The sequence below is a fragment of the Homo sapiens genome, chromosome 6, assembly GCF_000001405.40.
Source record: "Homo sapiens chromosome 6, GRCh38.p14 Primary Assembly".
NCBI lineage: Eukaryota > Metazoa > Chordata > Mammalia > Primates > Hominidae > Homo > Homo sapiens.
In genome coordinates this window covers 60,230,409-60,807,124 of record NC_000006.12, presented here as the reverse complement: position 1 = coordinate 60,807,124, position 576,716 = coordinate 60,230,409, and the positions used below count along the sequence as shown (strand labels likewise).

The 576,716-nt window shown below is 37.4% G+C and overlaps 2 pseudogenes, besides 13 other annotated features; one reads left to right on the top strand and one right to left on the bottom strand.

Moving 5' to 3' along the window:
• Positions 86,854-87,987, top strand: GAPDHP41 (glyceraldehyde 3 phosphate dehydrogenase pseudogene 41; annotated as a pseudogene).
• Positions 135,201-136,049: an enhancer, noted in NCBI's record as "OCT4-NANOG hESC enhancer chr6:57638823-57639671 (GRCh37/hg19 assembly coordinates)". NCBI's record gives its function as "activates a minimal SCP1, AML or CMV promoter by ChIP-STARR-seq in primed H9 embryonic stem cells {active_cell/tissue: H9 hESC(primed)}" and the evidence as "EXISTENCE:reporter gene assay evidence [ECO:0000049][PMID:30033119]".
• Positions 194,596-195,097: an enhancer, noted in NCBI's record as "NANOG hESC enhancer chr6:57579775-57580276 (GRCh37/hg19 assembly coordinates)". NCBI's record gives its function as "activates a minimal SCP1, AML or CMV promoter by ChIP-STARR-seq in primed H9 embryonic stem cells {active_cell/tissue: H9 hESC(primed)}" and the evidence as "EXISTENCE:reporter gene assay evidence [ECO:0000049][PMID:30033119]".
• Positions 236,093-236,594: an enhancer, noted in NCBI's record as "NANOG hESC enhancer chr6:57538278-57538779 (GRCh37/hg19 assembly coordinates)". NCBI's record gives its function as "activates a minimal SCP1, AML or CMV promoter by ChIP-STARR-seq in naive H9 embryonic stem cells {active_cell/tissue: H9 hESC(naive)}" and the evidence as "EXISTENCE:reporter gene assay evidence [ECO:0000049][PMID:30033119]".
• Positions 248,483-249,682: an enhancer, noted in NCBI's record as "BRD4-independent group 4 enhancer chr6:57525190-57526389 (GRCh37/hg19 assembly coordinates)". NCBI's record gives its function as "activates an origin of replication core promoter dependent on BRD2, P300/CBP, MED14 and CDK7 cofactors, and independent of BRD4, by STARR-seq in HCT116 cells {active_cell/tissue: HCT116}" and the evidence as "EXISTENCE:reporter gene assay evidence [ECO:0000049][PMID:35650434]".
• Positions 257,790-258,989: an enhancer, noted in NCBI's record as "CDK7 strongly-dependent group 2 enhancer chr6:57515883-57517082 (GRCh37/hg19 assembly coordinates)". NCBI's record gives its function as "activates an origin of replication core promoter dependent on BRD2, BRD4, P300/CBP, MED14 and CDK7 cofactors, with strong dependence on CDK7, by STARR-seq in HCT116 cells {active_cell/tissue: HCT116}" and the evidence as "EXISTENCE:reporter gene assay evidence [ECO:0000049][PMID:35650434]".
• PRIM2BP (primase 2B, pseudogene) lies at positions 261,496-525,687 on the bottom strand (annotated as a pseudogene).
• Positions 377,867-378,161: a silencer, noted in NCBI's record as "tiled region #9523; HepG2 Repressive DNase unmatched - State 12:CtcfO, and K562 Repressive DNase unmatched - State 13:Ctcf". NCBI's record gives its function as "represses a minimal TATA promoter and a strong SV40 promoter by Sharpr-MPRA in HepG2 and K562 cells {active_cell/tissue: HepG2 | K562}" and the evidence as "EXISTENCE:reporter gene assay evidence [ECO:0000049][PMID:27701403]".
• Positions 394,415-395,328: an enhancer, noted in NCBI's record as "OCT4-NANOG-H3K27ac hESC enhancer chr6:57383839-57384752 (GRCh37/hg19 assembly coordinates)". NCBI's record gives its function as "activates a minimal SCP1, AML or CMV promoter by ChIP-STARR-seq in primed H9 embryonic stem cells {active_cell/tissue: H9 hESC(primed)}" and the evidence as "EXISTENCE:reporter gene assay evidence [ECO:0000049][PMID:30033119]".
• Positions 398,153-398,711: an enhancer, noted in NCBI's record as "H3K27ac-H3K4me1 hESC enhancer chr6:57380456-57381014 (GRCh37/hg19 assembly coordinates)". NCBI's record gives its function as "activates a minimal SCP1, AML or CMV promoter by ChIP-STARR-seq in naive H9 embryonic stem cells {active_cell/tissue: H9 hESC(naive)}" and the evidence as "EXISTENCE:reporter gene assay evidence [ECO:0000049][PMID:30033119]".
• Positions 421,745-422,352: an enhancer, noted in NCBI's record as "H3K27ac-H3K4me1 hESC enhancer chr6:57356812-57357419 (GRCh37/hg19 assembly coordinates)". NCBI's record gives its function as "activates a minimal SCP1, AML or CMV promoter by ChIP-STARR-seq in naive and primed H9 embryonic stem cells {active_cell/tissue: H9 hESC(naive and primed)}" and the evidence as "EXISTENCE:reporter gene assay evidence [ECO:0000049][PMID:30033119]".
• Positions 422,353-422,961: an enhancer, noted in NCBI's record as "H3K27ac-H3K4me1 hESC enhancer chr6:57356203-57356811 (GRCh37/hg19 assembly coordinates)". NCBI's record gives its function as "activates a minimal SCP1, AML or CMV promoter by ChIP-STARR-seq in naive H9 embryonic stem cells {active_cell/tissue: H9 hESC(naive)}" and the evidence as "EXISTENCE:reporter gene assay evidence [ECO:0000049][PMID:30033119]".
• Positions 423,434-424,165: an enhancer, noted in NCBI's record as "OCT4-NANOG-H3K27ac hESC enhancer chr6:57354999-57355730 (GRCh37/hg19 assembly coordinates)". NCBI's record gives its function as "activates a minimal SCP1, AML or CMV promoter by ChIP-STARR-seq in naive H9 embryonic stem cells {active_cell/tissue: H9 hESC(naive)}" and the evidence as "EXISTENCE:reporter gene assay evidence [ECO:0000049][PMID:30033119]".
• Positions 439,340-439,841: an enhancer, noted in NCBI's record as "NANOG hESC enhancer chr6:57339131-57339632 (GRCh37/hg19 assembly coordinates)". NCBI's record gives its function as "activates a minimal SCP1, AML or CMV promoter by ChIP-STARR-seq in naive H9 embryonic stem cells {active_cell/tissue: H9 hESC(naive)}" and the evidence as "EXISTENCE:reporter gene assay evidence [ECO:0000049][PMID:30033119]".
• Positions 440,824-441,325: an enhancer, noted in NCBI's record as "NANOG hESC enhancer chr6:57337645-57338146 (GRCh37/hg19 assembly coordinates)". NCBI's record gives its function as "activates a minimal SCP1, AML or CMV promoter by ChIP-STARR-seq in naive H9 embryonic stem cells {active_cell/tissue: H9 hESC(naive)}" and the evidence as "EXISTENCE:reporter gene assay evidence [ECO:0000049][PMID:30033119]".

Below are 576,716 nucleotides of genomic sequence, written 5' to 3'. Positions count from 1 at the left end.
GCCTCCACCTCTTACCCTATACAAAAATCAACTCAAAATAGATTAAAGACCTAAATGTAAGATGGAAACTATAAAACTACAAGAAGAAAACACAGGAGAAACTCTTCAGTACATAGGTGTGGGGAAAGATTTTATGAATAAGACCCAAACACATAAGCAAAAGAAAAACCAAAAGTAAACAAATGGGATTATATCAAACCAAAAACTTTCTGCACTGCAAAGAAATCAACAGAGTGGAAAGATAACCTACAGAATGAGAAAATATTTGGAAACTATTCACTTTACAGGAGATTAATATCCAGAATATAAAGGAACTCAAACATCTCAACAGCCAAAAAACTACATGGAAACTGAACAACCCGCTCCTGAATGACTACTGGGTACATAACGAAATGAAGGCAGAAATAAAGATGTTCTTTGAAACCAATGAGAACAAAGACACAACATACCAGAATCTCTGGGACACATTCAAAGCAGGGTGTAGAGGGAAATTTATAACACTAAATGCCCACAAGAGAAAGCAGGAAAGATCCAAAATTGACACCCTAACATCACAATTAAAAGAACTAGAAAAGCAAGAGCAAACACATTCAAAAGCCAGCAGAAGGCAAGAAATAACTAAAATCAGAGCAGAACTGAGGGAAATAGAGACACAAAAAACCCTTCAAAAAATTAATGAATCCAGGAGCTGGTTTTTTGAAAGGATTAACAAAATTGATAGACTTCCAGCAAGACTAATAAAGAAAAAAAGAGAGAAGAATCAAATAGACGCAATAAAAAATGATAAAGGGGATATCACCACCGATCCCACAGAAATACAAACTACCATCAGAGATTACTACAAACACCTCTACACAAATAAACTAGAAAATCTAGAAGAAATGGATAAATTCCTGGACACATACACTCTCCCAAAACTAAACCAGGAAGAAGTTGAATCTCTGAATAGACCAATAACAGGAGCTGAAATTGTGGCAATAATCAATACCTTACCAACCAAAAAGAGTCCAGGACCAGATGGATTCACAGCCGAATTCTACCAGAGGTACAAGGAGGAGCTGGTAGCATTCCTTCTGAAACTATTCCAATCAATAGAAAAAGAAGGAATCCTCCCTAACTCATTTTATGAGGCCAGCATCATCCTGATACCAAAGCCGGGCAGAGACACAACCAAAAAAGAGAATTTTAGACCAATATCCTTAATGAACATTGATGCAAAAATCCTCAGTAAAATACTGGCAAAACGAATCCAGCAGCACATCAAAAAGCTTATCCACCATGATCAAGTGGGCTTCATCCCTGGGATGCAAGGCTGGTTCAATATATGAAAATCAATAAATGTAATCCAGCATAGAAACAGAACCAAAGACAAAAACCACATGATTATCTCAATAGATGCAGAAAAGGCCTTTGACAAAATTCAACAACCCTGCATGCTAAAAACTCTCAATAAATTAGGTATTGATGGGATGTATCTCAAAATAATAAGAGCTATCTATGACAAACCCACGGCCAATATCATATTGAATGGGCAAAAACTGGAAGCATTCCCTTTGAAAACTGGCACAAGACAGGGATGCCCTCTCTCACCACTCCTAGTCAACATAGTGTTGGAAGTTCTGGCCAGGGCAATTAGGCAGGAGAAGGAAATAAAGGGCATTCAATTAGGAAAAGAGGAAGTCAAATTGTCCCTGTTTGCAGACGACATGATTGTATATCTAGAAAACCCCACTGTCTCAGCCCAAAATCTCCTTAAGCTGATAAGCAACTTCAGCAAAGTCTCAGGATACAAAATCAATGTACAAAAATCACAAGCATTCTTATACACCAACAACAGACAGAGAGCCAAATCATGAGTGAACTCCCATTCACAATTGTTTCAAAGAGAATAAAATACCTAGGGATCCACCTTACAAGGGACGTTAAGGACCTCTTCAAGCAGAACTACAAACCACTGCTCAAGGAAATAAAAGAGGATACAAACAAATGGAAGAGCATTCCATGCTCATGGGTAGGAAGAATCAATATCGTGAAAATGGCAATAGTGCCCAAGGTAATTTATAGATTCAATGCCATCCCCATCAAGCTACCAATGCCTTTCTTCACAGAATTGGAAAAAACTACTTTAAAGTTCATATGGAACCAAAAAAGAGCCCACATCGCCAAGTCAATCCTAAGCCAAAAGAACAAAGCTGGAGGCATCACGTTACCTGAATTCAAACTATACTACAAGGCTACAGTAACCAAAACAGCATGGTACTGGTACCAAAACAGAGATATAGATCAATGGAACAGAACAGAGCCCTCAGAAATAACGCCGCATATCTACAACTATCTGATCTTTGACAAATCTGACAAAAACAAGCAATGGGGAAAGGATTCCCTATTTCATAAATGGTGCTGGGAAAACTGGCTAGCCATATGTAAAAAGCTGAAACTGGATCCCTTCCTTACACCTTATACAAAAATCAATTTAAGATGGATTAAAGACTTAAATGTTAGACCTAAAACCATAAAAACCCTAGAAGAAAACCTAGGCATTACCATTCAGGACATAGGCACGGGCAAGGACTTCATGTCTAAAACATCAAAAGCAATGACAACAAAAGCCAAAATTGACAAATGGGATCTAATTAAACTAAAGAGCTTCTGCACAGCAAAAGAAACTACCATCAGAGTGAACAGGCAAACCAAAAATGGGAGAAAATTTTTGCAACCTACTCATCTGACAAAGGGCTAATGTCAAGAATCTACAATGAACTCAAACAAATTTACAAAAAAAAAACAAACAACCCCATCAAAAAGTGGGTGAAGGACATGAACAGACACTTCTCAAAAGAAGACATTTATGCAGCCAAAAAACACATGAAAAAATGCTCACCATCACTGGCCATCAGAGAAATGCAAATCAAAACCACAATGAGATATCATCTCACACCAGTTAGAATGGCAATCATTAAAAAGTCAGGAAACAACAGGTGCTGGAGAGGATGTGGAGAAATAGGAACACTTTTACACTGTTGGTGGGACTGTAAACTAGTTCAACCATTGTGGAAGTCAGTGTGGCGATTCCTCAGGGATCTAGAACTAGAAATACCATTTGACCCAGCCATCCCATTACTGGGTATATACCCAAAGGACTATAAATCATGCTGCTATAAAGACACATGCACATGTATGTTTATTGCGGCACTATTTACAATAGCAAAGACTTGGAACCAACCCAAATGTCCAACAGTGATAGACTGGATTAAGAAAATGTGGCACATATACACCATGGAATACTATGCAGCCATAAGAATGATGAGTTCTTGTCCTTTGTAGGGACATGGATGAAATTGGAAATCATCATTCTCAGTAAACTATCGCAAGAACAAAAAACCAAACACCACATATTCTCACTCATAGGTGGGAATTGAACAATGAGAACACATGGACACAGGCAGGGGAACATCACACTCTGGGGACTGTTGTGGGGTTGGGGGAGGGGAGAGGGGTAGCATTGGGAGATATACCTAATGCTAAGTGACGAGTTAGTGGGTGCAGCGCACCAGCATGGCACATGTATACATATGTAACTAACCTGCACATTGTGCACATGTACCCTAAAACTTAAAGTATAATAATAAAAAAAAGAAGAAAAAAAAGAAAAACATGGGCAAATGATCTGAACAAACATTTTTCAAAAGAAGACATACAAATAGCCAACATGTATATGAGAAAACATTTAACATCACTAATCATCAGGGAAATGCAAATCAAAACCACAATGAGATATCATCTCACCTCAGAATGACTATTATCAAAAAGACAAAAAATAACAAATGCTGGGAAGGATGTGGAGAAAAGAAAATGCTTGTACACTGTTGGTGGGAATGTAAACAAATACAGAGAACAGTATGGAGGTTCCTCAGAAAACTACAATCCCATTACTGGGTACTAATCCAAAGGAAAGGAAATTAGTATTTCAAAGAGACATCTACATCCCCATGTTTATTGCAGCACTATTCACAATAGCCAAGATAGGAATCAACCCAAGTGTCCAACAACAGATGAACAGGTAAAGAATATGTGAGGCCAGGCACATTGGCTCATACTTGTAATCTCAGCACTTCTGGAAGCCAAGGTGGGCAGATCACTTGAGGTCAGGAGTTTGAGACCAGCCTGACTAACATGGTAAAACCCTGTCTCTACCAAAAAATACAAAAATTAGCGGGACATAGTGGTGTGTGCCTGTAGTCCTTGCTACTCAGGAGAGGCTGAGGTGGGAGAATTGCAACCTGGGAGGCAGAGGTTGCAGTGAGCCAAGATTGCACCACTGCACTCCAGGCTGGGTGATAGAGTGAGACTTTGTCTCAAAAAAAATAAAAAAAAAAAAGAAAATGTGGCATATATACCCAGTGGAATATTATGCAGCCATCAAAAAGAATAAAACTCTGTCATTGGCAGTAACACGGATGGAACTAGAAAACATTATATTAAGTAAAATAAGTCAAGCAAAGAAAGACAAATATTGCATTGTTCTAACTCACATGCGGAAATTTAAAAAGTGAATCTCATGAAGATAGTGAAAGATTGGTGGTTATCGAAGGCCAGGAGGGGTAGGGACAGGAAACTATTTAAAAAGGTTGATTAAGGAGTACAAATATATAGTTAGATAGAAGAAATAATGCCTAGTGTTCAGTGGAACAGTAGAGTGAATATAGTTAAGAATAATCTATGGAATATTTCAAAATAGAAGAGAATAATTTGAATGTTCCTAGCATAAAGCAAAGATAAATATTTCATTTAAATATCAAAAAATTGGATATCCCAGTCTCCATGATTTGATCTTTACAAATTATATGAATGTATAAAATTATCACATGTACTCAGAAAATATGTACATCTATTATATATCAATAAAAAACATATAAAACATTAAAAAAGTTGAAGTCATAGAAGTAAAAGTAGAATAGAGCATACTAGAGGCTGAGAAGGGTGTGGGGAATAGGGAGAGACTTTTTAAAGATACAAAAGTACAGCTAGAAAGGAGGAATAAGTTCTAGTGTTCTATAGCACTGTAGGATGACTATAGTTAATAATTTATACTTTCAAACAGCTAGAAGAAAGATACTGAATATTTCCAACACAAAAAAGTGGAAAACGTTCGAGAGGATGGATATGCTAATTATTCCGATATGATTACTATACATTGTATGTATTGAAACATCACTATGTACCCCATAAATATGTATAATTATTATGTGTCAATTACAAACCATTTTTAAAGGAAAAAATAAAATATGAATTTACATTTACTATGGTTAACAATTACCTTTGTCTTAAGTGTTTGTCATGCCATAAGCTATTAACAAATGATATTATCAAGATATTTGAAACAAGGCCAGGTGCACTGGCTCATGCCTGTAATCCCAGTGCTTTGAGGCCAAAGCAGGAGGATCACTTGAGGCCTGGAGTTCAAGGCTGTAGTGAGCTATGATTGTGCCACTGCACTCCAGCTTGGGTAACAGAGGTAGACTCCATCCCTTAAAAAAAAAATACACACACACACATATACATGGGCAAGATATTTAAAATACATTTTTAAGCTTATTTTTAAATTATTGTACATATTTTAATGTACATATATTAGCATAATGGTAAGTATATTTAATGTATAAATACATATATATATAAAAAGATATTTGGGGAGTGCATGCTCAAAGTATTTTACCAACACATGAGTGAATACAATAGTTTACAGATCATTAACCTAACAAGTGGCAGAAAGAAGAGATATGGTAGAAAACATCAAGTAACCCACAAATAAAGTATATATACCATTGGGATGTGTTTTCTTGTTTTCATAATTATTCTGAATACAAGGGTGGTTTATGCTTTGGGAGTATACACAAAGCAAAAATTAATAACAAAATCCCATATTGAAGATTTGATTTAGAGAAAACTTAAAAGTTCTCAAATACCCTTTTTATCTTTCCTTCTTTAACACATTTCTTCATTGTTCAGTTCAGACTGAATTAGGAATTGCTCCTGAGAGCTAGAAAAAAACAGCAATTTGAGTTGTAATACAATGAAGTTCTTCTATCTGTTTCTGGTTTAAGGGAAGCCAGGGCTATTTATTCCAAATTAAAATATGCCCTGAGAAACCAGGGACATAACGGAAGGAAAATATCTCGGCACTAATTTTACTAGCCATGCTTGAAATCACAGCTCTGCCCACAGTGCCTGGGGTGAGGTGAAAGAGTTTTCACTAACATTAGCACCTCAAAGGAAGATTCAACTGATAGTTGCCACCACCTGTGAGCAGAAAAGAGCGAACTTTCCTCATAAGTTAAAGATGTAACTAAAAGACCAAACACTGTAACTCTACTGTGAACAAAAACTCCTTGAGATTATCATGAAATTCAAAACCAAGACACCTGTGAGCCACCAACCACCTGATTGAATATCTCATTCTTTTACAGAAGTTTAAATATTCTGTGAGCTGACATTTTCACTTTCTTATGAGTTTTCCCTAAGGGTAAATCTTTAGTGGAAATAATCTGATGGAAGATTCCTACTTCAAGAGTGGCAAAAAGCTTCAGAGAACTTCCCTAGCATGTGAAAGCTATCTTTTCTTGTCTTCTATAATTTTAGAAGGTATTTTAAAAATGTTCCTGGGATCAGACTTTATGTGCAACATGTCATGAGAGAGTGAATATTGATGATCAAACTCCTCTTCTAAAATGTATCATAAAATCAGGTTTATAGTAAATGTTCTTCAGACCATTAGCTACCATAATTCTCCAGTCCTTTTCTTAGCTGTTTTATTAATAGTGTACAATCTTCATTACTACTAACTGTTACTTGTTAAAAACAGACTCATCTACCATAAGCCACATCTTCTCCCACTCCCTGTTTTACAAGACACCCATAAATACCCTTAAAACCCATCTGTTCTGTCTGGGATGCTCAAGGGTCCTCCCTCCCACAACGAAAAAAAAGGAGCTCAATGGCCTCTTCTGGACTTTTCCATTACTAGAGCTTAGTATGCCTTAAGACATAGCCTGGAATTATAATTAATTTGGTTAAATTTTTAAAATTAATCCCCTGGTAATTTGCTGTGCAGAAGGAAATTCACATTCACAAAGAACAGAGAAAGCGGAAGAAAACTCCAGAAAAAAGGAAGTCTTTTCCCTCCTTCATGATTACTTTTGAAGTCAATGTCATCTCATAAAATCCACTTAGTAAAACTGACAGAAATAAGTATGTTTTGCCTTGAGGCTCTGTCTTGTGCTATCAGGAGTAAATGGGGGTACTTTCTAAAGGTCTCTGACAATCTCATAGGAAATTTTTCTGCTTCCTCTCTGAAGCCCAGTGGGAAAGGCTCATGGAAGTTCAGCTGAACCATATTGCTTATATGATGAGGATGGACAGCAGGAGGAGAGTGAAGCCATTCTGCAGAGTGGATGTCAAATAATCAAAGAGAAGACAGCAGGAACTCTAAGGACGCAGGGGACACCATCTAAGGCAAAGTGACATTGATATCAACATCTAGGAAATGATAGAGGCAGATAAATAGCTCAGGCAAGAAAAAAGAGATGGGATGACCCAGTTTAAGCAAAAAGTAATTTGCTAATCACAAAGCAAAGAAATAATACAGTAGGCTCCTCTCTCCACTCACACACAGCAGGTATAGCCATTATCCAGATAGAGCAGTAGACAGAAAAGGAGATCAACTGCAATATGACTGGTACTCAAACCACAGACGGCTGCTTCCGAACAAGAGCTCACCCCAAAGAAAAATTGGCAGGCAGTGCCACCTGCAGAGGAAAGATATATCTTCTGCAGGCACTAGCTCTCCAAAGCTGACAGGCTGAAATATTCTGCTGAATAAATCGAAAAACTTTCAAGTGGTCTAAAAAAGGTAGTCTGAAGTAGACTGCACTGCAGGGATCCAATCAAGTTAAGAATGTCAGGAGCCTGTGGCAACATCCACACCAGGAAAAAAGACTCATAACCTCTCGAGTTAAGTGCAAATGAGAAAATAGCATGGTGGGTTTCGTATCTTTGCGTATGGTGTGTGTGTGTGTGTTTGTGTGTGTGTGTGTGTGTGTGTGTGTGTATGTGCACACGCCCGCGCGCGTGTGTGTGGCTGTATGTTGTGATTTTTGAAAGGACACAAAACTGCAAAACTGTTCTTTCCATATAAGGAATAAATCAGGCATGAGAAGTATTTTTTCCTGGAACAGAAAACAAGTGTGTTATTTTCTCCTAGAATTTTTAGGCTTTTTGACTCCCCATGGAACTGACTTTCCCTTCCCCCAGGCTCTGCTCAAGCCCTGCCTCCTCCACAAATCTTTTCCAATGGATACAGCCCTAATTGTTCATAGCTCTCTCTCTACTAGTAACTTACTTGTTGCTTGAACCATTCAATGTGGAACTTAATTGCATACTATCTTACTTTCTTCTAATTGCTTAATATGTGTAAATTTAACCTCCCAAACAAGACTACAAGATCCCTGAGAGCAAGGATTATGTCCAACATGTATATCCTGTTCCCCTCAGCTAGGCTGAGTATATATATATATATATAATTTATTTCTTGTCATCTTATCTGAGGAGGGTGGGAAAGGCCTCCTGGTGCACAAAGGTCCCTCTACCCTGTGTTTATTTTCTTTAAACCAAAGAATTCACTCATTTAGATTAAGAAATTAGCCCAATTATAGTACTAACAATCCCTGGGATGATTTCTCCACTTAGCTATTCTGTAGTGATATGCAAAATAATAGTTTGGGACTTCAAGGCCTGGATTTGATTCTCAACTCCATCACTTCCTAATGACATGATCTTGACAAGTTATTAACATCTCCATAAAATTTGCTTATCTATAAAATGAGGAAATAACATTCTACTCATGGTTATGTGACAACTGAAAAAAAAATGCCTGTAAAATTTAGCCCATAGTAAGCACTTAGTAAATGCTAGCTTTTTAAAACAATAATAATAAATAGTAACAATAAGTACTGAGATATACACTGAAAAGTGTGAGATTCAACCCTACTTGCAAGCTGACAAGGGAGCCTGTCACAGTTTCAGGGATGCTGGGAAAAGTCACTAGACTATTAAGTCAGACAATGGGCTTTGTTAGAGAAGAGCCAGTAGCATGAACACAGTTCCATTCATCCCCCAAAGTCCCACAAGGGTTGGGTCACAGTTAAGGCACTCTGAGCCTAGGACACTCAAATCTTATATAATGGGCTGCAAGCAAACTTGCCCAACATTTGTTCTGAAGGTGAACATTATCCTTATTATACTAGTTAGTAATCATGCATGCTCTCTGCTTCAGAGGAAGACACTATAACTTCTAGGGCTATTTACTATATAAACATCCTTAAAAAAAATAGTCCAGAACAAAGACTATCAGTCTCTGTTCTCAATATGTGCAGGAAACAAGCAATCCAGAGAATTGCCTTCCAACAAAACTTAGCTCCTGCTAGCAAGGACCTTACAATCTGCAGGAAAAGATAGACAAGTAAATTTTAAAACTGAGAGATAGGGAAATAGTGCTATTTTAAAAATCATTAATATAATAAATGCAAAAATCTTAAAATACCATATAACTATAAGATAGTGAAGCCATATATTTACTAACATGAAAATTGTTTATGATATATTGTTTGTTGCAGAAAGTGGTCTAAAAAGTAAGTATAGTATACTCCCATTCATATGTACAGGTAAATCAGATAAATCATTGACATGGGATATTGCAAGTAATCAATAGATAATTTCATTTATATAAAATATTAAACTTATAATATGTAATATTTATAAATACTGTCCTGGAATGATATAAAGTCCAACAGGCTGTGCACTTAAGAACTGCGCACAAAAAGTTATCTTAAAAAGACAGGGAATCCAGGCAGGCTTCTTAGAGAAAGCAGTTATTAAGTGAAATTTCAATGAATTGTAAAAAGTGGGAAGAGAATTTAAAGCAGAAGACAGTTGTGAACACACTGAACTTGGAATAGCATGATGGATTCATAAAATAGTATAAAACTATCCATAAAACTGCATGTTGTCTGGAGTAACCAGGATAAAAGATAAATACAAAAAAATAGTAGAAAGTAGGGCTAAAGAGGTAGACACGGGTTAGATAAAAGTAGCAGCCAATAATGTATTCTAAAAGGTGAGGAGGTGGTAGAAGGCATCTACCTCAGAGTACATCTACAGCAGGCTCCACTCTAAGAGCCAAATTCATTGCTGTGTACATGCAGCTGCTTGATGAAAAGGGATTGGACTTAGAGCCTCTCCCGCACCCTCCATCCCTGAACTACATTCATCCAATAGGTACAGGATGCCTCCACTAGGATTACCCCTGGCACAACAGACTTGTCATGTCCAAAATGATATACATTACCTCCTCCGTCACCCAAATCAAAACCCAAAAGGGTCTTTCTAGAGTTCTTCCTAGAACTCCACTACTAGCTCTTCCTATCAGTGGAAGAATTTTTCTCACCACTTATCCCCTCCCCACCCCTCACCCCACACACAGGCCAGTCAGACACATTTTCTTTCCTCCATATCCAGCACCACTGCCTTAGCTCAGTCTCTCACCATGACTCTCTGGATGCTTGCAGTAGCCTCCCCCCAGGTCTCTTAGCCTCCCTTCCCAAGCCCTCTAGTCTATATTCCACACTGCCACCGGAGTGGAAGTGTTAATTTGCTTGTTTCTCTCTTAAAAATCCTGTAATGGTTCACCAATATCTACAGGGTAAAGTCTGTATTCTTTATCATGTCACACAAGCTTATTCATAATCTGGCCCTTCCTACCTTTCTAGCCTTGCCCTGACTGCCACCCTTAAGCACTCCACAGTCATGACATTTGAAACTATAGAGGTTCCTCAGAATACACCATGTTCTTCTGATCCTTTTTATCTTCTCACAGGCACAGCCTCTGTCCAGAAAGTCCTCTTTCCTTATGATACCCCCAGTTCTTTCCTTGGCCATCTAAGAAACGATTCACTTTTCAAGGCCTAGTTGAAGCATCAACCCTTTAGGGATCCTCTCCTGATCAGTTAAGTGCTTCTTCCTGTGCAAGCATCTAGTGTCATAAGCAGCTAATAACTGATACATTACAAATATAGCAACTGAAACACTGCTTTAATTATATTTATATGTCTCTTTGATATAAATCTTTATTAGATTGTGAAACCCTTAAAGGTAGGGTAAGATCTTATTCTTTGCATTTTTATTGCTCACCACATAATGAAGACTTTATAAATGTTGGATAAATAATTGGCTAGATATATGGATGAATGGATGGTTTCTAGTTATTTGTCTATATTAACACAACTCAAGTTGCTAAAAGAAATTTTACAATAGAAGAGGCTTTCAAAATGGAAATATACTTTCTTAGTTCTAGCGCCTCAGTGGCTTAATCTCTTATTTTTAAATACATACACACATGCACACACACACACACACAGAGTAAGTTGTCTTAAAGGGAAGGTCTTGTTAGACAATATGCTTAGCATTCACCAAAGACACTAATCCTAATAAAGATTTAAAGAATATTTAGCTAACAACAATTCCATTTATCAAGTGCTTACAATGAGCCTTATGTATCTGATCTTATACATAACAGCACCCTGTGAATTTGATACTACTCCCATTTTACAGATGAGGGAACTGCCTCTTAGAGCATATGAACGACACATAGCTAAGGAAAGGACAAACTGGAATCTAAAACCATGAATCCCTGAAACAAAGTCAATGCCTTGATCCACTGATAGAATTAAATTATCAAAATTTCCATTGTGCCAAACAGATAAGATGTGACCTTCTCTTTAATAATTATGTAAACAGTTTCAGTATTTTCTTGGATGTGTTAAAGATAGGATTTAACCAAGAGCTCTGCTATGAATACAGCAGGAAGCAATAGCCAAAGTGGTCAATATTAAAATTCATTTTCATACCACACACAGTTTATACTGCCCCATTTATAGTTTTTTTTAAAAAAGATGAGTTTGCCAACAATAATCTGTAATATTTCTGCAGTGAATATGAATAAGACAGCAATGTTTCTATTGTAGGCCATGTTTTCTTAAGTGTTTTCAAACAATCCAAAAACATTTCTACTAGGTTAGAGAACAGAATTGTCAGTTAATATTGTCATAACAGTTTTTCACTTTTAAGAAATGATTTTTTTTCTGTTTCCCTATCATAAGAAGGAAGCATACAAAAAAGTGGAGCTTAGCTACACTGTGGAGAATCTTTTATACAGAATTTGGTTTGCTCAGTTTTGTCTCACATAACTGCTTAGAATATTGAAAATTATTCAAAACTCAAACTAAGAAGAAACATCTACACTTTACCTTTAAGGACGCTGTGATAGGCAGTCCCAGGAGGGCCCCCAGTGCTCCTTGCCTCCTGGTATGTATAATTCCTTCCCAATCCTCAGGGTTGATCTGTGTGACCAAAGTAATACAGAAGTTATAATATGCAACTTCAAAGGCTAGGTCATAAAACACATTTTGGTTCCTTTCTCTTTTTCCTTCTCTTAACTCACTCACTCTGGGAGAAGCTAGCTGCCATGGCATGAGGCTAGCTGCCTCTCAAGCAGCCCTACGGAGAGAGCAACATTTAAGGGACTGAGGCTTCCTCCCAACAGCCAGTGAGGCACTAAGACCTCCAGCCAACAGCCATGCAAGCGAGCCACCATGTAATTGATCCTCTAGCCCAGTCAACATCTCAATAACTACAGCCCTTCTGGATACCTTGACTGCAATCACACAAGACGCTAAACCAAAGTCACCCAGCTTAGATACTCCCAAAACCTGACTCTTGAAAACTGTGTAAGAAAATAAAGATATTTTTTGTTTTAAGCTGCCACATTTGGTGAAAGTTTGTCCAACAGCAATACATGCATAATAAAGACACTATTCAGAAGTCCCATACAACACTTCTGCTTGAATCCTACTGCTCAAAGATGTAGCATCCCAGCCATAATTTGATAAATGTTATTAATAGAATAGGAAAAGTAGTCTTTATTCTAGGTGGCCATGCATCCTGTTAAAAATAAGGACTTTTATTACCAAGGAAAACGGGAAGAGGACAAGAGATATTAAGAGAGAAGTAGCAGCCTGTGGGAGATACAGTGATAGCCCCCAACTAACCACACCTCCCAATATTCACACCCAGTTAAAATTCCCTCCCATGTGGGCTTGGCCATATATTTGCCTTGATCAATGGAATATTTGCAAACATGATACAAGCAGAGGCTTATACATCAGCTCACTCCCTCTTAAGAGGCTTACTGCCAACTGCAAGGAGGTACTAGCTATCCTGCTAAAGAAAGAGGCCATGTGACAAACCAAGGTGTCCCAACCAAGCTCTCAGATGAATACGGCTGCATTCATCATAAAGGGCATTTTGATTCTGTCAGACAATAGGGTATCTGATATCCTTGATTTCAATCAGATAAAGCTATTGACATCTAATTGAATCATACAATTAATGATTCTTACAATAAAAAGACTGAATTTTACAGATTATGGAAATTATCATTCTTACACCATGGCTAACTAATGCTTGGACTTCCTCTAAAACATCATTTCTTAAACTGTAGTTTGAGGTCCATTGATTGATTTCAGGGGCCACATGAAAAAGACGCCTAACTATTTTGTCTTTAATTTTTTCTGAATAGTTTAAAACATAACTTTGTAATAAGTATTTCATTTACAAGACATTAAGTTAAAGTATTGTTAACTCTAGATAACTTAGAATATCAGTACACTATTTGTACTATACATGGTCAGTTCATACACAATCCATCACTGTTTCCATGCTAAGATAGCTAGACTAATTTTTATTTTAAAATAACTAAAGAGGGCCGGGCACGGTGGCTCACGCCTGTAATCCCAGCACTTTGGGATGCCGAGGTGGGCAGATCACGAGGTCAGAAGATCGAGACCATCCTGGCTAACACGGTGAAACCCCGTCTCTACTAAAAAAATACAAAAAATTAGGCGTGGTGGCAGGTGCCTGTAGTCCCAGCTTCTCAGGAGGCTGAGGCAGGAGAATGGCGTGAACCCGGGAGGTGGAGTTTGCAGTGAGCCGAGATGCGTCACTGCACTCCAGCCTGGGCGACAAAGCGAGACTCTGTCTCAAATAAACAAATAAATAAATAAATAAATAAATAAATAAATAGAACCTAAACTATCACTATATTTATGGACAGATGATTTTTACAAATTTATGTTACAGACCCTAGCTGTAAATTGCTGGAAAAATAAAGTATAAAATTTCCATACTCTTAGATTTTACTTACCTAGTTCAACATAAATTGAAAGAAAGTCTCAGTTGTTTTGGTGTTAAGAGCCTTTTTTTCTAATAAAAATATGGGGCCAACAAAATTCAAAGGAGCACCTAATGTATGTCCGTAATACATTAAAAAATGTGAATCTTTGTGAAAAGAAGGCTGGATTTTACTAAATCTTGGATTCGCCCCAGTGCAAAAATCTTGTCTTGAAGTATTTGAAAAGAAGCCCACATGACTGAAAAGCTCTCTTTGAAATCATGTATTCTGTTTTGTTCTGTGGAGCAGAAAAATGTAAATGAAACAGTGTCCTTGTCAAATAATGTCCCTGACTCCATGAAGCAGGTCATGAATTATAGGCAGCTATGCTGTTTGCCTACACCTGAATGAAACCATCCAGAGCTTTTAGTGCAGAAAAATCCTTGGTTCCTTACATAATACACACTGATTTGATAAGATTCTTTTGGATATTGTAAAGGCTATATTCAAAACAGCAAAATAGTTTTTTGCCAAGAAAATATCTGACTGGAAAAAAATCATGATAATCTTTCAGAGGCTGAGCCATAATTCTAATTTTCCTCCTTTGTTAAAGAAAGCAGCTTCACACATTACTGGGGTTTGTTTCTTCCAATAGCATCACACCCTAGTATCAAAGACTGCTAATATCCCTAAAAAAATCCTCATATCGATCTCACTGAAAATCTTTAATATGAACAAATACAAGGCTTCTACTACACAGAAGTTCATTGATATTTAAGAGGATATAGTGTAAAGAGGCAACAGAACTGGATTTCTATCCCAAATTGCTCATTTACTAGTTGGGCAATCTTGAACAACTTCTGTAACTCCTCTGAGTCTAGAGTTTTCCCATCTGTAAAGTGATAATTGCATCTACCTAAAAATGCATGTTAACAATCAAATATGATAATATACAAATGGATCTAGCAATGTCTGGTATTCAGTAAATGTTGGGTTGCTTTAAACTGAATAAGCATCTCAAAACCTTTCTTATTCATTCTTCTAAGGCTCCAACTCTAAATTTTCCCAGTGGGCAAAGAGCTTTTTTCCTGAGGCCTCATTTCTAGTATCTATGGTGCTTCCAAGACTAGCAAAACAAAGTTTCTCCTAGAACCGCCTGACAAGACGACCACTTTTCTCAAGATCAGCCTATGGCTTCCGGGGAAAAACTACCAGTTACCTCTCTCCCTACCCAGAACAGAGCACTATTTCCACTCACAGCCCAGTCTATGCTCTTAACTGCTCCCTCACAGTATTTAAGAAAGCCTATTCACTTAACAAGGCAAAGTTTTTCTCTGAGTTATGAACAGTTCTCCTCTAATGAGCAGAGCTACTCCAACTCTACATCTGTCATTCTAATTTTTATTCAGTTAGCATCTGACATCTACTAATCTAATCATCCTTTATGCATATGGATATTGGGTTATTATTACATGTAAGAAATGCAATACTCATTTGAATGCTTACTTTAATAAGTGATTAAGGTAATTCATTACACCATCTGCAGATTTTACAACACACTATTTGACTATTGAGTAATTCTGTTGTTTTTAACTAGCATTCATTGAGTGTTTTATACTTTACCAAACACTTTCTAATATTGATTTGATCTTCACAAAAATCCTATGTGGTAGGTAAGCCAGATATTATTAGTCTCACTTTTTTTAGATGAGGGACAGAAAGTTTAAGTCAACTGGCTAAAGCCATGTGGCAATTCCACTGACAAACTAAATCCTACGTCTTTTGGCTTAAAACCTGTAACTTTTCCACTGTAATATGCTGTCTTCCAGTGTCACTGAGTACTATCTTTTATCTAATTGGCAATAAAAATAGTCACAACAAAAGGAAGCCTCTGAAGTCAGCATCACGGTAAGTGTATCAAACCAAATGATTCAGCCAGGTGTGGCAGCTCACATCTGTAATCCCAGCACTTTGGGAAGCCAAGGTGGGAGGATTGCTTGAGACCAGGAGTTTGAGATCAACCTGGGCAACACAGTGAGACCCTGTCTCTACAAAACATAAAAATGAAGAAAATAGCTGGGTGTGGTGGTGCACACCTGTGATCCCAGCTACTCCAAAGACAGAAGTGGGAGGATAGCTTGAGCCTGGAAGGTCAAGGTTGCAGTGAGCTATGATTGTGTCACTGCATTTAGCCTGGGAATCAGAGTGAGACTGTTTCAAAAAAAAAAAAAGTGATTAAAGAAAGCAAACCTGTACCAAGAAATACTTTCTTTCATTTGTATTTAAAATGGTACATCCTTTATAAAAGTAAAAATGTAAAAAAAATGTTTTTTAGGTTATAAAAACTATACATGGTAATTATAGGAAATATAAATAAGAAAACAAAAATCACCTAGATGTTATTTTGAGTATATTGGATACTTATTGACTATCTTGAATATGCAAAAGATGTGAGGTGATTTATCTTTTTAAACCACCCGGGTGGCTGCTCTGTGGAGAATGGTGAAGAGTCTGAGAGGCAGAGAGAACCAGTTAGGGGGCTACTGCAGATCCAGGAGAGACATGAGGGAGGCTTGGACCAGATAGGAGCACTGTGGGTGCTAAAATATGACATATCTAGAACTGGAGCATTGTTTGAAGGTACAGCTGATGAAGCATCTATGGAATGTGAGCAAAAGAAAGAAGCCAAGAATAATTTAGGATTTTGACCTGAGAAAAGGTTGGACAATGGGTATCATTTGGCCCAACAGAAAAGAGAGAGTAGCAGATTTTTCAGAAAGAAGTTGAGAATTGTTTTGAATGTGTTAAGGTGGTGTATTAGTCTATTTTCACGTTGCCGATAAAGACATACCCGAGACTGGGCAATTTACAAAAGAAAAACGTTTACTTGGACTTACAGTTCTACGTGGCTGGGGAAGCCTCACAATCATGGAGGAGGGTAAGGAAAAGCAAATCCCAACTTACGTGGATGGCAGCTGGCAAAGAGAGAATGAGGAAGACGGAAAAGCGGAAACCACTGATAAAACCATCAGATCTCGCGAGATTTATTTACTACCACGAGAACAGTATAGTGGAATCCGCTCCCATGATTCAGTTATCTCCCACCAGGTTTCTCCCTCAACACGTGAGAATTAAGGAAGTACAATTCCAGATGCGATCTGCGTGGGGACACACAGCCAAACCATATCAGGTAGCTATTCATGTGGACTGTCCAGTGGCCAGTTAGATGGATAAGCCAAGAAGGCAGAGGAGGGTTGGGGCACAAGATAGAAATGTAGACGTATCATTATTATATCACTCTGTCTCACTGCACTGATGCAGCTTGAAATTTGTCTCAAACAGTGCATGTGTGATCCAAATAGCTGAACAATCAACATAGTTATTCAGTCACTTAGAAGGTCAGTTTAAATCAACTCAACTAATGTAGCCTGTGTGGCTGAAAGTATCAAATTGATAATGCTACACTTGACCAAGCTTGGCAAAACTCATATGAATCCATTTGCCTCCCTAATAACAATTTTTCCATTGATTATTGTAGGAAATCTTTCTTGACATTACTTGCTCCCACATGCTTTTTTGGGTTTTGTTTTGTTCTCTTTTGTTTTTGATAATTGAGTACATCCCCATATCTTTGTATTTATGAGGCAGAGATAGTTGTTTAGACACATAAAACAATTATGTTCTATTTTTATTTTTAAATTATTCATTTGAAATAGCAATTGCATAATCATTAGCTGTCTGGTTTGATAAATTAAAATAATTTCTGAAGAACTAAGTACTTTTATCCTCTTAAGTCTGCAGCAGTGATGGCTAAATCAAACAACCTGGAGAAAGGGTGTCCTCTTACGTTGACTGGTAGATCGCCAAGACACCTTTTTTTTTCTTTTTTTTTTTTTTCTTTTGAGACGGAGTCTCACTCTGTCGCCAGGGTCACCAGGCTGGAGTGCAGGGATGCAATATCGGCTCACTGCAACCTCCGCCTCCCAGGTTCCAGCGATTCTCCTGCCTCAGCCTCCCAAGCAGCTGGGACTACAGGCACGCCCGCCACCACGCCCAGCTAATATTTTGTATTTTTTTTTTTTTTTTTTTTGAGATGGAGTCTCGCTCTGTTGCCCAGGCTGGAGTGGAGCGGCGCTATCTCGACTCACTGCAAGCTCCGCCTCCGGGTTCCGCCATTCTCCTGGCTCAGCCTTCAGAGTAGCTGGGATTACAGGCGCCTGCCACCATGCCCGGCTAATTTTTTTTGTATTTTTAGTAGAGACGGGGTTTAGTAGAGACCATCCTGTTAGCCAGGATGGTCTCAATCTCCTGACCTCGTGATCCGCCCACCTCTGCCTCCCAAAGTGCTGGGGTTACAGGCATGAGCTACTGTGCCCGGCCCAGGACACCTTCTGATTGTAATTTAGCTTCCTATCTCATGCCTCAAAAGAATACACTGGCCTGCAGGAGAGTTATAATCGTCACTGAAAATTATTACACTGATCTTCTGAAATATAATAAATAAATAAATAACCAGACTTTTCACATGAGAAGCCAACATGCAAAAGAGATATAATAAGATTTGGAAGAAACATAATGAAAAGAAAAAACTGAGAGAAGATAGACTCAAATGTGTAGCTTCCACATCACCAATTAGAAATAAGGACACAGATTCAACAACAGATAGTGATAGTGGAGAAGAACAGCAAGGGTGCCTAACAGAAGATGAAGAGAAAATCAAATCACTTTTAAGTCTAAATGGACACCTTCCCCCACAGACACCTGCACTAAGGTAATGTCTTTGAAGAAGCGATGCACTGCCATTGTGGGTTAATAGCTACCTCCCTATGCCTTGTTGGGTTTTGACAGTATCAGGGTATCAGAAAAAGGGAAAAACAAATGTCATAGTAAAGTAGTAAAAGAGGCTCAGAGAGAAGTTGCTATACACAACACAGATTAGTGACAAGCTAGGCTATTAACGATCCAATATTGGACCCATGACAATTTTTTGTGATATGTAGTATATGGTAGGTACTTTACGGTAGGTAGCTAAGTGCTTTACAAACATTTCCTCATTCCTCCTCAGTCTTATGAGATAAGTACCACCACCCTTTTAGGTTAATATTCTAAATGGTGTAGAAAAAGAGCACACAACAGAGCTACTTTTAGGTACTAATCATAGGCAAAACCAACTTGAACAAACATGAAGGGAAAAGAAAGTACATTTGATTCATACAAGGAACCTGTGTTCACACAGGGTGATGGTGCAGCTGTTTCAGGGCAACTGGAAATAGGACTGGGAAGTTGGAGAACTCTGCCACTTCTCTCTGCTCTTCTCACTACGTGGGCTCCGCTCCCTCTTTCTTCAAAGTGGCTTTCTCCTCATGGTGGGAAACAGAGCTGCCAGCAGCTGCTAGCTCACGTGTCCCAACTTCACCACCTGAGAGAGATACTCTCTTCCTAAACATGGACCACTTCACTGGCCAGGGTATGCTGCCCTGATTGGCTCGACCCTTTAGATGTCTCTAACCTCTGTATCCATCATGGCCTGAAGGGCAAGAGAGACGCACACACAGGCCCCCTGGGTGATCTTGGTGCTCTAGACCACCACAGATGGTGTGCAATACACCATCCTAAGAAATGAAATCTCCTTCCAGGCAAAGCAAAAGGGAAGAAGCAGAACATTCAAGGGAAAAAAATAGAACCTCACCGCCTAAATGCATAAGTTTAGTTCCAGAACATCCATAAGAGATTAATCTGTTCTATGTGATACCAGAACCCAGAAAATAAAACAGTTCAGATTTTGATTTATCTTCACCTGTGAAGCAGTGCCTCCATGCATAAAACAATCCTTTTCCCCAAATATTAGGAAATATAAGGTAGAGGTTTTAACCTTTGGGGTCCCAGTTCTCTTTAAGAATTTGAGTGGGCCACTGGGCCAGTGATTGAACTGTTATCTCTGAACTTTAAAACCCCTAGCTTTGTGATGTTGCAAATCACACTTCTGCTTCACTAGCTGTCACCTGTTAGAGTTCATCAAGAGGTGGCGCTTTGGGGTAATGGCAAGACTGGAGGAGGAAGAAGGGTCCTGTTTCTTCCTGTAGGCGAACTGTCTGCTGTGGCTCCTGTACTTCCATCCTCAAAATGCCAGTCTGTTTTGGAGGCTTCAGTTGAGTCCAGTGTGAAGAGATTCCGGCACTCAGAACAAGCACCATCACGTCCCCTCAGAGACCCTCGCACCAGCTGCCTGGCGTTCTTTCTTAGAGGTCCCAGCACCACATGAGCAGGGGTTCCTTAGAGAGCTGAGTTTCAGGTCTACGGGGCCCCCTCCCCACATTTTTAAATTGTAATGACTCCAGACCCCCTTTTTTTGTTTCTTCAACTCTAGGAGTAGCAGTAGCTTCCTGCAAATGCTACCTCTGTGGCCACTTAGAAGTCACACCAGCTATTTTTCCAGAAATAATTTAATATAAAGAATTGTTAACCAAGGTCAATTGTTAACAAGGTAACTGAACAAGCAAAAAGAGAGTTCTATCTCCTAAATAGATGTTATGGACATACCCCCAGAAATATGCACCTATTTCATACATACACTCCACATAAAAATTGTAATGTATTCATTGGTACACCAAAATTCACCTATAGCCAACTATAAACTCCATGAATCCAAAACTAAGAATCTTAGTTTGATCTCTTGCCCTTCAGACCATGATTGATGCAGAGGTTAGAGTCACCTACAGGGTTGAGCCAGTCAGGGCAGCACACCCTGGCCAGCGAAGTGGACCAGGTTTAGGAAGAGGGTCTCTCTCTCAGGTGGTGAAGTTGGGACACATGAGCTGGCAGCTGCTGGCAGCCCTGTTTCCCACCATGAGGAGGAAGACACTGCAGGAAGAGGGAGTGGAGCCCACATAGTGAGAAAAGCAGAGAGAAGTGGCAGAGTTCTCCAACTTCCCAGTCCTATTTCCAGTTGCCCTGAAACAGCTGCCCCTTCACCCTTTGTGAACACAGGTTGCTGGTATGAATCAAACATACTTTCTTTTCCCCTCACGCTTGTTCAAGTTGGTTTTGCCTATGATTGGTATCTAAAAGCAGCTCTGTTATGTGCTGTTTTTCTATACCATTTAGAAAATTAACCTAAAAGGGTGGTGGCACTTCTCTCTTAAGATTGAGGAGGAATGAGGAAATGTGTGTAAAGCACTTAGCATGGTACCTACCATGCTGGGTCCAATGCAGAGCACTTCAATAATGGTTCTTAGAAAACAATTTGAGAGTGCCCTGAGTTCTAGGTACTGGTCACTTAATAGTCTGGTTTCAAAAGTAAATGCATTTACCTGGATTCCATGCTGTTTCCCAAAAGGTAGCCTTGGCATTTCAAGTGAGATAGCACATTAAAAGACTGTACATTCACCAGTGAAAAAAAATGAAATGGTTAATAAATTATGATCCTTCATAATAAATTATGAAGGAGACTTATAATCTTGAAGAGCTTATTTTCTATCATAGTCTATTTTCTGAATAGCTTTGAGAACTAATTTTTTTAAGTCTATTCTTGCAATGTTTTTCAACCTTTATTTTGGCAGGTCCAAATGAAGCAAGTTCCCTTGGGTTTAAGTAGGCTCAAGATAAAGGCTGATATTAAGATCTTCTAGAAAATTGTGGGCCAGTGTCATGTGACAAGCGTCATCTTTTTCCTCCAACAGGGAGAACTCCAAGATGAAATGCAGATTGCCCAAAAAGTAGGCAAGATGGTCTCCTGGGGCACAGAAAGAACTTTTAGAACTTCTATTTACATTCACATTTCATCTCATGCTTTTTAAATTTATATTTTTGAGCATGTTTTATAATGTACATAATTTATTAGTTTGATACAAACATGTAATGTCTTATAAATAAAATAAACATTTTGGTATCTAGGCTGTGAGTACATTCTTGAAGCTTTTTTAAGAGGGATACACTTTTAAAAAATTTTGGAGACCACTGCTGTAGTGATAAAGAACCATATGCTTTGGAACAAGAGTCAGTGAACTTCGCCTACAGGCCAAATCTGACCTATCTATGTATGGCCCTTCAAGCTGCAAATGAAAAAAAAAAAAAGAAAGAAAAAAAAAGGATATATAACAGAGACTGTATGTGGTCCAGAAAGACTAAAATACTGACTGTCTTCGCTTTACAGAAAATGTTCGCTGAGTTCTGCTTTGGAATAAGCCCACACAAAATACATTCAAAATTCTTTGAAAAGGTGAGGGAGAATCCCCTTCTACTTTGTTAATGAAATTTGTATAGATGAGAAGGGAAAGTGGGTGTAAGTTCATAGGTTGGTACTTGTGATCCAACTATGGATGTTACAGATACCAAAAATAATTATTTAAATGGGGGTGAGACGTCAAGGACAAGAGCAACAGTGAATGCATTGAAAACTTCTTTAAGAATGATGATGACTCTTGAGGGTGGCCTATTACACTGGCCCAAAGGGTCTCACAAATCAGCTTCATTTTATGAAAAAGAAGCAAATAAACAAAGAATGAGTTGACTCTAGGAGTTTTATGTCAATAGCTATGGCTATAAAATTTCATAATAACTGATGCTTAACAGGTGATTCTGAATCACCAAAATTAGGAAAGATTGTTTTCAGTTTTCTCCTGTTAAGGAATGAGAAATACATTTTAGTAGCATTTATGCCACAGAAAGGGACTGAAATAAATATTCCTAAACTTACAGGTTAATTCACAACCAAGAAACTAGGCTCCATAGAATGACTTGATACCCAACTGAACAATTCTTGATAATATAAAGATGGAAACAGAAGCTTAAAGCCAAAATACTGAGAGCCAATTCATTGAAAATGCCCCCCATAGTACCTGTTAATGAAGAAGAAGAAATTAAAATATGTGATAATTAGGCTACCTATGTTAGGGCTGATAAGGCTTTCCAGTAGGCCTAATAACTACAACATGTTAATTCTGTTCTACGTTAGAGTTCACTAAATATGCTATTCACATTGTCTGAAATCTGGAAGCTGAGAATGTATCTGTCCTTTGACCACTGGATCAAGTAGAATTAACCTTTTTAAGTTTAAATATAAATGTCTAATAAAAAGTGAACACCAGCTAGAGTCTCTTACTGGCAGGACAGAAAGTTTTTATTGCTCATGGAAGTACCGTATTAGAACATGAACAGCCTGAACACGTATAATGTATGTGGCAGACACTGCCAGTCAACTAGCCAGGGCTATTCCACCTTCTTCCTTTTTAGCAGAATTTTGATTTTGTTTGGGGAAACTGTGTACCTAACTAAAAATGTCCAATCTCCCAGCTAAAAGTAGCTACGTAACCCAGAATTTGCCAGTTAGTATGTGAATGAAGTCCCTGAGAAGGGCTTTCACTCCAAAATAGAAATACAAAGTTTGCAAGTAGAAGGCTTTTGGGTCCTTCCACTCTCTTCCTTCCTGGAAAGTAGATTTAGGCCTAGAGGAACAGCAACCATTTGCAACTATAATGACAAGAGCCACATGTTAAGGAAGGCAGAGCAAGCCTATCTCTGGCAGCATTAATAAGCAACCAAACCGGCTCTTGGGTATCTACTTCTGGCCTTGTACTTACGCAAGGGGGAAAAAAAGTCTTCTTTTAAGCTACTGATAGCCAAGTTTTCCGGCACTCTCAGCCTAACGCCATCCTAACTTTTACAATGTGATTATTTCTGTTTAGTGCCAGGTGCTTGAAGTACACTATGTAACTTATTTCAATAGCTCTTTGAAGAGGAAAATATTATTCTCCACTTTACAGGGAATAATAGTTAAATAACTCACCCAAGATGACCCAATTAGTATGCAGCAAAACTCAGATTCAAATTCAGATCTGATGGTCTCTATCATTTCTTCCTCAGTGTTAAACCCAGTGCATTATACATCAATGATTGCTCAATAACAATTTTGTTCAAGGATATTTGCATAACAGACAGCTATAGAAGCTAGAGAGAATGTCACTCTCCTGGTCAGAGAGCAGATTTATTTAGTCACTTCAGGATAATAAAGTCTCCCTGCCTTCTTCATGGGGGATTTGCTTACATTCCAAGGTAATAAAGATAATGTTTTCCTAGAGAGGAAAGATTGGACAGGTTTACCAGCAGCCCCTTACCAGCTTGAGGGTTTTTAAACTCAGGGTTTCTCAGCAGTGACACATATCCTATGTGTACAATATTTTCCTGGGCCCATGTGTGCACCAACCCTATGTGACTTACAGAACAAGGGAAACTGATGCAAACATTAAGCCCCTGCATAAACTGTCTAAAGACATTTGGACTAATTGTTTCTTTTCCAAAGACATGCATGGAAGTGTTGGAAGTCATACCAGAAGATCTCATTGTCCTTGCTGCTTAAAATCTCCTTGACCACTGGACAATAGGCAGGAGGCAATCCAGCTGAAATAACTCTTTTTGGCCCAAAAAGATGCTGTTGAAAGAATCAACTTCCTAATATTCAAGTGCCTCAAACTATTTTTTAAAAGATATAATTATTCCAAAACAGTAATTCTTAACTTTTCAGTATTTGTCACACTTTTTTGAATTCTAGAATTTTGACGGTGTACTTGAAAGAGACTAAATACCAAAATCATCATCAAAGTCATTAACAATAACATGAAAATCATGTGACATCTCACAATTTCCATTAAAGCTTCCCTAGTTATGGCTTCATGCATTCCCTTGCAGCCTTTCTGCACTGTGTGGCTGTTTCAGTAGAGCTGTCTCCTGCCCTGATCTTAGCTGTCTATACCCTCCTGGTACAAATGTTCTCACATGCTCTTTCTTTAATGATAGTTTTATATTAACTAAACTGCATCACACAATCCATTTAATCTATGTCATATTTTACAGAGTTCTGAGTGACAGTATTCAGTTGGTGCAAAGAAAAAAACTGTTACATATTGATAAAAGTTTTGTATCATATGACTTGGTGAAGGGATATGGTTATACCTCTGTACCCCAGTAAGCCGATTATGAACCATATCCTGGGACCCTGTACAGAACGTCAATATTGACTAAACACTCGCTGTGTGCACAGAGTGATATTCGTGATATTCTGGCACAGTGGAGAATTATGACAGATATTTTTAAATGGTCCCTACTATCAAAGATATATTTTGAAAAATGGGACATACATATGTGAAACATCCAAAACACATCTATAAACAATAACTACAAAAGCCAATTAACGCAGTGGGTATAAATCTTAGTCTACAATCCAGGTACACAAAAAACATTGAATTTTTTTATCACCTTTAAACAAACCTAAATTCAACTCCAAGTACCCAGCCTACTAAGTTTTTCTTCCCTTAAGAATGCACAGAGATTGTGTGTGTTACAGCACTAAAGGTAGAGAAGAACAGACTCATCACACCCTACCCCCAATCCAGATACATGGGTCTTCACTAATCACCGTTGAGATTATCATAGTCATGACTGAGATTAGTCCTCATGTCCGCGGCTCTGCAGATCCCAGGGATGTGGGAATCTTTGGCAAGGCTGAAAAGACCCCGTGCCCAAAGGGAAGCCTTCCTCCATGAACCATGCCGTCTTCTTCAAGAAAACTCTCCACCCACTTAGAAAGTTAGTTTCCAAAAAAGAATGCCAAGAATGCCAAGAAACACGCCAGCTATCACCACTAACTCCTTTCCCCTTCCTTGTCAGGAAGAAGATCGTCTGTCTGTCTGTCTCTCTCTCTCTCTCTCTCTCTCCTCTCTCTTACATTCTCTTTATTCATCTTTTTTCTTGTACAATTAGCATCATCTCAGTCATAACTACAACACCTAATGTAGTGTTTCTTTTGTATCTGGCACTGTTCTAGTGCTTTATTGTATTTATTATTTTAATCCTTATGCAACTCTAGAAGATATCACTATTATTATTCCCATATCACGGTTGAGAAAACTAAGGCATGGAAAGGTGATTTTGTTCAAGGTCACATAACTGGCAAAACTAGCTGATTGCTAGTAAAAACAAGAGGAGACACTGACCTCAAGAAGCTTCTTTTTTCAGTATCCCTTGTTAGCACAATGCTGTGGAAACTATTTCACAGAATGTGAACCATATACAAAGGTAGGGCATGAATATGTTCCGGCTTTCCTCCTTTTTTAAGCCATAAATTAGGTTCAGCCAAATTTTAAATATCATTCTAAAAACCTTAAGAAGTTGAAGTTTTCTTACAATGGTTTTTAAACTTAGAACTGGTTTAGGTTTTGAATAACAGTGTCAGACATAAAAGGTTTAACTTGATTCTTCAAAAACAAAGAACATTCAACTTTGTGAATTTATTACTCAGTTTTATCTGGATTTGATGCAGCTGGATAGTAATCCTGTGGTGATGAGTTCTACCAATATTAATTTGTGTTTTTTAGGAGGTAGGATCAAGAAGCCTTAGATCACAAATCCTTCATCCTGACCCTAAGATTTCAGATCCACAGTCCACAGGAAATTTCAAATACCATTCAAGTGAGAAGCAATCTCCTGGATTCTCACAAAGTGCTTCTTAGAGGGTTCCTGCCCTCCTGGGACAGTGAAAAGCTGGAAATAATAAAGTCTCACTCTTTCTTCGTCTTTGTCTTTCTCTTTCTTTCTTTCCTTCTTTCTTTCTCTGTCTCTCCCTTTCTTTCTTTTTCTTCTTGCTCTCTCTCTCTCTCTCTGTCTATCTTTCTAAGGAATTTTAAAAGCCAAGGCCAAATCAGTATACTCCTAATGCTATATTTCTATAAAATGAGATTTCTGAGAAATCTAGAATTTGTTCCCACCTAGATGAACATTGTGAAAAATCAAGGCTTAGTTTTCTTCTGACCAGTTACCGAATATAATCAAATGTGGAAATGATATAATTTTCTCTGACTTATTTTTCTTTTTCCTGATAGTGACATGAAACAGCCTTCATTTTTAAAGGGGAATCACAAAGTCTGATGGGTATTTCAAAAAGAAAAACAATAACAATTGATTCACTCTCTCAAAGCCTGTCATGAAACAGCTGAGTCCTGTCACCACCACCAACAAATAACAAATGTGCCAAAGACAGCAAGATGCATTTGGGAGATAAAGCACGGCTTCCTTCATGCCAAAGCACCCACTTGAACAGATGAAGAGAGGGCATGAATACTGCTGGAAGAAGACGATGCTGAGAAGGAGTAGTGATGTGCTAGCACTGGGCAGTAATTGAGAATGTTGGTTTCGTTCCAGGCCCTCTGAGACAGGGCAGCTGCAATGTATCTTTTGACATTGCCACTTGGAGCCAAGTCATCTTTCTCATTAGGCTCTTTAAATGCCACCTGGCCATGCTGAGAAATCTTCTGCAACACAAAGAAGTATTTTAGTGTTCCCTGAAGAAATGCGTACAAAAAGCTAAACAAAGACAACCTTCATTAACACATTGCAAAACTCTAAACTGCCACTGGTACATTATCCTTCAGTGTTATCACAAATTATGGTAGCTATATCTTAAAATCTAATTGCAAATCACAGAATACTTTGGCAATTTTTCTCTTACATCAATGCTTGGAAAATTATTCATGGGCTGAGCCTAACTATGCCTGAAACTGTGTCCTGAATGGCATCTTTTAACTCAAATCAAGAATTTGGTAGCAGGCTTCTCAGTACCCAGATGTGGAGCAGCCAGAATGTTTCAATCCATCTCCAATCTATTACCATAAGTCATTCAGAAAGCTTCTAAGAAAAGATATCCAGAGCAGTGGTATGAGCTTCTTAGACCATGAAAGGTTACTTACCACAGAGTCCCTGACTCCATCTCTACCTCCTTGGCCACCTTATTTCACTATTCTAGATAAGAGAGAAGAGAACAGAAGAGGAAAAAAAAACATTAAGACCAGAGATAACAAAGTTTGAAGTGATTGCTGTTAATATATCCACTGACAGTGAAAAGCAGAGAAATGCTAATTATTTAACAATTAGCAATGCTGTCTCCTTAATTAGAAGTATACCACATTAAGGAGAAACTTGGCACAGTGGCTCATGTCTACAATCCCAGAACTCTGGGAGGCCAAGGCAGGTGGATTGCTTGAGCCCAGGAGTTTGAGACCAGCCTAGGCAACATAGTGAGACCCTATTTCTACAAAAAAACTTTAAAATATGCTGGGCGTGGTGACACACTTCTGTTACCCCAGCTACTCAGGAAGCTAAGATGGGAGGATTGCTTGAGCCCAGAGGTTGAGGCTGCAGTGAGCTGTGACTGTGCCACTACACTCCAGCTTGGATAACAGAGAGAGATCCTGTCTTAAAAAAAAGAAAAGAAATTTGACCAAATAATTTCCACCTTGATTGCAATGATTATCAATCCTAAAAGCAAGGACCACTTGGGCACAACCTAATATTGAATACCAGGGAGATCTGTAAACACATTCTGAACCTTTGTTATAAGGCTTCTGTGATTTTATATCACTTAGGACAGCAGTGCTCACACTGTGGTCTACAGAACTGCATGGATTCCTTGAGATCCTTTCAGGACAATCATTTGGTCAAAACTAATTTCATGCTAAGAAGCTACTTGCCTTCTTCACTAAGGTGATATTACACTATTGCAAAAGCAATAATGAGGACACCTGCTGGCACCTAAACCTGAATCAGTCATTGCATTCATTACCCTGTACCACACACTAGCAGTGGCTGGGGCAAAGGATGAGGGGGAGCAAGTGTTAGTTAAGGGTGTTCTTGATGAATCACTTAAAAGTATTAATTTTATTAAATCTCAACCCTTGAATTCATTCCTTTTTAAAATATTTTATGTAATATACATAAAGCCCTTCTGCTTCTTACCAAAGTACAACAGTCAACCCAAGGAAAAGCATGTATGTGAGTGCTTGAGTTGTGAAGTGAACTAGCTGACTGGACATTTTAGTCAACACAGAATGCAGTAGTCTTGGGAAGATAGTAGGCTATTCACTCATTCAATTAGTATTTCTTGAACTTAATGTTCTTCTTAATCTATATTAGACATCAGCTGTCTTTCAAAGTTGAATGATACATTGGCTGGTTTTCAATCATTCTTTTTTAATAACAGCTTTATTGACATACAACACATATACTGTACAATATACAAATTGTGCACCATTTAATAGTTTTTAATATATTCACAAAATTGTGCAACCATTATAATAATCAGCTTTATAACATTGTCATTACCTCAGAATGGAACCCCCGTACTCAGCAGTCACTCCCCATTTCTTTCCAACTTCCTCAGCTCTGGAAAATCACTAATGTATGTTTTCATTTCTCTTGAATACATACATGGAGGTGAAATTGCTAGGTCATAGAGTAACTCTATGTTTGACCATTTGAGGAACTACCAGGCTGTTTTCCAAAGCTGCCATACGATCACTCTTAACAGCCTTAGGTAGTAATCCATTCACTAATTTAGGAAATATTTATTGAAAACCTAGTATGCCCAATTTCATGTGCTAGCTATTAGTGAAATAAAAGAAAACAAAGCAGAGACTCTACCATAGTGGAGAGTATCATCTAATAGAGAGATACACAAAATCATAACTTTGTGGATGAGTGGAATGATAGGGAAAGTTCAGGTACCAAGGAGTAGGTAGTAAAGGGACCTAATCTATTTAGAAGCCTGGTGAGATCTCCCTGAGAAAGAAAAGTTTATGCTGAGACCCAAGTAAAGGGATAAGCAGAATTAACTTGGCAAAGAAAGGGGAAAGTGTTTAGTACAAAGGAACAAACTCACGTAAGACCTGAGGGAAACTGTCTGTTTGAGAAACCAAGAGAAATTCAATGTGACTGGAAACTGTATATGTGCAAGGCAAGAGGGTAAAAATTGAGCCTGGAGAAGTACAGAGACGATTGAAGGGTTATTAATAGGGCAATAACACTATTTGATTTGTGTTCTAAAAGAACACACTTGTTTCTGCCTGGAGGAAGGATTGGAGGGAAGCAGAACTAGAGCTTGAAACCAGCCCAGGGTTTATAGACAAAGATAGTCAAGAAGTTATGGTGGCCTGAACTACAGTGGTAGTATAGTTGTGAATCCAAAGGAAATAAAAAAAATGCTTAGAGAGTAGAATCAGTGGGACTTCGTGATTGATTGAATATGAAGGACAGAAAAAAGGAAAGGACCAAAGTAGATTTTTCTATTCAGGTACTAGGTGGATGTTAATGACATTTCCTAAGCCCAGGCCACAGGAGAATATGCCAAATCATGGTCCACAGGAAAACTTCCCATGCACGCACTAAATGCAAGACACTGGGCAAGAGTTGTGAGTATACAAAAAAATAAGGACGTTGTAGGCAGAATAATGTCTCCCCTTAAAACATGTCTGCACCCTAGAAAACTGAAACTGGACCCCTTCCTTACACCTTATAAAAAAATCAATTCAAGATGATCAAAGACTTAAACATAAGACCTAGGACCATTAAAATCCTAAAAGAAAACCTGGACAATACCATTCAGGACATAGGCATGGGCAAAGACTTCATGTCTAAAACATCAAAAGCAATGGAAACAAAAGCCAAAATTGACAAATGGGATCTAATTAAACTAAAGAGCTTCTGAAAAGCAAAAGAAACTATCATCAGAGTGAACAGACAACCTACAGAATGGGAGAAGATTTGTGCAATGTATCCATCTGACAAAGGGCTAATATCCAGAATCTACAAGGAACTTAAATTTACAAGAATAAAGCAAACAACCTCATCAAAAAATGGGCAAGGGATATGAACAGACACTTCTCAAAAGAAGACATTTATGCAACCAACAGACATATGAAAATATGCTCATCATCACTGCTTATTAGAGAAATGCAAATCAAAACCGCAATGAGATACCATCTTATGCCAGTTAGAATGGCGATCATTAAAAAGTCAGGAAACAACAGATCCTGCAGAGATTGTGGAAAAATAGGAATGCTTTTACACTTTTGGTGGGAGTGTAAATTAGTTCAACAATTGTGGAAGACAGTGTGGTGATTCCTCAAGGATCTAGAACCAGAAATACCATTTGACCCAGCCATCCCTTTACTGGGCATATACCCACAGGATTATAAATCATTCTACAATAAAGACACATGCACACATATGTTTATCACGGCACTGTTCACAATAGCAAAGTCTTGGAACCAACCCAAATGTCCATCAATGATAGACTGGATTAAGAAAATGTGGCCCATATATACCATGGAATACTATGCAGCCATAAAAAAGGATGAGTTCATGTCCTTTGCAGGGACATGGATGACGCTGGAAACCATCATTCTCAGCAAACTATCACAAGATCAGAAAATGAAACACCGCATGTTCTCACTCATAAGTGGGAGTTGAACAATGAGAACACATGGACACAGGGAGGGGATCATCACACACTGGGGCCTGTGTGGGGTTGGGGGCTAGGGGAGGGATAGCATTAGGAGAAATACCTAATGTAGGTGACGGGTTGATGGGTGCAGCAAACCACAATGACATGTACATACCTGTGTAACAAAACTGCACGTTCTGCACATGTAACCCAGAACATAAAGTATAATAATAAAAAAACAAAATGTCTGCACCCTAATCCCTGAAACCTGCAAATAAATTACCTTATATGGTATGAAGAAACGAGTTAAAACAGCAGTTTTAAATTGCTATTCTTGAAAAGGCCTACCTCTAGGATTGGCCCTTAGATAGTATCTGGGAATTTAGACTTTAGAGGGTTCCCACTGTTAACTGATAAGGGTTGCTCACTGTGCTTAAAATGTTTTGGCAAACAATATAGTTTATGCTGAATGCCTCCTTTGCTTTTGGGAGTCTGGAATTTTAGAACGTGATAGGTAGAAGTTGCCTATATGACCAGCCCCAGAAAAAACTGTAGACACTAAGTCTCTAATGACTTGCTTCAGTTAATAATATTTTACATGTGTTGTCACAACCCATTGCTGGGAGAATTAAGCACATCCTTGGTGACTCCATCGAGAGAGGACCCTGGAAACTTTGTGCACAATTTCTTCAACTTTGCCCAAGGGCCTTTCTCTTGACTGGCTTTGATTTGTTTTGGGTGTTTTCTGCCATAATAAATCATAGCTGTGAGTATGACTATATGCTGAAACCTGTGAGTCCTCCTAGCAAAGAATTAAACTTGGGAGTGTTCCTTTTACACTGTTGGTGGGACTGTAAACTAGTTCAACAATTGTGGAAGACAGTGTGGCAATTCCTCAAGGATCTAGAACTAGAAATACCATTTGACCCAGCCATCCCATTACTGGGTATATACCCAAAGGATTATAAATCATGCTGCTATAAAGACACATGCACACGTGAGTTTATTGTGGCACTATTCACAATAGCAAAGACTTGGAACCAACCCAAATGTCCATCAATGATAGACTGGATTAAGAAAATGTGGCACATATACACCATAGAATACTATGCAGCCATAAAAAAGGATGAGTTCATGTCCTTTGTAGGGACATGGATGAAGCTGGAAACAATTTCTGAGCAAACTATCGCAAGGACAGAAAACCAAACACTGCATGTTCTCACTCATAGGTGGGAATTGAACAATGAGAACACTTGGACACAGGGTGGGGAACACCACACACTGGCACCTGCCGTGGGGTGGGGGGATGGGGGAGGGATAGCATTAGGAGATATACCTAATGTAAATGACGAGTTAATGGGTGCAGCACACCAACATGGCACATGTATACATATGTAACAAACCTGCACGTTGTGTACATGTACCCTAGAACTTAAAGTATAATTAAAAAAGAAAAAAAGAATTAAACTTGGGAGTGTTCTTGGGGATCCCTAACACACAGAGCAAAAGGGATTTTGCTGACATGATTAAATGCCTTGAGATGGAGAGATTATCTTGGATTATGTGGGCAGCCCAATGTAATCAAAGTAAAGGTCAGAGTGATGTGGTTGCTGATTTTGAAGATGGAGGACTATGTCATGAGCCAAGGGTTGCAGGTGGCCTCTAGAAGCTGGAAAAGCTAAGAAGACAGATTCTTTGCTCAAGCCTCCAGAATGAATCCTGCTGACACTATGATTATAGCTTAGTGAAACCCATTTTGGACTGAGGTAAACTAGTAAATTTGTGGTATTTTAAGACACTAAGTTTGTGGTAATTTCTTTCTTTTTTATTTTTCTTAGCAACAGGATTTGTTCTATCACTCAGGCTGGAGTGCAGCAGTGCAATAATAGCTCACTGCAACCTCCAACTCCTGGGCTCAAGCGATCCTCCCGCCTGAACCTCCTGAGTAGTTAGGATTACAGGTGCGTGCCACCACACTCCACTAATTTTTAAATTTTTTGTGGAGATGAGATCTCACTATGTAACCCAAGCTGGTCACAAACTCCTGGGTTCAAGTGATCCTCCTGCACTGGCCTCCCAAAGTGCTGGGACTATGGGCATGAGCCACCGCTCCTGGACTGTGGTAATTTCTTATAGTAGCAATAGGAAAGTAATATAGGTGACCTCATGAACCATTAATTTTGGGGATGAGACAAATACATAAACATGCAATACTTTCCAAAGATTTCAGTGACAAACTTTGACTATTGTGTATTTTTCTTTTCTTTCTTTTTTTTTTTTTTTGAGATGGAGTTTTGTTCTGTCACCCAGGCTGGCTTGCAGTGGTGCAATCTCAGCTCACTGCAACCACCACCTCCTGGGTTCAAGCAATTCTCCTGCCTCAGCCTCCCAAGTAGCTGGAATTACAGGCACCCACCACCATGCCTGACTAATTTTTTGTATTTTTAGTAGAGACAGGGTTTCACCATGTTGGTCAGGCTGGTCTTGAACTCCTGACCTCAGGTGATCCACCCGCCTTGGCCTTCCAAAGTGCTGGAATTACAGGTGTGAACCACCATGCCTGGCCTATTGTGCACTTTTCATTTTTCCTTTTCCAAGAACAGTGACAATACTTATGAATAATCAGAAAGTAAATTTCAAGGGGCAGCTTGTTATAAATTGACAGAAGCAGAGTAAAACTGGCTTACTGGACATTTTCCACCTCTTCTTATCCATGACAACTCTGTGTAATATGTAATGACAAACTGGATTGCCAAATCATGAGCCAGAAAACATAATATACCTCATTCATGACACCTTTAAACATTTTGGGGGAGTGGGAAAAACTCTAGCTGGCAGTTTATCAGCAGTTTAACAGATTAGAAAACTCTGGTAGGTTTTCCTGATATAAACTAAAAGGTAACATGATGTTAATTATTGTGAGACGGTTAATTAATGGACTGGTCAATAATGCATATAAAACAAGATTTCCACTACCAAGAAAACAGGTGTCTGCTTGACGGAAAGGCAAAGTTAAATGATTCAACCACCTTTAATTTCACAGTCTGTTAAAGATCAATTATGTCCTATCAATGTTAAATCCAAGCCAGACTAAGTGATTTATGTACAAATACCCTCACACATGGAATAATTGTTTATTAACTTATCTTTATTAAATATGAACTCAAGAGATTATATTGGGAAGCAATTTACACTTACAATTTTTCCCTTTCTGTTTTAAAAATATATCCCTTAAAAAACTAGAGGACAAAGATATTGCTTTTATTTTAGACTAAATTAAACACAGTAATTTAATGCAGTGATTCAGATGTGTCCACAAAATGTAGGTGATAATATGTTTAATTCAGCTTTCCAAATAAGAGTTTTCAATAGTGCTTCACAGCAATGAAAATTCTAGTTTCTGAGAGTTGGCTTCATGTATTCACTCTACAGACACTTGTACAGTATTTACTACTAGACTGAAAACATAGAGTGAAGTATTGGTGAATAAAGAACAACCCCTAATTTCAAGGACCTCATAGTCTAATAGTAGAAACCAACATGTGAAAGGTAATTGTAAAAATGGGATGGAAAAATACAGTGATAGACTTATGTAAAATAGAGGCACCTATCCCAGCCTGAGAGTAACAAGAAAATATCCTGCAATCAGTGTCACCTGCTATGAGCCTTAAGGACTGAGCAGAAGTTATGTATACTCCAGCAGATGGGACTAAATCAGTAAAGACAAAACAGGAATAAAAACACCTAGTATGTGCAAGGAACCACAGACAGTTGCAAGCTGCTGGAGTGTGGATCATTTATCCAATGGCTATAGATCTGTTTAATTTGCCTCACAAATTATGCAGTAATTAATGAGTAATAGCTGAAGTGTCATAACAGCACACACTTAATTGGGGGAATGAGTATTTAAAATTCATTTTTATTTTAATTGTACCATTTTGGATAGTTCCCTCTACAGCTTGGAACCACTCAATCCACTATAAACAGTTAATGTTTGGGGTCAGTTTAACACTTTTCCCAATTTTTATTTCCATTCTATACTGTATCCCGAGTGCTTTTATATTTAAATGTTTAGTCAAGGAGAATCTTGTCTATTCTTTCTATGCTTCTTAACAATCTTAGATGAAACTCACTGAAAAGAAAAATCCCTCAGAAATAACACTAAATCCAAGACAAATCTGGAAAAATACAAATATCCATATGCAGCCAAATACACCAATAACATTACTAAATCTTTATTATCCCCCTGCTCTCATGCTGTCCTGAACTGTAAATGAGTTGAAGTGTATCTGCAAAATCTACCCTGTGGAGACAATCAGATTAGTAGGAATGTATTCCTGGAGCACACTGCAACAATAATAAACTGACTCACATATCAGGTTACAATACCTGGAATTGAAAGGAAAACCCAAAGATTCACATAATAACTGGACTCAATAATCCTACCATGGAAAATGGTGATAATAGGTACATGACCCATTTATGAATGAATAAATAGAATAAATGGAATTAACTATATGCCTTCCTATCATTTATATCCCTACTAACCCATGAAGGAAGAAAAAGAAGTCATATTATTATTCAATACTTTACACTTCATTAAAGTGTAAAGTACAATATTAAGAACAATATAGGCATAGAATCGAAAGCAATTATGCTTTGCAAAATCTCAGAATGTTTTTGGTTCCTTCAAACTACCTGCCGAAAATATGTTAGGCAAAGTGGACTATCTTAATTTTTCAGGTGCAACTCCTCTATCGGAATATATTTTAAGAAAGGAAAGTTAGAGATATAAAAAAAAGAATTCTATTTTTGTACTAAGATGTAATTCTCAGCTAAATGTAAACCCAGCAAGTCAAAACTCACATCTCACAATGGCACTTAATTAATTAAATATTAAAAATTAAATACATCTACTGTTCAACAACTCAGTCTTTTACTAAGGCTAAAATAAGTTGTGAAGGATTACATAGATACAGAACCTTAGATATAAAAGTATGACAAATTTTATTTTGCTCATCCAACAGCCATCAAAAAAAGAAAGACAAAGAAAAAGAATTGATCATCTGTTCCAGATATGAAACAAGATCCGGAGAATACAAACTACTGCGTGAAAAGTGTTATAAGAGAAATATAACCAAATAACTGGAAGATGTGGAAACAGCTACCTGGGAAATATGGAGACAGGTTCACCGAAGAAGGACCTGAACTAGCCCTTGACCATTGAAGTTTATCAAGCAAAGATGGGGAGAAAGGGCATCCAGGCCCATGGGTCATCAGAGGCACTGAGGCATGGAAAGACATGGGATTGTGCAGGGAATTCTGCGTAGTTCAGTGCTGCCTGGGCACAAGAGCACAAGTGAAAGTGATGGAGGATGAAAGAATAGTTAGGACCACGTCAGGAAGGGTTATGTGCTACACTGAAAGTAAGCAAAAAACAACATGCAGAAAAGTGTGTGAGTAGAAAGACAATTCTGGGGCCATGTGATAACCTGGAAGCATAAACACAATTAGGAGGCTGCTGTCCCTGTGCCAGCAAGAGCTGACAGGGGCCTATGCTAAGACAGCGGCAATGGAGAAAAGGATATGTACTTGAGAGGCATATCACAGGCAAAATAAAACAGAATTAGTGGCTGAGTAGCTACACAGAGGAGGACAAGCTTACTAATATGGGAGCTTGGGATAATGTTATTTAATAGAGAAAAGGAACACACACAAAAAAAGGAGTAGGTTTACAGGGAAAAATAGTGACTTTGGTATTTTTCTGCATTGGGGATGCACTGCCAAGAGGACTTCCAAAAAGAGGGGTTTTGTTTGCAATTTGAGGTTGGAACTGCAGAGGAGGGGAACTGAATACAAATTATTAATCTCATCAAATTTGTGAGAGGCAAAGTCTGAGCTTTTGAGGCCAGGGTCTTTCTTTGACCTTCAAGTCCCTGCCTGCCCCTAGTGCCTTGTACACTGTTTGGCACAGAGTAGGCACTCAATACACATTTGTTATTTAATTACTTTTCTGTAGGAATTAGCAAAATAAATAAATAAATAAACCACTGAGAATAGGACCTTATAAATATAATTGGGCACGACTATATTTAAGGGACAGGAATGAGGTTCTAAAAAAAAAGGAGAATGAGAGAACATTAAAGGAGAGGGAGAGACCGAGGAATGAAAATAATCTTAGAAGCGTAGAGAGCACAGTAATATGTAGGGAAGAAAATAAAAGAGACCTAGTGTTTGTGCTCAAAGCAAATTACAAAGACGAAAGCTTATACCAAAATGCAAATTAATTCATTTTTAGAACATATAACCTAAGTGGGCATATCATGTGCTATAAACTAACTTTAGAGACTACAAAATTTTAGGCTGGTAATTAATTTAACATTTACATTTGCAAATTTCTCAGAAATACTCTTTATATTTAGCACTATAATCATGCAGATGTAGTTTTATTTAATTCTAACTAGCTAATAAGATAATGGGACCTAGAGAGACATGTGACATGCCAGAGTTCCCGCAAAATAGAAATTCCACAAAATTGAAAACACCATCGTTCAATCATTTGTTACACATCTTTTCATTACATTATTTTTCAATGACAAGAGTCTTTTGTCCTAAGGTCTTTATAAAGCCTATTAGAGGACCTACCCCACCCATCTCCCTGTTAGTATAAGTGCCCTTTAACCTGAGGGTTTCCTGATGCCTCCTCATCTGGGAATGCACTTGGAATGTTTTCTCTTCAACTTAACAGGGGCCGTAGCATTTGTTTGAAATACTTCTCCAAAATGTACTATCTTTGGCCAGAAACTAAACTTAAGCAAATAAGAATCCAGATAAAGTGAAAGACATCTGCAAGAAACTATAACTTCAATACTCATAGAAGCAACAGTTTCAAAATTCTTAAAAATCATCTACTCACAAAGGTCCCAACATTCAGTGTTCATTAGAATCACCTGGAGAGGTATTTAAATATATGTCAGTGCTTCCCAACATTTTCCTACTCCACCTACATCAGACCCTAAAGAAGCCCAGAAGAGGCTGCTCATGGCTAAGATGCCAGGCCTGGCATCACTGGCCTACTGAGAACGGACGGGATCAATATCTCCAGCCACAACTGTATCTATGTGTACACTGAAGGGTTAATTCAGCAGGCTATGATTACTCAAACACTGCATTTTCAAAAAAAAAAAAAAAGGACTGGCCCTTGACAGACTCCTGGGTGGTAACCTTTGAGCCCTCAAAATATCCTGTCTGATAAGAGTGGTTGTTTTGTATGCCCAAAGCTGTGGACCATGCTATGTACTCCGTATGATCTCTGGAGTGCTAGAGATTGAATAACTAAGATCAGTCACTCAGGTGCTGATTGCCTAAGTGACTGACCCCCAGTGAAAACCCTAGACACCAAGGCTTGAGTGAGTTTATCTGGTTGGCAATACTTTGCACGTGTTGTCACACATTGTTGCTGGAAGAATTAAATTCATTCCCATGCAACTTCAACTGAGAGGGGACACCTGGAAGCTTGCACCTGATGTCCTTTTACCTTTGTTGACATTAATTTGTATCCTTTCACAATAAACCACAATCATAAGTCTAAGAGCTTTCCTGAGTCCTGTGGGTCCTTCTAGTGAATCATAGAGCCCAAGGGTGCTCTTGAGGACACCTGTAGAGGAGAAAAAGTAATGCTCTTTCCCTCACTCATTATTAGGTTCATGGTGGAAGCACATATAATAAAAGTCAGATTAGCAAGAGAAAATCATATACATTTATTTAGTATAAATTTTACATGACACGAGAGCCTTCAGAATTGAAGACCCAAAGGTAGTTCCATGAAACAGATAAAACTATGTATTTTTATGCTTAGGTTTGATGGCAAGTAGACAGTTATGTAGAAGTATGATTGAACAAAAGGAGGTATGATCTAATGGTAATAAACTGGGAGGAATTTAGCAAAGCCCATCTGTTCAGATTCTTCTTGGCATCTCTGTGTCTTTGTTCCTTTCCTCCAGGTATAGGGCAGGGTACATTTTCATGAGGGTCTTCGGAGAGAAGGGAAGAAGGCCAGTGAATGACCTTTTGGGGTTTTATGGCCTGCTTCAGAGAGGAATGGCCGGAGGTCAGAGAGACTTTCCTGTTTTCACTGTTTTCTCAAATGCCAAGGCATCACATTTTGGGGTAGAGTATCCTGAACTCCATCACCCTCAACACAGGCCCATCCATGGCATATTATACCTGTTGGGAAACTCTGATCCACATTATGGGGCTCTCCCAAATCTCACTGGATCATAACCTCTATCCAGTAATCTTTATATTTTATACATTCCCTGGATTAATCTAACAGTCAATGAGGCCACTAGTTTTAGAAGAGGCTTTTAGGAGCTTCTGATCTAGCCACCAGCAATCTGATGCTTAAACTAACCTTAAAAAAAAATGTGATTTGGTTGATACATTTCTAAGCAAGGAAAATTCACAGTCTCCCAAGACAACCCTTTTCAATATTTAATTGGTTCACATCGTTGGAAAAATTTTCCTCCTACGTAAGTAAAATATCTCCACATAACTTCTAGTCTTTGCCCTTAGTTACATGAAATGAGGCCACAGAGTAAATCTTATCTGCCTTCCACGTAACAGTCCAAACACTGTAGTTTTCTTGTTTCTCCCGAGCCTTCTCTTGTCTTATTATAAGTGTTTCTTTAACAGTTCTCAATGAGGCTGATGAGAAAGGAGCTTTCCAACAGTCATCTATATTAAGACCTTCAAGACAATCACCACAATGAAATATAAGGATGTAACATATTTCTTAGAGAAAGAGGTCACAACTTTTACATCATACAATCTTTATTCTAAAGCTTTATTTTATAGTTACAATGCTATATCAAACACAGAAAAACTAGTTTAATGAGAAGAAAACACTAGATAGACATTCAATATATATACACATTGTCATCACAAAAACACAGATTTAAAGAAAGATAAATAATGGTGACAGTGTTTATTTGTTCATTTGGTTTCTTGCACAGATTTCAATTTACAGAGTCAATTAACAATAGCATAAACTCCAGGCAATGATAGCAGGTAGGCAGATGAGAAGAGGATGTATTTCCAGGGAGGAGAAATAGCTTTTCTGATTGGTGAGCTTTGAAGAAAGTGCTAAGCCAGCATGAAGTAATCTAATGTCCACCGGACTTTCTATGTTCACTTTCCTAGATGCCTGCCTACAGACAGAGTGCATTTGTTCTGCTCTTTGCCATGCAGTAAGGCCCTGTCTTTGTGGAATGGCCTGTGGTTGTCCAGCTCTTCCAGTGATTAGATAGATAATTCTGTCTAAGTTAGCAGTAAAGTATCAAAAAATGCATGCAGCCATCCATCACTCATGCTGTCTTGACCCCTCTAAAGAGAAGAATCTTCCTGTCTTATTTGTTTAGAGCCTTCAACTTACCTCTGCAAAATTTTATTTTCTTTCATGTAGATGTGGGTATATTGTAAGTTCTTTGGCGGAAAGGACCTAGGTTTTATACTTCTTTTTGTCCCTCAGCTGCTTTCACGGTGCTGTACACAGAGGAAGCAATCAATAATTGTGGATGGCTGAGCAGTTCTTCCAAGCAGTTTGGACATCCACGATTGAAATCGCTTGTGAGTCACATTAATCTCACAGTCCACAAATAACTAGAATTTCCCCTTTTCCAATTTGATCCATGGCAGGATACAAGGCTTATTGCTGTGAATTCCTGCCTCTCAACAGAGCTGCTTTGCTACTTTAAGTTAGGTGCCAGTGTGCCCTTGAAGCATTTCTTCTGTCCATTTCACATACAATTACATTCCTTCAATTCACCTCACACCAAGGGCCCTGGTATCCTGGTGTCATCCATTCTCATTGCATTATTGACCAAGCATCATGGAACTGTGATAAGCTTGGCATGAATGCCTATGGAAAATTTCTGTTTCCAAACCTCTTAACTAAAGACCATTTAATGTGAAATAAAGCAAGCAGGTGTGGTGATGAGCTCTTTCCTAAAGCCAATAGAATGTTGGATGCTAAGAGGTCCAAATGTCACACCCATACCATAAACAGAGCAAATTTTGCTTTGTTGACCTTTGCATTGTTTAAAAGCCAAGCTCTCTTCTCTGCAATAAAATCTCTGTTAGAAAATTGCCTCTTGGAGACAACTATAAAAATCAAATGTTTCTGTTTCTGTGCAGTGTGGAGCCTAGGAGGGAAGTGTTAAATAATCCCAACTCTTTTATTTCTCCTAATATATTCCTAATGTTCTCCTTACTTTGATCAGGAAGGGCAATTGGGCATAGAATCTTCCAACTGAGCAGCGAAGGTATCAGGATGCAGTGTATAATTTAAGACATCAAATAAAGCTGACAAGCAAAGACAATAATGGAGACTTGGGGTTAAATTAGCTGACTGGAGTCAGAAACACTGGGATCTGCATACAAAGTAAACATTAAACATTGGGATGCAGTCCAGGCATGGTGGCTCAACCCTGTAATCCCAGCACTTTGGAAGGCCGAGGTGGGTGGATCATTTGACGTCAGGAGTTCAAGACCAGCCTGGCCAACATGGTGAAACCCCATCTCTACTAAAAATACAAAAATTAGCCAGGTGTGGTGGCAGGTGCCTGTAGTCCCAGGTACTTGGGATGCTGAGGCAGGAGAATCGTTTGAACCTGGGAGTGGAGGTTGAAGTGAGCCAAGGTTGTACCACTGTACTCCAGCCTGGGTGACAGAGTGTACTCCAGCCTGGGTGACAGAGTGAGACTCTGTCTCAAAAAAAAAAAAAAAAAAGATTGGGATGCAGGTTGAGGATGATACAGAAGGCAGGTTCACAAGCATACGGTCCACTCTTTGCCATGATGTAAGGATAATCAGAGACCAGTGTCAGAGAGGAAAAAGTCTCTCCTTTGAGCTCAGAGGCTGGAAAGAAAATGCAAATCAGCAGGGGTGCCTCTCTCACCCTGACAACATAAGCTAGTTAAAGCCAATCTGAAATAGCAACACCAACATTTACATAGCAATGCTTCTCTGATGTTTAATGTCAATAGAAATTTTGCTGAAATACAGACTCTGATGCAGTCAGTCTGGGACAGGGCCTGGAGATCTGCATTTTTAATAAGCTCCTGGATGATGCAGATGCTGCTGATCTACAGATTACACTTTGAATAGCACCTACTGTGTGCCAGATACTGCTTTATATTCTTTGCATAAATTTACTCACTTAATCCTCACTATAGTTATCATCATCTTTCTCATCTCAGAGGGCACAGAGAGGTTACAAATGTGGTCAAATTTTCATCACTCGTAAATGGCAGAGCAGGCTTTGAGCCTAGGCAGCCTGATCCCAGAAGCTGTGCTGGTCTAACTACCACGCTGTACTGCTTTTCCTAGGTTATGTGGTTGGTATTGCTTCCCAGATTTGTGTAATAACTAGTGCTAAGACAAATCTGGATGACCCAGCAGAGTTAAATCACTATTAACTATCAGTGATTTAGTGTCCAACCTAATCCAACACTTTCACTCACCATTTATTTATTGTATCATTTCCTACCTGAATATGTCCTTGAGACATGAAAATATACAGCAGATTAGCACAATGAACAATATACATACATTTGCTCTCATTTTTTCCCATGAGAGAATCTGGCTCAACTTTCTCCTTAAGATTTTGTATCTTACTAGCATCTGTTTGTACAGTTTTGCTTGTCTTTGGGAGGCAGAGAAATGCTGGCATCTCCCGTGGATTAAAATAACTGTAAAAACCCTGATTTGAAAGGGCCTCTGGGCTTGCTGCCTGGCTGCTCTAGGCAGCTAAAGATTTGAGTTCTATTGAATTACACTGTACTGTGGTCAGAGGCAGTGGTGGCCAGGGAGGGAGCGCCAGGCTGGCCACCTGATAGTGCAGCTGCCGTGAGCCTTTGCACAAGGTCCCAGCAGCTCTCCAGACTTTAGCTGCAACTACAGCAAGCAGTCAGGCAAGAGCTTCGTCTCAGAAATGGCAACCCTCATCAGGGAGGCTTAGCTCACTTCATGCATTCCCAAATGCCCAGAGAGGCTCATCTAAGTCAAACATATGCATGGAGACAGAGGGACAGAGTGGGGCTGCAAGAAACAGTTGAGTGACTCTGTTTGCATGCTACCCCGGAGAGAGAGTAAGAAATGAATAAAATATTCCCTTATAAACAAGTGGAAACAAAAAGTGCTCCCCACCTCTGCCATGAGAATGCTTCCTCTCTTTAATATGCATTGAATTTATTTATGATAAATTTCCATCTTTGGCACAAAGTAATAACATGTAGAATAGGCAGGAAGCTTATGGGTAGAAAATGGCTTGCGATTTCAGTCAATATTAATGACAGGCAAATGTGTAGTGATTTGCCTTTTTCTGTGATGCTATCAATTGCACAAGAAGAAAAATAACTTTCCTGTAACAATGTATATTTTTAAAAGACATTTGTATATTTAAAGGAAACTACTGTAGTTACATAAAGTCAGCCTATGAAGTATATTATTGTTTTAAAAATTTTTTGAGTTATACTATTATAAAGTTTAGAATATATCCAATTTTCCTCTCTGCCAAATGTTAAGAGAAAGTGCTTTTACTTATCATACTTGATTCTTTCAGGATAAGTGGATGTAAGTATATGTGCTTAGATAATACAAATATTTTCCAATTAGCTGAGAGTTTGAAATGCAATAAAAATTTTACCTGATTTTCTTTTTAAATTTTCTTTTAATTTTAATTCATTAACCAGTGTAGCAGGATAGCAAATATTTAACTCACAAATCAGTTCAGATGTGGTGAGCAAATGTAACTTCTTGATTTATCCAATCAGCCTTTCTCCTGAAATGGTTAGTAAGAAAATTACCTAAATGTCCAATATGTTTACTTGAGGTCTGACTCTGCGGTTTAATAGTACCTTTAGGTATTACTCAATTTCTCTTAGATAAAAGTGTTTCCCTCTGTTTCTATCCTTTACTTTGTTTCTAGGTGTCTGAGAGTAAGGGGAAGATGGGTGAAAGAGAACATGAATTTGAAGCTAAATGTGGTCCTTGGATCCACACTGAGTGTAGGTATCACATCATTATCTTGGTATCACATCACATCACACCCGAAGTCAATGACAGGTTTAGGTTGTAGTTTGTTTTCTCTTGACTAGGTCAGAGCCTGGTAGTATTCCCTGGGTGATTCAGCCTCATGTCAGTTGGCACTGGTGGTGTAGACAACTTTAAGTTCCAAAATGGACCTCCCATGTGGACTCTGTTCAGATTATCCCCTCTATAACTTTTAAAATAGTGTCGTCTTGGATCTCAAGACCTACTGAAAAATCCCATTTTGCATGTTAAAAGTTGACCATTACCTTATTCTTTCTCTTTTCATTCTGTCTGTAACAAACACTGCACTTCTCATACAGACTGTATTAGTCTGTCCTTACACTGCTATGAAGAAATACCTGAGACTGAGTAATTTATAAAGGAAAGAGGTTTAATTGACTCACAGTTCCATATGGCTGGGGAGGCCTCAGGATCATAGTGGAAGGAGAAGCAAACATGTCCTTCCTCACATGATGGTAGGAGAGAGCAGTGCTGAGCAAAAGCGGGGAAAGCCCCTTATAAAACCATAAATCTTGTGAGAACTCACTCACTATCAGGAGAACAGCATGAGGTTAACTGTTCTCATAATTGAATTACCTCCCACTGGGTTCCTCCCACAACACACGGGGAATATAGGAACTACAATTCAAGATGAGATTTGGGTAGGGACACAGCCAAACTGTATTGGACAACTTGGTTTTGGGCTAACCTGGGGAAAGGTCTAGTCCTCAGAAAGGTAAAAGAGCACATTATCAAAACATCCCATTAATGGCTCAAGACAAACTTAGATTGCATTTGAAAATCATTGGGCTTATATTCTAACTGTCTTACTTGATTATTAGCTTTTTAAGTTCAAAATGCATCTATTACTAGTCAGTTGGTGGAGAATGATGTAGCTAAAAGAAAAATCAGAAGAAGAGAAAATTCTTTTCAGAGAAATAAAATGTATTCTTTAGCAGCTTATTTATTATATGGAATAAAACTAATATAAACAGTGATCTTCCATCCCTCTCCAAAAGTTACAGGAAAGAAGACTGCTGAGGACTAACCACTTTCCTGTAGGCTTTCTTAGGTTGAGTCTCTGCTAAAAGCTACAACTATGGAAGGTCTCCTACTCCACCTTCAGCCAGGGAGAATTGAGGCAGCACCCATTTACTTCTATTTAACTACAGGCAACTTTCCTCCAGTTCTCTGAAGCATCAGTACCAAAATCAGAAAAGCAGTGAAATTTTCAATGTACCTTGTAAAATAACTTTTTTGGAGCTTTGTCATAGTGGTGGTTTTTTAGACAAAAACCACAGTAGGAAATAGTATCACTTGAAGTGATCTAACATCCTAACCACAAAGCTGCAGTATTAGAAACTTCTGGTTTGCCAGGGACAGTCAATTCACATTAAGCTGTTGAAAAGTATAGAAAAGATCCCTGGGGCCCACGATACCTTTACTCTTCTTCTAGACACCCCACTAAACTACATATCTGGCTCTCTTGCAGTTAGGCTAAAACTGAATCATTGATTTCTGGCCAACAGAATGAGTGGAAGTAATATATGCTATTTCTATATCTGAATTATAAATATATCCCAGACAAAATTAGTCCAGGCATCAGAAAACTATAGCTGACAGCTAACTCTAGCTTACTGTATGCTTTTGTAAATAAAGTTTTAATAGAACAAAACTACAGCTATAACTGCTCTTCCATGACAATGGCAGATTTGAGTAACTGCAACAAAACCACATGGCTCACAAAATTAAAGAAATATTTACCACCTAGCACTTTATGGAAAAATTTTGTCAACCCTTCCTTATTACAGCAATAAGCAATATCCATTTGCAACAACCTTTGAAGCCATATTTAAAGATGATGTCCTATATGAAAGAAGCTTGAATTCTTAAATGACAGTGTGGAACAAACTTCTCCTACCCTCACTTTATGTGAGTAAAAAATGATATTTTGTCATGTAATGCCATAGAGATTTTAGAATTGTCTGTTACAGCAGCAAGTATCACTTTCCCCAGAAGATTCCAAGGCTATATGAATATGCCTATGTGCTCTTGACTAATCGTTCTGATTGTTAATTGGCCTGCAAACTGGAAATATGTCTCCTTATAATGGAGTCATTCTGAAAACATCTTCCTTATCAATGCCCATGAAAGTATACATACTCCCATAATCTTTAACTACACAGGACCCAAACTAGCAAGTGACTCGAAAAGATACAGTCACATCTGTATTCTCTGCCCCTGCAAAGGCCAAAAATTCTACTGGCTTAAGACAGGACTAAGAGAGCAAATGACTATCAAACTCTCTAATTGTCAGTGTGGACTCATAGTTTCTGTACATTGAACAAAACTGTGGAAGTGAATAGCTTCAAACAGGAACATTTGACACCACATTTCCCAGAACAACTGTTGACCTGGAAAGGCCACAGAGGAAAGATGTTGATGGCTGTAACGAGGCCATAACCCGTTACTGCCTGCATAAAGCTCAGATGTGATAGGTAAGGACAGGACCTTTGCTACTGTGCATATGGATTTCCCTATTCAAAAGAACACCTGTTCCCCTTCTACAAGGCAAGAATTCCAAGATTGTTAGACCCATTGGCTGTTGTACACTTTAAAACTGTAATGCGGATCCTAAGGGTAGAGAAGAGAACATTTTAATCCAGAGCCAGAGATTTCTTGACTTGGGGAATATGGAAGGGTAAAACACCTAAAATGACTTTTAAGACTTTCACTACCTCACTTCTGTGCAGCAACTGTAGCAGGAAAAAAGCACAAGATCACTTTCAATGGAGCCAAGTAACTCTTCTGACAGTGGGGCCCCAATGAGAGGTTATCCCTGAGAATGAGTTCTCAACAGGACAAGTGTGTCTTGATGATGAGAACAAACTCCCTTCTGTAATCTGGTGCCAGGAAGTTGGAAGGTGAACCAAAGCAGTCAGGAGGATAAACACACTTTAGATTTTAAGTTGTCCCTTACTGGGTGGTTTTGGCAAACAAAACAAGACAGAAAAATGGGAAATATGGCAAAACAAACCTGAAATTGTGCAATCCAAAAAAGAAGGAAGCAATTCCAGATGCTCCACAGCCTGTACTATTGAATACTGTTAAATTATTTACAAACTCTCTCCAAGCCTGGTTTTCAGCAGGCATGGTATATGTTATGTACACATCGTTATCTCTGAATTGCAGTATAAATGCTAATCCAAGTATATCGGTTTTTAACTAGAATTGTACTTGTTAAAGGACATATGAATTTTTTTTCTGTGTACAAGTGTCCTTATAGGAAATCTCTTTAAAATGTATTTTTTGTAGAGAGCATACATAGAGAAAAGTAATATTTTATCTTGATATGGTTTTGTGGTGATTCATGTAAGAAATCATTTACAATCTTTTAATCTTACTAGGAGACTGGTCATAAAATCATGGCAACGCAGAAAACACACACATAAACTAGCACTTTATATCAAAGTACGCCCCCATCATCGCCCTCCCCTTGCAAAGATCACTTCCCACTGCTGTACAGGGAAAGAAGAGGTGGGGTTTCTGTGAGTTCTTCCTATACTGCCTGCTCCACGGTCTCTGCTTACCAGCGGGGCTCCCCCTGACGGTTAGAGCACCACAGAGGACTGACACCCCTCAGGCTCTTGAGACTGAAGTAGCTCCTTTGTTGTCTCCGGAGAGCGGATGGGGGCCAAGTCACATTCTTCTTTACTCTCACTTTATTCTTCCTTTTTTTTTTTTTTTTTTTTTTTAAGACGGAGTCTCGCTCTTTCGCCCAGGCTGGAGTGCAGTGGCGCTACCTCGGCCCACTGCAAGCTCTGCCTCCCGGGTTCACGCCATTCTCCTGCCTCAGCCTCCCGAGTAGCTGGGACTACAGGCGCCGCCACCATGCCCGGCTAATTTTTGTATTTTTAGTAGAGACGGGGTTTCACCGTGTTAGCCAAGATGGTCTCGATCTCCTGACCTCGTACTCTCACTTTATTCTTAACAACACTATCACGCATGGCTGTGCAGGAGAATTCAACATTACCCAAGGGTCGGAGAAATGAAAAGGAATTATGCGTACAGGAAAACTGAAAGTGTGTAGTAAACAACTTTTCCCATAATCCAAAGGAAAGACATCTGAAGAAGTAAACCTTCCCAGGACTCCTCACACAATCACATCTCACTTGTGACCTTTCTCTGCTGCCCTGACATCTGCACCTTACCACCTCCTTCTTCCCATTCCACTCCCAAACCCACACGTGGCTGGAGACCTATCTGATGGGAAGGTACTTCACTGTATGCCCACAGCCATTGTTTTCAAACCAGATGCACCTATTTCTCCCAAACAGTGTATTAATTCAAATCAGATTAATTTGGTCTAGAATAAAGTCTTCGAGGGCCTCAGCTGTATAGTAGGTGGTGGTATCTGGCATTCTACATCTGAAGAAAAGGTTTGAGGAATGAAGGACTTGATACAAAGAGGACACTGCAATTCTTATGCCCTTCAAAATTTCCCCAGCAAATGAGTTTCAACTACCTCTTTTTTATTTTTCCACCTATTTAAGCACTTGTTCACCTACACACACAAACACATACACAATCACAAACATACACAGACCTCTTTATAAAACAATCATTCACTCTCTGAGAAAGTACATACTAAACAGTAGAGTCATTTTTTTCTTTCCTTTTTAAAAAATATTTCCCCTTGATGTCAAATTGTGTCTGCTCAGACCTGCTGAGAATATAAAACAGCCATTGCTCTACTGTCCTTCTCTTAATAGCTGCTTCCTTAATAGTACAAAGACTGGCCCTGGATCAATTTTGAAGTTTGACAGCAAAAAGCAGACTGGGCCTGATCCACCTTCATCTGCCTTCCAATCAAAAGACCCATGAAAACAGAAAAAGATGTGAAGTCATGACAGAATTTAAATAAAGGATATCAATGAAGGAATTTCCCAGTTTTGGAAAGAGTTTATATCTAAATATAAAGCAGATGAATAGACCTGAGAAATGATTAGCACCTAAGTCACATCTACGGCACTTTCACATCTAGAGATAAGAGGTGGGAAAATGCTTCTAGACATCCCTAATTTGTATAGTTGAAATTGCAATTATATTCCACACAGCCTGAGAATCACTGCCACTCCCCACCTCCACTTTATTCTACAAAGAAGCTCTTTGCCCAAAGGAGCTTTTATATCCAATCAGGAAACCACAGCCCTCAGTAATACAATACAGGGCAGTGTGCAGCATACCTCAGATATGATGCCAAGAGTACAGCTTTGGTGGTCAAGAACTGTCATTCCATCAGTTGACAATTATAATAAAGGCAGTATGACTTAGCAGTTAAGATTATGAACACTAAAGTCAGAAAGATGAGAGTCCTAGTCTTAACTCTTCTACTTAGTAGTTGCATGATGTTGGGGAGATTATCTAAACTTCCAGAGGCCCTAAATTTTTATTTGCAATATGTAGATAATACCTCATATGACTGTTTTGCAGATAAAACTATTTAAGAATTTATCACAGTGTCAGCAAATGGTAAACAATAAATAGTAGTCAAGAGCAAGTAGAATAATGAAATAGAGCACAGAATAAAAGTAGAATAATGAAATAATGAGCACAGAGTCAGGAGCCTGAGCTACCCTTCCAGTGAAGTGTGACTAGGTTTTGGCCAATAGGATGTGAGCAGAAATAATGTGAACATTTGGATCATGTACTCAAAGGAAGGCCCACCTCTTTCCTTTTTCCCTTTCTGCTGGACATGGTAGTGAACCATTTTGGATCATTCAGATTAGGATAACACACTACAAATAGTAAATCAACAAGATCTCTATCATTCTACTCCAACTTGATTGCTTTTTAGACCTAATCCTCAGTTGTCATTCTGAGACCACCTGCATTTCTCTCCTTAGTTGATTCCTTTAATTCCTAGATCTCAAGTTCTTTTCTTTAGTTCATGCCCTCATTTTACTTCATTAAAAAAGGGTACAGGGAAGGTAGCCCTTCTGTGACCTTGTATGTCTAAAAATGTATTTTTTTCTTTGTGTCAAATGATAGTTTGGCTAGGTATAAAACTCGAGGTTGAAATTCATTTTTTGTCAAATTTTTGAACATTATACTTCACTGCTTTCCAGCATTTGATATTTCCATTGAAAAGTCTGATACATTCATTTAATTTAGCAGTTAATAGTCCTCTTCCATTAGAAGAGCAATGCCATTGTTTAGCTGTGAGAAACTACATGATTTTACTCCTCTTTTTTTTTCTTTTTTTCTTTTTTTTTTTTTTGTGATGGAGCCTCACTCTGTCGCCCAGGCCGGAGTGCAGTGGCATGATCTCCACTCACTGAAACCTCCAGCTCCCAGCTTTAGCAATTCTCCTGCCTCAGCCTCCTGAGCAGCGGGGATTACAGGTGCCCGTCACCACGCTGGGCTAATTTTATACTTTTAGTAGAGATGGGGTTTCACTATGTTGGCCAGGCTGGTCTTGAATTCCTGACCTCAGGTGATCCACCCACCTCAACCTCCCAAAGTGCTGAGATTACAGGCATGAGCCACCACACCTGGCCGCTTTTACTCCTTTTCTAATGTCCTCTGTTGAGTTTTTCTGTTCTCTCTTTCTGAAAGCCTATTATCATAGGAGTTCCAGAAAGTATTGTCTATAAGTCTGGCCTTTATTATAGCTCATATTTTCCCATTATTGTCTTTTTAGTTTGTTTCACATTGTGATATTTTTTGAACTTTACCTTTTAATTCTTCTTGAAATTTTATATTGATAACATAACTTTGTTTCTCAACCATTCTTTATTGTTTATAAGCATTGTTTTTCATTGCATGTGGTTCATATTTATGGATTCAGTATCTTCTTAAATTATCAAGTTGTGCCAAACTCTTTATAAGGATTATCATATTATTTCCCGCAATCACTCTCTGAGGAATGAAAGATAATTTCATTATTTTACAAATAAAAAATAAGTTTAGCAAGATTATGTTAATTTCTTAAGATCAAAGAAGCAGAAGTGGTAGAATTGGAATTCCCCCTTAGGTAGTCTGACTTCAGAGCTAGCAACTTCATCTTTAACCATAACATTATAATGCCTCCATTTTCTTCATATATCCTGTAGCAGGTTGAATAATGAGCTCCAAAAGGTTTTTATTTCCTGATCCCTGGAAACCGTGAATATGTCACCTTACACAGCAAAAGGGATTTTACAGGTGTGATTAAGTTAAGGACTTTGAGATAGGGGGATTCTCCTGGATTATCTGGGTAAGCTCAATGTCATCATAATCCTGAAAAAATGAAAGAGGGAGGTAGAAATATCTGAGAAGAAGCAGAGTCTGAAATAATGTGATTGCTGGCTTTGAAGGTAGAGGAAAGGACCATGAGTCAAAGAATGCAGTCACCCTCTACAGGCTGGAAGAGGCAATGAGACATATTTTTCCCTAGAGCCTCCAAAAAGAATGCAGACTTGTGAACCTATTTGGGACTTCTGACCTCCACAGCTGTAAGCTAATAAATTTATGTTGCTTTAAGACATCAGTTTGTGCCAATTTCTTTCAGTGGCAATAGGAAACTAATACATAGATCTTGCACATTTTTTGTTAGATTTATTGCTAGATGTCCTAAGCTTTTTGGCTATTTTTTAAAAAAGTGCCCTTTCATCAATTACATTTCTAAATTCCACCTCTAAATGATAATGTTTGAAATAATTTGAGTTTTGTATGTTGATTGAATGGCAAGTGTCATAGTCCACTTGGGCTGCTACAACAGAATACCATAGACAAGGTAGCTTATAAACAACTGAAATTTATTTCTCACAGTTCTGGAGGCTGGGAAATACAAGATCAAGGTGCCAGTGATTCTGTATCTGGGGAGAGACTACTTCCTGATGCATAAATGGCTGTCTTCTCATTACATCCTCACAAGGCAGAAGGGCAAGGGGGCTCTCTGGGGTCTCTTTTATAAGGGCACTCATCCTATTAACAAGTGCACTAATCCCATTTCACCAATATAACCTAATCACTTCCCAAAGGACCACTTCCAAATACTATCACATTGGGGTTAGAATCCTAATATATAAATTTTAGAAGGACATAAATATTCAGTGTATAGCAACAGACCACCTTCCTTAATTCTTTTAGAAGCCCAAATGATTTTTGGTTGAAATTTTGTTATTAAAAATTAGGTCTAAAATTACTCATAAATTTTTATCTTTCTAATACTCATACTTTTTTTGTTCCTTTGTGTCTTTGATCTAGTTATTGATTACTTCTTGTTCTAGTCTTTGGTTAGGATCACCTGTCTAATGTTAATAGTGATAACTTCTGATTTTAATAACAATGCTCATGATATTTCAACTTTAAGTATATTTGATGGACTTGGTTTGCTTATATATTATTTAAGCTATTTGTGCTTATGTTCAGAAATAAAATGAGTCTTTCTTTTTTTAAGTTATTCTCAATCAGTTCTGTTATTATTGATATTCAAATCTTACTGAATGTAAAAGCTTTCTATCTCTTTCTATGCCCTAAAAGAATTCATTAATATAAATTACCTGTTTTCCTATTTTAGGAAAAACTTATCTTAAATACTTTTGACCAGGTTCTTTTTATATGAATAAATTTCTGACTACCTTATCAATATTAATATTATCAAATATTAATTTGTTTTATGTGGTTTCAGTATGACACTGGTTATTCCCTTATATTGTTCTTGGGTTCTTGGAGGTGGGTAAACCAACTAAAAATCTATGGACACAGGAAAAAGCTAGGCATCCTTCATCACCACTGCACTGAGAATTCAGTATTTATATAATATGAATCTAAGTGTCTTTAGGTAAAACTGATCATACCAGATTCTATTCTCAACATGTCCAGCTGAAGACATCTGCTTCCTAATTTTTTTCACCAGTTCCAAAGTTTTGTACATAGGCAAACCCAATCAGCTGTTGTTCTTTTTTAGATCAACTGTCAATTCTATCTCTGGCATCTCTGGCTCCTTCCTTCCATCTCCACTTTTTAAATTGCAACACTCCCATCACCTGCAAAGAATTTTGCAAGCTCCAACTTGATCTCCCTAATTGCAATCAATCCACTCTTTACATACAGCCTAAGTGAGTTTTCTAAAAAATTAACTCTCATAATACTTTCCTGCTTAAAACTCATGGTGGCCCTCCCATGCCAAGATTGGGGTAAGAGAAACCGCTAGCCTTGTCATTTGAGGACTAAATTTCCAAGCTCATCTCCTGCCTTCTTCCTGCCACAAATCCACTTAACCTTCCTTATAGGCAGATTCTCAGCTTTCTAAACGCTACAAATATTTTCCTACCTGTTTGCCTTGGTTCAGGCAGTTTCCTCTGCTTGGAAGGCTCCTCTTGCCAAATCCCATTTGGGAGACTTCCATTTATTATTCAAGGTCCAAGTTCAATGCTTATCTTCCCTGTGAAGCCCTATTAAATCCTCCCTCTGACCCCTCCTGAGTGAATCTGTCCTTTTGCCACTACAAAATATCATACATTATTATTTATTAAGTGCCTCACTCTACCCCTCTCCTACAACACCTTGGAATGGAAGCTCTTCAAGTACAGAGCAGACCTTACTCCTGTTTGTGCTTTGAGGCCTAGCACAATGCTTAGTATATAAAGGCAGGTCAATAAATATCTGTACTGAATATTGTTAATACTTATTTTTCAGGTGTAATGGGGTAGGAGAAAGAGAATAACTCAAAGTTATCATTAGAACAAAACAACCATCTTCTCCGAAATATCTGGGGGTAGATTACCTCTGATTTTTTTAGGCACTCTCTTCCCCAAGGCGGTTTAATATTAAGATGGTAGCTCACTGGCACAGCCAGGCAGGGGGAATGGGGAGTCAGGAGGAGAGGAGTGAGTCTTGGAGCCAGACTAACACAGAGGAAGGAAGCAGAAGGCCTGGGGAGGACTCAGACCTCCCGCCACACAACAATAAAAGCTCCTGGAACAAATTACTCCTGTCCTCCCTACCCACAACCTTCCCAGCAATAATTAAGTACTATTTAATCTCTGAGTATCACTGGGGAAGTAAGACTCCCAAATTATTACTAAACTTCGCTTCAGTTCCAAATGTTTACTTCTAAACATTTGTCAGAGTTGCTGATGTATGAAATGACAAGTTGTTCTTCATCTTCTGAACCTCTGTTTATTAAAAAATAAAAATAAAAAACCTGTCTCAGTAAAAAGAAGGAGACCTAAGATAAGATAAATAGCAGGCATTGATTGGGAGAGACCAGGGTTTACAATTTACTGCTTTTTGAGTTGTAACTCATTATATGATGGGAGATCAAGATGGGTCAACCTCAATATACAAACAGCTATAACATAAGAGAGACTGTAAAGGTGTAATATAAAAACCACTGCACTAGATTCTCCCCTTGCCACGCCAAATGGAACACACACACTCTCACAGAGCTCCCGTGTTAGTCTTCTTGGGCTGCTATAACATAAAGCCAGACTAGGTTGCTTAAACAACAGAAATTTATTTCTGTCAGTTTTGGAGACTGGGAAGTCCAAGATCAAGGTGTCACGAAGGTAGTTTCATTCTGAGGCCCCTTCTCATGGATTGTAGGTGGCTGCCATCTCACCGTGGGCTCACATGAGCTCTTCGTTGTGCATGTGGCAGGGAGAGAAAGAGAGCAAGCTCCCTGGTGTTTCTTCTTACAAGGGCACTAATCCTATCCCAAGGGCCCCACTCTCATGACCTTGTCGAACCTTAATTACCTCCCAAAGTTTCCTTTTCCTAATGTCACCACATTGGGGTTTAGAATTTCAACATATTGATGTGAGGGGGACAAAAACAGTCCATAATAGTCCTTAATCTGCAAATAGCACCTACCATCTTACCTGACTTGAGCACTGTGGATGACACATTCTTCCTTAAAGTACTTCCATTAGTTGCATTACTTCCTTGATTTATGAGTATATAATAAGAGATTAAAGAATTATCTATAGTTCTTTTTCTACCATATATTGTCTTCGCTCCATTTGAACTGTTTGCTAGGCCTGTCACACTACTACTAGCACAGAAGTTTCTTTCAAATTAAACAATACCACTTCTGATTCCTAGAGACCAGTATACTCTACCTACTCTGTTTATTCACAATTATCAGCATGCTGGTTGAACTGGTTCAAATGATACAACAGTGGCTATTTCTACCCTGAAAAAGAGAAGCCAAATATTTGCAAACACTCTACATGTAGATATATAAAAAGTCTACCTGTGGTAGAATGCACCATCTTCCTAAGTATCACAGAAATACATAGTATTCTTGGCCATTAAAAAGCAACATGTCAAAATATTCTTATGGAAAACAAAAATGGATTGTTAGAGATTCTACAGGAATCATATTTTTATTAGTATTTACATGAAAGTTTTAAATTTCCTAAAGCTGAAAGGTAATTTATGTTTGGCTTATTTTTGGAAAGGAAAAAATATTCTTAGCTCTTGTAATGAGCCGAGAAGAGACAAGATGGAAGGGAAATTGGTGAAAACAGGGATGAACAGAAGTGCAGCCCTTTGAACAAAGCAGAGAAACAAATCCTACAGTACTGCAACATAAAAAGAGAAATCCATCATTGACAAAAGAGACTGTCCGAAGACACTGGTCTCCTTTGAAAGTCTAGAGGAGCGGTTTAGAATAACAATCATGGCCATTGCAATGACTACAATTTGTGCATTATAAATGCTGTTTTTAATAAGTTCTTACATTGATATATCTCTTTGTTAGAAAGATCCCATTTCTCCCCAGGTAATTTTTCATGTTCTTCTCCCTGAACATAGCTCCTTTTTCTAACAAAACAGCCATACCCATATTAATGGTACAAAATGGATCAGAGTAAAAAAACAAATTGTATAACATAGCTATAATAGTTCTGTCCCTGTCAACTGAACTACAATCGACCTTGGAGGGAAAAGGGGAGGTGTTACATCCCTAAGGACGATCATTCAAGCTGGAAAATATCGATGGTAGAGGTAACAACACACTGAGGGAGACAGAAGGAATAACAGCTGCTTGTTCTACCAATATAGATACCGGATAATTCATGGTTCAAACAGTAATGTCAACCTCCCAAGACAGCCATGAGACTTGGAAAGCCATCCTCTTGCAGAATGAGAGTAAACTATCTTTATTTCCAAAAGCTTTGTAACTAGAAGTCACTGTGACTGGTTCTTTAACAAACCCACAACTTATCTACCCAAACGTGTGTTGCTTTTCAGAGGAGTCCATTGGGAGCTTTATATGTCTACTGTATTAGAGACACCATTATTCAAATAACTTTGGGATAAAATGGGCGAGACATTTCAAGTGGAAGGGAGAGCAAGTGCAACATAAGTAGTGCTTAAAGAACGCCAAGGCCAATACAAGCAGGTGAGTGGGGGGAAATTGGTAAAAGAAGAAGGCACAGTAGCAGCAGTAGCACACCTTTGTGGCCTGTTAGGTTATGAAATAGAGTGGGAACCCACAAAAAATGTTTAACTAGGGAAGTGATAAGACACATTTAAAAATCACTCTGGCTGCTGAGTAGAGAATAGATGGTAGGGGGCAAGAGTGGCAGCAGGGAGATCATTTGTTGCAGTGCAGGTGAAGTCATGGTAGCTTCAAGAAGGGCAGCAGTGATGGAGGTGGTGGAGGGTGTTAGATTGAGTTACACTGAGAAGAAAAGGAACAGTAGATATGAAGAAAGGAAAGTGTGTAAAATAATAAATTCATCATTATTCTTTCAAACATTGAAGATATGAGGTTAGAAGACTCTGAATCTTGCCTTTTTTAAAACAAATATTTGCCTCTACCCCACTTATAGTAATAAAGTCATAATTTTAAAAATACTGTTTTACATTCAAAGTTAGTATGCTTTGCTCCAATTCTCTTAAAATTCAGGGTATCCCTTAATTCATTTCTTCTACAATTACTGGCCACTTACTATATGTATGATGCTGTGCTGAATAGTAGAAATTAAAAGATGGATAAGATACAGTACAGTTCCACAGCAGTGTCAAAACCACACAATTGTTATACCGCTCAAAAGTTTAAACATACATAAACTCACAAAGATTTCTTCATGTCAAATTTTATCCCTCCAAACATATATATTTTCCATGTAACAAATCTATATACGTTGCAGTAAGGAAGATAATCATGTGAACTATTGGTTCAGGTTCAGTGTGATCCCATAGTCTTATGAGAAAGGAACAATTAGGGGCACCAGAGCAGGTATGATCAGCTCCACATGAGTGGCTGGCAGAGGTATATCTTTGAAGAATCCATTATGTTTCTCCCAAGACTTCAGCGTTCTCATCTTTAAAACTGAGATAATACCTGCCTGACTACCTCAGGAGGTTGTTATATGGTGCATGTCTTCTTTTCTACTTCTGTATGATCATCCAATAGTATTCCAATTGTGGAAATTCACCTAATTTATCTCCTCTCATAACTCTCAATAATTATTCCTTTCATTATTACTTTGTAGCTTGACTCCCCATTTAAAGAAAAGTTGAAAAGGGAAGATTAAAGTTTCAACCTAGTGCATTTCCACATTAGCTATCCCTGTTCACTTATATTTTAATTCTATATTTGAGTTCCAATATTAAATATTATATACATGTATGTAATGCCATTAGATTTCAAGTTCCTCGAGGTAGGAATTTGATTAATTACCATACAGCAATGGAGTCCATATCTAGAAGGCTTAGCAAATATTAAATAATAAAAATTTCAATATCAGAACAAATTAAAAAGGGAAGCCCAAACTATTAACTCTGTACCTTGGAATAAATTTTTTATATAAACAGAAATGTTGCATTCACTTTTCTCCTCATTTACATCTTTAAAATATTACTTATTCCTCTCTTAAAAAAAAAAAGAATATAAATGTTTGGAAAATTAGTCTTTGGAGACCTCCATTTCTGGCCAAGATGAAGTAATGCTTGCCTGAAACAACCCCCACAAAAAATCCTAGATTAAATAAATGAAACAAGATTTTAAAAACACTGGACAGGAAGGAAAAAAGGACAGTGATCCCCGAGAGACAGGAAATAAATGAAGCCCTGCAATTGCCTCCAGTTTACTGACTGAAAGAGTTTTCAGGCCTCAGTAGAGGGAGGGGGAACCTAGCTTGAACCTGATGTACTCTGTCTGAGTTGAAGAGACATAGTTGAGAGTCCAGGGAGACCAAAGAGGCAAGAGTTCATAGGACAGAATATCAGAAAGGAGAGAACTATATGGAAAGAGAAATGCAGACATCCACAGAGGGTGTCCTCGAGTATTCAACTAAGTATTGATCAGCACTTGTGTTTGAGAAGACTACCCAAGGCTGGGGAAAGAACCATTTGAAATGATTTGAAGGAATATGCCAGGTGCTAACATAGGACTGGGAATAGTGCCTGTTCACAACAGCCAGATCCCAAAAAACTCACAGTTCATGGAGCATTAGGTAGAATATTCAGAAGGGCCTTGATTCAGTGGTGGGAAATAGCCCTAGGTTGAACATTAATCCAGATCCATTTAACAAATCATAAAAATAAGACTTGAAAAGATCAAATTGTTTCTAAGTAAATTAACTGCATCTCAGAACAAAGTTCAAAAAGAGTTATAAAATATATATATATATATATCCCACATCTAAAAAGATAAAATTTACAATGTCTGGCATCTAATTCAAGATTACCATGCAAAGAAGCAAGGAACTACATAACAATGAGAATCAATTGGCCAGAATTGACACAGATGTTAGAATTACTAGACAAGAACACTAAAATAATTATTGTAACTATACCCTCTATGCTCCAAAAGTTAAATAGAGACATTGAAAATATTATAAAATCAAATCCAAATCAACCTTTTTCCACAGATGAAAACTATAATGCTAAAGTTGAAAAATACAGTAGAAGGGATTAAAAGAAAATTCAATATTGCAAAACAAAGGATCAGTGAACATGAAGATATGGCAATAGAAACTTTAGAAAGTAAAATATATAGAAAAAATATTTTTAAAAAGTAAATGAGTGAACTTGGGACAAATTCAAGTAGCTTAATATATATGTAATCAGAGTCATGAAAGAACATAATAGTGAAGGGAAAACAGGAAATTTCTTTAAAGAAATAATGTTTGAAATTTTTCCCAATTTTATGAAAATCATAAACCCACAGATTCGGGATCTTAACAAGCTTCAAGAACAAGAAACATAAAGAAGACTACAGCCACATTATAATAAAATTGCTCAAACCCAAGAATAAATAGGAAATCTTAAAAGCAGCTAAAAGAAAAATACACATTACTTATAGGGGAACAAAAATAAGGATAACAGCAGATTTCTCTTCTCATAGTCACAAGAGCATGAAAATTCAAACTACAAACCAGGAGAAGTTATTTGCAAAGCAGCTCTCTGACAAAGAACTTGTATCCACTATATATATAAAATATTCAAATCCAAAAAATATTTTTTTAACTCTTGAAACTCAATAATAAGGAAGCAAACTCAACCTGAACATGGCAGAAGATTTTTGCATTCACTTCACCAAAAAAGATATATGGATGGCAAATAAGCAAATGCAAAGATGCCCAACATCATTAGTCATAGGAAAATGCAAATTAACCACAATTGGAGACCACAACCCACTTATTAGAATGTCTAACAATTAAAAAGACTTCTCATACCAAGTGTTGGCAAACATTTAGAGGAACTGGAATTCTCTATTACCACACTATTGGTGGTAACGTATAATGGTACCACCATTTTGGAAACAGCTTGGCACTTTATTAAAAATACATGTACCATATAGTCCAGCCATTTTACTCCTAGGTATTTTTTCAAGAGAAAAGAGAGCATATGTCCATACAAAGATTTATACACAAATGTTCATAGCAGCTTCATTTGTAATAGCCATAACAATCCAGACAACCCAAATGTCTATCGACAGGTAAATGGGTAAACAAACTGTGGTATATCTATACAACGAAATACTACTCAGCAATAGAAGAGAAATAAACTATTGTGAATGCAACATGGATGACTTTCAAAATAATTTTGCTAAGTGAAAGAAGGTAAAAGGATTACATACTGTATGATTCCATTTATATAAGCTCTAGAAAATGCCAACTTAACTACAGTAACAACAGAATAGCAGTTGTCTGGAGAATGAAATAGGGTGGGGCAGGAAAAGGGATTTCAAAGGGGTATAAAAAAGCTTTGGAAAATAATGAAAATGTTCACTATTTTGATTGTGCTGATACTTCCATGAGTGCACACATATGTGAAAATGTACCAAAATGTTTACTATAAATATGTGCAGCTTATTATGTGTCAGTTGTACCTCAAAAAAGCTGTTGTTTAATATAAAAGTAAACATAAATGAAAGAATGAGTTTTTTATTTAACTTATTTTAATAATTTAATTTTATGTGTATCTGATGTGATGATGATTCTAAAATAACATTTTAATCTTTTTGATTAACTCAACTCTTTTGGAAAATAAGTAAATGATTTTATGTATATATATATGTATACTTGAGACACCTATCTTTGAATAATATATGCTTAAATATATTATGTATAAAACTTTATATGCAAGAGCTCAGGAGTTTGTGTTTCTTTTTAAGAATTTTGTCGTTGCTTAGTTGATCTCCTGCATGCTTTAGGATTTTTGACTCGTGTTAAAATTATTCTTGATATGAAAAGGTTTCATACTGAGACTCCCTGGTGGACATAATAATGAAGTTTGTTTAGTTGATATGTTTATTTTTTTCCAACTTTACCACCGCACTGACCCCCAAATATTAAATCTCAGCATGAAGATGATTCTAAGTTACATTTATACAACACAGTCATCCATAACACTTCAGGGATTTTATATTATAGTGTCAAGGTTATTTTCTCTTAGCCACTGTAGTTTTTCATAATCACTGAGCCCTAACATTATGGTTGCTGCTTATAAAAATTTTCTCATCAAGGTTATATGCAACATGAATATTATTAGTGCAAATATTTCTTGTAACAATCCTGTTACCTTATCTTTCCTTGACCAGTGAAAATCTATACATGATCTGTTTCTAGCTCATAAAATTTCCAAATACAACATTTACAGATTTAAAAACTTTAGTGAGAAATTTTACAAAAAAATATTTATCTGAACTTTCAGTTGTATATTAATCAATATATTACTAACCTCATTTAAAAATTAGATCTTAATAGTATTACTTATGTTTGTTAAAAAATGGCACTTCATAATGCCTCACCTAATTAAAAAAAGGAATGAAGGTATTATTTAACAAGCATCATATAACAAATTATAAGGATAAGCCACATTAAAATTCAGAGGATCCTAGACAAACACTCACAAGTAGAAAATCACATGCTATAATGCTTTATATTTCTTGTTAGAAATCAGACAACACAAGTTTTCAGGAGTCCTGAAAATTGATGTCTTTGCCTCAGTGTTCTTATAATAGTTCCATTTTTTAAAGTTTTGGTAGAGTTTGTAAAAGGTAAATGGTCCATGTCTTTTTGTCAGTGGCGGGCGAGGGTATATAAAAGTATTGGTATGATTAGAGTTGCAGTGGCAAGAGGTTCTAGTGTTGAAGATCATCTTTGTAACATTATTTTATTCTTGCTATGAGGATTTTGAATTTTGTGCATTTAGATTTCATCTAATAATTCAAATAATTAATTCTAACAGGAAATATCTATTTTACTTTCCAGCAAAACCATGATAGTTCAAACACATGAGTTTAATATATGTAAACATTTTAAAAGGGGGAGTTAAAAGATCTCCTGAAATACGATTAACTAGGAAACATCACAACGGATTGATATTACTTTTTTTTTTCTTATGGCAGAGACTCACTCTGTCACCCAGGCTGGAGTGCTGTGGTGCAATCTCAGCTCACTGCAATCTCCACCTCCCGGGTTCAAGAACTTCTCCTCCCTCAGTCTCCTGAGCAGCTGGGACTACCGGCATGCGCCACCACGCCCAGCTAATTTTTGTAATTTTAGAGATGGGGGTTCCACCATATTGGCCAGGCTGGTCTCGAACACCTGATCTTAAGGGATCCGCCCACCTCAGTCTCCCAGAGTGCTGGGATTATAGGCATGAGCCACCGTGCCTGGCCAATATCACTTTTTAAATTAGACCCCATTATATATCAAAGCCTTGGTATTTTTAACTTCATTATGGTAAGATGTACTACTTGATGTTGATATTCCAGGTGGCACAGACTGAGGTCCCAAATATAACCTGGGAGTAGGAGAATATTAAATTCATAAGGTAAAAGGAAAATTAGATAGATTTCATTGCATAAGAGATCTAGAAGTCAAAAGCAACTACAAAAATCCCTGATTTGGCCGGACGCGGTGGCTCACGCCTGTAATCCCCGCACTTTGGGAAGCCGAGGCTGGCGGATCACGAGGTCAGGAGCTCGAGACCATCCTGGCTAACACAATGAAACGCCGTCCCTACTAAAAATACGAAAAAAATTAGCCGGTCGTGGTGGCCGGCGCCTGTAGTCCCAGCTATTCGGGAGGCTGAGGCAGGAGAATGGCGCGAATCCGGGAGGCGGAGCTTGCAGTGAGCTAAGATAGCGCCACTGCAGTCCGGCCTGGACCACAAAGCGAGACTCCATCTGAAAAAAAAAAAAAAAAAATTCCCTGATTTTATCAATGTTCAACACAGATAAATTATGACTCCTACAGAGTCAAGCAGGGCAGATATTAGGCAACTTCTGGTATAAGAGCATGAGTGTCAGGAAGATCTTTTGGTCTTTGAAAAAGATTCAGTGAAAATACTTCATATATGTTTAGTCATCATAAACAGCTAAAGAGTTTCGGTAGTGTATGCACATCACTCATAATAGAGAAATACAAATTATACCTAAAATGAGATACCGTAGGTTATATCAACTGATAGCAAGTTTGATGCTGGTGAAAGTGTGGGTACACTGCTGATAAAAATATAAATTTCTACAACTTCTAGGGAAAGCTATTTGGCAACATGTGTCAAAATTAAAAATGCCCACATCCTTTAACACAGCAATTCCACTTCTAGAAATTTTTCCTACAAATCTACTGACAAATGTGTAAAATGAACTATTCATTTAATAAATACTTAGTGAACACCAACGGCACACCCGCTCTTGTTCTACACACTGGGGATAGAGAAGCAAACACAGTAGAGAGACTCACGAAGCTTACATGTGTTGGGGAAAGAGCCTTTAAACAAATAAATACATAATATGTCAACTGACAGCAAGTGCTATGAAGAAAAATAGAATAAGAGGAGTAGGGAGTAATGAGGAAGGGATTCTGCTTTACGTAAGGTAGCAAGGAGGTGACATTTAAACTGAAACCTGAAGTAAATAAGGAAAGAAGCTCCACAGACATCTATGAGAAGAGGTATTCTAAATACACCATCATCACAGCATTGTAGGTAAAAGATTGAAAACAATCTAAAATTATCAATAGATACTTGATTAAATAAATTATATATTATATACATCACATGTACATATAGGGATATAATATATAATATGATATATGCATTTTGTATATTTATGTATAAACATAGAGAATAAAATGATAAAATGGTGATGGAGATGCACTGACTGGGTAGCTGGGGGCCCTGAGTAAAGGTTTACTTTTCACTGAATCCTCTTTGTACCTTTCAAATTTTGTATGTCATGCACACTCTCAGTTTCATATACAAAACACCATCTGGCATGGTTCATGTTAAATAAATGCCTAATATGATTGAGGTAAAGACATCTATCCTGCTTAAAATATTTCTAGGAGTTGTGGAAATACCAAATGATAATATTCTACAACCAAAAAATGCCCAGGGAAATTTATATACAAATACATGTCACATGTATTACACTAAAAATGTATCTGGACTTTCTGATAAAGACAGACCCTCTGATAAAGACAGACCCTTAACAAGAAAAAAAATGGTACACTTGGGAAGAGCAATTCAAATAACACATCATCATCCATGTCACTAAAAGGGACTGAATCTCACAAATCCATTGTATTTTGTCAAGTTTGTATGAATTCATATTACCACTCTCCCACAAGAAAAGAAATTTTATGTATTTCCTTTTTCTACATTTTAATGTAAAATGCTTATAAAACAAAGGCCTAAAACTGAAAACAAATTCAGTTTGTTTTGTTTCACCATGTGTACTTACATCTGCACAGAAAACAAAAAGACCCAGCTCTGCAACAGCTTCCAAATGCTGAAACATTTTGTGAGACTCCATAGAAACCACGTTCTTACAATCCAGCTAGATCTGTTTTTCGTGCTGTCATTTCCAGGAGCAACAAGCAAGACCAGGGACCTCCTTGCCCTGGCTCCCTCATGTTCAGATCTGCTAACTGCGGTGCAAGCAGGGAAGGAATTTTGAGGATGAAAATTTTGGATATAATGTTGATTTCATCATTGAAACTGTCAGGATAACAGAGGGATGCTTTCAGAAAGCCAAAAAAATAGCACAACAAAACAAAACAAAACAAAGACACCGACACTGAAATCAGGGTCCTCATGAAAACCAATGCTAAAATAAACTCAAAACATTCAGCCTGTTAAATTTAGCCTAAAGCTACCTCCTTACATATTTTATCTTTGGCCTAAAGTTTTTCCATATATAGTGCACTGTAACCTATTGGATGTATAAACAGACTGTAACCTACTCCTGTACCAATCACCAAGTTTCCGACAACCAAAGGCAACCAACTGTTCAAACCATGTTCAAATATGACAATGCCAAGTTGTAACCAATCCAGCTATTTCTATACTTCACTTTTGTCATTTTCCTTTTTCTGTTCATAATTTTCTTAGACCATGAGACAACACCTGAGTCATTCTGAGCCTCTTCTGGTTTGTGGGGGTTGCCTGATTAATCAATCTTATTCTTTGTTCAATTAAACTCTGTTGAACTTAATTTGTGTAAGGTTTTCCTTTTAACAAATTTCTCTGCCTTTTTCTTGATCTTTTGTAGAAATATGAATTTATAGGGAAATCATGGATTTGCTATAGACAGATAAACAACATAACAGAATATAGCTTTAGTTATAGGACAAATTTTCAATATTTAACTGATAGAGCTTGCTCCGCTGACTTCTTAATGAGTGGACACACCACATCCTGATGGCTGTGATCAAGAGGGCAACATGACCAGAGGCCCATGTTGGGGAAAATGACAGCATTCTCAAGAAATGCACCCTAGTGGTGGCTACAAACCAATGGACTTGGATGCCACTACACTCCCCAGTACACTTTACCAGTGTCTGACTCATAGGTCCCCCTCCACTGCCAATAAATCCAGCCTAAAGAGACTCCTCTACTCTGAACATCTGTAGTAAACAGAATTTCTGATATTCGATTCATCTTAATTATTTTCATGTCTCATGTAAAGAACTGTAAAATGTATGAAGGATACCATGGCTGGGGTGGTGGTAAAGGGATGATTTTGCCAAGGTATGCTATTGCAGTTTGGAGCAGCATTATCCCCAAAGTTATTCCTTGTAATGCTTAAGGGTGATATTAAATTTAGACTCATGAGACAAGCATTTGGAGGCAGCCTCAGAATTTTCTGCCTTTACCACTTTTATGCTGTTGTTATGTGTATGTTCATCTTTCCTAGTGTTTTAGCAAACAAAACATGCCTACAGAGTCTTCAAATCAGTATAATGAGACACATACATCTTAAAACATGTTCATCTTCCTTCAGTTACTGCAAGCCACATGAAAATAAACCACCAAAATCAGTCTGATATTTAAAAAGTAGTGTCCCTTCCATCTGTTTTTCAGAGAACAAAGCATAGTCGTGTGATACAATTTTCTATAGCCTGGAAACCAGAGAATATAGTCACATGAGTAATATGTTCTAGTCCAGATCTAACCCCAAGTCCTTTGCAGATATCAGAAAAGTCAGTGAATTGTGAATGGCATATATCACGGCCAACTTTTACAGATAATGAACATTACTTTATAATAGTATTAGCCAAAACTGCTATAATATTTTTATTTCATTGAATCATTACATAAATACAAAGTTATATGGGATTTGTATGTGAAGGGAGTGAGGGGACAGAGAAACTGACAGGAATGAAGGGATGCTTTGCCTAGGAACAAATAGCTGAAGATTTAAAAGGCTTTATGAAAGTATTCCTCTGTTATCCTGGCAGTTTCAATGATGAAATCAACATTATATTCAAAATTTTCATCCTCAAAATTCCTTCAACAGCTTGCACTGCAGTTAGCAGATCTGAACATGATGCAGCAAGGACTAGGAGACCCCTGGTCTTGCTTGTTGCTCCTGGAAATGACCACACGAAAAACAGATCTAGCTGGATTGCAAGATCATCATTGCTTTTATGGAGTCTCACAAAATGTTTCAGAATTTGGAAGCTGAGGCTGTGCTGAGTCTTTTTGTTTCCTGTGCAGATGTAGGTACACAAGGTGAATAGTAATAATCCCCATGCTGTAAAACTAAAGTTGTAGCTTTTTCCAGACTGTACTCTGTACAATTTGTTTCCAAGACAAGTGGAGTTTTATACCTTAAAAGCCAAGAAGATATAGTGGAATTTTTACGGATGATGATTCGTCTTGGTTGCAAACTTTGAGATCCTACGAAGCAATTGTAGGATACTTATTAATAAAAGATCACGATAAGCTGGTTGGATAAAATTGGAATATATTCGTATTAAGATCTAAGCATGCTTACATCCTTATTTTCAATTAGAAACTACCTGGAGGTGGGCAGAATGGTCAAGCCTGTTTTAAAGCTGCTAAATACAATGTCAGTTTTTACTTAATGTCCAAATACTCAGATTTTAGGGTAAATTTGTTGAGAGGATGTGGAGAAGAGAAAGGTGGCCTCATCTCTTTATTTGAGAATATGAATAGTTTTTTAAAAAGCATTAAGATGTAATGACTAAATGTAACAATAATAAGGGCTATCATTTAAAATTACTATGTGACAGGCATTAAAAGAAACTTTATATACTTGATCTCATTGAATTATGCAAGATGTATATTATTAACCTTGTGTTACATGTGAAAAAAAATGCCTTTTAAATGTTAACTAGCCCAAATCCATGTAATTTCTAAATGACAGAGGTAGATTTAAACAAGGTCTTCTCTTTAAGCACTCTGTAGGTGTCGCTCGGTACAATTATTAGAAGGCATGGCATTTGGTAAACAAATCCAGGCACTATTTTGGCTATTTAAAGAATAAGTCTTACATCTTGGAGGAAATAAGCCACTTATTAGGTATTATCTGTATCAGTCCTATTTCTTCATCTCCAAAATAAACAAGAACAACTTCCTGTATGCATATTAATGTTAATTAAGGAGATTCTCTATCTCTATGAATGATATCATCTGGAAGTCATACTGACCTCACCCTGTGTTTAATGAGGCCATCAAGTTCAGTTATTTTCCCATGCAAATGTTCTCATAATCATCTTTTTATTCCTATCTCACTGATAATCATCAGTTCAAATTCTTATCATTCCTCATCTAAATTATTCTTACCATTCTTTCATCCATTCTTTTCACTGCTGTAAGAAAGTCTTTCTGAAAGCCTAATTTGATTGGTTACTTTTTAAAACTTCTACAATCAAGCATACACATAATCTAGCAACTCCACTCATAGAGGTATGCATACATATGTTCATCAAGTGGCATTTACTAAAATGTGAGTAACAACTCTCTTCATATTAGCTAAACATTACAGACTGTGTAAATGCCCAACCCTAGAATGGATGAAAAAAATGGGATATTATATAGCAATGAAAACAAACATACTAAACTATATACAAGCAAAATGTTTGTACATACAAACATTTAAATAAAGTTCAGAAACATGCAAAGCTAAGCTAGGCTCCTAGAAATCAAAACTGTGGTTATCTATGGTAATTGGGGATAGAATCTGAAAGTGGTGCTGGCAATACTGCATTTTCCTATCTGGGTCCGGGTTATTTGAACTTTTACATATAGTATTCACACTTATAGTACATTCATTTTTCTTTATGCATGCCATAGGTAAATAAATAGTAAACAATAAAATTTTAAAAATTATTTTTTAAAAAGATCTAAGCTTGCTCTCTTGGTATCAAAAAGTTTACAATGGTGATACAGGAAAGGACAATTGACAACAAAAAGGATGTGAAACTTATGACAAAGAACAGTGGCTACCGGTGAGAGATCATCAGCTGGGTAACTATGGGCACTGCCGTAAATGTGGCTACTGTGGATTAAAAAGCCAGACACAATAGAGACAGTGGCTCTTATCAACAATTAACTGTTAAGTGTCTGCAAGGAATGCAATGAAAAATCACTGTGTTGTGTTCAAACAGAACACAGTAAATTCTGACCTTATATAAAACAGCCTACTTTTACAAAGCAGAAATAACATGTGGCCATGAGCAGAGAAGAAAAGTACAAGGATCTGTCAGAACCCAGATTACACAATGCCCATCATAAATTCAAAACCTGTTTATTGTTCTGTGAAAAAATCTCTTCAGAATTGTTTAAATACTCAGGATCCAACTCAAACAATGGTGCTTAGGGATGTGAGTTATAAAACCAGGCAATTCTCACTTTGTTAGTAAATCATTACAGAAAAAGTATCAGTCTGTTCTTCTAGGTTATGATATCTGTTTTGTGCCAGACAAACACAAAAATATTTTAAAAGCAATCAAAACAGTTAATGCCAAGTATTTCACCTTTCACCTTCTCAGAGAACAATTTTGACTTCAAAATAAGATTTACCTGCTGTTACTATATCGCCAAAGGCCATTACTACTTCAAGATTTTTCTGAACAGAGCAGCAAAAGAAAAGCATCCACAGAGCAAGATGTGCCTTATTGCTCTCCCAACACATTCTCTGGGCTTCTCACTTTCTCGTCCGTGAGAAGTTTTCATTGATTTGTCATTGAGTGCTCCCTGGACTCCCATGAAAGCATGGAAAATGTGACCATATGTTTCAGCCGTGCCCTTGTTCGGGGAGCTGCTGACACCTTCATTGTCCAGCCTTCAAGATTCTTTAGTACATTTTGTATCTTAGAGACAGAAGTTATTTTAAAGTGATTGACTGAAGCAGAGCTTCTGGGACTAGAACAGGTGTGATTTGCGTACACATCTGCTTGGTCATAAAATATTGGCAAGTGAGTGGGATATCCAGGTTCGAAGCTGCTTCCCAAAAGCTCTACACTGCATTTAGTATCCTTCTAAGACAGCAAGATCAGGGAATGAAATATTCTCCCATTGTAGACAACAAAAATTAAATCATCCATGTTCTGCTTACAATTTATCCTATATCCTGAATTTTTAATAAGATTAAGTCATCTAAATTCTTCGATTCTAATTTATTCATTTCTTTAAACACGCTCATTCTGTTTTCTTCTGGAACCCATAGGCAGGGATGCAAATATTTAAAAAATTAACAATTCAAACCACACATAAATGTTCCCATTTGCTTTCATCATTCCCTTAGAATAAGCCTCTGAGGAATAAGTATAACATTTCTTCTTAAGGAGGAAGAGTATCTCCAGAGAAAGCACACACATGCACACACTTGGAAACAATGAGAAGTCCATTCTATTGATACTTGTTTCTCTTCTTTGCCCTTCAGCCTAAATATATGTTTTAATAAGTATTGACCAGTTTTGAGGTGGGGGGTCTAGGAATACTTTAGTATTGTATTCAGACAACCAGATCTTTGCATTTCAATAGTATTATATTAACAAGTACTCAGAGAAAATACATTTTAGCTCCATTTCTATAATTTTCCTTATATATTTATATGCAAATATTTTCTCAGGCCAGGAAACAAATTACCAAAAGAAAAATCACCATGACTTTTACACTGAGACATAAGTTCTCCTCAGTTTCTCTCTCAACAAGGACAATATTTCCATTGAGATAGGTTGTTTATGGAAAGACTTCCTATTCATTAGAAAATCACTCCTTGGAGCTTATCTTCATATTTGGCACCTCCAAGAAAAGTCCACACATAAACCATTTTATTTTAAGTAGTTTAAGGCAAAGAAAATGACCTAGCTATCACCAAATTCCTCAAATATTATTCTTTCCCTAGACCCACTGTAAATGTTTGTTCCCCAACTGTCAGCCAAATCCCCAGTGGGCTTCAAGATTCTAATTGAAATTACAAGGTGTTTCACATTGTAATTCCCTAGCAGTTTTGAAATGTATATAAAGCACCGAGCACAGTAACACATGTAAGTTAAGCCAAGAAAACGTTGTGGACCAATGCCCAAACAGAACTGTTGAAAGATAAGGCCCTCCCCTGCCCTCTCCCAAGGGCAACGTAGTACTGTCACCCAAGAGAAAAGGATGCCTTAAAGGATCACAGGTAAGAAGGTAGGAATATGAAGGCTAGGGAGAAGCTGTTATGCTCAGATCTCCATCTCAGACTTCAAATGGTGTAAGGATCAAGAAGCCGCTGAAGACTAAGAGTATCTTCTTTGGCACTTCCCCAGAGGTCCAGTGAGTATTCTGACCAGGACTGTGTTAAGATTCACTGTCCAGGCTGTCACAAGTATACTAACTGCGTCAGGTTGGCTACCAAATCAGGTGGCAATCATATCCCTCTTTCCCCAGACAACTGAGAAGAGTCGCCCTTCCCTTTATGTCCCCATTTCCATGTGCCCCTGTGGGTGATCATTTGCTTTTGACTAAGCCACTGATCCATGCCTGTTCACAGCTGCAATAAACTTGGTGAACCAGCCTCGCTCAGTCTTCACCTGGATCCAAGAATGTGCAGCCCTAAACTTGGATTTCAGGACATTACATTTAATGCATAGTTGGCCTTCAAAAAGTCAAGCTCCTTTATAATCCACTCCCTCTCCTATACTAACTTTGATATAATCAAAGTTTACCCACAAAAGCTCACATGACTCTCCACCAAACCTTCTGCTTTCACTATTTTCCCCCATTGACTTCCTAATTAATCCACCTGTCACAAATAAAGAGCTTCTGTGGTCTTTCCATTTGAATCTAGAATATTCTTTATGATCATAAGTTCCCATAATATTCATTCCAAACGTTAAAAATAGCATGTTGCAAGGACATTGAACATGAACCCCTTTAAGTTACTTAGGCAGCACATTTAATGCCTTATCAAATGTTTTCCAATCTAGAGTCATTAGGCAAAACAGATGATGCTATGATCCTTCACAAAACTATGTCTGGCATTTGGGCCCACTGAAATGGTTATATCAGACAGCTTAACCTCTGAATAATAACTCAGGCTCTATCTGCAGCCCTGAATTCCCGTGTGTGTGTTCTACTATTCTGGTAAATGCAACATGTCCAGCATCATCTTCCTTGGGAAAACTAAATGCAGAGCATATTTTTATCATTTTTCTCTGCTCCCAGCTTCTTTTGCTCCATCCTTTTAATTATACCAACACATTTTAAATTTCCATAAAATATTATTTCATCAAGTTATCCCACTGCTGAATATCCTCTAAAGCTTTCTGTTTCCTCCGGGGCAAAATACATGATTTCTCTAGCTAAGATGCTCTGCAATATCTCTCTCCACTACCTATCTCTGATTTCTCCAAAAACCTTTCCTACACTCTAGATTGCTTATTATTTCATTATTTTGACAACATGTTGAGCTAACTCTCCATTTTTTTTTTTTTTTTTTTTTTTGAGACGGAGTCTTGCTTTGTCGCCCAGGCTGGAGTGCAGTGCAGTGGCGCGATCTCGGCTCACTACAAGCTCTGCCTCCCAGGTTCATGCCATTCTCCTGCTTCAGCCTCCCCAGTAGCTGGGACTACAGGCACCCGCCACCACGCCCAGCTAATTTTTGTTGTATTTTTAGTAGAGACAGGGTTTCACCATGTTAGCCAGGATGGTCTTGATCTCCTGACCTCGTGATCCGCCAGCCTCGGCCTCCCAAAGTGCTGGGATTACAGGCGTGAGCCACCAGCCCGGCTTAAGTCTCCATTTTAAGTCTTTGATCATGCAGTTCCCCTCACATAGAAATACTTCTCCCTTCTTTTCCAGATAATTATTGCTCATTCTTTAAAAAGTAACTCATTTAACACAAGCCCAAGGGGGTCTCTTCCTGACCATTTCTGGCTCTTTTGACCTTCACCCACCTACACCACTCATTTTGGCCATTTATATATTATCATCCATTCTTATATACATGTTTATGTGTATAATTTATATTTCTAATTATATCGGTTGTTCCTAGAGAAGAGGTACTGTTCCTTACATTTTTCCCCTTAACACTGAACATAGCAGCCACTTGACAAATACTTAGAGAAGAATGAGCAAATTAGCCAACGGCAGTTTGATTTTATATGAAGTAAAGAAATGGGAAGAAGTCAGATTAATAGTGATTCTTGTTGAACCCTAAATCTTCATTGCTGAATGTCCATGTTTAACTCCAAATCCTTAAACATATTGTAAAAGCCAATCAAGTATGAAATTACTCCACAGAAAAAAATGTGAGAATAAAAGCATTACTAGCACCAGTTTCCATATAAAAGTCTGAAAAAAATCCCTAACTTTGGCTTATATATCACAGTAATATTTCCTATATATTTTATACAGAAATTAGATTCAAGTAAATATAGAAAGTATATAATAATTTGTATATTAAATTAGTGTGAACAAAATAGACAAAATGGCATTGGAACAACCGGATAATTTTGGAAAGAGTCCATATTCATAGCATGCATTATAATAAACTCCAAATGGATCATCTATTTCAATGAACTCATGACTTTAATAGATTCTATCTATATATAAGAAGAAACATATATTAAACAATTGCACATGACCAAAATAAAAATTCTGGAAGCATGGCAGACAGAAATTATTTTGTTAAATGTATTTTCATGTCAAAAATATAGTTTCAGCAGGGCGCAGTGGCTCATGCCTATAATCCCAGCACTTTGGGAGGCCGAGGTGGGCAGATTGCCTGAGGTCAGGAGTTCAAGACCAGTCTGGCCAACAAGACCCGTCTCTACTAAAAATACAAAAAAATTAGCCGGGCGCAGTGGCGGGCTCCTGTAATCCCAGCTACTTGGGAGGCTGAGGCAGGGAAATTGCTTGAACCAGGGCTTTAGCCGAGATCATGCCACGGCACTCCAGCCTGGGTGACAGAGTGAGACTCCACCTCTAAATAAATAAATTAATTAAATTAAAAGTTTCTAGTTTTTATGGGCGACAATTTCTAGTTAAGTCATCATAATATGTAAATGTGAAAATAGAAAGGTCAGAGAGATCTGTAAAACAGAAACCATTTAAATTTTTTCTAGTCTTTTGAGAAATATCTAATTAATAATATAGAGCTTAATAAAAAAAAACTACATGTTTACTATATACAAGGCCCTGTGCTATGACCATTCTCATTTAATCTTCTCAACAAATCTATCAATTAGATACTGTTATTTCCATTCAGTTTCCCTGGAAGAAACTGAGACTAGAGAGGCTAAGTAACTTGCTCCAAGTCACGCTGCCAGTAAGAAGCAGAGCAAGAAATGGAGCCAGCACTCCAACTGCACTGCTGGAACAATCAGTGGTGTCACACAGTTTCCTTGTCCAGGCAGGTGGTAGTGATAATGATGTATGACATCATGATCCGTGACGATCCATGGTTGGAAAGTGAATCCTTGCTTAACTCAGAGGAACAGAGGACCATGTACATTTTCAGAATATTAAGTTTTGACTAGAATCTATTTTAACATCCTGGCTTTATTGTTCGTTTCAGCATCTCTATTACTTTATTCCACAGATCTAATGGACTTCCAACCACCTATGAAGAAATGGGTTAAGAACCACTCTATAAAGAATTGGGTTGAGAAACAGAAAGCATCCCTACTGATATTTCAATCCCTACTGAAATGTGAGATAAAAATAGCAGCTACAAAAAGAAAAACAAAATCCTCAAAAGGTCTGTTCTCTTTGATAAGGTGTAACACAATGTGCTTCTTCAAACCAACAAACTGGAAAGAAAATTTCAAGTATTCAAAGGACCATATTTGATGTTCAGTTGCCATATAAAGCTCCCAGAAATGGAATCTTACACATATTAGAGGGTGACCTTAGGGGAGATCATTTATTCATGGATCTGTGTCTTCATCTACCAAGTAAGGAGACAGATGGTTTCTACTTACATCATTTATTCCTTTATATACTCGTACATTTATTTCTTACATTTGCCTTAATTTATAAAGAATTTGACATAATAGCATGATCTATGAATATTATTTACATATAAATGGTAATTTAATTATTTAATATTATTTATTTTTATTCTCTACTTTTTATTTTGAAGAATTGCAAAGCTATAGGAAATTGAAAGAACAGGTCAATGAACAGCATATATCCTCACTTAGATGCACCAGTTGTTAACATTTTCTCACATTGCTTTATCTCTTGGTATCCTATCCCTCTCTTTGACAGACATGTACACTTCATGAAAAAACCACTTGAAAATAAGTTAAAGATATTGTAACACCTCATCACTACTTACATCTCATGAAAATCTCAAGAACATTCTTTTAAATAAACGCAATGCCATTATCATACCCAAGAAATTTAACATTGATACAATATTTTCTAATACACAGTCCATACTCAGATTTTCCTGATTATCTACAAAGATATCCTTTATAACTGTGTTTTGTAATCTAAGATCCAATCAAGGTTCACACATGCCGTTTAGTTTTTATGTCTCTTTATTCCTCTTTAACTTAAACAGTGTCCTGCCTTTTTGTTCATTTCAGTGTTTCATGACATTGACATTTTTTGAAGAGTTCAGATCAATTGTCTTAGGAAATGTCCTACAATCTGGATTAGTCTGAGGGTCCTTGTCATTATTTTCTGGATATTCAATGTTCTATAATCTATCATTGTCTTTTTTTTATTTTCACATTGTCTCAAATTTAGCCAGTCAGGTGGTCATTCCTATGTTCTTTTGACATCTTCCCATCACTCTTTCAGCAATTCCTTGCTTTCTGGCACAAGATGTTTCATGTTTACCTAATGCAAGACCTGGAATCATGTATTACTCCAGGGAGTCCTGCCCTTTTGGTGGGAATAGTATTTGGAAACTAATATAACCTTGTTTGCAACGTGTCACTGCATCTTGGCCCTTTCAGTGGACAGAGATAGGAAAGAGAATCTATTAAAGTCATGAGTTCATTAAAACTGATGATCTATTTGGAGTTTATTTAAATGTATACTATGAATATGGACTCTATTTTTTCCAAAATTATCCAGTTTTTCCAAAACCGTTTTATCTGTCCTGTTCACAGTAATTTAATGTACAAATTTATATTTACTTTCTATAGTTAATTTATGTATATACTGTTTTCTGTATATACTGTCTCTGTTTCTGAAGTTACTATCTTTTTTTTTTTTTGAGACAGAGTCTTGCTCTGTCGCCAGGCTGGAGTGCAGTGGCACAATCTCAGCTCACTGCACTCCAAGCGGCTCCCTGGTTCAAGCGATTCTCCTGCCTCAGCCTCCCTGGTAGCTGGGATTACAGGCACACACCACCACGCCCAGCTAATTTTTGTATTTTTAGTAGAGACGAGGTTTCACCATGTTGGCCAGGATGGTCTCAATCTCTTGACCTCATGATCTGCCGCCTCGGCCTCCCAAAGTTCTGGGATTACAGGTGTGAGCCACCATGCCCAGCCCTGAACTTTCTATTACTTACAGTGGTCTATCTATTCATGTGCCAGTATGTTCCGTTTTTCAATTTAAGTAAACTTACTCAAAAAATATAAAATTACTAATAATTTATACTGTACTTTTGCTACCAACTTTCAATCTGACATTAAGACTGAACTTGTGAAAACTCGAATTTGTGAATTTGTGAAAACCAGCTATTACAGAAGGAAATATGTATGGTCTAAGTAGTTCAGTGATTCTCAGGATGTGAGCCTAGGATTGTCATTATCAAGAGTACCTGGGACTCTATGAGAACTGTAGAATCTTCTGTCCCACCCCAGGACTCCTGCATCAGAAACTGCAAGGAGCTGGGGCCAAACAATCTGTGCTTCAACAAACCCTCTGCGTGATTCCAATGCACATTCAAGTTTGAGACCCCTTAGTCTAGTTTCTCTGGACTTTTCTCTTCATTCAATTCTATGCCATCTTTCTGTCCAAGCCTTGGTGTCCCTTTGTGGACACCTTTATAAGAATAGTCATTTCCTGAGTCAGGAATTAGATGGCCATCTATATTCTTGATTGACCAGCAAATTTAAACATCTCCTCAATATCTTGGTAGTTTTGTATATTGTATGTCCCACCCTCCCAAGGTAGATTTATAAATTCTAAATTTCTTACACTTTCTTCTCCCTAGTAAGTGGGCAATGTGGCCCAGGTTATGCCAACTAGATGCATTCGAATGAGAACTGCATGTGGAAAGGGCAGCCTGAAGCAATGACCACTTGGGAAAGCACAGTGGTGGGGATATCCAGGACTTAGGGAGCTGTGGCAGAGCTTCTGTAGCCTTGTTAATGCCAAGTGATTTTTAGCCATTTTTTAGATTCACGTAAGAATAAAAAAAAAATCCAAAGACTGTAAGTATTAATGTGATAACTCAGTCAAAATCTGAATAAACTGTCATTCAGAACTTTTACAGCTCAGAGCCACTAAAATATGTGAAATATGTGAAAGGTCTGAAGCAACTAACTTGAACCACCTTGAGACCAGTAGTCTCACCAAATGGTTGGGTATAGCTCCTGATTCCATTGTTCCCAACTGAGTAGCAAGCATCAAGTCTAGTTATTTGCCTCCAGTATCATATTCTTTTGATGACAGAAGCTTTAAAATATGTTTTAATATACATTTCAATAATTCTCACTGCTCTTATTTTTTAGAATCTTTACTCTGTATTTACTTTTTACACATGAATATTTTAGCATTTCATTTTTAAATTTCAAATTGATATAAAAGTTGCTTAAATAATACAATCTGCCATATATACTTTATCCATAACAAAAATTACAGGTGCTTCAGTTAGCTCCTTCAGACCTTTTGCATATTTTAGTGGCTCTGAGCTGTAAAAGTTCTGAATGATAGATTATTTTGATTTTGATTGAGTTATCAGATTAATAGTTACAGTGTTTGGAAGTCTTTTTATCGGATTCTTAAGGAAATCTAAAAAAAGATTAAGAGTTGAAAATATGATATATCAAAATTAAAGATAATTTTTATTAATCAGACTACTCTAACAGAATTATTTCCATTTTTGCTCGATACCTTTCAACCTTCATCTCCATGCGCCTGCATTTTTTAATGTAGCGTAATATACATATCTCTAGTTTGTATTGTTTTCATTAATTGCATCAAAATTTTTCTCCAGGTTGATGTGTAATCTACATAATTGTCATTTGGAAAGATTGAAAATATTCTGAAATGTGTCAACATTTATTACATTCTTACCTATCACCAGTCACTAAATTTTGTTCCACTTTGTGTATCCCACAACAACCTGACCTTCCCATGGCCCCACCCAAGACAATAATTTTTATAAATGCATCTATCAAACCCATCCATTTCTACTTTTTCCTACAAATAGAAATGTATATACTTCTGAGCTGAATTCAGTATTATTTTGCATGTTTTTAAACTTTATCCCTATCCAGTACCAAAGTGTATGTATTTCTCTACAACTTAAATTTTTCACTCAAAATTATTTTGTAAGGATAATCTGGGTCCTCTAGTTTCCTAATTTTCACTGCAATATGTCATCTACTATTTGATTTATCATAATTTATACATTATTTTCTTGTTGAATACTTTGGTTGTTTATAATTTTTTGCTATTACAAATGCTATTATTATTCTTGTAAATTCATCATTGTGTGCTTGTATAGGAGTTTCTCTAAGGTATGAATGTAGAAATAGATTGATGATTCATAGGATATTGTATCTTTAATTTTCTAGTTATTGCCATATTATTGTGCAAGGTAGTTGTTCCATTGTATTCTCCCACCATAAGTTCTGATACTCTAATAATAGGTATCCTCTGACCTGTAATGGTTTGCCAATCTGATGGATATTTCATTTTGATTTTACATTGCAATTTCCTAATCACTAGGGGATTTAAGCCTCTTCTGTATACTTATTGGCTATTCATGTTTCCTCTTCTGAAAATTGCGTGTATTTTTTCCCATTTATCTGTTGGACTATATCAGGGTTTTCTGATTAATGTGAAGAAGTTTACATATATTTAATTTTCCCCCTCAGGGCCAGTCTGAGACAAACAAGTGTCTTTTTCATCTTCCTTAACTATCAGTTGCAGATGTTTAGCACATTCTTTCACAGAAGATCTACCACAATGAATCATTTTATCCTGAAGCCTCAGTTCCAGCTCCCCATCCCACACAGGCCCAAGAATTTGTCACCTATTCACTATCTCCAAATTCCACTCTAAACAAATGTCTTCAGAACATTCTGGGCTTGCTTAACATTCTGGTTTTCTAATTCATCTTTTTGGCCCCTGTGAAAATTTCCTACTTTCTTCCAAGTTCAATTATGCCTTTCAGTGGATAGTTATATTTTACCTAGCAAAGGGTCTCATGATATCTGATTTTCATTTTGCTGTAATTTCAAGTCCTGCCTTTTACATGTGTATCCCATAATGTAGATGTACCATAATATAATTAACTATTTTCCTGTTAATGCACACTTAGATTGTTTTTAATTTTTTAGTATTAATAGAAATGCCTCAAGAATTCCTGTGAATATATTATTGTGCCTACATAAAAATCCTTCTATTGCATATATTTCTAGAAGTGGACTGTATGTTTCAAAGCATATGTGCACTTTAAGTTTTCTCATCAAAAAGCTGGATAAATTTACATTTCCAGGAACACTGAATGATAGTGACAGGGTTTTCATAACCTTAACAGTGCTAAATCTTACCAATCTTTATCTGGCATTTCTATTAATATTATTATTATTTCTTCCTCTTCTTCCTCTTCCTCTTCCTTTTCTTCTGCATTGGCTATTGATATGCTTTACTTGTATTTTTATTGTATTGTATGTATTTTGTTGCTTTGATAAGGTAGTTTTATTATCCAGGTATTAATCCTTTTCCATAATCTGGTTGAAATATTTTCTTCCAGTCTATTTTGTCTTTCAACTTTATCCATAATAAACACCTTTTTCATACAGAAATTTCAAATTTCTGTCACTTCAAATCTAACATTTTTACCTTTATTTCCTTTTATTCCCCAATATAATAGAAATATTACATTATATTTTCTTTTGATTTTTTTAAGCTTTAAAAACCAATCCAGAAGTTGATTTTGTGTGATATAAGACAAATATCAAAGTTGTTTTCAAATCAATAATTAATTGCCCCAATATCACTTAACGCTCTGTATTTCCCTCACTAGCTTGAAATAATATTCATATATATATATATACACACATACACACACACATATACACACACTTATATATACTCATATATATCGATATATCTATATAGACATAGATATAGATATCTATATCTATATATCTATATCTATATCGATATATATGAGTATGTGCGTATGTGTGTGTGCCTGCATGTTGTTACTGGCGGTTCTTTGTCCTTAGAGCTCGCAAGATGGTGGCGGGCCACTCCCAAGATAGTGGCAAGCCTTTTGTTCTCTGACCTGGGGTTCTTGGCCTCACGGATTCCGAGGAATGGAACCTTGGGCCATGCGGTGAGTGTTATAGCCCTATTAGAAGCCATGGGTCATGGAAGAGAACAGTGGAACCCAGCGACTAGTGTTCAGCTCAATTAGGACAAACCTGGGCACTTAGCCGTGCAGGAACAATGGCAAGCCTTTAGCCTGATCTGGAGTGGCAATGGGCACCTCACTGGATCAGGAGCTCAGCGGACATCCTGCTGGATCCGGATGGGAGGAAGTCACCGGCGGGTGTGCGACAGCGGCAAACAGCAGTGGTGGACAGTGAGCAAAAGCTCAGCTCGAGCCATAACAAACACAGACCAGAAGAGTCTGCAGTTGCAAGATTTAATAGAGTGAAAACAGAACTCCCATACAATGGGGGTTGCCCCTCCCTGCTAGAATGCCTGGGTTTATATCCTAATCATTGCCCCTCCCCCTGTGCTCTCAGGCGATATATGATTTGACTATTTCTTTACCTCCTGCTTTTAGCCTAATTAGTATTTTAGTGAGCCCTCTTTCCTACCTGATTGGTGGAGTGCGAGCTGAGTTACAAGCCCTGTGTTTAAAGGTAGGTGTGGTGCGGTCACCTTCCCCAGCTAGGCTTAAGAATTCTTAGTCAGCCTAGGAAATCCAGCTAGTTCTGTCTCTCAATGTGATATAGAATTTTTTACTCTGGTCATTTAATTGATTTACATTTTCCTAAGCCAATACCATGCTGTTGTGATTTTTGTGACTTTATAACATATTTTGATTTCTTGTGACTGTTTTGATTGTGGTAAGACTCACATCAAAAGAGGTGTCTCCTTTCAAAATTCTCTTGACTATTGTTTAGCAGGTCCAGATAGATTTTAGAATCTATCTGGTCAAGATCCTCTCAAAAGGATTTCATTTTCTTATTTTCTAAACAGACACACAATTTCCTTAACCAAATTGGATGCTTGAAGGATCCTTTATGATTCAATTAGAAGTTCTGAAAACTGAGTCCTCAGGAAGAAATAAAAAGTAATAACAGCAAAACACCCACCATGATCGCTTTTCTTTCAAAGGCTTAATAAACATTACATAATTTCTTCCTTTAAACAACCCTGCTAGGGATGTTTTAATAAACTCATTTTAAGAGTGAAGAAACTGAACTTGGGGGACCTTTATCAGCTGAGAGACTACCCAGCTAGAAAGGTAGTGAAGCAGGGATTACAACTGACCCTCAAGCTAAAACACTTAACCTCTAGTTTCTCTTCTCTCTAGAGCAGCATTTCCCAAAGTGCTGTGCCTGGACCAGCAGCAGCAGAATCACCTGAGAATATGTTAGAAATGCAAATTCCCTGGCCCACCTGGACCTAACAATTAATAAACTCTGGGAATGAGATCCAGCAATCTGTGTTGTACAAGCCCTTCAGGTGTTCTGATGCAGGCAGTTTGAGAACCACTGATCTAGAATCCAAAGGCTGAGGAGTAATAAGAGGGTGCAAGAAATGCTGCATGGAAAAAAAATAAAAAATAAACACAGAAAAGAACAGCACTCACTGAAATGAATGAGAAGAAATGCTACAGACATTCAGGGTTTATTAAATGACTGCTGTGTTGCCAATAACAGCCACTACATGGCATTATAAGAAATAAAACAGAAAGTGCTTAGCTAAAAGGTGTCCTTTATTCTTTTCAGATCAGAAAAGCTGAGAAACCATTGAACCAGAGTGTATAAAAATCTAAGATCTTTCATCCCATTTCTCTGAGACTTATAATCAAGAAATGCATTAGCAACTCTTGGCTAATACACAAATGCTTGTCCATATGAATTTTGATCTCCTTCAGAAGCCAGACCATAAAAAGGTCTGAGCACCTGAGTGTGGAAGAAGCTTGAAAAACCCCTGAGAAGAAGAAACATCCTGAGACATCACAGAAAATAAGAGGAGATTGTGGAGAAAGAGCAGCCTACAATAGCAGTGCAGCTGGAAGGCTGAGGAGACAGGGTGAGGGCCAAGGGAATGAGGAAAGACTGCCAGGGTGGACGCTGGGAAGGCTGGGCCAGTAGCACCATCTGGGGTGGTGAGGTGAGCCATATGCCCTGTGCATTTGGGGCCTACCACAGCTGCCTCTGTGATTAAAAAGGGAACAAAAAAATAACTTTTTTATTACTATTTTTGAATTGGATACATTTACCATTATTGGCAGTAACATACAATTTGTCCAAATTTTCATTTAGTGAAATTAGTGCATCAAACCAGCTGGATTTGCCCATGCAAAGAGGACTTGGTGGGTTCAGGTGTTGGGCTCTTTGTAAGAATTATCTATTAATTAAGTGATTAAAAATAATTAGCCTTTCGGTTGGGTATCCTGTCAGGATTAGGGATAAATTCTTGGAGAAAACTGATTGTGGAAGGCACAGGCTTGGATTGAATGCATTCAAAATAGTCCCTGGGTCTTTCACTGGATAGTGAGATGCCTGCTTGGCTTGGAAAAATTCAGCCCAGGAGATTTTCAAAATCACTCTATGAACAGGAAGACTGTTACTGACGCAGATCTTCGCCATCCTCTTGGAATTTAAAGCAGCATTTTCAAGGTTTATTATTCATATTGGTTTTAATAGGATTCTTTTATGACCCTTTTTAATGAGGAGTATTAAATTATTGCTTCCTGAAAACATTGCTATGATATCAGATTCCATGCTGTGAGGCCTCATTTGGTTAACGTGTACGTGATCTGAATGGAAAATAAAAGAACTGTTAAATTGCCATTTCTTTCCTTTACTGTATCAAGCTTTCTTTCTGCTGATGTTGGTGGTTGGTGGATGTATGCAAACACTCCATCTTTCTAGTTTGGGAAAGCCACCGGATTTAAAAAGAAAATGTACTTAAATGTAAAAATCCGTATAATGTGATGTCTATCAGATAAGGCCTTTTTCAGACTAAAACCTTCTCTCTTTCTTTTAACAAATCAGAAAGGATTGGGCAGAAGTTTTCTAAGCCTGCGGGATGATTAATTAGAGAGGGTGCCACTGGCAAAGCTCAAAAATGTGAAAACAAATGTGCACGTTTAATATGTAAAGCTCAATCTGGAGTTTAAAACTGGATGCAGCAACTTGAAGTATGTGCCTCAAGGCATGGCTCAAATACTCCGCTGAAGAATCCAACTCATAACCCTGAAGAAAAAAGTCGAATTGTTAATCCACTTTTAATCACCAATCAGGAGAACCTTTGCGAATAGTTGATAAAACAGACCAGCATGTGACTTGAGTTGAAAGTGTTACGTGCCTTTTATGCATCTTTAATTACAGCTATGAAAGCTCTCATGAGCTCATGTACTAGTATATAATATTTCATTTTTAGGAATGATGACTAGGAATGTTCAAAACAGAATTAGGAGGTTCTAGAATAAGGCCATCCTTGGCATAATGGTTGGAGCAGGGAGAACACATTTATCCTGACAAAATCAAAACTAGTCATCCACCCTGATATGCAATGCATAATAATCAAACTTTGAACTTTTATGTAGATGGAAGCATATTAATCCCTTATCACCCAAATATGTGCTACTTGCTACCAAACAACTTCCTATATAATATAAAGTGCACTCACAGAAGTTCATTAACTTCCACGGAGGCCTTTGGTGTTTCAGTCTTATATATGCTAGCACCATCCTGTGAGAGAATGACATAACAAAAATTAAAGAACAAATAATACTTTCTTTGAACAAAGACTATACAGGAATTATATCTGCAGTAGGTATATTGATGTGAATAAACTATTTCAAGTTCTGAAATGGCAAAGCACCATGCATCAGCCATAAAGAAGTAGTTTCTGGGGAGTGAGAAGAGGGTTCAGGTGTTAAATTTCTTGTAGGAATTAATTAATTAAGTGACCAAAGATAATTAGTTGGGTATCCTGTCAACATTAGGGATAAGTTCTTAGAGAAAACTGACTGTCAAAGGCACAGGCTTGGATTATATGCATTTTAAATCATCACTGGGTCTTTCATTTGGTAGTGAGGTGCCTGCTTGGCTTAGAAAAGTTCAGCTCACAAGATTGAGGTAGCCGGATATGTGCCACCCCCATCCCTATTCCTCACCTCCACTCATCTGCCCCATCCCCATTCTTTTCTTTTCTTTCTTTTTTTTTTTTTTTTGAGATGGAGTTTCACTCTTGCTGCCCAGGCTGAAGTGCAATGGCATGGTCTTGGCTCACTGCACCCTCCGTCTCTCGGGTTCAAGTGATTCTCTTGCCTCAGCCTCCCAAGTAGCTGTACAGGTGCCCGCAAACATGCCCAGCTAACTTTATATGTTTAGTAGAGACGGGGTTTCACCATGTTGGCCAGGCTGGTCTCAAACTCCTGACCTCAGGTGATCCGCCATCTTGGTCTCCCAAAGTGCTGGGATTACAGGTGTGAGCCACTGCACCCAGCCCATCCCCATTCTTTGATCCTAACAGTTGTCATCTTCTCAATCGAAGGTAAAGTGCTATACCAATTCAACCACAAGGTGTCTCCTAGCCTCGCTCCGTCCTTCCAACTAGGGTGCCACCCTCCTTCTGTATAGAATTTCTGGCTCTAACGTAATATAAATGGCAAGTACTATTGGGTTTTTTGCTATTATTATTGTTATTATGGTTATTATTGTAATTGTTCCCTGATGGGGTTGAAGAATCTCAATACTTCCCATTGTAGTTCTCTCCCTCCTACTGAGCTGGAGATTACAACCTCATTATACCAACTTTTTCTTAATCACCAAAGGGATTCTTTGGTATGGGGATATTTTTATTAAAATATATTTTATAACAGCCTGATGATTTGGTTAATATGATTATCCTACTTAAATTGAAGGAGAGGGATCTGAGGCCAAGAGATGCCATGTGCTCTCCTACTGTTAAAACCAAGTTAGAATTTATATACCCTGAGTTTCTTGCTAGTAGTCAAGACAGCTATAAAATAAAAAAACACTGCCAGCCAAAAAATACTTATTCTGGAGTAAGGCAAACTTATATCAATAAACTTTCCTTATTAGTTTGCCAGAACATTGCACCTCAGCACTCATTCTTCAGCTACTAGGCAATTCTATTGCCATTGAAAAGCCTCAACAGGAAGGGAAATGCTCCATCATCAAGAATGTGGCCCAGTTTAACCAGCCTTTATTAAACACACAACAGTAAAAAGGTACCAAGCCCATGGATGTGCAATTTTTTCAAAGATGAGCAAAGCTTATCTCTGCTCTTAAAAACTTTCCAAGATGGCCTCATGTTTTCATTTTTCCCAGTATTGGAGCAAGTCCCTCAAATTACTCACCCAGTCTGTTAACACCTGGTACAAGCACCCTTTCAGGTAAATAGGCTAAGGGATTCCTATGATCCACCCATCAGCCTCTGGGACACTGATCTTTATCATATTCAAATCCCTGAGCTCATCCTTTATTTTTCCCACTTTGTCTAGTGACAATAGGAGCAACCAGTCAATCTCATTATACTCATTAGTTTGCCAAAAATGTTAGAAAGTCTCACATAAACAGTCATTCAGATCTTTACTTCCTACAAGTGGTTCAGAGTATCAAATGGTGCTATTTTGTATATCGCTATCACCAGAGCACAACATGTACTATCAATGCTCTCTTTACTACTGGAAATAGAGTTATGAGAATCTCTAAATCCAATTACATTACAGAGCCAATTCCAAAACCCCAGAACCAATTCAGAAAGCTCATTCTTAAGATTCTGTTCCTCTAGACTCCATACCAAAATGTGTATTAGGGTTCTCCAGAGAACGGAACCACTAGTGTGTGTGTGTGTGTGTGTGTGTGTGTGTGTGTTTGTGTGTGTGTGTGTGTGTGTATGCACACGCATGTGTGTGAGGAGAGAGAGAGATTTATTATAAAGAATTGGCTCATGCAATATGAGGGCTGACAAGTCCTAAGATCTGCAAGCTAGGAAAGTCAGCAGGCTCAAAGAGAGCTGAGAGCTGATGGTATAGCTCCAGTCCAAGTCTGAAGGCCCAAGAAGCAAGAGAGCTGATGGTGTAAGTTTCAGTCTCAGTCCAAGTCCAAAGGCAGGAGGAGACTGATGTCCCAGCTCAAAGGGAGTCAAGCAGAGAGAGTGAATTCTTCCTTACTCAGCCTTCTGTTTTTATTCAATCTTCAACTGATCGGATGAGGCCTGGGGACATTGTGCAGGCCAATCGGCTATACTCAGTTTACTAATTCAAATGTTAATCTTATCCAGAAATACTCTCACAAACACACACAGAAAAAATGTTTAACCAAATATCTGGGCACCCTGTGACACAAAATCAACCATTACAAAAGATTCATCCACACTAGTTTACAGTTTACCAATTCTACCATCTCTGTGTTCTATTCTCTGAAGAGCAGCTGAGCATAAATTCCCCCAAATGTTAATATTACAAAAAAAAAAAGTTTTAGATTGAAACGAAATCAAATCAAGCAATAGTTTTGGATGCCAAATATGCAAGATGCATACTAGGCACCAACAGTTCTTCCGTGCTGATGTGATTATATAAAAATCATAAATATAGGCTTTCTGCTCCTCCCATTCCATAGACAGTCACATCTTGTGCAGTGCCAGCCATGTCCCTGAGACACGAAGGTTGAAGTGAAGGCCAGAGTAAACGGATTTGGCCTTACTGGGTGCCTGATCACTAGGACAGTTTTAACTGTAGCAAAGTGGTTATTGTCACCATCAGTGACCTCTTCATTGACCTCAATTACATGGTCCACATGTTCCAGTATGATTCCACCCATGGCAAGTTCCACGCACCATCAAGGCTGAGAATGGGAAGCTTGTCATCAATGGCAATCCCATTACCATCTTCCAGGAGCAAGATCCCATCCAAATCAAACAAGGGGATGCCAGTGCTGATTATCTTGTGGAATCCACCAGCATCATCACTACCTTGGAAAAGACTAGGGCTCACTTAAAGGGGACATGATTTCTCCCCCTTCTGCTGATGCCCCCATGTTTGTGATGGGTGTGAATCATGAGAAAAACAAAAACAACTTCACAATCATCAACAATGCTTTCTGTTCCACCAACTGCTTAGCACCCCCAGCCAAGGTCATCCATGACAACTTTGGCATCATGGAGGGATTCATGACCACAGTCCATGCCATCACTGCCACCCAGAAGACGAAGACAACCCCTCTCGGAAACTGGGATGACAGCTATGGAGCTCCACAGACATCACCCCTGCAATTAACTAGTGTTGCCAAGGCAAAGTCATCCCCACACTGAATGAGAACCTCACTGGCATGGCCTTCTGTGTCCCCACTGCCAACATGTTGGTTGTGGACCTGACCTGCCATCTAAAGAAACCTGCCAAATATGGTAACACCAAGAAGGTAATGAAGGAGGCACGGAAGGGCCCCTCAAGAGCATCGTGGTGCTACACTGAGCACCAAGTTGTCTCCTCCAACTATAACAGTGACATCGACCTTCCACTTTCGACGTTGGGGCTGGCATTGTCCTCAGCGATAACTCTGTCAAGCTCATATTCTGATATGACAATGAATTTGGCTACAGCAACAGGGTGGTAGACTTTATGGTACACATGGCCTCCAAGGAGTAAGAGCCCCCTAGACCATCAGCCCCAGTGAGAACACAACAAGAAAACAGAGGCCCTCAGCTGCAGCAAGTCCCTGCCACACTGTCCTAGACTATCAGCCCCAGTGAGAAAACAATAGGAAAAGAGGTCCTCAGGGGCTAGCAAGTCGCTGCCACATTCTGTCCCTGACATGCTGAGACTCTCCCTTCAACACAGTTTCCACACCAGACCCCCTGAAAAATGGGAGAAGCCTAGGGAGCCCCACCTTGTCATGTACCATCAATAAAGTCCCCTGCACTCAACAAAAGAAAAAAAACATAAACATAATGGCATTTTACCTTCAGCCTGATGTTTTACATCCTTTCTGTTTAACTACATATCTACTCAAATAACACACTGAGGTAGCATAAATATATGCCCATTCCAGGAAGTCTGTACATCCAGTTTTACTCCAGATGCATTTTCTTATGACTGGATTCTCTTTCTCACTGTTCTATAAACTCTTTGAGTTCCTCACTCAATTTTAATCACTTTTAGATAGGTATTCAATATGCTAAACAGAGATGGGCAAACACCAAATGCAAAATTAAATAAATAAGTAGTTTTATGACTTTTATGTATATTAAGTGTGTAGAGACATTAGTTTTTTACTTCTAGCATGAAACATCTATCTCATTGCTTTACAGACATGCTTTATTTGTACACTGCCTTAAAATTGGCTCTCCAGTTATTTTTATGGATTTCTTATCTCCAAACAGATAGTAAATTCCTCAAATGTCAGGGATCATAACCTTCTCTTCTTTTGAATGGTGTTTATGAGCAAAAATGTAACTGCTCAATAAATGTTAGGTGAATCATACACCTTTGTATTCTTGGTTGAACAAATGAAAGAATAAATGACTGCCAAATCCTCTGCTGTCTCTGTCGTATCTGATCTTCTAAGGGAAGAGATGGGATAGGGCATCTCATATCTAGCAATAAAGAAGTTGCTCCACATACAGAAGCTGAAACAAAAATTGATTCTGAAAAATTTACATTTCAAAACAGTGTAAATAACGGTGTTCTCGGAAATGGTGTTCTTTAAAATGCTACGTTATTCAAATCAACTCTCAGTTATTCAGGAGCTAATTATTCAAGGGTTGTAACCCAAGAATTCAATACTTATCCAAGTGGCCTCTTACTGAAGGTGATCAAATATGAGGTCTCTAGAAAGATGCCACCTTTGTAACCCTCTTGAAAAAAAATTTGAAGACAAAAAGAAGAAGAGATATAATTAACAACTCAGGAACAGAAAAGTCAGCATAAAAGAATAGGCAGTGAACATGGAGATCAATTAAAATCAGATATCCAAATAATTGCAAATCTAGTTATAAAACTAGAGGTAAATGTCAAAAAGAAAGGTTTCTTAATGAAACAAAGTCTTAGTTATAAAATAGATCTAAATCCCAAGATTTGATTAACCAAAGACAAGTAATAAGGGAAGAATAGAAGCACTCTTGAATAAAGAGGTTTCAAAATAAACTAGTTCACTCTTAATTTTGGTAATTACAGAAAATATTAATGAATGGTTTAGGAAAGTTTACAAATAACACATATAAAATAAAATCAGGATGTATAACTTCTAAAAGATTTAAGAAAATTAAAGGAAGTAGTTGATTTGTGTTTGTTTATCAAATACGTTTTGAGCAGCCTCTGTTTATCGGCACTGCTCCAGTTTGTGTATATACAGCAGTGATTTGCAACCTAGAGACCCAAAGGGTTGATAATGTCTCTTAAAGTGAGTCTAAAAACAACTCAGAAAAAAATATGTTGTTTATAAGAAATAGTCATAAAACAAACAAAGCCAAAAGACTAAAAAGTTAAAAGTTTATGGCAAAGACCCATGAGACCTTGAAGGAGGGGCCTGCAACTCTTTGACCAGCCTGCTGGGTTGTAGACTTTCTGGATGACCCAGCCCTGCCCATTCTCCAGCCTTGCCTTGAGTATCTCTTCCAATTAGTCATAAGGCTTAATTAACTCCAATGACTCTTAAGGATGTAGCACATTCCCTGGGAAGTACATTTTTACTTATCAGAGTGACTGGAGGTCCCTATTAACATTTAATGGGTTGAGCTAGCATGGTGAAGAAACTTCCTTCATTCCACACAACTTTAGAATATCCCACTAAATATTCATGTAAGTTAAAACATTTCTTTGAAACTTATTACCCAAACCTGATTTTTTTTTTATATTTAACAAATAACTTTTGCGAGGTTTTAATATAAATGACTTCTGTGTTAATCAAGGGAAGTGGTATTTCATTTTATTCAGAAATTTACCAAATATTGTTCCTCATGTAGGAATATCAAGTCATCAATAGCAACCTAACTCATGAAATGTGAGTTACCAACCAACATAACTATGCTGTGTTTCATTCATAGTGATTTGATGTTTGGATTACAAACATCTGACAACTTCATTATACCTTCTAGAATATCTGTGGTCAACAATTCACACCTAAAATTCTTATTAACTTGCAATATATTTATTGACTTTTGTTTCTTTATTGTATCCCAGTTAAGGCATTTTATTGATTTTTTTTTGAAATGAAGTATGTAAGTACATGTGAATTTCATTTCAGGATAGTAAAAGGGGTACTGTAAAATATTTGTTATAAATGGATTTCACATTGGCTTCCCTTAAAATATTCCAAAATGCCAAACTTTTTCCCAGCCCAGGGTTTCCATATAGGTAAAGTTCACTGCCCTCCACCCTTACTTCAAATCCTAAAGATCTCAAAACCCTCACTTCCCTGTCTGTAGGCTGACTTCTTTGGCTTTTTACCTCAGCTGTCCCATCATGGACAAAATGTCACCTCTGCTGAGAAGGGTTCCCTGCCTCCTCTAGCAATTGTGTTTCCTCTGTAGCCTTCCATATTTTCACTTTGTTTCTTTCAGAGCTTTTATCACCAATGCTAATTATTATGCTCATTTATATACTTAATATCTATTTCCCCCAATAAAAGGAAAACCAAGTCTTTTTCATTGTTATTGTTCACCACCATATAGCCAGGGTCTAGTACATGGCCTAAAACATGATGAGCGATCAATAATAATTGGTCGAATGAAGGAAAGCTGATAGAAATTCAAGGAAAAAACGGAAGAAGGAAAAAATTTCTTAATTATATAGGATGAATTTAAACACAGCTCCCAATCTTGGAGGAAACCAGTAGGTGATAAATAAGTGCAAAATCTCAATATGATTAATAAGATTGCTTTCAGAGACAAACACTAAATTTTTTAAAAAATACATGTATTTATTTATTTAATAACTTCAACTTATTTTACATGCATGGGGTACATGTGCAGGTTTATTACCTGGGTATTTTGCATGATGCTGAGGTTTGGGATACAACTGATACCATCACCCAGGTACTGAGCATAGTACCCAATAGTTAGTTTTTCAACACGTATATCCCTTCCTCCCTCCTCCTTCTAGTAGTCCCAGTGTATATTGTTGCTGTCTTTATGTCCATGAGTGTTTAGCTTCCACTTATAAGTGAGAACATGTGGTGTTTGGTTTTCCCTTCCTGTATCAATTCACTTAGGATAATGGCCTCCAGCTTCATCCATGTTGCAGCAAAGGGCATGATTTCATTCTTTTTTATAGCTGTATAGTATTCCATGGTATATATGTACCCTGTTTTCTTTATCCAGTCTGTTTATGGGCACTTAGGTTGTTTGCATGTCTTTGCTACCATGAATAGTGCTGTGATTAACATACAAGTGCATGTGACATTTGGTAGAACAATTTATTTTTCTTTAGATATATACCCAGTAATGGGATTACTGGGTTGATTGGTAACTCTGTTTTAAGTTATTTGAGAAATCTCCAAAGTACTTTCCACAGTCATTGAACTAATTTGCATCCCACCAATAATGTATAAGCATTCCCTTGCTCCACAGCTTTGCCAGCATCTGTTGTTTTTTTGACTTTTTAATAATTGCAAACCACCATGGTACATGTTTACCTATGTAACAATCCTCCATATCCTGCACATGTATCCTGGAATTTACAATTAAATTATATTTCAAAAAATTAAAATTAAAATTAAATTAAATTAAAAAGCCACATTATAAATTGCAACAGAAGCAACTAAGAAGTCTAGAGAGGAAGGTGTGGTGTCTACATTAATTTTTAACATCAGCAGAACTTCATCATTTGAGGAAAACCTGGAGGATTTGAAGAAAGCCTGGAGGATTTGAATCTTGGTCTTTATGACTCCTGTGGTGATAACAGGAGAAGACATAGTATAGAGGACCCCTAGCTCCAGTGATGGACATAAATATTGGCTGATGATGTATTCTTAAAGTCTGTTTTCCTGCAATGATACATAATAAGTGAGTGTGCTCTACTTCAAGACAAAGGTACAAACAACCATGGAAATGTGGGGATATAAACAGTATGTTCTTTGAGATTACTGAGTTGGCATTACAAGTACCCTTCTAAGTGATCAGTCACTAGCAGTGGAAGTCGAAGAGTGTGTTGAGCTGTCGAAATTTACTTTTGCAATTGGGTGAATATTCCACTAACTTTTGTTTTTTGGTTGCAAATAATAAAACCCACTTAATTCAAAAAGGACAAAGGACAAGTAAAAGGGACAAAATGTTATGATGACCTTGAGGTATGCCATGGAATCAAAGGCCTATCAATGGCATTAGCAAAGTCTAGGAACATCAGAGGAAACCCATCCAAAACCAAGACAACGGCTCTTCTGGTCTCCCTTTCTCACTCTTGCTCTCATTCTGTCCATCTATGTGGTCTCCTCACTTTATCTATCAGCATGTGTTTTTATATATAGTAGAATGATTTCTATTCTTTTGGGTATATACCCAGCATGTTGGCTTCCTATTTCTCTTTTTTTTTTTGAAACCAATGTGACTCAAAATGACCAACACAATAGAAAATTCCTTCCTCTCTTCAGAAATTTGTGTTACTCAGCTAAGACAACTGAATAAATCAGCTAGAATTTCTGAATCTCAACTCCAAATTCCTGGAAACAAGACTAAATTGACCCCCCATATTTAGAAGTTTACCTCTAGTCTGATCTGCTATGGCCCAAGAGGAAGAGTTGTGTGCACTGTTGTTAGGCCTGCCCATGGGGGTGGGTAGTGATAGTGCAGCTCTAAGGGAAAGAGGGTTGTGGCTGGGCATATGCCCTAAAGATGCATCTACTAGGCTGGAGTTTTTTTAAGTAAAAGACTATAAAGTTAGAGAATAGAACAAACTTGTGTTCATTTTTATGAAGAAAGCCTGGGTGTAAAGGAAAAGCTCCCAAACCATTCCCAGAAAGCTCCAAATATTCCAAAAAGAAAAAAAAAAAAGAAAAAGAATTCTACATCTCCTTTTCTATTATTTGACTTTTTTACAAGTAGTCAGCTGAGTTCACCTAGAAAATCTTTTGCATTACTCAATGCCTGAAAATAGCAGCAGAGAAGAACTTTTCAAAATAAGAGACTTCTCCAGTCTCTGAAAGATATTTCTCAGTGAATTTGTTCTCAGTTTCTGCTTCTGATGAGCAGTTGGACTGTTACCTTGACACTGATTCTGGGAAGTTGTGCCATTTAGAATTCTTTCATATCTTTATATCTACTGTCTACATATTTTAGTTGAGAATTAATCAGACAAGCTCTTGGAATTAAAATATGGTCCATAGCATGAGAAAAGATTATTTCCTCATTATCTGTCGATGATATCTCTCCCTCAATAAGTTAGTAGGTTTTCTGAAATGATATATAGCTTCCAACTTTTGCCTACATTTCTGAAAGCTAGAAAAACATGTTAGTAGCTAAATCCATATGTTATCTGTAGAGGTGAGACCAGGAAATTGTGTGGAATAATGTGGCAATTGATATCAGCTTCAGCCAAAAGTAACTTGCAAAATAAGGTGAGTGGGGAAGAAAAGAACTAATAAGCACTGACAATAAAAAAAATTATATAGCATATTTTTTAGTCCTAATTTTGTAGCTATCAGAACTTTTATAATTAAGTCAAACAACATTCTTCTATTGAAAAACTTTTTTTGAACAACTCTTGTGGTTACAAATGTTTTCTTAGAAATAAGCCTGCAACTTCCACTCCTAGGTTCTAACACAAGCATCTGTGCAATCATTGCATTGAACAAGACTCCAAAAGTGCAACAGAAAATAAATTTATTTTTACTGCCACTGCCATTAAAGCTTGCTCTGAGGAGCTGGTTCTTTTGTTTTCATGCCCTTATAAACACTTGGAAAGTCCCCGTGACTTTTTTCTTTATATTCATATGATATATATATCTCTTTCCCCACCTGGCACTTTTCCTCCCAGTCACTCACTAGGCTACCTCTGCCGCCTCCAGGTTGAGGATGGAGAGAGAGAGGAGGCAAAGATCAAGAAAGATCTCATTTTCATTGGTACTTTATGGCAGTATAAGTTTGATGCTGTTTGATCTTAGCAGACATTTAAAGTTGGGCTTTCTTTCAAGCCCCTTGACATCCCACCATCGTTGGATTTCTTGCTAGTACTTCCCTTGACATTTCAGTGTCCTTCTTATGTGACACTCTGGGGCAAGATCCAAGACAACTCCTCTTGTGTGACCTTATCCAGCCCAGAGGAGATAACCATGCATCCTTAGCTAGACTAACTCTAAAGGAGCAAGTAGCAATGGTCTGGTCAAATGGCATTAAGATCCCAATTTCTGAGCAGGTTAGTGCCACTGTATCTACCTCTTTTCTCACCACCGTCACAGCCAGATAACCATAGTCTTCAGCCATGTAGATATATTTTTTGAATAAGCCAGACAGCAACTTTAAGAAAAGCATGTCTAGCTCTCAACAGTGGTTCAGTCCACTAAAACCTCTTTCCCTGAACTTAGAAAGAGAAAAAAGACCTTCTTTATTCCTACCACACATGACTGGGGAGAGTGAAAACACCCTAAGGGCCCTCTCCACAAATATCATCTTCAGGACTCCAGGTGAACCCATCTATTCCTTGAAGGAAGAAGAGTTGCTAATGGTTGCCTGACTGGATTTTGAATACCCCCTTGGAAGTCTTTCATGATGTTTTAATGCATCACTCTCAAATGCAGAGCAGCTGGCTGCCCACACTTGGGGTGTACAGTGGAAAGTTAAGCTGATTTAGTTTTATTTTAAATTGTGCTACCTGTGGGAGCACAGACAACATGGATAATGCTTCTTCCACGGGAAGTCTTTTCCACAGGAAAGCCTTTCAAAGCCCTTCAAAATGATGCTCAAGGCTCTTTAGAGTTTTCAGGTACTTCACATCCATTATAGTATTTGAAACTCCTCTGTAAGGTAGGAAGGATGAGTACTAAATGAGGCCCACAAAGAAGTAGAACTTACTTGTTCAGAGGTCTATACTATAAAGTTCTGACCAAGAATCCAGTGCCAAACCATGAGTGAAAAAATTGTAAAGCAAGCAGAATTGTTTGATAAAATAGAATTAAAAGCCCAATTATTGAAGAAGATACCATCAGACTGTGAAGAGCCCCTGGAAAACAACCACCACTTCTCTAGTGATTCCTACTGGGAATCCAGATATGTGTATTTTGAATAAGCTTTCCAGGTGATTTTTTTTTCTGATATGTATGCTTCCTTTCCCTTTCCTTCCATTTCCTTCATCTATACCATTCCCATTCTGCTACCTCCCCAAGAATAACTGCCCTAATAGGTCTGAGAAAATAGTGGTAGTGAATTAAGACAATTAACCAAAAACCAGTTGACACAAAACAATATTTGCAACCCAGAAACAACTAGTTGTTTGTATGCACAGCCCACACTCACCTGCCAACCTCTCAGCTTTGCCAATCTATTAGGTTGAAGATGTGTAGAGAATTCAAAAATGGAGAAGCAAAAACAGGAAAAAAGGGCCAGAGTCCATGCTATGGCCATGTATCATGATACACTTAACTACCAAGCACTTCTTAAATTATGTCCTAAACTCCTAAACTAAACTACTCCAAAGATAAAGAGGTAGCTGCCTATGACCTTTCTCCTGTCCTTATATTTAATTTCCTTCTGTTTTTCTCTTTCCAATATTTTTCCTGCCAAGTTGCAGCATTAAAAGAGATTGAGGAAATCAATCCTAGGAAATAATTGAGGTGTAAACAATTATATTTGACTTAGGGATTCCTTGACACACAAATCTTAACTCTGTCAGAATATTCAGAACACATAGTCATTGCAGCAAAATACCTAGAGAAAGAATAAGAAACAGTTATTTAATTTAGTGTGTGAGCAATAGGCAGAATATATCAAGTTACAGGAGAGGATAGGTAAAAGAGAATGATGTCAGTAATTATGCAATACATATATAAGAATTTGGTACCTGGAAATGGAATAATGCCCAAACAAAAAATCTAAACTATGAGCCATTGGTTCTGGGACTGAAACTCTGTCTTTACTAAAAATACAAAAAATTAGCCAGGCTTGGTGGCGGGCGCCTGTAGTCCCAGCTACTCGGGAGGCTGAGGCAGGAGAATGGCGTGAACCCGGGAGGTGGACATTGCAGTGAGCCGAGATCACGCCACTGCACTCCAGCCTGGGCAACAGAGCAAGACTCCATCTCAAAAAAAAAAAAAAAAAGAAGAAGAAGAAGCTCAAAGGGCCTAGGGAGTCTGTTGGTGGGAGTGAAAAAAAATGGTCGTGGGAAGTTTGGCAACACTGACACCTGTGGTCATGTGGAAAATAGAAAGGATGCCTAATGAATCTGGGAATCGGTTCTGGGGAGATTGCCCCACAGAAGGTAGAAGGTGCCAGCTTGCTTCTAGATGCCTATGACCACAGACTAGAAAAGACTGACAGGCTTAAAAAGGAACTATTAAGCATTCCAGAAGATTTTAGAGAAAATATGAAGAATCTAGGACTTGCTTAGTTTGAAAGTAAAAATTATTCCTTATTCCCAGTCTCTCCCAGCAAAATATTCTCAGTGAAATAGCTTCAAAGCAAAGCTGAAATCCAGAGTGCCATCAGTAAAGCATGACTTCAAGTTAAAGATTTCAAGGCATGGCTGTAAGACCATTCCGAAATATTTAAGTCCTAGTAGGAAAGAATCTCTGGGGTATGCTTCACAGACCTTCTCAGTTAAGCAGCTGGACTTTTCAGAATCATCAGGGTATTATCCCATAACAGGTTCACGGTTGCCAAAGGTAGAGAAGGGGGTATCTAAGAAAGAAATATTGGTGTGGCTTTTGTCTAAAGAAGTTTATTATAAAATGATGCCGAACAAACTCATAAAGTTTATAAAACAATTTTTTTCACTTTAACTAAAAGAGACAGAAACAGTTTAGAATGAAAACACATTGCTGGATCCCAACCTTCTATGGGCAAGAAGCAGGCTGAGAAAACTACTCAGCTCTAAACACAGGTCACATAGAAAAGGAAGGATAATTTTGGCAGAACCAAAAGCCCGGAGGATTGAGCCACGAGCCATGGAAAAGTCTCCCCAAGGAGTAGGGCAGGGCCATAATCAAGGAACTGGCAAAATATGCTTGATTAGACTTTAGAACTGCTAAGGACTAGTGACTGCTATGTGCCTACCATTTCGTTCTGAAATGGAATGTCCATTGGGGTTCCCCTATCTCTGAGCTACCATTGTGTATTGTGGAGGTTAGTCTCTTGAGTTCATAGTTCTTCAGATAGAAAGTAACTGTACTCGATGAACTGTGCTTAAGGATCCTTATCTCTATCTTGCCTTAATTTAAAAGATGAGATCCTGGACTTTGAGCTGATAGCAGGAGGTGGCCAGATAGTAAATATTTTAGACTTGCAGGCCATAAGGCCTCTGTCACAATTATTCGACTCTACTATTACAGCATGAAAGCAGCACTAGACAACATATAAATTAAAAGGCATGTCTATGTTCCTGTAAAACGTTATGAAAATAAGTGGAAGCCCATAGTTTGCCAATCCCTGATGTAACGGGATGAGGTTTTAGTGATCTAGAACAAGTATATTTTGCATATGAGAGAAGTATAAATCATTCGTGACCAAAGGGTAAATTATAGAAAATTAAAGACGGCCACAAATCCTCTGACACTCCTCTCTGAGAAACTGGACAGACTCTGGAACTCCTTTGACCAATTAAATACAGCAGAAGTGGCATCATGTTAGTTTCCTCACCCCTAAGACACTGGCAGCTTCCTCTTCCTATCTCTCAAAACTTACTCTTGGAGCCCTGAGGCCTGAGTGTAAAGATTCCAACTACCAGCTGAAGAGACCTTATGGAGAGACCTTCAGCTCATCTGGCGAGGGAAAAGGGCCCAGCAGAGTCATTGTGGTCAAGATACCCGGCAGGTGAGTAACGCTGCCTTGAAATCTCTAGACCCTGGTAAGCTACCAGTTAAAAACTACCAAGTGACCTCATTCAACACAACATGGAGTAGAAGAATCACCCAGCCAAGATCTGTTCAAATTACTAAGCCACAAAGTCTTAAGAGATGTGAAAGCTGTTGTATTTTAAGTCACTAAGTTTTGGAGTTTTTTATTGCAAGAAATAAGTCAAACACATGTATACACATACATATACATCCACCCCAATATTAGGAACAGTTTAGGGATTGTGGGGAACTTAAGTTTGGAGTTTTCTCTTGTTTTGTTTTTCATGACTTACTATGTTCTTCAACTTTTAAAAAAACAAGCTTGAAAGTTTTCTTCCTGACCAAAACAAAGAAAAAAGTAATTGAGAGGAAATCTGGACTCAAATAAAGAGATATAACATGGTCAAAATGACCCTTAAGAGAGAGCAATTATTTTTTCAGCTCCAGCAGAAGGGCCAGGCAAGGAGGCTGACAAAGAAACTTTATCAGAGCCCAGAGGAAAGTTGATTAGGATCTGGCTGTGAAAATGGCGGGAAAGAGGTAGTTTTTTTTTTTAATGTTATCCAAGAGTAGATGAAACTTACTCCTCTCACCTTCTTCATTTCATCATAGAGATGTGAAAAGGTCACAAGAATTATACCCAATAGCAGCAAGACTGTATCTCCATTTTTCTGTCTCCATCCTAAATCTGAGCAAGGAATAAGTGAATATAAGCAAGGCACATTTTTGCATCTCATCAGACTCATAGAAACAATATTTGTGTTTTGTTTTTTTCAAAATTGATTTCTTTATTTTAATAGTCTTTAAACATTGGAGTGTCCCAAAAAGTAGGTCACCTGCTCTTGATCTAAAGAAGGCCCCACCTCCTGACCCCAGTTTACCATTGTTTCAAAACACAAATGCCAAACTGGAATTTCTTAGCAGACATTAAGTATTTCTGCTGTACATTATCAAAGTTCACAGGCTGCCTCCTAATACGTATTCTAGGGATATACTGACCATATCCAAAGTGACTTTTTTGGCAAGAGAGGCAAGTTGTTCTCTTCAGCAAAATGTCCAGGCAATCTGTACCCCACGTACTGTATTCTAATAAACCATCTAGGGCACTTGTCAAATAAGTAATTTGCATTCTAAGAGATTAAATTTTAAAGGCAAATATTTGACCCAATTTGCAACACCCCAATTTTTTCAAACGTTGCATCTCTTTTTTTTTTTCCATCTGCACTTGCACAACAACAATATGAAGAATCTGTACAACAGGTGGCTTATTGATATGCCCTGGAAGTTCAAATTTCTGCTTTAATTCTCCAGAAAGAGAGAGAGCAGACATCTTAATGAAGGACAGCAGAACACATAAGAAACTAATGAAAAGAACACGATGATGCCCCAGAGGTGTCTAATACATTGTGTATTTCATTTTAAATAAAATCTGATCATTTTTAGTTTCTTGTCAGATGTATATTCTAAGCTTGTCTTTCATTCCTGCTGCAGGAAATTCTTTACTGACACTGAATTGGAGAAATGATTATTTTTCCCCAACTCATGGCTTTGTGTTTCTGGAAAGATGATTTTCAGCATGCAAGTTGGATGCATCCAAAATCATACTGATGCAAGACCAGAGCTTCACAACTCTTTTTATAATTTCAGAATGAGTTTGCTGCCCAAAGGAAAACATAAAACACACCAAAGCTAGAGAAAGACGGTAACATCTCTAAATAGCTTAGAAATTTCTCCCTGCCTGATGAGTTGCTTTTATTAAAGAGTTTACTGTTTCTCCTCAAATTTGAATGGATGTTTCTAAAAATGGAATAAATGGTGAAAAGACAAGAGGAAAGAAGCTGACAAACTGTAACCACAATAGCATTCAGCCTCAACCAAAGGAATAGAACAATAAACCTGGAAAGATGTTATTTATATAATAATGATAGTAATAATTTATATAATTTATATAATGATATAATGATAGTAATAATTATATGATAGCCTACTACATGCCAGACACTACTGTAAACCCATAGTGTATAGTGACCCATTTAATCTTCACAACAGGAGTAACTTTTATTTCCATTCTGTAGGTAAGGAAATTGAGTCACAAAAAGGTTAAGCAAATTGCCCAAAGTGTGGAGCCAGGATTTAAACACAGGCAGCTCTGGCTCTAGATTCTAGGCCCTAACCACAGTACAATAGTGCCTAAAACATCCAGTTTAGGACAACTAAGAATATCCTGTGGATCTGGAAGAAATTGCTAGGACTGTTTCTTGGAAGAGTGAGGCCAGAGAGAGAGACAGAGAGAATAGATACTCCTTCCTTTCTTATCTCTTCAAAAGTCTTCACAGTTTCTTAAGGGCAGTGAAAAAAAAATGTTTCTCAGGGTAGGTTGGTGTCAGGGGAATGATAAAAACAGCAACACTACCCAAAGCTCCATAAATTACTGCTGGGAATTCCACAACAAAGCATGACAGTCTGGTTTCAACCATCTCTCCTGCTACTTTAATAGACCAAGATGTTTAGATGTATTTCTTTCAAGTTTTTATAGAAAAACTAGGGTTACAAACAATGTGTTTGCAGAAAAAAAAAAAAACAACGAAGAACATTCCTGCGTTTTGATGGTAAATGTATTTTTGGTTGATACAGGAATTTTTGTCATTGAGAGTCAATAAGGAACTCACGAAAGTTATTCAATGTCCAACAGATCCATTGAGTTATCATATAAAAGCTGTAACTCATCAAGACAAACTAAATGTGCCAAATTGTATACTCTACATGGGATTTTTGTCAACATGATGAACTTAGGAAGATGTCTGCCTGAATAGATATTGTTTTCATAGTTAAATAGAAATCACAAGTTACTTCAAAAGGAAAGCTGCTCACATCTGTCTTTTCACACGGCAAATGTTTTTTTTCCCAGGATTTCATTTGCTTCATTTATTATTTTTCTGGGAAGGAGAAATATGAAATCTGATAATGCATTGTTAGAAATAACATTTAATTCATTTTATTTAAAAGCTTTCAGTTACTTATTTCTCTGCCTGAACTCAACTTTATTAAAGAATTTTAAAGCCTGATGATATTTTATATACATATTATTCATTCACCCAGAACATGTTGACTAAGCATTTACTATGTGTCAGGAACAGTTCTAGGGAATGGAGTCCAAACTTATCTTAGAGATGCATAAAAGAGAGCCAGAGAAGGAAATTGCCAGCTACAGGTGAGGCCCAAAACTAGCAGAGATGCTTAACTTTAAAGGCAAGTTTTCTCCCTCTCCTGATACTGCCTCACAGGGGTGAGACTGTACTAGGTGCTGTGTGAGACATAGAGCATAAAATAAGAAAGTCTCAGGATACAAAATCAATGTACAAAAATCACAAGCATTCTTATACACCAACAACAGACAGAGAGCCAAATCATGAGTGAACTCCCATTCACAATTGCTTCAAAGAGAATAAAATACCTAGGAATCCGACGTACAAGGGATGTGAAGGACCTCTTCAAGGAGAACTACAAACCGCTGCTCAAGGAAATAAAAGAGGATACAAACAAATGGAAGAACATTCCATGCTCATGGGTAGGAAGAATCAATATCGTGAAAATGGCCATACTGCCCAAGGTAATTTACAGATTCAATGCCATCCCCATCAAGCTACCAATGCCTTTCTTCACAGAATTGGAAAAAACTACTTTAAAGTTCATGTGGAACCAAAAAAGAGCCCACATGCCAAGTCAATCCTAAGCCAAAAGAACAAAGCTGGAGGCATCACACTACCTGACTTCAAACTATACTACAAGGCTACAGTAACCAAAACAGCATGGTACTGGTACCAAAACAAAGATATAGATCAATGGAACAGAACAGAGCCCTCAGAAATAACACCGCATATCTACAACTATCTGATCTTTGACAAACCTGAGAAAAACAAGCAATGGGGAAAGGATTCCCTATTTAATAAATGGTGCTGGGAAAACTGGCTAGCCATATGTAAAAAGCTGAAACTGGATCCCTTCCTTACACCTTATACAAAAATCAATTCAAGATGGATTAAAGACTTAAACGTTAGACCTAAAACCATAAAAACCCTAGAAGAAAACCTAGGCATTACCATTCAGGACATAGGCATGGGCAAGGACTTCATGTCTAAAACACCAAAAGCAATGGCAACAAAAGACAAAATTGACAAATGTGATCTAATTAAACTAAAGAGCTTCTGCACAGCAAAATAAACTACCATCAGAGTGAACAGACAACCTACAAAATGGGAGAAAATTTTCGCAACCTACTCATCTGACAAAGGGCTAATATCCAGAATCTACAATGAACTCCAACAAATTTACAAGAAAAAAACAAACAACCCCATCAAAAAGTGGGCGAAGGACATGAACAGACACTTCTCAAAAGAAGACATTTATGCAGCCAAAAAACACATGAAAAAATGCTCATCATCACTGGCCATCAGAGAAATGCAAATCAAAACCACAATGAGATACCATCTCACACCAGTTAGAATGGCAATCATTAAAAAGTCAGGAAACAACAGGTGCTGGAGAGGATGTGGAGAAATAGGAACACTTTTACACTGTTGGTGGGACTGTAAACTAGTTCAACCATTGTGGAAGTCAGTGGGGCGATTCCTCAGGGATCTAGAACTAGAAATACCATTTGACCCAGCCATCCCATTCCTGGGTATATACCCAAAGGACTATAAATCATGCTGCTATAAAGAAACATGCACACGTATGTTTATTGCGGCATTATTCACAATAGCAAAGACTTGGAACCAACCCAAATGTCCAACAATGATAGACTGGATTAAGAAAATGTGGCACATATACACCATGGAATACTATGCAGCCATAAAAAATGATGAGTTCATGTCCTTTGTAGGGACATGGATGAAATTGGAAATCATCATTCTCAGTAAACTATCGCAAGAACAAAAAACCAAACACCGCATATTCTCACTCATAGGTGGGAATTGAACAATGAGAACACATGGACACAGGAAGGGGAACATCACACTCTGGGGACTGTTGTGGGGTGGGGGGAGGGGGGAGGGATAGCACTGGGAGATATACCTAATGCTAGATGACGAGTTAGTGGGTGCAGCGCACCAGCATGGCACATGTATACATATGTAACTAACCTGCACAGTGTGCACATGTACCCTAAAACTTAAAGTATAATAATAAAAGAAAAAAAAAACTTAAAAAAAAAAGACCAAGAAAAAAAAAAAGAATCTTCCTTCCAAAAATGTTTTAATGTAATTGTAGAAACAGAGGCCTATTAAACGTAAGACAACACCACCAGTGGTAAGTGCCATACAAGGCAATAATATACAGATAAATGGTTGTCTCACAGAGGTTGATCTCACTCATTCTACTTACTCCTCCTAGATCCTTAGAGAAGAAGAGAGCACCTGCTTGGGGCCAGGCACCATGCTAGACATATCACTTATGAGATAATTTTGCTTTCACAAGGATACTGAGAGGAAAATATTATTCTCAGTTTATGTTCAGGAAAATGAGACTCACAAGTAATGATACTATCTAACGTTGTATAGGTGGTGTCAGAACTGGAATTCGGCCCATGATTCTCTTACAGCCTAGCCCAAGATCTTTGCATTGCAGGCCCCACATCCCATTACAACACATACATGCCAACTGGCAGTTTCCTTTCCTGGTCATAGCAGACAGAAGTGGAGGTTGCAAAGCATGCTGGCAAGTGGTAGCTGCAGTGCACAGCATCTTTGGCTTCCTCTAGAAGCCACAGCAGTCTGGGAAATGGCATTAGGTGCCATGGAATACTGTAGCTGTCACTCTTCTTCTGCATGCTACAATGCACAAGGAAAAAGTAAGTTTTTTGTATTTGTGGTAATTTAAATTATTGTTCAGAAATTTTTGGTCTCCTCCCCCAGCTTCCATAGGAAGAGTATCTTCATTTCATTTAGCTTGGGCTTGGCCATGTGACTCACTTTGGCCAATTCTCATTGCAGAGTTGATGTTAGCAGATTTGACACAGAGATTTGAAATGTGTTCCTGTGGTTGGGCTTGTTCTTTTTGGCTTCCACCATCACCATGAGAAGAACATGATTCAGTTAGGGGAGGAGAGACACATAGACACCTGTCACCGGCCCCCCTTCCCACATCAACATGTAGCCAAGATCAAAAGTAAACAATGTTATTTTGAACCACTGAGATTTGGGGTGGTTTTTAAGCCACAAAAACTGATTGATTCCCTAATTTAGGCCAATAGTCTAACTCATTGAGATTTGCCTCTCAATAACTTCTTTCACTTCAGCCATTTTATGAAACTTTGACATTGTATCATAATTTGATAGTCTAAGCCAGGGATCCCCAGGACCAGTACCAGTCAGTGGGCTGCACAGCAGGAGGTAAGCAGAGGGTGAGTGAGCATTACCACTGAGCTCCACTGTCAGATAAGCAGCCACGTTAGAATCTCATAGGTGCCTGAACCCTATTGTGAACTGTGCATGCGAGGGTGCACTCCTTAGGAGAGTCTAACTGACGCCTCATGATCTGAGATGGAACAGTTTCATCCTGAAACCATCCCCCAACCCCCAGCACTTTGGGAGGCCAAGGCAGGAGGACTGCTTGAGCCAAAGAGTTCTGTGGAAAAATAGTCTTCCACGAAATCCATCCCTGGTGCCAAAAAGGTTGGGGAGTGCTGGTTTAAGGTACCTTAGGTTCTGGGACACTCTTCCCAGATACTAACCTCACCACAAAGGTTGTTTCAAAGTAAATAAAAGAGAGAAACACAGAGACAGAGACAGAGACAGAGAATAATCAAACTGAAGGTGAGGTCAGTGGTGGGTTTTGTGTATATGCTTATGCATAGTTTTAACAAAAAACTACAGCATCTATACAAATAATGTCGGCCTCATTTTTGTGATTATGCCCTTTTACCATTTTAGGAACCACATTTGCTGATATCTAACCTATTTATTATGTTCCTGTGTTGGAAACATTCAACTGATGTAGAGCTTTCTTTGTCTTAAGGAGCTCTTACATTCCTTGCATTTATAAAATCCAATTCTACCAGAGAACTCACTATTTAATTTTCCCTTGGTCCTTGGATGGATTTTAAAATAGAAAGAAAGTCACTTACTAGTCAATGCATGATGTAGGGATATCCAGGAAACATCTGGGACAATTATTTTCCTGCTTTGCCTCATTTTATTGTTCTTTTCCAATCTGATGTTATTTCTCCAAAATAGCTACAGAAAATTCCATTTTCCTCACAAAATGGTAAATAAGCTGAACCACGAAATGTACTTATTTTAATTTTTGCTACAATTTTGTTAGATTTGTCTATGTTTTCACTCCATATTATAATTTTTTAAATCAATGTACATAGAATAATTCATTAAGTGACACCTCTCCCTCCCTCTTTTGGATGGAGAACTACTTAAGTGCAGTCTTTATGTGACTTTCATGGTTAGAGCTCATGCTTGTAACTATGAAGATTTAAAAAATCACTTGGGAACCATCTTTTCCAATTATATCTTTGGTAATTATCTGATGAGCAAATATTACAAGACAGCAGAAGAACAAGAAAAACACGAAAACAAAAATTTGATGAAGATGTTAATGATGTGGGCCCTCTTCGCAGCCAGCCACCAGTTTCTCCTCATCTAACAGTGCACTATTTCCTTTTGTCAGCTATTCCTTGCCATTAATCCTTCTATGATTGCCAATATTTCACTCCAATCTTTCAACCTTGCCAGGCAACAATTGTAAGTGCTTTAATGCTTATATTGTACACAGGCAGTTCAACAGACCAATATCAGACTGATTTTTAGACAGATAGAACTCCATAGGAGTTATGCTATAGCAACTCTATATTTTCTTAAAAACTATGGGTGTTAAACTATAGGGAAGAAAAAGATAAAAATTTCCAGAATGCTCCCTCCTTATTCTTTACTTTTTCTTCATACCAAGCAGTACTTATCCTTTCTAAACTACAATATCTGGCTCATCATCAAAACAATTTCTAAACCCTAAAAAATTATAAAATTTGTATAAGATTCTTCAAAAAATTAAAACGTATTTAAAAAAAAAAAAAAAAAAACCCAGGCCAGGCACAGTAGCTCATGCCTATAATCCCAGCACTTTGAGAGGCCAAGGCAGGAGGATCACTTGAGCCAAGGAGTTCAAGACCAGCCTAGGCAACAAAGGAAGAAACCATGTCTACAAAAAATTGAAAAAATAAGCTGGGTGTGGTGGCATGTACCTATAGTCCCAGCTACATGGGAGGCTGGGGTAGGAAGGTCCGTTGAGCCCAGGGGTTTGAAGTTGCAGTGACCTATGATTGCACCACTGCACTCCAACGTGAGTGACAGAGTGAGACCCCATCTGCGAAAAAAATTTAAAAAAAAGCTCTTTTAAGAAGCACAAGGATTAAATGTTAAGAATACTTGCTTATCTATTCTGTTATATTGGGCTATTAAAAAATAAATATATACACACACACACATATATACACATACATATGTATATACGTATATGTGTGTGTGTATAGGTATGTATGTATGTATGTGTGTGTATATATATGTATGTATATATGTGTGTGTATATATGTATGTGTATATATGTGTGTGTATATATGTATGTATATGTGTGTGTATATATGTATCTATATATGTGTGTATATATGTATGTATATATGTATGTATATATATGTATATGTGTGTGTATATATGTATATACGTATGTATATATGTATGTATATATATACACACATACATATATACATACGTATATACATATATACACACACATATACATATATATATACACACATATATGTATATGTATATACATGTGTGTGTGTGTGTATGTGTGTGTGTGTGTGTGTTTGTTTTGAAGTCAAAAGACCTTGGCTGGCATCATGGATCTACTCAAAGTTTTAATCTTGGGCGAGGCACTTACCTTTTCTAAACATTAGTTTTCTCATTTATAATAAAAAGATAACATCAGTCATGACAAAATCAGAGAATTGCTGGGAATATGAAATTATAGAATGTCAGGATTAATGTAATTGATGTTTAAATGGTATCAGAAATTGTTAAAATCAGTTTAAAATAACAGTAAAAAATAAAAAGGAATAATGATTAACTTAAATTTAGTGATACTCAATGCTGAGATACCCCATTATTTTGACTATTTAATCCCAGCTTTGGGGATAGTTTAATAAGTGTACTGAGTCTCACTATAGGGTCTTAGAGTTCCTTCTCTGAAATATCTTTATAGGATACTGTGGTAGGCTGAGAAATGACCCTCAAAAAGATATCCATGTCCTAATCCCTGGAAGCTGTGACTGTTACCTTTATGACCAAAATTGGTCTTTGCAGATATGATTAAGTTAAATATATTGAGATAAGGAGATTATCCTGAATTATCTGGGTGGGTCCTACATGTAATCACAAGTATCCTTATAAGGAGGAGGCAAAGGGAGATTTTACACACACGGCAGAGGAACAGGCAATGTGACCATGGAGACAGAGCTGGGACTGATGCCTCCAAAAGCCAAGGAATGTTGACAGTCACCAGAAGCTAGAAGAGGCAAGAAATGAATTCTCCTCTAGAGTACCCAAATGGAGTGTGGCCCTGTTGACACCTTGATTTCAGCCCTGCGAAACTGATTGCAGACTTCTGACATCCAGTTCTATAAGAGAATAAATATCTGTTCTTTTAAGCCGCTAAATTTGTGGTAATTTTTTATAGGAGGCTTAGGAAACTAACACAGGCACTTTAGCCTACAGTTACTAGATATCCTTGGATAAGAAGCAAGACAGATATGCTTTATATAACACTTTACTTCATAATAAATAAGTTATGTGAAGCAACAGGCATAGAATAGCTGCTTATAAAATAGGCATCTTTGTTCTTACTTCCTGTTGCAAAGTACAAGCACACAGTACTGTCAAATGGCAACCTTTCTTTCAGAATGTACCGTATGCCAAATAACATTTAGATGTCTATTTTTGTACATCAACTTTATTTCACCTTCACAATAACCCTCTAATCACATTTTTCAGATGAGGATACCAAGAAACTGTAGGTTATATAACCTGCCCAGGTCGCACAGTAATTGCCAGAGCCAGGACTTCTCCTGCAGGCAGTCGGATCCAGAGTCCATTTTTTATCCATTAAACAACACTGTGTCTCAGTGTAACAGAACAAGACACAAACGTGATTTTCAAAGAAGTTACATTCAAGAAGCATCAAGACAAGAATGTAGATACACTATCAACTTATATATTATATAATATGCTCAGTTTTCTGCCAAAAAAAAATATATATATATACATACATACATACATATAGGCACGCTTCTTTTAGAAACTCATTCTGTCCAGAGCAATGTAACAGTGCAGTGACAGCTTCCAGCCACAAGACATGCTATGTGTCTGCCCTGCCTCTCCCAGGAAGTGCAAAGGCAGAGATAGTGGATCTGTCCAGAACTCCGCATGACATATTTTACAGCCCTGATTAATGTGGCCTGAAGCCTGTCCCTTGTCAGTGTGGTCAACTATGTCTTTCACTCATCCCATCAACAAATAGTTATTGAGTGTCAACCACATGAAGAGGACAGTCTTAGCGTTGCTGCCAGTGGTGCAAAGGTAAACGATACATACCTCTGGCCCTGAAGGAATTCACAGTGTAGCAAGAGATCCAGGCTGCCATTTTGTGTTTCCAAAGCACTTCATGACCCAGTACTGTTCCACTAGGGTCTCACTGCTTACCATAAACCACAGTGAGATACATTTTATTTGGTGCTGTTTGAATTATTATTTGTACGCATTGCTGAAGGTTTTATTTCCATCGTAAACAGAGTTTTTCCTTGGAATATTTAGCATGATATTTTAAGGATAGCTGTTCTAGGGCATTCTGTATTCTATAGTCTTATTTTGTATTCTGCCCTGTAGGTACTGAGCTATAAAAGTGACCCTGTGAAAATCAAAAATGCATGTCAGCCTATTCACATACCAGTCAAGAACTGAGTTCAGAATTCTGTTCCTCCTGAAAAACTTGGGGACATTAGAAGCATCCAAAACAGAATTTTCTCCTGCACTGTCTGTGAGTATTCAGATCCTGAGACAATAACAGAAACTTGCTGATTTTTTCCATGTAAAAGAGAGAAGACTGACATCTCAATTTTTTTCCCAGACATTCTGATTCCTTTTTCTCTCAGAGCAATGTCAGAAAACCTTGACCTGTTTTTTGAAACAGAATGCATCAGTCAAGATCTCGTTTCGCTTAATATGTAGAAACAGCCCATCCTGAGCCTGGAGAGAAGAAAAATGAATGTCACCTCTGTGGGTCATCTTTTACTCCAACTTTAGAAACATTACCTAAAAAGCTCTAAAATATTAAGAGAAATTAAGAAAATTATTGCATATAATTTTCATGAAATTTAAGAATTTGTTCTCTGAACTACGGTTCTAATTTTCAAAATATTAAAGCATATCAATTTGTGAATGCCAACACAAATGTTTTCACCTCACAAATACTGCACACACAAAAATAAACTTTTTAATTGGGAATTTTGTCATCTATACTGCACTGTAGACAAGTTCTAGAAGCAGCAGCCTTTCTTGGTGGACCACTGTGAATTTCTCATATTTAAGGACCAGTATTCACAGTTCCCTATTGTATGCCATGTGTGGATATACACCACAAATGAATAAAATGCAATTTGTGTATCTGTCCACAAAAACAATTACAGAACACTATATGAAAGGCACAGCGCTCAGTGACTTCCATATATAATAGTTCATTTATAAGATGACAGATATAGGCCTTTATTCAAATGCCTACAATGTGTCACACATCATTGTACGTGCTTTAAACATATTATTTTCAACTCCCCCAAATTATAGAGGTAGATATTATGATCCCCAGTTTACAGATGGAATTCTGGAAGGTTACATTGTAAGTATGTTGTAGGATTAGAACTTCATTCTATGATTCCAAAGCTCTTGCTTTCTCTCAGTATAAAACCATAGGGAAGATGTGACAAGCAGTGAATGGATCCTACAATATCTATCTAGAAGTCTCTTCAAAATTCACCAAAGTCCTACAAACCCAAATGAAACTCGTCGAGTGGAAGGGAAGGCAGTGGATAGACCAAAAGTTATGTATACTCAGGCAACACTAACTTTTTCTAAAACTACTTGGGACTGGTTGAGAGATATTGTGGTCAATGGGCCAGGATGCTACAAAACCCAAGTCAATTCAAAGCCTCATATACATAGCCACACAGGCCCATACACAGTCTGTACATTGGCACATATACACAAATATATTTATGGCCCATCCTTTTCAAAACTAGACTAGGAATAACCAGCAATAGAGATGACAGGAAATACATAAAATAAACCATAATTTCTTTCTCCACCCTAGGGCCCATAGCTATTTATCCTGGCAGAATCCCTTGAAACCTTGAACACAGAGGTACAGAAATCCTAATCTCCTAGTTTACCACAAACTACCACAGAAATGACTGGTGTTTTTCAGGGCCAGTAAGAGAAATACATGGTAACTCTTCTCATGTGAATTGTATGAAAATGAGTTCATTCACAACTTCTATGATGTATTCATACAACCTTTTTCCACTTCATCTATAAATAAAATTATCTATGTAAGAATATAGATATAAACATTCACTGAGGTACTAATGTATGCAAGAGTAACAGGCCCAGTATCTTGTCCATGATAGATGTTTAATAAATTAAAATAAAGATACAGTACCTGCAAGTACTTTACAATTCTTCAGTGATTCTCAGAATTTGCCTAAATTTCAAAGGCCTAATCAGCCTTATAAGAAAGAAGCAGTATATCAAAATATGATTTTGGAGGTGGTAGAAATGTTATGGGATCTCTGAGGTGTCGCTTTTTCTGGCCAGAAAACTCTGTGGCCACAGGGCCTTTGCCCAAGTTCTTGTCCTGTGTCCAGGAAGAATGAAGTACACAGACAAGTGAAGGGTGAAGAAGAGTTTTATTTAGTGTTAGAACAGCTCAGAGGAGTGAGTAGCTTCTGTCTGTAGGCAAGTTGTCCAGTTGAGTGTTTGGCTTTTAGCAGAGAGGCGGCCCTGGAAAGAGTGGCTTCTCTCCACAGGCAAGTCATTCCCACATCTCAGCAGGTCCCTGAAGCTATCAGCAGAGAGGGTATCCCCTCTCTTCCTGGCAGGTCCTCTTTGCAGCTCTTAGCAGAGAGTGTACTCTTCTCTGCAGCTGGTCATGGCATTGTCTCCAACTCTCAGCAGAGAGGGTACTCCTTTCTGCAGCTGGTCATCAGGTCCCATGTCTCCCTTTGTCCTCTGGCCGTCCTTTGCCCTGCTCTGACTGAGCCCAGGGCTTTTACGGACCTCAGAGGGGAGGAAGTACATGCTAATTGGTCCATGGGCTGCCATGGGTGTGCCCAGAACAGGCACCACGAGTCCCCATTCTGGTCCACGGGACTGGCAGCCTGTCCCCCAGCCTTCAGGGCCTCCCTGGCCCAAAGGTGGGGCCTTACTGAGGACCCACATGCCTGTGGTCCCAGTTACTTGGGAGGCTGAGAGAGGATCACTTGAGCTCAGGAGGTCAAGGGTGCATTGAGCCATGATTGCCACCACTGCACTCCAGCCTGGGTGGCAAAGCAAGACCCCGTCTCAAAAAATAAAAATTAAAAATTAAAAAATTACCTACTCTCACCAGGCATTTTACCCACATGCTCTCAAATTCTAACAGAAACCCTGTATGCTGATATTATTATGTCCATATTATAGCTGTTTAAATTAAGGCTAGAAAAATATATGTCCAGGTCACATGAACTGCTAAGAAACAAAGCCTGAATCTGATGACAGATCCAAGTGTATTTCAACACACTACATTGCCTCTCTACAAAAGGAGAGCTCACATTCTAATTATTTTGTAATACTGATCAACTTTACTATTATCATCCGACAAGAATTGAGGGCCTACTGGTCATCAACAAAACAGAGCACAGAGAAGCAGCTCCTTAAAAACACATAGACTAGTTGAACAGCATAAAGAGATGATTAATACTTCAAGACAACATATATTACTGCTTAAGAAGTAATACAAACAAGGGTTACTGGAGTTTTTGAGGACTATCATGATCAGAATAAAGGACATTAGAAAGACAATCTTATTAGCACCCATTCAAATGATGTTGTAGAACAGTTTCTTAACCTTGACAATATTGATATTTGGGGCTGATTAATTCTTTGTTGTAGGGGATGTACTGTGTATTGTAGGCTTAGCAGTATTCCTAGCCTCTACCTACTAAATTCCTGCGGCACTGCTCATTAATGACTATCAAAACTGTCCCCCAGATATTGCCAATGGTCCCATGGGAGAGCAAAATCATCCTAATTGAAAATGTGTTGTAGAAAAATATTTAAAGATATGCAAGTTTTTTTATAATATTATTTTAAATAAATATTACTTTAAGTAAAACATAGTTATAAAATGTACTATCTGGTCCAATTTCATTTTTTGAAAAAATATATACATTTATAAAGAATAGAACTTTAAGAATATCAAATGTTAAAGTGATCATCAGCCTAGTGGTGGGATCATCAGTAAGTTTTCTTCCTTCATGGTGTATTTTCTAGTTTTTTCCCATTTACTACAATAAATATAAATTTCTTTTGTAGTATATTATGACAGTTTAGGAGTTTTAGAAATTTATTTATTTTAAAAATCTGCATAGGAAAGCATCTAATTCTAGAAGATCAAAAATAAATAAAAAAAGAAAGAAAAATATTCCCTCATAAATTTAAACTCCAGGTTTGTGAGCCACACATATTTTCAATCTTAATTTCTTCTACCTTTGTGGTCTGGGGAATTCTAAGCTGAGAAATTATTATTATAATTAGAAAGAAAAAATTCATCCTGGATCAGTGGTGTCTCTGGATCATATAGCAAAAGAAAATGCCAAACTGCCGTGGAGGAATTCTTCCACATTCCAGGCTTTAAGGAAGGGGCATTTTCTACCAAAGGAAAAAAAAAAAGGCAACGTATCTTCAAAAATGAGTCACAATAACTTGGGGATAAATCCACCCTGAGAAAGAGTCAATAGACACAAACAGGAATGTGAAATAACTGAAAGAGAATATAAATGCAATATGTTTAAAGCAATAAGAGGACTTAATTGCACTACCCCAAAAGGTAAGACATTATGAAAATAGGTAATCAGTAACTATCTGAAAATCAATGGAGTTTGAGAAATGAAAACTATAGCTGAAAAGAAAATTAGAGAACTGAAAAATAAATCTGAGAATATTACTCTAGCCCAGAGACAGAAATCATAAAAAAAAGTTAAAAATCATGGAAAACCAACTAAGAGTCCAATATTTTTTAAATAAGAGTTTCCAAAAGGTAATTGAAAGAATAAGGAGAGACAATTTAAAAAGATAATAGTGAAAAATTCTCAGAATTGATTACATCCAAGAATTCTCAGCCTTAAGAAACCTAAGGTAAATAGGTTAAAAATCCACAGCCTCACATACAGCAGTGAATTGAAAAACTATGAAATAGACAACTAGATTGATACCTGATTTCACAAAAGCATGGTGAAGATTGGAAGTCAATGGGGAAATAACTTCAAAATGTTATGGAAAATAACTGACAATCAAGTATTTTATTCTCAGATATATATTATTCAACAGGGAGCACACATTTTTAAATATTGATACAAAGAGAATTCACAAGGAGTCACAATTAATTACTTTTCCTTAAAGAACTACTAAAAATGTAGTTTAGGAAGAAGGGAACTAAGCTAAAATGAATGCAAAATGCAAAGATGAGCAACAAAATGGGTAAATGTGCAGCTAAATCTAAACAGATACCACGGATATCTAAATCTAACAGATACTAAATCTAAACAGATATTAGTGTAGAACAATAATAAAAATAAATAGGGCCGGGCGCGGTGGCTCACGCCTGTAATCCCAGCACTTTGGGAGGCCGAGGCGGGCGGATCACGAGGTCAGGAGATCGACACCATCCCGGCTAAAAAACGGTGAAACCCCGTCTCTACTAAAAATACAAAAAATTAGCCGGGCGTAGTGGCGGGCGCCTGTAGTCCCAGCTACTTGGGAGGCTGAGGCAGGAGAATGGCGTGAACCCGGGAGGCGGAGCTTGCAGTGAGCCGAGATCCCGCCACTGCACTCCAGCCTGGGCGACAGAGCGAGACTCCGTCTCAAAAAAAAAAATAAATAAATAAATAAATAAATAATTTGAAGGCATACAAACAAGAGGGAATTAAAACAGTGGCTCATTTCTCTCTTAGAAAACAGATACAATTATTTATACCTAAAATGTCTGGAATTTGTTTTTAAATAAAGAAGAAATTACTTTATTTAAAATAAAGAATACGTGGAAGGGATGGGGGGGATGAAGAGGTATAGATGAAACAGGATGGGACTTTACAAGTAGTTATTGAAGCCAAGTGAAGGGTACATAATGTTTATTGTATGTTTCTCTATGCTTTTGTGAATAGATGTGAAATTCCATTAGGAAAAGTTTAAAATAAAATACTGAAAGCAATAATATATAAAATAGAAAGGAGAATTCAAGTTCAAGAATTTTCTGTCTGGATATGTTTTGGGAGGAGTAGAGAAGTACTGATTTCCTTTAGACTTTGTTAAATCAAGAATGGTATGTTACATATTTAAGGGTAATTACTAAGTAAATAAATATAAAATAGATAATTTTCAAAACAATAAAGGGGAAAAAAGAGAATAAAGAAGAGTAATCACTACAGTAGAAGGTAGGGATGCAGGGGATAGAAAAAAAAAACAAAAGAAAGATATAGAAAGTACAAAACAAGATGATAGAGATAAATAACACTAATAATTATAAATGCAAATAGATTAACCCAGTAAAATTTATAAGATTTGAGTATGGATTTTAAAAAGAAAATTCAGCTATAAGCCAGAGAGGCCATAGAAAGGTTGAAAACAAAAGGCAAATACTTAGCAGCATTAATATAATTTAGAATAGATTTTAAGGCAAAAACAAATTATTAGAGATACAATAGGACATAACACAGTGAGCAAAAAAGTTGTTTGAACCAAAAATTTAAATTATTCTTGATGTTTTGTTCTTTGACATTATAAATCCAAACCATCAGCAAATTATTCAGGCTCTGTCTTCAAAAGAAATTCCCAGAGCCAGAGCACTTTTCACTACCTCCATCTCTATCTATCATTTTGGTCCAAGTGATTATCTTTCCCCTCTGTTATGACAATAGCCCCCTAATGGTCTCCTACTACCACCCTTGTTCTCCTTCAGGCTGTTCCTAACACAGCAGCCAGAGTGATCCTGTTAAAACAAAAGCTATATCCTATCACTCCTCTGCTCAAAACCTCCCAATGGATTCTCATTTCACTCAAAATAAGAATCCAAAGGCATTCAGATAGCTCTCAAGGCCCTACTCAGTATATTTGTCCCATTACCTCTATGACTTGTCTCTTACTGCTTTCTGTCTCACTTATTCAAATCTAACCACACTGGCTCCTTGCTTTTCTTAGAACATGTCGTCCAGGGCATATGCGCTTGTGGTGCCTTCTACCTAGAATCTTCTTCCTCCAGGTATCTGCAGGACTAGCACTCTTACCTGCTTCAAGCCTTTGCTGAAATGTCTCCTTTCAAGTGTGAGGTCTTCACTGTTCTCCCTATTTAAAATTGCAAGTATCTCCTTCTAATATACTCTGTCACCATTCCCAGCAATTTTTCTACATTGTACACTTAACCCCATCTAAACAATACATATATATATAAGTAAACATATATGTACATGCATGTGTTTGTATGTATACAAACATATATGTACTTACATATGCACATGCATATGTATATATATATGCATATGTATATATATGCATATGTATATACACACATACATATATTTTATGTTGTTTGTTATCTTTCTTCCATCAGTAGAATGTAGGGCCCATGTAAACAGCTTTTTCTTTCTTTTGCTCATTGCTATATCCCTAGTCCCTTAAAAAAAAATGTGTGATACTCAATAGAATTTGTTAAGTGAATGAGGGAATTTGTTCACCTAGAAAATATAATTCTTTTGAGCTTATATGCACGTAACAACAAAGTCATTAAATATTCAGGGTAAAATTAAAAAGAATTACAAAGAGGAAATATTTGGAAATTTTAAAACATAGCTCAAAGAAAGACATCATAATGAGTGGTAGAAAAAATTAGAGCCAGGTAAGAGTGAAATATATTAACATTGGTAACAAACACATAGTCATCTGATTTATAACAAAGGTACCAATTCAACTCAGTTAGAAAGGGTGGTATTTCCAATAAATGGTGCTGAAGCAGTAAGCTATAATTATAAATATTATAATCATAGACAAAAATTAAATTGGAAATAGTTATACACCTAAAAGCCAAAACGATCACATTTCTAAGAGAAACATAAAAGTATATACTCTTGATTTGGAGACAGATAAAAATTTCTTAAGACATAAAATGTACTAATCATAAAAGAAAAAATTGATACATTTGACTTCATTAAATAAAGAACATCTGTTCACCAAAAGATATCATTAAGAAGGTAAAAAAAGACTAACTGCATACTGGGGAGAATACTTCCATCAAACAAAGAAGTTGTATCCTACAAATCAATTATATTTTTACCCATAATGATATTTTCAATTATCTAAAATGCAGAAAATACAATTTTAAAACAGGGGAAAAATTTCAGTAAACACTCTACAGGAAAGAATATCAATACACTATTTAGCCAATAAACATATGAAATGGTACTCAAATGCCATTAGTAATCAAAGAAATGCAAATGAAAATGACAAGGTGATTTCACATACCCACCAAAATGTCTAAATTTTAAAAGACTGACATCACCCAGTGTTGGCAAGGATGAAAAACAGCTGTAACATTCTTTGATTGTGGGATGAAATGTAAATTGGTATAAGTACTTTGAAAAACAGTTTGGCAGTATCTCTTAACTAAAACTAAACATTTATGTATTCTCTCCCTCCAGCAATTCTGCTTTTGAGTATATGCCCAAGGGAAACAAATAAAACAGTGTGGTTGCCTATATAGAAATATCTCTGAAAATCTATTGACAAATTAGCAGAATTAATAATAGAGTATGGCGTATTTTATGGATTCAAGATCATAATCAAAAAGCAAATATATTTCTATCATGAACAAATGCTTTAAAAAGTACTTAAAAGCTACCATTTACAATAAAACATATCTAAAATATTAGTTTTTATGTATCCAATATAAACATTATTAAGTAACTATAAATAAATCTGAACATGTGAGGAAAGTATAAAAACTTCATTACTGAAGAAGGTAAATAAGACCTAAATTAATTGAAAAATATGCCATATCAAAAATGACACTTAAATATGGCCAGTCTCTGCCAACCAATCTATAGATTCAAAGCTACAAATTCAAAAGACATGGAATACTATGCAGCCATAAAAAATGATGAGTTCATGTCCTTTGTAGGGACATGGATGAAATTGGAAATCATCATTCTCAGTAAACTATCGCAAGAACAAAAAACCAAACACCGCATATTCTCACTCACAGGTGGGAATTGAACAATGAGATCGCATGGACACAGGAAGGGGAATATCACACTCTGGGGACTGTGGTGGGGAGGGGGGAGGGGGGAGGGATAGCATTGGGAGATATACCTAATGCTAGATGACGAGTTAGTGGGTGCAGCGCACCAGCATAGCACATGTATACATATGTAACTAACCTGCACAATGTGCACATGTACCCTAAAACTTAAAGTATAATTAAAAAAAAAAAAAAAAAGACTCTTTCCCAAAGTTTGGTTACCTATGGCTAAAATTCATCAGAGGAAAAGGTCAAGACTAGTAGGCAAGACAATTTTGAAGAGAAGTAATTAAAAGGCCATCACCCACAACATAATAAAGTGTTCCATAATGCTACATACAGTAAGTTAAACAGTATAGCATCAGCACAGTAATAACTTCCAATATACTCATAGATCTGGTTTCAAGCTGTCTTTTATAAACATATTAAATAAGATTCATTCATAGCTAAGTAATATCTCAATAAACACACAACTTCATCAGTAATCAGTAAAATACAAATGAAGGAGGAACTATTTTAAACCCATTTGGTTGGGGAAAATTTGTTAATTCAATAACCCAAATCAGTACCAGAGATGTTAGGAAATGTTTTCATTTATACACAAATGCTGAGGTGCAAAAATTAATACAATTTGCTTTATAAAGCAATTTGACAATAGCTATAAAAGTTGAATGCGGGCATATCCTATGAATCAACAATTCCACTCTTGCACATACCCACAAGATGAGGAAAACACAGATGTTCATTGGAAGACTATTGGCAAAATGTGGAAACAATCTAACTGTCCCTCAGCAGAAAAACATTTGAATAAACTGGCATGTCTATATAATGAATATTATGCAGTAATTTAAATGAATGCAGTATCTACATGGATAAATCTTTAAAAATAATGTTAAGAGTGAATAAAAGAACACTGCAAAAAAGATCTACACTGTTTATGTCAATTTTTTAAACCTGTAAAATAAAGCAAATATTGCTTTGAGATGCGTAAATATATACAATAAATACTAAATAACATTCATAGGAATGCTATACATCAAATTCAGGAGAGAGGCTAACCTGAGAAGACAAGGTCAAGAAGGCATGGAATGGCTGGGCTTTAGTCATATGATGTATTTTTTTATCTAAAAAAAGAGAAATATTAAGCAAATTTGGCAAAAAAAGTATGTAATCTTCATAATGAATACATGGATTGCTATGTAACTTTCTATAGGTCTCCATTATGTTTGAAATATCTTATAATTTAAATATTTTGAGTAGTAGCTAGAATCATCTTTGGCTTAAAAAAATGTGTTTCTCATCAGTAGCTATTCCACTGACAATTATATAGTGCTTTATCAAAATTTCAAAGGGAAACAGTTTATTCTCTTGTCTGTCAAACTAACGCTTGTGTATTTGAATCCTATTTTGGATCCCAGGAATCTGCACCCTCTCTCTGCCTGACCACTCAATCTTCCCCTCTTGTATCAGATTTCTGTGTTTCATTCATTGATGTGAGAACATGACAAGAGCAGCCAGATCTTAAATTCGCTTCTTAACAACAAAGCAAAATGTGTTACCTTGTTGTTACACAAAACACATTGTTGCTTTGTTTTCTTAAATAAAGCACTGAATCCATTTAGGAAATTAAAGCATGATGAGTCATATATTCACAATCACGCTAAGTATTCCTATACAAGACTTCTACTCCAAGTATCCTCCTAAACTCCAATCTTTTCACCAGCTGCTGTTAAAGATAATCTTTGCTTCCTTTTTAACAGGAAATAAAAGGTTAAAAAAAAAATAACACCCAGGTGCTCACTGCTGTCTTCACATAGCATCACCTAGATGCTAATTCTGTTTTAGCTTAGAAACCAATCTTTCTAAACTGAGAGTTTTCTAAGATTGTGACAGTCATTGAGTTAAATATTTAACCTGTTTGGCACTAAGGAATTACTACTAACTACAAAAAAAGGAAAATTTACTATTTGTCAAATGAGGCAATAAAGGGTCCAAATTCCTAACAACAGATTTGGATTAGGAAAATACCGAATAATAGATCTGAACCTGATCAGCCATAAGTGACCTACTCAAGAGAAACAAATGTGTATTTAAAATTTCATCATATTTCTATATTTAACAGAAAATCAGCTTAGCAGTTAATATTATCAATGGGGGATATGTGAGTAAAGAAAAGAAATAAAACAGATACATTGAACTGGGTTTCTTATTACATCAACTTAAAGCATTTATTTAAATTTTGTCTACCCAGTATAACCAAATTGATTATTTTAATTAAACAACTTATCAAAAAATTAAAAGTCGGCAAAATGCTTGAATTAACTTATTGTTTGTGTGGAATTGCTTAAGTTTTTTTTCCCTTTTTCTTTTAAACACTAAACACTGAATAGAACAAATTGACAGCACTGTAGATGAACAAAACATTTGCCTTTCCTTGTAGCAGGCTGATATAGTATGATACAGTATGACGTATGTTTGCTTATGTTCTCTATTAGCTTTCTAAATCAGCTCAGGATGTGCATTTTTGGATGAGTGTCCCATATTAAAATCTCTCTTTTTGTACTACATAACTTCCAAAGGGCTTGCACAACCCATCAAATACCAACACCTTTCATAAAAATTCAATTTCATAAAAACAAACAAAAAAACAACAAAGCCTTCAGCACTTGCCCCTTAGACCTTTGCTGAATAAAAATATGGCCTTAAAAATCTGTTATACCTGTTTACTACCTAAACCTGACTAATCCACAAATTATACAATTCAGTTTTTAGATTTTTAAAAGTAATTATCCAACTGGTAAATTGGGTAAAAAGCAAGAATTATTATAGCAAGGCCAGAAGCTGCTTTAAAAATAAAGCTTTCTAAGCTAAGTGAAATGCTGACTGTATAATATGTATGGAAAAGAATTGTCAGAGAATAATTATATTTTCTAATAGTTTTGATTTGGATTTACATTTATAAATCAATAATAGCTACTGGATATGTTCCAACATTGTGCTGGTGTGGTTTTGTTGTACCCTTCATAATTGCTAGAGGAACTTATACCTGGCAATCCACCTTCATTGCTCTGTATTATTATGCAAAAATCAATACACTTTCTCCAAAATGTTTTTCTTTTACTTAAATTCCCCAGCTAATACAAACATAACTTTACCCGATAAAGGAGATGTTAATGAATTTGTTTTTTCTGGTTTTGCAATCCACTGAAATCCCTGCATTTCATTTCATTGTCTAAAACTGTTCACTGCTATGATTCCTGTAAATAGAAAGCAAAGAACACATTTTAAAAATGTGCTTAACCTTGAATGAAATACTGAAAGCATATCCTTCATTTTTGGTATTAAGAGAAATTAGGAGGGGAGAGAGAAAGGAAAGAAACACAGTTGTAATTACTTGAATACCTATATTCTAAACAAATTAAAATAAGGCATTTACCTGAAGTTCACTCATAGGAACTTAATATACTTACTACCTCTATTCCTTTATCTCTTTTTTATTTCCTCTGATTTAGAATTGACTTAATTTATAAGAAGATCAGCAAGCATTTGGCCAAGAAATTAGGCTGCAGGAAAATTTTCTTAGGTCTATAAAAGATTCTCTACAAGTTGAGGCAGTGGACAGACACACATAACAAGACAACTAGAAAAATAAGACAATTTAGGAAAGAAATCAAATAATGAGAGGCACGATGTATAATGAGGATTAAAATAAATCTTGCATGTAAAACATTCAACCTTTGTTATATAGTTAAGTGCTCAATAAATAGCTTAATGGAATGCAAATCAGAGATCAGGTCTAAAAAGGTCAATTTGGGACTTAAATTTAAAAATTTGAACATCTCCTAAATTCTCAACAGAGAGTCTAGAGAGATTAACATCAGAGGGCTGGGAAGTAATCAAGTTTAAACTGTATCAAAGAAAAAAAGCAAGAAGTCAAGCCAGTGAAGAAAATAGAAGAATAGAAAAAAATAATTCTTGCCTTTCATGTCCTTGAATAAAATGGATGTGATGGGATAATGATAGACTTTTTAATTTTATTTCTGGGAATTAAAATGCAATGTGGTGAGAGACTGATGGGTCGGCAATGGAGTTTTAATTGGAAAATACCAAAAGCCACTCAGAATGGATGCGGAAATTTGAAGTCCTCAAACGTCTACTCATGGGTGAAACTATGTTAAAAATCAAATGGGATAGCCAAGAATACCAAGAACCATGTAAATTTTGGTGGGAAAATTTGGAACAAAGATTAAGAGGAGGAACCAATTACAGTGAAGATGTATTATCTTGAGCTGAAATACAGGAAGATATCTGACTTTCCTAGCTAGCCACATAAAATTGAAAAAAAAAAAAACAACACAGACTGGCTTAGGTCCATTTAGCCTGTTGAAGCAGGAAGTAGAGATTGCATAGGTTTGTGACTACTCAATTAAAACATGGCACACCGATTATCTAGTCAATTAAATTAGCAATTATTCCTTCCTATAGAATAGTTGGAAAATTGTGGAAAGAGGCAAGCCTGGTGTGGGGAAAAGGACAGACGACATCAGGATTACTGTCTCACACTTGTCCCGTCAGCCAACTATTATCTAGGATGATTTAAGTGTTCAAGAAGAAGAACCATAGCCTCACAACTACTTAACCTTCTCAACTTTCAACTCCAACCATCTTAACTTACTTCCATATCAGCGACCCTTTTGCCAGTGTCACATGTTTAAGAAGTCATCAACAGGAATATTCCACCTTTGAAATTCCTAACACCAATCATTTTCTCTGTGAACCTCCTGCCCTTGCTCTCAGCTTGTGCACTCCGTCATGCTTACACTAGCTCTCAATCTCTCCCTCCCTCCCTCCTTCTCTCTTCTCTTCTCTCTCTCTGTGTCTCTTTCTTCCCATCCCAAGATAACTATTCTTCAACTGTATTCACCTCTTCCAGATCCTTAACCATTTCATTTAATCTATAAACTGGCACTAGACAAAGTGATAGAGAACAGAGGTAGTGATGAGGAACAAGGATCTAAATAGCCAACACTGTCCCATAGGTACCACAAAGTCAATATGTATAAAATCAAAGTCATTATTTTCTCCCTTAACTTGCTTCTCATCCTGGTTTTTCTATCAGTGCTATGTTCTACCATCAATTTCATAGTCTATGGCAGAAACCTTAATGAAGAGCTTCTCAGCCTTGGCACCATTGACAGTTTGGGCTGGATAATTTTTACTGTAGGGATTGAACTTGTCTCCAGCACACTAGCTGCCAGTAACACTACCCCATCCTCTAGTTGTGACAACCAAGATGTCTCCATTCATTGCCAAATATCCACTGAGGTTGTGGGATAGGAATCATCATCAGCTAAGAACCATTGTCTTAAAACCATCCTTTTTTCTTCTGCCTTGTATATGCGCTATTGCCATCAATGAGCCCCAATTTGTATTTTCTCTAATAATAATAGAAACCATTTATTGAATAAATCCTACATGTTGGGCACCGTGTCGGGTCTTTTAAATAGAGTATCTCATAAATTTCTACATTCTAAGAATGTTGGAGTGTTTATCGTGCCCATTTTAAATATGAGGAAACAGCTTTGGAGGGGTTCAGTCACTCGCTCAAGGCCACACAGTTAATTTTTAACAAAGAAAGAATTTGAACTCAGGTCTGTTCCACTTGGGAGCCTGGGCAATTTCCCTCCATACTGCACTGACTCCTTTTTATCTCCCACTCTCTTCCTTTCTCTTCTCACAGCCTTGGTTCATGATTTTATTCTTTCTTGCCCAACCAGTATCCACAGAATATTAACCTGGCTCCCTATTTCTAGGCACAAAATTGCACAGCAATCTTTATAACCTGCAGGTCAGACCATGCCCTTCACTCTCTGGCCCATCTCTCTCACCTCATCTCTTCCACTTTCACCTGTGCCCTTTACTGCAGACATGTAGGTCTTTCTTTTCCTAACAAGTTAGGCTTCTTCTTGCTTCCATGTCTACCCATACTGTTCAAAAAAGCCTTCCCCCACAAAGCCTCCTCCCATTGTCCTAACCCATCTGTCTCTCGAATCTCAATTGCCTTGTAAATTAGCAACCAAGTATTTATTATACTAGTGGTTCACAGTCTTATCAGAATCCTCCCTGAGAGACAATCAAGAACACAGGCTCACTGAAGTAGGGGAAGTCCTGGATTTTTGTATTTTTACCAGTTCTCCAGGTGTTTCTGATACTGACCAAATTTTGAGAACCACTGTACTGTATTATTTTAAATTGTTCACAAGTGGTTTCATATAAGCACATATTTTCTCCAACATTATTTGAAATTCTTAAGGAGGAAAAGGATTTATCCTTTGTTATCTCTCTTCCTATGCCACTATACATTTCTGTCATCAATATTATTCATCAATGATGAAAACTGGAATTCTCTTGTATCAGCTCTCTGCAATACCCTGATTCTGGATAAATTAGGTTGAGGGAGGATACAAATTGCGGAGGGGTAAGAGAAGTAACTTACAGTGAGTGATCAGTTATATATCACCTTGTTATTAATTCTATGGTATACTTGCATATATTATGCTGTTTTCTGTTTGATACTTTTAAGAGTTTGCTCTTTGGACATTTTGCCTCTGTGTCAATTACAATGCTAACATATAGATATGCATTAATATTTTCACATGTCACAGATACTTTATTATACATCTAAAAACACATTTTACTCAATACTATAAAGTCAATTTTTAATGTAAAATAAATGTTACTGTCAAATAAAATCACAAAATTTCATAGAGGTTTTACCTTTCACTCAGCCAGTTAATATCACAGTGAACTCTTAACAAAAAATGTTACAATATTGGAAATCTATTGATTTGAAATTAGTCAACAACCTGGTAGAATGCTGTGTACTGTGTGGGCACATAAATGTTTATGGAACACTTCCCACAGTAGTTTGTAATCTAATCACAGAACTACAGGGAGAGTGATAAAATGTCAGAGGTCATTTAGTTAACCCAACCTCCAGAGAAAGGTGCATCTAAAACATTTCTGTCAGACTGTCATATAGCTAATGCATAAATTCTCCAAGGAAGAAGAATCAACAAGTCCCTTGATAACCTGTCCCAGTTCCTTACAACACAGCTTTTGGTATATTTCTCCTCTCAGAATCTAGGGCCTTGGCTACTCAAAGTGTAGTCCTTGACTTGGGAGCCTGCCACAAATGAAGACACTCAAGCCCCACCCCAGAGCTACTACATCAGAAACTAAATTTTAATAAAACCTCCAGGCAGTTTATGTGCACTTTAAAGTTCAAGATTCTCTGCTCTAATGCACTGGGCTAAGAATCTAAATAGGAAACAAGTGTTTAAAAGCCATGAACTAGACTTAGTAAGCATTGAACCAAAGTGCAGAACATAATTTAACTGTTCTGACTATATTAGAGGTTTCAGGAATAATCAATCAATCCATAAGGATTTGTTGCTGTTTATACTATACTACTCAAGCACAGGCATTAAATTCTGCCTAACACTCCCCAAGACCAGAGGAAAGGTTGTCCATGGCAGATGAGGTCATGGAGAGGGTATTTCCTGACTTGTTTGCAAAAGGATAAGAAATTAGCTTTTTCAATGTTTGGACATAAACTAAAGCAGATGTTACAACACATGAAATTATTTACGACAGGAACACCTTACAGTAGCAAATAAAATATTCTCGAGAAAATGTCAAGTTCCTATTAACTCAATACCAATTCTTAAATCTTAAAAAAATCACTTCAAAGATTGTTACTGAAAGTAACAATGACTTTTCAGTGATCAAAAGCTATAGTATTTTCCCAACACTATAGATTTAAATTTCTTTTCCAAAATATTTTATCTCTCAGAGTTATTGAAAAATCTATAAACAAGAATATATCCAAGAGCAAGATGATTGACTACAGGTGCCTGGTACCCATGCCAACACAGAAAAATAAAGAAACAATGAATAAGCAACTAAAATTCAAATAGAGTTTCTGAAGGAGAGCACTAGAGTTCAGCAAGGCTGTGGAGAAATCCCCACAGAGCACAGAAACCCAGTATGGCAGCACAGAGAAAAGAATAAAACATCCTGCCTCTACCACCTTGTCTCCTCCACTGGGATCAGCTCAGAGCCAAGAAGGACATTCCCTTGCAGAGAAAAGGTAAGCAGGAGGTCCCCAGCAGCCCCTGTTTCCACTGAAGACACCTGCAGTTCTTGCTGCAAGAGAATCCCACTAGTCCTTACAGGCCCTGAGCCCAGTTTGGGAAGATGTCTGGAATTCACATGGCTACATTGCTGCAAAACAAGAGCACATGTTGTGTACCCTCTGTCTCCGTGACTCAAGCTGCTACAGCACAGTGCCATCTTGAAAGCAGAGCCACTGCTAGACTATGCCCTACTCTGGGCACCACCAGCCACTACATCTCTCTATCCTCAAGGGTCCTCCATCATACTACCATGCTCACACAAATGGGTGCAGCACCATGATCGCAGCTACTCAGACTCAGTCTGTCCATTTGTTCAAGCAATCATTTGTTTTAAAAATATCATTTTAAGCACTTTTATCCCATGAAGTTTGCTGGCCTCTGGGGATACAAATGGTGAGAAAAAAACCCACAGAGCTTAAAGACTGGTGGGGAACCCATGGAGCATAAGTCATTAATCAACTAATTCCAATAATAATTCTGATGACTACCACAAAAACATTTTTATTGTACCATGGATGCATAGAATTTAATAATGTGACCTCAATCTGTTGAATCTGCCATTTTGGGCCACGAAGTGACCATGACAATGAAGGCTATGCAAGGCAGAGCTACAAGGTCGAGCCTGGATTCCCAAGGCCTTCTTAGGTTAGAAACCTGCTCTGTGGGGCAGAGTCAGCACACAACTCTGGACTCTTTCCCTCCCAGTGTTGACATCAGAGAGAAACAAACTTCTGTCTCGTTCAAGCCACTGTCATGAGAAGTTTTAGTCACAGCCCAAACTAATCTTAGCCAATACAGATTTTTACTAAGACATGAAAGGAACATGAGCCTCCTTGCCTTCCTCCCAATTCCTGTTAGGTAATGATTCTGACATCTGTTTTGTTTTTTTTCTCTGAGACTCATGAGCACAATGCACTGATCAGCATTAAGTCATTAATCAACTAATTCCAATAATAATTCTGATGACTACAACACAAAAAAATTTTATTGTACCATGGATGCATAGAATTTAATAATGTGACCTCAGTCTGTTGAATCTGGATGGCTTCTTGAGGAAGAGACATTTGACTGGTATCTGAGAGTTGATGAGAAGTGGCAAAGGCTAAAAGCATTCTAGTCCAAATGTACAGCACATGCAAAGGTCCTGAGGTGGCAGAGCAAGTGGCATAATTAAAGAACAGAAACAAGGTCAGGGTGGTTAGAGTGACATGAATGCTAACAAAAGGCGAGGCTATAGGGATAGAGAGAGACCTGATTATGAAGGACATTGGAAAGATGTTAACCTAAGAACAGCTAGAAATCTATCAAATGGTTTTAACATAAAATGGCAGGAAGGTGGGCAGGGGAGGAGCCCAATACCATTTGTTTTACATTTTCATGAGGGAAGAAGTTTGTCTCATTCCCCACTGTATCCCTTGCTCATAACAGGCACTAAACATATTTGTGAGGTTAATTAATACATGAACAGATAACTTTATGAGTATTATTTTGGCTATAGTGTGGAGAATACTGATAAGAGAGGAGAGCAAGGGGGTACAAGGGAGGCCATTTAAGAGAACTAATTAGAAGGACTTGGTGATGGATTAAATATAGCCAGGGAGAGCAGATGATATCTGGATAGCTCCTAGGTTTCTGGCGTAAGCCACTGGGCAGATGACAGCCCCATTCATTGAGAATGGGAAAAGAGCCAAGTGTGAGAAGGAAGGTCACATTATGTCACCAAAAGTAGTTTCCATTTATATAACCACAATCTGTGAATTCTGTCCACAAAGGTAGTAGGAAATAATGAAAATACATCCAAACAAGCCCAAAGTGTAAATCTGGAATGAGAAGTAGCCATAGGTCTCCTGACGACCCTGTTCAGTTCCTTCAGTTTTGAGAGTCATGACTAGAAGTTAAAATAAAATCTCCCTGTGGACACTTATTCTCAGCATTTGTGCAAAGGTGATACAGGGCTCAAATAAATCTGAAAAGTCAGTCTGTGTTGATTGGATATATATGGGAAGTAAAGTTATTCAAAGTAATTTGGCTTGGTAACAGTAGAGGTGATGAGGGCTGAAGGTATATGAAAGAGTCTCAGGCTTTTTAAAAAAATAAATCACCAACTAGTAGACTTATCACCTGAGTGAGCTGGTGGCCTTTTTGAGAAACTGCTGAATTACCAGCAGGGTTATGGTTCATTATACCCCTTTCCACCACCCCTCATTCCTCCCACAACAACTACCAAAATCAGAGAACTGACAGAGTGCCCAAACAATGGGGTTGAACAATTTATTTATTTTGTATTTTTTAAAGACAATATGAATCATTTTATTTTGAACTAATGTAGATTCACAGGAAATTTCAAAAAAAAGTGTACAAGGAGATCCTGTGTACCTTTTATTCAGTTTCCCCCAAACACATCAATTTTCATTACTGTAGAACACCATTAAAACCAGGAAATGGGTATCAGTATAGTCCTTACCTTTCATTTTTCAACATTGGCTTACTTGTGTAACTTCCACAGTACATTATATTCATCTCTAGGGAACAGATCATTTTTCTTTGCCCTTGTTTTTTTTTAACTTTTAATTCAGATTTAGGGAGTACATGTGCTGGGTTTTTTACCTGGGTATATTGCATGATGCTGAGGTTTGGGGTATGAATGATCCTATCACTCAGGTACTCAGCAAGGGCAAGTTTTTCAGCCCTTGCCCACTCTTCTCCTTCCTTCCTCTAGTAGTCCCCAGTTTCTATTGTTCCCATCTTTATGTCCACATGTACCCAAAGTTTAGCTCCCACACATAAGTGAGAATATGTGGTATTTTGTTTTCTTGAATGATTTATTATATCTCTTCAGTTTCATTTGGTCTGAGACACCATGACTCTTAGACTTGATAATATAGTTTACACCAAGGAGAAAAACTTATGACCTAGTAATCCAGTAGACATAAAATGAATTACTTCTATAGGCTTGGAGATTATTTATGTGCTTTAAAATTATAAGTCCACAATCCATATATCTAGGAATTCATCTAAAGTAAGAGATGATGTTCAAACATCTTTACCACTGGCATCCTGTTTTATCCTTCTATAGGACAGCAATTTTCCAAAACTAAAATCTCATGGTTTCCCTGAGGTAACAATGATTGACAACATTTTACACTACAGATGGCTGAGCAGATGTGCACATAGGTATGGTACCTCACTGCAGACAACCCAGCCAATCAGAGAAGAGCTGAGAATTACACTCTGAAGCAATTATGAATTCTATCCAGGGAGATCAGAGATCCAACTGGTATGGAATGGTCCCATTTTCAGCTACCTTTGAATTCAGAATTAAACGAGTTTTAAGCCTGATCATGTATTATCCATATCCACAACTAATATTCCCACCATGAATTATACAGGCAACTTCAAAAAATTCTTTGCTTAAACTAAGGAGTTAAGAGCACAGTCCTTGGAGATAAACAGACCTTTGTTGAATCTCTGCTCTACCTGTGAAAATGTAGGCAAATTGCTTATCCTCTCTAAGGTTCAGGTGCCTGACCTAGAATAGGATGTAATATTGCCTACTTTGTTGGAATACTGTAAGTATATATGAGGCAAAGTGCTAAGCAAAGTGTTTGGCATATACCAACTACCAAAGGAGAATTAGTAATTTTTAGAATTGCATACATCAATGGCCTGCAAATTATGGCACAAAAAGCCTTCATTGTTTCCCTGGATCAGAAGTAATAAGGCACAACATAATGAATCTTGAAAATTCCTACCAAAACAGAGGATGTAATTTGATAATTTAAGAGGTATAGTCTAAAACATGTAGCCGTAAGAATGATATTTCTCTGAATTCTGTTTTATCTTTTTAAAAAATGACAGATTGTCATATTCCACAATGTATCATGCATATTTTGAGATTTAAATTAACTCCCTGTCCTCTAGAAATATATAATATAGTAATTCCTATACTTCTTGGTGAAATGCTGTGCCTGCTTCTAAGAAGCATAGTGAAGAAGGAAGAACATGTTATGGCTTGGAGGCTTGAGGTTTGGTTCTGCCTCTTACATGGATAAGTAACTTACCTCTCTAGGCCTTAGTTTTCCCATACGTAGAGTTGGAAGGGAAATATATCCCTCACAGGGTTTGCTTCCACTTCCCTCTCCCACCCTCCCCACCCCCACCCCATTCTACTACTTTCAGTCTTATCACATCCCTAAAGGTGTAATAAGATACTGTTGGCCAGGCACGGTGGCTCACACCTGTAATCCCAGTATTTTGAGAGGCTGAGGCGGGTGGATCACCTGAGGTCAGGAGTTCGAAACCAGCCTGGCCAACATGGTAAAACTCAGTCTCTACTAAAAACACAAAAATTAGCCAGGCGTGACGGCCAGTGCCTGTAATTCCAGCTACTCGGGAGGCTGAGGCAGGAGAATTGCTTGAACCTGGGGGGCAGACGTTGCAGTGGGCCAAGATCGTGCCACTTCACTCCAGCCTGGGTGAAAGAGCCAAACTCTGTCTCAAAAAAAAAAAAAAAAAAGCTACTGTTTAAAAGTATTTATAGAGTCTAGTGCTAGGCACCATGGTAGAGGCTGAGTTAATAAAATATAATTTCATGTCAAAATTTTAAAAGAAAATGTTCATGATGAGATCTGACCTTTTCTGACCTATTAAAACCAAGTTACTAAGGTCAACCCAGATTCAAAGGAAGGAGACATAAACCCTACCACTTAGTGGAAGGAGTGTCAAAAATATGTACACATGTTTTCAAACATGTATGTAGGCAAACTACTCTTAAAGGGTTCTAAATAAATAAATAAGGAAAAGAAAGATGTGCAAGACCTCTATACAGAAAATATAAAACATTATCAAGATTCATGGGTTGAAGAACTTATTTCTGTAAAGATATTAATCTTTATTTTTTAAAAGATTTAATAAGATCCTGATCAAAATTCCAACAAATGAAAACCAATGTAATTCACCATATTAACAAACTGAAAACAAAAAACTACATGATTATCTTGATAGATAGAGCAAAAGAATTTAACAAAACCCAGTATCTATTGCTGATTTTTACAAAAACCCTCAGAAAATTAGGAATAGGAGAGACTCTTCTCTAGGCTTTCAGGGCATCTACAAAAAGTATTTTTACCTGTAAGTATACAGGTAACATTACACTTAATAGTGAAAAGTTAATGCTTTCCTCCTAACACCATGAACAAAGAAACAATGCTCACTTTCATCACTTCTATTCAAAACTGCACTAGAGAATCTAGGCAGTGCAATAAGGCAAGAAAAAAAAATATAAGACATCTAGATTGTAAAGGAAGAAGTAAAACTCTTTATATTCATGGACAATATGATTATCTATGCAGAAAATCCCAGGGCATCCTCAGAAAACCTATTACAACTAATACGTACTTAAATAATGTTGCAGGATAAAAGATCAATATAAAAATCAATAATTTTTTCATATAGTAGCAATAAGCACATTGAAATTATGAATAAAACAATACCATTTATAATAACATCAAATATATAAAATATTTAGGGATAAATCTGTCAAAAGTGTGTAAGACTTGTATAATAAAAATTATGAAATACTGCTGAAATACTTTAGAGGATACATAAATAAATGGAGAGATATACCATGTTTATGGATCAGAAGATTCAATTTTGTTCAAATGTCAATTCTCCCTACATTGATCTATAAAATCAATGTAATCACAGTCAAAATTCCAGCATGCTTTTGTCCTAGAAATTAATAAGCTTACTCTAAAATCAATACAGGAATGCAAATGGCTTAAAATAGCCAAAATGACATTGAAAATAAGAGAACAAAGTTGAGGACTAACATTACATGATCTCAGGACTTACTTAAGAGCTACAGTAATTAAAAGAGTCTCGCATTGGTGTCAAGACAGACAAGTTGGATAACCATTTGTAGAAAAAAGTTAACTTGTTCCATACCTCACGTTATCTACAAATATTATTTCAAATGGATCATAGGCCTAAATGTAAAACTGAAAACTATAAAACTTCTAGAAGAAAATGTAGAAAAAAACTTGGTGACTTTGGATTGGGCAAATTTTTTTTAGATACAAAACCAAAAGCATAATCGATAATAGAAAAAAATGATAAATTGGATTCCACCAAAATTAAAAACTTGTGTCCTTCAAAAGGCATTCTTATCCCAGCTACTAGGGAAGCTGAGGTTGGAGGAACCCTTGAGCCCAGGAGGTCGAGGCTGCAGTGAGCTGTGATCCTGCCATTGCATTCCAGCCTGAGTGACAGAGTAAATCACTTTCTCAAACAAACAAACAAAGATTTTCTTAAGAAAACAAAGTCACAAACAGGGAGGAAATAATTGCAAAGCATGCATCTGATAATACATGCTTGTATCCGCAATATATAATGAACTCTCGAAACTCAACAGTAAGAAAATTAACAACCCAGTAAACTCTGGAAAAAACACTGGATAAACACTTTACCCAAAAATATATACAGATGGCAGGTAAGCACATGAAAAGATGCTTAACATCATTAGTCACTAGGAAAATGCAAATTAAAATCACTTCACATCTATTAGAATGTCTAAAATTAAAAATACTGACCATACCATGTTCCAGTTGAAAATGCTGAGCAGTTGGAATTCTCACACACCATTGGTGAGATGTAATGTTGGGAATGGTAGTCTCATGCACATAGCCTTTTGACTCGCACTTGGCCACACGAGATACCAAGACGTAAAGAGCTCACAAGGCCTGTGCTACTCTTATTCCCTTCTGTAGGAATGCCTTTCACTTTTGCAAGCTCAGTGTGTGATCCTTTGCTATGCTTAAGCATGTATGTCACATGGCATCCGGCCAATCCCATTGCTATATCTGTCTTCCTTGTGGGAGGAGACAGGGTCCTTCTACTGTGGCACAAGAGGGATTCATATGAGAAAATTGCCCTGCATCTGCTGCTGGGAGATACCCACTGGCCATGGGAAATTAACACATAATATTAAAGCTGATCTTGCTCTGTTTCTTCTCAATGTAAGTCAAGTGTTGTTCTATTCAGTGCTTGACCGTGTTCTGTTTTCCTTGCCAACTCTGATGCCAAGATACAATGAGTAGATGTTTTTAGAGTCCTCCACTGGGATTAATAACTAATACCAGCATTCTGCTTAACATGTAAAATGGCCAACCAGTTTGGAAAACAGCTGGGCACCTTCCTAAATAGTTAAACATGTATCTGCTAATGGCCTAACATTTCCACTCTGAGTATTTTACTCAAGAGAAATAAAAGCATAAGTCCATAAAAGACTTGCACATGAACATACTTAGCAGTTTTATTTATAATAGCCAAAAACAAGCCAACCAACATGTTCATCAACAGGTAAATAAACAAATGTATACAATGAAATGCTATTCCACAATAAAAAAAGAATGAACTATTGATAAAAAACAGAATGAATGAAACTTAAATAAGTATGCTGAGTGAAAGAAGTCAGACCAAGAAAAATGTAAATACTGTATGATTCCATTTATATAAAATTATATAAAATGCAAACAAATTATGTAAACCATAATAGCAGCAGTTTTCTGCCAATAGGGCACTGGGAAGAATAGGATGGAGGAATTATCAAGGGGCACAAGGAAAGTGCTGGGTGATGGATATATTCATTATCGTGATTCTGGTGATTGCTTCACAGATTATTACACATGTCAGCACTTATAAAATTACCCTTTAAATAAGTACACTTCATTATATGTGGATTATATCTCACTAGGGCTGCTACAAAATTCCAAAAAGATTTTTTTTGTGGAAAATTAAAGGCTTTTTCCAAAATTTATACGAAAAAGGCAAAGTGCCAACTATAGATCAGACAATTTTGAAGAACAAAATTAGAGGACATACACTACAAGATATCAAGACTTACTATACAGCTCAGTAATTAAGAAAGTGTGATAATGTCATAAGGTTGGAGAAATAAACCAACAGCATGGATAAGAGAGTTGAGAAACATCCAGTCACTTGATTTATTTTTTAAAATTACACTACAGAACAGTGGGTGAAAAATGATCTTTTCAACAAATGGTGCTGGCTGAATCAGATATTCATGGAGAATAAAATAAATTTTGATTCCTAGCTTATACCATACTCTGAAATTAACTCCAGGTGGATTGTGGATCTCAATGTAAAAAATAAAACAAGAAAATCTCTATTAATAAAAGATAACAGAAAATGTCTTTGTTCACCTTGAGGGTAGGCAAAGATTTCTTAAATGTGGCAAAAATAGCACTATTCACAAAGGAAAAGATAGATAAATTGGGTTACATTAAAATTTAAAACTTCTGTTCATTAATAAATACCATTAAAACAGTAAAAACAGCAACAAAAAGAATAGAGAATTTATGCAACACCCAGCAGGATTTGTATCCTACAAATCAATAAGAATAAGACAGCCTGATTTGTTTCTAAAATGGGCAAAAAATTTAAACAGAAACTTTACAAGGAAAGGTGTCCAACTGCCCAGTGAACACTTGGAAAGGTGGTTAACCACTTAAGTCAATAGGAAACTGCAGATTAAAATAAAAGAGAGATACCACAACATACCCACAATAGTGGCCAAAATTTTAGCAAGTGACAATACCAAATATTGGCAAGATTGTAGAACAACTGAAACCCTCACATACTGATGGTGGGAGTGTAAACTGGTGCAACGACTTGGGAATATGGTTTAGCTCATCCATAAATTCAAATAAATATATGTATAACCTAGGACCCTACAATCCTCCTCCTGGTAATAAATTCAACAGAAATTATTATTAATGGGGAATATAATTGGTACAGACTCAAAGAGAACAATTTGTCAGTATCAAGTGAATTCTTGCAATTCTACTCTTAAGAATCTATCTCACAGAAATATTTACCTAAGTAACAAAAAAATTTTTGTATGTAGATATGTGTTCTAGTATTATATGTAGTGGGAAAAAATAGAAATAACCTGAATGTTTATCAATTGGTGCATGGTTAATTAAATTATAGATGCATGAAAATTACCTAAGAATTAAAAAGAATGAAGCAGATCTATATGTATTGGTTGGAAAGTTATCCTACATACATTGTTAAATAAAAAATTTACAGAGCAATATACATGGCATTATTATTTATGAACAGAAAATACGACCATTTAAATGGTTCAAGTATACATACATGCAAATACAGAGAAAGATCTGGAAAGATAGAAACAAATGGTTAACAGTGGCTCTCTTTGGGAAGTAGGATTGGATGAGGGCAAGGCATGTAAAGGATATTTAGGTTTTATACTATGTAATTTTAACTACAAAAACATTTTCATGAATTGCTTGCATATTTTTTTAAAAGACTAGTTTTTGTCCTCACAGGGAGACACTCAGTTGAAGAAGCAATGAAATATAAGCATTATTAGCATTAAAATGAAAGCTGCCTGCTGCAAGTGGAAGGGCATAAGATTGCTGACATAAGCCTTACATTTCACTTTAAAGGAAACATCAAAATAACAATGGCTTCACTTCCTCCCATCAAGATGAGAAAAGATCTTTCTATAGAACCAGGAGAAGTTACAAGTTTCATAGCTTCTAAAACATATGTAATTCTTTGAAAAAAAAAAAAAAATACCAAGGGTGGGATTGCTGACTTGTATGGCAGAGATATGTTTAACTTTATAAGAAAATTTTAAACTGTTTTTCAAGGTGGGCATACCATTTGGCAATCCCACCAGTAGTGTATGAGAATTCTGCTTGGTCCACGTTCTTGCAAACTAACTTGGTATTATGCATTTTTTAAAATATATGTAACTCTCCCAGTAGGCTACTAATGGTATCATACTGTGGCTATAATTTGCATTTCCTGCTTGCTTTATGTGCTTATTTGTTATATACCGAGTTTCTTTGGTGAGGTATCTGTTCAGATCTTTTGCAAAAATTTTATTTGGCTGTTTTGTCTCATTATCAAATTTTGAAAGTTATTTATATAGTCTGGATACAAGTCCTTCGTTAAAAATGTGATATGGAAATATTTATCCCAATCTTTGACTTGTCTTTTTATTCTTTCAACAGTTTCTTTGAATAAGAAAAGTTTTTTTAATTTTGATGAGGTGCAACTCAACAATTTGTTCTCTAATTTTGACATTTGTGTCATACCTAAGAAAGTCTTTGCTTAATCCAAGGTCACAAATATTTTCCCCTGTGTTTTCTTCTGGAAGTTAAGTCAGGTTCTACATTTAGGTCTGGCACCTATTTTCAGTTCATTTTTGCATAAAGTGTGAAGTATGTGTTAGAGTTCATGCCTTGGTATATGGCAGTGCAGTTGTTTCAGCACAATTTGTTGACAAGATTATTCTTTCTATACTGTGGTTGAAAATCAATTGACCGTATATGTGTGGCATATTTCTGAATTCTATTCTGTTCCATTTACCTATATGTCCATCCATTCACTAATACCACACTTTTATAACAAATCTTGAAACACTGAAATCCTGTACTGGAGTCCTCCAAATTAAGAACACATTTTAAAAATTCATTTTAGCAATTTTAGCTTATTTGCCCTTCTATGTAAATTTTATAATCAGTGTGTAAATTTCAGCTGGGGACATAATTAAATGGAAAGAAGAAGAGAAGGGAGGAGCAGAGGGCAAGAGAAAAGGAGGACAGGAGTAGATAAGACCCCTTGGCATTCAGTTTCTGGCAGAGAACCATTTCCCTGGTAGGATGATGACACTCCTGTTTTAAGAAGCCTGTATGCTAAGCAGATCACTGGGCAGGCCTATGTACCAAGAGATCCCTTCCTGCTTCTCTGATTTATTTTGTACAGCTCTCCAGCTTACTTTTCTTTTTCAGCCACATTTGTTTATTTTCACACATTCCAGAGGAAGTCATTTGCAACTAGTGTTTTCTTTGCTTGGGATGCCCTGGCCTTCACCACTTCCACCACCTTTAACCTAGTCATTCCTGGCATCCTTCAAGACACAGATTAAGACCCTGAGAGAAAGTCAACATACATCTCCCAGAACTAAGTTCAGGTCCTATGGTATATTCTCTCAATAATTACAATATTTAATTCCAGTTAATTACTTTTATGAGTAATTTTAGAGCCTGTTTCTAGGGTCAGACTGCTTGGATTTAAATTATATCTCTGAAACCTAATTGTTAGATGCCGTGTTAGTGAGGCTAGGTTACGCTATACAGCAGCACCATATTAACTGGAAAATCCCAGTGATTTAGCCTAAAAAAAAGTTTATTCCTTGCCCATAAAGTCCACTCTCCAAGGCCCATGTTCAGTGTGGTAGCCTGGCAATCCAGAATGCTTTCATCTGTGGCTCCTCCATATCAGCATCGGCAACCATGATTGCCAAAGAAGCCAGAGCACACAGGGAGTGTCTGTACATGGCCTCTGCCAAAGGGCATCCTCCTCACTTCCATTCACATTGCATTACCTAGAAATAGCCACATGACTTCCCCTAATCATGAGAGGCCTGAGAAGTGCAGTCCTCCATATGCCTAGGTAGAAGGGAAGAATGTAATATGGGCAAGCACTAGTGCAGTGGGTAGAAAATGTTCTTCCAAGATATCTGCAATGGAAAACAAAAATTTGTGAATGGCAAAATAAAGTTGCCCGGGGCAGGTGGTGGGGTCTCTGCAGATGTGATTGAAGTAAGGATCTTGAGATGGGAAGATTACCCAGGATTAGCTGAGTGGACCCTAAATATAACCACATATATCCTTATACGAGGGAGACAAAGGGAGATTTTACACAGAAGAGGAAAAGGCAGCATGACACAGAGACAGAAATAGGTGTGATGTGGCCATAGATCAAGGAATGGCAACAGCCACCAGGAGCTGGAAGCAGCAAGGAACAGATTCTTCCTGAGGGCCTCTAGAAGGAGAGTGGACCCACTAACACCTTGATTTCAGCCCAGTGATACTGATCTTGAACTACTGGCCTCCAGAGCTGTGGGAGTATAAATTCCTGTTGCTTTAATCCACCAAGCTTATGGTCATTTGTTACAGAAGCCACAGGAATCTAATACAACAAGAAATTTTACAGTAGTAACCAGGGGTGAGTTACTTAACCTGTCTGTGCTCCAGTTTCACATATTTGTTAGAAAGGGATATTAATCGCATTTATCACATAAGGTTGTTATCAGAATTAAATGACCAAACTACTCGAAACAGTGTTTGGCACATACTAAGCCATTCATTAATTACCAGCCATTGTCAGTTTCCTTGGCTAGACTGTAAGTTTGATGAGAACAAATTATTGTCTTGTTTACAAGAATGCCTGGCTAAGGAGTGAGGCAGAGTTCAGGTATTAGAAGGTGTACCAATCTAAACAAGAGCAACTAGCTGACCTGAGTCATCTAAGCTTCCAAGTACATAATCCTTCGGTTCTCCTTAAGGATCTAACTGGCCCAGGGCCCAGGACCAAGCTGAGCACATGGGAGAGTCAAGAGTCTCTAGCTGCAGATAATGGGGATCTGCAATATAGAGCCCTGGATGGGTTCTTTCATGGCTGAGACTTTACAAGATGCCAAGGAGAAAATGGATGCTCTTTCTCCCTCACAAAAGGAAATCTTACAGACAACAACTTTAAAAATTACCTGCATATCAGGTAATCATACACTTTTAAGTGATTCAAAGAACTGAAGAAATTTAACAAAGCCAGTAGACATCCTGAGACAAATGCAGATTCGATTTAGAAGAGAAGCCATAGAGAATTACACACAAGCCCATGACTCTTTGTGAGTCGTATAGTTGTAGAGCACAAAAAACACTAAAGGTAATTTTACTAGTTTGATGTTAAGAGCTCTTCACCATTTAAATTTCCTCACAGTGCTGAGGAATCAACCCCAAGACAGGATAGTGCTGTGTATTTGGCCACTGATATGGTTTGGCTCTCTGTCCCCACCCAAATCTCATTTTGTAGCTCCCATAATTCCCACTTGTTGTGAGAGGGATGCAGTGGGAGACAATTGAATCATGTGGGAGGGTTTTTCCCATGTTGTTCTCATGATAGCAAACAAATCTCATGAGATCTGATGGTTTTGAAAACGGGAGTTTCCCTGGACAAGCTCTCTTCTCTTGTCTGCTGCCATGTGAGATATGTGACTTTCACCTTCTGACATGATTGTGAGGCCTCCCCAGCCACGTGGAATTGTAAGTCCATAAACATTTCTCTTTTGTAAATTACCCAGTCTCAGGTATGTCTTCATCTGCAGCATGAAAATGGACTAATATAGCCACTGGCATAAGAGATAGTACAATTAATAGACTGTCAAAGGGTGAAAAATCCTGCTCCTTAGCAGGGAGAGGCAGCTTCCTACAAAGCCCTGATGTGGTTCTACAGCCAAGTCAAGGGAGCCCTGACATAAGAGCCTTATAATGCAGTGGTGGAAATTAAAAACTTAGTAAATGTGGGATAATGTTTTTTATCTTCTTTGACATTATAGGTGAAAACTTCAAGAAAGGTAAGATTCATTTCAGGGATCAAAACTCTCATTTTACTTAGTCATAACACATTTTACATGAAGAGGATTTACATTAATTACATTTCAAGTGATATGACATCAACAAAAAAGTAAAATGTGAAATATAAACTCTGTATGGTCCAAATGTAAGTGTTGTGGTAACACCTGAAGGGTAGGGACAATGTCTCATTTGTTGTTTTGAACCTAGCAAAGCCTCTTATGAGTAGTAAACAGTGACTAAAAGAAAAAAAGGTGGAGGCAGAGGCACAGCAAGTTATAATTAATCAGGGAAGGCTTCATAGGGCTAATTTAATTCAGTATTTTGTTAATGTATGGCAAATCCTCACTGATGCTAAGTGTACTTATTCATTCAACAAATATATATTTGCAGAAAAGGGCAAATATTTATGTGCAGAAAAGAGTTAGCATAGCAGTCTGGAGACTGACTACCCATCCTTAGAAAATTCTGCTTATAAGGTTGGTCTTTGCCTGGTACTTAAGAAGCTGACTGATAAACATTTCCCTACACTGATGCAAAACTTTCTCTAAATGAAAAAGTGGCTTACTCTACCTAAATGTTACACACGATGTGGTTTATGCTGAACAACCTCTTCTGGGAGTCTAATTTAGGTACATGCCTGATACGGTTTGGCTCTGTGTCCTCACCCAAATTTCATCTCAAATTATAATCCCCGTGTATTGAGGGTGGGACCTGGTGGGAGGTAATTGGATCACGGGGGCAGTTTCCTCCTTGCTGTTCTTATGATGGTGAGTGAGTTCTCACGAGATCTGATAGTTTTGAACTGTGGCACTTCTCCTTTGCTCACTCTCTCTCTACTGATGCCATGTAAAATGTGCTTTGCTTCCCCTTTACCTTCTGCCATGTTTGTTAAGTTTCCTGAGGTCTCTCTAGCCATACGAAATTGTGAATCAATTAAACCTTTTTTTTTTTTTTTTTTTTGGAGACAGAGTGTTGCTCTGTTGCCCAGGCTGGAGTGCAGGGGCGCGATCTCGGCTCACTGCAAGCTCCACCTCCCGGGTTCACATTCTCCTGCCTCAGCCTCCCGAGTAGCTGGGACTACAGGCACCCACCACCACGCCCGGCTAATTTTTTGTATTTTTAGTAGAGATGGGGTTTCACCATTTTAGCCAGGGTGGTCTCCATCTCCTGACCTCGTGATCCGCCCGCCTCAGCCTCCCAAAGTGCTGGGATTACAGACGTGAGCCACCGCGCCCAGCCCAATTAAACCTCTTTTCTTCATAAATTACCCAGTATCAGGTAGTATCTTTATAGCAGTGTGAAAATGGATTAATACAATGCCTAAGTGACCAGCTCACTAGAGACTGTGGACACTAAGTCTCTAATGAGCTTCCCTGGTAGAAGCTCACATATCTCACCACCAGAAGAACTAAGTACATCCTGTGGGATTCCATTGGGGGAGAATTCCTGGAAGCTTGCTCTTGTTTTTTTCCCCAAACTTGGCTCCATGTGCCTTTTGCCTTAGCTGATTCTGATTTTTATCCTTTCACCATGATAATTCACAGATATGAATATGTTTCCATTCTGAGTCTGTCTTTCTAATGATCACTGAACCTGGTAGTGACCTTGGAAATCCCGAACATAGAGCCAGGTATATGACGTGAGCTAAGTTCTAGATTTGCAATATCCATGCCTTCCTGGAGTTTACAAGACTATTGATAAAGAGACATGAATCAGATGATCATATAAAAAAATAAAATATAACTGCAATAGGTGCTATGAAGAAGGTCATGATGCCATGAGGCATATAATATGATAGTAAATAATTTGGCATAACCAAAGAGGTTGGGAAGACTTTCCTGAGAAAGAAAAAATGGGAAGATAATCAATCAACAGGGACTAGAACAAGCATCCCAAGGTAGCAGGAATCCTTGGGAATAAGCATCCCAAGGAAGAACAAGGTAGAACGAATAAGCTCTGGAATGGTCCTGGGACTGGCAGTTGCTAGAGCAGAAAAACATGGGTGATCAGGATGAGAGAGGAAGATTGGAAAGTAGGCAGGAGGCAGTCCATACAAAACCTGTGGCTCAAGTTAAAGAATCTGGCCTTTATTTTAATAATATTCGGAATCCATTCAAGAGTTTGCATGATCAGATGTGTGTGTTTAAAATACATATATTTATATATATATATATATTCAAATATATATATTGCACAGAAAGTACAGAGTTCCCACGTACCTCCTTCCCCCATTGTGTACAGCCTCTCCCATTTTCAGCACCCCCCATAGCCCCCAGAGTGGTCCATTTGTTTCAATTGGTGAAGCTACATTGGCACATCATTATTACCAAAAGCCCATCATTTACGTTAGTGTTCATTCTTGGTGTTGTACATTCTATGGGTTTTGACAAACACATAATAACAAAGGAATTACAATTTTATATAAAAAATTAAGGGAAATACACTTTGATACAAAAAATTAACAGTTGGTAAGGCTTGAACTTATGGAAAATTTGACTAGGGTGGCATCAGTAGAGATGAAAAGAAGTCAATGGATTCAGGATGTAGAATACCCACTTTCAGGTGATGTATTTGCTATGAGGCACGAGGGTGATAAAAGTGGTAAGAAGGACTCTGGCTTGCCTATGTAATGGGTATAAGCGTTATTTGACCAGTAGGAGCATGAGAAACATCACATTTATAACTCTCTTAAATTGAATTTCAATTATAAAACCAAGCCTTTCAGGCTACTCAGACTTCCTTCCTCTGCCTCTTCCCCAGGTCCTGTCAAGTCTCAGCCACCCCCGCTCCTGGTTCAGTGATTGTCTGCCCACATCACCATTGAGCTGGCCTTTCCACTTCATCCACTTGGCTCCTACAGTATTACTACTTGCAGGTTACAGGAACTTTTGATGGGGCTGCATCCAGCCTCCCTAGGGACACCATGCAGTGTTGATACAGTCATTTCCCTGAGGGCTAGCCACCTCCCAGGACACAGCCATGGAAGCACTACACAGGTGTCCTGAAGGGACCCTCTTAGACTTCTCTCTCCCTTCCTAATTGGGGCATTCTTTTTCCTCTTTCCTGGTCTCAAATGGCTTTCTCCCTCAACTCCTCCCTCTGTCAGTGACTTAAGATATTTGCAAATACCAGCCCTAGATTCTAGGCTCAGCCAAGGTCCCTAAGGGTTGGAGTCACATAGACAGACACTAACTGTGTCACAGAGTGACACTGTTTTTAAGTGAAGAGGGAAAAGCATATGAAGAAAAAGCACAATTTCACATTTAAATACAATATTCTGCCACATTTCACTGGAGAAAAGGTGGTACCATTCAATGAGATAAGAAACCCCATCAGGTTAATACGTTTGAGGCAACAGACCACAAGTATGGTTTCTGGTATGATGAGTTGTGATGCCTTTGAGATATCCAAGGGGAAACATTAAAAAGCCAATTGTATATACAAGTCTGGAGCTCTGTGGCTAACATTTTGTAGAGTTCAGTGCAAATGTCACTCATTATTTTCCCACAGTCATTTCCACTGTGGACAAATAATGAGTTTTCTTACAGTGCAATAGCTCATAGGACCAAGCCTATTTATTTCCACCACTCTATTTGGTTCTCTAGTTTCACCAGTATTCTGAAAACCTCTTACAATTTCATGTTGGAAAAAAAAAGGACACGGAACAGAAATTCAACAAAATACATTTTCCCCTCTGATACTTAAAGCTCATAAACTTACTTAAAGCCCCTTCAACTTTAAAACAAAATATTACAGATAAAGAAAATCATGTCCTTGGAGATGAATGTCTTCTTTTCAACTGACCACAATCTCTTTTCTGTTAAATCTGAACACTGCATTGTTTTCAGCATGTTGGACAAAAAAAACTTGGCTCTTAAAATATTTAAGAAATTCTAAGAAACTGTCAAAAAGCTGCTGAGTTGAGCTGTAGAAAGTCCTAGCTGGAGCCCTAGTCAGGGGCTTATAAGTAAAACTCCCATCTCTCTGGGACACAGCACCTGGAGGAAGGAGCAGCTGTGGGCACAGCTTCAGCAGACTTAAATGTTCCTGCCTGCCAGCTCTGAAGAGAGCTGCAGATCTCCCAGCACAGCTCTCGAGCACTGATAAGGGGCAGACTGCCTCCTCAAGAGGGTCCCGGACCCCCATGCTTCCTGACAGGGAGACACCTCCCAGCAGGGGTCGACGGACACCTCACACAGGAGAGTTCCAGCCGGCAGCTGGTAGGGGCTCCTCTGGGAAAAAGCTTCCAGAGGAAGGAGCAGGCAGCAATCTTTGCTGTTCTGCAGCCTCTGCTGGTGATACCCAGAAAAACAGGGTCTGGAGTGGACCCCCAGCAAACTCCAGCAGACCTGCAGAAGAAGGGCCTGACTGTTAGAAGGAAAACAAGCAAACAGAAAGCAATAGCACCAACATCAACAAAAAAGATGAACATGCAAAAACTCCATTTGAAGGTCACCAACAGCAAAGACCAAAGTAGATAAGTCTATGAAGATGAGGAAAAACCCAGCACAAAAAGGCTGAAAATTCCAAAAACCAGAATGCCTCTCCTCCTCCAAAGGATCACAACTCCTTGCCAGCAAGAGAACAAAACTGGATGGAGAATGAGTTTGACAAACTGACAGAAGTAGGCTTCAGAAAGTGGGTAAATAACAAACTCCTCCAAGCTAAAAGAGCATGTTCTAACCCAATGCAAGGAAGCTAAGAACCTTGAAAAAAGGTTAGACAAATTGCTAACTAGAATAACCATTTAGAGAAGAACATAAATGACCTGATGGAGCTGAAACACGCAGCATGAGAAATTTGTAAAGCATACACAAGCATCAATAGCAGAATCCATCAAGCAGAAGAAAGGATATCGAGATTGCAGATCAACTTAATGAAATAAAGCAAGAAGACAAGATTAGAGAGAAAATGAAAAGGAATGAACAAAGCCTCTAAGAAATACAGGACTATGTGAAAAGACCAAACCTATGATTGATTGGTGTACCTGAAAGTCACCAGGAGAATGGAACCAAGTTGGAAAACACTTCATGATATTATCCAGGAGAACTTCCCCAACCTAGCAAGACAGGCCAACATTCAAATTCAGGAAATACAGAGAACACCACAAAGATACTACTCAAGAAGAGCAACCCCAAGACATATAATGGTCAGATTCACCAAGGTTGAAATAGAGGAAAAAATGTTAAGGGCAGCCAGAGGGAAAGGTCAGGTTACCCACAAAAGGAAGCCCATCAGACTAACAGCAGATCTCTCTGCAGAAACCCAACAAGCTAGGAGAGAGTAGGGGCCAATATTCAACATTCTCAAAGAAAATAATTTTCAACCCAGAATTTCATATCCAATCAAACTAAGCTTCATAAGTTAAGGAGAAATAAAATCCTTTACAAAAAAGCTAATGCTGAGAGATTTTGTCACCATCAGGCCTGCCTTACAAGAGCTCCTGAAGGAGGCACTAAACATGGAAAGGAAAAACTAGTACCAGCCACTGCAGAAACATCCAAATCGTAAAAACCATCGACACTATGAAGAAACTGCATCAACAAATGGGCAAAGTAACTAGCTAGCATCATATTAACAGGATCAAATTCACACATAACAATATTAACCTTAAATGTAAATGGGCTAAATGCCCCAATTAAAAGGCACAGACTGGCAAAGTAGATAAAGAGTCAAGACCCCTAAGTGTGCTGTATTCAGGAGACCCATCTCAATGTAAAGACACACATAGGCTCAAAATAAAGGAATGGAGGAGGATTTACCAAGCAAATGGAAAGCCAAAAAAAAAAAAAAAAAGAAAAGAAAAAAAAGCAGGGGTTGCAATCCTAGTCTCTGATAAAACAGACTTAAAACCAATAAAGATAAAAAAAGACAAAGAAGGACATTACGTAATGGTAAAGTGATCAAGGCAACAAGAAGAGCTAAATATCCTAAATATATATGCACCCAATACAGGAGTACACAGATTCATAAAGCAAGTTCCTAGAGACCTACAAAGAGACTTGGACTCCCACAGAATTATCATGGGAGACTTTAATACCCCATTGTCAATATTAGACAGATCATCAAGACACAAAATTAACAAGGATATTCAGGACTTGAACAAAGCTCTGGACCAAGTGGACCAAACAGACATCTACAAACTCTCCACCCCAAGTCTACAGAATATACATTCTTCTCAGCACCACATCACATTTATTCTAAACTTGACCATATAATTTTAAGTAAAACGCTCTCAGCAAGTGCAAAAGAACAGAAATCATAACAAACAGTATCAAATTAGAACTCAGGGTTAAGAAAATCACTCAAAACCACATGACTACATGGAAGCTGAACAACCTGCTCCTGAATTACTACTGGGGAAATAATGAAATTAAGGCAGAAATAAATAAGTTCTTTGAAATGAATGAGAACAAAGACAATGTACCAGGATCTCTGGGACACAGCTAAAGCAGTGTTTAGAGGGAAATTTATAGCACTAAATGCCCACAAGAGAAAGCAGGAAAGATCTAATATCAACACTCTAACATAGCAATTAGAAGAACTAGAGAAGCAAGAACAAACAAATTCAAAAGCTAGCAGAAGACAAGTGAAGGGGTGGCCTGCCCCTCCACACCTGTGGGTATTTCTAGTCAGGTAGGATGAGAGATTGAGAAAAGAAATAAGACACAGGGACAAAGTATAGAGAAACAACAGTGGGCCCAGGGGACCGGCGCTCAGCATACCAAGGACCTGCACTGGCACCGGTCTCTGAGTTCCTTCAGTTTTTATTGATTATTATCTTCATTATTTTAGTAAAAAGGAATGTAGCAGGAGGGCAGGATGATAAGGAGAAGGTCAGCAACAAACATGTGAGCAATAGAATCTATGTCATAATTAAGTTCAAGGGAAGATACTATGACTGGATGTGCATGTAAGCCAGATTTATATTTCTCTCCACCCAAACATCTCAGTGGAATAAAGAATAACAAGGCAGCATTGCTGCAAACATGTCTTGCCTCCCACAATAGGGCGGTTTTTCTCTCATCTCAGAATTGAACAAATGTACAATCAGGTTTTATACTGAGACATTCAGTTCCCAGAGGCAGGCAGGAGACAGTGGCCTTCTATCTCAACTGCAAGAGGCTTTCCTCTTACTAATCCACCTCAGCACAGACCCTTTACGGGTGTTGGGCTGGGGGGCGGTCAGGCCTTTCTCATTCCATGAGGCCATATTTCAGAGTATTACATGGAGATAAACCTTGGACAATACCCCACTTTCAAGGGCAGAGGCCCCTGTGGCTTTCTGCAGTGCATTGTGCCCCTGGTTTATTGAGACTAGAGAATGGTGATGATTTTTACCAAGTATACTGCTTGTAAACATTTTGTTAACAAGGCACATCCTGCACAGCCCTAGATCCCTTAAACCTTGATTTTATACAACACATGTTTTTGTGAGCTTTAGGTTGGGTCAAAGTGGCTGGGTCAAAGTGGTTGGGGCAAAGCTACAAATTAACAACATCTCAGCAAAGCAATTGTTTAAAGTACAGGTCTTTTTCAAAATGGAGTCTCATGTCTTCCCTTTCTACATAGTCACAGTAACCGTCTGATCTCTCTTTCTTTTCCCTACATATTCTCCTTTTTTTTTTTTTTTTGACAAAACTGTCACTGTCATTATGGCCCATTCTTGCTAGTTATTGTCTCTCCAGAGTTGTTGGATACACCTGTAGACTAACAATAGAGAGGACAGACATACAAGGATTAATACAAAATTCGTAATAGTGGAATTTTCAATGGTTTTAACCCAAGTGACAGGGGGCAAGAGGACAATGTGGGTGCTTGCACCCAGGGAGTCTTCGGCCTCCTTTGTTTTTTAGTTGTTGTTTTTTATAGTTTTTAATTTTTTTTTAACTATTTGTACCTTTTGTCTTTTTGTTTGTTTTTTTTACACTTTTTTAATTTTCAGTTTTACTTTTTGTGTCTTTTTTTAATTTTTTTTTACTTTTTTTTTAGTTTTACTTTTTGTGTCTTTTTTGATTTTTGTCTTTTTTAGTTTTTTTTTTTTTTACTTTTTTTCTGTCTTATTTTTTGTGTCCTCTTTTTCTTTCACACTTAGTCTTTTTTTTTTTTTGGCTCTTCACGTCTGCCATTTTTTTTTTGGTGGATGGCAACTTTATCTGTTCGTTTGATATTATCATCTTGTTTACCTGGTGAGTCGATGATGCTTGATTCAGGTTTTTTGTCTTTGTGGAGGCATCTTTATTTGCATTTCTGACAGGCTTATTGTAGAACTTTAAATGTCTAGTGGATATTTAAACAGGAAGTTGATTTTTTCCTGGTGAAACACAAGTAAAACCTCTCCCCCATGTTATTACCTTACCTATTTTCTATGTTTTATTTATTTATTTATTTTTTTACCAAATTAGTTTTCCCTCATGTGGGCTGTTCTTTTTACCAGTAAAATGTTGTTTTGCAGAAGTAGTGGTCTGATTTTTATAAATGTTTGAAAAGTTTTAAGTATAGAGTGCTAGATTAAGTTGCATTTGGGGAGTGTTATACTTTTTACTGTTTTTTTTCTTTTTTTGTTTAACCAATTGAGCTTTGAGCGTTCTATTAATTTTTTTAATTATGGCCTGTCCTTGGGAATTATGAGGGATTTCTGTTATATGTATAATTTTTCACTGACTTAAGAATTTTTGAAATGTTTTACTACAGTATCTTGGCCCATTATCTGTTTTAAATTTTTTTGGAACTCCCATGACAGCAAAACAAGATAATAAATGTTTTTTAACATGGGAAGTACTTTTTCCTGTCTGGCAGGTTGCCCATATGAAATGTGAATAAGTATCAACTGTCACATGGACAAATGACAATTTTTTAAATGAAGGTACATGCGTGACATCCATTTGCCATAATGTATTAGGACATAAACTTCTGGGATTAACTCCTGCCTCCTGAGTAGGCAGGTGTAAGACTTGACACTGAGCACAATGTTGTACAATATTTTTTGCCTGTTTTTATGTTATATCAAATTTAGTTTTTAATCCTATTGTATTTACATGAGTTAGGGCATGAAGTTCTTGTGTTTTCATGAAGGCAGATGATACTAGCAAGTCGGCTTGTTCATTTGCCTTAGTTAAAGACCCTGGTAAATTAGTATGTGCTCGAACATGAGTAATATAAAATAGGAAATTTCTTTTTTTTACAGTTTGTTGTAACAATTTAAACAGCCGATTTAACTGATCATCCATACTATATTTGATTAGGGCTGTCTTAACATCCTTTGTAGCCTGTACCACATATGCAGAATTTGAAACAATGTTAATAGGCTGATTAAAATCTTGTAACATTGAAATAACAGCAACCAATTTTGCTCTTTGAGTTGAGTGATATTGAGTTTCAACGACTTGTTCTTTTGGCCCATGTAAGCTGCTTTTCATTTGCTGGAACCATCAGTAAACACCATCAGAGCATTTTTTAAAGGTTTTTGTCTGGTAATTTTAGGTAAAATCCAAGTAGTCAATTTTAAAAACTGGAAGATTTTTGTTTTTGGGTAATGATTATCAATAATTTCTACAGAATCAGCAAGACCAATCTGCCATGTAGCAGAATTGATAAAGGCTTGTCTAACCTGTTCCTTATTTAAAGGAACAATGATTTTATCTGTGTTACTTTCACACAGTTTTACTATTTGCAGTCTTGTCTGACCAATTAATGTAGCCATTTCATCTAAGTACAACATAAAAGTCTTAACTGTACTGTGAGGAAGGAATGACCACTTCACAAGATCTGTATTTTGAACAATAATGCCTGTTGGAGAATGTGCAGTAGTAAAAATCAAGAGTTGGAGTAGGGCTAACTGATTTATTTTATTAACTTGTGTTGACTGAATTTTTTTTAACTAATTTAATTTCTTTAGTTGTTTTTGAAGTTAATGTTCTTTTACTATTTAAGTCTGGATCCCCTCTCAAGATAGAAAACAAATTTGACATGGCATAAGTAGGAATGCCTAGAGTTGGCCAAATCCAATTAATATTTTCTAGCAATTTTTGAAAGTCATTTAATGTTTTAATGTGTCTTTTCTTATTTTTATTTTTTGTGGTTTAATTTTTTTTCTCTACCTGTATTCCAAGATAATGAAAAGGAGTGGAGGTCTGAATCTTATTAGATGTTATTGTCAGTTCTGTGTTGGTAACCTCTGCTTGCAGAAATGTGTAACAGTCATTTAATTTGTCTCTTGTTTTTGTAGCACACAAAATATTATCAGCATAATAATATAACAGTCTGAAAACTTGTCTCTAACTGGTTGAAGAACTTGAGCTACAAAAGTCTGACAAATAGTTGGACTATTAAGCATTCCCTGAGGCAACACTTTCCACTGAAATCTGGTGACTTGTTCTTTATTGTTTATGGCTGGTATCGTGAAAACAAATTTTTTTAAATTATGTTTTGTTAGAGGAATGGTAAGAAAGCAATCCTTTAGATCAATTATAATTAAAGGCCAATCTTTGGGGATCATGACCAGAGAGGGTAGCCCAGATTGGAGAGGCCCCATGGGTTGAATTATTGCATTAGTGACTCTCAAATCAGTTAACATGTACCATCTGCCTGATTTTTTCTGAATTACAAACACTGCAGAATTTTAAAGAGAGAAAGTGTGTGAAACATGTCCTTTTTAAAATAGTTTTTTAACTATTTTATGTAGCACACCCAACTTTTCCTTAGAGAGCGGCCACTGTTTGACCCATACAGGACACTGCAGGGTGAGTCTGAATTGCTCCTTCATTGTAGTGAGCTGTAGGTTGGGCAATAATGAGTGCTGCGAGCCAAGTCACAGCGAGCCTAGTTTCAGGCTCCCTCCCCCAGCAATCACTTGGCTGAGGAGGATGTGGCCATTGTGGTTTTAGCCCCAATGGCCCTGATGGTTTTGGACATTTTCCTTTTAGTTTTAATGTTTTAGGATATATTACCTCCTGTAATTGATTGTAGTCAACATTTTGTGTTGACCGAGCCATTACCAGCTCTGCTACATATTTACAATGTGATATTTTCATTCCTTTCTTGAACTCTTGTTCCTGCCTCTTCTTCACAATCTATTACACAGTTTTTAGGGGCATCAGACACTGAAACACTATCTTCTTCTATTTGAAATTGTTCTAAAGTTGCTTTAATAATGGCCCAATCATTCCATACCATACCATAGAAGGTAAGTGGGATGATTTTACCTTCCCTAGTTGCTTGTTTTAATTCTTTGCCATTTTTTTCCCAATCTTTTAAATCTAAAGTTCTGTGTTCTGGAAACCATGGGCAGAATTGTTCTATTGTTTGAAATAGTATAATTAGATTTTCTGTAGAAGCTTTAACTCCCCATCTTCTTAAGAAAATTTTAATGAAGCTGAGATGAGGCATATTTACTTTTAGTTTGCCCCACTTTTACTCTGCATTCCTCCGAGTGCACAAGCTTACCGCAAGGTTGACCGTGCACATACTCAGGGTTCTCTCGTCAGCTGTCCTCATTGCTCATATTCTTAGCGTACCTTCACCTTAGAGAAAGGCCCCATGTTGGGTGCCAGATGAAGGGGTGGCCTGCCCCTCCACACCTGTGGGTATTTCTAGTCAGGTGGGATGAGAGACTGAGAAAAGAAATAAGACACAGAGACAAAGTATAGAGAAACAACAGTGGGCCCAGGGGACCGGCGCTCAGCATACCAAGGACCTGCACTGGCACCGGTCTCTGAGTTCCTTCAGTTTTTATTGATTATTATCTTCATTATTTTAGTAAAAAGGAACGTAGCAGGAGGGCAGGATGATAATAAGGAGAAGGTCAGCAACAAACATGTGAGCAATAGAATCTATGTCATAATTAAGTTCAAGGGAAGATACTATGACTGGACGTGCATGTAAGCCAGATTTATGTTTCTCTCCACCCAAACATCTCAGTGGAGAAAAGAATAACAAGGCAGCATTGCTGCAAACATGTCTTGCCTCCCACAATAGGGCGATTTTTCTCTCATCTCAGAATTCAACAAATGTACAGTCGGGTTTTATACTGAGACATTCAGTTCCCAGGGGCAGGCAGGAGACAGTGGCCTTCCTCTATCTCAACTGCAAGAGGCTTTCCTCTTTTACTAATCCACCTCAGCACAGACCCTTTATGGGTGTTGGGCTGGGGGACAGTCAGGTCTTTCTCATCCCATGAGGCCATATTTCAGACTATTACATGGGGAGAAACCTTGGACAATACCCCATTGTCAAGGGCAGAGGCCCCTGTGGCTTTCTGCAGTGCATTGTGCCCCTGGTTTATTGAGACTAGAGAATGGTGATGATTTTTACCAAGTATACTGCTTGTAAACATTTTGTTAACAAGGCACATCCTGCACAGCCCTAGATCCCTTAAACCTTGATTTTATACAACACATGTTTTTGTGAGCTTTAGGTTGGGTCAAAGTGGCTGGGGAAAGTGATTGGGGCAAAATTACAAATTAACAACTCAGCAAAGCAATTGTTTAAAGTACAGGTCTTTTTCAAAATGGAGTCTCTTATGTCTTCCCTTTCTACATAGACACAGTAACAGTCTGATCTCTCTTTCTTTTCCCTACAACAAGAAGTAACTATGATCAGAGCAGAACTGAAGGAGATAGAGACACGAAAAATCTTTCAAAACATCAGTGAATCTACGAGCTGGCTTTTTGAAAAGATTAACAAAATATACCAGTAGCCAGACAAATATAGAAGAAAAGAGAGAATCAAATAGACACAATAAAAAAATGATAAAGGGGAGATCACCACTGATCCCACAGTAATACAAACTACCATAAGAGAATGCTATAAACACCTCTACACAAATAAACTAGAAAATGTAGAAAAAATGGTTAAATTCCTGGACACATACACCTTCCTAAGACTATACCAGGAAGAAGTCAAATCCCTAAATAGACCAATAACAAGTTCTGAAATTGAGGCAGTAATTAATAGCCTACCAACCAAAAAAAGCCCAGGACTGGATGGATTCACAGCTAAATTCTACCAGATGTACAAAGAGGAGCTGGGACAATTCCTTCTTAAACTATTCCAAACAACAGAAAAATAGGGACTCCTCCCTAACTCATTTTAAGAAGCCAGCATCATCCTGATACAAAAACCTGGCAAAGACACAACAAAAAAAAGAAAATTTCAGGCCAATATCCTTAATGAAAGTTGATGTGAAAATCCTCAATAAAATACTGGCAAACTGAATCCAGCAGTACATTAAAAAGCTTATCCACCATGATCAAGTTGGCTTCATCCCTGGGATGCAAGGCTGGTTCAAAATATGAAAAACAATAAATGTAATCCTTCACCTAAACAGAACCAATGACAAAAACTATATGATTTTCTCAATAGATGAAGAAAAGGCCTTCAATAAAATTCAACACCCCTTCATGCTAAAAACACTCAATAAACTAGGTATTGATGGAATATATCTCAAAATAATAAGAGCTACTTATGACAAACCCACAGTCAATATCATCCTGAATGGGCAAAAGCTGGAAGCATTTCCTTTGAAAACTGGCACAAGACAAGGATGCCCTCTCTCACCATTCCTATATAGTATTGGAAGTTTTGGCCAGGGCAATCAGGCAAGATAAAGAAATAAAGCATATTCAAATAGGAAGAGAGGAAGTCAAATTATCTCTATTTGCAGATGACATGACTGTGTATTTAGAAAACTCCATTGTCTCTGCCCAAAAACCCCATAAGCTGATAAGCAACTGCAGCAAAGTCTCAGGATACAAAATCAATGTCATCACAAGCAAAGTCTCAGGATACAAAATCAATGTCCAAAAATCACAAGCATTCCTATACATCAATAATAGACAAACAGCCAAATCATGAGCAAACTACCATTCACAAGTGCTACAAAGAGAATAAAATACCTAGGAATCCAACTTACAAGAGATGCAAAGGACCTCTTCAAGTAGAACTACAAACCACTGATCAAGAAATAAGAGAGGACACAAACAAATGGAAAAAACATTCCATGCTCAGAATCAATATTGTGAAAATGGTCATACTGCCCAAAGTAATTTATAGCTTCAATGCTATTCCCATCAAGCTACCATTGACTTTCTTCAGAGGATTAGAAAAAAATACTTTAAATTTCATATGGAAACAAAAGGGGCCTGTATAGCCAAGACAATCCTAAGCAAAAAGAACAAAGCTGAAGGCATCACACTACCTGACTTCAAATATACTACAATGCTACAGTAATCAAAACAGCATGGTATCTGGTACCAAAACAGATATATAGACCAATGGAACAGAACAGAGGCCTCAGAAATAATGTCACACATCTACAACCATCTGATCTTTGACAAACATGACAAAAACAAGCAATGGGGAAAGGATTCCCTATTTAATAAATGGTATTGAAAAAACTGGCTAACCATATGCAGAAAAGTGAAACTGGATCCCTTCCTTACATCTTATACAAAAATCAACTCAAGATGGATTAAAGATTTAAATGTAAGACCTAAAACCATAAAAACCCTAGAAGAAAACCTAGGCAATACCATTCAGGACATAGGCATGGGCAAAGACTTCATGACTAAAACACCAAAAGCAATGGCAACAAAAGCCAAAATTGACAAATGGGATCTACTTAAACCAAAGAGCTTCTGTGCAGCAAGAGAAACTATCATCAGAGTAAACAGGCAACCTACAGAGTCATAGAAAATTTTTGCAATCTATCCATCTGACAAAGGGCTAATATCCAGAATCTACAAGGAACTTAAACAAATTTACAAGATAAAAACAAATAATCCCATCAAAAAGTGGGTGAAGGATATGAACAGACCATTTTCAAAAGAAGACATTTATGTGGCCAACAAGCATATGAAAAAAAGCTCATCATCACTGGTCATTAGAGAAATGCAAATCAAAACCACAATGAGATATCATCTCACACCAGTTAGAATGATGATCATTGAAAAGTCAGGAAACAACAGGTGCTGGGGGAGGATGTGGAGAAATAGGAATGCTTTTACACTGTTGGTGGGAGTGTAAATTAGTTCAACCATTGTGGAAGACAGTGTGGTGATTCCTCAAGGATCTAGAACTAGAAATACCATTTGACCCAGCAATCTCATTACTGGGTATATACCCAATGGATTATAAATCATTCTACGATAAATACACATGCACCCGTATGTTTATTGTGGCACCATTCACAATAGCAAAGATGTGGAACCAACCCAAATGCCCATCAATGTTAAACTGGATAAAGAAAATGTGGCATATATACACCATGGAATACTAGGCAGCCATAAAAAGGAATGAGTTCATGTCCTTTGCAGGGACATGGATGGAGCTGGAAACCAGCATTCTCAGCAAACTAACACAAGAAGAGAAAACCAAACACTGCATGTTCTCGCGCATACGTGGGAGTTGAACAATGAGAACACATGGACACAGGGAGGGGAACATTACACACTGGGGCCTGTCAGGGCCCAGTGGGGGACAAGGGGAGGGATAGCATTAGGAGAAATACCTAATGTAGGTGATGGGTTGATAGGTGCAGCCAACCACCATGGCACATGTATACCTATGTAACAAACCTGCACATTCTGAACATGTATCCCAGAACTTAAAGTATAATAATAATAAAAAAAGAATAAAATAGAGTAATAACAACAACAAAAAATAGAAAGTGCTGGTTGGTTAATGTAGTCCCCAATTTCCATAACTATTGCTTCCTGTTGAAAGAACAATGTTACAAAGAGGCAGGGAACCTAAAACATGGTTTAGACTGCAGGACTGTACAAGGGAGAGAATACAGTCATGGGATCTTAGTTTCTGTTTCTGGTTGGGCCAGTAAAGCCCCTTCCTCATCCCTCTTTTCCACTTATCAGTAGAGATAAAAACTAAAAACTGTGGCTTCAGGCTGTGAAAAGTCTAAAACAAAACAAAACATGACAACAACAAATTAAGGCAGGAAGAGTATAAAAAGTTTAAGTTGTAAACATTGGAAATATTACAAAACCATGCCATAGGCACTCTATACTTGCATTTTTCTGTGACATTAATAGATTTTTATCCACATTGTTTATATCACAATTGGATATGTTGCAGAACCAGATCACAGCTCCAACCGAAGGAAATATAAGCTGAGAAATAACATAGAGTTTATTGCATACAAGGGAAGTGCATATCAAGACCAGAGGTAGCTGGAAAGGCCACACTGATACCATGGCTGCCAGCTGCAGAGCTGGCAGAGCTGGGTGCAAAACTTGCAGCTCCACTCAGGGTTTCTTCTCATCACTTCAAAGTAGAGCAAAACCGCCCCACTGAGCCCAATCTGCTTTCTTGCACTCCTGAACACAGAAAAAAAAAAAAAAAAAAAAAAAAAAAAAAAAAAAAATGCTACTGCAAGAAGTTTATGTCATTTGGATCTCCTTTCACTACACAAGTCTCAAAATCTGGCACAAACCTGCCATGAGGGTCTGGAGCCAGTGAACAGTACTTCCTACCATCAATACTATGAAATTGGATAATGTATCATAATGTTCTAAAATTCTAAATAAGTACAGAAAACATAGCTACCTATGTAATAAAAAGAATGAAGTCAACTTTCCATTGTAGCTCTCCTCTGTGATGTTTACAAGATAGGTACAATTTTGGCAAAATTCTGATGGCATATATCACTTATAGATAGAGACTCAGAAACAATCAGTTCCTCCCTGAGATAATCAGAACTGGGGAAATAATATGCAAAATATAATAGAAGACTAGGAATTAAAGGAAATGCCTTCCTCAGGAAGCCCAATAAATGGCTTGACCAACCTGATTAACAACCAAAAAAAAATCCTTCTTTGGCTAAATGGAGCCAGGCCAGGGCTGGGCTGGGGCCTGATGCAGAAAGATGAGTAGAAATACTGCCCTCTTAACAGCTCTTATTGCGGTGAATAGTAAGTAGCCTTTTCAAAACAACTTTACATTAATTTAAATGAAATGTTACTTATCATTGCTTACATTCAAAATATGGCCCCAAGTGTTTTTTCTTAAGTGCTTACCATGTGGCATCTTAAATAATTAGCTAATTAGAATATGATAAAATAGGATATTATGTGCAAGATATTGGGCTGGGTGCTGGGAGAATATGGCCATTAATAAACACATGGGCACTATTTTCAAAGGACTTAATCTGGAAGGAAAGACAAGATGAGGAATTTGTTCAATAAGCAATTAATTCGCTAATGTAGACAGAATGTGAGAAGCACAGGGGAGGTAATGTGAATTCATGTTGAGAGTCCCAGTGAAACTGAGAATATCAGGGAAGGCCCCAAGGAGGTAGTTGGATTTGAATGGGACCAAAAATGTTGGCACAATGTTTCAAAATAAACACTGCATATTTTTCTATAAGAGTAGTGCATACAACACAAATCTTAGCTATTCCACAGGCATTAAGGGGGGATTTTAATGAGGAAAATAAATAAAACAAATAATCCATGGTCTCACCAGATCCAAAGTCTTTTGACAGAGTGATAGAAAGTGGGGCACCTCAGGAGAAAGGACAGCACACACCAAGCACAGAGGTGGGAAGGCACAAGGAGAGGTAAGAAAACATTAAGAAAGCCAGTTTATATGGGATACAAGGTTTGTGTATGGAAGAATGGAACAATCTTTGTCTACTCCATAAACCTGAGGTAAGCACCAAAATGCCTAAAAGTCCTAAGAGGGAGCTGGGTTGAAATGCTGCAGAAGAGAGTAGATGGCAACCCTCCTCCCTACTGCCCGAAGCCCCATTTGTCCTTGAGCATTGGATTCTTCTCAGCAGTGTAATTGAGCAGCATTTCTTTTCTTATAATTTCCTAAGGGGCCAAAAATTGTTATCGAACCAGAGGAAATTCTGATTCCCTTCAAGAGACAAAGATATCGCAGAATGGATTACAGCCATCTTGACCAAGACTAGAAAACAGGAAGAACTACGAGGACCCTACTCAGAGCTTACCATATTAGCTAAGGATCTACAAACTCCAAATTCAGGGAGTCCATGAACTTGCATAGAAAAAAAAATGCATGTTTGTTTTTACTAATCTTTAACTACTCTATAATATTTCCTCTATTTCAAACCAGAACAGTGTTAGCAATATTTGTAACTTTATCACCAATGGAAAACACAGATATTTTCATCTAATGTTACAGTTATTGCAATTAATTCAAAATATCATTTTATCACTACTTCAAAATTGTTTACTAGACCTATCACTGGATCTTGTTATAAAATGTGTAAATAAAGAAGCTATTTTTTAAAAAAAAAGTTTTGTTAACTGTCCTTTAATTAGCCTTCTTTATAATTCTGTGTATTTGACACTATTTAAACATATCCTGAGAAAGGTCCACAGGCTCCAGACTTCAGACTTCCAAAGAGGTTCATAGCTATTAAAAAAAGTAAGAACTTTTAGCCATACAGGAGTTAGGAATTTGTTCTAAAAGTCAGACTCAGCACCAAACTTGAGAAATAGAGGGGAGTTTGTTCTAAATACAGCAAAGTCATCCAAATATAACTGTGGTCTGTGGTAAGAAAGGGCAACAGTTGCCCTCTAAGCATATTCTCCAAAAGTGATGACATTTTTTAAGATAACATGTTGATGCAACTCTTTCTAAACTTGTGATGAAAAGGCATAAAAGTAATCAATAGGAATACAGGATCTTGAGATATGGAGAGAAGGAAAGCAGAGACAGAATCTCTTTAAGCATTTGCTTCTCTCAAAGTCAAAGGTCCTAGCCCTGTCTTTATGCCCAGCCTATCCTGACTTCACTGGATATGTCTCTAAAGCATTAATACTTGTACTTGTTTCTGTCTAACCATTCTGGATATATGAGAATAATTGGACAGATAAATTGTTATCTCCCCTGGATGGGAAGATCAGAGTGAGGAAACGGGAATTTATGAATTGGAAAATTTATGAATTGGAAAAGCTGCACTATTAACAGTTATTAACTTTGACACTTACGGGCTCTGACCAAACATCGCTCAGAAAAAAATATTCTCTCACCTTATAATATCATGATCATCATGAATATATGGACAAATTGCCTGAGATCCTCCTTGAAGACAGTAATATCTTAATTAGAGCTTCCTGCCCAGAAGCAAATTGCTAGATCAAGGCAGGTAGGAGAGCTATAACATTGCATATGCCCATGTACAACTGGTGTGGGTACATGGCATGAAAGGAACATTGTCCTTTTCCACTTGCATATGTCAATTTACAGAACTCTGGTTCCACAGCTGAGTGGCCAAGTGGCACTGAGTTCTTTAGATACTGGACTTCAGCACTTATTTGAGGCACTAGCAGAAACAGGGCTAGGAGAAAAAAATCTCTGAATGAGGTAGAGCCATAGGGCTAAGAACACTTGTGTGTTCTGCAGGAGAGATATCATGACATCCTACCTCTGCATGTAGCAGCACTGGGCAGTAACCAGAACTAAATTGTGGAGACATATGAGCCCCCTGAGGAGTCTCAGAAATCAACAGGGGGAAACTATGGGTGAAAAAAGCAACAAAATTGTCTTTGGTCAAGGAAGTAGAACCTTAAGGGACTGAGATTTGGTTATTACTGTGACTGTGGCCTTGTTTAGGAATAGGTGGGAAAAACCTGAGCTTTTCCCATTACATAGTCAATAGGGAATTAAATGTTCAGATTGTTGGCTCTAGGGGACTCATGTCAAAAAAAGGAAAAGATAAGACACTAGATTTCATGCTCAACTTAATATTACCCATTCCTCCACTCTCTACTTTTAATGCAAGTATCTAGCCTGATTTTGGAACTATGGCATAATGAAAAGTCTTACATAATATAGAGCTGCTAGTTCCCCAGTACAGGAAATAAAAACAAGGCAAGCAACCCAGATCGTCTCTTTTCACATTGTCTCTTCCTCAAGAAGAAGGAAATGGTTCAGAGAATGGCAGAGTCATGTATTGGGAGTTCTGTGAAATGATGCAGGTATCCCCTCTGCAACTACCTCCATGCTACTAAGACACTTGTCCATGGGTTATCTAGGGGAAAAGACAGAGAGATGCTGGGTCAGAGCCAAAAGAAAGTACTCATGGAGAGAAAGCACAACCATTGTCTTAAATACTTAAATAAATAAAAACAAAAAAATTAAATCTGATATTTTGGTTCTAAAGTAGTCCTGCTGAAGTCATAGCTTTGCAAAGAAAGTCAAAGCAGAGAGCACTTGAAGTGAACTTTTTAAAAAGAAAATTACCCTACAATGTAGTAAAAGACGAATGACAAGTTTGGGTTGATAAAAAACCAAATTAATTTCCTTATTGCTCTTACTGAAAAGTCCTCATTTGTAGAAATATCTAGTTAAGTAAAAGCTTTTTTATGGTAATTGGCACTTCACACCCAGAAACAATGCAGCAGTAAACAAGAGGACAAGGACAAGCTTAAAGCTCACATTCTTTCCATCTGCAGACTCCAGAGTTGTGTTAGAGATAGTGAGAAAGTAGGAGATAAAGAGTATGAGAAAGAAAAAATGTAAAATAATATAAACATGTTTTTTAATAATTGCTTATGCCTTTTCAAATAGAAGAAAGCCTAGACCTCAATATTGAAAAACAAAGATTTGAGGTCATCTCTTTTTCAACAGAAATTCTCCCTGCATCCATCCAAATAGCATGGCTTGAAAATTTAATTGAATGTTTGTATGCCTAAGAAGCTGTGAATAATGGCAACAAGGACAGTAAATAATAATTCAAGGTCCTTTGGGATTTTTAACTTTCAAGCAAACAGTAACAGAATATTTCCAAGTTGAAATTAACAAATTTAAATTTTTCTAGTACTTTTACTAAACATTATCTACCATCATGTTGTTACTGCATGTGGAGGAGAGAGCTATAGACAAAAAAGAGAAGGAGCTTATTGCTGATATTTTTTCCTTTCTTTATTGCTCAAGGGCTAAAGTACACTATTATTGTCAGGGTCTTATCTATGATAGGAATAAAGGCTTTGACAGGTTGCACCCGGTGAGTCTGAGCTGGTTTCCCATCTGGCTGTGGGGTCCCTGACCATCTCAACTTTAGGAGCTCCATCCTACCAGGATAAGCCTCATCCTAGGATGCAGACTTTCATGTCGGATCAGGGAGAGGATTTTAATCATATAGTGCAGTGATGAAACACTAGTTTATAAATCTAGAATTCTGATTCAATCTACATTCTGCCTGTAACAGCTGTGTGACCATGGGTGGTGACCAATCTCCTCATCTCTCAAATGAAGAGGATAAACTAGATCGGGAGTCAGCAAGCTTATCTGTCAAGAGCCAGATAATAAATATTTTGGGCTTTGAGGGCCATATAGTCTTTATTCAACTAAACAACTCTGCCATTATAGCTTAAAAGCAAGCACGCAAAGATATTATGTAAACAAAGAAATGTGCTATGTTCCAAGAAAACTTTATTTACGAAAACAGGTAGCAGCCAGATTTGGCCCAAGATCCATAGTTTATCAACCCTTGGATAGGTGACCTCTTAGATCCCTTCCAGCTCAAAAATTCCATGAGTCTGTAATTCTAATAATAAGCTAGATGCAGTGAGACCTGTCAAGTGGGCTTGAAGTATCCAAGAAGATCCTTAGATGGATCCAGGAAGACTTCAGGGCAACTCAGAATACTCTGGTAGCCTCTGGAGCCTATAAATCTGCTCACATCTAGCCAGTACAAAAATGAACAAGTTATAAGGATTGAAAGGGAAATAATAAAAATGTCATTATTGGTAGAAGATATCGTTGCATGTATTCAAATACAAATAAAAAGATAGATGGGTAGGAGCAATAAATCATCAGAATAAGTAATAGGTCAATCAGCTACCTATTCATATCAGATCTACACTCCATTTTCCCATGTTTTCCCCTGAATTTCAGCCTCCTTTGCCTCTGGCTTCTACATATATTCAGCCAATGGAAGGTACTTATGAATATTAGTAGGCAGAGGGAAAAAGGCATTTTCCTCTCTCCCTCTGTCTTCTGTAGCATCTCAGGTAACTACTGATTCTAGTTCCTGCTACACAGGATCCTCACGGTTCCACTTCTGCTGAGTGATGCTGGGCTCTGGGCTTCAGTAGTATTGCCTCATTTCTTTGTCCCTTTGGTCTAGAAGTGCAAGCAGCTTACCCCCCTTTTATAACTTCTTGGTTGCCCCATTATTTACCCTCTTTCGATTCTCAGTTCCTCTACCACCTATGTTATAAATCCCCTATATTAAACTCCCTCTGTATAAAATGCCTAGAATAGTCTTTAGTTTCCTACTTGGAAAATAAATTGCTATATAAAATTTTATTTCTCTGCAAGAGCATAAAGAATTAGAAAATTCAGTTTTAAAAGGTACTATTTGTAATACTGTAAAAAATATAAAATAGGAATAAAAGCAATAAAAGATATGTAAAGCTTTTATACATAAAACTATAAAATATTATTAAGAGAAATTGGAAAGAATCTAAATTAATGGAGAGGGAGTTAGTTTTTATATAGAACACAAAAGCACTAACTATAAGAGAAATGATTGGTAAATTAGGTAATAATAAATTAAAAAGCTATCCATCAAAATACATGATTAAGACAGGAAACAAAGACTATAAAGTAGGAAGTTGTGTGTGTGTGTGTGTGTGTGTGTATGTGTGTGCCTCTATATCCAAAAAAGAACTAGTAATTAGGAATATATTTTTAAATCTTCCTACATATAAATAAGGAAAAGGGAGAACATGCAATAGAAAATGAACAAGAGTGTTGAATATACAGATTATCCAAATAGCTAATGAAAATGAACAATGTGTGGACCTGTTACTGACAAAGAAAATGCAAACTGAATAACATTATACCACACACCAATATGGGTAAAAGTAAAAAGATTGACAACGTAAGATTTGAAAGGCTGTGGAAAAACAGAAATCTCAATGACTGCAGGTGGCAGTGTAAAACAAGGACTCTGGAAAATACTTTGACATTATTTACCAAAACTGCATATACACACACCACATTTTCTAGTAATTCTGCTCCTTGATATACACCCAAGAGAAAACATCCCCATGTGTCTCAATAGACATGCATTAATAGCCAAAAACAAGATACAACCCAAATGTTCATCAACAATAAAATCTATAAATAATAATGTTTCCATAATAAAGCACTATACAGCGGTGAAAATAACAAAATACAGCCATTTACAACAATGTGAAATAAGGGCAAGCAAAAGAAGCCTGTTCAGGACATGGTCTATTTGACCCTCCAGGTACACTCTCTACCCTTCTCTGTGCCTGAGGGCCTCACCAGTATGGACTTCAAAGAAGCCACTTGCACTCTGACTTTTAGTCAGATACAACCAACAAGAGACAGAGCAGAGGGCAAGAGGCCAGGATATTTGTTCCTTAGTACTCTCCCTGCCAGTGCGTAGATTGTTGGGCTGCATTCCTCTAACCAAAGCCCATGCTGGCTGTTGAGCTGCTCTCCCCTACAGCAGTGGCAAGCACAGGATTCCTGTAACTGCTTGCACCTTGCCTGAGCCCTTTGGGTCCAGGGGTAGTAAACATTCCCCACTCCACAGCCATTGCCAGCCCTGGAGTATTACATCATCCTTTATTGATTTCCTTTAACCTAGCACACAACTTGTATATAGTCTCTTTGTGAAACTTTTAAATCCTCCTTTTAAATATGCTACTTGTTTCCTGACCCATACAAAACCAGACCCAAACACTTATAAGCTAAACTTATATGAAGTTTAAAAATATACACAAAACTAAACTACTGTTTGAGAGAATGCATACATAGGTGGTGAAATTATAGAGAAAAGGAAATAATTACCATAAAAGTCTGGATAGTGGTTAATTGGTGGGGATAAAGGGAAGGAAATGCAAGGAAATTCTTAGGTGCTGGCAACCTATTTACCTGGGTGATGGTTAAATACTCTTTGGCCTTAAAATATTTATTAAGTGGCACATTTATGTTTTATCCAATTTTGCTATGTGTTTGCTATTTTTCACTATAAAAAGAACTCAGAAAAAATAAAACAAGGAAATTTTACTTGATTGCTGCATCCCATTAAATGTGCTTTTAAGAACATCAACATCAAGTGCATAATTTAATCAGACTCACAGTTTAGAGAGAAAGGCAGAAATCAAGAATGTTAAGAACCCTTTTCCTCTGATTGTACTGAGCTATAACCAGGGTTATCAGTTTACAAGCCTCCAGTTGATCTGGTTGGCCCAGAGGGGAATAGAAGGAAAGGCAAGTAGGCAGAGAAAGAGATGGAGAACTTGAGCAAGAAGGCCCAATGATAATGAGAAGGAAGAGATTGAAAAAAAGAGATCAGAAATGCACAAAACCAAGTTATTTTTAGTATTGCAAAGGTGGCTAGATACAATGAGGGCACACAATAAATGTATGCTTACATCTGTGCTTGGGTTATTAACATGAAGACAATTTCACTTGATATGTTTTTAGTTATTAACTTCTTAATAATCTTAATAGCACAATAAAATGAATAAGTAGAAAATTCAAAATGTCTACTTGCCTAAAACTCTAAAAGAAATTTCTAAACAAAGATTAACAGAATACAGTCTATGTTAAGTATGTTTCCTAGCAGTCAAGCTCATTCCTTGCTCAAATTAAATTTAAAATATAAAATATTAGGAAAATAAATACAAGGTCATAGGATGAATGCAGACTATTTAATGTGTAGTCACATTAATGGCTTATTCAGTAACTGTGTAATCTACCATGTGGAAGGATAACAAATTCCAGTCTAGTACCACTATTTGCATGTATTCAAATCATATGAACGGATTACATAAATTACCTATTTGTGCAGTAAATGACATTCCAATGCTACTGTGCACGGCCTAATAAACCAAAAGACAAAAACTGTCTCTCGGAGAGTCTAAAAAGTGCTCATTAACCCAAAACCTCATTATAAAGTGAAAAATGCAAAACACAGTTAGGATTTGAAAAGCTCTACTGTTGTGGAGAAGACAAGGTTTACTCAGTGGGCGAAGACACTAGTATGCTATACTTACTTCACAGGTGAGTTAGGGGATATCCTTTTATATTCCCTGGTGGGTTTAGTTAGAGCAATTTGACTCCTGTAGCCATAGCACTCATATTGGAATACAGTCTGCTATAAATGCAACATCACTTATACCTTTTTAAAATTAATCCAGGATGGTAAAGGAAGTAGTATTTTCTGCATGTAAATATTTCATCATATTCCCTTAAAGCATCCAAGAGAATCAAACCATATATAGAGTTTTAAAATTCCACAAAGCAATTTAACCTCCACTGAAAATACCTGATTTTTGTTGTTTCTATTTTTAAATATTTTAAATGTTAATTTATATTTGTTTTTAGAATAGATAGTATTTGTACATGGTATAAAACTCAAATGTACATGAAGTTATATACTCTGTAAAATTTCCCTTCCATCTCTCTTCCACAGGCAGCTAGTTTCCTGTTCATGAGCAATCAATGTTTTGGAGAGGTGCCATCTCAAAAGATCTAGACCTCAGTCTCTTTCTCCCCCCGCTGAGACAATAATACTGGAAGGAACTCCACTTACCTCACCACAAAAACCCTTACAAACAGAGCAGTCCAGAGAGGCCCTCTGGGTGAGGAGCCCTAGAGCTAGCCTGAGTCCCTAAGCATGTTAGGAAAACATACCATTCCATGAAGACAGCAAAGGTTTAAAGGAACTAACCAGCCCCTGTGTAGTCTCGGTCACCCTGGTCATCACTGGCTGGCTTACATAGCATCACACAGAGGTGAGGGGCTTTCCTATTTCTTGAACTGTGGCTCCTACCTTAGGAGTGTTTTTCCATCAGCAAAGGGGCTTGCCGTACCCCACCCTGTGTCATCGAATTGGCAACTATTTTTCTCCCATACACTGTTGATTGAGAACCATTTACAAGATATTCTACAAAATTCCGCAAGAGCCGTTTGCCACTATGGCTGCCTAAGGCATATATATCCATGCTTAAAATTGTATCTGCTTCAGGTGGTACAAAATTACAATTTTGTGATATAACATAAAGTCTATTGCTCATGCCAATTTTATTGACCTTTTGTTACGATTGCACTTATTTTACCTCAGATAGAGAAAGGTAATAGAGTGAAATTTAAAATTTGACTAAATTTTCGCTGTTCATCAGTCATTTAATTAATGATGGTTCTTGAAACTGAGGATGCAAAGATAATCTGCAAATCTTGAAGGATATGCACCAACGTAATTATTTCCTCTGGGTTGGAGGAAGATTGAAGATGTATTTGATATTCTTTTTGTCTAAATGCATTTTTTCATGAATACATGTATAATGCTTCCGTAATCTGAAGAAAGTATAAACTATTAAACTACATAAGAAGCTATCCCATTTACAGGTAGCAAAACTGAAGCCATGTTGAACTAAATGACTTTGCCACTGTGCCTCAGAAATTCAGTACTGAAATGGAATTTCAAATAGAGTCCCTCTAGGTCCTAGCCTATTTTTTAGCCCACTGACTGATGTCTTATTTTATAAGAGTGCTGTATCTTGAAAGCATCTCTTGAAGACACCTCTGAGGTTAATGCCTTAGAAAAACCTATCAAACATAATGACTTTGCCAGAGACCATTTCACATTACTTTTACCTGTCTATTTTTCTTGGTTCATGCTCTCAAAAATATCTAACTTTCCCCAATGACACTGTTCAGACTAATTCTAGTTTTTAATGATGTAGGCAAAGATTTAAGCTCATTGTCTAAGAGGCAAAAATAAAATGACAGTAGATTTCAATTCTCCAAGATGGAGAACATGCAATATACATCTTCATACTAGGAACCATCAGTATTGCATTACCCAGCAACCACTACGACATCTAAAGGAGACAATCTTGACATCTTCACAAGATCTCTAAAGAAATCTCCTCCATCCACCCCACAACTTATGCCAAGATCATTATTTGTAGCTACTGAGGTTGCCAATATAAGTAGCTCCAAGCCCTGAAGTGTGAATTTAGTGATGAGGAGAAATAGGAAATACAGAATATGTAATTTCCAGAGAAGAGAGGATTCCGGTAACATATTTAGTTTAATCACTTTACAGATAGAACATAAAAAAGACCAAATCTTTGAATTCATTAACAAATGATGGGCTCTGTTTCTTAAGGATTTGAATCTCCATGAAGAAGTGAAGCCATTTGTCTAGTTTATCAAAAAGTTTTTGCAGGAGAAAGGAGAGGGATTAGAACTGGTGGTCTCTGTCAAGGAGAGGTCAGAAAGTACCAGGTGGCTTACTGCTCTCTCACCCCTTCAATTGACTCATTATAGCTGTTCTCTCCCATCAAATGTCAGTGTTTTATTTCCTCCATGGGACATTTTTCATGACATACAACTTTTCTCTACCCCACATAGCAATTGGCATGCCCTTGAATCCAGAGAACTAGAGCAAAACGGATTGAATTTGGCTAGGCAGGTCCAATCTTTAACAGGCTAAGCTACATGGAGCCAAGGATTGGGTCTTAAGGGATTGATGAACAGGCTGATTATTTAGATGTGAAGGACCGGAGAGGTCTGTCACATCCCATTCTTTAAGGAAGAGACGTAAGTCAAATGAGTCAAAGCAGGGAGCCTACTTGTACAACCAGGTCTGAGAATGTCATACGGGCCTAACTGTGGTATAGAGCTAAAGTTCTAAAACAGGAAAAGAACTGAAGCAAAGCTGGTCAGAGATGAAAATATAAAGCATCTATGCAAATTTAATTGCAGAGTCCACTGCTTGTCTTTAATTTGGCAGCAGACAATTGCATCTGACTGGCTTGAAAGAGATACTGTTTTCTAAGTCCCCTAAACCCCCATCACAAAGGCCAGTAGAAATTGTCAAATTCATGTTCTATGCAAAGTTAAAGTGCAATTTATTACCTTAAATTCTATTTTCTTTTTCCATTAAGTGCGTATCACCCAGGCTGTTGGTTGTGAACAACAGAAGCTGACATTGGCTGATTAATCAAAAAGAAAAAAACATATGATAATCCATAGAAGTGTTGGAGAACAAGGCCCAAGCATTAGCTTGGATATAATGCAAAAAAAAACAAGATACAGCTGACTTGTTAAAGAAACAAACACCACTTCCATGGCCCCATCAAAGACTAGGGACCCCTGTAGCCATTGCCACCACTTCATCAGCAGGTAGGTGGTTCCACCTAGAGCCTGTTTGCTCATATTGCTCTCCTATGTATCAGAGTCTTTCATGGGCTTATCTGATAGCAGAATCCTCAGACACATGCTCATATTTAGCTCCAAGAAAAGCTATAAACTTAAGTTTTGACTCTACAGCACAAATGTGGGACTCAAAAATGGAAACTTCTCAAAATATAGAAAAACTATTCAAAAGGTAATGGACAACTTTTGGCAGAGGTGCCAAAATAATTCAGTGGGGGAAAATACTCTTCAACAAATGGTATTGAATAACCGGATATCCACGTGTAAAAGAATAAGGTTGAAGCCATTCCTTATACCACACACTAAAATTAACTCCAAATGGATCATAAACCAAATGTAAGAGCTAAAACTATAAACTCTTAGAAGAAAACATAGGAGTGCATCTATGTGATTTGGGGTTAAGTAAAGCCTTCTTAGATATGGGACCAAAAGCACAAGCAACCACCAACAAAACAAAACAAAAAGATAAATAGGACTTCATCAAAATTTAAGACTTTTATGCTTCAAATGAGACTATCAAGGAAGTGAAAGACCACACACAAAATGGGAAAAAAATATTTGCAAATTTGTTTTGATTGCCTCTTGTTCAGCTCATTGGTGAAAGGGATTCCCACCCTAGAGTTATGGGGATGGCCCAACTTCCGCCACCAGAAAGAGGAGATTGACAGCAGTTTGTTAGTCACATGCACTCATACCTCAGGGGAGGAGGACACCACACCACACAGGACCACATAGAGGTTTACTCAGGAACAGAGTGAATGACAAGGGCTTTGGGAAGCTGACTTTGTAGTATCAAGAGGATGCAACGTCCCCTGGTTCCAATGAGAGGATGTGATTGGCTTATTGGAAAAATCCCATGGACTGGCAGGAAATTGAAACCTGCCACTCACGAATAAGCAGGAACCACATCTGGTCCATTTCATAAGCAGGGCTATTTCTAGGCGACCTTATCTATGGCAGCAGAATGGGGAGGAGAACCTACAGTTAGGCCATTCGAGGCCCTTGCGATTTTTCCAAATGTGAAGTCAGCACATAATATTGAACCTTAATTTTACATATTATGCCACCAAATCTTGTTAGGCATATGTATCCTGAATCTATAAAAAAGACTTACAATTCAACAATAAAACTACGTATAATTCAAATTTAAAACAGATAAAGGCTTGATGTAGTCCCACTTATTTATTTTTACTTTTATGGCCTGAGCGTTTGGTATAAAATCTAAAACATCACAGCCAAGGCCAATGTCTAGGAGCTTTTCTCCTATAGTCTGTCTCTTCTAGGAGTTTCATAGTTTCAAATGTAATAAATAGCCTAAATATGACTGATGTTCAGTGGTTTGACTAGTCTCAAATATCAATTTTTATATTTAGGTCTTTTATCCATTTTGAGTTGATTTTTGCATATGGTGTAAGATGAGGATTCCATTTTTTTCTTTTCTTTTCCTTTTTTTTTTTTTTTTTTTTTGACAGGGTCTCACTCTGTCACCCAAGCTGGAGTGCAGTGCAGTGCAGTGGTGCAATCACAACTCACTACAGCCTTGAATTTCTGGGCTCAAGCGATTCTTTGGTCTCAGCCTGCCAAGTAGCTGGAACTAAGGAACGTGCTACAACGCCCAGCCATTTTTTTTTTAATAGATAGTGTCTCACTATGTCACCTAGTCTGTTCTTAAGTCCCTGGGCTCAAGCAATTCTCCCACCTCAACCTCCCAAAGTCTGGGATTACAGGTGTGAGTAACCATGCCCAGCCCCCAATTTTATTATTTTGCATGTGGAAATTCAACGTTCCCAGCACCATTTATTGGAAGAGATTGTCATTTTCGCCATTGTTCTTTTTTGGTGTCTTTGTCAAAAATTAGTTGACCACATGTATTTGGGTTTACTTCTGGGCTCTCTATTCTGTTCCACTGGTCTATGGGTCTGTTTTTATGTCAGTACCATACTGTTGTGATGAGCTTTAGCTTTGTAATATATTTTAAATCAGGAAGTGTGGTGCCTCCAGTGTTTTCTTTCTCAAAATTGTTTTGGCCATTCAGGGTCTTTTACGTTTCCATATAAAATTTGTGATTGTTTTTTCTATTTCTGTGAAGAATGCCGTTAGGTTTGGATAGGGCTTGCATTAAATCTGTAGATTACTTTGGGTAATATGGTCATTTTAATCATATTAATTCTTCTGCTCCATGAGCACAGGACATATTTCTATTTATTTGTGTCTTCATCAATTTCTTTCAGTGCTTTAGAGTTTTCTATGTATAGATATCCTAATTCCTTGCTTAGATTTATTCCTAGGATTTTTTATGCTATCATAAGTGGAATTGCTTTCTTGATGTCTTTTTCAGTTAGATCATTATTCATATATAAAAATGCTACTGATTTTGCTATATTCATTTTGCATCTTGCATTTTGTATCTTTACTGAATTTATTATTTTTAACACTGTTGAGAGTTTTTATCAAGAAAGAATGTTGGACTTTGTCAAAAGCTTTTTCAGTGTCAGTTGAGGTGATCATGTGGTTTTTACCTTTCATTCTGTAAATGTGATGTATCACATTGACTGATACGTGTATGTTCCACCAGACTTGTATGAGCTTCTACATAATAAAAGAAACAACCAACAAAATGAAATGGCAGCTTAAGGATTGGAAAATATATTTGCAAACCATAAATTTGATAAGGAATTAATAATCAAGATTTATAAAGAACTCATAAATTCAATACTGAAAAAAACAAATAAGCTGATTTTAAAATGGGCAAAGGATCTGAATAGACATTTCCCCAGAGAAGACATAAAAATGACCAAGAGGTATATGAAAAGGTGCTTAACATCACTAATCATTGGGAATGCAAATCAAAATCACTATAAGATACCACATTACACCTGTTATGATGGTTATTGTCAAAAAGTCAAAAGATAACAAATGTTGGTGAGGTAAAGAGAAAAGGGAATTCTTACACACTGTCAGTAGGAATGTAGCTTGGCACAGCCATTATGAGAAACAATATGGAGGCAACTAAAGGAATTAAAATTAGAACTACCATCAATCCCCCTTATGGGAATATACCCAAAGGAAATGAAATCACCACTTCATAAAGATGTCTGCACTCCCATATTTACTGCAGCATTATTCATAACAGCCAAGATATGGAAACAATCTAAATGATCATCAGTGGACAAATGTTTAAACTGTAGTACATATATAGAATGGAATATTATTCAGCCCTAAAAAAAGAATGATATATTGTCATTCATCACAACATGGATGAGCTTAGAAGAATTATGCTTAGTGAAATAAACCAAACACAGGAAGAAAAATAATTGCATGATCTCATGTAGATCTGAAATATTTTTTAAAAATTCAAATATACAGAAATAGAAAATGAAACAGTGTTTGCCAAGGACATGTTTTGAGTAAGGAAATGGGAGATGTAGGTCAGAAAATACAGAGTAGGGGGGTGGAGCCAAGATGGCCGAATAGTAACAGCTCCAGTCTACAGCTGCCAGAGTGAGTGACGCAGAAGATGGGTGATTTCTGCATTTCCAACTGAGGTACCGGGTTCATCTCACTGGGGAGTACCAGACAGTGGGTGCAGCGCACCATGCATGAGCTGAAGCAGGGCAAGGCATCGCCTCACCTGGGAAGTGCAAGGGGTCAGGGAACTCCCTTTCCTAGTCAAAGAAAGGGGTGACAGACGGCACCTGGAAAGTCGGGTCACTTCCACCCTAATACTGCACTTTTCCAATGGGCTTATCAAATGGCACACCAGGAGATTACATCCCGCACATGGCTTGGAGGGGCCTACACCCATGGAGCCTCGCTCATTGCTAGCACAGCAGGCTGAGATCAAACTGCAAGGTGGCAGTGAGAGTGGGGGAGGGCCGCCTGCCATTGCTCAGGCTTGAGTAGGTAAACAAAGCTGCAGGGAAGCTCAAAATGGGTGGAGCCCACCATGGCTCAAGGAGGCCTGCCTGCCTCTGTAGGCTCCACCTCTGGGGGCAGGGCACAAACAAAAGACAGCAATAACCCCCGCAGACTTCAATGTCCCTGTCTGACAGCTTTGAAGAGAGTACTAGTTCTCCCAGCATGCAGCTTGAGATCTGAGAATGGACAGACTGCTTCCTCAAGTGGGTCCCTGAACCCCAAGTAGCCTAACAGGGAGGCAGCCCCCAGTAGGGGTGGACTGACACCTCACAAGTCCGGGTACTCCTCTGAGACAAAATTTCCAGAGGAATGATCAGGCAGCAGCATTTGCAGTTCACCAATATCTGCTGTTCTGCAGCCACCACTGCTGATACTCAGGCAAACAGGGTCTGCAGCGGACCTCCAGTAAACTCCAACAGACATGCAGCTGAGGGTCCTGACTGTTAGAAGGAAAACTAACAAACAGAAAGGACATCCACACCAAACACCCATCTGTACGTCACCATCATCAAAGACCAAAGGTAGATAAAACCACAAAGATGGGGAAAAAACAGAGCAGAAAAACTGGAAACACTAAAAATCAGAGTGCCTCTCCTCCTCCAAAGGACTGCAGCTCCTCACCAGCAACAGAACAAAGCTGGATGGAGAACGACTTTGACAAGTTGAGAGAGGAAGGCTTCAGAAGATGAAACTACTCTGAGCTAAAGGAGGAAGTTTGAACCAATGGCAAGAAGTTAAAAACTTTGAAAAATAATTAGACGAATGGATAACTAGAATAACCAATGCAGAGAAGTCCTTAAAGGACCTGAAGGAACTGAAAACCATGGCATGAGAAGTACGTGACGAATGCACAAGCCTCAGTAACTGATGCGATCAACTGGAAGAAAGGGTATCAGCAATGGAAGACAAAATGAATGAAGTGAAGTGTGAAGAGAAGTTTAAAGAAAAAAGAACAAAAAGAAATGAACAAAACCTCCAAGAAATATGGGATTATGTGAAAAGACCAAATCTACATCTAACTGGTGTACCTCAAAGTTATGGGGAGAATGGAACCAAGTTGGAAAACACTCTGCAGGATATTATCCAGGAGAACTTCCCCAGTCTAGCAAGGAAGGCCAACATTCAAATTCAGGAAACACAGAGAATGCCACAAAGATGTTCCTCGAGAAGAGCAACTCCAAGACACATAATTGTCAGATTCACCAAAGTTAAAATGAAGGAAAAAATATTAAGGGCAGCCAGAGAGAAAGGTCTGGTTACCCACAAAGGGAAGCCCATCAGACTAACAGTGGATCTCTTGGCAGAAACTCTCCAAGCCCGAAGAGACTGGGGGCCAATATTCGACATTCTTAAAAACAAGAATTTTCAACCCAGAATTTCATATCCAGCCAAACTAAGCTTCATAAGTGAAGGAGAAATAAAATCCTTTACAGACAAGCAAATGCTGAGAGATTTTGTCACCACCAGGCCTGCCCTAAAAGAGCTCCTGAAGGAAGCACTAAACATGGAAAGGAACAACCAGTACCAGCCACTGCAAAAACATGCCAAATTGTAAAGACCATCCAGGCTAGGAAGAAAGTGCATCAACTAACGAGCAAAATAACCAGCTAACATCATAATGACAGGATCAAATCCACACATAACAATACAAACCTGAAATGTAAATGGGCTAAATGCCCCAATTAAAAGACACAGACTGACAAACTGGATAAAGAGTCAAGACCCATCAGTGTGCTGTATTCAGGAAACCCATCTCATGTGCAAAGACACAAATAGGCTCAAAATAAAGGGATGGAGGAAGATCTACCAAGCAAATGGAAAACAAAAAAAGGCAGGGGTTACAATCCTAGTCTCGGATAAAACAGACTTTAAACCAACAAAGATCAAAAGAGACAAATAAGGCTATTACACAATGGTAAAGAGATCAATTCAACAAGAAGAACTAACCATCCTAAATATATATGCACCCAATACAGGAGCACCCAGATTCATAAAGCAACTCCTTAATGACCTACAAAGAAACCTAGACTGCCACACAATAATAATGGGAGACTTTAACACCCCACTGTCAACATTAGAAAGATCAACGAGACAGAAAGTCAACAAGGATACCCAGGAATTGAACTCAGCTCTGCACCAAGCAGACCTAATAGACATCTACAGAACTCTCCAGCCCAAATCAATAGAATATACATTCTTTTCAGCACCACACCACACCTATTCCAAAATTGACCACACAGTTGGAAGTAAAGCACTCCTCAGCAAATATAAAAGAACAGAAATTAAAACAAACTGTCTCTCAGACCACAGTGCAATCAAACTAGACCTCAGGATTAAGAAACTCACTCAAAACCAGTCAACTATATGGAAACTGAACAACCTGCTCCTGAATGACTACTGGGTACATAACGAAATGAAGGCAGAAATAAAGATGCTCTTTGAAACCAAAAAGAACAAAGACACAACATACCAGAATCTTTGGGAAGCATTCAAAGCAGTGTGTAGAGGGAAATTTATAACACTAAATGCCCACAAGAGAAAGCAGGAAAGATCTAAAATGGACACTCTAACATCACAATTAAAAGAACGAGAGAAGCAAGAGCAAACACATTCAAAAGCTATTAGAAGGCAAGAAATAACTAAGATCAGAGCAGAACTGAAGGAAATAGAGACACAAGAACACCCTTCAAGAAATCAATGAATCCAGGAGCTGGTTTTTTGAAAAGATCGACAAAATTGATAGACTGTTAGCAAGACTAGTAAAGAAGAAAACGTAGAAGAATCAAATAGACACAATGAAAAATGACAAAGGGGATATCACCACCGATCCCACAGAAATGCAAACTACCATCAGAGAATACTATAAACACCTCTACACAAATAAACTAGAAAATCTAGAAGAAATGGATAAATTCCTCGACACATACACTCTCCCAAGACTAAACCAGGAAGAAGTTGAATCTCTGAATAGAACAATAACAGGATCCGAAATTGAGGCAATAATCAATAGCTTACCAACCAAAAAAAGTCCAGGAACAGACGGATTCACCGCCAAATTCTACCAGAGATACAAGGAGGAACTGGTACCATTCCTTCTGAAACTATTCCAATCAATAGAAAAAGAGGGAATCCTCCCTAACTCATTTTATGAGGCCAGCATCATCCTGATACCAAAGCCTGGCAGAGGCAACAAAAAAAGAGAATTTTAGACCAATATCCTTGATGAACACTGATGCAAAAATCCTCAATAAAATACTGGCAAACCAAATCCAGCAACACATCAAAAAGCGTGTCCACCATGATCAAGTACGCTTCATCCCTGGGATGCAAGGCTGGTTCAATATACACAAATCAATAAATGTAATCCAGCATATAAATAGAACCAAAGACAAAAACCACATGATTATCTCAATAGATGCAGAAAAGGCCTTTGACAAATTTCAACAACACTTCATGCTAAAAACTCTCAATAAATTAGGTATTGATGGGATGTATCTCAAAATAATAAGAGCTATCTATGACAAACCCACAGCCAATATCATACTGAATTGGCAAAAACTGGAAGCATTTCCTTTGAAAACTGGCACAAGACAGGGATGCCATCTCTCACCACTCCTATTCAACATAGTGTTGGAAGTTCTGGCCAGGGCAACCAGGCAGGAGCAGGAAATAAAGGGCATTCAATTAGGAAAATAGGAAGTCAAATTGTCCCTGTTTGCTGATGACATGATTGTATATCTAGAAAACCCCATTGTCTCAGCCTAAAATCTCCTTAAGCTGATAAGCAACTTCAGCAAAGTCTCAGGATACAAAATCAATGTGCAAAAATCACAAGCATTCTTATACGCCAACAACAGACAAACAGAGAGCCAAATCATGAGTGAACTCCCATTCACAATTGCTTCAAAGAGAATAAAATACCTAGGAATCCAACTTACAAGGGATGTGAAGGACCTCTTCAAAGAGAACTACAAACCACTGCTCAATGAAATAAAAGAGGATACAAAGAAATGGAAGAACATTCCATGCTCATGGGTAGGAAGAATCAATATCGTGAAAATGGCCATACTGCCCAAGGTAATTTATAGATTCAATGCCATCCCCATCAAGCTACCAATGCCTTTCTTCACAGAATTGGAAAAAAACTACTTTAAAGCTCATATGGAATGAAAGAAGAGCCTGCATTGCCAAGTCAATCCTAAGCCAAAAGAACAAAGCTGGAGGCATCACACTACCTGACTTCAAACTATACTACAAGGCTACAGTAACCAAAACAGCACGGTACTGGTACCAAAACAGAGATATAGACCAATGGAACAGAACAGAGCCCTCAGAAATAATGCCACATATCTACAACTATCTGATCTTTGACAAACCTGAGAAAAACAAGCAATAGGGAAAGGATTCCCTATTTAATAAATGGTGCCAGGAAAACTGTCCAGCCATATGTAGAAAGCTGAAAATGCATCCTTTCCTTACACCTTACACTAAAATTAATTCAAGATGGATTAAAGACTTACATGTTAGACTTAAAACCATAAAAACCTTAGAAGAAAACCTAGGCAATGCCATTCAGGACATAGGCACGGGCAAGGACTTCATGTCTAAAACACCAAAAGCAATGGCAACAAAAGCCAAAATTGAGCAATGGGATCTAATTAAATTAAAGAGCTTCTGCACAGCAAAAGAAACTACCATCAGTGTGAACAGGCAACATAGAGAATGGGGGAAAATTTTGCAATCTACTTATCTGACAAAGGGCTAATATCCAGAATCTACAATGAACTCCAACAAATTTACAAGAAAAAAACAAACAACCCCATCAAAAAGTGGGTGAAGGATATGAACAGACACTTCTCAAAAGAAGACATTTATGCAGCCAAAAGACTCATGAAAAAATGCTGGCCATCAGAGAAATGCAAATCAAAACCACAATGAGATACCATCTCACACCAGTTAGAATGGCGATCATTGGAAAGTCAGGAAACAGCAGGTGCTGGAGAGGATGTGGAGAAATAGGAACACTTTCACACTGTTGTTGGGACTATAAACCAGTTCAACCATTGTGGAAGTTGGTGTGGCAATTCCCCAGGGATCTAGAACTAGAAATACCATTTGACCCAGCCATCCCATTACTGGGTGTATATACCCAAAGGATTATAAATCATGCTGCTATAAAGACACATGCACATGTATGTTTATTGCGGCACTATTCACAATAGCAAAGACTTGGAACCAACCCAAATGTCCAACAATGATAGACTGGATTAAGAAAATGTGGCCCATATACACCATGGAATACTATGCAGCCATAAAAAATGATGAGTTCATGTCCTTTGTAGGGACATGGATGAAGCTGGAAACCATCATTCTCAGCAAACTATCGCAAGGACAAAAAACCAAACACCACCTGTTCTCACTCATAGGTGGGAATTGACCAGTGAGAACACATGGACACAGGAAGGGGAACATCACACACCAGGGACAGTTGTGGGGTCGGGGGAGGTGGGAGGGATAGCATTAGGTGATATACCTAATGCTAAGTGACGAGTTAATGGGTGCAGCACACCAACATAGCACATGTATAAATATATAACAAACCTGCACGTTGTGCACATGTACCCTAAAACTTAAAGGATAATAATAATAAAAAAAAGAAAGAAAATATGAAGTAGAAGATATGTAGGATGAATAAGTCTAGAGATTTAATGTATCATGTGCAGACTATAGGTAATAAAATTGTGCTGTATATGGGATTCATGCTAAATGAATAGATTTTACCTGCTCTCACCACACACACAAAAAATGGATAACTATGTGAAATAATGGATATGTTAATTTCCTTCATTATAGTAACCTTTTTACTCTGTGTATCCCATAACATCATGTTGTATACCCTAAATATATACAACAAAATTTATTTTAAAAAATCAATAATGAAAACACAGAGATATACTAAACCAAATAAAAAGAAGATGGGTAAAGGATTTCAAAAGACATATATCCAAAGAAGATAACAAATGGCCCACAAGCACATAAAAGGATGCTCAACATTATTAGCCATTAGGGAAATGCAAGGAAATACCACTTCACATCCACTAGGATGACTGTAATAAAAAAGACAGACAAAAACAGTTGGCATTGATGTGCAGAAATTGGAGTCTCATACATTGCTGGGAGGAATGTAACATGGTGCAACTGCTTTGGAAAACAGTTTGACAGTTCCTCAAAATATTAAACACAGAATTACCATATGAACCAGCAATTCCACTCCTAAATATATATGCTGGAGAAATGAAAATGCATGTTCACACAAAAACTTATATACTAATGTTCATAGCAACATTATTCATAATAGCCAAAAAGTGGAATCAAATCACATATTCATCAATGCATTTATCCGTTGTTGAATGAACAAGTAAAATGTGGTGTATCCTGCAATGGAGTATTATTCAGCAATAAAGATAATGTAGTACCAACATGTACTACAACATGGGTGAATCTTGAAAACTTGCTAACTTAAAGAAGCTAGACACAAAAGAGTGCCTATTATAATATTCAAGTTATAAGAAAAGTCCAGAGTAGGCAAATCTACAGAGATGAAAGTATATTAATGGTGGCAGACGATAGTTGTGATGAGAAACAACTGCTAATGGGTATAGAGTTTCTTTTTGGAGGATGAAAACGTTTTAAAATTGACTGTGAGGAAGATTGCACACTCCTGTGAATGAATTAAAAACCATTAAATTGTACACTGTAAGTGGGTAAATTATATAGTATGTAAATATATCTCAATAAATCTGTTATTTAAAAAAGATAATGGTAGCCTAAATATGAACGATATTCAGTGGTTTAACTATTCTCAAATATCATTTTGAATCTTCTGCTTTAAATTATCTTCACAGAATTTGGAAACTCTTCTCTATGGTTGATTGACGAGTATTCATTCCCTTATAAATTTTCTGTAATCTTGCCAAAGTTATCCATCAACACTGAAAAATGTATAGTTAAGAAGGTAGATGAAAACTGCAATTTCACTTTTTAGCCACCTGTATAAACAATGTTTAGGGAATAGGCTAGTTTTTTTAGAGCAAGAAAAGTTGCTAGAGATCTACCAAATGAGAAAATTGCATCTCAAAAATGTTAACTGATTCTCCAAAATTACACAGACAAATGGTGAGGATATTGTATATTTGAAAACCACTGTGATAGCCAGCCTCCACAATCATCTGCAATGATTCTCACCTCTTGGTATTCACATCTTTATGTAGGCCCCTCCTCCCTTCCCTCCCTCTCCCATCACTCACTCTAAGGAAACTAGCTGAAAGCCATATGACATTCATGAAGATTATGAAGAGGCCTATGTGCCCAGGGACTGAGGTCTGCTATCAACTCCATGAGTAAGCTTGGAAGCATATCCTCCCTTGCTTGAGCTTTCAGATGAGACTGCAGCCCCAGCTAACAACCTCAGGCTGATTAAACCTCGTAAGAGACCAAGACCCAGAATCATCCAGCTAAGCCACTCCTTAATTCCTGACCCACATCAATAATGAAATAATAAATTATTTTAAGCTATGGGTTTGGGGAAATCTGTTATGCCATTATGGATAACTAGTACATATTTTTGCTCTTTACACTCTAAAACCTGCCTCTTATATAACTACTGTTATATTTACAATTGTTTTCTAGGATGCATTGGCTAAAATTCAAGCATTAATCACTCTGTGTGGGTATGACTTTGATTTACATTTCTCCATTTAAGAAGAAAAAAATTAAATATTATATATTTTTGTCAATTTTTTTCTCCTAACTCTAGGAGTTTCTGTTTGTTTTGCAACATCATAAGAGCAAGATATAGCATTTTAACGTAAGATAACTTCTCAGGTAAATTTTTACTGCTTTTGCCACAAGGCAATTAAATTCAGTCATATCATTTTCCTTCTGGTGGAGGCTCCAAAGGTTCATTGAAGCAGAGGGATACTGTAGACACTACTTTCAACTCTCTGGTTATGCTAACTGTAAATGAACCTACTCATGTTTCTCCATATGCTCTGGTCAAACTTTCCAAGAGTCTTTTAATGTTACTAAAAAACAAAGAGCCAGACAGGAGGGAAATCATAGAGAAGAAAAAATTAGCATATTTTATCCTTTACACTGTGGAAACAAAACATCCAAGAGGAGAGATATATTCATGGAAAAGTTTATTATTACTGACATTCACGTTCTTCTGGCCTTAAAGACTCCAGCCACTGGCTTTAAGTCTCCTTCTTCCCTTTATTCATGTCATTATTATCAGTGACCTCACTATGAAAATTGAAGAAATCAAAGACATTCTCACTATCTTCCCACCAAACCCACCAATCAATCTGCATCTGTATCCACAAAGTCCCATCCATGCTTCTCTCTATGGCCAATACCTTAATACCCCATGCCCTCTCAACTACTAAAGAATTTTACTTCCAATAGTTTCTACTCTTTCTTGCATCACCAATTCATCCCTCTCTTTATATTAATTTCAGAAACGTATCAATATGCCTTCATGCCGCTATTCTAAAAACGCTCTTCCTTAACCCCATTTATCTGATCTTCCTGGGCAAAACCTCCAAGGCAGATGCTTATTTTTGATTTCTCTGTTTTACCATCTTTCATTTTTGCCTTTATTCATTCTAGTTGGGTTTTGGTCCCATTATTATACTGATATTACATTTATCAGTATTAATTATCATCTTTCACCATTTACAGTGGAAGCTTCCTTATCTTTATCTTAATCCCACATCCAATCAGGTAGTCATTCCATCCTATGAACATACTCTCCTCCCTTGGTTCCTAGGACACCACACCATCTCAGTCTTCCTCCTACCTCTCTGGTGACTTCTGCTCAGTCTCCTTTTCTGACTCTTCCTCTTCTGCCTGTTTTATAAATGTTACTATTTCTCAGGACTCAGTCCAATGCCATCTTTTTCCTCTACTCCAAATTGCTCATCTACTTCCAACACATGAAAATCTATATAAATGTCAAAGAATCCCACATTTATGCCTCTTGATTCATATATCCAGCAGTTAAGTTGAGGTCTCCAGTTGTCACACATGCATGTTAAACTTAACATGTCTACAACAGAACTCTTCATTCCCAAAACATTACTGTCCCTGGCTTCTCCATCCACATAGATACTCAAGCCTGAAACTAACTGGGGTGTTATCCTTGATTTCTTCTACTCCCATGACCTCTCTCCATATTCAACCCAATAAAAAGTTCTCTATAGTCTACCTCCAAAATGTGTCTTGAATTCATGCACTTACCTCTATGTTCAATGCTGCCAACCTACCATCTTTCATCTATAATACTTAATAGCTCCCTTTTTCAGTTTTGCCTCCCACTAATCCATTCTTCACACAGTAGCCAGAAAAATCAACTAAAAAAATGACTCTTAAGCTCAATAACAAGCTCACAACTCCCTGACTACATCCTCAACCTCATCCAGTGTCATTCCCCCACTTATAAACTATAATCACATGGACTTTTCCTTTACTAGAGCAAATTAAGGTATTTCCTACCTTGGACCTTCATAATTACCATTGTAAATTGTAAATATTTAATAGCTCTCAGAAAATAGGCAGCTTGTAGAGTGGAAAGAATGTAATAGTATATTAGTTATCTGTTGCTGCATTAAAAATTTCCCCAATTTCAATCTGCCTAAAGTAAGATGGCACCCCTGTTCCATCTACCATGTTCTTTGCCAGAGTAGTTTCTTATTATCCCTCCTGTTTGAGATTAAATATTACCTAATTTCTTAACCAAATTTCGTCTTCCTCCTTTTTTAAATACATTTTTTACACTTTTTAATTGTAAATTTGTCTAGTGCATCTCTACCCTTACTAGAGATACAAACTCTGCAAGCAAATTACCATGTCTTCTTCATTTTTTATTCTAAATCCAGTGTCTAGAACAATACTCTGAATATAGTAAGCTCTTATTACTATTTGTTGAATTAATAATAATGATAATGCCATATGAGACTCATGGAATCAAAGAATATTCAGTTTGAGACCTACAAAATCAAAAGACCTTTATAAGTTAACCAGCCAGTCTTTTGTAAAACGTCCATATGTTATCAATGTGCCTTGCATTTAAGAAGCTTATTAAACACTGTGATGCAAAATCTCTCCATTTCCTTCTCCATCAGCTGCGTATTTGTATATGTGTATGTATGAGATTGTATTTCTTTCTTAAAAGTCCTTGTATTAGACCATTTTTGTGTTGCTCTAAAGGAATACCTGAAATTGTGTAACTTACAAAGAAAAGAGGTTTAATTGGCTCTGGGTTCTGCAGGCTGTACAGAAAGCATGGCACCGACATCTGTTTGGCTTCTGGTGAGGCTTCAGGAAGTTTTCAATAATGGTGGAAGGTGACAGAGAGCCAGCATGTCACACGATGAGAGCAGGAGCAAAAGAGAGAAAGAAAGGGAGGGGCTACACTCTTTGAAACAAGCAGATATCACGTGAAGTCAGAGTGAGAATTCACTTATCACCAAGGCGATGGCCCTAAGCCATTCATAAGAGATCACCCTCCATGATTCAAACACCTCCAACATTGGGAATTGCATTTAAATATAGGATTTGGAGGAGACAAACATCCAAACAATATCCTTCTCTACTCTTCTCATTCCTGTTTCTAGTATCTTCAGATACAGATTGAACAGGATCTGTCCAAAAAAAAAAAAAATGCTCTTGATTCCTCTTAGAGTAGTTGACCTTAAAAGGCCACCTATCAGAAGCCTAAAAGTGTCAGTATTTCCCTAGATACAAACGCCTGTCTCATTTCTTTAACCACTAAACTAAATGATAAATCAAATACACTCTAAGGGGAAAAAAAAAACTATCAGAAATCTTACTTGTAAAGCAGAATTGAAGTTGAAAGAAAGTAGGGATGAGACACACTATATGGGCATCCGCAGCCACAGGGGAATCCTGCCAAAAAGTCAGAAATAACTTCTCAAGGGTAACCATTTTCAATCTATTTCATTTCTTTTTATTACTCTTCCCAGGTAACACAAAACTTCAACTCATATGAAACCTTTTAACAAATGCAGTTTGTAACACGGTCTATTTATATTCTTATTTTATTTGATTCAATTATTCTCCTATAATTCTCCTGGTATTAAAAGTCCTTTTGATGGCTGTTCTGTTTTCGATTTCCGAAGTCTTTAACCTCCATTCCCTATGCAAGGTAAGGGAAAGCTCTGTGAATGACAGCCTTGTTTACAGGGAGCAGGAAAGGACTTGGCAGCTGTTCCAAAGTGTCAAATGAAATAGCCTGAAGAATGCTATAGAAAAGTGTCACCAAACGGGGAAGCGACATCACACGAACTAGATTGCCTCTTCATTGTCCACTAATAGAATTCTCTGACGCATAACTGTTGAGAGAGAAAGATTTGCTAGGAGGGAGGAATACCGGGTAATCTTTTTTATACCTTTCATGTGACTTTCACAGTCTTCAAAATCTCAAAACATAGAGATGGGCTTAAAATGCAAATAATGAGAAGAAACAACAACAACAACAAAGACTATATTAATTTGAATTATAACAGTGTCCTTTTGAAAATGAAGAATTTTATTTTTAATATCTCAGAGTCACTCTTACACACTAAACTTTTAGCTAAAATTGATGCTTTTCATCCATATCAAAAGGTATATCTGAGAGTATGCCTAAAATGTTCATTTGAACAGTCATTACTTTAGAAGCATATGATCAGGTAGTAGTCAGCCAAAGCCCTATAAAACATTTACTTTTAGTATTCAATTTTCTATTCCCTTGTGATATTTAGTCCCTTGGTTGTTCCAACTTGTTCATTTAATAGGTATTTCTTAAATGACTACTCTGTGCAGGATCAATTCCAGGCACTTAAAATCTAATCAGTTTCTTTTTTTTTTTTTTTTTTGGAGAGTCTTGCCCAGGCTGGAGGGAAGTGGCACCATCTTGGCTCACTGCAACCTCTGCCTCCTGAGTTCAAGCAATTCTCCTGCCTTAGCCTCCCGAGAAGCTGGGATTACAGGCGTACACCACGAGGCCCCATTAATTTTTGTATTTTCAGTAGGATGGGGTTTCGCCATGTTGGCCAGACAGGTCTCCAACTCCTGACTTCAGGTGATCTCCCCACCTTGGCCTCCCAAAGTGCTGGGATTACTGACATGAGCCACTGTGCCCAGCCAAAATCTAATCAGTTTCTAAGTTGCACTAATCACATCTAGGAAACATCAAATGCTTTACAGTCTAGTGGGAAAGAAAGAAAAGTGGATGATCCCTGCTATAGCCAGTCATAAGAACATCCATGAGGTTCTATTCTCCTGTGCTTTCTCTGGGCATAACCCCTTCACCTAAATTCTAATCTTCTTCTTCAGTTAGATTCACCATCTTCACCTCAAAGTCAGGATGCTCAAGACACATTTTTCATTCTTCCTAAGTCCAGCCTGGTTCTCATCCCTAGGTTTCTAATTGTCAAAATAATAACCCAAAATCAGCACTTGGTATGTGCAATGCATTGCGCTATGTGCATTACATGGGTTATCTGATTTAACCTTCAAAATATTCCTATGAACCAGATAATATTATTAGTTCACTTGACAAGTAAGGAAACCAAGATTTAGAAAGGTTAAGAAACATGTTCAAATAACTAGGAAGTAGTTAACTTGCAGACAGGTTTTGAAAAATCAGGCACTAGAGCTTCACTGTCCAATAGCCACATACAGCTAATGAGCATTTAAAATATAGCTAATGCAACTGGGAAAATTTTTTAACTTCATTAAATTAATTTAAATTTAATTTTAAAAACCAATAGTTAAGTTGGTTATTGAGTATGTGAATATACTTTTCAACCATAAATTTATGATATTTATGAAATCTAAATACAGATCAAGTATTTCTGATGAAAGAGGGAAGAGCCAAGATGGCTGAATAGGAACAGCTCCGGTCTACAGCTCCCAGCGTGAGCGACACAGAAGGCGGGTGATTTCTGCATTTCCATCTGAGGTACCCGGTTCATCTCACTAGGGAGTGCCAGACAGTGGGCACGGGTCAGTGGGTGCATGCACCATGCATGAGCCGAAGCAGGGTGAGGCATGGTCTCACGCGGGAAGTGCAAGGGGTCAGGGAGTTCCCTTTCCTAGTCAAAGAAAGGGGTGACGGACGGCACCTGGAAAATTGGGTCACTCCCACCCGAATACTGCGCTTTTCCGACGGGCTTAAAAAATGGCACACCATGAGATTATATCCCGCACCTGGCTCGGAGGGTCCTACGCCCACGGAGTCTCACTGATTGCTAGCGCAGCAGTCTGAGATCAAACTGCAAGGTGGCAGTGAGGCTGGGGGAGGGGCGCCAACCATTGCCCAGGCTTGCTTAGGTAAAAAAAGCAGCCAGGAAGCTCGAACTGGGTGGAGCCCACCACAGCTCAAGGAGGCCTGCCTGCCTCTGTAGGCTCCATCTCTGGGGGCATGGCACAGACAAATAAAAAGACAGCAGTAACCTCTGCAGACTTAAATGTCCCTGTCTGACAGCTTTGAAGAGAGCAGTGGTTCTCCCAGCATGCAGCTGGAGATCTGAGAACGGGCAGACTGCCTCCTCAAGTGGGTCCCTGACCCCTGACCCCCGAGCAGCCTAACTGGGAGGCAACCCCCAGCAGGGGCACACTGACACCTCACATGGCAGGGTACTCCAACAGACCTGCAGCTGAGGGTCCTGTCTGTTAGAAGGAAAACTAACAAACAGAAAGGACATCCACACCAAAAACCCATCTGTACATCACCATCATCAGAGACCAAAAGTAGATAAAACCACAAAGATGGGGAAAAAACAGAACAGAAAAACTGGAAACTCTAAAAAGCAGAGCGCCTCTCCTCCTCCAAAGGAACGCAGTTCCTCACCAGCAACGGAACAAAGCCGGATGGAGAATGACTTTGACGAACTGAGAGAAGAAGGCTTCAGACGATCACATTACACTGAGCTACGGGAGGACATTCAAACCAAAGGCAAAGAAGTTGAAAGCTTTGAAAAAAAATTTAGAAGAATGTATAACTAGAATAACCAATACAGAGAAGTGCTTAAAGGAGTTGATGGAGCTGAAAACCAAGGCTCGAGAACTATGTGAAGAATGTAGAAGCCTCAGGAGCCGATGCGATCAACTGGAAGAAAGGGTATCAGCAATGGAAGATGAAATGAAGTGAGAAGGGAAGTTTAGAGAAAAAAGAATAAAAAGAAACAAGCAAAGCCTCCAAGAAATATGGGACTATGTGAAAAGACCAAATCCACATCTCACTGGTGTACCTGAAAGTGATGGGGAGAATGGAACCAAGTTGGAAAACACTCTACAGGATATTATCCAGGAGAACTTCCCCAATCTAGCAAGGCAGGCCAACATTCAGATTCAGGAAATATAGAGAATGCCACAAAGACACTCCTTGAAAAGGGCAACTCCAAGACACATAATTGTCAGATTCACCAAAGTTGAAATGAAGGAAAAAATGTTAAGGGCAGCCAGAGAGAAAGGTCGGGTTACCCACAAAGAGAAGCCCATCAGACTAAAAGTGGATCTCTTGGCATAAACCCTACAAGCCAGAAGAGACTGGGGGCCAATATTCAACATTCTTAAAGAAAAGAATTTTCAACCCAGAATTTCATATCCAGTCAAACTAAGCTTCATAACGGAAGGAGAAATAAAATACTTTACAGACAAGCAAATGCTGAGAGTTTTTGTCACCACCAGGCCTGCCCTAAAAGAGCTCCTGAAGGAAGCACTAAACATGGAAAGGAACAACAGGTACCAGCTGCTGCAAAATCATGCCAAAATGTAAAGACCATTGAGACTAGGAAGACACTGCATTAATTAACGAGCAAAATAACCAGCTAACATCATAATGACAGGATCAAATTCACACATAACAATATTAACTTTAAATGTAAATGGACTAAATGCTCCAATTAAAAGACACAGACTGGCAAATTGGATAAAGAGTCCAGACCCATCAGTGTGCTGTATTCAGGAAACCCATCTCATGTGCAGAGACACACATAGGCTCAAAATAAAAAGATGGAGGAAGATCTAGCAAGCCAATGGAAAACAAAAAAAGGCAGGGGTTGCAAACCTAGTTTCTGATAAAACAGACCTTAAACCAACAAAGATCAAAAGAGACAAAGAAGGCCATTACATCATGGTAAAGGGATCAATTCAACAACAAGAGCTAACTATGCTAAATATATATGCACCCAATACAGGAGCACCCAGATTCATAAAGCAAGTCCTGAGTGACCTATAAAGAGACTTAGACTCCCACACATTAATAATGGGAGAGTTTAACACCCCACTGTCAACATTAGACAGATCAATGAGACAGAAAGTCAACAAGGATACCCAGGAATTGAACTCAGCTCTACACCAAGCGGGCCTAATAGACATCTACAGAACTCTCCACCCCAAATCAATAGAATATACATTTCTTTCAGCACCACACCATACTTATTCCAAAATTGACCACATACTTGGAAGTAAAGCTCTCCTCAGCAAATGTAAAAGAACAGAAATTATAACAAACTATCTCTCAGAACACAGTGCAATCAAACTAGAACTCAGGATTGAGAATCTCATTCAAAACCGCTCAACTACATGGAAACTGAACAACCTGCTCCTGAATGACTACTGGGTACATAATGAAATGAAGGCAGAAATAAAGATGTTCTTTGAAACCAAAGAGAACAAAGACACAACATACCAGAATCTCTGGGACGCATTCAAAGCACTGTGTAGAGGGAAATTTATAGCACTAAATGCCCACAGGAGAAAGCAAGAAAGATCCAAAACTGACACCCTAACATCACAATTAAAAGAACTAGAAAAGCAAGAGCAAACACATTCAAAAGCTAGCAGAAGGCAAGAAATAACTAAAATCAGAGCAGAACTAAAGGAAATAGAGACACAAAAAACCCTTCAAAAAATTAATGAATCCAGGAGCTGGTTTTTTGAAAGGATCAACAAAATAGATAGACCACTGGCAAGACTAACAAAGAAAAAAAGAGAGAAGAATCAAATAGATGCAATAAAAAATGATAAAGGGGATATCACCATTGATCCCACAGAAATACAAATTACCATCAGAGAATACTACAAACACCTCTATGCAAATAAACTAGAAAATCTAGAAGAAATGGATAAATTCCTCGACACATACACTCTCCCAAGACTAAACCAGGAAGAAGTTGAATCTCTGAATAGACCAATAACAGGATCTGAAATTGTGGCAATAATCAATAGCTTACCAATCAAAAAGAGTCCAGGACCAGATGGATTCACAGCCGAATTCTACCAGAGGTACAAGGAGGAACTGGTACCATTCCTTCTGAAACTATTCCAATCAATAGAAAAAGAGGGAATCCTCCCTAACTCATTTTATGAGGCCAGCATCATTCTGATACCAAAGCTGGGCAGAGACACAACAAAAAAAGAGAATTTTAGACCAATATCCTTGATGAACATTGATGCAAAAATCCTCAATAAAATACTGGCAAAACGAATCCAGCAGCACATCAAAAAGCTTATCCACCATGATCAAGTGGGCTTCATCCCTGGGATGCAAGGCTGGTTCAATATATGCAAATCAATAAATGTAATCCAGCATATAAACAGAGCCAAAGATAAAAACCACATGATTATCTCAATAGATGTAGAAAAGGCCTTTGACAAATTTCAACAACACTTCATGCTAAAAACTCTCAATAAATTAGGTATTGATGGGACGTATTTCAAAATAATAAGAGCTATCTATGACAAACCCACAGCCAATATCATACTGAATGGGCAAAAACTGGAAGCATTCCCTTTGAAAACTGGCACAAGACAGGGATGACCTCTCTCACCACTCCTATTCAACATAGTGTTGGAAGTTCTGGCCAGGGCAATCAGGCAGGAGAAGGAAATAAAGGGTATTCAATTAGGAAAAGAGGAAGTCAAATTATCCCTGTTTGCAGACAACATGATTGTATATCTAGAAAACCCCATTGTCTCAGCCCAAAACCTCCTTAAGCTGATAAGCAATTTCAGCAAAGTCTCAGGATACAAAATCAATGTACAAAAATCACAAGCATTCTTATACACCAAGAACAGACAAACAGAGAGCCAAATCATGAGTGAACTCCCATTCACAATTGCTTCAAAGAGAATAAAATACCTAGGAATCCAACTTACAAGGGATGTGAAGGACCTCTTCAAGGAGAACTACAATCCACTGCTCAATGAAATAAAAGAGGATACAAACAAATGGAAGAACATTCCATGCTCATGGGTAGGAAGAATCAATATCGTGATAATGGCCATACTGCCCAAGGTAATTTACAGATTCAATGCCATCCGCATCAAGCTACCAATGCCTTTCTTCACAGAATTGGAAAAAACTACTTTAAAGTTCATATGGAACCAAAAAAGAGCCTGCATTGCAAATTCAATCCTAAGCCAAAAGAACAAAGCTGGAGGCATCACACTACCTGACTTCAAACTATACTACAAGGCTACAGTAACCAAAACAGCATGGTGCTGGTACCAAAACAGAGATATAGATCAATGGAACAGAACAGAGCCCTCAGAAATAACGCCGCATATCTACAACTATCTGATCTTTGACAAACCTGAGAAAAACAAGCAATGGGGAAAGGATTCCCTATTTAATAAATGGTGCTGGGAAAACTGGCTAGCCATATGTAGAAAGCTGAATCTGGATCCCTTCCTTACACCTTATACAAAAATCAATTCAAGATGGATTAAAGACTTAAACATTAGACCTAAAACCATAAAAACCCTAGAAGAAAACCTAGGCATTACCATTCAGGACATAGGCATGGGCAAGGACTTCATGTCTAAAACACCAAAAGCAATGGCAACAAAAGACAAAATTGACAAATGCGATCTAATTAAACTAAAGTGTTTCTACACAGCAAAAGAAACTACCATCAGAGTGAACAGGCAATCTACAAAATGGGAGAAAATTTTCACAACCTACTCATCTGACAAAGGGCTAATATCCAGAATCTACAGTGAACTCCAACAAATTTACAAGAAAAAAACAAACAACCCCATCAAAATGTGGGTGAAGGACATGAACAGACACTTCTCAAAAGAAGACATTTATGCAGCCAAAAGACACATGAAACAATGGTCATCATCACTGGCCATCAGAGAAATGCAAATCAAAATCACAATGACATACCATCTCACACCAGTTAGAATGGCAATCATTAAAAAGTCAGGAAACAACAGGTGTTGGAGAGGATGTGGAGAAATAGGAACACTTTTACACTGTTGGTGGGACTGTAAACTAGTTCAACCATTGTGGAAGTCAGTGTGGAGATTCCTCAGGGATCTAGAACTAGAAATACCATTTGACCCAGCCATCCCATTACTGGGTATATACCCAAAGGACTATAAATCATGCTGTTATAAAGAAACATGCACACGTATGTTTATTGCGGCATTATTCACAATAGCAAAGACTTGGAACCAACCCAAATGTCCAACAATGATAGACTGGATTAAGAAAATGTGGCAAATACACACCATGGAATAGTATACAGCCATAGAAAATGATGAGTTCATGTCTTTGTAGGGACATGGATGAAATTGGAAATCATCATTCTCAGTAAACTATTGCAAGAACAAAAAACCAAACACCGCATATTCTCACTCATAGGTGGGAATTGAACAATGAGATCACATGGACACAGGAAGGGGAACATCACACTCTGGGATCTGTTGTGGGGTGGGAGGATGGGGGAGGGATAGCATTGGGAGATATACCTAATGCTAGATGACGAGTTAGTGGGTGCAGCGCACCAGCATGGCACATGTATACATATTTAACTAACCTGCACAATGTTCACATGTACCCTAAAACTTAAAGTATAATAATAAATAAATAAATAAATAAATAAATAAATAAATAAATAAATAAAAAGAAGACTGGAAGATAGGATAATAGGGAGGTTTGGTTTTCCGTGATATGCTTTTATTTATTGTTAGACTTTATTTACCCTGTGTTCCTCATCACCTCACTCCACAGAAGCATTTCATTATATACAACTTAGATTTCATTTTTCTACTGTTTTTCAAGCTTCATATATAAATAAATTTACAAATTATGAAATATTTCTAAATCTAATTAGCATGTTTCAGAAATCTCTATAGGAACTCAATAGAATGAAGATACCTGGATCTCCTCTAGGCAGGTTAAATAAAACTCTCGACAGAGAGCCCTGGAATCTGCATTTGGAATGAACATCTGGAATCAAGTCCTCAGGGGGTATGCAGACTTCACTTTGAGAAACCCTTCATTTGAACATGATCACTATTATTATTTTCAAGTGGAGGACATTAATGTGTCCTGAAATGTAACTGTTCTATGGAATAGAAGGTGATTCAACAGTCTAAGAAATAAATATCTGTTAAAAATAAAAAAAAAATAAAATTAAAAAAAGTATTTCTGATGAAAATTTAGCTTCCAAACTAATATATGGTATAAGTGTAAAATTAGACTTTGAAGACTTGGTATTAAAAACAAGACTGTAAATTATCTCATTGGTAATTTTTTATATTGACTACATATGGAAATATTTTAGATATATTGGGTTCAATAAAAACATATCAGTACAGTATCATCTATTTCTTTTGCATAAGAAAATTTAAAAGTACAGATATGCCTCACATTATATTTCTTTTTTACTGCATAGGAACTACCTTTTTTAATAATTTCAACTTTTGTTTTAGATTCAAGAAGTACATGTGCAGGTTTGTTACATGGGTATATTGCATGATGCTGAGGTTTGGGGTATGACTGAACCCATCACCCAGGTCCTGAGCATAGTACCCAATAGTTTTTCAGCCCTTTCCCCACTCCCTTCATCCTCCCTCTAGTAGTGCCCAGTGACTATTGTTCTTATCTTTATGTCATATGTACCCAAAGTTTAACTTCCACCTATAAGTGAGAACATGCAGTATTTGGTTTTCTGTTCCTGCATTAATTTGCTTAAGATGATGGCCTCCAGCTGCATCCATGTTGCTGCAAAGAACATGATTTCATTATTTTTGTGGCTCCATAGTATTCTGTGGTGTATATGTACCAGTTTCTTTACCCAATCCACTGCTGATGGGCACCTAGATTGATTCCGTGACTTTGCTATTGTTAATGGTGCTGTGATGAACATACGAGTGCATGTGTCTTTTTTTTTTGTAAAATGATTTCTTTTCCTTAGGGTATATACCCAGTGATGAGATTGCTAAGTCAAATGGTAGTTCTGTTTTAAGTTCATTGAGACATCTCCAAACTGCTTTCCACAGTGGCTGAACTAATTTACATTCCCACTGTTTATAAGCATACTCTTTTCTCCACAGCCTTGTCAGCATCTGTTATTTTTTGTCTTTTTAATAACTAGCACAAGTAATAGCTCTGTTGGGCTCCACTGGCCTAGAGTCTATCCTCCTATCTTACACTATTCCAACTCTCAGGAAGCTTTCAATTCAGTGCTCATGTGATAACAAGGATCTATTATTCAAACTGGCTAAATTCAGTCTCCCTGCTTTTCCCTCTCACCCCCCACTGTCTGGCAGGTATCTTGAAACATCTTATCCTCTTCACTCTCTAGCCTTCTCTCAATGATTTATTAGCTCAAGTTCCACCAATACAGTATGACTTTTCTTGATATCTGCTCCAAAATACATTTTCATTCTCTCACTGCAATATCAAAATGTGGAAATTGTCAAACTGGACAATACAATCTAGTATTCTGCTGTACCAAATGGTTCCAAGTGACATGATGTGGTTGTGTGTGTGGGCACGTGTGTACGTGCGTGTGCACACACATGCATGTGCACATAATATATTCACATTTATATTCCAGCTTCTTTTTCTATCTCCTTGTAGCTTTGCCATTCCTAAATTCACGCAAATGACCATGAATTCATTTATAACTGCCCCCGTTTATTAAGCTCCACACATCTTCCAAAATTATGTCCTTCATTTGCTTAAATGCAGGAACAAGTTTTAAAGAATGACACACTGTTCCTTCAGAGTTTGATGAAGATCATGTATTACCTTATACACTGCTTAATTTATAAATTTTAGTCATGTCTTTCTTTAGCCTTAACCTCCTAGATTGAAGTTTCCCAATTGTCCTTTATATGATGGCTATTATTACCAAAGCCAGAAACACATCTTTGGTCATTGATCTACCATATCTCTCTTGAGATGCATTAGAATTAACTACACTCTTCCAGATTTCAGATGAAAATACTATAATAACATTATAGAATATATTGTTTGGATTTTCATTTCCTTGATAAAAATGCCAACTATTTTAAATTTTAGCCTTAGGTTGATCTGATGTCATCAGAAAACATTCTATAACAATTCTTTGTCTTTAGTTTGCAACCACAAATTTTTGCTTTCATACAGAGAAGGTGTGTATCTATTTTATAATTCTATTTTGGTATTCAAATTCATTTGCCACTTTTCTACATATTAACTCTCAGTACTTATTTCTGTCTTTCCGTGTCTTCTTGGTAAACATGATAATAAATCTAAAATATATCCATATAAAATAATAATATCTAATTTGTGGTGTTTAAAATATGATAGACTTAAAAATATTGGGCAAAAATTAGATATACGATACAAACATATAATTAGAATTCAAGTGTTCTAAGGTCTTTCCAAAGTTCAGAAGGAGGTTAAGATATTTATTAACTTTAGGCTTTAGGTATATTCCATAATAATTTCAAAAGTAATCACAAAAAGAATGGAAGTAGAGTGTGTGACTTCCAAACCAGATGTTGGCAGCGGGGGCGGGGGGTGAAAGTTTTTGACTGTAATAAATTCAGAAGATAGAAAATCAGAAAGGAAGAAAAAGGGGATATAGGAAAAGCAGTACACAGAGAAAATGCTAAGTAAACTAGTATAAGTAAATCCAAAATATTAGAAATAACAATAAAAGTAAATGGACTAAACATACCAGCAAAGAGATAAATGTTTCAAATTAGAGAATTTGTTTAAAATCCAGGTTTATGCTACTTATAAAAGACAAATAAACAAAAAGATGAGTTTAAAATATAAAGAACAAAAAAAGTTAGAAAGTTAAAGCATAGAAAAACTACTAAGAAAAAACTAATCAAATGAAATCCAGTATAATTAATATTGGAAAGAAGGTTTCATGGCTGGTCAAAGGTGCTGGATTAATATCAGAAAGAAAAAAGAAGACTTTAATCATTCTCAGACCTGTTTACACATTATAATAATTTTGGAAAATGTTTTTAAGTTACCAATGTCTTACCCCCACCGATTAACCTCTAAAAGTGAGGCCTGGGCATGGATGTTTCTAAAAGTTCCCTGGGTACTTATGATACAGAATGAGGATTAATAACTTCCACTTTAAACAAAAATAATTTTTAGAGATAAAAATATTCATCATATACTAATTTGTTAAATATACTAAATTTGTTAAAAAGAAAATACAGAACTATTAGACTAAGACATGGGTAAATTCCTCTATTACCTGGGAGAGGGAGGAATGTTTCAAACTATCATTCAACATCCAGAAGCAATAAAATAAAATGAGATTGTATTAAAAAGACACAGGTTTCTGCCTATGAGGGTTAGCCTGCCATAGGAATTGCCACTTCACCATAGCCAAGAAAACCAGATAAATTATATAAAACAAAGTTTTTCAGATTCTGGGCAACAGAATGTGATCCCTGAGAAAAGGGAAACAAGATTATCAGTGAACTCTAAGTTAATGCCTTCAAACAGTTTTCGATCACAGTCAAGGAGGGGGCTCCAAATTAAGGAATAGGGATTAAAGTTTGGGAAGGTGGAGACTCCTATAACTTGCAGATTTAAAAACAAAGAGGAGACAACTTGACTCAGCTCAGGCTGTCATAACGAAATACCATGGCTGGTGGCTTAGAAAGCAGGGGTTTATTTTCTGAAAGTTCTAGAGGCTGGAAGTCTGAGATCAGGATGCCAGGTTCTGATGAGGACTCTCTTCCTGGTTGGCAGATCACTGGCTTCTTGCTGTACCCTAACATGGCAGAGAGAGGAGTGGGGGAAGGAGAAGGAGAGGGTGAGGGAGTCACACTTGAGAACACCACCCCATGACCTCATCTAGACCAATTGTCTCCCAAAGGCCCCATCTCCAAATACCATTACATTAGGGATTAGGGCTTCAATACATAAATTTTATGGTATACAGTTCATTGCATAACATAACTTCACAGAGAGCTCTGGAGTTCTGCATAGGGATCTTCTTGAGTCTTTGGCTGAATACTGACCTACTCATGAATGATAAGAAACAACCAAAGACTTAGGAAAGCTATAAAACAGCTTCTCAGGGCTCACACAGAAGTGAAAATAGCTTATGTTTCCACAAGCCAGAATGAAGAGACCTCCTAACATGGGTCATTGCATACAGTCCACAGAAGGGTCCTGCCTTAATATTGGAGCTAAATTAATCCCAGGATAAAGGCTTCTCTGGGAACACCTAACAAAGCTTAAAATTAAGTCTTAAAAGTTTCCAATTTACCTGCAAGTTATGAAACTACACACCAGAATAAAACCCAACACTCTTTAAAGGAATACAAATAATTTCAGCAAAACGTAAAACTCACAATGTCAGACATAATTTTAGAATTATTAGGCATGCAAATCATGAATGAACCCCCATTCACAATTGCCCCAAAAAGCATAAAATACCTAGGAATATCACTAACAAGAGAAGTGGAGGATCTCTACAGGAAAATTACAAAACACTGCTCAAATAAATCAGAGATGACACAAACAAATAGAAAAACATTCTATGCTCATGGATAGGAAGAATCAGTATTGTTAAAATGACCATAATGCCAAAAGCAATTTATAGATTTAATGCTATTGACGCTAAACTACCATTGACATTCTTCACAGAACTAGAATAAAACTATTTTAAAATTCATATGGAACCAAAAAAAGAGCCCAAAAGCCAAGGCAATCCTAAACAAAAAGAACAAATCTGGAGGCATCATGTTACCTGACTTCAAACTATACTACAGGGCTACAGTAACCTAACCAAAACAGCATGGTACTGGTACAAGAATAGACACATAAACCAATGGAACAGAATAGAGAACCCAGAAATAAGACCACACACCTACAACCATCTGATCTTCAACAAAGCCAACAAAAACAAGCAATGGGGAAAGGGTTCCCTATTTAATAAATGCTGGGAGAACTGGCTAGCCATATACAGAGTATTGAAACTGGACCCCTTCCCTACACCATAAACATAAATCAACTCAAGATAGAGTAAAGATTTAAATGTAAAGAATAACACTATAAAAACCCTGGAAGACAACCTAGACAGTACTATCTTGAACATAAGAATGGGCAAAGAGTTCATGACAAAGATGCCAAAAGCAATTGCAACAAAAGCAAAAATTGACAAATGGGATCTAATTACAGAGCTTCTGCACAGCAAAAGAAACTATCAACAGAGTAAACAGACAATCTACAGAATGGGAGAAAATGTTTGCAAACTATGCCTCTGACAAAGGCCTAATATCCAGGATTAATAAGGAATTTAAACAAATTTACAAGAAAGAGACAACTCCATTAAAAAGTGGGCAAAGGACATGAACAGACACGTTTCTAAAGAAGATATACACATGGCCAGCAATCATATTTTCAAAATCTCAATATCACTGATCTTTAGAGAAATACAAATCAAAACCACAATGAGATACCATCTCACACCAGTCAGAAAGGCTGTTATTAAAAAGTCAAAAAATAAAAGATGTTGGTGAGGTTGTAGAGAAAAAGAAACACTTTTACACTGCTTTTGGGAGTGTAAATTAGTTCAACCATTGTGGAAGACAGTGTGGTGATTCCTCAGAGACCTAGAGACAGAAATACCATTCAACCCATCAATGGGTATCCCAAAGGACTATAAATTCTTCTATTATAAAGATAAATGCATACATATGTTCACTGTAGCACTATTCACAGTAGCAAAGACATGGAATCAACCTAAATGTCCATCAATGATAGACTGGTTAAAGAAAATGTGGTACATATATACCATGGGATACTATGCAGCCTTAAAAAGGAAAAAGATCATGTCTTTTGCAGGGACATGGTGGAGCTGGAGGCCATCATCCTTAGCAAACTAACCTAGGAAGAGAAAACCAAATACCACACGTTCTGACTTATAAATGATGAGAACACATGGACACATAAAGAGGAACAATGCACATTGGGGCCTACCAGAGGGCAGAAGTTTGGAGGAGGAAGAGTGTCAGGAAAAATAGCTAATGGATACTGGGCTTAATACCTGGCTGATGAATATAAAACAAAGCCCCTTGATATACATTTACCTATGTAACAAACCTGCACATCTTGCACATGTATCCCTGAATTTAAATAAAACTCATAAAAAATAACAGATATAAATTTTTAAAATACAAAAAATAAAATTATCAGGCATGAAAAGCAGAAAAACATGATCCATAACCAGCAGAAAATGTAGTCAATAAAACTAGACTGAGAAATAGCAAAAATGATTTAAAAAGAAGACAAGGACTTTAAACTGCTAAGATAAATTGTATGAATACGCTTAAGGAGGTAAAGAAATACAAGAACAGACTGAGAAGAGAAAATGGAAGATATCTTTAAAAGCTCAAATGGAATTTACAGAGATTAAAGACACAATCTTAAATGAAAAATGCACTGGGTAGGATTAATAGCATATAGGACACAGCAGAAGGCCAGGCATGGTGGTTCATGCCTGTAATCCCAGCACTTTGGGAGACCAAGGTGGGTGGACTGCCTGAGCTCAGGAGTTCAAGACCAGCCTGATCAACACAGTGAAAGCCCGTCTCTACTAAAATACAAAAAAATTAACCAGGCGTGGCAGCGTGCGCCTGTAGTCCCAGCTACTTGAGAGGCTGAGGCAGGAGAATTTCTTGAACGCGGGAGGCAGGGGTTGCAGTGAGCTGAGATCATGCCACTGCACTCCAGCCTGGGAGACAGGGCAAGACTCTATCTCAAAAAAAAAAAAAAAAAAAAGAAAAAAGAAAAAAGAAACATATCCTCATTGAGCTTTGGGGTAATATCAAATAGTTTAATATACCTGTGCTGTGGTTTGAATATGTCCTTCAACATTTGTGTGTTGAAAACCTAATCCCCAATGCAACAGTATTGAGAGGAGGAAACTTTAAGATGTGATTAGGTCAGGAGGGATCTGTTCTCATGAATTTATTAAAGCCATTATCTCAGGAGTAGGTTAGTTATTATGAGAGTGAATTATTGATAAAATGATGTTTGGCCCCCTTCCTCTCTCACATGCATGCACTCTCTTGTCATGTGATGCTTTCCACCACATTATGATACAGCAAGAAGGTCCTTACCAGATGCAGCCCTTCAATTTTGGGCTTCCCAGCCTCTGGATCCATGAGAAAAAAAAAATCTGTTCTTTGTAAATTACCCAGTCTGTAGTATTCTGTTACAACACAAAATGGACTAAGACAACATATAATTAGAGTCCTATAGAAGAAGCAGACAGGAAATAAAAATATTTGAAGAAATAGTGACCAAAAATGTGATGAAAATTATAAAACAACAGATCCGAGGTGCTCAACGAATTCCAGGAACACACAAACAAAACAAAGCCAAGGTACATCAAAATCAAATTGCTGAAAATAAGTAATAAAGGGAAAATCTTAAATGAGGCTAGAAGGAAAAAAAACCCATATTAATTATAAAAGAACAAAGATAATAACAGCTGATTCCTATACCAAAACCAAGAAGACCAGAAGACAATGGGATGATATTTTTAAGGTGATGAAATAGAAAACTTATCAACCTAGATTATATCCAAAGAAACTATCCTCTAAGAATAAAAGAAAACTAAAATCTTGTTCATATCAACAAAAGTTGAGAGAATATCGGCAGCACAGCTGCACCTAAATAACCAAGGTAATGAACTACAGACCTTTAAGTAAAGCTATGTAGGCTTAACACTAGATTCCTGCTGGGAATTACTTTCATGGACTATTGCTGTGTTGTCATATACTGTAACTCAAGGGTTCCCAGCCTGGCTACACATTATAACTGAGGAACTTTAAAAAAATAGATTATTCAGTTTCCACTCCAAGGCAATTAATGAAGACATCACAATGAGTGGAGTCTGGGCTCCTCTGGAAATTCTAATATTCAGGTAGGGTTGAAACTGGCTGTCTAATCTCACCCTTCAAATCCCTACCCCATTTCCAATCTCCAACTGGCCCTCCTGAAAGTATCTGACACAGAGGTCAGGCATGTTTTCTACCAGTTAATTTAAAAGAAATATAATGAACAGTGAAAGCCATAAAAAGAATATAAAGTGAATAAATCTCCACTCCCTGCCATCAAAATCAAATTGAAGATTTTTACTTTACCCACTGGGCTGAGGAAATCCTCTGGCACCTCCTTAGGGCAGCATTTCAGATCTTCCATAGCCCAGAGGCAAGTCAATCTTGTGCATGGTTCCATGTCTTGAAAGGAGAGAAAAGGTAGCTTCTTTTATCTCTGTGTTGCCATCCTGACTGCTCCTTTCTGTGTTCAACGTTTGCTTTTTTTTCCTATAGGCTTTTTCTCTGCAGGATTGACAAACTCCTGAAGTCTCTATGGTCAATCTTTTATGGGTTTCTCTTTCTTAATCCACTCTATGACACATTCTGAATCAGTGTCATGTTAGAATGGAGAAATACATCTGTTACTTAGAATCTGATTTAAAGAGAACAGAAATGGCTCCTTAAGCTCAGGTTTGATAATATTTCTTTTAATGGATTCCCTCATAAAATCTACATGAAAGCAGTTTCTTTCAAATAACAAATGAATTTATAGCGATCATTTCTATGTGGCTATTCAGTATAAATAAGCTAGCCTTTAAGCTGAGGCATCACTGAAATATACCAGACACGTGTCTCTGTAGAAACATAACAGAGTGCTGTGCCACATACATTGACCTTTCCAAATAATCTTGCTTTGTGAACCAAAGGAAATGTTAATTTCCTCAAGAGCAAGAGCTGATGCATTTGTCAAAGATAAATGAAAAAGGACACAATAGCAACACACTTCAAATGTGCTCTGGATACCAAAAGATAGCAAACATCAGTGACCTCAAGAACTAAAGTGGGATTTGGAGGTCCTCAAGTATAATGTATTCACTGGCACTTTTTAGTTCAAATGGACAGGCAATGGAGCAGAATTAATGCCCTGTGGAACTCATGGCTGTGCATCAAAATCCACCAAGTTACCAAGACCTATGGGCCTTCCAAACAACCCAGGTGAAGGTGGCACTCTTTACAGTGTGCCTGACTAGCAGAATACAGATTCGATTTTCTGACCCTTGAGAAAAACACAGAGCAGTCACTTTGAGCTAAGACTCCAAATTACAGCTGTGGTTCAACAGCTGTAATTGAAGAGCCAGAGAAAGAAAAGAACAGCCGATTGAATATAGAAATAAATAATATGTCATCTCAAAATGCTTCCAAAGTGCAATAAAAGACTGTTTCTAATACAACTGATATGATTCTGGAGATGAAATGATGTCAGCATTTGGTGAAGGCATATTAGGAAAACACAGTTGCCTGAGTAGAAAACTCACAAAGCCCTTAGCTGGGCCTAATGATATATGGAAAAAAGGAACATTATGGGGTCACCCATTTCATGCCACCACAAATCAATATGATGGAACACATCAAAGACACCAAGCAGACTCCTTGGCTGTATGCATCAGCGAGGGCCCCTCTGACTTCAACTGGAAGAACTTATGATAATAAAAGTAAAAATGAAAACAAGGGCTTTGCCAAACTTCCCACAGGAATCCTGTTTGAGGCTCCCGGTGGGTGGACAGGAGAGTGGGAGGTGAGGGAGAAGGCATGGTGCAGGGCACACAATTATGCCTTTGGAAATGGAAGGGAAAACATGGACCCTACATTTCTTTAAGATAATTCAGTTTAGATCAACAAACATTAACTGAACATTACTAAATGATAGGCAGACACTATACTTAGCACTGAGAATTCTAGAAAATCACAACACTTGCTGTCATGAAGTTACTGCCTGGTGGAGAAGAAATTATGTACTACAATCTGTTTATGCTGAAAACACATATAAAGCAGAAAATGATTTGTTCTATCTGAAAGACCAAAAAGAATCCACACATGCAGATATGGTAAGCATGGGTTTGAAGTGTGAATATGAATTCACTATGCAGAAAGGTCAGGAAAGGACATACCGACCTGGCCCTAAGAATGAAGTATTATAATTGGAGTGAATATCCAGAACCACTATTGCCAAGGAACTATTTCCTTTTTCTCCAATTCCTCTCTTCACATTTTCTTTTTTTTTTTAAGTGTGTAACCCCTAGAATTTGTTTTTTGTTTTTTTTTTAATTATACTTTAAGTTTTAGGGTACATGTGCACAATGTGCAGGTTTGTTACATATATATACATGTGCCATGTTGGTGTGCTGCACCCATTAACACGTCATTTAATATTAGGTATATCTCCTAATGCTATCCCTCCCCCTCCCCCGACCCCACAACAGGCCCCAGTGTGTGATGTTCCCCTTCCTGTGTCCATGTGTTTTCATTGTTCAATTCCCACCTATGAGTGAGAACATGTGGTGTTTGGTTTTTTGTCTTTGCGATAGTTTGCTGAGAATAATGGTTTCCAGCTTCATCCATGTCCCTACAAAGACATGAACTCATCATTTTTTATGGCTGCATAGTATCCCATGGTGTATATGGACCATATTTTCTTAATCCAGTCTATCATTGCTGGACATTTGGGTTGGTTCCAAGTCTTTGCTGTTGTGAATAGTGCCACAATAAACATACGTGTGCATGTGTCTTTATAGCAGCATGATTTATAATCCTTTGGGTATATACACCCAGTAATGGGATGACTGGGTCAAATGGTATTTCTACTTCTAGATCCCTGAGGAATCGCCACACTGACTTCCACAATGCTTGAACTAGTTTACAGTCCCACCAACAGTGTAAAAGTGTTCCTATTTCTCCACATCCTCTCCAGCACCTGCTGTTTCCTGACGTTCTAATGATCGCCATTCTAACTGTTGTGAGATGGTATCTCATTGTGGTTTTGATTTGCATTTCTCTGATGGCCAGCATTTTTTCATGTGTCTTTTGGCTGCATAAATGTCTTCTTTTGAGTAGTGTCTGTTCATATCCTTTGCCCACTTTTTGATGGGGTTGTTTGTTTTTTTCTTGTAAATTTGTTGGAGTTCATTGTAGATTCTGGATATTAGCCCTTTGTCAGATAAGTAGATTGCAAAAATTTTCTCCCATTCTCTATGTTGCCTGTTCACTCTGAGGGTAGTTTCTTTTGCTGTGCAGAATCTCTTTAATTTAATTAGAACCCATTTGTCAATTTTGGCTTTTGTTGCCATTGCTTTTGGTGTTTTAGGCATGAAGTCCTTGCCCATGCCTATGTCCTGAATGGCATTGCCTAGGTTTTCTTCTAGGGTTTGTATGGTTTTAGGTCTAACATTTAAATCTTTACTCCATCTTGAATTAATTTTAGTATAAAGTGTAAGGAAGGGATCCAGTTTCAGCTTTCTACATATGGCTAGCCAGTTTTCCCAGCACCATTTATTAAATAGGGAATCCTTTCCCCATTGCTTGTTTTTCTCAGGTTTGTCAAAGATCAGATAGTTGTAGATATGTGGCATTATTTCTGAGGGCTCTGTTCTGTTCCATTGGTCTATATCTCTGTTTTGGTACCAGTACCATGCTGTTTTGGTTACTGTAGCCTTGTAGTATAGTTTGAAGTCAGGTAGCATGATGCCTCCAGCTTTGTTCTTTTGGCTTAGGATTGACTTGGCAATGCAGGCTCATTTTTCGTTCCATATGAGCTTTAAAGTAGTTTTTTCCAATTCTGTGAAGAAAGTCATTGGTAGCTTGATGGGGATGGCATTGAATCTATAAACTACCTTGGGCAGTATGGCCATTTTCATGATATTGATTCTTCCTACCCATGAGCATGGAATGTTCTTCCATTTCTTTGTATCCTCTTTTATTTCATTGAGCAGTGGTTTGTAATTCTCTTTGAAGAGGTCCTTCACATCCCTTGTAAGTTAGATTCCTAGGTATTTTATTGTCTTTGAAGCACTTGTGAATGGGAGTTCACTCATGATTTGGCTCTCTGTTTGTCTTTTGTTGGCATATAAGAATGCTTGTGATTTTTGCACATAGATTTTGTACCTTGAGACTTTGCTGAAGTTGCTTATCAGCTTAAGGAGATTTTGGGCTGAGACAATGGGGTTTTCTAGATATACAATCATGTTGTCTGTAAACAGGGACAATTTGACTTCCTCTTTTCCTAATTGAATACCCTTTATTTCTTTCTCCTGCCTGAGTGCCCTGGCCAGAACTTCCAACACTATGTTGAATAGGAATGGTGAGAGAGGGCATCCCTGTCTTGTGCCAGTTTTCAAAGGGAATGCTTCCAGTTTTTGCCCATTTGGGATGATATTGGCTGTGGGTTTGTCATAGATAGCTCTTATTATTTTGAGATACGCCCATCAATACCTAATTTATTGAGATTTTTTAGCATGAAGTGTTGTTGAAATTTGTCAAAGGCCTTTTCTGCATCTATTGAGATAATCATGTGGTTTTTGTCTTTGACTCTGTTTATATGCTGGATTACATTTATTGATTTGCGTGTGTTGAACCAGCCTTGCATCCCAGGGATCAAGTCCACTTGATCATGGTGGATAAGCTTTTTGATGTGCTGCTGGATTCGGTTTGCCAGTATTTTGTTGAGGATTTTTGCATCAATGTTCATCAAGGATATTGGTCTAAAATTCTCTTTTTTGGTTGTGTCTCTGCCCGGCTTTGGTATCAGGATGATGTTGGCCTCATAAAATGAGTTAGGGAGGATTCCCTCTTTTTCTATTGATTGGAATAGTTTCAGAAGGAATGGTACCAGCTCCTCCTTGTGCCTCTGGTAGAATTCGGCTGTGAATCCATCTGGTCCTGGACTTTTTTTGGTTGGTAAGCTATTGATTATTGCCTCAATTTCGGATCGTGTTATTGTTCTATTCAGAGATTCAACTTCTTCCTGGTTTAGTCTTGGGGGAGTGTATGTGTCAAGTAATTTATAAATTTCTTCCAGATTTTCTAGTTTATTTGCATAGTGGTGTTTATAGTATTCTCTGATGGTAGTTTGTATTTCTGTGGGATCAGTGGTGATACCCCCTTTATCATTTTTTATTGCATCTATTTTATTCTTCTCTCTTATCTTCTTTATTAGTCTTGCTAGCAGTCTATCAATTTTGTTGATCTTTTCAAAAAACCAGCTTCTGGATTCACTGATCTTTTGAAGGGATTTTTGTGTCTCTATTTCCTTTAGTTCTGCTCTGATTATAGTTGTTTCTTGCCTTATGCTAGCTTTTGAAGGTGTTTGCTCTTGCTTCTCTAGTTCTTTTCATTGTAATGTTAGGGTGTCCATTTTAGATCTTTCCTGCTTTCTCTTGTGGGCATTTAGTGCTATAAATTTTCCTCTACACACTGCTTTGAATGTGTCCCAGAGATTCTGGTATGCTATGTCTTTTTTCTCATTGGTTTCAAAGATCATCTTTATATCTGCCTTTATTTTGTTATGTACCTAATAGTCATTCAGAAGCAGGTTGTTCAGTTTCCATGTCGTTGAGCGGTTTTGAGTGAGTTTCTTAATCCTGAGTTCTAGTTTGATTGTACTGTGGTCTGAGAGACAGTTTGTTATAATTCTTGTTCTTCTACATTTGCTGAGGAGTGCTTTACTTCCAACTGTGTGGTCAATTTTGGAATAGGTGTGGTCTGGTGCTGAAAAGAATGTATATTCTATTGATTTGGGGTGGAGAGTTCTGTAGAAGTCTATTAGGTCCACTTGGTGCAGAGCTGAGTTCAATTCCTGGATATCCTTGTTAACTTTCTGTCTCATTGATCTGTCTAATGTCGACAGTGGGGTGTTAAAGTCTCCCATTATTATTGTGTGGGAGTCTAAGTCTCTTTATAGGTCTCTAAGGACTTGCTTTATGAATCTGGGTGCTCTTGTATTGGGTGCATATATATTTAGGATAATTAGCTCTTCTTCTTGAATTGATCCCTTTACTATTATGTAATGGCCTTCTTTGTCTCTTTTGATCTTTGTTGGCTTAAAGTCTGTTTTATCAGAGACTAGGCCTGCAACCCCTGCGTTTTTTTGTTTTCCATTTTCTTGGTAGATCTTCCTCCATCCTTTTATTTTGAGCCTATGTGTGTCTTTGCACATGAAATGGGTTTCCTGAATACAGCACACTGATGGGTCTTGACTCTTTATCCAATTTGCCAGTCTGTGCCTTTTAATTGGAGCATTTAGCCCATTTACATTTAAAGTTAATAACATTATGTGTGAATTTGATCCTGTCATTATGATGTTAGCTGGTTATTTTGCTCGTTAGTTGATGCACTTTCTTCCTTGCCTGGAGGGTCTTTACAATTTGGCATGTTTTTGCAGTGGCTGGTACTTGTTGTTCCTTTCCATGTTTAGTGCTTCCTTCAGGAGCTCTTTTAGGGCAGGCCTGGTGGTGACAAAATCTCTCAGCATTTGCTTGTCTGTAAAGAATTTTATTTCTCCTTCACTTATGAGGCTTAGTTTGGCTGGATATGAAATTCTGGGTTGAAAATTCTTTTCTTTAAGAATGTTGAATATTGGCCCCCACTCTCTTCTGGCTTGTAGAGTTTCTGCCGAGAGACCAGCTTGTAGTCTCATGGGCTTCCCTTTGTGGGTAACCTGACCTTTCTCTCTGGCTGCCCTTAACATTTTTTCCTTCATTTCAACTTTGGTGAATCTGACAATTATGTGTCTTGGAGTTGCTCTTCTCAAGGAATATCTTTCTGGTGTTCTCTGTATTTCCTGAATTTGAATGTTGGCCTTCCTTGCTAGATTGGGGAAGTTCTCCTGGATAATATCCTGCAGAGTGTTTTCCAACTTGGTTCCATTCTCCACGTCACTTTCAGGTGCACCAATCAGATATAAATTTGGTCTTTTCACATAGTCCCATATTTCTTGGAGGCTTTGTTCGTTTCTTTTTATTCTTTTTTATCTAAACTCTCTTCTTGCTTCATTTCATTCATTTGATCTTCCATCACTGATACCCTTTCTTCCAGTTGATTGAATAGGCTACTGAGGCTTGTGCATTCATCACGTAGTTCTCATGCCATGGTTTTCAGCTCCATCAGGCCCTATAAGGACTTCTCTGCATTGGTTATTCTAGTTAGCCATTTGTATAATCTTTTTTCAAGGTTTTTAACTTCTTTGCCATGGGTTCAAACTTCCTCCTTTAGCTCGGAGTAGTTTGATCATCTGTAGCCTTCTTCTCTCAACTCATCAAAGTCATTCTCCGTCCAGCTTTGTTCCATTGTTGGTGAGGAGCTGTGTTCCTTTGGAGGAGGAGAGGTGCTCTGATTTTTAGATTTTTCAGTTTTTCTGCTCTGTTTTTCTCCCCATCTTTGTGGTTTTATCTAACTTTGGTCTTTGATGATGGTGACCTACAGATGGAGTTTTGGTGTGGATGTCCTGTTTGTTAGTTTTCCTTCTAACAGTCAGGACCCTCAGCTGCAGGTCTGTTGGAGTTTGCTGGAGGTCCACTACAGACCAGGTGCCTGGGTATCAGCAGTGGAGGCTGCAGAACAGCAGATATTGCTGAACAGAAAATGTTGCTGCCTGATCATTCCTCTGGACATTTTGTCTCAGAGGAGTACCCAGCCATGTGAGGTGTCAGTCTGCCCCTACTGGGGGGTGCCTCCCAGTTACGCTACTTGGGGGTCAGGGACCCACTTGAGGAGGCAGTCTGTCTGTTCTCAGATCTCCATCTGCGTGCTGGGAGAACCACTACTCTCTTCAAAGCTGTCAGACAGGGACATTGAAGTCTGCAGAGGTTTCTGCTGTCTTTTGTTTGGCTATGCCCTGTCCCCATAGGTGGAGTCTATAGAGGCAGGCAGGCCTCCTTGAGCTGCAGTGGGCTCCACCCAGTTCGAGCTTCCCAGCTGCTTTGTTTACCTACTCAAGCCTGAGGAATGGCGGGCACCCCTCCTCCAGCCTTGCTGCTGCCTAGCAGTTTGATCTCAGACTACTGTGCTGGCAATGAGCAAGGCTCAGTGGGCATAGGACCCTCTGAGCCAGGCACACAATATAATCTCCTGGTGTGCCGTTTGCTAAGACTGTTGGAAAAGTGCAGTATTAGGGTGGGAGTGACCCGATTTTTCAGGTGCCGTCCGTCACCCCTTTCCTTGGCTAGGAAAGAGAATTCCCTGACCCCTTGCACTTCCCTGGTGAGGTGATGCCTTGCCCTGCTTTGGCTCAGGCTCGGTGCACTGCACCCCGGTCTGACAATTCCCAGTGAGATGCACCCGGTACCTCAGTTGGAAATGCAGATATCATTCCTCTTCTGCATTGCTCATGCTGGGAGCCGTAGACTGGAGCTCTTCCTCCTTGGCCATCTTGGCTCCACCCTCATATTTTCTCTTGAACCTTCTCCAAACAGTCATATGATGCTACTGCTTCACTAAAATACATTATGCCAAGGACACCAATAACCATTTTGTTGCTGAATTCAAAATTGATTTTCAATCCTTACAATTTCATCTACTGGCAACATTTAATAGAATATACTACATACTCTTTTTGGAAATACTTTCTTCCTTTGGCTTCTGGGACAGCACAGTCTCTTGCTTCTCTTCCAATCTCTAAGACCACTCCTTAGGTCTCCTTTGCAGTTTCTCCCTCATTTCTTTGCACTCTAAATGTTGGAGGGCCTCAGGACAAGGCCCTCAGTCCTCTTTCTTCTTTAATCTATTCAAATTAACTTCCTAAGAGATCTCACCCAGTCTCATACTTTTGAAAAGTGTCTGCATGTTGATGACTCCAAAATTCAAGCCTCTGGTCTGGATCTCAACCATGAATTTCAAGTCCATATATCTCACTGCCTACTAAAGAATTCTACTTGTAAGTCTCACAGAAATCTCAGCCTTAACATATCTCAAAAGAAACTCTTTACTCCCTCCTCATCCTGTTCCTACAGGTTGCCATTACTTAGATCTTCCCCACCTAAGTAATAGCATCTCCATTTTTTATTATTCATGTCAGAAATCTTGGTCACCCATGAGTCTTCTTTTTCACTCACATCCCATATTCAACCTCAGCACCAAATCTTATTGACTCTTCTTCCAAAATACATCCAGAATCTCACCCTTTCTCAGAATTTCTATTGCAAAAATCCTAGTCCATGGGGCAATCATCTCTCATTGGGAATATTGTAATAGCCTCCACAATGGGCCTCCCTGCTTCTATCTATTCCTGTTATCAGAATGATTGTTCAAAAATGTAAATCAGATCACGGCATTCCTCTGCTCAGATCTGTCCAATGACTTCCTACCTGAGTCAGAGTAAAATCAACAGTTCCCTCCCAGCACTATCCTGACCTCACCTGCTATCATATTTGCCTACTCTCTGCTGGCTCTGCCTCAGCCATGTTGACCTCATTGCTAGTCCTCAAAAGTGCCAAGCACTCCCCCACTTCAGGACCTTTGCACTTACTATTTCCTCTGCTTCAAAAGGTCTTACCTCATGGAATCACATGGTTCCCTTCCTGACTTTATTTATATTTAAAATACACCTTTGTAATAATGTCTTCAAGGAGCACTTTTTATAAAACAGCAACTCTCCCCCCTGACTCGAACATTTTCTATTCCCCTTTCCCTGCTTTTTCTAAATTGCACAATTGCCACATGATATATGTGTATATTTATTTGTCTGTCTACCTCCATCAGAATATAAGTTCTTGAGGGTCAGAACATTATCTGCTGTGTTCACTGGTGTACCCCCAGCACCTACAATATTGCCAGTTATACAATAGGCACCCAATAAATATTTATTGACTGACTGCATGAATGAAAAGAAATGGAGGCCAGCTGTGGTGGCTCACACCCATAATCCCAGCACTTTGGGAGGCTGAGGTGGGCGGAACACCTGAGGTGAGGACTTCAAGACCAGCATGACCAACATGACGAAACCCCATCTCTACTAAAAATACAAAATTAGCCGGGCGTGGTGGTGCATGCCTGTAATCCCAGCTACTCGGGAGGCTGAGGCAGGAGGATTGTTGAACCCAGGAGGCAGAGGTTGCAGTGAGCAGAGATCATGACACTGCACTCCAGGCTGAGCAATAGAGTGAGACTCTGTCTCAAAAAAAAAAAAAAAAAAAAGAAAGAAGGAAAAGAAAAGAAAAGAAAAAAAAAAAAGAAAAGAAAAGGCTCTGAGCACCTGAACACTCAGAAGAAAGCCAGTTCAGAAAGAAGAAGCTAGAGACTGATGTCAAACACGCATCATTCCTTTCTTGCTTATATAAACAAAACACATGCACATGTACTCAAACATGCACAGACACATAGTATGCACTGAAATTCTCATAAACAAATATAGACTCAATCACTATAAGGCCCTCTTATAAACTTCACAAAGTTGCTAATTTAAGAACCTCTTCTTAGTTGGCAAACATTTTCTATAGTGAACACAAGATAGTAAATAGTTTAAGCTTTTTGATATCTGTTCCATATGATCTCTGTTCAACTACTCAGCTCTGCCATTGTAGCACAAAAGAAGGTATAGAAAAAAAAACATCTTCTTAAGTAGAGTTAAATATTTGGACTAGATTCATACTCAAACTTTACCTGACTAGTAGGGTCCAGATTCTACTGCCTTTGGAGAAAAATTTATACTAAAATTTTTCTGTAAGAACTTTTGGAGAAATATAAGTACTAAAGTTTAATTTGTGCATGTCCTTCTACTAGCAATTTCATCCTAGGTATGTAACCTAAGAAAATCCTCTCACATATGCACAGAAGAGATACACACAAAATGTTCACTGCAGCATTATTCATAATAGAGGAAAATTGGAAACAATCTAAATATCCATCAATGGGAAAATGGATGAATGCCTTATGGTAGATTCATACAGTAGAATATTAACTGGTACTTCAGAATTAGAGCCTGGATAAATCTCAAAAGCATTGATTGAGCATCTGAACAAGTTGCAGGATATATACCATACCATATACATAAACTTAAAATGTGTAACACAATACCATATATAACTTGTGGATATATAAGAAACATAGTAAGAGTATAAAATGATAAACACCAATTTCAGTAGAGTGACTTCCTCACCCCACTGTTTTCAGTGGGAGACACAATAGGAAGGGAAAGAGGTAATGAGGGGCTTCAACTGTATCTGCAGTGACTTATTTCTTGAAAAGAACATATATCTGCAGGAATATGTCAAGGTTTTAAGATTTGACAAAACTTGGTGGTATTTCTCAGTATTTCTCTTTGCTTTCCTATGTGCTTGAAATATTTCATAATTAAAAAAAAGACTCCATTCCCCCCAAAATTGAGGATAACCAGATAAACAGTCCCTCAACACAGTGTGGCATTAATGAGATTCAATTATGTTTACAAGGGCATTCCAGGTGGAAAAACTGTATTTGCGTAACTGCTTATTTTGGGTAACACTGATAGAGTTAAATCATGAAGGATCTTGTAAGTCATAATAAGCAGTTGGCATTTTATCCTGTGGCACTTGAAAGTCTGAATTTTAAGTAAGGGAGTAACATGATTTGATTTAAATTTTATTGAGATCACTCTTGGGGAGCAATTTGGGCAATAGAATAGAGGGTTAAAATGAATGGAAGTAGTAAGACCAGTTTGGAGGCTTTTACAATGATCCATGCAAGATATAAGGGAGTTCTGGAGTAAGTGGCACTGATGATGGAGAAAAGTAGATGAATGTAAAAGCGTTTAAGAAGTAAAATCAGGCCAGGTACGGTGGTTCATGCCTGTAATCCCAGCACTTTGGGAGGCCAAGGTGGGTGGATCACTTGAGGTCAGGAGGTCAAGACCAGCCTGGCCAACATGGCCTTGTCTCTAGTAAAAATACAAAAATTAGACAGGCATGGTAGCAAGCACCTGTAATCCCAGCTACTTGGTAGGCTGAGGTGGGAGAATCACTTGAACCTGGGAGGCGAAGGTTGCAGTGAGCTGGAATTGAGCCACTGCACTCCAGCCTTGGTGACAGAGTGAGACTCCATCTCAAAAAAAAAATAAATAAATAAAAAATAAGAAGAAGGAAGAAGGAAGAAAGAAGGAAGGAAGAAGGAGAAATAAACTCAACAGAAGTCTGATGTGCAAAGTGCAGAAGGAAGTCCAGGGTGCCTTTCAGTTTTCTAGCCTGTTGGAATGAGTGGATAATGATTGTGCTCACTGGAATGGGGAGTAAGGGGAAGGAAGTGTAGATTTGGGCATGGCAGGGAAGACAAAGAATTAATGCATGTTGAATTCCAGTCTCAATTGAGACATTCCTGAGGAGGATATCCATGAGGCAGGTGGATGAGTAGATCTGCAGCTTTAGGAGAATATTCATAAAGATAAATATTTGGTTATCATCCATGTATAGCTGGCAGTTAAAACCATGAAAATGAAGGAGATCTCCTGGAATAGCATAGAGACTGGAGATTAAGGAGAAGAGAACCAAGGACAGAATCTGGAATCGCTGCCACATTGAATGAGACACAGCAAAGAGAATTCCACACAGAAGGCTGAGCGTAAATTGGTGGAAATGTGGCAGAAGAGTGCAGAGATCATGGAAGGCAGCTTCATGACATTAAGCCTGAGTGCTAGAATCACAGCACAAAACCTCTGCCCTCTCTTGTACTAAAAATGATTGAGAAATGCCTCCTCATCCTGAAGGCTAATTTCTCCACCTGAGCTTTAAATAACTTCAAAAGTGAATGTGTAAACCCATGTAGAATATTGATCTGCTGTCAAGAAAAGTCTTAAGGGGATCAATTTCCATATCCTAAAATTCCATATGAACCCTCCTAAAACTGACCTACACACTTTGGGTTCAGGCACTGAAAAAATTCTCCTTTCTCACTTCTCCATTAGCAGTCACCATCTTTCCCCTTCACAAAAGAAAGGCATTCTCCTCATCTATCCCTAATGGTAATCAGATAAATTTCCTTAGAATATAAAAACTTCCAATGGGTCAAAGAAACACATCAAGATTTTAGCCTTGAGCAAAGTCCTTTTGAATTGATTAAGGCACCAAAAACATATGATGAGCCTACGTTTTTCCCTTACACATTTCTGTTAAGGGCACAGCCTGGCTCTAGAAGCCTATGTTCTGTATCCATCTCCTTTTGTGACAGCTTTCACTCCTTTTCATCTCACCTCTTATTCCCATGTCCAGTTCTTCAAAGGCTTTGACCAGCTTCATGCAGGTACAACCTAGAAGCTTCTGGCTTCAGTTTCTCTGATATGGATACCAGTGGGAACTCACACAAATGCAACCCAGCTGTGTGGGAAGTAACTCTGTAGAGTAATCCTTGAACCATGGCAGGAGGTAGATAAAGGCTTCCCCCTCTGTTCACCAAGAGACAATCCTGAGACACATTTCGTTAGGATTCTCTGATGATCCACTGTTATCCAGCAGCCAATCTCTTATAATAGTAGCCAGCTGAATAAAGCTTCCTTTATTGGCTCTCCTGCTTCCTCCTTCACTCACCTGTGTCACTCCTCCCTGTATGCAAGCATTTGTTTTAGGCTCTGCTATGGGAGAACCCAGGAAAAGAGAGTTAAGATGTTCTGAATTCAGATATTTTGTAGGATGGGGCAGAAGAAATGAGGATGATTTCATTTGCCAACTTCCCCTCTTCCATCTCTGGACTACTACCAAGGAACACATCACGTTAAGGAGAATGCTATGAGAGCAAAGCAATGAGAGAGAATACAGGAAAAACGTGGAAGCTTCAGTGCCTTATTTTACCCAAGCAACAAACTCAAGGCAAGGCTTTGTGGAGTACCCTTCTATCTGCCCGAGAATAGACTATTTGAGATATGCGGTAGGCATTTCGGAAAATCCAGTCGAGTATGAGGTTCAACCCTCTGCATTTTTTTTTTTTTTTTAATGAAAAGAGCTTGAGAAGAACTCAATTCAGCTGCTGCTTCATCTAGGGCACAGGTGTATGTGTTCATGATTTCAAGGATGAGGTGAAAAGTCTCCTCAGTCAACCAGTGTTACAGCTTCAAATAAAAGGAACACATATTGAAGGTAAGTTAGCATTTTATATTAAACATTTATTCAGACATGTAAAAGAAACAATTTTATTAACTCATTACTAAAATATTTAAGCAATTTGAAACCTCCTGTTTGCTGCCTCTTGTCACTCCCTTCTCTGCTCATTCATTTCTATTGTGTGTTTATTAGATTTAGGTTGACTTAATAGAAATATGTTATTGATTTTATTATACATAGTTAAAAATTGTCAATTCACTTCTTGTAAGTTCTACATTTACTGGTGGCCCAATACCTCTTTTTTTTTTTTTTTTTTTTTGTCTTTCATTTGTTTTCCACAAAGCAGTTAAAATGTACCTTTAAAGCAAAACATTTCCTTGTGTATGGAAATAGGATAAAATGTTTCCAGAGCAATCTAGGATATAATGTCTTGAAGTTTAGAAAACTCACTCTATTAGTGTTTTTTCTCCCTCTCCAAAGCAGATATGCTGTTCAATTCTTTCAAATGTGTGAGCAGTTGTCTTAAACTATAAAATGAAACTACCAATCTATCTATGTATAAAAATACTCAAGAATGTGACTCTTTCTAACCTCACATCTTTCCAAGGTACTTTGAGATTACCTGGAAAATTGTAATTTAGATGAATATGTAGGTCTGGATTCACAGTCAATGGGAAAAGTCCTAAAATGCACAATTTCCAGGGTTTCTTTGTTGTTGTGTTTTTTTGTTTTTTTTTTTTTTTTTTTTTTGGCGGGCGGTGGTTTTACTCAATTGCCATCTAGTGTTAGCTCCATAAACAAGTTTCCTCTAAATGAAAGCATAGTTGGTATAAGGGGACTTTCATCTCAGGAGAGAGGATTGCTTAAACCTGGGAGGTCAACTTTGCCGTGAGCCATGATCCCACCACTGCATTCCAGCCTGAGCAACCCTATCTCAAAAAAAAAAAAAAAAAAAAAGGCATTGATAAGTCTTGATAAAGCCTTCTTGATGTATTTCCCAGTAAGTGAGAAAGTTATTCTAAGGGCCAGGTTAAAGAATGCTTTTAAGTCAGCACTTTTCTGTTTTTTTGTCTTCAACAAAATTAAAGGGAGGTATAACAGTGGTCAATAGCTAGATTTTTAAATATAATTTTTGATAACATATCACTATGAATTTGAAAGTATGACTTGGAAGAATTTCTAAGAATTGAGTGATGTTATAAAAAATTATATTCTTTATTTACTATGTAAATAAATATTTCTCATTTACTATATAAAAAAGAATATAGTTAATGCTGAATCCTGTCTCATTCTATCAGTAAGTCCTATTTATCCATGGATACATTATTTAAGTAGACAAAAAGAAAACTATCTGACAAGGCAATGTCTTGTCATAAAATTTCAATTTCTAGGTTTGATAATTATCAATAACATTCATATTAATAACCTAATATAACTTACACTAAAACATGCAGTCTTTGAGAAAATATTATTTTCATTCATATACATATTTTTATTGCAGAGAACTTTGTAGAATGATATATAATATATTTAAACATAAAATAATACATTGGAATAAAATTCTGAGGGAAAATGAAATAAAAATATGATTTCAAGAAGAAAAGGTAACAATGGAGATTTTTTCAGCTATTTAAAGAACTCCAATATATATTGATATTTTTAACAGATGATGGTAAATGTCAAATTTTTTATAACATTTAATTTCCTTATTTACATTTAAAGAGCAATGTAACAGTTTGGGGACTGTTTTGCCCACCCCCCTCCCCCGCAACCATTTGCTTTTTTAATTGACAAAAATATTGCATATATTGTGTGTTCAATGTGAGGTTCTGAAATGTGTATATCTCATAGGGTAAATAAATATACATATGCATTACCTCACATATCCTTTTTTGTGGTGGGAACATTTAAAATCTCAGTGATTTTTGAGAATAGAATGTGTTCATATTAACTGTAGTCACCAGGTTGTACACCAGGTAATTCTCCTGAATTTACTCCTCTTCACTGAAATTTTGTATCCTCTGACCAACATCTCCTTAACTTCCTCCACCCCAGCCCCTGGTAACCACCATTCTGCTCTCTGTTTCTATGAGTTCAACTTTTTTAGATTCCACATGTAAGTGAGGTCATGCAGTATTTGTCTTTTTATGCCTGGCTTATTTAATTTAATATAATGACCTCCAGTTCCATTAATGTTTCCACGAATGACAGAATTTCCTTCTTTTTTATGACTGAATAGTATTCCATTGTGTATATATATGATTTTTTTAATCCATTCATCCATTAATGAACACTTAGGTTGATTCCATATCTTAGCTATTGTGAATAATGGTGCAATGAATATAAGAGTGCTGATCTCTTCAGCATACTGATTTCATGTCCTCTGAATATGTATCCAGTAGTGGGATAGCTGGATCATCTGGTAGTTACATATGTATATTGTTTTTGAGGAACCACCATGCTGTTTTTCATAATGACTCTAACTAATTTACATTCCCACCAGGTGTACAAGAATTCCCCTTAATCTGCATTTTTGCCAACATTTATCTTTTTTCTTTTTAATAATACCTACTCTAATATGTGTAAGGTAATCATTGTGGTTTTAATTTGCATTTTATAATTGATTAGTAATGTTCAGCATTTTTTCATGTACCTATTGACTGTATGTGGTCTTTTGAGAAATGTCTGTTCAAGTCCTTTGCCCATTTTAAAATCATATTGTTTTCCTGCTATTGAATTGTTGGAGTTACTTATATATTTTGGATATTAACCCCTTCTCATGTGTCAAACATTTTCTTTCATTTGCTAGGTAGTCTCTTCACATGTTGAATATTTCCTTGGCTGTGCAGATGCCTTTTAGTTTGATGTAATGCCATTTGTCTAACTGTGCTTTTGTTACCTGTGCCTTTGCAGTCTGTAAAAAAAAAAATCACCAAGACCAATGTCATGAAGATTTTGCCTATGATTTCTTCTTGTAGTTTTATAATTTCTGGTTTTACATTCAATTCCTTAATCTGTTTTGAGTTGATTTTTTCCTGAGCTATATTTTTTTTAAATAATTTTATATTTTATTTTAGATTCAGGGGGTATATGTGCAGGTTTGTTACCTGGGTATATTGTGTGATGCTGAGGTTTGGGGTATGAATGATCTTTTCACCCAGGTACTGAGCATAGTACCCAATAGATAGTTTTTCAGCCCTTGACCACTCCTTCCATCTCTCCACTAGAAATCCCCCATGTCTATTGTTGCCATCTTTATATCCATAATTACCAAGTGTTTAGCTCCCATTTATAAGTGACAACATGTGGTATTTGGTTTTCTGTTCCTGTGTTAATTCACTTAGGATAATGGCCTCCAGCTGCATCCACATTGCTGCAAAGAACATGATTTCATTTTTTATGGCTGCATGGTATTCCATGGTATATATGTACGACATTTTTTTTTTTTTTGTCCAATCCACTGTGGATGGGCATCTAGGTTGATTCCATGAACATAAGAGTATGTGTGTCTTTTTGGTAGAATGATTTATTTTCTTTTGGATATAAACCTGGGTGGAATGGTAGTTGTTTTTAGTTCTTTGAGAAATGTCCAAACTGCTTTCTACAGTGGCTGAATTAATTTATATTTCCACCAACAATGTATAAACATTTTATTTTCTCCATAGCCTTGCCCAGAATCTGTTGTTTTTTCACTTTTTAATAATAGCCATTCTAACTGGTGTGAAATAATATCTCATCATGGTTTCAATTTGCATTTCTCTCTGATGTTTAGTGATGAGCATTTTTTCATATGTCTGCTGGCCACTTGTATGTCTTCTTTTGAGAAGTGTCCATGTCTTTTGCCTACATATTTTTTTGAGATGGAGTTTTGCTCTTGTTGCTCTTTCAATAGTTTAAGTTCTCTATGGATTCTGGATATTAGAACTTTGTCATATGCATAGTTTGCAAATAGTTTCTTTCATTCTGTAGGTTGTCTATTTACTGTTAAGTGTTTTCTTTTGCTATTCAGAAGCCTTTTAGTTTAATTAGGTTCAACTTATCAATTTTTGGTTTTGTTGGAATTGCTTTTGAGGACTTAGTCACTAATTCTATCCCAAGGCTCATGTCTAAAATGGTATTCCTAGATTTTCTGCTAGGGTCCTTATACTTTGAGGCCTTACATTTAAATATTTAATCCTTCTTGGGTTAATTTTTGTATATAGTGAGAGATAGGAGTCCAGTTTTATTCATCTCTGCACAGAGTGGATGGGGTGACTTGGGTTGCCACCCAGTTGAGCAGGTTCTCCAAATGCCTGAAGATCTGCCTCAGTATGAAGCACAAAGGCCTCCCCTGCACCAGGATCTTTGCACAGGAAAGACAGCATGGCTGAAACTGCTAGTTCATTTGAGCAAGTGCTTCAAATGCCTGGTGATTTGGATAATGTCCAAAATGTCTAGGTGTGGAGTAGAGAGGGCCCTACTGCACCATGATCTACACACAAGAAGATCCACCTGCTGATCCGGGTGAAGGAGTACTTCAAATGTCTGGAGATTTACCTGGGGGTGGAGCATACCAGGTTCTAATATGGTTTGGGTCTGTGTTCCCACCCAAATCTCAAGTCATACGGTAATACCCAATATTGGAGTTGGAGCTCAGTGGGAGGTAATTAAATTTTGGAGGTATATTTCCCATTTGGTGCTCTTCTCATGACAGTGAGTGAGTTGTCTCGAGATTTGGTTGTTTAAAAGTGTGCGACACCTCCCCTCTCTCTCTCTTCCTCCTGTTTCAGCCATGTAAAACATGCCTGCCTCCCCTTCACCTTCCACTATGATTGTAAGTTTACCGAGGCCTTCCCAGCAATGTTTCCTCTACAGCCTGCAGAAGTGTGAATCAATTAAACCTCTTTACTTTGTAAATTACCCAGTCTCAGGTATTTCTTTATGGCAATGCAAGAACAGAGTAATATAGAAAATTGGTACCAGGAATGGGGCATTGCTGTAAAGATATCTGAAAATGTGGTGGAAATGGCTTTGGAACTGGGTAATGGGCAGAAGTTTGAAGAGTTCAAAGGGCTCAGAAGAAGACAGGAAGATGAGGGAAAGTTTGGAATTCCTAGAGACTTGCTGAATGGTTGTGACCAAAATGCAGATAGTGATATGGATGGTGAAGACTAGGTTGAGGAGGTCTCAGATGGAAATGAGAAACTTATTGGGAACTGGAGTAAAGATCACTCTTGATATGCTTTAGCAGAGATTGGTGGCATTGTGCCCCAGCTCTAGGGATCTGTAGAATTTTGAACTTGAGAGAGATGATTTAGAGTACCTGGTGGAAGACATTTCTAAGCAGCAAAGTGTTCAAGGTAAACCTGAACTGCTAAATCCTGGCTGCTTCTAAAAGCCTATGCTCATATGCATGAGCAGAGAAATGACCTGAAACTGGAACTTATATGTAAAAGGGAAGCAGATCATAAACGTTTGAAAACCTTGCAGCCTGGCCATGCAGTAGAAAAGAAAAACCCATTTTCTGGGAAGAAATTCAAGCCAGCTGAAGAAATTTGCATAACTAAAAGGAAGGCAAGAACTAGTAGCCAAGACAATAGGGAAAAAAAGCCCTTGAAAACACATCAGAGACCTCACAGCAGCCCCTCCAATCACAGGCCCCAAAGCCTAAGAAGGAAGAATGGTTTCATGGGCCAGACACAGGGCCCTGCTTTCCTGTGCAGCCTCAAAACACTGCTCCCTGCATCCTGGCTGCTCCAGTTCCAGCTGTGGCTCAAAGGATCCTAGGTATATCTCAGGCTGCTTCTTCTGAGGTTTCAAGCCACAAACCTTAGCAGCTTCTATGTGGTGTTAAGCCTGCAGCTGCACAGAGTGTAAAAGTTGAGGCTTGGGAGCCTCTGCCTAGATTTCAGAAGATGTATGGAAAAGCCTGGAACACCAAGCAGAAGCCTCCACACAGAGTCCCCAATGGGACACTGCCTACTGGACCTGTGAGAAGAGGGCTAGACACACTGACAGCTTGTACCCTGCACCTGGAAAAGACACAGGCACTAAATGCCACCCCTGAAAGCAGCCTCAGGGACTGTACCCTGTAGAGCCTCGGGTGGAGCTGCCCAAGGCCTTGGGAGCCTACCCTTCGCACCAGTGTGCCCTGAGTGTGAGACATAGAGTCAAAAGAGATTATTTTGGAGCTTTAAGATTTAATAACTGCCCTGCTGGGTTTCAGATTTGCATAGGGCCTGTAGCCCTTTCTACTCCCCAGTTTCTCCTGTCTGGAAAGGGAGTATTTACCCAATGCCTGTACCCCCATTGTATCCATGAAGTAACTAATTTGTTTTTGATTTTACAGGCTCATAGGTGGAAGGGACTAGCCTTGTGTTAGATGAGGCTTTGGACTTTGGACTTTTGAGTTAATGCTGGAATGAGTTAAGGCTTTGGGGTAGCGTTTGGAAGGCATTATTGTATTTTGAAATGTGAGAAGGACATGGGATATTGGAGGGACTAGGGATGGAATAATATGGTTTGGTTCTGTGTCTCCACCCAAATCGCATGTCAAATTATAATACCAGCATTGGAGTAGGCACCTGATGGGAGGTGATTGGATCATGAGAACATATTTCCCCTTTGGTGCTGTACTCATGATAGTAAGTTATCATGAGATCTGGTTGCTTAAAACTGTGTAGCTCCTCCCCTCCCTTCCTTCCTCCTGCTCCAGTCATGTAATACAGACCTGCTTCCTCTTTGCCTTCTGCTATGATTGTAAGTTTTCTGAGGCCTTCCCAGCCATGTTTTCTGTACAGCTTGCAGAACTGTGAGCCAATTAAACCTCTTTTCTTCATGAGTTACCAAGTTGGCTGGGTATTTTATAAAGTATTTCTTTATAGCAGTGTAAGAACAGACTAATACAGGGTCCCACTGCACCACGATCTCAGGGAAGCAGGCTGGGCACCCAGCAATGACATACACGACCAGTTTCAATCTCCATGCTGGCTATAGCTGCAAGTCTCATCACCCGGGAGAAACTACCCATAGCAGCTGTCCTCCCATCCCAGGACTGTGACCAGGGAGAACACAATTCCAGCACCCTCTGCTGAGATGCTTTCCACATTTCTGGCTGTGGAGGCACCTACCTGGCTCCAGAACAAGCACCTCAGTCTTTGGCCTGAGACTATAATGCCTGCATGGCCATGCTGCCAGGTTGCCAAAGAATGGTTAACTTTGTGTGTACTCAGATTAAAAATGTCATCTTGGGCCAGGTGTGATGGATTATGCCTGTAACCCCAGCACTTTGGGAGGCTGAGTGGGGGCAGATCAGTTGTGGTCTAAACTTTGAGACAAGCCTGGCTAACATGGTGAAACCCTGTCTCTACGAAAAAATACAAGAATTAGCCAGGCGTGGTGGTGGGCACCTGTAGTCCCAGTTACTCAGGAGGCTGAGGCAGGAGAATCACTTGAACCTGGGAGGTAGAGGATGCAGTGAGCCAAGATCACACCATTGCACTCCAGCCTGGGCAACAGAGCAAGACTAAATCTTAAAAAAAAAAAAAAAAAAAAAAAAAAAAAAAACCAAATGGCATTTTGCTCTCAGTCACAGATACAAGAAATGCCTGCAGCTTTTCCAAGTCTTTCCCTCTCAGCTCTTCCAAGCCTCTGGGTTGCTTGGATTCTCAGTGGAAGGGTGAGTCACAGAGAGAGGCACTCTTTCTCTCTCACTTAATGGAAATTTACTCACTTTTATCAGCTGGACACCATCACAGGAGCTGTTTGCCCACATTCTCCTCCCCTGGGTCTGTAGTGTTCTTCACAATTCCAGTGGATTCCCATTTTACTTACCAAAAATGCAGTTATTTTTCACAGAGTTGTTCTTTATGCACTACCTTGTTATTTCCAAGTGGTTGAGGCTCACTAAAAGCCTCATCTCTCATCTTGGAGGAAAACATATATGGTATGAGATAGGGCCTGTAATATTTTTTTCTAATTTAATTATTCTGCATGTGGAAATACAGTTTTTCTAAGACCATTCATTGAAAATATTATGTTTCCCCATTGTTTCTTCTTGGCACCTTTATTAAAAATCCATTGACTGTAAATATTTCTGCATGTGGAAATACAGTTTTTCTAAGACCATTCATTGAAAATATTATGTTTCCCCATTGTTTCTTCTTGGCACCTTTATTAAAAATCCATTGACTGTAAATGTGTAGTTATATTTCTCTGCTTGCTGTTGTGTTCCATTGGTCTATGTATCTGTTTTTATGCCAGTGCCATGTTGTTTTGATTACTGTGGCTTTGTGGTATAGTCTTAAGTCAGATAGTACAGTACAATACGTCAAGCTTTGTTCTTTTTGCTCAACATTACTTTGATTATTAGGAGTCTTTTCTGGTTTCATATAAATTTTAGGATTTATTTCTATTTCTGTGAAAAATGTTATTGGAATTGTGATAGAAATTGCATTGACTCTGTAGGTCACTTTGGATAGTATGAATGTTTTAACAATATTCTTCAATTCCATGAATGTGGGATATCTTTTCATTTATTTATGTATTCATCAATTTATTTCACCAGTATTTTAGAGTTTTCAGTATACATGTCTGTCACCTCCTTGGGTAAATTTATTTCTATGTATTTTATTCTTGGTAGCTACCACAAATAGGATTTTTTTCTTTTTCCTTTTTTTTGGATTGATCATTCCTAATGTATAGAAATGCTACTGATTCTTTGTATGTTGATTTTTCTATTCTGCAACTTTACTGAATTTATTCTAATTAATTAGTTTTTAAGGGAATTCTTAGGGTTCTCTATATATAAGATCATCTCACTGGCAAACAGATCCAATTTACCTTCTTTTTTTCCAATTTGAATGCTTTTATTTCTTTCTCTTGTCTAATTTCTCTGGCTAGAAGTTCAATAGTATGTTGAAAAGAGATGATGAGAGGCATCCTTTTCTTGTTCCTGATCTTAAAGGAAAAGCTTTCAACTTTTCACCAATGAGTATAATGTTTGCAATGGGCTTGTCAAATGTGGTCTTTATTGTGTTGATGTGCATTCCTTCTAAACTTGTTAAAAGTTTTTTGTTAAAAGTTACCATGAAAGGGTGTTGAATTTTTTCAAATGCTTTTGCTGCATCTATTATATTTTATAGATTATATTTTTTGACCTTCATTCTGTTCTGTTAATGTGATGTACAATATTTTTTTCTTTTTTATTATACTTTATTATAAAGTATATTATTTCTTTATTATACCTTTTTTCTTTTTTTATATACCTTAAGTTCTGGGGTACATGTGCAGAATGTTCAGTTTTGTTACACATGTATACATGTGCCACAGTGCTTTGCTGCAACCATCAACCCATCATCTACATTAGGTATTTCTCCTAATGCTATCCCTCCCCTTGCCTGCCATCCCCTGACAGGCCTCAGTGTGAGATGTTCCCCTCCTTGTGCACATGTGTTCTCATTGTTCAACTCCCACTTATGAGTGAGAACAAGTGGTGTTTCATTTTCTATTCCTGTGTTAGCTTGCTGAGAATGATGGTTTCCAGCTCCATCCATGTTCCTGTAAAAAACATGAACTTATTCTTTTTTATGGCTGCTTAGTATTCCATGGTGTATATATGCCACGTTTTCTTTATCCAGTACATTGATGGGCATTTGGGTTGGTTCCACGTCTTTGCTATTGTGAATATTTCTACATTAAACATAAGTGTGCATGTGTCTTTATAGTAGCATGATTTATAATCCTTTGGATATATACCCAGTAATGTGATTGCTGGGTCAAATGGTATTTCTAGTTCTAGATCATTGAGGAATTGCCACACTGTCTTCCACAATGGTTGAACTAATTTACACTCCCAGCAACAATATAAAAGCATTCCTATTTCTCCACATCCTCTCCAGCATCTGTTGTTTCCTGACTTTTTAATGATCGCCATTCTAACCGACATGAGGTGGTATCTCATTGTGGTTTTGATTTGCATTTCTCTAATGACCAGTGATGATGAGCATTTTTTCATATGTTTGTTGGTTGCATAACTTTCTTGAAGTGTCTGTTCATATCCTTCACCTATTTTTTGATTGGGTTGTTTTTTTCTTGTAAATTTGTTTAAGTTCTTTGTAGATTCTGGATATTAGCCCTTTGTCGGATGGATGGATTGCAAAAATTTTCTCCCTTCTGTAGGTTGCGTGTTCACTCTGATGATAGTTTCTTTGCTGTGCAGAAGCTCTTTAGTTTAATTAGATCCCATTTGTCTATTTTGGCTTTTGTTGTCATTGCTGCCATTGTTGCCATTTGGTGTTTTAGTCATGAAGTCTTTGCCCATGCCTATGTCCTAAAATGTATTGCCTAGGTTTTCTTCTAGGGTTTTTATGGTTTTAGGTGTTACATTGAAGTCTTTAATCCATCTTGAGTTAATTTTTGCATAAGGCATAAGGAAGGGATTCAGTTTTGGCTTTCTGCATACTGGTAGCCAGTTTTCCCAACACCATTTATTAAGTAGGGAATCCTTTCCCCATTGCTTGTTTTTGTCAGGTTTGTCAAAGACCAGATGGTTGTAGATGTGTGGTGTTATTTCTGAGGCCTCTATTCTGTTCCATAGGTCTGTATATCTCTTTTTGTTCAAGTACCATGCTGTTTTGGTTACTGTAGCATTGTAGTATAGTTTGAAGTCAGGTAGCATGATGTCTCCAGCTTTGTTCTTTTTGCTTAGGATTGTCTTGGCTATGTGGGCTCTTTTTTAGTTCCGTATGAAATTTAAAGTAGTTTTTTCTAGTTCTATTTAGAAAGTCAATGGTAGCTTGATGGGGATAGCATTGAATCTATAAATTACTTTGGACACCATGGCCATTTTCATGATATTGATTCTTCTTATCCATGAGCATGTAATGTTTTTCCATTTGTTTGTGTCCTCTTATTTCCTTGAGCAGTGGTTGGTAGTTCTCCTGGATGAGGTCCTTCACATCCCTTGTAAGTTGTACTCCTAGGTATTTTATTCTCTTTGTAGCAATTGTGAATGGGAGTTCACTCATGATTTGGCCTTCTGTTTATCTATTATTGGCATATAGGAATGCTTGTGATTTTTTGCACCTTGATTTTGTATCCTGAGACTTTGCTGAAGTTGCTTATCAGCTTAAGATTTTGGGCTGAGACGATGGGGTTTTCTAAATATACAATCAGGTCATCTGCAAACAGAGACAATTTTACTTCCTCTTTTCCAAATTGAATACCCTTTATTTCTTTATCTTGCCTCATTGCCCCGGCCAGAACTTCCAATACTATGTTGAATAGGAGTGGTGAGAGAGGGCATCCTTGTCTTGTGCCAGTTTTCAAAGGGAATGCTTCCAGTTTTTGCCCATTCAGTATGATATCGGCTGTGGGTTGGTCCTAAATGTCTCTTATTATTTTGAAGTATGTTCCATCGATACCTAGTTAATTGAGAGTTTCTAGCATGAATTGGTGTTGAATTTTATTGAAGGCCTTTTCTGCATCTATTGAGATAATCATGTGGTTTTTGTAGTTGGTTCTGTTTATGTGATGGATTATGTTTATTGATTTGTGTATGTTGAACCAGACTTGCACCCCAGGGATGAAGCCGACTTGATTGTGGTGGATAAGCTTTTTGATGTGCTGCTGCATTCAGTTTGCCAGTATTTTCTTGAGGATTTTCACATCGATATTCATCACTGATATTGGCATACAATTTTCTTGTTTTGTTGTATCTCTGCCAGGTTTTGTTATCGGATGATGCTGGCCTCATAAAATGAGTTAGGGAGGATTCTGTCTTTTTCTATTGTTTGGAATAGTTTCAGAAGGAATGGTACCAGCTCCTCGTTGTGCCTCCGGTAGAATTCAGCTATGAATCCGTCTGGTCCTGGACTTTTTTTTGGTTGGTAGGCTATTAATTGCTGCCTCAATTTCAGAACTAGTTATTGGTTTATTCAGGGATTTGACTTCTTCCTGGTATATTCTTGGGAGGGTGTATGTGTCCAGGAATTTACCCATTTTTTCTACATTTTCTAGTTTATTTGTGTAGAGGTTTTTATGTATTCTCTGATGGTACCTTGTATTTTTGTGGGATCAGTGGTGATATCCCCTTTATCTTTTTTTTATTGCATCTATTTGATTCTTCTCTCTTTTCTTCTTAGTCTGGCTAGCAGTCTATCTATTTTGCTGATCTTTTCAAAAAACCAGCTCCTAGTTCACTGATTTTTTTGAAGGGGTTTTTGTGTCTCTATCTCCTTCAATTCTGCTCTGATCTTAGCTATTTCTTGTCTTCTGCTAGCTTTTGAATTTGTTTGCTCTTGCTTCTCTAGTTCTTTCCATTTTAATGCTAGGCTGTCAATTTTAGATCTTTGCTGCTTTCTTTTGTGGGCATTCAGTGCCATAAATTTCCCTTTGCACACTGCTTTCGCTGTATCCCAGAGATTCTGGTATGTTGTGTCTTTGTTCTCATTGGTTTTGAAAAACATCTTTATTTATGCCTTAATTTTGTTATTTATCCAATAGCCATTCAGGAGCAGGTTGTTGTTTCCATGTAGTTTTGTGGTTTTGAGTGAGTTTCTTAATCCTGGGTTCTAATTTAATTGGACTGTGGTCTGAGAGACTGTTTGTTATGATTTCCGTTCTTTTGCATTTGCTGAGGAGTGTTTTACTTCCAATTATGTAGTCAATTTTAGAATAAGTGCAATGTGATGTTGAGAAGAATGTATATTCTGTTGAGTTGGGGTGGAGAGTTCTATAGATGTCTGTTAGGTCCAGTTGGTCCAGAGCTAAGTTCAAGTCCTGGATATCCTTATTAATTTTCTGTCTCATTGATCTGTCTAATAGTGACAGTGGGATGTTAAAGTCTCCCACTATTATTGTGTAGGAGTCTAAGTCTTTTTGTAGATCTCTAAGAACTTGCTTTATGAATCTGGGTGCTCCTGTATTTGGTGCATATATATTTAGGATAGTTAGCTCTTCTTGTTGCATTGATCACTCTACCATTAGGTAATGCCCTTCTTGGGCTTTTTTTTTTTTTTTTATCTTTGTTGGTTTAAAGTCTGTTTTATCAGAGACTAGGATTGCAACCCCTGCTTTTGTTTTGTTTTGTTTTGTTTTGTTTGCTTTCCATTTACTTGGTAAATATTCCTCCATCCCTTTATCTTGAGCCTATGTGTGTCTTTGCATATGAGATGGGTCTCCTGAATACAGCACACCGAGGAGTCTTGACTGTTTATCCAATTTACCAGTCTGTGTCTTTTAATTGGGGCATGTAGCCCCTTTACATTTCAGATTAATACTGTTATGTGTGAATATGATCCTGTCATCATGATGCTAGCTGGTTATTTTGCCCATTAGTTGATGCAGTTTCTTCATGGTGTTGATGGTCTTTACAATTTGGTATGTTTTTGCAGTGGCTGGTACCAGCTGTTCCTTTCCATGTTTAGTGCATCCTTCAGGAGCTCCTGTAAGGCAGTCCTGGTGGTGACAAAATCTCTCAGCATTTGCTTGTCTGTTAAAGATTTTATTTCTTCTTGGCTTATGAAGATTAGTTTGGCTAGGTTGAAAATCTGGGTTGAAAATTCTTTTCTTTAAGAATGTTGAATATTGCCCCCACTCTCTTCTTGATTGTAGGGTTGCTGCCAAGAGATCCACTGTTAGTCTAACGGGCTTCCCTTTGTGGGTAACCTGACCTTTCTCTCTGGCTGCCCTTACCATTTTTTCCTTCATTTCAACCTTGGTGAATCTGACAATTATGAGTCTTGGGGTTGCTTTTCTCAAGGAGTATCTTTGTGGTGTTCTCTGTATTTCCTGAATTTGAATGTTGGCCTGCCTTACTAGGTTGGGGAAGCCCTTCTCCTGGATAATATCCTGAAGTGTGTTTTCCAACTTGGTTCCATTCTCCCCATCACTTTCAGGAACACCAATCAAACATAGATTTGGTCTTTTCACATAGACCTTATTTCTTGGAGGCTCTGTTCATTTCTTTTCACTCTTTTTTTCTCTAATCCTGTCTTCTCATTTTATTTCATTGAGTTGATCTTCACTCTCTTATATCCTTTCTTCCACTTGATCAATTCACCTGTTGATACTTGTGTATGCTTCACGAAGTTCTCATGCTGTGTTTTTCAGCTCCATCAGGTCATTTATGTTCTTCTCTAAACTGGTTATTCTAGTTAGCAATTCCTCTAACCTTTTTTTCAAGGTGCTTAGCTTCCTTGCTTCGGGTTAGAACATGCTCCTTTAGCTCGGAGGAGGTTGTTATTACCCACCTTCTGAAGCCTACTTCTGGCAATTTGTCAAACTCATTCTCCATCCAGTTTTGTTCCCTTGCTGGCAAGTTGTGATCCTTTGGAGGAGAAAAGGCATTCTGGTTTTTGGAATTTTCAGCTTTTTTGCACTGGTTTCTCCCCATCTTCATGGATTTACCTATCTTTGGTCTTTGATATTGGTGACCTTTGGATGGGGTCTCTGAGTGGACATCCTTTTTGTTGATGTTGATGTTACTATTCCCTTCTGTTAGTTTTCCTTCTAACAGTCAGGCTCCTCTGCTGCAGGTCTGCTGGAGTTTGCTGGGGGTCCATTTCAGACCCTGTTTGCCTACGTATCACCAGCAGAGCCTGAAGAACAGCAAAGATTGCTGCCTGTTCCTTCCTCTGGAAGCTTCATCCCAGAGGGGCACCTGCTAGATGCCAGCCAGAATTCTCCTGTATATGGGGTCTTTTGGTCCCTACTAGGAGGTGTCTCCCAGTCAGGATACACAGAGGTCAGGGACTCACTTGAGGAGGCAGTCTGTTCCTTATCAGAGCTTGAACGCTGTGCTAGGAGATCCACTGCTCTCTTCAGAGCTATCAGGCAGGGATGTTTAAGTCTGCTGAAGCTGTGCCCACAGCCGCTCCTTCCCCCATGTGCTCTGTCCCAGGGAGATGGGGGTTTTATCTATAAGTCCCTGACTGGGGCTGCTGCCTTTTTTTCAGAGATGCCCTGCCTAGAGAGGAGGAATCTAGAGAGGCAGTTGGTCTTGCTGAGCTGCAGTGGTCTCTACCCAGTTCAAACTTCCCAGCAGCTTTGTTTACACTGTGAGGGTAAAACAGCCTACTCAAGCTTCAGCATTGGCAGGTGCCCCTCCCCCCACCAAGCTTGAGCATCCCAGTTCCACATCAGACTGCTATGCTAGCAGCAAGAATTTCAAGCCAGTGGATCTTAGCTTGCTAGGCTCTGTGAGGGTGGTACCCACCAAGCCAGGCACCAGAGGGAATCTCCTGGTCTGCTAGTTGCGAAGACCATGGGAAAAGCACAGTATCTGGGCCAGATTGTACCATTCCTCCTGATACAGTCTCTCACAAGTTCCCTTGACTAGGGAAGGGAAATCCCCCAACACCTTGAGCTTCCCGGGTGAGGCCACAGCCCACCCTGCTTCAGCTTGCCCTCCATGGGCTGCACCCACTGTCCCACCAGTCCCAGTGAGATGAACTGGGTACCTCAGTTGGAAATGCAGAAATCACTCACCTTCTGCATCAATCTCGCTGGGAGCTGCAGACCAGAACTGTTCCTATTTGGCCATCTTGCCAGCTCTCCTGATGTACCATATTTATTATTTGCATGTGTTGAACCATCCTTATATTCCTAGTTTAAATCTCACTTGCTCAAGGTGAATGAACCTTTTAATGTGCTGTTGAATATGATTTGCTAGTATTTTGTTAAGAATGTTCACATTCATGTTCATCGGAGATATTGACCTGTAATTTTATTGTTTGTAGTATCCTTGTCCAGCCTTAGTATCAGGGTGATGCTAGCCTTGTAAAAAGTTTGGAAATATTTCCTCTTCTTCAATATTTTGGAAGAGTTTGAGAAGGATTGGAATTAGGTTTTCTTCAAGTGATTGTCAGAATTCAGTTAGGAATCCATCAAGGTATGGGCTTTTCATTGAGGGAACACTTTCTATTACTGATTCAGTCTTACTTGTTATTGATCTGTTCAGTTTTTCTATTTCATGGTAGGTTGAATGTGTGTAAGAATTTATTCATTCCTTTTAGGCTATCTAATCTGTTGAGATATAATTATACAGAGTAGTCTTTTATAATTTTTTGTATTTCTGTGATATCAGTTGTGATCTCTCCCTCTTACTCATTTTGAGTCCTCAGGTTTTTTTTTCTTAATCTTGCTAAAGATTTGTCAACTTTGCTTCTGTTTTTAACCCTTTGCTCAATTAGGAAAAAAAAGTACCACTTGCTACCAGCACTCATTTAATTTTACATAAGTACCCTCTTTGAGGCTGAAGTAAATCTGACTAATTTTCAATGTGAAAATGAAATACAAAAACTTTTCTTGGAGTTATTTCTAAACAGAACTAACATCAGAATCTTCTGAATCATCAGAATCATCTATTTTAGAAAAATCTGATTCATCAAATAAAAACTGAAAATGACACTAACATCATGTGTAGTAATGCTATGTTTTCTAGGATTAGACATTTTCAGCAATTGAGCATTACCATATTTTGTAAATGGAAAATCACTGCTAAAATAGGATGATGTCTTTTGTTTCCAAAGTTGATATACTACAGTAATGCAAAAATAACAAAGCAAGATATGTCATGGCAGTTATTTCTGGATAAACTCTGCAGCTGCAAGCACCGCTGGCAAATTTTCTTGAGGCAGATGGGGAAAGGATTAAGAAATTAGCTTTTATGTTCATTGATCTTTTCTATTGTTTTTCTAGTCTCTATTTTATTTATTTCTGCTCTGATCATTATTTCCTTCCTTTGACTAATTTTGGAGCTTAGTTTGTTCTCCTTTTTCTAGTTCCTTGAGGTGTAGTGTAGTTTTTTGGAGATTTTTCTTCTTTTTTGATGTAGGCATTCATTGCGATAGACTTCCCTTTCAGAACTGCTTTTGCTGTATTTCAGAAGCTTTTATATATTGTTCATTTATTTTCACTTATCTCGATGTTTTTTTAATTTCCCTTTCAATTTCTTCTTTGACCCATTGGTTATTCAGGAGCATATTGATTAATTTTTGAATTTTCCAAAACTTCTGTTACTTATTTCTAGTTTTATACCAGTGTGGTCAGAAAAGATGCTTGATACAATTTCAATCTTTAAATTTATTAAGACTTATTTTGTGGCCTACCATATGATCTATCTGATCTATCCTGGAGAATGTGCCATGCCAATTAAGAAGAATGTGTATTCTGCAGCTGTTGGATGCAGTGTTCTGTATATGTCTTTTAGGTCCATTTGGTCTATAGGGTCATTTACTTTCAATGTTTCTATATTAATTTCTTGTGGCTGGATAATCTATTCATTGCTGAAAGTGGGTTGTTGATGTCTGTTACTATTTTATAAAAATCTCTCTCTCCCTTCAGATCTATTAATATTTGCTTTATATATTTAGGTGTTCTGATGTTGGCTGTATATATATTTATAATTGTTATATGCTCTTCCTGAATTGACCCCTTTATCATTATATAATAACCTCCTTTGTTTCATTTTACAGCTTTTAACCCTCTGTTTTATCTGATATGTGTATAACTACTGCTCTCTTTTGGTTTCTATTTGCATAGAATATCTTTTTCTATCCCTTTGCTTCAGTCTATGTGTGCATTTAAGGTTGAACTGATTCTCTTGTAAGTAGCATATAGTTGGGTCCTTTTTTTAATCTACTAAGTCACCCTGTGTCTTTTGATTTGATATGCCAGGTAATTACTGGCAGGTAAGGACTTACTTTTCTCGTGTTCTTTAAACTGGAAGAAAAGAATGCTAATTAGTCACTTTAACATTTCTTAAGACTGGTCTGGGGTGATGAACTCCCTCAGCTTTTGTCTGTCTGAGAAAGGCTTTTATCCTTCATTTCTGAAGGACAGCTTTGCTGGGTGCAGTATTCTTGGTTGACAGGTTTTTTTTTTCTTTTTTTTCTTAAGCACTCAGAATATATCATCTTCCTCTATCCTGGCTTGTAAGGCTTCTGTTGAGAAGTCTGTTTGTTGCTAGCTTTATTGAACCTCCTTTATATGTGACTTGCTTGTTTTCTCTTGCTGCTTTCAGGATCCTCTCTTTTGTCTTTGATATTTTACAATTCAATTTTAATATATCTTGGTGTGGTCTTGGAATTGGATTAAATCTGATTGGACTTTTTTTTTTTTTTTTTTTGAGATAGAGTCTCTCTCTGTCACCCAGGCTGGAGTGCGATGGTGTGATCTCGGCTCAACTGCAAGCTCCACCTCCCAGGTTCATGCCATTCTCCTGCCTCAGCCTCCTGAGTAGCTGGAACTACAGGCACCCACCACCACGCCCAGCTAATTTTTTGTATTTTTAGTAGAGACGGGGTTTCACCATGTTAGCCAGGATGGTCTTGATCTCCTGACCTCGTGATCCACCCACATTGGCCTCCCAAAGTGCTGGGATTACAGGTGTGAGCCACTGCGCCCGGCCTGATTGGACATTTTTGACCTTCCTGTTCCTAGATATTTGTATCTCCAAGTTTGAAATGTGTTCTGCTATTATTTCTTTAAATAAGTTTTCTAACCCTTTGTTTCTCTCTTCTTCTTTAATTCCTGTAGCTCAAATATTTGTTCCTTTGATGCTGGTTTATAAATCTTGTAAGGCTTTTTTATTCCTTCTTATTCTTTTTCTTTTAGGTTTAGGTTTTAAACACAATATATCTATGCACCAAAATCACATCCTTTTCAACTATTTAAACTTATGTTGAAAAATTTTTAGATGTTTGCATGAAAACTTGAAGAGGTATGTGTTTGTTCAAAATTTCTTTGATGCCTGGGCAACACGGTAAAGCCTCATCTCTACAAAAAAAAAAAAAAAAAAAAAGCCAGACATGGTGGTGCACACCTATAATTGCAGTTATTCAAGAGGCTAAGGTAGGAGGGTCACTGGAGCAGGATGTAGAGGTTGCAGGAAGCCAAAATTGCACCACTGCGTACCAGCCTGGGTGACAGAGCAAGACCCTGTCTCAAAAAATAAAATTTTTTTTGCATTATCTTAGCAAAAATATTTGAAGACCACTATATTTATTTCCTTTTGCTACTCTAACAAGTTGCCACAAACGTAGTGACTTGAAACAATACATTTATTATCTTACAGGTCTATAGGTGAGAAATTTGTCATGGATCTCACTGGGTTTAAAGCAAGGTGTTGGCAAGTCTGAATCTCCTCATTGGGGATCTGGGACAGAATCTGTGTTCTTGCCTTTCCAACTTCAGAGCTACCCACATTTCTTGACTCATGACCCCATTTCTCCATCTTCACAGCCAGTAACATGAGGCCAAGGCCTTCTCATATTGCCGTCTCTGTGGTTTTGTCTCATGTGTCTCCCTCTTCCACTTATAAGGATCAGTCTCCCCTTTTCAAAGTCACGTGATTAGCAGCCTTAATTCTATCTACAACTTTAATTCCCTTTTGCTATAACATAACCTAACACATTCACATGATCAGGGATTATAATGTGGACATTTTTAGGGGGCGGTTTTTTTTTTTCCTACTACAACCACTGGAATTTGGTAGAGGCATAGAGGATATTGAAGGTTTGATATTGCCTGTTGAGAAATGAAAGGGGGGACAGATGGAAGACAAGCAAAAGAATTATCAAAAGAAATGCCAAATATGCCCAGGCGCAGTGGCTCATGCCTGTAATCTCAGCTCTTTGGGTGGCCAAGGAGACAGATAACCTGAGGTCAGGAGTTCAAGACCAGCCTGGCCAACATGATGAAAACCCCATCTCCACTACAAATACAAAAATTAGCCAGACATGGTGGCACACGCTGTAATCCTATCTACTTGGGAGGCTGAAGCATGAGAATCACTTGAACCCGGGAGGAGGAGGCTGCAGTGAGCTGAGATCGCACCACTGCACTCTAGCCTGGGTGACAGAGCAAGACACCATCTAAAAAAAAAAAAAAGAAAAGAAAGAAATGTCAAATGTAAGTAGCATTACATTCACAGCTTTTCATCTGTACACTTGAGTTTTTCATTCTTGCCTTTCTTCCTAAAACCCATTCACCTGATGCTCAAATCAAATAATCAGATTGTTGAACTCTTAGTGCCTTTTTTAATGTCTTTAGAAGTGTTCTTAAGCTCTGTTTGCATTTTTGCCTATCTCTGAAATTTTAAGATATTTTTTAACCATTCTCATATATGTTCTCTTATAGGGCTATAATTAAACTTTTAAAGAATATTTTAATATTCAAAGGACATTTCTAATTTCTATTAAGCATTTATCAATTGTGTAATCTTGTGTAAATTATGGGACTATTTTATGTTCTTAAAGTTGAGTTTTTTCTGTTTTCCTTTTGAACTCTTTAAACACGTCTTAGCCAATTTGTCTGAAGATATTAGCTGTACGTAATTATAATGAATTATTATAAATCCTGTAACATTTTATCTTGTCACAAATGTAAACTTAGTTGTGACACTAATTTTGGACACTGGAAGGCACACTCTGGAAATGTGTTCAATTGCCTTTAATGCTGGACCCTGATGAGGACCAAGGAAGACAATCAAGGATCTCAGTGTGTATTAAGTGTACCCTCTGTGTGGAGGAGTGCTGTGATGATCTCTCTATGTCAGAGACCAAAGGGCAAGCTTTCACTGGAGGTCCTTTATGTTATGCTAATAAATGAGTGTAGGGAGTGTTTATAAGAGAGGAGAGGGAACTTGTCACTGCCATGAATAAAACTGATAAACACCCCAAGCTCATGTACCACCCCACTCCCACAAAAACAGTGTTTGGCCTAGTTTTTATTTCCATTTTAACCAAAAGAAAAACCATCAAACATCTCTAGTGAAAACTTTTAGGCTTTTTCCTACTGGATTCCATCACTTAAAAGAATCACAAAATTTTTTCCTTAAAACATTGTTAGGTATCTTCTAGTTCAACATCTCCCTCCACTCCCAATCTTATTTCATACCTCATTTACCCATTTGTTGGCATAAATACCCCTATTCAAAATTTCTATACATATACAAATGCATACATGAATATCCAATGTGAAAGTTACACAGGATGCTTATTATAGATTGTTGGATTTCCTTTGTACTTTGCCTCCTTAAACCTTTAATGTAATGACCTTTCCTGAATAAGCATTAGGAAATACACATATATACACACACGCACACACACACACACACACACACACATATTAAATCCTTGTTCCTGATATACCCAGATGCTAAGGGAGCAAGGAGTAGTGAGATGGAGAAGAGGCAAAACCAAACTAGAGAAAGCATATGTAAGAACCCAGGGGTAGACAGAAGAGTAGGGACAAAGGAAAGACTCAGATTCCTTTGGTCTAAGTAGGTCAGAGCAGCTAACCAAAAGGAGAAGAGGAAGAGGTGTCAGCCTGCTGTGACAGAGCCACAGTTTAGAAAAAAATACCATGGTCAAGTTTCCATATCCACTTGTTCCCATTTGGAGTAAGAGAGTCTTAGCTTGTTGGTCTCTGCCTGCCCCCCTGTGGTTGCTGAGTGGCTGAGAAAGTACCACAGCAGAGGCAGGGCTGGACATAAAGAGCAATGGCCTGCCACTGGAGTGTGGGGGCACTCAGGTGCAAATTTCAGTTATGATAATAGCTTATTGTGTTTCCTTGAGCATCGCTCAATTTTTTTAGCTTCAGTCTCTTTTTCTAGTAAACTAAGGTGAGACTGGTGACCTCTATGAGGCCCTTCCACCTGTAGCACCCTGTGACAACATGGGTTGAGCATCTCCTGATCAGAGCCTTGCCTTAACGTAGCCTGCCTTGCATGAGATTCAGTGAGACAAGACATGAATCCACTGGGACCCTGTCTGTGTGTGGCAGGACTACACGAGAGCCCAGCATCTCCACTAATCTCATCACCTAAGACAAAAATATGCTCAAGCTCAGTTTTAGAAGGTACATCTCCCATAAGGCTTTAGAATGCCGCTTTACAGTATGCCTATAAAAGGAAAACCTGAGATATAGTCCACTCATTCAGAAATACAAATGCCAGTCTCTAGGATTAAAGAGGTGGGGGTAAGACAGTGAAAAGCGCTGGGCACAGTGGTTCACACCTATAATCCCAGCACACTGGGAGGCCCAGGCAGGAGGATCACTTGAGCCCAGGAGTTTGAATCCAGCCTGGGCAAAAGCTCATCTCTATAAAAAATACAAAAATTGACCAAGCCTGGTGGCATGTGCCTATAGTCCCAACTACTCAGGAGGTTGAGGTGGGAGGACTGCTTGAGACTGGGAGGTTGAGGCTACAGTAAGCTGTAATCATGCCACTATACTACAGCCTGCATGGCAAAGCGAGAATGTGTCTCAAAAAAAAAAAAAAGTGAGAAGTATACTTCTTACCCTCACAAAAGCAGAGGTAACTTTAACTCTGTGGTTGGTAGAGAGGGGATGTACTCAGGGCTGGGGAGACCAGAGAGAGAAAGGTTCCAAGGAAGGGTGCACAGCCTTTGAGCAGGATGCAGAAGGATGAGTGTCCACAAGGTGGCTTTGGGCAGACAGCGTTTTCAGGTGAAGGGAACAGTTTGGGTAAAGGCAGACCAAAGGGCCCTGCTGTATAAAGAAGTGCTAAAAAAATTTCCTGAAGCTGGAATTTAAAGCATAGGATTACAGTGGCCAGGAATAAAAGGAATGAGTCAGCTTGAGGCCAAATTGTAACTGGCCTTATATTCCTGCCAGAGGAATTTGGAATGAGTCTTGTGGGCAACATCTGGGAATTGAGAGGTTTTCAAGCAAGAGAGAGAGAGAAATTCCGATTTTGTTCCCAGGAGAAAAATATTCTGGCAGTAGCACAGCGGATGGAAGAGCCTGAGAAAGGCTGGCAGTAGGGAAACCGGAGAAGAGGCTCCTGCAGAGCAGAAAACCATTTGGAGGTAGAGGTGGGAGGCTGAATTATATTTATACATCCGTTGTACTACTTCCTTCTAATTTGATCAGCAGTAGATACAGAAGTACAGAAAGACTTTCCAGGAGTCCCAGTGAGAATAATCTGACTCTCCAGGCCAACAGTGACAATCTTCAAACAGCCTGATTTATGACTGACATTCATCATATGCTACTGTTCCTGTTACAACCCACATCCATAATGAAATCTCCCAGAATGGGGCTGGATGTCCATCTTGCCATCATCATCCTCTTCCCTCTCCTGCTGGCCTTGTCCGCATTCTGGATGTCTGGGTGCTGATATCCTGTTTTGTTGGAGATGCAGCAGAAATCATTTCCAGTCTGTTTTTGTTTTTATGTGGAACAACTAAGCTAATTAATCTTAGAGAATCACATATGTATACAAAAAGCTCAGGTCTGGGGCAGCAATAAAAACTTAAGATTTCCAGTTTCTTCTGACTAGATTCCAGTTCTTATTCATAACAATAACAATAATTCAATAGCCCACTGGTGAGAGACTGCTATGACCCTGAGAGAATAGCTTTGAAATACCAAGAATAATGGCATTTAGATTTCTATAGCATCCAGGCCCTCCCAGCACCCCTTGCGGCAGGATCTTGCAATGTTCTACAGAAGTACAATGCATTAAGGCTCTCCTCATAAAGTAGGCAGCATTATTATTCTCATTCCTCATGCTGCCAAAACAAAGTGGAGAGATGTGCTTCTGTTGCCTGCCCAAGGTTAATTCCAGTGGCGAAACTACAAATTCAACTCAGTTATTTGCCTTCAACTATGATCAAGCAGCTTTGTATTTTCAAGAAAAGCTGATGTAACTTACCCAAAACCAGAGTAAATTACATTTCAGAAGGAGAATGAGCATGTGGGCCACTGCCACCTCTCACACATTCCCGCATCTTCTCCACTGAGCCCCAGTTGACTTTCCCAGGAAGGACGTGACACAATTTTTACCTAAGTAGATTAACATAACACATTACACATCAGCACTACAAATGCTAACCAAAACAGTCAAACTCGTAAATAAAGCATACCTACCCCTGAGAAAAACTCGTAAATAAAGCATACCTACAAGATAAGGAAGGAGAGGACTTCTGAAGAATGAACATCAGAGAGATAAAAAGAAACAATTGAAAATGAAGTTAAAAACATTGCGTGTCTGTATATGTGTATGTGTGTATAAAAAACATATTTACATATAGTGTATAGGTAAAACAATGAGATTCAAGATATAAACTACAATAGCTTAAGTATCAGTCAGCCCAGTGAAAATCTAACATGAAATTCAATAGTTCACCTCATGATAGTAAATATAAAAAAGTTAATACCATAGAAGTGGACTTTCTATGAGGAGAAAAAAAGCATGTCTATATATTTAAAAGTTATTTTAATTCTGTAATTATGATGAAATCTGTGCTTTAAATGTATGTCTAAAATAAAAGATGGTATGTTGAAAAATTATAGGGAGCTCAGATAATAAATTTTGGAGAGAAAAGCTAATTTCTTCAAATTAGGCAAACACCTTACACTTACAAATGGAAACTTAAGAAATGGTAAAATATATTTTAGAAACAACAGTCTGTACATAAAATTTACCTACTAAGAGAGGTACAATATGATTTTACTGAACCATATATGCTATAGTTAAAAAAGAAAGATGGTTTACAATTTAAAGAGCTAAGCTGAAAAGTTTGGTTTGTTTGTTTAACCAGAGGATAAAATATTAAGATGAAAAAAGATATGTGACTTATACAGATGAATAGGAATTTGATGAAGTGTAACTAAAATTGTGATATATAAATATATTTTTGGTCCTTACAAAATGGTTTTACAGACTAATAGAATTTTAGTAAAGAGAAAATTTAACTTCTTAAGTATGTGTATTTATAACATCTATAACAATAAAATTGTTTTCATTTACAATGTGTAGAATGGCCTTAGCAGTCAAAAGTTTGCCTAAATAATGTCTTGTAGAAAACATCCTAGAAAATAAATGGTTAAATTTGATTATTTTCTAGTCTATTGTATTCGAACTTAATTATTCTCATGAGTTTATTTTCTAAGGTGGTGTTAGTGAATGTAACTTGCATGATAATTAGCATCTTACGTGGCATTTTGTCATGTTTAGTCCATATTCATTGAATGGATGAATGAATGAATTCCACCCAAACAAAGTTGGAGCTCTTCATTTCTCATGTCTTAGCCTCACTCAGTTGACTGAGAACACAGACAGCCTGGGAGAACGCTGTTCAGTCACTCCTCCCAGACAACAGGCAAGACCACCTGCAAGTTGCGCAGCCTGACAATGTATTTGGTAAACCTGGGATTAATAACCATTTGTTCCCCTCCTTCCTCTGCCTCCCAATACCACTCAAAGAATCCAAGGACATAAAGCCTATGATTTCCATTGCTTTTTGCAGATCAATAGGAAAATTTGCCCTGCAGTCTCCAAAATTATACCAGTGGCCTAACTTGAAAATCTGTTTGAATGTTTACTATTCCTAAACTCCAGTTTGTCATAGGTTTTTGTCAAGTTCACTGTTAGGTTGAATTCCCCAAAAGTGGATCCTAAGACTAAGGTTGTTTATTTTGGTTTTTTGCTGTTGTTGTTGTTTTTGAGACAGAGTATCACTCTGTCTCCTAGGCTGGAGTGCAGTGGCATGATCTTGGCTCACTGCAACCTCCGCCTCCCAGGTTCAAGGGATTCTCCTGCCTCAGCCTCCCAAGTAGCTGGGATTACAGGTGCATGCCACCACACCCGGCTAATTTGTGTACTTTTAGTAGAGATGGCCACTATGTTGGCCAGGCTGGTCTCAAACTCCTGACCTCAAGTGATCAGCCCACTTTGTAATCCCAAAGTGCTGGGATTACAAGCATGAGCCATGCACCTTGCCCTAAGACTAGGATTTGAGAGCCATTTGTTTGGGGGGTGATCTCAAGAAACACCTAGTGAGAGAGGGATGGAGTGAAACAGGAAAGGGAAAGAAGCCATGTTGTGTGTTGGTAAGCAAATTACTGCTGGAGGCAACTGGAACTCAATCCTGCCAGGAGGATCTGGGAGATGGTCAAGAACCAGCTACAGTGTGGTCCTACTCAAAAAGAGAGGAAGTTTGGATAACTGTCTACCAACTTACGTTTGTCATTTGTGAGGATGCCTCCTGGGGTGTTCATTCACGTGGCACTTTCAACCTGCTGTGCAAATGCCCAGACTTCCTCCTGAGGCCAGAAAAACCCCTTAGGAGAGTCCCAAGTACTTGCAGCAAGTGTCCACCACAAGGTCTTATGTGGCATGGCAAATTGAATCTGTCTGGATACTTGGGAAACCCAAAGTCCCTCCTTCCTTTGCTCTGCTGGATATCTTGCCCTCACCTGTCCAGCTCCATTCTCCACCCCGGTGACTCTTCCAGTCCTAGGAGCACTCAGCTGATATGAGTTCCAGGGTACAGAAGCATGCTTTGTGGTTTCCCTCCACTCTTCCTACAGTTTTGTAAACATTCCTTTTATTAAACTCTCACATTAACCTTGAGAGAAAATTTCTTTATCCCTACTATGGCAGGCACCAAATCTCTCTAAAGAAACCCCTCCTTTAAGCTTCAACCCCTTGGCCAATTTAGGCACCTCCCTTTTCCTCCCTCACTGTGAAAGAACAGCTAAAGTTCAGGAAACTTATTTCTGCCCCTCTAACATTAGTCATCTTTTTGTACATTCCTTATAAGCTTCTCATTAGAAGTAGGAGAGATGGTGATAAAGCTTAGTGATTCAGAGCCAGCATATCTTGATGTACTTCCAGTCTGTGTGACTTGGAGAGAGTTACTCCTCAGCATTAAAAGTATGTAACAACACAGGCCAATTTTTTTGTTCTGAGGGTTCAATGAGAAAATGTATGTAAGGAATTTAACACAGAGCCTGGAACATAGTTAAGTGCCCATTCATTCATTCAGGAAATATGTATTAAGAATCTCCTAGGTACTGGCCGGGCATTCACACCTATAATCCCAGCACTTTGGGAGGCCAAGGTGGGTGGATCACAAGGGTCAGGAGTTCAAGACCAGCCTGGCCAAGATGGTGAAACCCTGTCTCTACTAAAAATACAAAAATTAGCCATGCCTGGTGGCAAGCACCTGTAATCCCAGCTACTCAGGAGGCTGAGGCAGAGAATTAATTGCTTGGACCCGGGAGGCAGAGTTTGCAGTGAGCTGAGATCACGCCACTGCACTCCAGCCTGGGCGACAGGGCAAGACTCCATCTCAAAAAAAAAAGAATCTCCTAGATTAAGCACTGTACTAGGTACTGGGCTTACAGTAGTGAACAGAGCAAAGTCTCTGTTCTGAGAGCCTAAAAATGAAATGATGGTGATAGCTGCTAGAATAAAGGATAAGGATATTCTAGGCAGGGATGCTGACTTACAGGGTGTTCAACATAGGCTTTTATGATGGAGTGAATTTGAGCAAAGACTTTAAGTGAGGGAGGAAGCTGTGTGGATTACCTGGGAGAAAGCCAGTTCCAGACAAAGGGAAGAGCAAGTGCAAAGGAGGGGTTTGCCTATTATGTTCCAAGAATGATAAAGAGGCCTATGTAACTACATCAGAATAAGCAAGGTAGATAAAAAGGAGATGAAGCCAGAGAGGTCATAGGTACCTAGACCCTGTAGATCATTGTAGAAACTTCCAATTTTATCCTGAGCAAGTCAGGATGCCATCAGAGGGTTTTGACCAGAGGAGTGGACATGATCAGACTTAAGTTTTGATGGGATCACTCTGGCTGCTCTGTTCAGAACAGATTGTAAGGGACAGGAGCAGGGAAACCAGCAGGGAGGCTTCTGCAATCATCCAGGTGGAGACAATAGTGGTTTGAGCTAGGGGCGTGGCTGTGGAGACAGTTTGAAGTAAGAAGGTTCTGAATCTATTTAGAAGGTGATAAAACTGTGTATTAGGGTTCCCTACGGGGACAGAACTAATAGGAGATACATATATATATATCTTGGATCAATACTTTGCATCAATACTATGCATCCTTCAATCCAATCAAGTTGACACTCAGTATTAACCATCACAAGTCCACCGCTTGTCAACTTGAACCCGTAGACATCTCTTGAGATCCTACATATATTTTTATATATATTTATATATATATTTATATATGTATTTATATATAAATACATATATAAATATAAATAAAAGATATGTATTTATATCTAGTATATAAATACATATATATTTATATCTAGTATATAAATACATATATATTTATATATAGTATATAAATACATATATATTTATATATAGTATATAAATATATATTTATATCTAGTATATAAATATATATTTATATCTAGTATATAAATACATATATATTTATATCTAGTATATAAATACATATATATTTATATCTTGTATATAAATACATATATATTTATATCTTGTATATAAATACATATATATTTATATCTTGTATATAAATACATATATATTTATATATGTATTTATATACAAGATATAAATATAAATATATAAATATATTTTATAAATACATAATATATAAATATATTTTATAAATACATAATATATAAATATATTTTATAAATATATAATATATAAATATATTTTATAAATATATAATATATAAATATATTTTATAAATATATAATATATAAATATATTTTATATAAAAAATTTATACATAAAAGTTATATAAATAAATATCATATATAAATAAATATATATATTTTATATATAAATAAATATATATATAATATAAATAAATATATATATAATATAAATAAATATATATATAATATAAATAAATATATATATTTATTTATAAATAAATATATATATTTATTTATAAATAAATATATATATTTATATATATAAATATATAATATAAATATATTTTATATATTTTTATACATATATAAAAATATATAAAATATATATTTTATATATATTTATATAAATATATATAAATATATATTTTATATATATTTTTATATAAATATATATAAAATATATATTTTATATATTTATATAAATATATATATATGAGTTTATTAAGTCTTAATAAATCACAAGGTCCCACAATAGGCCATCTGCAAGCTTGAGGAGCCAGGAGAGCCAGTCCTAGTCCCAAAACTGAAGAACTTGGAGTCCAATGTTTGAGGGCAGGAAGCGTCCAGCACAGGAGAAAGACGTAGGCTGGGGGGGGCTAGGCCAATCTCACCTTTTCACGTTTTTCTGCCTGCTTTATATTCATTGGTAGCTGATTAGATTGTGCCCACCAGATTAAGGGTGGATCTGCCTTCTCCAGCCCACTGACTAAAGTGTTAATCTCCTTTTGCAACATCCTCACAGACACACCTAGGATCAATACTTTGCATCCTTCAATCCAATCAAGTTGACACTAAGTATTAACCATCAAAAGTCCACCCCTTGTCAACTTGAACCCATACACATCTCCTGAGGTCATACACAATCTCAAAGAAAGACAATAATGAGGTCATAACTACACTAACATAATACAACCATCCTTCATACAACTGGAAATGCACCAACACCCAACCCAAATACTATTATATAAAGTTAACGATACTTAAATGCTGATAGGAAGTCAATAAATCTCATGTCACATGATAAAGGAAAAGGAAATGAAGATATTTTATTAGTACAAGTGTATAATGCACAAATATGTTATTAACTAAAGGAGAAAATACACATGACAGTTACCTTCCTTGTTTCTTCAGCTGGTCATGTGGTAGCTGCTGGTATTGATGACTACCTTCTTCTACTACCCATTCTGTATTCCCTTTGCCTTTAGAAAGCACCTCAGCAGGTAGCAGATTTTTTCCTCGTGGAGTGAACCAAATCTTCATTTCTGAGGAGTCTGGACCATTTGTAGTCCTGCCTGGCTTGGGCTGTTGTAGTTTCCCATTGGCCTTAATCACAGGGCATGGCAATACTATGAGACAGCCTAATGGATCTTCTGTATTCCATACATACTGCTCCTTACCTTCATTATGAAGTAGTATTCTGATTTCATCTTGATAGTCTGGGTCAGTCACCTCAGCAAACACTGTAACTCTCCTCTTAGCCTGTTGACTTAAAGGTAGGAGGAGCCCAAGGTGGCTATCTTAACTTCCATTTTAATGGAATTGTTGTGCCTCCTGGTGGCTGTGTTCCTTCCTCTGGAACTAAGACCTCTAGGCCAACAGAACATAATGTCGTGGGAACAGGAAGCAAAAATTTTGCTAGTGGATCACTAGGGGTGATGGTGAGTGGTGCCACTTCCACTTTCACCCCGTGATTCCCAGACCCATAAATCCTGGCTATGGGAGAAACAGTATCATATATTGGACTCTGATTCAGAGCATACACAGCCTTCTGGAGAACTTTGTCCCAGCCCTGCAAAGTATTGTCACCTAGTTGGCATTGTAATTGTGACTTCAAAAGGCCATTCCACCATTCTATTAATCCAGCTGCTTCAGAGTGATAGGGAACATGGTAGGACCAGTGAATTCCATGAGCATGAGCTCACTGCTTCACTTATTTAGCCATAAAGTGAGTACCTTGGTCAGAGACAATGCTGTGTGGAATACCATGATGGTAGATAAGGCATTCTGTGAGTCCATGGATGGTAGTCTTGCCAGAAGCACTGCAGGCAGGATAGGCAAACCCATATTCAGAGTAAGTGTCTATTCCAATGAGGACAAACCTCTGCCCTTTCCATGATGGAAGAGTTCCAATATAATCAACCTGCCACCAGGACACTGGCTGATCACCACGAGGAATGGTGTCATATTGAGGGCTCAGTGTAGCTCTCTGCTGCTAGCAAATTGGGCACTCAGCAGTGGCCATAGCCAGGTCATCCTTGGTGAGTGGAAGTCCACGTTGCTGAGCCCATGCACAACCTCCATCTCTGCCACCATTACCACTTTGTTCATGGGCCTACTTGGCAATGACAGGGGTGGCTGGGGAAAGAGGCTGAGTGGTGTCCATAGAACAGGTCATCCTATCCACTTGATTATTAAAATCCTCCTCTGCCAAGGTCACCTGTTGGTGAGCACTCACATGGGATACAAATATCTTCACAGTTTTTGACTACTCAGAGAGGTCCATCAACATACCTCTTCCCCAAATTTCTTTGTCACCAATTTTCCAATCATGCTTCTTCCAAGTCCATGACCATCCAGCCAAACCATTGGCTACAGCCCTCGAATCAATATATAATCGCACGTCTGGCCATTTCTCCTTCCATGCAAAGTGTACAACCAGATGCACTGTTTGAAGTTCTGCCCACTGGGAAGATTTCACTGCTGTCCTTCAGAGATGTCCTAGAAAGGGGCTGTCATGCTGCTGCTGTCCACTTTTGGGTGGTGCCTGCATATTGTGCAGAACCATCAGTGAACCAGGCCCTAGTCTTCTCTTCCTCTGTCAACTGATCATAGGGAATTCCCCATATATGTATGTATACGTGTATACATGTGTATATACACGTATACAGTATATATGTATGTATAATACACATGTATACATGCATATATGTGTGTATATACACACATATATACATGTATATATACATGTATTCATGTATATGTGCATATACACACATGTATACATGTATATACGCATACATGTATACATGTCCATACATGTATACATGTGCACGCATGTATACATGTGTACGCATGTATACATGTGTACACACATACGTTCATACATGTGTGTATACGTATGCATGCATGCATATACAGTTACATGTATGCATGTGTATATTTTTATGTACACATACATGTACACACATGTATGCATGTATACGCACATGCATGTATACATGTGTGCATGCATGTGTACATGTATATGCACATGCATGTATACATGTATATATACATGCATATGTGTACGTGTTCATATGCATACGTGTATATATGTATGCATATACATGTATGTGTGTATGTATATATATGTATGCATATATGTATGTGTATATACATGTATGCATATATATGTATGTGCATCTACATGTATGTGTGTATATATGTATGTGTATATACATGTATGTGTGTATATATGTGTACATGTTTACACATATGTATGTGTATACACATATACACACATGTATATTTGTGTATACATGTATACACATATACACACATGTATATTTGTGTATACATGTATACACACACATGTATCTATGTATATATAAATGTGTATATATACATACATGTGTATACATATATAAATGTGTATATATACATACATGTGTATACATATATAAATATATGTGTATATATACATATATGTGTATACATACATGTGTATACATATATAAATGTGTATATATACATACATGTGTATACATATATAAATATATGTGTATATATACATATATGTGTATACATATATAAATATATATGTATATATGAGTTCATAAATCACAAGGTCCCACAATAGGCTGTCTGCAAGCTTGAGGGGCAAGGAGAGCTAGTCCAAGTCTCAAAACTGAAGAACTTGGAGTCTGATGTTTCAGGGCAGGAAGCATCCAGCACAGGAGAAAGATGTAGGCTGGGAGGCTAAGTCAGTCTCGCCTTTTCACATTTTTCTGCCTGCTTTATTTTTGCTGGCATCTGATTAGATTGTGCCTACCAGATTAAGGGTGGGTCTGCCTTCCCCAGCCCACTGACTCAAATGTTAATCTCCTTTGGCAACACCGTCACAGACACACCTATACATCCTTCAATCCAGTCAAGTTGACACTCAGTTTTAACCATCACAGACTGTCTGTTAGACTTCTCTCCCACACATTGTATATCCAAACTAAGGATGAACTCAAGTTGTTTAGCCTAGGTGACGAGAAGGATGGAGCTGCTGTAAGTAGATGGAGATGGCTGAAGTAAGCAGGTCTGGGCAGGGTAAGTGTTAGATTGAGAGTTTAGTTTTGGACAGATAGAAGATGCAGGGAAATGTCAAGTGAGCAGAAGGAATGCTTTAAGTTCAAATCTATAAGAATATATACTTGACATATGTTATTCAAAGCCTTGAGAATATAGGTAGTGCATTAATTCAAGCACCTCATGCCATGTAATGAACGCATGCCTTACAGGAAGTTTTCAGAATGGAATAATGTTCTTCTAAAAATTGGTCCATTTCAGTGAAATAAAGAATCAAATCTGACAAGGAAACACAACAGAAAATGGAGTCACATAGAGCATTTGTGGCGGTTTGGCCAGAGCACTAATTTTAAATGGTGGTGGACTGAAGACTTTAATTACTTCGATGGACAGAACATTAGTTTTTAGATGACTGGAACTGAGCTATATACTTCTTGGAAACACTAAGGTTGTGTTAGGAAGGAAGCTTTGTTTAGGTTTGACTTTTGACAAAATTTCTTTACAGAAATATTCTGGAAGTTTAAGAATAATGTATATAGATACTTCCTAGCTACACTTAAGGAAAATAAACATAGTATGATCTATTCTAATGGTTCTACAAGAACATGAGCTACATCCTAAGTTCAGGAACTGACAAGTTTTTTTCTTTAAAGGTCAAATAGTAAATACAATAAGCTTTGATGGTCATACATCTCTGTTTGGACTACTCAACCCTGCCATTGTAGTACAAACAGCCATAGGCAACACATAAATAAATAGGTATGGTTGTGCTCCAATACAATTTTATTTACAAAGATAGGAAACAGGTGAGATTTGGCCCACTGGCTATAGTTTTCCTCTGTCCCACCTCCACACCCAATAGCTTTCCCCCTTCTTTGCAAAGGCTTAGAAAAACAGCTGTTTCTGTTTGGTGTACCTTACTATTCATGAATACATTTTAAAATGTTAGTTTTTGCTGAGCCATCATTAGGTGTTCAAGCAATTTAGAAATGGATTATATCAGTTAAAGGTTACTACAATAATTTGGGCAAGAAGTGATAACACTTTTGAACAGGATACAACAGTGAGGTGGTGGGATATGGTCATGTTGTGGATATGTTTGATTTTAGAAGCAACAAGGTTTGCAGGAGAGGAAGAATGGTGTTGAAGATGGTGCCAAGGATGCTGGTTCTCTCAACAAGTGGTAGCTAGGAGTATGATGTTTAATTATATTTATACATCTTACTTTCTTAACCTGGCTTCTGTAAGTATGCAATAAAAATGTTTTGCTCATCATCAGATCCTCATACCACTGTTCCATGGATAAGATACTCTTCATCTTACTGAGTAATGTATCCCAAGGAAATTGTATTTTAGGCATTTTGTCATTTATTTTTGAGGGTGTACTTCATAAGCAATATCACAATAGCAGCATAATTATTTTCCCAATGTCAGCCCCCAGTTCTGGTTTTCTTTATTTTTCCTTTTGAGCCTTATTGGCTGATAAGAGGTCTTAGAGTAATAACACTAATGAGAATCTTTGTCACAGTGTGAGTTCCCTAGTGCACGACCTCTTCCTTTGAGCTCATCAATAATCCACAGCACTAGTACACCCACTTGACAAAGTGACTCATCATCATTTGCATTTTGCTTTGACAGATTGATCATTAATATAAAGCCACTCCTGCATGACTTTCTGAAGGACATATGAAGATGTTCATGGGCTGTTAAGCTGTGCATTTCTCAGAGAATTTAAATTATTCTAAGTTAAACTTCTAGGTCTTGCAGTGTGATCTTTGGTTGTCTTAGCACATTTTCTCTCTATAACAGAGTACCACACACTGGGTAACTTATACAGAAAAGGTCTGGAGGCTGGGAAGTCCAAGACTGAGGGGCTGCATCTGGTGAGGGTCTTCTTTCTGCATCATAACATGGCAGAAGGCATCACATAATGAGAAGCACTTGCACAAGAGAGAAATTGGGCAGAACTCCTTTTTATCAGGAACTCACTTCCTATGATAACTAATCCATGCCTGTAATAATAGCATTAATCACAGGGGTGATAATGGATTACCTTTAATCCCCTCTTAAAGGTTTTACCTTTTATACTATCATATGGCAATGAAATTTCAACATGAGTTTTGGAAGGGACATTCAACCATAGCATTGGTTAACTGCAAAAACAATTGGGAAAACGAGCCCTATAAAACAACTCAATTTCAATCTACTTGAGAGAGGACTCAAATAGGTAAGGAATTATTAACTGTGGTGCAACTTGCATTTCGGCAGCCTTAAGGTTTTGAGAAATTTTGGAAAATACGAATCAGCAGAAGACATTTATTTATTTATTCAGTAAGTATTTATTGAGCCCCTATTAAGTTCTAGGACTGTTCTAGATGCTGTGTATATGGAAATAAACTAGATAAACAAGGTACTTGCTCTTATGGAGTTTATTTCCCAGAATATATACTTAGATGAGGGTAAGACAGGTAATAAAAATGTAATCTAACAAGTGAGTAATTCGAGATAGTGATGAGTTATGAAGAACATATAATGGAGCATTGGGATAGAAAGTACACTGAGAATGGGGCTGCTTTACATAAGTTGTTCTTAAGAGATGATGCTTGAGCTGAGCCATGAATAATGACAGTTGCAAGAAAATTTAGTGGAAGACCATGTCAGACAAAGGAAAAGCAAGTTTAAAGGCCGAACAATGGAAATGAGCTTGGTTTATATGGGGACATGGCATCCTTTCAACCCATTAGATATTTGCTGATTCACAATGACCAGTCAAAAAACTGAAAAGATAATTGGAGTTTTTAGCCTTCTGAAATAAAGATTGAGATTTAAAAAATTGGAGTTCAAAACTAGGATGACTGTCCAGTTTTCATGGGACTGAGGGGTTTCTCAGGATTTGGGGCTTTTATACTACAATTGGGAAAGTCTTACATAAACTGGAAGAATTTTGTCAATCTTTCAAGGCCTAGCAAGATGAGTCCTCCTTAATACCCTGAGCTTTCATTTTGGACCCCTCAAAAGCTATATATAGTCTTTGTCATCACAAAGGCTGAAACCTAGTCTTAAATAACATCCATCCCTATTTGGATTGCAGTAGTCTGCTTCTAGACTAAACTGCAGCCTGGAAGGCTGAAAAGTGAGCACACCTTACAGCAGATTCATGGAGTTGGGGAAGATAAAAATTGGAGTCCTGGGATTTCCAAGGAATACTAGCCTTGATAAAAACCCAAGGCTTCTGGCTGGGACTCCTGAAAAACTACAATCAGGAAGATGTGCAAAGTGAAAAATAGACCAGCTCTCATAAAGACTAAAACCATGCCTCAAGTCACTCCAACTCCTGATTGGATTGGAGTGATATGCTACTGCCTAACTGCCCTACAGAAACAGAAGTAAATTATTTCTGAAAGAAGATAATATCATTCACATCCTCAAATTATTTCTATAATTTTTCAAACACTATTCCAACATTCGATCAAAAATTATAAGGCAAATGTAGAGATAAGCCCATCAAAAAAAATCAAACAACATAAATAAATTCATAGGCAATCCAGACACTGGAGTTAACAAACTGGGGCTTAAAAATACCTGTGAAAGTTACGTTTTTTAAAAAATCAAGAATTAGATTCAGAATCCTAACAGAGAACTAGAAGCTACAAAAAAGAATCAAATGGATATTCTAGAACTAAAAAAATACAGTAAGAGAATTTAAAATCTCAATATATTTAACAGTGGATTAGACACAACAATAAAGAGAGCATTAGTGAACTAAAATATAGCTCAGTAGAAAATTGTCATGAACTCTGAGCGTTCTGAGATTTTAGCCTACTTGCAAGCTAAGTTAGGCTGTCACAATTTCACAGATGCTGAAAGAAAGCATCAGACTGCTGTTTCAGAGACAAAGATACTACTCAACGCTTTAGTTCCCCTGTAACCCACTCCCCATCCCCAGTCCCATGGGAGTGATACAGAGGTGAGTCTAAGTAGAGTCTGTGGACACAATAGATCTGTGTCACTGCTGAGGAATCTCATGCTTAGGAAATCCCCAATCTTACGCAGGACTTCTAGCAAACCTGACCAATCTTTGTCTCAGAGGAGGACATTATCTTTATGATGCTGATGAAACAAAGTACCCTCCACCCTACAAGGAAACACTACTTCTATCTTGGTTTGCTATACAAACATCCTTGAAAATATCTACAAAATATATAGAAATGTCATGGAGAATTATCCCTCAATAAAAATATATGAACTAAAAAACAGAAAGTAAAAAGGTAGTCTCTAGAAATGAAAGAGAAGAAGCAATATTTGAAGAGACAATGGCAGGAAATCTTCTAAAACTGAAGACATCAAATTTCAGATTTCAGAAGTATCACACATCACCTACAGAACTAGAAAAAAATACCCTATATATATAATAAACTTGAAAACTAAAGACAAAGAGAACAACATAAAAGCAGTGTGAAACAAAAGATGTATTACCTACAAAGGAGCAATTTTAGGACTGACAGCTAACTTCTCAACAGAAACAATGGAAACCAAAAGACAAAAAAAAATAATGTTTAAAGTGGTACAGAAAACAACTGCAAACCTAGACTTTAAAAAAAGTTGTGAGAAGATACACATAACATAAAATTTACCATTTTAACCACTTTAGGAGTAAAGTTAGGCAGTATTAAATATATTTACATTATTGTGCAACCAATCTCTAGAACTTGTTTGTGTTGCAAAACAGAAACTCTACCCCTATTTGTTTTAATTCAGGCTGCAATAGCAAGATATCATAGACTGGGTGGCTTAAACTACAAACATGTATTTCTCACAGTTCTGGAGGTTAAGAAGACCAAGATTAGAGTGCCAGCAGATTTGGTGTCTGGTGTGAGTCCTCTTGGTTTGCAAATAGCTGCCTTCTTGCTGCATCCTCACATGGTGGTGAGAGAGAGAGATCATCTTTCTTATGTCTCCTCTTATAAAGGGCACACTGGTACTACTCATGAGAGCTCTACCTTTGTGACCTAACTACCTCCCAAAGGTCCCACTTCCAACTACCAGCACAATGGGAATTAGGGTGTTAACATGGATTTGGGGTGAACATAACATTCGGTACATATAATTAAACAACCCCTTTTCTTCTTTCTCCTCCCCCCAGTGACCTGGCAATCACCATTGTACTTTCTGTTTCTATGTATTTCACTGCCTTAGATATCTCATATAAGTGTAATCATGTACTATTTGTCTTTTTGTGACTGGTATATTTCACTTAGCACAATGTCCTCAAAATTCATCTGTGTTGCAACGTGTGTCAATTTTCTTCTGTTTAAAGGTTGAATGATATTCTATTGTATATACATAAATAAAATTTTTAAACTATTTATCTATTAATGTATACTTGGATTCAAACCTAGAATTTTATACATTGTAAAAATATCCTTCAAAAGGGAATGTTAAATAAAGAAATTACCAAACAAGAACTAAGAGAATTTGTCATCAGCTTACCCATACTAAAGAAAATACTAAAAGGAGTTATTCAGTTAGAAGGAAAATAATTCCAGATGAAAATTCAGGAAAGAATAAAGAGTAATGAAAATGGTAAATAAATATGTAGATAGAGCTAAATAAACAATAACTGTATAAAACAATAATAATGTATTGCTTAAAATACAGAGAGAATTAAGGGTTTAAAATATATAATTAAATGTTAACATATAAGGCAGGAGAAAGATAAATGGAAATAAAGGTGCTTGCATTATCTTGAAATAGTAAACATAAGTACTAATTTATATTAGATTTTAATAAGTTAAGGATTCCTGTTATATATTCTAGGTTAAACAGTAAAAGAATAGTAAAATACTATATAATTAACAAGTAAATGTAAGAGCAAAACAAAATTTTTTAAAGAAATCCAGAAAGGAGAGAAAAGGAACACCATAGAACAGATGAAACAAATAGAAAACAAAACGTAAGTGGTAGATTTAAAACCAAATATATCAGTGATTACATTAGATGTAAACGGAACCAATGTGCAAATAAAGACAAAGATTACCAGATTGTATACAAAAGCAAAGCCTAAACTATATGCTGCTTAGAGGAGATGACTTTAAGTATAATGATATAGAACGTTTAAAAATAAAATTGCAGAAAAATATATCCCACAGAAACAACCAAAATGGTATAAAAGCTATAATAATTAAAATATGTATAATAAAATAATTAAAATACATATTAATATAATAGTTAAAATACAATACAAAACAAACATGTAGCTGTATAAATATCTGACAAAGTAGACTTTAAGAAGACAAGAAAGGGGTAAGAGCCAAGACAGCTGACTAGACACAGCCAAGAAAAGCTTCTCCCACCAAGAGAGCCCATTTTGGTCTCCCAACAAGACCATCAAGTAAACTGGCACACTCTTTGGAAAGAGGGCATTGAGAGTGAACAGAAAGAGGACACAGACCGCAGAGTGAAAGGGGAGGGAGGATTAGTGGGGCATGCCTGTAATCCATCTATTCAGGAGTCCGAGGCAGGAGAATCGCTTGACCCCAGGAGATGGAGGTTGCAATGAGCCAAGATCATACCATTGCACTCCAGCCTGGGCAACAAGAGTGAAACTCCGTCTCAGAAAAAAATAAAACAAAACAAAACAAAAAAATTTTAAAGAGAAAGGGAAGGAAGTTGGGAACCCTGCATGGGGTTGCTGAGCCTCAGGACTTGTTCTTGGCCCTGAGCAGCCCCTAGGGAAGGAGTGAGTGAAGTAGACATGGAGTGGCCCACTCTCACCATCAACCTCCAGAATCCTAAGCTGCAGGACACCCCACACCCCGATGGACATCTGAGCTGGCAGAGAGAACTACCCAGAGAGTTGAAACAGACAGCACTCCAGCCTGTGCAGAGCCCAGATTTGGCATGGGAACAGCTGCAATGGAGCACAGCCATAGGTGTCAATTCACCAAGGATGGCCATACTCCTGAAGGTGACTTTAGCCTTTGGTAACTCTCAGACCTGGACAGAGCAGGGCACCTGTGGTGCTAAAAGTTAGAATAGGTGATTACCTTTGAAGAGAAAGGGGCTAGTGACTAGAAGCTGGTATGAGGGGGGCCTTGGGGAGTGCTGTTGAGATTCAGTTTCTTAATCTGCATTGTTATTGGGTGAGTTCAATTTGTAAAAGTTTGTACATTAATGTTTCCTGCACTTTTCTGTATATATTTTATCTTCAATTAAAAAGTATATGAAAAAAGGAAGCACATCAAAGCATGACACTTACATAGTAGGACAGATGTAAATTGGGGTAAAATTATCAGAAAAACAATTTAAATGGTATAAAAGCTATAATAGTTAAAATACATTATTAGTAAAACAAACAAAGGAATCAACAAAAAGACCATTAGGAGGTAGAGATGTTCTTAACAAAGTTCTGAGAGTTAGAAGTGCCACCTCAGTGTTGACCCCCTGTAATATAATTGAAGGGTGTAGAACCAGAGCAGTAGAGTAGAAACTTTATCCTTCTACATTCCCACTACCATCCTGTCCTCCTCGTATGCCTAGGAGTCTATTTTCCCCAAGGTATCTGAAACCACAGTGGGGAGAAATTTACAAAGCAAATAGCCACAGAACTTCAAGGCAGCAAAAGCAGCAGTTTGGTCATGGCGAATTTTCTAAGCCATCATTATCTCCATATGTTCATGAACCTGAATTATGCTTGATTTGAGCTTCGAATTGAAGAATGCCTTGAGATTGTTTAATCAGAATTCTAGGAATGTGGAAAATTTAAAAATCATTAGATCATAATGGGAAAATTTTTGTCTATGAAAATTTTTACCAAATATAAAAGAAAGGAAATGATAGACAATATGACTGAATAAAGAGGCAAATTGTAAAAATAAGTCTAAGTGACTAGCAATTCAAAAAATTTATCTTGTTTTGTAGTTTAAAAATTAAAAAATGACATTTGTACATACTTAATTGAAGTAACATATAACATTACAAAGAACTTCAAGACTTTGTTTCCTAATATGGGTGCAAGAAGCATCACAAGAGAAGCAGGAATATAAAAATAATCTTTAGCTGAGTAAGAATTTTCTGTCATTTTTGCATTTAAAGCAAAAGAAGGAAGGGACAAGTAAAATGAATACCTATATAATTTCATATCAAGGTTCAAATAAGAAAGATGCTGATTGATTTTTGATGCTTACAATTTTATAATTTTAACTTTTCATTTTACTATTGAAAACCAACAGCTTCTGAGCAACTTTTGAAATTATTATATTACAATTTGAGATTGCAAGAGGAAATTTTTTTTTTCAGTCTTCAAAAACAAGTCCTCAGTTTAGAGAAGGAAATTTAGAGAAGGAAATTGAGGGTAGTCCATTCCCTTGTGTGTTTTCTTTTGAGACACACCCTGCATTACATTTAGCCTCTCTAAAAAGCTTTGAATGTGAACAACTGTAGGGTGAGGACTTGTCCCGGAAACTCTTTTTTTTTTTTAATATTTATTATACTTTAAGTTCTAGGGTACATGTGCAAAACGTGTAGGTTTGATACACAGGTATACCTGTGTCATGCTGGTTTGCTGCACCCATCAACTCGTCATTTACATTAGGTATTTCTCCTAATGTTATCCCTCCCCCAGCCCCCCACCCCCCAAAAGGCCCCAGTGTCTGATGTTCCCTTCCCTGTGTCCAAGTGTTCTCATCGTTCAATTTCCACCTATGAGTGAGAACATGCGGTGTTTCATTTTCTGTCCTTGTAATATTTTGCTGAGAATGATGGTTTCCAGCTTCATCCATGTCCCTGCAAAGGACATGAACTCATCCTTTTTTATGGCTGCATAGTATTCCATGGTGTATATGTGCCACATTATCTTAATCCAGACTATCATTGATGGGCATTTGGGTTGGTTCCAAGTCTTTGCTATTGTGAATAGTGCTGCAATAAATATATGTGTGCATGTGTCTTTAAAGTAGCATGATTTATAATCCTTTAGGTATATACCCAGTAATGGGATTGCTGGGTCAAATGGTATTTCTAGTTCTAGATCCTTGAGGAATCCTGGCTCTACTTTGCATAGATTATTCCATGATGCCAAGCAAAACACAGTTAGGAGAAATCCTGGTAGTAGAAATTCTTTATAATTCTGAGAGTCTGTAGTTTATTTTTTTATCTGAAGGGCTAAGGGTTTTAGAATTTGTATTCCATAGAATTCTTACCCTTTGATGCACAAAAGTTTATTATAGTTTCCAAACTTTATTTGGATAACCCTATTTCAAACAAAATTTAGTAGAACTTTTGTATAATAATAGCTAACAATTATTTAGAGCTTACCATGTGTCAGACTGTTCACAAAGCATTTGACACTGGCTATCTCATTTCATCTCATACAAATTCTGTGATGTAGGTAATGCTATTATCCCAATTTTACAGATAGAGAAACTGAAGCAGGAGGATTAATTAACTTGCCACATAATAGAAATGAGTTGGTTTAGTTGCGGCCTGCAGTTTGGGCTGCTCAGTCATGGGAGCTGGTCCTAAAGCCCTTGGTGAGAAAACCATGATGAAGAAAGAAGTGCACAGGCCAAGAAGTCACCGTGCCTGATTTGATCAGAGAACCTGTGAGCCAGCTCAGGGAATTTAGTCTATTTTTTCCCCCCTAGAGACAGGGTCTCACTCTGTCACCTAGCCTGGAGCACAGTGGCTAGATATAGCTCACTGCAGCCTCAAACTCGTAGGTTCAAGTGATCCTCCTGCCTCAGCCTCCTGAGTAGCTGGGTCTATAGGTGAGTGCCACCATACCTGGCTAGTTTATTTTTTGTAGAGACAGTCTTACTGTGTTGCCCGGGCTAGTCTCAGGCTCTTGGCCTCACATGATCTTCCCACCTTGACCTCCTGAAGTGATGGTAACAGGTGTGAGCCACCATGCCAGGCCTCTCAGAGTCATTTTTAGGGAAAATGCAGATGATTACTATTCTTATGCACTTCCAGAAGTGCCATGGTGGCACCTGATTTGATCTACCTAAAAGTACTTTTTTAAGTGCTTGGAGACTAGGTACCCCACAGGTATCACTTTCACTGGGAGTCATATGTAAACCCACTGACATTTCTATATTCCAAAGCTCAAGTTGCCTCGGTTCTTCCTTTTTAAGAACAAGCAGTACTCTGTGACACCCTGTGAGCAACTTTTCATACCACAGTATATCCCATACATAGGAAATCCTCCAGTTTCATAGTTGGCAATTCTCCATCTACCCTGCCTGGCTACAAAGGTGTCAAAGGTGTGGCAGTCATAGATCCATTGACATGTGTGCTTTTTGCTAAAACTTTGTTTGGTGGGTTCCCCTAGCTCCCACAGTCTACCACATTATAGTGGATATAAGAGGATTACTCCAGGTAAGGGATATTCAGAATGAATGCCCCTGAAATAGGGAGAATCCATGTAGTAGTATAACATTTGTTGGAAGGGTTGATTATCAAACAACACAAGTGTTTCCATGTGATAGACAGAATTCTGACAGTTGTAGATGTAATAGCAGCTAATAGAATCATCTTGAAGTAGATGTAATCATTATCCCCTCATCATATGAAGCAAATGAAGCATTGAAAATTAAAGAGCTTGCCCAAGTTTTGATTGTAAGTGATGCCTCCAATCTGGGGCCCAGAATCCATTCCACCTCTTGTTTGTAGGTCTTAAAAACAATGAATTTGAGATTCCTAATAAGCAAGTAACCATTCATGCACTCTACCCATGTTTACTGAATGCCCAAGAATGTCATGCACGATGCTAAGAACTAGAGACAATGCTAATTATTAGGGATTCAAATATGAAAGTGATATAGTTTCTGTCCTCAAGGACTTTATAGTGTAATGAAGGGAAACATAAGTAAATGGGTACTATAAAACATAAGGGAAACATAAGTAAATGGATGATTGTAAGTATAAGTACTGTCATATAGCTATTAAGTATAACATCCATGGCATATGTTAGATGAACTGAAAGGGACAATGAATCTATACTGGGGTCAACAGAGAAGGCTGAAGGAATGTACCTAACCTGAGCCTTAGAGGAGAAACAGTAGTTAGCATTGTGGGGAATGGAAGGGCATTCCAGGCAGAGAGGGTAATATGAGGAAAGAGGGAGCGTGTAGTTGAATGTGCAGGGAAAGTTTGTGCAGAATGGCTAAATCACTGGATTGGATTATAGAGTAGGGAGCTGAATGGCAATAGATGGAACTGGAGAGGTAGACAGAACCAGGTCATGGAGGGCCTCATGCACAAAATAATAGGTGGTTGGACTTCCTCATATAGGTAATGGAGAGCCATGTTCAAGACACACACCCAAGGGAAAAGTATTTGGATTAGATTTTGAAGAAGGATATGGGATGGGGTTCAGGGTGGGCAAATGGAGACTAGGCTAGTTAGTTGAGACCACTTTGCTTAGAATGATGAGAGGGCAATCTAATGTAGTACAAGGAAGGAAGGGAGGAGAGGAAACTGTTTAGAACAGGGTTTCTGCACATTTCGGGCCACATATTTCTTAGTGGTGAAGGGCTGTCCTGTGCACTGTAGGGGCACTGTAGGATGTTTAGTAGCATCTTCAGCCTCCATCCACTAGATGCCAAGAGCAGACCCTCCTCCAGTTGTGATCACCAAAAATGTCTCCTGCATGGCAAAATTACCCCCATTTGAGATCTACTGGTTTAGACACACTGGTATTAAAACAGAATCAATTGGATTTGGATGTATGGAGAAGGTGGAAAATCACAGTCAAGGTTAACTTTAGGGTTTCTGTATTGACAAAATAAGTGAGAAACAGATGAGAGAACAGGTTTGATCTTTGAACAAATTAAATTTGAGATACTTGTGGGATATCCTAAAAAGAGATCCAAGAGATAGCTGGATAGATGGACCTGTGCTCAGAGAATTCTCAGCTGGAGATACAGATTTGGGGATTATTTGCATATGGATGGAAAAAAATACCATAGGGGTGAATGAGTTCACTGAGGGAGACTCATGAAGTAGAAGTAAGAAGAGAACCAGGCAGGAACTCTACGGACAACCAAGAGTTAAGGGTGATAGAGCATTGTTTAAATCACAGTTTAATTCTTGCCAATGAAAGGGAAAAGAGAAGTATGTATCACTATGTCATTTTTAATCAGTAATGAAGACCTTGGTATCCCATGACTCAAATAGAAGGTAAGATCTCTTAAAAAAATGTGTGGGAGTAATCGGGGAAATACTCACAAGATGGTCAGTCTTAAATGCAGTATTTGTTGAATTTATTTTTCCCTGTGCTTTCAGTGCAAAACTAAACAAAACCTTAAAAAGCCTCATAGTTTCAGTGTGGTGAATGAATACCTAGAAATGCAAGGTTAAATTGAAAAACCCATTATATATTTATTAGCAGTGTTTCACTACCTTGTCATCAATGTTCAAAAACAGTACTGCAATGGAAAGCTCAAGGGAAATGCAGGAGCTTTATATAAAGACATATTCTTTAGCCTCTGATAAGGTTCTACAGTGATAATTCTGGAAAAAGTAAAATGTCATGAAGCAATGAACAAAAAGAGCTTACAGGATAGAAAGCAAACCAATAACAAGAACTAGTATCATTTTTGGCAGGCAGGTCAGTGAAGTAGGAAGATAATTTCCTACCGGCGACATGATTTCCATGAAGCTAATTGCCTACAATGCCAATTATGGTGAGAAGCCTTAGACTAGGGCAATCGCGACCTGTGAGAAAGGAATTCAATACTGAAAATACCAGATGCTTTGGGTAAATAAGTGATTACCTGAATATAAGTTAGATACCCTTGTGAGAAACATTAACTCTTCAGGCCAACAACGTACCACCAGAGGTCCACTCCCAAATAACGCTCTGTGTCTTCCAAAGGGCCTTACGACCAAACCAGCACACCTATCCAAAACGCAGCTTCCACACACCGTGGCTCTGTGTGTTGAAAGGAAGACAAACTGAATGAAGTTCATAAAATAACTTCCCCATCTCACTCATTTGTCAGAGGGAATATCTGCCAGTATTCTCTGCAATACAGGACCCATACTTACCCGATTTCTACAGGGAGCTCTGGACTGCCTTCCTGATTCCAGCCTCTGTCAACCTTTTCTCTCCCTCCCTTTGCCAACATTAAAAAAGAAGTTAACAAATGGATCTAATTACCACAGTGGTTTGAGGCTTCTCAACGTTTTTTTTTTTTTCCCTTCCAGCTGTAAAGATGTCCTCAGACTGAGCTTCACATTCAGAACTGCTGTCAAACTCTCACTTTAATGGGCACTTAAATTTAATGTCAAGCTGATGCCTATGGAAGACCTTGATTAAATTTGCAAAGAGTAGACTCTAACTGAAACAGAACTTTAGAGTTGTCTCATTTCGCCTTTCAAGCTTAAATCCCAGAAGTTTTCTTCTCTTCTTTGTAAAGAATTACAGAAGTTTGCTTGCAAAGACCCTGAGTATCAATAAGACAGCAAAGTGTAACAAGCAAAACACCCGGCATGTTTTTAGAGAGAGAAGAAATCCCTTAGCTTATTAAAATTCTATGTGAATTAAAGATCTTTCCCATTGCTTTATTCCATTCCCAGCTCATTTGAAATCTATAGCTATTCACTTTTATGACTCTATAATATTATAAGCAGTCCTAAAAAGTTTACTTAAAACCTTCCTAGTGTTCTTTTATGCACATGGCAATTAAGTTTTTTACTGTATGGACAGAGTGAAAAACATTATGGAAAAACAACTTGAAAGAAATATGACAGAATTTCTCCTAACAATGTCATTGCTTCAACCAGCTACAAATTTCCAACCTAGTTTCTTTCTTTTGCTGTTTCTTCTTTTGTCTTTGATACAATCATACAGCCTCTCTTCCTTGAAGAGATAATAAAAGACTAACAGTTAAAAGATCTGGAAGACTCATAATCTTTTTCACTGGCTACGGTTTTGAAAAGAGGCTGTTGGCTTTTGATTTTTTCTTTTGGGTTCTTTACATCACCCAGATCAAACAGGTCTGCTCTCAAAGAAAACAAATCAAAATTGTCAAGACCTGTGAAGCGTGAAAAATAAATTGCTTTTTCCAACTCCAAAAAGCACCAGAAAAGCATTAATTTTGATCTTCTTTTATAAACCTCTATCCCCTATCCTCTAATCTATAGATTTCACAGAATGTTTATATATTCTTCTGTATAATACATGACAGGAGATCAAACCTTATTATGAATAAATTGAGTTGAACCTGTAATACAACTAATATTTAAACTAGTGTTATTTTGGAGTTCAATTAGACACATATAAAACATTCAAGTAAGATGACACAAATTCCTGGGGCTGCCAGTATAAAATAAACAGTCCAGTAAGCTGCATCTACCATGCCATTAATGACTCTGTCCTTTTAGCTGGTGGGAGCACAGGCTTCATAAAAGAAGGAGAACATGAAGCAGTAGAAAAAGACAGCCTTGCAAAATGCTGCCAGATACAAAACATTCTATCAGAAAATTTCTCATTGAACTACAGTGGCAAGAGTGCTTCTAATATCTCCCTTTTAACACAACGAAGACCTACATTTCTATGCTCGGCTTTCTAAAGCTAACTTAATTCTGTGGTTAAAACAGCTCCAGGTAGCACTTGTTCTTCTTATTATTTTTTTTTAAAGGACTTGTGGTTTTGCAGTCCATGGATAAAGTGGTAGGCAATCATCAGATTCCTGTTGAGAACAACAAATGATGAAGGGAGTAGCAGATGGTTTCAGAAGGCAGAGATTTATAGGGGTAATTTGTAGTGGAATAATACTATTTTCTGAACTAGGTAATAATAATTCACCAAGACAAGTAAAAGTTTAGATAGTATCTCCTTTAATTATATGTTGCTAAATATTCCAAGAAATCTTTGACTCAGAAGCCTAAAATGAAAACTCAATTAGTTGACATTTTTAGTTTCTGATGATCTGATCCTGTTTAATCCTTTTCATCGTGATGCAGTTTATCACGATTAAAAATACGGTCCTGCTAACAGTCTAGTTTTCTGAATACAATGTGCTCTTTTCAATTTAGTTAGTATCTGATTCAAAAGGATAAAAGTATCCCTCTTTACCAGGAAAAGAAGACAGAAATAGACTAATACTTTTCACACATTACAAGGTAATAGATGAGGAAGAACTATGTTTCAAACAGGGTTTCCTGAGCACCCCAAATCCTATTGGTGAGTGAGTAGAGCCCCAGGAGGAAATCACTATTTAGATGAGGGTATCCACAATGGCATTGCTCCACAAGGCATACGTGCCAGGGATCATCAACTTCACCTTACTCCCTTGACAAACGCAGGCAGAGAGAACAGGGCATTGATCTCGTATGTCTGTAATCATCCACAACATTTATTAAATTCCATTGCTGGCACTGAAACGAGGGGGTTACTATAAGTATCACTATTCATTGCTGAAGTTAATTAATTTACCAAATCTATTTGGTAATTCACAGCAACTACAGAAGTAATAAGGTATGGAAGTTAGAGGGTAAAATAAACACTTTATTTTATATGTACAATCTTCTTGCTTGGTAATTGTCTATTCTTCATGAACCTGTCCCCAGAGTAATGGCAGCAGATAAGACGTGCCATTATTTTACATAATAAAATATCCCTATTATTCCTTAATAAATATAACTGGCTATACTTTATTTTAATTCCCAAGTCACAGTTCACTCAGGAGAGTCTGGTGCCTGATGTAGAATAACCACAAATAGGTCAACTCTTAAAAAAAGTTAAAGAAAAGTTTAAAATCTTCATTAGTGATCAGCAGTGTGTTGGATACTCCAAATTACCACTTTAAAACTGAAGTAATATCCAATCTGTTACGACATAAGACTCTCCCAATTATACGCAGACACTGTCATGTACACTTTGATATTTATTAACAAAAATGGTCCAGAAAAGGATTGAGTCAAAATTACAAAATGATTAAGAGTTAAAACAAAAGTTGTTCTTTATTGTAGTTTCTGGGGGACTTTAACCAGTCCCCAAAGGTGTTTTTATCTCCTAAAATAGGACTTGAATGACATCACTCAAGTGACAGATTTTAATAGAAACTCTTCCTCTTTCCTTCTGTCAAAGCAAAATATAGTGAAAGTCTCGTTACCTCAAACCTGCTTTCCTAATAAGTGTGCATGCCTGTAGATGGATTGGGATGCAGTGAAGAGAGAAGTTAAACAAAAAGGTTAAAAAAAGAAAGGCCAGGCACAGTGGCTCACAACTGTAATCCCAGCACTCTGGGAGGCTGAGGTGTGAGGATCGCTTGAGCCCAGCAGTCTGAGATCTGCCTGGGCAACATAGGGAGACCCCCCCTCTACAAAAAAAATTGAAAAAAAATAGCTGGATATGGGGTGCACACCTGTGGTCCCAACTACTTGGGAGGCTGAGGTAGGAGGATCACTTGAGCTGGGAAGGTTGAGGCTGCAATCAGCTGTAATTGTGTCACAATTACACAACAGAGTGCAACACTTTTTCAACAACAAAGGCAAAATCTTAAAAACAGGAAACAGGCTATTGAGGAAAAAGGGTTACAAAACTGCCTAAGAATCTTCACTAAAGTAATCCTCTAGTCCTTCCATATCCATTTCCAGAGAGGAATTTAAAGAGGCCAGAGCAGATGATGCATCCTTGGTTTTCTGGACACTTGGTTTGGGTTGAGGAGTTTCTGGTTGGATAGATTCCTTCTTTATGTCTTTACCACCATTTAGAATACGTTGGCTCTCACAAAAGAAATGATTAGGATGATTCAAAGAAAAGCCACAATCACCCACCTGTAAAGGAAGGAAATTTATATTGCATTAATACATGGCAAAGCTATAAATATATGAGTTTCAAAAGCTGTTTTAGTACTTGTTTAAAACTTAATACCTGAAACATGGATTCTAGCTGTTTGCATTCTAACGCTTAATCAGCTACTTACACCATTTCATTCAAAGAGAGCTTCAACCACTACCCAAACCTAAATGGCTCCCACATTTATATTTCTAGTCTGAGCCTCTGTGTTTGGCTCCAGTTCCCTATCTAGTTTCAGTCCCATATCCAACACCTACTCAACATCTAAGATGGCTCAAAGGCAGCTCAAACCCAACAGGAAACGTATCCTTTCCCCTCTCCCCATCCTTTGCTCTCAGTGACTGGTATCACCATTCATCCTTGGGGCATACTAGACACCTTTCTCTCACCTCCCCAGCCCCCAACTCCCACCTGCCACCTCCCATCTACACCAAGCCCTCAATTCTGGCAATACCCAAAACATTACCAATTCTGCTTGACAATTACGTCAAAACAAAAAATTAGAAAACTATAAAAATATGTTTGGAATACAAACCTGTGTGTGTGTGTGTGTGTATGTGTGTGAATGACATTGTATATTAGGCACAGGTTAGGGACCTGTGTGATTCATTATTGTATCCCCAGTTCCAAGCAAAAGGCCTACCACATTGTAGGCCAATAAATATTTGTGGGTTTTTAAGTGATCGTAAAATCATTTTTGATCATTTTGATACTGGTCCCTGATACCACTTGTGTTTTAGAGCTGACTTGTAAGTCTGGCATGTGCACTCATTTAGTATGATATAAACTGAAAAAGCAACCTAAGTCAATGTAATTGTTCATTCTAATCTTGGCCTTTCCTTGGTCTTTTTACAGAAAATCTCTTCTTGTAAATTTCACTGTGACCGAATACAAACATGCCTGGTTCATAACTTATGTTATTTTTTCTCAAATACTATCATTAAACTTTAGTTTTGAGTATCATTTCAAATTATGCACTCTAGTAATCTCTCCTTATATTCAGTTTCACTTCCCACAGTCTCAAATCCCTGCCTTCTCGCCTTCTGCAGTTGGAGTTGACAACAAAAATATCATTTTGCTTGAGTGAGTGACTGTTGGTTTCTTTGGTGGTATTTTCATTTATCAAGTTTTTGGAAACTGAGAAGTGATTCCATTTCTTTTGTTCATCTGTCTTGTATTAACTAATCCTTTTACGTCTCACCCTTCGTACTGAAGTGACTTGCACACTGTAGGTATCTAATAAATATTTGGTGAAGTGAACCCAGAAATAGTGTATACCAGTGATAATTTTGCATATTTAATTAAAGCCTTACTATATAAAAGACTGTGTTATAAACTATTCGCTATTCAGCATACAGGAATACATTTGACTAACTCAAATTTCCAACCCAGTAAGTCAGACTTAAAAACCTCTACCAAGAATGGAGAACTGATGAGGGTCACAGATAAAGGCCTATTACACTCCACAGTAAAGAGAAATTTCGGCTAAGGAGATCAAGGAAGGCTTTGTAAGAGGAGTGCTATTTGAGTTGCGTCTGGAAAGATGGAGAGAGTGAAAAGCTGGGATGATGAGGGGAAAGGCAATATTTGCAGCAGGACCACATGAGCAAGGTAAAGAGGGAATGTCCTGGGAAAGCAAATATTAAATAGTTCACATAGCCTACTATGAAAGGCACATACAAGGAAACAATAAGGAATGAGGTTGGAAAGACAGGCAGGGGCCAGCCTGAGAGAGCCTTGAAAATCAGGGTAAGTGGTCAAGACCTAATTCTCTAGGCAACAGAGTCACCAAAAACCCTTAAAAAGAGACGTGGTGTGATTAAAGCTATGTATAATCTTATAGTAGATTAAAATGAATTGGCCAGGGAAAAAGGGGTTGCTGCCATGGTCTAGAATGAACCCTATTGGTGGACGGACCAACAGACAGAAACATGAGTCTTTTCTGGTAATACTTATTTAAGCACCCTAGGAATCTCTGATTCTCTTTTGCTAGTTGTTAATATATGTTAGGGTAATTTTATAGTAATTCCAGTGTGTAACAGATGGATAGTATACAGACTGATTTTAAGAGTTATAGATCATTAAGAACAAATTTTTATCTTTGCTTTATTTTTTTAACTTAGCTGCTTGATTTCAAAATGTTTCTGAAATGTTTTATATTTATAATTTTTATTAACAATGGAATCATTTATGAACTTTTTTATTATGAACTTTTTTATTACATTCAATTTTCACCCAACTCATTAAAAACTGGGAAATCCAATATAATTTTGCATTTTGCAATGTGTTTCACAAAAAGTATGCTTATTGTCTAATACATTTTAATCAGAAGGCTTTATAGTTTGTAAAATAGTTTGTAAACAGAAAATCAGAGATTAGAAAGACCTTGGGGAATCCATTAAATTCAATCTCCTCCATGTACAGAGGCCTAAGGAGAATAGATAGTTTATTCAAGGTCATAGAATTAGTAACTGGTTTTGTCTGAATTAAAATTCAGGCCTTCTGACTAGATCATTAGTTGCTCTGAAATCTGTTTTAAGAGATTGTATGCAAAATCATACTGATAATGATATCTCCATTATAAATTTTATTTCTAGAGATAAACTTGGCTACAAAGATTATAAAAACATAGTTGTATTATTTCATGCAAAAATAACCTAGTATCTTATGCTATAATAATATCTTGGCATTTTCTGTACCTCGCTTCAAGTTGTCAGTTATCAATACATTTATTAGACTTCAATGTGCACAAAATCTTTTTAAAGTCTGAGTTTCTCCATCTATGAAATGGAGATAACAGTGTTAGGTCATAGGGTTGCTACGAGAAAAGTAAATAAAAATGAATGTAAATAAAAAGAGTTGTTCTATGAAATCTAAATAAAATGTTTTTAAAGAGTCAAGAAAAGCAAGTCACTTAAAAAAAAAGGTGGAAGTCACAGAAGGAGAGGGAGAAAGATCCTATTGCTTTGCATATATCAAGTTCCTTTTCTACTTTAAGGAATCCAAACTGGAAATTGCTGATGCTGTATTATGGGTATAGTTTATAAAAGAAAGATAAAATCAAATTCCAAACACTAAACGATACTCAAAAGACCCTGCTCTAACTAATAAATGGCATTTAAATATCTTAACTTTAAGATATAATATTTAAGGTATGTGCATATCATTAATGAATCCTCATTTTAATTAATATTTTTAAAATTATACTTAAAGTTCTGGAGTCCATGTGCAGAAAATGCAGGTTACATAGGTATACACATGCCATGGTGGTTTGCTGTGCCCACCAACCTGTTATTTACATTAGGGACTTCTACTAATGCCATCTCTCCCCTAGCACCCCACCCCCCCAAAACAGGCCCTGGTGTGTGATATTTCCCTCCCTGTGTCCATGTGTTCTCATTGTTCAACTCCCACTTATGAGTGAGAACATGCAGTGTTTGGTTTCTGTTCTTGTGTTAGTTTGCTGAGAATGATGGTTTCCAGCTTCTTCCATGTCCCTGCAAAGGACATGAACTCATCCTTTTTAATGGCTGCATAGTATTCCATGGTGTATATGTGCCACATATTCTTTACCCAGTCTATCATTGGTGGGCATTTGGGTTGGTTCCAAGTCTTTGCTATTGTGAACAATGCCACAATAAACATACGTGTGCATGTGTCTTTAGAGTAGCATGATGTATAATCCTTTGGGTACAACCCAGTAATGGGATTGCTGGGTCAAATGATATTTCTGGTTCTAGATCCTTGAGGAATCGCCACACTGTCTTCCACAATGGTTGAACTAATTTACACTCCCACCAACAGTGGAAAAGCATTCCTATTTCTCCACATCCTCTCCAGCATCTGTTGTTTCCTGACTTTTTAAGGATTATCATTCTAACTGGCATGAGATGGTATCTCATTGCAGTTTTGATTTGCATTTCTCTGATGACCAGTGATGATGAGCATTTTTTCATGTTTGTTGGCCACATAAATGTCTTCTTTTGTGAAGTGTCTGTTCATATCCTTCGCCCACTTTTTGATGGGATTGTTTATTTCTTTTAAATTTGTTTAAGTTCTTTGTAGATTCTGGATATTAGCCCTTTGTCAGATGGATAGATTGCAAAAATTTTCTCCCATTCTGTAGGTTGCCTGTTCACTCTGATGATAGTTTCTTTTGCTGTGCAAAAGCTCTTTAGTTTAATTAGATCTCATTTATCAATTTTGGCTTCTGTTGCCGTTGCTTTTGGTGTTTTAGTCATGAAGTCTTTGCCCATGCCTATGTCCTGATTGGTTTTGCCTAGGTTTTCTTCTAGGGTTTTTATGGTTTTAGGTCTTACGTTTAAGTCTTTAATCCAACTTGAGTTAATTTTTGTATAAGTTGTAAGGAAGGGGTCCAGTTTCAGTTTTCTGCATATGGCTAGCCAGTTTTCTCAAAACTATTTATTAAATAGAGAATCTTTTCCCCATTGATTGTTTTTGTCAGGTTTGTCAACAATCAGAAGGTTATAGATCTGTGGCATTATTTCTGGGGCCTCTGTTCTGTTCCATTGGTCTATATATCTGTTTTGGTACCAGTACCATGCTGTTGTGGTTACTGTAGCCTTGTAGTATAGTTTGAAGTTAGGTAGCGTGATGCCTCTAGCGTTGTTGTTTTTTTTTTTTTTTTTTGCTTAGGATTGTCTTGGCTATGTGGGCTCTTTTTTGGTTCCATATGAAATTTAAAGTAGTTTTTTTCTAATTCTGTGTAGAAAGTCAATGGTAGCTTGATGGGCATAGCATTGAATCTGTAAATTACTTTGCGCATTATGGCCATTTTCACGATATTGATTCTTCCTATCCATGAGCATGGAATGTTTTCCCATTTGTTTGTGTCCTCTCTTATTTCCTTGAGCAGTGGTTTGTAGTTCTCCTTCAAGAGGTCCTTCATATCCCTTGGAAGTTGTATTGCTAGGTATTTTATTCTCTTTGTAGCAGTTGTGAATGGAAGTTCACTCATGATTTGGGTCTCTGTCTATTAGTGGTGTATAGGAATGCTTATGATTTTGCACAGAGATTTTGTATCCTGAGACTTTGCTGAAGTTGCTGATCAGCTTGTGAAGTTTTTGGGCTGAGATAACGGGGTTTTCTAAATGTAGAATCATGTCATCTGCAAACAGAGACAATTTGACTCCCTCTCTTCCTATTTGAATACCTTTTGTTTCTTTCTCTTGCCTGATTGCCCTGGCTAGAACTTCCAATGTTGTGTTGAATAGGAGTGGTGAGAGACGGCATCCTTGTCTTGTGCCGGTTTTCAAAGGGAATGCTTCCAGTTTTTGCCCATTCAGTATGATATTGGCTGTGGGTTTGTCAAAAAATAGCTCTTACTATTTTGAGATATGTGCCATCAATACCTAGTTTATTGAGAGTTTTTAGCATGAAGGGATGTTGAATTTTGTTGAAGGCCTTTTCTGTATCTATTGAGATAATCATGTGGTTTTTGTCATTGGTTCTGTTTATGCACTGGATTATGTTTATTGATTTGTGTATGTTGAACCAGCCTTGCATCCCAGGGATGAAGCTGACTTGATCATGGTAGATAAGCTTTTTGATGTGCTGCTGGATTCAGTTTGCCAGTATTTTATTGAGGATTTTTTGCATCGATGTTCACCAGGGATATTGGCCAGAAATTTTCTTTTTTTGTTGTGTCTCTGCCAGGTTTCAGAATCAGGATGATGCTGGCCTCATAAAATGAGTTAGAGAGGACTCCCTCTTTTTCTGTTGTTTAGAATCGTTTCAGAAAGAATGGTACCAGCTCTGCTTTGTACCTCTGGTGGAATTTGTCTGTGAATCTGTCTGGTTCTGGGCTTTTTTTTGGTTGATAGGCTATTACTGCCTCAATTTCAGAACTTGTTATTAGTCTATTCAGGGATTTGACTTCTTCCTGGTTTAGTCTTGGGAAGGTGTATGTGTCCAGAAATGTATCCATTTCTTCTAAACTTTCTAGTTTATTTGTGTAGAGGTGTTTAGAGTATTCTCTGATGGTAGTTTGTATTTCTGTGGGATCAGTGGTGATATCGCCTTTATCATTTTTTATTGCATCTATTTGATTCTTCTCTCTTTTCTTCTTTGTTAGTCTGGCTAGCAGTCTATTTTTTTGATCTTTTCAAAAAACCAGCTTCTGGATTCATTGATTTTTTGAAGGGTTTTTTGTGTCTCTATCTCCTTCATTTCTACTCAGATCTTAGTTATTTCTTGCCATCTGGTAGCTTTTGAATTTGTGTGCTCTTGCTTCTCTAGTTCTTTTAATTGTGATGCTAGGGTGTCGACTTTAGATCTTTCTTGCTTTCTCTTGTGGGCATTTAGGGCTATAAATTTCCCTCTAAACACTGCTTTAGCTATGTCCCAGAGATTCTGGTACGTTGTGTCTTTGTTCTCAATGGTTTCAAGAACTTATTTATTTCTGCCTTAATTTTATTATTTACCCTGTAGTAATTCAGGAGAACACTGTTCAGTTTCCATGTAGTTGTGCGGTTTTGAGTGAGTTTCTTAATCTTGAGTTCTAATTTGATTGCACTGTGGTCTGAGAGACTGTTTGTTAAGATTTCCATTCTTTTGCATATGCTGAGGAGTGTTTTACTTCTAATTATGTGGTCAATTTTAGAATAAGTGCAATGTGGTGCTGAGAAGAATGTATATTCTGTAGATTTGGGGTGGAGAGTTCTGTAGATGTCTATTAGGTCCACTTGGTCCAGAGCTGAGTTGAAGTCCAGAATATCCTTGTTAATCTTCTGTCTCGTTGATCTAATATTGACAGTGGGGTGTTAAAGTCTTCCACTATTATTGTGCTTGAGTGTACGTCTCTTTGTACATCTCTAAGAACTCGCTTTATGAATCTGGGCACTCCTGTATTGGGTGTATATATATTTAGGATAGTTAGCTCTTCTTTTTGCATTGATCCCTTTACCATTATGTAATGCCCTTCTCTCTTTTGATCTTTGTTGGTTTTAAGTCTGTTTTATCAGAGACTAGGATTGCAATCCCTGCTTTTTTTTTTTTTTTTTTTTTTTTTGCTTTCTGTTTGCTTGGTAAATATTCCTCCATCCCTTTATTTTGAGCCTATGTGTGTCTTTGCCTGTGAGATGGTCTCCTGAATACAGCACACTGATGGGTCTTGACTCTTCATCCAATTTGCCAGTCTGTGTCTTTTAACTGGGGCATTTAGCCTCTTTACATTTCAAGTTAATACTGTTATGTGTGAATCTGACCCTGTCCTTATGATGCTAGCTGGTTATTTTGCCCATTAGTTGATGCAATTTCTTTATAGTGTTGATAGTCTTTAGAATTTGATATGTTTTTGCAGTTGCTGGTACCAGTTGTTCCTTTCCATGTTTAGCGCCTCCATTAGGAGCTCTTGTAAGGCAGGCCTAGTAGTGACAAAATCTCTCAGCATTTGCTTGTCTGTAAAGGATTTTATTTCTCCTTTGCTTATGAAGGTTAGTTTGGCTGCACATGAAATTCTGGGTTGAAAATTCTTTTCTTTAAGAATGTTGTATATTGGCTCCCACTCTATTCTGGCTTGTAGGGTTTCTGCAGAGAGATCTGCTGTTAGTCTGATGGGTTTCCCTTTGTGGGTAACCTGACCTTTCCCTCTGGCTGCCCTTAACATTTTTTCCTTCATTTCAACCTTGGCGAATCTGACAATTATGTGTCTCAGGGTTGTTCTTCTCGAGGAGCATCTTTGTGATGTTCTCTGCATTTCCTGAATTTGAATGTTGGCCTGTCTTGCTAGGTTGGGGAAGTTCTCCTGGATTATATCCTGAAGTGTTTTCCAACTTGGTTCCATTCTCCCGGTCACTTTCAGGTACACCAATCAAACATAGGTTTGGTCTTTTCACATTGTCCCATATTTCTTGGAGGCTTTGTTCATTCCTTTTCATTCTTTTTTCTCTAATCTTGTCTTCTTGCTTTATTTCATTAAGTTAATCTTCAATCTCTGATATCTGTTCTTCCACTTGATCAATTTGGCTATGGATACTTGTGTATGCTTCATGAAGTTCTCTTGCTGTGTTATTCAGTTCCATCAGGTCATTTATGTTCTCTAAACTGGTTATTCTAGTTAGCATTTCCTCTAACTTTTTTTCAATGGTTCTTAGCTTCCTTGCCTTGGGTTAGAACATGCTCCTTTAGCTCGGAGGAAGTTGTTATTACCCACCTTCTGAAGCCTACTTCTGGCAATTTGTCAAACTCATTCTCCATCCAGTTTTATTCCCTTGCTGGTGAGGAGTTGTGATCCTTTGGAGGAGAAGAGATATTCTGGTTTTTGGAATTTTCAGCCTTTTTGCGCTGGTTTCTCCCAGTCTTTGTGGATTTATCTACCTTTGGTCTTTGATGTTGGTGAACTTTGCATGGGGTTTCTGAGTAGATGTCCTTTTTATTGATGTTGAAGGTATTCCTTTCTGTTTGTTAATTTTCCTTCTGACAGTTAGACCCCTCTGCTGCAGGTCTGCTGGAGTTTGTTGGAGGTCCACTCCAGACCCTGTTTGCCTGTGTATCACCAGTGGAGGCTGCAGAACAGCAAAGATTGCACCCTGTTCCTTCCTCTGGAAGCTTCGTCCCGGAGGGGCACCCACCAGATGCCAGCCGGAGCTCTCCTGTATGAGGTGTCTGTCGGCCCCTGCTGGGAGGTGTCTCCCAGTCAGGAGACATGGTGGTCAGGGACCCACTTGAGGAGGCAGTCCCTTAACAGAGCTCAAATGCTATGCTGGGAGATCTGCTGCTCTCTTTAGAGCTGGCAGGCAGGAACGTTTAAGTCTGCTGAAGCTGCACCCACAGCTGCCCCTTCCCACATGTGCTCCATCCCAGGGAGATGGGGATTTTATCTATAAGCCCCTGACTGGGGCTGCTGCCTTTTTTTCAGAGATAATTAATCTTTTTTTATTAACCACTAAAACAGTGCCAAGGGCCTTGAAGTGAGGATTTGTGCCATGGCTCTGTGATGCTGTTTCTCCTTTTTCTTGATCTGCAATTGTCCTTAACTCATTTTGTGAAGCTCTTTGTGATCTACTAAGTTGCTTGATAGCAAAATGAAATGATGAAGTTTCCTTTTTATAGAATTCTATTTTCTTCCAGGATGAGTTCTTTGTGTTCTGTTTCTTTCACTTTCATTTTTAAAGGAAGTGCATATGGCTGTTTCCTTTTGTCTTGTTTAGGAAAATAAACTTAGGGGGTTTTTTTGTATGTGGGGGGAAGGGGAAGAGTATAAACTAAACAGAATGGAAATCTTCACTTTAAAATTAAATTAGGAAAAGGAATAGAGAAATAGAGGTATCTACATCTAAATCCTCCATTTCACTTATTTCTTCTCAAGTCAGCAGCTATTTCCTTTACTCTGTTTGGAAATATTAAGTGAGCATTTTCATGACTTTGTCTACTGTGACTCTTTTGTTTCTTTCCTTGCCTGTTTTCTTTTTTGGTTACTATTGCTGATGTTTTTCTTTGTGGTTGATGATTTAAAAAAAATTGTGTTTTGTGCATTATTTTATGTATTGAGATGGGAAAATTCTGTGAAGCATTTGCATTCTACCACACTAGCTTGGTCCTACTGTTTCAGGTCCAAAGTCCTGTAAAGGATCTGAAACAAATTTAGGAGTCTAGAGGAAGGTGGGTGGAGTGGAGGCCTTTAGAGGATACATTATACATTTTAGATTTCATCTTAAGAGAAATAGGAAGCCATTGAAGTTTTTAAAAAGCAGGTTCCTGAAATGATCAGATTTCTCTGTTTTAAAGGTCACTCCAGCAGCTGTGTGGAGGAGAAAGAATTGGAATGGGGCATGTGTAGATGCTGGGAAACGAGTTAGGAAGCTATTGCAGTGATCCAAGTGAGATGATGGTGGCTTCTAGTCCAGCATTCTAACTGATATCCATAATGATGACCCTGAGTTATTATAAAAGGGCTTAATTGTATCACATATATCCTGTTTAAGATTTCAGGAAAATGTGTGATAGGTTTTAATAAGATTTCTCTAGAGATTTATATGGTGGGGAAAAATTATGCTCAGCCATTTGGAAAATAAGTACCCACAGTTACTCAGTGTCCAAAGAGGTCTACCTCTGAAAACATTATTTTCTATTAAAATTCTGTGGTTAATCTACACATGACCTAGTGTTTTCATTTATACATGGAACATGCAGAAAGTAAAGACTATACTATTAGTATAAAATTATTTTAAACATTGACCCTAAAAATACAGAGGAAAACAGGTTTCAAGCAGGCCAGCTTTTAACATCTACTAAATAAATCTCTCTCAAACATTTGCTTGGAATCAGCACATTCTGCACACAATGACCTTCACACAAACATGGGTCTCATATTTCTGCCACTGCAAATGTAGATTTTGAAGGAATGAAAGCAATATTGTTTTACCTATGGGATATTTGGGTTTTAATCAAGAGGTTTTGCAATGACAGCTTATAATGAGGCAGCTGGTATTACCAAAAAAGCCATATGGAACTATCATAGTGCTGCTGCAAATGGTATCAATTAACTGGTTTATTTTCAAAACTTCCATTTAAGTAAGTTTGATCACAGAGGCCTCGGGAAAATAAACATAGGATTTTATTTGGGGGAGGGGTAGGATGGCAGAAACCTGACAATAAAAATAGATTCTATTTTTAAATTAAATTAGAAAAAATATAAATGAAGGAGGATATTCACATCTAAAAGTCCACAGTGAGAGATCTAGTGAATACAAACAGCCTTTTTATTTTGTTGATTTAAGTGTGGTTTAAGTTGACTATTTTTATATGTGAGGGGATTTAGATATATGTCTTTCCAAAATCTTCATTAATCTAAAACAAGTTTTAAAAATTGGCAATAGTGGCAATACTTGAGGGAATAATCAATAGGAGAGATATTACAAAAGCAGATTTGAGAAATAAAAACCACTCCTTACTTTTTGGTGATTATGCCACAAACTCAATGTTTAAATCTAATTTTCATATCTTATTTTTATAAAAAGAGGTTGGATAATAGACTTCACTTGTGAAAATTCTGAGGCCTCTTAATTAAAAGCATCCACAAATGATTAAAGAACAATAGGAAATTAAAACTCTCAAGCGGAGCAACCAAATTAAAGAATGCAGTCTCCGAGAGAGTGACTCATATAAACCTGGTGTTGCCAAACATGGCTTATCTGGCGAGATTCCTAGTGTGATAAAACTAATGAGATTTTGTTGTTGCTATTTTCTTGATGTTTACTCCTTGAGTTTTGTTTTAAAAAAAGCTTTTAAATAAGAATAATACTTTCAAAAGTTAGGTATAGAAGAGTGAGGACAGGACCCACAACAGACTGGGGCTCTAGCTCCAGATCTTCCATTAATCAATTACAGCATGTAAGGCAAGTTAGAGTCCCTACCTGTTTACCATGCTATGAAGATAAACAGGAAAATGCCAATTACCTCTGCTGTCATTATCACAAATTTAGTACCAAATATCATAGAACAGTACAGTCATAGTTATGCTAACAAGCTTTAGATGAGTTAGACAGCTTGAATTTAAATCTAAGTTCTATCCCCTATAAGTAGTGTGACCCCACACAGATTGTTTAACTTCTCTAAGTTTTATTCACAGACAGGGAAATATACATATAGTATCTTGCTGTCATGTCAATCAAAAGAGCTAATGCATTCAAAAATTTTAGTGCTGTGCCTGGTATACATTAAGGCAGGGGTTCCCAACCCAGTCCGCGGCCCGTTAGGAATTGGGCCTCACAGCAGGAGGTGAGCAGTGGGTGAGTGAGTGGAGCTTCATCTGTATTTACAGCCACTCCCCATCACTTGCATCACTGCCTGAGTTCCACCTCCTGTCAGATCAGCAGTGGCCTTAGATTCTCATGCGGGTGTGAACCCTATTGTGAACCCCGCATGCAAGGGATCTAGGTTGCGTGTTTCTCGTGATTATCTAATGTGCCCTCCCACCAGCCCCTGTTTAACCATGGAAAAATTGTCTTCCATGAAACTGGTCCCTGGTGCCAAAAAGGTTGGGGACCGCTGCATTAAGGGTTCCATAGATATTGGCTGGTATTACTATTATTATTTTAATTATTATTGGTAATATTATAAAATATCTTTTTCCTATGAGATATTTTATCAAGTTAGAAATTCTGCAATTATATAACCATAATAGAAAAACTACTTTGTAACAACCAAATAAAAAACATAAAAATAATTGTAAAACTTTAGCATGGTAGCTGATGATGATTTCAACAAACGCAACTTCCTTTTTGGGAGGGTCATGGATCTTTAATAAATAACATGGACTATGGAAAAATACACATATGTACTTAGAGACAAAATGTTTCAAGAAGTACAAGGATCTCCAAAGTCCGTTCTTGGATGTCTTTCCCAGGTTAGAAATCCAGGCTCAGGATCAGTGGATGCAAACTAGGGCCAGAGGACTGAATTGGACTTGGAGATGTGTTTTGTTGGCCTGCAGAGGGCCTCACAATTTGTCAATGTGAATGCCTCTAATAGGGCAAACATGTTTAGTGCACCATAATTCTGCTATACTCTGTGGTACTAATCTCAGGCAGCTTCACTTTTTTGGGCTATATGCCCAATCTCTGTAGGCCTCTGAGTTTGTGACATTGGCTTTACACACTTCAAAATCTATTCTGTGCCAGACTGGGTCATCCCACTCTTACTCTAATAATCAAGCAGGCTTTTTTGTACTAAGGAAGCTGGCAAGATAAAAACCAAACACATTTCCCTGACTCGTGTATAGTTAGGGGTCCACATGCAATCTAGGTTTTGCCATGCAGATAAGTATGAGACTTGGGAAGTGGATTACAGTAACATCAGGTGGCAGCCACAAGTACAAGGATCAGATTTTCTGCATGGAAGATGGCAAAAGCCTTGGTTCTTCTAGGCAGCTGTGGCAAAGATTCCAGATCTAGTCTAGAGGTTGGCAAATCAAGGCCTGTGGGTCAAACTGGGTCTACTACCTAATTTTATCAATAGAGTTCTATTGGATCAACAGTCATACCTGTTCATTTGCATATTTTCTACAGCTGCTTTTGCACTACAACAGTAGAGTTGAGTAGCTGTGACGCAGACCATATGGACCATGAAGCCTACAATTTTTACACTCTGGCTCTTTACAGAAAAACTTTATTGACCCTTGGGCTCATCCCTAGATATGGAGTGGTGGGTGACAGCTGTAGTAAAGATTTTCTCATGAGGTAGCTTCTCCTAGTTACAAAATATTCCTGGTTCTGCAGCATCCAAGCTTAGTTGTCTGGTCGTTCAATAAATGCTGTAAGTTACTTAATACCATGCAATCCCCTTTTCTGCTGAAAATAGCTAGAGTGGTTTCCATTGCTGCAACTAAAAACCCTGAATGTGACACAGTAACAAAAGACAAATAATTAGGATATAAAGTTAAAAAAATACTTACATTGTGTATCATCTCAAAGTATTTTTGACAGGCTACCTGGTAATGTGTCCCCTTTACTAAATCCAAAATCTAAAATGAATGAGGAAAAAGACAAATAAAAATTAGAAATTAAGTTTTCTTCTAAACCACTGTAGCTCACAGCTGTTGGCCTTTTCATAATCTTCATTCCAGACAGGAAATGCAATAAATCATGTAGCATGTTGTACTTCTGCAGCCTGGACACTGTGATAATTCTGACATTATACAGTAGTGGTTTAGGTCAGCATTAAACCACAGATGACAAGAGATAGTGATCTTTCTGACCTACCAACTGTACATTTTTGTAACTTTACCTCAACAGCAAGATGAAAATGGATCCTGGTATGATGACTTTGACAGTTATTGTCAGAACATCATATTGCAACATCTCTCCAAAAACTGTAGATAGAAATCTAGTAATCTAATGGTTGGTGCATGAAGCAATCAAGTATACTGTTTAGATATTTATTTTCCACGTTAATGGTTTATACAGATACAGCATAAAATACTGCTGTGTGCCCATCAGGAAAATTTAATGTAAACCCTTTTGGACAAGTATCTGTGAAGAGGGAATGCTTTTACCTTCAGTCAGATTTGTCCTTTTTGAAATGAAGTTATTTCTAGCAAAGCTCAGCAGAATATGAGAGTGAATAGCCTATTCTGAACACCTATTAGGAACATCATCCTATCTTTTGTAAATACAATTTGCTTTCCAACTCTACTTCATGTAATCTCTTCAGAGCGGTGCAAACTCCCATCCTTATCAGCAGACTGCAATGCCAGTTGAAATTTGTAAAGTTTCATTGCCTCCCCCAAGCCCTCAAATAAATAAAACACATATTTGGCCTATTTATCAAATGCAGTAAAATGCTGGAATTAAGAGATAACCTCAAATGAATGGAAACATAATTCTGGAGAAATGTTAATTTCTATTCCTTTTTTATGTTTTAAAAGGCTGATCTTCCTGTCACAAAAAGAAATGAACATGGGGTCTCAAATTCTTGCTATCCTCATTATTGAATATAGCTTAATGTCATTTGACAGATACACACAAAAAAATTACAGTTACAGAACAGGCATTATACAATACTGACAAGAATGTGCTTCAAAAATTGCTTTTCTGATTGTCTTATAGATTACATTTCTGAATTTCGTGTCACCTTTTATTAAATCATATATGAAAGACCTGTATAAATGCCAGCCAACCACAGAGGCCAGATTTCTGCCAGTCTGCCTATCTGGCCTGTCTACTTCTCTTGAATTATTAGAGCAAAATATAAAAAATCAACTTAAAATGAGATTTTTTCATTTTTAAATTTATTTTGCAAGTTTTCCAAGTAACGCTAACACTGAGTTCATGTTGTCTGATGCTCTTCATACATATTTTCAAATTGTGATGAGATAAACTTGCAAATAATTACTGACAAACATCTATAATAATATATTAATATCTGAATTAGAATTTTGGAGAAGTGAAGACTTCAAACATAAATTTAAGCTTTAGATGATCCCATAAATTACCTGAAGAAGAAATGGATTCACAGAAATAAAAAAGCTCAACCATATAAAAAGTAAATATGTAACATGATATACATACATACATACAATCTAGTATGTATATGTTTGGGAAACATGCTATGAAGAAATAATAAATCATATTAATAAAAATTTTAGTTGGGTAATCCACATGTGTAAAAAACTTACTAAAGAAAACTGACATAAAAGCCACAGAATGTGAGAAAAACAGATGTATTGCAAATTTTAGGTTCAATTTTTAGGGTCCATAAAAAAATTAAATTTAAATTAATCACACTACAATCTTCCCCTGACCAGACCCCACTCGCAGAGAGGGCTCTTCCTTAACAAAAATAATTTACTTTTATTTTTGTTTTATTCTATTAGGATGAATTTTTATTTAAAATCTGCTGCAAATCTATAAACAAGTCATTCAACTATGATCAGGATAGCTTAAAGAACTTTAATCATGTCCCAGCATATTTGAGATAGATGAAGGTTTCTATAAATAAGTAAAGGTGTGATGAGAAAAAAAGGCAATAGAGGTTTTTGAGGTAAACAAGTATTATTGGTAGATACTTTTATCTTCACTTCAGAAATGAGGAAATATATTAAAATTGGAGTATCTGTCTCCTGAGGGTGAGGGCCATTAACCGCAGAAAGAATTTTAAAAATCACATACAAATTAATAATCTTTCTTTTAAAGGAAGATAACTTACATGCTTTTAAAATTAAGGTAGAAAACATAAAACATTACTCCAAAAAATCCAACTAATGAATATATAGTTTCATTTCAGATTATGATCTATAATACAGAGATATAGGAAAAGAAAAGATGGACCAAGGAATGAAGTTTGACTTTTTCTCTGAGTAAAATGGGGAGCTAATACAATATTCTATGTGCAGGACTAAAGTGAACTGACATTTACAGAGGGTTCATTTTTGCCTGCTGTGCTGGGAACAGATTGGAAAGGACAGAGGTAGAAACAGGGAGCTCATTACAGGAATTCAGGGAATAGATGGTAGATCCATGGACCAGGGTGGCAATATTAGTGGCGATGGTAAGTGGTCAGATTTGGAAACAGGAGCATTTCCCACTTAATGGCTATAAAATATTTCTAAAATCAGATGTTCTGCATGAAAATACTCAAGAGGAACCTGTCCTCCAATGTCTTAAAATAATGCATGAGCTACCACTCAACCCCTTCCCCTGCCAACTGATTTCCTAAATAACTAGTTCTAAAACTCGGGAAAATGCCAATATGAAAAACAAACCTATCATATAAAATAAATGTAAAATACCCAAAATATCACGTAGTAGCCACTAAACAATATGATTAACAAACAGATATTTTCTATGTAGAAACAGGAGTATGATACCTCATGTCTCTTAGAGTTAGGACTTCTTAGATGCATACTTTGCTGACGTCAAAATCTTCCCAAGTGATTCTGATGTTCTAGAATTTGTATATGGACTGCAACCTGAAACTTCTTCTGCACTTCGTTTTGTTAAATTTTTCCAATATGAACATCACCACTAAGCACTGTATTAAGATATTCTGCAGGTAACTCTATTTTGATGTTGATACTAATACAACTTGCTGAGGGGGTTGGATGACTCCAAGGCAGGAAATACAAACTAAAAATCAGGTGAAGGAAATGAAGCATTAAGGTATGACCAAGACACTAAAATTCAGCTTATGATATAGGATCAAAATTACAAACCTGGCGAACACCAAAATCCAAGAACAGATGCCTAAGGTACACTGTGTGAAACAGAATTTAGGGTCAAATTTCCACAAGATACTTATACACCATGGAGTACTATGCAGCCACAAAAAAAGAACAAAATCATGTCCTTTATGGCAACACAGATGCAGCTGAAGGCCATTATCCTAAGCAAATTAATGCAGAAAAAATTAATCAAATACCTCATGTTCTCACTTAAAGTGGGAGCTAAACATTGGTTATACATGGTCACAAAAAAGACAACAATAAACACTGGGGATTCTAAAACTGGGGGGAAGGAGACAAGACTTGAAAAATTACCTATCAGGTACTATGTTCACTACTTGGGCAATGGGATCATTAGAAGCCCAAGCCTCAGCATCATGCAATATACCCATATAATAAACCTGCACATGTGCCCCCCTGAATCTAAAATAAAAATTTTAAAAAACGTATTAAGAAAAAACTGAAATACTCCACAAAGTAATGAAGATGTTGTTAGGCAAGAGTACTTTTTGCCTGTGTTTGTTTCTGCAACATAGCTTCTGAAAGCCCAGACATCCATCCTCACAAGCTGGTCTTGGCTCCTAAAAAGATAGCTTCCCAAGATGGCAGGCCAGGACTGCGCAGAGTGAGGGTCAGAAATAGAATAGGTCAGGAAAACACATACTACATAGAGGTGGAAACCCATCAAGAGGAAGAAATATAATGAAGAGACAAAAAACAAGAATAGGAAGAAAAATGTGGAAATCCAGAGAAATGGGATAAGTAAATGAGTCCATGGCTTGCCATTTATGTGGCTTGTAAGCATCAAAGTCTAACCCATAGCTCACAAAAGATGTTTCAATGAGCACTGACACTAACTCTCCAGTTTTCATGTTCCATTCTGAAAGAACCAGAGCACCTTATGAGGTCCTCTTGCATATTGCAATAATAACAAAGAACAGTTTTCCAAAGGTCAGAGGAAACCAAATCAAGGGTCCATTCTGATGCTGGGGCCAGAAGTTTCCTAAATCTGTTTTAGAAAAATATCAAACATTTTGAACAATCATATCAAAGACATTTAAAAACACAATTTTTATTTGAAGAAAAAACTCATATAAAGATCTAAGAATATTATACAGATGGCAGTATGACTTAGTTTTTAATGCCAGTATTTCCAGATAAAGTACAAAATGTCAAGTGTAACAATCCACTTACTGTTCTAATCTAGTTCATCAGTAATCAAAAGGCTAAGAAAAAGTGAGTAGTGGACAGGCACGGTGGCTCACGCCTGTAATCCCAGCACTTTGGGAGTCCAAGGCAGGCGGATCATGAGGTCAGGAGTTCAAGACCAGCCTGGCCAACATGGGGAAACCCCATGTCTACTAAAAATGCAAAAATTAGCTGGGTGTGGTGGTGCGTGTCTGTAATCCCAGCTACTCAGGAGGCTGAGGCAGGAGAATCGCTTGAACCCGGGATGTGGAGGTTACAGTGAGCCAAGATTGCAACCCTACATTCCAGCCTGGGTGACAGAGCAAGACTCCATCTCAGAAAAAAACAAAAGAAAGAAAGAAAAAGTGAGTAGTAGTGACATCAAACTACAATATTTTGGTAATTCGTATTTTTAAACTCTATATATTTTTAAACTTTTTTTTTTTTTTGAGACAGTCTCACTCTGTCACCCAGTCTGGAGGGCAGTGGCACAATCTCGGCTCACTACAACCTCCACCTCCCAGGTTCAAGTGATTCTCCTGCCTCAGCTCTCAAGTAGCCAGGATTACAGATGCGCACCATAACACCCAGCTAATTTTTGAATTTTTAATAGAGATGGGGTTTTGCCATGTTGGCCAGACTGTTCTTAAACTCCTGGCCTCAAGCAACCCACCAGCCTTGGTCTCCAAAAGTGCTAGGATTAGAGGTGTGAGCCACCATGCCTGGCCTCTCTTTATTTTTAACGATTCTCTATCAGTTGAATAAAGTCCACCAGTAAGAATATTACAGTTTTTAAAAATAGGCTGGGTGTGGTGGCTCACACCTGTAATCCCAGCACTTTGGGAGGCCAGGGCAGGTGGATTGCTTAAGTTCAGGAGTTAAAGACCAGCCTAGGCAACACGGAGAAACCCTGTCTCTAATAAAAATACAAAAAATTAGCCAGGCATGGTGGCACATGCCTGTAGTCCCAGCTACTTGGGGGACTGAGGTGGGAGGTTCTCTTGAGTCGGGGAGGTCAAGGCTGCAGTGAGTCCTGACCATGCCACTGCACTCCAGTCTGGGTGACAGAATGAGACCCTGTCTTAAAAAAAAAAAAAAAATGCAGTTTTCATCTTCACAAAAAGTTCATATTTGTATTTGCTAAGTTTGCTAGAAGCATTAATTATACTTCATCTACTATTTCATCCTCAAGATGAATTACTGATATTTTTTCTGTAAGACAATTCTAGTAAAGCACCTCACCAAAGACTTCTTTGCGGTTGAGGAGCAAAAAGCAAATAAGGTGATATTTTTCTGATTTAATCAGTGATGGAACATAGATGATACAGAACACTGGTGGGAAATGCTATAGGTATGTCTATTTATAACACATACATATACAAAAATAGAACTCTCTTCTTTTTATACACACACAACATTTTATAACTTTGAGCCACACTTCCTCCCTCTTGCTAATACTCTTAATATTTCCAGCCAGCTGCAAATTCCTCTCTCTCTTTTGCTTCAATGCCTGCCAGCGAGGTTCAGATGATTACCTGGCAGCAGAATTCAGCCACCTGCCCATCTTTGGCTTTGGTGAGCAGAGCGCTGTACAGCTAGGTATGCTGTACTCACCAATTAGATATGTGGCTAATCTAATTCAAGGTCATGTTTTGTCTTATTTAAAAATGATAACAAGCTTGCTTCTTCCTAAAAAAACTCAATCTTTCAAAACTAGACTGGGCTGATATTTTTCCACTCCATTTCTAACCTTCCCATATTTCAAAGGTGAAAGAAAACTGTGGTGGAGATGCCAAGTCTTGCACATTTTTGAACATATGACTTTGCTCCCATTTCTCACACACTCAGCACAGCTTAGCCTGCTGCTGACTTGCTGTGACCTACACTGACTGGCAGATCAGGGCCAAGTTTCCCTCTCTTGAAGATGTACTTTCATTTCTTTAAAACATTATATGTCAAGAATTTTTCTGACTCTTTATTATCTATAAACAAAGTTATCTAAGTCAATTCTACCTCCAAATGTCATTAAAATCTACCCTTTTCTCTCCATTTTTGAAGCCTTCATCATTCTCTTTTTTATTGGAAAGCTTCTTGATTTATACTTTCTTCACTCAAGATAGCTGCCACATTGCCACAAGAGTACCTTTTCTAAAAGCCAAATCTAATCCTGGCATGGCTGGGGCACAAACTTTTCATCATGATTCAAAGGCTCCTACCCTGTCCTACCTGGCCACTGGATCCTCATACTCTGGTCCAGCTTCTCCTGCAATGTGCTCTTTGGAACTTTAGCTCACAAAATCCTAGTGATGATCGGGGGTTTTCTTGTCTAATAACTTGTTTAACTGGCTTTAATCCACAATTACATAAGTTTCTTTATGGCAGAACTTAATAGGGTAACGTTTCTCAAACTAATTTGTCCCCAGAATCCATTTCTCATAGATCTCTCAGGACTAGGGTTTCTCAAAACACACCAAACAACCTTATTTAAATTAATAGAGTCACCTCCACAAGTCTCATTCTTCTCTCTTATCCTGCCATAGTTTTATTTCACTACACTTACTTGTTTATCTGCGATATATGGTTTGGCTCTATCCTGACCCAAATCTCATCTTGAACTGTAGCTCCCATAATTCCCACGTGTCATGGGAGGGACCTGGTGGGAGATAATTGAATCATGTGGGCGGTTTCCCCCATACTGTTCGCGTGGTAGTGAGTAAGTCTCACAAGATCTGATGATGGTTTTGTAGGGGAAACCCCTTTCACTTGGATCTCATTGTCTCTCTTGTCTGCTGCTATGTAAGACATGCCTCTCACCTTCCACCATGATTGTGAGGCCTCCTATGCCACATGGAACTGTGAGTCCATTAAACCTTTTTTTCTTTATAAAGTACCAAGTCTTGGGCATGTCTTTATCAGCAACATGAAAACAGACTAATACAGTCTGTCTCCCCACTGGAATATCAGCTCCATGAAGGTAGAAGTCTCACTAGTTTTAGTCATCATTATATTCCCAATGTCTTGAACAGTAAATGGAATACAATCATCACGCAATTATTATTTGTTGATGTTGAATGAATGCTGCTCCTTTTGCCTAATCTGCCTTACATCAGGCACAGGGGAAACTCCTACTCAACTTTCAAACCCAATTAAAATGTCACTTCTTATATGAAGCATTCTCTTCTGCTCCCTCTTCAACAGAAGATCTTTCCCCTCTGGCACTTTGAATATATTTTTATAAAAGCATTTAGCATACTTTATAATAGTTAATTATTAAAGCACTTATCATACTCTATTGTAGTTAGGTACCAATAAAAGGATTTTGAGAAGCAATTTAAACTGCTACCCAAAATACTGATTTTCTTAGTGCACATTAATACCAACATTTTGGATTAAAGGATTTAAGCTCTTAGGGAACATTAACAACTAAGTAAACTTAGAAAGCAAGGAGGGAAGGAAAGAGAAAGAAGAAGAGAGGAAAGATAATGAGGGGGAAGGGAGGACAAACGAGAAGACACATGTAAAGCCTGCTTAGAGATACGGAGAAACGTATTGTCAAACCTCAGTTCCATGGTTCAGTTACTAATTATTACTGTGCTTTGAGTATTCTATTTTTTGGCCTAATATAAAAGCAAGCCACTTCTGAGTCACTATGCTCTATGATCTTTATGAAAATAATGAAAGATATTTATACTGATTATATAATTACTTTAGAAGGTTATGCTTATTAAAAGATGTATCATGTACTGATTTAATAATTACTTTAGATTGTTTATTAAAAGATGTATCATATCTATTGAAAACAGAAGCTAATGTTAAAATCTGTCACTTAAGAATTAAGAAGTAAAAATAATCATATAAATTCAGAGATAGAAACTTTAACAAGAAATACATTGCAAATTGATGGTAAACACCACCAAGAAGAATGAAATGACTTAAAGCTACCCAGTCTAAAAATCTAAACTACTTGCTTTATGAAATAAATTTACTTAACTTTCTGGGTACCTTAAGCTTACTTCTTCAAAAGAAGCCGGGATGCCTCTGGGAGTATACTCTATAAAACTGATCAAGAAATAGAACTAAGTTAGAACAGTTTTATGACTATAGGTAGTTAGATTTGACTTTACAAAAATATCCTAAGTGACAGTATCATATGTGACTGAATAAAATTCTTCCATAGGTATCAGTAATTTTTCATGTAATGAATACATAATAAATATAGAAAGATGTGTAACTATATAAACAGTATTAAATTTTAAGAAAGGATGTTTTCCATTTGAATGCAATTTTAATGAATATAAGTTTTAATTAATAGGCTTAGCTAACAATGACATATGTTACTTGATTTTCAAAGTGATTTTTCTTTGAACCACCTTGAACATTAAATCTTCAAGCAACCATTTATCTTCAGCCTATAAGAAAGGAAGGATATACACAGAAATCAAGTATTAAAGCCAAAAGTACAACCATGGCCTGGTGACACCAATTCTAATGCTCAACTTCCCATCTTTTCCTTAATGCAGTTCTGAGTTTTACCAAGAACGTTACACATTTTCAACTACAACACTAAGAAAAGCAAAGCTAAGTGCAGCAATCAAACTACTGTTCTCAAAAATCAGAAGAGATACTCCTGAAGATGAAATAGATACAAAAGCTGCCCTTAAAAGCAGTTACTTTCCATAAAGTAATAGACAGACTGAATACTAGCATCCACTGGTAAGTCCCCCTTACCTAAGAAAATCATAGGAGTTTTTAGGTAGCTTATATTTTTAGGAACATTAAGTAAAGAGTCATTGAAATTTATCTTTGTCATAAAATCTTCTTGACAAAGAGTTACTTTTAAGTCTTTTAAACTGTCCCTTTTGAAAGATTTCTTCATTAAAAGGCATTTGCCAGTTTTAGATTTAATATAGTCACTAACTTCTTGAGAATTTTTGACTGTGAAAAACAGAGGTTAACCAACCTCTCAAGAAGCAATAAGAGCATACATTTTTTCATATTTCATGGTTTTAATTCACTCTTAAGTTTCTTAGAAGCACCAATTAGATTTGTTTTAAAAATCATTAATAGTTGAGTGAAAATTCTAAAACACATTTCCTTCCTCTATTAAAAAAACTAAAATGAGAAATAAAAAGAGAGTTTTAAAAACATTAGTGCAGAAATACATTTGTAAATAATGTATCATTTCAATCAAAATCTTGAAAAATGAATAGCCTTATGTATACTTACTTATGGGCCAACATGTAAAAGTAAGTACTGGTTGTAATAGGTCTAACACAACTGTACAGCAAAGCAAACATTAAAATACACTGTAGAAACAGAACCTAATCACTTGAATACTCAACATTCTCAAGTGCTCGATACTTAAAGCCATGCTCTCAACAGAAATATGACATATCTGTAATTTTAGATTTTCTATAACCACAATTAAAACAGTAAAAATAAGCAATTACTTTCAGTAATATATTTTATTCAAAGAAATATATCTAAAATATTGTCATTTCAAAATGTAATCAATATAAAAATATTACTGAGATATTTTGTAATGCTTTTTTTCGATACTATTATTACTCTGTGAAACTTGGTGTACATTTTACTACAGCCAGTGGTATACTGGAGCTAACACAAACTGGCTGTAATCCCAGCTACTTGGGAGGCTTAGGCAGGAAAATTGCTTGAACCCGGGAGGCAGAGGTTTCAGTGAGCCGAGATCGTGCCACTGCACTCCAGCCTGGGCGACAGAGTGAGACTCCATCTCAAAAAAGAAAGAAAGAAAAAAAAAACTGTCAACCAAGATTCATAAGGAAAAAGTAAGACATTCCCAGATAAACAAATGCTGAGGGAGTCTGTTGTTAGTAGACCTGCCCAACAAGAAATGCTAGAGTAAATCCTTCAGGCAGAAAGAAAAGATCACTACAAAGTAACTCAAAGCCATTCAAAAAGAATGAACACGAGCTAAGGTAACTATATAGGTATTAAAAATCCAGTATTATTGTGTTTTTGATTTGTAACTCTTCTTTTTTCTCAAATGATTTAAAAGACAGATGCATAAAACAGTAATTATAAGTTAATGGGCACACAATGTATGAAGATGTAATTTGTGACAACAATATAAGGGGGAGGGACAGAGCTATACAGAAGTGGAGTTTTTGTATATAATAGATGCTAAGTTGATATTAAAAATTGTTATACATATAAAAGGTTACAGTCCCCAGGATAACCACTAAGCAAATAATGAGAAAAAAATACATCAAAAAAAAAGTGATGGGAATAAAAATGGTACTATGGTACTGTGGTCTGAATGTGTCCCCTCCAAAGTTCAGGTGCTGCAAATCTGCTAGTATTAAGAGGTGGAACCTTTAAGACATGATGAGGCCATCAGGGCTCATTCCTCATTAATAGAACTAAGGCCCTTATAAAGAAAAAAAGCAGCAGCAGCTTCAGGTGGCATTTGGCTAGCTTGTTCTCTTGTCCTTCTGCAATGTGAAGACTGAACAAGAAAGTCTTCATCAGATCAGAGATAGGCTCCTCAACCTCGGACTTCTCAGCCTCTATAACTGTGAGAAATAAATTTCTTTCATTTATAAATTAGCTGATCTGTATATCCTGTTATAGCAGCACAAAACTGACTAAGTACACTACCAAAAAAAAAATTAATGCAAAAGAAGGTACTAATGGAGAAACCGAGGGACAAAAAAGACATGACATCATTGAAAGCAATGAGCAAAATGCCTGGCATGGCAGCTCCTGCCTGTAATGCTGTTGCTTTAAAGTTTGTTTCATCTGATATAAGAACAGCTACCCCTGCCTGCTTTCAGTGTCCATTTGCATGAAATGCCTTTTTCCACACCTTTACTTTAAGTTTATGTGAGTCCTTATGAGTTAGGTTAGTCTCCTGAAGGCAGCAGATTGTTGGTTGATGAGTTCTTATGCATTCTGCAGTTCTGTACCTTTTAGGTGGAGCATTTAGCCTATTTACATTCAATGTTAGTATTGAAATGTGAGGTACCTTTGCATTCATCATGCTCTTGGTTGCCTGCGTACTTTGGTTTTTTGTTTTTGTTTTTTAACTTGTATTTTTATTTTACAGGTCCTGTGAGATTTATGCTTTAAAGATATTCTGTTTTGATGTGTTTCCTGGATCTGTTTGAAGATTTAGAGCTCCTTTTAGCAGTTCTTCTAGTGGTGGCTTAGTAATGGCGAATTCTCTCAGCATTTGTTTGTCTGAAAATGACTGTTATCTTTCCTTCATATGTGGTGCTTAGTTTCACTGGATACAAAATTATTGGCTGATGTTTGTTTTGTTTGAGGAGGCTGTAGATAGGGCCCTAATCCCTTCTAGCTTGTAGGGTTTCTGCTGAGAAATCTGTTGTTAATCTGTTAGGTTTTCCTTTATAGGTTACCTGGTGCTTCTGTCTCACAGCTCTTAAGATTCGTTCCTTTATCTTAACTTTGGATAACCTGATGACAATGTGCCTAGGCGAAGATCTTTTTGTAATGAATTTCTTGGGTGTTCTTTGTCTTTTTTTTGAGATGGAGTCTCACTCTGTCACCCAAGTTGGAGTGCAGTGGCATGATCTTGGCTCACTGCAACCTCAGCCTCCCAGGTTCAAGCGATTCTCCTGCCTCAGCCTCCCAAGTAGCTGGGACTACAGGTGTGTGCCACCACGCCCAGCTAATTTTTTGCATTTTTAGTAGAGATGGGGTTTCACTGTGTTAGCCAGAATGGTCTTGATCTCCTGACTTCATGATCCACCTGCCTCAGGCTCCCAAAGTGCTGGGATTACAGGTGTGAGCCACCTCACCTGGCCCTGTGCTTCTTATATTTGCATGTCTAGGTCTCTAGCAAGGCTGGGGAAGTTTTCCTCAATTATTCCCCCAAATATGTTTTCCAAGCTTTTAGAATTGTCTTCTTCCTCAGGAATACCAATTATTCTTAGGTTTGGGTTTAACATAATCCCAAACTTCTTAGAGGCTTTGTTTATATTTTCTTATTCTTTTTTCTTTGTCTTTGTTGGATTGGGTTAATTCGAACACCTTGTCTTCAAGCTCTGAATTTCTTTCTTCTACTTGTTCAATTCTATTGCTGAGACTTTCCAGAGCATTTTGCATTTCTAAAAGTGTATCCCAAGTTTCCTGAATTTTGTATTGTTTTTTCTTTTAGCTATCTATTTCATTGAATCTTTCTCTCTTCACTTCCTGTGTCACTTTTTGAATTTCCTTGCATTGGGCTTTGCCTTTCCCTGGTTCTCCCTGATTAGCTTAATAACTAACCTACTGAATTCCTTTTCAGTTATATCAGGGATTTCTTCTTGATTTGGATCGATTGCTGGTGAACTAGTATGATTTTTAGGGGGTGTTGATGAGCCTTGTTTGGTCATATTACCAGGGGTGGTTTTCTGGTTCCATCACATTTGGGTAGGCTCTGTCAGAGGGAAGGTCTAGGGCTGAATGCTGTTGTTCAAATTCTAGCGCACAGGGTGTTCCCTTGATGTAGTACTCTCCCCTTTTCCTGTGGTTGTGGCTTTCTGTGAGGCGAACTGCAATGATTGTTGTCTCTCTTCTGGGTTTAACCATCCAGTGAGTCTACCTGGCACCATGCTAGTACTGGGGGTTTCTGCTCAGTCCTGTGATATGAACCATCTATGGGTCTCTCAACCACGGATACCAGTGCCTGTTCCATTGGAGGCGGCAGAAGGTGCAATGAACTCCATGAGGGTTCTTAGTTTTGGTGATTTAATGCTCTATTTTTGTGCTGGTTGGCCTCCTGCCAAGATGTGGCGCTTTCCAGAGAGCATCAGCAGTAGCAGTGCAGAGGGATCAGCAGTGAGTGGGGCCCTAGAATTCCCAAGATTATATGTCCTTTGTCTTCTGCTACCTGAGTGGGTAGGGAAGGACTGTCAGGTGGGGGCGGGGCTAGGCGTGTCTGAGCTCAGACTCTCCTTGGGTGGGTCTTGCTGCGGCTGCTGTGGGGGATGGGGTGAGAGTCCCAGGTCACTGGAGCTGTGCACCTAGGAGGATTATGGCTGCCTCTGCTGAGTCATGCAGGTTGTCAAGGAAGTGGGGGAAAGCCAGCAGTCACAGGCCTCACCCACCTCCCATGCAAACTGAAGGGCTGGTCTCACTCCTACCATGCCCCCCACAACAGCCCCAGATCTGTTTCCAGGTGGAAGGCGGGCTTGAAAACTTGCCAGAGGCTTTCACCTCCCAGAGTATTTGGGGTGTCTCCCGGGTCCTGCAGAAGCAGTCCGCTTCCTTCAGAGAGTCTGAGGGTCCTCTCAGGATTGCTGGTTTGTTCTTGCAGTCGATCTGGAGCTAAAATTCACAATTTAAGCCTCCACATGCTCCTCTGTCAGGAGCTGCAATCTAGTCCTGCCTCCCATCTGCCATGATCCCTCTTTATACACAATCTACAGATTCAATGCAATCTGTATTAAAGTTCTAATGGCTGTTTTTGCAGAAATAAAAAAGTTGATCCTCAAATTCATATGGAATTGCAAGGAGCTCCAGATAGCCAAAATAATATTGAAAAAGAACAAAATTGGAAGATTCCATGCTTCCTGATTTCAAAACTCAATACAAGGTACAGAAATCAAAACAGTGTGGTACTGGCTGGCATACGGACAGACATATAGACCAATACAGTAGAAATTGAGATTCCAGAAATTATCCCATACATCTATGTCCAATTGAGTTTTGACAAGGGTGCAAGACCATCAATGGGGAAATTGTCTCTTCAAGAAATAGTGTTAGAAAACTGGATATTCACAAGCAAAAGAATGAAGATAAACCCCTACATCATACCATCTACAAAAATTAACTCAAAAGGGATCAATCACCTAAATATAAAAGCTAGAGCTATAATACTTTTATACAAAGCCATAGATGTCAATATTCACAACCTTGAATTTGACTATAGATAATTATGACACTAAAAGCACAAGTAACAAAAGAAAACAAACTTCATCAAAATTAAAATCTTTTGTCCACCAATAGACATTAAGAAGTTGTTGACAAGAAAACCTACAGAATAGGAGAACATATTTGCAAATCATATATCTATCTGATAAGAGTCTTGTATCCAAACTATATTAAGAACTCTTAAACTCAACAAAAAGACGACCCAATTCAAAAATAGACAAAGGAATTGGATAGACATTTCTTCAAAGAAGATGTACAAATGGCCAAAAAGCATATAAAAAGATGCTCAACATCATTATTCATTAGAAAAATGCAAATCAAAACCACAATGAGATATCACTGCATACTTAAAAGGATGGTGTTATGAAATGAATTGTGTCCCTCAAATAAAGATATGTTGAAGTCCTAACTCCCACTACCGAAAAATGTGATCTTATTTGGAAATAGGGTATTTACAGAGGTAATCAAAATGAGGTCATTAAGGTAAGCCCTAATCCAATATTACTGGTGTCCTCCTAAAAAGAGGAAACTAGACAAAGAATGCACAGAGCAAAGATGGTGAGAAGACATACAGGGAGGAAGCCATGTGCAAATAAAGATAGAGTTTGGAGTGATGCATCTACAAGTCAAAGATTGCCAACAAACCACCAGAATCTGGGGAAAATGTGGGAACAGATTCTCCCTCACAGCTCTCAGAAGGAACTAACCTGCCAACACCTTAACTGCTGGCTTCCAAAACCGTGAGATAAATTTTTAAAGTTACCCAGTTGGTGGAAACAACCTAGTGTCCATCAAAGGACGAATGGATGAACAAAATGTGGTACAGACATACAATGGAGTATCATTCGGCCATTCAAAAGAACAAAACACAAATGAACCTTGTAAACATGCTATATGAAGTAAGCCAGACAGTGTATGATGCTATTTTATGAAATATTCAGAATAGGTAAATCCATAGAGATAGAAAGCAGATTATTGGTTTCTAGGGGCGGCAGGAGGTGATTGTTTAATAGGTGTAAGGTTTTCTTTGGGGGTGATGAAAAGTTTTGGAACTTGATAGAAATAGTAGTTGTAAAATATTGTGAATGTACTAAATGCACTGAATTGTACATTTTAAAATAGTTATTTGTATGTTATGTGACTTTCACCTCAATAAAAAAAGCAATCAGATCTTTTGAAAATCTGTTACCATATATAATTTACATTTTCTGAATTATTCTCATCTTTGTTTCACATTTGTCAGTGTTTCAACAATGCATTATACATTTTCTTAAGTTTAGGTACATAAGAATTACCATTCACTTCACAGTGATGGCTTTCCATGAAAGAAGAAACCAAAAAGAATTTCAACTGGATTTAAAATAGAAAAATACTACAGAGAATCAGAACAATGTATTGTAAGAAACTTCAGCTTCACTGTCAGGCATAGGTGCGAATTCTGGCCTTATCATATATTAGTTCTATGGTTCTGAGCAGTTTCTTGCCTTCTCCAAACCTCAGCTTTCTCATCTATAAAATAGGGATAATGTAGTGGTGGGAATCAAATGAGATACAGTTTATTTGTGTAAAGCCTCCATCACAATGCTTTGCATAAGCAGGCCAAAAATAAAACAAACTACCGTGGATTCAAATTGTTCTATTTCCAGAGACAGATCAAGCACACCCCTGATTACTACATAATAAGAAAGAAAAACTATTAAGGAGTAATAGCATTCAGAGATTACAATAAAAGATGTTACCTTCATTGTGGCATATATTACAATGAACTACCACTTTTAGATTAGTCTGTAGGCAGCAATTATTGTTTATTTATTAAGCTCTGTGAGAATTAAAGATATGCCACAAGTGATTCAGTATAACAAAAAGACAATTTTCCTATAAACTTTATATATTTATTGTTTGTTAATTTTTGGAGAGATGGAGTCTTGCTGTGTCTTCCAGGATGGAGTACAGTGGCACAATTATAGCTCACTGTAACAATTACTAGGCTCAAGCGAGCTTCCTGCTTCAGCCTCCCAAACAGCTAGAACTACAGGTGTGCACCACCACAACTGTTATTTTTATTACTATTTTAAAGGCAGGGTCTACCTATGTTGCCCAGGGTGGTCTCCAACTCCTGGCTTCAAGCAATCCTCTCACCTCGGCCTTCCAAAGTGCTGGGATTACAGGCATGAGCCACTGTGGCCAGCCCCAATTTTTCTATTAAAATAGGACATAGCACACCATTATAAGCCCATGAAACAAAGTACAACTTGAAAATTTCATGTGCATCTTTCCACAATAGAAAAAACTTCTTCTGAGAAACAAACCATTTCAGGCCAATGAGAGATTTTACTGTCAATATTTTGAACACATATTCTCAATTTTTTTTTTTTTTTTTTTTTTTTTTGGAGACAGGGTCTCACTCTGTGGCCCAGGCTGGAGTGCAGCGGCATGATCATGGCTCACTCAGTCCCCATGGCCTCAAGCAATCCAGCAATCCTCCCACCTCAGCCTCCTGCATAGCTGACACTACAGGTGCATGCGTCCACGCCTGGCTAATTTTTGTATTTTTTTGTAGAGACTGGGTTTTGCCAAGTTACCCAGGCTGGTCTCGAACTCGTGGGCTCAAGCAACCCATAGGTCTTGGCTTCCCAAAATGCTGGGATTCAGGCATGAGCCACCGCACCCAGCTCTAAAATTTCTGTATCTCAAAATATAAATATTTCTATCATAAAATTGCAGGTTTTTAAAGGAAAAGCTGAAGTGGAAAATAAAAGCTAAAAAACAAAAACAAAAGTGTTTTTAGAATAATTAGAAACTTCAGACATCTAACTAAGGCAGAAACTATTGATAGATAGATAAGATACCCAAACTAACAAAATATTGAAAGGATTTTTTAACTCACTGCCAATTTTGAAAAGAAATTAATGAAAGTATTGAGATTAAAATGTACACACACACACACACACACACACACACACACACACACATATATATATATATATATATATATATATATATATATATATATATATATTTGAGACAGAGTCTCGCTCTGTTGCCCAGGCTGGAGTGCAGTGGCATGATCTCTGCTCACTGCAAGCTCCACCTCCCAGGTTCACACCATTCTCCTGCCTCAGCCTCCCAAGTAGCTGGGACTACAGGAGCCCGCTAGCACGCCCGGCTAATTTTTTGTATTATTAGTAGAGACGCGGTTTCATCGTGTTAGCCAGGATGGTCTCGATATCCTGATCTTGTGATCCGCCTGCCTCGGCCTCCCAAAGTGCTGGGATTATAGGTGTGAGCCACCACACCCAGCCAACGTACACCAATATTTTAAGGAGAAAAAGCTGAGGTGCCAATAAGAAATGACCAATATAGATTGTATATCTATATATTATTCACTGGTCATCAGCTATGTATTCCTGAGAAATAATTTTCCAATAGTCTTAAATTTCTGAACATTTTGCAAATAGAGGCAACAACGGCTTTTACTTCAGACCATTTTTTCAAAGATGTTCATGTAACACAATGGTCTCCAACCTTTTTGGAACCAGGGACCAGTTTCGTAGAAGACAATTTTTCCATGGGCCAGGGTGGAGAGGTGGTTTCAGGATGAAACTGTTCCACCTCAGATCATCAGACATTATTAGTTCGATTCTCATAAGGAGCGCACAACCTAGATCCCTCGCATGCACAGTTCACAATAGGGTTCGAGCTCCTATGAGAATCTAACATGGCCACTGATCTGACAGGAGGTGGGGCTCAGGCAGTAATGCTTGCTTGCTCTGGCTCACCTCCTGCTGTTCCTAACAGGCCATGGACCAGTACCATGTAACATGGCCACTGATCTGACAGGAGGTGGAGCTCAGGCAGTAATGCTTGCTTGCCCTGGCTCACCTCCTGCTGTTCCTAACAGGCCATGAACAAGTACCAGTCCGTGGCCCAGGGGTTGGGGACCTCTGATATAATGAACAGCCCTGGAAGACAATGGTTCCTTCCACTGGATTAAAGAGCAGACATATGGCAGGAGAATTGCTTGAACCCAGGAGGCAGAGGTTGCAGTGAGCAGAGATCGCGCCATTGCACTCTAGTCTGGGTGACAAGAGTGAAACTCTGTCTCAAAAAATTAATTAATTAATTAAAAATAAAGAAAGAGTAGACATACTTACTGTCCATAATAAAAGGTTCAGATTCCCTAAATTCAGCGTTTCCCTCCTCCAACACAAGCCACTGCATGTGCAGGTAGTACCTGGCCCTCATGTTGCTCTGTGGGAAGTAGGGCTCAAGGAACGAATGCAAGAAAAGGCTGGCATACTGCTATTGCTGGAATTGTCATGTCTTCTGCCAGAATCCATAAAAGTGTGGCAGCTAAGTTCTTAGCTTGCAAGTAGGGTAAAATCTCAGATCCTTCACAGTTCCTAACATGGATCAGATACTATGCTAGGTACTGGGAGCTCAGAGGGATAAGGGTTAGAATTTCATACCCAAAGACCTTGCAGTCATCTAGTACTACTGCTATTACCATCTATCCATTAGGCACACGACCATTTAACTTAAACTTCATTAATAACATTATACTTTCTTTCTAACTTTTAATCAAAGTAATGTATGTGAGGAAAAAAACTGAAGTACATTATGGCTTATTATTAAAATCAACAGTTCTCATATCACATTTCTTCCCACTACTTGGTTAGTTCCCAAGAGGCAATTACTTTAACCATTTCCATTTTTTTGTTACATAGGATGTTGTCTATGTCACTCTAAGTTATATGTTTATACTTTAAGTTCCTGATATAAACTTAATCCACTGCATTTTTACTATGAAAAGTAAATATTTTGGCTCATTATGCTACTTACCATCTACCCTTTCTTTCTCCCCCCATTAAAAAAAAGAAATTAAGTGGTTCATGTCTATAATCTCAGCACTTTGGGAGGCCAAGGTGACAGGACTCCTTGAGCCATGAGTTCAAGACCAGCCTAGGCAACACAGCAAGACCTCTATCTCTACAAAAAAGTAAAAAATTAGCTGGGCATGGTGATGTGCACCTGTAACCCCAGCTACTTAGGAGACTGAGGCAAGAGGATCACTTAGGCCCAGGAGTTCGAGGTTGCAATGAGATATGATCACACTACTGCACTCCAGCCTGTGTGACAGAGCAAGACCCTGTCTATTTAAAAAAAAAAAAAAAAAAGCAAAAAGAAAAAAAAGAAAAAAATTAAGGTATAATTTCCACACAGTAAAATATATCCCCTTTTTACTCAGGGACTAAGTTTTTTCTAAAAAAGTAAAAGTTTTTAAATAAAATATATTTCCTTTTATCATAGTTCTGCAACATTTGACAAATTCAGTTTTCATATTACCCTGCAATCAACACAGATCATTCCCATTACCCAAAAATATTTCCCTTGTCCTTTATAACACCTCTCCTGCTCCCAGCAATCACTCTGTACCTACAGATTTATCATACAAATAGAATTATACACTATAGTGCTTTTGAGTCTGACTTCTTTCACTTGGTATAATGTATTTGAGAACCTTACATTTTAATGGGTATACCAGTAATTTATTCCTTTCTATTGTCAGGTAATATTCCATTGTATGACTATACCACAATTTGTTTATCCAATCACACACTGAAGAACATCTGGGTTGTTTCTAGTTTTTGGCAATTATGAATAATGCCTACACTATAAACACTTAGGAACAGATTTTTATGTGGACTTATGCTTTTATTTCAATTCTATAAATACTAGTTACAGGTATCACTGTGTCACATAGCATGTGTAAGCTTCACTTTATAAGAAATTGCCACACTCCTTTTTTTTTTTTTTTTTAAATTATACTTTAAGTTTTAGGGTACATGTGCACATTGTGCAGGTTAGTTACATATGTATACATGTGCCATGCTGGTGTGCTGCACCCACTAACTCATCATCTAGCATTAGGTATATCTCCCAATGCTATCCCTCCCCCCTCCCCCCTCCCCACCACAGTCCCCAGAGTGTGATGTTCCCCTTCCTGTGTCCATGTGATCTCATTGTTCAATTCCCACCTATGAGTGAGAATATGCGGTGTTTGGTTTTTTGTTCTTGCGATAGTTTACTGAGAATGATGGTTTCCAATTTCATCCATGTCCCTACAAAGGACATGAACTCATCATTTTTTATGGCTGCATAGTATTCCATGGTGTATATGTGCCACATTTTCTTAATCCAGTCTATCATTGTTGGACATTTGGGTTGGTTCCAAGTCTTTGCTATTGTGAATAATGCCGCAATAAACATACGTGTGCATGTGTCTTTATAGCAGCATGATTTATAGTCATTTGGGTATATACCCAGTAATGGGATGGCTGGGTCAAATGGTATTTCTAGTTCTAGATCCCTGAGGAATCGCCACACTGACTTCCACAATGGTTGAACTAGTTTACAGTCCCACCAACAGTGTAAAAGTGTTCCTATTTCTCCACATCCTCTCCAGCACCTGTTGTTTCCTGACTTTTTAATGATTGCCATTCACACTCCTTTTCAAAGTGACTCTATGACTTGCATTTCCTCCACTATTGTATGAGACCTTCAGTCACTCTGCATCCTCACTAGCACTTAGTATTGCTAGATTTTTTTAAATTAGACCAATTCTATTTGGCATATCATGGTATTCATTGTAGTTTTAAATTTCATTTCACTAATGAGCTATATTTTTTCATGTGCTTATATTTACCATTCACACTTTTTCTTTGGTGAACTGTCTACTCAAATGTTTTGCCCGTTTAAAAAACTGTTTTCTAATTACTGAGTTTTGAGAGTTCTTTATATCTTTTGGATTCACATCTTTTATGAAATTTATGATTTGCAAATATTTTCTTCCAGTCTGTGGCTTATCTTGTTCTCTTAAAGCTGTCTTTTACAGAGCAAAATTTTTAATTTTGGTAAAGTCTAATTTATCACTGTTTTCTTTCAGGGAACACACCAAACCCAAGGTCGTGCAGATATTCTGTTTTCTTTTGTAAGTTTCACATTTTACAGTTACTTAGTTCTATAATCCATTTTAAAATAATTTTTATATAAGCTTGGAGGTATATGTCTGGGATTTTTGCATTTGGATATCCAATTGTTCTAGATCTACTTGTTCTAGAACTCTGGAGTTGTTCTGGAACTCTACATTACCATTTCCTTATTAAATTGCCCTGGCACCTTTGTTTAAAAATCAGTTGCCCATATATATGTGGGTCTATTTCTGAACTCTATTCTGTCCAATTAATCTGTCTTCATCATTTCCCTAATACCACACCATCTTAATTACAATAGTTTTCAGTAAGTTTTGAAATCAGGAAAATGTGTCTCCACTTTGTTTTTCATTTTCATCAGTCTTTCATATAAAGATCTTATGTATATTTTGGATTTCTGGTACTGCTGTATATGGTATTAGGTTGCTACAAAAGTATTTGCAGTAAAAGCCACAATTATGTTTGCAGCAAACTAATACTTTTTGAAATGTTTAATTTCCAATTGTTCACTGTAAGAAATAGAATTGATTTTTGTATATTGAGTTAGTATCCTTCCACCTACTAGTTACAGTAGCATCTTGCTAGGTTCTTTGAGATTTTTTACATTGATAATCACTTTGAGAATAGAAAAAGGTTTTCTTTCTTCTTTTCTAATCTTTTGTTTTTCTTGCTTTATTGCTCTGCTTTAAATCCTACTTTATAGGATTTCAAATTATTTACATTTGTAATGGATTTTAAAGACCTAGACTATGATCTACCTGGTTTACTATTTCATGTCTCCTGTTGTTGGGTAACATGTTCTACAGATGTTAATTAGGTAAAGTTGGTTGACAGTATTGTTCAAGGCTTCTATATCCTCCTGACTTTCTGCCTGCTTCTTCTGTTAATTATTAAGAGGAGTGCTGAAGTCTCCAAACATAACTGTGGATTTGTCTCGTTGTCTTTTCAGTTCTCTATTATTAATTCATGTATTTTGAAGCTATGTTTTTGGGGCATAAATATTTACAATTTTTATATCGTGTTGGTGAATTGACTGCTGTGTATTTCTCTTTTCGGGGAGGAAAGGAGAATAAATGCAGGGGTATCCATTTTCTTTGGCCATATTCTGTTGTTTAGTTGCTGTTTCTTAAGCTGGATACCAAGCTCATTAATTTTCAGTGATTTTGTAACACTATTAAGGTTAATTAAAAAGGAAAATGAAATGTGATCCTGTAAGTATGCTTTATAAAAAAAATCAGCAACACCAGCTGAGTCACAATGATCTCTTTTCTGATCACCAACATTTTGATTACTTAAAACATCTATTTCTTGGCCAGGAGTGGTGGCTCACGCCTGTAATCCCAGCACAGTGGGAGGCCGAGGCAGGCGGATCACCCAAGGTCAGGAGTTTAAGACTGGCCTGGCCAACATGGTGAAACCCCATCTCTACAAAAATACAAAAATTAGCTGGACATGATGGAGGGTGCCTGTAATCCCAGCTACTTGGGATGCTGAGGCGGGAGAATCGCTTGAACCCAGGAGGTGGAGGTTGCAGTGAGCCGAGATTGCACCATTGCACTCCAGCCTGGAAGACAGAGCAAGACTCTGTCTCCAAAAATTAAAAAAAAAATCTATTTCCTATAGTTGAAGGTATCTTTTTCAAGTAGTTTTCTCTGAGATAAAAATAACCACATGGAGTTCTACCTTACGTACATTTTAATGATGTTTTTCTTAACTCTCATTCAATATTTTAATGTACGCTTGGAGTTTTCAAGATCTAATCTGCACTTAGGCCAACCTACAAAATTCAACCTTATCAAAATGTTTTACATGGAATTTTCATTCATTAACTCTCTGCCCTTTAGAATACAGTCCACCAGCTGCTTCACTCTAGTGAGATCTACTCAATAAAGACATCAAATAAAAGCAAGATATTATTTACAGCTTGCTGGCATGCACTATACATCTGTGTTCATCTCAGATAAAAGGTTACAATGCAGGTCTAAAGGGTAATGTGAAAATTACTAACCAGCTTCAGCTAAGTAAGGAGTATACTTATGGATCAAGGGCAAATGGAGAAATACAGTGGAGTCAAAAGCAAAGAGTATACAAACATGGTCATTACTATTAACTATAAACATTAATTTTCTTGAGATAATGTTAGTATATTAAGATTATTTTTTTAAAGGTGATTCTTTATGACTGCTAAAAAACGCTTCTAATTTCTTCTAGATTCCCTATCACATTTGTTGGTGGTAGTTTCTAACCTTTTCTATAACCAGAATATCATTCATAACCCCTTTACTCTCCAGCTGATGACCTTACTTTACTTACAAGGAAGAGTAAGACCAGTTGATATACTCCATCAACTTCCCTTTGCTGTGTCTTAACTATTTCCTCTATGTTCCCACATTGCTGAGGGGTATGCCTTTCTCTGTCACCATTCTTTGGTTCAAGTGCATATCGTCCTTCCTCCAATAAGTTACTTTTTCACTTGTGTCTTTGAGTTCCTATTTGCCTCTCTCTGCATACCACCATGCATACTCTAGGATCCACCTCATACCTAAATATGCCCATTCACTCTTCCAACATTTTTAAAGCACCTAACAAGTGTAACTCATTAGATTACCATGAGATAGAAAGTTAAGTAAAAATCCAGTCCTCCTTTCAGGAAACTCACAAACTATTGGGAAAGATGAACAGGTAAACAAATAATTACAATCAAGTGTAACAAATGTTAAGAGCAAAGGCATGTGCAATCCAGTCATGGTATAAAGGAAAGAGAACTTAATTCTACTTGGTTAGAGAGTTATTTTCTTTCTTTTATATCTTCATCAAGCCCACCCTCTCTGACAGTTCTTTCTTCTCCTCCTCTTTCTACAGATAGGCTCAGGTCTTAAACCCAGAAATGAACAATCCTATGATGCTTAAGCTAATACCACTCTAGCATCCCCTTTACTGGCACTTTTTTTTTTTTTTTTTCTTGAGACAGGGTCTCAATCCATTGCCAATGCTGGAGTGCAGTGGCATGATCACGGCTCCCTGGAGGCTCAACTTCTTGGGCTCAGGTGATTCTTCCACCTCTGCCTCCTGAGTAGCTAAGGCTACAGTTGAATGCCACCACACCTGCTAATTTTTTGTAGAGACAGGTTTTTGCCATGTTGCTCAGGCTGGTCTTGAATGCCTGGGCTCAGCAGTCTGCCTGCCTCAGCCTCCCTACTAAGTGCTAGCATTACAGGTACAAGCCACTGCACCTGGCCTGACACATTTTTTGAAAAGGTTATTTACTGTCTTTCATTAATTTTTTAAGCAAGTATAATCTTGCTTTTGGTTTCCACCATTTTACTGACACCTCACCAAAGTCAAAGTCAAATAATCCTCTCAGCATATCCAACCACCTTTTCTTAGTTCCTCCATGAAAAGAAATCTCTGCTACAAGGGACTCTGTGGAACTTATTCTCTTCTCAAAATTTTTTCCTTGACTTTTGTGATACTTCACTACCTTAATGTATTTTCTCCCTCTCTCCCCATTTCTGTTCAGTCTTCATTGATCCCACCTCCTTTTAATGCTTGACAAAGAGAAGGATTAGCCAAGATTACATTTTCATAAAACAGCTTTTGACTCCCTACCTCTTCTCTCTCTCCAGCAAACTCATTATAATAAGCTCTAAAGTAGAGTGGAGTTCAGGGGAAAAAAAAAAAATCTTAGGAGTCAGAAAGCATGGCTTCAATTTTTGGTTCTACCACTGACTTCCTACCTATGCACCATGGCATGTCACATCCTAGGACTCCAAAAAAGAGAATGGCTTTCTACCTATGCTACAATTCTAACTGAAAAGACCATCAGATTTCTAGTCTTAAATTATCTAATGCCCTAAATCCACATTAATACCATTTAAATGCAGACATAATATGTTAACATAGATACGTTAAGAACTTGTATTGTTTTCAAAAAGGGGATCCTTTATGACTGCTTAAAAAAAAAGCCAGTAATTCTTTATTTCTAGATTCCTTATCAAATATGTTAGCAGCAGTTTATAACCACTAAAATTAAGTCACTCAAACTGAAACCAACTATACTTCCTTTAAGTTACCTATTAGTATTTATGTATTGGTGCCACCATTATCCTAAGCTTGAAATCTTAACACTCCTATAGTCTTTCATTTGTGCATTCTCTCTCCCTAATTCCCAACCTTCATGCAAGGCCTAATTCAAAGGGCATCTCTTCCATAAAGGGTTCCTTGACCTCTTCAGCTGGTTATAGTCTTTCCCTCATCAGAAGACCCAAGACAGTCTATGTGTACCTCTCATGACACTTGGTTTATGTTTTTATTTTCAGACACTGGTTTTGCGGGAGCAGGATTTATATCTGATTCTTCCTTGCATACTCTATGGCACCTTGAACACTGCTTTGCTCAAAGTACTAAAAAACTATGTAAGATTTGTTATCTGAACTTTGGACACAGAAGCAGCCATAAAGTTGTCTAGAGTAACAATTTTCTTTAAATAAAAATAACAATTTAAAGATGTATGATGATTTAGATGTTCTAACTCTAAAATATATAATGTTCTTCTTAAGCTAAGGAAGCAGCAGCTCTTCCCCTATTCCTTCAAAATTCCAGTCAACTTGAAAGCACACTATAGAAAATAGTCTTTGCTATGTCACAATATTAATTTTTTAAAGGTAGACTTACTAAAAAATGTACTGTTTAACATTTGGTTTTACAATCTGAGCATTTCCATTGTTCATAAGACAAAGTATTTTGACAAACTCTTTGATCTGCCATCAGAAGTGTAGATTAAACACAGCAATAACTGATGCCTATCAGAACATTCAGCCAGTGTGTACTACATTATCATCTGCTCAGAAAACAATTTCCCAAAATGAAATATGCTGTCATTAATTTTCAGCTTCATTAATAAGCTTCCATGCATTGCTCAAAAATTTTATTTTTAAAGATGTAGTCCTCAATTGAGATAGTAAAACAAACTGAGGTGTGGGGGAAGCTTTCCAGCTTCCTTTATGACTAGGAAAAATAAAAATGCAGCTTAGCAGACAGAAGAACTAGAATTTCCCAAGAGTCTAAACCAGATAAGTCAAGGTTTTAACTTAATTCATCTTGAAGATAAGATGTCTGGTGTGAGGCCTGACAAGTAATACACAGCATCACTGCAAGAACATTAAATAAAACCGAGAGATCTGTCTAAGGCCTCATTACTGCAGATGCAGAGAGAAGAATATGACCTACCTGGCTTATCCCTCCAGGAGAGATCTTGTATGACTGCAACTTTTGCTTCAGCAGCTCTGGATCACTGTGACGGAATGGGCACCCTGACAACAAAAAATAAGCCAGCACACAAACAAGGTTATTTACTCACAACTTAGTACAATACCACACTCGAGAGACCATCTAAGCTCCCCTTAATTGTCTAACGGCTTATTAATAAAAAAAGGTAATTGCCCATGGGTGCAACTGCATTCCTCTTTTTATCTAAATGATTACTTAGCTGTATGGTTATCAGGGCACTCCAGGCTCAAGAGTTACATAAAACATTGCAGCATTCTCAGGCTAAGATGTCCATTCCACAAGAAGAGGGAAAACAGCTTTAATTACTCTCCTTGCTAACAAGCACAAATAATCACAAAATAGCTGCATAATAGTTTATTTTAAAACTTTATACAATCTTCTTATATTCTAGTCTAAAAATTATATAAAAGGCATATGAGAGAAGGAAGATAGATAAACAAAATGAAAAACATGCAAACTCTGAGAAAGAAAAAAATTCAACATCATTTTCAAATGTAAATTATATGCCTATTTCCTAAAGCGTAGAATCTATGAAAAAGTAAAAGAATCATGGATGGAAATGAGATGAAAAAATAAACTATTTCATAGAAAAACAACTTATGGTGGATGTGTGTCATCTCTATATTATTTCATGAAAAAAATGAAAGACCACTAGAAATATTCACATAAATAAGAATACAGAAGAATTTGAAATACAAAAGCTGTTTTAGGACAAAAATCTAGAAAATTTTAGATATTTTAATAAACTGCAATGGTAAGTCAAAATGCTTATTAAAAATTTAATATAGAAAAGTCTTTTTTTTCAGTCATACAGATGATAGATTTGTAAGTTAATAATTGTGCATTTTTCACAAATTAGAAAATCTAGAGGAAATGACTAAGTTCCACGAAACACACAACCTTCTGAGACTGAAGCAGGAAGAAAGTGAAAATCTGAACAGACCAATAATAAGGTCTGAAATTGAATCTGGAATAAAAAAACCTAACAACCAGAAAAAGCCCTGGACCAGGTAGACTCATAGCCAGATTCTACCAGATGTACAAAGAAGAATTGGTACCAATCCTACCAAAACTATTCCAAAAAACTGAGGAGGGGGGACTCCCCCCATTAACTCAATTTATGAAGCCAGCATCACCCTAATACCAAAATCTGGCCAAGACACAATGAAAAAAAGAAAACTTCTGGCCAATATCTCTGATGACCATAGAATCAAAATCCTCAACAAAATACTAGCAAACTGAATCCAGCAGCACATCAAAAAGCTAATTCACCATGATCAAATAGGCTTTATTTCTGGGATGCAAATCTGACTCAACTTATGCAAATCAATAAAAGTGATTCACCACATAAACAGAATTAAAAACAAAAATCATATTATCTCAATAGAAAAAGCTTTCAATAAAATCCAATATCCTGGCCAAGCGCGGTGGCTCACGCCTGTAATCCCAGCACTTTGGAAAGCCGAGGCGGGCGGATCACGAGGTAAGGAGATCAAGATCATCCTGGCTAACACGGTGAAACCCCGTCTCTACTAAAAATACAAAAAATTAGCTGGGCATGGCGGCAGGCACCTGTAGTCCCAGCTACTCAGGAGGCTGAGGCAGGAGAACGGCATGAACCCAGGAGGCGGAGCTTGCAGTGAGCCCAGATCGCACCACTGCGTTCCAGCCTGGGAAACAGAGTGAGACTCCGTCTCAAAAAAAAAAAAAAATCCAATATTCCTTCATGACAAAAACCCTCACAAAACTAGATACCAAAGGAATATACCTCAAAATAATAAGAACTATCTAAGAGAAACCCACAGCCAACATCATACTGAATGAGCCAAAGCTCAAACCATTCCCCTTGAGAATGGGAACAAGACAAGGATGCCCACTCTCACCACTCTTACTCAAAATACTACTGGGAGTCTTACCCAGAGCAATCAGGCAAAAGAAAGAAATAAAAGCCATCCAAATAGGAAAAGAAGTCAAACTATCTTTCTTTGCTGATGATATGATTCTATACCTAGAAAACCCTAAAGAATGCACCAAAAAGTCTCCTGGAATTAATCAATGACTTTAGCAAAGTTTCAGGATACAAAATTGATATACAAAAATCAGTAGCATTTCTTTTTTTGAGACAGAGTCTCACTCTGTCACCTGGTGCAGTGGTGCCATCTCAGCCAACTGCAACCTCCGCCTCCTGAATAGCTGGAATTACAGGTGCACGCCACCACGCCTGGCTAATTTTTGTTTTGCTTTTTAATTTTAGTAGAAATGAGGTTTCACCATGTTGGCCAGGCTGGTCTTGAACTCCTGACCTCAAGTGATCTACCCGTGTTGGCCTCCCAAAGTGCTGGGATTACAGGCATGATCCACCACAACCAGCCTTAAAAATCAGTAGCATTTCTACATACCAACAATGTTCAAGCTGAGAGCCAAATCAAAAACACAATTCTCTTTAGAGTAGCCACCAAAAATTAAATAAATAAAATATTTAGGAATACATCTAAGCAAGGAAGTGAAAGATCTCTACAAGAAGAACTACAAAACGCTGCTGAAAGAAATCAGAGACAACACAAACAGGAAAACATTCCATGCTCATGGATTGGAAGAATCAATGTCATTAAAATGGCCATACCACCCTAAGTAATGTACAGATTCAATGCTATTTCTATCAAACTACCAATGTCATTTTTCACAGAATAAGAAAACAACTATTCTAAAATTCATATGGAACTAAAAAAGAGCCTAAATGACCAAAGCAATCCTAAGCAAAAGGAACAAAGCCAGAGGCATCACTCTACCTAACTCCAAACTATACTATAAGGCTATTGTAACCAAAACAGTATGGTACTGGTACAAAAACCGACACATAGACTAATGAAACAGAATAGAGAATCAGAAATAAGCCAGCATACCTACAACTATCTGACCTTCAACAAAGTCAATAAAAATAGGCAATGGAGAAAGGACTCCCTATTCAATAAATGTGTTGGAATAACCAGCTAGCAGAGACATGAAAATTCTAAGAACAAAAAAGAAATGCTAGCGATCAAAAACACTGTAACAGAAATGAAGAATGTCTTCAATGGGTTCATCAATAGACTGGACATGACTGGGGAAAATCCTTGGATCTTGTGGATATAACAAATAGAAACTTCTGAAACTAAAAAGCAAAGAGAAAAAAGACAAAAACAAAACAAAACAAAACACAATACCTAAGAACTATGGGACAACTATAAAAGGTATAACGTGTAAATGAAATCCCAAAAGGTGAAAAAAGAGAGAAAAGAACAGAAGCACAGATGGGGAGAAAACATTTGCAAAAGACAAATCTGATAAAGTACTGTTATGCGAAATACACAATGAACTCTTGTAAACTATGGGCTTTGGATGATAAGAATTTGTCAATGTAGTTTCATCAATTGTAACACATGTACCAGTGTGGTGTGGAATACTGACAGCAATGGAGGTTGTGCATGTGTTGGGGCGTGGAGGTACATGGGAACTCTGAACTTCCCACACGATTTTGCTGTGAACCTAAAACAGCTCTAAAAAATTAAGTTTATTACTTTTTAAAAATGGAATAAGTAAATGTTTCCAACAAATAATGAGTTCATTGAGTGCTAAGTATAATATTTCTTGACTGACAGAGTTGAACTTAGAAACAAAATAATAACATAAAGCACTGGGATAACAAGATACAACTTAAGAGAAATAAAGTTTTGCATTTAAGCTAATGAAAACCAACTAATTAAGAGACAAATGCTAGAACCTGGAAATTTGCAGACAAATCCCTGGGAGTTTTACTTGGCCACAAGCTTAATCATAAGTTGACTGCCTGGTATGGCTGCTAGGCTAAAAAAGGCTTCAGGCTTCCCCAACAGAAGTACCTGGCCCCATGGTTTTCAAACTTTAGAAGACATAAAACTCACCCAGTGTACTTGCAAATAAAGTCTGATTTTATATGACTGAGGGTGCACTCTGAGAATCTGCATTTCTAAAAAAGCACCTCAAGGGACTCTGAAATAAGTGATAAAAACCACTCAATATCTATTACCAGGCTGGGTGTGGTGGCTCAGGCCTGTAATCCTAGCACTTTTGGAGGCCAAGGTGAGCAGATCACCTGAGGCCCGCCAGCCTGGCCAACTAGGCGAAACCTCGTCTCTACTAAAAATACAAAAAATTAGCCGGGCAGGGTGGCAGGTGCCTGTAATCCTAGCTACACAGGAGGCTGAGGCAGGAGAATTGCTTGAACCCAGGAGGTGGAGACCTGCAGTGAGCCGAGATCACGCCATTGCACTCCAGCCTGGGCAACAAGAATGAAACTCTGTCTCAAAAAAAAAAAATCTATGTCTATATATAGATCTATCTTATCTGTCTATCTATATAACGAGTGCTGGCCACTTCTTCATCTATTAACTAATGAATGTATGGGCATTTTTTAGTGATTTGGTCACATAGAATGTCTTTCTAAAAATATTGTTTATGATTATTTGATCTTTAGCAGTCCAAAAGTGTGCAGTCTTTTAAAAAGTGTTGAAGATTCTAAAACAAAAATAAGTTTTGACACATACTGTAGTAAGCTTTGATAATCCAGAAAATTTACTGATATAAACTATTAATTCATTCTTGGACGTACCAGACAAATGAGATGTTTTGTTTTTCTTTTTAAATAACTCAGGAAAACTGATAGTTATGGCAGATATCACGACATGTTAAATTGCCCACTTAATCTTTGTTGGTTAATCAGATGATGGTGATAAGAAAAAAACCTCACACTTTTCCTTAGTAGTTAGCCTTTGGAAAATTAATGAATCTACTATTCCAAACTTAGAACATTCTAATTTCAAAAAGCTTTGTAAAACTTACATCGCCCTCTAAGACACTCGCAGAACACTGCAGAAGATGAGGGAGACAGAGAACAGCGGGAAGGAAGAAAGTGAGAACTGAAAAGCCTAATCCAGCACAAACTGAAGTGCAGCTGAATGAATTTCTCTTGCCTGACCTAGTTCAGTAATAAGACAAATTGTTCTAAGAGTAATGGAGCTCTAGCTTGACAGTGACGACTGACATAAGCTACAAACTAGGTCTTGACAGGAATGCAAAAAGCCACAACATTGTTTCAGTGTTTCCAACAGAGCTCTTGGATTTCTGTACTTGGCCAACATATCCAGTGGAGGCACTTACCATGATAATCCCCTTGGCTTGGTGGATTGGATAGAATAATCTTCAGGCAACTGAAAGGTGTATAGTCTGTCCTCTTGCCTTCCTTTCCAAAGCTGTGACGGATGTTCTAAGAGTAACCTTTATCAAACTGATTGGGAGGAAATGGAAAAAGAGACAAAGTCAGCCAATAATTATACTAGTGAGGTCAGCAACACAAGCTAGAATCAAAGAGTGCAAAGCAATATTTTCTAGAATAAATTCAGCATTCATGGGCAGATGTACATTCATGCCATGTATATTATTTAAGTCCTTAATGATACAAATAATTTCTTTTTTTAAAAAAGGTACAAAACTTACAGAAAACAAATTTATCAGGTAGAAGACAGCTAATTTACCTATACGTTTAAAGATAAAGAAAATCTTTTCCTGAGAAGAATAATCGATTTGCCCTTCTTCGTTTGATTCCAAAGATTATAGAAGAAAATCAGTTTAGCCTCTTTTCTATCCACCTTCCCCTAATTCTCCCTGAATTCCCATATCTACCCATTCTACTTCCTAAATGCCTATTAAAATAGTTAATCCTAGGCCAGGTGCAGTGGCTCATGCCTGTAATCCCAGCACTTCAGGAGGCTTAGACAAGAGGATCGCTTGAGCCCAGGAGTTCAAGACCAGCCTGGGCAACACAGTGAGACCCATCTCTACAAAAAAATTAAATATTAGCTGGGTGTGGTGGCATGCACCTGTCGTCTCAGCTACTCAGGAGCCTGAGGCAGAATTATCACTTGGGCTGGGGGGTTGAGGCTGCCGTGAGCCATGATTGTGCCACTGTACTTCAGCCTGGGCAACATAGTGAGACCCAGTCTCAAAATATAATAATAATAATAATAATAATAATAATAATAATAATAATCCCTTCCTCTAGATTTCCACTATACAAAGTAGTCAGCAAATGCTTAATGAATGAAGTACTACAACTGCCTCCTACCCAGAATCCTTGCCTCCATGTTCATAAAACAAGCTAATGGGACAGAAGGGACTTTGAATTGGGTCAGACAGGAGAACAAAAGGAACCAGCATATAATGAAAAGTGACCAAGTGCCAGGCATTTTGTAGCAGCTTTTAAAAGTGTAATCCCATTTAATCATTTAGATAATCACAACTCCTCTATGATGCTACACTTGAGAAAACTGAAGTTCAAAGAATGAAGCAATGTGATGTACGACAGTTATTAAATGGTAGACATGTACAGACAAGTCTGATTCCAAAACCCATCTCTACAAAAAAATTAAATATTAGCTGTGTGTGGTGGCATGCACCTGTCGTCTCAGCTACTCAGGAGCCTGAGGCAGTGAGCTATGATCGTGGCATTGCAGTCAGGGCAACAGAGCAATATTCTGACTCTAAAAAAAATTAAAAACTAAATTTAAAAAGTCACTAACCATCAGGCATTGGAAAACATTTAATGGAGCAGAATAATGGGTTGATAGCCTTCCTAATGCTATAGTAGACCAAGGAGTACTTCACATTTTTTTCTTCATGCATGCTGGTACTGAGGTGGGTGCAAAGATCCAATAGACAGATCTTACCTCAAGGAGTTTATGGTCCTGGAGGAACTAATCACCTATGTGAATGCGTGATTAATAGAAAATAGCATGATAATGTGTCATAAAAGAAGTAAAGTGCTATAAAAATCAAATATGTTATGAAGATAAATCTTCTAGAGAGGTCTAGGTATAAGTATAGGTAAAATGCTATTGAAATATGTAGGAAGAAGAGATTACTTCTGATTTTGGACCACAAAATGAAGTGTCATTTAAAACGGAGTCTGAAAGAGAGAAGTTATGTCCTAAAAAGATTTAAATGGAAGTTATTATTTTTAAATATCTTGTTATTTCTTATTACTAAGGAAGTGTGGTATTATGGAAAGAATGTGGGCTATATTCAATTCACTTCTGACACTAACTAGAGCTCGTGCAGATCTCTCATGGATTAAGAGCTCAGTCACACCAGACTGTGCCCTACTTCATATACCAATTGCAAGCAGTAGGTTCCCAGGTCACCACAACTTCTGACCAGTTTGGCCACAAGTGGGAGGTTACCACAACCCCCTTCTCAGGTTCAGTAATGTGCTAGAGCAGCTCATAGAACTCCTGGGCTCAAGTGATCTTCCCACCTCAGCCTCCTGGGTGACTAGGACTACAGGTGTGTGTCACCAGACAAGGTCTTGCAATGTTGCCCAGGCTGGTATCAAACTCCTGGGCTCAAGCAATCCTCCCACCTTGGCTTCCTAAAGCCCTGGGATTGCAGATGTGAGCCACTATGCCGGGCCCTTGGTTGATGATTTTCTAATTCCACTACTAGGTGACACTCATCTGGCATAACAACCCATACCCCGTTGGTCAACCAAAAGCAGACAATGTACCTTTGACAAGATATCTGGCAAGAGCAAATATTCAATACTGGTGGAATCTTGGACAAAAATCTAACTTTCCTGGGAAAGAGGTAGGGGTTAGGGTGGGTGTCCCATGTTAAGTGGTCATTTGGGCAAAAACTACAAACCTAAAACCAAGTTTCTAAAACGAATTTTAGAGTATGGCAAATGACTGATTTAGTCAAAAATTTATCTTCTACTCTGAAAAAAATACATGTTTGTTTAAAAGACAAACCTTGCCACTTTTATATTGGAGCACAATCTTAAACTACCACCGGGTGATCTCTCAAGGCTGTCACAAATAGAATTATCAGAAGCTGTGAGTGGCTGTGGAGCACATCAAATGTTCCTACATGATACTTTAAGCAACACTTGTTAAATAGTGAGAAGCCAGATTGCCCAAATAACAAGTCATTTTCAAAGGGCAAAATCTTCGAGGTTCTCACTCTAATAATTAGAGTGAAATGGCTATAAAGTTTTTACTGCTATGATTCTTTAACTTATAAAATGGATACTGTAGAAAGCTTAGAGAATGATTACTTGGCAGTTTTTCATACATGAAATTAAAGTATCATGTAGATAGAAATAAAAATAAAACAGATTATTTTGAGTTTATAAATAATTATACATATTGGCAATGAACTGAAACTTAAATACAAAAGGTGGGCAGGTCATATTTTGGAAAACAGGTAAATCCCCCCTCTTTTAAGTGACCACAAGACACTTCAGAGTTGCCCTTGGCTTGCTTTCTCTGGGCTCATACTAAGAGCAACACACACAGAGTAGGCTTTTTAAAGATCCCAGGCTTTGGAAGCAGAGAAACCTGGGAAAGAATCCCCAGCTTGTCCATTTATAAAGGATATTACTTCAATCCTCAATTATCCTAATCTATAGGGACAGTAATATTAATGCATTAAATTGCTATGGAGATTATATTAAATTAAATTAAAACATTAAGCAGAGTACCTGTCACATCCTTTGTTCTCAATAAATATTAGCTGCTATTGGTGAGGGAAAAAATGGAAAATATTTGGTGTCCTAGTTTAAACACTGACTATGCTACTGCAAAAGACTTCTATTTCAGTAGATACTAACAGAACCTTTACCTAAAGGTTTAAGGAGGATAAAAGACTCACTAAACTATTCAATTACATTTCTAGTCATCTTCTTAAAATGTCCCCCTTCTTCCAACTCCTATCCACAACTCTAACTATTCATACAAACTGGCTCAAATGTCACTTCCTCTGTGGAATCTTCCCAAGCACCCAAGGCAGAAGACGTTGCTTCCTCAAAAGAACGCCCGGCAGCAGTTTGTACAGTGCTGTACCTTTCTTGTTGCAATGGAATTTATTTTTGTATTTATCACTTCTAAACTAGGAATGCTGTTAAGGGCAGGGACTTGGTTGCGTACTCATCGTAGCATGCCTACTCAGTATCTGATAAAACATCTACTCATAGGAGGTGCTCAATAACCTTCACTTGAATGAAAGAGCAAATAAGCGGTAGCTGTTTGGAAAGATGAATGTATAAATATGCTTCAAGGGATTTTAACTTATCAGGATTAAATAACTTCAAAAACTTGCCAAATCATTGCAAGTTTACACGGCTGTGCTATTTTGTTCTTCTGGATAGCTTTTCTTCTTCACTGCAACAACAACAACAAAGACTGAAAAAGAGTTTAAATGATGCCCTATATAGAGTATAGTGGATACATTAAAAGATAATAAAAGTAATAAATTTTATTTTCTTTCAAAAGTTGCCTCAGTATAGTGGGACTGGGCTGTCCAATACTTTAAGAGAATAAGAAAGAGAGTCAGAATAAGAGATAGGAAAATACCTTGCTATTTTTTGTGTGAGATTTTTTAATTTGAGGTTATAATTTAAATATAGTGAAATGCAGATATCTTAAGTCTATAGTTTGATCAGTTTGGGTAAGTGACTATACCTATATAACCCACACCCCTACCAGAAGATAGAACATTTCTATCAACCTGTAGAATTCCCTCTTGCTTCTTCTCAGTCAACATTCCCCTCCCTCCACAACCAGAAGCAACTACTGATCCGATTTTTGTTACCACAGATTAATTTTAACTATTCTATAACTTTATATCAATGGAATCATACAGTATAAAGTATTTTGTGTCTGGCTTCTTTCATGTCCTTTAATGCTTCTGAGATTTATCCTTGCCATTACATGTATCAGCAATTTGTTCTTTTTTATTGCCGAGCAGTGTTCTACTGTATGGATATACCAGATTGCTTGTCTAGGCTCTTGCTGATGGGCACCTGGATGTGATATTGTGATACAATAAGAAATGTGTATTTGATCCCTGACCCTGGTTCCTCGCAGAGAGTTCTCAAAACTCTTGTAATTTCCTGAGCAAGAGGGATGCTAGGTGCATCTTTTGTTCTAATATTTGGTCTGTGGCCCCAGTTTCTAACAGAGTTGCTAATCCCTTGGAACTTCCTGGGCATTGATAAGAATGTCTTATGTTCTAATGAGGTGACTCTTGGTGGGCTCCTAGATGGGGGCTGGTCACCAGAAAGACCAAGCCATAATTAGAAGCCTGGAACTTTCAGCCACACTATGCCAGCCTCCAGGAAAAGGAGGGGGCTGAAAAATGAGTTAATAAATGCTCAGCCTATATGATGAAGCCTCCATAAAAATCCCTAAACTACAGAGTTTAGAAAGCATCTGGGATGCTGAAGACATGGAGATGACAGGAGGGTGGAACACCCAGAGAGGGCATGGAAGGTCCATGCTGCTTCCTACATATCTTACCCAGAGTACTTCTTTGGCTATTCACCTGTATCCCTTAAAACATCCTTTATAATAAACTGATAAATATAAGTGTTTCCCTGAGTTCTATGAGCGCTCCAGCACATTACTGAACCTGAGAAGGGGGTTGTGGTAACCTCCCACTTGTGGCCAAACCGGTCAGAAGTTGTGGTGACCTGGGAACCTACTGCTTGCAATTGGTATATGAAGTAGGGCACAGTCTTGTGAGACTGAGCTCTTAATCCATGAGAGATCTGCACGAGCTCTAGTTAGTGTCAGAAGTGAATTGAATATAGGCTATCCGGCTAGCATCAGAGAATTGGTCAGTGTGAGAAAAATCCACACATCTGGTCGCTATACTCTCTGTGTTGAGAGTACAGTAGGAGAAAATTGGTTTTTTCCTACCATACACACTGGGCTTTTACAGTTTTTGGCTATTCTCAATCAAGTGGCCATGAACATTCTTACATATGACTTTTGTAGGTATATATTTTCATTTATCTGGGATAAATACATAGAAGTGGAATTGCTGCCAAACATTTTCCAGAGTAGTTGTACTATTTTATACCCCCACGAGCAATCACTGACAGTTCCACATTCCTCCCAACATTTGTTATGATCAATATTGCTAATTTTAGCCATTCTGGTGGGTAGCCAGTGGTATCTCACTTTGCATTTCCCTGATGACTAATGATCATGAGCACTTTTTCATGTGCTTTTTGACCAGTGATATTCCTTATTTTATGAAATGTCTGTTCAAATCTTTTGCCCATTTAAAAATGTTGATTGCCTTCTTTTAATTATTCCATAATTGAATAATTCTTTGTATATTCTGGACACAAGCCTTTTGTCAAATGTAATTGTAACAAAGGCTTATCTACTTGATGTTATCTTCTGATGAGCAGGTGTTTTTATTTTTGATGAAGTACAATTTATCAACTTTTTAATGGTAGTGCCCTCTGTGTCCTAAGATAAATTGCAAAGATATTTTTATGTTGTCCTTTAGAAATTGTAATTTTTTAGCTTTTAAGTTTAGGTCCTGATTCATCTCAAGTTAATTTTTGTCTGTGGTGTAAGGTAGGAATCAAAGTTCTTTTTTATTCTGCATGTGGAAAACCACCTTTCTGAACACCATATGTTGAAGACACTTTCTTTTTCCCAATAAATCACTTCAGCATCCTCATCAAATTTGACCACATATGTGTAGTTCTATATTTGGAACTGGATCTGACTGGATCAGATCCAACTGGACCCCACTGATCTATATGTCTGTCCTTTTGCCAATAACACAGTCTTGATTACAACAGCTTTAGAGTAACTTTCAAAGGTAAGTGAGTCCTACTTTGTTCATTTTCAAGATTATTTTGGCTATTCTACGTCCTTGCATTTCCATATAAATTTTAGAATTGGCTTGCTGATTTCTTTTAAAAAGAGAATGCTGAAATTTTTAACAATCAGTAGTTTATGTCTTCACAACTGCTATCTGTCCACAAGTAACCAATAACCAGAAAAACAAATAGCATTTCAAAGAAAAGAAAACTTTCAAGAAAGAAGAAAGACTTTCAAGTCATCATTAATTTCACTGGTGAAAACAAGGACATTAAAATTTCCACCAAACATTTTATAAACAACTTCTGTTTGTTTCTTTAGTCACAAACATGAACTATAATCTTTTTTGTGAAAACTTTTAGGTAGGAATTGAATTTAATTAGATACAAGATTTCAGTTATGTTCATCACAAAATAGGAAAAGAACATTTTGGTAAGCTATTCTGTTAAAATAATGGAAAGCTAATCTCTCTAAAAGAGAAAAGCTAAAAGTATTAACTTCCCTCTTCTTTCCAATTCATTCACTGCCTTTGTATACATGTCTAAAATTTGGACCCTTCCAAGCCTACTGGAAACAAGAAAAAAATAAAAATAAATGAAACTTGGATCTTACTAAGCTTTCAAACTATCCATGTATTTGCCAAATTGTCATCTCTGGTTTTTAAATTTACAAATTCAAGAAATATTGTACAGAGACTGTATTTACTTGGAGATATTTTTTAGCAAATACTTTCTAGGTCTTCATATCCACGACTCAAAGGAAAACCTCTAAGCATTGGGTATGAAAAGAGGTAGGAAGGCCGGGCACGGTGGCTCACGCCAGTACTTTGGGAAGCCGAGGCGGGTGGATCACTTGAGGTCAGGAGTTCGAGACCAGCCAGGCCAACATGGTGAAACCCCATCTCTACTAATAATACAAAAATTAGCTGGGTGTGGTGGTGCATGCCTGTAATCCCAGCTACTCAGGAGGCTAAGGCAGGAGAGTCACTTGAACCCGGGAGGCAGAGGTTGCAGTGAGCCAAGATTGCACCATTGCACTCCAGCCTGGGTGACAAAAGCGAAACTCCATCTCAAAAAACAAAAAAAAAAAGAGGTAGGAAGAAGTAAATAGAAAACATATGTTTCTGTCTAGGCTCTTCCCTCCCACTCCATTCATTCAGTGTGGGGAAAGGCCAGAAAGTCAAGACAGGTCTGAAGGTGGGCACGTGGCAGTTTGCAACCTTCCAAGTTAGTCCAGACATCCCAGCTGTGGCACTGGCAATACACCAATATGCATTTCTATCAAAGACAGCAGTAAGTTACTTTCAGAGGCATTATGTTAAATGATGAACTCAAGAAAAACTGTAAAGCAGGCACACCTTTATCCAGTTCCAACCCTGTTCTCAGAGCCTCTTTCACAACTTTGTCTTCTATCCCGAGCCCACCCAGGGTCTAGTGACCTTATTATATTTTTTAAAGTATTTATGCCCACATCTATTCAAACACTATGGTATAAACATCTCTTTGCTGACATGGACAGTGCATTGCATGGTCTTCCTTAGAATAAAGTCTTTCTTACAAGGAAAAAAACACAAGACTAAATATTACTCCTATTTTCTTTTTTTTTTTTTTTGAGACAGAGTCTTACTCTGTCACCCAAGCTGGAGTGCAGTGGTGTGATCTTGGTTCACTGAGACCTCCACCTCCCAGGTTCAAGCCATTCTCCTGCCTCAGCCTCCTGAGTAGCTGGGATTACAAGTGCCCTCCACCACGCCCAGCTAATTTTTGTATTTTTAGTAGAGACCATGTTGCATGTTGGCCAGGCTGGTCTCGAACTCTTAACCTCAGGTGATCCACCCACCTCAGCCTCCCAAAGTGCTGAGATTACAGGTGTGAGCCATCACGCCTGGCCTACTACTCCTATTTTCAAAGCAACAAAAACTTCATTATGCAAGGTCGGCTTGAAAAATAAAGTGAGAATGGTTAAAAAGTATCCTTTAGAGAGAGATTTGTATTCAAAAAGGAACATCTTCTTGACCTAAATGAGGCAAAAGAGCCATGTATATGTGCACAGAAATCAGCATAAGGATATGGCATTTAAAAATTTTTAATTTTTAAATTTATTACACATGTAGGTTTGTTATACTGTTATATTGTGTGAAGCTGTTAGGGCTTTTAATGATCCCGTCACCCAAGTAGTGAACAAAGTACCCAATAGGTAGTTTTTCAACCCTTCTTCTTTTCCCTCTCTCCTGGCTCTAGGTCCTCAGTGTCTATTATTCCCATATTTATGTCCATGCGTACCCAATGTTTAGCTCCCACTTATAAGTGAGAACATGCAGTATTTGATTTTCTGTTCCTGTGTTAATTCACTTAGGTTAATGACCTCCAGCTGCATCCATGCTGCTGCAAAGGACATGATTTTGTTCTTTTTATGGCTGTGTAGTATTCCTTGTTGTATATGTGCCATATTTTCTTTATCTAATTCACCTTTGATGGGTACCTGGGTTGATTTCATATCTTTGCTATTGTGAGGAGTGCTGTGATAAACATAAAAGTGCAGGTGTCTTTTTGGTAGAACAATTTATTTTCCTTTGGGTATATACGTAGTAATGGGATTCCTGGGTGGAATGGTAATTCTATTTTAGTTTGAGAAATCTCCAAACTGGGGATTTCCTCAGGGGCTGAACTGATTTGCATTCTCGCCAGTAGTGTCTAAGGATTCCCTTTTCTCCAAGATCTCGCCATCATCCATTAATTTTTTGCTTTTTAATAACAGCCAGATACAACATTTCTTCAGGAGGACATTTTAACCTTCTTTTTAGTGGCAGGTGTTTCTTACCTTCAAGAACTTGGAACTCTAATTTACATATTAAAAGAAACAAAGTGAGAGTCTGCTAAACTACAAAGTGACCTCATTATTACTCACCACTGCCCAGAATTTAGGATACCAAAATCATTAGAAGTAGGTCCTATGAAGATTAGTTATCATAAGTACTAACAGAATTCAAGCTCAGCATCAGGGTCACACATATAAGTGAACCTGCCAGGAGGAAAAGGGCAGAAAACCATCTTATGGCCTTTTCTTAGTGCACATTCTTGCGATAATTTTTTGACCTATTGATTATGTTGTCTTGAGTCACTACTTTAAAGTCTAATGTATAATTTTCATAACCAGAGTGATGTTATAGGCATTTAATATATGGTGCCCCCTTTTAAATTCTTATGTAACTAAATTACTCAATTACTATCTATTAAACTAAATTTGTAATCAGTCACCTATAGATCCAAATACTTCCCTTTAACTCTTAACTTCAAACACAGTTTAACTCTTAGAGATCATTGGAACATCACACATATTCTAACCAAACAACACACCAAAGGAGATGTGGAGGCCCCAAGGAGTCCAGGAGGCAGTAAATACTAATGGTTGAAGTCAGATACTCAAGTTTAAGTATTGTCTCTACTACATGCTAGCTGTGTGACCTTGGACAGTTTACTTAACTTCTTTGCAACAATTCTCTTTTATGTAAAAAAGGAGTTATATCTATAACATAGGGTTGACTTGGGGATTAAGTTAGCTCATTTTCATAAAGTACTTGGTATAGCGTTCTGCACACCGTGATAAAATGCTCTCCTTGACCAAACTTTAGTCAGGCTCTTCTGAATCCTCATCTCAACTAGGCCTAGAGCTTTGGATTTCTGTGTTCCTCTTTACATCACCCAGTTGTAACAGGAATCTCACAAAGTCAGTTGAGAAAGAACTCCCCAGATATTGAGATCACCCTCAATATCTGATCAAATTCCTCACTGCCACCCTTGGTATCTTATCACCCTGGCCAACCTGCAGCAAGGATCCTGTTAGTTCTGTTTAACCAGAATCCCTTTACCCGTGACGTTTCTTTCCTCTTAGTAATTTTTCATCCACTGACCCCCATCCCTGCTCTCTTGTCCATGCTATTTGGAATTAGGAATCCCCACTTGTGCATGCTCTCTATATGGAATTAAGCCCAGTTCTATACTGGAATCCCTTCTTCTATTGCAGCTTTTCCTGAATAAAATCTGTTTTTACCATTTTAACTATTATCTCTTATTTTTCTTTAACAGTTTTTGGTCCATGATTCAGATCTGGATCTGAACCACCGTTAGACTCTTGGACACAATAACCAATCTCTAAGCACACACCAAGACTTTGTCTTCAGTCTGCTTGCTTTTTGGGTATCTGGTGGTGAGTGACTCCAATATCCAGTGCTCCAGATAAACGTCCATCGAATCACAGTGAGGACAGATTTTGATTAAGATTCTGATTACATTGTCTGAAGCTGGATTAGAGGCCCAGACTTCTTTGTTTGAAAGGCATCTACTCAGCTAGAAGTCTTTCTTTCTGGGGCTCACTGCGTCAAGAAGACATTTACTCCCTGACTCCTGAGCCTGGCTCTTGGCTGGAAAATTCTTCCTGGATCTTTGTCTCCTGGGATGAAGACTTCTCCTGGCTCTTTGTTTCCAGTGGGGATCCACTCCCCAATGCCTGGGCTGGAATTTTTTCCCTGCTCTTTATGAGGCCTCTCTCTTCTATCTGTTTAATCCTGCTTCTCCCATGGGAACTTCTCAATTGAAACCTCACCTTAGCAAACTCCTGCTTTGCCACTATAGTTCTAATACTGTCTGCTTGCTTTCTCACTGGCAAAGCTTTACCAAAAACTCTCTTCAGCTATGGTGGGGGCTCCTGGTATATCCCTAAATTAGTCCATCTAAAAACAGCCCTAGGGCAAAAAGCAACAAAGCTTTTGGATGCACAGCGGTCTGCTTATTTCACTTGGTATTAAGAAGCCAAAAAACAGCTAAATAATTCAAATCTCAAACTACTGAGGCTCTTTCACACTGTCTGTAGAAAAATTTTTCTGACTCAGTAAAGTTCCTAGAGCTCTCAACAGCACCTCCATATTCCCCTCCCAGCTTTCCTTTATAGCCTCCTCTCCCAAACTCTCTTCCACCATCTGCCCCCTCCTCCAGTCCCTCACCTCCCTGTAACCAAAAGGTTCACTGGCCTCCATCTCCTTCAGATGAAGCCCAGGATCAGCCAGTACCTGTTCCCAAGTGAGGCTAATAGAAGAGAGAACATTTAAACCTTGGTCTAGGCCTGAATTGCATCCTATCACCAAATACTTTCCTGACCACAGAAAGGAAAGGGAAAGGTTTGTTGAACAATTTAGAATCATTCTAGGTGCATACTCTCTGGGATTCCCTGATTTAAATCAACTTATCTGTCTGTTGGTTGGGCCTGGAAATGCCTCCCTTTGCTTTGAAAAAGCTAAATGGACCACTATTTCTGATGAACCTCAGTTCCTTCCTTGGGTGCACTCAAGGGTCTCAGGCTACCCCTGATACCCCGAGGGAAGTAAGAAATTACTAGAAGCCATCCATAAAATCTCTCCCATTAAAATTGATTGGTCACATATCTAACATTGTAAATAACAAACTGATGAAACTGTGGCTATCACCATCAATTAAAGACAACATGGAAAGAGAATTCAGGGGTGGAACTGACTTTCCAAACAGCCTCTGCTCAGGCCATGCAATCTTTATAAATAGTTTCAGGCCAGACCTCTATGACACATTACAGAAAAATAATATTAATTAACAAAATGTATACATGTCTTGGCTGCAGACATTAACCCAATAATATGAAAATAGTATTTCAAAAACATTGGAAAATACACAATGTAAGCTTGTGGCACTGCAGTTAAAACAACTGGAAAAACCTGAAATTTTTAACTCACAGCAAGCTCCGCAATGGAAGGCTCCCATTGATCTCAACAATGTGCTGATATCATGAGGAAAAAAGACACTGGGCCTGGAATTGCCCAGTGCTCAAGAGGAGGGAAAAACCCAAGTCCCCCTCCTCACCAGAGAATTGTCTATTTTCCTCCAGAGAAGCAAATGTCCCAATGCCCTCAACTACTACTAAACTTGCATGAAGAAATAATGCTACAAGTTAAAGGGCCTCCACGTCTCTCATCGATACCAGGACAACACATTCTACCCTCAACATGACCTCACTTCCTGCCCCCTTCCCCACAGTCACCAAACTTTACCAGTGGTGGGTTTTGATGCTTTGCCCTCAGCTCATCCTCATATCTCTATGGGACCTCGTAAAGGTCAACATAATTTTCTACTCAGCTCCACTACCCCAGTAAACTTGTGTGGAAAGTATCTTCTCATGAATGGAGGTACAAAAATTCCTGCTGGACTGCTTCTACCCACCCCTGAGTCTTCCTCTTCATGTCTATGTCCCCTAATGGTTTTGTCTGACTTCCCCCAAGCAGGGAGTTCCTTTGCCCACTTCAACCTATCTACTTAAATACAGATTTAAGCAAACTATTAAAATTATCTAAGGTATATGCGATACAGAACCCATATAAGGTAGAAACAGATCCTTCCAAGCCTCTCCCCAGGATTCCCCAATATCGTTTAAAACCACAAGGACTAGCGGTTGATCACCCTGATAATGAGAGGCTTATTAGACATGAGTCCCCACTTCTAATCCGTGCATTACTCCCATTTGGCTATTAAAAAGTCAAGTGGGAAAGGATATCAGTTCCTTCCTAGGATCTATCAATTACACTGTCAAATCAAGATTTCCCTTGGTGCCTAATCCTAACACTATCCTGTCTTTTATCTCTTCCAACATGCAATATTTCATGGTGATTCATTTGTGTTCTGCCTTTTTTTTTTTTTTCTTTTGAGACAGAGTCTCACTCTGTTGCCCAGGCTGGAGTACAGTGGCTTGATCTCAGCTCACTGAAAGCTCTGCCTCCCGGGTTCATGCCATTCTCCTACCTCAGCCTCCCAAGTAGCTGTGACTACAGGCATCCGCCACCACGCCCAGCTAATTTTTTGTATTTTTAGTAGAGATGGGGTTTCACCATGTTAGCCAAGATGGTCTCAATCTCCTGACCTTGTGATCAGCCTGCCTCAGCCTCCCAAAGTGCTGAAATTACAGGCATGAGCCACCGCTCTGGGCTGTGTTCTGCCTTTTATAATATTCCCCTTCATAAAGAATCTCACTACTTTGCCTTCACCTGGGAAAATAAACAATACACCTGGACTGTTATGCCCCAACGATTTACTAAGGCCCTACATATTTCTCATGAACCTATTTGATGGAGTTAAAATTCCCAGAAGACTCCACTGTAATCCAATATGTAAATGACCTCTTTCTATGCACTTTCAGTTATGACAACTCCCTTTAGGACACTGAATACTTTAAGGCAATGGCAAGAAAAGACCACAAAGTTTCTAGACGAAAAGTTTAATTATTCTGTGTGTTCAATATCTGGGTCATGGTATTTCAGCTGCAGGTAAAATTATCTTCACAGGTGGAGCTTCTACTATTCATCATTTTCCTCTTCCTGAAACAAAATAACAGAGGTTTTTGGATCTTGTGGGCTATTGTAGGATGTGGATACCTAATTTCTCATAGACTGATGATTGCCTTTAAGGTTCACAGCCTTCACTATGACTTTTCTTCATCTGAGATTAGTCTTCCCTTATATTTTTCTGTTCCTAAATTTAGGAGCTCCTTGTTCTCCCCCAGCTCTGCCTTTTCCTTATCTGTTAGCAAGACTATTCATCCACAGAGCCTTTGGCAAGCCTGGGCTGGACTAGTCACCACTTCCCATAATGCCACAGACTGAGGGTACTGTGCTTCCTTTCCTGTGGGCACACCTGGCATTTCCACGATTCCTGTGAGAAATCAGAATTCCTATTTTGCTATAACTTCCCTCTCTTTTCTTCCACCATTTTAAACCAGACAAATACCCATTGTGAGAAAAACCTCTGAATATACTCCAGTCTATCCTTGCAAGGGTCATGTCCACTCCCATCATAATTTTACCATCATCAATTCTTTTCTGGGAACAAGCATTTGTCATTACACTTCTCCAGCCGTCATTAAATGTAACATAATGCCTCCAAGCCACTACAGGTTCCTGGACATCTCTCATACGAATGGAAATGTCCCCACTTCCCCTCTCAGCCTAATTTCTCTCACCCAACCCAACCACACACAGACCACCTCCAAAAAATCCTTTCTCAATCATCGAAATGTTTATTCTTTGGTCACCTTCAGCCATCAGATAATTATCTTATGACTCCAGGCTAGCACTCAATGATTCTTACTCTGTCTGTGGAACTCAAACCTATTAGCTGTTACCAGCCAACTGGAATGGATCTCACTACCTCTCTAATCTTACTAATCCCTTCATCTACTTGATTCCCCACAATTTCTTTCATTTTTTAAAGTTATCTCTAAAACAAGTTATCCCTCCAGTTGACCTCACTCTCACTATGAGAGCAAAAGAGGTATCCAGAACATCATAGGTTCTGTTGTAGGTGATCTTGGTTACTCAGGTGGTGACTTAGATAGAAAGAACAGCTACAAGAACTGGGCATAAGTTCTACCCATGATCTCAAGACATTAAGAAGTCTCAACAGATGGTTTAGCACGTCTTTACTGAAAAGGAACTGAACACAAGATGGACTTAGATTACTGAGAGAAGAGAATAATGCTTTATTTCCTTGAACAAAAGGAGCAACTGACAAGATGCCCTCCTTGGCCAAACTTAAGTCAGGCTCCTCGGAATCCTCTTCTCAACCAGGCCTTGACCTTTGGTTTCAATTTTGCATAGCACAGTTGTAGTAAGAATCTTGCAGTCAGTTTAGAGAGAACCCCCTACCCTCACTATCTGTTCACCTTCAATATTTGATCACCCTCGGTATCTAATCAAATTCTGCATCCCTGCACTCTCCAACACCCGCCTTGGTATCTCATCACTCAGCCTGTCTTGAGCAAGAATCATTTTAGGTTGGCTTAACCACAATCTCCCCACTCCTTAAGTTTCTTTCATCTCCGTAATTTTTCATCCATTAATGCCATCTTGCTCTTTGGCTATAAATCCCCACTGGTCTATGCTGTATTCAGAATTGAACCTTGTTCTATACTAAGGTCTCTCTTCCCCTATTACAGTAGTTCCTGAATAAAATCTGTTTTTACCACTTTAACTACTGTAATGTACAGCTCCACTTTTCTTTAAAAAATAGTAAGCACTCAATACTTTAGAGTTACTAACATTACCAAGGTTGTCAGTTTTACTATTAACTAGGAAAAGCTATCATGAGTAGGTGAGACCCGGTGTGTTGTTTAATATTACTTAAATTACTTATGTTTTGCCTCCAGCTTCTTCATTAGAAAAACCTGCATCTAGTTACTCTCTCTAACTCCTCATAGGAGCTTAAAAAAATCAGTTAAGCAGTTTGAAGTCTGTAACACAGCTGGAAAACATTGCTTTTGTTACTCTAATTCAGCAAATTACCTCCTATGGTGTATTAAATATTCCTTTTTCTGCTCTGTAAGAGTTAATTCATTTCTCATCGGTGAGAACTTTTCACAGGCTTGTGAAGCAGCAAAGTGTTACAGAGATAACACAGATTTTGGTTCTAACTCTGCCACCTACTAGCTGAATTATGTTAGGCAATTATAAGTTACCTCAGTCTCTTTGTAGACTAAACTGTAAGTATGTATTATATGCTACAATTATGTGTATAAAATTTGTAGAAACTAGTTTGTGCCATTTTTAAAAGGTGAAATTTATAAAATAGTTCATTTTATAATCAAATATATCTCTGAAGACTCCTGGGAGTTCCCCTGAAAAGGTGTTAAAAATTGTAAAAATTTCACCTATTATGAAGGTTCCATCCAAAAAAGCAGGACATATGTTCTTCATCTTCATTTCTTAATCTCTTCCCCTGAAGTCATGGAGAACATTTTCAGTTCTGGACTCCATAGTATACAGAATTTCTTTCTCAAATTTCCCGTGGGGCAAGGTCAAGACACAGTTTTAAAATTTTCATTGACCACATTGTTTTCAGAAAATGGAAAGGAAATAGTGAAATGCCAAAAATCCACAGAATAAGTATTAAATAGAATAACCTTATGTAAACTGATGCGGCCACTCATTAAGCAGACCACTTTCAGTGATGTCAATAGATCAAAAGAAAGGTCAGCTGTGTATCAAAGGCTCTGCCATAATCATCAGAGGAAAATGGAGAGCTATCTGTTCAGGAATACTGGAGGTAGGCTGGCTAGTGGGTTTGTTTCATCTTTTTCACTATACCCAGATAGACTCAGAAAACAACACTTGACGGCTATTTGTCACCTGGGGCTCTGTGATTTGCATCATTCTAACTATATCTATTCAGTCAGATATTTAATAAATAAAATTTCTAAATTCCTAATGGGGAATTGAGTACAAATGCACTACTGTTATTAGCAAAAAGAAAAACAAAAACAAAAACAAAAACAAACCAGGGTAACACTTAGTGATGTTTCAACAACAGTAGCTTACATTTCTATAGATCTTTAGTGGTTAACAAGATGATTATTCCTGGACTTTTCACTAACTGTAAGGTATGCAAATTAGATATTTGTAGTTTATAAATGAGGAAACTAAGGTTTCCAGAAGTCAAGTGGATAGTTATTTCAGTTACTTAATGGGAAACCTGAAATTAAAATCCTAGTCTTCTACATTCTAAAAAATATTATAAAATTATAATATTGGTGGGACTGTAAACTAGTTCAACCATTGTAGAAGTCAGTGTGGCGATTCCTCAGGGATCTAGAACTAGAAATACCATTTGACCCAGCCATCCCAATACTGGGTATATACCCAAAGGACTATAAATCCTGCTGCTATAAAGACACATGCACACGTATGTTTATTGCGGCATTATTCACAATAGCAAAGACTTGGAACCAACCCAAATGTCCAACAATGATAGACTGGATTAAGAAAATGTGGCACATATACACCATGGAATACTATGCAGCCATAAGAAATGATGAGTTTGGCCGGGCGCGGTGGCTCACGCCTGTAATCCCAGCACTTTGGGAGGCTGAGGCGGGTGGATCACGAGGTCAGGAGATCGAGACCATCCTGGCTAACACGGTGAAACCCCGTCTCTACTAAAAATACAAAAAATTAGCCGGGCGAGGTGGCGGGCGCCTGTAGTCCCAGCTACTCGGGAGGCTGAGGCAGGAGAATGGCGTGAACCCCAGGGGGCGGAGCCTGCAGTGAGCCGAGATTGCGCCACTGCACTCCAGCCTGGGCGACAGCGAGACTCCGTCTCAAAAAAAAAAAAAAAGAAAAGAAAGAAATGATGAGTTCATGTCGTTTATGGGGACGTGGATGAAACTGGAAACCATCATTCTCAGTAAACTATCGCAAGAACAAAAAACAAACCGCATATTCTCACTGATAGATGGGAATTGAACAATGAGAACACATGGACACAGGAAGGGGAACATCATACTCTGGGGACTGTTGTGGGCTGGGGGGAGGGGGGAGGGATAGCATTGGGAGATATACCTAATGCTAGATGACGAGTTAGTGGGTGCAGTGCACCAGCATGTCACATGTATACATATGTAACAAACCTGCACACTGTGCACATGTACCCTAAAACTTAAAGTATAATAATAATAATAATAATAATAAAAAGAAAATGTGGCACATATACACCATGGAATACTATGCAGCCATAAAAAATGATGAGTTCATGTCCTTTGTAGGGACATGGATGAAATTGGAAATCATCATTCTCAGTAAACCATTGCAAGGACAAAAAACCAAACACCACATGTTATCACTCATAGGTGGGAATTGAACAATGAGAACACATGGACACAGGAAGGGGAACATCACACTCTGGGGACTGTTGTGGGGTGGGGGGAGGGGGGAGGGATAGCATTAGGAGATATACCTAATGCTAAATGATGAGTTAATGGGTGCAGCACACCAGCATGGCACATGTATACATATGTAACTAACCTCCACATTGTGCACATGTACCCTAAAACTTAAAGTATAATAATAATAATAATAAAGAAAATATTATAAAATTATAAATGGAGAAAAGAAATAAACACATATAACCAACTATCAGTTATCCATTCAACTACAGGCTGCTTCCCCACTGTCACTCAGTTGCTTCAAGGGTCATCTGAAAGTCGCACTGAACCACGGTTAAACAAAATGTTTCTGATTTCAACGAAAACCAGAGAAAAGTTATCTACTCTCTAAAGAAATAGTAACTCTAACAAGTCACTCATATTACTTATCCAGTTTCTAATTTAACAGAATTTTAGAATAATAAAATATGGCAAACTTGAAGTTAAAAGTCTGAACTAAAAAATATTAAATAGTGTTTCAGTATGCTTTCAAATGGCCAGTTTTCTTCACATTCCAACTTCCTATAATTATCAAGTTGAGGACACGACAAGGAACTGAAGTACAAAATCAGAGAAAAGGAAGTATACAAATGGAGAGGAAAGGATACAGAACATGCCATTGCTTATTAAACTAGCAACTTGATCTGGAGCCTTAGCAAATTTAGTTTTCTTACCAGTTAGAATTAGGATTTAAAAGCTGGAACAGGCTTCAGACCTTACCTAGTGCAGCCATTATTTGATAGTAAAACAAGGAACAGAGGGTCTAACCCTAAGTTGCAGTTTCTAAGTGAGTTAGAAAAAAAAAACTTTCTAACAGGCATGGTGGCTCCCGCCTCTAATCCCAGCACTTTGGGAGGCTGAGGCAGGAGAACTGCTTGAGTCCAGGAGTTTGAGACCAGCCTGGGCAACATAGTGAGACAAAAGATTTAAAAAATTAGCTAGGCATGTTGACCCATGCCTGTAGTCCCAGCTACATGGGATGCTGGTCTGGAAGGCCTTAGACCCTGCGTTGCCTAGTTCATGCGCCTCTTGTTCACTTCTTTAAACCCTGTGTGTAGCACAAAACCTAGCAAATTGCAGCTGCTCAATGAATGTTTACTTGGCTGAACTGTTAGGAATCTTTTTAGGACTGTATGTTCACAGGGTCATCCCCACCAGAGGACTGAAAGCTAATCTTATGACATACTTCTCTGTTAACTTTCAGTGCCAAAAAAAGATTTAGCAAGTAAGTTCCTGCCCCAAAATACTATAACTTAACATACTATTTAAATAGAGGCCTTCAACAGTTCAACCTGGAGGAAATGGTCAGGGGGAGTTCTACAGGAGATAATTTTCATCAGCTATCTGTTCAGACAGGTGTGCCTACTATTAATGATATATTAATGATAAAATTTTCACCCTTGTTTTAGAAAAATCTGCTTTATTCATTGATATGAATGCCACTGATGTAACAGCAATGAAAATTTATTAAACTTCCAAATATAATTTGCCAAAATTTGAGATAGAAACCACAGACAACCCTTCACTCAGGAAGTAAAACATTTACTAATCACATACTTCTAGCCTAAAAGACTAGATTTAGTAATCCTTAAAAGGTGGTCAATTTAGTCTCTACCTCAGTAGCAGAAAAGGAGCCAACATAAAACAAGTATCACCAGAAAACCACAGGAGTACGCTGAGTGATGTAGAATTTGCTAGTCCCAGATAGTTGGCTCAGCTTGAATAAATGGTCTTTTCACTCCACAGAAACAAGAAAACTGAAAACATCATCCAATACTGCATTCAGAGACTGCACAATTAGCTGATCAGAGCTAATCTAGAGAGAAGCTGCCTTTTCTTCACAGAAACAAGAATTATGATTTTTAAAAATGTTTTGAGGAATTAAATGCAAATTTATTTCACTTTTACTAGATTAGTTTCACCCTATTTACTTATTTTCCCAGATTTATTTTCTGTCCTCACCTCACTTTTCTTTTTTTTTTCTTTCATAGTTGTTTTTCTAGAATTCATTATCTGGTCACTTTACTCAACAGTGAATATTTTCAAGTATTGACTATTTTGATAGAATTTTTAAAATCTAACTTGATCATCAAAAAGATGTCTAAAGATACTACAGATGGGGTTCAAAACATGCTATCCCAAAATATGGCACTTTGGCATTTCAGGAAATAGCAAAAGCAGAAAAATCACTCTCATTATCCCCTCGACCCTTCTCCCCTAAAGCAGGTTATAAAACCTAGAAAGAATTCTTTGACCTCTCTTCTCAGTAAGAACTTCATTCCAGAGATGCCCTGGAGGAAAGAAATGTCCTTATCACTGAAGACACAGGGATACAGAGAAGAATGTGAACAAATAGGCCTTGCAAGCTTCTCCCCAGTTTATTAGATTATACCCCTTTTATCTTATCATACTTCCCTATGACAACTTGTCATCAAACTAAGCATAAAACGTTTTTCCTGTTTGAGTTTTCATATCCTTATGAAGGTTCCCATGTCATATAAAACCCATATGAAATAAATTTGTATGCATTTCTCTTATTAATCTGTCTTTTGCTATAGGACCTCAGCCATGAACCTAAAGATGGGTAAGGAAAAAATCTTTTCTCCCCTACACTACTCATAACCTAGTAAAACTATTATGTGCAATAAGTCTAAGGTTTTTAAACTTTCAATTAATTAACTAATTTTATTTTTTGTAAACAGGAGATCTTGCTATGATGCCGGGGCAGGTCTCAAATTCCTGGCCTCAAGCAACCCTCTGTCCTGGGCCTCTCAAAGGCATGAGGCCTTTGAGCCTCATTGAGATTACAAGCATGAGCCACTGCACCTGGCAAAGTCTAGGGTTTTGAAGAGCTACCAAGAAGACTGCAAAATATAACTCCTTAATCCTACAAATGTTAAGAAAAACAATATTTTTATATAAACATTTAAATATTTTTATATATTGATATATTTCAATATGTTTCTGGGTGCATAAAGGTTTAGAATGGCCTTATATTAGTAGACTATACCTTTTATCACATATAAAAATATAACTTTGTCCATTTTAATACTTTTCTCCTTGTACTGCATTTTGTATAACATTGTCACTCCAAGTTTCTTTTAAATTCCCCTTGCTTTTATCTGCACCCTCCCTCCCCATGCCCACCTTTATTTTCAATCTTTCTGTGTCAGGACAACTTAAATAAGCAGCAAATGGGCAATTGGTTACCCAGGGCTACCCTCTAGTGGTTACTCACAGCATATTAAAATATACCTTTTTCTATCAATGTCAAAATTAATCAAACTTTACAAAAAAAAACAAGATCTTTAGCACACTTCTACTTACACTGTTAATTATCAAATTAGCTCCAGAATAACTCTTAAACTAAATTGCTGAAGGATTAAATTATTTTCACAAAGTCACAACAATATCCTGAGATGTTTCACTTATTAGATTACATGTTATCTTCTAGTCATCTAAGCATTACTACATAACAGACAACCAAAAGAACAAAATTACATAAAATTTTTAAAGCTAGCAATAAATAATAGAAGACTATACCATGCCTTGAAATGACAAATGTGATGAGATGAAGTTTTAATTTACTGTGACAAGCCAGACTGTTCCTGTACAATTTCAAGGACAAAGAAAACATGGATCTATAAGCCTCCTGTTGTAGGCGAGGGTTTGTTTCTTTTCTAAAGGTCAGGAGCCAATAGTTCACACTTGGTGAGACTAAATTCCCTAAGGGCTGCCTCTGAAGGAGATCAAGAGAGAAATGTATCGAAAAAAAAAAAACTGTATCAAGAATTAGAAAAAACGTATGTTAGCTGACAGATGGCTAATTTATTATTTTTTTAAGAGAATTTACAAGACTTTTTGGAGATGTGGTTGATTCAGGACTGAGGCAGGGAAAATACAAGATGAGTCTGAAGCATCTTGTGGTGCTAGGGAGGATGTGCTCAAAAGAAGGAAGGAGGTGTGTCAAAAAAGCACAGGAACCAACCTGAAAGAGCTCCCAGTGGCCAAAGCTGAACATTTTGGACAACAAAATCAACAACAAAGACTGGATTATAAAGCATAGAATGAAATACATATCCATGAATGTGCACCAACATAAATAATGGAATACATAAATAAACGGGGAGAAAGGACAGTTTTTCCTTATAGAAACATTCCAATAATAAATGTAGATGGAATAGGGGAAATAGAAAATAACCTTTAGAGCACCTTAGTGATGATACTTGCAGGCAAGATCCATGGAGGGATGACAAAAATCAGTGGGGAAACAGGATTTTTACATACTCTAAAAGTATGTCCCCCAAGATGTTCTGAGGAGAACATAGTAACTCTACAGTGGAGAAACCCAGCAGATACCACTTTAACCAAGTGATCAAGGTTAATATCACCAGCAATAAGTTATAATTAATAATAATAAGTAATAAGTGTTGATATCACATGCCCTTAGAGGGATACGATGAGAAGTGAACATCACGCCTGTCCTGCCAAAAATGCATAACCTCAATCTAATCACAAGAAAACTTCAGACAAACCCAAAGTAACCAGTATCCTTCCAAAGTATCAAGGTCATGAAAAGACAAGGAAAGACTGAGAAATTGTAAAAGACTAGAAGAGATTAAGGAGACATGAGAACTAAATGCAATGTGGAGTCTTGAACTGGATCTTGGAACAGCAGAAGGACATTAGTGAGAAAACTGATAAAATGTGAATGAAGTCTCTAGTTACAGTATTGTACCAATGTTAATTTGTTGATTCTGATAGTTGAATAATATTTGTGCGAGATGCTAATATTAGGAGAAGCTCAGTGAAGAGTATATGGAACTCTTTGTACTGTTTTTGTAACTTTTCCATTAATCTAAACTTTTCTCACAAATAAAAAGTTTATGGCCGGGTGCAGTGGCTCATGTTTGTAAATCCAGCACTTTGGGAGGCTGAGGCGGGTGGATCACCTGAGGTCAGGAGTTTGAGACCAGTCTGGCCAATGTGGTGAAACCCCATCTCTACTAAAAACACAAAAATTAGCTGGACGTGGTGGTGGGCGCCTGTAATCCCAGCTACTCGGGAGGCTGAGGCAGGAGAATCGCTTAAACCCAGAGGTGGAGGTTGCAGTGAGCCAAGGTCGTGCCACTGCACTCCAGCCTGGGCGACAGAGTGACACTCCGTCTCAAAAAAAAAAAAAAAAAAAATTTATATACCAGGCAATGGAAAAGTACAACATAGATTACCTCATTTGATTCTCCTAATAACTAGGCAAAGGTGGTGTGAATATCCCTATTTTACAGCCTAGGAAATTGAGACTTCGAAATATTAAGTGAAATGTTCAAATGCACACAGTAAGATGTGTCAGGACTGAAACCTTGTTATGACTTGTTCAAAGTCTCCATTCTTTCTACCATGTTATGAGGCTCTGCACAGGCCTGTACCCACCCAAGAAACACAAGTAATCTCTTCTAAAACTAGAGTAAAATTTTAAAGTGGCAGCAATGCTAAAAAAGCAGCAGAGGCTATATTCAGAATCTAGTGGCAATTTTTAATTTGATTAAAATATGCAGTTTTTGGGGAAACATGGTTTTCTGTCAAAAAGGCAAATTACTATATATTTAAATAAAGTCATTTGTATTTACTATGACATCCAGCAAGTCTTATAAAACTATACAAATTACAGTATACTGCTATGCTACCCAATATGAAATATAAAAAAGATGATTTTGTAACAGGTCATTTAACTTCAATAGGCATAGATGTTTTATTATATAGTTCAAAGATACCTAAAACAGATGAGGGGAATTTTAAGATGTCTTAGTGTTTTTTTTTCCTTGAAATTTTGCAACATTAAACCATTTACCTACATAAACACCACATAAATATTATTTAATACAAAGAAGCAGCATATCAAACCCTATAGAAATATCTGAGAAAATGTCCATGACGGAAGAGAAATGCTTCCCCCTTTTCCCTTTTAGTGATACGTTACAGGCATCACAGTAATGATAGGTTACTTCATTTTGTGAATGATGATAAAGGATCAGAATTAAAGCCCCTAAACAAAGTGGTTCCTTTCTCATAACCAAATGTAACTGAATTAAATTATTGATGGATTGTGTTCTCTGCAGTGCAGAAAGATGGCTCTGCCAAGGAAGGGCTATGTAAACTTCATTGTCTGGCTTCAGGTTATCTGTTTACTTCTGTACTTCACTGTGATTTATCATTAAGAAACTGAATTTGTTTTGCCACACTAACCACCCTTTGAATGAACTGTACACTGGAAACATGCTAATAGAAAAAGATAAGACAAATTGCATTTTTTCCCAATTCTACAACCTAATAATTTTTAAAAGCACATATTTTTAAAGGTTAGAAGATGCTTTAAATATCCTAACAAATTTCTCATATTTATTTATAGGAATTTAACTTAAAAATTAAAATATCAATGGTATATTATCATGAACATGCCTAAAACAACAGTTGGGAAAAACAAGCTGAGCACAGACTAAATCAGACAATTTAGGCTGGGCATGGTGGCTCACACCTGTAATCCCAGTACTTTGGGAGGCCGAGGTGGGTGGATCACCTGAGGTCAGGAGTTTGAGACCAGCCTAGCCAACATGGTGAAACCCCATCTCTACTAAAAATACAAAATTAGCCAGGGGTGGTGGCGTTTGCTTGTAATCCCAGCAATCTGGGAGGCTGAGGCAGGAGAATAGCTTGAACCCAGGAGGTGGAGGTTGCAGTGAGTCTAGGTCGCACAACCGCACTACAGCCTGGGCAACGAAAGCAAAACTCCATCTCAAAACAAACAAACAATCAAAAACAGACAATTTAATACATTTTAAAGCGTATCAAAGTTTTGAAGTCTGTAGTACCTTAATTAAGAAAAAAACAGATTAATTAAACTGAATATTAAAACTACCTATATTTTGTATATCAATTATCACCCAAGAGTAAATTTTCCAACCACTTGGTAATTATCTCATTTATTTTCACAATATCATTTAAGTATGTAGGAATAGTTAACTTATTTATATTTGCTGATGGCTAGCTGAGTAACAGAGTCCCTCAATAGCAAATCTAAAACTCCAATCTAGGTCTGCTGATTCCCTATCCACAGCTCATTCACTGAATCATAACACCTCTCAGCTATTTACAATGTGTAGTGAAGGATACAGAATAGCTTGTCGCAATGTATTAGAAAAAGCAAATACATCATAGTTGTGTTCAGCAGTCTACCAGCCTCCCTTTTCATGTCTGGGTACATTTTACAATTCAACAGATAAAAATCACCATTTAATGTGATAGAAATTACTATCTTATTTATTGGCTCTATTAACTCGACAGTGAGAAAGAGAGAAAAAGATGGATCTTGGGCTAGGTCGTTCATGGTCCTTCTAGCCCTGATTTCTATCTATAAGGCAGGAAGAAAATCTAAGTGTATTGTTTATCCACCAGGAGATTGATCTGGGCCATGTTATGTTTGAGGAGCCTATTTGGCATCCAAGGGGAGACACAGAGCAGGTAGTTGGGTATACCTGACTCTAGGGTAAGAAGAGCAGTCTTGCTGGAGGTTCTCTGAGAATGCAAACTCCAGGAAGACAGGGATTTTGTCTATTTTGTTAAGTTCTATACCTTTAAGCACCCATAACAATGCCCAGGACATACCGAGAGCTCTATAAATATTAGATGGGACTACATGAAACTGCCATGACATTGTACTATTTTTGATCTATATTAACAGCAACTTCATATGATTCTATCTAGTACTTACTGAATAAACGATACCCTGTAATTTTTCATTTCACAGTCTCTCCTCTGGATCTGAGCTAAAAGAATTCCTGCCTTACTGGAAAAAGAGTACAGCAGAGTGGGTAGAAGATCCTGAAGTTGGTCCTTGCTCCTTTTCAGACCCCAACGGTCTCAGTCTCCCTCTTTCCTGGCTAGTGCATTACAGGCACACTAAATATTGTTGGTGGTGATGATGACAGAAATTACCTTTTCCTAATATTTCCTATAGGTAATTATTAGAAAATTAAAAGTTGCCAACTTGCAAATTATATAACTAGTTGATTTTAAATAAATTTACAGTATTTTTCTCAGTACTGTTACTGGGTAGAAGGTTCTGATCGTGAGTTGTTCAGGTCCTTGGCACACTGAACACAGAACTGAACAGCACACACAAACAAGCAAGGAAAGTGTAGACTTACTGAAGTGGGAGGCAATAGTAGTGAAAGCACACTCCATAGAATGGCAGAGGCCCGAGAAAGTGGCTCAAAAGCCTTGGTAGCAAAGTCTTCTGGGGTTTAAGTACCCTCTAGAGGTCTCCCATTGGTTACACCCTATGTAAATGAAGGGCTGGCTCATGCCAATTAGAGGCCAAAGTGAACTGGCCCATGGCCAATCAAAGACAAGTGGGATTGGCACCTTATTTATGCAAATGAAGGTTGTAAAATAGACCAATCATAGGCCACAGTGCAGGTTTGCCTCATGGCCAATCGGAGGCTGGTGTGAATAGGCACCTTATGCAAATGAAGGTCCTAGGATTTAGTTCCAGGAAGTTTGCATGAATTGGCCTTAGGTTCCCTGCCTTCAGAGCCTATTCTTTTGCCTCACTACTACAGTTATCATTTTATAGCTAAAGTTTCTGAGTAATAGATTATTTCTCCAAAGCCATAGCAGAAGAGTAGATAGGTAAACTCAAAAGTCCTGAAGTTCAAATTTGGGCTTAATTCATTACAACTTGTCTCTACCACCAACTACGCGGAAACTCTATATATGTGTGTAAGGATGTTATTATGCTATTTAATTACATTAAGGGATTTTTCTGCCCGTATTTGTTTTCCTATGCTATATCACATTTAGAAACTTCCAAAGACAAATCCAATTGCTTATCATTTTACCTAGATACTTTACCTGAATAGATTATCACATGAAACGACTTTTCTCCTGAAACACACACACACGTATATATAATCGTTAAAAGCTTATATGAGTGATCTTTAAATTACCATACTGCTATACACAATTTCCAAAGTTCTCTTTTTGGTTTATCATGTCATAAACTGAGCATAAAATAAGAATTATTTTCTATTCTGTTTTATAAAGAAATGCTGTTCCTGAAGAACTTTAATATATATTAATTCAAATTTAATCATTTAAATAGACTGTAATAAAAAAAGAAAGCTGAGGATGACTATGCAAATCTGAGCATGGTGTTCTGATAGGATAACTTCTAGGATCACAACTCCACTAGCCACTTCACATGTAGATGAACTTTCTTTAAAACTCAAAAGCTGCCTCTGATGTCCTATATAGCATACAAATGAGCAGAACAATAATGAGAAACACAACACATGTAAAATTACGGGAATAATACTATTTTGACGTGCAGCTTAAAGAGTAATTTGTTTAATAATAATCCCCAAGACAAGTTGACAAATTAACTTGCTTCTAAATAAATGAAAGTATAGGCCAGGTGCGGTGGCTCAAGCATGTAATCCCAGCAATTTGAGAGGCCAAGGCAGAAGGATTGCTTGAGCCCAAGAGTTTGAGGTTAACCTCACATACAGTGAGGTTACTCTATGACTGTGCCACTGCATTCTATCCTGGGAGACAGAGAAAAAACCTATCTCTAACAAAAGTAAATAAATAAGTAACTAAATAAAGAAAAGCATAACATTACTTTTCAAACTTAAGTAGTGGCAGATGAGAGCCCTTTCCCAAGCAGCTACATTAGGTGATTTGTAAAAAGGCTAGAATTTGTTTTACCTTATAATACCAAATAATTCACCTTTCACAAAATGTGCTGCTCTGGCTTGTTTAAACAATGGATGTATCCCCCATCACGTGATTTGGTCTCTCTTTCTTAGCTATATTCATCCAATCTGGACAGTGAACCGTGATGGCAGGGACATCTCTCTATTCCCTTAAATCTCTCTGCCTTATGCCCACTGTGCTTGACAGTGAGGATCTTGAAAAACTATAAATTCCACAGGTATGCACACAAAATTGCATATAAATGTATAATGTACTGTTAAATCTCAATTCCTTAAAGGTTCAGAGGATTATTATCTATCTTCCCTTCCGTTATGAAAACATCATATCCCACAAACCTGCAAAATTAAGTTACCCAACCAACAAGCGCAAGCTGTTTAGTTCTTAAATTGAGGTGACACAACGTGCAAAGGAAAGTCACCTTAATTCCACTAAGGGAAAAAAAATGCACTAAAACCCATCTCTCTGAGCTGAGGCTTCATTCAATATTGAAACAAGTAATCTCAAATTCCATGGTTTTGGCTGCCACTCAACACTATTCCATTCAACTGGGGATTGAACAAAGCAAAATAAAAGGGAGCTTTAATGTGCATTTTCTTCTCCTTTTTGCTATACTACATTGACAGCATCTTGTTCATTAATTAAACTTTTTCTTCCCTTAAAGAAATAGACTGTAGGGTGCTATACTGGACACTGAGGAAGCAGGCAGGAAATAAGAGGCATAACTTAGAAAAAAATCTAGGATTTAAAAATTGTAGTTGGAGATACAAAATATTCATGAACGATAAAACAAATATAGAGAAACATTTCAACAAATGCAAAGTAAGATGGTAAGTATTTAACACATACAGGGGTTGACATGGAGGCAGAACTAGGAGTGATTAGAGGTTCCTCTCATGGATTTTACATGAATCAAGACAGCTCCACCTTGATAACTGAAACAATTCAGGTGCCTCGCACATTTTCTGTCATCCACTAGAAATGGGGTTATGAATTTAAGTCTTTGGAGGCTATGGACCCAATTAATAATGACTAATTTGCCAAATTTGCTGGAACCCTCAGAAATAAATTTTGGTTTTCTGAGCCTGACTTGTGTTTCTTACGTAAGAAGGGAATGTATTCACTGTTATTGTGTTTTTTTGTTTTTTGTTTTGTTTTGTTTTGGTTTCTTTTTGAGACGAACTCTTGCTCTGTTGCCCAGGCTGGAGTGCAGTGGCGCTATCTCAGCTCACTGCAACCTACGCCTCCCAGGTGGAAGCAATTCTCCCACCTCAGCCCCCCAAGTAGCTGGGATTACAGGCTACGCCACCATGCCCGGCTAATTTTTTGTATTTTTAGTAGAGACTGGGTCTCACCATGTTGGCCAGGCTGGTCTTAACTCCTGACCTCAAGCGATCTGCCCACCTTGGCCTCCCAAAGTGCTGGGATTATAAGTGTGAGCCACCACGCCCAGCCTTCATTGTTGTTTTTGTTCTGTATAATAATAGGCACAATAGGGAGATCATGAGGAAAAAACATAATTCTTATTCATTACCTTACTGATATGTAGGAACTTTTGCTTTGATAATAATTTAAAGAAGATATGCCATTTCTAATTTGCCATCTTAAAGCTCAAAATAATAATGCAATAAAATTATAAGTTTATGCAAAATCTTTTGACAGAAATGACAGGTGTTCTAAAGGGAAATGATTAAAAGGTAAAAAAGATGAGAAAATGCTTTTCATGTATTTTTTATTTGGGTTTTAGATACCTCAATATGAGGGAACTAGAGGAACACAGCATTCTTTACTGTTTTATCATTATGTAAATCAAATAGATTTTCTTTTCCAATAAAATTCTATCTGTAAATTGCCCCTGTGCATATCTTGCTGGCAAAAAAATTACAGGAATGACACCAATTTCATGGTAACTTTAATAAAAAAAATGCTCCTCAGCTTTACAACCTGAAGATGAAGAAAGTTTACACACTTTCTTGAAGTCTCTCACTAAAAACTGATGACCAGTGGAAATTTCTCTTCTCAACAGCCATAAAATAGTGACTGCAAAATTCAATAATCTTGAATGCATAGTTCAAAATTTGTGATTTACTGTTTGGCAAATAAAAGTTATTTTCTAACCATAATAATAGCTATTTATTGAGGGCTTACTCTGTTCTAGGCACTGTTTTACCTATATTATTGCTCCTTTACATCCTGGAAAGCCACTTGATACTTTTTTATTAGAATCCCCAGAAAAGAATCCATCCTTTCAATGTTCATTTCCTGAGTATTTGACAACACAATTAGAAAAATTATCTTAATGTTAGAAAAACAGTGCTGTTCATAGATATGAAGAGAAAGCCAGCAGCATATAGAGAAATGGGATAGTCAAGATTATTACTGACAGTGAATAGGAAAATATAATCAAGTTCATGAATTCTAAAAGGAAATTAAAGACATTTGCTAATTAGGTGATCACAAAAGAAATGATAAAATTCATTTCCTGCTCTATGATACTGGCAAGGCATCAAACCAAAAAGACGAAACAAAGGCATTTGGCTTTCATTATAGACCTATATAAAACAGCACAATAAAGAGACGTATACACAGCTCTTTCACATCAGTTAACTTAGATTCCTACCATTTTCTTAGACAAGTGTTTCTATTACCTTTCTTAAAGATCTCACCATGGCTCAGCAGCTGCCATGAGTTAACGAACTAAAAATATGGCTTCTGATGCACATACAATTCATGTTCACATCCACAAGAAAATAATGGGCAAGAATAACTAATAAAGTTAAACAAAGCGGCAGGGCATGGTGGCTCAAGCCTGTAATCCCAGCACTTTGGGAGGCCAAGGCGGGCGGATCATGAGGTCAAGAGATCGAGACCATCCTGGCTAACATAGTGAAACCCTGTCTCTACTAAAAATACAAAAATTAGCTGGGCATGGTGGCACGTGCCTGTAGTCCCAGCTACTCAGGAGGCTAAGGCAGAATAGCCTGAACTTGGGAAGCAGAGGTTGTAGTGAGCCAAGATCGTGCCACTACACTCCAGCCTGGCAACAGAGCAAGACTCCATCTCAAAAAGAAAAGAAAAGAAAAGGGTAAGAACTGAAATAAAAACTGAAGGTTGATGAATTCACCTTAGAATTCACAGGCAGATTATAAACCTCAATATATATTTTTCTCATTTAATTATACTTCTACAAGTTTATGTTCAAATTCTATTTTCAAAAAAGTCTGAGTAATGAACATAGATGATGGCATTCAGGGAGAAAAGAAAGACCATAAGCAAATCTAGACTTAGAACTTCCTTACTTTTTGTAGTTATCAGTGTTTTGGTTTTAAGAAAAATCAATATTGTTTACTTAATTTTGCAACAATTAATTTTTAACTAATCCAATTACTTAAAAAATTATTGGAAAATTATGCTCTTCACAAATGCCACTTACTGTTAATATCTGCAACTTTTCCTGCTATCAAAAGGGCTCATTTACTTCCTTTCAAATTAACATGCATAAAATAGTATTTGTTAACTATCAATAATTTTTTTAAAGTAAATTAACAACAGCTACAACTTAGAGTGCCTATATGTGCTCAGCAGTGTGTCAGGCACTTGACAGACATTATCCCTGCTCCTCACAAGAACCCAAAAAATAGAGATTATTATTCCCATATAAAAATGAGAGCATAAGACAGACCTTAGGAAAAGTAAGTATCTTGACCAGAATGATGAAATGAACCAAGTTAAATCTTAACAGACCCAAATAATCATCACTGTACTCCCTCATAACCAATATAGCTCATCCTAACTTTGGTGGAATAGCAATCTGAAGTTCAGAAAGAACTTACACTTATAGAAAATGTACTTAAGTCTTGATCGTCACCAAAAAGCAGGCACTCTTTCTTTCCTTTAGTTGGGGGGAAAACAGGCCCAGAGAGGGTAAAAAGCTTTTCAGAGCTCCCAAAGAGGTTGTAAGGGCCTGGCCTGTGGCCTTCAGCCTTTAGATCCAATTTTCTTTCTAATGCTCAGGCTTTAACCAGCATAGTTGAAAACGCATGTATTTGTAGCAAAGTACCTGGACAGGCACACCCCCTTTAAGTCTTAGATAGCTCTCCAATCTTCACATTTAACCACATGGTTGCTCACCATTTTTATTATTCCCTTAATATCTTTGTAAGAATAGAATTTTCTATACATTTTCCTTTGACAATCAAAACTGTTAAATAGAAAAGCCATGATTACTGCTTCCAATTTTATTCTAGTCTATCATAATGTTCTACAATGGTGTTTCATTCTCAAATACAGAAATGCTGGGGCATGTAGTGAACAAGTAATACTGAAAAGCTGATTCAAGGAATAAATAATAAATAGTAGGGGTTTTCCCCATAAAATATTGACACAGAAGCCTACAAACCTGCAGTTCTTCAGATGGCAGCTCTTCCTACCTCAGATTAGATGATGTAATCTCACATAAACAAAGGGGAAAAGACCAATAAAAGAAGGTTTAGGATCTTTACAGTAAAACAAAACCAAGTTATTCATTGCATTTGGGTGACATAATAGATGACATTATTGGTCAGGGAAAAACATATTTTCCTACCTATCCACCTAGAAAATTGGACTGGGCATACCCACTCTGATTTATGTGGTCAAATACAAAGCATTTTCAAATACTGGGCAAATTTTTAAATAATATGGACTATATATTTATTGAACACAATTGTCCTTTTGAAGTATTTTTTTCAGTCATACTCAAAAAGTCAGATACTTTTTGACAGCTCAGGAAATATATAGCAAAAAGCTTTTCATAATATTGTATAACAAATCAGAGAAGAAATGCCTATGAACAAACAGTCTAAAATCAAACCAAATGCATATACATACCTTCATTCACATTTTAAGATGTCAACTATGAAAACATAATGCAGAATTATAGTTATAGGCAGATTTCACTGCAGTACTTCTGGAAAAATATGATTTCTCTTGCTCTTTAAATGATGAAAAATAGCCTGCTAAAAGGATCTTTTAAAACATGTCTATAAAAAATCTCCCCCAACATGACTAAGATGTGATTATAAACACAATTTCAATCAAGTGATACTATCTATAACTCTAGCAAGTAGGTAATGAAAAACGGGGGGGAAAAGGCAAAGGGCATTTTGCTTTCTCACATACTACACAATAACGTATTTTATGTCCTAGTGAATATAAGGCAATACTTATGATCGCTTTTCCTACTGCACTTGGGGAAGAGCTTTAAGACTCTAAAGAAAAGTGGAGACCTTCCCCAACTTATGGTGGGGTTATGTCCTGATAAACCCATCATAAGTTGAAAATATCATGTCAAAAATGAATTTTAATACACCCAGCCTACCAAAAATCACAGCTTACTTTAAACATGCTCAGAACACTTACATTTGCCTACAGTTGGGCAAACTAATCCAACACAAAGCTTACCTTATAAAAGCATTAAATATCTCATGTAATGTATTGAACACTGTAGTAAAAGTGAAAAACAGAATGGTTTTACATCATAAAATAAAAAAATTTTAAATCAAGCCATCAAGAAATTCAAACACAAAAAATCTAAAACACAAACATTCAGATTTTATACATCTTCTCAACCACTATCTACAAGTTTATGATTATTACAATATTTTTCTTTTTTTTTTCTAATCCCCATGCTGATCAAAATTACAATATTTCTAATGTTTGGTTTGGATGACTGGTAGAAGTAAAGGTATGGCCATGGGACAGTTTTATTTCTGAAAAGCAAAATGATATTGAGTACTTACTATGTACAAGGCATGGTTCTAAGCACTTTCTTTGTATTAGCTTTATTTCGTCCTCACAACAACCCTTTAGGACAGATACTATTAGGATCCTCTTTTCACAAATGAAGAAACTGGAGCACAGAAAGGTTAAGGAAACTGCCAAAAGTCAGGTTACAGCTGCTAAGTGGCAGAGCAAGAATTTGAATCCAAGTAATTGTATTTCCAAGCACTTAATTGCTCTGAAAACTATATCTGTAGTTTGTCAGATGAAATTACCTATTCTTTCCTGAATTTATGCAGAAAATAAAACAGGAAAGGGGCTTATCCTAAATCATCCTATTTCTCATCCCTTAACTTTTAAAGCTATACGTACAACAACAAAGAAGAACCTGTTACGATGTCAACTGACTGACTCCCATTGGCAGTGCATCTGAAATAATTAGAATTGGTATCAAAAACTTAGGTTTGATTCTGAGCTATATAGGATACAAAGTTTATATGTTTGGACAATTCATTTAACCTTTTTGAGACTCAATACTAAGGTACAGAATGGAATAAAAATATGATCTCCCTTATTTATTTCTGAGGAAGCCAAACACTTAAGATGATTTGGAAATGTTCTTACAGAAGAATTCCAGCTAATAACTTTAGAAATAAAAATAATGTAAGTGATTTTGGAAAGATCATTCGATAGACAAACCATTAGATATAGACTTGTTGAAGAACTTAACAAAACAGAGACTTCAAACTACTGCTACCCAATACGCTTCCTATGTGACACAATATGAAAAATAAAGTACCACTTATGAAGGATTCTTGCCAAAAAGGTTGTGCCTGAATCTACATAAGTCTTTAGAGCTAATTCCATTTACAGAAAAAAAAAACAATGGGTTATACAGTAACAAATTAAATGACACCACAAAAAAAGCAAACCCAAAATGTGAAACATATAGAACTGGCTCATTTCTTCAAGTTAATGGGCTGAAAAAAACAAAAACAAAAAAGGAGAGAGAAAAGGAGAGGTAAGGGATTACTAAAAGATTTATGAGACAACAGCCAAATCTAACGTGACCTGATGTAAATCCTAGTTCAAACAAACCAGATGTAAAAACAAAAACAAAACATTTTTTAAGCAATTGGAGAAATCGGAACATGATCTGGATATCTGATGTCACCAAAAATTATTGCTAATTTTGCCAAGTCATAAGACAGTAACACTACAATTATGTAAGAAAGTGTCTATTTTTTTTAGAGGTGCATACTGCTGTGTATAGGTATCTGTGATGGTTAATTTCACATGCCAAGTTGACTAAATCATAGCATGCCCAGATATTTAGCTAAACATTATTTTGGAGTGTGTCTTGGTGTCTCCAGATGAGACTGGTATTCGAATCAGTAGGCTCTGTAAAGAAGACTGCTCTCCCCAATGTAGGAGGGCAGCACCAAATTTGTTGAGAGCCTGAATAGAACAAAAGGTGAAGGGAGAATTCTCCTGTCTGCCTGACCACATGAGCTGAGACACTGGTCTTCTCCTATCCTTGGACTGGGACTTACTGGCTCCCCCAGTTCTCAGGCCTTTGGACTCAGATTGAACTACACCACTGGCTTTCCCGAGTCTCCAGCTTGCTGACAGCAGATCATAGAACTTCTCAGGCTTCATAATCACATGAGCCAGTTCCTCATAAAAAATATCTTTATATAGAGAGAGCGGCATATGACTTAGTCTGAAACTTGCTTCAAAAATAGCTAAAACACAAAGAATAAAAAGGGATAAATAAATAAAATATGGAAAAGACTGATAACTGTTTAGTATGATGACAGATATGTGAGAATTTGTATTTGTATACATTTGGAATTTTTGATAATGTTAAATTTTTTTAAAGTATTTTCTCCACTTGTTTCATAAACTATTATGATCATTGAGAAAAAGTATATAAAAGCGAAAACACATATCAGTGTGTTTTAATGTCAGTGTGTTTTAATGTCAGTTTGAAAAAGGAATAAAGAAAAAAATTTAAGGAATCCACATTCTAAATTAGGAGATGGCCAACTATGGCCAGTCCACAGGCCAAATCCAGACAGCTGCCTGTTTTTGTGATAGTAACACAGCTACATCCATTTGTTTAAATATTGTTGATGGTTGCTTTCATGCTGCAGCAGCAAAGTAAGTGCAACAGAAACCATATGGTTCATAAAGCAAAATTTATTTACTATCTGGCCCTTTAAAGAAAGTTTACTGACTCCTATTATAAATTCTACATTTTTACTATTATTTAAGAGAAAATTTAGCCTCAAAACATTTTCAGAGCCTTTCTTTTTAAAATTTACCAATGATTTTCCCTAACTAGCTTCTCACAAATAAAAACAAAACCACCCACAAAATAGGGGCTGGTAGCCTCATAAGTTTTGCCCTAAAGTGAATAAATCACTTCATAGCTTCGAGGTAGCTACTTTTCTATTAAATCTAGAAGCCCATAATAAAAGTAAACAAACAAACCAAAAAAGTAAAAAGGTAAAAAAAAGAAAGGAAACTTATAATTTCATATTACTATTATTATTTTACTTCAAGTTCCCTGAGTTTAATAAAAATAGCCAAAGGGAGACAATATATTACATGTTTCAATGCATTCCAACCAAAGGATGTTTTTTATTTGGGGAGGGAAAGAGAAAGGAACACATAAACATACAAGGCTGGAATTTCCTCCATGTCAATCCAGCGAAGAACACTGTAAACCCATGGGCCATTTTTTTCTAACTATAAACAGTATGTTTTGGATTAGTAGTTTAAACACATTCTTTGGCAGCCTTCAACTTAACTTACATAACCTTCAGGTACACCCATGAGCTGATTACTAATTTAGGGCTTGAGAAAAGCAATGTTTCAGAGGGAAAAGGAGACATGAATGAGCTTAATATGTAAGTACACTAGCTAAAGGGCATAATTAAAACTACATCACTCCTTTAAATCTACATAATTATGTCCCAAAGACATTCTCATTAGTATCTTTTATTTTGACACTAAACCAGAAAGGACTTCATGTCTACATAGTTGGGAAATTCATTTAAAATTTAAAAAGCTAAGGCCGGCTGTACCCATCAGCTCATGCCTGTAATCCCAGCACTTTGGGAGGCTGAGGAGGGTGGATCACCTGAGCAGGAGTTTGAGAACAGCTTGACCAATATGGCAAAACCCTGTCTCTACTAAAAATACAAAAATTAGCCAGGCATGGTGGCGTGTGCCTGTAATCCCAGATACTCGGGAGGCTGACACAGGAGAATTGCTTGGAGACAGGAGAATTACTTGAACCCAGGAGGCGGAGGTTGCAGTGAGCGAAGATCGCACCACTGCACTCCAACCTGGGCAACAAAGCAAGAGTCTGTCTCCAAATAAATAAATAAAAAAGCTAAGGCATATACAAGTCAGATAAAGTGTTTGCAAAATTCAATCACTGAACTTCCCTTTTTAAAGTAAAATCTGCCATTAAGTAATATATAAATCCAGTCAACCATCACTGCTACCACAATATCAGTAGGTAACCTTATGCCCCAAATTTCAGAGGGGAAAATAACCAGAAAGAATTAAACTATTTTTAATTTTAGAAGACAGAATGCTGCTTTTTCTGACACTAACTCAACTGGAAATCTCTACTAACCAGTGCTTCCTCTACTATACAATGATAACTGATATTCCTAATGATCAGCCTGAAGCATGTTCCAAATCCTGAAGTTCATTCTAAATGTTTAAAAAGAAGATTATGTTCAGGAGAATTTCAGTGGTGAGTACACTTCATTATATTCTCATTATTTTAAGATTAGTAACATATTTAGGATATATAGGGCAACTGTCCATCAAAAGGCTATTCCCAAAAATCAGATATTCCCAGAGGCTATACTGGAAAGCTCTTAATATTATGGTCAATTTACTATACATAGAGGAGAAAATCACCTCTCTCAAGACATGGGACATGAAATTCTATAGGGCATTAAGAGATTCTGTCCTAGGACTTGAAGAAATTTTAAATCCCCTTTTTGAAAAAAATTGGCCCAAACAGTGGCCCTTGTACTCTCTGCTTATAATGACACTGATCAAATCTTCTGAGACAGAAGCTGGAAGAGGAATTAGGAAGCTATTGCAATAATTAGATAAGAGATGGTGATGGTGTGGACCAATATTGTGGCAGTACAAACTGGATAATGATATACTTTCAAGGTTGAGACAGAACAATTTGCTGAGAGCATCGGTATGAGAGAAAGGAGTAAAAGACTATATACATCGGGGAGGAGCCAAGATGACCGAATAGGAACAGCTCCGGTCTATAGCTCCCAGCATGAGCCACGCAGAAGACGGGTGATTTCTGCATTTCCATCTGAGGTACCGGGTTCATCTCACTAGGGAGTGCCAGATAGTGGGCACAGGTCAGTGGGTGCGTGCACTCTGCACAAGCCAAAGCAGGGCGAGGCATTGCCTCACTCCGGAAGCACAAGGGGTCAGGGAATTCCCTTTCCTAGTCAAAGAAAGGGGTGACAGACTGCACCTGGAAAATTGGGTCACTCCCACCCGAATACTGCGCTTTTCTGACGGGCTTAAAAAATGGCGCACCACGAGATTATATCCCGCACCTGGCTCAGAGGGTCCTATGCCCACGGAGTCTCACTGATTGCTAGCACAGCAGTTTGAGATCAAACTGCAAGGCGGCCGCAAGGCTGGGGGAGGGGCGCCCACCATTGCCCAGGCTTGCTTAGGTAAACAAAGCATCCAGGAAGCTCAAACTGGATGGAGCCCACCACAGCTCAAGGAGGCCTGCCTGCCTCTGTAGGCTCCACCTCTGGGGGCAGGGCACAGACAAACAAAAAGACAGCAGTAACTTCTGCAGACTTAAATGTCCCTGTCTGACAGCTTTGAAGAGAGCAGTGGTTCTCCCAGCACGCAGCTGGAGATCTGAGAACAGGCAGACTGCCTCCTCAAGTGGGTCCCTGACCCCTGACCCCTGAGCAGCCTAATTGGGAGGCACCCCCCAGCAGGGGCACACTGACACTTCACATGGCAGGGTACTCCAACAGACCTGCAGCTAAGGGTCCTATTAGAAGGAAAACTAACAAACAGAAAGGACATCCACACCAAAAACACATCGGTACATCACCATCATCAAAGACCAAAAGTAGATAAAACCACAAAGATGGGGAAAAAACAGAACAGAAAAACTGGAAACTCTAAAAAGCAGAGTGCCTCTCCTCTTCCAAAGGAACGCAGTTCCTCACCAGCAATGGAACAAAGCTGGATGGAGAATGACTTTGACGAGCTGAGAGAAGAAGGCTTCAGACGATCAAATTACTCTGAGCAACGGGAGGACATTCAAACCAAAGGCAAAGAAGTTGAAAACTTTGAAAAAAATTTAGAAGAATGTATAACTAGAATAACCAATACAGAGAAGTGCTTAAAGGAGCTGATGGAGCTGAAGACCAAGGCTCGAGAACTACGTGAAGAATGTAGAAGCCTCAGGAGCCGATGTGATCAACTGGAAGAAAGGGTATCAGCAATGGAAGATGAAATGAATGAAATGAAGCAAGAAGGGAAGTTTAGAGAAAAAAGAATAAAAAGAAAAGAGCAAAGCCTCCAAGAAATATGGGACTATGTGAAAAGACCAAATCTACGTCTGATTGGTGTACCTGAAAGTGATGGGGAGAATGGAACCAAGTTGGAAAACACTCTGCAGGATATTATCGAGGAGAACTTCCCCAATCTAGAAAGGGCAGGCCAACGTTCAGATTCAGGAAATACAGAGAAGGCCACAAAGATACTCCTTGAGAAAGCAAGTCCAAGACACATAATTGTCAGATTCACCAAAGTTGAAATGAAGGAAAAAATGTCAAGGGCAGCCAGAGAGAAAGGTCGGGTTACCCTCAAAGGGAAGCCCACCAGACTAACAGCGGATCTCTCAGCAGAAACCCTACAAGCCAGAAGAGAGTGGGGGCCAATATTCAACATTCTTAAAGAAAAGAATTTTCAACCCAGAATTTCATATCCAGCCAAACTAAGCTTCATAAGTGAAGGAGAAATAAAATGCTTTACACACAAGCAAATACTGAGAGATTTTGTCACCACCAGGCCTGCCCTAAAAGAGCTCCTGAAGGAAGCGCTAAACATGGAAAGAAACAACCGTTACCAGCCGCTGCAAAATCATGCCAAAGTGTAAAGACCATCGAGACTAGGAAGACACTGCATCAACTAACGAGCAAAATCACCAGCTAACATCATAATGACAGGATCAAATTCACACATAACAATATTAACTTTAAATGTAAATGGACTAAATGCTCCAATTAAAAGACACAGACTGGCAAATTGGATAAAGAGTCAAGACCCATCAGTGTGCTGTATTCAGGAAACCCATCTCACGTGCAGAGACACACATAGGCTCAAAATAAAAGGATGGAGGAAGATCTACCAAGCAAATGGAAAAGAAAAAAAGGCAGGGGTTGCAATCCTAGTCTCTGATAAAACAGACTTTAAACCAACAAAGATCAAAAGAGACAAAGAAGGCCATTACATAATGGTAAAGGGATCAATTCAACAAGAAGAGCTAACTATCCTAAATATATATGCACCCAATACAGGAGCACCCAGATTCATAAAGCAAGTCCTGAGTGACCTACAAAGAGACTTAGACTCCCACACATTAATAATGGGAAACATTAACACCCCACTGTCAACATTAGACAGATCAACGAGAGAGAAAGTCAACAAGGATACCCAGGAATTGAACTCAGCTCTGCACCAAGCGGACCTAATACACATCTACAGCACTCTTCACCCCAAATCAACAGAATATACATTTTTTTCAGCACCACACCACACCTATTCCAAAATTGACCACATACTTGGAAGTAAAGCTCTCCTCAGCAAATGTAAAAGAACAGAAATTATAACAAACTATCTCTCAGACCACAGTGTAATCAAACTAGAACTCAGGATTAAGAATCTCACTCAAAACCACTCAACTACATGGAAACTGAACAACCTGCTCCTGAATGACTACTGGGTACATAACGAAATGAAGGCAGAAATAAAGATGTTCTTTGAAACCAACGAGAACAAAGACACAACATACCAGAATCTCTGGGACGCTTTCAAAGCAGTGTGTAAAGGGAAATTTATAGCACTAAGTACTAAGTGCCCACAAGAGAAAGCAGGAAAGATCCAAAATTGACACCCTAACATCACAATTAAAAGAACTAGAAAAGCAAGAGCAAACACATTCAAAAGCTAGCAGAAGGCAAGAAATAACTAAAATCAGGCAGAATTGAAGGAAATAGAGACACAAAAAACCCTTCAAAAAATTAATGAATCCAGGAGCTGGTTTTTTGAAAGGATCAACAAAATAGATAGACCGCTGGCAAGACTAACAAAGAAAAAAAGAGAGAAGAATCAAATAGATGCAATAAAAAATGATAAAGGGGATATCACCACCGATCCCACAGAAATACAAACTACCATCAGAGAATACTACAAACACCTCTATGCAAATAAACTAGAAAATCTAGAAGAAATGGATAAATTCCTGGACACATACACTCTCCCAAGACTAAACCAGGAGGAAGTTGAATCTCTGAATAGACCAATAACAGGATCTGAAATTGTGGCAATAATCAATAGCTTACCAACCAAAAAGAGTCCAGGACCAGATGGATTCACAGCCGAATTCTACCAGAGGTACAAGGAGGAACTGGTACCATTCCTTCTGAAACTATTCCAATCAATAGAAAAAGAGGGAATCCTCCCTAACTCATTTTATGAGGCCAGCATCATCCTGATACCAAAGCCAGGCAGAGACACAACCAAAAAAAGAGAATTTTAGACCAATATCCTTGATGAACATTGATGCAAAAATCCTTAATAAAATACTGGCAAAACGAATCCAGCAGCACATCAAAAAGCTTATCCACCATGATCAAGTGGGCTTCATCCCTGGGATGCAAGGCCGGTTCAATATATGCAAATCAATAAATGTAATCCAGCATATAAACAGAGCCAAAGATAAAAACCACATGATTATCTCAATGGATGCAGAAAAGGCCTTTGACAAAATTCAACAACCCTTCATGCTAAAAATTCTCAATAAATTAGGAATTGATGGGACGTATTTCAAAATAATAAGAGCTATCTATGACAAACCCACAGCCAATATCATACTGAATGGGCAAATACTGGAAGCATTCCCTTTGAAAACTGGCACAAGACAGGGATGCCCTCTCTCACCACTCCTATTCAACATAGTGTTGGAAGTTCTGGCCAGGGCAATTAGGCAGGAGAAGGAAATAAATGGTATTCAATTAGGAAAAGAGGAAGTCAAATTGTCCCTGTTTGCAGACGACATGATTGTATATCTAGAAAACCCCATTGTCTCAGCCCAAAATCTCCTTAAGCTGATAAGCAACTTCAGCAAAGTCTCAGGATACAAAATCAATGTACAAAAATCACAAGCATTCTTATACACCAAGAACAGACAAACAGAGAGCCAAATCATGAGTGAACTCCCATTCACAATTGCTTCAAAGAGAATAAAATACCTAGGAATCCAACTTACAAGGGATGTGAAGGACCTCTTCAAGGAGAACTACAATCCACTGCTCAACGAAATAAAAGAGGTTACAAACAAATGGAAGAGCATTCCATGCTCATGGGTAGGAAGAATCAATATCGTGAAAATGGTCATACTGCCCAAGGTAATTTATAGATTCAATGCCATCCCCATCAAGCTACCAATGACTTTCTTCACAAAATTGGAAAAAACTGCTTTAAAGTTCATATGGAACCAAAAAAGAGCCTGCATCGCCAAGTCAATCCTAAGCCAAAAGAACAAAGCTGGAGGCATCACGCTACCTGACTTCAAACTATACTACAAGGCTACAGTAACCAAAACAGCATGGTGCTGGTACCAAAACAGAGATATAGATCAATGGAACAGAACAGAGCCCTCAGAAATAACGTCACATATCTACAACTATCTGATCTTTGACAAACCTGAGAAAAACAAGCAATGGGGAAAGGATTCCCTATTTAATAAATGATGCTGGGAAAACTGGCTAGCCATATGTAGAAAGCTGAAACTGGATCCCTTCCTTACACCTTATACAAAAATCAATTCAAGATGGAGTAAAGAATTAAATGTTAGACCCAAAACCATAAAAATCCTAGAAGAAAACCTAGGCAGTACCATTCAGGACATAGGCATGGGCAAGGACTTCATGTCTAAAACACCAAAAGCAATGGCAACAAAAGCCATAATTGACAAATGGGATCTCATTAAACTAAAGAGCTTCTGCACAGCAAAAGAAACTACCATCAGAGTGAACAGGCAACCTACAAAATGGGAGAAAATTTTCACAACCTACTCATCTGACAAAGGGCTAATATCCAGAATCTACAATGAACTCCAACAATTTTACAAGAAAAAAACAACCCCATCAAAAAGTGGGCGAAGGACATGAACAGACACTTCTCAAAAGAAGACATTTATGCAGCCAAAAAACACATGAAAAAATGTTCATCATCACTGGCCATCAGAGAAATGCAAATCAAAACCGCAATGAGATACCATCTCCCACCAGTTAGAATGGCAATCATTAAAATGTCAGGAAACAACAGGTGCTGGAGAGGATGTGGAGAAATAGGAACACTTTTACACTGTTGGTGGGACTGTAAACTAGTTCATCCCTTGTGGAAGTCAGTGTGGCAATTCCTCAGGGATCTAGAACTGGAAATACCATTTGACCCAGCCATCCCATTACTGGGTATATACCCAAAGGACTATAAATCATGCTGCTATAAAGACACATGCACACGTATGTTTATTGCGGCATTATTCACAATAGCAAAGACTTGGAACCAACCCAAATGTCCAACAAGGATAGACTGGATTAAGAAAATGTGGCACATATACACCATGGAATACTATGCAGCCATCAAAAATGATGAGTTCATGTCCTTTGTAGGGACATGGATGAAATTGGAAATCATCATTCTCAGTCAACTATCACAAGAACAAAAAACCAAACACCGCATATTCTCACTCATAGGTGGGAACTGAACAATGAGATCACATGGACACAGGAAGGGGAACATCACACTCTGGGGACTGTTGTGGGGTGGGGGGAAGGGGGAGGGATAGCATTGGGAGATATACCTAATGCTAGATGATGAGTGAGTGGGTGCAGCGCAACAGCATGGCACATGTATACATATGTAACTAACCTGCACAATGTGCACATGTACCCTAAAACTTAAAGTATAATAATAAAAATAAATAAATAAAAGACTATATACATCAAGGTTTTTAACCTGAGCAACTAAAACAATGAGACTGCCATTATCTGAGATTGGAAAGACGATAGGAGGAGTTGGTTTGGGGCAGAATGGTATACCAACAGCTTAGTTTTAAGCACTTTAAGTCTGAGATACCTCCTAAGTATTATGATGTTTGTATAATCTAGAACATAGATCATCTATAGATCATAAGTAGGCACTTGGATATCTGGGTCTAGAGCTCAGGGAGGTGGTTAGGCTGAAAATATGCCCTTAGGAGTTATTGGCATATAGATCTATGTGAAGCCATAAAAAAGGATGAGATCACCTGAGTGTAAATATAAAGAACTAAAGTGTTTCCTGGAGTGCTAAACTATCTAAGAAGAATATAATACCCAAATTCCTCATCTTATTGTGCCCATTTCATTGTGCTTCATAGATAGTGCATTTTTTACATATTGAAGGTTTGTGGAACCCTGCATCGAGCATGTCTATCCATGCCATTTTTCCAACAGGATATGCTCACTTCGTGTCTGTGTGTCACATTTTGGTAATTCTCTTAATTTTTCAAACTTTTTCATTATTGTATCTCATTATATATATTTTATTATTATGTCTGTTTTGGTGATCTGGGATTAGTAATCTTTGATGTTACTAATGGAATTGTTTTGGGGTGTCACAAACACACCCACCTAACACAGCAAACTTAGTTGATAAATGTTGTGTGTCTTCTGACTGCTCCACCAACTGGCCATAACCCTGTCTCTCTCCCTCTCCTCAGGCCTCTCTATTCCCAGAAACACAAAAATACTGAAATCAGGCCAATTAATAAGGACTCTGACCAAGTGTAAAAAAGACTCGCACATCTCTCACTTTAAGTAAAAAGTTAGAAATTATTAGGCTAGTGAGGAAGCCATGTACAAAGCAAAGATGGGCTGACAGCTAGCCTCTTTGAGAAAGTTAAGTGAGATAGGCCGAAAGCTAAGCTTCTTGTGCCAAACAGCCAAGCTGTGAATGCAAAAAAAAGTTTTTCAAGGAAATCAAAAGTGATACTCCAGTGAATATGTGAATGATAAAAAAGCAATACAGGCTTAGTGCTGATGTGGAGAAAGATTGAGTAGTCTAGATGGAAGATTAAACCAGCCACAACATTCCCCTAAGTGAAAGCCCAATCCAGAGGAAGGCTATAACTCTCTTCAATTCTGTGAAGGCTGAGAGAGGTGAGGGAACTATAGAAGAAAAGTTTGAAGCAATTGGCTGGGCAGAGTGGCTCACGCCTGTAATCCTAGCACTTTGGGAGGCCGAAGAGGGCAGATTGCCTGAGCTCAGGAGTTTGAGACCAGCCTGGGCAACAACGGTGAAACCCCATCTCTACTAAAATACAAAAAATCAGCCGGGCGTGGCGGCATGCACCTGTAGTCACAGCTACTCAGGAGGCTGAGGCAGGAGAATCGTTTGCACCCAGGAGGCAGAGGTTCCAGTGAGCCCAGATCACGCCACTGCACTCCAGCCTGGGCAACAGAGCGGGACTCCATCTCCACCAAAAAAAAAAAAAAAAAAAAAAACTTTGATGCTAGCACAGGTGGGTTTATGAGGTTTAAGGAAAGAAGCTATCTCCATGATATAAAAGTACAAGGTGAAGCGGCAAGTGCTGATGGAGAAGCTGCAGCAAGTTATCCAGAAGAACTAGCTAAGATGACAAAGGTGGCTATACTAAACAACACATTTTCAATGTGAATAAAACAGCCTTATATTGGAAGAAGATGTCATCTAGGACTTTCATAGCTAGAAAGGAGAAGTCAATGCCTGGCTTCAAATTAGCCCCTAACTTTCTTGTTAGGGGCTATAGCAACTTGTAGCTTAAAGTAAAAGACAATTTAGCATTCTGAAAATCCTAGGGCCCTTACGAATTATGCTAAATCTACTCTGCCTGTGGCCTCTAAATGGAACAACAAAATATGGGTAACAGCATATCTGTTTATAGCAGAGTTTACTGAACAGTTAAGTCCACTATTGAGACTTGGTGCTCAGATAAAAGGATTCCTTACAAAATATTACTGCTTCATGACAATGCACCTAGTCACCCAAGTGCTTTGATGGAGATGTATGATGAGATTAATGTTTTCATGCTTGTTAACACAACATCCATTCTGCTGCCCATGGATCAAGGAATAATATTGACTTTCAAGTCTTATTATTTTAAAAATATATTTAATTAGGATATCATTGCCATAGATTGTGATTCCTCTGATGGATCTAGGTAAAGTAAATGGAAAACCTGGAAAGAATTCACCATTCTAAATGTCATTAAGAATATTTGTGACTCTTGGGAAGAGATCAAAATATCAACATTAACAGGAGTTTGGAATAAGTTGATTTCCAACCTTCACGGATGACTTTGAGGGGTTCAAGACTTCAGGAAAGGAAGTCACTGCAGATGCAGTGGAAATATCAAGAGAACTAGAATTAGAAGTGGAGCCTAAAGATGAGCTGACTGCTGCAACATCATGATAAAACTTTTTAGTGGATAAAGAGTTGCTTCTCATGGATGAGCAAAGAAGGTGGTTTCTATTCCTGATGGAAACTATTCCTGGTGAAGATGCTGTGAACACTGTTGAAATGACAACAAAAGATTTAGATTATTACATACACTTAACTTACAAACAGCATCAGGGTTGAGAGGATAGACTGCAATACTGAAAGAAGTTCTGTTACAGGTAAAATGCTATCAAACAGCACTGCATGCCACAAAGAAATCTTTTATGAAAGGAAAAGTCAATCAATGCAGCAAACTTCATGGCTGTCTTATTTTAAGAAATTGTAAGAGCCACTCCAATCTTCAGCAACTACCACCTTGATCAGTCAGCAGCCATCAACATCAAGGCAAGACCCTCCACCAGCAAAAAGATTACAACTCACCAAAGGCTCAAATGATCATTACCATTTTTAGTAACAAAAAATGTATTTTTAAATAAAGGTGTCTATATTGTTTTTCTAGATATAATGCACACTTAATAGACTGCAGTGTAGTATACATTTGAGTTTTATATGCACTGGGAAAGCAAATTGTGTGACTTCCTTTATTTAAATTTTATTGTGGTGGTCTGGAGCAAAACCTGCAATATCTTCTAGGTATGCCAGTACCACCTTAGCGATGTTAAATACCTACATCTATGTTGTCTAGGATCTATCCCGTCAAGTATCCTATGTACTATTCTAAACCAATTCTTCAATTATTTTAAATCAGCAAGTAAATTTATCTTTGCTGAAAATGAGGAAAGATGGTTATTGTGAAATCAGTCAGATGGAATCTTGACCTGAGTAGGCCCTTAGATACAATTTTGAGAAAGGCATAACTAGCTGCAGATAAGAAGTACAAGGTAAAGCCAAAAAAAGACTGCAAAAATTCACTAGAATAGGTAAATACTGAAGTCAGGGCAGTCAACAGTTCTGCTTGGATGATGACACAGTGCTGAAGGGTGACCCAAGTGATTTCTGCCATAATAACTTCCATGGATTCAACTTAGACACTTTAAGCATGCTACCAAAAATTCAAATATTCAGAAAATGTATGACAAACATAAAAAGTTTGAGAGGCACTAATCTTATATCTTTGTATCACCTCAAAGCCCAAAACTTTTTTTTTTTTTTCTTTAAGATGCAGGGTGTCACTCTATCTCCCAGGCTAGAGTGAAGTGGCATGCTCATGGCTCACTGTAACCTTGAACTCCTGGGCTCAATCCCATCTCAGCCTCCCAAATAGCTGAGACTACAGGTGTGTATCACCACACCCAGCTAATTTTTTTATTTTTTTGGAGAGACGGAGTCTTGCTGTGTTGCCTAGGCTGGTCTTGAGCTCCTGGGCTCAAGTGATCTTCCCACCTTGGCCACCCATAGCGCTGAGATTATAGGTGTGAGCCACCGTGCCCAGCCCCAAAATGTATCTCATTAATGACTACCTAAAAGTTAGCATCTTGGCATTGATTAGAAAATTGAACCCCTGAAAAGAGCTCAGCACCCTCAACCAACTTGCTTTGGACATCTGACATTTTAAAAGAAATAAAAACACGTGTATCAAGGAACCACCATATATATTTTCTAACTTCTATATATATATTAAGAAAGATAAAGATCAGAAGACAGCAATAAAACCAACCTGTAATTTCTCAGCATCCAGCAGGAATACTTTAACTGAAACTTAATAACATGCTCTCAGCTTTTACAAAGGTTCAGTGTAAGACTCTCCACTTGAGTAATGGTTCTATGTGTTTAGCCAAACCATGGTTTAAAAGGTCCTTTATTATGTTACCAACAACCTTTATATGAATACTTCATGGATCATAAAATATTCATGCATCCCAATTCTGTATGTCCAAATCGTACCATCCTTCAGGGTTCAATTCAAATATCAATTTGTCCATGAAGCCCTCTCTGAGTCTCCTAGGTAGATATATCTTACTCTTGAGCTTGTCCTCCTACTATGCTTACTACTTTCAACATCATATTAAATAAGAACTTAGGGGAGGGCATTTTATTGATCATTTGCTATGTATCAGACACTGTGCTAATAAGCACAATACTAAGGGTTGTTATCATATGTAATCTTCATCTCAATCCCATCATTATCCTTATTTGAAAGATGAGAAAACTAAGTCCAGAGAGGCTGACTTAACCAAAGTCACATGGCAAATAACTGGCAAATAGGTCTGGGCTCTGGTTTGATTCCAAAGTCTACATTCTCCCCGCCACACCACAGTGCCTTCCAAAACAAGAGAACTGCCCTCTCAGGAGACTAATGTCTATTTATTTATTAAGTTTTGTGAAATATTTCTAAATATCCAATACTTACTTGAATTTAAACCTAACAAAATGTGGTATCTGTCTCCAAAGAGGTTATTATTATTTGCAAGGCAATTCAATAGTTATATTAAAATACAAGTTATAACAGTCTAGTATAGACTATGTTCCCTGAGGTCAAAAGTCATATCTTTTTCTTTTTTTTTTTTTAACTTTTAAGTTTGGGGGATATGTGCAGGTTTGTTATATAGGTAAACTCACATCATAGCAGTTTGGTGTATAGATATTTCATCACCCACGTACTAAGCTTAGTACCCAATAGTTATTTTTTTCTGCTCCTCTCCTTCCTCCCACCCTCCACCCTCAAGGAAGCTCCAGTGTCTGTTGTTCCCTTCTCTATGCTCATGAGTTCTCATCATTTAACTCCCACTTATAAATGAGAATGTGCAGCATTTGATTTTCTGTTCCCGCATTAGTTTGCTAAGGATAATGGCCTCCAGCTCCATCCATGTTCCTGCAAAAGACATGATCTTGTTCTTTTTTATGGCTGAAGAGTATTCCATGGTATATGTGTACCACATTGTCTTTACCCAATCTGTCACCGATGGACACTTAGGGTGATTCCATGTCTTTGCTATTGTGAATAGTGCTGCAATGAACATTCGCGTGCATATGTCTTTATGGTAGAATGATTTATATTCCTCTTATACTCGGTAATAGCATTGCTGGGTCGAATGGTAGTTCTGTATTTAGCTCTTTGAGGAATTGCCATACTGCTTTCCACAATGGTTGAACTAATTTACACTCCCACCAACAGTGTATGTGTTCCCTTTTCTCCACAACCTCACCAGCATCTATTATTTTTTGACTTTTTAATAATAGCCATTCTGACTGGTATGAGATGGTATCTCACTGTGGTTTTGATTTGCATTTCTCTAATGATCAGTGATACTAAGCTTTTTCTCCTATGCTTGTTGGCCACATGTATGTCTTCTTTAGAAAAGTATCTGTTCATGTCCTTAGCCTACTTTTTAATGGACTTTTTTTTGTTTTTCTTTTAAATTTAAGTTCCTTATAGATGCTGGATATTAGACCTTTGTCAGATGCACAGTTGGCAAATATTTTCTCCCATTTGGTAGGTTGTCTGTTTACTCTGTTGATAGTTTCTTTTGCTGTGAAGAAGCTCTTAAGTTTAATTAGATCCCATTTGCCAATATTTGCTTTTGTTGCAATTGCTTCTGGTATCTTTGTCATGAAATCTTTGTCCATTTCTAATGTCCAGCATGGTACTGTCTAGGTTGTCTTCCAGGGTTTGTAGCATTTTGGGTTTAACATTTAAGTCTTTAATCCATCTTGAGTTGATTTTTTTATATGGTGTAAGGAAAGGGTCCAGTTTCAATCTTCTACATATGGCTAGTCAGTTATCCCAGCACTACTTGTTGAATAGGCAGTCCTTTCCCCATTGCTTTTGTCGGCGTTGTTGAAGATCAGATTGTCGTAGGTGTGCGGCCTTATTTCTGGGCTTCCTATTCTGTTCCATTGGTCTATGTCTGTTTTTGTACCAGTACCATGTTGTTTTGGTTACTGTAGCCCTGTAGTATAGTTTGAAGTCAGATAACATGATGCCTCCAGCTTTGTTCTTTTTGCTTAGGATTGCTTTGGCTACTAAGGCCTTTTTGGTTCCATACGAATTTTAAAATAGTTTTTCTAGTTCTGTGAAGAATGTCATTGGTAGTTGGATAGGAATAGCATTGAATCTATAAATTACTTTGGGCAGAATGGCCATTTTAATGATATTGATTTTTCCTATCTGTGAGTATCAGATGTTTTTCCATTTGTTTGTGTCATCTCTGATTTCTTTGAGCAGTATTTTCTAATTCTCATTGTAGAGCTCATTCCCCTCTCTTGTTAGCTGTATTCCTAAGTATGTTATTCTTATTATGGCAATTGTGAATGATGGCATTGTGTTCCTGATTACTGACAGTCCTTAAAACATTAGCATACAGACAGAGTTTAATAAATATGAAAATAAAAGCTCTTCTTGTCCAAAAAAATTATATTTCTTTCCAAAAATGAGAATCACGGACTTTTTCTATCCCCCGTAGCTAAAGTTAGTGCTCAAGTAGAATAATTAGTTTAGCCAGGTGTTCAGCAATGTCTAGTTCTCTGTTCCTTTCAATATTTTGTTTTTATTTTTCATTTTTCTAAAGGAAGAAGACAATGTCATAAAGCTTATCTAGTGTTTGTGGTATGGCCCATCCAATGAACAGAAAAATCATGTGAATCCCGGAGCTTCTACCTAGCAGTAAACTCACTGATCTTCAGGGTGTTTCTTTGCAAAATCCAGGTAATTATACCTATTTTTATATGGTGAATTTCTAAGCTTAAATAAGAATATTTATACAAAGTAGGCCAGGCACGGTGGCTCACACCTATAATCCCAGCACTTTGGGAGGCCGAGGCGGGTGGATCACTTGAGGTCAGGAGTTCCAGACAAGCCTGGCCAACATAGTAAAACTCTGTCTCTACTAAAAATACAAAAATTAGCCAGACGTGGTGGTGCACAACTATAGTCCCAGGTACTTGGGAGGCTGAAGCAGGAGAATCGCTCATAGCTGGGAGGTGGAGCTTGCAGTGGGCCAAGATCATGTCACTGCACTCCAGCCTGGGTGACAGAGCAAGACTCTGTCTCAAATAAATAAATAGATACAATATTTACACAAAGCGCCAGACATACTGCAGGACTTAATAAAGGTTAGCATTCCCCACTCTAACAAATTATTTTAAATGGCTCAACCATGCCAAAGGATAGCAAGTTTACTTTAAATCAGCCATCTTCTCAAAAAGCCACTTAAAATGTTAAATGTTTCTAAGAAAAATAACATTATTTTTAGTCCATTTGTCTCTATCAACAAAATATTATATCCCCTTTTGATACACATTCTTCCCTACAAATAAAGCAGACAATGTGCTCTTTTAGAACTTTCGTTTATCTTTGTAAAGAGAAAATAATACAAGGCATTCACTGTGGCACTCACAGTCTGCTTTCTCTAAGGACAAGCCTATCTATACTCAACAGTCAGAAAAGCAAATGATCTGGCTGGAAGGGTTCCCTGAAAGAACGAAAACACATTACTTAGCAATTATACTTTTTAAATGAAAAGTCTGTCTTTACGACAACAGCAAGATTTAAATATGAAGGAAAAAACCATGAAGTAGCATATCCTTCAATTTTTCAAAGAGAAAACTAATGGCTTAACACACTTAGGTCCATTTTCGGCCAACGAATACATATTAAGAAAAGACTAGGTGCAGAGCATTCTTTCCTATGCAAGAGATGGGTGGGGAGAATATAAAAACTTTAAGATAGAATCCCTGCTATTTAGACACTTAAAATTTAGTGAAGATTGAAAGAGGTGTTAGTCACTGCTGGCTAAGGTGCTCAGGAAAGGATTAACACAGGGCTGGGCCTTCTGTGATAAACAGAAAGGATTCTAGAGCTCTTATCAACAGAGGCTTAAACTAAATCTAGTTCATCCCTAGTGTACTAAAATTAATTCCAACTAGTTGCCCCTTAATTATTCAGAATTCTCTCCCCTATCAGACAGTATAATTTCTTCCTTTTCTCTAGGTAATAAATTTATACACACTATAGGTAGATTAAAATTATCTTTTAAAAAATCACATAAAGCTTTAGGAATGATCTTGAATGTGAAAATCTAAGTCTAACAAAATATAGCTTTTAAAACAACATTTACATGTAAACAATATGTGCCATGTTATCCATAGAAAGGAGTCATCATTACTGTTTGGGATGAAACATAATATAGTTGTAAACAGAGATTAAATGGTTTTACCAAGGCATTATTCAAATTGCATCCTTTATGTAAGAGGCCTCAAGGCACAATCAATAAGTTAATGATTAAAATACATAAAACTGCAGCAGATAATCATCATCATAAAATTGTGTTAAAATAATGTTTAAGTGTTGATTTGTCAGAAAGGACCTATTAATAAAGACAGATTTTTATGGTACTATTCCTAGAAGGCCCATACATGGGCTAGGGATGATTTGGGGAAATCATCTTGTCCCTAATTCCTTAGAGTAAGAATTTAGAAACTGTGGAAACATACTGCTTGATCTCACATGTGGCCAAGGCAAAGCTTTGCAAGGAATAAGGAAGCAAAAAAGGAGGACAAAAAGTAGCCTTAAGTACTATGACACCCTTGAAACTCTAAAGACCACACTGCAGTGTTTCTGCAGTTGCCATATCACTAAAGAATAGGATACCAAACCTCAAAGCAAGTAATGGAGCCTCAAGGTTTACACAGTGAGTTACAGCAAGCATAACAGGAAACAAGAAGGGCAACGAAAGTGCATGCAATGTTGGCAAAAAAGAGTCCACCTTTAAAAATAAGTCCACCTTTAAAGACAGAAAAAATTGGAAATTTCCTAGAAAAACAAAGACTTCATGATCTCTTCTTGAATTACCTTGAGATCATTCTCATTAGTGAACATTATATTCAAATATACTAATTAAAATGACTATATCCTGGATTCATGTTTTTTTAAATATAGATTTTTCAAGAGGCAATTTTAAGTATTTTTAAAACTAACGGTAGAAATAAAAGCATTATTGTGATAAAACTCATATCCAAGAGAATTAATCTATATATATATATCTTTCCTTTGTTGGTAAAGAGACATCAAATTATAATATAACCTAAAAACATCAACATAGAAAGCACACCTTATCTTCAAATTGGTTTAACAGTATTATTCTATCTAAATTACAAAGCGACTATATTTAAACAAATAAAAATCCCTTTAATCCACACATTTCCTGTGAAATGTCAAACTTTTACCATTCTGACTTTATTCTTACATATGGATTTACTGAACAATATCACTTAACCACTATTTAAGCTAGTGACAATGGTATTGTTTCATATTTACTCATTCTGACAAACATTTTGTTTTTGAGTACACTGTCTAAATCTAGTAGAATAAAATACAATTTATTTGCAATTTTTAAATATTACAGTGGAGAAAATCTGAGATGAATGTTCATCACAGTGTTGTTTTGAAAGCCTACGGAAAACAAGGGGTTTCTTCGTACAAAAAAAAGTCTAAAAACTGCCAAAGGAAGGGGCAGAAAAGATAGGTGGAGAGAAACTATGTAGAAATATTTGTTTTTTTGAGGCTTACATGAAAATTCAAAGGGTAAGGATGGCATACAGGAATGCAACTGGAGAGCTTAAAAAATGTCTCAACCAATGCAAAGGAAAAGGAAATGAGAGGTTGAAATAAAAGGCCTTGAGGTCCAAAGATGTGGAGACAAACTAAAGCATATAGTAGGTAAAAAGATTAATTGTGCCCAAGACTCACACACCTTATTGTAGACATCATTCATTTCCCTCTGGTGTATCTTTCCAGTGGGGGATTAAAATATAGGAATTCTTTTGAGATTTTAGTAGAAAATCCTTTTCCCCTCTCTAAGAACTTGACTAAATCACAAGATCCTTGAGCCTAGGCATGATTAAGACAGTGTTGCTTTACTCAATCCTAGTAGGTAGGCTACAGGGATCAAAGACTTGAGAGCAAGGAAATCTGCCTTATCAGTCCTAGAGTCACAGACAGAGCCTGGTACCTTGTTTTAAATGACAGCCCCTCCAAAATGAAGGGTCTGAAACCACCTTCCTCACTGAGAACAGAGACTCAGTGAGCTTAGTGTAGGCCTCATGTAAGCCCAGGCCACCAAGCCAGTGCTTCTCACCTGACTTAAGCTACATTTGCCCAAGCCTCAACAATGGGAGTTGGCCTCAGCTTGTGCTGGTGCTCCACTGCCTCCTGCTGGTCTTCCCCGAACCCACTGACTTTTTAGCTAAATCTGGCTGCATTACAGCTCAAACCTCCACAGACTGAAATCATATCGAAAGGTTTTAAGATCCAGTGTCTGTTAATTCTGAGTACACTTGGACAGTTCTCTTTGCCTCGAGTTTCTTCATTGTAAAATGGTGAACACTCAGACCTGCTATTCATATCCCACTAAGATATGAAAAGAAAAATGCCAAGCCTAGAGTTCTTACATAAAACTTACGTTGTGGCAAAACATCATGTTTTTGTTTAAGCCTTCCATGACCACCCTATTTAAAACCACATCCAGGCACTAAACAGCATTCCTTATCTTCTTCATGAAAAAATTTTTTCATAGCAGTAATCACCAAGTAATATATCAATAATTCACTTACTTGTTTACTGTCTCTCCTCAACCAGAATGTAAGCTCCAGAGTTTTAATTTTTTTTTCTATATTGTTCACTGCTGCTATACCTCTAGTAGCTAGAAGACTGCCTGGGACATAGTAGACACTCAATGTTTGTTGAATGGATGAACAAAATACACTCTTTAAACAGTCCCCTAGGAAAAGGCAGGTTATGTCCGAGATAGTACAAAAGAAAATGACAAGCTTATTCTGGGATCAAAGTCGAAAAGCAATCTACTTCTTAGGGTGCCTAATCAGTATCATCCTTACTATTCAAATTTTTTAAATGTGAGTTTTTGTGTCTCTTTCTCTGAACTTATTCTCAATTAAAAGGCTGACTTCACTTAACAGGTGACATTCTTATCAATACAGAACAGTAACCGTCTAGATTTCCCCTTGAGTAAACATCCCTCTAGCCCTTTCCTGATTAGGATTCCTGCTTTTCTGACTGAGCTGCATAGAACAACAACAATCGCACTATTAAAGCACAACCATTCTCTGGGTCCCCACAACAGTTTAAACTTATATACTCTCTTACTATAAAGAGTAATGCGCACAGGCAGGAGCAAAATAACTGTTTGGTTATTTTTTAAATAAAATAAAATCCTACTTTACATAGAAGTAAACAAACTGGAAAGATGGTTCAAAGTAATTTTTTTAAGTAAAAACAAAATAATAAATTCAACAAAGATTTACAGGCAAAAGATGGGTGACAAACACACAACAGGTTGTTAAAGAAAGCCAAGAGTATACTTTCCCCACACTTCAAGCCCCTGAGATTCCTAATATTAATAAATCTTCCAAAGAAAAATCCTTCAGTATCAGAAGTCTGACCCATTTTGGAGCTTATACGTACCCAATTTGTCCAGAGACATGGCCAATTAAAACATACTCTTGATATCTTAAACTGGCATCTTTTTAAGAAGATACATATTTTATTGTCATTTTCCCCTAAAAGTACCACATATATTAGCAACAAAAATTTGACCCACCTTTTAAAATGTTGAATAAAATGTCATTTTATTTTTTTAATCTCATTTTAATATATCAGCATAATCCATAAGGTATCACTGGCAAAATGACATTTATAAATGAATGACAGAGTTGAAGTCTTCTATTTTTTATCTTATTTCCATAATTTAAGAATTAAAAAGTATTTGGAGTACAACATCAAGGGCAATTAAATTTACTAAAGCTAATTTTTGCCAGAATAGTGTTAGGAGAAGGATAATAACACCTGTTTTATTCTAATGATAGACTTAACCCAATACATAATTTAATTTGAATTTTGACTAGCTAGCCTCCTGACAATTCATGAAAGCAAGCCCAACCTGTTCAAGTCAATGTTTAAATATTAATTCTTATACTGTATAATCTAGAATTGGTATTCCACATGCTATGGAAAGCATCAAGAGAAGAATTAAACCCTTAACATACACATATCTTTATTATACACCAAACTATTTATAAGAGAGAATATAACAAATTTCACTGCAATAAAGCTTCAAAAATATGTTTTAGATGACTTGGTAGCTGTTAAGGGTACCTTTAAAATTGCTGCCCAAAAATAATAAGAAAGATTAGACTATTTTTGCAAGAAACTTTCTTTTGAGGGTGGTTTAGGGGGGACATGGAGTTTCGCTCTTGTTGCCCAGGCTGGAGTGCAACGGCGAGATCTCAGCTCACCACAACCTCCGCCTCCTGGGTTCAAGCAATTCTCCTGCCTCAGCCTCCCGAGTAGCTGGGATTACAGGTATGTACCACCATACCTAGCTAATTTTGTCTTTTTAGTAGAGACAGGGTTTCTCCATGTTGGTCAGGCTGGTCTCAAACTCCCGACCTCAGGTCATCTGCCCGCCTCGGCCTCCCAAAGTGCTGGGATTACAGGCGTGAGCCATAAGAAACTATTTTTTTCATTACATTCAAATTACTTTCCTAGGATCTCACTAACATGAACATTCAAACAAAACTAGCTTTTCTTTGAAAGAAAAACCAAGACATAGGCAATTAGAAAACTAATATTTGTGTCTAGAAGTTAACAGGTTTACAAATATATTGAGAAAATGTGAATGATATAGAATAACCCCTTTATCAACATTTTAAAATTATTCAATATTTCTTTAGTACATTATAGATTACATAGTATTTCACATATATACTTAATTCTTTGCAATATTTTAGCAGACATTACTATTGTCCTCAAGAACTGAAAAATCTCTATTGTTAATTGTGTTCTCTAAAGTTTACATAGTTATCATTATCAGTGTCAACCTAAACACTAAGTCTAGTCTTCCTTCTGCGAGTACTGGGGGAAGTTCAGGGTTTGGAATAAAATAGACCTGGGTCTAACCCAGGTTTGATCATGTACCACCTTTGCTGCCTGAGGAAAACACATTAAACTCTCCATCAAACGAAGATAATATTTACCTCATGGTGGTGGTGTGAGATTAAATTAAACAGAAAACATAGGAAGAATTTAAAGCAGCATGCCTGCTTTGCTAACCCCTAAACCTGAATAAAAAATTATGCCATCTCTGCTTTTGCTCTAAGGCCATAAGACACTGCTAGAGAAAGCAACATAATAGTGCTGGCTTAGCCAGTTACAAATTTATAGCCTAGTACTGTTTTTTCATTAGTAAACTCAACATAAATAATACTTATCTCCTAAGATTGTTTTAAGGATTCCATAAAATTGTGTATGTAGAATATTAGTTATAGTGCCTAGCATATGCTAGGAACTCAAACTGTAACCATTCTGTAGCTTAGCAATCTTTTTTTTTTAATTAGTTAATGACTTAGCACACTTATGGAAGGTATTATTCTAGACTCTTCAACTTTCTTTAAGCCCTAAATACACCAAATCCTTCTGGTAAGCGATTCCCCTGCCTACTTTATTGGAAAGATGAGCAGTGGATGTGAGCTCCCACAGCTCTTCTTTCTACTTTTAAACACTCCTTTACCAATTCATAATTTTTCATATATCCATCAGGTGTGAGATAAACTAAACTCCCAATGCAATTCTTTCAGTTATTCAACAAATTTTACTGAGCATATACAGTCTGTCAGTACCATCTCAAGTGCTGGGTATATCACGGTAAGAAAGAAACAAATTCTACACTCAGGGAACATCACATAGGAAACAGAGGTTCATATTATAATAATCACATAATAAATAAATGTTTAAAATTCTCTTTCCATCTCCTCAGGCCTTGTTTCCTCAAGTATTCTCAGCACATCCTCCATTTCCATGAGTTTTACTGCTCCTGCCCACCCCAACTTGAAAACCTTGCTTGGCACAGTCACCCTCTATACCTAGTATGCTCTATTTCTTTTCTTCCTGACTTCTTAAACTTTAGAAACACACATTCTATTCCCATCGCCTCCATTTTCTTGTATGCTAAGACCAGGAAATCTGGTTCCTGCTCTAACTTTTGGCACTCCTGCTCTAACTTTGGCACTCCTCAGAGAGTCCCCACAAGTAAGGAGGCTCTCAACAGATGCAGCCCCATGACCTGGGACTTCTCAGTCATAACTAGAAGAAATAAATTTCTCTTCTTTATAAATTACCCACTTTCAGATATTCTGTGATAAGCACTAGAAAATGGACTATGACAGGGTAGTAGTTAAAACAGTGGTTCTGAATCTTTAGTGTGCATCAATTTCATCTGGATGATTTGTTAAACCACAGATTGTGGGCCCTGACCCCAGAACTTGATTCTGAGACTCCACATTTCTAACAAATTCCCAAATGATGCTGATGCTGAGATCTACTGGTCCCTGAAATAAAAAATCCTAACAATAAATGTTTCATATACTTACATCCCACCAGCCAAATATTTAATCCTTCAGTAGTCAATTTTTAACAACACAAGTTGGTTCTAAGTCTTGACGCAAGCTAGATTCTGGAAGAAAAGATAAGCTTTTTAAACAGTGCTAAATGTTCCTTGACCCAATTATAACAACATATAATAGACCTTAAGCATGCTGTCATCAAGGACAGAAACCACAGCTACAGAAAATGTGCATTATCAATGTTGTACCTAATATCCAATAAAACCAGCTTAAAGCAATTCAGAATAACAACACTATGAGCAATATCTGACAGGACACATGCTTTGAATTTATTAGAAGAATTATCCAGTTCAATGTAATACTTAACAAAGCTAGTCGCCGAAGTGATTTAATATCCAAGTGCCAAGTAAAAGAATATTTTCATGGTATTCATACTTTAAATAGAGGTTTGTGCATGCTCTGACGTATAAGTGGGAGCTAAACATTGAGCACCCACAGACATAGAGATAGGACCAATAGACACGGAGGACTATTAGAGGCAGAAGGGAGGATGGACTGAAAAACTACCTATTGGGTACTATGCTCACTACCTGGGAGATGACGTCACAGCACAAAATATACTCAGGTAACAAACCTGCACATGTACCCCCATATCTAAAATAAAAGTTGAAATTTTTAAAATAAAATAAAAAATAAATAAATAAAGGTTTGATTTTATATCTCTTGCACCCAGGGTGATGCTTTTTTCAGGTAGACAGGCTTGTAAATTATAATTACAACTAAGAAAAACATGAAAAACTTTACTGTGACTAATTAAATTTTATCTGTATAAAGCATAGGTGCATTTATTTCAGAAATACAGGAAATTATTTAAGGAATAAGACGTTCAAAACTTTAAATACTTCTTGTGAATCATTCACAAATCCAAAAAATCTGATTCAGCAACCTAAGTGCAATTTTCAAATTTCTCCATCCTTCACTGACAAGGGTTAACTCAAAGAGCTTTATTTTAACATTTTACATATATCAATATTCATATTCAACAATTTAAGAATAAAAACCCTACATTATGAAACCAATGTTTTTTTGGAGTAAGGTATACTGTGAAAAGCAATTGGTTTGCTATAAGATCATACAACAATGGAATGTTCTCTTAGAAATGGTTGATGTTTTAATACTAAAATCTCTATCCTCAAGTATAATATGCATCTAAATAAAACAGTATTCAAATATACTGAGAAGGTAAATTACAAAAAGTCTGGAAATGGAGAATTTTACATCACAACAGTCAAAACCACAACAATCCCAAAAACAGGTAATAAAAAGCCTAAGTGAATGAGTAATAAATGGAAGAATTATTACTGTAAAATTATTTTATTAAAATAATTATAAAAATAAAGAAAATAATGGAAGAGTTAACGATGTTTTGTGTCCTTTCCCCTCATTCCTTGTTCACTGTGTATTCTTGCTCTCAGTTCTTTCTCAACTAATCCATGTCATTCACTTTCTCCAATTCTTAATTCAAGATTGGTCTCTAACACGATCCACTCTAATAACTTTCTTACTCCACATCACCTTAATAATACTTTCCTTTTTACCAACGTGTTTTGGAACTGTTTTCCAAATCCTTCATTCTCAATTAAACTATAACCAAGTAGATTAAAATTTTTAAATTTGCTCTAAAGCAAAATAGTTTCTTAAAAATCAATGTTGGCCTATATAATCAGAAATCCGAAGTTAGGCGAAATTAATTTGAACCAAGTGGAAACTTTACTCATACTATTTTCCGCTTTTCAGTAAACCTGCATAGCATCCAACATTCATTATATTATTTTAGTAAATATTCAAAGTTGTGAAACTACACATATTTGACTAAATTCCAGTTACCAGTTGACCCTATCCTGGCTGACAGGATCCTGGTTGGCACCTACCTACCCAACAAGACCAGTTCCTACTGGCCTACTAATTCAATCTATCTTTAGTAATTAGGCTAAAAAATCTATGTCTCCAGACTCCCCTCTTGCCACAATTACACTGGTACAGTTCAGGTTCCTACCACCTACAGGATGGACTGCACTTTAAGGTCCTTTAAAATGTTGTCCCTTTAACATGAAATTCCCTTCTTTCTCTGTCTGTACATTTGTATTTATCTGGTTTTTCCAAATAAATCTCTTGGAAGACTCTCATAAATAAGGTCTTGGAGGGGCCAGGCATGGTGGCTCACGCATGTAATCCCAGCATTTTAGGAGGCTGAGGTGGGCAGATCACCTGAGGTCGGGAGTTCAAGACCAGCCTGATCAACATGAAGAAACCCCACCTCTACTAAAAATACAAAAAAAATTAGCCGGGCCTGGTGGCACATGCCTGTAATCCCAGCTACTTGGGAGGCTGAGGCAGGAGAATAGCTTGAACCCAGGAGGTGGAGGTTGTGGTGAGCTGAGATCACGCCACTGCACTCCAGCCTGGGCAACAAGAGTGAAACTCCATCTCAAAAATAATTACAATAAATAAAATAAGGTCTTGGAAAGTCTTCATAAATAAGGGCTGTTTCTTTTATTTCAGTATGTTCAGAATGGTACATGTTCATGATAAACACGCAATAAAAATCGGCTGAATGATCTATGCCAAGTAGATGGAATATGTACATATGTATGTATCTATGTATATACATATACACACAAATATATTTCTCTGTACTTTTTATAAGAATCGTAATATGATACTATGTTAAATATTTGTATATTTGTATATTCTACCAATCCATATTTTGATTTAGAAAAATACATGGACGACAACAAATTTGATTCTGGGAATCTATATTTCTAACAAATTCCCAAATGATGCTGATGCTGAGATCTACTGCTCTTAGAAATAAAAAAGCAACTAAAATGACTTAAATTCTATAACTTGTTAGAAACAGCTCTATCTAAAAAGAACCAAAACAGATAAAGATTATTTTTTCTCATATCGAAAGCCAAACTTTAAAGATTTGGTAGAATTTACCTTGTATTCAGCAAAATATAAATAAATAATATCTATGAACATGTATGAAAATTTATTTCTATGTAAATAATATGGAAATTTCCATGTATTAGTTTATTCAATAAACATTTATTGAGTGCCTGCTACGAGTCAGGCACTGTTCTAGGTGCCTGAACATGCAGCAGTCAACAAGAAAGACAAGATACCTGCTTTTATATAGTTTACATTCTAATTGTAGGATACAGATAATAAATGAATAAATAAGCAATAAATATAAGGTAGTCATAAGCACCCAAAATTAAAAGAACATAATCTGGTAGCAAATAACCAATATCATTTATTGGAATATATATGCTAGCCGGAAAATAGTTTCAAAAGGCAAGAAAAATAATCCAAACTAGTAACTCTGAATAAGCATTTTATAGACAGATGGCTGATTTTTACATATATAGGACTGACTTAATACATCTGACAGAGCAGGAGCATTGCCATCTTGGACGAGCACTGTCATTTTAAAATTTACGTTGATCAAAAACTGCCTAAATCCAAAGGGCATCAGCTTAATGGCTAAAGTCAGCATGACCATAAACCACAAATAACATCTGTGACCAGAAACACGCCAAACCCCTCCCTGACCAGAGACATGCCAGTCCCGAGATATCCTCCCCTCCAGCTGGAGAGATGTCAGCCCCAACATACTCTCCTCTCCAACCAGAGACATTCCAACCCTGCCATAAACTTCTCCCCCACACAGAAACATTCCAAGCTCTCTCACCAATAAATACTCTCAGTCTGTAAGAGACAGCATTACTGACCAAACTCGGCCAGAAGCCCCACTCAGGTTTATTCTCCAAAATAAACCTGTCTTTGACTGTTGAGCTGCTTTTCGTGTTTCTTTCCTCCTTCTTTAACTCTTACAACATCAAATTCCTAATAAAAAAATAACAGTGAGCATCAGAACTTTAAGCTGCTTCCACAATCCATTATTACTACTCAAAAATGTTTATAACAGAAATTATGTGCATTATAACACAAAAACTGCTTAACCTTAATAAAAGGTATCTAGAGACACAATACTTTAATATTTATACTTTGGATGACAGTTACAAACAACACTAATACAGGTGTAAATTATTTCAGAATACAGACAACACATTCCCCTCCAACATTAAGTATAACATTAGTTTTAAAAGCAAAGTGTTAAAAAAAAAATGCCTGCAACAAGCACAAGTAAGTAAAGATGGGAGGAAGAGACAGATACCGATCAGGCAGTCAATTCAAGAACAGAGCTGCGCTAGAAGTTAGGGTAAAGAAATATTTGGTTCCAGGCAGTATATCTAGGAAAGGTAGTTGTAGCTGCAGAGTTAGAGCTCAAAAGTGCTGGAGATATTATACCAGTCTCTGCTAACTCAAAAGTACTGGCTAAGTACCCAAAATATTTGCTCAGACTCACATAGCAATGTATCTCAAATAAGTCACCATGAGGACACAAATATTAAGAGAAAGAAATCAGACATTATGATCATTTGGGAAACAATAGTACAGAAAAATTCCAGTTGAAATTGACTGTTACCACATCATTTTTCTTACACTGTTAGGACATAAGCTGTCCAAACAGAAGCTGTTATTTCAAATCATTCGAGCTGGGTTCAACACCCAAGTCCTTTCATTAGCACTATAAAAAATGTTTAACATCTTCTATAATCATCCTAAAAAATATCCTATAAGCAGTATTTTAAGCCAACAATTTTTATACCTCTTAAGAATATTTTTAATTGTATGTATCACTTAACAAATAGATACAATGGTTCAATTAGAGAATATTGTAATTTAGTATGCCTTAGTTTATTACATGTCATTGAAAAAACATTTAAATGATATAGTTGAGAAAAACATGAACATTTACAATATGGACTATGTAACAACAGAACACTAAATAGTCATAGAAAGTCAGAAATGTGTCTTATAATCCTTTAGTCAAAATAACATTTGCTGTAATTAATAAGCTAATAAAAATATAGACTATGTTATCTAGAAAACTAAAAAATTATTTATTTTCTTTTATAAGAATTTTTGAAAAAAGTTTGCATTGCAAAATAAAAATTCCATAATAAAAAAATTTAAACATACAAGTTAAAAAAAAGACTACTGATGATATTGCTCCACAGGCTATTCCAGATGTACATAAAAGAAGTCAGGTCAATGAACAAGTGTCCAAGCCAAAGACTTAGTACTCAGGGTAAGTGTCCACATAGGCTGGTGCAGCTGGTTTTCCCTCTCTACTTTCCTTTTTCTTCCCACAGCACAAACCAAGCTAAAATGCTAGCTCAACTTCTCTCTTTTCACTTCAAAACAACACAACTCGCCAGCCGGGCATGGTGGCAGTAGCTCACGCTTGTAATCCCAGCACTTTGGCAAGCCAAGGCGGGTGGATCACCTGAGGTCAGGAGTTCGAGACTAGCCTGAGCAACATGGCGAAACCCCGTCTCTACTAGAAATACAAAATTAGCTGAGCATGGTGATGCTTGCCTGTAATCCCAGCTACTTGGGAGGCTGAGGCAGGAGAATTGCTTGAACCCTGGGAGGCAGAGGTTGCAGTGAGCTAAGACTGCACCACTGCACTCCAGCCTGGGTGACAGAGCGAGACTCTGTCTCAAAAAAAAAAAAAAAAAAAACAACAACAACCCAGCTCTTGACTGGGCCATGAGATGCCCAGACATTTGGTCAAACATTACAGTGGGTGTGTCTGAGGGGGTGTTTCTGGATATGATTAACATTTGAATTGGTAGTTAAAGTAAAGCAGATTGCCCTACCTAATGTGAATAATTCTCAACCAGTCAGTTGAAAGCCTAAACAGAACAAAAAGCCTGACCTCCTGTGAGTAAGAGGGAATTTCCTTCTGTCTGACTTCCTTAAACTGGGACCTCATTTTTTAAACTGAAACATTGACTCTTCCTGGGTCTCGAAGCTGTTGGCATTTGAGCTGGAACTAAAGCTGACCCTTGAACAATGCAGAGATTATAGGCAACAACCTCCACCCCTCACCCCATACAGTTAAAAATCCATGTATAACTTTTTATTCCCCAAATACTTAACAACTAAAACCCTACTGTTGACCATAAGCCTTACCGAAAACATAAACAGCTGATTAACACATATTTTGAATATTACATATATTCACTGTATTATATATATTCACTGTAACCTCACAATAAAGTAAATTGGAGAAAAAAAAATTAACAAAGTCATAATAGGCCAGGCACAGTGGCTCACACCTATAATCCCAGCACTTTGGGAGGCTGAGGCAGGCAGCCCACCTGAGGTCAGGAGTTCAAGACCAGCCTAGCCAAAATGGTGAAACCCCGTCTCAACTAAAAATACAAAAAGAGAAAGAAAGTCATAAGAAAATACATTTACAGTACTGTACTACATTGATCGATACCGTAAGTTTACATTATCTATTTACAAGATGAACCATCTGTCTGACATGGCAGTCAACCTTAGCTGGAGACTTCAATCTATATTACATATCAAGCAATTCAACTTTTTCTTGTAATATCATTACTTTTCTCTGGTTTGGGGAAGCATTTCCAGCATTGCTAGTGACACTTCCTATGAGCCCGATGGTGTTATTCAAGGTTTATGATATTGCACTGAACACGATGAAAAATACCCGAGAACTGTGAGAGATCACTTTACTGTAATATACAATTTACTGTGCAAACTGCTTACGCTGAGATGATTAGCATCACAGAGCGTTTTAAGCAGATACTTGCAACACTTATAGGCTCACCACAATAGCAACAGGGTGGGGCTATTAAATTACTATAGTAGCACAGAATGTGCTACAGTTAATTTTATGTAGGTTATAATACTGCATCTTTACATTTGTTTACATTTCTCTCTACTGGGAATAGCACCATGTATGGTCTGTACATTTGTGTGCATGTGTTTTGATAAATTTTAACTTTTTGCAATAGATTTCTGTATATCTCATGTTAGTAAATAAGACTAGTATATATTTTATACATTCATATATACTTAATTTTTTCTTCCTTTTTTTGATATTTCTAGGCTATGTGGTTCATCTGCAAATTTTTTCAAATTGTTGCATATCCCCAGAAAATTTTCCAATATACTTATTGAAAAAAATCCACATGTAAGTGGACCCATGCAGTTCACACCTGTGTATTTCAAGCATCAACTTGTACACTATCATTCTTCTGGTTTTCAGGCTTTTGGATTCAGACTAGAACTACAACATTGGCTCTCCCGGGTCTTCAACTTGCCAACTGCGGATCTTGAGACTTGTCAACTTCCATAACCTCCAACTCTCTCTCTCTCTCTCGCTCTGTGTGTGTGTGTGAGAGAGTGTGTGTATGTCCGTGTGCATGTGTGTGTAAGTGACAGAAAGACAGACACACACACAGTTCCATTTCTGTGGAGAACCCTAATACATCTACCTACTTAAGACATCGAATTCCTAATAAAAAGATCAAAAACTGTTTTAAATTAATAATACATAATGATGTCAATGGCAGAGCAAAATTCTCACATCGCTTGAAGAGGGTCTAATTTAAAACCTTTCTGAACAGTCATTTCACAGCATGCATTAAAACTTTAAAATTGTGTGTAGTTTCCTTTTTTTTTTTTTCTTGAGATGGAGTCTCGCTCTGTCACTCAGGCTGGAGTGCAGTGGTGCGATCTCAGCTCACTGCAACCTCCACCTCCCAGGTTCAAGTGATTCTCCTGACTCAGCCACCCCAGTAGCTGGGATTACAGGCACCTGCCACCACGCCCAGTTAATTTTTGTAGTTTTAGTAGAGATGGTATTTCACCATGTTGGCCAGGCTGGTCTTGAACTCCTGACCTCAGGCGACCCACCTGCCTCGGTCTCCCAAAGTGCTAGGATTATAGGCATGAGCCAACCTTCCCAGCTGTGTGTAGTTTCTTATAATTTTATTTCCTGGTGAATGCATACACACACACACACACACACACACACACACAGAATATAATCAAAACTATAATCAATTATCTATGTCCACAGGATATTAGCTATTTGACTCTGTTATTTAAATTAGTAACATATATAACAGAGTCAAATTACACACAACCAAATGTCCAACAATAGGAGAATGATTAAACAAATTACATCACTTTCAAAGGATATATTATGTAACTCATTAAGATATTTTCAAAGATTGGTCAAAAATATGGAAAAATAATCATAATATAATGACAATTTTTAGAATGGTGAAAATCAGCGGTGTTTAGTTCTGTAGACTAGAGTAAAAGGCTACAATGTTGACAGTAATTATTTCAAATTGGAGGGTAACAGGTGAATTTTTCTGTATTTTTCATATTTTCTATAATTAGAATAAATTACCTTTAAAAGAAATATAAAAAACATTATCCAAAACTGCTCAAAGAAAATCCTATTAAATGACTTCATTAAGATTCTATGGATAATTGTCGATGAAGACAGTTTTTAAAACAAATCTGAAAAAACTGTAACAGCTTTTTATAATGTTATTTTTAAAAATCTAAGCTTTTTAATAAAGTATATAGCTACAGATACGAGCTGAATTGTGATCTCCTAAAAGTCATTTGTTGAACCCCTAACTCCAAATCCAACTGTAATTGGAGATAGGACCTCTAAAGGGATAATTAAGGTTAAATGAGGTCAGATGAGTGTGGGGCCCTAATCCTGTAAGACTAGTGTATTTATAAGAAAAGGAAGAAACACCAGGGATGCACATGCACAGAGAAAAGACCATGTGAGCACAAAGCAAGAAGAAGGCCACCTGTAAGCCGAGGAGACAGGCCTCAGGAGAAACCAAATCTGCCAATACTTGGATCTTGGACTTCCAGCCTCCAGAAGTGTGAGGAAATAAACTTCTCTTTTTTAAGCCAACCAGTCTGTGGCATTTTATTTTGGCAATGCTTGCAAACTAACATAAAACATAATAAAGTACTATAAAATGTACCTGGTAAATATTCTTTCTTCTATAATTTACTTTTAGGAGGCAGCAAATCAAGAAATAAACAGTAAAAAATGTTCTTCATACCACAGTGTCATGGCATAGAAGGGGCAAGAAATCATATTTCCAAGTAAAATGTTATTAGCTGGCACTATTAAAGAGAAATAAGGCATAGGATTGGGAATATAAGCACTGCAGATAGAGTTTTTAAAAAATTGTTCAGGTTTATAGTAATTATTGTCCATCTAAAAATGTTCTATAGGCTAGGTATGATGACTCAGGCTCACAGCTGTAATCACAACCCTTCAGCATGCCAAGGCAGGAGAACGGCTTGAGCCCAAGAGTTTGAGACCAACCTGGGCAACATAGTGAGACTCCATCTCTACAAAAAATTAAAAAAAGAAAAAAATTAGCCAGGCATAATGGTGTCCACCTGTGGCCCTAGCTACTGGGAAGGATGAAGTGGGAGGATCACTTGAGCCCAAAGGTCGAGGCTGCAGTGAGCCATGATTGCACCATTGCACTCCAGCCCAGCCTGGGCAACCCTGTCTCGAAAAAAAAAACCAAAAGTTTCTAAAAGATTCTGCATAACATAATAGAAAATATTTTAAATTGTTTCATTTTATTTGTTCATGATATCTCCCAGTGCTCAAAACATTATGTGCATATGTATAGACACACATATATTCCTACAGATATATAACTCTGAAAGCAATTTCAGTCTTATAATTACTACTGGCAGTATACCTACAAAGGAAAACATTCCTTTCCCAATCTTTTGTATTAGATTAATATGCAAGTTTCTTTTTATCTAAACTGAATTGTCAACACATTTATCCTTTTAGAATTTTCAACTACATTGCAGGGAGCATATTTTAAAAAAAAATAGACCGTTTCATTTTCAGACCAAATTAAAATATCAGGTACCACTCTGATTTTTTTTTTCAAAATTACCTTGTCTGGATCCATCTTTCCTTTGATAAATTCTTGCTTCCAGAACTGCAATGTCTGTTCCAAAGTTAAACCAATGCCCTTCAGAAATAGGACATACTGCATTCGGCCTCCATGACAAAGATGGTGATTTTCCCGCAAGGCTTTATGTAACTGATGCATGTAAAGTGGGAAGGATTTGGTAGAAAGCTACAAGAAAAAACAGTAGAGTTTTAAGTTAAGTGGAAGACTTATCAGGTACCCTGTAATATTTGTTATGGTTGCTAATTCAATTTAATTGGAATAAAAAAACAAACACCATAAGAAAGTGCTGCTTTATTACTGTGGTTACAGATGACGCTTATCTGTATAAGATGTTTCTTATTAACATTTTTTATTGGTTACAAGTTAATATAATATTTTAGATACTTTGGATTAAATAACATACTATTAAAATTTATTTTACCTGTTTTTTAATTTAATTAAACTTTTTCTTTGAAGTTAACTATAGACTCCCATACAGTTACAAGAAATAATACAAAGAGATAGCATATATCCAAATTCCCCCAAAGATAAAATCATGTACAACTACAGTAGATTATCACAAACAGGATACTGACATTGATACAATCCACTAGTCTTATTCAGGTTTCCTCAGTTGTACTCATGCACTTACTTCCGTATTAAATTTTATACAATTTTGTCACATGTAGGTTCATACATCCACCACCACAGTCAAGATGCAGAACAGTTCTGTCACCACAAGGATCTCTCATGATTTTATAACCACCCCCATCTAACTTTTGCACCCTGCTCCCCTCCCTCAGCTCCCTAATCTTTGGCAACCACTGATCTGGTTCTCCATCTCTATAATTTTGTCATTTCAAGAGTATAATAGAATCATATAATATGTATTGTTTTGAGATTGTCATTTTTTACTCAGCAGAATTCCCTCAAGATTCATCTAAGTTGTATATAAGCTCATTTCTTTATTACTAACTAGTTTTCCATGGTATGAATGTATCATAATTTATTTATTCACTCATTGAAGAACACTTGGGTTGTTTCCAGTTTGGGCTATTTCAAATGAAGCTATTATGAGCATTCTTGAAGAGGTTTTTATGTGAACATAAGATTTCATTTCCCTGAGATAAAAGTACAATTGCTGAATAGCAGATGAACTTTTAAGATAACTCAAATACAAAGCAGAACACAAAAATAAGAGAAACTTCTCATAAGGAAAATTCAAATAAATATGTTAAAGAAACCAAGTTAAAAGGAACAAAGTATAGTTAGTGCCTTAGTGCTAAAAATGAAATATCATTTCTTACTTTAATTTTTCACTTATGGTTTCAATTGCATTCTCTATGACTTCCTTAAATATTCTCCCAAGACTTAAATTCTTACTCCCTCACATATGCCTTAGCAAGTTCACTTCATCTATAAGAAAGAGCAGGTCTCACTTTGCTTGACTTTGCTGTTCCCTCTAGTGACCATCTAGTTTCTCTTCATTCTTTTACAGTAACAACTTCTGAATTTTTCCATCCCCAGTCTAGTTCATTCAGACCTATATCCTCCCTTGGTAGAACTAACTAGAAAGCCTTTCAGCTCATTTTCATGAGACCATTTTTGTTGCTTCATATTAATATCTGATTTTTTTCTAAACATTGTTCTAATCCATACAATCAATATTCAACATCCTTAGTATGAACATGCAAGGTTTCCTCAATATCTGGTAACTACTTTTCTTTTTTTTCTTCTTTTTTTAATTTTTTTGAGACGGAATCTCACTCTGTTGCCCAGGCTGGAGTGCAGCAGTGCCATCTCGGCTCACTATAACCTCTGCCTCCCAGGTTCATGCGATTCTCCTTCTTCAGCCTCCTGAGTAGCAGGGATTACAGGTGCCTGCCAACATGCCCAGCTGATTTTGGTATTTGTAGTAGAGACAGGGTTTCACCATGTTGGCCAGGCTGGTCTCGAACTCCTGACCTCAGGTGATCCTCCCACCTTGGCCTCTCAAAGTGCTAGGATTACAGATGGCATGACCCACTGCGCCTGGCCAATAACTACTTTTCAATTATACATAACAGAACAATTATTTATTAAGTGTTCTGGAAAATAAGCTAGGACCTAATTGTCCCCTTTAATTCAGTTAAGGAAAAAGACACCACAATTACTATATTCACTACTATGTAAGTTAAACACATGAAATAAATGATAAAATGAGGGCTCCAACAAGGGCAAAACTTGAGCACCACAGAAGCACTGTGACAGGGAGCCCGGGAAAGTCCAGTATATTATTACTACACCAAAATGAGTCCTCGGCTCCAGTCCACTGGATTATTCACTATCCGATGACCACGCAGTCATGCTCTGTAGCTTCTCATTTTTCTCACTCTGCTAGCCCTGCCTGGTGCACCCTTCTCATGCACATGCCATGTAGCCAAAGCCAAATCATCATTCAAGACCCAACTCAATTTCTATTTCTTTTGGCACATTCCTTGATTACTTCTTATTCATTCAATCAACAAGTATCTATTTAACACTGACTATGTGTACAGCCCTGGGGAACCAGTAGTGAACAAAGAAGTCAAAAACCCTGTCCTCGAAGAGCTTATTTTTAATAGGAGGAGACGGACAATGAATACAGACATTAAAAAGATAACATCTGATGCCAAAACACTGGAAATGAAATAAGAGAAATGAAATCAAGTGTGATTAGGGGAGAGGTACTTCCATTTGGGTGGCCAGGGAAGCCTTTTTGAGGAGATGGCATTTCAAGTAAGACAAAGTAAGTTGGATTCTAGTGAAATGAGGATCCTGAGAAGGAATAAATGTGGTGTGCTAAAAGAGAGAATAAGATCCATGTGACCAGAGCAAGTGAGTGAGCTGGAATGGAGCAGAAGATAAAATAGAAATGATGAGCACATATGGCTTCAGAGGCCACAACATGAGTTTGGATTTAAGTCTACATATGATGAAAACCCACTAGAGGGTTCTGACCAGAAGACTGATGTGATTCAATAAACAAAGAGAACTCTGGCTGTTACGTAGTGAAAAGACAATATGAGAGTAAGAATGGAAGCAGGAGGGATACTTAAGAGGTGTGGGCAGTAGTCCAAATAATAAAAATTAAAAAGATAGTGTCTGGCTATATACAGATAGAAAAATGATCATGGAAAACAAGCAAACAAAAGAATCATAAGTCCAGGATAGGGGATAAATTATCAACTTGGATCTTGCAGAGGCCAAGAACAATAACAAGAATAGCGCCAGTACACAAAACCATTAGCTAGGTGTTCAAATCATCAACGAATACAGGTGTGGGGGGAGGGGGTGGAATAGCAACAAAGGAGGTATCAGATGATATAATAAGATCACGAGGGCTTTAAAGGAGCTGGAGCTGTAACAATGGAAGGCAGAGAAATGTGGAACAAGAAAGACACTCACCGCATACCTATATACGAACTCGGGGGGAAAGTTGTCTCTACTTGAAGAGGCCCACAGGGGAAACAGCATTGAGAAAGCCAGATTTGTTAGAAGAAAAAACTAAAGAAAACATTTGGAGAAGAGTTGCAAATACCAAGGGATATGCAAATGACATGCTGTTGTGAAGATCAAACAATATAGATACAGAGTTAGGAGGCAGTCCAAAAAAAGATACATCTCTATTACTCACCACGGGGTCTCAGGCACAGACCCATGACAAGATCATCATCATAGCACTTAACATTATATTGCTCATTTATTATTTATTATGTTGTCCCTCTCCCTCATGTAAGGTCCATGAAGGCAGGGACATTTTCTGTTTTCCTCACTTCTGTATCCACAGCACAATGGCTGCTACATAACTGATGGGCTCAATACATATCCATTAAATGAATTAATATTTCTATGAACTCCAACAGTATCCAACCAAATTCACATTTGCTTGTGAATGGGGAAACATCTAGCTAGAACTAAGAACAGAATTAACCTCCAACCATTCACATTATATAAGCACAAATCACATGAGTGGAAGTGAGAAAGGGGACTGTTAGAGATAAGTGTTTAATAAAAAAATTAAAAGATGGGACATCTTTGAGAACAAATTTCAAATCAACAAATCAACTGTGTAAAGTAGGCAACCCTATTGTTATTTCTAGACATATTAACTGCAAGTACTTTTTTATAATTTTTCAAATGGAAGATGACCTATTCATTCTGATCCAAACTCACGGTCTTTCTCTACTAGTCTTATTACAGTTCTTGTTTCCAAGCATTAAAATCCCTGTGTATTTTTAATTTCTTGTGAATAATTTGGTAATCGTCTAACCCAAGATTATTTATGGCTGGCTTATTTTCCCTTTGTGTATGGAGTGCAAATGCTGTTATGTATTAAAGAGAAATTCTACAAGTATGGCAAAGTACGCTACCCTATGGAACCACAAAGTCAAATGATGCTAAAATAAGCTATCTATTAATCTCGTAGCCTACACTAGACGATGAATTGTCCTCTCACCCTGAAATTCATATATCAAGTCCTGACCTCTAGTAGCTCCAAATGTGACTATATTTAGAGATGGGGCCTTTAAAGAACTCATTAAGATTAAAGGAGGCCATGGGGGTGGGGCCCTGGTCTCACACACTCAGTGTCCTTACAAAAAGAAGAGACACCAGGGATGTATGCAAGCAGTGGGAAAACCACAGGAGAACACAAGGAGAAGGCAGCCATCTGTGAGACAAGAAAGGCCCTGGAAGAAATCAAACTTACTATCCCTTTGATCTTGGATTTCAAGCCTCTAGACTGTGAGAAAATAAATTTCTGTTGTCATGACAGCCCTAACAAACTAATACACTTAGTGTTTTCCATTTCCCCTTTATTAAATGTATACAGTATTTAAATGTAAACACAAACTCCATTTAGCTATTTAAAAGAATTCCTGTTTGGAATCGTTGATTAAATTCTGTTTTCATAAAAGTACAGATAATTTTCTGATTAAATGATTTTCCTATGATTTTTTAAAAATCATCTAAGTAGGACATGGGATTTTCTTTAAAATTAATCAGCAAGCAGTGAAATAATATTCTATCTCCTCACCCAAAAGTCTTTGATTTAAGAAAATCTATGTTCCCTCCATTGATACAGTTCTAAGTTTAAAAGAATGTTCTACTTACCAAATCAATCTGATCTAAAGAAATCTTCCCAACATTTCCCTGGGTACTGTAATCTTGGCTAGTGTAGGAATGACTTTAAAAAAAGAAAAAAAAATATTAAAACAGATTCATAAAATACTTTTGATCCCTTCGAAGGAAATTTTTTAAATTCTGAAAATGATTAAAATAAGAAAGCATTTTACATGTAAACCTTAGCAGAAACATAGCCAAGTGTTTTAAACATATTTAATGAAATTAATTTAAGTAACTTACCCCAAAATAATAGAAAAATGTAGTAACAGTCTGAACCTCCTGACTCCTAGTCTAGAGCGCCACTTCCATTTTTTTAGAAGCATAATCCAAGTTGTTGTTAAAGTTCAAACCTCTACCATTTATCCTTTATTAACAGCACGACAACATAGCAAAAAAGCAGCTGGAACTTAAATTGGGAATCATCACTTAAAAGTAGCATGTGAGCAAGTTACTTAGTTACTTTCTGTATGCCAGTTGCCTTATTGACTAATGGCGATAATAATGCCTGCTTTGCAGTGTTGATAGGAGGTCTGAATTGTAAGAATTTTTGTTAAAGAGCCTGACATAAAGCAATCACTGTTTATTAAAATAAATAATATCTGAATAGCATTTTACAGTGTACAAAGAGTCTTCAATAGCCTCTAATTAGATCCTTGCAACCCCCTGAAAGAGCATTTCTGTATATCATTTGATGAATGGAGGCTTGGAGGAGTTAGAAACTTGTTAGGATCAGAAAGCAAGTCAGCAGTGCAGTGGGAACTCAAAGCTTTTGATTCCTAATTCCCCATTTTTTCACTGCACCATATCATCCTCTTCCTTATAATAAATTTTCCTGCATGATTATCTTCAAATTAGGAAACATAACTTGGTATATACTACCTTAAGCCACCCACCTCAGTAATGTTTCACCTCCTTCACACAACACACTACTCATGCCCAACTCCATGAACACAGACTCAGGTGCATGCAGGTGTGACATAGCAAAAAACAGATGCTAGATTACATAGAAATTCACAATCAAACCAAAGATTATACAAATACCACAACTAAAGGGAAACCCTGGAGTGAAGAGTCATTATGATCATAAAGAATTCCACTGGGGCAACAGAGTAAGACTCTGTCTCTACAAATAATAAAAATTAAAAAAAACAAAAACAAAAACAGAAACCTGGGCATGGTGGCATGCCTGTAGTCCTAGCTACTCTGGAGGCTGAGGTAAGAGGATTGCTTGAGCCAGGGAGATCAAGGCTGTAGTGAGCCATGATCATGCCTGAGCATTCGAGCCTAGGCTATAGAGCGAGACTCTGTCTCAAAAAAACAAACAAACAAACAAAAAATCCAGATACTACTTTCTATCTGCTCAGTTACAGATTCTTCCTGCTGAACCACATATACGCTCAAGATGCTCTGTAGATAGGCTGTTGTTTCCATAATCAATTAATTTTACTGATTAAACAATGGGTATGGATTATGAAGCAAAACCAAAATATAGCTGGCTCACACCTGTCATCCCAGCAATTTGGGAGGCTGAGGCAGGCAGATGGCTTGAGCCCAGAAGTTCAAGACTAGCCTAAGCAACAACATGACAAAACCTTGTCTCTACAAAAAATACAAAAATTGGCCAGGCATGGTAGTGTGTGCCTGTAGTCCCAGCTATTCAGGAGGCTGAAGCAGTAGGATGGCTTGAGCCCAGGAGGTGTAGGATGCAGTGAGCTGAGATCATGCTCCACCCTGGGTGACAGAGTAAGACCTCGTATCAAAAAAAAGGAAAAAAAAAGGTACAGATTTCCCCTCCCTGCAAGTCCTCCTTCTACAGGCTAAGAAGGACCTGAGAATTACTCTGAGAGCAGAATGGGTAGACTAATACTGAGGGAAACCAGAAGATGCCACCCCCAAAATATGAAGGATTATTGAGCGAAGGCAATTTAAGAAGAAGCAGATTCAGGAAAGCTCTCTGCCCTCCCTCTATCTGCCTAAAAGCAAAACACAGATTTACAAAGACAAAAGTCATCCTGCCCACCTTTTACCAGTGAGAACAAAGGTTGATCAGTGAAGATAACTTCAGATTCTTATTATGTGGAGATGATACCAGAGGAAACTATATGAACAAGCTTTACCAACTGGTCATTATCTGCCATTTATTTGCCTTCTCACAAGTTGCTGCCACCAGAGACTCAAAGTCCTTTTCCTTTGCCATGTCACTTCTCTAGAAATGTATTGCTCTTAGTTGAATTTGCTATGTAAACTTGAATTGAAAGCACCTTTTTTGAGAACTACTTACTTTCTGGATGTTTTCCATGCATATGTCTTCCATAGCACACACATGTGCTATGGTTTGAATATCTGTCCCTTCCAAAACTCATGTTTAAATTTAATCCCTAATGTGGCAGTATTGAGATGTGGGATTAATGGATAGAGGATTAATAGATTAATGAGTTGCCATGGGAAGGAAACTTGTGGCTTTACAAAATGAGGAAGAGAGACTTGAGCTGGCATGTTAACACACTCAGCCCCCTCGCCATGTGATACCCTACACCACCTCAAGACTCTTCAGAGAGTCCCTACCAGCAAGAAAGCTCTCACCAGGTACACCCTCTGGACCTTGGACTTCCCATTCTCCATAACTGTAAGAAATAAATTTGTTTCCTTTATAAATTACCCAATTTCAGATATTCTGTTATAAGCACAGAAAACTGATACAAAATGTTAATAAACTTGTTTGTTTTTCTCCTATTAATCTGTCTTTTGTTACATGGGTCCTTTCCAACCTATAGGGCTTGAAGAAAAAATTCTTCTTCAATAGGATATGGTCTTCAATGAGACCATATCCTAAAACACATCTCCTCTTGTATTATTTTCCCTTGCCTTGAATTATCTTTCCCTTGAGTAACACCTTTCTGACAATGTGTTATTGGATTCTGTGCATTCCATTAATTGCAGTAGCACAATGGCATATAAAACTCATGCAAAGTTAAATTGATAGCTGCCATTTAACTTTAATGTTTTAGACTTTAGTACACAGCATAACCAGATAATTGTTTCAGTGAAATCTCAGGAATAAAAATGTTATTTCTTTTTCCAACATGTCTTACAGTAGAGCAAAGAGGCAGCATGGGGCATTGGGAATGGCAGTAGGCTAGGAGTATGAAGACACGTTCTTGGTTTTTTTTTTTTGTTGTTTGTTTGTTTGTTTGTTTCTTTGTTTGTTTGTTTGTTTTTGAGACGGAGTCTCGCTCTGTCTGTCGCCCAGGCTGGAGTGCAGTGGGGCGATCTCGGCTCACTGCAAGCTCCGCCTCCCGGGTTCACGCCATTCTCCTGCCTCAGCCTCCCGAGTAGCTGGGAATACAGGCGCCCACCACCACGCCCGGCTAATTTTTGTATTTTTGAGTAGTGACGGGGTTTCACCGTGTTAGCCAGGATGGTGTCGACCTCCTGACCTCGTAATCCACCCGCCTCAGCCTCCCAAAGTGCTGGGATTACAGGCGTGAGCCACTGCGTCCGGCTGGTTTTTGTTCTTTAAATACCAGTTCTGCAAACTGGGACAAGTCACTTAACCATTCTGATTTGCATCATCCTTATTTGTAAAATGGCACTAATAATGCCAGCCCTGCCTAATTAACAGAAATACTGGGGAAATCAAATGAAATAATGTATCCAAAGTGCTAATTAAAATCAGTAAAGCATACTCCAGCACAAAGAGCAATTGCAGTCTTGACCAGTAAGTACAGAAATAACAGGATTGTAAGAGAGACAATAGCATGATCCTGTAGAGGAGCCATCACCCAGCTGGGAAGTACTAGGCCATGCCATTGACCCTTATAAGTCTCAGCTTCTTAGTCTATCAGCTGAAGGTGGTGATTACAATGATGTAACAGGATTGGTTCAGATCAAATAAACAAATATGAAAGGCCTCTATAAATGGTAAAATGATGTACAAACAGAATTATAGTTATTGAGTAAATGAAGCCAAATGATTACTTTGCCACAAGGAAGTTGTTCTCAGCCCAGATTAATGCATACTATACTAAGTACAAAGAGAAGACATATAAAGAGGACATATACATTTGCCTAAATGACAGTATAAAATGCTTGTTCTTCCACACCTCACTAGAATATACAAAAGGGCTAAATTTCAAGGAAAAAAAGAAAAAAAGCAAGAGAATGCTAGCAACGATGAATGCAAAGACTTTATTGGTATAAATGCCTACAGAGAGAATATAAGTAGACTTAAACTGTGTAGACATCAAACTTCTAAAAATATTTTTGGCCAGTCCTAGTGGCTCATGCCTCTATTCCCAGCACTTTGGGAAGCCAAGGCAGGAGGACCGCTTGAGCCCAGGAGTTAGAGATCAGCCTGGGCAACATATAGCAAGACATCATCGCTACAAAAAAAAAAAAAAAAAAAAAAATTAGCTGGGTGTGGTGGCACGCACCTGCAGTCTCAGCTACTCAGGAGGCTGAGGTGGGAGGATTGCTTGAGCCTAGGAGTTTGAGGTTGCAGTGATTTATGATCACATCACTGCAGTCCAGCCTGGATGAGGGATTGAGACCCTGTCTCAAAAATAAAAAATAAAAACTCTATGAAAAAGACATATACGTAATAGAAAGAAGGCCACCAGCCTAGTGTGGGCAAGTATGGAACCCATGGGGGTGGGGATGAATATGATAGAAATGAAGATGTTAAGTATCAGAATTAGGAATGACATTTCTCCTCTACTCATCTATAATCAGAAAGGCTTACTTATGTCTGCATTAGAGGAAGTGATAATAAACATCACAGCTACTTAAACCTATTTGAACTAGTTAAGGATAGCTGGGGGGCAGGGGGATTGTTAGATACAACACAAGAAAGGCAGATGGTGAGAAGCCTGTATCCCATGCTCTGCAGGCAGTGAAAAATCATGAAAAGATGTGAGGCAAGAACTGACATAATCCAGTTTACACTTGAGAAACAAAGCAGTGTGGGGAAATAATTAGAAAGGGGAGGGACTGGCAACTAACTGGAAGAATACTGTAGGCAATGTTACATCCAGGCGAGGAAAGGTGAGAGCCTGAGTAAAGTAGTAACGATGGAGAAAGGAAGGCAATAGATGGGTTCAGGAAATTTTCTGGAAAAGAATGGATATGCTTTGATGAAGGAGGTAGAAAAGTCAAGAATAACAGATCAGTTTCTAGCCTGAGTGACTGAGTGCTTCCAAGCCAAGATTTCACTTTCCACAAGATAAAAACTATTTAGCCTAAACAATAAAACTGTAACTCAGGAATAAACTTACAAAGAAATTATGAAAATACAAGTTTTGATAATAAATTTTCTTCACTCATCTTTACAATGTTTCCAGGTGAATGGTTTTTTCCTCATAATAATGAAACATTGACAGAAGCTCAAAAATCAAGGTAGAAGAAAAACAAATAATGCTGCCATAACATAAAAAAACCCTTAAAAGCAATTCACATTGGCTCATGAAACTGGCTTTTACCTGGAAGTGCCAAAAGATGGTTCTAAAGGAGAATCCTAACAGGTAGCCAGGGAAGAGACGCGCCCTTCTCCATTCAGAGCTCAGCGCCAGCTTTCTATCATACTGCTGCCAAATAAATGAAGCTGCTATATTAATGAATTGTCAAAATATATTCTTATTTTCATGATTTGAAAATGATCGATTTTATGAGGGAACATGTCTTAGTAATTATATTGGGAAAACACAGAAAGTCATTTTTAAATGCAAAAAACATTTCTAATTGCTTCAACATCTATAAACACATGCAAACCCAGCAGAAAACAGTTTTCTGTCCATTTAAAATACTCACAGCTTTATTTTGAGAGACATTCACTGTCACCAACATAGTTTTTTAAATAAGGGATTCAGTAAGCATAAAAGCTTTCCTACTCCTAATGTTTCATAAAAGAATACAGTGAGATGTAACACAAATACCATTTTTTCAATATAGAAGACCGAAGAACATTTTAATGGGTCACAAAATTCAAATTATGTCATTAATGACTATTTTGCCAAATATAAAGGACAATGTTTGATTAATCAGAGAATCTTGAAAAATCTGAATTTGATTTCCTTAATTCTCAGTTTAGCCACTAATTTTCCACAAGTTTAAAAGGAAAAAGACAAGGCAAGCTATGCATCAATTTTTTTCATCCATAAATATGTGTGGTAATGGATAAGGAATTGCAGTGATTTACTTACACTCCCTATGCATAATTTATTTGCTAAAGTATCAGGTGAAAGGCATTAAGGGTGAACTATCAGTTTTCTCAAGTTATAGAAAAGTAGTGAAAACAATAAAGATGTGGTTCAGTGAATATTCAATTACATTAGAAATCTATCTGAAGACACTGGATTGTAAAAGGATATAGTGTATTTTTGCTAAAATGTAACAATTGCTGCACTGTAACAGCAAAATAAACACCTTCACTACTGAAACAGAACCATATAAATGCATAAAACCCAGGACGAACTACTTTTCTAATATCACTAGATTGTCAGATTCTCTCTCTATAAGACACTTTTTTTCCACATCCCAGTTGTTGTCCTTATCTAGATGTAAAAGATTCTAATTATTAAAACAAACAAATAAAAAAACGCCACACACACCCCTTCAGGAATCCCTGTACAACCCCCCTATCTCTCAGCATACACTTATTAAGCACCTTTGTGACCAAGGAAGGGTCCAAGCAGTGAAGGATCCAGACATAGTCCAGGGAGGATAATGTGATGAGTGCCACAACAATGCTCAAAACAATTGTTCCTCAAGCCCGCAGAGAGGAGGTCTCTTCTAAATGAAGGGTGAGAGGAGAAGGTAGGCAATGTGTGGAGCATTAAAGATTTTTGAGCAATACAATGGCACTGAATAGAGAGAGTTATGCTTTAGAAACACAGACTACAGGATTCTAGAATGTTATTAGAATGTTGTTGAAATACCGGACAACAGGTCTAGATTGAATAGAGAAGCCTGCAGAGCCACAAGGGGAGGTGATCTTGGGGAACTGAAATAGAAGTCTGGGATGAAAGGAAGATGACAATCAGTAGGAATGAGCAACTAGGGAGTAAAGTGGAAGAATTAGAGATTGTAGTTGGAAAATAATTTAAGCTTGGAGGTTTAGAAGTAGGATGTGATAATCACAAAAAAAGTCAAAGGCCTGGTTGTTTGAATATTTTTATCATTTGTAGTTTAACAATGTTGAATATATTAAAACATTCTGACATTTTGACCAGGTTCATAAAAGTATGTGATTAAAGTTTATTAAGGCTGTTGAAGGGGTTTTAAAGTAAGAATGTGATAAGGGCGTAGCATTTTGGAATAATAAAGTCTTTTTCTTGGGATCTGAAGGCTTATCACATAACAGATGGAGGGGCAGAAAAGAGAAGCAAAGCCAAGAAAATTTCTAAAAAGTAGTTTATAGATGAAAAGGTTAGGTTAGAGAAAAAACACAAGCAAAGGCAGGTGGGCAGGGGGTGGGGGAGAAATTCGGTAGGAAATTAGGCAGGTCCTGAGATAGGTCTTTAATCAAAGACCATTAAAATATAATTTTAAAAACCCCTTTAAGTCCTATTTCCTTTGTAATAATATAGTGCTAAGTTTCTGTTTTCATGAAAATTTGAGGTTTTCTCCAGGTTTCTAAACACCTAAGTGTACATATAATAGTGCCTTCTAAGAAAACAGAATTTTGCAATTGTGTATAACAAACTCTGCCTACACAAAAGTAATCTGGTGTTTTTGTTTTGTTTTGAGGTGATGGTCTTAAATTATATATTCTGCTATAAGAGAATTCATGATACACAAAATATATAAAAGCATCCTTTTTTTTTTTTTTTTTTTTTTTTTTTTTTTAAATTTGAGACAGAGTTTTTCTCTTGTTGCCCAGGCTGGAGTGCAATGGTACGATCTCGGCTCACCACAACCTCTGCCTCCCCGGTTCAAGTGATTCTCCTGCCTCAGCCTCCCGAGTAGCTAGGATTACATGCACGTGCCACCATGCCTGGCTAATTTTGTATTTTTAGTAGAGACGGGATTTCTCCATGTTGGTCAGGTTGGTCTTGAACTCCTGATGTCAGGTGATCAGCCCGCCTCGACCTCCCAAAGTGCTGGGATTACCAGCATGAGCCACCGTGCCCAGCCAAAAGCATCTTTTAATGGTTGCATTTGTTCAATAAACTTACGTAAAACTTAATTAAAACACAGTCACACCTGAGGAACTTTTCCCTCTCATATTATCTCGCTCATTAAACATAAGAGGCCAGCATGGCTAGTTTTCCAATATAGCTTAAAATCACAGTAAACAGAAAATTATAAAGCTAACAGAATTTCAATAATTTATAGGCTGAAAAGAGAAAGGTTAAGACTTTCAAAACATACAAAACACATATTTACGCAACCAAATTTAAATGATCCCATTTTAAATCCAATTAAATCCATCTAATTTTGGTGAATGCAGGGGTTGGGGAATGACCAAGACAGCAAGGCATAATTAATCACATCCACACTAAACTAGAGTTTCCCCCAAATACTGTCTCACAAACATCTAATGTACAGCGCAAAAATACCATGGATATATAAAAGGATAAATCTGAAACAGATACATCTGCACACATCTGATCTGTGAATTGTAGTGAAAGGCAGACCTACTCCTGGACTTTGTAGAAACAACAGAAATTTAAGTCCTGTTCAATGTACCACAAATATCAATATGAGCACTTAGGTACTCAACAGGGAATTGTTTTTGAGTGTTGAAACTCAGAGTTGAAAACAAAAAGCAGAAATTACATGAAAGTGGATTTATGGGTCTCATGGCAAGATTAGCTGGTTAAGAAAAATAATAATAATCTTTTCATGCTGTGGCACTGATTGTTAGCAGAAGATGGATTATCACACCTCAGCTCCAAGAGTGGTATTCACCAGCTCCACTACTGTGATATAAATGCCACAGGGCATTACTGACAAAATGGGAGGGCAAAAGTCAGCTTTTCATGGGTGATTACAACTCCAGTCATTTTCTCCTTTTCAGACTACTGATGAAAATTTGACAGAGTAAACAGGAAGTAGTGGAATAGTTGCAACACTTTAGGAATTGGCTGCAACTTCTCTTCATTTGTATAATTTCTCCAAGTCCAGTTTGCCCAAGGCAATCATGGAGGCATAAAAGAACCAGGCAATAAATAGAGAAGCGTGATTAAGAGGGTAAGTTTCAGAATTCAAGAGTCATGCAAAAGTTTGCATACAGTCACTATCTGTGTGATTTTGCAAAGATTTCTTAATTGCTTTCATCTTAATCACTGGTAAAACAGGGATTATAAAACAGATCACAAAAGTGCTGCTCTCAAAAAGTTGTTGTGAGGACAAATGAAATGTCTGTAGTGTTTATCACAGTATTTTTCACTTAAATTGTAATAAACATCATCATCATGTCGGCCTAAATTTATTGTTCTTAAACATTTTGGATTTTTTTTCTCTGTTCTTAACGTTCGCCAATTTCTTCCTATGAATACTAGAAAAAATAATTTCCTTCCAACCTTCTTCATACTATCACATAAAATGTTTAACCTCAAAGTATTAATAGGAGAATTTAGATGTCCTTGAATAACCTGATATCTGGAAGATTTTGTGAGTCTATCATTATAGTCTATATTTACATTTTTAGGAAGTGTCCGAAGTACAAATATTCAACTTAAACAGTAGAGATTTAAATGAAATCCATTTTTATAAAGCTTTACTGTTATATAGTATCCATTAGCCAAATGTGACCATTGAGCACTTGAAATGTAGCTTAAACTAAATTGAGATGTTCAACAAGTACAAAGTACACACTGGATTTCAAAGACTTAGTACATAAAATGTAAAATATTTCATTCACAATTTTTCATAGTGATTACATATTAAAATATTTTGAGCTGGGTGTGGTGGCACATATCTGTAGTCACAGCTACTCAGGAAGCTAAGGAAGAAAGATTACTTGAGCCTAGGAGTTCAAGTAGCTGAGCCTGGGCAAAAGAGTGAGACCCCATCTCTTAAAAAAATAAATAAATAAAAGATATTTTGAATAAGAGTTAAATAAGGTATGTTATCAAAATTAATTTCACTGAGTAATTAAAAATTATATATAATTATACATGTGGCTTACATTTGTTGCTCTCATTATGATTCTACTGGATAGCATTATTGTATAGTGAGGACACAATGACATAAAACAATCAAATAGTTCTCTGGAGGACTAGGTATACCTATAGAATAGCCAGATGACTTGCCCTGACTTCTATTTGCTGCACTAAGATCAATCTCTGCCAGTCATAAACAAAATACAGGCTGCAATTAGGCCAACTAAAGGAAGTGCTTGTGCTTGTTTTTACAACATTTTACTTGGGAATCAAGTTTTTATATTTAAGTCATAGTTTGCCATTTATACTATTAGGGAAGCAATCTTGAATTCTGATTAGCTTGGCGGTAACCTGAATTGTTTCTCTGGGGACAAAGAAAGCTGTGACATGTTTATCTGCGAGGCTTTGGGGCTGCTTGGCCAACCTCAACCTCAATACCTAATTGCAACTGTCCATTCTTCTCTCATTTGTAAGAAGCCATAATACACAGGATGCAAATGTGGCTTACAGCAAAATCCTAAGCCAGAGTGTAAAGAATTCCTCCCTCATCCTCAGGGGGTATTTCTCTGCCCTCCCTCCCCACCAGCAGACAGAGTTTCTGACGTTCATAAGACAATAACATATAAAACATATTTCCATTCTTTGTCAAGCATTTCCCAGTATTCTTAAGCCTAAAGAGGTTAACACCATTTACTCCTTTCTATCTGGCAGGTTATAGTTTATCATATTTTTTAAACTAGCATAAAATAAAAAAGCAGTGAAGAAAGCATCACAAATAATCAAAACTGATCTCTGCATCAAAGAAACATATTTATTTGGACCATTAAAAAGTAAGCTAATACATCTTTCAAAATGAACTGTAATCTCCTACATCATTCCATAAAAGTATACCAAGTTCCAATACAGCCTTTTCACATAAAGCCAGGTGTAATAATAGCACAAATGGAAAAACAATTTCAGAAAGAGGAAATAAATGTTTCTGTACATTACCCATATATCTATTTTTTGCAATCACAATTTTACCCACTTAGGGTGTTAAAAAAAAAAAAACAAACCCTATCCACATAAACTAAGCCACTCAGACATTTAGAAAGCACAGTCCCTGCACTTTGGATTTGTTGGGTGGGTAGGAAATCAAAGGAACCAAAGCTACAATATATCATTTCCTGCAGTGAAGGATATCACAGGAAAATTCAGTCAACAGCTGTCACCACGGAAATTGAAATGAGTTTGGGTTTTTTTTCTCCAGCTAAATCCCTAGTAAATGATATCCAACTTGTATTAGCCCAGGTGATTTTCCCTGCAGTTATTCCAAATGAGAACACAATCAATAAAATTCTGTTTTAAATTGGTTGAATGTAGATTATTTTTCCACAAGCATAAATTTTATTCAACTTTATTTAAAAAAAAGTCTCCGCAGAAAACTACCATCAGACAACATGCAGTATAATGATCTATTTTTCTTTATAACTGGGAGAAATTGTATGATTCCAAGAGGCTAAAATATCCATGGAAACCATACGGGTTTCCATATCAGGTAGGAACTATAAATGGTACAACTGCTATTTTATTTTATGTTTCCCTCATCTTCCCCATGTGGCCCATATTTTCCTATTTATTCCAAGTTATAACCAAAATCCAATGAACTCCAAGATAAGTGAAAGTTGCATCTCATTTTTCTATAAAAATATCTGTACATTTGTCAAAAGACATTGAACTATACCCTTTAAATGGGTGGATTTTTTGTGTATAAATTGTACCTCAATAAAATTGATTTTAAAAGTAAAATACACACATACACCCCTGTAACATATATTCAAACTACAGCTTTACACTGGTATTTTCACCATATAACTTTAAGACCCCCAACAAACATATCTATTTTCATGAGTAAAAATTTTATGTTCCTTTACTCTCTATATTCTTAGTATATATTCTAGTAATATAACGAACCCAAATACAGATGGTTTTGGTTTTGGGTTGGGTCCAGGATAGTCAAATGACTACAATAAAGAAAGGATTCATAATAGGCTAGTCATGAAAAAGTGAGAGGTCGAGGGAATAAAGTTCCAACATCCAGCAAAATTAATACGTTAAAATGATGGACAACGTCTTCCCATTCCCCCACAAATAATTTACACAATGTGGAATGTTACTGAGATGAGCTATTACACATTTATGGCATTCTAGGATAATCCCCTCACATTTGTTCCCCACTAACTGCCACAATGTTTTGGGAGCTTTGGTAGGGGGTGCTGGAACAGTTAATGAGGATTATTATTAAAAGTCACAGTCCAACAGTCACATTACATCCTTTCCTTATACGCCACTTCAGTCTCACATAGCCATTGACAATGCCTCATAATGTTTAAGGGTTTCATTTCATAGATCAAAAGAGCAAGGTATGTAACAGTTTTGTTGCTGGTTTTGTTTTTGAATACAAGTGGTTAACATTTGAATAAGTTGTTGCGGGAAGTAAGGAACCCCAAACAGAGGGACCAGCTGAAGCCATGGCAGAAGAACGTGGATTGTGAAGATTTCATGGACATTTATTAGTTGCCCAAATTAATACTTTTATAATTTCTTACGCCTGTCTTTACTGCAATCTCTAAGCATAAATTATTAAGATTTCATGGACACTTATCACTTCCCCAATCAATAACCTTGTGATTTCCTATGCCTGTCTTTACTTTAATCTCTTAATCCTGTCAGCTGAGGAGGACGTCGCCTCAGGACCCTGTAATAATTGCATTAACTGCACAAATTGTACAGCACGTGTGTTTGAGCAATATGAAATCTGGGCACCTTGAAAAAAGAACAAGATAACAGCAATTGCTCAGTGAATAAGAGAGAGAACCTTAAACTCTGACCGCCGGTGAGCCGGGCAGAACAGAGCCATATTTCTCTTCTTTCAAAAACAAATGGGAGAAATATCGCTGAATTCCTTTTCTCAGCAAGAAACATCCCTGAGAAAGAGAATGCGCGCCTGGGGGTAGGCCTATGAACGGCCCCCCTGGGCGTAGCCATCTCTTATGGTGGAGACTGCAGGGGTGAAATAGACCCCAGTCTCCCATAGCGCTCCCAGGCTTATTAGGAAGAGGAAATTCCCGCCTAATAAATTTTGGTCAGACCGGTTGATCTCAAAAACCCTGTCTCCTGATAAGATGCTATCAATAACAATGGTGCCCAAAACTTCATTAGCAATTTTAATTTCACCTCGGTCCTGTGGTCCTGTGATCTCGCCCAGCCTCCACTTGCCTTGTGATATTCTATTACCTTGTAAAGTACTTAATGTCTGTGACCCACACCTATTCGCACACTCCCTCCCCTTTTGAAAATCCCTAATAAAAACTTGCTGGTTTTTGCGGCTTGTGGGGCATCACGGAACCTACCGACATGTGATGTCTCCCCCGGACACCCAGCTTTAAAATTTCTCTCTTTTGTACTCTGTCCCTTTATTTCTCAAGCTGGCCGACGCTTAAGGAAAATAGAAAAGAACCTACGTGAATATCAGGGCAGGTTCCCCAATAATAAGTCATTGGTAAGAAAAAGAGGGAGCACTTCTGAGATCACACAGAGGAATAGAAAGTACTCTCTGTCCTCCATGATTAGTTCCTAATTGCATAAAGAAGAGTCTTATGTCCCAAAACAAAAGATAAAAACAGCAGTACATTTCTACAAAGATAAAAAGCATTTCTTTATCATAGTTATCCTTTGGAAATAACAGAAAATCCATCAGCTTTTTGTCCAAATTACCATCTCATTCAGTCTCAATATTTAGCAGCTTGGAAAACGGAATTAAAGGTAAAATTTTTTAACCTGACAGTTTCTATAATTCACTCATCCATTCATTCATTTGTTCATTCATTCAAGTGTTTACTGAGGTCCTATTATGCCATTCTTATAAGTAATGGGGAGACAGTGGTAAACAAGATGGCCAAATTCCTTCATCTAATGGAGCTCATACCCTAGGCAAAAAAATACTGAACAAGCAAACAAATTAAAACGATCATTCCAACTAGTGATGTTGCTGAGAAGAAAACATAACATAGTGAGAAAATATTATAAAGCACTTGTGAGGGTGACTTTACATTGGATGATTAAGGACACACCTCAATAAGACCTGAGAAGATGCACCGCTATACACATTTTTGTTTGTTTCCACCACTGTACACATTTGATGACTGTTCCTGGTAGATTGTATGTATGCAGTAAGTCAAGAACCAAGATACCGCTACTAAAAGTGGGCATTTAAAATTAATCTTGTATTATCCTTTCTAGCACTACTTTCCAAATAGTAATTAGAAACAATTGAGAGTGCATTAAACTTTTGGTGAGTCTTGGTAGTCTGCCTTTCCTCAGCTCAATTTATTAATTTTGTTTTGTGTTTACTCTGAGTAAATAAAGGTTAATTGGTTCTGGAATGCCAGGGGGTGCTCTTAGGTTAACTAAACATTTAGACTCACATGACTATGCCATAGACCCCTTGTGGCATCAGTTTACTTGGAAAGATCCAGGACAGGAATCACAGCTTGCTAGCTGGGCAGCTTCAAGTATTCCTCTTCCATGGAATCCTTACCACAGTCCTGCACAGGTGGACAGCTCATTCAGGTACAGAGGCAAAATCCCCACCAGTAGATGTGAGAGCTGCCCTGACTTAGGAGCCTCATGACCCTCAGTGGCCACAATTGCTTATAACAGCTCCATACATATAGCTTTTCCAGGGCTACCTCAGATTTGAAACTCTAAGCCCCACTACTATGATTTTTAAAAAATATGTAATTATTTAAATAAATTTCCAATACAATATGGAACTACACTATCAAATACAGATACCATTAACTAAAATTGGTTGCTGAAATTAAAATTTTAATTAATTAAAATTAAATAAAATTTAAAATTCAGTTCTTTAGTAGCACTAGCCATGTTTCAAATGCTCAATAGCTGTAAGTGGCTATTGGCTACCAGATTAAACAGTACAGGTATAGAACACTTCCATCATCACAGAAAGTTCTATTACATAGCATTCAACAAGTTGCTTTTTGTTGCTAATATATCACCAATACTGCCACAATGCTTTCTCAGGCCTTTTAAGAATATTATTTCCCATAACATCATTATTATTTTGTACTGTTAGTGTTTCATGACTAACACAGTGTAAAATCACTAATTTTCCTTTGTAACTTAACCAGAGAGCGATCAATGTTTTAAAGAAACCCAATGAGTGAAGAATAGGAAATTTAACAACTGCAGATATTAAAACTATTAAAAAAGCATAAGAAATCATAAATTTCACTTTCCAGCAGTATCTTGGTTCTTGACTTACTGCATACATACAAGGCTCCCAGTATCCTGTATCCACAATCCAGAAATTCCTGAGAAACTTTGGAGTCAGAGGACTAAGGGAAATCTACAATGTCTGGTTGGAGATAAGCTACAAGACCACTGTGACAAGCAAAGTTTCATTATTTCCAGGATGCTACGTGCTCTCATATAATCACATACCTCCACTATGCCAAGAGTCATCATGATTTATTATAATTACTTTAGTTAAACTTCTCTTTTTACTGATAACTATTCAGTCCTACAAAGGCAGAAATAAATGTACCCCTAGAACCTAACATCACGTGAGGCAACCAGTAAGAGTTCCTTTAATATGTGTCCAATAAACAATAAATAAAACAAACTCTTAGAATGCTAAAAGGTGTGTGAGCATGTATTACTGAACAGCTCTCACATAAAGTACCTCAGTACATCTCAGCCACTATATGTAACCTCATTACAAAGTCTACTATTTACTGCAGTGTTTATTTGCCTTGTTCTAGGTAGCTGGTTGATAAGACAAGAAAGATTTTTCTATCTTCCTTCAATAGCATTAAAAAGAAAATCAGTAACTTTTTATATTTCTGTTAAGAACTCATTTCTTATACCTTTTTTCAACTTTAAGATATATTAAACTAGTAAAGTAAATTAACTACAAAACTCCAGGAAACGTTAGTATTCTACATAAATTAAGAATGGTGACTTACGTGTAAAATTGATGAAAAGTGATACAAAAAGCTGTTTTCACTCCATACTACCACCTCAAAAGAAAACCTTCACTATAAGAGGCCGAATCAGTGACCCTCCACATATGCTCTAATTCCTGGGTCCTCTGAATGTGTTAGGTTACATGGTAAAAGGGGCTCTGCAGATGTAATTAAGGTTAAGGATCTTAGATGAAAAGATTATCCTGGATATCCCTGTAGTCTGATCTAATCGCACGGGCCTTTAAAAGCAGAAAACTTTCTCAGGTTGGAGGCAGTGTGACACAGCAGCATAAGTTAGAGAGATCTGAAGCATGGGAAGGCTCTGAGATGGGACCCACAGGCAAGGACTTCAGAGGCCTCTAGGAAATCATGGAAAGCATGAGAAGGAATGTGGGCAGCCTCTAGGAGGAAAGACCAGGCTTCAACTGACAGCCAGCATAAAAACAGGATCTCCAACAACTTAAATAACCTTGGAAGTAAATTCTTCCCCAGAGCCTCCGGTAAGGAATATAAGCCTTGCTGACACCTTGATTTTAGCCTGGCAAGACCCATGTCCGATTTCTAACCTACAGACTGTGAGATAATAAATGGGCATTGTTTTAATCCACTAAATGTGTGGCATTTGTTAAGGCTGGAATAGAAAACTAATACACTGGTCACTTTTTATTTTCTTTATATAAAAATGCTAGTGTCATTGCTAAATATCAGGGAATATATATACAATGTACTTACGCACACAGACATATGACACGAGTGATTTTTAAATATTCTAAGGGAGTGTTTGAAAAAATGGCTATAAAGGCTCTAATCTACACACGCTAATAAGCTTTAACATCTGGCTTCCTCAATTCCACCTATTTCAAGTCACTCGTTCACTTGTTAAGAAATCTGCCACTTTCTCACTTGGGCAAGATGGCATTTTTAGACTAATGAACTTCCCTGTATTTTCAAAGCTATACACCACCTAGGCTGCTGCTGTTCTTTGTTCTTATCTCCATCTGATCTGCTGGAAAACATCTATGATGCAATTCCTTCTACATAAAGTTACTACAGTATTTCTTCTCAGTTACTTTGGCTGAACACACAGAAACTGTTCACATTCTATAATTTTTTGCCACAGGTTTATTCAATCCCAAAAGCTATACATATCTGATAAAATGGCAATGGCTAAGTAAAAGTAGATATATCTATTCTTGATTGACTATTATGCAGATACTTAAAATTGGAGTCATGAAAATCAATTTTCTACTTTATTACCTAGTTATAACGTATTAAGTGAAAATTTTAAAAGTTAACCACTTTATAATTAAAGTATGCATCAAGTTCACAAAAGAAGCTTAGTGTTGGTTGCATTAGGGAGGGAGGTGATTTTATATATTGTGACTATACATTTTACCAAAAACATTAAATGACATTAAATTTGTAACATAATCCACATGCAGATACTGCTTCTCATAAGACTTCCTATCACTCTCTTTACTATCTACTTAACTTGCAGCAACTATTCCGGTGCAGCTTTGGGTATGTGTGTGGGTGGGGAGGGGGAAACTATTTATAAATTTTGGTCCTCTTTCCCCTTAAAAATATAAGCACCTTGAGTTAAGGGACCACATCTATTAGTTATTTTGTACATAATCAGTACCAATTATAGTGCCCTTAACACAACGGGCTGATTCTAACAAAATGCTGACTATTCACAAGTATACCTCTAAGAAGGCATTAACATTTTCCATACAGATGTGAAAAAATTGTAATTCAAAGGTGACAATGGAAAACAATATATTCTAATTTATTAATATCTTACACAGCACCTGGAAAACCTTCACTATAATCAGTGAACTAAAAGTTTGTGCTGCTGCATGTAGAAAAGGAAATAAATGTTCAAGGTACTGCCAGAGACTGGAAACAGGTGATGAGAAAGAGCTAACAAACAACTGAAGCATGTGGACCAGGCTAATGAGGCTTTCATTTCAGCCCTCAACTGATGAAGCCCCTATCTACTAAACCATTTTCTGGCGTTTATTTTCATATTTACCACAATAGACACATGAATGCCCACACAATTTCTGATTTCAAAATGAGAACTAATTCAAAAAGAAAACAATGATAGCTGTACCACTTTGGATAGTAAGAAAAGCTTTCTTACAGAGATTATATGTCTGATAAAAAATTTGTGAAAGCATATTCTTTAGAAAAATAAGTAGAAATGTGTGCATATTAACAAAATGTACTGCCTTCGGAAAAGGAATTTTACAAAAGTAGTAATAATACCAACTGAAGGAAGATGCTTTTATTACTTTAAATGATTTTAAAATAACAGTTTGTATAAACATCTGCTTGCAAAATCAGTATGCACTAAAAGTTAATCCATATGATGCAGTCCAAGTACTTACTATAAGTAATACTTGTCTTAGCTTGCTTTATCTTTGTTTGATTTCTAATTCATTCTTGGGCTGAAATATGCTCACAAAATTGTGGTGTGACAAATACACATTTTAAAAATGAGTTATTCTTTAATGACAAAACATTAAATAATAACAATTTTTTTTTTTTTGAGACAGAATCTTGCTCTGTTGCCCAGCCTGGAGTGCAGTGGCGCGATCCTGGCTCACTACAACCTCTGCCTCCTAGGTTCAAGTGATTCTCCTGCCTCAGCCTCCTGAGCAGCTGGGATTACAGGTGTGCACCACCACAGTGGGCTAATTTTTGTATTTTTAGTAGAGACAGGCTGGTCTCGAACTCCTGGCCTCAAGTGATCTGCCTGCCTCAGCCTCCCAAAGTGCTGGGATTACAGGCATAAGCCGCCGCGTCCAGCCAATAATAGCAACTATTACAGTGACTTATAATATGCTGTCCCCCAATGCACTTCATATCTTGAAGTCAAGGGATAAAGGAGGAAGATACATACACTGTAGGTGTTATTTTTAAGGGGGAAAAATTCTCAATCATACAACTAAAAGTTATCACATGTATAATATGGGCTGCAAGTTTTCCTCTCTAGTTGTACCTATTTATACTTCATATTTATAAGTGAGATAATAAATAAAAATAAACATCTTTATCATGCACACTTGCTAGCCTAATGCCATTTTTATAAATATTATCCCATGGTACCATCATTAGGATAGCAAAGATACTTATTTACAATAAACTTCTACATTCATGGGAACATATTCCAAGACCTTTATGTATCTCCAAACTACCAAATCAGTGAACGATATAATTCACCCTAGAAAATGCAGTGATATATAACCATAAGAATGACAGTAAAGCCACAATGAGATGCAGGCTCCTTAGATTACATATCTAATCATATGCAATTTGGTGAAAGCAGAAATAATGATTTATACAAATTCTCTCTAAACTTCATATTATTGTAAGTCTAAGTAAGTTTATTTCTTCCAATAGAAAAGTTCCTGGTATCAATTTTGAAAAATGGTATGGTCTTATGAAATAATTAATTCATCTCTTTTGAGGAGAGGGAAAGGCAGTATTTTTCATTAGAAAAATCAGGTTTTCTTGGCTGGTGCACGGTGAGCACAGTGGCTCACACCTGTAATCCCAACACTTTGGGAGGCCGAGGCAGGCAGAACACCTGAGGTCTGGAGTTAGAGACCAGTCTGGCCAACATGATGAAACCCCATCCCTACTAAAAATAAAAAATTAGTTGGATGTGGTGGCACATGCCTGTAGTCCCAGCTACTCAGGAAGCTGAGGCAGAAGAATCGCTTGAACCCAGGAGGAGGAGGTTGCAGTAAGCTGAGATCATGCCATTGCACTCCAGCCTGGGCGACAGAGTGAGACTTTGTCTCAAAAAAAAAAAAAAAGAAAGAAAAAGAAAAATTAGGTTTTCTTAATGAGAACATCATGAGGCTCCATCACCAACCTGTAAAATAGGGATTATGATAAATAACCATCTACCATCCACACTGGATTGTTCTGAGTATGCACCAAAAAGCTAGATTGGAAAGTACTTTTTAAACTCCAGTCAGTTTGATTTCCTGGCCTATCCCCTTCTACCCCTCCTAAAACATTGCCCCTTCAATTAGTCCGTCTTACTCCCATACTACTCATTTCTGCCTTAACCTGTAAATATGCTCATCTTACCAATCTTAAGGAAAAAATAAAACACTTTCTTCAACCATGAAGCTCACAGATGCAGTCTTTTTTCCTTACATGTCCTCAGAATTAAGCTCTACCAAGAGTAGCCTATTCCCTATATCTCCACAGCCTCATTTCTTATTTATTCCTCAAATCCTCATAAGACTTGGACTTGTATCCATACCATTAGCACCCATCATACCACTATCCTTTTTGGTTCAAGGCTCCTCCCTGATATTTTTACCGGTTTCTCATATCCCAACTCCCGCACTGCCCATCACAAGTCATTTAAACACTGATATTCTGTGGGTTCGATTCAGAACCCTTCACCCTTTTCTTGTCTCTCTATACTCTCTTCCTGGGTGATCTCAACCATTCCCTTTATTTTAACCAAGACCTGCACAGTGATGATTAGCAAATGTCTCCCTGATGTAAACCTCACTCTTCAACTGTGGGTCTGTATTGAACTGCTTACTAAACATCCCCCACATAGGTCCCCACGGGTATCTCAAGCTTAAAATGTCTGAAACTACTGAAATTACCATCTAAGCAATCATATTCATTCCCTAATTGCCTTGTCTTCCTTTCTTTATTCTCCTTCTTAGTTAATGACAATATTATCCCTCAAGTGAGATTACAGTTCAGTCCATTCAGCCTGAGAAAGCTGACTAAGAATAAAACAACAAAAAAAGAATAAATTTCAGTCCAATCTGAGCTCCCACTGTGAGCCACTGTGCTAGAATGCACGGAAACCAAAACAATTAAGTTATGGCCCGATTACTTGAGGAGATAATTCCACGAGGGAGACAGTTCAATTAACAAAATTATGTACATTGTATTTAATTCTGATAGAAAATGATACAAATTTTATAACTTGTTCAAGTGCCTATCTCTCAAATGAAATCAAACCCAACTCCCTGAAAACAGAGATTGTGTGTTTTCTTTAAATTCTAAGCACATAACGGGCACTAAGTAATTAATGAGTGAATGGACGATACTAATGAATTAAAAACACAGTTGTACTGCCATAAGATATTGAAGCACGATGTTTTTCTGTACTTGAGAATTGGATTCAACTAAAACAGTTTGGACACATCACTTCTGCAGTCTCAAAATAATATATATTGTTAAGCGATATTCTAGATTATTTGATTGGCAGTGTTACCTTAATTCTCTTTGAGTCTCTAAATCCTGTAAAATGATTTGAGAATTTCTCTGTATTGCTACTTCAATTTTTACAGGTGTTTGTATTATCTCCCAAATTAGTTTTATTGACAAATTTAATTAAAATGCTACTCATCATTCCTCTTTCCTCATTAGAGGCAATAAACAAAATTAGACCTAATAATGATCTCGGTATCAACCTCCTAATGTCCATCCGCCTCTAGGTAACATTTAAATTACACAGTTCATGCAAATCAATTTTTTTCTAACAAAATTATTATTAAAATCTCTCAAACCAAATAATATTATTTCCTATTTAGAACTAAGCAAAAGGAAGATAAAATAAAAACATTACATTTAGACAAGCAAAAGCAACAATTCAATATTCTTGAAAGGCGTTATACAAGGTTACTTTGTAGAACAGGAAGTGTCAAACTATGCACATCAGCTGCCACCCGACATATACATGTCTCTGACATGGTAATAAAATGAGAAACCGTTTTGTTTAATAATAATAATAAAGCAACAGCAGTGGGTGCACATTACATGTAGCATCCAGTCCTGGTTGCCTAGCAACCAGTCATGAGTGAAATCCACAGAGAATAAAAGCCCTTAAATGAATGTACAGTTTGTGCAACTTTCAAGGACTCAAAGAGATGTGCCAGTAGTTAATCTAAATTCTAGCTGGCAATTACCATACTCAGACGGAGGAAGGAGAATCCATCATTATCTCTCAGAATCAACTGTGAGATTAACTAGAAGCTAGATTCTACCCTTTAGGTTTTTACCTTTTGAACCAGTGGTTTTCTAGGAAAAAAAATTTGACATTATGATTTATAAATTATAAAAACTTTATGCAGAAAAAACAAGAAAATTTCACTAATATAACTTGTATTCATTCATTCAACAAAACATATAATACCTATCACACACCAGATACTGTCTCCGCTATTGAAAATACAAATATGAACATCACTTTACAAGCTTTCAAGCATACTATAATGGAGAAATCAAACAGTAAACAAACAATAACAATATCACAAATTCTGTAATACAGAGGAAGGCATGGGATATTATGAAAATATCTATAAAAGACTTCCAATTCAGACTACGGAGGTGAACTAATTAATGGTCAGGGAAAACTTATCAGAAGAGGTAATGTTTGAGATGAGTTTTAAAAGACAAGCAAAAGTTGTTATAAAAGTGGAGCATGAGGAGAATATAAATAGATTTGCACATTTATATACATCTACAATATATTTCAAATATATATTTCTAAAATATATATTTATATTATATATTTAAAATGTTTTAAAATTAAATTAAATACATTTAAAATACCTTAAAATTATATTAAATACATTTAAAATGTTTTAAAATTATATATATATTATATATCTACAAATTTACATAAATAGAAGTGGCAGAAGGAAAAATATTTGTAACGCCGTAGAGGTGAGTGAGCAAAAATCATGTTGTGTTAAAGGAACTTCACGGCATTTGGTGAAATTAGGATCTCAGTGTTAAAACAGGAGTCCAAAGAGACAGATAGCCCAGGCCTCTTCCAGAAGGACTTCTTATGCCAGGCTAAGAAATTCGGACTTCCTCCAGAATGAAATTGGAGAGGCAGAGATGGGTCTTAAGCCAATGAATAATATAAACACATATGGCAATGCTGTGAAATATATCAGAAAGGGCAAAGCAAGCAGACAAGATGCTATGATAGCAAGAGATATACTTAAGAGATAAAATTGCCAACAGAGTTGAATGTGGCAGGTGGGCATTAAGCAAGAGACTCAAAAATAATTTCTGAGATTGTTAACTCACTAACACAGAGCTCTAGTAAATTTAACAATCATGTATAAATGTTGTTATACATAAAAATGTATGCTATTCAGTCCCTGCTGAAATATTAGACTTGATCAACCCAACAAAACAATTACACAAAGGTTACGACTTCTTCGTAACCCAACAAAACAATTATACAAAGGTTAAAAAGCTGTCTGGGAAGGAACAGTTACTGGAGAGCAGGAAGAAAAGGCAAGGAAAGTGGAGAGGGGAGGAAGAAAGAAAGGAAAAATAAAGAAATACTAAGAAAGAAAAAGAAAACTAAAACTAAAACTTTCTGGTGAAAGTAAAAATCTATCCACACTTCTGAAAGAGAAGTTTAAAAAGAATTTTTCAAAACCATAAAGAAAACACTATTGGTGCTTGACTACATAAAACCTGAATATGTAGGTATGTTGACTAATACAATTTTAGAATTTTAGAAAAAAACTATGTAACAAATACAACAAAGAGTCACTATCCTTTAAAGTATGTAAAAGCAAATAAGATCAGGAGATGCTATCAATAAGTGAGCAAAGAATACAGGTAGTTAATCCCACCTCACAAATAAGGAAAATGAATTATTATTACCAACAAAATGCACAGGATCACAACAGTATCTCTATGTCTAACCTATTAGCAACGGTTTTGACTGCCCTATCTTGTTCAGAGTATAGTTACATGGCAGTCTTTTACAAATATGAGTGTATAGGTAGAATAAGATTTTGAAAAAGAAATATACGTATACACTTAAATCTTTAAAATGGTTCACACGCTTTGACAAAGTAATCCCAATTCTGAAAACCTACCCTAAGAAAATGATCTAAAATACAAATAAAGGTTAACATATAGCATTATTTTATAGTAGTAATAAAAAACTGGAAATGGTCTAAAGCTTCCCAAAGGGAGATGAATATGCTATAGTACAGATATACAAGAAAATATAATGTAGTCACTAACAATAATGTTTTTAGAAAGATTTTAATACTAAGGGAAAAAAATTACAATATTTATAAAAATGGAAAAAATAGTCACATAAACTATAATTTCAACACTAAGTGAAAAACAACAACGACAACAACAACAACAAAAACATAGAAAGGGCAGGGTGCGGTGGCTTATGCCTGTAATCCCAGCACTTTGGGAGGCTGAGGCAGGTGATCACCTGAGGTCAGGAGTTCGAGACCAGTCTGGCCAATATGGCGAAACCCTGTCTCTACTAAAAATACAAAAATTAAACAGGCGAGGTGCCCCACACCTGTAATCCTAGCTACTTGGGAAGCTGAGGCACAAGAATTGCTTGAATCTGGGAGGCGGAGGTTGCAGTGAGCGGAGATCGCACCACTGCACTCTAGCCTGGGCGACAGAGCAAGATTCCATCTCAAAAAATAAAAAATTAAAATTAAAATTAAAAAACATAGAAAAGATAAATATTATTTCTGAGTAGTAATGATAGGTTTTTCCTTTTCCTTTCCTGTATTTTCTAACTTTATTTTTTAAATAATGAGACTATATTATTTTTGTATTTAGAAACAAACTCCATCTAACTCATCTATCCTCAATAAAAGTATGCCTTAACCTTGTATTTACGTAAATAGCTCATTCATTTGAGATCTTTCTGTAAAGTTAGTTATCTCTACTCATTTAACTTAAACTTGTCAAGCAGTTCAGCACACTGTTGTTGAATTAAAAGAGCTTTCTACAGTGCCCTAAAGTCAAGGGTAACAAGTACATGGTACTAAGAACTTCAATTTGAATAATGGAATGAAAGCAAGAAAAAAAAATAAGTTTTTAGTAATTGAAGCGGTTTCACCACTTTAATATACTTTATTCACTTTACTGCACTTGGATTTATAAGCATAACAAGGCTGTGCCTTTAGATTACCTGAGGTGATTGAGCAGAGGCTGAAGTCTTTCATCAGACTGCACAGCAGGCAAGGACCTGGCTGTTAACTAAAAGCAGGGAAGAAAATTAGTAAAAACAGCAAAGGCCGAACACCGAACATATTTGAATACTAAATGTAAAACGAGCTGAAGGGCAAATAGGGAGGCAATACTTAAAAATATAAGGTTCTATTTCTCTTTTTTCAAATCAAGAAATTATATAAAAACCTGACACATTACATGATCAAAGCTAGCTACATGGTTCTAAGGACATAGGGTATGTCACTAAGTTTAAAAGTAAAGAAAAAGGTGAGCAAAACAGAGAGTAAAAGGGAGTGTCCTGAGTTCATGAAAAAGCATTCACTTATGAGACTATTATCTTTGTAAATAAAAAAGGAAAAACTTCTAAATGTAAAACTGTATAACAACCTATCTTGTAGCACCGAGTCCTAAGATGATGAATAAATTGGAAAGATAAATTCTGATTTATAGCTAAGCCACTGTGAAACTGGTTACATACAGAAGTGTATGTACTTTATTCTGTCAGCCACATGACTATAAGGAACCAAGGATATCTTTTAAGTATACAGAAGCAACTCAAAGTATTTAATATTGAAATATGACCTCAAATTGAGCTAGGAAATAAGAAGTCAGAGCCAATACTGTGTACCAACTTGACAGCATATCATCAAAATGTGAATTTATGATCTATTTTATTACAATAATATTAATTATATAACTATGTATCTCTATTTTCTTCTCTGTTCTTAAGAGAATGCCTTTTTAAAAGAATTTGACACAAGGAAATTAACGACATTCTTTCAAAGTAATCAGATAGCTTGAGGTAAACTTAATAAAACATCAAAACAAAAATAAAAGATAAATCTCTTCAAGATTCAATTATGATCAAAATGGTTCTCATATTTTACTAATCAATCATTTAACAATTCACGAAAAAGAACCTTAAGACAAGCAACAAACTGAAAGATATCTTTTGGGTTTATATAGTGTATGCTCTCTTTTTAATTTTTTTCATACATTAATTACAATTTCCTAAAAATGGAAAACATTTAATTCATCAAATCTAATTTTTATATTATGCAAATAAAACTATCATCTAAAAATATCTTTTATATTTTTGAAAAAAAGTTGACCAAAGTGCCATATTCTAATAATAATGGAGAAGCTTTCCCAATTTTGTACAAGAGTCAACATGTCGACAGTTACTAATTTAAAATACAATAGAGACAATTAATCTGCTGCAATTTTAGCACAATCAACAGACTTTCAGTATCCCTGAAAAATACTAAGTATTAAAATACTAAGTACTAAGTATTAAAAAAATACTAAGTAACATATATGTAACATATAAGATGTTATCAAGGTTATCAAATTCTATAAACAAAACACTTTAATACTTTAATACATCCTTTATCTGTTAATGTCAAATCCTGTTACAAAGTGCCATTTTCATTGTTCAAAAGATTTCATGTCTCAGAACCAAAGCTGTGTTCTAAAACAATTTAAATGATTTATCTAGACATTTCAAAAGTCAGTGCTCTGAAAACAGAGCGGACAGAGTGGGCTTTTTCAGTCACTTCTGTCAATCTATATAGTATGCTTTCTAATAGAGGCAAACGAAAAACACCTCAGTAACAGCAAAATATTCTAGACATCTGTTAAGTCCACATAGGAAAGATTTTCACATCTACCCCTTCATCTTAATTTCAGTCTTCATTTCCTTTTCCCTAAACTATTAATACATCTCCACTGTTGTTTCTGCTGCCATTCTTGCCCCTTCCCTAATTTATACCAAGGTCAGAGTGAAATTTTCAAAATGAAAATTAACCACACCCCTAATTAAAATCATGTAGTAATTCCCTCTGGCTCCGAGGGTAAAGTTATTACATCAGTCTTTCATCAGACATTTTCTTAAAATTTTCCTTTTAGGCGGCATTACTGAAACAATAGGCACAGAATGATTGACTGACTATACAGCTTCTGCCAATTCCACAAAACACAATGACAGCACATCAGGTAGAAATTTTCCATAGCTCCAGTTTTCTGGAACACATGTGCTCGATGATTTGAGTTCTCCCATCCTCCCCTTCCCACCTCCAACTTACTTTCGAGATTGAATCTCTGGCAAGAATGATTCCTAAACCAGGGAGAGGCCAATGCTCTGAGTAAAATTATTTCAAGGAAGATTTCTGAGTTTTCCAAAGGTTTTCTTTTCAACTTTTAAAACAATTAGCATTTACAAAAAGAGCATGCATCTCTTCATGTTAAGGATATGAAATAATAAAGCTATTCCAAAGCTCTTTAAAGTGGCAAACCCATCTGCTAACCTTTTGCTGACAGAATGCAAACTTCATTTTAGGAACTGTTGGCTCCATTTCTTCTGAAATTTTTCTCTGAGCTAACGTAGTTACTACTTACATCCACTGGACTGTGAGTGGTAACCGCATCCCTAGCACTTGCAACACAACAGATGTTTAGTTTAGCAAGTATGTAATTTCATTAATTGATAAAAATGAAAGTATATGTCTATGTTTCATAAAGCTTTTCAAATTCCTGCTTTGAGCAAAACTAAATATAAATCAAAACTAAACTAAGTAACAATTATCAAGCCTTCCAAGAAAGCAATACACTGCCACAATGAGATTTTTAGCATTTCCTCTACAACTAGAAAGCTATATCTATCCGGTTAAATCGACTTTGGCTTCCAACTATGTTTTAATTTTTTTTTCTTTTTATAGAAAACACAACAATGTACCGGACACATAAATCACCAAGAATGAAAGAGAAGGAAGATCTATCACAGTTTGCATCTGCAAAGCCTAAATGAGTTGTCTAAGTTTGGGCTATTTCATGAAAACCATCATACAATTTGGCATAACTTATAGCTTATTTCTCATTATTGTTGAAAGGTTAGGGGTGAGTTAAGATGTCCTTTCATTATTAAAACTATATTAGCCCACTGAATTAACTAATACAGTTTCCACTGTTTTTAGACAAGTATAACAGATCACTAACTCTTATATAAATCTCATTTTAAAAATTAGTATTACTGGGTAAATTTTGCCCTTTGACATCTATCTGGTTACAAAAATAATGCATTTTTACCAACTAATAATCCTCCATTAAATGCCAATAAATCAGGTGGTTACTCTAGACTTCACCACTACACAATATATCCATGTAACAAAACTACACTTGTACCCTTGTAAATCATAAAAATAAAGAAAAATGCCAATAAATGTCAAATACATTCAAAGTACAAGAGACAAAAGAGAGTCTGGAGGTGCCTGGTCCAACTTTGTCATTTTATGCATGAGGAAAGCAGGTTCCTCAGGCCATAAGCAACTAGTTGCTGGCATGGCCAGAAGCCTTCACCTAATCTCAGAGCACTTCTGTCTCCTTTGAGTCCCTCACCCCTCAAAACAGGACAGCACTATTCAAGATTCACTTTACCTCACAGATTTTCAGTCTTCAAGATTCCCAAATTTTTTCATGGAAAATTTCTTCACATCATTTGGGATTTGGCTCAAATATCACCTCCTCACAGAGGCCTTCCCTAACCTTTGGTAAAGAGTAACTGATGCTTTACCAAGGGTTTAGAATTTTATTTCTCAAGATATACTATAACACGCACCACCAAAAGACTGACAACAACATAGTTCCTTCTTTTTTTTTTTTTTAAGACAGAGCCTTGCTTTGTCACCCAGGATGGAGTGCAGTGGTGTGATCTTGGCCCACTGCAACCTCCAACCTCCGCCTCCCGCATTCAAGCAATTCTCCTGCCTCAGCCTCCTGAGTAACTAGGATTACAGGTGTGTGCCACCATGCCCAGCTAATTTCTGTATTTTTAGTAGAGATGGGGTTTCACCATGTTGTCCAGGCTGGTCTCGAACTCCTGACCTCAAGTGATCCACCCGCATCGGCCTCCCAAAGTGCTGGGATCGTACACATGAGCCACTGCACCCAGCCATAGTTCCTTCCTTCTAATCTATGTCTCTCTGATTTTTGGTGGAGGGGGCTGGGTCACTAAATGATTGTTAGAAATAAAGCAGAAATATTGACTAAATCTATACTTTCCCAACAAAGGTTTGGTAAAGCAGTAGGTATTCCCTAACCCTTCGTAAAGCAGCAGGGTATTCTAGCTATTACTCAGGTACCTCACAACATTTATCACTATCTGAAATTGTCTGATTAATTTTCTTACTGTGTCTTTCTCTCATCACAAGAATATAAGCTCTGTTAGGGCAGGAACCTCTTCTATCTTGTCATCACTTTCCCCCGACTGCTTAGAACAGCCCATGGTATGGCATGCAGTATATACTCACTAAGTTTTGTAGAGTGAATGTAAGGTTTACCCCTCTGAAATATTTCCAACAGAGGCATAAGTTTAGAAAAGTCTGCCCTAGACACCGATCCTTTTGATCTTGTATTTCTAACTGTTTTCATTAGTAAACATGTCCTATCAGGTAGAGGAGTCATACGCGTTTCTCTTTTCATTTCCAGCTAAATGGAATATCCAAGTCCTTCTGTTAAAATGAGGGCAAGTGCACTACCCTGCAATGTAGTTGAAACTGTGACCTCCTGGTTCAAAAGAAACAAGTAACCCAAAACTAGCAGTCCAAAACTCAAATTATGGATTGTCAGCTGAAAAATGATGAGGTTCATAAATCTGGAAAGAGAAGCTTTATTTCTCATAAAGGGTTGCAGCCTGCCGGATGGCCATTCTGATAGACTAGGAAGTGTAGCCTCTGCCCAGAAGCCAGAAACAGACACTTTGAGGGAGGAGCAAAGGAAACAGGAATTTATGCTGAACAGGGTAGCCAAATACACATATTTAATAAGCTATAGGAGGAGTCATGAATATTTATGAGAGGAGAAGCATGCACACATGCAATTAAGGTTCACGTCCCTTCATGAGTCATGTGTAAAAAAATGGCGGCATTAGCGTGATCCAAAGGTGGAGCTTTCCGGCATCGGATAGTGAAGCAGAGAATATGAAAACCCTCACTGCGCATCCTCCATAGACTGGCCTGAACCACTCTGTAGTTAGTAGTCTCTTGTCAGGAGGGAATGTTGGTAAACTGTTGGGTGGAAACTGCAAAGGGAAGGGTGAGCATCAGGTGGTTGGTTGATATCAGGGATGGAATGAGTCTTTCCTGAGGGCTCATTTCTGTTTAGCCTAATGGCAGTTAGCAAGGGATGGGGCATAATGAGGCATGTCCAACCTCCCATTCCATCATGGCTGGGAACTCAACTTCCAAGGTTTCTCCAGGGTTCCCTTGGCTGGGGGGCTTAAAATTTTACTTTTATTTCTTAAAATATGCTATAACAGTCACTACCAAAAGAGTGACCATGACATAGTTCCTTCCTTCTAATCTATGTCTCTCTGGTTTTTGGTGGAAGGGGTTGGGTCACCAATTGATTGTTAGAAATAAAGCAGAAATATTGGCTGAATATATATTTTCCCAACATTATTAAAAATTTCAAACACACAAAGTTCAAAGTCGTTTACAGTGAACAGCCATTTAAAAGAACAAAAAAGCCTAACCAGCCAAGACTGAGACTGCTTCAAAAATTTATATAAAGTAACTAAGGAACAGACAGTGTAAATATGACTCTATTCAAATAAGACTCAGACCAATGTAAAGAAATAGCCTTTGTTATTTAAATCACAATGCTAAAATAAAAGTGTGTGTTTAAACACCTTTCAAGATATTATTGCTAAATAAATAACTTGTAGTTCCTGGTAGGTTAGTTATTTTGAAAGAGAGTCCAAAATATCTGTCTCAAAACACCCCTCCTAAAAAGGACATAAAGTTTTAAAAACACTGAAATCCAGCCAGGCACGGTGGCTCATGCCTGTATTCCCAGAACTTTGGGAGGCCAAGGCGAGTGGATCACCTGAGGTCAGGAGTTTGAGACCAGCCTGGACAAGATGGTGAAACCCCATCTCTACTAAAAATACAAAAACTAGCTCGGCGTGGTGGCGGGCGCCTGTAATCCCAGCTACTCAGGAGGCTGAGGCAGGATAATCGCTTGAACCTGGGAGGCAGAGGTTGTAGTGAGCAGAGATCACACCACTGTAGTCCAGCCTGGCTGACAAGAGCAAAACTCTGTCTCCAAAAAAAAAAAAAAAAAAAAAAACAAAACTGAAATCCAATAGTAATAATAAGGTAAATCTACTCAAATATAGAAAAATCTGGATATAAACCATGCTTGTCATATCTTTTCAAGAGTAAAGCAAACAGAAAATATTTTTTCTTTTTAGACTTCCCTCTTAAATTAGATCTGTTTAATATAGCTAAAAATAAACTTGATCAGGATGGAAAAGGTAATTGTTAGAATTACATTCTCTATTCAATAACACTTTTTAACAAGTGGGGTAGGAAGCAATTTTGGTTGCACGTAGGAAAAGCAAGAGGAAAGGAGACTAGGGAGAGTGAAAGCTTTGGTTTTATCAAAGATATTCTCATCCTTTCCTTGGATTCAATGCAAGAAAGTTCTGAAGCAAATACAACCCTCTAAATTTATGCCGAGGAAGAAGTAAAGCTCTGGAGACTGAATCACTTAACATGTTTGCAATTCTGTTTCTTAGATTTTAGCTTATCTCTCTTTTCATTGTATTGGTTCTGTAAATAACTAGGAGAGACCAAACCTCCCTGCTTCCAATCACTGACCTTTGTTACAGATTAACTGGCCTTCTTTATTGTCCTTACCTAACTCAGACCAGATGGCACCCAAGACTCCATGACAGTTACATCTTCAATGTGGAACGTTAAATATCTTTCCAGAAAGAAAAAGAGCGCCTTAACTAATCAAATCATTGTAAGTATGCATTAAGCCTAACATAGAAAGATGTTAAAATTGGGTTAAACTTCCCTACGTTTTGTCTATATAAGCAATCCTATGCTTTTACACTTTGGAACACTGCCTTCCATTCTTTGGAGTCTGTGTTTCCCCTGTGGCTAGTCCAAACTTTTTGCTTGAGTAAACCTTCTTTCAACTAGACTCTGACCCTTTTGATTATTTTAGGTTGACAATATGTCGACACTGGTTAATTCCTAGAGGTAAATACACGAATGTTCTACTATTTTGCATACATTTGTGTTTGCAATAGTTCAAGAGAGGCAGAGAGTGAAAACTGACTTATTTTCTAGCAGGGTGAGGAACGGCTTGGAGGAGAGCAAACTAAAGTAGAGGCAAAGAGGTCAAAAGGGTGGCACATGCAGTGATCTAGGGATCCAAGATGAAGAGCCAAATTATGGCAGAGGCAATAGCGACAGAAAGGAAGACATGTACATAAGAAATATGTAAAGGTATGCTCCACAGAACTGACTGTCAGAGAAGGGGAAGATGGAGAGGACGTGCAGGTAGGTAGATAGTTCTATCAGCTGCAAGACAGTGGCTACAGAAGAGGAAGGTGGGAAATGAAGGAAAATTGTAAGTTTCATTTTAGGCATGCTGAATTTGAGGTGCTTTCAACTAACTAAGAGGTAACTAAATATATATGGATGTAGAGATCAGGAGAGATTTACATTTAGATTTAAGTGTTATCAGCAAATAAGTAGCAGATAAAGCCATGAACTGGCTAAACCTTCCCATATTATATGCATAAAACAGGGATGTCCAACTGTCATTAACTAGTAGCTCATTAGAGCAGTATGTTGAGGGTTCATTCTGTAGAGAAGAAAAAGTATTATCTTTCTTTCCCATCACTAGGTTCATGACTGAGAGTCCTATAACAAAAGACAGATTAACAAGAGTAAAGCATACAAATTAAAGTTTTATGTGATGTGGGAGCCTTCATAAATGAAGACCCAAAGAAACAGGGAAACATGTGTTTTTTATGGACAGTTGTGCAGAAGTATGACTGAAGGACCAAAGGGTATAGTCTAATGGTAATTAACTGGGGGGAACTTAGCAAGTCCTGTTTGTTCAGAATATTCTCTTTGTCCCTGTGTCTTCAGAGATAAGACAGGTTTGGGAAGGGCATATCTCTAATGAAGGTTTTATAACCACCTCAGGAGGAGGTTGACTAGGGTTTATGGCCTGCTTCAGAAGAGAAGGAGCCAGGAGAAGGTGAAAATGACCTCCTTGTTTCTGTTGTTCCCTCAAGAAGTATGTCCTAAATGCCATCAGTTACAAGCCACATCAAGGAAACAGTACAGATTGAAATGTCTGCTCTGGATAAGGAATGGGAGATTAGAAATATCTGTCAGGCATGTGCCATTCTTAGCTGGAACAAGAAATTTTGCCGATAGACTTGAAGTTGTGTAACATTGATTTTAAGCAATTATAGATTAGTTAGAAAGCGTAACCAGTAGCTCCTATAAATCTTGTTGTACATCTAGAATAAATGAATTTCACTTTGTGAAAAAATGTTCCTCTGCCTCCAGCTATGAAGCTGACTGTTGCTCTTAAAACCCCCTAAAGGATATTCTGCTGTTAGCCAATTGCTATTTTGAAGTAGAATTGTTTGAAAGGATTGAAAAGGGCCTGTAGGAAGAACATATTTTTCATGATTTTCTTTTTCAAATGATGAGCACGAAGGGAGGGAACAAGAATACACAAGGAGGTAAATACGTAAGCAAATATGGTAAATGGTTCTTAAAGAGTCAACAGACATTTTAAAAGCAAAGGTGGCCCAATCTGTTGAAAATTAAGAACAAGAGGGTGGCTTCATTTTAAAATAATAAACCCCTTCTCTGAACTGTTCACCCAACACTGGTGAAATCAAAACACATAAAAATGACAGGAAAACAATGCTCACTTGGAAAATATTGCTCAATTTTGTTCTCTGGTGTTTTTACCCTCTACCACTCACTTCAGCTTCCTTACAAAAACTCAAGAGGAATGACAATTCCTCTTGAATTGTCATCAAGAAATCCAAGACAGGTAATCAGTACAATTTAGGTCCCTTGTTTTCATTTAATATTGCCTATTGAAAGAACCAGAATAGTACTCTCTTACAGTGGTATTAGGGCAGTGGCATTTATTATTTACAAATGACAAAGAGATAAATATTATTTATTATGTAAAATGACAAAGAACCAAATTTAGGTTTATTTTAATGGAAAATAAATAAGGAATATTTTTCAAAATGTCTTTGCATTCTCCTCATTTCATACAAGATTTGAGATGGCTCCTACTGCATTTTATAACTCCCAAGAGTGCCAACTCAAAATCTAGAATGCCAACACTTTTCTAGTAAATTAAAGATGCATAGGTTATGCTTATGTATGTATTCTAAGAGATAAACAATTTATAGATCAGGAAAATTTTTTTAAATAATCAAAAGGCAACAATTTATTTAAACAGACCTCACAGCAACAAAAAGATATAGCTTTAGAGAGAACAGGTTGTTCAACAGAACTATCACTTTTATTACTGGGACCAAGTCAAATAAAATTAACTTTTACAAGCAGCTGCTCTTTTAACTTCATTGATTTTAACAGAAAATCCTGTGTCTTTTGAACTACATTTTCTTATAATAGCAACGGATCCCAATTACAAACCCCAAACTGTGAGATTCCACATTACATTTCCCCTTGCTCCTGGAACCAAATTTGTTCTCCAGTTTCATGTTCTCCCTTGGCAGGCTGAGATGCTGTTCATCACTAATCATAACAGTCTAGTGTTCAAATGCCCACAGCACTTTTTGGTTTCCACAGGGCTCTCACACACATTATTTCAGGTGATCTTCACAACAGAGGTGGTTTCATCACAACAATGCTTTGATACACGGAAATTTCTCTATCAGCTGGCTGCAAACATGATTTTCAATATGTAAGCTCTAAAAAGCAACCAACGACCTTGTCAAGCAAAACGCATAGATTCCATTTGAGCTCTAAACATGCCCAAGTAGTTTAATTTCCAAAGAATATTAAACAGTGCAGAGTTAACAAGATATTTCCAGTTCAGGGGTCTGGATGATATGAAGAACCGAGGAAGCAAACCTGGGAATAGTGCAAGCAGACATCCCAGTGCTAATTTTTGATCATGAAACCTATGGTGTGAAAAGAAGCTTGTTATTCAAAGGCTAACCTAAGCACCTTACTGATGCTCTACATCACTTAGAAATGTAAAACAATCGCTTGAGCAAGGGGAAAAAAGGTATTAAGAGATATGCAGTGATAAATGTACATGGATCACTGACTTTTCTCCCTTGGATATTATCTCTGAGGCTCCTCAAGGCCTCTCAAACTGTTCAGCCAAAGGTACCTGGAACATTCAAGGAGGGTGAACAACAGGTGACCTTTATGCCCTAACCATCAACTTCCTTTAATGTCATATAGTTATCTTAAAAGTGTATACAAAATTTACATTTGACTCTAGAACATGTTCTTGCTTTTACTATAAATATGTTTAATTATTTTACCACTGAGTAACACAGTGCCATTGTTATCCTATGGTTTTATCTATTCCTTAGTATAGTTAGCCCCATACATTTGGCCATTTTATTACTTTAGAAAACATATTACTACATTTTTACTCCTTACAGCCCACGTGAGGTAAGTCTTTGGTGGTACAATTGAGGCTGGGAGTTGGCTGAGACAATTCTGGATCTTTTCACTGTGTCATTTCATGTGACTACCACCGTTCAGAGAGACAGAGATGACATTTTTTTAGCCAAAAATTGTTTTATGCAAAGACTCTAAAAACCATTTAAATTCCTAGATTTTTCATTCACTTAATAAATTTGTGAGGCAATAACTTAAGTTCTAAAATTCCTTATTATGATTGTATTTTCATTCATCATTTTTGTCTCCTAAACATCTATACCATATTTACCTAAACATACATTTGTCAATTTCTTATTTAATGTAAGGAAATAAATGCTTATCTAGGTTTTCCAGAACCAAAACTGTTCCTTTACTGTTTATTGTAAGCATGAATCTTCCGCAAAATCTTATTATGTGGAAGTTTCTCATAGAAATTCCTGAATATGCACATAAATTCTACTATGTACACTGGAGTTACCGACCGTATCTACAGGCTTCTAGTAAATGTTTAAAAGAGGGCCCAGACTGAATTAGTGGGTTTCATAGTGCATGTTGTTTATCTTCTGTCAGCAGTATAGGCCATGATTCCTTTAACTTCCTGCTGAGCCTATTTCCAGACATATAACCTGCCCATTACACTGGCAATCTTACCATTTTACCTAAATATTACTAAACAGTGTACCACTTTTTGCAAACATTAAAGATAATCTATTCTGCACTACACTTAAATACATTCTTTATTAAGTAATCTAAAATCAGTGTCAAAGATCCACAATTATATTAATTACCAAAGTGAAGAGACACAGAAAAGACATGTATATGTAAATATACACTATCATTTTCTGCAGGAACTCTTTTTCCCCCAATTTGGACTTTCATTAACATTTGGGAATGGCTATAAAACAATTCAGAGTGGGCTGGGCGCAGTGGCTCAAGTCTGCAATCCCAGCACTTAGGGAGGCCCAGGCAAGAGGACTGCTTCAGCTCAGGAGTTTGAGACCAGCCTGGGAATATAGCAAGACTTCATCTCCACTAAAAATAAAAATAAAAAAATCAGCCAAGTGTGGTGGCACGTGCCTGTAATCCCAGCTACTCGAGAGGCTGAGGTAGAAGGATTGCTTAAGCTCAGGAGATCAAGGCTGCAGTTAGCTATGACTGTACCACTACACTCCAACCTAGGTGACAAAGCAAGATCCTGTCTCAAAAACAAAAACAAAATGAAACAACAAGGCAATGGGGAGTGGAGTGTAGGAGGTGGACAAGATATTATTACTAATGCCTCAGTGATAATAATCTGTTGTGTAACAAAACATAGTCCTTGGAAATGCACTTGAAGAACTGAAGAGCAAGTAATCAACAAGAATACATAGAGATTTCCATTTCCCCAACAGCTGAACCTCAAACCACTGATCCAAATGTATAATTCAAAGACGGTAGCCTCAGATGGCTAACAACATACCTCTAATGTTTATGTTAACAGATGCTGCAGAAAGTATTCATTTGCTTAGTACTTCAGCTACTTTTCCTTGGCTCTGTGACTTAATTTTCTCTGCTCTCTTAGAGCACAATGATGTCTTCCTCGATAGACATCTTGCCTTTGTAGATGTTGAAAATGTTTTAAAATATAGAACAGCCCAGTGTGCCTCTACATCTCACTCACAGTTTATTTATCTAACTGAAATAATCAGATACTGCACTATTTTTGGACTCATTCGGTTTAGTTTAAATTTAAGCTATTTTCTTTATTCATAAACTAATACTACAGTTTTTCTTTAAAAATAAATGAGACTGTTACACAATTTTGTTGCTCTACTAAAGGATTTTTATTTTTAAGCCCTTCTAAAAGGAGCTTCTTAAACTATGTGACTAACTTCAGTTACACATAAACATGTTTTGCCTATTAAAACTAGAGCCTTGTGATTAATTATAAAACTTTCCTAATTATATTTAAAACAAAACAGAAGAAGTAAATAATTTCCGTTGCTAACAGACAAAAATCAATAGAAACCATTGATTATGAAATGAAAATAGAAAAGTATAATGTCTTCACTGTGATAAGCACATTTATGTCAATTGGAAATTTCACCTCAGCCTCTGATCCAACATTACATAGGATGCATTTCACAAATGTTTAATTCATCACAAATTTAGAGACAAAACTCATTATTGAGGATGTTGGAAGGAAAATGAAATAGACATATTTTGAAATGTTGTAACAAACACATCAGGGTTGTTCCAAATCCTTTTTCCATCTCCTTTTTATTTTCCTTACAAAATTAGGAATCATCACAAGTAGCCACCTAGATCACTGATGTCTTCTCATTTCTAAATTCATAGAAGTTTCAAATGACACAGAATTCCTTTAACAACACAGAAACCCCTGAATTTAATGTATTAATACCAGTAAAAATATAAATCAGTTCCCTGTTAACTTAGGTCACCTAGTAAATCAAATTACATGCAAAATCCCATTCTTACAAAAAGTAGATATTTTTCTTATTCTTTGTTTCCTTTAGGTTACTACATTTTTCTATCTCCTTTTAGATTAGAGACAATAATTAGATTCTACGGTAAAGAAAAGATGCTGGTCTAAAAGTGAAAAAACCCTTACCTGCTTGCATAAGTTTTTTAAAAAACAATGTAGCTATTATAACAACTGCCTATTTTTCTGACTGCCCAAAATGATGAGCTGCCACTTTCGTGATGGAATGGACCCTAGCTAATACCATACTGCAAGCAGGAAAGGTGTAGATTCTAGACCACTGTGACATACTATTATCTGTACCTGCCCTATTCTACTCAAAGTACCAAGGCATAAAATCAAGAGTCAGGGTAAAGTAAGCATGTTTGGGGATACACTTCCTAAGAGTAATCATTTTAATATATCATATTTGTAAAATGCTCTTTGATATCAGAACAGCTGGCTGAGACTTTTAAGTGACCTTGACATACAGTTGACTGACTGCTTTCCAATAACATTATTTCATACTTTCTGGCACAATCACACTGATAGTGTTTGATGGATAACTAGACAAGCAAAGGACAAGTCTGAGCAATTGCCATCCTTTATATTTGACGTCTTCATGTTTCATTACACATCCTAGGAAAAGGGAAAGGGAACAAAAACCCATAGGCAATGTTAGTTCCAAGAGGTCTCAATACACACAGGAAGCCCCAAATAGTATTATTTTGAAGCAGCCACAATCTTTAAATAAAAATGCACTTTGTTGCAATTAAAGAACCACCAACAGTTATACAACTAGGAAGAGGGAGAGATTTTCATCTTGCATGTCTTAGTTAAATTTTGTTTTCTTTAGTAAAATGTTTTGAATGAATGGTCACAAGATCCTCTGGACAAAGCACAGAGCACCAAATGTAAAGCTTGATTTTCCTGTTCTGCTATTTGTGCCTGATTTATTTCCCCCTCAGTTTATTTTAATCAACTTTTAATCATCAATTTTATTTAATCAAATTAATGCCAGCATGAATTAAAATCTGTCCTACTAAGATGCTTCAACAGTGCTCTCATTTGAACTATCAAAGAGTTCACATTTTAAAGTCAACTACCAAAAAACACATGTATTTGCCATAAGTTGCCACTGATTTTTTTAATTACATTAACATTACCTAAAAGTACAGTAAATATTTTTGGTTAAAGACATATAGTAAACATATGGGCAACAAAGGACTTAAGGAAACAGGACATTTACAACAGTAGGCTGTGACTTTTCACCAACATTCTAGCTGCAGGTCAAGACATGATTTTTTGGCCCCTATGCAAGGCAAGAATGAAGATGCTACTCACTAATAGGAGCAAGAATAAATCTGGAAGAAAAACTAAGATTCAGTTTTGTCCATGTTAAGTCTGAACTGCTTGTTAAGCATCCAGGCAGAACTATCTGGACTTAAGAAAAAGCTGTAGAAATCAATCGATCAATCTCAGAACTTTTTGTAGATTTATGTGCTTTGATGTAATTTCTATCCTTAAAACTAGAGCAAACATATAATGTATTGCTGTATTAATGCTTTTTATTACAAGCTATAATAGATACAAGTATCACTTGCTACAGAACTATCCAGTTCTACAAATTCTTAATAAAATGGAAGTCTTAAAGGCAGTTCTTAAGTTGCTCAACAATTCTCAGAATATTGAACAATTATTTGCTTTAAAGATGTGCTGACAATACAGTAGCTACTAGCCACATGTGGCTACTGAGTTCTTGAAATGTGGCTAGTCCAAATTGAGATATACCATAAAATATACACAAAATTTCAAAGACTTAGCATAGAGAAAAGAATGTAAAATATCTCAATAACTTTGTATACTAATTATATATCAAAATGACAATATTTGCAATATATTGGGTTAAATCAAATAAATTAAAATTAACTTCATCCTTTTTTTTTTCTTTTCTTTTTTTTTTTTTTTTTAGAGAGAGTTCTCCCTCTGTCACCCAGGCTGGAGTGCAGTGGCACAATCTGGGCTCACTGCAGCCTCTGCCTCCTGGGTTCAAGCAATTCTCCTGCCTCAGCCTCCTGAGTAGCTGGGATTACAGGTACCCACCACCATGCCCTGCTAATTTTTGTATTTTTAGTAGAGATAGGGTTTCACCATGTTGGCCAGGCTAGTCTCAAACTCCTGACCTCAGGTGATCTGCCCGCCTCGGCCTCCCAAAGTGCTGAGATTACAGGTGTGAGATCAGAAAATTTTAAATTACATATGTGGTTCACATTTCTATTGGACAGACTTCTGTCCGGTACACAAGCAATAATAACATGATATTTAAATGAATTAAAATCTAGGAGCATGAGGACATGTTGAAAGGAGTTAGCCATCTTGCTTTAGGCAGACAGTAAGGGAAGGGTCCCCGGACAACCTCCGACACGCCCCACAAGTGTTTACACCAGATGTTTTGTGCAGGTAAGGGAACTTACAGAGGGGGCTTGCCTAAACATGCCCGCAGTAGAAAATTCCATTCCTTAACACATGCGCAGCACAGGAAATAAATCCATATGGAGCGGCTCAAACTAAGGGGCCACATGCACACTGGAAGGACTGGGTGGAGCTGCCAGGAATTGGCATCTTATACAAATAAGGAACCCAGCCTCATCAGCTTTTAAATAAAAGCCCTGGTATTCAACTGTGAGGGGGCATCCAGCAACCTGCATTCAGGACCCCTCTCTTTGCTGAGAGCTTTCCTTTTGCTTAATAAATTCTACTCCAGTCAATCTCTGGTGCCTGTGAGCCTAAATGTTCCTGGTGGTGAGACAAGAAGCCAAAACTAGCTGAGCTAAAGGAGCAAAAATCCTGCATCAATGTGATTAAAAATCATTTATGTTATATGTTATTGTTAGAAAATCATCTATTTCATTGTATCTATGGCTGCAAAAGCACGTTTCTAAAAAATACATACTGTAATATGAGATCAAAGAAAACAGCATGTACACACTCCCAAAAGTAAAAAGAGATGTATCTCTTTAATGAAAATGCTAGTAACTTCTCCCAAATAGTTATACAAAATTACAAGGTTATGTATCATGACCTGCCACCCTGTATCTTTTTCAATCAGGAAGGTTATATAGAAAATATATCCCTTATTACGTTGAGAAATACTTTATCAAATGGAATATGAATTCATAAATTTATTTTGCAAGTTTTGAATTATACATTATATAGGTGATTTCCCTCACCTCAAATATGCAGAGTAACTGAGAACATAGGGGCTGAAAAGATAATCTGGTCTGACTCATGTTCCATATGGATAATCTATGCTATCATTCTAAAATATTTTAGATTTCTTTGGTTTTGATATTCCTAAATTTCACTACACTACAGTTTACCAGGATATGGGTTTTTCTTGTCTTTCATTCATGATACTCTTTTAGCCCTTTGAATTTGAAGTCTTTGTTCTTTCCTAATTCTGAACAATTTACCATCATTATTTATTTGAATATTTTTCTCTCCTTCAAATTCTTTTCTCCCTTCTGGGAATTCTATTATTTGAATGCTAGCACTATTATCTCTCTCCCTCCATGTTTCTTAGCTTTCTCCAATATTTTCTGTCTCTGCTGGGCCAGGTGCATTGACTCACACCTGTAATCCCAATACTTTGGGAGGCCGAGGTGAAAGGATCGCTTGAGCCCAGGAGTTTGAGACCAACCTGGGCAACATAGTGAGATGTCTCTTCAAAAATAAAAAATATATATTTTCTATCTCTGCTTTTCCTTCTGCCTCCGGAGGTCCTCAACATGATATTCAAGTTCAACAATCCACTTTTATCTATATCCATCCTATTTATCTGATTAAGCTCTTTACTTCAGGTCTTATATTTGTCAATCTAATATTCCTACTCTGTTCTTTTTATGACTTCTTGTTTGTTAATACTGCTACTATTGTCCTTTATTGCTGAATACATTTATTATGTTTATTTTTAATTATTGATCCCTCAGTTCGATAATTCTGCTTCATGAAGTCTATACTATTCCTTTTGTTATCTCCTCATATTTTCAATAGTGGCTGTACTCTCCATATACTTATTTTGGCTTCTGGGATCATATTCAACACAAGCTATGAGCTACTAGGTCTAGAAACATACATGAAAAAAATGGCCAAAACACAAGTCCTAGTACTGTCTGTCTTGGTGAATTTGAGAAGGATGGAAGGGATGAGCCACTGGCAACAAAAATCTCTCTTGATCACTCCAGTTTGCTGCCTACCACCAGGAAACTCCTTTAAAATGTAAATCCTTTAAAGGGTAACTCTTTTAAAGGGATTAGCCTTTAAAGTCCCAGAAAGAAGCAGCACTGGAAGAAGGCAATCTCAGTAGGGTATAATCTGCGCGCTCCAGGAGGAATCAGTGCCCTGGGGCAGCTGGTTGGCTTGTACCCGTTTTCATCAGCTCCTCACCCCATCAGCCTTTAGTGCTGCCCTGAAATAACCCAACTAACACCAATTTCTGTGGCAAGGGGCGGGCAATCGTTGTCTCAAAGCAATTGGAGAAAGTCACATCAAACCTCAAACCTCAAAGACAAAAAAAAAAAACAAAACAATTTTGCTTCTCCTGATTGATGCCTCAGGACACCCTGCGCCCTACACGAAACCACATACACAGGCATACCAATTTGCAACAGCCTCAGTCACCCCTATAATTTTTCATAGTTATTTTAGGTATTTCCTCAGATCTCTGCTTTCCTCTTACTTCTGTAGTTTCTCCATGGTTAGTTTTGGGAGAAGGAGCCAACAGCCTATATTAACTCTCCATCTTGACAGAATCCCAAATAAGTTAACAAAGGAACAGCTCCCTGTGCTACAGTGTAGGAAATAGCTGAGACTACAGGTGCCCGCCACCACGCCCAGCTAGTTTTTTGTGTTTTTAGTAAAGACGGGGTTTCACCATGTTAGCCAGGATGGTCTCGATCTCCTGACCTCATGATCTGCCTGCCTTGGCCTCCCAAAGTGCTGGGATTACAGGCCTAAGCCACTGCACCCGGCCTAAATAATCTAACACTTTTAAAACACCACACATACTCTTAAAAATGCAAACAAATCTCAAATCCAGTTGCCAGACTAATAACCAATAATTAAGAATAATTCTTAAAACAGAGAACTCTGTTATACTCCTAAGCATGAGACGTTTCAGTTACAGCTTAAGGACCCTTGGGAAGCCCACTCATGTGCAGCCTGTGGCCCCTTGCACAGCCACATAAGGATGTGCCTGGGCCTACATTTCCTTATAAAGAGATAGAGTTCTCACAAGCTGTACTGCACATATCTCTTAGGGACTGTCTTTCCCTGTTCTGGGCTGGAGGTTTCTTTCTTTGTTCTGTTTAAGCATGTGCATCATATAGTACCTGGCCAACCTCACTGCTATATCTGGCAAGGAGAGAACAGGGTTGTTCATCTGTAGCATGAGGGGATGAGGGCACACCCACAACCTCCCTGCCTTGGCTGCAGGGTGAGACCCGCTAGACATGGCAACCAACTCACTACTGAAGCTGACTTTGCCACCTCTTCTCTATGTGAGTAAAGTATTGTTCCATCCACAGCCTGTGTGAGTCATGTATCTCTTCAGGAATCCAACAATTGCAACCATGTGGTGGGCTGACATCCTGGGACTGCTGCTCCTGACAGTAGGTGTTGTTATGCTCCTTGCTGTCCTCCACACAGTGGGACTCCTCCCCTGAAGGTGGTAACAGGTCTCACTTGCTCAGTAAGTATAAAAACATTCTCAGAATCATTTCTCAGTAAAATTCCAAGTGACTACTTAATCTACATTCTACTTTTGAACTAATTACAGTTTCTACTGCCAAAAAGGCCCAGCTTTGAAACCCTGGTGTATAGATTAAAGTTTTCCCAAGAACACTGCTCCTGGAGCAGACTACTTTGCAGATTAAATATTAGGCGGGCAGGCTGTTGCTAAGGCAATAATCCTGGTAAATATGGTTGGCTGGGATTCCAACCAACACCACCAGAAAACTTATTGGCCATTCATTCTAGTGGGGTTCTCCTTTTCCAACCTCTTTCAATATAAAATCAATATTATGCATGCTCTGATTGTACTCAGAGATTACATACTAGGGACTTTAATATAAATAAAACTGAAAGGGGAATTCAGAAGTCAGATGGAAAGAACATAGTAACAAATGATGTAAGCCTGAGTTGAAGGTCAGACATGCCTGAGTTCAAATCCTAGCCCTTACTAGCTATATGACCTTTAATTCATTCCTTAGTGCCTCAATTTCCTCATCTGTAAATGAGGGCACTAGTCCCAATTTTACACAGCTACTGTAAACTAAACTTTACTGTATTAACTAAAATTAATAAATGAAGGGAACATATAAACAGGCCTTCAACTATATATTCAACAAATATGCATTATATAAAACAATGGACTATGTGCTAAAAGCTAGTGGCTGCTGCTAGTAACAAACACTACTAAAACTCCCACCATCACCACTACTATCACTTCTCCTATTTCGAATTAATTGACTGAGCTTCACTCAGAATTAACATGCTTACCCTAGAGACAATTATTTTAAGAGTACATTTACAGAATCCTCAAATTATTTCAATCCCCAATGTGTTCAATTTGCTTCTTTAAAAAAAAATCAAATTATCTATCGCCATATGGTTTTTAGTAAAATGTTTCTTCTGCAAGTTAAATGTGTTTGCTTCTAATTATTTCTAAATGTAGTGCTTGTAGTACCATAAAAATAATTTTGAGATCCAAATTTCATTGATCAGGCCAGGGGCAGCGGCTCATGCCTGTAATCCCAGCACTTTGGGAAGCCAAGGTGGGAGGATCACTTGAGGCAAGGAGCTTGAGACCAGCCTGGGCAACATGGTAAAACCCCATCTCTAGTAAAAATACAAAAATTAGCCAGGCATGGTGGCATGCACCTGTAGTCCCAGCTACTCAGGAGCCTGAGGCAGGAGAATAGCTTGAACCTGGGAGGCACAGGTTGCAGTGAGCCAAGATCACACCACTGCACTCCAGCCTGGGCAACATGGAAGTTTCCATCTTCTTGTCCATCTTTAACAACATGAATATGTCATAGAAGATGGTAAACTTGAAGACACTGATTCAAAATCGAGTGCTTATTCCAATTAAATTTAATATTAAACAAGCTTATTAGAAGTCATTTTTGTTGTAACTTTCTAGGGGAATTGTTAGAACTTGACTAGTAATCTTTTAAATTGTTTTCCTGATGTAACAATGACTATAAAAATTCAAGGGCTACATAAAAGTCACCAAAAATAAACATTAAATTCTTTTGCCATTCATCACACAATTTTCTCAACTGCTTTATTTTCTGAATATGAAAAACAAATCCTTATGCTTCACACTAGAAGAAATCAAATGTACACTCTATGTAAGGGGAAAAAAGATTAAGGCTTTTATATAAATAACCAACCACAGAAATATTTATTGAGTGTCTACTCAATTTTCATCCATTTTCCCCAGACATGAATCTCACCAAGCCAAGTTGTTACACAATAATTCCTATGTCAATGCTAGTTATCTAGCTGTTTTCCAAGGTCTCATTTCTGATGCCTAGGTTTGCCATTTAATGTGAAATATGACTGGCTGAGCTATAAAGATGATATAACTGTTGGGGGAGTTGAACATGCCATATATACTGGACACATCAGGAATGTGTTCACTGTTCTCAGCATCCTCATGAAGTTCAATCCGCCCATCTAGAGCCTCTGCTCAGGCAAGGCCTCACTTTCCCTAAGGACGGATCTGTGACTAAGAACATAAGGCTTCAGATTATCTGCTTTCCGTGGTCTTCCTGCCTCCAGCCCATTCTTTACTTTGTCATGGCAGGGTACTTGCCAAAATACAAATATGTTCCACTATTTCCTTGAATAAGTCTCTTAACCCATTCATGCCATAGGTTGCAAATTGTTTTGTGAAAAATCAGACCTTGGTGATGACCATGAGCAGGATATAAATAACCCCCACAAGCTTAGCGTTTCAATAATGGAACACTAGGCATAAATGGGTTAAATGACTCCTTACTACACAAGCTTAGCGTTCCAATAATGGAACACTAGGCATAAATGGGTTAAATGACTCCTTACTACCCTCCATATACAGTCCCAACTCTTTAGCCTGTTCTCCCTCTTTCAGCCTCCTCTTCTGTCCCATTCCTCACCTGACACTTCTTCCCTTTAGGCTATACTCTCCAGACATTCTGAACAACATCTCCTCCACTGGTCCAGCACTTCCACACCTTTACTCTTTGGAATTCCAATTCTCCTTCCACAAACACCCAATACCTCTCTCTGCCAAACACCTATTTAACTTTTCCATCTCTTAAGAACCTTCCAAGAAATTTCTCCTATCTTAACCTTAGAACTGATGACTCCCTTCTTGGCATCCCTGCAACACACACTCCTATGGCGCTTTGCACAAATCTGTTTGCTTGTCATGCTCACTCTCTTGGACTGTAAGCTCCTTTAAGGGGGAAGCCAGGGCTTGTTTAACTGTGACCCTGCAAAACACAGCATGGAGTTTTCATTCAATAAATGTCTCTGTAAAATGAATTAATTAACCTTTGTATGTAAGGAAAATGTCCTACACATGGTACACACTCGTTAAATGCCAACCAGATAAGTGGATAGATTCTCTAGCCATTGATAATGATATGTGGACTACTACAGATGCTCAGATTTCCTATAACCTAAAAACTCCTAACATATAGACACACATTTTTTTTCCGTAGCTTCTACTCTGTCTTAGAGACCTAAAATTAAAAGGACAAGAAAATGCAGTACTGCATATATCAGCCCTTTGCATAAACCAATACTTGCTCAGGTCTAATGTTAATAGTTACAAACATACATCTAACTCCGACCTAATTCACATGACCTATCTCTACCCCTTGATATTAGGCAGAACTCTTACATGGACAAAGAATAGAAACTAAATTCTAACTACCCAAAGAGGGGAAAACAGCAGTATCAAAAGGATTCCAGGTTGCAGCAGCTCACAGGATCTAAGGAAGAGTTAAGGTAAACAGGGCAAGGGCAGGGCCTCATAGAATAAAGCTAGGTACTCTGCCTAGCTCAATTTGGGTTAAGTTCAATTTGGGTCAAGCTGCCCTAGACTAACCACGGTGGCCAGAAGGATGTGAAAGTATGATTTCCCAGTCTGTCACATGTTCATGGAATCTCAATCTCTACCATGGATATTCATCCCTCTACTTATCATCCCACCTAACTAACCCATATTCAAATATCTCCTAAATAATGGCTTCATCGTAACTTGTCCTTACAACTTAATTAGGCAAGCCTGCATCCATTCAACAGTACTTATTTGAGTACTTTGACTAGATTACTCCCTGACAGTCACTATTCTAGATGCTAAGGACAGAGACATGAACAAGGCAAAGTCCCTGTCTTCTAATGGTGGAAACAAATACAAAATTGACTGTCAGATATAATTAACTGCTATAATGAAAACAATCTGGTAAGGGAGTGGGGAGTAATAAGGGAAGGTTGGGACTAAAAGGCTATTTTAGACAGGAAAAATTTATCTGAGAAGGAGACATTTGAGGAAACAGACCTGAATAAAGGTCAAAGAACTAGGGGGAAAATACTGAAGGATGAAGAAAAAGCAAATGTAAAGGGCCTAAAGTACCTGTATTTGGAGAGTCACAGAAAAACCAGAAAGGAATGGTCCATAGTAAAGGAAAAGCCAAGTTTAAGGCCCTGAAATAACAACAAAATGGTATGGCTAAAAAAGAACAAAGAAATCCTAGTTTTAAAAAATGAAATTAGGCAGACACACAGGGACCAGAGCATGCTTTTGGATCACAGTTAGGAGTTGGGATTTTTTTAAATTCTGAGTGTGACAAGAAACCACGTGAGTTTCTTCTCAGTCCAAGCAAACTGAGTTCAGTTGAAACTTAGGTCTATGCCTTCTTATTCTATACTCTGGAAGAAAAAAGAAAGCGACGACAACAGCTAACAACAGCATAATCCCTACAACAATCCCTATATCTGTTACTTACTCTTTCAACATCTGTGTGAATACTGTCCTGCATCAGGCTTTAGAATCTGTTATAAAAAGGCTTTATGCAGTCATCCAAGTGAAAAGCATGGTTTTAATGTTCCATGTGCTAAAGCTTTTAGGTCTATAAAGCTCAAGCCAGGTCGAAATACTATTTGTGAATAAGCAGAATAAAGTAAATAAATTTTAGCTATAAATAGTAACCAAAATCCCATAGAAATAAGTACATGAAATAGCATGTGGTATTATTAAATCAATGAATAAAAGGAAGTAAGGCCTAGTACTATTTTAACGGCATGAGAACTATTTAATATCGTAATCATTTTAGGACCAAACTCAGGCCACTTTATTTACCCTTTTTACTCCTTCTACGTCACAATTAAATTGTCTTCTCATGGTTTTGTTTAGTTTTGACCAATACTGGCTTACATTTCATTGCAAGTTATGTAACCTTACATTTCAAAGAAAATAAATATTTCACTTTACAACAAAGGTACTTTTGTTATTTGAAATACCAGGTCTTAGTGATTGATGATCAACACTAACAACCACTCCCTCTCCTAATCAAAAACACTACATGCAATACAAGAAATGGCCTCTTCATTCACTATTCCCATTCTCTTCCTGCTGCATGTGTCTTTTCCTTCTTTTGCTCCCCAGGCCTGCAGAATTTCATAATCTACACTGAACTAACACTCATTATTAGCAATTGCCTTGCCCAGTGACCGTTTCCTCTACTCCTCATTACTGAAAAATACTAGCTTCTGGGTTATCCAAGACTCATAAAGTTTGGTTTTGGTGGGGTTTTTTATAAACTATGTCTCTTATATGAATAGTATGTTTCCATGTTCACCATAATACTTTTAAAGATAAGTTCCTTCTGGCAAGATACATGGGTAGATATGTGTGTGTCCCTTTTGTAACAACCACTGGTAGGACTATAAGACATATTGTTTATGCCGTTGGCATTCCTTTCTTGCTGCTGCTGCTGTTTGAACATTTTAATGAAAGATTGTATTGTGCTCATATCCTGAGGCTTTAATCAAAGCCATAGTTTTGGAAATAAATAATCTAGAATCACCCAAAATGTCTTATAAAAAAAATCATCCAGGCGCAGTGGCTCACGCCTGTAATCCCAGCACTTTGGGAGGCCGAGGCTGGTAGATCACCTGAAGTCAGGAGTTCGAGACCAGCCTAGCCAACATGATGAATCCCCATCTCTACTAAAAATACAAAAATTAGCCGGGTGTGGTGTCGCACCTGTAATCCCAGCTACTCTGGAGGCTGAGGCAAGAGAATAGATTGAACCCGGGAGGCGGAGGCTGCTGTGAGCAGAGATGGCACCACTGCACTCCAGCCTGGGCGACAAAGCAAGATTCCATCTTAACAACAACAAAAAAATCTACTTTCCTAAGAGGATCAAGGAGACCATCTGATGCTGGTCCTCAGCCTCTCGCCTCAAAAAAATCTTTGTGTTTGGTAGACTTTTTCCTTCCCTCTTGAGTCTATAAAATATATATTTAATCTCCTTGACAAAGCTGATACTTTCTCCTGTCTCTTGATGCTATCCCTAATGTGCCCCTCACATCTTGCTTCTCTTATCAGGCATCTTTTCTCTGTAGCTTTGAGATAATTTGCTCTCACATGCATCTTCAATCTTTCACGGTACTACTGGTTCCTCTTTTCTCTTTATATAAACGTTTCTCCTGTGTTTAAAAAAAACAAAAAAATCCCTAAATGTATTGTTCACATATACACACCTTAATACCTTAAGATTTGGCCTTTGCATATACCAATGAACTGAAACTGCCCTCAGCACCTTTCTTCTGTGCTTATATTCCTCAGTCTTCTATAGAATGTCTCTGTGCTGACCACCAATGTCTATTAAATTGGTCCCCCCCCCACCAGGTTTTCTTCTGAATCTCTGATTTATATATTTCTTTTGCTTACTAGTGCTCTTCCCCAAGAAAAATATAAATTATCATCCCTCTATATTTGATTTTCAAATAATTCTAGCCATAACCTTTCTAAGCTACAGACTCAGATTTATAACTTCTTTCTGAAAAACTCAATTTAAATAACCTATCTGCACTCAAAATGACCATACTGCAAACCAAACTCATCATTTTCCCCTAAATTACAACAAAAAAAAATCCAAATTATTTTGGTCAGCAATATCTTGACCCTTTGGTCACCAGGCATCAATACCGAAATTTTCATCTTACTTTTTCTTTCCATAATCCTTCCCATCCCAGCCATGCAGACTTACCCATCATTCTTTCTATTCTAACACTGGCCACCCACGAAGCCTTCTGAAGTTCCCAACTAGACTAGTTCAACAGCTTCTAACATAACCTCCTTATCGCTTATTTCTCTCCTCATGTAAGCCAGGAAAAAATCATCCCGAATCATGTCTGTTTCTAACACAAAAAGTCTGTAATAGAAAAAGAAAGTTCAACAACATTAGCCATTAGGAAAAGGCAAATCAAGACCATAATGAGATACTACTAGATACCTATCAGAAGAGCAAAAATAAAACAGTGATGACACCAAATGCCAGTAAGAATACAAAACCAGAGTCACTCTTACATTGCTGGTGGGAATGTGAAATAGTATAGTCACTCTGGATCATCTGGCAGTTTCTTTAAAAATGAAATATGCAATTAACATATGACCCAACATTTATACTCTTGGGTGTTTGTCACAAGGAAATGAAGAAAAAAAAAAAACCCAAAAACCTATGTTCGCACAAAAACCTGTACACAAATGTTGATAGCAGCTTTATTTATAATAGCCAAAAACGAGAAATAATTCAGTGCCCTTCAACAGATAAATGGTTAAACAAACTAATACTATGCAGTGATTTAAAAAGAAGCAAACTATTGATATATGCAACAACTTGGATGGATCTCCAGGGCATTATCCTGAACAACAACAACAAAACAGCCAATCTTAAAATGTACATACTGTATGAGTCTATATATACATAACATTTCTGGAGTGACAAAATTTATGGAAAACACATCAGTGGTTGCCAGGGATTAAGGATGGGGTGCTATGACTATAACAGGGTAGAATGAGGAAAATCTTTGTAATGATTAAATAGTTCTGTATCTTTCTTGCAGGGATGGCTACACAAATTTTCACATGATAAGACAGCATAGAACTATACAAACACATATTGTACCAGTGTAAACTTCTTGGTTTTGATATTATAATATAGTTAATGTAAGATGTAATCACTCAGGCAAACTGAGTGAAGGATATATGAGAAGGACTTCTCTGTACTACATTTGCAACTTTCTATGAACTTATGATTATTTCAAAATTTTTTAAAAAGCTAAAAGTTATATAATTCCACTTATATAATATTCTTGAAATAAGAAAATAAAAGAAATGGGCTGGGTGTGGTGGCTCACGCCTGTCATCTCAGCACTTCAGGAGGCTGAGCCAGGCAGATCACAAGGTCAGGAAATGGAGACCGTCCTGGCAACACGGTGAAACCCTGTCTATACTAAAAATACAAAAACTAGCTGGGCGTGGTGACATGCGTCTGTAGTACCAGCTACTCGGGAGGCTGAGAAAGGAGAATTGCTTGAACTTGGGAGGCGGAGGTTGCAGTGAGTGGAGATCACACCATTGCACTCCAGCCTGGTGACAGAGTGAGCCTCCGTCTCAAAAAGGAAAAAGAAAAGAAAATCAGAGAAATGGAGAACAAATTAGTGTCTGACAAGCGTAGGAGGTGGGGAGTTGGAGAAAGTGAGTATAGATAAAGGGAAGTCTTGTAGTGATGGTTACATGAATCCATAAATATGATAAAATTCCTTACTCACATACACAAGTACACACAAGTGCATGTGAAACTGATGAAGACTAAATAGCTCTGTGTACTAACATTAATTTCCTAGTTTTTTTAATTACACCTAAAGTTACGCAAGATGTTTTCATTGGGGAGAACTGGGTGAGGGATACACTGGACTCCTCTATACATTTCTTTTTCAACTTCCTGTGTATGTAAAACTCTTTCAAGATAAAAAGCTTACAAATAATAAAAAGGAAGAAGAAAAACTAAATTTAAAAAGTCACAGTTTTCCACTGCTTACTAAATACAAATGTACTCAGACTTCAAGCTCCTCACACTGTTCCATACTCTTCACCTCTCCTTACTTCCAAGTGAATCTTTGCCATACTCTAAACACATGTCATGCATTTATGACTCCAACTCTCAGCCCACAAGATTCTCTCTACCTACAGCATCTGCCTAACTACCTCTTTATACTCCATCCCCATCTCTTGATAAATCTTCCTCATTTCTCAGGTGCATTTCAAATTGCCTTCTTTGCTTTCTTCATCCAGACATTCTCTCTCCTTTCCTCTGAACACTACTTACTCTGTAATGTAAATTATCGTATTCTGCCTGATACTATAGTTACTTGCTTTAGCTTCCCTTCAGACTTCATCTTGCCTACCACGCGGCTGGTGACCTTGCAATATATATTAGCTGGATTTGCAAAAGGCAAAGTAGTTTACAGATAAACAAACAACAACCACCAAAAAACCACAACACATACACACTCTTAAAAATGTTGCCAGGTCTTCATCCACTATATCCTCAGCCATCTGAGCTCCATAATGAGGACAGTGGCACATTTGAATGTTCTTTAAAGGCCACATGTGTATGGGACAATATATACAGCTGTGAAAGAGAGAGCAAACCTTTTCCCTCTGTAATACAGTAATAAGAACATTAAATTGCACTTAAAAACGTAGCTTTTAAAAATCTGCAAAGAACAGCTGGAAACTATCGCCTACTCAGACAGAAAAAATAATTAGTTCTCTCTCTACTCAGTTAAGACCTGAAAAACAAGATGAATCATAAAAGGGCTATGAATAAAAGCAGTGTACCTGTAACTTTTCCTATTCCCGTTATTCTTGAAAGAATTGTTTTAAATTTTGATGCTTTTTTTTAGTAGTCTACAACACATTAACCAAGTAATTATGGCCAATCAACCAATTTCAAATGGATTACTATATAAGCAAGTCAGTTAATGCTCAGAATTATCAACCAACACACAAATCAGTTCTGATTATCTATTCTTAATTTATGGGGTTTCTTTCCGTTTTTAGTGACTCAAAATTATATGGAATGACTGTAATAAATCCTTTTTTCCTTTTTTAGGTGGAGTTTTGTTCTTGTTGCCTAGGCTGGAGTGCATTGGCACGATCTCGCCTTACAGCAACCTCCATCTCCCAGGTTCAAGCAATTCTCCTGCCTCAGCCTCCCAAGAAGCTGGGATTACAGGCATGCGCCACTACACCCAGCTAATTTTGTATTTTTAATAGAGACGGGGTTTCTCCATGTTCTTCTGGCTGATCTCAAACTCCCGACCTCAGGTGATCAGCCCACCTTGGCCTCCTAAAGTGCTGGGATTACAGGCATGAGCCACCGCGCCCGGCCGAATGTAATAAATCTTTAACCAGAGTATCGTTTAATCGATTATCTTTCATCTTTAAGACAAGAACAGAACCCTGGAAAAAATGATAACTACTTTACAGATGAGGAAACTTAGGCTCAGAGATGTTAAAGAGCTTGTCTAAGGGAACACAGTACGCTGGCAGGTCAAGACTCAAACCCATGTCTGTCTAATTCAAAGTCAATATAAATTCTAGTGCACGGGCCAACCTAAAATCACTTGCAAATTTCCAACTAAGAAGAAGGTACTTTCATACAAAGTCAAGATTAAATAATTTTAGTAGAGTATGTTAATTTCCAAAAAACTCATATGTGTTTTTGTATGTATCAAAAAATGTACATGCAGCCAGGCACTCTGACTCTTGCCTGCAGTCCCAGCTACCCAGGAGGCAGAGGCAGGAGGAAGACTTGAGCACAGGAGTTCGAGGCTGCAATGAACTATGATCATGCTACCATGCCCCAGCACCCCAGTCTGGATGAGAGAACAAGAATCTCTCTCAAAAAAAAAAAAAAAAAAAAAAAAAAAAAAAACAAAAAACACAACAACAACTAATAAAATGAAATGTATAGTCTAAGTGTCAACGTACCTCTTTCTTACTTGTTCAACTTGTTACAAAAAATATACAGTATTTCATGTTTGAGAAAAGGAATATAGAGTAATTTTTTTAAAAGGCAGTACAGCAGGTCAAGAACACAGATAAGGGGATTAGTCAAGTTTAAGTGATCATTAACAAACTGCTTTACCTTTCTGTGCCTTAGTTTCTCCATTTGTAAAGTGAGAAATCTCTACACCTCGTAGTATTACGGGTATTAAACATACACGTTATCAGACTTACAGAAAACAATCAACATTAGCTATTACTATTGTTATTTCATTTATTTTTGTTTATATTTTAGTGCAGTGCATGATTGTGCAATATCACTGACATAGATGATCCGTTATGAACAGGGAATACTATGCTATAAAAGATGCAAACAGCTTACAACACAAATAGGGGTTATAATACTTTTTAAAAATATTGCTTATAATCACAAAGACAAACTTTGATTTATCCTTCACAGAGGTTATCATCTGGTTTTAAACAAATATGTCTTTCCTTACCAGGGTCTCCAATACTCTCACTACTACAACCTCCTGTCTACCAGTCTACCCTTAAATAAAGAATCTATAGTCTTCAACTAAAATATCAATTTAACTAAAATATCTATTACGAGTAGTGTTGTTAACAGTAGTAGTATTTAGCTAAGACATATGTGAATATGAAAAAATTATGTGTCGACAAGACATAAAAATAAATGCTCACTTAAATATTTTAAGCAACAAATGTTATAGAAATGGAAAGCATTCTGGTTTCTTGTGAAAAGTGGTAGAAAGGCTATCTTCTATGGATTTTAATTTTGCTGAATAATATTGTACGATATTTGACGTTATTAATTCTAAAAATACCTTTATACTACTTTTAAATGAATACATACGCCCCAAACTATAACTATTAAGTAGTATTTGTAAGCAATATATAACGTATCATTTTCTAAAACTAGGAATTAAATTTCATAAAACTTGGCCAGGCACAGTAGTAGCTCATGCCTATAATCCCAGAACTTTAGGAGGCTGAGGTGGGAGGACTGCTTGAGCCCAGGAGTTCAAGACCAGCCTGGGCAACATAGGAGACTCTGTTTCTATAAAACAAAAATTAAAAATCAGCTGGGCATGGTGGCAAGCACCTGGGGTCCCAGCTATTCAGGAGGCTGCAGTGGGAGGATCAATGAAGCCCAGGAGGTTAAAGCTGGAGTGAGCTGTGGTCACACTACTGCAATCCAGCCTTGGTGACAGAGTGAGGCCCAATAAATAAATCTCTTAAAATCCAACTCATTCATAAAATTCATGAGTAAAATCTGTTTTTGGTTTCTTACAGTTTATTATAAAGTTTTAAATCACATAATGAGGCTGGGCATGGTGGCTCATGCCTGTAATCCCAGCTACTTGGGAGGCTGAGGCAGGAGAACCACTTGAACCCGGAAGGCGGAGGTTGCAGTGAGCCGAGATCGCACCATTGCACTCCAGCCTGGGAAACAAGAGTGAACTCCATCTCAAAAATAAATAAATAAATATAAAAATAATCACATCATGAAATTACTTATACTACACAATATTATAACCAATGAGTCAGGGTGGCCTACAGAATTTTTAGCAAAGAGTACTATAAGTATACATCTGAAAATTCATCTTTCACAGCTGATTACGCTACAATGCAAATACAATGATGGTTACGTTGTTAATACTTTTTACATGGTATAATATTATATAACATTAATAAATAGGGAAGAATGACATGGTACCTAAAATATCTAACTGAAGCAGATGAATGGTATTTCAAAATATCCTAAAGTGAATTTCTCTTGTGGAACTGTAGTTCACTCAAGTAGCTGCAACTTGGTATTTATGTAAAGCTTATCAGGGTCTGCAGAAGCTACAAAGTGTCCCATCCATTAAATCTGCCATTAACTTAAATTCCAGCTGAATTAAACAGGATGATATTACTGCGCAATTTTGGTAGCTGAATGTATTTTACCAATTCTAAATTCTGGACAACTGGGTACTGACACTAAAATTTTTAAGTCCATGATGACCCATGACCTTCAAGAGTCCAATAAAATTTTACTATTTATTAGTTAAAACTACAATAATTCCAATAATGACTCATGTTTAATGTTTAAGTTCATGAGGGGATAGGGGCATGGGAATAAATCTGTGGAATATAGAGTGTATCTAGGACACCCAAAGTGACATCAGAGAGGTAAGGTAATGATTTTTTTAAAAAAACACAAACAAAACCACAACAACAACAACACTGACCTAGGAGTCAGGAAAACTGGTAGCCTCAAATCACAAGCAGAAACAATTCTCTCCTTCCTCTGAACCTGACTTTGCCCGTGACACACTTAGGGCACAGACACAGATTGTTTCATATTTCAACATCCCTAGAGGATCCTAAGTTCTTTAAGGAAACATGCCATGTCTTTTATGTTTGTATATATCATAAAACCTAACATAGTGTTTTGCACATGTTAGGCACTCAATAAAAATGTGATAAATGTGCAAAAGAATGAATGGTTCCATTTTAGCCATAGTCTAGCTATGCAACTTTGGAAAATCCTTGACATGCTCTGGGCCTATTATGTCCTGTATTAGTGAGGGGCAGGACGTTGGCTGTGGCAGTCAAAACAATGCTGGGAGTTTGACAAGTGAAATGCACAAGCTAGAAAACAGTCGTTATTCTGGTATATGCACACGATGAAATATCATTCAGCAGTAAAAAAGAATGGAGTACTGACATATGCTACAAAATGGATGAACCTTAAAAGTATGCTACCTGAAAGAAACCAGTCACAACAGACCACATATGATTCCATTTATATGAAATGTCCAAAATACGCAAATCTATGGAGTGGGAAAGTAGATTAGTGTTTGTCTAGGTCTGGGAGGATGGGTAGATTGGGGATGAAAGCTAATAGTTACAGGGTTTCTTTTGGGGGTGATGAAAATATTTTGAAATTGAAGTGATGGTTGCACAACTCTGTGAATACATAAAAACCATTGAATTATATACTTTAAATGAGTAATTGTGTGATATGTGAGTTATACTTCGAAGCTGATTACAAAAAAGTTGTAGGAGGAGGAAGGGAGGAGGCTAAAAGAAAATACAGTCACCAATCAAACTGTATTTATATCTGTGAGGGGAAACATATTAATTGTTCTCCATAGGCCCTTCTGGCTCGCCCTTCATGACGGAGCCTCAAAGCATGCCTGCATTCCTCAGTGCCTAGTCCACTGCATGCAAATAAAATCGGATGCCCAGAGCAGCCGATTGCCTAATGCTCAATATTGGGAGGAAAGAAACAAAGAATCTAAAGCAAATCAAGTCAATATGCTCCCCTGGAAAAAAAGAGTATGCTACCAGGAGTTCTATGCCAGTGGCAGCATTGAAGTGCACAGAGGTAGGAGAAAAGGCTGAACAGCATGGGTTAAAAGCTTGGCTCTGGTGTCTGGCAAACCTGGGCTCTCTCACACTCTAGCCTCCACTTTCTTCTCACCTATTAAATAGGGATCATAAACTGAGTACACCTCTTTAATCACCTCTTAAAGGCCCCCACCTCTTAATAGTCTCACACTGGCAACACCTGGATTTGGGAGAGGCCACATTCAAACAGCAGCAGCAGCAGCAGCAGTAGTAGTATTCTCCCTGCTTAACTTCTTGCAACATCATTTAGGAATACCTGCCACAAGTAGAGTATTATTTCCAAATATATTCAAATTTAAAATGGCACGTATACACCTACTATGTACACATAAAAATGAAAAAAATTTTAAATGTTTTTAAAGATAGCAGAGTAAGCTGGGCGCGGTGGCTCACGCCTGTAATCCCAGCACTTTGGGAGGCTGAGGCAGGCAGATCACGAGGTCAGGAGATTAGAGACCATCCTGGCTAACAAGGTGAAACCCTGTCTCTACTAAAAAAAAACAAAAAATTAGCCGGGCATGGTGGCAGGTGCCTGTAGTCTCAGCTACTCAGAGGCTGAGGCAGGAGAATGGCATGAACCCCGGGAGGCGGAGCTTGCAGTGAGCCAAGATGGCGCCACTGCACTCCAGCCTGGGTGACAGAGCGAGACTCCGACTCAAAAAAAAAAAAAAAAAGATAGCAGAATTGCAGAAAAAGTAGATAGCAAACACAGACATTTTTCAAATGGACAAACTGATGCTTTGGAAGATTAGTCTATACTTAATCATGCTTCCTTTCCTTAAAAAATGGATGCATAATATCTACAAATTCCTCAAGCATGTGAAATCTAAACAAAATGAAGTTTAATGAGTAATTTGCACAAGAAAAGATGTAATGAAAAACACTATCATCCTAATTTCAAAACTTTTCTAAGTCGAAATGTGATTTTAAATATTCACAGAGAAAAAAAAAAACAGTAGAGCCCCACTGAAAAGCAGGTCTCTGGCAAAGTTATTCAAGTTTAGCAAAGAGACCTTAGACTTAGACTAGATATTCTTCAGATAGGGCGCAGGGGTGGTGGAAGGTAAAGTTACAAAACTTAAGAGGGTTGCCAGGGAAATATTTGTCCCCCAAATATAGAATGAAACTATCACAGAAGCTCAGGAAAAAATAATGCAACCCGGTTTTGTTCGTTTGTTTTGCTTGGTCACATTATTTACTTCTGGAAGGAATAAGAAGCTGAAAACAAAGGGAAGGGGAAATCTAACTTTTCAAGTAAAAAGCCACGATGAAGGACTGAATAGACTTGTGTTTTCAGTCTTGACTGCATATTAGATTCAACAAGGGGCCCTTTACAAACATCCATGCCTAGTATTTAATTCTTCTGGGGTGAAAACAGAGCACTTTTTAAAAAAAGTTTTCCAGGTGAATCTAAAGAACAGCTGGGGTTAAGAACCACTGAGCTAGCTGGAAAGTGTGTACATCAGATACAGTACAAAGTCTGGCATGGAGCTATAAGGATGATAAACATCTGGTGCATAAATCCTTTTTGATTAATGCTTTGAATCATGTTGTGTGCCACCTCCCCATCACAAGACCAGAATCTCTTCCAGTTATCTCATCACCCTACAATCTTAAACAGCTTCAGCAAAGCCCATTTAAAGCCAACTGAGAAGTTCTTGCTGCATCAAGTACCCTTGATGAGACTCTAAAAGACAGGATTCACTAGTTAGCATAAGACCTAATGTAAGCAATTCTTCTTCAAAGGGAGAATTTAGGTTTACTGAAGCAGAAAACTAAAAGCCTTTAATACAAAGCTGTAATTAATGGGTATTATAAATCATAGCAGTGCATCTCTGATTTCAGGTTTGTGGGATGCACCACATGCAACACACACTAATTCAACAAAAAGTGGCCTCCTGCATATAATTGCCTTTCCTGGAGAAAACCAATTTGATCCCAAAGAGGTTGGAAAGGAATGCAGATAATTATACATACTTACAATACAATTGCTTCCTGCTCTCCAAAGCAAACTTTTAAAAGAATGTTTTTATTTTAAGCAAAATAATTTTTCTTTAGCTGTCCCTTTTTATATTCAATCTAATAGACCAGTAAGGCCAACTTTCACAATGGTCTATTATATATTTAATTAGTTATTCTGAGATATGAACATTCCAAGATTTCATGCTGATTAAATTCCTCTATTCTGTGAATGGAATAATATATTAGGTAAAATTGCCCCACACAAAAATACAAATCAAGAAAAATTTAAAGATACAAGTATCAAGTGTAGCCAGCTAGGAATCCGTCAAGTGATAACTGAAGTGCTCCACACCAGACCTTCACTTACACAGGAAGGACCAATCCTAGGCAGAACTTCACTTTACACAGAAAGGCCCTCTTTAGGAGACTCAGTTTGCCCGTTTTGACAAACTGCATAGTTTCTTTTTTCTTTTTCTTTCTTTTTTTTTTTTTTGACACATGCAATCTCAGTTCACTGCAACTTCCGCCTACCGGGTTCAAGCGATTCTCCTGCCTCAGCCTCCCGAGTAGCTGGGATTACAGGAGCCCACCACCACGCCCAGCTAATTTTTGTATTTTTAGTAGAGATGGGGTTTCACTGTGTTGGCCAGGCTGATCTTGAACTTCAGACCTCAGGTGATCCGCCCACCTTGGCCTCCCAAAGTGCTGGGATTACAAACGTGAGCCACCGCGCCCAGCCAAAGTGCATAGTTTCAGGTATATCCTTGAGGTCTCTCCCTCTACCCTACATCAAAAATCATCTAAATAGCAGCTGACTTCTGAATAACTCCAAGCTAATGAAGGCCCTATTTCTAGTTTTAAAATATTCCCTGGTCAGCAACAACAGTTCTCCAAAAAAAAAAAAAAAAAAAACGCATATCTCAAAACAAGGGCTCCACAATAAATGTCACCAAAAGCTGCTTTATAACACCTTGTGTCTTTTAAAAGTTTAGCTTAAGTTTTCTTTTTTCTCCTATCTTGAATGAAATATGTAAAATTCAACTTTTCATGTATTTAATAAACTGTTATTGCTACACAAATAAATTCTCTTTCCAAAGCATATACTTAATTTTTTTCAGAGGAAAACAAGGTGATTTGATGATTCACTTAATTCCGTTTAACTTCATGACTCTTTACAAAAGTAAAAAGATGCAAATCATTCATTGTTCATCCATTCCCCTCCAGGAACTGTGAAGCATTAAATGCCACTTGATCTGCCCTATACTGCTGTGATTTCACCTTCAATATAAACAGACCATGTAGCTAACAGCAGTGACTACCACCAATGTTAGCAGAACACTGGATATGGAGTCAATCCATTTCTTTCTTCCTTCCTCACCATCTTTGTAACCTTCCTTTCCTCACCCTCCTCTACTCTCTACCTCCTACTCTCCTTTAACTGCTCTTTTATTACTAATTTTTCTGCCTTTGAATCCATTCTCCCTCCATCCTTTTATCACCATTTATTCTTCTCTACATTCTCTCTCCTCAATCTCCTCTTCCTTTTCACCACAACACCTTCTTCACCAACCACCCTTTTTTATTGTTCTTGCCTTATTAACTCCCTCCCCTTGGCTCTCCTGCTCTTTCTGCCTTAGCCATCTCTCTCCTCTATTTGTTTAGTGCCTTGTGCTAGTATCTCTTCCACATGCCCATACCACAGCTCACAATCTTTGTACCTTTTCCAAACCAGATGGTCCCTGGAGAAAGGCAAGATCTAAAATTCCAAGTGACTCAGAAAATTAGACTTTGGATGGAAAAAAAAAATAAGTATCCCTAATATCTAACATTATAAATCTGTGTCACAAGGAGCCAACTCAGCTATTGCTATAATTATAATTTCCCACCAATGCTCTTTCAAAACTGGAGCAGAGATGAATGAGATTTTAATACTGTAATTGTGCCTTAGAATCTACTATTCAGACTCATTCTAGCTTCCTCTTATTTAACCTCTGAAGTGTATATGTAAAGAAGGTAGTTGGCAGGGAGGGACAACTAAAGTGCCAAACGCTGAGAAGAAAGCATGGTTTTCATGCAGATCTAGAATTCAGGCACTATTTGAACCATAAAAATAAAAACACAAGATGTAGGCTGTAACTAAAACTAGCTATAACTAGTAAGCTTTTAAAGGACAATGTGTTTTAATCCTACCAAATTAGAATATCTACCAACAAGAGGCTACATACAATTATTTAATACTTTCGATATAAAAATCTCAACGTCATTTAAAGATTAAAACAATTTTGGGATTTGGGGTTTCTCAAAGTCATTCTGAAACATGAGAGTTCTCTCTACACATTATTCTACCTAAGCAGCAATGCTCTAGTCTTAAGCTTTGGGAGAAGCTAAGACTGCCTAAAGATTACTCTTTGCCAAAAAAAGAGAGGAAGAAGGAGAGAGGGTGAGAGGGGGAGAGACTGAGAAGGAGAGAGGGAGAGGGTGAGAAGGAGAGGGGGAGAGGCCCCTCTTACTTAAAGCAGAACACTGAAAACCCAAGCCAACTAATTTGTGGTGGAATTTAAATGAAGAGCCAGCTGCAGAACACAGCACCAAGGAGAAAAGAAGGTCGCAAGGAGGAGAGGCTGCAAGTACAACAGGGTTATCCAGAGTGAGGAAATAATTGTTTTCAAATATTTGTAAGATGTGATTGAAGAGATTAGGGGAAAATTTAAATTGTTCTGATAAAATGCCACAATGCTCAAATACTTACTTACTCAAATACTACTTACATTATTGTTTTAGGAAGCAGAATTCATCCAACACCATTTGTCCAAAGATAATCTATGTTTCTTAAGGTGAACTTAAGTTAAAATGGAAAGACTGCTTTAACAGGTCAGGGTAACTCAGCCAACTGCATTTTTAGCCTCCAAAGTACTAGAAATTGGAGATAAAGCTCTAAATGAGTAGTTTTTTAAGTGAGCAAAGTTTACAGAGATGAGACTGCAGAAAAGAAGTATGTTCAAATGTGGGCCGCAGAAGTTTATAATTCTGTGTGGTGGAGATCTTTTAAATATTTAGAATAGTATGTTTGGTTCTTAATAACATTACATCTGTATTAATAAATTAATATGAGATAAAACAGAAATTAAAATATAAATGCAAATAATACTGTTTTAAATATGTAGCTACATGTATGAGAAAACTGATGATCCCTTCTGTTAAAATATTGAAAGTATATACTACTTAACATAACTTCAAATTTACTGCATAAGACCTTGACTCTCATTGCTTATTCTGAATCAAGGGCGAAAACTTCTAGTATTTTCATATCTTGCATACAAAATAGCTTGTTTCTCCAAAAATCAATAAGTCAAATACTTGACTGATCTGTATGGTCTGATTAGAGAATTCACATCGTAAGGTCACAGTGTTCTACCTGCTTCTTCAAGTTTTCCACATTAACAATCAATATCAAGGGTTCAATTTTCTGAGATTTGAATGTCACTGTCTGTTCTCATTGTAATGGTTACAAAACCATAAATGTGATTCACTAGTGTTTTTATACTGAGGGTGCTAAGAATTTGCCTGCTGTGAAAATACCAACAGTTCACCTTGCATGGCATTTTCCCATTTGAAAGTATCTGCTTTCACAGACTGAAAGCTAATGTGCCAGGAGGCACTGTGCTTCTCAGCAACATAAAGAGAGTTCCAGAGGGAAACTCAGGCTCAAGATGGCCCTTCACTTGGGATGAGACGTGAGTTAAACAGGCTCTTCATAGAGAATATCAATTATCAGCAATATATGTATGCCAAGATAATCACAACGGTGATGATAAGGAAATCACTGCCTGACACCAGCCACTACATCCTAACATGAGAAGCTCTCTTCATAACCATTTCTCCCTCAGGGAGAATAGAATCTCTGTTTCAGGGCTTACAAACAAAAATTGCAACAAGCCTGGAGTCAAGGCCTAAGGTCTTCAATGAAATAAATCAACCCGAAATAAACTAGAGAGCAAATGACTTGGGCATTTAATAAAAATAACATTAGCCTTGGCCCTGAACATACATGAAGAAATGGTTCTATAAATCCCCTCCTAAAAGGAAACCCATGATTATACTATATCCCACACATAGTTATTCACTAAGTATGAGCTGTATATATTAGTCAGGGTTCTAAGTTGTCAGTGACATACACCAACTAATAAATTTAATTAGACAAAATATTTGCTAAAAATAGTAAGTACTTAGAACAGGGGCCCCAAACCCCTGGGCCATATTATGAGGCCAACATCATCCTGATACCAAAACCTGGCAGAGACACAACGAAAAAAGAAAATTTCAGGCTAATATCCCTGATGAACATCGATGCAAAAATTTTCAATAAAATACTGGCAAACTGAATACAGCAGCACATCAAAAACCTTATACAGCACAATAAACTTGGCTTCATCCCTGGGATGCAAGGCTGGTTCAACACACGAAAATCAATAAACGTAATCCATCACATAAACAGAACCAAAGGCAAAAACCACACAGTTATCTCAATAGATGCAGAAAAGGCTTTTGATAACATTCAACACTTCTTCATACTAAAAACTCTCAATAAACTAGGTATTGATGGAACGTATCACAAAATAATAAGAGCTATTTTGACAAACCCACAGCCAATATCATACGGAATGGGCAAAAACTGTAAGCATTCCTTTTGAAAATCGGCACAAGACAAGGATGCCTTCTCTCACCATTCCTATTCAACATAGTATTGGAAGTTTTGGCTAGGGAAATCAGGCAAGAGAAAGAAATAAAGGGTATTCAAATAGGAAGAGAGGTAGTCAAATTGTCTCTGTTTGCAGATGACATAATTGTATATTTAGAAAACCCCATCATCATCTCAGCCCAAAATCTCCTTAAGCTGATGAGCAACTTCAGCAAAGTCTCAGGATACAAAATCAATGTGCAAAAATCACAAACATTCCTATATACCAATAATAGACAAACAGCCAAATCATGAGTGAACTTCCATTCACAACTGCTACAAAGAGAAATAAATACCTAGGAATACAACTTCCAAGGGAATGTGAAGGACCTCTTGAAGGAGAACTACAAACCACTGCCCAAGGAACTCAAGGAGGACACAAACAAATGGAAAAACATTCCATGCTCATGAATACGAAGAATCAATATCATGAAAATGGCCATGCTGCCCAAAGTAATTTATATATTCAATGCTATCTTCATCAAGCTACTGTTTACGTTCTTCACAGAATTAGAAAAAAACTACTTTAAATTTCACATGGAACCAAAAAAGAGCCTGTACAGCCAAGACAATTCTAAGCAAAAGGAACAAAGCTGGAGGCATCATGCTACCTGATTTCAAACTATACTATAAGGCTACAGTAACCAAAACAGCATGGTATTGGTACCAAAACAGATATATAGACCAATGGAACAAAACAGAGGCCTCACAAATAATACCACACATCTATAAACACCGTGGCTTTGACAAACCTGACAAAAACAAGCAATGGGGAAAGGATTCCCTATTTAAAAAATAGTGTTGAAAAAACTAGCCAGCCATATGCAGAAAACTGAAACTGGACCCCTTCCTTACACCTTTCACAAAAATTAACTCAAGATGGATTAAAGACTTAAACATAAGACCTAAAACCATAAAACCCTAGAAGAAAACCTAGGCAATACCATTCAGGACATAGGCATGATGGGCAAAGACTTCATGACTGAAACAAAAGCAATGGCAACAAAAGCCAAAACTAACAAATGGGATCTTTTCTTCTTTTTTTTTTTTTTTTTGAGATGGAGTTTCACTCTTGTTGCCCAGGCTAGAGTGCAATGGCACAATCTTGGCTCACTGCAACCTCCACTTCCCAGGTTCAAGCGATTCTCCTAGTAGCTGGGATTATACGCATGTGCCACCATGCCTGGCTAATTTTGTATTTTAGGTAGAGACAGCGTTTCTCCATTTGGTCAGGCTGGTCAGCCACCGTGCCCAGCCAACAAATGGGATCTAATTAAACTAAAGAGCTTCTGCACAGCAAAAGAAACTATCATCAGAGTGAAGAGGCAACCTACAGAATGGGAGAAAATGTTTGCAATCTATCCCTCTGACAAACAGCTAATATCCAGAATCTACAAAGAACTTAAACAAATTTAGAAGAAAAAAACAATCCCATCAAAAAGTGGGCAAAGGATATGAACAGACACTTCTCAAAGGCATTTATGCAGCCAACATACATATGAAAAAAGCTCATCAGCACTGGTCATTAGAGAAATGCAAATCAAAACCACAATGGGATACCATCTCACACCAGTTAGAATGACAATCCTTAAAAAGTCAGGAAACAACAGATGCTGGAGAGGATGTGGAGAAATAGGAATGCTTTTACACTGTTTGTGGGAGTGTAAAGTAGTTCAACCATTGTCGAAGACAGTGTGGCAATTCCTTATGGATCTAGAACCAGAAATACCATTTGACCCAGCAATCCCATTACTGGGTATATACCCAAAGGATTATAAATAATTCTACTATAAAGACACATGCACATGTATGTTTATTGCAGCACTGTTCACAATAGCAAAGACTTGGAACCAACCCAAATGTCCATCAATGATAGACTTGATAAAGAAAATGTGGCACATATACACCATGGAATACTATGCAGCCATAGAAAAGGATGAGTTCATGTGCTTTGCAGGGAGATGGATGAAGCTGGAAACCATCATCCTCAACAAACTAACACAGGAACAGAAAACCAAACACCTCATGTTCTCACTCATAAGTGGTAACTGAACAATGAGAACACATGGACACAGGGAGGGGAACATCACACACCGGGGCCTGTCAGGGGGTGGGGAGCCGGGGGAGGGATAGCATTAGAAGAAATACCTAATGTAGATGACAGGTTGATGGGTGCAGCAAACCACCATGACATGTGTATACCTATGTAACAAACCTTCACGTTCTGCACATGTATCCCGGAACTTAAAGTATAATAATAAAAAAAAGAATCATTATCAAGAAAAAAAAATGATAGAAAGCACTAATGTACATTACAATAAATATGCCAGACTCTGTCCTAAGAGTTTTACTTTAAATAAGTCACCTAATCCTCAAAAGAAGCCTATGAGGTACATGCTATTATTTCCCCTTCTTACATTTGAGGGACCTGAGGCACACAGAGGTTAACTAACCACCTCAAGCAAGGTTACAAGACTGGTAAGTGGCAGAGCCAAGATAAAAGCTGGGATATGAACCCAGTCAGTCTAGCATGAGAGTCCATGCTTTATACTGCCTTTTGGAAATCCAGATCTGGGACAAAGTCCAAAATCATACCTTAAAACAGGTTCCGTGAAGAAACCACAACCCTAGAGTCTGTACCACTAACTCTGGGCCCTGGATGCTACCTCTAGATTGGCTGACAGTCCTGTCTGGAAACCCAGTATAGCTGCTGCTCCCGCCTAACTTCAGCAGAATGGATTCTCTCCCTGGTAACTTCTTTGTGTCACTAGCTTCTGATTCAGAAACTGGGGCAAATGCATCATACGCCCATACCCTAGCTACAAGAAAAGCTGAGAAAGCAAGTGTCTGACATTTTCAGCTTAATAGAAGGGAGGCTCTGTCTTCATGGAAGGGAGAAGGGATTTCCACACATAGGAATTTCCCAGGAAAATAGATGCTGGGTAGCATCTAATAAGTGACAAGATATCCACTACACTCTTACTGTAGTGGTAGACCTACATGAAGTTACACTGTGTTACAATGATCAGAGTAGCAAACATTACAGCAAGCTCCTGACTTTTTCCTACAATAATCCCAACTATAAAGACATAGTTGCCAAGGATGTGAATACTAGGGACCTAGAATTCCTGAGTTAATAAGCCGTTTATTAAATTTCTGAGTCTCAACTTCCTTATCTGAAAAAGAGGGATAGTAATAGTACCTACCTTAAAGTATACTGTTAAGATTAAATGTAATAACACATGAAGTACTCTGCACAGTAACTACGCAAAAAGTGGTGGTAATGGTGATTTTGGAAACAATGATGATGATGGAGAGGAGGAGAATAGTGCCTGGCACACAGGAAGTACATAATAAATATCTGCTGTTATTGTGGTGGTTGTTATCATTATTATCATAACCTATTCCAAGTCAAGAGGCTTTGGTAGCTGGCTTATTTATTCATTCAACCCATCTACACTGAGTACCTATTAGGTTCCAGTCACTGAGTTAGGCACCAGAAATACAAAAGGCAGGCCGGGCGTGGTGGCTCATGCCTGTAATCTCAACACAATTGGGGGTCGAGGTGGGCAGATCATGAGATCAGGAGTTCAAGACAGCCTAGCCAACATGGTGAAACCCTATCTCTACTGAAAACACAAAAATTAGCCACGTGTGGTGGCACGTGCCTGTAATTCCAGCTACTTGGGAGGCTGAGGAAGGAGAATCACTTGAACCTGGGAGACGGAGGTTGGAGTGACCTGAGATCACGCCATTGCCCTCCAGCCCGGGCGACAGAGCAAGACTCCATCTCGGGAGGAAAAGAAAAGGAAAAAAAGAAATACAAAAGACAGCAAAGCATGTGATCTGCATTCTCGGAGCTTACAGAATATCGGGGAAGGAACAGGCTAATCAAGTAACCACACAAACAAACGTGACATTATTACATGGCACTGAAAGTGTGCATAATAAGGACAAGTGACCAAGTCAGGCAGATCAGGGGAATGGCCCTTTTGAGGGAAGACCTGGAGAGTGAGTAGGAGTTAGCTAACTGAGAGAGGTGCCACAACAAACAGCATTAGACTGAGGGAGGTGCAAAGAGCATTCCTGGCAAAGAGAGTGGCAAGGATAAAGAAGATCTTATGTCAGGAGGAAGCACTCAGCATTCCAGGAACTAAAAGAAGGCCAGCACAACTGGAGAGGAAGAGGCAGGGACTCGATCATAAAAAGACTTCCAAACCACACAAGGAATGCTGATTCAAGACCAGTGAGTAGGCCACATTTCTTTAACCAGCCAGCTAACCCACTCTGGGATGGTACCACCACCATCTGAAGAAGGGAACCTCTGTGTGAGGAATATAGCTTGCGTGGGTTTGAGATACTGTTAATGCCTGGTACTCCCATGTGTTTCAGTGCCCTGATGTAAAGAAGGTCAGACAGGTTTGAAATCTCTGAAGATGCTTTAAAAGGCATTTGGTGGCATTTCTCCTTCCCTCCATCTCCTAAAAAAAGGTTTTTTGAATCGTAGAACCAAATCAGGATAAATAATTAAAGACAGAAACAATCAGAGATATTATCTAGCCAATCTCCTTTATTTTCTTGGTTTTGTTTTGTTTTAGAGATGAGGGCTCGCTCTGTCACCCAGGCTGGGCTGCAGTAGTATAATCCCAGCTCACTGCAGCCTTGATCTCCGAAGCTCAAGTGATCCTCCCAGCTCAGCCGCCTCAGTAGCTAGGACAACAGCTGCATGCCACCACACCTGGCTAATTTTTTATTTTTTGTAGAGACGGGGGTCTCACCATGTTGCCCAAACTGGTATCAAACTCCTCGCCTCAGGCGATCCTCCTGCCTTGGCCTCCCAAAGCACTAGGATTATAGGCATGAGCCACCATGCCCAGCCTCTCCTCATTTTCTAGTTGTGGATATCACATGCTGGTAGTCACCAACAAAACCAGAACTAGAACTCAGTTCTAGATTTCCGAGCCAGTGCTTTTCCCACCACCCCTCTGCCACTTAGAAGATCCCATTTATTTAATCTGCCCAAAAGCCAAAACTGTCTTAACACCCTGAAACAGCTAGCTCACTTCTCACTGTTGAACACAAGCCTGCTCTGATATAAACAATACTAATATGTGACATAATGAACCAGAAACTAAAGAGTAGCACATAGCAGGGGATGTCTGACTACATTTGTTTAACAGCTCTCAGCTTCTCTATGAAGCAGTTAAATCTTGATTAACTGGAAGCTTCCTTTTTTGTATTTGTTAAAGACTCTACTTTCAAGAGGAATCAGATAATAACTGAATAACTAACATCAGAGTTTTGTTAAAAATAATAGAAGGAATAAAAACTTCTATAGCAACCGGGTGACTCTCGCACATTAGCCATATCATAAAAAGAAGACACGGTCAAGACAGCAGCTCCAGGTAAGTGGGGTTCTCTTAAGCAACAAAGGAAATACTCCCTGCAACAGAGCTCTTCTACTATGGCAGCCTAAGACTAAGGTTACAGCCAGATCACAAAGAACCAAACTAAGAAAACAAACACCTACATAACCCCTGACCAAATCCAATATCACGGTTAGGCCAGACAAGTGAAAGGATTCTTTATAGTTCTGACAACTGGTAACAAAGAGGCTAATTAATCTTATTTATCTAATGTCCATGGGACTTCTGTGAAATAGGATAAAACACTAGTACACAATTACAACATTAATTCAAAAGTTTCAGGACAATAGTTTGGCAAATCCAAAACCATATTCAAATGCATAAAACTGAAAATGCTAACAAATTATTCTGAAAGCCCACAAATTATCTTTTCTCCATTTCCTCGATTTTTGTAGAGATAGGATTTCTAATACCTTCATCTTTTTATACCTCCTTAGGTTTTATTTTAATCTTTTACCACACTCTCCTGTGATTTTTTTGCCAAAATGGTTACAAACAATCTATGTTTATCCAGCTTTCTGCGCTCATTTTGACTTACTTGAGCATGGAAAATGGAAGTCTCATCTTCATCACCATCATAAAGACAACCAACATGCATTGGACAGATAACTGTGTCAGTCATCTTTTAACCTAATATCTCATTTAATCCTTTTGCCTGTATGTTACTACCCTTGGGTTGCAGAAAAAGAAATGTTTGGAATGCTTAAATAATAAAGGCAAAGGTATCTAACTCCACATAGTCTGGTCCCAGAGCCAGGGCTTTTAACCACTGCTCTAGAGCTGTCTTTCAAGTTAAACCAACATTTTAAATCCATAATGTTTTAATTTCTCAGTGATCATTTCTTATTTTCTAGCTACTAGGTATATTCTTTGATCACTATTATTTATATGCTCTTCCAGAACTAGCTAATTCGATTCTGGGAAGAAGTATCTGAAGTACACCAGCATCTGAGGTACAGCAACATTTATATATAAAAACCCTTTCTGGAGTTTCAAGATGAAACATGGATTTCCTATTACCTTATTAAAGATACATACATTGAAAATTAAACAAAGTTGATCATGACTTGCAAAAAACAACAGCCCATCTTTATTTCTAATATTTCTCCTGTTCTAAACTTGCATTGAATTCACTATCGAATTAAGTTGCACAGTGTATGGAGGGCTCTGCTATGCCTTCAGACACTCAGGAAACACTGAAAATGCACTTACACATCTGCCAGAAACTTCTGTTGCCAGAACTTGTCAGAGTGAGGATGATTTAGTACTAATTGCAGTGCCCTTGACAGTCCTGAACTACAAGGTTTATCCATCTCAGTAAGACAGAGCAGGTGAAGGAGCATGTGAGAGCAGATGTAGGAAGCAGCACAATCTTTTCTGACAGCTAAACAACAAGACAGCCAGTAACAGTGCTCATTTTTCCACTATGTCATCAAAGCCACTTACTTACCAAGGGTTCATGGAATAGGTTTTGCTGGCTGCCCAGATGACTGCCCATTTCTTCCCCACGAGTTATCTTCAAAACAGTATCTCTGCATGAGCTTTCTCTTTCCTTATCCCTCCTCTCATCTCCACATTGCTTAACTAAGCCCTGACTTTTCCTTCTCTTTCATGGATCGTATCATCCTTAAATATAGACTTTATCTGTCTTGAGATGAGATGAGAGACTTCTAGTTTCCTTGATTCTAATCCTCCTGTGACAAGGTACATCTTTTTTATCTGTGTCATTAATCAATAAAGAGCTGACAAGAGAGTCACTCAATATTATGAGCCATTCAGTTAAGCTGGAACATTGCTCAGGTAAAATTTAGAATAAGAAGTCATTAGGCTTCATAAAATTGATCTTACCCCAATAAAACTTGGTTAACAGTCCTTCTCCATTTGTCATAGGGAAAATCCAAAAGCAAGGAAAACACAGCTTAGAAGTAGTCTTATAAAATTAATGATATTACTTTTGCAGTAAATCAAATCCATAGAGATTTTAGAAGTTATAACTAGTGGTCAACCTGAAAGTTCAATTGAAAAGCTTTTTTTTTTTTTTAAATCAGGATGACAGCCATAAGACAGGCCTATCAAAAGATTTAAATCAGTAAACTCTTAAAAGACATTCTTTAAAATGATAGTCATTTAAAATCCAGTAGATATCATATTTAACTGGCTAAAGACAGAACTTACGAGCATTACAGAATAATATCCTTTTGATGGTTTTCGAGTGTACTGCCTTCTGTGGAATTGCAGAGACTCTTCAATTCTCTAAGGAGAAGCTTACTGAGACTCAGGCATATTCCTAAATCCTAGTAAAGCTTTCCAAAAGCTCACCAAAAACTATCACTAAATTAAGCACTCCATCAAGTTAAACATCTTCCTAACTTTTCTGTTGGTGGCAACTGGCCAACAGTAGAACATTTTTTCTAATTCAGTACACTCTCTGATATCTAACAAGCCACTTGTAGCTCTAAGTATAAGTAAAATGTTCTACTTTTCTTTCAAGTTTGAAAAAAAAAAAAAATAGACCCCTGGTCTGTATGGAGACTGCAACAAAAACCATTCACACTGGCTTATATGCTCCTGCCCCCACCATACAACATCACATGTACTGAAAAAGCATGGAGAACAAGGCTGCCACAACCTTTAATGCTTCATGACTAGGTGAAGCATGACCTCAATGTTTCATGACCAGGAGGGGGCTCTGTGCCCCTCATACCCTCTTCTGCTGCAGGCAGTACCTTTTCACCTAGGGGTGCTTAATTTTTATGTGTCAGCTTGGCTACATGATGGTGCTTAGTTAGTTGGTCAAATACTAATCGAGGTGGCACTGTGAAGGTTTTGTAGAGATGATTAACAATTTACAATCAGCTGACTTTAAGTAAAGGGAAAGTACCCTGGATAACATGGCTGGCTCTCATCCCATCAGCTGAAGGCCTTAAAAGCAAAAACATGTTTTTGAAGAAGAAGGAATTCTGCCTCAATATTGTAATATAGAAATCCTGCCCAAGTTTCCTGCATGGAGGCCTTCCCTATGAATTTCAGACTCAAGATTACAATTTCAACTCTTACCTGAGTTTCCGGGCAGCCCTACAGACTTCAGCCCTCCCATTTCATAAGCCAGGTATGTTGTAGTGTGGTCTAGTTAGCTCAGTTTAAAAATCTAGTTTATCACTGTACAGGAACCTACCATTTGTGAAAAAGATCAGTTATAAGAGCATCTTAGATTCTCTTCAAAAAGAAATTATTAAATTTGGGCTAAAAATGTCCACCTAAGAAGATCGTTTTATTCAATTCCTAATCTCACAGCTGATTCCTTTCTATGAGATTTTTAACAAGTAATCATGCACTTGAATAACTCTACCAACAGGGACAGCAAGGTGGAAAGTAAAGGAAAGGGAAATGACATTTATTGAATTCTTCTCATGTGTTGAGTGCTACCCTAAGCATTTTACAATAGTCATCCACTTTAATCCTCACATCATAACTGTGAGATAGGCATTATTAACATCATTTTACAGATAAAGAAACCCAGCCTCAGAGAACTTAAACTGATGCAAAATCACAAAACAAGCAGACTTAACACTCAGCCCAGGTGGTCTTACTCCAAAACTCATTGTGTTAAGTCAGCTCTTGCTGATAATAACAATCCCAAAATCTCAGTGACTTACCACACCAAATAGTTATTTTTTTGTTCATGCTAAACAAAAGTTAAGGGCTGAGTAAAGCTCTGCTCAACGCTGCAGGTCTTCTTCACAGGTCTTCTCATTCTGGGATGCAAGCTAAAGGAGGAAGTTACCAGACGTCACCTGGCTAAGAGTATAAATACATAATTTCTCCCATACAATTTTTTTATGAAGACAAAGTGTGTATTCTGGGTAGGAAACAAAAATGAAGTGAATGCCTAGTAGCTAGGGGGGCTAACTGTAAGAGTCACTAGTGTTTTCATCAAATAATCGCAGTTTTGTTTCTGTTTGTTTGTTTGTTTGTCTTTTTTGAGACAGAGTTTCACTCTTGTTGCCCAGGCTGGAGTGCAATGGCGCAACCTTGGCTCACTGCAACTTCCGCCTCCCGGGTTCAAGGAATTCGCCTTCCTCAGCCTCCAGAGTAGCTGGGATTACAGGTGCCCACCACCATGGCTGACTAATTTTTTGTATTTTTAGTAGAGACAGGGTTTCACCACATTGGCCAGGCTGGTCTCGAACTCCTGACCTCAGGTGATCTGCCCACCTTGACCTCCCAAAGTGCTGGGATTACAGGCGTGAGTCACCACACCCACTCTATAATCACAGTTCTTTTCCAGGGCATATGGAAGAATTATACTTCCTTATCTCATTAATGTCCTCTGTAGCCAGATAACTTGCTTTGATCAATGAAATATAAGCCAAGGTGATATGTAACTTTTGATTGAAAGCTGTACACATGCATGATGTTTTTTTCCTGCAATGCTTCAAATTATGACTGCAATCTAAATCCTGAATGAAGACAATATGGAACAGAGCCCCCAATCAACCCACGATGCACGTGTAGCATGAATAAGAAATAATAATGTGGGACATTTCTATTATTTCAACATAAGTTAGCTTATTTTGACTGATACACAAGTCAAACAGATTCTCTCAGGAATGTGAACTAAGAAAACGAAAGAACTGTGTAACGAGCAAAGGAAGATAAATGCCAAGGCTGAATGAATCTAAGACACTTTGTGATATGCCACAACCTAAATATGAGTAAGCAGAAGCTACGAGACAGAAAAAGACAGAGGCAAAGTAAGAAAATGAACAAGGAAGATGGCCAAATAGGAACAGCTCCAGTCTATAGCTCCCAGCGTGAGCAAAGCAGAAGACGGGTGATTTCTGCATTTCCAACTGAGGTACCGGGTTCATCTCACTGGTGAGTGTCGGAAAGTGGGTGCAGGACAGTGGGTGCAGCACACCGTGCGTGAGCCGAGGCAGGGCCAGGCATTGCCTCACCCGGGAAGTGCAAGGGGTCAGGGAATTCCCTTTCGTAGTCAAAGAAAGGGGTGACAGACAGCACCTGGAAAATTGGTTCACTCCCACCCCAATACTGCACTTTTACAATGGTCATAGCAAACGGCACACCAGGAGACTATATGCTGCGCATGGCTCGGGGGTCCTACACCCACAGAGCCTCACTCATTGTTAGCACAGCAGTCTGAGATCAAACAGCAAAGGAGCAGCGAGCCTGGGGAAGGGGTGACCGCCATTGCCAAGGCTTGAGTAGGTAAACAAAGGGGCCAGGAAGCTCCAACTGGGTGGAGCCCACCACAGCTCAAGGAGGCCTGCCTGCCTCTGCAGACTCCACCTCTGGAGGCAGCGCATTGCCAAACAGAAGGCAGCAGAATCCTCTGCAGACTTAAATGTCCCTGTCTGACAGCTTTGAAGAGAGTAGTGGTTCTCCCAGCACGCAGCTGGAGATCTGAGAACAGACAGACTGCCTCCTCAAGTGGGTCCCTGACCCCCAAGTAGCCTAACTGGGAGGCACCTCCCAGTAGGGGCAGACTGACACCTCACACAGCCGACTACTCCTCTGAGACAAAACTTCCAGAGGAACAATCAGGCAGGAACATTTGCTGCTCACCAATATCTGCTGTTCTGCAGCTTCCGCTGCTGATACCCAGGCAAACAGGGTCTGGAGTGGACCTCCAGCAAACTCCAACAGACCTGCAGCTGAGGGTCCTGACCGTTAGAAGGAAAACTAACAAACAGAAAGAATATCCACACCAAAACCCCATCTGTACGTCACCATCATCAAAGGCCAAAGGTAGATAAAACCACAAAGATGGGGAAAAAACAGAGCAGAAAAACTGGAAACTCTAAAAATCAGAGTGCCTCTCCTCCTCCAAAGGAACGCAGCTCCTCACCAGCAACGGAACAAAGCTGGATGGAGAATGACTTTGATGAGTTGAGAGAAGAAGTCTTCAGATGATCAAACTACTCTGAGCTGAAGGAGGAAGTTCTAACCCATGGCAAAGAAGTTAAAAACCTTGAAAAAAAACTAGACGAATGGCTAACTAGAATAACCAATGCAGAGAAGTCCTTAAAGGACCTGATGGTGGTGAAAACCAATGCACGAGAACTACGTGACGAATGCACAAGCCTCAGTAGCCCATTCAATCAACTGGAAGAAAGGGTATCAGTGATGGAAAATCAAATGAATAAAATGAAGCAAGAAGAGAAGTTTAGAGAAAAAAGAATAAAAAGAAACGAACAAAGCCTCCAAGAAATATGGGACTATGTGAAAAGACCAAATCTATGTCTGATTGGTGTAACTGAAAGTGATGGAGAGAATGGAACCAAGCTGGAAAACACTCTGCAGGATATTACCCAGGAGAACTTCCCCAATCTAGCAAGGAAGGCCAACATTCAAATTCAGGAAACACAGAGAATGCCACAAAGATACTCCTCGAGAAGAGCAACTCTAAGACACATAATTGTCAGATTCACCAAAGTTGAAATGAAGGAAAAAATGTTAAGTGCAGCCAGAGAGAAAGGTCGGGTTACCCACAAAGGGAAGCCCATCAGACTTAACAGCAGATCTCTCGGCAGAAACTCTACAAGCCAGAAGAGAGTGGGGGCCGATATTCAACATTCTTAAAGAAAAGAATTTTCAACCCAGAATTTCATATCCAGCCAAACTAAGCTTCATAAGTGAAGGAGAAATAAAATACTTTACAGACAAGCAAATGCTGAGAGATTTTGTCACCACCAGGCCTGCCCTAAAAGAGCTCCTGAAGGAAGTGCTAAACATGGAAAGAAACAACCGGTACCAGCCGCTGCAAAATCATGCCAAAATGTAAAGACCATCGAGACTAGGAAGAAACTGCATCAACTAACGAGCACAATAACCAGCTAACATCATAATGACAGGATCAAATTCACACATAACAATATTAACTTTAAATGTAAATGGACTAAATGCTCCAATTAAAAGACACAGACTGGCAAATTGGATAAAGAGTCAAGACCCATCAGTGTGCTGTATTCAGGAAACCCATCTCACGTGCAGAGACACACATAGGCTCAAAATAAAAGGATGGAGGAAGATCTACCGAGCAAATGGAAAAGAAAAAAAGGCAGGGGTTGCAATCCTAGTCTCTGATAAAACAGACTTTACACCAACAAAGATCAAAAGAGACAAAGAAGGCCATTACATAATGGTAAAGGGATCAATTCAACAAGAAGAGCTAACTATCCTAAATATATATGCACCCAATACAGGAGCACCCAGATTCGTAAAGCAAGTCCTGAGTGACCTACAAAGAGACTTAGACTACCACACAATAATACTGGGAGACTTTAACACCCCACTGTCAACATTAGACAGATCAACGAGACAGAAAGTTAACAAGGATATCCAGGAATTGAACTCAGCTCTGCACCAAGTGGACCTAATAGCCAACTACAGAACTCTCCACCCCACATCAACAGAATATACATTCTTCTCAGCACCACACCTCACTTATTCCAAAATGGACCACATAGTTGGAAGTAAAGCACTCCTCAGCAAATGTAAAAGAACAGAAATTGTAACAAACTGTCTCTCAGACCACAGTGCAATCAAACTAGAACACAGGATTAAGAAACTCACTCAAAACTGCTCAACTACATGGAAACTGAACAACCTGCTCCTGAATGACTACTGGGTACATAACAAAATGAAGGCAGAAATAAAGATGTTCTTTGAAACCAACGAGAACAAAGACACAACATACCAGAATCTCTGGGACACATTCAAAGCAGTGTGTAGAGGGAAATTTATAGCACTAAATGCCCACAAGAGAAAGCAGGAAAGATCTAAAATGGACACCCTAACATCACAATTAAAAGAACTAGAGAAGCAAGAGCAAACACATTCAAAAGCTAGCAGAAGGCAAGAAATAACTAAGATCAGAGCAGAACTGAAGGAAACAGAGACACAAAAAACCCTTCAAAAAATCAGTGAATCCAGGACCTGGTTTTTTGAAAAGGTCAACAAAATTGATAGACCACTAGCAAGACTAATAAAGAAGAAAAGAGAGAAGAATCAAATCGACGCAATAAAAAATGATAAAGGGGATATCACCGCCAATTCCACAGAAATACAAACTACCATCAGAGAATACTATAAACACCTCTACACAAATAAACTAGAAAATCTAGAAGAAATGGATAAATTCCTGGACACATACACTCTCCCAAGACTAAACAAGGAAGAAGTTGAATCTCTGAATAGACCAATAACAGGCTCTGAAATTGAGGCAATAATTAATAGCTTACCAACCAAAAAAAGTCCAGGACCAGATGGATTCACAGCCGAGTTCTACCAGAGGTAAAAGGAGGAGCTGGTACCATTCCTTCTGAAACTAGTCCAATCAATAGAAAAAGAGGGAATCCTCCCTAACTCATTTTATGAGATCAGCATCATCCTGATACAAAAGCCTAGCAGGGACACAACAAACAAAGAGAATTTTAGACCCATATCCCTGATGAACATCAATGCAAAAATCCTCAATAAAATACTGGCAAACCAAATCCAGCAGTACATCAAAAAGCTTATCCACCATGATCAAGTGGGTTTCATCCCTGGGATGCAAGGCTGGTTCAACACACGAAAATCAATAAACGTAATCCAGCATATAAACAGAACCAACGACAAAAACCACATGATTATTTCAATAAATGCAGAAAAGGCCTTTGACAAAATTCAACAACACTTCATGCTAAAAACTCTCAATAAATTAGGTATTGATGGGACGTATCTCAAAATAAGAGCTATCTATGACAAACCCACAGCCAATATCATACTGAATGGGCAAAAACTGGAAGCATTCCCTTTGAAAACTGGCAGAAGACAGGGATGCCCTCTCTCACCACTCCTATTCAACATAGTGTTGGATGTTCTGGCCAGGGCAATTAGGCAGGAGAAGGAAATAAAGGGTATTCAATTAGGAAAAGAGGAAGTCAAATTGTCCCTGTTTGCAGATAACATGATTATATATCTAGAAAACCCCATTGTCTCAGCCCCAAATCTCCTTAAGCTGATAGGCAACTTCAGCAAAGTCTCAGGGTACAAAATCAATGTGCAAAAATCACAAGCATTCTTATACACCAATAACAGACAAACAGAGAGCGAAATCATGAGTGAACTCCCATTCACAATTGCTTCAAAGAGAATAAAATACCTAGGAATCCAACTTACAAGGGATGTGAAGGACCTCTTCGAGGAGAACTACAAACCACTACTCAATGAAATAAAAGAGGATACAAACAAATGGAAGAACATTCCATGCTCATGGGTAGGAAGAATCAATATTGTGAAAATGGCCTTACTGCGCAAGGTAATTTATAGATTCAATGCCATCCCCATCAAGCTACCAATGACTTTCTTCACAGAATTGGAAAAAACTACCTTAAAGTTCATATGGAACCAAAAGAGAGCCCGCATTGCAAAGTCAATCCTAAGCCAAAAGAACAAAGCTGGAGGCATCACGCTGCCTGACTTCAAACTATACTACAAGGCTACAGTAACCAAAACAGCATGGTATTGGTATCAAAAGAGAGATATAGACCAATGGAACAGAACAGAGCCCTCAGAAATAATGCCGCATATCTACAACCATCTGATCTTTGACAAACCTGATAAAAACAAGAAATGGGGAAAGGATTCCCTATTTAATAAATGGTGCTGGGAAAACTGGCTACCCGTATGTAGAAAGCTGAAACTGGATCCCTTCCTTACACCTTATACTAAAATTAATTCAAGATGGATTAAAGACTTAAATGTTAGATCTAAAACCATACAAACCCTAGAAGAAAACCTAGGCAATACCATTCAGGACATAGGCAAGGGCAAGGACTTCATGTCTAAAACACCAAAAGCAATGGCAACAAAAGCCAAAATTGACAAATGGGATCTAATTAAACTAAAGAGCTTCTGCACAGCAAAAGAAACTACCATCAGAGTGAACAGGCAACCTACAGAATGGGAGAAAATTTTTGCAATCTATTCATCTGACAAAGGACTAATATCCAGAATCTACAATGAACTCAAACAAATTTACAAGAAAAAAACAAACAATCCCATCAAAAAGTGGGCAACGGATATGAACAGACACTTCTCAAAAGAAGACATTTATGCAGCCAAAAAACACATGAAAAAATGCTCATCATCACTGGCCATCAGAGAAATGCAAATCAAAACCACAATGAGATACCATCTCACACCAGTTAGAATGGCGATCATTAAAAAGTCAGGAAACAACAGACGCTGGAGAGGATGTGGAGAAATAGGAACACTTTTACACTGTTGGTGGGAATGTAAACTAGTTCAACCATTGTGGATGTCAGTGTGGTGATTCCTCAGGGATCTAGAACTAGAAATACCATTTGACCCAGTTAGAACTAGAAATACCATTTGACCCAGCCATCCCATTACTGGGTATATACCCAAAGGATTATAAATCATGCTGCTATAAAGACACATGCACACGTATGTTTATTGCAGCACTATTCACAATAGCAAAGACTTGGAACCAACCCAAATGTCCAACAATGATAGACTGGATTAAGAAAATGTGGCACATATATACCAGGGAATACTATGCAGCCATAAAAAATGATGAGTTCATGTCCTTTGTAGGGACATGGATGAAGCTGGAAACCATCATTCTCAGCAAACTATTGCAAGGACAAAAAACCAAACACCACATGTCCTCACTCATAGGTGGGAATTGAACAATGAGAACACATAGACACAGGAATGGGAACATCACACACCAGGGCCTGTTGTGGGGTGAGGGAAGTGGGGAGGGATAGCATTTGGAGATATACCTAATGTTAAATGACGAGTTACTGGGTTCAGCACACCAACATGGCACATGTATACATATGTAATTAACCTGCACGTAGTGCACATGTACCCTAAAACTAAAGTATAATGAAAAAAAAAAGAAAGGAAATGAACAAGCCAGTATGTAGTTAGAAAAAAGCAGACACACACACACACAGAACAGATACATCAAAGGATATCACGTGGCCTATGGATAAATTCATGAGAGTTTTCATACTCTAGCATTGCCTTCACTGCTACAGCTTTCTGGACCTATTAAGAATCTTTACAATTCTTTCCTTTTCTTTAAATGCTGGAATGAGCCTTAAATGAAAAAAGTGGGACAAAATGAGACCTGTGAAATGTTCTAAGTCAATTCTTCAGAAAAATTTTATGGTGAATCAATTATCGAATAAAGATTCACTTCCTAACATAAGTATTACAATGTTACTGTATCAGGCTAGATGCGGTGGCTCACATCTGTAATCCTAGCACTTTGAGAGGCTGAGGTGGTAGATCACTTGAGGTCAGGGTTTCGAGACCAGCCTGGCCGACACAGTGAAATCTCATCTCTACTAAAAGTACAAAAATTAGCCAAGCATGGTGGTGGGCACCTGTAATCCCAGCTACTCAGGAGGCTGAGGCAGAAGAATTGCTTGAACCCAGGAGGAGGAGGCTGCATTGAGCCCAGGTCACACCACTGCATTCTAGCCTGGTCAACAGAGTGAGACTTTGTCTCAAAAAAAAAAAATTAAAAAAAATAAACAAATTTTACTATATCAATCTTAGTTATAAGGTAACATTCATGCATCATCAAAAACATTAAATACACATAAACTCATTAAATAGCTCCTACTAAATATCATCAGGGTAAATTTCAGGAAAATAGAGAAATAAGGCAAGGATAAGAAAACATTTCCCAGAATCAAGAGGCTAAAACAAAAGAGGAAGAGAATCTTACCTTCCTAAAAAGTTTTCTTACTTGTAAAGCTAAGGAAAGAAACAATTCTTTTATAAACATATGCAGATTCTGTAATGAACTGAATGAAGTATAAAGTACAGTATACTATAGTATATGCAAGCCTTAAGTACCTACTACAATACTGGACTCAGAACTAGAATTCAATAAATATTTGACTGATTGATCATATAAATCATTAGGGAAAGCACGTGCTTTATAAATCACTTACTGCATGCATTCATGCTTCATATCGCAAACAAAAAGCTACCAATGATGGCTAGCTTGGCTAACGGGCCAGATGTAGTAATTCTAAATCTAAAACCCAAATAGATACTAACACGTTAAATTAGCCATATGACAGGGGAAACTGAGAATCTCAAGAGCATACTGAACTTAATATTTGTTTAAACACATGCCAAGCCTTTTAGATAGAAATAGGAAGTACTTAACTGGAAAACTATTATGGTTGGCACTATGTTGGCATTATGCTAAGATTCTTCAGAGACAAGAATCAAAGAGCACTCAAAAAGTCCTTTATAAACTATGGCACAGTAGTGAAGCAAGGAATTCTTTAGTAAATTCAAATGGTAATTTGGCCAATGGATATCAAACTACACAAAATTAGTTTCCAACAGGTTTCTGAGTACTAGACACCAAAAAGAACTATTAACTATTAAGCTGCAGTGGTCATTTCAACTGCCTTTTTACAAATCTATAAAGTTGCTAGCTTTATGAGTGTTATGTTATAAAATCTGTATACGTTACTATTAACTTACTGTTACTTAAATCTTGTTTTGGTGTTTGATTCACCTGGGATGACAGATAATAAAGTAACAAAATTTATATTTAGTTGGTTTTCTTAAAGATTGTATAAATTTTCACCTTTAAGGGACAGGCTCTCTAGAATAACAAGTAATGTGACAGGCAAAAGTAAATGAAACAAAACTGAGTTACCTTTGTCATTAATCTTGTTCCTTTGTGTAGTCAGTCTAGGTTGAGAGTGACACAGTCTGAATTTTACTATTCAAGCACTAAATGAATCTGTCTTCTCCACCATGGTAGTTCCACCACAACAGTGACACATATCCTCATTTTAATTAACCTAATGGTCTATTCACTGATCATACTTGGAGGTCTATTTCATTACCCTAAATTAACATTTTCTTTCCATTAAAGTTACAGATAATAAAAAAGACATTGCTTTCATGTGTAGTTTACAACACATTTAATCTATAGTACTCCTTTGCTTAGTAATTACAAGCACTTAAATGCTTGAAAGCACTTAGAGCTACTAGCAGTGAAATGATTTATTTATTCATACACAGGGAAAGCCATTAATAAGAAGAATAAAAATGCAATATTTCAAGAATAAAAATACCTGTTCATTAGCTCAATGAAATCAACTCTAAGAAGGGTGTTGATTGATCTCATTTTAAAAGGTATGATGAGTCTCCTCAAAGTAAATGGGATGTATTTACATAAAATAATTGAATAATCCTGACACATTTTGCCATTTTATTCTCCTTACAAGGAGAAGATTTAGTTTCTCATGTTTAGAGTCGGGCCTAAGAACAATAAAGTAATTTTAATTGTTCAAGAGAACTGTTTAAAGACTTTTCCTAGCAAATGTTTGCCAATTTAATGAGAAATTATTTGATCATAATTCTTTGATTCAAATTCTGCACCTAGGGCTAAATAGTCATCTCTTAGATAGAAATTTACATGTATAGCAACCCTTTATTTTTACTTTCCAAATTAATCCCTGATCAAAATGAAACATAAACCTCAATTTGATTTAAAGATTGTTTTAAAAAAAATTTCATACAATCCCAAACTTATATTCTCACAAATGTTGTTAGGCAAAGTGCTGTAAGCCAAAAATCCTAAGCTCCCCATCTGTCTGAATAGACTCCCCCTTGGCCAAGAGGACCCCAGAGAAACCTAAAAAACTGAGTTCTTGGCCATGATGAGAAGGGAGGTCAGACACACCTCCTTACATCCCCTTCTTTTGAGGTTTAGGCACAACTGACCAGCATTAATGTTAAAACAGAGATCATAAGACTGACAAAACAGACTCTTTGTGGCAATAAGATACCAAATTATAAATAGGACCTAATGTCACACCAGACAAGGGCTAAGTTATGCACCCCTATAAGTGATGCTGACTGAGTGTAATGGTTAACAACTTCTTTATCTTAAACATTCCTTTCTGCCAACTCCAAATTTTTAGACAAAGCTTTACTCTTTAACTGATTGCAAATTTAAAAATCTCTGAACCCACCTATGACCTGTAAGTCCCTGCTTCAAGATATCCCACCTTTTGGGCCAAACCAATGTATAACCTCCATGTATCAATTTATGAATTTGCTTATTAACTCCTGTCTCCCTAAAATGTAAAAACTCAAACTATAATCTGACTGCCCTGCGTGCACTTTCTTAGGACCTCTTGAGACTGTGCTTCCCTGGGCCATGGTCACTCATATTGGCTCCGAATAAAGCTCTTTAAAATGTACTACAGAGTTTGGTTATTCCATTAACAATGCATTCCTTTGAACTGCCTCCCCCTGCCAATCCTACTCTCACCCTCAAAAACTATGTTGATGCCTCAAAAAACCTACAAACTTTAAAGGAATATTCCATTTTCATTACATTACTGTGAAATCCTTGCTGATTTGAAAATTAAAATATCTTATAAAAATGGTTGCATTTTAAATTAATCCATTTTGATTAAAATCACTTGTCAGGAACATGCCTTAATAACATTTCTCTGGAAAATGTTCTATATAACATTGTCTTAATAAATAGAAATCGGCACTGGAGAAAGTGCATGCTACACATTTGAAGGCAATATTTTTATATTCTTTCAAATTTACTTTCAAAAACTGAGTGATGATTTGGTTATTTCACTTTCCAGAAGTAAATAAAGCAAATACTCATAAACACTCCAAAATGAACTACCCTCAAATTTACTCTTGGAAGCCTGGGAATATTTTTCTCTCTATTGGGATAATACCAAAAACAAAAGGTTATGCATCCCAAATAAAGATTTTTCCTTCAATTAATTATCAAAGCATATATACATGTTTTTGTGGTTTTAGTCATTTTAATGAGAAAGTAGAAGGTTTTCCTAATTCTCTAACATTTCTTCAATTTGGAATGAATCATGTGAAAGATAACTTCTTTCTATACTTAAATAAACTATTGCTGACAAGCTTGATTTTAATAGTTCCACAAATACCATATTCCCAGTATACAAATTTACTCTGCCTCACTTCTACAGCCTTCTATTACGGTATCTTACCCTAGTCAAGTTTATTTCTATGCTCCTAATAGATTCTGCTTCAATTAAACCAATGTGATCATTTTCTCCCACTGTTTATTTCATTCATCACACCTTCCTACCCATGCTCATTCTCTCAGGAATGCCTGCCTTCCTTTTCCTCTCCAACTACCCACCTTTGGCTCGTCTTCAGGAATAGCTTAATACCCATCTCTTAGCTTTGCACCAGAAGGATCTGATCTCTGAATCTCTAATAACTTTAATAATAATTGCCACAGAGGTGTTACTTTGTTCTTCAATTGTTTCATATGTGTGTCACTTCTGTAATCATCTCCTTGAGAACAATGGGGACCAGGTTTAGCATTTCATACTAAATCCAGAACTAATATCTCCATAAATCTGCACTCATACATCTAAAAATATCATATGTCAGTCTCCAGAGCTTAATAAAGGTAAATAGGTCCAGACCTACAGCAAAACCAAAGCCACTCTCAATTTTCATGTATCACATATTTTAATACATTACAGATTTGGCAGAAAGAAGATTTTAAGCAATTGCCTGGTGGCACTGCCACTAACCTGGGCCAAGTCAGAAGCTCTTCCCTGACCAGCATCTCATGAAAGTGCTATAAGTGAGGCTTCAGTTGAGGTGGGCCTCCAAGAGTTGTCAGTGGAAGGCTCCAGGGCCTGGACTTTCTTGCTCCCAAGAGGTACCAAAAGGGTAAATGTACCCAGATCTGGACCAAAATCTCCTTCCAGCCCAACTTCTACCTTCCCTTCCATCATGGAACGGTAGGTGCAGCCTGGTGCACAAGTGGATGGTGGACTGGAAGATACATCAAGGTAATGCATGGGAGATGGAGATGGCCAGCTGACTCGCAACTCACCTTGAGGGAGGAGTTACTAGGTCCCATTCCCAATCCTTACACAGGGACCTCCATTCCTGTGTTGAAATTTAAAGTTTAAGGACTCCTTAAACAACAGCCCTGAACCTAATCCCCACTAATAACTGAATGGATATTTCTAGTGCTTCTCACCTATCCACCTTGTTTTCTGTGTATCTAGGAAAGCAGCCCCGGGCGTGGTGGCAGGTGCCTGTAATCTCAGCTACTCGGGAGGCTGAGGCAAGAGAACTGCTTGAACCCAGAAGGCAGAGGTTGCAGTGAGCTGTGATGGTGCCACTACACTCCAGCCTGGGTGACAGAGCAAGATTCTGTCTCAAAAAAAAAAAAAAAATAGAAGTGGCATGTGCCAGGCCTATGCCCATGCTATCAGTTATCTGAGCACATTCATTTCCTTTCTTATTTAAGCTATTCTGAGGCAAGTTTTCTACTACTTCTAAAAAAAAAAAAAAAAAAAAAAAAAAGTTACTCATCATCCTGAGGTAGGAAAAGGCTTAAGACAATAGATTTGAGAACAGAAAGGACTGTTCTATGCTCAAGGGCCAGAATGCTAAAGTTTTACAAGAGGTCTTTTCAGAAACAATGCTATCTAGCTGTCTAGAACTGCAAACTCCTCCCAACCAATCCCCTGGCTCTGAGGAATTATTTACTCCTCAGAGTGAATTACCAAGAAATGGCTTTGTGTGTCTGTGTATTCTGAAGAATCTGTAACTACAGAACTAGAAAGACCATGGCTGAGCCTCACTCCACCAACAGAAATAAATGCTGAACCAGCAATGGCAGCATATACATACATTACTGTGGTGTGTCAGGCTGCTGGGAGAACAATGTTCTTCCCTCTAGTGGACAAAGACTACATTGAACTGCAGGAAGCACAACCCCTTTGGTAATCAGATTTTCATGTTTCTCTTCTGTGAAAATAGTAACCAGGACCAATTCTAAGAATGAGTAACTACCTAGAGATTCTCAGGCTACTATAAAGAGAGGAATCTGAAAAATAAAAGAAATTCTCATGAAAATGTGGCAGGCAGAGCCAAGGGTAATCTATGTGAATTAATAAAGAAGTATAACCTTCCCTTTTCATCTTGCCTTCCCTTTTGTCTCCAGTATGCGGGAATCAGCGTAGTGGCTGAGGTAGCTAAGAACACAGGGCAGTGAGAAAGGGTTGGGGGTGTGCACAGGCCCAGGGCAACAGGTGCAGTGGCAGAGGAACACAGATGGCCTAGAGGTGATAAACAATGAAGATAGCAGTGTAACTGGGAGGTCTACATACAGAAAATTATTTTTGATTGTGTAAATAAAATATATTGAGGATAATGGGTGCTATGTTCCTGCCAAAGGAGGTATTTACAAACAACTCCAAGATACAAGGTTGGAACTGAAGATATCAGTAGGAACCCATTATTTTCTTACGTACTCATATACACACACACACACACACCCCTCTCCTAACCCTGTCCCCTGATAGGGTCTCAGTTTCTTCAACTATGAAAATGAAGAGATACCCTAGAATCATTCTGAATCCCTTCCACTTCTAACAAACCATGATTATACGAGAATGTTGGCAAACAAAGATACCGCCTTTCTGCAATCTGCCTGAACCTACCAAAAATAATACTTCAGAAAGACTTATATCATGACAGTTAGAAATTAGTCAACAGGAAAAAGCAGAATTATCAATTATATCTATCACACAACACAAAGCAGCATGTTATAAATGTTCACTCTCTGGACGTTGTTACTGCTTAAGAAATTGTCATTTCAGCAAATAATTTTTCTTAATGCTAGAAAGATACAACATGAGCATTACTCTGCTTTAAAAAAGGAGCAAGGAGACTATCATTAACAAAAATCTGCCACCCTAAATTATTTCATTTCCACTTTACACCAGAGGAGATGAAATTTTAAATATTTAAAAACCAGAATACATACTATGCAGAGAGGAGCCAAGCAAAAGCAATTAGAATTGTGAAATATTAATTTTAGCTTTTCCTTCTTATAACCTTGGTAAATATATCAGTCAAAATGTTAACCTTTCTGCTAAAACACATAAAATGCCCTTGTAAAATAAACATGTATCTATGAACTCTTCTGCTTTTTCACAACTTTGTCATTCCTACAAGTAACGAAACAAATTTAACATAGACATTATAATACCATAATTTTTTTTTTTTTTTTTGAGATGGAGTCTCGCCCTGTCACCCAGGCTGGAATGCAGTGGTACGATCTCAGCTCACTGCAACCTCTGCCTCCCAGGTTCAAGCGATTCTTCTGCCCCAGCCTCCCAAGTAGCTGGGATTACAGGTGTGTGCCACTACACGCAGCTAATTTTTATATTTTTAGTAGAGACGGGGTTTCAGTATGTTGGTCAGGCTGGTCTCGAACTCTTGACCTATTGATCCGCCCGCCTCGGCCTTCCAAAGTGCTGGGATTACAGGCATGAGCTACCGCGCCCAGCCTATAATACCATAATTTTTATTCTACTCAAATGATTCTTTTAGGAAATACATATTTAAGTAGCTGCCTACCATAAGACTACACAGGATTATGTCTAGCCACCAACATATATGCTTTGAGAGGTGTCTGAATCACCCAAATTTTTAAATATATAAATAATTTTGGCCAATAAAAACTGGCCAAATACAGAGCCCAAAAATAAACCTGCACAACTGCAGCCAACTGATTTAAGACAAAGGTGCCAAAAATAAACAATGGGAAAAGGACGGTCTATTCAACAAATGGTGCTGGGAAAACTGGATTTCCACATGCAGAAGAATGAACTTGGACCCTTATCTCACACCATATATAAAAATCAACTCAAAATGAATTAAAGACTTAAACATAAGACCAGAAACTCTAAAACTACTAGAAGACAACATATGGGAAAAACTACATGACATTGATCTAGGCAATCACTTTTTTTTTTTAATTTGACCCCAAAAGCACAGGCAACAAATGCAAAACACACAACTGGGATTACATCAAACTAAAAAGCTTCTACACAGCCAAGGAAACAACAATATGCAGAGACAACCTATGAATTGGGAGAAAATATTTCCAAGTGTTACGCCTGATAAGGGTTTAACATCCAAAATGCGTAAGAAGCTCAAACAACTCACTAGCAAGAAAACAAACCAAAAAAAATCCAGTTTAAAAATGGGCAAGGGACCAGAATAGACATTATTTGTCAAGAGCAGACACACAAATGGCCAAAAGACACATTTTTTTAAAAAATGTTCAACTTCACTATTAGGAAAATGAAAAATCAAAACCACAATGAGATACCATCTCACACCTGCCAGAATGGCTTTTATCAAAAAGATGAAAGATTAAGTGGTGGCAAGGACATGGAGTAAAAGGGAACCCTTGTAAACCATTGGCAGGAATGTAAACTAATACAGCAAATATGGAAAACGTTACGAGGATTCCTCAAAAAACTAAAAATAGAATTACCACAAAATCCAGCAATCCTACTTCTGGGTACTGACCCAAAAGATTTGAAATCAGTAGGCTGAGGAGGTATCTGCACTCCCATGTCCACTGAAGCACTATTCACAATAGCTAAATTATGGAATCAACCTAAGTAACTATCAACAGATGAAAGGATAAAGAAAATATGGTATGTATACACAATAGAGTACTATTCAGCCTTACAAAAAGAAGGATGTTCTGTCATCTGCAACAATATGGATGGAATTAGAGAACATTATGATAAGTGAAAAAAGTCATCTGTTCTCACATGGGGAATCTAAAATAATCCAACTCAGAAGCAGAGAATAGAAGGTAGTTACAGAGGCTGGGGGAGTGGGAGTTATAAGGAGATGATGGTCAAAGGGTACAAAATCTCAGTTAAGAGAAATTTTTTTTCTTTCTTTGAGTCCTCTTGCACAGCATGATGAATATATTTAATAACAGGGTATTGCACATTTCAAAACTTGCTAAGAGTAAATTCCAATGAGGTGACAGACATATTAACTAGCTTGATTTCATTATTCCACAATGTATTCATAAATTATAACATAACTTTGTGACCCATAACTTTGTATAATTATAAACTGCCAATTTACAATAAAAATTCCATTTAAATTAACTTTTAATGGCACCACCAAGTAAAATTACTACAACAATGACAGAACCAAAAAAATACCACCAGGATTAAATTAGGTGACAAAAGGAGGATTGGTGCTGCAGCAAGTTTGCCTCCCTGGAGAAAAAAAATGCTTCCTGACCATGATTCTCTAGTCCTTTGGGCCCTTACCCATCTGCTGTTTTGCATAATTATTTACATTTTTAGCATCTTCATCTCAGTCCCCTTCTTCTTGTAAATTCCTATAGCACATATTTCCATTAATTATTCATTGAATACTTTGTATATCCTTCCCTGTGCCATGAGCTGTGTCTCACAAATGAACCAAAATAGAAAATGACTCAGTAAGTCATCTGCTACAATGTTAACTAACTAGATCACAGTTCTACTAAGAATTCATCCCACTCCGTTGTGCGATAAACAGAGGCCCTAAGACATGAATTCAATCAAGTTAACCTTTTCCACTTAGGTGGAGAAGCACCTAATTACAGACCAGGAGAAAAAGGAAGAAGTTGTTTATTATAGAAATAATATGAAATGTATTTAGTTTTTTACATGAAACATTACCAAAGTAAAACTTTCTTGCCGAATCCATCCTTTTTCCTAATATGTTCCTCTTCATTTTCTTGTTTCTTGTTAGTAAACGAAAACATTATGTCCTATTTTTTTTTTCTTTTCCTGCTTATATCAGAAAATATTTCCAAAACTTTAGAAATATAAAAAACAACTGGGTACATCTTTTTAATATTATATGGGGAGGCAAAAGGCACTCCAAGCAAAAGTACTCAATGCACCACACAGTTTACCTTTGATTAAAGTCTCAGACTTACTGAATTGCCTGTTAACTTGCAGATTTCCAACTAATTGAGATGCAAATAATTTCTGTCTGGTAGAATAGATATCTACAAAGAATGATGGCTGAGTTGGGCATTAACCAATTTTCCTTCTAATCCAGAAACATTTATTTGACAAACTGCTTGTGTATGCCTAACTTTTCAAATGTTCTTTGAGGCAGTCATAATATCTTAATGATATCTTCATTAATTTCCCGACTTAAGTGATTTTGCCTTTTTGAAAATACCATATAACACTTGTAAAAGCAGAAACCATGTCTGTACAGAATGGTAGGTGTATTTATGTGACCACTGTTCCTTAACTGCTTAGTTCAAAAAAAAAGTTGATGAAAACCAAAACCATTTACATACTATCACATGCTATTGCCTCCCTTAGGAAAAAAAACATTATTTTCAGTATGAAAAAGTAAATAAAAAGAAAAAAAAGAAAAATTTTAATGTACTGGCTCATTTCCTCCCACTGAATTTATTACAATTTCCCTGGTAAGCTCGAAAAAGCTAGGGGGGAAAAAAGGTCTGAACCATTAAGTCTGGCAGAATGAACAAGTCATAGACAAGAGAGCTACAGCTCTGGCAGCTAGAAAGGGGGTTATCTTCTTGATTGGGCTTCTCTTTAAATTATGCTTGAATGAAAGAATGCAGAGTTGTGAACAACCTATACACATTCATACATTGATGAGCAATGCGACCTATCTAGCTACAATCAGCACAACGTCACTTACTCTTATTAAATGACAAACAATGCATTTGACTTCAGCAAGCAATAAATAGTAACCTATAATTCAATAGCTTTCACAGTTGCTAAGTCAGAGATGCAGACATTCATGATGGTTCAATGAGAGGATCTGATACTGTTTATGCCAAATCAGCATAATTTCTGTTCTGCTATACTTATTTTGCACCAGGGCATTGTTTGAATTTTGCTGTTTAAATGGCAAACGTAAAGGTCTTACTTCAAGATTTGTCTGTAGGAATTTCTATAAGGAAAAGATTTAGACAGAGACAGCTTCACAGAGAACAAACAAGACTCCTGGGAAGCAATTTAATTTGGTCAACAGACAGTTACTGTAAAACCTTGTTAGCTGATGGAATGGTTCACAGTGCTGCCAGTCAAAAGTCAAAGGTATTCCCTCAAAGTCAAAAGATTTCATGAAGACTGGGTTAGTCAGAATACTGCAGAGCTTGAAACCCAAAGAAAACTCTTGAGTCATGGGCACAGAGGAATATATGTATATGCTTCAAAGTTAATCAGCTATCTACAAACAACTACAATTACTTTCTCAAAAGAGGAAATTAGAGAGGAATATGATCCTAAACCACGTATTAACTTCTAATTCTTTTTAATATATTTCTCTCTTGCTCTCAACAAATAATCAAGACTGTTTACAGGATTCTTGGTTGAAAATGTGGATGTATGCTTGAGCCCAGGAACTCAAGGTTACAAGGAGCTATGATCACACTATAACACTGCAGCCTAAGCGACAGAGCAAGACTCTGTCTTGAAAAGAAATAAAAAATAAAAATAAATAAACAGAAAGAAAATGTGGATTTAAAATGTCTTCCTGTTGGCAAGTAACACTGGTGTCTGGGGGAAAAAAGGAAAAGAAAAAAATAAAAGGTCCTCCTAAAAATAAAATATAATACAATTTGAGCTAGAAAAGGTAATGAACAGCTTATTTGCCAGAATGTAAATGGTGGTTACTTCTACATGATGGGATTCTCAATAGTTTTAATTTTCTTATTGGTACTTTTCTGTATCTTCTGAAATTTCCAAAAAGAACATATATTACTCTAGTCAACAGAAAAACGCAAACAAATATTTATTTATATGCATATACATGTAATTTAAAATATTTTTAAATGAGCAGTAACCACTCCAAAGTCTTACACTTTAAATTAATTCAGGAAGTAAGCCTGAATTTTGAATTAATAATCTAATTATTAGCCTTATTGAAATGCTTCAAAAAATTCAGGATGTCAATTTCAGTGTTTTTGATGCATGAAAATTAAAATTTGGGCATGTGCTTTAAACATATTTTACATAATCTGAAATAACATATTTTACCTAAGTTTAACATTAAAAAAGAACACCTCGGCCAGGCACGGTGGCTCAGGCCTGTAATACCAGCACTTCTGGAGGCCAAGGAGGGTGGATTGCTTGAGGTCAGAAGTTTGAGACCAGCCTGACCAACATGGCAAAACCCCATCTCTACTAAAATACAAAAAGTAGCTGGGCGTGGTGGCAGGTGCCTGTAATCTCAGCTACTCGGGAGGCTGAGGCAGGAGAATTGCTAGAACCCAGAAGGCAAAGGTTGCAGTGAGCCGTCATGGTGGCACTACACTCCAGCCTGGGTGACAGAGCAAGACTCTGTCTCAAAAAAAAAAAAAAAAAAAACAGAGTACCTCTACTCAAAGCTCATGACAGTCCAACCCTCTCAACACAGAGCAAAGGTAGTAAAATAATTCAAACTACTGGCCAGAATACAGAGAACTCTCAGAAACAGAAAGGTTTTCCAAGGTTAGATTCAATTAAATAAAAAAGGTAAAATGCATATTTAAGTTTTCCTATACAATACTGCCAATTCCACTAAAAAGACAAAATATCTAAAGTCTTCAACCACAAACCCAAAGCCAAAGTGACCATGACTAAAAATGTTTTTAAATAATAAAGAGTTTCATCTAAACAATGTAATAAATCCAAGTTATGACTGCTGAACTCCTCAAAAACCCAATAGTGACTAAATGATTTCTATCCTAAGATGCAACATTTCCTTAAAAAGCTCAAACACTAGGACAGGCACGGTGGCCCACTCTGTAATCCCAACACTTTGGGAGGCCGAGGTGGGCGGATCACTTGAGGTTAGGAGTTCTAGACCAGCCTGGCCAACATGGCAGCTACTCAGGAGGCTGAGGCAGGAGAATCGCTTGAACCCCGGAGGCGGAGGTTGCAGTGAGCCGAGATCACACTACTGCACTCCAGCCTGGGCACAAGAGAGAGACTCCATTTCCCCAAACAAAAAAATAAATAAATAAATAAAATAAAAGCCGAAAACTAGATGCACAATTCATAAACTTGGGGAATAAACCTAGAGAAACAGGGAACACCCTCCCCCTGGAGATAGTATGGTTTTCTGCCCACGTAAATGAACATTGTCTTTAAACAGACTCCATAAAATTCTCCAAGTTTCAGAAATTGATCTTTTTAAACTAAGTCTTTCCAAGAGTGTTTAAATGTATTCCATTTCCCTTAATGCTTAGGTAATATAACTTCTTATGTACCAATATTCAGATTTGAGATGATTTCTAAAATACCTTAATTTTAAAGTATAATCACATTCATCAAAGCTGGCCATTTCAGAAGTCATCACCTCTTTATCGAAGATGTAAGAGCCAGTAAAGCGCTTCCTATATATTATTTTTAGCAACAATTTTCCATCTTTTCATTTCCTTTCATAACAGTCCCTCAGATTCAAGAGTATGTAAACCCAGCCACAAACAGTAACAACTCCTTGAAGTATGTTTTGTTTTAAAGTAGCAGAATTTGTAAAGCTGAACATTGTTGCAGAGAAAACTCATCACAGATACAATATTAAAAAGTGAATTTTACATTCATGAGGTTTTAAAAAAAATCTAAAAGAACAAATTATATATTTGAGAAAAATATCTAATGGATTTTTAGTTGATTCTTTTAAACAAAAGACTACACAGAAAATGTTTCAAAGTTGAAAACTGATTTTTTAAACCATAATTTTAAAATGTTGTTGGGAAAAATTTAACTTCCTCTTTCAGTGACCAATAACCATGTAACTATGGAGTAGGATTCAGGGAAAGAATGTACTTTAAAATCTTTCCTGTCCAGGCAGAGTGGCTCATGCCTGTAATTCCAGCATTTGGGGAAGCTAAGGCAGGCAGATCACTTGAGTTCAAAACTAGCCTGGGCAACATGGTGAAACCCCATCCCTACCAAATATACAAAAATTAGCCAGGCATGGTGCTACCTGCCTTTCGTCCTAGCTACTCGAGAGGCTAGGTAGGAGGAACGCTTGAGCCCAGGAGTTCAAGGATGCAGTGAGCCAAGATCGCACCTTTGCACTCCAGCCTGAATGACAGAGTAAGGCCCTGTCTAAAAAAAAAAAAAAAAAAAAAAAAAAAAAAAAAAAGCCTTCCCAAGGATCTTTGTTAGTTGTTAATGTACAGATAATCTCTCAATCACTTTATCTCGTAAAATTCTATACTGAAAATGAAATCTAGGTCTTACTCCCTCCTCAAAAAAACTTTTTGTTCCTGTGTCACTCTATGATTTTACCTCTGTCACCTCAGCTCTGTGCTAAGTAAAAAGTAGGAGAGAAAGTTTGAGCAGGAGCACATAGAGAGCCCACCAGGTGAAAACAGAGTAATGGAAGATGACAAAGAATGAGTGAATAAAGGTAGGGAGAAATAATGATAGTCTCTAAGCAAAATAGAATACCTAGGGATATGATTTGGATCTGCGTCCCTATCAACTCTCATGCCAAACTGTAGTCCCCATTGTTGGAGGTGAGACCTGGTGAGAGGTCACTGGGTCATGCGAGTGGATTTCTCATGAATGGTTTACCACAATGCCCTTGGCGCTGCTCTTGTAACAGTGACTGAGTTTTCTTGAGATCTAGTTGTCCAGTGCCTGCCGCTCTCCTTGCTCCTGCTCCTGCCATGTAAGACACCTACTCCTGTTTTGCCTTCTGCCATGAGTAAAAGCTCCCTGATGCCTCTCCAGAAGCAGATGTTGCCACGCTTCCTGTACAGCCTGTGGAACCATGAGCCAATTAAACCTCTTTTCTTTATAAATTACCCAGTCTCGAGTATTTCCTTATAGCAATGCAAGAATGGACTAATACACCAAGTTTTTATATAAGGTGTGTAATTATGTTCTATTAACACTGCAGTGACAAGAAAGAGAGAATCTTAAGTAGCAAGCACTTTGTTCCAATTTCAAAACCAAACCAAAAAATAATATTTATTAAGTGTGTACATACCCATGAGACTCCCGGGGCATATGCAATTTAATTAAATAAAAGAAAATAATCTATAGAGAAAATGTCCATTTTCGGGAAAATAAATCTGTTTATCATAACAACACTCATGAACACTCCCCAGTGTTCAGGACTACCAATGGGAGTCCAATTCATTATTGCTTATAAGGTTTGTGACTCTAAAATAGTTGAAAATCACATATTTCTCATTCAATGCCCTTCAGTCTTCTGACTCCGCAGAAAAATATGAATACAATTCTTAGTATTTCCACATACATATCCTAAGTTTTGAAATTTCCTCCTTTGCCATTTTCAGTAGAATCTAAACAAATTCCTTTCATGAAAGCAATTATATAACTTACCCACCTCCCCCAAAAAATGGAAGGTTTTCTCACTTTACTTCCAACTTCATTTAGTCCAATTGTTGGCAAATTTATAATCTTACTTCCTCCTCTGTCACAAACAAAAAGAAACCTCAAATGCCAGTATTTCATTCATCTTATTTGCAAAAAGGCTAAATTGGTGATAACATATTACTTGGCTTAGAATACATTCATATTGAGGAAGAAAATTAATGTTTTTAATATCCTAAAATACCTACGTTAGACCCAAATGCTGCAGTGATCTAAGAAGAGTGCTTCAGTCTCACTCCCTTTCAGCCACAACTACCCATGCAATTTTATTAAGTCCAAAATATATACAGAAATAAAACATACACACACATACACAGGAATCTCATAAGAATGAAACAATGTTATCTTCATTAGTGAAGGAAGAGAGATAAGGTAAACAAAGTGAAGTTATCAAAACTAGACCTAAGCCACAATATCAGCATACATTTAACAGCTTTTCTATGAAAGTATCATTAGGTGCATGATGACTTACAATCCCTAGGTTTATCTCTCAAAAATGAACTGCTCAAACAAAACAAATCACTTTTTTTTTTTTTAAAGGCAGGGTCTTTCTCTGTCGACCAGGCTGGCATGCAGTGACACTATCATTGCTCACTGTAGCCTCGAATCCTGGGCTAAGGCAATCCTCTTACCTCAGCCCCCCAAGTAGCCGGGTGCACCTCCAGGCCTGGCTAATTGTTTAATTTTTTTGTAGGAGAGATGGAGGTCTCACTTTATTGCCCAGGCTGGTCTCAAACTCCTGGGATCAAGTGATCCTCCCACCTTTGCCTCCTGAAGTGTTGGGATTACAGGTGTGAGCCACTGTGCCCAGACTCCAAATTTTCTTTAAAAGCACGTCAGGACACTGAAATCAGAACTGAGGTAGTTCACAGTTGTTATCTAAATTGGGGACAGATAGTTAGGCTATGTGACCACCTGAGAAATGGCAATGCTTCTCTGAGTGTGCTTTCCATTGTGCTACATATATCAGAAACCTAAGAATTGTACAAATCTCTATTTGTACACATTAAAAAAAAGAGGCAATAAAACAGATGAGAAGAAATGTCAAACCCAAAGAAAAATGAAAAGGGACACAACAAAGATTGTGTGTGTGTGTGTGTGTGTGTGTGTACACGTTCACTCTTAAACTCTCCCTAAAATTATATAACCTAAAATCCAGTTATGAATGCTATATGAAAAAGCAATCTGATATGAAAGGATAATAGATCTTCAAAAACATGCAAAAGCTTTTCTGTTTTGATGTTCTACAATCAGTCCCATTAAAACTAAGATAAGATTATTTGAAGTAAATGCCTGAAGTCAACAGAGGATACACTTAAAAATTATCCAAAGAATCTACAAAACTTATATTAAGAGATTTATTTTCTTGGTCTTTTAGCCTCATTTGCTTCTATCAACAGTAGCTTTTCAAGATTTAAGAAACTCCTGCCCAGGCACAGTGACTGACACCTGTAATCCCAGCACTTTGGGAGGCCAAGGTGGGCAGATTGCCTGAGGTCAGTAGTTCGAGACCAGCCTGGCCAACATAGTGAAACCTCATCTCTATTAAAAACACAAAAATATAAAAAGAGCTGGGCGTGGTGGTGGGCACCTGTAGTCCCAGCTACTCGGGAGGCTGAGGCAGGAGAATCACTTGAACCTGGGAGGTAGAGGTTGCAGTGAGCTGAGATTGCGCCACTGCACTCCAGCCTGGGCAACAGAGTGAGACTCCAACTCAAAAAAAAAAAAAAAAAAAAAAAAAAAACACAAAGAAAGAAACTCCTATACAAAGCTAACATTTCATACAAAATTACTTTAGTTTTCCATATCTTATTTATAGGCAGCCTTTAATCCAATGTCTTCTGGATTCTGGTTTTTTACTAGCTACTTAATGCTATGAGCAAGTATGTAAAGGGGTAGCAATTAGTTCACCTATTCCCTTCAGAATAACATTCATATATTTTAACAGTCTCTAGCAAAATACATATCTCACTCAAGCACTGATTTTTCTTAACATGGCACAAAACGCATAACCCCAAGGACAGACCCCAATTTCAGAACTAAATTCAAAGGGCTATTTGATTGTGACTGAACTAACAATTCACAGTCCCTAAAGTATCCCACCTCTCTGCTAATACCAAATGCCCTTTATCCCCCATCCCCAATTTCAACTTCCTAGACTTGACTCCAGGCTGGCAATGTTCTACATCTGAACTAAAATAAGAGACAATTACTCAACTAGTGAGAATATAGGGATTGGAAAATAAGCAAATGAAAAGATGTTCAACAGCACTAGCCATTGGGGAATTGCAAATTAAAGCCGTGATGAGATACCAACATTATTAGATATGCCTATTAAAATGGCCAGGATTAAGCCACTCAAGTTTATGAAATTTTTGTTATAGCAGCCCAACCAGAATAAGACAGCTGCCTTCTCACTACAACCTCACAGGGTCTTTCCTCTGTTCTCACAGCCCTCCTGTCTCTGTCTCCCAATTTCCTTTATGGGACAACAATCAGACTGTATTAGGGCCAATCAGATTGTATTAGGGCCCACCCTAAAAGCCTCGTTTTAACTTAATTGTCTCTTTAAAGGCCCTATCTCCAAATGTGGTCACATTCTGAAGTACAGGAAGTTAGGGCTTCAACATATAAATGTTGGAGGGTCACAATTCAGCCCATAAGACTGATAAAGACTCCTTTATCAAACTTGAGTCAGGCTCCTCTGGGTCCTCTTTCTGACTGGGCCTTGACCTTGGGTTCTGTCCTTGGTCCACTTAGTCCAATGTCAGCAAGAATCCTGCTAATAAGTCAGTTTACTGGAAATCCTCCATTCTCAATAATTTATCACCCTGGCCTGTCTTCAGCAAGAATCCTGTTGAGTTGGTCTAGCAAGAGTCCCTCCAGCCTTGATGTTTTATCTTAGTAATTTTCCATCCACTGACTCCCACCCTGCTCCTTGGCTATAAATATCCACTTGTCCTTGTTATATTCTGAGTTGAGCCCAATCTCCCTCCCGTAGGGCAAAACCTCAATGGAGTAGTGAATTAAGTCTGGTCTTACTGTCTTTAACAAGAGTTTAAATAAGTTTTTTCTTTAACAACAGTATGATTCCATTTATATAACATTCTCAATATGGCAAAATTATAGTGATGAAGAACAGATTATGGTTGCCAAGGTTGCAGAGATGGTATAAAGGAGTAGCATGAAAAAGTTTCTCTTGGATGATGAGAAAGTTCTATACCCTGATTGTGGTGGTGATTACAAGTATCCATACATGTGGTAAAGGTTCATAGAATACATACACACATACAAATAATGCATGTTAAAACTGGTGAAATATGAATAAGGTCTGTAGTTTAGTTAACACTAATACCATGGTTATATAAGATATTATTAAGGAAAGCTGAATGGGAGGTACAAATGAAACTCTCTACTATTTTTGTAAATGTGAGTCTAAAATCATTTCCAAATAAAAAGTTTTTAAATATCTCTTTATAGCTCATAGAATCTCTAGGGAAGCCTAGAGAACCATATTTAGAGGTTATGCAACAAGCACAATGCCCTCCCTTCATAACTCCCCATCAAAAGAAACAATTATATTATCAGGTTGTCCCCTAACCCAAACACTCATGTCCCACACCACAGTACTTGTAGGTATGCTGTCAATGGTTTGAGAAAACTTGAATAGGGAGCCCTACTGAAAAATATTTGTGAAACAGGGTTTTAGGCAAAGATTATCAATAGTTTTATTACTTCTTTCTTCAAGTATATTTACATGAGGATTTGAATAATCTACGTTGAATATATAGTCTTGGATCTTAACAGCAATTTCACACTAATGTCTGTTTGTTAGTTTTAATCTCCCTTGATTTACTTTTGGAAACAAGGATGTAAGATGGTGAGGGGAAAAGCAAACAACTTTACAACTTGATATTGATTCATAATCAATTTACTGCAGAGTTACCTCAAAAATGATTACACTGCCGCAATAAGACAATGACAGGTTTAACACATTTCTTGTATGTATAAATTTAAAAAACCAAAAAAAAAAAAACACTTTCCAGGGTAAAAATAAACCTTGGGTATTTAAATTAAAAAATGTCAATTCTAAATGTTTAAAATTAAGCCTGCCATAATTCTACTGCAATTTTTTTTTTAAGTCAGTTTTTAACCTAGCTTCTCTCCTGTCTAAATGTAGCCACAGGATTCCTAGAGTCCCCTTAGGAAATAATCACCATGTGAGTTTTCCATGCAAATTTAAATTAATTTGAAACAGCTTGAAACTTGCAGTTAATCCTCCAAGTTGCATTTATAAGAATAAGGTTCAAATTTACAGTATTCTTATTTCAAGGAAAAGCAGCATTACAATATACAAACTATACATAAAGGATTCAAGAATTCTGACTTCTGATCTCACCAATTTTCTGCCATCTCAGAAAGTATTCCTGACAGGTCCCTTAATTCATCATCCTTAACATATTCATAGAGTTTAATCTCATTTATAAATAAACAACAATCTCCCCCCCAAAAAATTATCACTATAATACAAATGACACTGATAAAAATTTGCTATGTGATGCTGTTAATAATTGAATAACCAGCCTGGGCATGGTGGCTCACACCTGTAATCCCAGCACTTTGGGAGGCTGAGGTACCTGGATTGCTTGAGGTCAGGAGTTGGAGACCAGCCTGGCCAACATGGTGAAACTCCGTCCTCACTAAAATACAAAAATTTGCTGGGCTTGGTGGCGCACGACCTGGAATCCCAGCTACTAGGGAGGCTGAGGCAAAAGAATAGCTTGAACCCAGGAGACGGAGGTTGAAGTGAGCTGAGATCGGGCCACTGCACTCCAGCCTGAGCAACAGAGCAACAACAAGTCTCAAAGAAAAAAGAATTGAATAACCCAGTTAAAATACAATTCCAAAGAAGTTTTTTGGTTTAAATTACAATTTGACTAATAGTTTTTAACAAATCCGTTCCCAAAATCTCATTAAATACTTATGAAATCTGGAAAATATGAAAACCTGCAACACAAAAACTAAGACTGAAAAAATACAGGATGAATTAAAACAAACTGCTTTATAGTTTTCGCCAATTTCTGCCAGGATGATAAAGAAGTTCATTCCATTTTCTAGATAATTCAGTTATAAAAAAGAAGAGGAGAAATTTCACTTGGCAGCCATTTTCACACAAGCCGAAAATATAGCTGGACAACATTTTCAATCACATTCTACTAGCTTACTCTAGATCACAAACACAACGCAGAAATTTCCTGCTTTTTAATGTATTAATTATATGAAATAGGATTCTATCATAGCTTTGGCTTAACAAAGACCTGGCTATTTATTTCAATAATCTTTCCCTATCAAAATTTTGGAAAATTTTACACATTTCGACTTTAGCCAAAGATAAACCTCAGGTAGAAGAACAAAATCAAAACTATATCAAAATGTATTTATCTAATCACCTGTTGAGAAACATTTCATGTGATTCTAATTTGTGGCTATTATGAATAAAGCTGCTATGAATAATCATGAACAAGTCTTATGTACACCCCTCAATGGCAATGCATGAGAATACAACTTGGTCCCCAACACCTGGTTTTACCAGTTTTTAAATTTTAGCCATTCAAGTGGGTGTACTGCTGTATCTCACTGTGGCTTTAATTTGCATTTCCTCGATGACTAGCAATACTGATCATCCTTTTTCACACACTTAAGGGCATTAGTATATCTGCCTTTGTAAAATGTCTGTTCAAATCTTTTCCTCACTTTGGGATTCTTGAACACTTGAATACTGATCCTAAATAAAAAGAAATAAAACAGAACAAATAATGACACAAACAGAAATCTGGCTGAGAAAAAGAAACCAGACACAAAAAAGTACATACTATGTGAGTCTACTTAGATAAAACTCTAAAATAGGCAAAACTAATCTATAATATTCAAAATCACTCAGTGGTTGCTTGGGACGGAGAGTTTGAGATGAATGGTTACAAAAAGCACAAGGTTATATTTGGGAAGGTGGGAATGTTCCTTATCTCATTTGGCATAATACTTACATGATGAGTGTATACTTTAGCCAAATATTAGAGACTTGTGTATTTAAAATCTGTGCAGATTATTATATGTAAAGTATATATGAGTAGACACTACATGAGTTACTTTCCATCTTCAATTGTCATATTTGAATTAAAATATTTCTTTATGTGAAAAGAAATGCTGAGTTATTAGCTGTCCACATATACTTAACTTTTAAAATAGAAATTGATAATGCTTCTGAAGTCTACGTTCAGGGTCTCTTCCGTGCATACACAGGCCTATATTTGAGTAAAAGACCCTGAAATTCTGAGTTTCCATCTATTTTTACCATACTTCAACTGACCACTAAGAAAAAAATGAATTAATAAAAAGGTACACTATATCTGAGAGGTGTGATTACCGTTGTCTCCACCAACCTCTGTCCCTCAGATCTCTGGCCTCCTGTAAGTACCTTCTAATTCTATTCCTAGAATGACTCTCATCATTACTCAGACTATTAGTCATTTCTGGCTTCTGAGGATTATTACTACAGTCTCTAAAAAGGCCATTAAAATTATGTTGACCAAATGTTTCCTATGCTTGGTGGAGATTTCTAATCTTTGAGTAACATTTCAAATATCTAATGTTGTTATAAATTAGACCATACTATGAATAATTTAAAATAATTCCATTGGCAGGGTGTGGTGGCTCATGCCTGTAATCCTAGCACTTTAGGAGGCCAAGGTGGGCAGATCACAAGGTCAAGAGATCGAGACCATCCTGGCCAACATGGTGAAACCCCATCTCTACTAAAAATACAAAAATTAGCTGGGCGTGATGTGTGCCTGTAGTCCCAGTTACTTGGGAGGCTGAACACAGGAGGTGGAGGTTGCAGTGAGCCGAGATTGCGCCACTGCACTCCAGCCTGGGCGACAGAGCGAGACTCCGTCTCAAAAATAATAATAATAATAATAATAATAATTCCACTAAAAAATGTGTTTAGAATCTAAATCAAATAAATCCTAATTATTTGTTCAAAAAGGAAAAGAAATGAAAATATAATTTAAATACATGTTGCATAATAAAAACTAGATAGACACAGAACGTATTTTAAGCGAGAAAAACTTGAAAAGTCAAAGCTATTCTTAAGTATAATATTTCACAGTTATCTATTTAACCAAGATAAAATATATGTGTACACATGTTTATTTATTCATTTATTCATTCATTTGGTATTCCTCTATCCTACACTTAAGGGAACACTAGCAAGGTTTTTCTTGAGTTATTTTAGTTGAGCAGTATTTATTTGCATATATATAAAAGCTCTAAAGTGACAGTTATTGGTTCATTTAATAATTAATATATTTTAGTTGTCTCAAATTATGCAAATTACATTAAGACCAATATAACTTATTTGTAATGACTTTGCTGATCAAAAAATATTTCTAGCTTCAGGTGGAATAACTGATGTCAAAAATGCACATTCTAATCTCTTCCATTTAAATTATCCAACTCAATGTCTTTTTAATGTATTCTTCTTATATAAATATGATCCTCCTTAAATTACAGACCAGTATTGTGTTTTTAAGGCATTGCTTTGATTTAATGGTAATCTCCTTAATATAAGAGTTTCCCAAATTTGATAAAGTCTTTTTACGAAGCTGTAAACAGAGTACTAAAGAAAACCACTCCCACTGTGGGAAATCAATCTAGCAACTACCAAAAAGACACCGCTGCCACCAAAGGCAGAAAGTCTCTGCTCACATCCACCACTGCCAAAGGCAGAAAGTCTCTGCTCACATCCACCACTGCCACCACCAAACACAAAAAGCTCGATGAAGATTCTGTTTCCTCAGTTCCAAATCAAAGTCCTGTTCGGTTTCCTCAGTTCCAAATCAAAGTCCTGTGAGAGGTGAGTGTAATCAACGAAGTATAAGTCATATGCTTATGATCTGGTTACAAAAGAGAATGAGAATTTGAGTGCTGTCTTCTATATTGGTGGGAGTAACACTTACATTAGCAAGACATTTTATTTATTAAAAAAAAATTCCCAAATGTAAGACTTTATTCAAAAACCGAGGGTTAAATATGAATGCAACCACTACTACATACTACCCCTCCCTCCTGCTCTCATCTCCAATCCTATAATAAATTCATACAAAATCATACCAGAGTTTGGTAAATATATATTAACAGAATTGCTGGAACTGGACCCAGTCTCTAGCTCAGAGTATTTGGCTGGAGTCCAAATTCCCTGCCTGCATGATGCCAGCCACTATGCCCTAGGAAACCGCACCTTGTTCCTAAGACCAGTAAATACTCCCACCCTTTGTCATAGCTGGTTCCTCCTCCACACAGTACAGACCACCAAAAACCTCCTCAATGCCATTACAGGCTTTATAAATTGGAAATAACAAGAAACTTTTGTCACTGTATCCCATACACCAAAGTGAACCCTATTGGACACCAAAACCAACCTAGAATAAGCCTAAGTTCAACATACCCTTTGAATTCTAGGATATGGATGGCAACTCCCCAAAGTCTAACCACCCCATTCTGCAGAACCAGTCATTCCCCATCAATGGCCACCAAGATCCTAGGGCACATCTCTCACACTCATCCCTCCCTCCTATCCTCACTGTCACCATTCCAGTCTGGGTCTTCATAACTTCTTACATGAATATTGCAAGAGCATCCTAACAAATTCTTCTACACCAAAGTTCCCCTTGTACCATCACCACTACAATCACACATGCATATAAAATTCACATTAAATACTTAATTCTCTGAACAACTCAATAAAGTAAAAGTAAATACAGAAAGCACTATGGAAAATGTACCCCAAAATAATTAAATCTCAGTATTCTAAAGTACATTCCTAGAAGAAAGGAGACCTACAATTTGTCCATCAGCCTCACCCCTTTTACACAATGAAATGTGAGTAGCAATACAAAAGATAATCAGGTTTGGCAAGCAAATAATTAATCTAGTTTCTGACTGGCATGACAAAAGTAAAACATGAAAACTATTTCCTAAGTCCCTCTATACAGACTGTGGACTGAGGAGGCGATCACGAAATATTTAATGAATTAATAAGAATATAAAAATATAGGAAACAGGCCGGGCACAGTGGTTCATGCTTGTAATCCCAGCACTTTGGGAGGCTGAGGAGGGTGGATCACGAGGTCAAGAGATCAAGACCATCCTGGCCAACATGGTGAAACCCCATCTCTACTAAAAATATCAAAAAAAAATTAGCTGGGCGTGGTGGCACGCGCCTATAGTCCCAGCTACTCGGAAGGCTGAGGCAGGAGAATCGCTTGAACCTGGGAGGCAGAGGTTGCAGTGAGCCGAGATTATGCCACTGCACTCCAGCCTGGCAACAGAGTGAGAATCCGTTAAAAAAAAAAAACAAAAAAAAACACACACACACACACACACATAGGAAACATTACATTATCCCATCACTACTTCTAAGCTTAATCTTTATTCATCCTATATCTTTTTAATTCGGCTCTAGGATTCTTTTTTTAAAACCTCCTTTTGACCAAAATAAACTTTGTTCTATTTGCGTTTCCTCCCTAAAATCTCCCCTACATTTTGTGGTCCTCTGCTTATTTTCTCCATTTACTCTTACTGTCATAGCATTTTTACATGGCCATTTTTAAGCCTTCTTATTTATAAGTACCTCCTATTCTCTCTTGTTTGTTGAGGCATTTTTTAAAGCATTTATTTTACAATACAATTTTCCTCAGAGCTGCGTTAAAGAAACTTTCTGGCTATAAGTATTCACATATTTGCAATTAGGATATATTCCTGTTAAATGATTTTAATCTTTGTGCTCTAATTGATTAGCAAGGATCTAGATGGCTGCACACATACTTGCCAAAAGAAGAGAAAAGCATGCAAGCATACCTCATTTCACCATGTTTCACTTTACTGCACTTCAAATTGTGTTAAAACTGAACACAATTTGAAGGTCTGTGGCAACCCTGCATTGAGATAGACAATGGGCTGCATTTTTCCAATAGCATGTGCTCACTTCATGTTTCTGTGTCACATTTTGGTAATTCTTGCAATAACTCAAACTTTTTCATTATTATCATATCTGTTATGGTGATCTATGATCAGTGATCTCTGATGTTACTAATGTAATTGTTTTGGGGCACCATCAACTATGCCCCTATAAGATGGGCTTCATCAGGAAATATTGTGTGTCTTGTGGCTATTTCACCAACCAGCCATTCCCTTGTCTCTCTCCTGTCCTTAGAGCTTCCCTATTCTCTGAGAAACAATAATATCGAAATTAGTAACTCACAATGGCCTTTAAGTATTGACGTGAAAGGAAGTTTCTCACCTCTCTCACTTTAAATCAAATGCTAGAAGTGACTAAGCTTAGTGAGAAAGGTATATCAAAAATGGAGATAGGTTGAAAGCTAGGCCTCATGTGCCATACAGTGAGCAAAGTCGTAAATGCAAAGGAAAAGTTCCTGAAGGAAATTCAAAGTGCTAATCCAGTTAACACATAAATGATATGAAAGTGAAGGCCAGGCATGCTGGCTCACGCCTGTAATCCCAGCACTTTGGGAGGCTGAGGCAGGTGGATCACCTGAGGTCAGGAGTTCGAGGCTAGCCCGACCAACATGGTGAAACCCCGTCTCTGCTAAAAATACAAAAATTAGCCGGGTATGGTGGTGCATGCCTGTAATCCCAGCTACTCAGGAGGCTGAAGCAGGAGAATTGCTTGAACCCAGGAGGCGGAGACTGCAATGAGCTGAAAATGCGCCATTGCACTCCAGCCTGAGTGACAGAGCAAGACTCTGTCTCAAAAAAAAAGAAAAGAAAAAAAGAAGAAAGTGAAGTGAAGCAGCCTTATTACCAATATAAAGAAAGTTTTAATGGTCTGGATGTACCACAACATTCCGTTAAACTTAAGCCTAATCCAGAGCAAGCCCCTAACTCTCTTCAATTCTATAAAGGCTGAGAAAGGTGGGGAAGCTGCGGAAGAAAAGTTGGAGTCTAGCAGAGGTGGGTCCATGAGGTTTAAGGAGAGCAGCCATCTCTATAACATAAAAGTGCAAGGTGAAGCAGCAAGAGCTTCAGAAGCTGCAGCAAGTTATCCAGAATATCTAGCTAAGATCATGAAAAAGCTGTTGTTTAGGTGGCTACACTAAACAACAGCTTTTTAATGTAGATGAAACCGCCTAATACTGGAAGAAGATGCCATATAGGACTTTCATAGCTAGAGAGAAGTCAAAGCCTGGCTTCAAAGCTTCAAAGCACAGGCTCACTCCCTTGTTAGGGGCTAATGCAGCTGGTGACTTTAAGTGGAAGCCAAAGCTCATTTACCATTCTGAAAATCCTAGGGCCCTTAAGAATTAGGCCAAATGCACTCTGCTTGTGCTCTAGAAATGGAACAATAATGTCTAAATAATAGCACATACGTTTACAGCATAGTTTACTGAATATTTTAAGCCCGCTGTTGAGACCCACTGCTCAGAACAAGTTTCCTTTCAAAATATTACTGCTTGTTGGCAATGCACCTGGTCACTGAAGAGCTCTGATAGAGATGTACAAGGAGATTAATGTCTTCATATCTGCTAACACAATATCCATTCTGCTGCCCATGGATCAGGAATATTTTAACTTTCACATCTTATTATTTAAGAAATACATTTTGTAAGACTAGAGCTACTATAGATAGTGATTCCTCTGATGGATCTGAGCAAAGTAAGTGGAAAACTTTCTGAAACGATTCACCAATCTAGATGCCATTAAGAACATTTGTGATTCATGGGAGAGGAAATACCAACATTAACCGGGATATAGAAGTTGATTCCAACTCTCATGGTTGACTTTGAGGGGTTCAAGTCTTCAATGGAGGAAGTTCACTGCAAATGTGGTGGAAATCACAAGAGAACTCGAATTAGAAGTGGAGCCTGAAGATGGGACTAAACAGCTGCAATCTGGTGATGAAACTTTAAAGGATGTGGAGTTGCTTCCCATGGATGAGCAAAGAAAGTGGTTTCTTGAGATAGATTCTACTCCTGGTGAAGATGCTATGAACATTGTTGAAATGGCAACAAAGAAGTTAGATTATTATATAAACTTAGTTTATCAAATAGTAGAATGCTTTGAGAGGACAGACTCTCATTCTTTTGAAATAATGCAGCACACTGAATGGTTGTCTTATTTTAAGATATTGCCACAGACACTCCAACCTTCAGCAATCACCACTCTGATTAGTCAGCAGACATCAACATTGAGGCAAGACCCTCCACCAGCAAAAAGATTACAACTCACTGAAGACTCAGATAGATGATCATTAGCATTTTTTAGCAATAAAGCACTTTTAAATTAAGGTATGTACATTGTTTTTTAAAAGATGCTATTGCATTCTTAATAGACTACAGTATATTGTAAACATAAGTTTTATATGCATTGGGAAACAAAAATTTATATGGCATGCCTTATTGCAGTATTCACTCTATTAGTCTCAAACAGAACCTGCAATATCTTCGATGTAGGCCTGTAATTCCTTTTCTTACTTTAACAAGTAAAAGGTGACTGAATAAGTAAATAAAACATCTATCTTTGTTTTAAAGATTAATTAGTGTTGCTTTTAGTGTTTAACAAATTATAGCTAGTCCATCCTTCTCTGAACTGACATAGCTCTTGGATAGTGAGTGATTTTTTTAATGCTATACGAATTATCTGTTTATTTGTTCATGTCAAGTAGAAGAGTATATAAGTCACTTACATCAAAAATCCTGCCTTAAACCACTTCTAGTCTATACCTCATATGTAGAAAGCACTTCAGAAACATTTTTTTACATATTCTACAAATAACAAGTTGCTTTTAATTTCCATTTCTTTAATTACTTGAAAAATACTTCTTCAGTCTCTTCAAGACTTTTAGACAAGTTATGCAACACAAGTATTAAGCGGAAATAAATATATGGGAAAATAAGTTCCTGAGGTAAAAGAAACAGAAATAAAAGAACAAAGGCATAAAGGCTATAAAATTTATATATATCATAAAGAAAGGCAAAGTAATTTTAGCTGTGTCAGAAATATCCAATAAATAACAGTCCAGCAGGCCGATAGGCAATAAACAAGGCAATCAGAGAACTCTGATAATTAAGAAGCAATGTTTCATCCGCTACTACCATCTAGCTATTCAAAATCTGTGTTTCTTTACCAGGTTAGTAACAAAAGATTCATATATGGAATTATTTTGTAAGTACAAAAACTTCCTTCCTAAGATTAATAAGATTCCAGTGAAAACAATACTAACAAGTTGTCACCATAATTACATCAGAAAAATAAACAACTCTCATCACTAAATCCTTTCTTTACAGGTTTAAAGGTTTCTATTTTATACTTAATATTTATCCTTACAAATTGAGAACACCTCTCTCCCATTTTCTCTTTTAAGTAGTTCATTCAATAAACACTTATAGAACCAGTATAATATGCAAAGCAGTATGGTAAGCATCAGGGATACCAAGATGGATCTATGTTTCTCAACTGTCATAGAAATATTCATGTTCTTCAGATAAGTATCATTTGTGCATCCTTTGAAGAAGATATCAAAAGGGATCTCTTAACATTCTATATTATGATATTATTTGGGCTCTGAACTGAATTCAAAAGAAAAAGCTCAGGTGCACCTCAATCCTTCCCACAGCAGATCTCAACAGAACTTCTTCCTATACCATGACTTATTCCCCACTTAACCAAATGCTTATTTCCCACTTAACTAAATGAAGTATTCTGCCTAGTCCACATCAATGTAGTCATAGCAAGTACCCCTAACTTTACCTTTAAGCATTTCCTGCTGTTCATTTGCCTTCTTGTCTAACACTTAAATTTTAATGTGGGACTATTTAAAGCATCTGTACTCTTCAAAGCCCTGGTAAGAATGCTAAGTGTATAGTAGCTTCTCACTGAATACTGCACAGATGAGACAAATACATAAATCCCAGGATACACAGTTGAGAGGTCAAATCACATGTCTACTATAATGTTTTACAACAGTATTAATATATTGGAATATTTGACACTTTGATGATTTTTTAATGTTAATTCATATATCCTCCGGTAAAATTTTAACTAATACAGCAAGTTACTTAAGTTCTTAAGTCTCATATTTCAGAATTTGCTACAGCCCCTCCTTTCTATGTAAATGAGTAGCTTCCTTTTCATCTTTACTCCCTGGATGTTTATGACCAAATGTGAAGCCCAAGCACAACATCCATGCTGACATTCAAGAGTTATGAGTTGTCCATTAGTTCTAATTTTCTATTTCTTTTACTATCAGGTTGGTGCAAACATAATTGCAGTTTTTGTATTGTTGGAATTTGCCATTTGATATTGGAATACATATTTCGGTCAATGGATTTTATTATAAGCTGCCTTGATGTTTTAGGGAAACAAATAGGTTATAAATAAACTTACCTACTATGGAAAAGTTATATACCAAGTTTATATTTAAAAATTCACATTTTCTTTTATCCATCAAAATACACTTCGATTCAAATTTATTCCCCTCCATTTTTTCCTTCTCCCCTAAGTTTCTGTTAGACAACTATCAAATTTACTGTAAAGACCAAATTTTCTACCTTCACATAGTTTGAGCTTCACCGCTATTTTCTTTCACTTCTTTCAAATTACTGCTTTTGAGTGGATCAATATCATAGTTGCAAGGCTGAAGTGGTCTCTTTTGCCATGCTCCAGATACCTATTTTTAGTTAACAGGTAGCTACTCCCCAGAAACTTTCAACAATGATAGAAGCCACAAAAAACTAACTTACAAGTATTGAGGTTCTTTTATTAAGCTTATGAAGTGTTAGTACATTTCGAAGAAAGGAGAAGATAAGACTATGGTTCTTATACTCTATATCACTCTATCCATTTCCCAGTAAGGTAATGAAATTATTTAATACAAACTAAAACTACTTTATCTTTCTTCATGGCATACAGATTTTATATAGCCTTATGCCTTTGTTTTTCCATTTCTGTTTCTTTTATTACAGGAACTTGTTTTCCCATATATTTATTTCCTCTTAATATTTCTGTTGCATAACTCTTCTGAGTGACTTGTCTAAAACTTTTCAAGAAAATTAAAAAATTCTTTCCCAAGTAACTAAAGAAATGAAAATTAATGCAATAAGTTGCTACTTTTACCCATCATGTTAGCCAAGATATTTAACTGTAAAATCCTGAATAATTGAAGAGTTGAACCAGCTCTTCTCGTATATCATTTGGAGAAGTACAAACTGAAGTAGTATAGATAAAAGCCGTTCCATAAATGTATCAAGAGCTTCAAGACATTTAGACCCTCTGACCCAATAATTTAATTTATAAATCTACCTAAAGAAACAAATCATAAATAAAAACAGAGGCTTACATAGGAAGTGCTCATCACAGCATTATATGTGATTGTAGAAAATTACTAACAGGGTAAAAGTCTAATATCAATAATTAGATAAATAAAACAAATATACTTATATTATAGACAAATATTCTAAATCCATGTGATAGATTACACAGTCGTAAGCATGCTGTTAATAAAAATTAAAATATTGAGAAAATGCTTGTGAATGTTAAGAAAATGAGTTCCAAATGTTAAATTCCATATTATCTCAACAATAAAATCTACATAATGATTTTGTCTTCATGCAGTCTTGTACTCTCCAAATTTTCTACAAAAAGGCTTAGTGTTTTAAAATTAGCATACTTATATATTTGTTAAAACCACAGAGCTTTTTCCCTATGTTCTCAAAAAATCTTAATATTAAAAATATTTTAATTATAAAATATTAAACCAGCTTATAAGACAAACCTAGTTAAGATCTATTTTAGACAAAACTTTAAAATAGAGAAAAATGTTGGCAATTTATACAACTCTATATATTACATTATTAAATTGTATTATTTATACTATGCTGCTATATAAATTGCATACTTAAGAAGGAATATACTTCCCAACTCATTAACAAGGTCAGCATTACCTGATACCAAAATCAGATAGCCCTTACATGAAAGGAAAAGTCTAGATCAACATCCCTCATGGGCAGTAAAGCAAAAATTCAGTAATATATAAAAAAAGATAATATACCTTGACATAGTAGGTTTATCCCAGGAATGCAAAATTGACTTAATATTGTTTTAATCAATGTAATCAAGTACACATTCACAGATTTTAAAAAATTTAAACAATATTGTCAACCCAGTAGATGAATAAATGGTCAAGGCCTCACTCTGTGGCCCAGGCTGCAGTGCAGTGGTGCAATCACAGCTCACTGCAACCTCGACGTCTCCAGGCTCAGGTGATCCTCCCAAGTAGCTGTGCCTACTGGCCTGCACCACCACATTCATTAATCATACTTTTTATAGAGACAAGGTTTCACCATGTTGCCCAGACTAGTCTCAAACTCCTGGGCTCAAGCAATCCACCTACCTCAGCCTCCCAAAGTGCAAGGATTATAGGCATAAGCTACTAGGCCTAGGCAAGACTGGGTAATTTATAAGAAAAGAGGTTTAATTGGATTACAGTTCTGCAGGCTATACAAGAAGCATAGCGACATCTGCATCTAGGGAGGCCTCAGGGAGCTTTTACCGATGGAGGAAGGTCAAGCAGGAGCAGGTACTTCACATGGTGAGAGCAGGAGCAAGAGAGAGAGAGTTGGGGGGATAGGTGCCACACACTTTTAAATGACCAGATCTCAGGAGAACTCATTACCATGAAGACATCACCAACCATGAGAGATCTGCCCGCATGATCCAAACACCTCCCACCAGACCCCATCTCCAGCTTTGGGGATTATATTTCAACATGAGATTTGGACAGGGACAAATATCCAAGATATATCACATTGATAACCAAAAAAAAAAAGCAAACGAGAAACAGAAAGAAGCTTCCTTAACCTGATAAAAGGCCATCTATGAAAAACCAATAGGTAATATCACACTTAATAGTGACAGACCAAATGTATCTATCCTTAAGTTCAGGAACAAGACAAGAATGCACACTCTCATCACTTCTATTAAACACCGTAGCAGAGGTCCTAGCCAGGGTAATTGGCAAGAAAAATAAATAAAAGGCATACAGTTGGAAAGAAAAAAAATAAAACTATATTCACAGACAACATAGACATCTATGTAGAATATACCAAATAATCTACCAAGAGGCTACTAAAATTAATAAGTTTAGCATAGTTACAAGACCTAGAAGAGCCAAAACAATTTTTGGAAAAAGATCAAAATTGAAACACTGACTCTACCTAATTTCAAAACTTATTATAAAACTACAATAATCAAGACAGAGTGATACTATTACAAGGACAGACATTTATATCAATGGAACAGAAAAAAGTACAGAAACATACCCATGATCAAATTATTCTTTACAAGGTGAAAAATGGGGAATCCAATGAAAAAGAAAAGTCTTTTCTTTTCTTTCTTTCTTTCTTTTTTTCTTTTTTGAGATGGAGTTTCACTCTGTCACCCAGGCTGGAGTGCTGAAGTGCAGTGGTGCAATCTCAGCTCACTGCAACCTCTGCCTCCCAGATTCAAGCAATTCTCCTGCCTCAGCCTCCTGAGTAGCTGGGATTACAGGTACCCACCACCACAGCCAGTTAATTTTTTTGTATTTTTTAGTATTTTAGACAGGGTTTCACCATGTTGACCAGGCTGGTCTCAAACTACTGACCTCATGTGATCTGCCCACCTGGGGCTCCCAAAGTGCTGGGATTACAGGCGTGAGCCACAGGCCCGGCCCAGTCTTTTCTACTAATAGTGCCAAAACCAACAAGGAAACCAACAAGGAAAAAAAAATCAACATGTCTAAAACCTAACCAAAACATGGGTCATAGAGTTAAATGCAAGAGCTAAAACTATAAAATTTCAAAAAGATAATACAGGAAAAATTCTTCATGCTCTTGGGTCAGTTGAATACTTCTTAATAAAAGTAAGCCATAAAAGAAAGAAACTGATAAAATAGACTGAATCAAATTGTAAAACTTTTGCTATTCAAAAGACATTGTTAAGACAAAAGGCAAACCACAGACTAGGACAAAATATTTGCAACACACACACATATTCAAGATATGGAAATTAAAAGCACAATGAGATATCATCATACATCCACTAGAATGATTAAAATTTAAAACTGACAATATCAACTTTTGGCAAGGTGGTAGAATAACTGGAACACATACACTACTGGAGATGAACATATCTATCCACTTTGGAAATAGTTTGGCAATTTCTCATAAAGTTAAACATACTTTAAACATATTTATTGGTCAGCCCAGCAATCCTCCTTAAAAGTATTTATCCAGGCCAGGAGCAGTGGCTCACACCTGTAATCCCAGCACTTTGGGAGGCCAAGGAGGGCGATCACAAGGTCAGGAGATCGAGACCATCCTGGCTAACACGGTGAAACCCTGTCTCTACTAAAAATACAAAAAAATTAGCCGGTGTGGTGGTGGGCACCTGTAGTCCCAGCTACTTGGGAGGCCGAGGCAGAAGAATGGCGTGAACCCGAGAGGCGGAGCTTGCAGTGAGCCAAGATCGTGCTAGTGCACTCCAGCCTGGGCGACAGAGCGAGACTCTGTCTCGAAAAAAAAAAAAAAAGTATTTATCCAAATATTCACAGCAGTTTTATTCATAATAGCCAAGAACTGGAAACAATCTAAATGTCCATCAAGTGGACATTTGAATTGGGGACTAGATAAACAAATTGTGGTATATTCATACAATGGAATACTACCTAACAATTAAAAAGAATGGAAAAAAATGTTTTAAATTAAAAAAATAAAAGAATAGAAGAATGAATTACCAATACATGAAACAATATAGATGAGGCTGAGATGGGAGGAGTTTGAGACCAGTCTGGGAAACACAGCAAGACCCTGTCTCTACAAAAAATTTTACAAATTAGCCAGGTGTACTGGTATGCACCTATAATCCTAGCTACTTGGGAGGTTGAGGCAGGAAGGTCCCATGAGCCAGGAGATCAAGGTTGCAATGAGCTATGATTTCACCACAGCATTCCAGTTTGGGTGACAGAGTAAGACCCTACCTCTAAAAACAACAACAACATAGATGAATGTTGAAAGCACAATGCAGATCAACAAAAGCCAAATGCAGAAGAATACATAGTGTATGATTCAATTTACACGGAATTCTAAAACAAACAAAATTATCATGACAGAAACAGATGAGTGTTTGCCCAGGGCCAGGGGTGGAGGGAGGAAATTAAATGCTAAAGGCTATTTATTGTACAAAAGCACAATAAAATCTTCTGATTTGTCAATTTACTCCCCCCGCAAATCTACTTTCTCATAGCATTTATTATGTGGGTGGCTATGTGAATGACATGCCTGGTCAAACCAATCACCTGAGCCATATGCAAATCAGACACTGTCTCCTCCAGCCTCTTCATATACCTGGCAGGTTTCCACCACACTGGGGGTCTCTTCTCTCAGCTTTGGAGCCCCCTCTCCCTCTGGCTCTGTAAAGGGGCGCTTCTTCCTTCTTTCTTCTCCCTTCTGTCTTGCCTATTAAACTCTCCGCTCCTTAAAACCACTCCACATGCACCCATGTCATCTTATCTAATTGGGCATGAGACAAGAGCCCTGGTGTTCTTCCACTCATCGAAGCCATATCACAATGATTGGCACATTTATGCTCACCAACACGTATCCAAAGTGGGGGAAAAAAAGGAATATTTGTGCCTGCTTCCCACAAAGGGGGTGAGTAACATCATTAAAGATCACGAGCATAAAAATTACAGATACAGGTACACTGGCTTAGAATTCTGTGACCTTGGATAAGTTACCCAACCTTCCCAAGTTTCCCTCTCTGCAAAATTCATGCAAATAACCATCTCATAACATTGCCAACAGGGTTAAATTGAGAACACATATAACACATCTAATTGTGTCTTGTACACAGTATGTGCTTATTAAAAAATTAGAAACCTGCCTTCACCACCACTACCACCACCATCATCACCCAGCAAGCCAGTTCTTTAACTAATCAGTTCAGAGGCTCTTGACCTCAAAAGAACGATTTAATGCCACATGAAATTGAAGGAGAAAATACACAGTTTCAAATTCTCTTTTTCTCCCTGCTCTTCACCCCATGTGGGTGTGCCACTGTGTACCGCCTCAGGCCTAACCCTCAATATGCAAATGATATGTATTTGAAGGATAAATAAATTCCTTAGGCAAAGTGCTAAAAAATAACAGTGGAGGCTGCTCAGCCTATAAAGTAGCCATTCTTTATTCCTTTACTTTCCTAATAAACTTTCTTTCACAAAAAAAAAAAAAAAAAAAAAAAAACCCACACTGGAAACATAAAACAATGAAGCCATTTAAGTGAAAAAAAAATCTGTGACTTTCAGTATGTCATTTTTTCAGCCATCTACAAGAAGTACAGATTATTTCCTTCTTAATATTTTGAACAAAATTCAAACATAGTCCAAAGGATTAATGAAAATATACTTACAAAACTTTAAGCTACTTAGAAGAAAAGATTATAAATGCAAATTGTTATTCTCTTTCTTTGAGATTATAGTTGCCCCGCCAAAATCCAAAGAGGTATATTCATTTTTCCTCAAAGATTGAACATTATTTCATTTCCTTTCCATTATTTTAGGCTTTAATAGTCAATGTTATAACTGTGGAGTTTTTGATGACACAGTTAAAGAAGATAACATTCGGGTTACCAATCTTGTTTACCATTCTTTTGTTTCAAATTTATAAGCAAGTAATCTGTCTTCTATATCTTTTTCCAGGTTCAGTTATCTGTTTTCTAGATCATTACCTTATTCACACCTCAATTTAGTAAACTCAATGACACTGTTCACCTGGCTGTTTTGCAACTCAACAAATATAATCTTATACATGAACAAAATCATAGTGCCACAAGGGACAACCGCAACCAGAGCATAAGTACTTTCCATGATATTTCTAAAGTCTCCTAACTGTATGTTAGGTTTCTCTTTTAAAATGTAGGCATGAAAAATATAAAATTATTAAAAATAAGATTTTATACAAAACAGCAAGAGTCTCATAAAACATTTCCTTCTACTCTTAGTACCCCTTTAAAATTTTAAGGGAAACCAAGCCTGTTATTCTCAATTCTCTCATTCCTTGGTTATTTCCAATCAACTAGTCTCAGACGATTTTCATTTTTTGTTTTTATTTTTTATTTGAACTTACACATTACTCTCCTAGAACTTGTTGGGTAACATTTTCTGCACCACTCCAATTTTAGTATATATACTGCCTACTTAAGTTCACAGGGTTCTCTCCATCACTCGGATAAAGATGGAAAAGCCTTATTAAGATTTTCATTTCTGAGACACAAGACTCTCAATACATGTAAATCAGAAGATGGATTCTGTACTCCTTGACAAATTCCTAAATGTATATGTGCAATTAAACAGACAAGCAGTGAAAATTGAAGGTACAGAATTAGAAACCATGGACGGTACTCATCTGTCTGAATGGAGCAGGCAGGAAGATAGATGTCAAGCTTCATTATCAGCAAGTGTATGGACAAGGAAGAAATGAGAGAACTTAAAAAAATTAACAAGGAAAAAAAAAGCAGTGGTCTTACTCCCCACTCCCTACTCCCTAAAAAAGACAAGGTCAAGGGAATGCTTACATCTAAGAGAGAGCCTTGCAAAATCCAGCTCAGACCTGACATCTCTGAAGCTCTCTCTGCAATCCCCAGACAAGTCCATCACTCTATTTTCTGTGCTGCCTCTTTACCTGGTACAGACTTCTCTTTTCATTGACCACACAGATGATGACTGTTTATATGTCTCCCTGCTTACTCTGAACTGATTTTAGTTGAAGAATTGGTGATGATGATGATGGTGGTACTGGTGATGAAGGCAGGTTTCTAATTTTTTAATAAGCATATACTGTGTACCAGACACAATTAAATTTCTCATATATGTTCTCAATTTAATCTGTTGGCTGCCACCTCTCACACATACTAGGCACCCTGAAAGCTTAAACATACCTATGTCTCCCATGTTTTTGCCTGGCACATAGTGGGTACTCAGGAAAAGTTACTTAAAGGTTATACTACTATGACAAAAATAAATGGCAATCAGTTATAAAAGAAAGTTAAACCACACACTTCTTTTTAACATTTATTCTTGCTCTGGCACATAATTATTAAGCATCACAGGTAAAAATCCAGAGCTGGGTAATTTAATATAGGATGTGGCCAATCCTATTACTATGAGAAAGTTAGTTTAATTAATACAGTATTTTACTTTGGTTTAAATTCCTATGTGTCATGTGTATGTGTTTGCATATGTTTCTCTCTTGTTCTTGCTCTTTCTCTCATTAATGATGAATCAGAAAATTTTGAGAAAACTGAAACTCAAAGGCATATACATAATCATTACTTTACAATGTCCAGTCACTGTTAAAAATTACACTCTCAGCACTTTATCAACCCTGTAACATTTACATATGCCCAGCTCCCCTGTGCAAAATTTCTAAATTGGAAAACTAACAGGTGATGCATATTTCTTTGTAGTGACCAAAGAAATTTTTGCTGTATGAGAGTAGACGTGTCAAAGAACTGAATTTACAAGTACCCCTCCCCCCAAAAAAAAAAAACTATTTCAGTATTCAGCTGTTTCCTAGCAACTGAATCTGCTGATACTTTCTCATCACAAGTAGGCATAGGGATAAAATCTGTGTTTCAGTGCATTCAGGTGTCAATGAAAGCAACACAGCTCAGTGAAAAAAAAAAGGATAAATAATGTATAAAAATATTAAGTATTTTCTAGCCAATCTAGGCTGAAGCTTTTAAAATGGGTAATTATAATTCTTAAGTATGATAAATGATCTGGAAAATTAGAGTTTATTATAAAAAGTATAGGGGGTCTGATCTTTTCCATGAATGAGGAAAGAGAAAAAAATCCACAAAGGTGACCACAAAAATAGCAACCCAAGGATTACTCTGGAGAGTTCAACCATGAAGAAGGAAGCTGCTCCTTGCAAGGTAGCTAGACTTTAAACCTGGTTTATGCTGCATCATAAATTTTGAAGCAAAATATAAAATTCACATCTTACATACTGCAGAGAAAAACTGTCCAATGAATAACAGCTTGAACTACTGCAGCCAACTGCAACAGTTCTTCAGGAGTTTTCTGAGTGCATAAACATTTGCAATTGGGATTTCAGAAATATTCTGCATGTACAGCACTTCACACATATTATCAGGTATACAGTTTAATCTTTGCTTTTATAAACAGTACACTGAGGTGCAACCCCAAGTTACTTTAGTTTTCTCAACAAATCAAGAGTATGCAAACATGCAGCTCTCACAAGGTAATTCATCAGATCCTGAGCATCTACTCCATAAGGCATTGTGCTGGGTATCAGAGATCACTAAGTTGAATATAACACAATCTGTACCCTGGAGCTGCTGAAGTATTTAAAATATGCAATGGAAACACCTGCTTGAGGGTAAATCAGAGAAAGCAGGAGAGGCAACAAACTATAGTAGAACAGGCAATGAACTTGAGTTTCGAGAGACATATAGCAAAAGACCCAGGTCTTTCACTAATGAGCAACGTGAGTTCTTGCAGGCCGCTCAACCTTTCTGAGGCTAGACGTTCATGGGCAAAATGAAGAGGCCTGCTTGGTAAGTTTTATAGACAGCCTCTTAGAAAACACTTTGCTAAGTACTACCATGAATAATAGAACAAGCAAATATATCCATTGGCCTTTGGGAGGTAATAAGGTCATGAGAGTTTGCTGCTTCTTTCTCTGCTCTCAACCATTTGAAGATACAATGAGAAGACAGCCATCTGCAAACCAGGAAGCAGGCCCCCACCAGCCTCCAAAATGATGACAAAAGTCTGTTGTTGATGTTGCCCAGTCTATGATAATTTGTTACAGCAGCCCAAACTAAGACAATATCTATAAGCCTACAGTTTTTTATAGTCTACTTGCCAAGGAAGAGGGCAAGATAGCACACAAATAATCACTACAAAAACTCTAAAATGCTTTCCTCCTCTAAAAATTATTTCTATATGATAAAATTTACTGGCAACTAGAAAACAAAGAAAACTTGAAATGAGAGAATCCTTAAAATTCTTGCCAATATTTTCCATAATTATGAAACACAGAACTGTGAAAAGCACTATAGAGAGAAATAAAAGGAAAATCCAAAACTTCTTAAAATATTCTTCACATGGGCCAGGCTCGGTGGCTTACATCTTTAATCTCAGCATTTTGGGAGGCCGTGGCAGATGCACCATGAGGTCAGGAGATTGAGACCATCCTGGCTAACATGGTGAAACCCCGTCTCTACTAAAAAATACAAAAAAAAATTAGCCGGGTGTGATGGCAGGCGCCTGTAGTCCCAGCTACTAGGGAGGCTGAGGCAGGAGAATGGTGTGAACCCAGGAGGCAGAGCTTGCAGTGAGCCGAGTTCGCGCCACTGCACTCCAGCCTGGGCAACAGAGCGAGACTGGATCTCCAAAAAAAAAAAAAAAAAAAAAAAAAAAAAAAAAAAAAAAAAAAAATTCTTCACCTGAACTATCCCTTCAAAGAAACACCTAATATACATAGCACTTTGGAATTTTCAAAAAACTTTCATATACAATACTGACTTCTGTAATGAATGAAACCAGTTCTATCAAAAACCTAAAATATTTCACTAAAACGAGAAAATAACTTTTATCCAATACTATTCCGTGAATATTGCCAATAGCTTTGTTTTTCTAAAATAAAATTATGTGTGTATATATAATGTGTAATTTTTCTGTACATACATATACATATGGAGAAAAACATGAAGATGTTTCATATCCCTATTGCTAAAACACATCTCCAACAATAACACCAGTAGCTGACAATGATTCTAAACTGGATATGTGCAAGAGGAACTACTGAGGTGGGGAAAGAAATTACTAATATGTATTTCTATTTTTCTCCTTTTAAAACCCCCATTTTATATTGCCTACATCTGTGGGCAGGGGTAATATTTTAACTGAGGGGACACAATCAAAAGTTTGGAAACCACCAGCACACACACTAAAATTCAAAGTCATAAGCTTGGTAATACTTACTTTGACAATTTGATCTTCTGCTATTCTTATTCATAGACATTAAATCATACCAATCATACCACTAACACCATTCCCCAAACATAGTTATGCTTTCCAGCACCTAACCATTTACATCTACTACTCTCTGTAAGCTGCACATCTCCATTTACCCAAATCATTTAAAGCCAGTATCAACTCTATCTTTTCTCAAACTTCTCTGAACTTAGGTAATACAGCTCTCAGGCTACTCCTCTCTTTCACCTTGTCATTGAGTCCTTTATGGACATGTTAGCTCCCCCCACTACAAAGAGGGTTCTTGAGGACCAGGGTTATGTCTCATCAACTTCCCATTTCCCAGACCTAGGCACCATGCAGTAAACTTGACATATATTAGAGAAATGTGGGGTCTCCAGCCACCAACTACAGGTGCGTTTGGGCAAGCAACAGGTCCATACCTTGCTGGCATAGAGCTCCCAGAGGAAGGAGCAGACTACCATCTTTGCTGTTTCACAGTCTTCACTGTTGATACCTCCAGGTACTGGAAAATCCAAGGTGACTAGGGACTGGAGTGGGCCCCCAGGATACCACAGAAGCCCTATTGAAAAGTGTCCAGCCTGTTACGTAGGTGCACGTTCCCATATTATCTCCTCACTGGGCAGGTCCTCCAGGCCTGGGCCTCCAGCCACCCACTGCCAGATATATCAAACCAGTAGAAGCTCTGCAACTCCCTTGACTGAGCAACCAGGGGCAACTGAAAGCCTCCCTGCCACTGCCTCTGCAGCAGAACTGCCCTTGCTACCCTCAGACTAATGAAGGAGCAAAGACCCTCAATGCCTTATCCATACCTCCAACAAGCTGCAGTTGAGCCAAGGGGAGGAGACCAGTCCATCTCCCATGGGTTCCACCTACCCACCCCCAGTGCTCATCACCAGACAGAGAACCCCTGGCTGGGGCCACAGCACAGGCCCTCCATCCTGGGCTGATTGCACTGGGTGATTGCAGACCTGCACCTCTCTGGAGTGGAGCCCCCATGAGACAAGCAAAAGACCCTTGGCACAAACACTACTAAGGCCCCTTTCTCTGCTGTCTCCAAGATGGGGAAGGAACATAAACACTGAGCACATCCAGAACTGCACTGGGCAGGCCCAGGAGTGCCAAGCTGCAATCTACAGCCAGCACTCAAAGAGGAGAGGACCCCACACATTCAGAGGGAACATGGCTCCAACTGTGAGGAAATATAAGGGAACCACAAAACCAAGCAAGAGTCTACCAGCTGATTAATATGCCTAAATGCCACCTACCGCATCACACCCCAAAGCTTCAACACCAGAAATAGCTTGCTAATATATCCTCCTCTTAAACTAAAGACAAGAAGTCAGCTTCACATCAAGACCCTGCACAAGGGCTTGGCCCTGTGAAAACACAAGAAAAGAAGTCTATTGACTTCTCAATAGACTACTGACTACTCGATCTACACTGAGGTTAAAGTAACAGCCATATACAGAGATGAGAAAGCAAGAACTCCAATAACTCAAATGACCAGAGTGATGCATGTTCTCCAGAAAACCACACCAGCCCTCCAACAAGAGTTCTTAACCAGGCTGAGCTGGCTGAAATGATGGAAATAAAGTTCAAAATATGGACAGGAATAAAGATCATCAAGACTCAAACCCAATCCAAGAAAACTAAGAATCACAACAAAATGATAAAGGAGCTGAAGGAGGAAATAACCAGTATAAAAAAGATCGTAACGCATCTGACAGGGCTGAATAACACAATACAAGAATTTCACAATCCAATCACAAGTATTAACAGCAGAATAAACCAATCTGAAGAAAGAATCTCAGAACTTAAAGACTGGCTCTCTGAAATAAGACAGTCAGACAAAAATAAAGCAAAAAGAATAAAATGGAATGAACAAAACCTCCAAGAAGTATGGGATTATTCACTTTTATCCTTGAAAGCGAAGGGGAAAAAGCAAACAACTTGGAAAACATATTTCAGAATATCATCCATGAAAACTTTCCTAATCTTGTGAGAGAGGCCAACAGTTAAATTCAGGAAATACAGAGAACTCTCGCAAGATTCTACCTAAGAAGATCATCCCCAAGACACATATTCATCAGATTTTCAAAGGTCAAAATGGAAGAAAGTATGTTAAAGGCAGCTAGAGAGAAAGGACATGTCACCTACAAAGGGAACCCCATCAGGCTAACAGCAGACCACTCAGCTGAAACCTTACAATCCAGAAAAGATTAGGGGCCTATATTCAATATTCATTAAAGAAAACTTCAATCAAGAATTTCATATCCAGCCAAACTAAGCTTCCTAAGGGAAGGAGAAATATGATCCTTTTCAGATAAGAAAATGTTGAGGAAGTTAATTACCACCAGACCTGCCTTACAAGAGATCTTGAAAGGAGCATTATATATAGAAAGGAAAGACTGCTACCAGCTAATACAAAAAGACACTTAAATACACGGATCAGTGACAATATAAAGCAACCACACAAACAAGCCAGCAGAATAACCAGCTAACAATACAACGACAGGATCAAATGTACACATACAATACAAATATTTAATGTAAATGGACTACATGTCCCACTTCAAAGGCACAGGTGGCAAGCTGGATAAAAAAGCAAGACCCAATGGTATGCTGTCTTCAAGAGACCCATTTCTTAATGGGTCTCGTAATGACAACCATAGGCTCAAAATAAAGGAACACACATCTGACAAAGGGCTAATATCCAGAATCTACAATGAACTCAAACAAATTTACAAGAAAAAAAATCAAACAACCCCATCAAAAAGTGGGCAAAGGATATGAACAGACACTTCTCAAAAGAAGACATTTGTGCAGCCAACAGACACATGAAAAAATGCTCATCATCACTGGCCATCAGAGAAATGCAAATCAAAACCACAATGAGATACCATCTCACACCAGTTAGAATGGCGATCATTAAAAAGTCAGGAAACAACAGGTGCTGGAGAGGATGTGGAGAAATAAGAACGATTTTACACTGTTGGTGGGACTGTAAACTAGTTCAACCATTGTGAAAGACAGTGTGGCGATTCCTCAAGGATCTAGAACTAGAAATACCATTTGACCCAGCAATCCCATTATATCCAAAGGATTATAAATCATGCTGCTATAAAGACACATGCACACGTGTGTTTTCTGCGGCACTATTCACAATAGCAAAGACTTGCAACCAAGCCAAATGTCCATCAATGATAGACTGGATTAAGAAAATGTGGCACATGTACACCATGGAATACTATGCAGCCATAAAAAAGGAAGAGTTCATGTCCTTCGTAGGGACATGGATGAAGCTAGAAACCATCATTCTGAGCAAACTATTGCAAGGACAGAAAACAAGACACTGCATGTTCTCACTCATAGGTGGGAACTGAACAATGAGAACACTTGGACACAGGGTGGGGAATATCACACACTGGGTCCTGTCGTGGGGTCAGGGGATGGAGGAGGGATAGCACTAGGAGATATACCTAATGTAAATGACGAGTTACTGGGTTCAGCACACCAACATGACACATGTATACATATGTAACAAACCTGCATGTTGTACACATGTACCCTAGAACCTAAAGTATAATAGAATAAATAAATAAATAATAATTAAATAAATAAAAGGATAGAGGAATATCTACCAAGCAAATGGAAATCAGAAAAAAACAGGGGTTGCAATCCCAATTTCAGACAAAACAGAATTCAAACAAAACAAAAGATAAAAAAAAGACAAAGAAGGGCATTTCATAACGGCAAAGACTTCAATTGAATAAAATACCTAACCATCCTAAATATATATGCACTCAACACAGGAGCACCCAGATTCATACAGCAAGTTCTTAGAGACCTACAAAGAGACATAGATTCCCACAAAATAATACTGTGAAACTTCAACATTCCACCAACAGTATTAGACAAATCATTGAGGCAGAAAATTAACAAAGATATTTAGGAACTGAACTCAACACTGGACCAAATGGATCTGATGGACCTCTACAGAACTCTTCATCCAAAACCAATAAAATATACATTCGTCTCATCACCACACAGCAAATGCTCTAAAAGCGACCACATAATTGGACATAAAATATCCTCAGCAAATGCAAAATAACATAAATCATAACAAACACACTCACGGACCACCATGCAATAATAATAGAAGTCAAGACTAAGAAAATCACTCAAAACCATGTGATTACATGAAAATTAACATGCTTCTGAATGACTTTTGGGTAAAAAATGAAATTAAGGCAGAAATTAAGAAGTTCTTTTAAACTAATGAGGGCAAAGATACAACATATTAGAATTTCTGGGATACAGCTAAGGCAGTGTTAAGAGGGAAATTCATAGCACTAAATAGCCACATAAAAAGTTAGAAAGATTGGCCAGGCGTGGTGGCTCATGTCTGTAATCCCACCATTCTGGGAGGCGGAGGCAAGCAGATCACGAGGTCAAGAGATCGAGACCATCCTGGCCAACATGGTGAAACCCCACCTCTACTAAAAATACAAAAATTACGTCGGTGTGGTGGTGTGTACCTGTAGTCCCAGCAACTCAGAAGGCTGAGGTAGGAGAATCGCTTGAACCCGGGAGGCAGAGGCTGCAGTGAGCCGAGATCATGCCACTGCACTCCAGCCTGTAAACAGAGCAAGACTCCGTCTCAAAGAAAGAAAGAAAGAAAGAAAGATCTCACAGCCTGGCAACAGAGTAAGACTCCGTCTCAAAAAAAAAAAAAAAAAAAAAAAAAAAAAAAAAAAAAAGATCTCAAATTAGCAACTTAATATCACAACTGAAAGAATTAGAGAAGCCTAAACAAATCAGCCTCTAAGCAAGCAAAAGACAAGAAATCACCAAAATCAGAGTTGAATTGAAGGAATTCAAGACATGAAAAACCATTCAAAAGATCAACAAACCCAGGAGTTGATTTTTTTGCAAACTAGTTCACCAGCAATGTATCCAAAACAAGAAGAAATCCCTGATTCACCTGAAAAAGAATTCAGGTTAGTTATTAAGCTAATCAGGGAGGGGCCAAGAAAGGTGAAGCCCAATGCAAGGAAATCCAAAAAATGATACAAGAAGTGAAGGGGGGAATATTCAAGGAAATAGATAGCTTAAAGAAAAAACAATCAAAAATTCAGGAAACTGTGGACACACTTTTAGAAATGTGAAATGCTCTGGAAAGTCTCAGCAATAGAACTGAACAAGTAGAAGAAAGAAAAGCAGAGCTTGAAGACAAGGTCTTCGAATTAACCCAATCCAGCAAAGACAAAGCAAAAAGAATATGAAAATATGAACAAAGCCTCCAAGAAGTCTGGGATTATGTTAAACAAGCAAACCTAAGAATAATCGGTGTTCCTGAGAAAGAAGACAATTCTAAAAGCTTGGGAAACATATTTGGGGAAATAATAAAGGAAAACTTTCCCGGCAATGCTGGAGACCTAGACATCCAAATACAAGAAGCACAAAGAATACCCAGGAAATTCATCACAAAAAGATCTTCATCTAGGCACATTTTCATCAGGTTATCCAAAGTTAGGATGAAGGAAAGAATCCTAAGACCTGTGAGACAGAAGCACCAGGTAACCTATAAAAGAAAACCTAACAGATTAACAGCAGATTTCTCAACAGAAACCATACAGCCTAGAAGGGATTGGGACCCTGTCTTCCACCTCCTCAAACAAAACCATTATCAGCCAAGAATTTTATATCCAGAAAAACTAAGCATCATATATGTAGGAAAGATATAATCTTTTTCAGACAAACAAATGCTGAGAGAATTCGCCATTACCAAGCCACCACTACAACAACTGCTAAAAGGAGCTCTAAATCTTGAAATAAATCCTGGAAACACATCAAAACAGAACCATTTTAAAGCATAAATCTCGCAAGACCTACAAAACAAAAATACAATTTAAAAAACAAAAACAAAAAGCCAAGATATACAAGCAACAAATAGCACAATGAATGGAATGGTACCTCACATCTCAATACTAACATTGAATGTAAATGGCCTAAATGCTCCACTCAAAAGATACAGAATTGCAGAATGGATAAGAATTCACCAACCAATTATCTGCTGCCTTCAAGAGACTCACCTAACACATAAGGACTCATGTAAACTTAAAGTAAGGGGTGGAATAAGGCATTTCATGCAAATGGACACCAAAAGTGAGCAGGGGTAGCTATTCCTGTATCAAACAAATCAAACTTTAAAGCAACAGCAGTTAAAAGACAGAAAGAGGGACATTATATAATGGTAAAAGGCCTTGTCCAACAGAAAAATATCACAATCCTAAACATATATCCATCTAATACTCAAGCTCCCAAATTTATAAAACAATTACTAATAGACATAAGAAGTGAGATAGACAGCAAGACAAAACAGTGGGAGACTTCAATACTCCACTGACAGCACTAGACAGGTCATCAAGACAGAAAGTCAACAAAGAAACAATGGATTTAAACTATACCTTGGAACAATTGGACTTAACAGATATTTACAGAACATTTCATCCAACAACCTCAGAATACACATTCTATTCAATAGCACATAGAACCTTCTCCAAGATAGACTATATGACAGGCCATGAAACTAGCCTCAATAAATTTAAGAAAATTGAAATCATATCAAGCACTTTCTCAGACCACAATGGAATATAACTGGAAATCAACTCCAAAAGGAACCTTCAAAATCATGCAAATATATAGAAATTAAATAACCTGCTCCTGAATGAGCATTGGGTCAAAAACAAAATCAAGATAGAAATTATTTGAACTGAATAACAATAATGATACAACCTATCAAAACCTCTGGGATACAGCAAAGGCAGTGCTAAGAGGAAAGTTCATAGCCCTAAATGCCTACATCAAAAAGACTGTAAGAGCACAAATTGACATTCTAAGGTCACACCTCAAGGACTAGAGAAAGAAAAACAAACCAAACCCAAACCCAGCAGAAGAAAGGAAATAACCAAGATCAGAGCAGAACTAAATGAAACTGAAACAAGAAAAACAATACAAAAGATAAATGAAACAAAAAGCTGGTCCTTTCAAAAGATAAATACAATTAATAGACCATTAGCAAGATTAACCAAGAAAAGAAGGGAGAAAATCCAAATAACATAGCTAAGAAAGAAAACAGGAGATACTACAACTGACACCACTGAAATACAAAAGATCATTCTAGTCTACTATGAACACCTTTATGCACATAAACTAGAAAACCTAGAAGAGATGGATGAATTCCTGGAAAAATACAACCCTCCCAGCTTAAATCAGGAAGAATTAGGTACCCTGAACAGACCAATAACAAGGAGCAAGATTGAAATGGTAATTTAAAAATTACCAACAACAAAAAGTCCAGGACCAGATGGATTCACAGCAGAATTCTACCAGACATTCAAAGAAGAATTGGTACCAATCCTTTTAAAACTATTCTACAGGATAGAGAAAGAAGGAACCCTCCCTAATTCATTATATGAAACCAGCATTGCCCTAATACCAAAACCAGGAAACAACGTAACCAAAAAAGAAAACTACAGACTGATATCCTTGATGAACATAGCTGCTAAAATCCTTAACAAAATACTAGCTAACCGAATACAACAACATATCAAAAAGATAATCACCATAATCAAGTGGGTATCACACCACAGATGCAGGTATGGTTTAACATATGCAAGTCAATAAATGTGATACACCACATACACAGAATTAAAAACAAAAAATCACATGATCATCTCAATAGATGCAGAAAAGGCATTCCACAAAATTCAGCATCTCTTTATGATTAACACTCTCCACAAAATCAGCATACAAGGGACATACCTTAATGTTATAAAAGCCATCTATGACAAACCCACAGCCAACATAATACTGAATGGGGTAAAGTTGAAAGCATTCCCTCTGAGAACGGGAACAAGACAAGGATGCCCACTCTCACCACTCCTCTTCAACATAGTATTGGAAGTCCTAGCCAGAGCAATCAGACAAGAGAAAGAAAGGGCATCCAAATCGGTAAAGAGGAAGTCAAACTGTCACTGTTTGCTGGAGCTATGATTGTTTACCTTGGAAACCCTAAGGACTCCTCCAGAAAGCTCCTAGAACTGATAAAAGAATTGAGCAAAGTTTCCGGATACAAGAGTAATGTACACAAATCAGTAGCTCTGCTATACACCAACAGCAACCAAGCAGAGATTCAAATGAAGAACTCAATCCCTTTTACAATACCTGCAAAAAAATAAAATAAAATACTTAGGAATATACCTAACCAAGGAGTCAAAAGACCTCTACAAGGAAAACCGCAAAAAACTGTTGAAAGAAATCATAGATAATACAAACAAATGGAAACACATCCCATGCTCATGCAGGAGTAAAATCAATATTGTGAAAATGACCATACTGCCAAAAGCAATCTACAAATTCAATGCAATCCCATCAAAATACCATCATCATTCTTCACAGAACTAGAAAAAAACAATTCTAAAATTCATATGGAACCAAAAAAGAGCCCGCATAGCCAAAGCAAGGCTAAGCAAAAAGAACAAATCTGGAGGCATCACATTACCTGATTTCAAATTATACTATAGGCCATAGTCACCAAAACAGCATGGTACTGGTATAAAAACAGGCACACAGACCAATGGAACAGAATAGAGAATCCAGAAATAAACCCAAATGCTTACAGCCAGCTGATCTTCAACAAAGCAAACAAAAACATAAAGTGGGGAAAAGACACCCTTTTCAACAAATGGTGCAGGGATAATTGGCTAGCCACATGTAAGAGAATGAAACTGGACCCTCATCTCTCGCCTTATGCAAAAATCAACTGATGATGGATTAAGGACTTAAACCTAAGACCTGAAACTATAAAAATTCTAGAAGATAACATTGGGAAAACCCTTTTAGACACTGGCTTAGGCAAGGATTTCATGACCAAGAACCGAAACGCAAATGCAATAACAACAAAGATAAATAGCTGGGACCTACTTAAACTAAAGAGCTTTCACATGGCAAAAGGAACAGTCAGTAGAGTAAACAGACAACCCACAGAGTGGGAGAAAATCTTCACAATCTATACATCTGACAAGGGACTTGTATCCAGAATCTACAACAAACTCAAACAAATCAGTAAGGAAAAAAAAAAACAAACAATTCCATCAAAAAGTGGGCTAAGGATATGAATAGACAATTCTCAGAAGAAGATATACAAATGGCCAGCAAACATATGAAAAAATGCTCAACATCACTAATGATCAGGGAAATGCAAATTAAAACCACATTGCAATACCACCTTACTCCTGCAAGAATGGCCATAATCAAAATCAAAAAACAGTAGATGTTGGCATGGATGTGATGAACAGGGAACACTTCTACACTACTGATGGGAGTGTAAACTAGTACAGCCACTATGGAAAACAGTGTGGAGGTTCCTTAAAGAACTAAAAGAATCAAGAACTGCCACTTGATCCAGCAACACCACTACTGGGTATCTACCAGAGGAAAAGAAGTCATTATTCGAAAAAGGTATTTGCACATGCATGTTTATAGCAGCACAACTGACAATTGCAAAATCATGGAACCAATCCAAATGCCCATCAATCTATGAGTGGGTAAAGAAACTGTGGTGTGTGTGTGTATGTATATATATATATAAAGTAAGGAATACTATGAAACCATAAAAAGCAATAAGTAACAGCATTTGCAGTGACCTGAATGAGACACTATTATTCTAAGTGAAGTAACTCAGGAATGGAAAACCAAACATCATAAGTTCTCACTGATATGTGGGAGCTATGCTATGAGGATGTAAGGCATAAGAATGTACAATGGACAAAAAATAAGACTACAAATAATGGTGTAGCGTATACTGCTCGGGTGATGGGTACACCAAAAATCTCACAAATCAACACTAAAGAACTTACTCATGTAACCAAATACCACCCGTACGTACCCCAATAACTTATGGAAAAATTAAAAATAATAAAAATAAATAAAAATTTGGATATCCACTAAAAAAAATGAATATTTTCCTTTTCCCTCTCTAGGCTATTAGTGGCCCTTCTATTCCATGAAAACTATGACTGTCTTTATCAGTTCTATGTTCCTTTTTATTTGAGAACTAATTTTTCACTAGTTTTGGATTTAGGAAAGAATTTTGATATTTGATGAATTTTTGGCTATTGCAAAACTTTTTAGAATCAGATAGATTAATAAACTATAAATATAATGTAAATGCTAAGAATAAGGGAGAATAAAGTTACTATTCAGCTATTATTAATTTAAAAAAAAGAAATGAAGGGCAGGCATCCAAATAGGAAGACAGGAAATCAAACTATCCCTGTTGGCAGATGATGTAATTTTATATCTAGAAAATTCCACAGTCTCAGTCCAAAAGCTCCTTCAGCTGATAAACACCTTCAGCAGTTTCAGGATACAAAATCAATGAACGAAAATCGCTAGCATTCCTATACACCAACAAAAGCCAAGCTGAGAGCCAAATCAACAAGGCAATCCCATTCACAATTGCCACAGAAAGAATAAAATACCTAGGAATACAGCTAACCAGGGAGGTGAAAGATTGCTATAATAAGAATTACAAAATACTGCTCAAAGAAATCAGAGATACACAAATAAATGGAAAAAAACATCCCATGCTCATGGACAGGAAAAGTCAATATCATTAAAATGGTCATACTGCCCAAAGCCATTTATATAATTCAGTCCTATTCCTATCAAACTATCAATGACATTCTTCACAGAACTACAAAAATAAATAAATAAAAACTATTTTAAAGTTCATATGAAACTAAAAAAGAGCCCGAATAGCCAAGGCAATCCTAAGCAGAAAGAACAAAGCTTGAGGCATCACACTACCAATTTCAAACTACAGCACAGGATACAGTAACCAAAACAGCATGGTACAGGTACAAAAACAAGCACATAGACCAATGGAACAGAATAGAGAGCCCAGCAATAAGCCCACACACCTACAAAACAAGCAATGGGGAAAAGACTCCCTATTCAATAAATGGTGCTGGATAACTGGCTAGCAATATGCAGAAGATTGATGCTGGACTTTTCCTTATACCATATATAAAAATCAACTCAAAATGGATTAAAGGCTTAAATGTAAAATCCAAAGCAATGAAAACCCTGGAAGACAACTTAGGCAATACCATCTGGACATAGGAATGGGCAAAAATTTCATGACAAAGACACCAAAAGCAAAAATTGGCAAATGGGATCTAATTAAACTTAACAGCTTCTGCACAGCAAAAGAAATTATCAACAGAGTACACAGACAACCCACAGAATGGAAGAAAATACTTGCAAACTATGCATCTGACAAAGGTCTAATATTCAACATCTATAAGGAATTTAAATATACAAGAGATAAACAACCCCATTAAAAAGTGGGCAAAGGACATGAACAGACACTTCTCTAAAGAGGACATACATGTGGCCAAGAAGCATATGAACAAAAGTTCAATATCAATGATCATTAGAGAAATGCAAATCAAAACCACAATGAGATACCATCTCATACCAGTCAGAATGGCTATTACTAAGAAGTCAAAAAATAACAGATGCTGATGAAGTTGCGAAGAGGAGGGAACACTTTTACACTGTTGGAGGGAGTGTAAATTAGTTCAACCAATGTGGAAAGCAGTATACTGATTCCTCAAAGAGCTAAAAGCAGAACTATCATTCAACCCTACAATCCCGTTACTGGGTATATACCCAGAGGAATATAAATCATTCTACCATCAAGACATATGTACACCAATGTTCATTGCAGCACTATTCACAATAGCAAAGACATGGAATCAACCTAAATGTCCTTCAGTGACAGACTAAAGAAAGTGTGGTACACATACATTATGGAATACTATGTAGCCATAAAAAAGAATGAGATCATGTCTTTTGTGGGAACATGGATGGAGCTGGAGGCTACTAACTAGCAAACTAACGCAAGAATAGAAAACCTAATACCACATGTTCTCACTTAGTGAGAGCTAAATGATGAGAACTCTTGCACACACAGAAAAGAACAACAGACACTGGGGTCTACCTGAGGGTGGAGGTTGGGAGGAAGGAGAGGAGCAGAAAAGGTAACTATTGGGTACTGAGTTTAATACCTGGGTGATGAAATAATCTGTACAACAAGCCCCCGTGACATGAGTTTACCTATGTAACAAACCTTCGCATGTACCCCCAAACCTAAAAGTTAAAAAAAGAGAAATATGTGTTGAATAGACAACAGATTGTAAACTGCATCTTAGAAAAAGGTTAACAAACCAGTATCTCACAAATAGAACAACAATCAAGTTCAGCTGAGCATCCTCAGTCAACAAACCTGTCAAACTAGAAAGAGCATATGCTTATTTTCCCCCCAAAAATGATTTTTTTGTGTGTTATTAGGTTGTCGCAAAAGTAATTGTAGTCTTTGCCATTAAAAGTAAAGAAAAAAATCACAATTACTTTTGCACCATCCTAATAGCCTCATGGCTTTCAACTGCAACGTTTTGTTTCCCACAGATCAGCAGCAAGGGAGACCAAATGAACTGGTGCCTGACAGTAATGGTGGAAGTGAAAGCATGTTGTGCTTGCATATCGCGATATGCTACTTGCATATTGACGGATTTGCTGCAGCACTGACAAGTTCACAGTGACCCACTTTAAAATGGCATTAAATGATCAGTATATTTAAAAAGACATGTTAACCAGAACCCAAGAAATCAGCTAGTTGTACACAAATAGTAAGAAAACTCCTATATGATTCCCAACTAAGTAACCATTCAAGAAAATTAATTATATTTAATCACAGTTTAAGGAAGAAAATTGAACACTACTTTTAAAAAGAGGATACAAGATTTAAGAGGATTCCACTCTTTAGAAATAAAAATTACCTGATTAAGTGCCTACAAAGCATATTTTTCCAAACCAACAAATACTTAATGAGCCACAGACCCAACTGGTACTTTCTAAATGTGAAAAAGGAAATCCTTTTCAAAAAAGAAAATCCTTGCTTTTCTCTGTGACTCCAAGTAAGAGCCACTTACCTGCCTGTCAATTATCTTCCTGGGAACTTCTCAGTCCTTTTTTCTGTATCTAAATAAGATGTGTATAAATACATTTTTTGGAAGTCTGGTTTCTTTAACGTTTTACCAGTACCTTCTAAAGATGAGTCTCACAAATAGAAAGTGAAATTAAGGCCAGGCATGGTGACTCATGCCTGTAATTCCAGAACTTTAGGAGGCTCAGGTAGAAGGATCACTTGAGCACAGGAGTTCTCGACCAACCCAGGCAACATAGGGATACCCCCAACTCTACATAAACTTTTATTAATAAAAAATTAAAAAATTAGCCAGGCACTGTTGGCACAGGCCTGTGGCTCCAGCTACTTAGGAAGCTAAGGCAGGAGGACGGCTTGAGCCTGGGAGGTCAAGGCCATGGTGAGTTGTAATTGCACCACTGCACTCCAGCCTGGGTGACAGAGTAGAGACCCTGTCTAAAAATAAAAAATAAAAATAAAAATAAATAGTCACACTGTGTGAGGAGAAAGAGATTTTTGCCTTAAAGAAATCCAGCTCCAATTTAAGGATCTGCCCCATTTCCTAACAACAAATGAAGTATGTTCTCTGCTTAATGACATCAAGTGGAAGTGCATGGAAACCAAGCTCAGCTGTGGGCCCCCTCTCTTCTCCACTGACATCCCACACTCTTCCTGGAGTCTCATGGCTTCACATTCTCCTCCCCAAAAATTTAGACACTCAAATCCAACTTCAAACTTGCCATCTCCATTTGTGTAACCAATAAGCACCTTCTACTTAACGTGGTCAGAATAGAACTCTTTATTTTATTTTACATATTTTTCTCAGAGTCTTCTACATCTTGGCAAAGGCATCACCCCCTAATAAATTATTCAAGCCAAAATTCTAGGCAGTGTAATATAATGGTCAAGAACATAGACCTTGATGCCAGACTGTATGGATTCAAGTCCTGCTTCTGCTCCTCACTACCTGTATAAAGATACTACAAGCCTCAGAGAGTGATAATGGTACCTGCCTTATAGGGTTACCATAAAGACTAAATGCATTAATTCATATAAAGAATTTAGAATAGCACTTGGCAAATATTAAATTTTCACTATGCTTAAGCTCTCATCATCATCATCATGCTGATTCTTCTCTTTCTCTCACAACCAATCCACCATGTCAATAATACTTTAAAAACTAACTGAAATCCACTGACTTCTGTCAGTCATATCACCACAACCAATCCATTTCAAGCCGCTATCTAGATTAATGTGAAAACTTCCAGACTAGTCCTCCTGCTTCCATTCCTTTTTTGTCCTCCAAAATGGCTTTCAAGCAGCAGCCACAGTCATCTATTTAAAACACAAATCAGATCATATCACTCACTTATTCAAAATCATCCAATGTCTTTCCACTACATTAGGCTAAAAAAAAATCAAACTCTTTACCCTGGGACTCTACCTCAAAGTCTCACAGAGTCTACACCTAGCCATTGCAGCCTCACATGGTAGCACTCTACCATAGCTCACTATGCTCTAGCTACACTGGCCTTTTTGATTCTAAAAAAACAGGCCAAGATTCCTCCCTTTGGGGGCCTTTGCATTAGTGACTTTTCCTGCCTGGAATGCAGTTTCCTCTATATTTGTTCAGCTGGCTCCTTCATGTCATTTACAATATTGTTATTGTTTATTTCTTCAGTAATTGTCTGTCTCCCACTAGAATATAAGCTTTGTAAGAGAAGAAATCTCATCTAATTTGTTAAGTAGTATCTCTAGTACCCAAACCTATGCATGGATGAACAAATAAAAAGTTATTTAAAAATAAACCATTAAATAAAAGAACTGGCTATAGCTTCTAAAATTGCCATATGAAGCAAAAAAAATCTATCTTTCCCTCATTCTTTTCCCTAACTGGTTATCAATCTATTCTACCGTAGCTCCAAATTCACCCCTTGTGCCTGCTCTGTGACTGGACCTTAATATACTTACCTATGAATATTTTATCAGAGTTTGAAGACCTAAATCACCTGGTTATACAACTCCTGACAAAGGCACAGTTACCATCAAAAGACCCTAAGAATTACAATCAGAAAACCTGAGATCAAGTCAGGGCTCCAGCAATTATTAGCCAACATAATCTTAGACAAATTACTTTGGTCTCTCTGTGCTGCATTTTCCTCATCCATATAATGCACATTATAACCCCTTTCTCTCTCAGTGACTTATAGTGGGATTAACAGTATGTATAAACAGTAAACTGTGAACAAAAGCAAGTTTATATCATTATTTGGTATCTGTCAGTTCAATAAAATTTTACTGACCACTAACCCTATGTGCCACATGCTATACCAGATCAAAATTTGAATTAAGAGAAATCCCTCACTCTCAAAGAACTTACATTTTAATTGAGGAGGAAAACACATAATGAGAATAATTTCACCGTAATTTGGTCGTGTGCAGAATGCTGTGGGAACACAAAGGAGATATACTTAGCACAATCTTGGGACTTAAGGGAAGGTTCTGAGAGGAAGTAGGGCCACAGAGTTCCTATCAAAGGAAAAAGTAATGTCAATTTTTTATCAGTCCTAAACCATGTTCAAAAGCTAGACAGTTATATTATAAAAGTCATATGGTCATAGGTTAAGAATAAGCTTTCAGTTGTCACCTGGGGTAAAACTCTCATCAATTTACATCTTCCCCCAGAACCATTTATTTCATCCTCTACCACTCATCAAAATACCTTTCAAAAAATCTACTTTAGGGTACTTTTTCTTATCCTACAAGAATATTTCCATTTATAAAGCTGAAAGTTTTCAATTACATACTCCAAGGTCAAAACCTTCCTCAATGGAAAGGACAGTAATAAAGAGACCATAGCAATAGGTTTAGATTTCTACTTCGCCACAGCCCTAAATGAACTCCTTCGCTTCCCTCCTGCTCCTTTCCACAGCTGTCAGGACAGGCTCCCAGGCAACAACTCCCACCACTCTCCTACATAAGAAAAAGTGTTCTCTGGACCTCCTCTCAACCAGGCTCGGCCCTGAACCACCCAGGAGAAAGCAAGTCACTGTCTGTCTTCTATTAAATCCAAGACACCAAGGCCAGGACTCTCCACAACCCACCTGTAATCAGGACAAATCCTTTTCTTTCTTTCTTTCTTTCTTTCTTTCTTTCTTTCTTTCTTTTTCTTTCTTTCTTTCTTTTTTTTTTTTTTTTTTGAGACAGGGTATCACTCTGTCGCCCAAGCTGGGGTGCAATGGCATGATTATAGCTCATTGCAGCCTTGATCTCCCAGGCTCAAGTAATCCCCCCACCTCAGCCTCCCAAGTAGGTGGGACTACGGGCGCATGCCACCACGACTGGCTAGTTTGTTGTTGTTGTTGTTGTTGTTTTTAGTAGAGACGGATTCTCACTATGTTGCCCAGGCTGGTCTCAAACTCCTGAGCTCAAGCAATCCTCCCACCTCATCCTCCCAAAGGACTAGGGTTACAGGTGTGAGCCACCCCACTCAGCCAGAATAAATCCATTTAAAGTAAATCTAAATCCATTAAAGCTGTACACAGATATACTCAATACCCTACAATTCCATTCCAAAACACATAACCAACAGAAATATGTTTTCCAAAATATGTGCTACAATGTTCAGAGCAGCAGTATTTGTGATAACCAAAAAAAAAAAAAAAAAAAAAAGAAAACAAAAGCTAAATGCCTATCAACAATAGAATGGACAAATTTTGATAAAGTCAATCAGAATTGGGCTGAATCAAAATCATGTAATCTGATAGAATGCAATGAAAAGAACATAGCATAACTTCTGTTACAGTACTGCTTAAAATGTCTAACTTGAATCTAGGCAGAAACATCAGATAAACCCAAACTGAGAGATACAAAATAACTGCTGATAATCTTCAAAAGTAACAAAGTCCATGAAAATCTAAGAGAAACTAAGAATCTTTTGCAGACTGAAGGAGACTAAAGAGACGTGACAACTAAATAATACATGTGAATTAAAATTGCCTGTGGGATGTGATTGAGAAAACTGGTGAAACTTGAATGGGGTCTGGAGGATAGATGGTAGTAACTTATCAACATTAATTTTCTTATTTTGATGTTGAATTGTGGTCATGCAGGAAAATGTTCTGTTTGAAGGAAATAAACACTAACAAGTATTGGGGGTGCCAAGACATCAGGCTGGGAACTTATTCTCAAATGGTTTAAAGAAAAAGTTGCTATTTTCTACTTAATTTTCTGTAAGTCTGTGATATTTCAAATTTTTTTAAAGTATTAATTTTTTAAAAAGTATGTTTGGAAGGGGAAGAATGAGTAGAAAGAAGTGAAGAAGAATGGAATTCAAAGTTCATAAATACTAATTTCTTATCAACAAGGTAGAAAGCTTAGGTGCAGTTGGCTGAAATGAATTTATTACAAACTTAGGAACCCAAGTTTTGTCTTTTCTCTCAGTATAGACCCCTCATTTCTACCCAGAAAGTAGAAAAAAATTGTAAAATTTTGCAAAAATCTGCCACATATCCTTCTTTCTACACTGGAATATTGGGATGATAAATCACAAATATACATAGAATATCTTGACTTATCTAAAATAAAAATGAGTGGCAAATGTAAAATTTTTTTTTACATTTTTAAAGTTGATTTCAAGGCAAATTTATAAAACAAACAGTCAAAACTTATTAAAAATTTATTTAAACTTTGCAATACACAAAATCAGAAGTAGCTTTAAACCCAAAAGTAAAAGAATTTCAGATTCATTTTCATAGTTAGGTTTTTGGGCACTGGGCAGCTTGGCTTGAAAGAAATTACAAAGTGAAAAATTTTGTACATTTAATTCACATTCAGTGTCTTTTCTAGGTAGTAGACAATTGTTGTCTGCCTCCCCATCTTCATTCTCCCCTCTCCCCATTCCTAACAATCATCCATTTTTGTTTGGGATATTGTGGTTTCAGGAACACACTGACTCTCAGCTCCCATGATCCCCCATCTAAAAGGGCAGACACATGATCTTAGGCTAGGCCATCCCTTAAACCACAATAGCTGCTTTAGTGATAGACATGTGATACGGGTTAAACTCTGTCCCAAGAAAATCATATGTTGACGTACTAACCCCCAGTACCTCAGAATGTGACCTTATTTAGAAATAGGATTGTTGCAGATGTACTTAGTTACAATGAGGTCACATTGGAGTTGAGAGGTGACTGATATCCTTAGAAAAATGATATCCCAATATGACTGATATCCTTAGAAAAAGCAGAATTTGGGACATGCAGGGTGAATGCCATGTGAAGACTGGAGTTATGTTGCCACAAGTCAAAGAACTACCAGAAGCCAGAAGACAGATGTGGAATAGATCTTTCCCCAGCACCTTCAGAGGAAGCATGGCCATGCGGACACCTTGATTTCAAACTTCTGCCCAGGGACAAAGAAATTCTTTCAGATAGTATGCTATACAGAAATAAAGCCTGATCCCATGGTAACTATTTTTGCAACCATCAGAAAGCCAGACTGAGGATAAGGCATACACATAAGGGTAAAGACATATTCAGAGAAAGGGATGAAACATTCGGCAAGCTATGTCTGAAGTCCATATTATATCTAGACTTCTCACTTTTATGAGCTAGCAGATTCTATTTACTGGTTAATGTAGCATAGGCTGTTACCTGCAACTAGAAAAGAAAACACTAACTAACGCAGACACTGATCTAGGTACCAGGATGCTTTCTGCTACTAGAGAAAGAGAATTCCACTCAAATATGAGTACCTAAGTTAGTGCCTTTAAAAATTAAAACTTCATTATCCCATGTAATAAAAAGTTTGGTGGTTCCAGAATAGGTTAATTCAGCAACTCAACGACAGCAACAAGGACTCAGATTCTTTCCATCTTTCTACATGTCTATGCAGCAAATTGGGTCGTCCCGAAGTTACCTGCCTCATCTCTAGATGGCTGTAGCTGTTCCAGGCATCACATTCAGTTACAACAATATCCAGAGGGGGGAAAAAAGACTACTTCATCCCACATGCATTTTTTTTAGCAAGAAAAACTTTTTTCAGAAGCCCCCAAAGAACTCATACTTTTTAGCCACAATTACATTGTCACAGGCATAAATTAAAAATTTGGTAAGAAGGAAATGACTATGATCAGATTAATAGTAGCATTAACATGCCAGAAGTTTTCTGAAATGCATGGTGATATTTTTGGTTGTCATGGAGACTGGGGTCTACCACCAGCATTTAATAGATGACAGCTAAAACTATCCAATATGCTGGAAAATATTTGTCTATTTCACACAAAGAAGTGTGGTCTAAAATGTCAACAGAGAGAATATGGGTGAATAAAACTAAGAATAATAAAAGAGCAATGGCCAAACAGTAGACAAGTATCAGTGTCTTCCACAGTGGTGAAAGACACTATTCTTAGCTATAACTAGAATATAATCTAGGGTAGTGACAGACAAGTAAAGAAAAAATTTAAAAGCATCACCTTTCATGAGGATAAAGAAATAACAGGATTAGGAATGGAGAAAGAATATTAACAGTTACTAAATACCTGTTATGCTAGGTGTTCTCATAAATTCCTTCATTTAATAAACACAGAGTTAGTATTTTAGTCTTCCCAAGTGCTGACATAGCTAAATTATACATATTTAGGTAACCCCAGAGAGTCAATAAAAATTTATTTATATCAGAAAATACTACAGTTTTTAACTCAGAAGGAAAGCTTGGCATATGCTTACACTATAATCAGTACAGTTTAAAACAGCCATGTCACAAACCTTTGAAGTCTTCTTCTGCATTAGGTACAAAAAAAATATTAAAAACTGACTCAGATTAAGAGACAACAACTGTAAAATACGTGTTTTACATATAAAAATGTGTATAGTTTTAAGATATCACCACTTAAGAGTCACACTTCCAACAAACTACTTAAAAATCACTGATCATGTCATTTGTTCAACACAGCTACCTCCAAATTCACCCAGTACGGAGCTACTCATTGCAGCACTAGCATATCACAGTGTTAGTACTTAAGATTTTCTTCTATATTGTCTTCTACTGATACCAAATACTAATTCAGAACAGAAATCTAGGAGTTATATCTACCACAGGCCACACTAATTGTTAAGAGCCATATACGAAGTCTATTTCTAAGGAAAAAAGACATGACCATGAAGAAACCCACAGAGGTTACTCACAAAATTAATCACTCAGCATTGGTATTAGTAGGATCAAGAAAAAAAACTTAAAAACCAACTATGGATAGTAACAAATAAAAACCTAGGAGTTTTGGGATTAATAGTACAACATCATAAGTAATCTGAATATCATTATGAAAACTGAATTAACTTATTTCCTAGAGAAACACAGAATAAAACTACCAGGAGTATATAACTGAAAGTGTGAACATGTCAGATACAGAAATAAAGTAAAATACTTACTGCCAAAGCCTTGGACAGTTTGGCTCTAAATTCATTCAGGATGATTGCCACAATGTCCTTAAGTGGTACGTAAGCAAAGCCACCTTCCAAATAGACTTTCCTTCCTCGAAACAAATCCAGAGCATCAGCAAAAGGGATCTGAATTAAGAGTGAAACAGGCAAAATAAGTCAGCACCTGTCAGTAAGAAATCCTCCTAAGTCTTCATATGTATAAAGTATAAACAAAGAAATTCATTAGTCCTAGCAGAGCCAAAAGAATATAAAAATGATTAATTTATCCTCCTTAAAACTCAACAGCATTAGCAAACAGTGGCAGTACAAAAATATGTTCATTTCAGAGTTGATGTTTTGAAAAGTAGTAACACTAAAAGGCCAAGTTGGAATGCTTTCTTTTATTCCTTAACCTCTGAATTTACAAAACATAATCCCCAGGATTTCAAACTCTTAACTCAAGACTTCTACACATGTTGCATTCACCTCACATATCCCACATTGTATTCTGCATCAGAGAGAATCCTAATTTGTAAACAACATATTCAGAGCTGAAAATTACTTGTAAGTAAATTCTAATTTCTTCATATATGTTTCCATTCTCACTCCAGAGAAATATATTGAGAAAGCTAATCTCAGTGCTAAGAAATGGAAATAATAAGCATTCAGTTTTGCTATTAAAATAAGTATTTGCCCCAAGAATTTATTTTTAAAAATCTTAGATTTTTAAACCCTATGAACAATCTTAAAATTCTAAGAGATGAGCAAAGTATGATATTAGTAAACTGTAAAAATCATTCTTACTCTCCAATAGAATTTTTCTTTTTTAAAAAAACGAGGTTAAAAAATTAGGTGAAAAATGATTCCCAAATTGCCTGTTCATTCAAGTTTTAAGGAAGAATTAAATATAAATGCATACAATTTTCTGTATATCCAATGACATCTCACACTATAAACAGATCATGTGCTTTTTAACAACTTTCAATTAATTTACCGATTTCTACAACTACAACACAGTCCCTGCCCTCATGGGCACACACGGAAAGTCAAACAGCCCTACAGGGTAGAATTGTGTGATACTGCACCAAATAGGTAGCTTACATAGGACATATCAGATGAGCAGGTAAGAGGGTTTACTGCAATAATATAGGGAAGAAACATGAGTTCTAGTCCAAGCTCTGATACTGACTAGACTTATTTGGTGAATTTAATGAATGCCTTTAAATCTCAGCAGCCAGATCTGTAAAGCTGAGAGAGGGGAGGAAGAGAGAGGCTAACTGACCCTTAGGGATTCTTTAGCCATAGTATTTCATGATTCTAGCTTATTAAGGTGGTCACAGTGGAAACAAAAATGCCCAAGTAGAAGCAAAAGATGATGTGAAGGCAGAGTAACTGGAAATGTGTGGTGTAAGAGAAATAAATATTGATCGCCACACTCTAGGCTTGAAAGGCTGACTGAATGATGGCCCAACAGTCGAAACGAAGAAGCTGGAATGGGGCAGGACTTTAAACTACTGGCACTCACTCGTAATAATTAGCACATTCTTTTCAAAGGAAATTGTGGGGTTGTAGTTATCAAATTGTAAAATGAATTTAAACTCTTCCCTCTTCCCCTTCTGGAAGGGTTCATATGAAGTAGTTATCTGAACTGAGTGGGGAGGGGAAACTGAGGTGGCCAAGCACAGGATGATGGAATCTGAGTAGGTTAAGGAGGGCATTCCCATAGGAAAAAACGTAGGCTTACAATGTCAGAGCCCAGTGGAATGACAGAGAGACCATGAGGCGAGACACCACGATGTCAGAGGCCAAGAGAAAGGAAGGGGGGCTTCCACGCAAGGCAGCAATCCAAACAGAGTGTTGGGCCAAATGGGTGATGAGGGTTTCCTGGCCCAGTGCAGGGTGTAAGAACCCAAACAATGCAAGGAGGTATTCCATTAGGAAAACAGCCTGTAATGGGAGGTCAGAGCCCAAGCAGGGTTGGGAATGCATCTGTGGAAGGAGACAGCCCAGGAGAGAACATTGGCACACCATTAGTGCAATGAGGACAGTATCTGTGCAGGAGACAGAGTAGCTGTGGTGATGAGAGGCTATAAAAATGGATTAATTAAATATGTATATAAAGCTCAATGCGACATATTTTACAAAACCTAGGAAGTATTTTACATGTTTACATACCTTATAAATGGACTTGAACCCCAACTTAAGTCCACTTAAACTTGGTGATGAGGCAACAATCTCCTGTTCTCGAAGAGTCTTCTCTTCATCACTTATCTAAAAAAACATATTTTAAGCTGTTATAAAAATTTGAAGTCCTCATTCAGTTTCAATAAAATGATTTCCTGTTTTAATGAATACTGTTTACTTTTATTAAAAATTTTAAAACCTTGATATCTCAAATCATTTCTAACATGATATCTGAATCACTATCATTAGTGAAGGCAAAATACAGAAAAAAACCTACATTGAATATTCTTTCAGATTTCAACCCTGCCAATTTCTGAAGGTATACATCAAAAGAACAGTAGCAGACAAAGAGAAAATATTTTAATGAGAAAAAGGAAAAAACTTATCATAAAAACTCAGGTTAACATAGACTAAAAATTAGCATTATCCTAATTTGAGTTATGTTAATACATTAAAATATCCTAATTGAGGTTAGAGTGGTTTGACTATTTCTCAATTTTCTAACCACATAAGACAATTCCAAACTTAAAACACTAGTTTTTCTAGGAACAACTATAAATTTATTATCTCAGACTGATTATGGCTTTATAAAAAATTGATAGATCTGATTAGTACAAGCGTTAAACTTCTATACCAAAACATATATATATTTTTGTAAATGAAGATGAAATATAAGTGACAAACTGAGGGAAATATTTACATCATCTGATGTGTGAGTTAGCCTCAGTAAGCCCCTAGTTGGCAGTATGTAAGCTTTCATAACCCAAAAGTAGTAAAACATGAACAGCCAATAGTTATATAAGTAAAAATAATAAATGCTAAATTAAAATAATAATGTGTACTATTTTCCATCTATCAAAATGGTAAAAGTTAAAAAGATTTAGAATACACAGTGTTAGGACAATCTTTGTGTACCATACTTTGATAATACATATCAAATAGCCTTTAAAAATGCAGATTGTAACTATTTTATTTTCAGATTAATCACAAGTAAATAACAGGACAAGCACACAAATAAAAACGTTTCTTTATTACAGTGTTATTTATAATAATAAAGAAAAAAACTAAATGTCCAACATGTATCTAGTTAAACAAACTGCAGTAGAACTTGCTGTTTCAGTAAAACAGGCTACATTATTTAGGTCAACCTCCTAGAGAAAACAAAACAAAACAAAACAAAACACTGATAAAATTTTAAAAACATCTTTACAGCACAGAAAGTTAATATACAAAGTCAGGCCCACACAAAGTGGGATATCTGACGAGAGACCTTCCTGCTCAAATGATGTAGGATATCAGGGAATCCCAAGCCTTGAACTTGTTTTAAGGCGGTACCTGATTCAAATGCCCAGGCACCTCGCAAAAGCAAACTCAAATCCTCTCTGGAGGAACCTTCACAGTACACCTCAAAGTATTCCTACAAATAAATTTCCAAATACAATGTCAAGCACGTTGTATTTTATAACAAGGTATAGAATAAAACTATACTTCACTAACAAAAACAACAGAGAAGAATTCACAAAGTTTACAGATAATAACTATGCTACCATGTGTACAGATATAAAAGACAAGCACAATCTGTATGAAGTAGAAACTATAAAAAGTGATTTTCTTTTTAAAAGCAAAAGGCTGGGCACGGTGGCTCATGTCTATAATCCCAGCACTTTTGGAGGCCAAGGCGGGAGGATCACTTGAGTCCAGGAGTTTGAGACCAGCCTGGGCAACACGGTGAGACCCCATCTCTACAAAAAAAAAAAAAAAAAAATTAAAACATTAGCCAGGTATGGTGGTATACACTTGTTATCTCAGCTACTTGGGAGGCTAAGGTGGGAGGATTGCTTGAGACCAGGAGTTAGAGGCTGCAGTAAGCCATGATCACATTACTGCACTCCAGTCTGGGTGACACAGCAAACCCTTATCAAAAAAAAAAAAAAAAAAAAGAAGAAGAAGAAAAAAAAGCTTTCTGATGTGCTGTTTTACATCACTGAATGGAACCTGGGTTTTCATTAAAAAGGTTCCAAACACACAGTTTGTAGAATCTAAGAAATGACATTTCTGAGCCCATTGAGCCCTTACAGGAACATACAAACATCCAGCCCTAAGACCTAAAATCAAGCAGCGTGCACAAAACCTTTGTGATGTGTTGTTTTATATCAATAAATGAAACCTGTGTTTTATTAAACAGGTTCCAAACACACGTTTAGATGAATGTAAGAAATGACATTTCAGAGATGATTAGGCCTATATAAGGAAAAAAAGGAAAAAGAAAAAAAAAATTTCTAGAAATAGACAAAAAAATTTAGGCACAGAAATTTAAAACTCAATGGAGTCAGGAAGAAACCCCTGAAATTCCTGTAGCTGTGAACAATTACTTGAGGATGAACCAGAACCTTATCAGCCTTCATATGGATCTACAACCCATTTTCAACTTATCTAGTGGTTCTGAGATCTCAGATCCCAGATTTAAATTAAAATTGTCCTGGACCAGCAATGACCCCAGGCCAATGAAAAAAAAAAAAAAACAAATGAAAACCCTTCTAGAAAGATATAATCCTCCTAAGCTTCAATATAGTCCACAAATAACTTTCGAAACACAATCTCCAGCATACAACAGTAACAAAGCACACCAGGAAATGAGACTCCATGAATAAAAACAATATAGGTAAGAACAAAAAAGTATCAAGATTGAAAAAGAAGAACTGAAACTCTATTTGCAGATTATATGATTTAGTATACTTAGAAAATCCAGAAGAATCCACGATAAATTATTAAAACTATTGGCCTAATTGAGTCAGGTTTCTGGATTCAAATATAGAAAAACCGGCAGGGTGCGGTGACTCACACCTGTAATCCCAGCACTTCAGGAGGCTGAGGCGGGTGGATCACGAGGTCAGGAGTTTGAGACCAGCCTGGCCAACATGGTGAAACCCCATCTCTACTAAAGATATCAAAAAAAAAAAAATTAGCTGGGCATGGTGGTGCATGCCTGTAATCCCAGCTACTCAGGAGGGTGGGGAAGAAGAATTGCTTTGAACCTGGAAGGTGGAGGTTGCGGTGAGCCAGGATTGTGCCACTGCACTCCAGCCTGGGTGACAAGGCAAGACTCGGTCTCAAAAAATAAAAAATAGAAATAAAAAAATATAGAAAAACTAATTGTATTTCTATATGCCAGCAACAAAATTCAGTAAGGGAATTTTTTAAGCTACAATTTACACCAGAATTAAAACTATCAAGGATTTAGGAATAAATCTAACAAAATATGTGCAAGGCCTTCACCAACAAAAATATAAAATCTTAGAGAAACTGGAGAAAAATTAATTAACAGAGATACCCTAAACATCAACCAGAAAACTTAATACTGTAAATGTTTTAAATCTCTTCAAATTAACCTATAGATTCAATACAATCCCAAACAAAATCGTAATAGCTTTTGCGTATGCCTCTGTGTGTGGACATTCTGGTTCTAAAATGTACATGAACATGCAAAGGGCCAAGAACAGCCAGAACAGAAATAACAAAAAAAATAGTCAATCCAATAGAAAAATTAGCAAAAGACATTAACAGGCACTTTACAAATGAGAAAACTCAAAGAGCCAAAAAATGTATTAAAAGATGCTCAACCTCCTTAGTCATCAGGGTTTGAAACCATAATGGAAACCTCAATGACATACCACTACATGACAATTAGAATGGTTAAAATGTACAAATGGCCAGGCATGGGAGTTGGCATCTGTAGTCCCAGCTACTTGGGAGGCTGAGGCGGTTGGATCGCTTGAGGCCAGGAGTTTGAGACTAGCCTGGGCGACTAAGTGAAACCCCATCTCTAACAGGGTCTTGTTTGTTCACCCAGGCTGGAATGCAATGGTATGATCACGGCTCACTGAGTAATTGAACTTTCTGAGTAATTGGGACTACAGGCACAAACCACCACGCCCAGCTAATTATTCTTAAATTGTTTTAATATTATATTTTTTCTTATAGAGATGGGATCTCCCTATGTTGCTCAGGCTGGTCTCGAACTCCTGGGCTCAAGGGATCCTACTCCCTTGCCCTCTCAAAGTGTTAGAATTACAGATGTGAGCCACCATGCCTGGCCATTTTTTAAATTTTTTATAGAGACACGGTCTTACTGTGTTACCCAGGCTAGTCTCAAATCCCTAGAATCAAGTGATTCTCCCACCTTGGCCTCCCAATAGGCTAAGATTACAGGCATAAACCATTATACCCAACCTAAAAAAACTTTTTTTTAATTAGCTGGGTGTGATGGTGCATACCTAGTAGTCCCAGCTGAGATAGGACTACAGACACACACCATTACACACAGCTAATTTAAAAAAAAAAAAAAAAAAGGCTGAGGTGGGAAGATCTCTTGAGCCCAGGAGTTTAAGGCTACAGTGAACTATGATCACACCACTACCCTCTAGACTGGGCAACAGAGGAAGGGTCAGCATCATCCTTATACCAAAATCTGGCGGAGACACAACAAAAAAAAGAAAACATCAGGCCAATATCCTTGATGAACACTGATGCAAAAATCCTCAACAAAATACTTGTAAACCGAATCCAGCAGCACATCAAAAAGCTTATCCACCACGATCAACTTGGCTTCATCTCCAGGATGCAAGGTTGGTTCAACATACACAAATCAATAAATGTGATTCATCACATAAACAGAACTAAAGATAAAAACCACATGATTATCTCAATAGATGCAGAAAAAGCCTTCAATAAAATTCAACATCCCTTCATGTTAAAAACTCTCAATAAACTGGGTGTTGAAGGAACATACCTCAAAATAATAAGAGCCATATATGACAAACCCACAGCCAATATCATACTGAATGGGCAAAAGCTGGAAACATTCCCCCTGAAAACCCGCACAAGACAAGTTTGCCCTTTCTCACCACCCTTATTCAACATAGTCTTGAAAGTTCCTGCTAAGGCAATCAGGCAAGAGAAAAAAATAAAGAGTATTCAAATAGGAGGAGAGAAAGTCAAACTATCTTTGTTTACAGATGACATAATCCTATATCTAGAAAACCCCATTGTCTCAGCCCAAAAGCTTCTTAAGCTGATAAGCAACTTCAGCAAGGTCTCAAGATACTAAACGAACATGCAAAAATCACTAGCATTCCAGCTGAGTGAGGTGGCTCATACCTGTAATACCAGCAATTTGGGAGGCTGAGGCAGGTGAACCACCTCAGGTCAGGAGTTCATGACTGCCCAACATGGCGAAACCCCGTCTCTGCTAAAAATACAAAAATTAGCCGGACATGGTGGCACACACCTGTAATCCCAGCTACTCAGTGGGCTGAGGCAGGAAGATCCCTTGAACCTGGGAGGTGGAGGTTGTAGTGAGCTGAGATCGCGCCACTGCAGTCCAGCCTGGGCGACAGAACAAGATTCTGTCTCAATAAATAAATAAATAAATAAATAAATAAATAAATAAATAGCATTCCTATACACCAACAATAGCCAAGCCAACAGCCAAATCAAGAAGGCAATCCCATTTACAATTGCCACAAAAAGAATAAAATTCCTAGGAATACAGCTAACAAAGGAAGTAAAGGACCTCTTCAAGGAGAACTACAAACCACTGTTCAAAGAAATCAGAGATGACACAAACAAATGGAAAAATATTCCATGCTCATGGATAGAAAGAATCAGTATCACGAAAATGTCCATACTGCCTGATGCAATTTATAGATTCAAATGCTAATCCCATCAAACTACCACTGACGTTCTTCACAGAATTTTTTTAAAACTATTTTAAAATTCATATGGAACCAAAAAGGAGCCCAAATAACCAAGACAACCCTAAGCAAAAAGAACAAAGCTGGTGGCATCACACTACCCTATTTCGAACTATACTACAGGGCTACAGTAACCAAAAGAGCATGGCACTGGTATAAAAACGGGCACATAGACCAATGGAACAGATTAGAGAAACCAGAAGTAAGACTGCATGCCTACAACACTTGATCATCAACAAACCTAACAAAAACAAGCAACGGGGAAAGATTTCCCTATATAATAAATGGTGCTGTGAGAACTGGCTAGCCATACATAGAAAATTGAAACTGGACCCCTTCCTTATACTATATACAAAAATCAACTCAAGATGGATTAAATACTTAAATGTAAAACCTAAAACTATGAAAACCCCAGAATTGGCATTACCAATCAGGACATAAGCACAGGCAAAGATTTCATGATGAAAACACCAAAAACAATTGAAACAAAAGCAAAAATTGACACATGGGATCCAATTAAATTAAAGAGCTTCTGCACAGCAAAAGAAACTATCAACAGAGTAAACAGACAATCTAAAGATTGGGAGAAAATTTTTGCAATCTATACATCTGACAAAGGTCTAATATCCAGTATCTATAAGGAACTCAAATTTACAAGAAAAAAAAAACATTAAAAAGTGGGCAAAGGACACGAACAGACCCTTCTCAAAAGAAGACATACATGCGGCCAACAAACATATGAAAAAAAAAAACTCAATGTCAGTGATCATTAGACAAATGCAAATCAAAACCACAATGAGGTACCATCTCACACCAGTCAGAATGGCTACTACTAAAAAGTCAAAAAACAACAGATGCTGGCAAGGTTGTGGAGAAAAAGGAATGCTTTTACACTGTTGGTGGAAGAGTAAATTAGTTCAACCATTGTGGAAGACAGTGTGGGGATTCCTCAAAGACCTAGAGGCAGAAATACCATTGGAGCCAGCAATCCCATTACCGGGTATATACCCAAAGGAATATAAATCATTTTATTATTTTATTATAAAGATACATGCACACATATGTTCACTGCAGCACTATTCACAATAGCAAAGACATGGAATCAACCCAAATGCCCATTAATGATAGACTGGATAAAGAAAATGTGGTACATATACTCCATGGAATACTATGCAGCCTTAAGAAGGAATGAGCTCATGTCCTTTGCAGGGACATGGATGGAGCTGGAGGCCATTATCCTTAACAAACTAACACAGCAACAGAAAACCAAATACCACATGTTCTCATTTATAAGTGGGAGCTGAATGATAAAAACACATGGACACTTGGTGGAGAAAAACACACACTGGGCCTTTTGGAGGGTGGGAGGTGAGAGGAGGGAGCGCATCAGATGCTGGGCTTAATACCTCACTCACCATTTATTATATGAAAGTTGAAATACAGCAGAGGATGAAGTTTAGGTGTGTCAATCTAGTAGATTATTCAAAAGTTGATGACGACTGAAATCCATGTGTACTATCTACTAGTTACTATGCTATTTTACTTATACTATCTCACTTAATCCTACTAATAACCCTATAAGCTGGATATTATCTTAGTTTTATAGCTAATTAATATGAGTAGAAACCAAACTGGATTTCCAACCAAAGTCTATCCAGTGCTAAGGTCCACTAAGCCATGTGGTCTCCAAGCAAATAAACAGATACTACTTTGCAGGAAAGCTAAACAAACATGTAACATTAAAAGCAATGGAAGACAAATTCATCAACTGGAAATTTTCACCTCAATTCCTCTTTGGTGATGGACAAGATAAAGATACAGAAACTAAAAATGTAATACAACTAGATGCCATGAGAAGTTTCATAGGTAAAAATTTTAAAGGGTCAGAGCACAAATTACAGATAATCAACACTCATTGTAGAGTATGTAAATTGAGGTTTAGCAATAGCAAATATTTCCCTAAGAGCTAAAGCCAGATTATTTTGCTTTAGCATTTGCTATGTTTACATATAACTCTGTTGACAGTAACTTCTCTACTTAATTGACTATTTACCTTTCACTTTGCATTCCATAAGGGAAATTCTCTGAAACTCAAATAGGCAACCAGACACACAATGCAGAAAATATCTGCGAGGAAGTAGCTATTTTAAGTTTTAGAGCCAAGCTATAATTCTCAAACAGCAATTAATGAAGGAAGAAACTGATTGGGGAGATAGGGTGAAAGGAGAAGAAATCTTCATGTCTTCACAATGTTCTTTCATTGCTTTTTAAGTAAGCATCCAATCTAAATATAAAAATATATTTCAAATTTTCCCAGTAAACATTTATCTGAAATTAAATGAAATTTTAATATACATCTCTGTGTTCCCCACCATTAATAAGAATAATTATAATTGATTACATGTATTGTTTGTTGCCCAAATAAATCCTGCCTAGATCTGGCAAAACTGAAACTGAAGCCAAATGTGTTAACCTGTCATGATCCTTTTATAATCACCTTTTACCCAGCAATAAAGAAACTAGTATCTTTGAACATACAGATGTTTGTCCTAATATTGTTTTAGGTTCTAACTAAACAAATCCCACATTAATAACTAAGTACCACTAATACTTCACCTAGCATAATATAGTATCTCACCTTTCCCTGAATTCAAGTATTTGTATTACTGATACCACAGTTATTTCTAACTTGGTAAGCAATTAACTACTTACCAAGTAAATGTCAGGGAAGCACACATCAGTTCAACTGCCACACAACAGAATACTTTAGCTACAAGAGACTTTACTTCTCCAAATACTCTTCTGCCTTGGAAATATACAAGATATAATTTTGAAAAAAAAAAAAACCTCAAGAACTTAAATAAAAATTAGAGTTTAATGCAATATTTCTTCTCATTGAAATCTACCCCCACCCAAAGAAGAATAAAAGCTATCTAGTCTTGCTCAGATTAGAAGTTATAGATAAAATTCTGGGCTGGGTGCAGTCACTCATGCCTGAAATCCCAGCACTTTGGGAGGCTGAGGTGGGCAGATCACCTGAGGTCAGGAGTTTGAGCCCAGCCTGGCCGACATGGTGAAACCCCATCTTTACTAAAAATACAAAAATTAGCCGGGCATGGTGGGCCATGCCTGTAATCCCAGCTACTCAGGAGGCTGAGGCATGAAAATAGCTTGAACCTAGGAGGCAGGCAAAGGTTGCAGTGAGCTGAGATCGCACCACTGCACTCCAGCGCGGGTGGCAGGGTGAGACTCCATCTCAAAAAAAAAAAAAAAGGTTATAGATAGAATTCTAAGGAATTCAATGTGTTTCTAAACTTTTCACCCAAAGTAAGCAAACACACTCTAAATCATGCACATTCGATCTAAATTTCATGTCACTTCCTGTTTCATGGCCTATGAGTAAATATTCTGGTTTTCTTTGATGAATTAAAAAATACATCCATTTGTCAAACAAATTCTAAATCTTCATTTATCTATTTAGTTATAACCAAAATGGAAATGGAAAATACAAGACAATTCTCACTGAAAAATGTAGGATGACTGTCTGAAACTTTACTATTAAATAATTAGTATAAACTGCTATTAACTTCATTATTTTGAAATCCTAAAATAATCCTGAATATTCTCTTTACTCTTTCTTTCTCCTTAAAAACTATTGGACAAAATGTAAGGATATTTCATTTATTTAGGTTCTCCTAAATGAGATTACCTGCTGCATACCTAAAAAAAATACTCATTCTCTGAAAGAGCAAGACAAGATTAAATGGCTTCCTACTTCTACTAACAAAGAATACAAGTAAAAACAGATAGAGTGGAATAATTATAAAAGCAGAGTAAAGTAGTAGAGAGAATAGTTTTCAAAATCATAGAAACTTGTCTTTGAATCTTAAACAGGTTAGTTAACCTCTTTACACCTTAGTTTCTTCAGGGATAAAATGAAGAAAATCATACCTATCTCATGTAGCTTTTCTTGGGATTAAATAAAGTACGTGAAGTGTGTACAATAGGCCTAACATACAGCACACCCTTAGTACATGGTAAACACTTGTTGTTACTACCTGTAATTTACATTTTGATTAGTTTCTATATTTCAGGCTTTTTCCTCAAGTAATAAAGTGAAATGTTTACTGCAACTAATGCAGTTTCTATAAACTTGTCATTTCATTAAACTAGCACAGGTCTTGGTGTATAGGGGAATTCAAAATAACTGATAAAAGCCAGCTAGGTTATCACTGCAACATCTTATAATCAAGGTGTAGTATGCTTCACAAAGTAAACATCCTCCTAAAAAGAGGTGTATAAACAAATGGCTCAACATGAAACACACATTTTTTGAGTGACTTACATTACTATTTTAGAGATGCTCAACCTTCACTCTGATTAATGTTCAATCAATAGAGACTCTGAACATTCTAGCTTTGAAGTTCTGCTCTTGCCACTACTACTCATAATTCCCCACATCTCAATCCCTATTATTCATATCCACCCACTCAACAGTCAGTACCTCAATGTTTCAAATGGTATAATGGTACAATTTTTTATCAAGTAAAAATTACACTGGGTTTTAACTGTTTTGGCAAAGTTATATTTCCATATTCCAAAATTATGTTGTTTTATATGCTGCCTTGCTAATAGAATTAAGGATTTTGGCTGTGTGTCTTTTTCTTTTTTATATTCTGCATCAAACCAGGAACTGAGAGAGGCAATTTCACTCTGTTGAAATCCTGAAAGCAGATTAAGGAGCAGCTCTAGAGAGGCAAATACTCTACACAGTAAATAGAAGGGTAATGGATGTCTGTGTAGACTGTATCGCTATTCACCCTGTACTGAGTCCCTCACTGAGGGAGAATTATACACCCCCTACCTGCTGAACTAAAGCGTAGCCAAGTGACTTGCTTTGGCCAGTGAAATGTGAGTGGAAGTGACGTGTGTCATTCCTAAGCAAAAGTTTTATGAGCATGTAGTTTACCCAGTTCTCTCCTCCTTTTGCCTCAGCAACTGGTGAAGTTTCGGTATACAGAGCCTACTCGATCCGCCTGAGTCCAGGGACAAAATGACACAAAGCAGGGTTGTAGCTGACCCATGAAGACATAGAATATGAACAAGGAACAAACCTTTCTATAAGTCACTGAGGTTTGGGGGTCATTACCAATGCATAACCTAAACTGACTGGAATAGTGACCTTCATCTTTGCATCACAGATTGTCATCAATAAAGTGTTTTCAGCACATACTTCCAATATATGTATATTTATTTATAAATTATATGTATGTATTACTGTACATTCTGCACTTAAAACATGCCATACCCACCCCCAAAATGTGGAACGGATGAGACTAAAAATATATGTTGTATTATTTATTTCTTTCCCACATTCCCAAATGATCATCTCAGGGATGCCATGTTGGAACCACTAGTCTAGTACACTGGCCTCAAAAGTAAAGATATAAATAAGGCTTCTCAGAGATTTAAGCTTCTATAAGCTTCCGATCAACAATACTCAATCACGTTTATAAATAGTTTGGATAGTTTTCTATTTGAATCTACAGAGCTCTCTTAGACCCTGGTCATTAAGTAAGTATGTACATTACTTGCCAGTGAAGCTTTTTAAAATTACAGATTCCTGGTGCCACCCAGACCTACAGATTGAAGCCCTGAGGTGTATGTTTTTTTTTAAGGTCCATTAGTGGTTCGACATACATCACTGGTCTAAACAGCATATCCCAGGAAAAGAATCCGCTTTTCTAAAATAAATGTATGAGATATATATATATATATATATATATATATATATATATATATATAAAATAAAACAATTAGGAATCATTTCATTTATAAAGAAATTAAAACTTTGTGAATAGATCAAATGCTGAAAGCAAATATCATACTTTTTAATACTGTTATTATCATTTCAAATAAATATAGGTTCTATATTGGTAGCAAATACTGTGATTATAAAGGGCAATTTGTTTCCCATATGCACTGTGATGTAATCATCAATCTGGAGTACATGGGGATTAAAGATGGCTGCAAAGTCTTTGACACATTCTCCATTGAGAGCTAAGATCTATTTGCCCTCCCCTTGAATCTGGCCTGGCCTGTGACTACTTTGACAGGAACGAGTGATGCCCTGCCAGGCCCAGGCCTATTTTTTGAGAGGACTGGCAGATTCTGCCTTGTTCTCTTGGAGTCCTAGATCACGAAGTAAGAATTCCAACCACCTCGTTTGAGGGATCACATGGAAAGGCTTCCAGCAGAGTCCAGCCTTTTAGAAGTCCTCACATATGCACAAGCATGTGAGTAAAGCTGTCTTAGACATCCTAGACCTAGAAACCCCATATATAATATTATGTGGAACAGAACAATTGCCCTGTAAGCCCAATCTGAATCCCTAACCCTCAAAAGTGTGAGATATAATAAGATGGGTATTGTTTTAAGTTTTAGAATTAAGTTTTGATTTTAAGTTTTAATGTTAGGTTTTGTAATTGTTATTTTAGGTTTGGAGGTATTTCTGACACAGTGATAAATAACCCAAATATTTATCAACCTAAAATAAGTTAAACATTTTTTTCTATCTGTAATCCAATTCTTACAATGTACTTTCTTCATTTAAATGTATAAAGGAGAGCCATATAATAGGAAAAAACTTTAATTGGAAAATCTTTAACAAAGAGACAAAAATAGAAAATAAAAAAGGAAATAATTACCACTCTGTGGTTGAATTAATTAACTAAAATTGATAGGATAGTATGGTACTTCACTCACAAATTTTTTTTGTCATTTATAATCATCCAAAACATTAAAAGTTAGAAAATGAATAATTTAATATCCTGACATTCTAATTAGTATGTTGATGTCTCAGTAATACTGTCAAGCTAATCAATATAAAAATCAATTGTCTGGTTACTTCATTACTGTTTCTTTTTTAATAGCATAGGCACATTTGGAATATAGTAAAATTAACACTAAAAAGGAAAGATTATTTACTTATACTAAAGCATATTTCTTCTCTTCTACAAGAAAACAAATATTTTTGAAAGAAAATAGGTAATTTAATCAAGACCTCTACCTCCTTGCTATCTCATGAGAACACCGTGCTACCGTAAATTAACATAACCTTATTCCCTCCTTTTTCCTCCACCCTAGCCAGCTGCTCCCCACTTACAGATTATTGCTCTCCACGTTTCAATGCCTCAAGTTCATCATATCCTTCTGGCACCTCATTATAGTGACCAACAATCCCAGTTTGTCCAGGAATGAGAGGTTTCTAAGGATGTGGGACTTTCAGTACTAAAACTGGAACAGGCACGGTCCAAATCCAAATCTTGTCGACATCATAACATCCACCTTCTTGCCACTGTCCAAATGGACTGCTACACCCATATGGATGATCCAGTCAACACTAGTTTCACACAGTCGCCGGCATCCTCTGACCCACTCACACTCCACTTCTGCAGCCCACTCCCACGATCACAGCACAATTCACAAGCAACGCATCACCCCTACCCTCACACATTTTCCCCAACCACATCTCCATGTCCTTCCTGCTCACTTACTCCATTATCCCCACTACACAGGCTCTTTGTGTCCATCAAAGTTCCTTTTTATCCCAGGCCTTTAAACTCTTTCTAGTTTCAATTTTCTTCCCCTAAAATACTTTGCCCTCCAATTATACCAACCTATCTGCACTTCCTATAGCCCACCATGTCTTTCTTTCACTTCTATGACTTTACACATATTTACCACATCTGAAATGTCTTTCTATACCCTGTGTTTCTACTGGCAAATTTCTATGCAACTAACACGTTACCTCTGCAAAGTTGCACCAGATTTCCTCAGGCATAGTTACTCCCACATCCATGCTGGTACATACCTGTCTGCTTGAAGATACAGTTTTTTTTATATTATTTATGTACAATACTATAAGCATTTATATTTCCCTCACTAACATATGAACCTAAGCACGGGTAAATATGTCATAACGATTATATTCCCAGTTTTTTTTTTTTTTTTTTTTTTTTGAGATATGGTCTCACTCTGTTGCTCAGGCTGGAACAGCTCACTACAGCCTTGATCTCCCAAGCTCAAGCAATTCTCCGGAATCAGCCTCCCAAATAGCCTGGGATTACAGGCGTGCTAACGCGCCACCATGCCCAGCTGATTTTTAATTTTCTGTAGAGACTGGGTCTCATTATGTTACCCAGGCTGGTCTCAAACCCCTTAGCTCAAACAATCCTCCTGCCTTGGCCTCCCAAAGTGCTGGGACCACAGGCGCGAGCTACCACACACAGCCTGTATTCCCAGTTCTTACCACAATACCTGATGCAATGTTTACTGACTGAAATATACAAACTATGGAAAGTGACAATATTCAAACTGAAGAAATACAGAAAAGCTTAGAATAAGAGAAAAATAAATATTCTGTGTGATGAAACCCCAAAAAACTAAAAATTATTAATGATAGGATGTAATAAAATAAATTCATCAAAAGATAAAGAACAGATTAATTCACGAAAAGGCACAAAAATTCATACACACAAAATAATGTTCAATTCCGCTAATAATTAAAGAACAGTTAAGAAGTTGCTAGACCAACAAGCAGTAATAAGGCAGTCCTAGAATTGGCACTGTGACAGAGATAGAGGGAAAACATGCAATTAAGAAAGATAGAAAGGAAATACCAAGAAGTTATGACAGAATCATGCCTGAGTGAATGTAACAGCAGTGCCTTTAATAAAAATCATCTTTCCTGACAGTTTCTCCAGATGAGCACAAGGGTAGTTAAACAAATTAAAGAAATAATACTTCTCTATTAATTTGATATAATAATTTAAGAAGCTATTTTAACTTAAATTTTTAAAAAATCTTTATAATTCTTTAGACCATCACCTCTCCAGCCCAGTAAGCTGTCTTGACTTGACGCTCAGAATATGTTAAGGGGAGAGGGGAACGATTTGCAACATCACCAACAGCACAGCAGCAGATGGGCTCTGTGCTATTAGCAGTTTCTGATTTCTTAAGTTATTCAGATCTACATCTCACTGAAAACAACAAAAATGATGGACAAAACACTTAAAAATATTAGCTTAGCAGCATTTAAAAAATACTGTTAAACTAATATTTAGTTTAAAAGGGAACTTGTTGGCCAAATTTTGAGGCAAACCCAGGAGAACTAATGCCATTTTTGCTCTGAGGACATTAGTAAATGCCATCTCCTCATACTTCAGATCTTCAGTCTCAAGGGGCAAGGTAGCAAAAGACAAGGATTAGGGCCTGCCAAGCGGAAGACTCTTGCAAGAGGCCCTCCCTATATTAAACTGGAGACCCAAACGATAACATCTTCAGAGAAAGAGTGAACTAGAATTGACCCACCATCTCTCTCCTAACCACATAAGAATGAAGGGCAAGCTGACTTGTCACTGAGCAAAGCAGGAAAAGAAAAAGGTAGAAAAATGAAGTTTTTGAGAAGCTGTGGCCACCCAAAGTATATATGGTGTGGATGGGCCAGAGACACAATCCTAAATGCGGTTTAAAAAGTGTCCTTGACTTAATACCTGACATAATACCCCTAAAGTAATACTCCCAGAAACCTGGCAAAAGCAAACACAGTACCTCTCAGAGGAGAGCACATTCACCCTGAAAATGTCCTGAAAAAAGGCTGTGGGAGGGCAATAACCAGTTAAAGATAACCAACCACTCAAGGAAATAAGGCAACATGGGTGAAAGACAATCACAAACCATAGCAGGAACAAACCACACAGATTTTAACTCTTAGAATTATCAGACAGATTAAAAAGCAACCTACAACAAATTTGAAAAAGAAAAGCAAATATTAAAATATCTGCAAGGAATAGGAATCCACAAAAAGTAACATAGCAGATGTGGAAAAAAAAAACAAATAAATTACAGTAGCCAAAATTTAAAATTCAATGGGAGTAGAACAGACAAAACAGAATAGAGAAATAACAAACTGGGAAATAGTTCAGAAAAAATAATCTGTAACTCAGCAGAGAAAGAACAAAAAGAAGGAAGACACAACCTGAGGATGAAAAGTGAATGACTCAGAAGACCTAAAATACAGCTGACTAACACACCAGACAGAGAGGAGAAAGAACAGGTAGAGGGAAGTTTAAAAGCAATAATGGCTGAGAATTTTCCAGAATTAATACAAGACACCAATCTACAAATTCAAGAATGCTGGTGAAACTCAAGCAGGATAAATAAAAAGAATTCTACTCCTAGACAAACAGAATATTTAAATCAAACAAAAGTAAATTAAATAGAATATCTTTAAAGGAGACTAAGAGCAGGGTGGCTATCTTACCTTCAAATGAGCTACAGTTAGACTAACAGCTGATTTCCCCACAGCAAGAGGAGAAGCCAGAAGACAGCAGAGTGATATATCTTAATGTGCTAAAAGAAAGTACATGCCAACCTAGAATTCTACATCCAGCAAAAATGTCTTCCAATAAAGGAGACAATCTCTTATTTCTTCTTTGGATGAAAAGGTATAGTATATAGTAATAAAACATAAAAAACACATTTCACTTGAAACTAATGCAAGATGAAGACAGACATGTATGGAAACATGAACATTTAATGTTTTCTTGTATGTCTCCTTTATACTTATAAACATATGATTTTTTATTACTAATTGCTTACATATATAATTGTGTCATGGTTCTTCAGTAGATGAGTAGACCCAAGGGTGATGGACCATTTATATGTTTCTACACACTCTCACCCATACTTTGCCCAGTTTGGGAAATATTAACTACTGAGATGGTCAATAGTTCATGACTGAACTCCTAAGATCATAATTCACTTTTACCCAAATGTAGTTGAAATTTTATTTCAATAATTTAACATTAAATATTAGATTAACAAACTTTCTGATCTTATATTACTAAACCTTACAAACAGTAAATATTTAATGAATGATAAGCAAAACTTGAATAGGAGTAAGCATGCTTTCACAACTGAAATTTGTACCCACCACCACCCCAGTTTCCCTATGAGCTAAGTTAAACTGATCAAGTCTTTGAAATTTGCAACCGTTTCTTTAATTACAAACTATTTATTTCAAGCACCCAGTTAATTGGCAGAATGCCTATTTTTTCACACAGCTTTCTCTTACTGAGCTTCAAATTTTCTTCTTTATGACATCTCCCTTATGTTATCTTCTGCAATAACCTTTTGGTGCACAATTAAAGGCCTCTCAAACTCAATCTTCTTTGAGGCTCCAACTGGCAAATGTTTTCCAAAAAAAAAAGGAAGTAATTTCCCTTTCCCATTTTTACAATGTAGCCCAGTAGAAAACTGTTCAACTTAACTTGGTTCTACATTTCTAAACCATGCAGCATCTTGGACATTTTCAAGATCATTGAAAGAGAGGCAGCCAGATTCTGATTCATGAAAGATATAATGATAACCGAAGTCTTCCTAGTCAAGCAGCTAACATTAGCATAGTACAAAAAAAAATATGGCTTTCCTTAGCTGGAGAGGAAAGGGAGAAACTTGCTTCGAGTCAACATGAACCACTGATGCAGCCACGTTTATTCAAGCAATAAGAGTAAGGAAAAATAAATTCCAAAAAATAAATTGATTTGTAGCAACTTTCTCTTATAGACCATAGGAAATCAACTCTTTGGCAATTAAGTTTTAATAAGTCAGGTGTTACTAAATTTATATTTCTATCATATATTTCAAATTCATATGGATGGTAGAATACCAGCTATTTTTTTACGTGGTGTGAAGGGAAGGGAGGTGTTTATTCTAAAAGATGCTCAAATATATATATTTGTAACTGAAAATATTAGAAGTCTGCTCTATGGCTTTGACAGAGGTATCCTATTTGTTGACCCAATTCAATATTTTTAGTTCCTCAGAAAATTATTCAGACATTTAAAGTTGCAGTTGGCACATGATATTCCATCCATTGGAGTATCTCTGCTACCTCCTTTCTGCCTTATCTTTTAAGATGCTGTTCACAGCTGTCAGCTCAATGACGCCTTCCTACATTAATCCAGCCCATGGCAATGCCCACTTTTTTTTTCCCCCTATAACCCTTGTAGACCATATTAAATATTCTGACACCAGATTATTTTACCTTGTTCTGTTTCCTGAAATCAGACTTTTCCTGCTCTCTTCAACTATAAACATGTTAATGCAAATCTTCCATAACATACAACATAATGCTGGACACACATAAAGCATTTATTAAATATTAGCTATAAAATAATATAAAGGACAACAGTGGCTCCAGAATTTCTACATAGGATGTGCTTAGGAGTGGGATTTTGCTAGGGAACTTATCTTAAAAGACACATTTGCATAGAAAGCACACTTTTTATCAATTGTTCATTAATCTGGGGTACCTTGGTGGGGAAGGGATTGAGAGATTAAAGCCCCTTCAAGCCACTTCTTGACATTGACAGGGACTTAAAAAGTGTTTCCCAACCATCTCATCCATGTGCCCTGCATCAAGAAGGAGAAAGAGGCTACTCACACATTTATCTTACTTCAAGGTCCACCAAGCTTCCTCCCCTTGGTTATACCCTATCCTAAGTCACGGTTCTAATCCTACTTACAGTGCCACAGTGTCCAAGTGCTTCATCTGCACTTAAAACATGGATTCAAATATAGGAAGAGGCCACAATGCACTCAGAAAGGATAGTATCCTCAGAAGGCACATCCAGTTTATAAGTGCTGTAACACTAGAGTGTGACAGGAAGCAGCACTACCGACACTGCCAAAGGGCCATTCTTCTGCACCCCATCCATCCATAGATTTCCTTCTATTCCTCTACATTAGAAATACAAGATAAGAGCTCCTATTAGCCTTGAGAAACCTATAACATTAACATGAATCTCTCAGTGTCAGCCATCATTCTTGTAATGTTCTAAATATTTATTTTATTCACACTGTAATAAAATACCCGCTCCTTCCAAAGCCTGTTCTCCTACCCTACCTAAATGTGGCCATTTTCATTCGATGTCCCCCAAAACTGCAAAAAAAAGAGAAAACACTCAGTTCATTCATTTTAGATCCATCCTATTGTTCTCTGTAAAGATCCTGACATTGATCACTTACTCAAAATATGTCACTTGTTCTTATCTATACTTTGCTTGCTACTGCTAGTGTTATCAAAAAAAGGCAAAATTATTATTTCTATTTTGTAGAGAGAAATAAGAGCAGCCTTGGGAAACTTAAAAGAGAATTTTGATGCTGTATCTTGTTCACTTTGTTTCTTGCCTCCAGTAAAATCATTACAATCCAAAAGTGATACAGCTTAAGGTATCCAGGAAGCTGTGCAGCAAACACAAACAGCTGTGTATAGGTTTGTACTCATCCACGATACTCCCATTCCTTAAGCAAAGTGTCATAATAGCAGCAAATCTGTCTGCCAACACAAAAGGGTATTAGGCCTCAACTGTCCTGCTTTCCTGCACTTATGAAATTGTATTTTTTTATTTTATCTATTTTCAGTTTTTCAGTAAGAAATAATTTCCATAGATTTCCATATGAATTAAAATCTCCCCCTTACCTTCCATAATCCAAACTCCGTATATCAAGAGCCAATATAAAGCATTAAATGCTGAAAATAAAAGGAGAAAAATCTGCAACCATTTAGAAATGGCATACAAAAATTAAGAAGCCTGTATAATGTGGTGTCTATAGTAACTTGTGATTGTTTTATTCATTTATTTATACCTCTTTCTACTTAAGAAGGTGTTTTTAAATCCCCCATAGCACCTACACAGTACTCTGAGCATATTGGTATTCACCAACTGAGCTAAACTGAATTTAGCAAGCAAAAAGGACTGTCCACAATCTATACTATGAAGTACACTCATTAAACTTGGTCTGCTTTAAATTTTGGCAAACTCTAAGGGGCTAAGGGCACCACATAAAAACATCAACCTCATTATCTCATACCTTATACCTTATTACATTACTTTCCACTGTCCTAAACATAATAAAGCTGTCTTTGGAAAAATTTAAAGGATTCTGACTCCTGGCAAATCTCTTCTTCAAAATGAAAAAGCCACAAACTTCTCAGCTAATTTTAAGCAGATTCACCAATCAAATTTCTGAAAGGTGAAAAGCATTTATCAACAATTTTCCCATTTCTGTCCCTTCTAAGTAATCTGGGCTCCTCAGAGTTGTCTTCTCCACTCAACTAATTATTGGAATTTCATTTTCCATATTATTTATTGTTAATAGCATCTTTCATTACATTTTATATAGTCTTTCCAAATCATAGTACAGTTGTTTTGAGGTATTTAGGATACACTGATTGTTATTTTCAGCTCAAACTCAAGAAGCCAGAAGCTCTAGCTACCAGTTCTAATTATCTGTCACTGCATAACAAACTATCCCAAAACTTAACAGTTTAAAATAACAGCCATTGTATTACAGCTCTCAATTCTGATGGTCAGGTATTCAGAAAGGGTGCTGCTGACAATGTCTCTACTCCATGTGGCACCAAACGAAGTCACCAGAGGTACTGAGCTGGTGAACAGATTAATCTGGAGGTTCTTAGATGGCTCTGCTCTCATGTATGGCACCTTGACAGGGATGCTTAAAAGGCTGGGCTCAGGTGGGAATGTCAACATGCCTCTCCAGTATGGCAATTACTAGTTACTGCCAGGTTTCAGAACAGATTCTCCATCAAGTCTACTTAGAATTCTTAATGGCATCCCAGAGCTCCTGAAGACTGTGTACCAGAGACAGAAAGTGGAAGCCCCCAGTTTCTTAAAGCCTGTACCCAGACACTGGTACTCTGTCACTGCTGCCATCCATACTCTATTTGCCAAAACCCACTCACATCAAGAGGTGGGCAGGGGAAGAATGACGAGTTAGTATTTAAAGGGTAATGAGTTTCAGCTGGAGAAGATGAAAAAGTTCTGGAGATGAATGGGGATGGTTGCACAACAATGTGAATACACTTAATGACAAAGAACTGTACACTTAAAAATAGTTTAAAATGTAAAGATTATGTATATTTAACCATTATTTTTTAAACCCACTGAGATTCAAGGGGTGGTGACATAGATCCCACTTCTCAATGAGAAAATGTCAAATAATTTGAGGCCATTTTTAATCCACTGTACCAGCTAAGATGATCTCCTGGGAGGCAAAACATTTATTTCCTATAAGCATATATACTCCCTCCTAAATATCTTTATTATTTATATAATACTTACAGCAAAAATAATTAATTTTTACTGTACTGCCAATACAGAATATGAAATATTGGCATACTCATTCTTAAAGACCATAAATTATTTTCATTCTTAACACTTCAAAAATAATATGCAATTTTAGCTACATTAACTTCAATTACATTGAATAACTGTTAAACCCACGTGAAAGCTTCAAGATGAAATAAAACTGAAAGATGTACTTGCAAATTCCAGACCATCTAGTTTGCAGCTGTGCTAGGTGTTAAAAACATCTCTCCTGTTCTGACACCCAGCATACACCAGCAACCTTCTTGAAGGATTTTGAACTTTAGAGATACACCACACACTGAATCTGGGAAATCTCACCAACCTGCAAATGTTTCTATTTTTTACTGTTCTCCAGCATCTACCGAATCAAGATTTTTATTTTCCCACTCAAAGTCTGCCTAATAAATTTTAATGCAAGAGCAATCTGATGTCCATAAGTACACAATTAGCCAAAAGTGATTTGAATCTTGAGTTTGTGGACCCAGTTTGCTAACTGCACACTATTGCTTGATCCACCCATTTTATGAAGCTGTTAGCACAAACTAAGAACAAACGACTGAGAATTTAAACTTTACAATAAACATTCAAAAGGCCAAACAGTTTCTAGGGTGCTTAAGTAATGTATCTTCTGGGGAACAACTGTAGGTAGCTACTTCATTTATTTACTCCTTTGTTCAACCAACATATATTAAGTACCTCCTATAGGCTAGACATTGTGTTAGGTAATAAACACCATATTCAGGGTCCTTTGCTTTCAGGAGACTTAGAGCCCATTTCAAGACAGGCGGGTGATAACCCTCAAGTACAAGTGCTCTGACAGAGGAAGCCGGGTGCGGTGGCTCATGCCTGTAACCCCAGCACTTTGGGAGGCCAAGGCGGGTGGATCACGAGGTCAGGAATCCGATACCAGCTTCACCAACATGGTGAAACCCCATCTCTACTAAAAATACAAAAATTAGCCAGGAGTGGTGGCAGGCACCTGTAATCCTGGCTACTCAGGAGGCTGAGGGAGGAGAATCTCTTGAACACACAGAAGGCAGAGGTTTCAGTGAGCCGAGATCGCACCACTGCACTCCAGCCTGGGCAACAAGAGCGAAACTGTCTCAAAAAAAAAAAAAAAAAAAAAAAAAGCCACAGAGGATGGGTTTCTACGCCAAACTTAAGAAAATGTCCCAGAAAGAAAACTGTTTAAGCTGATACATGACAGATGAGTCAGAATTAGATGAAATGTAGGGAAGAGTATCCAAAGTCAAGGGAAAAAAACATGTTTTCACAACTAAAGGAAGTTCACATGGCTGGTCCATAGAGTTTACAGATTAGTGGTAAGAGATGAGGCTAGGGAGGTAAACAGGGATCAGAGCTTGAGGTAACTTATTACGAATTTGGAAGATTAACATTATATTAATAGGAAATTGCTGAAGAGTTGGGGAGGGGCTGTAGTATAGACATCTGTAAATATCTGCACTCTTGCTTCAGGATAAAGAATGGATTGGATGGGCCGGCACAGTGGCTCACTTCTGTAATCCCAGCACTTTGGGAGGCCAATGTGGGGGGATCACAAAGTCAGGAGTTCGAGACCAGCTTGGCCATCATGGTGAAACCCTGTCTCTACTAAAGCTACAAAAATGAGCTGGGCATGGTGGTGTGCGCCTGTAGTCCCAGTTACTTGGGAGGCTGAGGCAGGAGAATCACTTGAACCCAGGAGGCCGAGGTTGCAGTGAGCTGAGATTGCACCACTACACTCCAGCCTGGGCAACAGAGCAAGACTCCGTCTCAAAAAAAAAAAAAAAAAAAAAAAAAGAATGGATTGGATAAGTAATCATGGTAGCCCAAGCTAGAATAGTGACGATGAAACTGAAAGGAGATGGACAGATTCTAGAGACATTTAGGCATAGAAGTGGCAAACAGACTATTAATCTTAGCCAGGATAAAATCAACAGCACTCTATTATTCCTTATCCTATCACAAATCTAATCCTCTAAAAGCTAAAAAATAACTAAATTTAAAGGAACCTCCCCTTTTACCCTTTGAGTTCAAATGTAAAAAGTGCTCATGATCAGGTTCTTCCAATAGTTGTCAGTTTAGTAACAATTTACACATATCCCTAACCTCCTCAGACTGCATGAAAAGAAGATTTGGACTCAAATCTGTGTTTATTCATTTTAATAAAACTCTAGTATTTCAAGTTCTATTAGCTTTATACTACTGAAGTTCTTATAACTTATTACTCTACATATATTTGTAGCACAGTTAAACAACTCAAGTGGGTATTGGGGGATGAAATCCAGTGTTCTCCCTATACATTATCATTTGCAAATCTCATACAAAAGCTAGAATGGTAACAAATAATAATAAATAATAGTTAATATTTGTTGTGTACTTACTATATGCTAGGCACTGTTAATAAGTACTTTATAAAAGGTACTAACTTATTAAAGCCTCCCAAAGTTATGAGGTATTACTATTATATACTGTATTTTACAGATGAGGAAACCAAGTCAGAGAAGAAAAACAACTAGTAAATAGCAGCACCAGTATTCAACTACAGGTGTTACAGCACCAGAGCCTATGCTCTTCACTCACAAGCTATATGACCTCTCTGGTGTATCCCCACTTAGACAGCATGCTCTCATCCTACTACCCTTGATCTTGATGCAGGTCAAAGCAGGATTCATATGTCTATAGCTCAGATGCCCTATCCTAACACCCTAGGTCTCGAATGCAAAACCCCAAACATTTTCTGTTACTGGGCCATTTGTTTCTAACTTGGATTAGAAGTAATGCAGTTTTGGCCAGGCGCAGTGGCTCATACCTGCAATCCTAACATTTTGGGAGGCCGAGGCAGGCAGATCACTTGAACCCAGGAGTTTGAGACCAGCCCAGGCAACATGGCAAAACCCATCTCTACAGAAAAAAAAAGTACAAAATTTAGCCACGCGTGGTGACTCATGCCTGTAGTCCCAGCTACTCAAGAGGCTGAGGTGGAAGGATTACCTGAGCCTGGGGAGGTGAAGCCATGATCGCACCACTGCACTCCAGCCTGGGCAATAGAATGAGACCCCATCTCAAAAAAAAAGAAAAAAGTAATGCAGTTTCTGCCTTGGTTTCCCTAGTCTTTGCCCTAAATCAGCCACAGACACACTTGACCAGTCTATAAATAGTTTTCTGTCTTCACTCTAAGAAAAAGACAAGCCAGGGAGTATACAAAGGCTGGGTGCCTGGATCCAAATTCTTGTTCAGTTATTGAACTGAGATGTTCCCCCTCCTTCCCGGCAGTAACACTGACCCATACCTGTTGTCTGTTTCCTGCCACATCTCTTAGATATGTAAGAGGAAGATTTGGTAACCTATAAAGGGAGCGTGGCATACCTGTCTGTTAAATATTCTTTTTTTTCCTCTTTTTTATTTATTTATTTATTTATTTTTTGAGAAAGAGTCTCGCTGTTACCCAGGCTGGAGTGCAGTGGCGCAATCTCAGCTTACTGCAACCTCCGCCTCTCGAGTTCAAGTGATTCTCTTGCCTCAGCCTCCCGAGTAGCTGGGATTGCAGGCGCCCGCCACCACATCTAGCTAATTTTTGTATTTTTAGTAGAGACGGGATTTCACCATGCTGTTAAGGCTGGTCTCAAACTCCTGACCTCAGCCTCCCAAATTGCTGGGATTACACGCGTGAGCCACCGCGCCCGGCCCGATATGTTCTGACCATTTCTATGCATGGTGTGAATGCACATGGACAAGACTGCCTCTGCTCTTTGTGCTGTCTGACTCACAGCAGGAAGAAAAAAGAGCCGGGAAAATAGTCAAAGACCCAAAGGACCAACAAAGGTATGACTAGAGAATCTAATAAGCTCAATAAAAAAGCCAAACAAAGTTCAACTCTTAAACTTTGGGACTACTGAAATTCACAATGACATTGAATACACCAAGTCTTTGATGCACAGCATTTGTGAATCATCTTGCCCTGCGTTACACTGGAAGTATGTAGTTAACTACTGGTATTTGTTATTCCTTAAGTTTATGCCTTAATTTGACAAGTTGATTTTAAATAATGAAAGCCATCTTTGAAAGGTCCTTTTAGAATTGTGCAGATAATCAGCATCTGCCTCTAATCAAATGGATATGATTAGCAAATTAAACCCTTTAATTAGCATTTTGCATAATTTAGGCAAATTATGCTTCTTAGGTTTAAGAAGGTGAAACCGTGAGTTTATCAGTTAGAATCCCTTTAAACCTTTATTAATTATCTAATTTTACCACATACACAGTAAACATAAAGAAATACAAATTAAGCTCAACTTCATTTGCTGAAACTTAGCACTTCTCAACATTGAGGCTAATTCTGTCATTTGGAGCAAATTAACACAATACTCATAAGAGAAGAAAAATACTTAATTTCAGTTTTCTCCTTCAACTCCCCACAGGTCAACTTTACCCAAACTAGATTCAAATCTCATTTTTTAAGAAACAGGGAAAGAAGGAAGGAAAGCATGGAAGGAGAAAGAGAAGTAGGGAAGGAAGGAAGGGAAAAATGAGTTTCTTTCCACTTTTGCCATTCAGTACTGCTGAAGCCAAGGTTCATTTCTCTAGGCATTCAATTATATAGTTTTAAAGAAAAGGATTCATAGAAAGGTAAGTAGCTTGTCAACCTTCTTTGTGAAATGAAGAAAGAGAAAGAGTACAAAAAAATAGCAAAGCTGCCATTACAACACACCAAGCTAACTAATTACTTTTCTCTATAGGAATTACATTCTCTCTCACACAGAATGATGGTGACTTTTGAAAAAAGTATTTCTTCTCTTAACCCACCCAAAGCACCCCTATTAGCTAACAAAACAAAAGTAAGCAACTCTGGAATTTGATAAACAAAAGTCAGGTAATAAACAGAAGAGCTTAAGAGATGGTGGAAGAAATATATACCATTTCTAACATCTATTAAACCCCAGTTTCTGATGAAGACATGGTCTTGGAGACAGCCCCTCTGCTCTAGCAACCTCTCACCAAAAAATAAAAAAATAAAAAAGAGGCAGTGAAATTCCAAAATAGACTTTTCCTAAGACTACCGATAGTAATCTACTAAAAAGTTCAAATAAATCATCTCTTTTCCCTGCTATAAATACCACCAAAACCGTAGATCTTCTTTTATGTATGTGTGCATGCACACACACCTGTCTCAAGAGGAGTGGTAAATAAAAAGAAAAGTAATCAGGCCAAGGTTATTTTAGACAGGAATAAGAAAATGAATTCTAATCTGTTTTAAGTGGTATACAGCAAACTGAATGAAAATCAGGAGAGACAGAACTTTAAAAGTAAGTTATCCTTTCTAAACACAAATTGCAATCTATTTGTATGCAGATCCTATTACATCCCTGAACAACCTCTACCTAGAGAAACCAAACAATAGCTCTGATGTACACTAATCAACCAAACAGTTCCAAAATTGTCTCTTTAAGTACTTACTCAAGTGGTGATATTGTAAATATAATTTACAGTGCTTTGTATCTACAGGAACTCAGAAAATATTAGCCAGTTCACTGACCGGAAAAATCCAAAGACTGCTTTTTTTTTTTTTTGGGATTTCACCATGGGTCTCAATTAGACAAGGAATTGACAGTCTAATTTAAAGCAATTACAGCTTTGAAGGGATATGATACATATCCAACTGAAGATGCTAATTTCTCATTACCTTTAAAATATCAATAGAACTAAAATACAAATGTAAAAAAATTAAAATTCTAGCTATATATGTGCTCTGCATTTAGTTTTATTCATTTACTATTTAACAAATCCCTCTAACCATTTACTATTAAAGCAGAAGGAAGAAACATACAAACACCTGAAAAGCATGAACTTCAATTCATGACACTATTTTTTTTTCCCCTTCTACACTGAATGGACTGGTATATATATTATAGTACAGTGCTTTGGCTCCCCCAAATGACACTTCTACAGCACAATAATCCTGTGTCAGAGAAAAAAAAACTAAAAAACGGTGCCAGATACAACTGGGTTCCTTGCAGCCCATTTTCATTGGAAGAAATGTGTCAAATTCAAGATTCAGTGTGAGTATCATCACCCTTCATTTACCCCACTCTAATCAAAGAAAAACATTATATATTCAACCAAGGGTAAAGTCTACATCTTAGAGGATGTCAAGAAAAGTGGGCACTTTAATAAGCCGGGCGTGGTGGCTCACACCTGTAATCCCAGCACTTTGGGAGGCCGAAGCAGATGGATCACGAGCTCAGGAGTTTGAGACCAGCCTGGCCAACATGGTGAAACCCCATCTCTACTAGAAATACAAAAGCTAGCCAGGCATGGTGGCGAACACCTGTAATCCCAGCTACTTAAGAGGCTGAGGGAGGAGAATTGCTTAAACCTGGGAGGCGGAGGATGCCGTGAGCCGAGATCACGCCATTGCACTCCAGCCTACAGAGCTAGACTCTGGCTCAAAAAAAGAAAAGAAAAGTGAACACTTTAAATAAAAATACTCAAACGTGAATTACATATTTATCACAAAAAATTAGTTCCAAGATTACAACTAACCACACCTACAAAAACCAAACAGTTTTAACTTGAGAAATAAAAATATCACTGCTAATAAGATCACTTGTTTAATTTTAAACCTTCAATAAACAATAAGATAGCTAACCTTTAATGAATGCTTACTATATGCCTGCCAAGCTCTATGCAATTTACATAGATAATTCCATTCAATTTCACAACAATTCTATTAAGGAGATACTATAATTTTCCTCATTTTATAATAGAAGAAAATGAGGCATTGAAAGGGTCAGTAACTAACACAGGGTCATGAAAAATCTACTATAAGATTAATTTTCCCAGATCTTATTCATCCTCTCTCCCTTAGCAAGCTTTGTTTTCACAGTTGCAAATACTATTTTCTGTGATATTGTGATTATATACTTTCAACAACGATCTCCTGAACTCAACCTAACATTTTGAACTGCCCACTGTCTATCTCTACTGGCCCATAGCACTCACAAGCAATATCTTCACATCAAATATACTATCCTAACCCAAAAACATACTCCTTTTTTTTATGTTCACTATCATTACTAACATTACACTACTCTTGTCCTCTATACCAGATGGCTTGGAGTCATCTTCACTGCACATTCCATTAGCCATCAAGTCTTTAGGCTATTTCCATAATGTCTACCACATTTGCCCACTTCTTTCCATTCTCACAGCTACTAATATAGTTCACATCCTCATTCAGTCTTTCATTTGGTCACTCACTATTTGCTCAACAAATAATCATCTTTATCATTAACCTGAACACTGGCAATATCCTTCTAAGAGGTCTCTACCATAAGTCTCAACATTCAACAGGTTGAACATCCCAAACCTGAAAATACAGAATCCAAAGTGCTCCAAAATCTAAAACATTTTGAGCATCAACATGACACTCAGATTAAATGCTCACTGGAGCATTTCAGATTTTCAGATGCTCAACCAGTAAGTGTATAAGATAAACTTTCCAAAATCTGAAAAAAAATAGAAATCCAAAACACATCTGATCCCAAGCATTTTAGATAAGGGATACTCAGCCTATAATTAATTACTTGGTGACCTTATGTCTCAACTTGGGTCTCAATTCCCCAATCCTTTATTTACTCAGCTGTTGCAGTTCTCTTCATCATACTAGATTATAACATGTCACCCTGATCCTCAAAAACCTTCCACAATTCCTTCCTGCCCTCCTATCTTGCTAGTCTCATCTTCCACTCTTTCCCATGACAAACTTCTTTTTAGTAAAAATGTAAAACCAGAATCAAGATTAATGTGGAAAATATATGAGCACATTTCCTTGAAATAAAAAAAGGAGATGGTATCATTAAAATAATGTTAAGTAAACAGAATATATGACATCTAGGAAATGTCCACAAAAGTAAAGGTTATACTATGGTTAGAAAAAATGAGATGATGGGCCTATGTCTGTGTTCAAGCTGGAAAGGGAAGAAAGAACCACGCGGCACTGAGGAACTATTGCACTAAGGCTGCTGTTGCTGGAAAAAAGAAGGAACTGAAGCTCATCTATCACCAGCTGGTCCTCAGAACAGAGCTCTAGCAGCACTTAGCCTTCTCAAAGAAGCAAGGGAAAGAGATCACCCCGACCTACTCATCTCATCCCAAACCACCCCTCCTATGCCTCCCCTGAGGTTTATTTATCTTCGAGGCTTGCAGATTGACAAGTTAAATTTCAGCGGTCCCTTAATCCAAAGGCAAAGTTCTCTCAGTGATTTATGATATGTGAGATTTCTCTATGGTTTTCTTTACACTAACATCATCAAAATGTAAATAAACAAATAAAATTAATTTTGAAAATTAGAATTCTTTATATGATTAGAACTCCTCAAGACTGACTATTTTAAATCATAGTCATAAATGGATGATTTCTAGGATTCTATACAAAAGTGATCCAAAGACCAGAAACCTCGCTATATCAACAGCACAAGCTCAGAAAAAAAGGCACCTTCACTACGTGTTCTATGAAGAACTCTCCAAGGGAAATAGAAAGAACTGAATATCCCCACCAAAAAATCTGTAAACAGACAATCAGTCTTAATCCTTCCTATCTGAGAGGTTAGCTTGCCCTGTTCCACAGGGATTCTGGGAAGTTCTGCATTCACAAGAAATGAAGAGCTTTGAGCTCTGTATATGAAGGGGTCCAAGAAGAAGTTATTATTATTATTTTTGCTTTGGGCTCTTTCCTTCATCTACTTTGCTAATAAGTTCTTAAGGGTACCGAAAGTAAGTCATATTGAAGGTTTAAGAAGATTTTTTTTTTTGTTTTTACAAAAAATAGGAAAATATCCAGATATAACTTGAGTTATGAAAACAATGTGACTGCAGTGAAAGCTACTTTAGTATTAGCGAGGCAAACAATATCTTTTTTTAAAAAGAGAAAAGTGTTAGAAAAGTACAACAGTAAGCCAAAACTACTTTAAATCTTCCAAAAAGACAAAAAAAAAAATAAGAAATATGCTACAGTCAGTGCTAATAATACTACACGCAAGAATGTAACAGAATCATACCTGAGAATCTGCAAAGCAAAGGAACACACCTTGGGTGGAACTAGTGGTTAACAACCTGATCAGACCCAATGCTTCTTTAAATATTTTAATACTTAAAATATGTTGCAATACTTGTATTACTATCCAAAAATAAAATTCACAATTTTTTAATATCAATAGAATTCCATAACTAAATATATATAAAATATTTAAAAATTTAAAACAAAAAAATAGTGGCATACATAATTGATCAGACACAGTGCCCTAGACTACATGATCAAGTAGTTAGATACCATACCCATCAGCAAAAACATCGGGAATAACCCACCTACCAATGCAAACTGACACGGTGTGTGCATTGGTGTTTCAAATACCACATCAGTGATGTTCTTTGTCAAAAAAGCGAACTCAGAAACACTCAGAACGAAACAAAGTATTATCTTCCTCAACTCACAGGCTAGTTGCAGTCCAGGAACAATGAGGGTATACCAAAAACATGGGGGAAAAATATTTTGTGTTGATTTATAGAACAGTGTTTAGTTGTAGATTCAGATAATTAGAAACAGTTTAGTTTTTTGGTTTCTGGGTTTCTGTTGTTGTTCACATGAATATAAAAAGTCAAGAAGGAGGCGAGGCATGGTGTCTCACGTCTGTAATCCCAGCACTTTGGAAGGCCGAAGCAGGCGGACCACCAGGTCAAGAGATCAAGACCATCCTGATGAAAATGGTGAAACTCTGTCTCTACTAAAAATACAAAAATTAGCTGGGCGGGGTGGCACACGCCTATAGTCCCAGCTACTTGGGAGACTGAGGCAGATAATAGCTTGAACCCGGGAGGCAGAGGTTGCAGTGAGCCGAGATCGCGCCACTGCACTTCAGCTTGGCAACAGAGAGAGACTCTGTCTCAAAAAAAAAAAAAAAAAAAAAAAAAAGGCAGGAAGGATGTGGGAAAATCTGTGGTTGTACAGAACTACTCAGTGCACTGTAAATGCACCAGCATCCCCATCTCCTGTCTACTAAACACCTGTTGTACTTGCCAATCATTTTTACAAACACAAAAAATACCATAAAGATGGCCAAAATATCCAGCAGGGGTGACTATAACCCCTATAGTCCAGAACTACTGGACTGAACCAACAAGCCATCCTTGTGAAAGGCCCAGTTTGAAACAGTAGGCTTTCCTCTATGGCATCTCTCTTGTGAGATAGTAAAAAAAAACAACTCAAGTCCATAACTTTTCTTTTCCTGGCCTATTAAAATAATGACTCCCACTTCAAGTACAGAATCTACTGCCTGATAAAATTTAATTTAAAATTTTAAAAATATATTTTTTATCTACTGCCTGGATTTTGATTTACACTGATCTTTGAATATTATACATGAGTCAATTGTTCAACATGAACTAAAATATACAATGTGATCTGAAAAATGTTTTTAAAAAGATAAACAAAAGGTAGCAGAGAAGAAAAACAAAAAGGGCATAGAAAAACTACGGGCTAGGAAACAAACCCCTCAACGACTAAGTTGGGTGAATATAATGTTTTCCCTAGAGATGGCAATATTATACCGAGAAAGCTACCAATGGTATATTTAATATATTTGGTTTCCATTCCTGCCAACAACTGTCAGCTAAAATGAAACATCTCAGTAAAATTATAGTTAATGCTTTAATTTCCGACACTAATGTAAATCTCTAAACTCACACCTGTGTTTGTATAGCACTTTTGATGGGCCCTGTCACCTTAAATGTCAGCATCTATTCCACTTCATTTCAATAGTTAAGCTGTGAAATCTACTCATATATTTAGTAACATGCTTTGTGACTTATACATCTCTAAATATTTAGAAGACTAATTTTAAGGAAAGTTACTTAACCTGTCTGAGCTTCAGTTTCCTCATGGAGCTGTTATGAGGATTAAATTACATAAACCTGGCTGGTCACAGTGACTCACACCTGTAATTCCAGCACTATGGGAGGCCAAGTTGCAAGGATCACTTAAGGCCTGAAGTTCAAGACCAGCCTAGGCAACACAGTGAGAACTTATTTCTATAAAAGAAAAAAAGAAAAAGAAAAAATTAGCCAGACATGGTGGCATGCGCCTGTAGTCCCAGCTACTTGGGAGGCTGAGGTGGGAGGACCACTTCAGCCCAAGAGTTCAAGGCTGCAGTGAGCTGTGATCACATCACTGCACTCCAGCCTAGGCGACAGAGCAAAACTGTCTCTACCACAGAAGAAGAAGTTAAATTTTTTTACCCATGTGAAGTATTTACCAAAGTGCCTGGCACTTAACAAACACATTACAAATGTTAGCTATTAGTGATAATCTCTCCTCGGTCTCCTTATATCACCAGATAAATCTAAACCTTAATAAGTCCACTACTTATACAGTCATCAATAAATATTCCTCCTTTAGAAAACAAGGACCCCATGCAAGTCTGGAAACAGTCCTCTGGGTTTTCCAATATTCATACAGAAGCCTTATTCCTTGGACCAACTAAAGAGAATTGGAATATATTTGGCTATTAAGCTCCAAGATAACAGAAAGATTCTCCTGGAATGGGGAGAGCACACTTTGACCAGAGATGAACAGGAAACAAAGCCAGACAGGAGGCAGGTATCAATAGCTGAAGTACAGCACAAGGTATTTGAAAGTCATGGAGATAAACAGAGGCAGGTAGAGAATAAATGGAGACAAGTCCAGAATAGGGGTATTAACTGTGCTGTTGTCCTTTGTATGCCTTCAGAGGGGTGGGGAGTAGCAGAATGGATATATTCACAGGGCCTGGGCCAAATGGATCTGTTAAGCAACTACTTCCTCCTCCCTTTGTAACTCAGATTAAGTCACTCAAAGATTGAGAACACAAAATGATTACCTTTACAACTCCATTTGCCCTCCACATCCCTGGTTCTTATTCTCATCCAAAAGACCTAGGATAAGGCAATCTGACCTAGACTCTGAACTAGACCATGACACAAGACTTCAGCCAAAAAGAATTAACTTTTCAGGGAACTTGGAGGAAAGAGGGAAAGATTATAAAGATTATGGAATTTTTAAAAATGTATACATGGTTGGGCGTGGTGACTCATGCCTGTAATCCCAACACTTTGGGAGGCCGAGGTAGGCAGATCACAAGGTCAGGAGTTCAAGACCAGCCTGGCCAATATAGTGAAACCCCGTCTCTACCAAAAATACAAAAATTAGCCAGGCATGGTGGTGGGCGCCTGTAATCCCAGCTACTCGGGAGGCTGAGGCAGGAGAATCATTTGAACCCAGGAGGCGGAGGAGGTTGCAGTGAGCTGAGATCATGCCATTGGACTCTAGCCTGGGTGACAGAGTGAGACTCAGTCTCAAAAAAAAAAAAAAGTATACATTTAAAAGCTCAGTATCTTTTTTCAGAACACCTTCAGAAAACATGAGTAACACTGCCAAAACACTCTAGTAGAGCGAGAGCAACTCCATCTTGAACAGAGGCTGGATCAAATGAGGCTCGCACTTGATGGGCTGCATTCCCAGGAGGTTAGGCATTCTCAGGCACAGGATGAGATAAGGGGTCGGCAAGACTGGCTATGACAAGACAACAGGTCCTAAAGACCCTGCTGATAAAACAGGATGCGTTAAAGAAGCCGGCCAAAACCGACCAAAACCAAGATGGCCACAAAAGTGACCTCTGGTCATCCTTACTGCTCACTATATGCTAATTATAATCCATTAGCATGCTAAAAGATACTCCCACCAGCACCAGTACAGTTTACAAATACCATAGCAACATCCAAAAATTACCCTATATAGTCTAAAAAGGGGAGAAACCCAGAGTTCTGGGAATTGTCCATCCCTTCCCTAGAAAACTCAAGAATAATCCACCTCTTGTTTAGCATATGATCAAGAAATAACCTTAAAAATAGCCAACCAGCAGCCTGTGGGGCTACTCTGCCTATGCAGTAGCCATTCTTTTGTTTCTTTACTTTCTTAATAAACTTGCTTTCACTTTACTCTATGGACTCACCCCAAATTCTTTCTTGCACAAGATCCAAGAACCCTCTCTTGGTGTCTGGATCGGAACCCCTTTCTGGAAACTACATTCCATAATGTAAATGTTAAACTACAGAGAATATTTAACACTGGAAATTATATTTAGTGTAATTAATTTCATTCTTTGAGGATATAAATATATATGTATGTATGTACACACACACACACACACACACACACACACACATATATATATATATCAGGCATGGTGGCTCACGCCTGTAGACCCAGAACTTTGGGAGGCTGAGGTGGATGAATCACTTGAAGCCAGGAGTTTGAGACCAGCCTGGCCAACATGACAAAACTCCGTCTCTACTAAAAACACAAAAAATACACAAATCAGCTGGGCCTGGTGGTGCATGTCTGCAATTCCAGCTATTAGGGAGGCTGAGGCAAGAGAAACTCTTGAACTCAGGAGGCAAAGGTTGCAGTGAGCCAAGATCACGTCACTGCACTCAAGCCTGGGCAATGGAGTGAAACCCTGTCTCAAAAAAAAATTAATAAAATTGAAATAGATATATATCATTATAAAACAAATAGGACATAGCTCTGTGTGGGGGAAACTTCAGCTAATTTAAAGACATACTTTTTTTTCAAGGGCAAAAGTTATAGGCATGGAAAGCCATCAACAATAAGAATACAAAGAGTCCTATATTCGAAAGCTATATGAAAACTTTAAAAAAGAGAAATGACTTTCACAAGTCATTTTGAAAATTTCTGCATATGTTAATTTTAGCCTTTAAGGGTAATTCAGCTTGAAGTTTCACATTTAGCCATAGCGTCTCTAGGCTTAAACCATATTATCATGAGCAGAATCTAATTTTGTAGGTTGATTAGAAAAACCCAAATTCTGTGAACTCTAAAATATTGTCACTAAGACCATCTGCCATGGTGTATTTTTACAACTATATGCATAAACGGTTAGGCCTCAACTAACTAGAAAACTTAATAAACTTTTCTCCATTCTCCAAATGTAAAATGTATCAATATTTTACTGTAACTGCCCAATAAATATATGTAAAATAATAACAGGTTGGCTTCCATAATTATTTGATGCCAAAAACCACTATGAGAATGAAAGTATTATACTTGTAGTGTTTACTTTTAAAAAGGAAGCCCTGTGTTAATGCCTTCATTTAAATCATTTTGAAAGGTATTCAATTGTAACAGAAATACACAGTGCTCTTTCTAAATCATAAACTTCCCTAGAAACAGAACAAATAAAAGTTTGCAAGGCAGCATAATCCCTCAAATCTAGCTCAATAGAAAAGCTCATTTCATATATAACATATACCTATTATCTAATATTTAACCTTGAAAAAAAATAAGTACTCAATTTTGCTATACTCATCTTAAAGATGTCTAGTGTTTATGAAACAGAATTGAGATAAATCTTTTGAATTCAGTTAGTATTTTCTCTAGACATTAAACATTCACTCAACACTCAGAGAGTACCCTGCCTGGGACTGTCAATCTTGCCTACTTCACAGCCTTGGAACATAAAACAATTTATTTCTCTATTCAGAAGTTATGTTTGACACTTGACAAAGACTCTCTCCTTGACCTAACTCTTGTCAAGCTCCTGAAACCTCTTCTTGATAAGGCCTGCTAATTCAGTTTCAGTGAGAATCCTGCTAAGTAAGTTTAGGGAAAAACCCCCACCCTTGGTCTGACCATCTTTAATATCTTATGATCCTGGTCTGCCTTCAGCAAAATTCCCTAGGTCACTTTACTACCTCTTAATAATTTTCCATTCACCCTGACCCCTGCTCCAAATCCCCACCTATCCTATCATATTCCAACTTCAGTTTATCTCTCTCCCCTACTACAAAAACCTATTATAGTAGCCCCTTTGAATAAAGTCTTCCTTACTATCCTTAACAAATGACATGAATAATTTTTTTCTTTAACACTCTTCATCTGATTATTAATCCCATTCCTCCTAATTCTTTTTAGGTAATTTCCACTAAGAGTGTTTGAGAGTGTGTGTTTTACCATCCCACTTCACTCTTCTTCAGGCTCCATTTTCACTCCTGTCATAGTCAACGGCTTGCCAGAAGCCCTGTGAAAATCTTCCAGGCTTATCACACACGTGTTCTCTAGCCCGTTCTACTGTTACATCTGTGTGTCCTGTCTCAGCTGTTCCACCACACTCCTTATTGGCTGTAGTTCATTCTGTGTCAAAAGATATAAAAAGGTACACACAGCTCTCTATTTTGCAGGCATCACACAAAAATTGCTTTGCAACTTGTTAATAGGCTTATAATAACTTGAGACCCAAGAAGGTAGGTATAAAGAAAGTCATGTATATCAATGCATGGGATGTTCATATTTTACATAATAGAAATGGAGTAGGTCATGATAATGAATACACATTCGAAACGAACTATGACAACCCAAACTATACCAATAAACAATAAAAACAATACAGTAAGGGCCAAAATGATCAAAAAGCTATGACTATTTAAGGCCAACTTGCAGTATCTCAGAAATAAAGACAGAATACCAAAAGTATTTTAAAATTCAATACACCTAAAACTATTAAATCAACGTAAACTCAGATTTCCAGTGTTAACTGGAGAAAAGCCTCCAAAGCCTCCTAATAAATTCATAACTGACATTTTCAATAACCAATGACAAATTAAACTTGAATTCATCCTCACTGAAAAGTAATTACCAACCAAGAATGACATGAAATAATTTCTAAGATAAAAGAAATTAAGGCTTTAAACTAAAAGGGATGAGAAACATTTTAAATTTCAGGCTCAGGATGAGAAAAACTACTTTTAAATAAACAGAAGTAATTCAAAGTTTTACGTGTACTTGTTTTCAGTGAGGCAACGAGGTTACCAACTTCACTTGCCTTCACCTAAAAGCCCTCACTTCCCTGAACATAAATAGCAACTGAACACTAGGTCTTTTTAATATGAGGCAGAGTCACCATTTGTGACACACAGAATATTCTTCCACATCTTTAAGAATGCTCATTTTCACTGTCCCTGTCATTCTGTAGTACTCTAATGAAAAACATCCTACCATTAGACTCACTGGTATTGCAAAGCCAATAAGAAATATTTCTTGACTGTCTTAAGGAGGTTTTAAAAAGCATCCAAGTAAATTATAAGCTGCTGTCAGACTCTAGACTGCAAGAGCACAGAAACCCTTTGTCTGTAAGGGTGACAGCTGCCAAAGCCTGACCTTTCCCTAACTGGCCAACTGAAGAAACACTAATAGAATCTGTTTAACCTTACTCATTCACCTTTAATATGACCAAGGTTAAGTCAATCAACTCAGCAATGGGAGATGCAAAATAGTCCCCATGGACAGCAATATTTACTCATTGAAGCACCTTAGAAATTTCAGATTTAAAATCCAATTTATTTACATATAGGTCAAAGAATGAAAAATATCAGTGTTTCCTTTTTGAACACTTCATATTAAGGCTTCCCATTCTACGTGATAAGGATTCAGAATCTACTATCCACCAGAAACCCAGTATAGACTAAAAAAGTATCAATGCACTGCCCAAGTCAGTAATAGAACACCAGAAATTAATGATCCCTTTTTATGTACATATTTCTCCACCGAAGGACACAATACAACTCAAGTATAACACTGCATCTCCTCCTAAGGTAAAAATATATTTATTTTACAGAAGTAGATCAACATAAAAGCAATTGCAGCATTGAGGAAACTGAAAAGACAGAGAAATGCTCACAAACACAGCACACAAGCACTTTAAGTCCAGGTTGACTCAAAGACATGTGTGCCAACAATCCAGCTTCTGTGACAAACAAGATGGCCCCGTGGCTGCCCACTCTCTTCTGTTTCCTTCCACCTCAACTTATGCAGCAGCACCTGACTTAGGCAGCAGGTCACACATCAGACACCACCTCATGAAACAAATGCTAGTAACTTTTCCCCAAACCTTGCTTTGTCATGAGTCTAAAAACATCACTGATACCTGACTAGGTATAGTAGTTTTCAAATGCAAACTAAATATTCTAACCAAAGTGATGAAAGTGTGCATGTTCCTATTAATGAAATGGTAAAAGTTGGGAAAGCCTACAATGAAATGGAAAGAGCTTACAGAGACATGGGGACAAGCTAATCAACAGCACCTGAATTCAAGTGCCTTAATTACCAGTATCAGATGCCATGAGAGAGTCCATGAAAAAGATGGGAAAAGGTCTCTGCCTGGAAAGTGATTGCAGACTATCATGGGAATGGTTCCTCTGTCAAGCCCTCTGCAATACTTTGTTACTCTATCTTCCATGAATCCCCATCAACCACAAATACTTGATCAAGCTTTACATTCTATGGTTTATATTTCAAAAACCTAAGGCATAATGTTTACTATACTCTATACTAAACTCCACCCATGTTCTGATAAACACCCTAGGAGGACCACCTCTCCATCCCATCCCCCCACTGAGAATCACTGAACTAGAAAAACTGAAACAGTCACACAAGAAGGCAAAGTTACTGCTCCCTTTAGAAGCTGTATAACACCACACTGGGATGTATAAATATGGATATTAATCATCCCTTCAGCCAATCTTTCAAGTTTATCCAAATTTATGCATCTTACTTTAATGTACAGGTTCATTATAATGCACCTCAAATGATTAGCAAAGTGAAACAGGATATAAATTTATAAATAAATAAAATATGGCAAACAGACTAGAAGCAACTAGAGTAATTTTAAACACCAACACACTTGTTAAAACTGCATACATTTCCCATAAATTCCTGTTTCTTAAAACAAAAAGACTCAAAACCATTTTTTTTTATTATTATACTTTAAGTTTTAGGATACATGTGCACAATGTGCAGGTTAGTTACATATGTATACATGTGCCATGCTGGTGTGCTGCACTCACAAACTCGTCATCTAGCATTAGGTATATCTCCCAATGGTATCCCTCCCCCCTCCCCCCACCCCAAAAAAGTACCCAGAGTGTGATGTTCCCCTTCCTGTGTCCAAGTGTTCTCATTGTTCAATCCCCACCTATGAGTGAGAATATGCAGTGTTTGGTTTTTTGTTCTTGCGAAAGTTTACTGAGAATGATGATTTCCAATTTCATCCATGTCCCTAAAAAGGACGTGAACTCATCATTTTTTAGGGCTGCATAGTATTCCATGGTGTATATGTGCCACATTTACTTAATCCAGTCTATAATTGTTGGACATTTGGGTTGTTTCCAAGTCTTTGCTACTGTGAATAATGCCGCAATAAACATACGTGTGCATGTGTCATTATAGCAGCATGATTTATAGTCCTTTGGGTATATACCCAGTAATGGGATGGTTGGGTCAAATGGTATTTCTAGTTCCAGATCCCTGAGGAATCGCCACACTGACTTCCACAATGGTTGAACTAGTTTACAGTCCCACCAACAGTGTAAAAGTGTTCCTATTTCTCCAAATCTTCTGCCGCACCTGTTGTTTCCTGACTTTTTAATGATCGCCATTCTAACTGGTGTGAGATGGTATCTCATTGTGGTTTTGATTTGCATTTCTCTGATGGCCAGTGATGGTGAGCATTTTTTCATGTGTTTTTTGGCTGCATAAATGTCTTCTTTTGAGAAGTGTCTGTTCATGTCCTTCACCCACTTTTTGATGGGGTTGTTTGTTTTTTTCTTGTAAATTGTAGATTCTGGATATTAGCCCTATCTCAGATGAGTAGGTTGTGAAAATTTTCTCCTACAACTGCTATATTGAAAGGAAGGTTCAACTTTGTGAGTTGAATGCACACATCACAAAGAAGTTTCTGAGAATTCTTCTGTCTAGTTTTATATGAAGAAATCCCGTTTCCAACGAAGGCCACAAAGAGGTCCAAATATCCACTTGCAGATTCTACAAAAAGAGTGTTTCAAAACTGCTCTATCAAGAGGAATGTTCAACTCTGTGAGTTGAATGCAAACATCACAAAGTAGTTTCTGAGAATGCTTCTGTCTACTTTTTAAGTGTAGATATTTTCTTTTCTACCATAGGCCTCAAAGCGCTCTAAATATACACTTGCAAATTCTACAAAAAGAGTGTTTCAAAACTGCTCTATCGAAAGGAAGGTTCAACTCTGTGAGTTGAGTGCAGACATCACAAAGAAGTTTTTGAGAATACTTCTGTCTACTTTTTATGTGAAGATATTCTGGTTTCCAAAGAAGGCCTTGTAGCACTCCAAATATCCACTTTCAGACTTAACAAACAGAGCGTTTCCAAACTGCTCTATCAAAAGAAAGGTTAAACTCTGTGAGTTGAACGGACACATCACAAAGTAGTATCTGAGAATGATTCTGTGTAGTTTTTATATGAAGATATTTCCTTTTCTACCATAGGCTCCAGAGCGCTCTAAATATCCATTTGGAAATTCTACAAAAAGAGTGTTTCAAAACTGCTCTATCAAAAGGAAGGTTCAACTCTGTGAGTTGAATGCACATATCACAAAAAGTTTCTGAGAATTCTTCTGTCTAGTTTTTATGTGAAGAAATTACCGCTTCCAACGAAGGCCTCAAAGAGGTCCAAATATCCACTTGCAGATTCTACAAAAAGAGTGTTTCAAAACTGCTCTATCAAAACGAATGTTGAACTCAGTGAGTTGAATGCAAACATCAAAGAGCAGTTTCTGAGAATGCTTCTGTCTAGTTTTTATAGGAAGATATTTCCTTTTCTACATTGGCATCAAAGCCCTCTAAATACACACTTGCAAATTCTACAAAAAGCGTGTTTCAAAACTGCTCTATCAAAAGAAAGGTTAAACTCTGTGAGTTGAACACACACATCACAAAGTAGTTTCTGAGAATGACTCTGTCTAGCTTTTATATGAAGATATTTCATTTTCTACCATAGGCCTCAAAGTGCTCTAAATATCCACTTGGAAATTCTACAAAAAGAGTGTTTCCAAGCTGCTCTATTGAAAGGAAGTTTCATCTCTGTGAGTTGAATGGACACATCACAAAGAACTTTCTGAGAATTCTTCTGTCTTGTTTTATATGAAGAAATCCCGTTGCCAACGAAGGCCTCAAAGAGGTCCAAATATCCACTTGCAGATTCTACAAAAAGAGTGTTTCAAAACTGCTCTATCAAGAGGAATGTTCAACTCTGTGAGTTGAATGCAAACATCACAAAGTAGTTTCTGAGAATGCTTCTGTCTAGATTTTATGTGAAGATATTAACTTTCAAACATAGGCCTCAAAGCATTCTAAATATACACATGCAAATTGTACAGAAAGAGTGTTTCAAAACTGCTCTATCAAATGAAAGGCTAAACTCTGTGAGTTGAATGCAAACATCACAAAGTAGTTTCTGAGAATGCTTCTGTCTAGTTTTTATGTAAAGATATTTCCTTTTCTACCATAGGCCTCAAAGCACTCTAAATATACACTTGCAAATTCTACAAAAAGAGTGTTTCAAAACTGCTCTATCGAAAGGAATGTTAAACTCTGTGAGTTGAACGGACACATCACAAACTAGTTTCTGAGAATTCTTCTTTCATGTTTATATGAAGAATTCCCATTTCCAACGAAGGCCTCAAAGAGGTCCAAATATCCACTTGCAGATTTCACAAAAAGAGAGTTTCAAAACTGCTCTATCAAGAGTAATGTTCAACTCTGTGAGTTGAATGCTAGCATCACAAGTTAGATTCTGAGAATGCCTCCATCTACTTTTTATGTGAAGATATTTCCTTTTTTACCATAGGCCTTAAAGCGCACTAAATAAACAATTGCAAATTCCACGAAAAGAGTGTTTCAAAGCTGCTTTATCAACAGAAAGTTTAAACTGTGTCAGTTGAACGCACACGTCACAAAGTAGTATCTGAGAATTCTTCTGTCTTGTTTAGATGAAGAAATGCCGTTTCCAACGAAGGCCTCAAAGCGGTCCAAATATTCACTTGCTGATTCTTCAAAAATTGTGTTTCAATACTGCTCTATCAAGAGGAATGTTCAACTCTGTGAGTTGAATGCAAACATCACAAAGTAGTTTCTGAAAATGATTCTGTCTAGCTTTTATGTGAAGATATTTCATTTCCTACCATAGGCCTCAAAGCACTCTTAAAATATAATTTCAAATTGTACAAAAAGAGTGTTTCAAAACTGCTCTATCAACAGAAACGTTAAAATCTTTGAGTTGAAAGCACACATCAAAAAGTAGATTCTGAGAATGAATCTGTCTAGTTTTTCTATGAAGATATTTCCTCTTCTATGATAGTCCTCAAAACGCTTTAAATATCCACTTGGAAATTCTACAAAAAGAATGTTTCAAAACTGCTTTATCGAAAGGAATGTTCAACTCTGTGAGATGAATTCACACTTCTCAAAGAAGTTTCTGCGAATTCTTCTGTCTAGTTTTATATGAAGAAATCCTCTTTCCAACAAAAGCCTCAAAGAGGTCCAAATATCCACTTGCAGATTGTACAAAAAGAACCTTTCAAAACTAGGAAATCAAGAGGACTGTTCAACTCTGTGAGTAGAATGCAAACATCACAAAGTAGTTTCTGAGAATGCTTCATTCTAATTTTTATGTGAATATATTTCCTTTTCTACCATAGGCCTCCAAGCGCTCTAAATTTACACTTGGAAATTCTACAAAAAGATTGTTTCAAAACTGATGTATTGAAAGGAAGGTTCAACTCTGTGAGTTCAATGCACACATCACGAAGAAGTTTCTGAGAATTCTTCTGTCTAGATTTCAAAGAAGAAATCCCATATCCAACGAAGGCCTAAAAGGGGTCCAAATAACCACTTGCAGATTCCACAAAAAACGTGTTGTCAAAACTACTCTATAAAGAGGAATGTTCAACTCTGTGAGTTTAATGCAAACATCACAAAGTAGTTTCTGAGAATGCTTCAATCTAGTTTTTATATGAAGATATCTCCTTTTCTACCATAGGCCTCAAACACCTTTAAATATCCACGTGGAAATTCTACAAAAAGTATTTCAACATTGCTCTATTGAAAGGAAGGTTCAACTCTGTAAGTTGAATGCACACATCACAAAGTAGTTTCTCAGAATCATTCGTCTAATTTTCTATGAAGATATTTCCCTTTCTACCACAGGCCTTGAACTGCTCTAAATATCCACTTGGAAATTCTACAAAAAGAGTCTTTCAAAACTGCTCTATTGAAAGGAAGGTTCAACTCTGTGAGTTGAAAGCACACATCACAAAGAAGTTTCTGAGAATTCTTCTGTCAATTTCATATGAAGAAATCCCGTTTTCAACGAAGGCATCAAAAAAGTCCAAATATTCACTTTCAGATACTACAAATAGTGTGTTTCAAAACTGCTCTATCAAAAGAAAGGTTAAACTCTGTGAGTTGAACGGACACATCACAAAGGAGTTTCTGAAAATCATTCTGTCTTGTTTTTCTACTAAGATATTGCCTTTTCTACCATAGGTTTCAAACGGCGCTAAATATCCACTTGGAAATGCTACAAAAAGAGAGTTTCAAAACTGCTCTATCGAAAGGAAGGTTCAACTATGTGAGTTGGAAGCACACATCACGAAGAAGTTTCTGAGAATTCTTCTGCCTAGTTTTATATGAAGAATTCACGTTTTCAAACGAAGGCCACAAAGAGGTCTAAATAGCCACCTGCAGATTCTACAAAAAGAGTGTTTCAAAATTGTTCTATCAAGAGGAATGTTCAACTCGGTGAGTTGAATGGAAATATCACAAAGTAGTTTCAGACAATGCTTCTATCTAGTTTTTTGTGACGATACATCCTTTTCTACCGTAGGCCTCAAAGCGCTCTTAATATACACTTGCAAATACCACAAAAAGAGTGTTTCAAAACTGCTCTATCAAAAGAAAGGTTAAACTCTGTAAGCTGAATGCACACATCACAAAGTAGTTTCTGAGAATGATTGTGTCTAGTTTTTCTATGAAGATATTTCCTTTTCTATCATAGGCCTCAAAAAGCTCTAAATATCCACTTGGAAATTCTACAAAAAGTGTGTTTCAAAACTGCTCTATCAAAGGGAATGTTCAACTCTGTGAGATGAATGCACACTTCACAAAGAAGTTTGTGAGAATTCTTCTGTCTAGTTTTATATGAAGAAATCCCTTTTCCAACGAATGTCTCTAAGAGGTCCAAATATCCACTTGCAGATTGTGCAAAAAGATTATTTCAAAAGTACGCTATCAAGAGGACTGTTCAACTCTGTGAGTTGAATGCAAACATCACAAAGTGGTTTCTGAGAATGCTTCTGTCTAGTTTTTATGAGAATATATTTCCTTTTCTACCAAAGGCCTCCAAGTGCTCTAAATGTACACTTGGAAATTCTACAAAAAAGAGTGTTTCAAAACTGATCTATCAAAAAGAAGTTTCAACTCTGTGAGTTCAATGCACACATCACAAAGAAGTTTCTTAGAATTCTTCTGTCTAATTTTATATGAAGAAATCCTGTTTCCAATGAATGCCTCAAAAAGGTTCAAATATTCACTTGCAGATTCTACAAAAAGAGTGTTTCAAAACTGCTCCATCAAGAGGAATGTTGAACTCTGTGAGTTGAATGCAAACATCGCAAAGTAGTTTCTGAGAATGCTTCTGTCTAGTTTTTCTATGAAGATATTTCCTTTTCTACCATAGGCCTCAAAGCGCTCTAAATATTCTCTTGCAAATTCCACAAAAAGAGTGTTTCAAAGCTGCTGTATCAAAAGAAAAGTTAAACCCTGCGAGTTGAACACACACATCACAAAAGTGTTTCAGAGAATGCTTCTGTGTAGTTTTCTATGAACATATTTTCTTTTCCATGATAGGCCACAAAGCGTACTAAATATCCATTTGCAAATTCTACAAAAAGAGTGTTTCAAAACTGCTCTATCAAAAGGAACTTTCAACTCTTTGAGTTGAGTGCAGACATCACAAAGAAGTTTCTGAGAAAACTTTTGTATACTTTTTATGTGAAGATACTCCCGTTTCCAAAGAAGGCCTAAAAGCGCTCCAAATATCTAACTGCAGACTTAACAAATAGAGGGTTTCAAAACTGCTCTATGAAAAGAAAGGTCAAACTCTGTGAGTTGAATGCACACATCACAAAGTAGTTTCTGAGAATGATCCTGTCTAGTTTTTATATGAAGATATTTCCTTTTCTACCATACGACTCAGAGCGATCTAAATATCCACTTGCAACTCCTACAAAAAGAGTGTTTCAAAACTGCTCTATCAAAAGGAAGGTTCAACTCTGTGAGTTGAGTGCAGACACCACAAAGAAGTTTCTGAAAATGCTACTGTCTAGTTTTTATGTGAAGATATTCCCTTTCAAACATAGGCCTCAAAGCACTCTAAATATACACATGCAAATTGTACAAAAAGAGTGTTTCAAAAGTGCTCTATCAAATAAAAGGTTAAATTCTGTGAGTTGAGTGCCAACATCACAGAGTAGTTTCTGAGAATGCTTCTGCCTAGTTTTTATGTGAATATATTTCCTTTTCTACCATAGACATCAAAGCGCTCTAAATATACACTTGCAAATTCTACACAAAGAGTGTTTCAAAACTGCTCAATTGAAAGGAAGGTTAAACTCTGTGAGTTGAACGCACACATCACAAAGTAGTTTCTGAGAATGATAATGTGTATTTTTTATATGAAGATATTTCCTTTGCTACCACAGGCTTTGAAAAGCACTCTAACTATCCACTTGGAAATTCTACAAAAAGAGCGTCTCAAAACTGCTCTATCATAAGAAAGATTAAACTCTGTGAGTTGAATGCTGACATCACAAGTAGTTTCTGAGAATGCTTCTGTCTAGTTTTTAGGTGAATATACTCCTTTTTCTACCATAAGCGTCAAAGAGCCGTAAGTATACACTTGCAAATTCTACAAAAAGAGTGTTTCAAAACTGGTCTATCAAAAGAAAGTTCAAACTCTGTGAGTTGAATGCACATATCACAAAGTAGTTTCTGAGAATCTTTCTGTCTTGTTTCTATGAAGAATTCCCATTTCCAACGAAGGTCTCAAAGAGGTAAATGTATCCACTTGCAGATTCTACTAAACGAGTGTTTCAAAAGTGCTCTATCAAGAGGAATGTTCAACTCTGTGAGTTGAATGCAAACATCAAAAAGTAGTTTCTGAGAATGCTTCCATCTAGTTTTTATGTGAAGATATTTCCTTTTTTACCATAGGCCTCAAAGCTCTCTAAATACACACTTGCAAATTCTACAAAAAGAGCATCTCAAAACTGCTCTATCAAAAGAAAGGTTAAACTCTAAGAGTTGAACGCACACATCAAAAAGTAGTTTCTGCGAATGATTCTTTCTAGTTTTTCTATGAAGATATTTCCTTTTCTACCGTAGGCCTCCAACCGCTCTAAATATTCACTACAAAATCCTACAAAAAGAGTGTTTCAAAACTGCTCTATCAAGAGGAATGTTCAACTCTGTGAGTTGAGTTCAAATATCACAAAGTAGTTTCTGAGAATGCTTCCGTCTAGTTTTTATATGAAGATATTTTCTTTTCTACTGTTGTCCTCAAAGCTCTCTAAATATACACTTACAAATTCTACAAAAAGAGTGTTTCAAAACTGCTCTATCAAAAGAAAAGTTAAACTCTGTGAGTTGAAAGCACACATCATAATGTAGCTTCTGAGAATGATTCTGTGTAGTTTATATATGAAGATATTTCCTTTTCTACCGTAGGCTTTGAAAAGCGCTGTAAATATCCACTTGGAAATTCTACAAAAAGAGTGTTTCTAAACTGCTCTATCAAAAGGAAGGTGCAACTCTGTGAGATGAATGCACACATCTCAAAGTAGTTTCTGAGAATTCTTCTGTCTTGTTTATATGAAGAAATCACGTTTCAAACGAAGGCCACAAAGAGGTCCGAATATACACTTGCAGATTCTACAAAAAGAGGGTTTCAAAACTGCTCTATCAAGAAGAATGTTCAACTCTGTGAGTTGAATGCAAACATCACAAAGTAGTTTCTGAGAAACCTTCCACCTAGTTTTTATGTGAAGATATTTACTCTTTTACCATAGGCCTCAAAGCTCTCTAAATACACACTTTCAAATTCTACAAAAATAGTGTTTCAAAACTGGTCTATTGAAAAGAAGGTTCAACTCTCTGAGTTGAATGCACACATCACAAAGAAGTTTCTGAGAATTCTTCTGTCTTGTTTATATGAAGAAGTCACGTTTCAAAAGAAGGCCACAAAGAGGTCCTAATATCCACTTGCAGATTCTACAAAAAGAGGGTTTCAAAACTGCTCTACCAAGAGGAATGTTCAACTCTGTGAGTTGAATGCAAATATCACAAAGTAGTTTCTGACAATGCTTCTGTCTATTTTTTATGTGAAGATATTTCCTTTTCTAATGTAGGCCTCAAGCGCTCTAAATATACACTTGCAAATTCCGCAAAAAGAGTGTTTCAAAACTGCTCTATCAAAAGAAAAGTTAACCTCTGCGAGTTTAAAGCACACATCACAAATTACTTTCTGAGAATCATTCTGCCTAGTTTTTCTATTAAGATATTTCCTTTTCTACCATAGGCCTCCAAACGCTCTAAGTGTACGCTGGGAAATACTACAAAAAGAGTGTTTCAAAACTGCTCTATCGAAAGGAATGTTCAAGTCAGTGAGTTCAATGCACATATTACAAAGAATTTTCTGAGAATTCTTCTTTCTAGTTTTATATGAAGAAATCCCGTTTACAACGAAGGCCTGCAAGAGGTCCAAATATCCACTTACAGATTCTACAAAAGGAGTGTTTCTAAACTGTTCTATCAGGAGAAATGTTAAACTCTGAGTTGAATGCAAACATCACAACGTAGTTTCTGAGAGTGCCTCCATCTAGTTTTTATATGAAGATACTTCCTTTTCTACCATTGGCCGCAAAGTACTCTAAATATACACTAGCAAATTCTACAAAAAGATTGTTTCAAAACTGCTCTATCAAAAGAAAGTTTAAACTCGGTGAGTTGAAAGCACACATCGAAAAGTAGTTTCTGAGAATGATTCTCTCTAGTTTTTCTATGAAGATATTACCTTTTCTACAATAGGCCTCAAAAAGCTCTAATTATCCACTAGGTAATTCTACAAAAAGAGTGTTTCATAACCACTCTATCAAAAGGAAGGTTCAACTCTGTGAGATGAATGCACACTTCACAAAGAAGTTTCTGCGAATTCTTCTGTCTAGTTTTATATGAAGAAATCCCATTTCCAACAAAAACCTCAAAGAGGTCAAATATCCACTTGCAGATTCTACAAAAAGAGTGTTTCATAACTACAATATCAAGAGTAATGTTCAATTCTGTGAGTGAATGCATACATCATGAAGTAGTTTCTGAGCATGCTTTTGTCTAGTTTTTATGTGAATATATTTCCTTTTCTACCATAGGACTCAAAGTGCTCTAAATATATACTTGCAAATTCTACAAAAAGAGTGTTTCAAAACTGCTCTATCAAAAGAAAGGTTAAACTCTGTGAGTTGAACACACGCATCACAAAGTAGTTTCCGAGAATTCTTCTGTCTTGTTTATATGAAGAATTCCCGTTTACAACGAAGGCTTTAAAGAGGGCCAAATATCCACTTGCAGATTCTACAAAAAGAGTGTTTCAAAACTGCTCTATCAAGAGGAATGTTCATCTCTGTGAGTTGAATAAAAACGTCACATATTAGATTCTGAAAATACTTCTTTCTAGTATTTAGGAGAAGAGATTTCCTTTTTTACCATAGGCCTCATAGCGCTCTAAATGTACACTTGCAATTTCCAGAAAAAGTGTGTTTCAAAGCTGCTTTATCAAGAGAAAATTTAAACTCTGTGAGTCGAACGCACACATCACAAAGTAGTTTCTGATAATTATTCTGTCTTCTTTATGTGAATAAATCCCGTTTCCAACGAAGGCCTCAAAAGGTCCAAATATCCACTTGCAGATTCTACAAAAAGGGTGTTTCAAAACAGCTCTATCTAGAGGAATGTTCAACTCTGTGAATTCAAGGTAAACATCACAAAGTAGTTTCTGAGAATGCTTCCCTCTAGTTTTTATACGAAGATATTTTCTTTTCTACCATTGGCCTCAAAGCGCTCTAAATATACACTTGCAAATTCTACAAAAAGAGTGTTTCAAAACTGCTCTATCAAAAGAAAGGTTAAACTCTGTGAGTTGAACGCACACATAACAATGAAGCTTCTGAGAATGATTCTGTGTAGTTTTTATATGAAGATATTTCCTTTTCTATTGTAGGGTTTGAAAGCGCACTAAATATGCAATTGGAAATCCTACAAAAAGGTTGTTTCAAAACTGCTCTATCAAAAGGTAGGTTGAACCCTGAGAGTTGAATGCACACATCACAAATATTTCTGAGAATTCTTCTGTCTAGTTTTTATGTGAAGAAATTCCCGTAGCAAAAGAAGTCCTCAAAGATGTCCAAATATCCACTTGCAGATTCAAGAAAAAGAGTGTTTCAAAACCACTCTATCAAAGGGAAGGTTGAACTCTGTGAGTTGAATGCCAACATCACAAAGTGGTTTCTGAGAATGCTTCTGTCTACTTTTTATATGAAGATATTTCCTTTTCTACCATAGGCCTCAAAGCCCTCCTAATGCATACTTGCAAATTCTACAAAAAGAGCGTTTCAAAACTGCTCCCTCAAAAGAAAAGTTAAAAATTAGCCAGGCGTGGTAGCGGGCGCCTGTAGTCCCAGCTACTTGGGAGGCTGAGGCAGGAGAATGGCGTGAACCCGGGAGGCGGAGCTTGCAGTGAGCCGAGATCGTGCCACTGCACTCCAGCCTGGGCGACATAGCGAGACTCCGACTCAAAAAAAAAAAAAAAGAAAAAAAAAAGAAAAGTTAAACTCTGCGAGTAGAGCGCACACATCACAAAGTAGTTTCTGAGAATTATCCCGTCTAGTTTTTCAATGAAGATATTTCTTTTTCTACCATAGGCCACTAAGACCTCTAAATATGCCCTAGGAATTTCTACCATAAACAGTGTTTCAAAACTGCTCTATGGAAAGGAAGGTTCAACTCTGTGAGTTGAATGCACACATCACAAAAAAGTTTCTGAGAATTCTTCAGTCAATTTTATATGAAGAAATCACGTTTCCAATGAAGGCCTCAAAGAGGTCCAACTATCTTCTTGCAGATTCTACAAAAAGCGTGTCTCAAAACTGCTCTATCAAGAGGAATGTTCAGCTCTGTGTTTTGAATGCAAATATCACAAAGCAGTTTCTGACAATTCTTCTGTCTAGTTTTTATGTGAGGATATTTCCTTTTCTACCATAGGACTCAACGTGCTCTAAATATACACATGCAAATTCCACAAAAACAGTGTTTCAAAACTGCTCCATCAAAACAAATGTTAAACTCTGTAAGCTGAATGCACACATCACAAAGTGGTTTCTGAGAATGATTCTGTCTAGTTTTTCTATGAAGATATTACTTTTTCTACCGTAGGCCTCAAAGCACTCTATATATACACTTGCAAATTCGACAAAAAGTGTGTTTCAAAACTGCTCTATCAAAAGAAAGGTTAAACTCTGTGAGTTCAACGCACACATCACAAAGTAGTTTCTGAGAACCATTCTGTCTAGTTTTCCTATGAAGATATTGCCTTTTCTACCATAGGCCTCAAACGGCGATAAATATACACTTGGAAATTCTACAAAAAGAGAGTTTCAAAACTGCTTTATCGAAAGGAAGGTTCAACTCTGTGAGTTGATACCACACATCACAAAGAAGTTTCTGAGAATTCTTCTGTCTAGTTTTATATGAAGAAATCACGTTTCAAAAGAAGACCCCAACGAGGTCCAAACATCCACTTGTAGATTCTACAAAAAGATAGTTTCGAAACTGCTCTATAAAGAGGAATGTTCAAATCTGTGAGATAAATGCAAATATCACAGAGTAGTTACTGACAATGCTTCAGTCTAGTTTTTATGTGAAGATATTTCCTTTTAAACCATAGGCCTCAAAGCACTCTAAATATACTCTTGCAAATTCCACAAAGAGAGGGTTTCAAAACTGCTCTATCTAAAGAAAGGTTAAACTCTGTAAGCTGAATGCACACATCACAAAGTAGTTTCTGAGAATTCTTCTGTCTAGTTTTTCTATGAAGATATTTCCTTTT